The sequence below is a fragment of the Chlamydotis macqueenii genome, chromosome 1, assembly GCF_036417535.1.
Source record: "Chlamydotis macqueenii isolate bChlMac1 chromosome 1, bChlMac1.mat, whole genome shotgun sequence".
NCBI lineage: Eukaryota > Metazoa > Chordata > Aves > Otidiformes > Otididae > Chlamydotis > Chlamydotis macqueenii.
The window spans coordinates 32,612,830-33,126,934 of record NC_141556.1 but is presented as its reverse complement, the minus strand read 5'-3'; the positions used below and the strand labels follow the sequence as shown (position 1 = coordinate 33,126,934).

General features: G+C 39.2%; 6 protein-coding genes across 11 annotated transcripts; 4 read left to right on the top strand and 2 right to left on the bottom strand.

Moving 5' to 3' along the window:
- Positions 1 to 34,041: 34,041 nt before the first annotated feature.
- Positions 34,042 to 251,183, bottom strand: TMEM117 (transmembrane protein 117). Of its 2 annotated transcripts, XM_086740017.1 has the most exons (8): positions 251,050 to 251,183; positions 248,827 to 249,131; positions 212,893 to 213,025; positions 149,655 to 149,754; positions 111,489 to 111,586; positions 77,887 to 78,046; positions 46,493 to 46,622; positions 34,042 to 36,703 (listed from the first exon to the last, which is right to left on the bottom strand). In XM_086740017.1, exons 2-8 carry the CDS (start codon positions 249,101 to 249,103, stop codon positions 36,063 to 36,065), a joined length of 1,539 nt encoding a protein of 512 aa, XP_086596143.1. In that variant the 5' UTR covers positions 249,104 to 249,131; positions 251,050 to 251,183; the 3' UTR covers positions 34,042 to 36,062. The 2 variants fall into 2 exon arrangements, with proteins under 2 accessions (XP_086596143.1, XP_086596141.1); XM_086740015.1 differs by lacking the exons at positions 212,893 to 213,025; positions 251,050 to 251,183 and having other exon boundaries at positions 248,827 to 248,850.
- LOC147601996 (P2Y purinoceptor 1-like) lies at positions 217,512 to 224,040 on the top strand. Its single transcript, XM_086755580.1, has 2 exons — positions 217,512 to 217,581; positions 223,022 to 224,040. The coding sequence occupies exons 1-2, from the start codon at positions 217,512 to 217,514 to the stop codon at positions 224,038 to 224,040; spliced, it is 1,089 nt and encodes a 362-aa protein (XP_086611706.1).
- Positions 251,184 to 266,572: 15,389 nt separating the features above from the next.
- Positions 266,573 to 287,485, top strand: TWF1 (twinfilin actin binding protein 1). Its single transcript, XM_086748332.1, has 9 exons — positions 266,573 to 266,602; positions 270,187 to 270,264; positions 272,727 to 272,905; positions 274,038 to 274,133; positions 276,640 to 276,744; positions 281,233 to 281,358; positions 281,557 to 281,707; positions 282,134 to 282,255; positions 284,259 to 287,485. The coding sequence occupies exons 1-9, from the start codon at positions 266,578 to 266,580 to the stop codon at positions 284,427 to 284,429; spliced, it is 1,053 nt and encodes a 350-aa protein (XP_086604458.1). The 5' UTR covers positions 266,573 to 266,577; the 3' UTR covers positions 284,430 to 287,485.
- A 2,324-nt stretch (positions 287,486 to 289,809) lies between these two features.
- On the bottom strand, positions 289,810 to 301,645 carry IRAK4 (interleukin 1 receptor associated kinase 4). Of its 4 annotated transcripts, none has more exons than XM_086748302.1 (12): positions 301,618 to 301,645; positions 300,847 to 301,016; positions 299,611 to 299,756; positions 299,103 to 299,300; positions 298,132 to 298,292; positions 297,375 to 297,439; positions 296,962 to 297,076; positions 295,817 to 295,926; positions 293,050 to 293,233; positions 292,111 to 292,173; positions 291,442 to 291,600; positions 289,810 to 291,321 (listed from the first exon to the last, which is right to left on the bottom strand). In XM_086748302.1, exons 2-12 carry the CDS (start codon positions 301,005 to 301,007, stop codon positions 291,289 to 291,291), a joined length of 1,395 nt encoding a protein of 464 aa, XP_086604428.1. In that variant the 5' UTR covers positions 301,008 to 301,016; positions 301,618 to 301,645; the 3' UTR covers positions 289,810 to 291,288. The 4 variants fall into 4 exon arrangements, with proteins under 4 accessions (XP_086604428.1, XP_086604418.1, XP_086604436.1 ...); XM_086748292.1 differs by lacking the exon at positions 301,618 to 301,645 and adding an exon at positions 301,488 to 301,550; XM_086748310.1 differs by lacking the exons at positions 291,442 to 291,600; positions 301,618 to 301,645 and adding an exon at positions 301,488 to 301,550.
- Positions 301,646 to 301,678: 33 nt separating this feature from the next.
- On the top strand, positions 301,679 to 313,460 carry PUS7L (pseudouridine synthase 7 like). Of its 2 annotated transcripts, XM_086748270.1 has the most exons (9): positions 301,679 to 301,799; positions 302,047 to 302,972; positions 303,661 to 303,820; positions 305,435 to 305,630; positions 306,673 to 306,771; positions 308,317 to 308,398; positions 309,866 to 310,143; positions 311,799 to 311,852; positions 312,624 to 313,460. In XM_086748270.1, exons 2-9 carry the CDS (start codon positions 302,090 to 302,092, stop codon positions 312,945 to 312,947), a joined length of 2,076 nt encoding a protein of 691 aa, XP_086604396.1. In that variant the 5' UTR covers positions 301,679 to 301,799; positions 302,047 to 302,089; the 3' UTR covers positions 312,948 to 313,460. The 2 variants fall into 2 exon arrangements, with proteins under 2 accessions (XP_086604396.1, XP_086604406.1); XM_086748280.1 differs by lacking the exon at positions 306,673 to 306,771.
- Positions 313,461 to 371,327: 57,867 nt separating this feature from the next.
- ADAMTS20 (ADAM metallopeptidase with thrombospondin type 1 motif 20) lies at positions 371,328 to 469,553 on the top strand. The gene is made up of 39 exons (XM_086740014.1): positions 371,328 to 371,418; positions 371,790 to 372,136; positions 385,080 to 385,242; positions 387,825 to 388,084; positions 398,428 to 398,511; positions 399,199 to 399,323; positions 400,242 to 400,282; positions 400,600 to 400,705; positions 401,802 to 401,948; positions 402,574 to 402,715; positions 404,073 to 404,177; positions 415,100 to 415,245; positions 416,612 to 416,793; positions 416,890 to 417,026; positions 418,184 to 418,301; positions 421,590 to 421,685; positions 422,944 to 423,110; positions 423,221 to 423,350; positions 424,444 to 424,570; positions 425,262 to 425,472; positions 426,016 to 426,180; positions 426,879 to 427,043; positions 428,752 to 428,874; positions 430,208 to 430,315; positions 431,506 to 431,670; positions 431,897 to 432,187; positions 432,532 to 432,693; positions 434,148 to 434,324; positions 457,282 to 457,449; positions 458,724 to 458,897; positions 461,534 to 461,704; positions 462,143 to 462,343; positions 462,523 to 462,652; positions 462,806 to 462,900; positions 462,984 to 463,078; positions 463,477 to 463,610; positions 464,379 to 464,470; positions 467,037 to 467,141; positions 467,800 to 469,553. Exons 1-39 carry the CDS (start codon positions 371,328 to 371,330, stop codon positions 467,887 to 467,889), a joined length of 5,736 nt encoding a protein of 1,911 aa, XP_086596140.1. The 3' UTR covers positions 467,890 to 469,553.
- The last annotated feature ends 44,552 nt before the right edge of the window (positions 469,554 to 514,105 follow it).

Here is a 514,105-nt window from a genome sequence, read left to right as displayed (position 1 = left end):
CTGAGTCATTACAGTGGATTGAACAGCAAATTCATGTCCTTAAAGATCAGACAGCAGGATGCTGTCACCCAGAGCAGGTACGGACTATTTGTGTGACTTGCATCTATTCAGATTTACAGGGGATCTTCTCCAGATTTCTCTTCTCTCCAGCTGCCACGCATTGGTTTGTCTTCCTGTAAGCTCCACAGCTGTTTTAGTTGTTCGTGTAAAGTATCTTAATGCACTGGGATCACTTCGATATGCAAACCCTATTTTCACTACTGTACTGTTGGGACAATAAACAAAAGAGGCTACGTGACCAAAGCTATATATTCTGGGAAAGAAATAAAGAGTAAAGCAGCACTTACAAATTACGTGCTGAAAAGGCTGAATTGTAAGGGATGCATCACAAACAGTGGAGACAAAACAGGAGAGGAAGAACTGCCCGGGATGAGTGCATCTTTTAAATACTGTTTAAATACTATTTTAGTAGTCCTGTTCTTTTCAAAGTGCATTCCTTCTCTTCAGCATCTCTCTTACCAGTTCAGCAGGTTGTCATGCAACCTGGACAGGAAAAACTTCCATTAATATTACCCTGGTGTATTATTATGTTACAAGGGAAGTCCATGTCTATGTTTTTTAGAAAACAGTATTATTTTCCAGCAAACAGATGTTACTTCACAATGTTTCATGTACGGCAGCAGATCAAATGAATGACATGCAACTGCATGTATCTGGTAGGTATTCCCTTGAGCCTTAGTGTCTGCTGAGTGCTGGATGGTTTTAGAGGAGGGAACATAAGAGATGGTAGGCCACTGAATGCACGTAATACAAACAAAACCAAGAAACTAAAAATCTGGGAAAAAAAAAAATGCAAAACCCCCAAACTGATAGTCTACATTGAACCATTAAAGCTATGAAGATTTTCAGATCAAATAAACCTTTTTCCTCACCTACTCTGTAAATAACGGGTACTCAAGGGATTTACTGTATTGTCCAGTTCCTGGTAAGCTGCAATCAAAGTTTTTAAAAAAGAGTGTTAGCTCCTGAACAAGAAGCTGCTTTCTGTACAGTGTTTTCTTGCTTGCTAGTAATTGTCAGGAGGTCATGTTTTCCTCTTAAGCACAGAGGCACGTCTCCAGTGGATTTCAATGGTAGCTGCATGCCTGTTTCTGAGAGAAGGTTTAGCAGAAGGTGTTAGCATTTAGGAATCGCACTTCAATTTTGTTCAATAATAGGTATTCTTCATGGGAATGCATGAAGACCTGACTTCTTTTTTGAAAAGAGCGAACATTTTTCAAGGGCAGAATCCTCGGGCCCTGGCAGAGGCTGTAGAAAGGTCTGATGGAGAGCAGTGGAGCTGGTAACTGGAAGGAAAATTATCTCCAATTTTTTTCTCAATCTTTTCTCAAAGGCAGAGTAATACCGGTGTTTAATCCCAGCTTTTAATCAGAACTAAAATAGTGTATAGATTGAAAACAAGCAACTCTTTCCTTTTGTTGCTTACCCTGACCTGAGTGTTGTAGGATCTTTCTGCTATTGTAGGTTCGTGAAGCACAGTGCAATACACTATGAAACAGGCTAAAAGCCAAGCATTGAGACATAATGGAATAGCTAAACCTTGGAGAGACAATCAAATCCTTGGAGAGACAGCCAGTGTATGTAAAGAGCAGAAGTCATCCTGCTGAACAAAGCTGGCAGTCTGCTGAATAAAAAATGAGAATGGGTTGAGCGAATATTATCTAATTTATCAATGTTCAAGGTTACTAATCAGCTGGGAGTTCTAAAGGTCAGGAAACTCCAGTGAGACATCTCAGTGACCCTCATTTTCATTCCCTTTCACCCTCTCTTCCCCATCTCCCTCCTGTTCAGTCAAGCCAGTAATTAGTAGCTCATGTTTTTAATTTTCCTTGAAAAGTAAATTTAAATATTATTAAAAATTGATGTCTAATTTCTAGACAAAATTATCTGTCAGATGATAATAGTCAATAAAAAAAATCATATTTCTGAACGATGCAGGTACGTTGTGCTCTCTTATTAGCCTTTCATTATTGATGCACTGTTTGCAATGTTTGCAGTACCAGAATTCAATAATATCCATAAAGGAATTGTCACCTCTCTGCAGAGTAATTGCCCTAAGTTAATAGATCTACAGATACAAAGGCAAAGATGTCTTCCATTACAATGCTGAATTCAATGCTATGGTGAAGCAAGTTGACAAAAAGCAGCAGGCTTGTAAACTGTTGCGAAGGGAGCTGACTGTGCAGCTGCAAATTGCTGGTACTCACGAATTACTATGGGCAAGAACAAGGGGCTGGCTGCCTCAGTCCTCCTTATGGCAAAGGATGTCTTTGCCTTCTGTAAGAACTCCACCTTTAATAGCACAACTGGTGAAATATGGTCACTAAGTCATAGCTGAAACACTGGCCATTGTTTTTTTTAGGATGCTTAAAAGTGTGTATTGGCTTCACCAAGGGCAGATTGTGCCTGACCAATTTGGTGGCCTTCTATGATGGGGTGACGGCATCGGTGGACAAGGGACAAGCAACTGACATCATCTACCTGGACTTGTGCAAAGCTTTTGACACTGTCCCGCATGACATCCTTCTCTCTAAACTAGAGAGACATGGATTTGATGGATGGACCACTCGGTGGATAAGGAGTTGGCTGGATGGCCGCACTCAGAGAGTGGTGGTCAACGGCTCAATGTCCATGTGGAGACCGGTCACCAGTGGCGTCCCTCAGGGGTCCGTGCTGGGCCTGGCCCTGTTCAACATCTTTGTCAGCGACATGGACAGTGGGATAGAGTGCACCCTCAGCAAGTTCGCCGATGACACCATGTTGTGTGGTGCTGTTGACACGCTGGAAGGGAAGGATGCCATCCAGAGGGACCTTGACAGGCTGGAGAGGTGGGCCCGTGCCAACCTCATGAAGTTCAACCAGGCCAAGTGCAAGGTCCTGCACCTGGGTCATGGCAATCCCAGGCACAAATACAGGCTGGACGGGGAATGGATTGAGAGCAGCCCTGAGGAGAAGGACTTGGGAGTGCTGGTGGATGAGAAGCTTAACATGAGCAGGCAATGCGCCCTTGCGGCCCAGAAGGCCAACCGCATCCTGGGCTGCATCAAGAGAAGCGTGGCAGGCAGGTCGAGGGAAGTGATTCTCCCCCTCGACTCTGCCCTGGTGAGACCCCACCTGGAGTACTGTGTCCAGTTCTGGAGTCCCCAACACAAGAAGGACATGGACCAGTTGGAGAAGGTCCAGAGGAGGGCCACAAAGATGATAAAAGGGCTGCAGCACCTCTCTTATGAGGACAGGCTGAGGGAGTTGGCGCTGTTCAGCCTGGAGAAGAGGAGGCTCTGGGGAGACCTGATAGCGGTCTTCCAGTACCTCAAGGGGGCCTACAAGAAAGATGGGGAGAGGCTGTTTAGTAGGGCCTGTTGCAATAGGACGAGAGGTAATGGTTTTAAAACAGAGGGGGGTAAATTTAGATTAGAAATTAGGAAAATTTTTTTTACGATGCGGGTTATAGAACACTGGAACAGGTTGCCCAGAAAGGTGGTGGATGCCCCATCTCTGGAAACGTTCAAGGCCAGGCTGGATGAGGCTCTGAGCAACCTGACCTAGTCAGGGATGTCCCTGCTCCTTGCAGGGGGGTTGGACTAGATGACCTTTGAAGGTCCCTTCCAACCCTAACCATTCTATGATTCTATGATTCTATTTATGCAGTGCTGAAAAACTGCTCTCCTTTGGTGCCAGCACAGGATCTTTTCATTAATGGCTGGATATTAGGAAACTCTTCTTTACTGAAAGAGTGGTCAGGCACTGGAACAGGCTGCTGAAGGAAGTGGTGGAGTCACCATCCCTGGAGGTGTTCAAAGAACATGTAGACGTGGCACTTCAGGACATGGTGTAATAGGCATGGTAGTGTTGGGTTGACAGTTGGACTTGATGACCTTGGAGGTATCTTCCAACCTAAAGATTCTATGATTCTGTGATTGGACTACAGCAGATTCACCCTGAGGCACCTCAGAGAAGCACAACCGCGTGAGCCACAGAGCCCAGATCTTGGATCTTGCTGTGCTACAGCAGCAATAGCTGCTAACTTCACATGCAGGACGTGTATGGGGTGGCATCTCCTCATCCATGGACATGGTGAATCTCACCTTGGATGGGTCACCTGTGTGCCTACTGTGGGGACATGCTCACCCTGAGCAGGATGCCTGGGACAGCCAGCATTTGAAGGTCTCCTCCAAAGTGGAGGAGATTCCCACTGCAGCACAGTGACAGTGCTCAGCCCCTGTGGACTCTCAACAGGTGTGGGACTCCCTTGATTTCCCAGATAAAAATACCAGCAGCTTTAAACTAGGGCTCAGCTAGTTATTTTTAATAGGGACACTTACAGGCAAATGCAGTTTAACTTGTCCCCAACCAGTTAATAATTTAAGTTAAAAATAATCAGATAGCTTTTGCCAACTGTATAAAGAAAAATCTGAGCAAGAAGACTAGAGCAGCTCTGGCACCTCCTGAGTGGGTGACCCATAAAGTGTCTTTAGCGCACCAGTAAAGCCTGCTGCAGCCGTTTCTTCTGCCCAAGTCACAGCTGTACTCACCAAGTCACAATCCTGGCCATCTCTTTTTTTTTTTGCTATTTTAATTTCTAATTAAAAATTTAAAACGTTTTGTTGCTTTAGGATAGTGGCCAAATCTCTGTCCTGGGAGAAAAGACAAAGCGTACCACTGGATTTTTGAGCAAGAAGTGTTTTAAAGAGGGCCTGAAAAGAAAAAGACAGTGTTGCAAACCCTGTTCCTCAGATCCCTGTGGCTGTCCATCAGCCGTGTGACCAGCCACTAGTGTGTCAGTGTATTTCACTTTTTTGGTTTTGTCAGTATGGTGCTAATGCAAAATGATAAAAATAAAAAATTGATTTTTAAAATCAATTGCTCGTCTAGGTCTGCACTAATCAGTATTTTCTTATTGCCAGAGTTTACACAGTCTGTAAAATGCCAAAGAGACATTATTTACTACAATAGGAGATCTGCAACCCTATATTCTACTAATCTGTTCATAGATTATTTTTATAACATGAAACTTTAACTACTACAAGCCATAATAATCTATTGATCACTTAATATTTTATCTATAAGAGAGCCAAACTCAGGTACTATGCTTCATCTTAAAATCTGTTTTTATCAGGAATCTCATTTTACCATTTTAGACTTCAAATGTAACTCCCAGGATGTCATTTATGTATCAGCAGTATTGCTTGGAACTGTAAAATAAAATTGTTCAAGGGCTTATTTTAGGACTGAGTCATATCTGAAAACCAAAATAACTAGAACTGCATCACCACAGCTAGAGCATCGGTCTAAAAAGAACTGCAGAAACGAAGTACTGACTCGGGTGCAATTTCGTGGCGAGGAGGAGGGCAATTTCATTCAGGGGGAATGGGGAACCAAACAGAAAAACAACCGGCAATCCCATCAATGCTATCTTAGTCCTCTCCCCATTGTTAGTGATTGCTGATCTGAACAAGAAGAGGGATGCAGCCTTTTGCATGGCCACCTTATTTCTTATAAGAAGCTCTTCAGCTGCTGCTCCTTTTGAATATTTCATTTGACTGAGTGGGCCACAACCCTTTCCAGTTTATTTTCTGAGCACCTTTGGTAAAAATGTAAAAAAAAATACTCAGGGCCATCACAATGCAAACAGTTTTTTTTTTTTCCCAGGGTTGGGACTGGCCCTCCTCAAAGCCAGACAATGCACCACCGCCCAGAGCATCCTACCCCCAGGGTAAGCTTCAGGCACCAGTCTGGTGGGTGGGGGGAGCAACGGGGGAGCGGCACCCTAGCTAAAGGTATCTTTGTGCAGTTCTGCTCTTTCATTGGTGGTGTGTAGTTGAGTCTGCCATAAGCTGTGACCCGGTTCAAGATGGCTCCTCTTGCAACTTTGCAAGGCATAAGAAACTCTTCTTTGGCTGCCAGAAATGGATTTTGCAAGTCAAGTGGTTTGTCTGTGCAGAAGGATGCAGGAGTAGGACTGAAACTGTCCCAGGAGCTCCCATATCACCCCAGCACGTGCAGCCCACAGCCCAGGAAAGCTAAGGTCTGCCTTCAAGTCAGGAATGAAAAGTTCTTATTGCCTGGCAAATATTTTTCCCTGGGAAGAGGCAAGAGACCAGGCTCTTTATTTGCTTTCCAAGGCAAAAACCCTGTCTTTGCCTCATTCACACTGTCCGTGGACAAAATGTGGGTGCTCACAGACACGCCGCCAAAGTGCAGTCTTCTCACTGCTTTGGTGTTTCGTGGTCATATATACAGCTCTGTAGAAGTTACCTCAGTCAACTGACAGCGAGCCCCCTCCCATGACCAGCTTTTCTTCTGCAGGATCTTCTTGGGGAGATGTCTGTGGATGCTACTTTGCGGCTGGTGCTTGCATGGCCTGAACTGGGCAGCCCATCTTCCCCTGCCCAGCTGGGTCGGGCTGGTGACAAATGGGTATCAAAGCCCAGCTAATGCAAACCGCATGAAAATTTGGCCTTGCAGACATTGCTGATGGCAAGGTGAAGGGGTAATATTGATACTGCTTAAATGATCTTTTTTTTTTTTAATTAGTCCGTTTTGCCTTTTGAGTTTCCATTGGGCAATAATTACATTTGTTTGTCCTTGATGCTCCTGTGAAGAACAGAGCAGGCAAGGAAGAAATAATTCACTTTCCTCACTCGGTAAACTTGAGAGGTGGCTCAGCAGCTGCTATCTTCAAAGGAAGGAGAGATGCAACCCACAGAGCCTGTGATCCCACCAAAACCAGCACAACTCAGCAGAAACACACATCCCACCTAGACCCTGTCCCTGCCTGCCCAGGGTAACTCGTGCCCTCCAGCCTCAGCAGCAAGAGCACTTGCTTTTAACGTCCCTCTCACAACAAATTAACTCCTTCACCACAAAGCTATTGGTTTAGCTTCCTCTGGCTGGAAAGAGGGCAAGGGCAACATACTGGGTTTTGCAAGTACATTACCCTGTGCTTGGTATTTTATTCAGAAAATGATGTGCTGCTCCTGCCTACGTCTCTGCTACGGGCACCAATATCAGTGCCTGGCAGATCACTTGCAGTGCTGGCCTATCTCAGCAAAGCTCTGACAGTTCCCGTAACACAGCATTTTATTTGGCCATGTCCTCATACTTTCTTGCATGGATTTTATCACTCCTTGGGCTAGAGATCACTTGTGCTGCTTTAGAGGTTTCAGCAAGTGTTAACCATCCCTTTACAAAAATTAAAATATATAGATTCCTGCTGTGCATTTTATATGTTCCTAAGAAGCTGTACAACTAATGTCACTGAATCTGGATAAATTTGGAGTCAAATTCTTACTTTAGTCCCAGTTTTCACAGTTCAGACTCATCTATATTTCCTAGTGCTTTGAGACTTGAACCAGACTGAGAAAGTGGTTGCTGAAATCCTAATTATCTTTGTTTTTCTTGTGAATGAGGATTAAAGCAAATCAAGGATCCAGGGTTTTTTTTTTTTTTAATGGAAGCAGCTTCCAAAATCTGCAGCTCAAAAGGCCAGTTTACACCCCTAAGCTCACAGGTCTACATTCTTGAATCCAAGATTTACACCAAGATTTAAAATGCTTCATCAATTCCCAGTGAAACTGTAGATACTCAGACATTTATAAAGACCATTTAAGTGATCTTTTTATTTCTTATATAGCAAGTTTTTGTCATTTGTGTAGCTTTCAAACGATTTTTGCATGCTTCACGTACTTGAATTGCTTCTTGTGGGTAATATCCATTTGCACATAAAGCTTCTCAGCTGTTGCATTTGGCTTTCTTGAGCTATTAGAAATTAGAGTCCATATATGAAATACATCCTTGTGTACTCCTGGCCAGCAGAGGCAAATCTAAGGAGAGGTGAATTTGAAGCCAAACTTGCATTTTATTTAGTATTTGAAACAGTTTCTGTGTTTTATTGTGTTCTTTAGCTGTGTTCCAGCAGTTTTGCATTAATCCAGTTTGTAAGTATAAACCTGGATTTTTGAACAATCAGTCAGTACAAGGTCAACTGCAGCCATTGCCTGCATGGTGTGAATCAAAACTTAAGACACATGGACATTTGTAATAGTATAGAGAAGGAGAGATTTTTCTGTAACCAAAATGCTTTTCATGTACAAAAATAAATATACAGAATGTTTTCAAGTGAATTAGGTAATAAATTTTTCCCACATTTAGTGAGCGCAAGATCAGAGGAAAGCTTAGCTGTGAATTTATAGTGTATTTACTGAGTGCTGTACACTAGAAAATCCTGAGATGGCACTGATTGAACAGTGCAGATATTGGTCAGCTGTTAAAAAACTCCTGGGCTGAAGAACTTCTGGTGCTGAGCTTTAGATGTGTTGCGTGGCTTAATAAAGGCACGTGACCACATGGTCAGATGATGATGGAGGAGCAGTTTAGGGATGCTGCCACCTCCTCTCCGCTGTGGTACAACTGACTCCTCTGCAGCTCCCCTTACAGCAGGGTAGGAGCAAGCACACGACAGCGACGGCTGAAGGTCTTCAAGAGGTGGTTGACTTGTATCACTGTCACTGCTTGTGACTGCCTAGCTATATGCTTAGTACCTGTTCAGGTTAAAGCCACTTTTGAAAGAGACTCCCTGTCATGGACACCTCGCAGCAGTAGAAGAGCCGGCAAAGAGGCTGCCAACAATTAGCTCCCTGTCTTGAGTGGAACTGACCTTAGGCCAAGGAGACAAACAGACATCCATGAGTGGACTCAATGACCTGGGAAGTCAGCAGAGATTTTTTTCCTCATCGGAGGACCCAGGCCCTGAAATATTTATGCACATGCTAAATGACAGAGTGCTATTAACCTCAGCTAAGCCCATGTGTTTTTGTTAGGGTTGGAGCACTTGCATATCATATCTGGCACGGTGCAGATGTGCTCTTCCATCACTTTCTCTGCAGGGATGAAGTTCAAAGAGACTATAAATACATATATAAACCTGAAAATTGTGTTGACTAGAAATAAAGTTATTCTGTTTTGTTTGTCTGAGGAAAAAAGAAAAGAAGTCAAATATGTTTTAAAGTTACTCTGGTTTCCAAGAAGGAGCTGGGGGTTGGTAACACCAGGAAGGTCCTGGCTGTGTCCCTGGAAGTGTCACAAAAGGGAAGGATCAATTCGATACACAGGAGGTTTTCAAAGGGCTCACAATTATGGGTAGTGATGCAAAAAATTACAGACACAAAGAACCAGAAAGACTTGCAGACATGTGACTGAAACATCAGGGCTGTGAAAAGAGGGGTCTGGTCTGTCCAATTGTGTGCCTTGGTGCCCCCAATTACACATGCAACCTGTTGGCATATCTTCAATGGCTTAGCAAGAGCCACTTTCGCGATGGTTCCCTGATAAATGTCTCCTTGCTCATTAACATAGCTGACATTTCCTAACTCTGCTCCAATTTGCAGCCTGAGTTAATCCGTATCCTATTTAGTTCATAGGCTAAAGTTCAAATGGAACAAATTTTTGATCCTATTTGTATGACTGCATATAATTTCCCTCCCTTCTTTATGGTCAGAATAATAGCTTCAAACGCAGACCAAAAAAACCCCAAACTCTGAATCATTGGAAAACTAATTTATATTTATTCTGAGATAAAACTGCTTTATAACTCTGAATATAATCTCTTTTTCTTAATCACTTTCACCTTTAGTTCTGCACAGTAGCAGTTCCTCAAATCTGTACTTCTTTTGTATTTTGCCTATGCTGTAGTTTTACATATGTACCCTATTAAAACAACATTTTTTCAATATATTTAGTGAAAATACATATAGAAGCTCACTGGATAATGTGTGTTGTTAGAACTGGCAATGTTTTTTTACATGGGAAGGTGATATAATATGTCAAACCAAAGTCTATTTTTAAAGAATGTAATTTATCATGGCCTACATCTGTAAGGTAGATATCAAAAAATGTTTAGCCTGAAGAAAAGAACAGAACTTGCGAATTTTTTTTGCTGAAATATTTGCTTCAACACTGTAAATTTTCAAATTAATGAAGCAGTAATGAGTCAGATGAATGCTTTATTTCAAGGGCTCCTTGGGACAACCTAGAATTACTTGCCTAAACGAAAGCTGTGCTCAGCTGAGCTGTGTCACAGTGGCATGGCTCAGTGCTTTTCAGGGATAGAGGAGCCTGGAGTGTAAGCCTCTTTTCTGCTTCCTTCTTCACTTGCTCAGGAAGCAAATGCCCAGCCATTACGCCCTGCACTCTTCTGGTTCCATCCCTACCTTTTCCCTATGCTTCCTTTTTAATCTGATTTAAAAAGCCATCTGTCCTAGCTGAGTGCCGTAGCCCTCAGCCTAGCCATGCTGTTTGTAACTTGATCGCTTTTGTGCCCAGGACACTTGCAATCCCAGATGTCCAGTTACTGCAAGGCATGGAGTGGATGTGAGGAATGACCCACCATTGGGTGTGAAGACTGGACTGAGACCAGCCCTGAGGAGAAGGACTTGGGAGTGCTGGTGGACGAGAAGCTCAACATGAGCCGGCAATGCGCCCCTGTGGCCCAGAAGGCCAACCGCATCCTGGGCTGCATCAAGAGGAGCGTGGCCAGCAGGTCGAGGGAGGTGATTCTACCCCTCCACTCTGCCCTGGTGAGACCCCACCTGGAGTACTGTGTCCAGTTCTGGAGCCCCCAACACAAGAAGAACATGGACCAGTTGGAGAAGGTCCAGAGGAGGGCCACAAAGATGATAAGAGGGCTGGAGCACCTTTCCTATGAGGACAGGCTGAGAGAGTTGGGGCTGTTCAGCCTGGAGAAGAGGAGGCTCTGGGGAGACCTTATAGACCTTCCAGTACCTCAAGGGGGCCTACAGGAAAGATGGGGAGAGGCTGTTCAGTAGGGCCTGTTGTGATAGGACGGGGGGTAATAGTTTTAAAATAGAGGGGGGTAGATTTAGATTAGATATTAGGAAAAAACTTTTTACGATGAGGGTGGTAGAACACTGGAACAGGTTGCCCAGAGAGGTGATTGATGCCCCATCCCCGGAAACATTCAAGGCCAGGCTGGATGAGGCTCTGAGCAACCTGATCTAGTGGGGGATGTCCCTGCTCCTTGCAGGGGGGTTGGACTAGATGACCTTTGAAGGTCCCTTCCAACCCTAACTATTCTATGATTCTATGATCAGTGTGATCCCAAAGCTCAGCAGTTTGGGCTTTCAAATGTCCTTTAGTGAGTGCCTCTTAGGAGACAGAAAGATGAATGCTACAGACCAGGGGTCCAGTGATAGCAGGTTGTCAGCACTCAACCCACATAGATCTAGAGCTAATCAAATAACAGAATGACAGCTGATCATAAACTTGCCCATTTCATTCATGGGCTGCTAAATCTCTTTGGAAACACTGTCTTACAGGAAAATAACAAGTATTTAATGAATGATTTTTAATTTAAAAAATTATCACATGGGATATAATCTCAGTGGCATTTTAAACTTACTAAGTAGCTTTTATTCACTGGACCGCACAATCTTTTGTTAACGTCCATGAAAATTCAAAACCATCATATTAGTCACTGAAGAGCTCCTATTTCATTCCACATCTACACTAGAAGCAAACACAGAATTACAAGGGAAGCATTAACAAAAAACTTACACTAAGAGCTGCAAGGACTGATGCAAAGTGCATTTCCTTGTATGCATCAGGAGCTAACAATATAAAAAATTCCATACAATTCATGCTTAATATACTGTGGTTCGGTTTTGCAAAAAGAATAACATCTTTTACACTAGATCTAAAATTGTCTCCATAAATAATAAACCATTCAAAAGTATTAGATCAGTGCAGACGAGCAGAAACTGTGGCGTCGCAGTGGCTTGTATTATGGCACAGTAGGGTCCCTCCTGTGTTTAGGTGATAATAGATAGGTAAGGAACCTGGTCCTCCTTCCCTGATCACAAGTGATTTACATTGACATGAAAGAAGTAAAGTCAGTGAACCCTGCAGAGGGCATGGACTCACACAGGTAGCACAAGTGACCGAGAAGGGAGCTGATTCTGCACCACATTTAAACCATTAAACTTATTCCCTTCACTTCTGTGTGAGGGACTTCTCACCTTTCTTTGAGGGCCATTAGTGGGACAGAAAAACAAACCAAAGGCTCGGCTTGGACATTTTTCCGCCTCTTTTCCCTTCTCTGCTCTTGCTTTCCGGTGTTCCTGGGGTTTATCTGCTGAGGTTCCTGGCACTGTATGCACAATGATTTCACTCATCAGGCTTGTATTGCTTTCGTATTCTCTGACCACTAAAACCAAACAAGACACTGAGGAATATCCAGCATGCCTGGAAAAGCCAATAGGGCTGTTAAAAGACGAATATATAGACTATGCATTGCATGAATGAGAGGCAATCTAGAAGAACAACTTAATGTTTTCATAAGCAAAAGTGGTTTGTTTTCCACGTAGTGGCATGCTTCTGAGCCTCTTCCTTGTCTCCCAATTATATGCTTGTCAAAGACAGAGCCAGAAGGTCACAACCACTTTGCTCTCCTCACTATATAAATCAGCCAACCAAAACTACAGCTTCTTAGTGTGTTTCAATTATTTATGACCCCAAACATAGTTGAACAAATGCACTTCTAGGCCTGAATCTGAGAGCCAACAGAGAAAAAAAGGGCATCACAAATCAATAGAAGCGGGCAACACTAGACTGGGGAATACAGGCTCCCTAAAGAGCGAGAAATCTTCCTGGCATGCCTTCATTGGATCAAAAGGCACAGAAGATGTAAGGCATTTGGATTTTTTTTACATTGTTTGAAGTGTTCATTTGAAATGGCGCTGCCCTGATATATTTTTTAATATGCTGTTTGGATGTACAGCCGAGACACATGCAAATACGTGCATACATGCCAAACAAATAGCCTGGGTTTAACTTGTGTCAGACTAGATGTGCTAGACAGCTCAGCACCTAGCTCCTGCTGAAGCCTTGGTGGGAGCCAAAACAAACATCCCATCAGTGATGCCTGACTTGATCTATGTGCTTGGAAAATGTTTTCACTCAGCTCTCAAAAGTAAGAGCTGGAGTCAGTCCTCCCTGTTAGAGGCTGGCTGAATCCAGCAGCCTGAGAGAGGGGAGCCTGCCACAGCTCCCTGCCCCTGGACCGTGCCTCCAGGTGCCCCACTCCCAGAGACATCCCCCCCTTGGCCCCCAGGCCACGTGCCCCACTCAACAGTTGGTCTGGCTTTGGGCTAGCCAGGGCCTTGCACTGACAGTGCACCCTCATCACGCTCCGTGCTGGCACCAGGGGCATGTGGGACTCCCACCCTTGGTCCACTGCTGGCACTCAGCCCCCTCAATAGACACAGGCACACAGCCCAGAAAGCCCTGCATCCTGGCAAATCATGGAGTTTCATCAGAAGTTGGGACTGACTGCACCCTGGTCAATGCCTTTTTGCACCAGGAGCAGCTCCTTTTTGCCCCTTCTCCCTTCTGTTTTCCCACACTTGTTCCTCTTCAAACCACTGTGATCCTCCCCTTTGCTTACCTCCCATAAACATCCCATCATAAGTGGGGCTGGGAAAGTCCTGGGATGAGCAAGGGCCCCTGTTTCTGATTGGGGCATTGGGATTCCCCCGGCCATCGTGCCCTCAGGGCTGTGGGGATGAGCCTTTCATGGGCCAGTGTCTCCTGTGAGGCCCCAGGAGGAGCTGGGCAGGGGGTTATCGGAGTTCCTCCCAGCTGTTCTACTGTTTCCCAGTTCTTTGCAGGGAGTGGGGATGTGCAGCTTTTGTCATGTAACCCAACACTCCCTACTGTCCCCTGTCCAAGAGTGCTCTGGTTCACTGTTGGCTCAGAGGGATTTCCAGTTGGCTCTCATGCGGTTATCGTGGCTATGTCCCATAGGGCATTCAGGAACAAAGAGCTCTCATTGGAAGTCAGTTGTAATAAACTCTGTATTGACAAGGAATAGCAGTGAAAATTAGCCAGAGCAGTCATTCTTACATGCATCTCATTGATATAATGAATATTTAAAGCAGAATGGAAATGCTTCTGTAGAATGAAGAGGGTGTCAGGTCCTGTGAAGCTTTCCAGGACGGAAAAGGTTGTAGCTAAACAAATAGTCTCCTGGGCAGCAAAACAGAGTGGAAGGGCTATTCCTCTATGCAGTGAGTGTTTTGGACAGGGTATTTCAGGTTAAAAACAGAACAGCTCTATCCCTCTTTCCCTGGGAAAGCCTTCACTCCTCCTTGGCCTTGGCAGGAGGTTCAGCCTCCAAAAAAGACAACCCAACTGTACAATCCAGCTAAGAAGAGGCACCTCATCCCCCATGCCCACCTGAGAACTGCTGTGGAGATGGGTGAATATTCCTGGGTTGGTACAGGCACGGGGAGTCCCCACCTGCCCTCATGGGACACAGGCCAAATCTGAACCTGTGGGGTCCAACACGAAAGGCCACAGGGTTTGAAGGGACAGTGGACTTTCTGATGACATTGCAGGGGAGGGAAGGTCTTTGCATGATGTGCCCAGGAGGGGCACATCAGGCCGGGTTAGGTAGCACAGGCCCCAGCATGGGGTACACAGCCCTGACCCTAAACCTCTGGGGCACAGAAGAGAGGGTTGCACACACTCCATAGGCTCAGCTTAGTGCTGGTCAAGGGTTGGACTTGGTCTTTTATGTTTCCCTCACATTGGATGCCAGTGTAGATGATCAGGCTTGTTTCTTGTGCTTTTGTTATGAGAGTTGTTTATGTTAATTGCCACACTTGGGTTTTGCTCGTTTTATCTCCTCTCATGATTACAGCATCAGGTTGACTCTGTTTCTCTTCACTTTCTAGGGAAATATTGAGGAACGTTCCCACTTCTGAACTGGCTAGCTTTGAAACAAACCCCAGACAGCCACTCATCAGGAAGAGCACCGCCTTCTCCTGTGTGCTCCGAACAAAGCCACTCACAGCCTGCAGCCCTTGAGATAAGCAAGATTTGTGGGCCTGGGACATGCAGCTCCTCCTGGGCTTGTGCCTTTGCGGTGGTCCCTCCACTGGTGTTTTGTCCATCTTACTGGTAACACTTTCTGAAATTGAAATAGGCCCATTTATCCACTTGCTTATTTAAATGCAGACAGATGTCGGAGAGGCTATTTAAAGCAGTGGCAGTCACCAGAACAGATGCTTAGGATGTGAGTGCTGGTCTATCATTAAAAGACCACCTAGGGGATGCTGCAGCCCTCTGGAACCTTTTGGCTTATTAAGAAAGTTTTGAACTACTGTGTCTCTCCAGCAGGGATGAAATAACTCAAACTTGCTACTGATGCCAAATAGTGTAGCCAGCAGCACATCTCTCTCGTTCCCACTAATGTTTCTGGATCTTCAGACTTCTCTATTTTGGCTCTTGTAGGTAGGTGACTTTGAGCTGAAAGAATTAAATACCTTATGTTGTTATATACTGAAATCTTAATTTCTTGCAAGTACCTTCAGCTACTCTTGACTTTACCTTGTAATTTCTTAATTACACTATATGCAATTTTCTACTCTGATTTTTCTCTTGTATACTATTTTTCCAGATAAGAGATCATTCTGGGTGCTTAGATCAATAATTTCAAGGACAGAGAATGGGTTTGGATGTGCATATTTCCTTTAAATGAGCAGAAACTGTGTTTGTAATTTAATGGGGTGATTCTGAAAAATCACAGGCTTACAGCTTATTTTTAACAAAGGAATTATTTCCTTCTAGCGGACGAATCATCTGTAACAGAAAAGCTGCAGCATGTAAGGCAGTTCCTAACTCCATCAATTTTCACCAGAAGCAAAACTAGCAGTGTGTGTTCCGTATTTCTTTGGTTAATAACGTGAATTAAGTTGCATTTGATAAATAGAAGGATGTGTGTTGCAAAAGTTTTCCAACATCTCACTTAGAGTGTAATAAACTATGTGTTGTTTGCTAGCTTTGTGGCTCCTCTAAGTTTCTGATCATATGGTATAAGAAAAATCAATATCTCATTTCTCACATCAGCCAGATGGATAGGCCAGGCAAGGGCTTCAGCCAAGGCTTTGTGCCATTCTGACAGGGAAAAAACATGTTTTCCCTATTTCAAGCTCTACTGTTTACAAGCAGCTATTGACAGCTTTGCAGTACTTTCTCCAGGTAAGATCTATCATGGTAGAGCTTTAAAGTCTTGCTGGCTCTGCTGTATTTCTTACCCCTCCCCAATTGTCAAGCACTGTTATAAATTCTCAAAGTGGTTCTTACTTTTGCATGTGCTCACTAAATGTTATGATTAGGCAAGGAATAAAGGAGATGTTCTGAATTTACGGTCACCCTGACTTATGCTGATCCTCACAAAAAAAGGTATCATGAGATTTTGGCTTACAAAAACCTGGCAACTGCACTTCCATGCCCTCTGATGAAATTAGTTTCCCTGTATGGCTCCGTGGAATGGCTCTTTATGTCTGTTGCAGAACAAGTTGGTGGAGAACCAACTGGCAGTAGAAATGGTGTGGTTTTCTGTTCTGTGGATGTCATGGAACACATTAAAATAGCAGGTAATTTTTAATAGCAGGATTAGGGACAATACCAATATTGGTATTAAAAAAACATACCTTCAAAGCTAGAAAAGAGATGAAAAAAATTATATTTTGCAATGCATTCACTAATAAAATAAAGACATTATTAGTGAAAGCATTGATTTTCTACTTTTACACACAATATATCATAACCACATCCAAAAAAGGGTATTAAAAGATAATTGGACCTTGTGATTGCCAAGTGAATCACTCATTGCAAGGGAATGCCAAACAAGAATTATCCATTTAGCTCTGGTTGGCCATCCCACACACGGTGCTTATTACACATTATTTTTTTCCATAGAAAGACACTGTTTGGCAAAAAGAAACTGCATTAGTTTGCCTGATTCACACTCTCTTGTAAAACCTCTGTATTAACAAGGGCTGAGTGTACAAAGAGTTCTCCATGACAGTTTCTTCATAGCTATGTCACTGCCTGTAAGATGGTAGTGAAGTTGCCTTCAGGAAAGCTAGTGCTAGCATTTAGTGTGTCTAAAGCACTATCAGGACAGCCTAATTCCCCTGTAATACAAGAAATTTGAAATTCAAATGCAAGTACTCCATTTTCCACATGTCACCATCAGGAGAGCTATAGAGGCAGCTCAACTCACAAAGGGAATTTGTGTGCAAATGTAGGCCTTTCATATACAGGTGGAAAGAGCAGAATACAAAGGAGATCTGTGCAACACGTTCATATTAAATCCTCTTAAAGTTCAGACCAATCCAAGTTCTGTGATGAACCCAAGAGCTCAGCCTAGGTCTTCCCTCTGCTTGGCCACATTGGGATCCTTCAGACCTTGAGGTCCCTGGGGAAGCCAGGCCTTGTGCAGACCCAGAGTGACAATGACCCTCCTGGGTTGAGTTTGATTACTCTCAGGCCTCGTAGACACAAAGCTACACAGATGTGTTTTATCACAGTGCAACACTGTAAGCCCTTTACTTCCTCTTGAGTTTTTGGGTTTAAAATTTTAAACTGAAACCAGGAGGCTCAAACCTAAGGCAGAGTTCATATGAGACTCAGAGAATGAAAGCAGGAGCAAATGATTATACATTCCTCCGTGATGCCTGGATTAAACTATGAAATACAGTGGGACTGCATAAACCTTCTTAAGTGAATGAGAGGAAGCTATGGAAACTAACTACATTAAATATAGTGAGGTATGGATCCACTTTCCTTTCATTTGTAACTGCGGAAGTGTAACTGATTCAGATGAAAGATTCTGTTTTGGCTGATATAAATTGAAAGCTCAAAATCAATGACATCACATATCAACACAGGCAAAGACAGAATGTAATGCTCCCTACTGTACCTTTCAAAGCTTACTTTTGTTAAAATTATACTGTACTGTTCTTCTGGGAACAGAACTTAAAGATCATTTTGTCAGATACGTCACAAAGTGCAAAGAAAGAACATTTGCACAACTCACTTTTAGCTGGTCTAACTTCAAGACAGAAATTGGAGTTCAGGAAGGAGTACAAATCGTGACATAAAAGCAATACTTCCTCCTTTTCTGGCCAACTGCATGGTTAGATTGCACCTAAAATTCTTAGGGGATGTACAGACCGAGATGAAATATTGGTTTGATGTAATGACAGCATGGAGATCACAGCTATAAGCTATATTTGCAAAGCATAAATCAGTGCCTGAGCACCAAACCATGGGAATCCAGCATTCAATTCATATATTATCACTAATTATAATTTTTTACTTGATGATATCACTCATGCAAGTAGCTAAAAGCTATTTTTTCCACCCATAAGCACACAACTTGTGCACAAGGCAATGAGTGCTGAAAACTGCCAAGCGTAAATAAGAAAAAAGATATTTTTGTCATTGGTAATTCTGTGCCCAGTTGAGAAACTGTTCCTTCTCACTACAACCCCGGGCATTGAACAGTTCCTTTCCCAAAGAGTTTATTTTTTAACAAGGCAAGGCAAGCAAAGGCTCAGAGAACAAGATGCAGCAGCCAAGAATCGAGACTGAGTGACAGTTTGCAGTTAGCATGTTAATTCACTGCTTTTTTTCCTTTGTGAAAAAAAAAAAAACAACAAAAAACAAACCTGAAAACACTGTAAGCAAGGATGGGGTATACAGGCTGTGAGAGAGAACCTTGACAGCTTTGGAACGAGTGACTAATTAGTATGGAGGAGGAAAGGCTTAAAGTTCAACGTGCTGCTGTGACTTGTTTCCTAAACTGTTGGCTGTCTTGATCAGTTAATTTTCATCATTTCGCAGCATGTGCCCTCATCCTCAACCTGCAGCTGAGAACATTGCCTCTGGAACAGGGTTCTGCAGAGCAGGTGCCAGAGCTTTCACTCTGGGCTCACAACTCATCAGTGGCTCACAGATGTCTGCTGGCATCAGCTGCAGACGTAATCCTTGCTGCAGTCTTTGCTGTAGCTGTTTTCACCCCTGTTCCTCTGGCTGGAGATGTCTTTCTAATCACCTGTGCTGCATCATTTTTCTTCCTTTTACACATCTATGTGGGCAGAGCATGGCACACCCATTTGGTCCAAGTGTCCAACAGCATCTGAGGTCTATCTCAGATCAGCCTTACAGTGCTTTGGGATGTTTTTTTTGAAGGAATAGATCTTTCTCCTTACTATTATAATTGGGTTGCAGCAGCTCCAGCTAGCTGGAATTGCTCTGATATGACGAAGAGGAGTTCAGGAGACAAAGTGGGCTGAGCTTCATCTCAGCCCCTTGCCTTTAACCACGTTCACCAAAGCCTCCTACAATAAAATCTTGCCAATCGTCCTGCATTGGTGGCAGACAGCCTGATGGCTTCAGCCAGAAGGACCTCACTGCCCAGAGAGGTGGTGTGGTGGCCACTTGCCTACCCTGCTGTTCTCAGATCTCACTGACACTTGCTGTAGTCTTCTGGCCACTGCTTCTGCTGGCAATATCAGCCACATCTACTACCCACTGCTAGTAGTTTGCTGTGGGGAAGTTTGCACAGCTCTCTCTTGGTGGCATACCCAGATAAAAATGGCTAACGTGGTAGTGATGTAAGTGTGCACACAATACACAAAATTGTATTCTGGAAAGGTGGTTGCCCAAAACTGGTAACATCATGTGGAAAGCAGGAATGGTGAGGTTTACTTGAGACAACCATCAGCTGAATTAAACAGTAGACAGGGGATTGCCAGGAGATTCACGAGAGTAGAAAGTCATTTTGGAAAGAAATCTCAATGAAGTGTGAGCAGTTGTGACCAGGGATGAGACCCAAGAGTGGGACAAGGGAAAGGACAACCAAAGCCAGGGCTGGTGGTCCCAGCATCAGCCTGCTGCTGCCAGATGGTGGGAGCAGCATGCATGCAGCCAGCACGCTGACGCTGACAGAGTGCGGGGTATAAGGGGTCTCGTGGGGTGTCTCCTCACCAGTGGATGGATTAGTGGGTAGGGTGCACACAGAGCGCCCACTTCTCCCTAAGGAGGCACACTTCACTTTCTCAATTCCTCTTTCTTAGGGTCTGTTTTGAATCCTGAAAATGTAGTCTACAGATCATAGGTGGTCACTGCCCTAGATTACTTTAGTACTGAAGTTAGACTGTGACAAAGTGTGGAAACTGTGCTTTTGAACTATGACCTGCAGTGGTCCGGCTTCTTTTCCTCCCAGACTTGAAGGCTCTACTTCATTCAAAGGTCATTTTCCCCTTACAAATGCATTAGAGTCTTAGCCTTGATGTACTGCAGCATGCTGATGCTTCCTGTAGGCTACCAGATGTTACAGCCCTGACAGAAAAGAAGGAGAAAGGCTGAGTGCTGGAAAAATAATTTTTGCCATTGTAAGAGCAAGTACCTGTAAAGCTCCTCAGTTCTGGATCTTCTCGGCTGAAGTTCAAATTGGTGTTGCTTAAAGACACACCTGAATCTGTATTCTGTCACCTACACATACTCCTGTTTTCAAAAGAGTCGAGCACTCACATCCATCAAGACTTGCCAGTGCAGTACAGTTTAACAACAGATTTTTACTACTGTAATTCAGTCTTTTTCCTCCTTTTCCAGCACTGATTACATCTCTGTAGAAGTGCTCTAACAAGTCCAAGAAAGCCATTTTAAAACACGAAAAAAGATACAGACCTGACCTCTCTTACCTCGAATACTCTGTGCCCCTCACTGTTGTTGGCATAGAAGGAATGTACGTTTGAACAGATTGCTGCCTGTGTCAGCTTTTGACACTCAGCTGCTAATATGCTCTTGATAGCACGTTACTATCTGGTATTTGATCTTACCACATGCTCTACTGGGGTCACATCTGATGTCTCTGTAAGAAGTGTATATACATGGATCCAGGGGCCTGCTGACATATTTCTTTCTAACCCTGGTAAGCCCTGCCACCACAAGAGAAACTCAGTATTGTCTTTCTCTGAGACAAAGGCTGCTGAAGGAACTGACTCCTGGCAGTCATCGAATATGACTGGTAATAGCTCTAAGGTAATTAGACCCAGAAAAGAAAAAGATGAGTTGCTGTGCTACCAGGGATAACCATTCTCATCACCAGCCCCCAGTCAGATCAAACCGGAGGCAGGAGCTCACAATACTAAGGGCAGTTTGAAACTCTTCAAGCACTGCTCTGCACCTTCAGTTACACCCCAGGAAAACTCTTGTGTCACCCCTCAAGACATTCCCACCAGCCGCCTCTTTGCACTGGTGGGAGTGCAAAGAGCACTGCAGCCGCAGCCATCATCTCCTTTGCTGGGAAATACAAGATGGAACATTTTTTAATTAGGTAACGCAACAAACTCTCTGGAATTGACTTAAATTCACCAGTTTCTACAGCTGCTGGGAAACTTACCACAGTGAAATTAATTCTGTTGCGTGGTTTCAAGAGAATAAGGTTTTTGGAGCCCACACAGAGGGCAGGTGCTCCTGGACAATAGGGCTCACATCCAGCAGCCATGGGGACCCAGGGAAAGCGAGTGCCCCTTCGCTTGCAGGGTGAATTCAGGGACATTGTTTGAGACCGTTATCCTTTTGAATCCGAGTGCCTGTGTGGAAAGTTAAGCACAGCTTAGCAAGCGGGCACAATTCAAAGTCGTCTCTTTTGAAGCGATGCAAAACAAGCCAGAGAAAGTGGGATTAAAGCTGTACGTAGAATGAAATAAATGTCTGCAAGCCTTTGTAGGCTTTTGCAGCACAGACCTTACTTCAGCCCTGCACGCACCAGGCTCTCGGGCTATACCTGCAGCAGGGACTGAGAAATTTGAACTCTTTCAGTAAATCCTCATGCTGTGCTGGGGCTGCAAAACAGACCACTCGCATCAGGCCCCAACTGCAGATCATTCCAGAAGGGGAATGCTGATTTCTTTCAAGGTTAAATTGCAGATCTGCTCAAAGTCCTTCCTTCTACCAAAACAAGAACATTGCCAAAGACAATGTTGTGTAAGATAAGGCCCTGGGAATATCAGGTTTCTACAAACTGTCAGAATAGAGAACAAGGCTTTCGTACATTGCAGTTATCTAAGAGGCTGATGAATTTTAGTTTCCTCCCTTTCAGATTGTTTTAGGCATTTTTTTTTTCAGAGTTACAACTCTGATTGAAAATGCTCTTATGCCATCTGGTAAATCTCCCATGCTGTGAGGAAACAATATCCACGCTCTTCTGCCACCAAGAATATCCAGTTCAGATTATTAAAACTTGAGGCATCACTGAACTCATCTGCAAAAGGATGCAGTCAGCACAACAAAATTCTAGCAGTCTCACATCCTCCAATATTGTTGTTCAAAGTGAAGTTTTGGCACAAGCTGCTAAGAGGAAGGAAAGCTGATGTCTGGATGACAAAATGCTACCAGATACATGTGTTTAAAAGACTCAGGTCTGGGATGGAGAAAAGAGTCAACAGCTGGTCTTATCTGGCCAGAAGAGGCCAAACTTATCCTTACATAGGTGGGACAGTCTTTCATTACAGGCAGTGGAACCTCACCCACACAAAATGATTTTGATGAAGAGGAAGTGGCATAGAAGCAAAGACAATCAAAGGAATGGATCATAATTTTCCAGTTTCACAGTTGCGCAGAGAAAGTGTCAAACTTCCTTTTTTTTTTTTTTTGTGAGTGAGGTCTTTTGCAAAGGAGAAACAGAAGTTTCCAATCACATGCACAGGTGTTGTAGACAGTGATAAAAGAGGAGTGAGAGTTATTACATCGCTTTACTCCCAAAAAGCCTATTAGTGCTTATCTGGAAAGTTAAAAGTCTGTGGCGCTCCATTTTGATAAGTGAAAACCTGTTCTGGTTTTGTTAGTGAGGGGGGAGCCTAAGGTGGCAGCTTCTGTAGGAAACTGCTAGAAGTCGCTCCCCTTTGTTCAGTGGACTCGGCCGGGCCTAGGGCGGACCCGCTGCTGGCCAAGGCCGAGCCAATTGGTAGCAGAATGTCCCGTGATAACGCCTCTGCGATAACGTATTTAAGTAGGGGAAAACAGGAAAAAGAGGAGGGAAGATGTGAAGCAGCTGAGCGGGGGGCAGAGAGGGGGAGGCGCGAGCCTCATGGGCCTTGCAGGCCTCACCCTCTGGCCTCCCGCCGGGCAGCCGACTGGGCCCAACTCGGCCCGGCCCGGCTGCAAGAAGTGGAGAGGAGATGAGAAGTGAATAAGATGTAAAAAGGATCCTGAGAGGCGTCTGCCAGCCTGTTGTGAGGAACGGCTGCAGACGCCAAGGTCAGTGAAGAAGGAGGGGGAGGAGTAATATGGCTTCTGGCCAAGATTCCTCTGCAACTCGTGGTGAAGACCATGGTGGAGCGGGTTGTCCCCCTGCAGCCCATGGAGGTCCACGGAGGGGCAGAGATCCACCTGCAGCCCGTGGAGGACCCCACGCCGGAGCAGGTGGAGGCCTGAAGGAGGCTGTGGCCCGTGGAGGGCCCGCTGGGACAGCTGTTCTAGAGGGACTGCACCCCGTGGAAGAGATAACCCACGCCGGAGCAGTTTCACGAAGGACTGTGGCCCGTGGGAGGGACCCCACGCTGGAGCAGAGGAGGAATGCGAGGAGTTCTTCCCCCGACGATGATACAGCGGCGTAAAACAACGCGTGATGAACTGACCGCGACCCCCATTCCCTTTTCCCCCCCCGTGCCGCTCGGGAGGGGAAGGTAGTAGAGATAATGTTAAGCTTGGGAAGAGGGAGGGGTGGGGGGAGGTTATCTTGTTCCCTGTCTCATTCTCCTGCTAATTTTAGAAATAAATGAATAGTTTTCCCCAAGTCGAGTCTGTTTTGCCCGTGACGGTAACTTTAAGGATTTCTCCCCGTCCTTATCTCAAACCTTGAGCCGTTTTTCTTATATCATCTCCTCCTATTCTCTCGGAGGGTGGGGGGAGCGAGAGACAGACTGCGTAGTCTGGTCCTGATCAGGGCTGACCTACGACAAAACCCTAAAGAGTTTGTGAGGAGCTGTAGGTCTGCTGACCTGGTGTTAAAATGAGGCAGATCAGCAGTTCTCAAGTCTGCCAACTGATAGGTGTTCATACATCCAGCAGCTGACCTGCAGAGGTGATGCATAGTCCACCCCATACCATGATGTTATGGCACTTTGGGTGCAATACCAGACGGTAAGGACACCTTGGATTCTGGGAGAACATAAAGGTTTCTGTAAGGTACAAGTATCCTAAATGTTTAAAAGGGTTCTTACAGCAGCATGTTGTCTGGCTTTCAGCTGATTGGCTGGATTCTGAGGTCCACGTCTTTAGCTTCTACTTCAGCTTTCCTCCAAGTATTCCCTCCACATTCACCAGCAAAATTGGCTGCATCTCCTACTTTGTCCAAAGGACTTGCTGCAGACACCAAATTGTCTTAGCTAAAGAGCTAAAGCCTCAGCTGTTGTGTTAAGAGTTTACCCACATGATGTTTGGTAATCACTCCATATCCAGCAACAAGAGCTCACCATGCTTTGCCTTTCCACTCACCTTCTCCATGCAGGCCACACTCGTGGTGGAAGCCAGGAAGAATGTAGTTCATTTTTGTTGCTTCAGCCATGGCTCTGTAATCCTTTGGACTTCCCTGGAGAAAAGCATATTTTGTCTTGGAAAAACCATCTCTTCATGGCAGATACTGCCAATAGGACATGCAAGTATGTTAGAAATGTTGGTTTTGCTGTACATTGCATTATCCTGTATAGTGACTTCAGGAGCAGGGGAGAACAATGCTCTTTGGAAAATCAAAGCAAAGTGACAAGCTTGGAGTCCCAGACAGATATGGCCTCCTTTGAGGCCATGAGAGTTACCGGTGTGCTGGTTCTGCCAAAACACATGCCTGTGACCAGCACTCTTATGGAAAATAAAACCTTGGCATTCAGGTACAAGCTAGTAGGCACCTCTGAAGTTCCTTGTACAATATCCACCATTGTGGGCACGGTGCCCACACTTGTAGCAACATTTCCCTGTGGAGCAGAACACCATGACTCTGCATGAAAATGAAGGTGACACCTCAAAGAGGGGTGAGCTTTCACAGAAATATTTCTCAGACTGACCCAGGAGCAAATCACCAGCAGATCCATGGAATAAATGATTTTTCTGAAAAATCCATGTGCACCAGCTGTATGCTTTCACAGGAGGAGCCTGCTTTGCAGAGATGCACCACTGATTCCCAAAGCAAGAGGAGTAAAGTGGCTAAAGCCCAAGGTCAGGAAGGTATGTAAGTGGAGCCTGTAGTTATACTGACTACTGATAACTGGTTAAGGAAGAGCAGGAGACTCAACAGTGACCTAAGTAGAGAGGGGACACTTTTCAGGCCCAGAGGACGGCCATGCTCCTGTCCATGAGAAAACAGCTCCATGTTTTCATGGAGCACATTTCGGCACATCCTCAGCGAGTTCAGTGGGGTGCTGGGGAGAGGCTGAGAGGCTGAGGCAGCAGGTAGTCATCCAGTCAAGCAGAGGGACTGGGGCAGACTGGAAAAGCAGTTGGTCCTGGGGTCATGATGTGCGTGTAGCCCACACTGTCTGTACTGTCTTACCCCATCACCAGGCTGGGGCAGAGGCATGGGGTGATGCCACCTCTCCTGGTGCCAGGTGCTTGCTGTTGGGAGAAATGCATTGTTCCTCCATGACCAGGGCTCCCGGCTCACAGAGAGCCCTGCCTGTCCCCTCTCACCTCTGGAGACTACTTAGAAATGAGATTACACTGACCAACTTTAATTTACAGCAGTATCAATCAGGTCTGTTAGTGGCAACTTCCCATGTACTTTCAGCAGCAAATTGCCAGACAGCCGCAGCCCAGGGTTTTGCAGGTCCACAGCTATCTCCAAAGCTGCCCAGGCACGTGGCTGGTCTGGTGTGGCACAGCACATCGAGGAGGCAGTGTTTCTCCCATCGCCGGCCTTTCACCATTTCCTGTGTGCGCACGGGTTGACCTTGATTGGCAAAACACCCCAGCCTGGCTGCACGCAGGCCGAGACATAGCACAGCACTTGTTGTGTTCTGCTGCTCACACACACTCTCATCGGGCTAATGTTTCCCCTCATCTTGTCCCTGAAAAGAGTGTTTTCCACACTGACACTGGCAGGGCCCTTTCACGTCTCAGGCGAGACTGTACATCAGGACATTACGTGCAGAATCCCATTACAAATAGATTGTTGTCTTACAGGTCTCTGTTTCATCGTTCAAGCAAAAATTAATGCACTCACAGTGTACATGACAGGAACATGTTAGAAGAATATTTTTCACTGCTTGTCTTTTGAACTTCCAGCATCGCTTCTCAGTGACACTTGATGCAGTTGAACATGTATATATACTTGATACAGAAACCAGTATAAATTCAGAAGCTGCCATTGCAAAAACACTGGCAGTCCTTGCATTTACTATGAAAAGGAATTTAACTACTTTTTTTTTTTTTCAGTATATTATTTGTGAAGAAACAATAAGATGTCAACATTTATGGGGATAAAGGAGCAGATTTGTAACTTCTTTGCATGTTTCTTGCTGTGGTAGGAAGCACTGCTGAAGTCTATTTTCCAGACTCTCAATGTCTGAACTCAGACTGAGATCAGCAAATTCAGGAAGGCGGCTGAGGAAGAAGTGAGGTATTTCCACTTCTCATTATGGTGACCCTGCAGGCATTTTCATGGCAGGAGACAGTGGGTGTCTGATGCTAGCAAAACTGCCTTCTGATTTCAAAAACTTCATCTCTCCAGATGGAACACATGCCGGGGTGAAAGATGCCTAATCCTATTCCTGGGATATTTGATGCCATGCCTCTGTGTGTGTGAATCTCATGAAGCAAATGAAACAGTTGACAGCAACACACTAGAAAGGCCAAAGTCCTAATAAAATAGACAAGTATAGCATGATACCTGACTTCTGGGAACTTAGGCCAGTGATTTCATATCTTAGAATTTCAATTTTCTCTTCTATCTTTGCATGTCTTTTGTGTTGCAAACTCTTCAAGCAGTTCCTTTCCAATCTTTATAATCTTACTTGTCTAAGGCACTTACATGCTACTGTGGTATAAATAGCAACAAAAGCAATACAATGAGTGGATTGTTTGAGTTTTCCCAGCAGACCACAGAAGATGGAGTAGAGAGATCCCTAGGAAAGGTCATGTCAACTGCCTGGTTCAGTTCTCCAAAGAGATGGTAGAGATTTTTGTGATGTAAAGTTGGAGCCATCAAAACACCAGGAGGGACATTTGGGCTTATGTGTGTTTATTCCTTCACATAGCTTTTGCAAGACATTAAAATACACTCAAATGAACTAGATGCCTTTGAAGTCTAGTCAGACCAGTATTTCACTGTGCCTTTGCAACACTTTTTAGAGCAACAGGGCTAACTGTTTAGGTGCATTGAACTAAAATAGCCGTATAGCTCATGAGGACCTGAGCTTGTACCTTTGGATGGCCCTGCATGCATTTCACACACCTGTTAGCACAGGCTGGTTGCTAACTAAGGGCCCATCACTGTGCTCTCTTATGTGATCTAGATGTTGACTGGGCTTGAAAGCTGAAAAAAAAATCCCACTCTTTTAGGTGCAACAACACACATTTCCATGGAGGTTTCATTAAATACTGAACACTAAGCTTACCTGTAGTTGATAGGTTCAACAAATAATTATACTGGACCTCGCAGGCAGACTTGCTGTGAAAATGGAGCAGGAGGTTATTGTCAACTTCTGCCACATCTGCTTTAGCTGCGTTTATACAAATAACAAACTCTTTAGACCTTGGAATCAATACTTTTTTCTTTTGTTCTTTTTGAATGAACGATGCCTGAAGTGTCTCCAGGACCCCACAGGAAAGAGTTCGATCTCTGCTCTCTTTGGGATTATTTCTGAGGAGTAGTTTTCCTGTGGAGCTGGTGGGATTTGTGCAGGTCAGAAATGATGGAAAAGGTGGAAAGAGAGTAAAGAGATGGCACACATGAAGGGAAAATGGCTATATTGTCTGCTCACAATTTAATTTTAACCTTGTCCAGATTTTGGAAAACCTTCCATTTTTGTATAGTTTCATGAAGCAAAAATAGAAATAGTTCTCTTTCCAGTAACCATGGAAACATAGAAACAATGATTACTGGAAATTATCTGTACTTGTTTGTGTTATCGCTGCATGACACAAAAGTTAAGCCACACATGCATCCTCAGCAGTGTTACCTGGCAAGGCTGCCACAGCTGACAGGGAGTGAACCACACAAAGATCCTCAAACATCTGGAGCAGCTGGAGCTGCTGCAGTTCTGGAATATATTAATTCTAGCTACTGCTGGCTCAAGCTATACCTGCTTTCAGCAAATGATTTTATGAACAATTAAATACTGAAACTGTGACCATGTCTATGTGTTTTGCAGTCCAAAAGCCTTAGTAGCCACCAGCACATCAACTCCCTTTATATCCCCTTAAATCTCTCAAAGGAAAGGTCAGGAAGGCATGCAGTGTCTCAGAAGCAGTCACCATTGACATTTATCTCTATTTAAAGGGAGAAAGAGTCCATCAATACTTTTTTAAAACCTGTTTTTGAATAAGATAGTCTCTTATTACCTACTTCCTCTGCCTTTGTCTTTCTATCCTTTAAAATTACACAGGCTCTTCGGATAAGCTGCTGCTTTAAGACATAAATGTGGATTAACTTGTATTGATTTGTTTGATCTTTGTACATTCATCCTCTCCTTTATTGCTTAAAGCTCCTGCTTTTCTGCAAAGTTGCCAGTCTCCCTTTCTCATTTCTTTAAATAATCTGTCAACTTCCTAGAAAAGAACTTGAACGGAGCCAGCTTTCTTCTGATTGCTTCTGCTGGACTTGCTGGGAGGGAAAGGCTCCTTAGCTGCACTAGTTAAGTCTTAATTAAAACAGAACAAAGCCCTGATCAGCCTAGTCTTCATCCACAGTACATGCAAGCATTGGTTTCTAATCTGTTTTTCCTTTTGGAGACCAGTTCTAACACTCTTGTGTGTACAGACATGCACAAGGCCAGTACTGAAAAGTCAATATGAATGGAAGCCTGAGAAGAAGGAAGTTGGGTTTTTTTTTTTTTTTTTTTTTCCCCAGTTAGTCTACATGATTTTTCAGTTAATAAAGATCACCGTATGGTTGTATAGATTAATGACTCAGGCAATGCATAAGTTCAGCTATTCAATTTGTTTCCTACTGACCTCTCCGAACAGGCTTTCCAAAAACGTAATAATGCATTATATTAATGGGTGCTACTGGTTCTTCTAGATGAAACAAAATAAAGTATGACTCTTTCATGAGTAATTTTAAACTTTCACTCAGGGTAATTGATTACATGAGTCAAGGATTGCAAATTGAAGAGATAATTGACTTCTTAAATATGCAAATACAGCACCAGGCAATAAACAGATACCAGTTACATAAGTATGAAATATAATTACAATTAACTTCAGCGTCACAAAGAAACTGTCTTGATTTTCTCCAATGCTTGCATGCATTTTCTGCTTTCAGTTATGCCTGTGTAGCAGCATCTAGCAAGAGCTGGTGTGGATTCACTCCCACAGGGCAGAGTGTGCCTGAGCAGAGCCATGCTCACATCTTGATAGCTTTGGCTTCACGCTGTGTCACTTGTCATGGTTTGCACATATTTTGATCATTCCCACTTATTACTACTGGGACTCTCTTTTGGAGATTTCTACCAGTGGCAACATTTATACAGCAATACTGAGAAGATCTTGGAACAAATTGCCCAGGGACGTTGTGCAGTCTCCATCCTTGGATATTTTCAAGACTTGCAAAGATAAAGCCCTGAGCAATCTGCTTTGAGCAGAGAGCTGACCTGGATTTCTACAAGAGTTTGGCTAGAAACCCCTTCCAATCTGAGTTATCCTATGAACCTATGAAAGTGAAGGGAAGGTAAGCAGAGAGGAGAGGAACAGCTTGAATGGAAACTGCAGAATGGTTCTGAGGATGTTGAGAATCAAGAAGATTTAAATAATGGAGAAAGAGAGGAAAGGATCCTATGGAAAAAAAGCAATGAAAAAAATAGTTTATAGCTGAGGAAATGTTTTGATCCATCTCAAACTGCCTCTTGAAAAGATGCCAAAAAGGAGGGAGCAAACAAGCAGTCATACTGACATTTTTCGAAACAAATACTGCATTTCAATTTTTACTAGTATGACTCCTTTCTGCTTGCCTTTCTCATTTCTCTGACAGTAGGTGGGAGTTACACCACAGCCAGTCACACCAACAGTACTTATTTGTCTGAAGTGTAGAAAGGAGCCTGCTCTTTCTTAAAATTCCCACCTTTGAAGCTACGCTAGGCAGGACACATCGGGGCTGTGTGCATAAGCAGGCTGAAAGCCCCCTTTCCCCAGGTACTGAAGAGCTAGAATGAGGGCAGACTTGAGGAAAATATCTATTATGTTCAGGTGGCTCATGTCTCCTTTGAATATAGCTGAGAGCAAGGTATATTAGTTGCAACAGGAGAGACAGGGCTCTGGTTGTTTTAAAGAAGTTACACAGTTATGTGTTTTCTTGAATAAATACATCGAACCATAAAAATAACTCTGTCTGTAAACATTCCTTGGTAATGCTCCATGGAGGGACATGGCTAGAAGGACCCAAAACCTTTCTGGATGTACCATACAGTATTGCAATGAACCAGGTTCGCACTAGATCTGCCTCTAGATTGTGACAGAGCCTTAGGAAAGGTACCTGTTGCTGCTTTGGCAGAACCTCCCTGGCTGGGCAGAGCCTGTGTACAGATGGTACTGCATCAATAACAGCAATTATGGGCCTTTGGTGGGTGATTTGTGGTTTAGGTCATTCACAATAAAAATTTATTGGAAGTAAAACCAGAAGAATGAAACAGACTTCAGGAGGCAAAAAAAAAAGAAAGAAGGAATTCAATATGCAGAGAAGTGCTCCAGATGTCACAAGCAGCATGAGGCTCAGGTCTATAACCTGCCTGCAGGAATCAGATAAGCTCCTCTTCTGCAGACCCCAATTGCCAGACATCAAAGGAAAAGCATGAGATTAGAAGTATCTCTGTGACTGTGCTGCTGCTGTAACACATATTTCTGAACAAATTTGATGCTTCTTCACTCCTCTTTGCAAAGCAGCTGGATTCAGGCTTTTCCTCTCTCCAATAAGGAGTTCGCTGTTGAGAGTACCAGCCCCGCGGGGTTTCTCCTTCATAAGATTCTTCCCTACTTCCCATTCAGAAAACTACCCCTTTCCCCCAAACAGTGAAAAGTCCCCTGTGCAGAGGAAGTGTTAGGAAGGAAATAAGAAGTTGTTAAAACCTATTCACCCAGAAGAGCTACTCACCCAGAAGTCATCTGGAAGCTAATTGTTTGTGAGCATTTGGGAACAGGGACTTGCTGCTTCTGTTTGAATATCTGAAGGGGATGGAAAGGATTTTTAATGATTTGCTGTCTCTCCATTTGTCCCCTCATGTTGCTATGAAACAGGACTTCCATTTATATTGATTTGTCTCTGAAATGGTCACATAAACCATTCTTCTTCACCTCAAGGCTGTGGAACACGCAGATCAGACTTCCTTTTTTTGTCCACCCTTGGTTGTCCTACTTGGAGCTTGTATATTAGGCATCTCAATGACATGACACATCCCATTCAGGAAGTCCAGGTTCCACACAGGACAGGGAAATGAGTAACGCTGTTGTAATTTGTGACTTAGAATGGATGGACAGTGGAACACCGTATGGTAGAAGAGCTGGTCTGTCTGGTGTTTGTAGTGGCATCTCTGTTGATAACTGCAACAGTTTGTTAATAAATACAGTTCAAATCTGTGCATGTCACTGTCCATAATCCCAAGCACAGGGTCACTCTAACATCTGATAAATGTGTGTTTTGTCTATATCCTGCACCAGGCAGCTACAAGTGAATCAACTTTATGTTCTTATTCACAGTTTGGTCTGTCTAATTTTTATGGTTCTTGCAATCTGCTCAAATTTTAAGCTGGTTACTTTTCAATGCAACCTAAAAAGCTGAAACACTCTGCTTGCAGGACTGTAGCTACTTCAACTTTACGGCTTGAGATAAAAAGTCCTCTCCCACTGAGCCCCTCCTAGGAGGCTGTTAAAATTAAGGGCAGTGTATTAAAAATCTGTTACATCTTTTACTAGTGAGTCATAACCTGTTCACTTGTGGGAAAATGAGCTTGCCGGTCTAGTAAGTATCTGAATTGCTGCCTTTCCAGTCTTTGAGAGGTGTCTGTTCTTTGTTTCCAGGTGCTTGTCATGATGGAGGCAATTCATGGCAGGAAAAGCAATAATTTAACACATACTGTAATACAGTGCAGCAGCACACAGTATGACGATACAAGCTGAAGAGGAGAGAAATCTTTTAAAACAGAATGAATTTACTTCCTGCATAAATTTGATAAAAATGTAATTTGGGGAAGCAGATAGTGCAATTAAATGTTCTTTTTTTGGTTTTGCATTTTCTAGGCAATAGAAGTGGAGGCAGAGGTGATGAAGCAACCTGGAGTAAGTAACTCATGGAGTGATGCTGAATAAAGAGGGCAGTAGTGAATTGTCTGCTTGAGAGACTCAGCAGATTCCCCCAACAGAATCAACTAATCCCTTGGTTCCTAACATACATACACATACACAACTTATACAACTGGATTTAGACATAGAGATACACTTTCATAAGCATGAATATTCTATTTAAGGTACTGTCTACAAACATTCTTACCTTTTGTTTGCTCCGTGTCATTTCTGTCTCAGCAAAGGTAATTGTTGAAGATGCTAAGGCAATTTATAGGCGCCTGTGGGCTCATCAATCTTATGTGCTTATCCTAGAGATGTCTCTTCTATGCATGCTATTTTAGGCAGTATCTATCATCCATCACTGTGCAGTGTATCTAAGGTAAAAAAAAGAACTATTGTACCAAATCTGATCTCTGACAAAGCAGACGCAGGCCAGCCCTGTAGTGATGGCAGCTGCTAGATGGTTTATTATAGAGAACAGAATGGAGACTTGTGCAGTGTGTGAAAAAAAAAATGACACTTCTTCATATTTCTTCCCTTCTATGGATTCTTCAACTTCTTCATAAAATGAAAAAAAAAGAATAAAAAAATTGTGTAATAGTTAGGCTTTAGGAAGAAGGTCAACCATCCATACTAAGGTCCCAGTGATGGTACTAGACTAGAAGGCATTTCAGAGTGGTTTGAGTTAGTGAAGCATTTCAGAATATTAATAATGAACAACAGTTGAAAACAATGAATGTACTTGGAGGAGGAACATTTCCATTTCTGATAACCAATTTTAGGCCTACTCCTTAGCCACCCAGTCTCCCATGGACCCTTCTACAGTCCATGGAGGAAGACAAGTGTCTTGAAGAGAAGACTGAGAATGACTCTGTATTAATACCTCTCAGCTCAGGAATGCAGTTTAAAGTGCACCTGTTTACTTTCTCCTAATTAAAATTGCATGGTCTCTGCACATGAACGAGATTTGTCCAAAACATACTGCAGCTACTATCGTGTACTCCTTTAATAAGCACCAGATAAGAGCCAAACCGAAGTAAAACCCTGAAATGCACAAACTGGGCGCTGGGTCCTCACCACCAACTGTTTCACTCCACAGACCCATTCCTGCTGAGTTGCACTACTTGGTAATGCAGAGAGAAATGACTAAGTCAGGTACTGAATCACAATCACTTTTAGGGTGTTCAGCTCCCAAGTCTCTGCTTGCTTCAGAAGGAGCTTAGGGTAAGCCTAGCCACTTAACTCAGGCTTCTCAAATTCAACACTGGAAGTGGAAAGTGGAAATACTCCTTTCTTCTGCCATCTGTGTCTGTGTTTATAAACGAGACTCCCACACAACCGAGGAGTCCTTTCTCCTTTCATTAAACCGATGAGTTGACCATGGTGAGTGGCCACACTGAATCTTTTAACTTCTTACGAATTCACGATAAAAGCAGTCTCTCTGCTTGACCATTAATTTAAATACTCATGCAAAATCTAGGATTATTTGACGCTTTTCTCTCTTTCATGCAGGCTTATAATGACCTTAAAAGCATTAACTCAGTGTGAGGTCGCAGAATTATTTTAGCTGCAGATCAGTTGCTTAATAACAGTTTTCTCAGAGTCATGTAATCATGCAGGCTGTAAGGCTCAAGTAATTTTTTTATTTTCTGCCTACATATTAATGGATTTAACCACCCCCATGCACAAAAAGGAGAAATGAGCTAATGGGAGGTTTTCAGTACTTGGGTTTACAGTGTCCAAAACATACAGAGAAGCATATATCTGCAAAATTAATCAGCTATTTCTGTAATGACTTAACAAATCAAATGCTGTTTCGAAGTCAAACATCAATATTGCCACCTCTTATATAGTACAAGCAGGATCTCACAGTGTTTTACCATTAGTAATTAATAGCTTATCTTCTACTATATCTTAAGCCAATTAAATAAGTTTATAGGCTGCACTAGGCAAAAGCTAATAGATTTATTTTTAGTCATAACTTTTAATGGATAAAAATTTAGTCTGATTATAAAGTGAAATTTCTTCTGATGAAATATTGAATGTTCCATAAGCAAAATATTTGATTTTGACATCACTGTGATACTGCCTGTCTTATTTAGCATCAGAAATATTTATGATTTTAAACAGGACAATGCATGGGTAAAATGTTTTTAAAAATTGCAAAACTAACAGAATATGTTCCTGCCTCATAATAAACAATTGTTGAATGATGTTTATTGAAATTGTCTCTCAAGTGACAGTTAATAAATGCGTAGTTCTATTATGCATGCTAAATTCAGCATTCTGAAAACTTAAAAGCAGATAGATCAAAACAACAGAGATAAAAAAAGTCACAGAGACAAAATACAGCAACACCAGCAAATGACAAGGAAATAATTCAGACTTAAAAATGACTTATTATATAGTAACTTGTAACAACAGTTTATAGAACTAAATTAGAGGCAAATCACAGTCTTTCTGATGTTTTAGATATGCAATTTCTCTAGTGCATATAGTTTGATCATACAGCAGAGGAATTCACATTACAAAGTCCCCTTCCAAAAAGCAAAAAACCTGGTTTCTCTATGTTTCTGCTTCCAGGTTACACTTATTCATGGATAATGAATGAAGGGGAAAAAAAGAGTACAATAAAATTCAATTATTAATCTGTTTTAATGAAAACCCCTAAACATTTCATTGCAGAAGGTAGACTGTCTATGTGTGATGTGTTTCATCTGTATGTTTCACATATGCCCAGACCATATCTGCACGGAACCGCACAAATACTGGATTTAATGGGCTTTGTGTTCTTTACTGTAATCACTCCATTGGCTCTTTGATGTTGCATAGGTTTGGTGTGATGATGGAAAGAGTTGCTTTGACCATGTATTTTCACCTCTGTTTCTAAAAGGTGAAGGGCAAAACTTTTAATCAAGGAGCAGTTTATCTTTAATTAGGAAAAATATAATTAGGCATTATCACCTAATTGCTATTACTGATGGAGAAAGTTGTATTTTCACAAGTAGTGACCCATGCTGTATTATCACTCTGCTGTTTACCGCATAATGAATCTGTATTTGTGTTTGGCAGCCAGCCAGCAAAAATTAAAAGGTAATCAACATGCTTCTCTGCAGTCTGGCCATCAAAGTCATTGGCTTCACAGATGAGTAAATAACAAAGTCAAGTTGTGATGTCCTAACAGAAACCCTTCTTTAGGAATAACTGTATTTATCTCCTCTGTCAAGACATCAAATGATACTTGAAATAACCGTATACAAAAAGCTTTGCAAAATAGATTAGAAGAACTGTGCTATACATCTGGTGTTGAGTTAAAAAACAGTTTAATGTCTCAAGGCACCACCACGGTAGAATTTTATACCTGCAAGTAATCATCTAATACACTATTATACAGTTAAGGTAATGTATTCATAAATAGCTTGTGCAATTTTGGGAAGCAATCTATAAAGGAATGTTAGATATACAGTAGGCACATACTATGATACAAATAAAACCCAAAATTCCTAGAAAAAGCATGCTGAGCACCTTTTGGTATAGATTGATTTTCTTATTCTAAACACTATGTAAATCTTAACTTACAAAAAGTAAAACTGAAATCTTATAGTAACTGCTTATTTAAACTGATTTTTTGTGGGTATTTGCCTCTATGTCACAGGATCACTCTTAGGGACAGAGGACTCTGGCACTGGCTGTAAAGGGCTATCTTGTTCATTCAGCTGTGCGTTCAAGTTTTCAGAAGTTAGGAGAGAAGAATTAAAAACTATTTCACTTAAGTCTGATTTTATGGATACGAGATGTGGTTCTTGAAAACTTAATGGTTCTTCTACTAACACCTGTGTATTTTCTCGTGTAATTCCTATATCTGACGGTGACTTTCGTTTCATTCTTGTGTATGATTTGTCTAGATTCTCCATGCCTTGGTCAGTTTTCTGAAATCGCCCAAAGAACCAGATGAAGAAACCAAACAAAGCAAAAGCCATCAAACTTGGAATAAAAGCCAGGCATTTGACATCAAGGCTAGAGCCTGTGAACCTGCTGTGCAAGAACATGTCTCCTTCGGCATAGGTCCGGTTGGTCAATGGGTTAGTGTTATTGGATCTCCACTCCCAAGATAACTTAGTTCTATTAAGGTCTTTCAAGCTTTCTGAGTCCTTCACCGTGTAAATCTTCTGTCCAGGACCAATATATTGACCATATTCATGAGGTTTGTAGAATATTTGGTTCTTCCACATATTCAGATCCAAGATTAAAACAAGGAAGATAATTCCATAGTTAAACCATTTGCCTGTTTGAAAAAAGAAAATTCTGTCACTTGATACATCCATTTTAGAAGCAGTACAAATGCAGTCATACGTAAAAGCTACTCAGGGAAAAAAAAAACTTTTTTTTTTTAATTAATCTGTAAAGGAAAGTTATAATAAAATTTCCACTATGCTGAATATGCCTTAGTATTTCACAATTATGTCTGAGCACATAATAAAATAATTTTGTAACAGAAGCACAGCTGTATATCAATTGAATTCACGTTGCAGTTTGTAGGTGACCTGCTCATTAGACCACTAGGTGATGTGGTATAGTATATATATTGAGTATATCTTCCCAACTCTTGTGGAAAGAATATTTCCGATATCATGTGGAACATACTAGCATCTGTCTCTTGGACAGCAAGTGAAAAAAAAACAATCTTGGGGGAAAAGATGTGCACTTCCGTCACAACAACCTCATGCAATGATACAGGATTGGGGATGACTGGCTGGAAAGCTGCCTGGCTGAAAAGGACCTGGAGGTGCTGACAGACAGCCAGCTGAACCGAGCCAGCAGTGTGCCGAGGTAGTCAAGAAGGCCAACAGCATCCTGCCTTGCATCAAGAACAGTGTGGCCAGCAGCAGTATGGAAGTGATCATACCCCTGTACTCAGCACTGGTGAGGCTGCACCTCGAATACTGTGTTCAGTTTTGGGCCCCTGAGTACAAGAAGGACATTGAGGTGCTGAAGCGTGTCCAGAGAAGGGCAATGAAGCTGGTGAAGGGTCTGGAGAACAAGTCTTATGAGGAGCAGCTGAGGGAACTGGGATTGTTTAGTCTGGAGAAGAAAAGGCTGAGGAAAGACCTTATTGTGCTCTACAACTACCTGAAAGGAGGTTGTAGGGAGGTGGACGTTGGTCTCTTCTCCCAAGTAACTAGTGATAGGACGAAAGGAAATGGCCTCAAGTTGCAGCAGGGGAGGTTTAGATTGGATGTTAGGAAAAATTTCTTTACTGAAAGAGTGGTCAGGAACTGGAACAGGCTGGGGATGAACGATATTGATCTATGCTGGAATTATATTTAAGTATGTTTCAAGTGAAAAAGAAAATGAACATATCAGTGTATCTATCAAATGACTTATGTCATTTGCTTTGTAAAGAATAAAGAGATTACAGTTCCTGAAAGTCTGTATGTTCAAATTGTACAACCACAATGTTCCAGGAGTGTAAGGAGGATAACTTCTTGTATTTCAGCAGTTGTGTTTCATAGTCCTCTTCAGTCTAGATTATACTTAGACTGAAAATGAACAAGAATGTTCATTCTCTTGTGTTATTATGACTATCTGGAAATCAAACTGCACTGAAAAGACCTTGCAGCCAATCCTGTTTACATAATTCCTGCATAACTCCTCTATCATTTTTTTTCCACATTTTCATCAATAATATAATTGACTTGTTAAAGAAAATTATGGTTTTAGAAGATTATCACCGTATTTTTAAATATTTAAGTTCCTTAAATCAACGCCAAGCCACTGAAAATGATGCTAAAATATGAAATACAATAACAAACAATAAAATCTAATTTCATGTTGTTTCTTGTGGATTTCTGCTCTGTATTTCCTGCATTTCTCTCAATCTCCAATAACCCTAGCTTCCCCATAACATATGAACTTTCAACAGACAGAGACAGAATATGTCCTGCATAGTGTGTGTTGATGGGCTGACTGGGACACATACACTCACTGATCAGTTGGGTGCTGTCAAACAGAATATAATAGCTGAATTCTCCCTGCTTTTTCCTCAGCTAGGCACTAACTTGGAAAATTATCCTTTACCTAACCACCATTTCTTAGGACACAATGCTAATATCACTATTTTTCAGATTCCCATCCTCTGAAAAATGTTTTTGAAACTGGCTGTGGGTTCAGAAGTTATTTGATGCTGACTAAGTGTTGGATAGAGAGTGGCACCAGCCCATGCAGATAACATGATCACATAATTCTCAATTCCTTAGGAAAACAGGCTAAATACAAATGGCAATGAAAGAAATACTAGATGCATTCTCTGTTTATCTATGGCCAGTTTGAAAGAAAACATTACTTACTGCATTCAAAACCTCCTTTCACTGTTATGGTTGTTCTCTTGGGCACTTTTTGAAACAGTAATTTGTCATGAAATACTACTCTGTGTTTCAACCAGAAAGCAAACCCTTGCTGCATTGCCTCCAAGTTAATTCCTTAAGCTGTATTCTTTTCCCAGGAAAATGTATCATAAGTCCATCCAAAAAAACCCTTCCACTTCTTTTGTTATTGGCTTCATCAAAATATTATCTGTGGTACTTCGTGTTTCTGCAGAGCCAAGACAGGTGACTTTCCAAAGAGACCTGCTAGATCCTAGGGATGGTAGGAAGGGGAAAAATTCATGTAAGACCAGTATTGCTCTTTCTCTTCAGCCAGACATCACAAGAGCGAAGACGTGTAGGGAGAAAATGGACAACTGAAAGATCAAAATACAAAACATAATGAAATGGGGACATTATTGAGATGGTCTTTATAAAGGCCAAAATACACTGTTTTGGTTTTCTTGATTGCAGGTTTCAGGTATGACTGACAAAGGAAACTTTGCAATTCTGAGCTATAACCTTACCACTTCTTTAGGCATGATGACACCCAGTGGATTTCCCAGCAGTCACCTGTATGACCATATTGTGCTAAATGTGACACGTGTAGAACAAGTCACCTAAGAAGTAAGACTTGAGATGGCAGTCTGCTGCTGGTGAAGAAGTTGACGAAGAATCTAGTAGAAACCACTAAAAATGCTGAATAGAGGTAGCCAGGTGCTTGGTCTCAGGCTTCATATAGTATCTGTCCTATACTGTGGTTTCATACTTGTGATCCATTCTAAAAAAGGCTCCACCTCTCTTATATTAAGAGTTTGAGTGCTCACTTGATCTAAGAGAGATATGCATTTCAATTATTCCCGTTTCATAAAAAGCATGAACCTGGAACTTCCTCACTCAGCTCCTACACGGAGTTAGGAAGGCAGGAGCACAGCCCCAGGCTCCACTGTTGGGATCCTCGGGTCAGTGTGCACTATAAAGGATGCTTAGACAAACAGCTTAGACGCAGACATACCAGTTAACTAAGACGAATTGCAACCTGTATGTCTAAGTGGCAGCTAGTTGCCTGAGACCTGCCTCTGTTCTACAGCGGATCTTCTCAGAACTCCTTATATTTCTCATTTCTAGAAAATTTTTCCATCCTCTGCATCAGTGTCATATTTGAGGAGCTCTATGATTTTTCCTTTTCTTTTGAAAACTGTTGTCACCACAATCAAACACTGTATGTGAGTAACAGTATCACTACAATCATATATGAACACAATTACATCTTCCTACTCCTACTCAGTATTCCCTGTAGCCAAGGGCTGTGTTAATCTCCTTAGACACAAAATGACTGGGACTTAGTGCTGTCTTGGTTATGTACAGAAAGCATTTGACTCCTAAAATACAGTGTCCTCTGCTGTCTATCCCTCTTCCAAGACATGAACTGTACTCAGCTGCATGAGCTGCTGTGAGAGCCAAATAAGCCCAGTTTACCCAGCAATCCTTCCAGATCAGTGATAAATGTGTTGAAGCAGACTGAACCAAGAGACCTGACAGTCTCCACTCACAAACATCTATTTATTTGATGATAATTCCTCATGACAAGTAATTTTTGAGACTTATTATACGACCAACCTTTAACATTGTACATGTGTATAGTCTCTGTATATGAAATGATTGTTGATTGCACCTTAATTTTAGTATAATGCTTTTTATAGCAAACTTGAAGTCATATATCAAGCTTATATAGGAAATAAGCTTGGTAAATCACAAGTCACTCCTGATCTCTCACCTTGGGCATAAACAAACTCAAGTTTCCTGTTTTGCAAAGAGTCAGAATAATATATTATGAAGCTATAGATACTAATTTTCTTAAAAATTATGTATTTATAGTTTCTTGTACAGTGCTTCAACTTTCATTCCAGATGAAAAGTGGTAAGGGAAAATGGCGCCCCACGCTATGAAGTAATTGAATTTGTCTCTTAACCAATTTCTATAGGATCAGTACCACTGTTGCTCCATGGTTGGTTCTACTCCACACAGTGAGATCTGTGTGGCCAAGAATACTGGAATACAACTGGCACCACTGAGCTCTTCTCGAAGCAGGTGGATTTTTCATAGACACAATTTGACATGGACGGATGTACTAAGATCAGCTCTCAGGACTGGATGGTAGTCAATCATTTCAACAAACTGCAAAGAATTATACCCAGACTCTTCAATGAAGTTACAATGAAGAAAATCACGTGGTAAAAAAGGCTATGTCATTCAGCCATGCACTAGGATAGTAGAATGCTGAAACAGGTTGCCCAGAGAGGTGGTGGATGCCCCATCCCTGGAAACATTCAAGGCCAGGTTGAACAGGGCTCTGAGCAACCTGATCTGGTTGGAGATGTCCCTGCTCCTTGCAGTGGGGTTGGACTAGATGACCCTTGAGAGTCCCTTCCAACCCAAACCATTCTATGATTCTATGACTTGCTTTCACAACATTGACGCCTTTATAGGCTACGCATGACATCTGGAGAGTCAGGAATCTGGTTTGCTGTACTGGGAGATGTGGTGCAATATTAACATTTGATGCAATAAGGATCCCCAAAAAGAAAACTTGGAGGTATGTAGTTAGCCAAGAGCATATACTGGCTGTCTCTGTCAGGCTGTGACGCAGATTGTGACACCCTTTTCTAGGTGTTGCAGCCTGTAACCACTATTTGGGGAAGAAAATTTGATCCCTGTTGTGAGAAAGCATGGCTGCTCAGGAAGATTGTATCCTCATGGCTAGGGCACTCACCAGATGGGAAACCTTGACACTAGAACTATCTCCACTTATGGCAGTTTAGACCTGCGTTTTAGGACCATGCTCTGAACACCAGCCTATACAGACTCTGCCTAGAAATACCCTCCCCTCCCTGCTGAAGCTGATCAACAAATGTGCATTGTGCATGAATGCCAAGGGCTTTCTTGTGGTGAAAGAGGTATGGATTTTTCTTTTTTCTTTTTCCTTTTTCCAGAGAATCACCTGTTTCTGCCAGTTGAACAAGATGTTTGAGCAGTGTGCATTTTTAAAAAGGCTGATAAGGCCTACGTGGTGTTCAGTCCACAATCCCACAGGCAGCTGATTTACTGGGCAACTGAGGCAGATCTCACAGGTCCAAGTACCCCAAACCAGCTGCTGATTCTGGAGCATTTTTATTTTTGTATGTCCAGTCTGTAAGAAAGCGGTCATCTCCTAAAAAACAGATCTCATGTCCAGCAGTCCTCAGCATCTCTCCTGAGGTCAAGAGGAAATGTGAAAATCCCACTTTATTAAGGCTAGACTCAAATGGCCTCACACTGTGCAACTGCAGCCATAGGCTACTGTAGGAAATGTTGCCTTTAGACTCTTATCTCAATTGCAATTTGTGTCTAAAAACATTCAGACACCTCTGTAAAACATCCAGGTATCTTCAAAACATTTCTTCTGTGACGTTAGTGTTATTAGCTAGATACATGCATACAGACCACTCACAGCTGAAATAACCTGCAAATACTCTGAGGTTTTTTCATATCTGTGTGCATGGACAGCTTTGTTTTTACCTCTAACCTTTCTATTTTTGCCCACGGGCTCCCTTAGGCTTCCCTGTGTAGGTGATGCTTGGTCTGAATCTAGACACACTTTTGGTTTAACTCCACTAACCAGCCATCCTATGCACTCTCCAGTCATGAAGGTGATGATTCCTCCTTTGAGTGAAAGGGTGGTCTGTATAGATCAGCACTCAGAAACACGTCTATAAACAGCCAGAAAAAGCTCCCATTTGATACCCAAACCTTAACATTTCCTACCCGAAACATCCACATACTTGACAGCAGATGCTCTTGGATCTCCATTGTTGTGATTAAAGGGTACCAGCCTGGCCCCCTAGTGCCTTTTAACCATGAACGAATCTGAAGTAACCAAATTAAAGTTTTACACATTTCCCTGGGTATTATAGGAACTAGGATAGACTATGTATTTTCATAAACAGCAGCGCAAGAAGAAAACACACACATTGCAACAAACCATCTGTCAAGGGAAATCCAGATGAGTTAAGCAGATGCAGGAATTCAAGTTATTTTTTATATTCATAGATAAAAGCAGCTATCAAAACTGCTTTAAAAATATTTAATACTGAGATGCTTGCTAGGAGTTCCTAGATGCAAAGAACTTTGAGCAAAATGTGGTACTCAGCTACCAGTAAAAATAAGATGCTTTTGATAGTAACTTTAAAATCACACTGAAGCATATCAGCCACAGGCTGCAGATGTTAATTCAAAATTATTGTCAGCTTACCACATTCAGAAATCACAAGTCAGGTCAAGAAAGCATGTTATTAGTTTAAAGTAGCAAGATGGGTTAAAAATAATACACTTAGTACTGTTTTATTTATCTGCGTTTTTAGACATGGAGTTATGCAGAAGTAACATTTAATTTTTTTTCTCTCCGCAATCGCGAGCTTTATTTTTAAAAATATGAAAGATGAAATTCTTACATAGTCACTGAATTCAGGAGCTAAGACTTTAAGACAAAATAGCCAAAAAAAAAAAAAAAGCAACTGTCTTCAGACTTGTGATAAAATCAGGAGAGCTGGCAACACAGATCATGTAACTGTGAAATCCTTCATCTGTACAGAACCTGCATGAAGCCATTAAGCACACATCGACAGAAAGGTGGTTTAAAGTCCTTTACTCCTCTGAATGTCCTTGTACTTAGAGTAGTTTCTTTGTGGGACCGTTGTTCATTGGAGTAACCCAGCACCAAATAGGGCTGCTCGAGGGAGTCCTAGGGCTGCTCTTATTTATATCAATCAACAGTGAACAAAACAGACTGTAAAAGAACTTACAAAGAACAAAATTTGCCAGGAAAAAGGTGGTAAATGTTATTTCAGTCATGCATTCTTTCTCCTTGCTATTTGGGAGAAAAGGGTGTCCAGTTTCTACAAATCAGGGCACAGGTCACAGATTTACAGCTTTATTTTATCCCTCCAGCAAGTACTAAAATAAAAATTATTCAGGCCTTAGTCTTCTTTACCTGCTTGTTACTAAAAAGAAGTCACATGGTTAAATGTAACATTCTTGATCCCATGTATTAAACAGGGCTGAAATACAGCAGGCATCTTGCCATTATCAGTGTCCCACCCCCATGCTGTCTGCTGCCACTGCATTCGTGTGCATCACTCTACTCTCAGTTTAGATTGGATACATTCATCTTTATATGCATATATTGAAACAGTTCTTTCTTTCTTTCCTTTGTTAGCTCCTTGATTTGAGTAGAAAATTACAAGTATCTACACAGCCACACAATAACTAGAGTTTGAAAATTATCCAAGATGATACCCTAACCTAAGACAAGAACTGATGGCAAGAACAGATGGTTCAAGCAAAACTTACCCAAAGGGAGGTTCCTGTGCCATGTGTTATGGCTGTTTATTAGATCTCCTAAAGGGTGGTGTAGCACCGAGATAAAACAGGCACTCAGTAGACAGACTACGTGACGTGCAGTCAAATGGATTGATTTGTCTACAGAATCTAATAAATGGATCTTGTTAATGCTGAGCAGGGAAAAATATTCCTCAGCCCCTATTCATTAGCTCATCCTCATTAAAAGAACTCCTTCTCGCCAGAAAATCAGAAAGACCTCCAGTCCTCTCTGCAGAAGACATTGGTTTCTCTTGGTTGGTCTGTTTTCAAACAGCAGCACCGCTAGCAGTTGTATTTCTGATCCCTAATATATTTTCTTTGCTGTTCCTTATTCTTTGTTCTTCTCTGATTATCAACAGTATCCCTGTCTCTTCTAAAATGCAAAACTGTTCTTTGCTCTTCAGTCCCTCTTCTACCACCCATTGTTTCTCATTTACATTAATTATGTCCTGAGTTTCTGTATCCGATGGTGCAGCCCACCCTACCATGCCTCAGTTGTTGTTCATACTCCTCTGTGCACCCATTCCACTACTTCTCCTTATACAAAGGAATAACTGCAGAGCATCTGGGAACCTTGTGGGACTGAGCCCTCCAAATTCATGCTCTAGACTTGAGAAGCAGAAGTCTTTTTCACTGTCCCTGAATACCATGCCTGTAATTCACATAAAATATTTGATGGTTGTACTCTTTTTTTTTTCCTCTCCTTTCCCTTTTTGCTCACTTGGGAGAGAAAAATTTCTTCACCATGTAAACATTCCGAGTTGATATAAGGAAGATTCTTTTTACAGTGAGGGTGGTGAAACACTGGCACAGGTTGCCCAGAGAGGTGGTAGATGCCCCAACTCCCCAGAAACACTCAAGGCCAGGTTGGACAGGGCTCTGAGCAACCTGATCTGATTGGAGATGTCCCTGCTCCTTGCAGGGGGGATAGACTAGATGACCTTTAAAGGTCCCTTCCAATCCAAACTATTCTATGATTCTATGATTCTCTCACCCAAACTATTCTATGATTCTATGATCTCTCACTGACTATGAGATCATTTACTTCATCCTGTTCCATAAACTAGTGGCTCAAATAGTCTCACTCAGACGTACCTCAGCCCTTCTTTCTTCTTGCTGGCTGTCTGTTCTCTCAATATTCCAGCAGGATACCTACATCCAATTTTAAAAAACTTTCCATCCCCCATCTGTATTTCTGCTGGCCCATTTGCCTTCCCTCATTCAATAGCCAGCAGGTAACTTTTGCATTCATTTTCTCTTCTTTTCGGGTTTTTAATCTGATCACTCAGCTTTCTACTTTCTCTGCTGAAAATGCCTTTTCGGAGGCCTCATTCAGCCTATCTTGACTGAGTCCTGGGTTCATCATTCTTTTCTCCTTGGCACATTTTCTTCCCTTGGCTTTTGCTGCCTGGTGAGCTTGTGACTCACCTGCTAGCTCTTGGCCTTATCTTTGTACCATGTCTGAATGCTCCTTTTGTCCCTGCTCTGCAGGAGTTTCATATGGCTGTGTCATTGGATGCTCTCATCTATCTTATTTCTGTGCAGTATCATGTGCTGTGATTGTTTATATTAGCAGTTAAAGACCTCTGTCAATTCACACCTGCATTCTTTTGCTATCCGTTATTACCCACCTCTTCCCAATATAGAGACAGGAGTTGTGCTCCTTCTGCATAGCTGGAAGGCAAAACCAAGATATTTATCCCTATTTAACCTTATTCTCTTTTTCTTTTGCTCCTGTTATTAAAATACAGTCTCACAGTATGCAAGGATCAGGTACTTTTTATCTCTATATACCATCCATTTGAATAACTGCAGGTCTATTTTATTTGAGGTTATTTAACTGTCTGCTTCTGGTTAGATGACTGATGGAAGTATGGTTACGAGTGGCCTTTGCCAGATGAGAATGACCGAAGTTATGAAAAGATATTAGCATAAATCATAGCAAAGGCATCTGAAAGCATAAGAGATTTGAAAATGAAATAAGCTGTTAATTCCCCTGGAGAGTAATTTTAGATAAAAGATGTCTGAAGCTACACTAGGTATTACTTAGTGTCAGAAGGAGTTGCTGAAATCCATGAAAAACAGCAGGTCTCTCTGATATGTGAGATACAGTTTCCTCATTTCCTTGAGATGTTTATGTATGGATGATATGGATATGGACAGATAGATAGGAAAAAATAATAATCTGGGACACACACACACACACAAACTATGTGGTTAAGAACATGTTAGCATACATTTATTACACAGGAGCAGTTCACTGCGTGACTGTCACAATTTGTAAGATGACATACCTGTTATATGTATGTGATATTCCTCTTTGAAGATCTTTTGGAAATAAGGTAGTTTGAACTGCATGTGTGCAGATGGCAAGCCTGGAAGATTCACTTCAACATCACCCATAAAATGTGGAAACTCCCAGTCCTGTTAAAAAAAAAAGTAAGAGCCTAAATATAAGCCTTCATGGTACATTTTTGCCTTTTGAAATGTCTTAAATTAATAAAAGGAAAAGGTGCTATTTTTAAGCCTCCCATTATTGGATTTTATTATTTTAAGTTTGACTGAACCACTTGAAATAGAATACCTTGTTTATATTAGGTACTACAATGTGGTTTTTACTTTAGCTCTGTGTAATGATGTGTTTAAAAGTCCACTTCAGAATGACAATACTGAACCCACTGTACCAGCTGATAGTACAAAATACGTATATGCATATGAATACCTACATAGTGACCTTGCAATGCTAGTTACCACCTTTGGTAAACAGTTTACAGGTAAGAAATTGGCAAATGAAGGCCTGATCCCTTCAAACCTTTCATGTATCTCTATTCTACTTGTTCAACTTACAGGGTGTTTTCAGTATTCGTCCTTAATACATCTAAATAAACACTCCCTGCAAGTGAAGGCTCTTCAGCGTAATCTGCCTGAATCAATCCAAGCTGTTTTCTCCACTGCTGTATTTCAGCTGACAAGGTAATGCTGGAATTGTGGAAGCTCTTACCTATCATTATGCCTATTTTGGTAGCATGCAGTAACCCAGCTGAGGAGGAGCTTCATTTAAAGGAAGTTTTTGCTTGGTTATCTGCACTCACCATCAATCACTTGAAAATGGGTATAATGACGTGGCTCATTACAGCCAAAAAGGAAAGTCTAGCAACAGCGCTAGAATCACTACGCTTACTGCCAGAGCAGTTACTCCATGTGCTGCAGGCTGTTGGTGATCTGCTCTTAAAAACATACTGGCCCTGCTCCCATGCATACCCCTGGATTTGTATCCCACAAGTTAGTGCAACAAGCACCTGAATTACTAAAAATAAGATAAAGGAATCTGAAATGTGAGGAGCTCTGTCAGTGGCTGGTGCTTCCTTCACGTGAAAACCATTCCAGCACAGCCATCTCCCCAAGAGAACCAATTCAAATTTTTCTTTCAGTTTTATAAGGCTGGAAAGTTTCCTACCAGGGTAATGAGGAAAACAAAGTATTCAAACCTAAGAATCATGTCTGAAAGGTAAATCACTATATATGACTTAACTTCCATGAATTGCTAAGCAGCTCTAACATTTTCTACAGTGGAAGGGAAATGGAAGAGTCATATCAGCAGGGAATAGCATGGCCTAGAGACTAACGGCAGCTGATTTGTGCTAATAAATACATTGCGATACAGAGTTAGGTGGTTTAACAGGAGTACAAGCAAGGAGAAAACCTGACCCTCTGTACCTGGTTCTCAGTGTTCACAGTGACACCAAAAGTACCAATTTACAGATGCAGAAGATAAGAGAAATAAGGATGCTCTCCTTTTCCCTTATCACTAATGCAACACATGCACTCCTGGGCATGAGGTGTGGTAATAACTGCCCAGCTGCACCAGCCCTTACACGGCATCTGCAGCCATCCCCTTACTGGCGGTAGATATTTTAAAAGTGCCCAAAGATAAACATTTTACGGGTGTACACTCTCAGTTCGCAGTATCTTATATACGTCTCTGGACTGGTGTCTCATGTTAAGTCATACACACTCTCACCCAGGAATAAACTGGAAGAAATACATTACATATTCCTGAAGATAAACAAATGGAGAGCTGTGGACTCTGCATTAGAAATAAGTAAATATTGGACTATAAATCCAGCCTCCCACTCTTACCTTGCCCCAATGCTCCTACTGTGCCTTTTGCTGATTTACAGATAAAATTCCACTGCACAAAATTTTGTATTGGACTGTGTCTTTGCATCTGAGTTTTTTAAAAAAGTTCAGTATTTTTTCTGATCTCTATGAATAGTACCTGATAATGAGTAACTAGAATACCAGCTCTGTCAGATGTGCAATTTACTGTATTCTTTGTCTCAGCAAACAACTTCTGAGGCTGGAAAATATTTCATAAGAAAAAAGCAAAACAGAGAGATCCAACTCCAACAGTGTGCTGCTGTTTACATTTTAACAGACAGGTGAGTGGAGAGCCCATTAGAAAAATACATATTTGACACTGCAAACTACAGCTACCTTTCACATTTTCTACATGTATACCCCCCACTGTATGAAGCATGCCTGAATTGTACCATGACCTCTACTACCCTGCAGCCCCATAAGATGGTATTGCCATTGCTAGAGAGATGGGCACGGGCTAGCACTGGACATCTCACAGCTATAAACAACTCACTGGTGCTCAGCTAAAGAAATGCAGATCTGGGGCTGGATGAATCTGCTTTTGTGGGTAATGAGGAGATCAAAGAAGTATCTAACAAACATGAAAAGCCCTGTGTATAGCAAACCTGGCTGTAATGTGGAGCTTCAGATCAGTGAGGAAACAGTAGGGTCTAAAAGTGTGTTAGCAAACACAAAAATGCTCCCGAGTAGATTCTAGAGTGAGGAAAAAGAAACCATCAGGATGAACATCATATCCTTCCCAGCAAAGGACTCCAGATGGCAATGACATCCCCACCGACACCCACCAGACTGAAACTGCCCATTTCAGGACCCACAGGAGCAAGGGGAGGGTGGACAAAACACCAGGAAAAGCAGTAGAAGCTGAAGGTGTGTGTATAAAAATTTTGGCATTATTATTATTATTACTGCAACTGATTCAGCACAGAAGTATTATTTTCTGTAATAATTAGATTTCAACTAATGATTCTTGGATTATGCTGTTAACATTTAAATTATACTAATAATAAATTCTTGGTTTTATCTATAAGTTGTTTCTTCTTCACCCTTAAATGACATTTTGAATGTAACACCTCTATCGGTCTGATTATAGAATCTGCTATTTAAGAACAGTCACACTAGAAAAACAGAAACAAAATAAAAAGCCAATGACAAAATAAAGCAAAACACAATAAAATGTACTTGAAAGTAATAGAAAAAAGGAAACTAAAATAATGAGTTAAAAGCTACTGACCTCCATGAAAGTCAATACAGCCAGAGCACTTAGGAAAATGAAGCTTCAATTTAGGTGATTAAATAGCCTTTGGGGCTTCATTTGGCTCACAGCTTTGGTACATGTGAGTGTGTACTGTCCAGGTAGTGACATTATCACCTGCGAACATATAGCTGTATTATTATTATTATTATTATTGTGCAGGTGAAGAGCAGATTGCTACTAACTTTTCAGGCTAATGCCAAAATATGGTTGTCAAATCCAAACCCAACAAAGTGGCCATTTTGCTATCTGTATTCTAAGAAACTATTAAAAATCTTTTGACTGTTACCATTTTTTTCCTTACTGACAAACACTAGACAACTTAATTTTAGCAATATCCAGAGGATCATTTTTCCAAGAAATTCAAGATGCCTAGTAGGAATAATCTACATCATTTATTAATAGGTACACTAATAGCGCAAATGTACAAGCTCGTAAATCTAACTGCTTCCTTCTCTGGAACACAGCTCAGGTCTGCATCATGCTTTCATACACGGTATTTTCTCTCCATGGTCTCTGATATCAGTCCATGCTCACCTCTGGGACATGAGTGACATGCTCTACAGTTCTCAGCTCATAATTGTGCAAAGTTCACTTGATCAGCTTTAGTCCTTATTGCTGAGGTGCCTGTTCTCTGCCATATCAGGGATCTCATTAGAAACTGGGCCCAAAATACCGTATTTAGAATGTATCTCTACTTACAGAGTTTGAAAAATAAAGCCATACAACCACAGTGTTAGCTCATATTTGTATCTCTTATACTGCCTGAACAGATTGTTCATGCTTTAAATCCATCAGCATCGAATTTCTAATATTGATCTACTTCAGTGGTTTCCAACCTGGAGCGTCTGCAGCATACTTCTACACAGTTTAGGAAGAAGAAACCAACCCAGAACTAGCAGGCTTAAATCAGCTGAGCAGAGGTCTCCAACCTCACTGGCAAGTTTTGTGGGATGTGCAAATCAAGTGAGGTTATTGCCTCATTTCACTCTAGTCATGAGGAGAGGGCAGCCAGAGGATTAATTTAAGATCACTGCGGGGTTCATCCTAGTGTTGCAGTGGGCAAAGGAAGCACCTCTGATTTCCTTCAGCTACCTCATTAAACCCAGAAACACAGACAAAACTGGATGCTGCAGAAGAGGAGACAGAAGTACTTTGATTTTTCTCCCCTTTGCTTCTAGTTCCCCACACCAACCGAATGCACACACGCTGCTGCAATGGCAGGTGTCGGTTTAGGATCCTACAGTGGAGTTGGTGGCACTGATTTATTATCTGTTTAAGTAAAGATATTTTCAGTAATGCTAAGGAGCATCAAAGCCACACTTTCCTATATGATCTGGCCCTTCTCTGCCATCACATGAGGAAAAGAGAAGGCATTGCCTGGGGAAGCCCTGTCCTGACCCCGAGCTAGGACACGCAGCTGCCCTGGGGCTCCTGGCTGGCTACTGGTGAGGCTGCTCAGGGGCATGCTGGCAACACCCAGTGCCCTGGCTGGCTGCAGGATTGCCCCTTGCTGTTTGGTGGCTTTTACTGCAGGCTCTGGGCTGTGCCTCCCAACCCCGGAGGACCAGGACCAGGTGCTGGCAGGATTCAGCACGGATCATAAGCTGGCTGGGAGTGCGACGCTAGCTCTCCACAGAACGCATCCCACGCTTCATGCACACATGACCCCATGTCCCTCAGCCACCAGTACCTTTCCACCCAAGGAAAGCTGCCACAGAGAAGGTGGAACTGGGATTAAAAGTTGGTAATGATTAATATTAAGCAAATGCACCCTGCTTTCATCTCTCCTCCTGTCTGAGTGTAGCTCATAGGGTGTTTGGTACACAGGAAATATGAATTAACACTAAAAACAATACAAACACTGTTCTGATATAATAATGAAATAGGACAATCACACACTGAATATTTCTGCTTTGAATAGTGATGATATACACTATATTTACTGCTAGGAACACATTTGTATTTTAAAGCCCTTAGAATAATAAATAAACAAAAATAGAGGGAAGGAACTGAGAAAATGCATATATGAATGCGTATATGTGTTCTTGTTCCAGAAACTGCCTATGGCAATTTTTATTTAATTCACTAAAATCCTTTTAACTTCTGAGGTAGAAAACTGTGCATTTTCAGGTATCTTTGCATGTCTTAAATAGCTTTGTTTCAACTCTCAGAACACAGCTGACAGGCAGACGGCTAGAGGAAATTTAATGAGAGGCAATGGCTGTATATTTTGCGAGTGTTTGAAGTACGAAATGAACAGCTGGAATTCAGAGTCAAAGGCCTGACTCCTCTGTGGTTATCTCTAACTTCAGTGCAGTGCTGCAACTTGCAGCAATCTCTGTGGCTGAGATCTCTGTGGCTGCGAGCTGCTAAAGTACAAACATCATTTTAATATTTCATTCAAAGATACATACGAAGGGAAGTCACCAGCCATGACTAGGAATCACTTCTATGCCTGTGAGATCAAATCTACCACTCAGTTTCTGGCCTCCTGTTCTTTGCCAATACCTGATTTAAATAGGAAGGAAGCTTAATAGTCACTGCAGTTTTTAGCCCTCACTAAACCAAAACCAGACATCTACTCTTAGCATTACCACCTGCATACTTGTATGGCTTCAGTGGGGCTACTTAGCTGCCACAGTGAAAACGGCATGTTATTCTTCAAAAGACCTCCTGCTTCACATTGGTGCTACCGGTGCTAATCTATTCATAGTTTTCAAGTCCAGAAAGTGTTGTTTATCTGCTGATCTCTTCTGGCTTCACCTGCTTGGATTGTTATTGGTGATAACAATCACAAAACCCCATCAGGAACTGGAGCACAAAGTCCCTAATTGCAGACACAGCTACACCTTTTATCTTTTAGTCTTGATTTAAATAATTCAAAATATGGAAAATCCACTCTAACACTAGAGTAATTGCTTCAGTTGAGCTCCAAGCTGCTGAGACAGAAGACTGAAGACAGCTTCCAGGACTAGACACAGGTATGGAAAGGCCATCCCTGCAATTTATGGCAATGTAAGGCATGGACATACCCACAACCTTGCTGTCATTCTGCATGATCTTTATGCTCCGTTCCTCCTCAGTCTTTGCTTAGTTTCTTCTAGCTCCTGGCCTTTCCCTAGAACCAACAGTGCAAGTCTTGCCCATTTTCTCCCTTATTTACGAAACATGACAGCAATAACTCCCTCCTTGAGAGCTAAAGCAGCAATACGGCCTCTCTTTTCAGTGTGCTTGGCCTTGAACGACCCCTTCCACTGAAAATTCATTACAGAATCCTTTAGTCTATTATCCATTTCTGCTTATTTAAAGGCAATAATTCCCAGGCCACTCAGGTCTCAAACAAGCCCTGGTCTCTGCCTTTTGAATTTACACATTAATGGATTCTGAGCCTAGACAAAACTGTGTATGCACACGTCCTCCAAACAGTGACCCTCGTTACTAAAATGTCTGAATCAGTATTTAGCTTTTCCACAGCAAGCTCAAAATAATCTCAAAATTTCAGACCACTTAAAATAAGAAGTGCTTGCATGTCATGTATCTATGCCTATGCACACTAGCAGATGCTTGATTTGTGATAGATGGTACTCCCTGTCTCTCCCTGTGACTATAGCTTAGGTATCATCTTCTATTCACTCCTCAGAACCTCGTAGTGCCTTGATACTGCAGATCTGTTCTGCATAACATATCACAGATATGACAATTCCTATCAAACCCCACAGCTAAAATTCTTATCGAGGCTCTCATCATCTGCTGTTCAGTTACATTGGCATCTTTCCCTCTGGCCTTCACAAGTGCAGTTGTTCTCCACCGATATGGAAATGCTGCTGCAAAGATCACTCTTAGTCTGCTTCTTTGACCGTGCCACTCTTTCCTTTGATCAATTAAAATATAGGCCACCTCCTTTCATATTCAAATCCCTTCAGATCTTTCACTACCCTAGGTACAGACTGCCTATATGACAGTTTCTCCTTCAATCAGCCTATAAATTCAGGCTATGAATCTTTTCTCTATTTAAAGAAACTTTTCCCTGTGCAGTTCCCTATCAGCTGCAGAGCTTTCTCCTTTATAACTCTGCTGTCTATGAGAAAACATGAGCACGTCATCCGTTCGGTATCCTGGATTACCTGACCAATGAAGTCACCATTGCTTACACTCACCTGTCTACTCCTGGCTTTTCTTTCACAATGGAAAGCTCTAGGACTGGAGTTGCATTCTGGTTGTCTTTGAGTGTCACCTAGGACAATACTGTCCCAGTCTTTAGTGACCATTGCTAGTTCCTTGATAGGACAAATATTGCCAGTAGTGTGAAGAATTAATGGCTATTCATTCTTTCTGTTACATTAGAAACAAATTGTGTTTGAAAACATGCCAGTGCACAAGGAAGGACTGACACTAGAAGCTGTTATATCTCGAGATGTGTAGTGACCAGGAAAATCAGGAATCACCATTTCCAGCTGAGGGCAAGGACTGTTCTTTCTTACAGCTACCCTTCAAGCTTTACCTGCTTGTGAGAGTCAAAGAGAAGCAAGGTGAAACAACTTTATCCATGCCAGAGGTGCAGCAGACATCACTAAGCACAAGCCTTTGGGCATATCCAGGATGTTCTGGCAGCAAGTCTACCAGTTTTTCCATCAGGCTAGTGTAAGGTCTCATATATCTCAGTGATACTGTGAAGTTCCGCCTTTTTGTAACTCACTCTCACCTGTTGATTATCTATTCACAACTGCTGAAAATGCTGATTAAAAAAAAAAAAACTGCTTCAAAGTAAACTTTCTTCTATTTTGTCTCTAAGTTCCTCCAATTTTTCTAAGACTTTCTCTTGATTTACTGTCTCACTCATGTGTGATCTTGGTTGAGCTAAATAGCTATCAGGTAATTCTTCTCTATTAGAAACACCAGTGTGAGCTTTTCCAGTTAATTTTTGAGTCTGATAAGCTGCTAAATAAAGTGGTAATGTTACAATATTGTGTACTTGTAAGAGACAAAGAAATTGGCTCCTGCATAGCAACTGTGTCTTGTTCCCTACATGAAACTTCCCTAAACCACCAGCAAGTCAGTCGTAATGGTTTCTGTAACTACCTCAGCGACACACTTTATGAAAGCCATTTCTGTGGTGAACAGGAGAAATGAACACTCACTAATAGTATGTAATACTTATATTTACAGATTTCCTGAGACTGCAGCTTGTTGTCAAGGAAATAACTTGTGACAGAGCAGTTAATCTTTCTGCCACCCTAGAAGACCAAATATCTGACTATGATATGGAGAGTAAAAATAAATTTTAAATAGATGGCTACGTAATCACCTTGAACAATATTAGTATATATGTACTAATGCATGAACCATTGCATTGTGGAATACATACTCACATCGCAGCCAAACAATCATATGAAATCTGGAGCATTTCAGGTTTTGCAAAGACTGCTAATGCCACTTGTACCTATTTGAGAACAGTAAGCTCTACTTAGAGTTCTGAACTAATTTTGCATTAACGCAACTATCTCCAGCTAATTTCAGATGCATTAAAAAGCACATTGTCCCTTTCTCTTTTCAAATACCCACAGACAGGAATTTCCTTGTTGCCTGATATCCAAATGGTGTTTTTCAGTGTTGCCTAAACCCAAGAAGATAGATTTGCAGTAAAATACCTGAGAAGATATTTTCCTCCCTGGGAGCTTTGCAACATAATAAAAATAGTGTTATAGAAATGAAAAGTATCTATCTGGAGCAAGGGGATTACTATATGTTGCTCACTGTAGATGGAAAGTATATCAGCTGCCTCAGTGTTAAAAATAGATAACTGAGGAGCTCTTCTGTTCTGGACAAAATTCCTTCAGATGTTACGTGCTCTGAAGAGTTCTGAGAAAATGTGGGGCCGGTTACAAACAAAACTATAAGCTTGCCCTTTGGTGTTAAGCATGATCTGAAGTGGCAGGTTTGGTCCAACGGTCTCAGTTTGAAATTTTCATCCGGCTTGTTCTGGTTTAGCTGTAACTGTAAATCACACGTGTGCCTTTGCAGGGTTCAATTTGCTGTGATTAAAGTAGTGAAACAGTAATATTAATTTTCTGTTGAAGAAAAAACCAGGATTATATGCTGCATTTGACTGATACTGAAAAAATGAATAGAGCTTAAGATGACAGAAAGTGAAAACACTGGACGCATATGAAACGCAGGGAGAAATGTGTCTCATAAATTTAAATGTGGGGTTTGCAAACAAGTCAGTGCAAATTCAGTTTCCTTTAAAAAAAATCAGTAATAACTCCTTTCCAAAATTATTTTCCTCCTTATAACTTGTGCTAATTACTATACCACTTTCAATATATAAGGAAAAAGGAAACTGTGTGCAAATGTTGAAAGAAGAAAGGCTGGCTTTGCAAAACATGGGGCTCTGCACTTAACTTTTTATTTCAGGGACAACAGTAATATGGAATATATTTGGTCTTCCCAGCTCCCTCTGATGTTTTTTTTTAGTTGAAGTTAAAATAATGTTCTGTGTCCTGAGTTTTAGCCTGCTAATAGGATTAGCAGCGGCAGCATACTGTACTTGCGAATGAGTTGCCTTCGCTTCCTGAAGGCAACATATCCCGCTCCTGAACTCCTCCTCCAGACTCCCCCTCTACCCCTAGTTTTATCTTCAAAAGCTGTGGTGTGGCCATTAGACACATCTGTTCCCAAGGTAACAGCAGCTTCTTTGGTATCAGTTGGGGCGGCAGTATGAAACGCATACATCACGTTTGCATAGCCATTATGTAAACACATCTGGGTAGCAAAAGAGGATATAAGGAAACACATAAAGCTTAGATGTGCACGTAAAAATAAAATCAGCTTTGCTTGCATATCAGTATCTCTGGAACGTGTTTTCCAACTTTCATCAACAATCTGGAATACAAGTGAAAATGGATATATGTTATATGGTCACTTAATTTGTCCATTCTTATTTGCATTGTACATGCTGCCAAATCAGTCTCTAATGTTTATTGTGTGGATTAGACTGACATTCACCAGGATGGGAACTAGCATACAGCTAGGTCCCTTGTAGCCACCTACACTTAGGGGCCCTGAGCTTCAAGCTGAATCATACTCGGGATTTTTCAGCTGAGTCCCACTCCAGAAGTCTGATGAACCACTCACAGCTCATCAGTACATGTCACAAAGCAGATATCCTTTCTCACACTGAAGTTCTTCAGAATATACAAGTCCTAACTGGCAACAATGGCTGGTCTAATGACTTCTGAATATCTTTTCTGTGTTTGTCATGATCTTCCTACTTTTCTCCATGAATCACAATAATTTTAACAATCATATGAGACAGTTTCCCTAGACTCCCTCACCAGGTCAGGAAGCTAAAAAACAGAACACTAAACGAGCTGCTTTGCTGAGGTGGATCCTCATCAAATGGGAGCATCTCCCTTCACCACCTGAAATTAAAACTCATTACAAACCACTACATATTCCAACATAATTTGAATGGAATGGCCCATCCTTCTGATAGAAATGGAAGAATTTCTGGAAAGTACAAATCCATGAAAACAAAAGGAAAGAACCTTCTTAACTGCGCTGGTGTGAAATACAGACTCAGTCTGGTACATGATATACAGATCACCAAATTCAATAACAATGGACCCAGGAAACTATGTTTGACCACAGAACTAAAACTGCCAGCTCAGAGTCCTCAACAGCTTGTGGTGCCCAGAGAGTTTTCTGCCTTACAGTATCCCCTCCGAGACTGAGATGTTGAACAGCAACTGGGTCTTTATCAGCCACCTAGATAAGTAAAAAAAAGGGCATGAACACAAAGACGGTATGCCTAAACTCCAGTTTAAGACAAGAGACTGAGAAAGATAAAATGAGAAGTTCTCACACTGGTAGCAGTCCCATCTGAGATGATTCTTGGTGAGTACAAAACTCAGCACTGGATCAAGGCTTCAATGTGCACTGTGTTTTTACAAGTGTACTAAATTCTAACTGTATTATTCTATTCTATTAAATAGCTACCCAACTTCTAAAAGAAGACATTCTTTAATTACAAAACAATTTACTGAATCAGACATCAAACATACTCATTTTCATCAACACACAGAAGCAAAATTATAGGAAAATCCAGCTGCTAAGAACAACTATAAGATCTTTGCCATAAGATACCCTTTTTTTCATTGTATTGTACACCATTTGATGAAAGGAACTCTGAGAAAACTAAGAAAACAATAATCTCCCTGTGTAAGTACAGGTCTACTAGTGGTATTATTTTCAGTAATAATAAGAGGCTACATACAACTAGTGTGCTGCTCGGATTATTATACTGTGTTTTCCATATAGACCACAGCATTACATTAGTCATTCACTGCATCTCAGTGACATGAAATATCCTCTTATTACAGAGAGTGTATGTCACTTAATAGTTACAGAAATTATTTACTTAAGCTCTCCCCTTCCTATCTGCCCTCCCCTCTCCAAAAATCCATTCATTTTCTTATCCCTTGGGGGAAATGCTGCCAGTACTCTCTGTATGTTATGCATACATAAATTACATGCCTTAAAAAATGAACAAAATCATAAATCCCAAAAATATAGCCTCCAATGTGAATAAAAATTAGGGAAAATAACTCTTCTCTACAGCCTCCTCTCTGACCTCAATGCAAAAGCTCACTTCCTGAGTGTGAGAGAGAAAAATGCAATTTCAGCTTTTTATACCACAGCAATATATCTGTCTTTGCCAAGCCCATACAGAAAACATGAACTTCATCCTAAAAGGTTTTCAGTGTTTAGAAACCTCCTGGGAGAACTTGTCAAAAACACAGTGAACCAAATTCTAATTGCACAAACTCACTATGGTCTTGACAAACACAACAGTTTGGTTTGAATTTCAAAACTGTTCCCATCAAAATCCTTGGGAGCGGAGAGGATGTTGTTAAAGTGTTTTTTTGAATCTCAAAGACAAAATCAGAGGCTGGTGGTGTGCCCTGAATGAATTAAAGTGTTCTCCTAGTGAAATTTGAATCTAAATATAGCAACTATGCTGATCAGAAGGAAAGGCTCAATTATAATTTTTTAAAAATTACAGATCAGACAGGGTGGACAACATAAAAAGATCTGGAAATTCAGTGTAGATAAGAAATCATATATACAGCATTTGGCAGAAGCTTATCCAAACTAACAGACCCTTCTGAAGGATGCCCTCCTGCAACCCTTCTCTTCAGTCCTTATTTTTGATTTGCAAGAAATCCCTTTTCCCCCTCATTGCCAATATTACTTTTGGAAGACAACTTGCTAATATCCTTCCACAGGGAATTTTCTTTGGGGTCAACTGTAAGTGCCCCACAAGCCTCTCTTTTTGGAGTTGAAGATGGTCTCATCCAGCATCTGTTGTTTCAGAAATTTGTCTCTCTTTCCCCTACTCACATAACCTTACATCTCTGTAATCTTTGCCACTAACAATAGTACCTATGTGCTTTTTCCCTTACTGTGTTTTCTTCCATAACTTCCTTCTTAACATCTACAAGTGGCAGACTTAATTCAGTAGTTCACATTTTTAATTTTAAGAATTTTCCTGACAAAAGTTTTGGGAAATTACCTGTTGCCTGCTCTTGGAGACGTTGTTATGAGGGCAGCAAGCAGATACAGTGTGCTGCCAGCAGATAAATGCGTGGCTTTCAAATGTCCAAGTACGGCTCCAAAACTTGTAATTACTGGCATCAGTGAATCAAGGGAGCTACATTACAGCAGCTGAGTGATTACTCTCTCAGTGATTAATAGACAAGGTGGGGTTTTAAAGCAAGGTTCTGCACGTGTATATGCCTGCAGAGGAGAGGTAGATCTGTGTGTTTCGGGGGGAGTTCCAGTTTACCTCGCTAAAGCCATATAATGCAGACAGTTACTGAAACTTTCTGGTCAGGAAAATACAGAATTCAAGCATTATTTTCAATTGTTTAAAGAAATGCTAAATCAGTTTTCTCATCAGAGGATGCTGTTTTAGAGCAATTCACCAAGTCAAGATAATGAATGAGCTGTTCTTTCACAGCATTCCTCAAGGAGGAATTATCCCAAATGATATGGTTACTTAATACGAACATTTATAAAGGGACAGTCATTATGTGAATTATGTATTTTACATAATTTATTTCAACTTCCAGTTTATAGCAGCACTTTTATCTTTTTTCATTCAGTGATAAAAAAGGCATCAATTATAGTTCTCCTAGCATGTCTACAGAACAAATGTCTGCTAGCGAAGTTGCTGTGCTCATTCAAACATATAATTATACATCGGAGGGTCCTGGGCAATCTCCATTTGCCAAAATAATCAATAGATAAAAAATGCACACATAAATGTAGCAGTTTGGATATGAGAAATGCACTACAAAATATATTTAGGGGTGTGTGGTCTGTAGCAGTGCTACCTACCATGTGATGACTACTGGCTGGGCACTTCTGGTGTTAAATATGTAAATCCACTTAGAGCCCAGAGAGCAATATTCTTGCTGCCATGTTTGTGAAAAAAAAACCAGAGACTATTGCTTTCATCTCTCCTCGGACTCAGTACAGTTTTACTGAGGTTTATCCAGTTTGCATGTACAAAGCATGGCTTCAAAGCGTGCAAGTATGAAAGAAATATGAGCAAACCAGATTATAACAAGTATTACTGCAATTTCAAAGAATCTATAATCAGAGGTGGAGAGGTATAACGCAGGAAAGCAATTCAGAACCACACCACAGGTTATTATTACAGCAATGTGTTATTTAGGAATTAAAGACTACTGGGCTACTGGTCTGCATCAGCATGCCTGACAGCAGAGGTTGGCCAAATGTTGTGGTCTAGCTTAAAAGCAATTTCACTGGCTTCTACAAGAAAAAAAAAATCAAAAGCTGAGTTATTAATAAAATGACATTTGCTAATGTACTTTGGCAAAGACCCTGCTAGATCTTGCAGATGCTGAAAGGATCCGAGAGCTCCATCTCTTAGTCTTTCTACTGCAAACCACAGATATTCACAACAGACAGACTCGTCTGATCTGGGCTACAAAAAAAACACTAACTAGAACAGAAATTTTTAAAATCATGGCTCAGGTGAGCATTGTAGAAGATTTGAAGCTCCTACAGTAACACAGCGTGACGGATGCCTGAGGACACAAAGATCATTGTAACATTTCTCAATCTTCTTGTAATCTTGATCAACACAAAGGTTGATGAAAGTATCAACTATTCCTTAACAATTACTTAGAATGACCAAACCTTTCATAAGAAACACAAAATAACAAGTGCATGAGAGGTAGGAATTAACCGCTCCTTCCTAAAATGTTCATTACTTTTCCCACTCTCTTTTTATCTGCATTTCCCAACTTCTTCACTGAGTTTGTTCAGCTGCCAAACCTCTTCCTTTAAATGCCTCATGTCACTCTTGTATATTTTGTAGCAACCATTTAAGAAGCAAGCAGTAACATTTCCTTCTTGATAAACATATACAATTCCAGTATGTCTCACACACCTCTCACACTCTCACACCTAATTCTAAAGATTTAATTGTTTTCTATGAATCCTTCCTAGATACATGGAAATTCTTGTGTTAATAAAAAAAAACCAAAGGCCTACGAAAAAATTTATTTGACAGAAACCAGTTATTCACAGAAAACAGTTATTCAAGGCTCTGCTACTTAATTGGCACTAACGACAACAATCTACTTCCCTGCAAACAACACCAAAAGGTTTCACTGATTTTTTACACAGAGGATGGTGGAACACTGGATCATGTTGCCCAGAGAGGTGGTGCATACCTTATCCCTGGAGACATTCAAGGCCAGGTTGGATGGGGCTCTGAGCAACCAGACCTAGTCAGGGATGTCCCTGCTCCTTGCAGGGGTGTTGGACTAGATGACCTTTAAAGGCCCCTTCCAACCTGAACCATTCTGTGATTCTATGATTCTATTTCCATGACATAAAGTCAACCACCAATCATATATCTGATGTCTGAATTTATATTTTTATGACTGTGATTCTGCAAAAGGATTTCCACCAGAATGTGTTACCTTTTAGAAGTAGATCACTAAGGAAAACTGAGTTCATATTATCATTCTGACTTTAATATTATATGAATAATTTCCCCATAAAATATATTAATAATTTTATTTAATTTTCTTATACAACCTGGAGGCCATCTAGCCTGTATGCCAGTATAGGTCTATGTCTATATACAGTCATGGTTATCCCATCCCCAAGGAAATCTTTGTGGTGGGTTGACCCTGGCTGGACAGTGGGCGCACACCAAAGCCGGTCTATCACTCCCCCTCCTCAACTGGACAGGGGAGAGAGAACATAATGAAGGGCTCATGGGTCGAGATGAGGATGGGGAGATCACTCACCAGTTACTGTCACAGGCAAAACAGAGTCAGCTTGGGGAAATTAGTTTAAATTATTACCAATCAAATCAGAGAAGGGTAATGAGAAATAAAAGCTAAATCTTAACACATCTTCCCCCACCCCTCCTTTCTTCCCAGGCTCAGCTTCACTCCCATTTTTCTGTACCTCCTCTCCAGCAGTGCCGGGGGACAAGGACTGGGAGTTGTGGTCCATTCATCATATGTTGTCTCTGCCACTCCTTCCTCCTCACACTCTTCCCCTGCTCCAGCCTGGGGTTCCTCCCACAGCAGACAGTCCTCCATGATCTCCTAAGTGAGTCCTTCCCACAGGCTGCAGTTCTTCACAAACTGCTCCAGCGTGGGTCCCTTCCACAGGGTGCAGTCCCTCAGGAACAGACTGCTTCAGCATGGGTCCCCCACAGGGTCACAAGCCCTGCCAGCAAACCTGCTCCATCCTGAGCTCCTGTCTCCACAGGAGCCTGCTCCAGCATGGGCTTCCCATGGGCCACAGCCTCCTTCGAGCATCTGCCTGCCCCAGCGTGGGGTCCTCCCTGCTGCAGGTGGGTCTCTGCTCCTCCGTGGGCCTCCATGGGCTGCGGGCGCACAGCCGGCCTCACCATGGGCTGCACCATGGGCTGCAGGGGAATCTCTGCTTCGGTGCCTGGAGTACCTCCTCCCCCTCCTTCTTCACTGATCTGGGTGCAGGGCTGTTCCTCTCACATATTCTCGCTCCTCTCTCCACTGCTTTTTCTGCAGCGGTTTCTTCTCCCCTTCTTAACTATGTTATTAAAAAGGTGCTACCCCCATGGCTGATGGGCTCAGCCTTGGCCATTGGCAGGTCCATCTTGGAGCCAGCTAGCGTTGTCTCTGTTGGACATGTGGGGAGCTTCTAGCAGCTTCTCACAGGAGCCACCCCTGTAAGCCCCCTCTGCTATTAAAATCTCACCACACAAACCAAATACAATCTTCTAAGACTCTCACTTCTTTTCTGCACTTCCAGTAGCAATCTATGTCTTATAAACTCAGACTACTGGTAATTGATAGAATAAATAATTGCATTTGATGGATAACGTTGTCCTGACAGGCAGTCCCTTCAGCAATACTCACTGAGGTGTTCTTTACAGAAGAACCATCATAACTGTGTATATTTGCATTGGGACACGCCATGGAAGTTAATTGACTAGCTCTGTATGGGGAATGAAAATTTCATTTTTCAGATATTTTCAGTGTTCAAAGTTGCTTGTACTTACAAGCGCTATGTAAAGGAAAAGCAAGAGTATTATCGCTATAAAAATTCATATGAAAACGAGGTTGAGAAATGATGACATGGAAGTGGCTGTCTAGCAGCTCTGCTGAAACTCTCAGCCTCACCAGTATGAACTAGGCATTTTGCCCGTAAATTAACACAGTTGTGTCAAGTTGGAGCTGCTGTCTGAGAGAAGGCTAAAAATGGAGCCAGGGTGCCGGAGCACAGTCCTGGAGAGCTGGGAAGAGCCTTCCCTCTGGCAGTCTGAAATTCAGCAGGTGAACGGAGCAGAGGCTGGTCTTTCTTCTGGACCCCTCCCAACCACCAAGCGAAAGAGCGAGAAAACTCTGCGTGGGAAACACTGGTGATTTTCACCCTTCCCAGTCCTTAGGTATAGTTTATAAGTGCAAAAGAAAGAAATGCAACAAAGTGCACTACAAGAAGAGAGCTTTTGGGAGTTTATTTTGCTATTGAAATGCCACTAGAGGAATTCATACAACCCATACCATGAGGTCACTCAGTCAGCACCGCGGTGGGTGCTGTATAGGACAGGCAAAAATCACAGCACTGCTGCTTACTGTTCAAGTGTGCCTGTGTATGAAATGCTGATTTCATGTGCTTATAACTTTTCCAAATTTAACTGCTTGGGTTGAACACAGCCCATGCCAGCTGTCTGCCTCAGGCTGTTTTTTTTTTCTGTTTGGTTCTGTTTCTGTTTTAGGGTTTTGACATTTTCAGCTAGCACCATTCAAACACTTCTGAGAGCAAAAGGAAAGAGAAAATAAGCTGCTTTGCTTTGTAGAAATGCCTTGTGCTTTGAAGTAGAGACATATAGTTTAGCAAGGGAGTAACTTGGTGTCAGAGATGTGCCTTTTGCTTCCCTGTGAATATCTGCCCCAAACTGGAAGAGTTTAAGGTGCCTTTGAAAAGTCAATAATTTTCATCCTTGCAAGAATTCAGCTAAAGGTTCAGAAACAAGTATCTTCACAAACTGTGCATTGCTCAGCATGCCAAAGTGTCTCAGCTCCTAAAGCCCATCAGACTGTGAAACTGCCACTTTCAGAAGAGAGACAGAGCATCCTCCATTCCCCTTTTGCCTCCCACCTCCATTGCTGCTTGTGGCAGGACTCGGAGCTGCTCTGAAAGAGGGACTGAGCCAGCCCTGGCACAGCAACTGAGGGATGGAGAGCCAACTTTCCTGTAATTTCTGATCCCGAATACTCCGTATGCACACAGAGCCAGCCACTTGGAGCTGAGTAAAGACAGAGGCAGGAGGGCTTCCAGCTCCAGGTCTGAGTCTAGCAGGGATACAGTGGCCCAAGCCCCGTCCTCCTCCCTCACCACCAGCCCCCTCTAAGAGGCTGAGCAGAGAAGTGGAGAGACGTGAATCAGGCAAGAGGGTGGAGTGTTAGAAAGGATGGTGGGGATGGGAGCAGGAGGTTGGGACTGGCCGGCTAAGGAAAAGGGAATGACCTGGCAAGAGATGGAAGGGAGAAAAGGAAAGATTTTTATTTGGACAGCAGGTTCTGAGTGGTTGATTAGGATTCACTGGATGTGGAGACTAGAAATGAGAGAATGAAAGACTGAAAACGGAAATTGGATAAAAGCAATGGGATATATCACAGAACCAGGGATAAGGAGGACCCAGGATGGAGGCAGAAAGGGAGACAGGGAGGGAGGGCTTGGAAGTGACAGGAAGGAAAAAGCCAAGTCTGGGGACATGGTCAGAAAGTGTCAGTGCCTCTTTGGCTCTGGAGTTTGGAGTGGTCACCATGATTCCAATTATCACCACCTTCTGCTGTTATCAAGCAGATGCGAAGCCCAGAGGCAAAGTATGTGTCTCCTCCTCCTTCTGAAGTGGCTCACAGGAAGAAAAAACAGAAGCTGCTATTAGCAGGTAGCTCACATAGCAAACATCGGCGCAGGGGAGCTAACAGTTCCAGTACCCTGATAAGACAGATCAGATTCATATGACAGACTTTTGATTTTGAGGTTTCTATCTTTTTTTGTAAAACCTAAAGGAATGATACACACAGAAAGTTCTGTATTAAAGGAACCGTCTGGAGGTTTCAATGGTGAAGAATCATGAACTAGGAGATGTCAGGCCAAGGTTGTCTATACTGTGTGTGTATGCACGGTACAATCCGTACTTAGTTACATGATCATACACTGTTTGTTCCAGAGGACATGACACTTTTTCATTAAAGAGGATCTAACTTGTGATTGGGAGGTGGGAATATATAGTAACAGAGACCCCTGCAGTTCTCTGGCACTCTGCATCTGTTGCACAGGCTGGAAGGTGTGTGGGAGGAAGGGTGTAAACGCAAGAGACAGTAGAAAATGTGAAAATACTCACCTCTTGTTACGGCAGTCACTGCTACCAGGAGGAACTGAATTTGGCCAATTCTGCCACAACACGTCTGAGAGATACTCCGTGAATTCGCAAAACTAAAATTCCCAAGTAGTTATAAATGGTTTGCCATTTTTTTTTTACTGTGTAATTGCCTCAATATCCTACCTAAGCCTAGATTTGTTCAAGTGACAAGTGCCCATGGCCAGTATTGAAATCAATGAAAAGTGGATCTGAATATATCATCACCGGGGAGAAGAGGAATGGCTGACAGAATATCTGTAGGGATAGCAAAAGTCCTGTACTGCATAGCATTACCTAGATAGGACTGCCTAGTACTCCTTTAAGATCAGCATAAAAAGTAATTAGTCTTTTTTATGGAGCCAAATATATGACATAGTTATAGCCGTCATTCAAAACAAGCAAAGAAACTGCTTTTACAACCATTTGAATTCTCCAAGGGAGGGCTATCCGTAGAATAATACATAAGATTACATCAAGTAAATATGTGGCCCTGTCTGCTCCTAATGAAATAATATGCTAGACTCTCCTCCCTCAATTAGGTGAGTACTCAGCTAAAAGATGGATAATAATATACATTTTCATAATAATATCCTCAGATATCTCAAATTAGGAACCCTTTGACTTTAATTTCTTTGTGCCTTAGTATAAAATGTGGGCAATAATGGACAATAATACTCCTATTGTGAAGGCTATTGTGAAGATAAATACATTAATGCTTGAAAAGCCCTTAGGAGGTACAGCAATGAGTGTCACAAAAAAAAAAAAAAACCCATGAGGAAATGAACGATTTCATCTTCATATCCAGGTTTCAATAGTGTGCAGTAAGTAAGGCCTGGGGCCACACACTGCACAGAAAGGGTAAAACAAAATATTGAATAGCTTCTTATTAAGTGAACACCATTCATCCAGTGCAGCAAGTGAGACAGAGGTCCCATGGAAAAAAATGGGATATGAATAGATAATTAAAGATTGTATCATAATCCATACACTCAACAGGGGTGAAAATTTTATACTGGTGACCTTAATTCTGGCAATTCCTAACTTCTGAGTGCATGACTCTGCAGACTCAGTAGTGTTGTGTCATTTTAAACATTATTTTTTAATATGTTTAATTGTATTTTTCTTGCTTAAATAATCATCTGCTTGTTTCTGATGTTAGGTTTGTTTGTGTGATGCTTTTTCTTTCTCTCATCCCCTCTATCTGGAACACTCTGTCCAGGTATGCAAATCTTTGCAACCTGACCTTGAGGAATAGTAGGAGTTTGTATAATTTAGATTAGTGCAGTAATTGTTTGGCCGAGATGCCAGAAACATCCCCAAGGGTATTTAACATTCATTCAGAAGACATAGATGTTGCTTTGCAACTTAAGGTCAGGACAAAAGTACCAACTTGCAGCCAAGAGAATATGCTGCCACGCTCACCTGGGAGGCGGCTGGTGCAGCACCAAGCAGGCTGCCTTCAGAAATGGTATGGGGCACAGCCTGGTCAGTCTGAGAGCCTTCTCCGACACACAGTCTGCAGAAACTGGGTCGAATCAGGCTCGTCAAAAACTACACTTGTGATCTTGAGAAGGGACAACAGTTCTTTTTGCTTCCTCTAACTCTGGCTGCCTGATAAAGCAGATCACTTAATCACTTCTTTTTTTTGCCACCTACTCCTAAATAGATCATGTGCTGTACATGGGACCACTGCTGCTGTTGAGGATTGTTTCTTTAGAACCATAGAATCATAGAATAGTTCGGGTTGGAAGGGACCTTTAAAGGTCATCTAGTCCAACCCCCCTGCAAGAAGCAGGGACATCTCCAACTAGATCAGGTTGCTCAGAGCCTCATCCATCCTGGCCTTGAATGTTTCCAGGGATGTTTTCTTTCTCCACTTTGGGCACACAGTTCTGAAGTGGAATGAAATTTCACTATAAACTTAATGCATGCTGCACATTGTATATAGTCAAGCCGAAAGACCATCTAAGAGAACCTAAAAGCAAAGAGCCATCTAAGGATTATAGGATTATATCCTTAAATCCATAGTGAGATCCATTAGGAAGAGATGTACACTGGTTTCTCATTTTCATCTACAGGCGATAAAATGGATTACCTAGCCACAAATTTCCATCATTTAATTCCTCATGTGGTACTTGATGTGGGAAACAACATAATAGCAGAGCTCACTGAGAATGGATGGAGAGTGAAATCGAAGGTGGTTTTGTAAGAAAGGAAGAGCTACAATGTCTGTCCTGAAAGATGAAATGAAGTCACAGCCCAGAATGACCAGTACCAGCCAGAACACCTATAGTGTAGTCTTCTGGATTACTGAGTCATGTAATCCAGAAGATTCTTCTCGAAGAATTGGCTGCTTCAAGCTGGAGGTGGCCAGGCATGGAGCTGCAGCCGCTGCTGTGGAGCCCAGGCCCTTCTCTCCCTTACAGGGCTCATGAGTGCTTCAAACCATCCCCAGCAACCTGCTGCTTTAGGACATGGACTGCCTTGCTCAGGGCCAGTCCTGAAAGTGGTTCTTTCATTCAGCTATCTACCAGGGAGAAATGGATTCAGTACCTGGCGTAACCAAGTTCAGAGGCCCTGACAGCACCACCTTGCATTGGTCCATAACGGATGGTCCCCACCATGCCTGTGGCTGCCCTCCATGCTAACAAAGTGGGCGATGAAGGCATACGGAGCCAGCTGTACTTATCACATACTACCTGAGGTTGTGTCATTCCAGCATCGGAGGTACCAAGACAAGTTCAGCATTACTGGCTACTGCAGGAATTGAACACATGTTGGGGGAGGGAGGTGAAAAATACAGCTCTTTCCCGGTTTGATTAACATCATTCGTTGTCTCTGTTCATACTCTTTCAACAATAGTGACAATGTGTTAATGCACCTACAGCACCTGTTGGCTCGTGCAGGGCTCTAAGGAATCTTAATGAAAAATTATATTGCAAATACTGTCTTGGTACTAGGAAGAGATATAGAAGAGGTTAATTATTTGGGGACCAGCCGAGACATAGTACAGTTCAAAGTCAGCTGCAGCGTACTGCTGAGACTATTTAGGGGACTCCGTAGGCATGTTGATTTAGTTGCTCCGCTGCTCTAGCGGGAAACACAGTTTCACACTGTGTCATGCCATGCTGGTTCCTGATCTATCTGTCAGATGTGGTAAGTGTTATGCTGGGGAATCTTCTCTCCCTAATGAGCGAAGATGAACAGGCAAACACAGTCAGATTCCAGAAAAGAGAAACTTTTCAGCCTCTGAAAGTAGTAGACTAGAAGCTTGGTTGACTTAAGGCCACACTTACACAACACCTATGACCCACAGGGACATGAGGCCAAACGCAATACAGATGAGTAATTAAATGTTAATTCAAAATCAGAAACCATTGCAACTATAATTTCAAATCACTAAAAGCACTAGGGAATACTTATCCTCCTGTATACATATCAGCATGAATAACTTATTGATGGGTTCAATAAAGTCTGATTCTCACAGATGCAAAAATATCTGATGTACTCAGTATCTCAAGACACTCAGCCATTAACTACTAATGTCCCTTTTGTTATACAAAGAAAAGCAGCAGCTTTACAGAATGTCAGAAGAACTCAAAGGCAACAAAAATTAAGTCTTTTTGTTAACATCTCATATAACAGGCTTGAAACTTTCCAAGGAAGTATGAACAATTACCATTCAATCAGTTTTGCAGAAATAATGCAGTTAGACCAACATCATCGGGCATATTCTTGTTTCTGTTCCCCTCTAAGGTTTGATTAAGAGCAACCAATCTGGTTTTGCTCCTTCTCCTTGCTTGAACTCAGTACTGTTGCTAGGTGGATCTGTATGCCTAGATACAACCTGTCACTAAGTCCTGTAAATTGAGTATGCTGTGTAGCTAAATGTAAGATACGAATAGGCATAAAACTTGTCTTAAGGCAACACTCTATCTGGTGATGGTAAACTGAGGTTTATCTTTCCTATTTTAACTCACATGGTTGCATTTACAAATTGCATGCAATTCTATCACTTAGCAAACAGATGAACCAACTCAGCCTCATCTCAGATTTTTCATTTTTTAGATAAAAAGCTGTGTAACAACATTCATTACAAAGCAGATTTCTACAATCAAATAATATATTCCAGAGCATTGCTGTGGAGAGTTGAAATTATCTGAATGTCACCATTGCTGTTATATCAACATCTATCACTGCAATACGATCATAAGCAATGCAACACTAATCACACACACATCCCACAACAACAAAGCCTATCACACACTGATTATAGCAGAATCTGTGAAAAGACTCTCCTTGCAACTAAAGATGAAAAGAGTCCTGTGAAAGACTTGCAAACAATTTCCAGCTTCGCTTGTTCCTGGAGTTCCATGTTTCTTGTGCATTTGGGCTGGATATGGTGGTTTCAGAGGGCAGCGTGTGAGAATGTTAGGTCTGCTTTTGGAGAACGGCTTCATTATGTCAGTCAAATTCCTGCACTGCAAAAGAAGGGCCTCAGTGTCACATGTACGGCACGTACCCATTGTCAGGGTAAAAGGGAATGACTGTGACAAATGGGAAGCTTTTTCAGCTAATTCATTTTGTGTGTAGTCATCTCAGAGCCAAGGGGCTCCAGGTGGGACTGGTGCCTGATTATGCTAGAAGCTGTACCAAGTCAGACAGCATCCTCCTCTGAGCACCTTAGGGACTAGGCAGACAACCAGGCAACTAGAGAAAGAAAAGAACTACAGTTGTTTCTTTTCAGCAAATGAGGAACTGAGTCACAGAGCTAAAAAAAAGGGCCCAGCCCTCAGCCAGTATAAACTGGCACAATAGGATTCAGGTCAGCACAAATACACCAACTTGCAGCAGCTGAAGCAAACCCTGGAGTTGAATCTATAATGCCTGAGACAAATACAATGCATCCAAGTAAGATTTAACCATCCAGAGTGTGAAGGACTAAATATACTTTAAAATACTGTACTTTGCATGTCTTGTTTGACAAAATCCACAGCATAAAATGATGGTGCTGGTTATCAAACTAGACAAGCACAGAATGAGAACACTGCGTTATAAACCAGACAGCTCATTAAAAAGGTAGGCTATATAATGTGCAATAAAGGAAAAGATACACCCACCTTTTCTCAGGGGAATATGATTTTGCTTATCATTTTCTTAGTCCCAAAGTAACGGAAAGAGTTGAAGAAATAAACTGTACTTTATAGTGGGTTCTGGCAAGGGGGTGAAGGACTGTTTCAGGTATTTTCAAAAGGAATTTATACATCCAGCTGGATCTTGAAAATATTCCAACAGAGACTTCTGGGTTTTAATTACACATAACAATGCTTTACTTTTCCCCCCTCATCACACTTCTACATACACTTCCATCAAATTCAAAAGGTGTTTCCCTTCAAAATAAAAGCACTGGATTTCAAATGCATTATTTCATTCTCTGATCTATAAGTATAGTACATTTCCATTCTCTTTGCCTTGTCCACACCCTCACTGTCCTGTCAGGAGAGGTCAGGGACAGCTTCACTCTGTGGGAGCCTAACTTCATTTCTAGATGCTTGTTCCTGAGATTTCCCTGGCTATTTCTGGGACCATACTAACTTGTCCTTCTTGCTACCATGACAGCCAGGAAATAACCCACTCACTTGATACCAGTCACAGATGCAAGATACAGGAAAGCTCACAGAAAGCAGATATTTGATGGAATGGATGAAAGCAGAGCTCAGGAGAGCTAATGTTCTGTGTCCAAAACAGAATGGAGTAAGACCTGATACCCCCAAAACAAGTGACTTTCAGGGAAAAAAAAAAAAAAAAAAAGGCACTTTAGGACTGTGAAATTCAATGCAGATATAAATACAAGAGTAGCAGCTGTGGAGGCAGGTTCAAGAAAAGGAATGTTTCCAGGACAGGCAAGAAAGACCTGTGTCTGACCCAGCAGGAAGAAGTGCCACAGTGCTAGTAATTGCGAAATGAGAAATATTATTAATACTTTGGTTAAACCCTGTTTAGCAACAGACTCAAGTCTGTCACTTGAATTTGTAGTAAGTATAAACAATGCGAAGCTGTAAATCAAAAGCTGTTCAAGTCTAGTCCTTCTGAGTCACTTTTATTTTTCAGGATTATTTTTTAATGTTTTACATCAGTGCCAATAAGGAACATTTCAATGATGCATAGAAGGATGAGGATGTAGAAAGGACAAAAGAAGAGGGGACTCTTTCCCATGTGAAAGACTTTGCAAGAAGGAAAATCTGTTACTTGCTGTAGCAAGGTTTCTCCTACCATTACCTCACTTGAACTTGTTCCCTTCTACTTCAGAGACCTGCGGGCCATGGGGAGGTACAGTACCTCAGACCCAGCCCTCACAGTAGGGTTCTTTGGCAAACACTGCACAGTTAGCTGAGTGCAAGCATGTGTTCAAAATACTTACTCATTTTTGTAATGCTGTTTGACAGGCATGTCTAAAATCTACTAGTGAAGAGCAATGTACTCTGAGCAGAATGAAACACTCCACATAACATCTGAAAAAGATGGTCCAGGGTATACGGTTCCCCCCTGTAAAACCTTGCCATATGGTAAGGATGGGGAAACCAGTAAAGGAGCTGGATCTGCTGTCAGTTTTATTAAAGGTCAATACCCATCTACCCTGCCTCCTCTGAAAAAAACCTGCCACTGGTCACCTGCCCTGACATCTAGGTTCCCATCTTGAAAGGGCAAGCAGTACATAAATAAAAAAACTATAGTAACCCCTCACATACAGAAACCTTTAATCTCAGAGATGCTGCAAATGTTGTTTGCTAACTTCACTAAAACTGATGTTTCTCATGGGTTTTGACTTGTATTTTTTAAATTGTGTTTTTAAATGTTAAAAAACCCAGCAAAGGTATAATGGAAAGCACCCTGACATTCAAGTTCTTGCTTCTTTAGAAGTTCTTGTGCTGAATGGGAGGTTTTTAGAAGGATATTTTAATTCCAAGTTTGGCAACTTCCTTGGGAACAAACTATATGTTGATACTTTTTCCTGTTACGTGTTAGGAAAAACCAAAATTTATATACCACTCCTGAATCAAATGTACAGCAGAGAGGATCTACTCTGATAGGAATGACAAATTATTTTGTATATCCTGCTTTGTCTATGAATACAAAATTGTGTTTTGCTAATCTGCTTCAAAGGAAAACTACCTGTGTATTCTGCTTAAAGTGTAAATCAGGATTCTCCTCTCGTTTGTATATGTGCAAATTAATTCTATCAAATTACTGAGTGTAAACTCAGTTAAAAGTCACAATCAAATTATGTTTGCAAAGTTAAATAGATTTTCTAAAAAAAAAAACCCTTCTAAAAATCAAGTCTTTACCCACTTTGTGTGGGCAAGACTGTCTTTCTACTCTATCTTTTACTTTATTCAAGCAAATTATATCTTCTTAAATGCTGTGAGTAGTGTTTTTTAATGTGCTCACACATCGTACCAGATTTTAATAAAAACAGCCTCTCCATCAGTGTAACAGTGAAAATAAATGGAACTGTCCCTTCTTTATATATTTGTTTACAAGTCCACAGTCTGTTCCATTTTGCTGATATGCTTCTGTGTTACTGTTTAACAATGACATATAGAAAACATAATTAACATTACAAAGTAGCTAAATTAACTACTTTTTTTTTTTTCAGGGAAATACGAAGAACTAGAATAAGAAACGTGGGAAAGCCTAAACACAGATTTTCTTCAATCTGTTAAGCTTCTAATTCTCTTATTAAAGTTCTACCATAGACAGAAGTCCAGACATTCTGAAAAAAAACAAAACAAGAAAAAGAAATGAGAGGCCACTCATGAAATATGTAGATTTTCAACTGCAGCAGCAAGGTGTGATCTAAAGTTGCAAGTTAAAGCAATTTACATACAAAAATATTATGAACAATACATTTGAAAATTAGTTGTTTTTTTTTTTTTTAAATCTGGCTGCTGATATCCTAATACCTACATAACCAGAGATGCAGCAGTAGACATAAGGAATGTTAACCTTCCAACTCACTTTGATCTTAATTTCTTTAAAGTTATCCAGAAGGACAAAATTCTATTCTCCTTATTTACTGGAGTATTCTCATTTGGTATTAATAGGATTATTTTGCTAATTTGGTTAAAGATTCACATACAAAAGCTTTCTCAAAGAATCTCAGACATAAGCAGTGCCTGGCTTCTGTTTATTCCACTCAGCCGCTACAGAATTTCTTCAGTTTACTGAAGAATAAATTCTGCTTTTGGAATCAAATACTGTCTTCAGGTAGCTTTTAAATCACTCAGACATTGTATCTGATTGTACTGTTAGATGAAAAGTTGCAGTAAGTCATAAGAGTTGCAAGAATTTACACCCTGGGACTTGTAAAATGCTGAGCAAGGTAGCTATAGTGTGTAAGCCCACAGTGATGCTCAAGTACTCCACGGTCTTTCAGAAATCCAGAGAAACATATAAATGCTCACGAAAGACACTACAGAGATGAAACAATTAATCTACCCTGGATACACAAGGTTTAATAATTCAGCCACCACAGGCTCCTGCCCATTAGCAAACTCACTAAGAACATGACATTAAAAAAAAAAAAAAGAGAAAAAGGAATACATAGCCTAATGCGTGACTTACTGCCCACTTGCTCAAATAGAGGTATTTGGAATGTGGGATTATAGTTTCATTTTTCATATTTACACCTTTAATTAACAGCTTTTCCATTACATCTTTGAGAAAGAGAACTAAATATGTGAACTTTTCATTAAAATAGTAAAAAGTTCTACTACATGACAATAGCATTACTACATATCCAGCTTTGATATGTGTGGTCTTGCACTCAGTATGAAACTAAGGCTAAAAATATAACGATGCCCATGTACAGCAGTGAACGCTATAGGTGCAAGAAATATACACGTGTTGGCATTGTGACATCTCAGTTATCAGCACAGCCATAACTAAACACATTGTGAAAATTACTAACTTCATACTGTGGAAAAAATAACAAACTTGTAGGGTTTTTGCCTTCTTTCTATAAGCAAGCACATGTCCTTTAAAATGAACAAACGCTCACCTGCATTGAACTGAATTTGATCTGTTGTTTTTAAGCCAGAAAATACGCAATCTCTATATTTTAAAAAAAACAATCAGCGTTTGTATTCGCATTGCATAAAATGTCCTTACAACTAGGACTGGAATATAGACCTCTGTGCTGCCTCTCAAACAGCCTAAAATGGATAGTGTCTCTGACACGCTGTCCTAGACCCAGTGAAACTTAAATTCCATTCAAACCATGGCCAGGTAGCAGTGGGAGAAGTGGACATCACCCTGCCTGCAAGAGTCAGACATGCTTAAAGAAGTCTCCTTGATAAAACACTAGCAGAGAAATGCTACTTTGGCCCTTTGACCAGTTGTGGAAATAGCTGAGCAGGATCCTCGCAGAGCTGGAGCTCTGGACTCAAGCCATGTCACCCTCAGAACCCTTCTTCTGGATCTAGCCTAAGGGATGGTTTCTCTCAGGTCATATTGTTGGGTCTGTTTATTCTTAGTAGAAAGAAACACGCACCTTGAGGGCCTGCTGCAGTTCATCCTACTGTAGATATTTAACAACACCCCAACTGTACCTCTGTCTCTCCATTGACTATAAAGACACAGTGATTAGAATCAGGTGGAGATGTATAGACAGCAGCCATCTAAAATCAGCACAGAGGGTCCCTCACTCCAATGAGGTGGATGTGAAGTGACGTGCCACAGAGAGGTTGGCAGAAGAGGTAGGAACACAGCCAGAGCCAGAAGCCAATCACACTATCCATGAGGTCCTGTTGTAGTCCTGCAACATTCTCCGTGACGTTTTCTCAGATTATCTCAATATTTTTACAGCCACAGCTTTCACATTTGCATTTCAGTCACCAGTCTCTGTGTTCTACTTTGTCTCTCATCTATGCTTGTCTCCCTGACCCATCCCATGAGTATTTGGTGAATCGCTCGGACTGGAGGAGCCTTTGCAACCTAGAAGGAGAATGGGGCTGGGAGACAGCCACAGTTTGTTGCAGGATGGAAATCAAAGGTAAAAGGTGCACAAACCCTTAAGCATCATTCATGTATAACTGTCTGGATAAGGTTCAGCTGTATGTGTTCTCCTCTTCACATGTCTTCCTGAGTTATGCCTAATTGAAAAAAAGTTAGCTCTTCAGGGCAGGGACTGCTCAGGCATTATTTCTTTCTTATGCTCTACACAGGGCTTAGATAAATACTAGATTATAATAATACTAAGGCAGCAAAGCTGTCATTTACAATGATGTGATTATTTTTCACAGCATTGAGAATGGATTTCCAAGCTCAATTGGTTTTCTCTTGTTGCTAAACACACTATTAATGCTAACATTTAGAGGGACAGAAAATACCTGTGCTCAAAAATTAGATGAGACTTCATCTGTGCTCTCAGTTAGCATCAACCTCAAACAAAAACCACTTAGTACTAAGTGGTTTTTTTTTTTCTTTTTTTTTTTCCTAATTTTTCAGTTTGTTGCTAAAGCTTGTTAACCTAGAAAAAAAGTCTATGAAACAGGCAACAAAATGAAACAGACAACACTCTTAGAAATAATTTCTAGAGACATGTAATTCTAAAGTGTACTTCAGTCAAAGAATCATGATCCTGATGGTCTTCGCTTGTGATTTAATACTTTGCTGTCTCAGCTTGACTTTATTGCAGTAGCAATGGAATGATGCTAGAGCTACATCGTAAATAAAACATGCCAACTTAGTTGCACAGTCCAAATAAATAACTTTAAATAAATAAATAACTCAATCACACAAACATCAGTCAAGAATACAATTAAAAAGAGTCTCTTGCTTTGTGTTGTAAAAACATGAAATAGTACTTGGGATAGGCCGTTTCAAATCAAATTTTCCCATATATTCAGCAACTCCAAGGTCAAAGTACTGGAACTTCATTTTTCAAAGTTGAAAGGATGATTTAATAATTATTTGGTATGAAGACAACTCTGTTTCTCTACTCTGCATACAATATCAACTTCAGTATAGCTCGATACATCGAGCTCGATACATGTATTTTCATTCACGCTTTCATTACAGCCCTGTGAAGTACAGTCATTTATTATACATCCCCTTGAATCTTTTTGAAACAGCAAACAAAATGTAAAATGCAAAGGGAGAGAAAAGAAAGCACCAGAACGCTTACTAGAAAAACAGCATTCCCTTTCTTATCCTCCTTGTTCTAATCATGAACCACAGCGAGCACTGAACAGTGGCGGACCTCGGAAAATAAAACTGAACTATAGGACTTCATGCAGCTTCAATGTCCTAGTACAGCAATGATAAATTCTGAGTGCCACCACAGTGTCACCTCTAGGATAATTACTCAAGCAATAGATATCTCATTAGAGAGAACTAAGTGTCTCTGAAATGATCTTTGCTAGCAGAGTTACTTAGTAATATATTGGAGAGAAAGGACCCATCAGTTCTTCTCAAATTCTTTGCTAAACTTGAGTTCAATGGTCTAAGACATCTAGGACTAATAGTAAAGGTCACTCAGGCCTTCAATGCTCCTTTTTCTTCCCTCAGCCCAAATGACCTAATTTTTCACAGAGCATTGGGTGAGTTATTCGCACAAGGCTCAAACTACAGACAAATGCAAAGGATAGAGCGCAGCATCATACGAAGGAGGTTTTTGGCCACATACTTGTGACCCAGATTCCCTTCTTAACAGCTAGATTCAAAGGAGCAGACATCAGGCAGACTACAGCGAATCATCTCCCCAGTTAACCTCACTGGCAGAAGACATTGCAGTACAAGGATCTGTCATCAAAGTAAAGACATGTTCATGTGAAAGCGGAAAGTGAAATCTTAATAGCAAATACTAGTTTTCATCTATTAAAATGCTGTAATGTGTGTACACCTAATATTGTAAATGCTTGAAATATGGGAGTATTTCTTTCTTGTTTGGCCAAGCTTCTCTCACCCTCCTAATAGAAGCCTTGAATTAACAAAATAACTAACTTCTGTTTCTTTTTCTGATTTCATTTTTGCAGAAAACACCTTCAAATTTGGAAAGTCACAGAGACCTCTTCAAATCTGAAGTCACCAGACCTGGTAGTCTAAGAACAGAAATGTTTTCACAGTACAAGGCCAGGGGCTTTTTGTAAAGTCACTGAGAATGGTGTTACAAAATGCCCCTACTAATAGCAATTGCAAACCAAACATTTATGTAGTCTTAGCTAAACACCATTTGCTGTAGTGGAAATAGAGTGACTAGGCAACCTCAGTAGCTTGAATGAAACATTCAGAGAGTGTACCTGCATGACAATAAGAAGGTCAAACACCAAGATGAAAGAAGCCAAGAAGGCTCTTGAGACCTCGTCACTTGGCAGAAATCCACGATTCAGCTTGTCCCAGCTGATCCAGTCAGTAGTGATGACAAGCACAACTACAGAGGTCAGGGTAAATAGAACCGTCCTGTAAGGGAAAAAAAAATAATTCAGAGAGAATACGATAGTAATGAAGATGTATCATTCTATTTTATCAGTTTTCTAATGGTCAGCTAGTGCTTTATCAGTACTTTTCTGCTGATGAAAAGAGATTGAAGAAAATGAGGTATACAAACAAATCATTTAATTCAAAATAGGAAAGCAGTCAGCTGTATCCTTAGTAAAAATAAATTTAGTAGCTAGTATAAGCATGTTGCAAAATTAGGCTGGAGTATGTCTCTCTTGTTCTTCATTCCATATTTTTCACTGAAGATGCAAACCAATTAAGTAAAATAAGAAAGAAGTAAACTATAGAATGTAATGTACCAAGGACTGTATGATCTAGACCAAATTCAAATAAACAATTTGAGAGAGCATTTGCTAAGGCATCAAAGACTTGAGAAATTTTGAAAAGTCTTTTCTCAGCTAGAGGAGCTATAGGACACTAATTGTGAAGTGTACTTTTTATACAGAGATATGTCTGTATGAAAGAAATATTTATTGCACTAAATTAATCTTTAGAAAATTCTGAGGGTTGTAGAAAGATTTTGCTTTCTGTCTCCTGAGATGTCCTTTGCACAAGTATTCAACACATCTTACGGCATTTCAGAAGTCGGCGAAGAGTGAATTACGAAAGTAATAAAGCTTCCACATGAATGCTATGAGAATTTCAGAAGATACATTTGGCTAATTCATACAATTTTGCAATATGGTATTTAAGAAAATATCTTTCTAAGCTGTCCCTCCAAAATAGCTTGGCATCTTTTCCAGCAGCACTTTACTGATATCCTTCAGAGCTGGCGGCAATGACTGATTGAATTCCTGGTTTGGTGGAAGCAGGCAAATTTAGCTGCTAATTTGAGGGGGAGCAAGGCTTCTCCCAGTAGCCATAGCTGTCAGTAAATCTGTGCTATAATAGGGGCATATCAACATCTGAATGCACACACACAGCTAAATAATTTTGGCAGGGTGGAGTTTTTTTTTCTGCAGCAATAAAGTCTCATTTTCTTCAGCTATCGAGGGCTGTAAAACAATGTGAGGAATATTTCCCATGACACTTCCAAATGGGACAAATGCTCAGAAGAGTAAAAGAAAAATCTGTACACCAGCAGTCACAGACTACCAGTCTGTAGGCATTTCTTTTTATACATCAGCCTTGGCTGCGTCTCTGTAAGAAGGGAAAACAAATATGCACATAAGCAGTAGTGTACACATTTGGACTCCTAAACATCATTCTTCTGTGGCACGATGGGCTGCGCTTCTTCACAATATAATGAGACACAAAATGACTCGATTGCTACTACCTTTCCCTTTGAACATTTATATTTATTCTTAACAAATAAATTCAGTTATATTCAACACCGTGGTTGGCACCATAACAGTATCCCTTGAGTACATTACCAGCATCTGGGCCAGAAAGGAATGAATGAGGCATATTAGACTTAATTAGCCCTAAGCAACATTTGAGCCTGCTTATCTCCAAAACATTTGCTTAACTACCATCTCACCTGTCAGTACCTGAACCCAATCGGCTTTTCCACAAGCTCCACTTTGGCACATACCCAGAATGGGTTTACTTCAGAGAGGTGATTCGTTACAGTGCTTCTCTCATGCATATAGTCCCTTGAGATCCACAAAGATGGTTTCTCTCACCTATTTCACCCTGATAGCCGAAATTCACATGGAGGTAAATGTTCCCACTTTAGCTGAATTCTTCAGAAAGAACAGAGTCCTTGGTGCTTGTCTGTCAGCCCGTGCAGACTGCCCTGGCCACTGGGCACACAGACTTTCCTCGTCCTCTTTCTGAGGAACCCACATCTCCTGGTGCATGGACAGTTGGGAATTGTAATTCAAGTCTGCGCAGTTTGCTATGGGAGCCATGTACCCAAAAGTTATGCTCAACACTATTCTGCTTCAGTCCTCTTGAATTATGCATTTGCATTTCGGAGCAAGAGTTCAAAGCATGGAAGGCCAAACTTTGGCATGTATGCAAGCAAAGGCAGATGTATTTTTCTGCATGCTTCATTGGTATGCATGCAAAGACCAATGTGTGCGCTCAAGCCCTGATTTCCTTGAGGAAATGCATATGCACTTAAAAAACTGCTTTGTTATTCATTTTGAAATGTCAAATAGGGAGGGAAGGGAGCAGAAAATGGGCTGCTAATACAGTAAGAAAATGTGAAACCAATAAAAGAGGTTATAAATAGACTTTTGAATTGGTTGCATTAAACAGCATAATTAGCACTCAGTTGTATTTTTGACCTATGATACTGGAACACTGCAAAATATTCAATATATGCTTTTGGAGTTATTATAAACTGAGTCTGTCTGGGTTAGAGTTCAGTGCACTTCTTGTGAAAGTACAGCATTGCTCCAGTGTCCCAGTGATTAAGAGAAGCTGAGGATTTCATTTAACTTGACACAACTTGTATCAGATGAACCGATGTGAACTACCTTGCAGTATTTAGGCCAGTGCAGTTTGTCCTTTATTCTGCTATGCACATTCCTGGGAAACAGCTATGCCATCAAACTCTTCACAGCATTGCTAGCAGGACCTCTCCATCTTCTGCTTATAGAAGGGCTATGAGGGGAAAGGCAAGAGAAGACTTACTCTTCTCTGTACCAGATATTAAAAAATGCAACTTCTTTCTGTACTTCACAAAGGAAATACACTTTTATATTTCACATCTAATTCTAGCTTGCTGTATTGAATGATTATGTGCCCTAAGCACCTATTCAGCTACAATAACACACATTTTACAACATAGCCTATACTCTTCAAGATACAAGGTTGCTATGAAGAATAAAAATTAAAAATGACTGCAAAAAAAACACTGTCTAGGCCAATTGCATACTGAGAAGTTAAAATTATTACATAGGTCCAGAAAAGTCAGTACTGTGATTATCGCTGCTAGTGATGATCTGAAACCCCTAGTTCTACACTGAACTGAGGGAAAGCTTGAAGAGAGGAACTTTCTATAGCCAGGAACCTCTCAAGAAGCAGGTAATTTCTTAGGCTGTATCTCTATAATCTTTGATAGCTAGGACTGAGTTTGGTCTTGAATTTGCCAAATCGAGTCACTCATGCAAACTGAATCCACACTGCTGGCCCTCATTTGCCACCAGAACATTAATTTTGTCCTCACACACTTAGCAAGGGCAAAATCAGATGTCTTTGTCTTCTGCATCTTTGCACAACAGCACTTTGCTGGACCATAAGCTTTGACTAAGCTGACCAACCACTTAGCATCTATCACCCAGTGTATTGTACACTGCAAAAGGTTATGCACAACATGGGCCAGAAGCTTGAGCAGGTCATTGGTCATGGCTGCAGACAATCCCTCATGGCAGACAGGTCATAACTTCAACCTTGCAATCTCTATCATGGAGAAATGCCATTTCTGGAGGCGAATGACCATGACACCTCATTTTCCTCTACACCAGTACAATCAATAGCAAGTATAGAACATCCACACGCAACGGGCTATCTCCAACAGACTATGGCAAGAACCCGGCATTACTTTACCTACAGTGTCTCCATACTGCCATCCTAGTGTCCAAGAAAGTAGCCATCATCCTCTGCAGTGTGGACAACCCAATTTTGATGAGTTCTTTGGAAAGCACTTAGAGGTGGGGAAACTCAGAGCTGGTGTGTTATGTCAGCAGACACACACTCCCATCACAGATGTCATCCATGCCTTTGCTCTGTTGATGTCTTGAACTTTGCAAAAGTCTGAGATGCTGGTCACATATGACTCTTCAGTGAGGGTCATAATTATGTGAATAGAGAAAGACTGTCACTGCAGCATAATACAGACCCTGGCGGATTAGCGGGTTTGATGATATGTTTAGAAAACAGGGCATATTTGATTTGAGACCAGTATACAGGTACTGACCTGCACTGTAGGCAGTGTTGTACATCCCTGCTCACTCTGAGGAATATCAGTCCATAAACTTTTTTGGATATGCTCATGAATTTAACAGCATGCTCATGGAGCTTCCCTTGGGCTGCTTTGCTAGGAGATCACAGACTTCATTTGTTCACCTAGGTAAAAGGTTCCTAAACCCTGTACACATTAAGCTCGCATGCTGTGTACTGCATAGCTTCTGCTAAAGAAGGAACTCTTGTAATCACTCAAAACAGTGGCCTTCATTGTGTTGTGAGAGTCCATACATACCTACATTACCCACACATGCCATGGTCATCAGGCATATTATTTCAGCTCTATTTCTGCCTGTCGGGCTGAAAATACCACACTCCTCTTAAACACCTCTTGCTCTTTCAAAAATCACAAAAAAAAATTATCCCCAAACTTTCTGTCTCTCTGTCCCTTGCATACAATGTTTGAGCTGGCACATGATGACCAGAGATCTGTCTGGACTTTCCTACTGATTCTTCAAATAAAAATCCTATTGTAAAGGAAAGTAGCTCTTAATCATTCTTTCCTTGCCAGTGCTCTCCCCTCACCCTCTGAGAAAAGCTCATGAGGCTTTTTTGAGAAATTTCTCTCCTGGTGTCCCAGTGCCCAGATGCCCTGCATGCCACACTCTAGCACAGCTGTGGCCAAAGGGTGAACAAAAACTGAGAAAATTTAAATGAGAAACACAGGCACATTAAAGAAACAAGACATACGTACAAAGTGTAATGGAAAAAATAATCTGGACTCAAACACCAAGGACACAAAGCCCATGCACTCATTCCATCACAGTAAGGAAAAGTAACAGAAGCAAAATAGGGCCAGTTGAGGTAAAAACATTATGTAGAACATAAAATGAGAACAGTGTGTATTTGAGTGAGCAGAGCTATGTCCCTCTTCAGCAAATACTCTAAAGTTGAAGTGCCAGGGCTACCTGCTTTCATCCACTCCAAAATATTGAGGATAGAGTGAGATTTCCTAAAAAGCTCTTCCATAAGACTAAGATAAATCTTAAATGTTCAGCAAAAGAAAACAAACCCCACAAAACCCAGTGGAGTGAGCAATCCATCCAGTGCTGTGAGAACCTGAATTGTTTAGGAGGATTCTTTGCCAGAATCTTTCCCCAGTAGATGTTTCCATATCTACACTCTGGGCTACTCCATGGGTGACATCACCCAATAGTGGCAAAAGTAAAGATGAATTTTGCCATTGCCTCAAAGCAAGACCAGCTTGTTTCCATTTCCAAGTGGCAGGGACAACATGAAATACTCAACTTCCTGGGATATCAGGATCAGGAGCTGCCACACTGTGTGCTGGACGTAACTGTTAATCCCCAAACTAGTTTTGTAAACTCAGTCTGGCACTGAAGGCCCTCAAAACTCCGCACACTCCCTTACAGTGTTGTTTTGCCAGTGCCCTCATCTTACTCCAGACATTGTCCTTGCCCTGGCTGACTAGTCTGGAACTCTTCTCCCTTTGTCTTGCCACCTGCACAATCCTGAGTTTATGAACTGCAAATTCTTTCAGAATGGGATAAGCCCAAATTTCTCTGTGGAGAAAAGAAAAAGCCACTTATTCCTGGTATCTGCAATGCAGTTGTTGTTTTCTGAGTGTGTAACTGCATTCAGATACATCAGTAATTCTCTAGATACATAACTAGCAAGAAATACATTCTTCCATCAGAAGCCAGCAATTTGGAAACGTCACAGTTGAGCCTGTGCAGCTTAGTGTGCAGACTGCCTGCCATATTGGAGTTCGCAGTCTGTCTGCCCAAAGAGAAATCCCACCACTGTCATCTAAAATGCCACTAGCACCATCCCATGCCGGTGCAGTCCTTGCCTTGAGAGAGCACTGTGTGCCAGAGCAGCAGACGGACTCTTCCAAAACACGAAGCTGGGCTCTGGAGGAAGAGCTGTGGGAGACTGAGCCAGAAAGGGAGAGGAAGGGAATACCCGTGCTTTGCAATCTATCACAACTGATGTCAAGTGTTGATGCAACACTTTATTTTGTGAGGGGGGAGGAGCACATCATATATTTTTGTTTTAATTCCAAAATAACAGCAGTGCCACCAACTCTGTTGGTAAAAAGGTTTTCCTGGCTGTATCTGTAAACTGCCCATGCAAGTGCCCATATTCTAATTGCTCAGTTAATACTATGGCCATGACAAAGGCAGTTCAAACTGGAAGGCTGGCTTGCCTGAGTTGCTTCATTAAATCAGTATGCCAAGAATGAAGTTACTGACATTCTCAGAAGTATTGGCTGAGAGAAAACACAATGCGCTGCAGTGATCTTAGGTCCTGGCTGCTTGTGGACACCCTCTTCTGCTGTTTTGCATGTCCTACCTCTCACATCAAGAATCCCTATGCAGAGCTGATGAGGGCCTGACTCATTCTCTTGCAGCCCCAATGCAGTACAATAAAGCCATTTATAGGACATCCTCTACAGACCTATGCAAGAAGTACGTTTGACTTCATCCAGCCACGTCTTCAGGAAATAGTTTGTGTTATTAGTCTGTACTGAGTTGAAAACTGAACAAAACAGAATTTGTTCCTGGAAAGATAAAGACAAGCTAAGAAATGTATAAAAGTTCACAAAACATTTAATGTTGGAAACAAGAACTGTTTCCAATCTGAGTCTCTTGATTCTTCACATCTAAATCAGCAGGGCAAAGTATACTGAAAACAAATTCTGGTCTATGATGGGACCTCAAACAGTAACAAAGTGAAAGTGAAGTTTTTTGCTGCCCAGATTTCAAATACAATTCTTTGCACAACCATACATAAGGGGAAGATAGTACTGCCTTCAATTTACCAGCAACTTTGAGCTGCTCATTGTTAGAGCTATTTATAATTTTTTTCTGTCTTGCATGACCCTCTGCCAAATCTTTTATGAAGCTGCAGCTTTGATGACCAGAGAGTAAGAGTTCTGCTGAGATCAACTGAAGAGATGAAAGACAAACTTAGGCTATTTTCCTTGTCTTCATTTTGTTTTTTCCAAGAGGGAAAAAGCAGTTTCTTGCCCTTTGACCACACCTTTTCCTGAAAAAAACCTACCTGCACTTAGTCAAAAGCAGCTCTTAATCTGTATGATATAGCATTGTGAGAACTTTTCATCACATTTTCACACACAATTGTCACTAAGCCAGGTTATTTAAAAACGGTTAAACATCGCTGATAAACATTCCAAGTATTGCTTAATACTATGGACATTTGGGACAGAAGGACACATTACAAAAGAAACAAGATCCTAAATTCTGTATTGCTACTATTGTTCATTAAGGAAATAAGCATTTATAATTAGTAAAATATAATATATATATGTGAATTTACTAAATAAAGAAAATTAACTAGCATATAGTCTAGGTATAGTTAAACTCTGAATAAAACCATCTAGCAGTTAATCAGCATTCAACAAAACCTTCAGCTTCAGATGGTGCTGTAGGAAACAGAAATGCAATTCTAATCAATGTTTTATAAATTACTATTTATGTTTTCAGTTGCAGTGGTTTATAACGTCAATTTTTCAGGAATGTGCCAAAGTAGTTAAAAACACCCTGGGAAAACAGATACAGAAAGGAAGGAACAAATTTTACTGGTCCTGATATTAAAAAAGCTTTCCAGTCCTCAGGAAAGAAAGATCATCCATCAAGTTAAATACTCTCCATAATTTTTAATCCCAGAATCAGCACTGGCCAAACATACTGTCCCACAGTGTACAATAACTATAAAGAACAATGCTACTGCAGATGTTCGTATGCAAATGCCAACACTTTTTATTTCCCTTGTTTTAATTAGGAATGGTTCTGTTATTAAATCTGTCAAAAATAGCAACGCTAAAAACATTTAAAATGAAGTATTTAGTCTGCCTGTTACTTGGTGTCAGCACCACTTCTGCCATTAAGCAAGCGTAAGGGACAGATGCTGTCCTGGTGAAAAGCATCTGAGTTCTCTGGAGCTGCACAGATTCAAGCCTCCAGCTGGCCACTGTTCTCCTGCCCTGGCTGGGACAGGAGAGAGAGCAGGGGCTCAAGATCTCTGCCTTTATCAGCAGCTACTACAGTGCAACGGCGTAGTGCAGGGCTGTAGAGTGACACAGTTGGTGTTGAGGACCTCATATTCACAGCATTTGTACCCATCCACACCCGCAGCTCGCTAGGTGAGATCCCAGAGAGCAGCCTCCACTTCAGTTGCACCCAGAAGAAATCCCACCTGTGCACTCCAAGATCAATCCATGCCATGAACCAAAGGGCAGGCGGAGAGATGACTGGGAGAGTCACTTCAGAAGTGTGCTACTGAAGTGAACTGCTAATACAGACACACCCTAGAAGTCATCCCCTGCAACAAATATCTAGGAATATTTGGAAAATTAATTACACTGGACCTCTTTTGTTAAAATATGGTGCTTGTTCCCCTGATGGGGGCAAATATGTCATAGAGACATGGAATAATACTACCACCAGATTTCAGAGAGCCACATCCCCCATGGCATGCTCCTCAGACATAAATAAGTGGGAGAAAGTATATTAACATAGATTACCATCAAAAAGACTTAATTACCTGAAGTTAAATACCAATTAGAAGAAAACAGTTCAAACTAAATTCAAACTTTTAATTGCATTATCTATTTTTTAAAATTGCCATCACAACAATGTATTTCCAGTTTCCATCCTACAGTAGGATGTAATGGGTAAGTAATTCAGTATTTGCCAGTAACTGCCAGTTCCAAAATATGTCTTCTGAAATGGCCAGTCCTAAAATACTTTCTGTTTCAAACAGGGAATAGCAAAGGGAACTCTGTGTTGAGACTGGCTCATATATGCTTATCAATAGCCGATACAGCATGTTTCAGTCTTGCATTCCCAGGTAAGTCTTCTACTCTACGCTCATTGTTGTTCTGCCTGGTGAGCTGAAGAAACTGGGCACCACAGAGCATAAAGGATGCTCTGAGTTTGGCAAAACTGGAAATCTTTATTCTGCATTTTTATACATTCATTTTACATGAAAACATTTTTTGTTTATTTCAGCACTAGTTTATTTCTTCCAGTTATATCAGTTTGTCAAAGAAAGGATATTACCTCTCCCACAAACCTTGCTTTACTTCTATCCTTTGACTGTGACAGCTGTAATTTTATTAGAGTGTATCAATACAATTCCAGAGCTACTTGGGGTTTTTGCACAAAGATTTGTATAAAGTCTGAAATTACATTTAGGTTAATGCACAAAGGTAACATTTTACTATGTTTCATGAATAAAGTGAATAAGATTAGGTAATGTAATCACGTGGTGAAATATTAGAATTCTAGAGAGCACCATTTTTTTATTACAGGTAGAAGCATCTTCGAGTTTCCTTTTGCCACACCATTAATTTACTAAAATGAAAGTGTTATCTATTTCAAACAGCAGCTCATTTAAATTAAACTCATCAGCCATAAGCTTTAAGTTTCAAATGCCATTTCCTATCTGTGACACAGAAAAGGAAAACAGTTTAAGAAGGTTTGTGCTCTTGCTTGTAAAAAAACTTTTTCAATCAACATCTATCATACACAAGGTAGTACAGGACTTACATGAGTTATATCCAAGGAACTTTACTCCATATTCAACTTCCAAAGTGAGAAGTTAATTGCCTAACTCCAGTAGAAAACATTTTGAAACCCCCCCCAAAAATTCTACATAAGGTAAAGGTCAGACTTCTTTCTATTTTACTTTCAGGTGGATACATCACTTAGTCTATCAATAGAATGGGAGGTGGAAGGCAGCTGGCTGAAGAAACAACAGAAACAAGATTTTCAAAAATATTTTCAGAGCATTGACTGTGCTTGAGGATAGACCTGCCTGACAGGTTTATATTCAGACAAGGGCAGTTCATCAACATACGGAATTTACCTGTGAAAGGGCTGATTCCCGTAACATGAGCGAAGTTGTGTCAGAACTGGGCATGATTCCTGCACCTCACTGCAACTGAGGAACCAGGAGTTAGGGTAGGATCTCAGCTGCATGAGATGAGGCAAACAGACCAGGGGCAAATACCTGTTCTGTGTGATTCAGACCAGGTATTTGAATATCAGTCTTAAAGAGACCAGATGAATGCCACAATAACCAGGCTTTGGGATGCTACACGGTACTGTTTCTTCAGCCTCTCTAGTTGCAGCTGCTCTGGTTTCTATGAACAAGTCAACACCAGTACAACTCTCCAGATACAGATTTCCCACACGCAGCTGAGTGTCTTAGTGGCTAGCTATTAAGTATGTTATTCTCAGTCCTTGGTAAGAGTACGACAAAGGCTTGCTGTTCACCATAGCTGGAAGACATGGGATCATATGCCAAAACATACATAATAGAGACCTTGGCTTTCCATGTTTCCAGCACCATCAGTAATGATCACAGATACTGGTTATGAGAAGAAAACATTTTTGGCCTCCTTTTATCAGTGATCATGAAGTACTCGGTAAAATCTTAAATTCATTGGAATACAGAATGGAAAAAAACCTATTGAAATGGAAAAAAACAGATGTCTTTACATTTAGAAGGCAAATCCCATTTCAAATGCATTTAGATGGTAATTGAAATGCTACTCTAAGAGCCTAAAATTAGGCTCTTCAGATCTATAGCAGAAGCTAAAGGTATATCCCAGCACCTCCTTAATTTCCCTGAGCTGAAACATGTTATTAAATTCTAGTTTTAGAAAAAAGCAAGAGCATAGGTGTGGACTTAACACTACATTTTCAACCCTATCTATGATCTGGGTTATCTGGATTTCTAGACAGTTGATTTAAGACAAACGGATTGATTTTCAGAAGACCCAATTAACAACATGTAAGTCAGGAAGGTGCTAAAAATCCATGAATTAATAAACCAATTATTTCATTAATAAATAACTTTATTCATTATTTCCCAATTACTGAATTTACTAGCATTGTTTGTATTCACCATTTATTTCATAATTAACGAAACTTTAGCCCTCACCAAAGTTTTACTACATAGACAACACTGTAAATATTTCCTTCAGGACATTATAGACTTATATTTCTTTTGCCCAGAGAGGTGGTAGATGCCCAGAGAGGTGGGAGACGCCCCATCCCTGGAAACATTCAAGGCCAGATGGGGCTCGGAGCAACCTGATCTGGTTGGAGATGTCCCTGCTCCTTGCAGGGGGGTTGGACTAGATGACCTTTAAAGGTCCCTTCTGACCCAAACTACTCTGTGATTCTATGATTCTATGCTTAGTGTGATTTGAGGCACTGTGGAGTACCTGAGTTGGCCTCCTGACCCTGCAATAGAAGGTCACCTCTGATTCCTGTGTCATATCTACCAGGCCTATGCACTTTTTCAGTACCCTAACACATTGCAAACTGTAGTTAATGCCTATCTTTACGGACCTTAATCCCACCTTTATTCAGTCAATGGAGTCTGGAAAATTGTTCGGGTGACTAAATGCAAGTTTATACTTAGGGCAAGCTGAATAACCATCATCCGCATTGATCAGAGCTCCGTCAGCTGTACTAGGAGCTGGCACGTCAATAGCCGTAATCAAGATGTAAATACCAGGCACATAAATCCAGAGCTGAATCTCAAAACTGAAGTGAGATGTCAATGTTTTAATTTATTTCAAGAAAATAGTGAAAAGCTTGCTTGAGTTGAAAAACAAACACATTTTATTTAGGAACTGTCAAAACTCATCTTTGAATAAAATAACGGAAAAGTTCTATTTAGAAACTGTCATGAAAAATGCCACTGAAAAGTTGGGGTTTATTTGCTTTTTAAAACACATTTTAGAAAATTGAAATTACTTTGCAAAGCATTTTGATGTTGGAGAGTCTTAAAATTATACTTGCAAGTTTTTGTAAAAAACAAGAACAAAACCCATAAAATTTCCTGCTGTCTTTGTGATCATGAATTGCAAAGCATTAAGGATAAAAACAAGGTCTGATTTTATCTATGTAGACTATATGGAACATGTTGTCCTTGCCCAGTTGCTGTCATGTTGCTTCTCTTAAACAAAGCATTTGACAAGAGTAGGTGGGAGGGCTGTATAGTATACACTTATATTCTCATGGTTTTTCAGACTTTCAGACAACATATTATATCCACAATGAAAATTTAAAAATACAGTTTGAATTTAGAATAAGCTAGCCATAATAGCTTAATAGCTTTCTATGTTCTGAATTAGATTAGCTGCATATTTTAGCTATAAAGTAGTTTGATGGAATAAGAAATTTCTCATTAATTTAAGTTTCAAACACCATGGTATCTATGGAATATAACTTCTTATTCATCAAGATGTTGTGCCATTTACAATTACATTTGTGCAAACCCTATCAAAGTAAAATATAATTACAATTGTTTTGAACTGCTCTTTAATGGTTTTTTTTTTCCAAAGCACTTTGAATAAATGCAGGCTCTTTCATCTAACAAGTTGATTATATTTTGATTAAATGTATTTCCAAAATAACTGCAACACCAAAAAAAAAAAATCCAAAAAGCTTTAATCTTGCCTCCTAAGCAATGCATTTTTATGTAAAAAATTTGCCAGAGAATATCAATCTTACCTTAGTAAGAAAAGGGCATTAGCAGACAGCAAGCTGAGCATGAACTGGGATGTGTGCTGGCAGCACAGAGGTCCCACCAGTGTCTGGCCTTGTATTAAGAGAAGCATGGCCAGCAGATCAAGGAAAATTATTATTTCCCTCTACTCTGCTCTTGTTGGACCATATCCAGATTGTCACAACCAGTGTTTGGGCCCTCAGTACATAAAAAGAACCAACAAACAAAATGGAGATCCCGGGGCTGGTTGGGGGCTGAAGCACTTGTCTTGTGAGGAGAGGCTGAGGGGTGTGGACAAGTTCAGCCTGGAGAAAGGGTGGCTTTGGAAGCATCTAACAGCTGCCCCCCATTCCTCTGGGGAGGTTAGCACAAAGATGGAGCCAGCCTCCTCACAGCAGTGAATGAGAGGAGGACAAGAGACAATGCATATGTTGAAGCAAGAGAGATTCAGACTGGGTATAAGGAAAAACTATTCCCAGTGAGGACCTCCAAGCAGTGGAAGAGGCTGCCCAGAGGCTGTGCAGTCTCCATCACTGCAGGTTTTTGAGACTCAACTGGATAAAGCTCTGAGCAACTTGATCTCAGCTCAGAGCTAACTCTGCTTTGAGTAGAAGACCAGAGTCCTTCTGAGATCCTGAACTCCGGCCTGAATTATCCTGTGATTCTGTGCTCCTATGATATTTTCCCTCCAATAAAAGAATCCTAGTAGCCAAGCATGTAAGTTATATGACATTAACATTTACGGAGGAAATACGACATTATAATCCAAGAAGCAGTCCTATTTGGCTACAGAAAAAAGTGAACAGCAATGGCACTAGCCTCAAACAAAAAAAAAAAAAGTATTACGATTTCTCCTGAAAAAAATCTATGCAATCAAAACAGAAGGGATTTGTTTGTGCATAGGATTTCTGAATTTCAGCTGACACTGTTGCTCCAGCTAAGACTTTACAAATGCAAGCAGTCAAAACTTCACTTGACATTTACAGTAATTGTAATGTATAATACTTTTTGCAGATGATTCAAGAAGAATTGATATCAACTCAAAAATCGTTCAGGAAATAAAAGTTAATATGCATGTTGTTCCAGAAGTTAAGCCAGTTCCAATACAAGGATGACACACGTCTTCTTAGAAGACAAAGAAAAGTCACATCCAAATTACTGTGATTTTGATCTCCTCGAAAGTTAGCCTTTCTATAAATAGAACAGGATTAGAAAGACAAAAGAGCAAAAAAGAAGCTAATGAAGAGACTCACCATAATACACGCTAAAGGCCAGTGCTACTCTTATAATTATATGCCCACTTTTGTGGGCATATGAATATTCTCCTCTTTTAATGATCAGTGAAGATAAGGAACTTCCAAGAAGGAAAAATGACAAGAGAATTTGAGAATTGTTGTGGCTGAATTCACTAAGATGCTCAGATACGTATTTGGTTAAACTTTGAGCCTGTCAACAAGTTATCCCTCTTTAACAGGAACTTTTCAATATTTCAGAAAAAGCCCTATGTTCTATCCTGAGACTAATCTGCACTCTTTTCCAGCTTGTTATGGTAAACAGAAATCAGAAAACAGATAAATCCTGGAAGAAAGAGTAATACTCAAGGATTTTTGTGCAGTAAACCCAGACTGAGGCTTCTCCCCTCACCTGCCCTGCATTGAGAAGTGCAGCGGCTCAGATTAACATTCATCCACATGGATTTGATCACCATGCTACTGGCTACTCTGAGGAGACTGAGCCTCTCACTAGTTTTGATCAGAAATTCCTTCCCACAGATCAGAAACATTTCTCAATGAAAGTTTAATCAAAAGTGATGCATTTCTGAATGTTTGAGTTTTCTCAAAAAAAATAGTAATAAAAAAAAAAGTTTTGTTGCAGGATTCCCAACAAGGTGCAAGCAAAGGTCCCTATTCTCCTTAAATAATTTGTCATCCTTTACTTTCCAGCCTCAGTCAGTCTCTTCAATATTGAATGTCCTAACAAGTAAGACTCAGATGTGAAGATGCTCAGAATTTGCCATGTAATTTTCATTTTAAAAACCCAACTTTCCTACCATGTGCTTTTAGCTGATGTGCTCACCTGGCAGTTAGCACTCTCGTGGTTTGCTATCACCTTCTATCTCTTCCCTGTTTGGTCTTAGATCTGATTCTTCCTCCTGAGCAGTCCACTTGACCTAACTTCAGTGCTGTATGAATTTCAATGTGGTCCATAACCTGTAATACGGCCTCCCTGTCCCTAAGATTTGTCAGTGTTTTGGTGATCTAAGATTCATGCAAATGGCTAAGGATGCCTTAGCAGGACCAAAGGCAGGGGCACAGCTCAGTGCTGGATGACATTGCAGAATTCAGGCAGAGGGGAAGTACAGCAAGTGGAAAAAGGCATCAGTTTTCATTTCTCCTGTGGTATAACCGGTGGCATTTGCTGCTTCTGCCGTGGCCTTCTCTTCTTGTGGATCTCCTTTAGGGTCATAACCATCTTGTAGAAAGTATTAAGGAGTAGATAATCAACATCTCACCTCTTATGCCTATCCAAGAAGGGAGTTCTTTCACCAGAGCCAGGCTACAAGTCAGAGACAGCCTTTTTCTCTTGGATGTCAGAACAAGGGGCCACATTTAGGTCAGGTTAGGCATCCACACAGTTTACCCTCCAGAGACCCACATACCACAACAACTTTTGCGTTGCCTCCATGATCATAGCAAGCTCAAAATAGTTTAGGCAGTGCTAACGAGACTCTGAGTTTAACAGATATTGTGCTGACCTAAATTTTGTTAAATATATATTCTGTGTTTAATATTCCATTAAATACTGTAGCTAATGTTGATTGAGTGCTCTCCAGTTTTACAGCTATACAATCCTTTTTTTTTCCCTGTGAAATACTTCAACATATGTGTCTGACAAGCATAAGAGAGCCTACAGGCTGCCTCCCCATCACTGACGTGATTGCTCATTCAGTCTCCAGCAAGCACCTACAGAGAGCAGCTAGAGGAATACTTTTGGAAGGGCTATATTCTGCAGTGCCCCACTTTCTCTCGAAACAGGGAAACTTTGTATTGTTGATGAGACTTTGAGACAAATCAGCATTTGGAACTGATGGATGCACTTGGATTCTTTGATCAACAACCACTGGAGAGACTAGAATCAGCAAAATTTTTAGACCTCTGCAGAGCAAATAACTACATCCATTTCACAAAGGCTGTAAAATGGAAGACAGCTTTTGGGACTGCATATAGTTGCTCATGCAGCTTTGTTTAGTATTTTTTATTGACTTCATTAGTATTGTCTTCAGTTTTCTCCTAGGTCATTCAGTCATTGTACAGAGAAGACATTAAATTAATTTGGCCAGTTCTTCACTGAGTTTTCTGGCTTTGTGTTTTTCCTAGGAGCCTTGAAAATAACTGTCATCTCTAGCTAGAAGGCCTTGAAAGATGAATTTGACTTACACTCATTCCTGGGCCTTTCCAACCATTACTGGCAATCTATCACAGAGATTTCTGGGTTGATAACCCCATCAATGTCTACTAAAAAAGGAAATATATTTCATCCGAGGCAGTGACTATCTTCACTAAGTTAAAGCAGGTCTTCACTTTGTGGTGAGCGTATTTTAATGCTGTGTTTAGGGAGGAATGGACTTTACACGTAAAACTCTCCACATACTAGACCAACTGGTTTTTGAGTTTGAAAAGTGTTCACAAACCCTGTAACAGATGACTGCATATATATGCATATGTCATTTGACGTTTGAAAGTGTCTTCAAATATGGATTATACAGGACTGGAGTAACCACCAGTTGTGCTATGAACAGCAATTGCAGAATGCCACAACATCTCCTCTGCAGCCAGCTGCCCTCAAAGCAAGACGTCCACGGCTGCATTCAGTGTGGCATCTTCCATAGCCCACAAGAGAATGCTGCATCATAGAATAAATCTAAACAATACTTCCACTGACGTATGCTGTTATCAGTTTCTCTGTCAATCAAATGATAGTTTACCTGAATTTGCATAAATCTAAATGCTGGGACAAAACATGTTTAATTCTATTTAGATTTCTGAAATTACATTTGCATCAAATTGGTATAAAAGACAGGACACGTGGCTCTGTAATGAATGACACTAGCACAGGCTCTGTTGCTTTACTCAAATGGGAAAAACTGAGCATATGAAGGTTTTTGGTTACAAGGCAGAATTCAAAGACAGTGTATAGATCACTTGTTTCTTAATGAAAAAAAAAAAAGTTTTCATCAGTCAGTTTGAAGTATCAAGACCATTTCCTAGCTGGACTTACCATGTGTACAAAGGTCCCCAAATCTCTTTTAGAAAGATGATAACAGAACAGCTCACAAAGTCAAGAAGTTTGGAATGAATTATTACCTTATCACGGGTGAAAGCTGTTTAAAATCTCAGCTCCTGGTTAACATACTATGCTGGCGATGTGTGCCTGCTGTGTTGACAGATTGTCCCACCCTGGACCTTGCCATCAATTTCATTCAATATAGCTCTGCCCTAGGAGCTCTTTAAAAATGAAATGTTTGAAAACATTTCCAAGAGCTTTCTACTTATGTTACCGCACTTTGTATTACAGAGCAATGATTGGTTAAGCCTCTTCTTTTTGTAACCCAAGACCTGGATAATGATTGTTTAATATTAGTTCATTTATTACTGAAAAATTTAATAAAATGTAGCAAATTGAAATACTTCTTTAATTTTTGGGTGTTTTATAATATAGTCACACCTGCTGCCAAAGCAGAGTCTTATTAATGCTCATTCAGTTTGCTTAAGTTGCAAAAAGAATGATAAAACTGAGGCCTAATACGCAGTGGATGTCCTAATGAGCACAGCTGTGTCATAAAGCCAAAAGGTTCCTGAAACAATCCAAAGCCCAGACCTTAGATGGCATCATCCATACCATTTCCACACAGTCAGACAGTGCAAATGGGATAGTAGTGTCTTCTTTCTCTTTCTGCTCTTTCAGGGAAAGACATAAAAGTTGAATCCTGACTCTTTGAGTTCAAGGAGCTCTGGTTTTCTCCTTGTGCTGGGAACTACCTCAACCACAGCAAGTCACCTCACTGCAGATATCCAAATAGCATGAATGATCTTAAAAACTAAAATGACAAAACTGAGGAGATAAATTTAATAATGACATTACAAAGTAGTGGTTCATGTCTCCTAAAACTGTTTAACTTGTCTCTATTTCCAAACTGATCAGAAAAATACAAAAACGAACATCCTTTATTAATCTGATCTTACTATTGTGAGGCATAACCTGCTGTCATAAGGCACATTACAATTTAGAATGCCATGCTACACAGGGTAAGCATGCAACTTTTTTTTTTTTCTGACACTCAGAAAGCCAGATTATTTGCCCACCTGTCATAAGAAATAATCCACTCAGGTTTCTGATACAAAAATCATAAGGATATGAATCTTAAGAATACCATTACCACTCAAAATCAGAAAAATAAGCCTTTAATAAAAACAACAAGCCAACAGCAAAACTCAATGAACGGATAGAAAAAGGAGCCTGATGAAGTGGAAACAAAAAAGCCAACAAAAAACCACTGACAGAAACATACACCCAGCACCAGAATTTTGCTTATTGAATAATGGGAAGACATTAATCTGCACTGTGAAGAAAGAAATGTAACAGTTCCAAGAAGGAAATATTATCAAAGGTGAGGAAAGGAAGTGTTTAAGACTTAACTAATCAAACAGCTTATCTGTCATTGTATGCTTTAGAAATCTATTTGCATGGATGCCAAGGAGCTTATTAAATACTACAGGGAAAAACATCCCCTACAACTAACTGAAAAAAAAGCTGCCAATATCTAAAATAGTATTAGAGTTTAATTGAAGACTACTGGGCTTTTACCATTGATTTAAAAAAGATGAAGGTCGCGTGTTATTTCAATATACTTACGCGGATGTTCTTTTTCATTAGAAAAAGAAGTCAATCATCTTGATTGTTAAAGTGGGGATCAAAAGCCATCAACCACAACTGTTCACAAGCACCGAGCTTTCCTGAATTTTGCAAGATCACCAAGATTGCTTACCCCATGCCTGAACTGAAGGCCCTAAATTAATTCTGCTTCTCTAGAAAATGATATGATTTGAGGCCACTCCCATGACATATTGCTGCCATCTCCAGTAATAGGGGTCATATCAACACTATATATTTTCAGACACATTGTTGATATTATTAGCAGTTATAGACTTAACTACAGATATAAACAGGGACTTTACTCCAAACCGGAAGAAAATCTATTGAGACCTTTGAGGCCTCACAACTCCATTGCATTTAATAAAATAATTACAGTGTCACTAGCAAGTAAGTTTTGTTTCAATAACAGCCTTGCAACTAGTTAAAGAAACAAAAGCACGTTTCTGGCTTTAGCTCAGTGTTTACACAAATGCCTTTGCTTCACCATGACACTACCACCAGTACTGTAGGCCATTACTAGAACATGAGCTCTCACTCCGCTAATGTTATTGCTTAAAGAACATATTAAGATGTGGTGTTCTCATATGGAGAACACCATCTCATCTTCCACAAGTAATTTCATTACCAGTTACCCTTTTAAAAGGCTGTCTTTGCTCAGCTGCTTTGCCAATAGCTCTAAGCTTGGTTATACGACAACCATCTCACTTATGCGCAGCGTATGAGTTGATAACAGATGAACCAACCAATACGCTGGTGCTCTCTGATCAGTGACAAATCATAGAACTGAAACCCATCAAAAGAAACAAAATCTCTTTACAGACCCCTAAATAGTACGGGGGTTTTTTTATTACCGAAAATAGTAGAGAGAGCAAGGAATTACTGACCCTGAAAATAGCATGTGTTCTTTTATACATTTTGCAAAGAATGATAATTATAAGGAAATACTGCCACTAACTTTGTAAAGAGCTTCAGCATTCATGATGACATAAAAAAGCAGTCTTTAGCTGTAGTACAAGCATCTCCTTCATAAAGGACCAAAGCAGTGATATGAAGATATGGAATGCAGGCTATACCATGCAATACTCTAAATTGAAGATCTAATAATGCCAGGACATTCAGGCTAAGTTGTTTTGCTAAATACTCAAACAGTATCTGAATTAATTCTGAAGACTACTTCTCATACTGTGAATGATGTCAAATCTATTAATGAATAAAAACTGTTAACCTGAATCCTAACACTGCACTTTTCTGCTACACAGTCTACTCCTTGCTCCTGAGGTGGTGATTAAAGATAGTGACTGTCACTGTATCTGTCAGTCAGTGAACACACAGATGATGCAGGAGGCAGTGTGCAGAAGTGGTTTTGGACCATCAAGGAGCAGTACACAGAAAGGCTGTGAATAAATTAAGCCAAAAATATAAGCCTCAGGCTGATGTGTTTGAACTTCACTGCAAACATTCTTCATACATATTTAATTGCTCCATTGAGACTGTGACTGTTCTGGAGATGTTCCAGGCATTATTTCCATTCCATTAGTACGCTTGCAGTATGTGTACTCCTTAACCCAAAATGATTGATTCCATAAATGTCTTCCCACTTACTGACCTGAACACTAATTGAGGTTGTGTATAGATTAAAAGAGAGTCTATGCTTCTTGAAACCAGTCACTGAAATATCTTGTGGCACAAGAAGAAAGGCTACTTCTAACTGAAGACACCAAAATACTGCTTCACAGAAACATTTCAGGTAGGATGAGCTGGAAATTATACAATGGGTTGAAAAACTCTGCTAAACAACACTTTAAATAGAAGTTTAATTTTAAGTACAAAGCCTCAACTTTCTGAAACATAACATAATCTTTCTTTGAAATATTATTATTACATACCAGATGCTTTTGTCTGTGCTTGCATCTTGTAAATTAATCTGCTTTGGGAAAAAGTATAAATTTTTTACATTCCATAAAAATAAAACTAAAGAAGTTCAGATAATTTTATAAATTCAACTGCACACAAGGGGAAAAGCTGAATGTTTTTAAGGCTTTATTCAAATCAAGACAATGTTGTAAAGTATAAATTATTCTACTATGAACCAAAACTTTCCCTGTTCAAGTTATTAAAGATAAGTATGATTAAATTGCGGCAGATGAAATCTTAAGTAAGCCACCCTGAGGAAACAATCCTGAAGGTCTCTGTAAATACTGGGTTAACCTGAAAACTATGGACAATTGTAAACCCTTAATACTTAAGACATTAAAACTAAAAATCAGTTGTATCACAATTTGAATGAGAAATGGCTACATTCATAATACACTTCCTTAGAGTTATGTTCATGCAGCTTGGTCAAGATTGTATCAGACATTGGAAGAATTCCTGGGAAACACTTGTATTCATATTATACTGTATTTACAGAGTTTAAAAGCATGAGTATGTTAGACTTTATGTGAAAGAAATCTGGGCCTGCCTTTGAGAGAAGTTTCATCCTGAGAACCAAGACAACTGACAATTGACATTGCCATGGCATGTGCAGTATTCCTCCAGATTCTCCATATGAAATACAGTCAATTTAAACATTATTGTTTCCCACCTAAATTCCAGCTCATTCAACTCAATATATCATTTAAACGTCAAACAAGATATTTCCAGCTTGTTTACTGCCATTGAAAACATGCCTCACTCTATTTCATTGCCCAAGACCTATGCCTCCTGCAACTATGCCAACTGGCCTTGAATATTTTCATAAATGAGGTCAGGTCAAAGCATGCAAATAACTGGAAGCTGAGCATGTGTCAAGGGCCATTATTTTACTGACATGCTAGTTTTGAGCAATTGAGCACATCTGTGTGCCATGTTTTTTTTAAAAATTAGAATTCCAGACAGTAACCTCCCTAGGGCAGAGTTCACTGGCACTTGGCCTGTACAATGCCCGCACAAGAGAGGGTCCAAATAAGAGTATTTTTAATAGCTGTTGGTTTTGAAACAATGGCCATGAGTGGTTGTTTAGAGGAAATTAATTTACTAAAAGTTTTAAAGGTATTATTTTTTTCAGTTTATAGTAGAGATACCTTAGGGCACAAGTTCCGAAAGTTATGTATAAATTCACATGAAAATTAAAAACAATCAATCTAAATAAAAAGTAACTAGATAAAAAGTAACTAAACAATTAATAACTAAATAAAAAGTAACTAACCAACTAGAACAAGAAAGAAATAAAAAATAAAATAAAAATATCCTGTGCATTTTACACACCATGCAATTCCCCAATGTATGAAAAAGCAGAAAGGCCCAGGAGCTTGCACTGGAGCTAACACAACTGCACAATCTCAAAGAGAATATTTGTTCAGAACTGGGAGAAAGCTATATGTAGTATCTTTAAAATAAGAAATACCTTCTTCTTTCTATTTTTAACATATCTTTGAATAAACTAAAACTGCCATAACAAGTCATGAAACTGAAATGAAAACCTCCTCCATATTAATGTAATATTTTGATAATTTCTTGGCCTTTGTCTTCTACCTTCCCAATTGTAAGATATTCTTTACCTAATGAAATAAAATTCAAATTACTCTGTGGCAGAACTAGTGAATTCTGGTAGAGTGTGTAAAAAAGAAATGAGGAAGCAGCAAACTAGAGTATGAGGAACAAAGCTTTCAAAAATATGTGCATTCCTGGAGGTTGAATAGATTTTTTTCCAACTGTTGTCATTGGTTTTGCCTTACACCTTCAGCCTTCACAGAAAAGAAGGGCTGATGCCATTGATATCCAGAAACATTTACTCTTTGTCTGCATGACGAGCAGCACTGTGCTCATCAATGTACCAACACAACCAGTAACTCAAAGCAAACAACAGTAAACTGAAGTCAAGGTGTTTTCTTCAAGGAAAAGATCATTCATTTCAGTAGGTAAAGAATGAGAACAGCAGGAAAATGTTTAGTACTGCATTCATAATATCTTTGTTTACTCACTGTTTACTGAAGCTCTTGACTTTGATTAGTCAGCATGACAAATTCATTATGTTCATCAGGATAAATTCCTGCTAGACAAAGTATCTCTAATATGCATGGTCTGAAATTTAACTGATTTCTGTTACTGTAAGGACTTAACTGCTAACATGATTTTTTTTGTGTTGTTAAAAAAAAAAAGCTGAAGTATCAAAATATACATTATGAAACCAAGAGCCCTGCAGGGCCCCTTTTGTTAACAACCTTTTGTTGTGATTTTATTGACAATTTAATCTGCTCTTTGTTTTAAGTGCTACTTCTTCTACTGTCACGATTACAGACAGACAGCATACAATTATTTGAAATAAAAATATAGCCACAATATTCTCATTATGTTATCCAGCCTAAAAAAAGGATATTTTAAAGTTGAAAGTCTTGATTAAGATAGCTGTCAGCAAAATCTTTTAATTTTATAACCCTACTGATTTTTTTAAATTAGAAAAGCAAGTAAGAAACAAAAGAAATGCTCCTTACATCTAGATCAAGGTTTTATAAAAGGCCTAATTAATCGTATGTACATTCATACTTACAGTTGTGCTAAGCACATCCTGAAACATTGGTTTTAATTAAGTTTTTATTTTTATTGAGATGGCTCTATTCTGATAGATAGTGGCTATGGAGTATAAGAATCTGAAGGGGACACAATAGGAAAGGAGATGAAGTCTGGGGACATTTAAATAATAATTTCCTGCTCCTCCTTTAAGCCCAACCTTTGCAAAAGACAGAGTCTCATAATTTTTATATTAGCCCTAAATAACTGAATTTGGATGTAACAAGTTTTCTTTTTTTCCTTCTTTTAAAGCATCACCAATTAAAAAGTAACTCAGTTACTTTTTAATCAGTACAACCACATTCTAGTCCTGTGCAACACTTTGGATCTCAAGCTGTGATTTCACTGGAACCATTGTTAGTCTATTGATGTTTGTTTGCCTGTTTGCACCTGCAGAACAGGATAATAAGGTAGATAGAATTTTACTAAATTCCATTTGCAAAATTCTGTTGATGACCAAGACACAGCAGAAGTAATGTCATCAAGGATTATCAGGAAATCAAGAGTAATAAAACTTTTTAAATCAGATGCTTAATAGAGGACAACTGCCACATCCTCCTGAAACCAGTGGAAGACTTATAACTCATCCAAAGTGTCCCCAGGGAGAGTGTTCTCAGTCCTCCCTGTTAAACAATCCTGTTAGCATCTGTGGAACAGTTCCACTGTGTTAGCACTTCCAGTTACACAGGAAACCCACAGGCCCTAAAACCAGATAGTTTCCACACTGGTTTTCACTGGGCACAGAACAGTTTCAGAATGGCTTCTTCATGTGGATCTGAAAGCCAAAGAACACTTGATGTGATCAGCATTTCTTGCAGTCTTTGCCCTAATGAAGAAAGTTTGTAGTTTTGTGTATTCCTATGGGCTTTCCAGTCCAGAATGTGTAAATACTCAGTATTTACAGGAAATACGGGAATATGAGAAAGATGATGAGTCAGGAGTTCAGCTAAGTACATTAGCAAACTCTAAGGCACAAATTTAAACATGCCATTACAGAGAAATACAATTTAAAAAAAAGTACTCCAGCATTCCAGGAAAGGAAATAATTTAATTGCTTTAATCATCACATTTATTTTACAAAACTGAATTGACTTTTGGAATCCAGCCATGAGAAAGTCTATGAACTCTGGCTGTGAGCACAAGTAGCTGAAGCACTCATTTTCTGATCTCCACTGAACTCTGTGGCCTTTCAGAGTGCACATCTTGCACAAAACCACTGGCTGAGGCTGCATCTTCTCCACACAGCACGTCTTTGTGTCATGGATTCTTTAAACTTCCCCAAAGAGACTTGAGTTAAAGTTGAACTGACCACATTTTGGGATATGATTTTGCCAGGCCACCGCACTCTGAAGCAAGAATGCAAGACAGTTAATTTCTGCCTTGATAATCTGAATGCATCCTTCTGCTGTGTGAATATTAGCTCACAGCGTGTATGCTGATCTAATTGCAATACTTGGAACTTGTGTCTTGGGGTGGCTGTCACAATTATCCAATTATATATTGTTATAATTTAACTTCGGGCATTTTTTTTTTTCTGCCTACATATCACAGAATGCATATTATCTGACAGCAATATTCATCTGACTTTTAGAGTAGACCTAGAACGATGCCTAGGCTGGCTGTAAATGCTAACGATAGAAAAAGACAGGTTTTTTAATAACAAATGGATTTATACTGAGGAAGAGGAATGAAGGGAAAGCACTTAAGCAGAAAGAGGGCACTGACAGAACAAGCAGTCACATCAGCGATTGTGCTCTTCTAGAAAATCTTCCGCAGGGCCTGAGTGGAGGCAGAGGTGTCTCCTACTCAGCAAGAACTCTGTGGAAAGAGGAGAGAAGGTGCTAAAAGAGGACTTGCTGCAACATCCCTTCTACACTGGCCCCATGCCTGAACTGAGGATTGCATCTGCCTGTTTCAAATAAAATAACTTTCGAAATCTGCTAAGGAAAATCTTTGTCTAAGAATTAGAGCTTTTCAGTTTTTGGCTTAGAAAGTGATTTTGTGAAGGTATTTTCATTCGGAAAGACCGTTATTACTGAAACATTGCAGACACTGCACTTTATGAAATTTTATTAAAGCTACACATTGGATAAAATATTTTTAGTAACTATTCATGACATACCTTTTGCTCACTAACAGGGATAGAATAAAATGTACTTTTTAAAAGAGGAGAAGGTAGGTTGCCATATCCATCCAATTATGAGGGCTATGCTTAGAGATCTAGCAATTAGGTAGGAATAAAAACATCCTCTTTTTCTAACAGGCTATCAGCTATTGAATTGCAAGTAGATACCAAATATAACTCCAAAAGCTTAAACAGGCCAAGGAATTGAAAAGGCATGCTATAAAATACATATGTGCTACACCAATTCACAGAATTTAAACCCAAAACAAAGGTGAAACGTCCATTGGCCCAACCCTGAACTCCACTGTAGCTAATGGATGATCCTTTTCTCTCTTCAGTATAACTATCTTTCAGCCAGATTGCTCTATGATTTTTTTTTTTTAACCCCTGGGACATGAAATGTTTCCACATAAGAACTTAGCAGGGGAATGGTGTTTGTGCAAGGCTGTTAGGAGCCCCCTCCCTCACCTCTATTGCTGTCTTGTGTGTGTGGATGTGGATATACACATGTACGCCCTACTTCCTATGAGTGGAAAGCCACTGCACTACACTCACTCTCCATCTCTGCCAACCCTTCTCTTATTCATGCAAATACAAACAAGAAACAATATATGTTTTGTTTGATCAGTAGGAGTCTCCATCAGAAAAAAAAAAACAAATAGGATGAGACCACTTCATGCAACTTTAACGAGACAAATAACAAACCTAAACTTCATGCTAAAGTGATCTCACAATTATAGCTTTTTTTTTCAATTGAGATCTCAAAGCTCCCTAAGCTTGATTTTGTCTCCCTTGAACATCTTTCTTTCTACAAAGAAAAGTGACATGAGGAATAATTTGTCTCACCATTCTTCCTTTCACAAACAGAGTGGGAGAAATGCATGATACAGCCTTTCCAAATATAGAGTGGCAAGATCCAAATTTCTTCCTTGATAGGTGAGACAAATGGGAGACTTTCACATGCACTCCCACACATGTGGATATGTTCTTTCTGCTTATGTATAAGCAATGCCACGCAAAGCATATACCTCTCAGGCAGTGCATTATTAGTCCATCAATAACATGCCCCATGTGGCCGCATGGGTGACCTGTGGACTGATTGCATTTCCTAAGATGCTCCTATCTCCTTGGCTTTTCCTAGAAAAGCCAGGGGAAAGTTGAAACAGGGCACAATGTTAGGACAGTGAATACTATCCTGGAAGACAGCCATCCCACAGCTGGCTTAGAGTCCCAGGTCTGCCTTGCCCTTTCCCTCTTGCTTCTATGCACACTTGTAGCATTTTGGGCTATCGCTGGAAGGAGGAAGGGAAAAAGAAAAAGGAGAGTCGTGTTCTGCCAGGGATTGGAGCGATTGCTTGTGCTAGGTATCAGTGGAGGCAGGAGCATCTTAGAGGAGGACTAAGTAATGCTTCCTGCTGAAAACAAATTCTCACTAAGGAGAGAAGATTGATGGGAGAACCCTGAATTACTGACACTGTCATCTTCATGCGCCGAGGAGCAGGGGAAAGGCAAAAATGGATCTGACTCATGGGGTTGTCAAGTTTGAACCATTACGGTGAGTCTTGATCACTGTTACCTTTCCACACTAGACACTGTAAAAGCACATTGCTATCAAAATGGAAAAGTATTCCTTAGGACATGAACCAGGTAGTTTGTAGAGGGTCAAACTTGGGTTTGAACAAAAAAAAATATTGTATGAATATTTTAGATAATATGGTATTGGATGGTTAAATGAACATTAAAAATAGGTAGAAAACTTAAACAACTACCATTTGTATGAAAGAAAGTCCAGTGGTCTGGATTACGATGATTTATTTCCTACATTTTTTCATGTTAAGCAATTGTAATCTTACAGCATATTTTACCAATAATACCCAGCACAGAAACTAAATAAATGCTATGAAAAACATTTTAGTCATCTCTTGACAAATGGTAATCATACTTCTTGACTGCCAGACTAAATGTAACAATTACTATTCAAGGACAGTTTTATCCTCTCAGAATATATTTAACAATGTCTGCCCAGATTAGTAGTCAAATTACTCAATATAAATCCTCTATAGAGGACTTAAGTGAATATCTTATATTGAGACAAAAAGGAAATAGTAAGGAACTTACTTATTGTCTTAAAATATCCAAATTGAAGTTATTAACTTCGGTTATAGCATAAGAATAAAAGATTTACTGGGAGCAGTACTGTTGCCAAATATTTTTATGTTATTTTATACCATTTATACTATTTATACTCTTTACCAGGAAATCTGCCTTACATCCTAGATGATTCCAGGTTCCAGTTCAGTCAGTCAGTATCTTATCACAAGATAAATTACTTAAATATGAAAGAATGAACAGATGAACTTTAAAACCTCCAAAATAGGGAGCGAATAATGTATGTGCATCTATATGCATGTATATTACAGATACAATTATTTTGTTGTTTCATGCAGTTGTATTTGTAGGACTGCATCACGGAAACCCTTACTCAAACTTAATGAAAGGTTTGTTTTGTTTGAGTTAGTATATAATTTAGGCTGACAAAGCTATAATGTCTAATTAGTTTTTTTTTTCAGTACAGGCTATAATGAAAAGAATGGATGTTTTAAGAAGCTGTCTTTTGAAACAAATGTATCAGCTACATTCATATATATGAAAAGAATGTAATTGTCCAGTAGGCATTTATCATCTTGACTGTGAAAGTATAGAATACAGAAATCTAACTTATCGAAACAAACACTCAAATAGGTGCATAATAGAAAGCCACTTAAAGAAATTACGTTTTACTTCTATGTGGGAAATGTGACTATCTCATAATGAAGCTTCCTCTATTTGCAAGGTAAAAAATATTTTACAACTAAGAATCCTACACAAACTCATGTTTAACACAATCCTCTATAAATGTAACATATGCACATGAATTAGTACCCTGCAGCAATTCTGAATAATTAATTTAAAAAAAAAAAGCTTTTACATCTATATTACTAACTTGCTGAATCAAAGTACCGTTATTAATAACACACGTTTCTGAGCATGTGCAGTTTTGGTTTTTATTAATGAAGGCTAGAGAGAGCTTATGGTAACACATACTAAAATAACATTATTTAGTTTGCAAAGTCAAACACAGCGAACATAGGGAATTACAAATTTACCATTCTCTGTATTACTTTATTTCTTCTCCATGTTGGTATGTCCTTTGTATTATCTGAGACAAGAGTCCTATGTCAAAGACATATTATTGCACCAATGAAGACTGATCATTGTGTACACGTACAATGAATGTCTAGCCAGGGACAGCATGGAAATGGATTCCAGTCTGCTACTTGCATATTCAAACGTTCAGCTTGTATATATTATTCTGTCACCCCGCCTGCAATCAATATTCAGCTGCACAATCCACTGTTATCTCTACACTTCCCCGTTTTGATAATCTACCTTTGAATATCAATTTGCTCTTCCCTGGTTACACAGACCTCAGCAGCTCTTTTCCTCTCTTCCAATAATCTCATTTCTTTTTGTTGGTGTTCCTTTTTTTCCTATAGCTAAAAGTTCACACAAAGAATTCTTTATGCCTTGCTCATTATAACCCCCCTTATCTTCTGTCAGGAAAGTTTTAAGGACAATTAATATTCAAACAGTTTGTCAAGAGAGAGTATTCCAGTATTGCCTCTTAACCAAACTACACACACAGCCCAGAGATGTCCTGGTGATGTCATTCTAACTACTACACTTGATTCTTCATGGGATGTGGTGGGCCACTGCGGAAGACACTGTAATGAGGAGATAGTGATTTCAGGCACAAACTAGGCAGGGGTTAACCACAGGCCTTGGTGCCAGAGACCTGTGTGTTAACATGGGTGGCGACTATACGACCTGTGTAAGAGCGTAAGGCTCTCAGCAAATCTCGGGGTACCATCTAGAAAGCTGAATATTGCACAGGTTTGTTCACTTGGAAAAATATTATAAAAGCTATAAAAACAGAGATCCCATAACCACTTACTGAATTAGTGTTAATTAATTTTTCATGAACTCTCTTAACATTATTGTCTTCCACTTGTACTTCATTTTTAATGTTTTTATTTGTCTTCTGTCTGAAGAAGTGGTTTCCTTATTAAAAAATCCTTATAAAAAGAGACCTTGAGTATAGGTTGGACTTATTCAGTGTTCCAGGAGAATAAAAAATTATTTGCAAAATAACCAGACTTCTCACACTGTACTTCTGCCTCTGCTTCCTCTTATATCCAACATTAAAAATAACTACTGTTCTATACTGTCTTATTTATTTAACTTATCTCTAGCTACTGCTATCGGCTTGTCGTCAATCTTGTGCAAGATCTTTATTTTGCTTCATTTAACTACCTCTTTTTCTTGTCGCTTCTTTCAAATGCCAATCCTCTCATGTCATATATAATTTGTCTCTCCTAAAACAGCTGAATTATCAACATAGCCAAAAATATCAATCAGTCTATTTCCATTTACACTTTTTAACTCCGCAACAGTGACAGTAACCACAGAGCACTGGAGATAGCTGTCTCTCTACCGCAGCCTCATCCGACTGCCAGATGGTGTGGATATTTAAGTCCTCGTGAGTATCTTTCTTTCATAACCCACAAACATGGCTGCACCATCCCAGTAATTCCACCAGGGTTCCAAATACTTCATTGCTTTCCAAAAGCCATCTTGATGACACGCTTTCTTATATCTGTAAGAAAGCGTGTTTGTATTTGCACTGTATCCCTATGCAATATAACACAGACTGTGACAGCGTTATACAACGAGGTCTCTGCACGGTGGAAGCAGTCATTTAGCAGAGTTGGAAATGACCAGAATGGAGGCCTTTCTATCAAAAAAAAACCCCAACCCATCACCATAAAAAGTAGAAAGCTCTTCAATCAACTCCTTAGTGATGGGCTGGACAAAAGCAAATAGTAAATGGATATTTTTGAGCTAGCTGAGCTGTTTGTGAAAAAATTATTTTGTGAAGACATTCAAATGGCAGCCAAAATCCTCAGGAGCAATCAACAACCAGTTGCTGACAATGTTTCCATGGAATGATTTAAAACAGGGGATGATAAGCTAAATCAAAACCTTTGCTAATTAGCTGCTTTGGAGAGCTGAAAACATTTCCAAATGAGAAACACAAAGCCACATGGTCAACTGTTATGAACAAGTGGTTGGTACCTTCATCCCCATGACAATCCATCTGTCTTTGGTACGTTTACAGATGTTTTGTAATTTTACAAAGTAAACTTGAAAATAAAAAATACATTAACAAAAAAATAAGTCCAGTGTGTATCTAAAATTTTTGTTTCAGCAACCACTTTAAAGTGTGCACCACACACCCAGAATTTGGAATAAATAAAATACAGTGCACTGTATTGCACTATCTCTGCTAAACAGGTGTGCCACTAGGAAATGTCCCGAATAAATGGATTTTGGCACACCAGTATCTGTGTAGGACATACTATTGAGGATGCCTCATTTAGGACATTTCAGAAATAAGACTGCTTAAGCAACACTAAATGAAATATAAATGCTTCACATTATCATGCATAACACTGTCAATACTTTAAATCTCTCCTTTATTTTTCACACTTATTAGGGGAAAAAAATAGTCTACTTTTACTGACATAAAGCATGCACTGTCTAAATAATGTCTCTACAGAATGTAGACTGTTGCCCAGGGCTATTTTATTTCACTGCTTAAAGCTAAAAATAAAAGCATTTATGTCACCCTTTAGGTTTTGAAATCCTCATTAAGCATCTCTCTTCAGTATGAGAATCAAACATGAAAAGAACCATAGTTTTTTATTTTATCTCTATTGTAAACTTTGACAGGATTTGTTAATGTGAATATTATTTGAAAGAAAATATGCATTTATAACACTTCAGACTATAAGAAGTCAAAACATCTCTCACAACGATATTTAAGTACTTTCAATAGTGTTTTGTTGTTCTCCCCATCTGGCACGTGAATTTAAAATCTCCTTATTGTGTCACCTTGCTTTTAACCCTTTTTTCCATTCTTCCAGCCTTTTTGTGTAATTAAGTTTTTTTTTCTTGACTCTTAAGTAATCCTCTTTCCAGTCTTTCAGACAAGGCTATTCTTCAGACAAGGGTAAAAAAAAAAATATCAATGGTGTTCTAGACTGAGGTTTTCACTGACTTAACTGTAATCATGACACTGTAATCATTGCTAGCCCACTTGGTACCTATCTGAGCATTTTTTAATTCATCTGATTTACCTTTTTGCCCACTGTCGTAGTTCAGCCCCAACGGGGACCAGACTACGCAGTCTCTCTCTCACTCACTCCCCCCACTCTCTGAGAGAATAGGAGGAGATTTAACAAACAAAAGAAAACCAGAAAAAAAAACCAAACACATGGGTTGAGATTGAACAAAAAGTAAATTAAAGAGTAATGACACAAGAAAACAAGACAGTGATGGAACACAAATACAGTACAATAGCTCACAACAGATCTCCACATCCAGTCTCTTCCAAGTAGCAGGGAGCCTCCCTTCAGCACCCTCCTCTCTTATATACTGAGCATGATGTCAGATGGGATGGAATAGCCCTTTGGCTAATTTGGGTAAATTAACCCCAGCTGTTAGCTAATTAGTTAACTATCCCAGCCATAGGGGCTACCAACTTCAGTTCTCCACCCAGCTCAGGTAAATATTAACTCTATCCTGGCCAGAACCAGGACACCCACTCTGACACATTGAGATAGAATCTTCCTCTGCATGTCCCATAATGATGTCAAGGAGCTGTTTGTGCCCTACTGTCTCCATAACTCAAACTTTTCAATCATGTTATTTTTTTCACCTAGCTTTCAGAAATCCCTCTTCCATGCTAGCATTTGTCAAATATTGACCTCATGTTTAAATTCTGTCATGTCACTAATATATGAGGTGCACAAATAATGAATACTACTTCTAACATTAAATGACAGGACTCCCCAGTCTTATCAATGTAGCAGAAAAAAATATTATTTTATTTATACCTTTCATTGCACATTTCTGAGATGATTCCTAAATGTTCAGCACACTCCACGGGGCTTACTAGTTTTCTTAATTGCCTTCAGTAAAGAACTTTGTCAAAAGTTTTTGAAAGTCCAAATAAATTAGATCAAGCATTTTCTCCTCATACATTATTTTGATGACATGTTCAAAGAGTTCTAACAGATCAGAGAAGGTTTTCTTTCAGCAAAGCTATCCCGGCTTCTTTTAGCAGAATTTAATCTAGCCTTTTGCTCATAATTCTATTATTGATGATGTATTCAATCCATTTAGCTAATACTGAACTCAGACTTACCAGCCACTAGGATAATTCCAGTTTGTTAGAAAAAAGCATCAAAAGCTAAATAATAGCCAAATTTAAGATTTAGTTTTTCAATAGGCAATTAATGCCAATAAAATTTGCTAATCTCAGCCCTTTCAGTTCCGTTTAAACCTTGCTTGTAGTCAATCAGCAATCTGATCCTGCTTTCTTTATAGTCTTTAGATTTGCCTTATTATTTCCTTTAATTGTCTGAATTTAATACAATATCTCATTTTTGCTACTTTAAAAGTATAGATATTTCATTGCATTTTCTGTAGCAGAATCCATGTAAATAAATCTTTCAACTTCTCTGTAACAATTCCTTCTAAATCTACTCTTTAAAACACAGCAAGTCTGCTGAGTTTTCCAGGACCTTTTCTGCTTCTCTTGTAGTTGAAAAAAAATCTTTGCAATTTCTTTCATCTTCAGCTATAAGGTCTTCAGATTGTTTCTTAGACTATACATTTTCTGTCTTCCATTCTTCCTGCCACAATTCGTGTTCTGTTTCAACAGTTACACTTGGCTTGAATTTATCTGGAAGAAGCTACATTTGGGGTCAATTAAACGCTTACCCCTCACAATTTTTCGCATTGATTTTTAAATATTTTTCCTAATAATCTGAGACTGACTCACCATTTGAAATTCTATTCATGTGTTAATTCAAAGAATTACTATAATTCATGTCAAGGTCACAAAAGGACATTCACGTGTCTACTTACTTTAATTACACGCACTGACAATGGGACATCCAAATACTATCACACAGAGCAAAAATTTTGCAGCTCAATTATAAACCGTGTCAAAAATGTAATAAAAGAAACTGTACAAATAAATTTGAAAATTAGATCTTTTTACAGCAACTGTCTTCATTAAGAATTGCTCACTCATGTACAGCTTTTATAATGCTTAATTTTTTGTTAAATCAAGTTTCATTTTTTTTTCAATCATATATTCCGTTTATATCTCTTCCTGCCACAGACAACTAGAAGATATATTTTTGGATGTTCCATAAAAGCTTCATTTACAATAATTCCATTTTACTATTTTCCTACCAGAACAAAATGATCCTAATATTTCCTTTCTTCCAGAAAGCTCTGGCGGACTTTCCCCAGTCTGGGTAGGGTTTGTCCTGAAGCATCATATCTGTGACCTACAGGGAAAGAAGAAATAATATACAGGTAAGCTGGTGTCACAGAAGAAAGTACTAACAAGGACTGTAAGAACACTTTATTTTATGTATGACACACTTGCTTCAGTTCTGATAATTTTAAAAATTGCACAGTAGAAAAATAATATCTCTAGTGTTATTTACAATCAAGATAAAGTACATTGGCCTACATATTCTGCCTCTGGAAGTGCAGGTAGCTCTTTGAGAAACAAGGAAACTTGTGGAGATCCAAAAATAAGAAGAGAAGAGGAACTAGTCTAAAAGTTACAGCAGCCTACAATACATAAACTATCTTCCCGGATGGCTACAAGGCTTTCCAGTCCAGCCAAGGAAGGAAGACCCACTTCCCTGAGAGCAGCATCAGCAGAATTTCCACTCCTGAAATCAGATCTGCAGGCAGGGAGTGCAAACCTGTCTGTGAATTAAGCACTATATGCCATTTATAATCTCCTCTCGCTTCCCGGTATCAGTAAGAAAAGCACACTTGGGACTACAGACACGAAAATCCCTTAAAAATTACACAAAATTTAAAAAGTATGAAATATTTATTCTCATTTTCATAATTCCATCTGTTTCTCTGTCTAGAGACTCATATGCATGCACTACTTCTGGGTGGAACACAAAAGTATTAAAACACACTTTCAGCTAAATAAGGGAGGTGAACATCCCTCAGGTGCTTGCACCTTCGGGAAGCTCTGTTTTTATGTCCATTTACTTCAAGTTAACTGTACTATAAAGCACTGAAAGTTACATTACAGTAAACTCATCGATTTTGTTGTGTAAAAGATCCAGAAGAGTGGAAGACCCATATGAAAAGATTAAGGAATAACTGAAGAGATAAAGGAAATATGGGTGATCACCTGCTTCAAAAATACAGATAAGTAAAAAAAAAAATCTATTTGTCATTGGTATTAGTACACAGTGGAAAATCACTGTTTTGATTTGTCTGAAAATAACCCTTAATGAGATTTCAGAAGGAAATAACTTCAAATTCAAGTAAAGATTTTTGTTTTTATTTTTCCACTACATTTATTTTGATATACAGAGTTTTTAAAATCCAGTTTACCATCCAGAGTGTGAGCTACCACTTTTAATCTACAACATTAACAGTGTTTATCAAAAAGAACACCTGGCCCATGATTAAATTTAAATTACATATAAACTACATTCAACTTCTAAATTTTGGTTCCAAGTCCATTTACGGTTAAAAGCACTTAGCATATTAGCCTGAAGTGCTGAGTTCAGAGGATAATGAATATGTTAAATAAATAGAAAAACCCATTCTAGAATTTTATGATTCCATTAAGCCTAGCCTGAAGAAACAACAGTTTATATCCCAAAATCCCATTTTTCTAATTGTTTTATGTAGAAATCTTTTATCAGATCAGCATGTTACCACACTTTTTTAAAAGATCCCAATTATCTAAATAAATATTTCGATAACTATTTAATGCTGATCAAGACCTTTCTATAGATTTAATCTACTACTTTAGTAACATCTTTTTATCTTAGGAAAAGTCTACACCATAATTAATATTTGCAAGGAAGAACAGATATTTTGAGAGGTTTTATTAAATTTAAAAAAAAATTTCTTGAGATGCTTCCTGGGAAATACTTATTATATTTGGTAGAAGGGTGCAATCTGCCACTCTATGACCAATTATTAGAGTAGCATGTTTCATAAGAATGACATTCAAGAAGGAGACGTTTTCTACAAGAAAATGGCAAGACAAGGCAGGAAATGTTCTTTCTGATATCATACAGTTGGTCTTTCATCTCCCAGCTTTGGCATTTATTTAAAGTCATATCACCAGATCAATGTCAGGTCGGTTGCAGCTAAATTGGCTGAAGCACAGACAGTCATTAAAGGGATGCATTCCATAAAGAGAAATCCAATTACCTTTTGCATTAGAGAAATCAAATTCATTTTCTGGTTTGGTCAAGGACAGTCTCTGTGGAGAACAGCTCACAGGAGAAAAGCACTCAACACTGTCATTGTGCAAATAAGTTTTAGATAGGAACATCAAGAACTCATTGCTGCTGTTAGAACGATGTTTTCAGAAAGAGAGAAAATATAAATTTTAATTTAATTTGTACAACTTAGTATAAAGAGATGCCTGTGTATTTTTTTTTTCTCTCTCTTTGTATTTCACAATGCGGTTGCTGGCCAGCAACCATTTCTCTCTGTTTTACTGGACAATATTTGAAAATGTTGCTGATGCTTTGGAAGAAAAAATAATTGATCACTTCAGTAATTCACTGTATGCACGTATCTTACAAAATCAAGATAAAATAGGCAAAGCCACTTACAATGTAACTAAGTAACATTTTTTTTCTTAAACTAAGAGATGCAATATACTTTAATCAATTAATTACACTGCTTCAATTCAGAAAGGAATGGCCCCTACATACATAATGACTGCATACTCTTTCATTTTATTTAGTGTCTCATGAGAGAAATGCTTACACTGTATTAAAGTGCAGGCACAAAACTGCATAATACATATTGCCTCACTTTTTAAGTTACACATGTGCCACAGCAAAATATTTTCATTATAAATTAGTATACCTTGTATATATTATGGAATCTTAAATTTCACTTTACTGTATAAAGATATGACTTTACTACCTATTCATATTATTCACCTCATATTAACTACAAATATAACTTACAATGCTTTTAAAAAGGAATATTACTATCATTAAATTAAAAGCAAAATGTTATGATTCCCATTTTTTGTTCCAGAACATTAAATTGTTCCCTTTGATATGACATACTACAATAATTTGAAAAATTATGTCATACCACAAAGAAGAAAACTCAGAATTCAAAGTCATATACAGAGCAAGTAACTTACAGACAACAAGTGCAGAAACCAAATCATAAAAACTTCAAAAACACCCCAAGAAAACAATAAGACACCTAGGATACCTGAAATATACTAAGGGGAGCAGTAAGACACCTTAAGGATCATTTACTCCTTCCATGTAGTTGCTCTTTGAGCGTATTGCACAGGATGCTCAGCACATGTTTCAGATCTCTCCTCCCTAGACAGTCACGTCAAACGATGCCACGTTGTAAGTCACAGCATCTTTCCCAGCACAGACAGTGTCTGTAGCAGGAGTTTCAAGTATGGCTGACCATCTTTTTTACTAATAAGCTAGCTGCAAGTGAACCTTTCTTTGAAAAAGAAAAGAAGAAAATGACCTAATACTTTGGTTATGCCTTCAAAGTATCTTCCGAATTCTTCACTATCAGGAACTACGGCTGTCATCCTCAGAGCGCAAACAGATCATTCCTAAAAAACTAATGTGGCATGAGCTGCTGGCCAAGCTGTTTTCATCTGCCAAATTGCATTTTAGAAACCTAGAAGTATTAAAGTACATCAAATAGTTTCATAGTAGCACTTCTCCACATAAGTAACTGCAGAAACAGTATCTTGAAAGAGAAATGGAGTCTGGACAAGCTCTCTAGGATGCAACGTATTCCATGCTGTAACATTCACTAAGTAGAGACACTCAGTGGAGGGTTTTCATTGCTTTATTCACACTTGGATAAATCATCAAAACAGAGTGAGAGCAGCCCTCCAGAATTTAACAGAATGTAGAAGAAGCCAAGATCCACAAAAAAAGCGCCTTGAAATACAAACCAAATACTGAACTCTGAAATCTTCTTTATTATTTTGATAGACTAATGAGCAGTGAAAGGTCTAATGGACAGTAGGACTCCAATATCTTATATTAGTAAAGAAGTTGCTCATACACAACTGCTCAGCCAGGAGGACAAGACATCATGGCACTATTGCAGGAAAATGGAATAGCCTGAATACCTCTGCATTTGGAAAAATACATATATCTATCACTGCCAAGTACATGACTCAAGTATTATACGTGTTATTTTTTTTCTATTTTCATCATTTTACAATTTCAAAATATCTTATTTTAAATCATAAACCTCTTAATAAGTAGCTCTAAATTAATTTGAAACCTTTAAATAGTTCATAAGTAGCACTTTTCCACTCTCCCCAAACTCTTTACACAAGAAACATCATTTTTGGTCTTCTAACTGTGGAATTTAATTTATAAGAATGAATATAATAAATTCTAAAACTTTTCAGAAATTGTAAGGATGCCATAGTGTCGGGGCAGGTCCAAGGGCAGTTTCCCTGGGCAGGTGCATGCACATTGCTTGGTTTTGTGCAGTGTAACGTTCCTCATCAAAATAACGCATTGATATCTTTTACAAAGACTCAATACTGCTTACGTGTTTCTGAAAAGTATGCTTTTTTTTTTTTTCTAGAGTGGGGCTAAGTCAGGTTAAAGTAATTATGTTTCCTGAATCCAGAGTGTGAAGTCAATGAGAGCTAACCTATACCGCTGAGTGCATACACTCCCTTTGCTTTGCTGTTATGTGCTTTTAGGTAAGAGCTATATAAAGGTGTCCCACTAACTACACATCAATTCTTTATCATATCTCAGTCTTCAAGTACTATACTACATCATGGCAAGATAGGGAAAATTTAGTATTCAGTCATTAAAAGCTTCTATCCATCATTTTTGTCTTCATCTTCCTTGAGATATTTAAAACTGCAGAGTTGTTCACTTGATGTACAAAAGTGACCTGTGTGGAAAATGCTTTTATGCTTCTTTCATCTGAATGTTAGGGAGAAAATTGTCTTCTGTGCATCATACCTCAACACTTCCATGGCTTACACAATGATAATACGAAATGCCTCCTTTAATTATGAAAATTTTTGGCAGTTAAGCAGAAGTGTCAAAAACTTCATCACACATCCTTCAGAAATAAATGTTCATTTATTTTAATCCACTCTTATTGCATTGTGTAAATATTTGAAAACAAATGTAACAAATATTTGTACCTAGGCTTACTGATTTATAAGGGGGATGATATTTTTCAAGCTAAAGTAAGTACGCTACTAGATTTTTAAGTAGTTTTGCTTGCTTTCTACATTTTCAAACATTCCTAAAGTAGTTTTATTCCTACTCTGAAAGCAATCAAGCTGATGTTAGGTTATTTCTCCTTCCATTTAATTATTTTTTTTTTATATTTGCATTTTGAAAGCAACAGTAATCACAGAGACAAAATATGACCCCTTCAATCTACTCTTTGTTTTCTCATTTTAATCAGAGCCAACACATTCCTCATCTTACCAACACATACTGTTTTAACAATAGGTCAATCCTGAAAAACAACATTAATTTGCTATCACAATACACTGATCAATATGAATTATAAATAACATTATTGTTCACTTTTATTGCTTCATCTCCTAGTATAATTTTGCACATTTGCACATTTCCCACCAATACAATGTTTCCAGAGAGTTGCTCTTATGAGCTATTATTCTCCTGATCCACAGCATTTCCACGCATGCACTGTCTTAGATCTGAATTTCCACCAAAACCAGTTAAAGAACCTCTTTTGTACAAACAGTGATGGGGTTTATATTAATTATTGCCATCTTTATTAATTCATCTCTGTACTGCTGACACCGTGCTGCTTTTCCAGCAGATTCAGAGCTGTGATGTACTGACAGCTCAGAGTGGTTTCAATCCATTTCACTTCTTTATGATGATTGACATGGAGAAGCTGTAGCTTCAGAATAAGTAAATGGGAACAGGAAACTTCCTTTACATGGCTTTTTCTGTTCTGCACTCCTAACAAACACAGCTACTCCATGACTATATTTTCACTCTAAGTAGAGCATGAGAACAATTCTGTGTAAACCAAGTTTCTCATAGTTTCTAGAAATACCAACTTGGAAAATGAAAGCTGTTAACAGAAAACAAACTGCAAAGATTCATTAAGCACTTCTGAAAAACCTTCCCATGGCTCTTTACAGTATTTCCTTAATAACGCTACAGGGGATTATACAACTAAAGACATTTTCTGCTCAGCTCTTGGTCTTTTGCAAGATTTATGGTAATATTATTAATTAATTTTAATTACCCTTTTATACTGAACCTACAACCGCATTGAGAATATAATCCATCAACAACTTCGAAATCCTTCTATGTGCCCATATTTCCTGGGCAATCCTGTGCCTGAGGTGCAAGTATGGTCACAGTTTTGTCCAATCCTCTTTTAAAAAAAATTACTTAGGTCTTACTTCCAGAATAAAGACTTTACATGGAAGATACTCAGTGAAAGCTGGTTAGTACCAGTTTCACTTCAACAGAGGAAAATCTCCAGGTTCTGTTGCAAAGTTACTTGCTACTCTGAATAAAAAATATTTCACTTTTTCAAAGTCTGCCAACTATTTTTTGTGTCAGATTGTGTTCTTTAAGAACATTCAGACAGTCAATTTTTTAACATCTCAGATTACAATTAAAATGTAAAAATATCCATCAAAAATGTACAAGGAGAATGCCGTATCTTTTCAGAAAGCAGAGAAATGATTACTCTTGACCTTTATTGGGACTGTACAAGGTATTTGCAGTGCTGACAGAGAAACACAAAACGAAGGATGTCCCTATTCCCTGAATATGGAACTTTTGGGATTAATTATTCATAAAATTGAGATCATCACTTAAGTTGTCTCTATTAAAGAATCATAATATTAGAGACCTTTAGGTTTCAAGCATAGTGATATTGCTATTCCCTTAAAATGGTGTGATTGGCTCAGCTCAGATATACCAAATAAAGGAAGATAATATCATTAAGTTTCCTTTTATTTGCATTCAGGTTTTAAAGTTTGTGTTTTCGAAGACCTCCCACCAAACATGCCTTGAAATGAAGTGGAAGGTAAGATACTTTTATAGTCACAGAAAACTTCAAACTTTGACTTTCAGATAAAATTCCTGCCACTGCAGAGCCAAGACAAAATATTACAATTTTTAGAATATTGATTTTTTTTTTTTTGTATAATAAACACTAAAGGGGGAAGTTGGTTACTAAACATTAATGGATATGACTGAAAATGTTTCATACTGATGCTTGTTTGGGAAGAATATTGAAGACACAGGGGATAACGGTTTGTGAAGAATTCTTAAGTACTAGTCGGGTTGCTAGAGGGTATTTTGGAAAAAGAGGTACAGCAAGATGAGCGCTGAGAGCAACTGCTGAAACTCTAGGGACAGGATTTTACTCTTCCTTCTGGACTTGTTCATCTAAAAGATGTTCCACAGACAATTTGACAGTAAGTTTGGCAGGCTGGGAAGTCAAGGATGGCTCAAAATGATTGGTACTAACATTGCTTTCCTGCATCCCCTTGGCAAGAGAAAATAGCAGTCTTTAACCAAAACGCTTAGTTACCTGAGCACGGGCAGAACTTTGTGGTTTTGTTGCTTTAGTTTAATGAGGAGTGAAAAAATGTCAGGACAAACAGAGCATTCAAAGAGAATGGAAGGAAATTTGTTCTACTATCAAGCACACTTGAGAACACAATCCTTAATATACAGTTATTATACAGCCTTCTATATTATAAAGTCTGTGCCCATGCTATACGTTCATTTGAAATGGAGTCTCTCTTATATAAACAAAGAATCAGGTTTTCTTTCCTGGCTTCACATGCATCACTATCCATCTGCAAACATTCATCTCATGGGGAAGCAGGATTGATATCACTCAGAAGAAAGCAAATAACATTAGATCATGGTTGCACAGTTATTTGCCATTTGTTTGACAAGTTTATCTACCGTCTACACAAAAAGCCATATGAAATCACCTAATGGTCACTCATTAAAATGTACTTTTACCTTATACATATTCATAAGACACACTGTAAAGAAAACCAATATATTCTTTAAAAAAGAACAAAGGAGAAGTACCTCAAGGAGACCAACTTTACATGAAAGGGAAAATTGCTTTTCTTAAAAGTTCAGATGTTGCAAATTAAAAAAAGCTGCTTTATCAACATGGTGTAAAGCAGATTTTTTTTTTTATCAGATTCTCTTTCGACCAACAATTTTTGGTCAATTATTGCTTCTTATTACTCATTCTCATTTTTTGTCAATTATTACTTCTCATTACTTTCTCAAGGCTGAGCCATGCTGTGTGCACAGCTGATAGGGTACAATCTTTGCTCTACAGCTGGTCTTGTTTGTCATCTTGGCTTACTTGATTACGCATTTTAATCAGTGTTTTGCATAAGATTGTGCACCTTCTGTTGAAAATTGTCTGGCTGGTACTTAGTTGAAAACCAGTTGACTTCTCAACATCTTACTTAGGCTTTGGCTGTTTCTCATTCCATAACTTTTGAAGGCTTTATAATCAGTATCTTAAATTCTTCCTTTCTTTACAAAGCAATAATGAATGTTCTCCAATCATTATATTCTGTACTAATAATGTTGGTAAGCAGCTTCCAATGCAGTTAGTAAGCTGTTTTACATTTAACATACTGCCATGGAGAATATATAACAAGACTGCCTTATTTTGACTTAAGCTTTGACCTTTTCGCCTCTAAAAAAATAAAATACTAATTTTAGTGTTGTATTTATCCATTCTCTTCTGACTATTTTGTTAAGTCAACCCTTTTCTTCAGTCAGATCAGGTGTTTGGTGGGGTTTTTTTTGGACAAACTAATTCTACTTTTTCCCTCAGAGTTCTCAGGAAATTGAATGTAGGTTACATTTACACGCCTCAATTAACTATAATGTACAATTTAAAATCACCTTTATTTCATTCATCCTATCTATGTTTATATATGTTTCCCTTATGATATTACCATAACCCAAAAGCTTTATCGCTTGGGCTTTTCTGAGTAGACCAGTTGGTTGAGCTCCAGCTCTTTGCCTTGCTCTCTTAGCACAAGGAGGGAAACACCATATTTTGGGAAAATGTAAGTCACCCCTTCAGACTCCAGATCACATTGTCTTAATACCTTCTAGAAATTTTTACTGACAAATGAGAAACAAAAAGCTCTCCAATGACTAAGCATAAACAGAAGGACTAAATAAAAATATTATATCTTTGCCTTATAACTGTAAAGAGAAGGCAAAAATTCAGTTAGATTATTAGTGTTCTCAGACAATAACTGCATATTCTCAAGGGGTACAAGACAAAATTCACTTTATCTGGGAAAAGAAAAAGATACTATATTTACTGGATACCCACTATTGCAACAGGTAAAGTAAATACATATTTACAGTTAATACACTTTATATTTAAGCTATATCGCTTCTATATCAAATATATACTTTCTGCTTTACTAAAGCCTCATCGTCCCTGCCTGACTACAATAGGTAATCTTTGAATCAGTCCCTAGACTCCAGTTTCAACACCTCTGAGTTCTCATTGCTAATCATAAATCCTTGCTCAGAAGAAGGTATTTTAAAATTACCAAGCCCAGGACTAAGCAGCCTAATTGTATGAGAGCACTGTGATATTGAACCTGACAATTCCATTTCACCTCCAGTTTGAAAGACGGTGCGTGGAAAACCTAAGCTAGTGCTGATGCACTTGCATTTTAACCTAGGTGCATATGAGCCTAGGAGGTATAGTGCTGGCTTCACTACTATCTAGCAGAGCTAATGTGGTGAAACTTCAAGCATAAATTACAAATATAAGTGGTGATGCTCGGTGTACATATAATGCATAAAGCTGGAATATAGATTCCCTGATTTATCTTGCACATAAATAGGAATCTCAAGAAAATGTCCATGTCAGTTGGCTGAAAAATTGGAACAGAACTTTTTCAGTTCATTTATATAAACATAAATCTATATGCTTGAAAACCAGTAATATCTGTAAACATTTTTATTAAAATTGCAACTCCCCTCTGTATACTGGCAAGAACATTTTGCAACAGATGAAGAATGAAATATGATTACAGCTCTAGATTAGCTAAAATTGGTATGACCCTAGGTCTAGTATGAAGCATTTCTCACATAAAGATACAGTACATACAGGTATTTTCTGTTTGAAATAGGACCTCCTGAATCCTATGCACAGAAACCCAAAGTTTAATAAAGACCCTTATCAACTTTGAAAAATTTGATTATTTTTGATGGGAAAATGAAATAAGAAAAGTCAGTCAGAGATGACTGAAAAAAGTTCTAAAAAGAGAGTGACCCTGATGTCACTACTAGAGTAGCTCCTAGGACATCTCAGATAGACCATTCATTCCTGAAGTGTTCAAAAGAGACTCCAAACAGCTCTTCATATAATATGGGAGACCAACTCATAGGACAAGAACCAAGCCAAGACAGACTAAAGACACAACTTCTGGGAGCAGAAAGTTCAGGTCTAAGACCCTAGTGTTATCATGTGCTTAAAAGACAGGCAGAAAATAGATAATACCTAAAGTTCTTAATTATGAAACTACTCCTAATTAGAGGAGTCTCTAGATCTTTCACTTTCATGAGTAATTAAGATATCTTAAAAATACAGAGAATCCAGAGCTGTCATGTGAATGTCTTTGATGTCTGCTAGAGAAACAATGGAATAGTTGCTTAGTAATTGCTAAGCTTTACCATCTCGTTTGATAAATATGTGAAGAGACTTTATATGAGTCTTTGAGCACGTTTGGTCCACAATGCAGCAATGCTGGAATGCAGCAAATAAATCTCTAAACTGACATCAATAAAAGCTAGTGTGTCTTCTCAGTGCACCACAACGCCATCTGCATGTATTTGACTTCAGTTCACAGGCAGCAGACCTGAAATGCCTTGGTCTCCTGAGAGGCAGACATATTAACTTTGATGTAGTACTAAAAACCACAGCTTTTTTTTCTTATGACTCAGGCATGACATCTAGCCATTGCATATGCTTGTGCTTCTTAAGCTGGGGTTTGCACATATGGATTTGGATTTAGGCTGGACCCTTGCTATTTTTTTCTAATTGAGAAATGAAATGAAACTGACTCATGACATGAATTTTAGTAATTTTTTTCAGTACAGTTAACAGGCTAACAAGTTAAAATATGCTGTAATCCTATATTTGGCAGACAGCAATTAAATCAAGTTTAGTATGAGAAGAACCTTGAGTTTTCTCTTTGCTCTGATTGATGATCTATCAAATGTTGATTTCCTGGGGCTTCTTCTGTACTAGGAGTACAAATGGGAACATGATTAGCACTGTGCAATGTAGGTTCTCTGTGCCAGATACCTCCAACATTCTATCTTCACCAAGCCTAGACCCATCCCAGCAACCATGAAAGTTTTGGGTTCCAACAATGTAGGACATAAATTTGAACATCTCTTGAATCCTGTGTTGTAAAGCTATCTTGTCTCTGGCTTTCCACACAAATGTGTCTACTCTCAATCATTTCCACTAGAAAAATGAGGCTGTGAAAGCTCTGGGACAATACTGCAAACAATTTGCACACAGAAGTTGCAGGCAAGTTAGTGATCAGGCAATGGAAGGACTGACTGCAGAACCACATTCTTCAATCTCAGTTCTTTAACCACAGTACAACACTCATGGTCCGTCTTGGAAAGTAGCATTTCTGACTTTTTTAGTAAAATTAGTTCTTCAGTTACACAAAGTGATCTAAAAGTGTTCTTTGAGAGTCAATGAGAAAGCACAAAGTATGCCAAGCTTTCTGGTAATCTGCACTGCCTCTACATTGTCACAACTCCACTGTAATTATTAGTAGCAAAATAATTTCAAAATGCTAGGAAACAAAAATGGGCAGTGAGAATGTGCTTCCAGAAAGGAGAATGAAGCAACGCTGAAGATGCTATGTTGCTACAGAAGTGTTACAAAAGCAAAGAATGAACTATTTCAGATGGAAGAATTAATGTCAGGTTTAAGTGCATACCCAAGCGAAACAAGTAAGGCATATTTGCAGATATGGTTTTAGCTATAGCATCACAAAAATTCTCATTTGAGCACTGAAAAGGATATTTCTGAGAAGTGCTTCTTACGAAGGGCATTTATATGCCAAAATTCTCATATGACATCCTAAATATATGGTATGTGCATATCCATAGTATTTTACAGCAGAGTGCACAATCAGCACAGACAGTATATGTATGGTTGCTCTTACTAAATTATTTTACAATACTCATTCCACTGTGGGAAGATACTGAAATGCAGTTAAAATACATTTTGTCTCTGCTCATTCTTGGTTTTGTAACTGTCACATAACTATTTGATTGGTTTGAGTGAGGTTTTTTTAATCTAAATCTTTGAATGAGAAATCTTGAACTGCTATGAATGAATCACCAAATTACCTTTTTCTCAGCCTCTGTCTTCTTTCACATTCTAGATTCTTTATATTTTTTCCGATCCAAGAAGTTTCTGGCTTTTAATTTTTTTTTCAGTGTTTTCACTAGCACACATTGTACAAACATGTTCCACCTCAAAGACAATCCATTAATAATAATTATTTTAGCAGTTTTTTAGAAGTTTTATAGATAAGACGCCTGCAAAAACTTTTTTTTCTTCCTTGTTAGTAGTGTGATAGCAACAAAATTCCAGCTCAAAAATAAGTCCTGTGGTTTCTGACTACACTCCTTTCTCTTTAATTGCACTATAAATTAGAAATTCACCAATAAATATTATGGCACAATGATTAGGAATAGATTAAGTTGCCAACTGAAACACAACTAGCAAAGAGTTCTATGGCTTATATTGTTTTGTGACCTTTCCTACTTATGAATAAAATCAGGGAGCTTAAAATCTGCAGTCAGCTTTCTCAAATCAAAATAATGAAGCTTTTGGCAGCATTTTAAGCCCACTGACTTTGCACTGAAGTGCATGGAGAGTGTTCATGAGCCATTCTGCTAACTCATGTGTGTGGTCATAATCTCCAACTGAAGGATGGTAGAACAAGACTGAAGAGGCCGCTTAAGAAAGTTCTGCATGGTCATGGCCATGTTAACCTACACAGTTTTGTTTGACCCCGACATCGTCACGGCAATAAGTACATGTTGCTTTGTAGCTCCCTGTAGGATACAAAAAAATAACCAGGCAAATGGTACCAAGCACACAAAAATGTTACGGAAGGCAAATGAACAAAACTCATTTACCTTTAGCTATTTGCGTTCAAATGAACTTACTAGACAGCTGTGCCTGTTTGCTATACTGGACATTTCAGCATGTTTTTGTCATAGTAAATACTAAATTATGGGCACATTTCAGATATGCTTTATTTTTTCTGAAGCTGTCTTTGCAGACATATGACATTTGTCTTCCATGTGAAAAACAGTCTAATGTGACTTGCATTTTAAAAAAGTTTCTAACATAAGAGTACTTCTTGGCCCAGATCCCTAGTCTGAGACTTGGGACAGTAGCGGGGGGGACTTGAGGAGACAGTAAAAGCTTCGAACCACATTTGGACCTTTCTGCTCCTAAAGCCCTTCAAGTTTTCATTCAGTGCTTAGTGTTCAAACTGTTAAACACCAACATTGTTTGCCCATGTCCTCAAGGCAACAGCATCATATCAACTTTCCATCAACCAGCCAGGCAAAGGATGTGACCTGTTACACCTGTAGCTCCAGCTATAAATATGCAGATCTCATTGTAGATACCTCACTCCTCTAGAAGCAGTGAGGTTCACACACCTGGATTTATGAGGCTTCATTATGGCTTGCCAAAGACCTAGTTCTTCTTTTCTTCTATTTGTTGAGATATTGATGACAAGATGCTGCAAATACAGTACATAATGGAAGTATGGCTTGGGACTATCCAGATATCTACTGTAGGGTGGTGTGAGACACTTCTCACAAAAATCCAAGAGGTTGCCCATGCATAAAAGGTATAATATATTGCTGTGGAATCGCCCCTTGCAAAGTTAACCTTGTGATGTTTGATGTGGAAGAAAAACCTCAGCTGTTCTACACATGGCAATAGAAATGGGTCTGCCAAACTAAAACAAAGACAGAGGCGTTTATAATTCACAAGGGATCCCAAAATACCTTCTGCTCACTTCTGAAGGTTAAAAGCAGTTCTGACTCAGGACTTCCATCTTGCCAAAATCAGTGGAAAGTTGATTAATAACAGATCTGACACTCTCGACGTCTATCACTTGTTCCTCTTGAACAAGATGTAATGCATATAGCACAATTAGCGCCAGCGTGGATAGTATGGTCAACTTAGGAACAAGTGCGCTATAAAGTTGCTGGAAAGTACACAGAATGCAGAACTCTTAAAAAGATAAAAATTCTTCATTCACTGAAAAAAAATTAAGAAAATTATTCCATTCTACTTACGGCACACAGTTTGAGAAATTAGATAAACAGTTTTAGAAACTATACCAACTGCAAAATAGTTTCTAAATATTAATTAAAGGTTCTATTTGGAAATACTTAACACATGATTTCCTTACCATCTGTATTTGTAAAGCTTCAACAGAAGAAAAATGTAACAACATCTGGTTAAAAATATTTGAAGGTACTAATGCTACACTGCTTGAATATAAATTCAATAAAAGTATTCACCCTCTCTTAAAAACACATTCTTTTATAGCTGAAAAGAATACCAATATATTCTTTGTGTAGTTTTGTCATGTGCCCACAAAAAGCGTCAAACTATATTTTTAGCTATGGAGTTTACTTAATCCCACAAGACTTTATCTTGTCTTTATGTTGACAAATGAACAAGGCTGAAATATACAGGATCTGAGCTTCTGTCAAGATATACCATGTTTCAAAAGTCATTCTTCTTGCATAGCTGTTTCCTTTAAGCTGTTGACTTAAACACAGTTTTATTATTATCCTGGGCTTATTACTGATCTCCTCAGTAGTTGCAGCCCTCACCCTCTGGCCTCCTGCCGGGCAGCTGTCCGGGCCCTACTCAGCACAGCCCAGCTGAAAGAAGTGAGGAGAGGAGATGTGAAGAGAACCTGAGAGGTGTCTGCCTGAGCTGGTTGTGAAGAATTTCTTGTGAGAGGAACGGCTGCAGATGCCAAGGTCAGTGAAGAAGGAGGGGGAGCAGTAATGCTGCTCCTGGCAGAGATTCCCCCGCAGCCTGTGGTGCAGCCCATGGTGATGCTGGCTGTCCCCCTGCAGCCCATGGAGATCCACAGAGGTGCAGAGATCCACCTGCAGCCCATGGAGGACCCCACGCTGGAGCAGGCAGATGCCCAAAGGAGGCTGTGGCCTGTGGAGGGCCTGCCCCGGGGCGGCCAGTTCCTGAGAGACTGCACCCTGTGGAAAAATTATCTGTGCTGGAGCAGTTCATGAGGGACTGTAGCCCGTGGGAGGACCCCACGATGGCGCAGGGGAGGAATGTGAGGAGTTCTTCCCCCAAGGAGGAAGGAGCAGCTTAAAGTGACGTGTGATGAGCTGACCATAACCCTCACTCCCTCTTCCCCCCTGTGCTGTTCAGGGTGGGAAGGAGGTAGAGATAATTGAAATGAAGCCCAGGAAGAGTGGGAAGTTATCCTGTTCTCTTCCTCATTATCATCCTTTGGTTTTATTCATAATAATAAATAAATAGTTTTCCCCAAGTCCAGTCTGTTTTGCCCATAACGGTAACTGCAAGGATCTCTCCCTGTCCTTATCTCAAACCTTGACCTTTTTGCTATATTATCTCTCCATCATTCCCTCAGAGGCCAGGGGAAGTGAGTGAGAGTCTGCGTAGCTTGGTCCGGAGCGAGGCTAAATGACGACAGTAACACAGGCAGTAATTCTTACTAGTATTTAAAATAATGTTTTGGTTCACATCTCAGACTTCATTTTTTCTTTAATATGTCTATATTGAATGACGAAAAAAGACTCTGCCAGCTGTCTGTTTCTTCTGTACTAATAAACAGTACATCTCAATAATTTACAAATTAATATTAATAATTTATTAAATATTAACTTTTTATTTTAGGTTTTATAATAGCTTGTTTTCCCAAACTCTTACATTCTTGGACTAAATTAAGCCTAGGAGGAGCCCTAGAAGCTTCCCTGTCAGACTAACAATTATTCCAGACATTTTTAATACAATCAAAATGCTGTGCATTTGTCTATTTTAAGACCAACATAAACAACCTCTGCTAGATCTTATCTAGAAATACTTTTTTCTAAGAAGGTTAACTGCATAGATCTGTAAATTCAGCAAAATCATATGTATAGCAATTATGTTCATCTTATCAACACAAGCCAAATCATGGACTCCTTCCTAAGTTTCCATTTATGTTAAAATAAAAACCTAACATTGAACTTAGAGAACTGCAAATTAAAAATGTCCAGTATTGTTCTGTACCAGCAGAGAACTAACAGAAGTTGTTTCCACTGTTGGAAGACTTGCTCTGGATGACTCCATTGCACAATCAGGACAACAGGCTTTCCTTCATCTTACAGAAATAACTGATCACGGATTCCGTTTCCTGGTCCAATGGCCTGTGTGGAACCTGAGCAATCTCCTTTGCTTTGCATCACTTCTGGTAGTAGGTTGACCATTCCAGTCCTCAGTAGGCTAGGGAACTATTCATAGAATCATAGAATCACATGGTTGGATGGGACCTATAAGATCATCTAGTCTTCCCACTACCATTGCTGCCACAGCTACTAAACCATATCTTGTAGCTTCTCATCAAGCCGCCTCTTGAACACTGCCAGGGACGGCGACTCCACCACCTCCCTGGGCAGGCCATTCCAGTGCCTGACCACTCTTTGAGAGAAAAAGTTTTTCCTCATGTCCAATCTAAACCTCCTCTGGTACAACTTGTGGCCATTTCCTCGGGTCCTGCTTGTTGCCTGGGAGAAGAGGCCAAACCCCTGCTCATCACAACGTGCCTTCAGGAAGCCATAGAGTGCAACGAGATCTCCCCTGAGCCTCCTCTTCTCCAGACTAAACAATCCCAACTCTCTCAGCCGCTCCTCATAAGACTTGTGCTCCAGACCCCTCACCAGTATTATAGGACTCTGACTTGAATCAGAGCTACCTTGATACTGGTGAAGGGACAAGTAGTGAATATGACTCCTTGTACTAGCTCTGGAAGAAGGGATGGAAGGAGGGAGGGAGGAAGGTAGGCACCTACTACTGTAACAGACATGCATCTACTCTCAAACAGTCAGGGTTTTCCTTAGTCACCACAAGGCAAATTACTAAACCAGAATTGCTTCGTTATAACTAAAAAGATTATATTTCTGAGAGGGATGATGACATTGCTCAACATCAGCTGGCAACGTGCACTTGTATCCCAGAAAGCCAACCGTATCCTGGGCTGCATCAAAAGAAGCGTGGCCAGCAGTTCGAGAGAGGTGATTCTGCCCCTCTACTCTGCTCTTGTGAAACCCCACCTGGAGTACTGTGTCCGGCTCTGCTGCCCCCAACATAAGAAGGACATGGACCTGTTGGAACGAGTCCAGAGGAGGGCCACAAAGATGATCAGAGGGCTGGAGCACCTTTCCTACGAGGACAGGCTGAGATAGTTGGGGTTGTTCAGCCTGGAGAAGAGAAGGCACCAGGAAGACCTTATAATGACCTTCCAGTACCTAAAGGGGGCATATAGGAAAGCTGGAGGGAAACTTTTGACAAGGGCGTGCAGAGATAGGACAAAGGGTAATGACTTTAAACTGAAAGAGGGTAGATTTAGATTAGATACAAGCAAGAAATTCTTTACTGTGAGAGTGGTGAGGCAATGGAACAGGTTTCTCAGAGAAGTTGCAGATGGCCCATCCTTGGAAGTGTTCAAGGCGAGGTTGGATGGGGCTTTGAGTGACCTGGCTAGTGGAAGGTGTCCCTGCTACTTGCAGGGGAGCTGGAACTAGATGGTCTTTAAGGTCCCTTCCAACCCAAACCATGCTATGATTCTATGATTGTTTCCACTTGTTAGAAAGGATGAAAGAACTATTTATCAAAGACAAAAGATTTTATTTTTCAAGTTTGGTCTGGCTAGTGTAAAATATCAGCATGTGCAAACTGTGCATTCCTTAATTCTACTGTCACATGGAGATATCTTAATAAACTGCAACATCTGTACAGTACAAAGGGGATTTAAGCTCTCAAATAATTTAATAACAACCATTATAAGCACAAGGAATATATGATGTGAAAAAGAATAACATTTCTCTTCATTACATGCATTTAAATTGCTTAGCTTCTGACAGATTAACCTCAGAAACCAAGCAGAATACAATGTTTGAGATTAACATCAAAAGAAAAGAAAAATGTACAAACTATCTCTTTCTTGTTTGAGTTCAGCACAGTCATGCAGCACCTAGCATTCCTGGCAGACAGTGTGAGGAGATATGCATGCTAAGTGTCCTCTTGGGCATGCTCAACATTCCCTTATTTTAGAAAGAAAATGATACATTTTGGTATGTCTTGAATGTTGTCTTACTTACCAACAATGCATGCAAGACCGTGGATTTCTCTCACGTAACTTCAGAAGTTTACCTACTGGTTTTGACTCTTTTATAATGAAGAGGAAAGGTGGACACCTTCAGAGGACATCCAGCTCTTGGAAAGACCAAACTGCCCTCTGAACAGAGACTAGCAGTAGTCTCTATCCACTGCCTAGAGAGTGGCACAAAGGTAGTGATATTTTGCACATAGGTGCTGCACTGAAGTGCCTACATTACCAAGGTGGCTTGCTGAACACAGCAGCAGAAGACAGATTCCTTACTTCCAATTTCCAAGCCCTTTTGAGCAGCATTCTTCACAAAAAGTCCTCTCTCTCTTGGTTTTTAACATGTATGATGAATGAAGGCTTGCTAGGCTGCCTATAAAAGTCAGTAAGGTGCATAAATACTTAAAAATAAGTGATTTGTTTATTGCCACCAACATAAGCCAGTGCAGCAACATCCACAAAATACTACATTAGCAGTAGTAATATTAGCAGTGACAGTAGTGGGTTTTCTGCTTTTTTTTTAGTGCCCGTGTGTGGCAAGACAAAATTTTGAATAATCCTTCAAACTCTTGTTAGCTGCTCTGTGTAAAAATATTTCTAGAGCATGACACAAAAACTCTTTGTATCAAGTAGCTAGCCTAGCTGTCAGACACGCTTGTGAGCCGTAAGTCTCCTCTATTTTACATTTAGGAAAGGGATATACACATTTTTTTTTCTTAAAGCACCTATTAGTTCTATGGAAACACTTTTTCATTGTTATTTTCAAGCAAATCAAAAGCTAAAGAAAATACTGGAGAAGCAAGGAAAGCAATCAAGCTACGGACAGGCTGTTGTTTCTTAGCTACGCAGACATAAATATAAACAGTTAAATTTGAACTGTAGTTCTTAACAGAGCATTCTTAACCATCTAGTCAAGAACTGCCACCCTATGAGCAAAGTGGCAAACACATTAACCTCAATCTCTACGCACAGAGACTGTGTATCTTGTGGGTATAGGATGCACAGGGTGCAAGAATTACTCCAACGTCCTGTCAAACCACTACTTCTTCCTCATCACTCACAATGAAGACAACAAAGAAATGAAGAAAATTTGTCATCTTACTAAACACCAACATTTTGTTGGATGAAGTACTGAAAAACATACTTCTCTCCAGCATCTATCAGACACAGACTTGGCAGGAAGGATCCACACATGTATGACCTCCAGGCTTGATTACTGCATCTCATTGTATCCAAGAACGAAAAACACATATTGTGAAAAAAACTCCTGCTGCTACAAAAAGCTGCCAGTCTGCTTAGCAACACAAGCCACTATGAACACATCATCCTGGCATGCTGGTCTCTGCACAAACTCCCCCATGATTTCAGAGTCCAGGTGAAGGTCATTGCCACAGTCCTCAAAACTCTCTATGGGACTGGCCTTAGGTACTTGAGAGACTGCCATCCCCTCTGCAGCAATGACCTTCTCTGACAGCTATGTTCCCTCGGAACAACAAAACTGTCAGCCAAGGGAAGAAGCTCAGCAACACAGAAGACCTAACTTTACAGAAGCTAAATCTTGGTGAGAGCACTACCACTCAGAAGAGAGGGAAATGACTAAACCTCACCAGCTGCAATTTTCAAACCTTTAGCTTATCTTTCCCAATACGTTTCTTTCCCACCCAACAAAACCTTGCAAAATGGGTGAATGGATTGGATATCACCCATCAGCGAATAATCATTGCCAGATGTAAATACAAAATAGACATAAATAGTAAAATGAGTAATATACTTTCCTTATTGTGTTGCTCCTAGAGTAGGAAAAAAGTCTAGAAGATTGCCTATTTACTCTATCACAAATGTATTTTATATTGAGATCAAGGAAAACCGTTAAAAACTGAGTTTCAAGTCATTCTTCCCAATTTTCTATTTGCTGAATTAGAATAATTGGTAAATTACAATTTAAGTTCTTTCCCTAGAAAGACAATGGTCCTTCCACCAGCAAAGACACCTCTCTCTCCTTCTCCCATAAAGTGCTTTTCTTTTACATTGGGGAACTGCTCAACAGTGATAGGAAATTCAAAGCTGTCTGCTTAAAAGTGCTGTATTTTAACACTATAGTGCTTGAGATGGACAGAAAAATTTCCTCTTGAGTATTTTTGAAAAAGGACAGGAAGACTCAGTTTCAGAAGAATTACACCCTGTTTAGCAAGAGTTGTTAGCATCTGAAAGAAAAAGGGCGCAGGTTGTCAGAAACATTTCTTGGGGTCACACAGAAAGGGCTGAACTTCTAACACTCTTCTCACACTACCATGACGTCACGCTTCAGGCCTGGGTCTTTACCCTTCCGTGAGATATGGGTGCTACTGAAGAAAAGCACTGCCCAGGCGTTAAAACCCTGTCAGCTGGTGGAAGCAACTGGACTATCTATAAACTTTAGAATAACAATTTGGCCTGGCATGAATACAAATATATATAATTCACTTAAGGGATTACACTTCTGACATCATAAACTACAAGAACATTGCCTGAATGCTTTATGGACAGCAGCAGAGCCTCAAGAGCAAAATCAACACCGCTCTCTGAAGTCATTCAGTATTTTATATAGAATAGACTGTGAACTCTTCAACATTTGAAGTTCAAAAACTTTCAAAAACCACAATGAATAATTCAATTTTTCTCTCAAGTGGCCTCAGTGAAATGATGCTGGGGGCTGGATTCAACGTTCATAAGTGAACTGAAACTGAAGCAGCAGTAAGTAGTGCTACAGCCTAGAGGACTGGGAGTTCTCTTAAAACTTTTAAGGGGCTCCTCCTTATTCCCTGGTGTGTGGGCTTGATCTGTACACTGCTTTTTACACCAATACAATTGTATCAGTTAGGGAATGATGATTCTCATGTAGTCAAATCAATTTTGATAAGGGTGCAGTTGTACAGGTATAAACGTGTGTGTTGATTCAGCCTTCTCTTTTCCTTGAAAGATATATTGGCTCTAACGTCATCAGCACTTTTAACTTGTGGCTACAATAAAAGGGTTTTTCTGCCCTTGTTGGTACTATTGCTGACAGTTAGGACAATTCACACATGTTCACATAGCCACATGGATGTCACACTGAGTGCTTCTACAAGGGAGCTATGTAGCTTTCCTGCCTGGTAATGTCGTTTGTGAATTGTACACAAGCTAATGCAGTGAAGTGAGTATGTTTTTCCTGTGTTACTACTATGTTTTAGAATTTGTTTTTATTTAAATAAAAGTGATTCAATCTTCTCCTTTTCCAAATATGAACTGATCATTTTCAGCAATTACATGCTTTATCCTGAAATGTGCTATATTTTTATCAGATAATTTTATTTCATGAATCATAATATCTAATGCCAATCTGAGTTCTCTCTGACAAGCCTGCCCTATGTTAGAGTGTTCCAATCAATGTATTTCAGTCAGCATCTGTGCATCACTATTAATAGCAGGTGCAAAGATGTAGCTTAATTGCAGAGAAAGGACCACATTCACCAACTCCCACCTTGTGGAACTCTGTAAAAGACAATAGTTACAGCTGGGGTTAGTTCAGCCTACTGTGTCTTCTGTAATTTCCTTTAACAGTGTTGTGAAATTATAGCCATTAGAACTGGGTAGCACATTACTGTGGTCATGCCCCTGCTGTATTCCTATCAATCTCCCAATTTCGGTCACTTTTATACAGTCTTGTGGACCACTTTGATTAAAACCTCAATAAAAGGTACTCAACCATTTACATTTTATTGACACATTTGACAGAGAGGTCTCTCTGGGTTGAAGAGAAGCACATAGTTATCAGAGAATATGCATCAGTACTGCACAGCAAGCACGGTCCTTGGTGCCAGGGAGAGCTGTAAGCTTGTACACTGTCCCCTGCGAGCATCAAAACAAACTACATCATTGCAACAGAGACAACAACACGCATGGCGGTGCAGGACCGATTCCATTGCCCACAATACAAGAAGAAAGCCAAGCAATTGTGCTAATGGTAAAAAATTCAACCAGCACTGTTTACAATTATTATTACAGCATACTCTTAGCATTGCACAGCTCACAAAAAAAAACCCCAAACCAGCCAGTGAAAGACACAGTCAGTGCCTTTTTTACAGCATAGATGTGTCAGAGAAAATGAAACACAGAAGAAAGAAGTATAACAGATGAAGAAATCATAAATTAAGTGGGCAAATTTTTAATTCCATGTGAAAGAACTGGAGTTCAATGTGTACTAAGAAGCTGTTCAGTCTAAAAATATTGGGCAAGAGCCTTGGAATGAACAAATGACAAAGGCAGAAAGAAATCTTAAGAGTTTAAGATACTGCTGTGTGGTGCACAGAAAGGAGGACAGTGTGAAGGGAGATAGGCAGAACTTGAAATAAAAGATATTTGGGAACCACTAGGAATATGCCAGAATACTGACACATAGAAATCAGAGTAGAAAAAGACAATCTTTTTTGCAGCTACAATTTGAAATGAATGACAGAGGATGAGTTTAAAAAAAAAGCAACCTAAGAGGAAAAAGCTAATTTCTGATGTAATAGATTATGACAGTATCATTCAATGGCTAGATTTCAGAGCTTTTAATACAAAATCCACATATTACAGCTAAGTTCAGTACCTTCCTTGCTATCCCTTCTTGTCAGTAGCCTCCTTGTTATCCCTTCTTGTCAAATAACTGGAATTTGTAATACTTGCTAGTAATTCGGGTTTCATTGTAGCCATACAAGGCTTCATTCCACTGAGTACCAAACAAGCCTTCAATAACCCAATAGAGCAGCAGCACTCAACCTTCAACAACAGAGTGACATGCAGCTGTCACCGTACCAGATCTTCAGCTCCCAAATCTCTATGCCTTTCCAAAGCTGAAAGAGGATGTACAATTGACCCAACAAGAAGCCAAAGGTATGCTCCCACAGAGGAAAAATCAATCAGTGTTGGCATCTGTTCTGAACTCATTCCCAAATATCTGTCTTGGAGCATCATGTGGCTGATTCAGGCTTTTCATGCTACCTTAACTCATTTAATAGCCCTTTGTCTACTAAACAGCATAAAATAACCTTGGAAATAAATTAAATAAATTTAGATAGTAGGTTAGCAAAATATGAATAAGCATTATAGATGGAACAGGCCCAGTCTGGCTTTGGTCACGCCAATAAGACGATGCCTGGAAATCCTGCAGGATAGGAGAGTCTGGGCAAATCAACGAGCCAAAGCTTTCCACGGCCACGGGGCAGCTTAGGAATAAATAAGATGCATTTGTTCACCTTATATACATTAGGACACTTTGGTAGTAATAATATTCAGTTGCCTCTCAAAGATTAAGGTTGTTTTGTATTAGTAATGAAAGAACACTAAAAAAGGCTGTGTCTCAGGCACAGTGCTGACTCTGTGCACACATACACACACGCACACATATTTTAATCTATAAATGCCCAGTGACATTCTTTGAAATGAATCTTGAAATTCAGATAAGTTAAATAACATTTCTTCTTAACCGTTTTGCTAACTTCAAGGTAAAATTTAAAGTTCTGGAGGATACACAGTCGTGCTTGTTCTCATTACCATGCATACAATCCTTAATTTCACACTCCTGTTGTATGTGAATTCTTTCTGTTTTATTTGAGTTATGGTTTAAGTTATTCACTGCTGCACAAGCCTCAGACTTTATGTGAAGCTCTTTCAGTGTTTCACCAGGAAAGCCTTGCAACTCTGGAAATATTCCTTTACCTTCCTTAGTTCCCAAGGGACGTTTGACAGTAAACATTGCCATGCTTTAACTCTGCTACTTTGTGGGACAACTTCTGGCATTTCCGTATCCCTTGTATCCAGACACATAACTTTAATACCTTGAATGTAAACACCTAAATCTGAGTCACTCTACAATTCCTTTATTACCAGTGGAGACAAACAAGTCGTTTTACAATATGATTCATTTGCATCACTTCCGATGTCAGCTATAGTCCAACAACTTAGCAGGCCTTTTTCTCTCCATTATTAATAGAGCTCAGAAAATCAGGTCAAAATTTGTAGGTGTCTGAATGTAAATCATACCACTTCTATGACCAAACTACCATTTGGTTGTACAAATCCTACCTTCATTCTCTGGGTCAAGTATTAACCCAAGGAAAACACAAATATCCCCACTTCCCACTTCTCCCATGGTGAAGACCACGTGGCAAATGGGTAACTTGTGATTTTATTGTTAGGCAGTGCAAAGCCATACAGGTGTAAAACCTGTTCCTCATCTACTGTGGATATTCTAGAGTCCTATGAGAGAGAAAAAGAAGTGTGCATAAAATATGTCTGCAGTCTGAAAAAGTACGAGCCTACCTAATACAACACTTAAATGGCATAACTTGATCTGTACCTTGCACTAGTGCTGGACCTTTGCCACTGGTACACTGATGTAATCATATCTACATGATTTGTCCTTATTCTGGTAATCCTTCTGACAGCTCTCTGTTCACTATGAGGTAGATTACACTGTCTAATAACTCTACTTAGGTTGTTTCTTTACTATAAAATTGGGGTGTTGGGTGGTAAAACTAATTTTTGTGGCATCATATGATGAGACAAAAATTTAAGCATAGATCCACCTAATTTAAAGTTAAGAGAACAGGAGTACACACCCTGATTCTCCACAATCAGACATTAGTATAAACCCCATCACTTTGGTAGAGCATGAAAGGAATGCAAAGCAGAAGAGAAGACAGGTCAGAAGTCTCCAGAAATTGGCACAGAACAAACCTGCACAGAAAACAAACCCCATGTATTCTGAGCTGAAGCCCAGAGAAACGGAAGAACAGTACAGGGCATTTACCACTTGGAAGCATCTCTTCACCAAAGAAAGGAGAAAACTTATAACGTGCTTTAATCACCAAATAGAATAGAGCAGCTCCTTACCTTTATGTATCTCCACTGCACATACATGCCATTTCAATTTTCCATAAAAGAAATTATTCAGTATCTTTGCAGAGACAGATACCTTTCAGATACGTTGGAACACTGCCATCAGTGGAGATCAAGAAAACAATTTCTCTTAAGGATTTGAGGAAAACAGCAATGGGACAAATACAAAGCTGAGAACAGGCTCACATCTCAGCTTCATCATCAATTCCCTACATGACCCAGACAAGCATCAAAGCATTTTCAACTACAAGACACAAGGACTGAGAATCTGCTACCCAAAATAAATCTTTTTGTCATTATTTACACTTATATAAAGGTCAGTATAGCTTTATTGGAAGCTGTGGGTAATGCCTGATTAATTTGGCCTCAAAAAGCTTAATCTCTTCCTTTTTCCTCTGCTTCAGTTCTCTATTGTAAAACAGGGGGATATTAGCATACCTATCTCCACGAATTGCTATAAAGATCAATCCCTAACGTCTGCAAAATGCAAACCCTTTTTTATTACTGCCAGTGTAGGAGGCAGTGATTTCTTTTGTGATTTGGAGAAGCGTAGTACTGTAAGAAATTACAAAAATAGCTTTTTAATGGAGGCTTTAAAGGTACTTACAAAAGTTTAAGTGAAACTCGACAATCTTTCTATCCATTTTAAAAAGTACTTCAAATTCCCATTTCAAGTAATGTAAAATAACAATAAAAAGAGACCAAGACAAGATTAGCCTCATCTTACTGAGTGCCTTTTGTTAAATGAAGTTTTATAATGAATTTTAATTCAAATACATTGAAAATTTTATTTTAATATCTCAGTTTTTAAGAAGCAATCGTGTATTATAACTCTGCTGTAGTCAGCAGATTTGCACCAAAATTAGACTTGGGTATTGGCAACAAAGAGCTTTTGGAAGCTGACCTATCTGATTTTTTTTTTCTGTAGAAACTGTGTTTCAACATGTTGAATTTTCAGTGTTTCTTGAGCAAAATCACAAGTATGGATATCGAAAAACTGACCTCCTGGCTATAGTATCATAAGTCTAAGTTTGACAGTTCCTAAGATTTCTCCATTTTAGGCTTAGTTTTACTGTCATCTTCTGTACATAAAGCATGGAGTTAGTGATTTCACCTACGACTCAGGAATCCTCACTCAATCTGATGCAGAGTGCTACTATTTCTTAGCAAGATGAATTAGAGAAGACTTCTCAAATTGTATTAAAACAAACTCATATATTATGCAGTACCACACAGGAAAATTATTTCTGTGCTGTATTTACACAAGCTCTTGCTTAATTGCTCTTCTGATAAACTGTACTGATCTTCAGAATGTGTGGGTTAACTTGGCCTACGGCAAGATGGGATACCATTTTTAAGGTACTGTAGCTGTTGTGAGAATAACCTTATTTTATTCTAAAAAGAATAACTTTTATTTTTAGGCATAATTCAATACAAAATGAATGGTATTCTGGTACCCTGGGCATATAAACCTTTCCTTTCTGACCACAGTCTAAATATACTTTCTCTACAGAACAGCATCAAGGATGAAATCCAGACAATAGGAATTAATCATTGATTTCAGTTATGATGATTACACTCTAGGGAATGTGAAATGACAAACATAATAAGAGGAGACTTAGGTCTATACAGAAGGGAAATAGACACCAGATGCATCTGCAGCTTCTTCCAACCTCATAATAAAGTTCCTCAGCTGAACACTCATCCCTCAAAATAATGCAGTTTAAGACTCGTAATAGTCTCTTCTTTCTTTCTTTCTTTGCCAGTTTCAGCCATGCTCTCCCTCTTAGAGAAGTACTGATTTTATACATCACTTTGTTAGGCAAGAGTGCTGTGATATGCTTTTTCATAATAAAACATCCCTCTTTCCTCTTTTCCCTTTACACAGTTCCTAATAGTTCATCCTACAGACCCTGAAGGAATTCAGACTTAAAGAAATGCTTTGCTGTGTACCACTGCCATCTACTGCTAATCTCTCCCTATGGATACAGGAGGCCTTATTTCACCATGTATTTAATCCACAAAAGATCTTCAGCTAAATTTGCATGGTCAGTTCAATATTTCTTTTATAATACTTACCAAATAACCTCTTCCCATTCCATTATAGAGCTTCCCATTGCACATCTTGGCAGATTTATTGAGGTAATTGCTTCAGTTTCAGTTCCAGCAAGAGAATTCTTTTCTTCTTCCAGTCAGTGAAAAAGGTTTGTGCTTGCAATCTCATACAGAAACAGACTGTTCCAGAGAGGAAGTGTCCATCTTAGATACTCCAACAGTTTATACATTTGCCATCTGTACTCAAAGATCTTCAGTAAGAACATGTTATTTCTAGAGTCCCACTTCTGCAGCACTTCTGACACCCACTCATTCGCACCATTCCTCAGGAGTACATTATGTCAGAATGCAGAATCATTGCATAGTTACCTTAATTTATATGGTACTGTGACTTGAGTTTCTAAATACTTGTAACCAGGATATATCAAGATCTGTTGCATAAATACCGTTAGGAAGTAAATACAGTTCTACATTAAAAAAAAAAGAGCAAATGAGAGTATGATAAAGAGGAAAAGAAAATACAGGACCCCAAGTCTCACGATTTATAACTGTGTGGCTAATTGAAGCTACAAAACAAATCAATCAGACAAGATTTGAGTTGCAGGAAAAAGTATCTTATCCCTTACACCTTGTCTTTTGAAAAAGATGGAGCTATATCTTTCACCTACAACATCTGGAGAACAGAATAGCTCCCATTAATACTTGACATGAACCTTCATGCATTTTTAAAGCATCTCAGAACACTGGAGATTTCAGAACAGATATTAGCTGAAATCAAAACAAACTTTATTGTCAGAATAAAATGCACAGATAGGTCTGAGGTGAAAAGGAAACAAGTGTTAGGCCTCAGTTTCTTGTTCATCAGAAGACAGTCACCTTCACTTCTAAGCACACCACTATACCATTGTCTAGGTGGATAGCTCTCGTCTTGCTATCTGCATTCCTCATCTGTCTGGAATAGTCCAGTTCCTCACATCCTACACACAGGTATATGTGTAACGTGGAAAAAGCAATCATAGAACCATCACTGGCTAGTGAAATCAGTGAGGCATGCTGTGCCTACACCGGCTCCCTGGGCAAGGTGTCATGGATTTTTTGACCAATTTTGCAGAATTCTCATCTGCATGATGGATCTATTTTTTGCATTTGTTTTTAAGAGGTTTTGAAGTTTATAAGGGAAGACTATGACAATTAAGTAAATAAATAGGATTTATGTGTTTTAATAGTGAAATCAGCTACAATGTATTAACAAACACAGAATCTTATCATGCACTAGAAGTTATCCCAGAAGTCCTCACAAGAGACAGAATAGAATACAATAGAACAGAATATTTTAAACCAGATATCACTGGTTTTAATTTCATAATATCAGAATATCACACAACGAATGTCATAAAAAAAAAAAGAAAAGATATTTTGCTTCACTTTTCTATTCAGATAGAGTTCCAAATTCTCAGGAAAATCAGGACTGAAGTCTGGAAATGGAGTGGAGAACCTGACTGAGAACAGAGCTGAGAACCTGGGCTGCTTTTCTGATAATGAACAGAATCTCTCTAGTCACCATGAAACAGCTCTGTTCTTCTAATAAGACCATTCATCATCAACTGCACTGCCTGGTCCAGAAGCAGAAGATCAAACATCACTTTTTGAGACAGAGATCCAGACAGTATAGAAATGTGTCACAAAAGTCACAAAAACATGTGTATGAGTTTACACTCCTTAAAAAAAAAAGAAATAGTGGGGGAAATTTCCCACCTATTTAAAAGAACTCTTAGAACTATTTTTGCATGTCATAGAAAGCTGTCAGCAGTTGCTTTGGAGAAACTCTATTATAAATTTAAAACCCAGCTTTGGGGCTTCCAATTCTTACTCTTGAGCTCTGAGGTAGAGCTGACTGTGGCCTTCTTCAGAAGAAAATCCAGAGGCTTTTACTGCTAGATGTACCAAGCGCATGTTTTTAAGCCCAGAAAATGGTTATCAACAAAGATACCTGCTGTGACAACGAGCTGAAGGAACTCACCAGCTGGGAAACAGACAAGGATGAAGTAACACCTCTGGCAATGCCTGGTCAGAATTCGAATGACAAGGTAACAGGGGAATACAAAAAAAAGATCAAGCTTGAAAAGGCAGATAATTATAATCTAGAGCATATGAACAGATGGCACACCATCAATCAATGAATAAATAATAGTGCAATCTGACTTGATGGTATGATTGGATGAACTCAGATGACACCAGGCACATTCCACCTTATATAACTAAGTACCAGCCATGAAGCAGAGCAAGATGTGAGCACATTCGTGCCCCACAAAACTGAAAATACAAAATTAGCAGGTCTGGTATGACTGGGTATATGAACAGCCATTGTGTCAATGAATTTTTGTGTGGTTTATCACCTGGAGACAGAATGACTAGCTACAGAATGACTCTGCAACTCGACTGGCCCTTAAGATGAGGAAAGAAAAACAAAACCAGAAACACAGAAGAAGGAAAAGGGCAACTGGCATTGTGTCTGCTTCTCTGAATGGAAAGAAAAATGTTGCCACCAATAATGGCACACTCCTGTGCAGTCCTGGCAAGTAAGTTTAGTAACATATGTAATCTGCTTTGCTCCTTCCACTTCATGCTTCACAGTTTAATTTCATTTCCACTACTGAAGTGCAGCAGAGTTGTTAGCTACACACTATTTCAGATGCCACTGCAGATTCAATTACAGTTTTATTTCATCATTTGATATGTCAGTGGAATAGAAACAATCAAGAAGATTGACACTGATCACAATCTGGATTGTCATGCCCAATCCTTGACAGAGGCATAAGTTAGAAAAGGTGTCAGTCATTAAAGACTCCTGACTTTCCAAACTACCTTGGAATGTGCATCAAAATGGTGGATTCTTCCCTGCTTTCAAATAAAACAATATAGTATGCTTTGCTGAATAGAATGTCCTGGACAGAAGAATTACTTTTTAAGACTCACATAAATTTAAGAGTGAACATTTGTGGCTATACTTTTTGTTTAAAAATTACATACAAAATCACAGAAATTTTACTATTTCTAATTAGGATGTTACATTTTCTTTGACCATATTTTTTTTTTATACTGATGTCCTTCCCTGTCTAAAGAAGATTTCATTTTTCAGTCACATTAGTATTTAATTTTCTACCTATTTGCACTCCAATAGTTCAGTGTGCCTGCTATTTTCAGCAACATGATAGTATTTGCAGCATCAAGGTTGTTCACTTTGTTTGAACATGCCCTAACAACACATACCCATTATGAGATGAAATAAAAACAAAGAGGTAAATCAATCTACTTTCTGCAAAATGGCAATGAATCCTTCATTCTTCTAGGATGTCAGCATAGTCATGTCTCAGAGCTGATGAGGGCAAGAATTATTTTCTTTTTTAATGGGCACAAGGGAAGCACTTCAAAATCATTCAATAGCTTGTTCTTCTATGCTACAAAAAGTTGTCATTTTTCAGGATCACAATGGCAACAGCCAAAACTAAATATCTCCAAATACTGTTAAAAATTCTTGTCAATAGCTTACAAGCCATCAAAAATGTTTTAATGGCAATAAGTAAACATCTATTCTTTTATACAAAAATGAAAAAAGAAGAAAGCAGACAGAGCATAATCTACAGGTACGAGGTATCTACCAGAAGAAAACATCAAGTGATGGGTTTATTAAAATGTAATGCATACTACCTTACTTTACTCTACACTGTACAGTATATTTACTATTTTGCTTCAGATTTACCGAGAAAGACCACACCAGCATTTACAAGGTCAAAACGAAGAGCTAAGCAAGTATACATTTGCTGCAGTTGAATATTTCTGTCTCAAGCCACAGCAGTTAGATTGTGTTTCCTGCCTGTGTCTGCTGGGAAGGAAAAAAATATGTTTCTCAGCAACATGACCAAGAGAGCTCCAGATTCAAAGAATGACTTTAGCAGACACAGGTTCCTATGTCCAAAATTATGATTAAAAAATTCCACTTAACTAAAAAAATTATAAAAACTTGTTAAGACTCTCCCTGCTCAGCCTAAGAGATCCATAAACTATGTCAGTTTTCGGGAAAGAGAGGCTAAATATCAATGGTTGATGTTCTCTGAAACACATAATCCATGCATATATTCAGAATATAGGTGTAATATAGGAATTAACAGCCATGATCAGTCTCTGTTACCCCTTCTGCTATCTGCACGAACATGAAAAGCAAAATATTCCCACCTTAATTTTTGTCTACCTGTGAAATGGTGCCAAGGCCATAAGGCAAAAGGATGTTGAGGGAAAAGGACAGAGAAAAAATAATGAAAATGAGGTAAAATGAACATACAAAATTTAACTGCTAGGAAATACGCTCACTGTCTTTCACTGATAAGCCACATGAAGATGGCTCCACACTGTTCGACACATTCATAGTTCCTGAGCTGGGACTTCTGCCTTTCATGCAAACAACACTTTCAGGGCCACCCAACATTGTCTGAACACCTCTTTAACGGCAGCAGGATACGCTGAGGCTGTGAAAGGAGTGCTAAGTGTCTGGCTCTGTAAGTATCAGGAATGGGGATATTTCAGAATAGGATTACTGAATGAGGTCAACAAAGCACAGGGATAAAGGAGATGTGGTTGAAATAACCTAACTTGAATTTTCTAAAAGGCTTTTGAAAAATCCCTCATCAAAGGCTTCTATGGAAACCCAACAGTCAGAGCTTTAGGGAAGGTCTTTATGTTGATAAATAACTGGTTAAAAGGCAGGGAACAGAAGATAAGTAGGTTAGCCAGACAGCTCTTGCAATGGAGGGAGGTCATTAGTGGAGGTCCACGGGGATTTGTGCAGGGGATAGAGTCATTCATCATATTCCTAAGCAACCTGGTAAAATGGGTGAACAGCGAGGTGAAAAGGCTTTATAATGATATCAAGTTATGCACAGTAGTAAGGACGATGGTTTGCTGACTGTGAAGAATTGAGAAAGGTTCCTATGGAAGTAAGTCCCCAGGCAATAAAACAGCAGATGAAATTCTTTTTAGTTGAATGCGAAGTGATGCACAGGGGGTGAAACAATTCTAGGATCATTTATGAAACAATTGGCCCTCAGCTGACCACTATAGTTCAGGAGTAAGATCTTGAGTTTATGATAATATAGTACCATGAAAACATGCTCTTAGTGCTCCATATTGTCCACACTTCCCTACTATGAATGTTAGGACCTACTAGGAAAGGAATAGAAAACCAGGGAACATCATTATATCACTGTAAAACTGTTCATTACACCTTGAATACTGTGGGCAGTTGTGATCTCCGTGTGAAAATGGACATAGCAAAACTGCAGAAATTGCAAAGAATGGCGATAAAGATAGTCAAATACACTGAACAGTTTGTGTATGAGAAACAACTTACTAGGCTAGAGATCATCAGCCTGAAGAAGGGATAAATTAGAGAAACTATGATATACGTCCACAAAATCATAAACATTAGGGGAAAAATGTACAGGGATGAAATGTTTGTTGTCTCTTCAGTAAAGAACTAAAGGTATCAAATTAGCGTAGTCAGAAACAAGTTAAAACAAACAAAAGGAGGTGATTTCTTATACAGTGACCTCTGGAACTTGTTGCCAAATAATTCTCTGGATGCTAAAAACAGTACTTGGGCTAAAGGTGAGATTGGGCAAGAGTTATCATACATACAAAGCTGCATGCAATTGGAGAGAGTCATAGAGGACACTGCCATATATGATTGGCTTGTTCCTACTCTCCTGACAGGCTTCTGCTCACAGTCACAGTTTGAGGCAGGATACGGAGTTGGATGGATTTTTGGTCTGAGTGCAATTGTTACAGTCTTGCAGATGTAGCCTGAGTTCCAACATGGTGCACGGAACAGAAAGAAGTTCTGGTTAGGAGTCTACTTACTGTGTGCTTGCATGGCAGTAACTGTTCACTTGAACTTGTCAGCTATTGATGTTAATAGCATTGAGGACCATGTGGACAGGCTTCAGCCCTCTAGGGTGTTATTCATGAACCAGCCACAGGCCTCTCTACTAGTTACACTAGTGACCAGCCATATAAGTCTTGTAAAATGGGAAAATACAGAAGCCTCCTTCACCAGAGTATGAAGATAAAAAAAACCTAATGGAGAAATGTGAATGAAAAGAACTGCTTTTCACAACTAGCAAAGCCAGAACAAGTAATGGTGTGAGATTTGCCCTCTGGAATTAGAATACTGAGAACTTGGTCCATTTGGCCAGATAGGTACATTTCCTGAAGCTTTTTCAGCTAGCACTGAAAATCTCAGAGAACAGAAAATCCTTCTTGCAGAAGAACAGATAAGCTTTACCAAGGGGAGCAGCATTCCACGACAAATTATATGTCATGATGTGTAGGCATGATCACCTAACAATGTGACTCTTTTGACTGAAAAGCTTCACAGAAGTCCAGGCAACTTGTGAATATGGGTGTCATCACACAGTTTCACTAATGAGGAAAGATAAATGTGGTTTCATCACTCAGTAATAACTTTTTGAAATCTCAATACTATATCCTGACAAAAAGTATCACGTAGAAGATGTCTACCTCCATATCCATCCGTTCAAGTGGGTAACATGTGCCTATGTCAGTCCTGGATAATGGGTCACTGGTACAAGTGATGACCCATCGCTCTTCCATCCAGACTATGCTGGAAGTACTACTTCCTAACTTCCTGCTAATTCGTCTGCTAAGATGATGAAAGACAGTCTTCATGGTCACAAGCGAGAGAAGAGTCAAGCTGAAATCAAGTGAAAGTGTTAGAAAGATCAACCAGGAATTGTGACAATGATTCAGCTTACGCTCTAAGACATTGTGCCAAGTACTGTGCTAAAGCACAGTGCTGAGAGAAGTCTTGGCTTCTCCCTCTTAAAAAGAACATGCTGGTACAGATTTGGTAAAGACTAGTTTTATGAATAATAAACTAAACCATCCCTTGAGTTTATCATTGTTTATGACGATGTGAGCCAATAGAGTGTCTGCTGATTAGCGATCTCTCAAACATTCTCAGTTCCCTCTAGCAATTAATGAGGGAAAAGAGAATCTCAATTAAATTACCTTTCAGAAGGAAGATAAATGGGAATAGGATCCCTTGTCAAGAGAATCAGCACCCTTTACATCCATAGAGACTAGCACCAGCCTCTAGCAGATGTTGACTGCTCCAGCTTCTAATAACCCTAGCAAGCAAGGTCTAAGGAAGATGTAACAAACTTCTACTGTTTAGACTCTTTCACATGTATGTAGGGCTTGCAGGCAGAGATATGTCTTTAATGTAAACGACAATGGCAGTTGGTAAGCAAATCTCTCAATGTGGTACAAGTATCATTCATAGTGCACGGCCAATAGGTAATCTTTGGAGAGCCCAAAGAGCTATCACCCAAAGTGGAGAACAGCAGTTTTGATAGTCTAAAAGCTAACAGTGCCTGGAAAGAAGGAGGAAAGCAAGCTGTTCCACCTCACCAGTAGGCTGTAAAGAACAGAGGAGGCCCTGGTAGTACTCTGCCCTTTGTGTCAATGTTCAGTGCCATCCACTTCTGTAGGTCTGCTCTGAGCAAGACTTCCCACACACGCTCAGGTCTGCATCCCTCACAAAAACACAGCTGCAGCAAGTTGCTCATTTTTATAGAGAGGATCAGGAGGCCACCTGACTCTAATCATCAGAGATTCTGCCCTGGAATCAGCTCCTTCCTCAGCATGCTCATACTCTCCCAGACAGTGGCCATAATTGCTAGTTTATTGGCTTGTCTGGGTGGAATCCAACGTTTTTTTTTTTCAAAGCTACCCTACTGTGCCAAATCCTATGGTGTCTGCCTCAAAAGCACTCTCTGTGAGAACAGAACACACATTTTACGAGAGCAGGAGAGCATGTCAAAGCAGGTGCAGAATATACTTCCTTGGCTTCAAAGAGGAAAAAGTCCAGAGAGAAAGTTAGTGTACTGAACCCATTGTCCTCTTCACGGACTTATTTAGAACATCTAACACTGTTTTCAGCAAAGATGATTATTAGTGGCAGAAGTTCCTGTCCAGAGGTACAAATGAAAAGCTCCTGTGCATCCATAGCATGGCCTCATTCTCATTACACACAATGGAAATAATATTTCTGATTTTATTAGTAATTGAGTCAGACTCTGTCACCAAACTAGTCAGTCAGTTAGGAAGTGCTGTAGGGGAAGGCTCACTTGTGCCTTTTAAATTGAAAACAAATAGCAATCCAAAACGTATTTTCCCATTTCAATCACTTTCTGGATTTAATAAGCCTCTCCTCACCGTACTAGGGCAATATTATTGTTTATTGGTTACTAATTTTTAAAATGGAATCCCATCTGTTCTGCTTTATTCCTGCTTATTTCCAAAGTTCCCAATTAAATAGGGAAGATCTTAATTCCAGTATGGTTCAAATACGCTGAAGTTAAGGCTACATCTGCTTTTTCATCTTCTCCTTTGGATTCTATGGATGGGCGGCTTCTTTACAGAAACTTCTTAAACATTAGAAAATACAAGCACTGCTGCAAATGGGAAGATGTGAAAAGGTTTCTTTACAGGTTTGTTTTCCCTTTCCTGTTTCCAAACAGGATCAGAGAACTTCATAAAATATAATAATCCTACAGAAGACTCATGTCACTTTGATATCAATTCCATGCCGGGCTTGACATGCATAAAGTCAAGCAAATTCAAATATTATAAACAACATGATAATATCTGTTCATGTAGCATAAGACATAGTTAGGCTGCGTGCGAGATTTGCACCAATGTACATGCACATTCATCAACGTACATGTTCAATCTCCTCTGTTATTAATACCTCTCTATCTGACATTGCAGCCTTTTTGATGTGTCTAGGCTTAGCTCCCCTTAAACACTATAATTTCCATTATATATGGAAATTATAGTGGATATCATGTATCCACTGATGGAAACCCTTTGCCTAGAGATTGGCATTGAAGAAGCAATCTCACTATTCTCTTTTGCTCTGAAGATCACCTCACCTCTTACTCCTATTTCCAAACTGCCTCTGCAGTCTCTCCCAGTCTCCTTCCCATTCTTCAGTGATAATGACATTCACCACTGGAATCTGCTGTGGCAAAATCCAATTATGCCTCCATTGCTGAAAAGACCCGAGAGGGCTTTGACTGCACAGAAAAGCATCAGCATTCTGATGCCTCTTCAAGCCAGCCATTTCCATGCTCTATATAGTGCTGTACGTAACAGGTTTTTTCAAGGAAATGATAAAAGAAGGACCGAAAAAATTGAATGTTACCTAATGCAGTACAACTTGTATGTAATCTATTAGTGTAGCTCCAAGTCACATATGTGTGATGAACATGATCCCTCTCAGTTCAGCTTAGTTTATGCACCATCTTTCCTTCCATAGTGGAATAAAGCTGTGGAAGTCCATTTAAAAAAAAGGGTCAAGCTAAAGGTATTCAGAAGTAGCCATGAATTTTATTACTGATTCACAAGAAATCCTCATTAATTGTCAACATCAGTCAATGCACCAATTCTGCAATGTCTTTCCTGCAATGTATGTACAGATTATTTGCTCCATACTTGCTTTCATGGCCACCATTTCACAGAGCACAATTTGTCTCAGACAAATCACTGACACATACAGAACAATACACTGAAAAAAATCCTTGATGCTTTTTTTTTATTCTGTCTGCGCTACTATATGTTCCAAATATGTGGAGGATAGGAAACAAATTGACAGAAACTCGGACTACCCTTCTAAGATTGTTCCTTCAGTTTTATAGACTATAGTCTTATCATCTTAAAGTAATTCCTGCTTGAAACTATTCCTATAGCATTTTCACCTAACACATACCACAATCCTAAAATGTATCCACCTTGGCTTGTTTCTTTGCTTACATCAGAGATTATTGCAGTCACCAGCTACATACAGTACTGAAATCTTTTCCATCCATGTTTATGTGATATGTGATAAACATTCACCATCAGACAATTTTCCCTCTGTTAATGAATTCCTCTAAAATTATGTTGATTCTTTCTAGTAAACAAACAGAAGTATCAATGAATCATTAGAAAAAAAATATTAGATTAATTAAAACCTGTTCTGTAAGCTTAAAAGTCAGGGACTTCTTTCCCCAACTTAAATGAATGTCACAGTCATAACTGTTAAAATGCTTATCTACACTAATCATAAAAACCTACTCTTACTAAAAAAAAAGAAATCAACTTTTTATCACCTTGTGTTTAAGAAATGCTTTTCTTGAACAATAAAAACATGTGCACGTGCTTCAGTTTGTTCCCAGTTAGCTGTCATTTTCTGGTTCTCTCTCACTAAGTTGATCTTTGGGTTGCTCATATTTCTGGAGAGAACCTTTTTGACAACCAGAATCCAAATTTATTATTCTAAATCTTAAATTAGAGACAAATTTAATCTGATAGTTTCACAACAAACAGGCTACCTTCAAATTCTGGGAGGTAACTGGCTTGCTTTCTTTCTCTCATCTCCATTGCTCTTTGTCACATCTTTCAGTTAATTTTTCTTCTTTTTTAATCCTTTTTGATAGACTTGTTTATCTCTAGCCATTACTCACTGTTTCACCAGAAAGCGAGTCATGATGTTATTTCATAGCAAAGAAGGGCCACCATGCTGTCCTCACAGAAGTCAATGGCAAAATTCCCACTCACAGAAGAAGAAAGGAAACATTGTTCTGATACATTTTAACTTAAACTCTTCTGGACTCCCAGCTAATTAAATACCCTGCCATTGTGCTGCTTTGCCTTTGTTAGCTTTCTACTTGTTGAAATACCTGAATACTTCAAGAAATTGAGTTTTCTCTCTTCTCCTCTCCTCTTTCTCTTGAAACCAAAAACCAGATTCCTTTTATTTTAATATATAATATTACATTTCTTACCATCCACGCTGTGACAAAATCTCCCATCCAAGTCCCAACTGCAGCTACCTTCATAAAATTTTCATTCCTGATGCCCATGAAGTCTGTTATAATGTATGCACTGTGGAAACAAAAACACAGACTGTAAGCTATACACGTTTGCTTAATGAAGTTATAAAGAACTTGCTTTAGTCATAAAGTTTATGATTAGTTTTGAAAGACCTCCCACTTCTTTCATAATCACTTTTTCTGCTAGATCTGAGTCTTGACATAGAACTGAACCAAGATGGGTCAATTGCAATTAGAAATGGAAATGTGAAACTGATTTTACAGCCCATGTCTCTTTTGAAGGTGCTAAAAAATTATAGGCAAACGCTTTAGGATTATGTAAGGCTTCTGGAAATACAAACTATCTTACACTTTTTACCTCTTCCTTTATCAAATGGAATTGATGAACATTCTTAGAATTGGTGACTTCTTTGCAAAATTTTTATGAAGAAATATGAAAATCTTTAAGTTCTCTTTAAAAAGATAATTGAGCCACTTGACTTTTCACTCTACCAGTTTTAAAACCACATTTTTTTTTAACACAGCAGTGTAAGCAAGCTTTGCAGAATCGTAGTGAGATGTCGCTGTTTCTTGGTTTATACAATGTATTTTCTTATATATATTGTACTTAAATCCAAAAGAAGCATTTCCATTCTGCTTAAATAATGCAACAGATAGGATTTATAACCTCATGCAATAATTTCACCTCTACTTTCAAAATCATCAAGATGCTATAAGGTCAATTAAAAAGGTAAAGTTACTTCTGCTGGATTAAAACCTTTGTGAAAAAATCATAGCTTTTAACATACTCATATCCTTTGCTAAAAGACTTTTATAGTGTTTAATAAGGGACGACTCTCCTCAACAGTGACCACATTGAATAATGATAGCAATTATATTTTAACTTCCCAAGCAATATCTTTGTTTTCTCGATACCTGTAGACATTGCTTATATAACGTTATGCTTATTTAAGGGTGCACACAAGCGACCTAGTTGCACCTAGTGACCTAGTTATCCATTATTCAAATCTTCCCACTATTAGATACCAAATGTTGTGATGTCTAGGAGCTAACGGACCATATCCCTGCAACTGGACCAGTACAAGTTGATCCCACTTTCTGGGGCAGTCCTATTAAAATCTAAATATTTGATCAGGATAGAGGATCTTGCTTGCAGAAATCCATGCACAGCACCGTATCACTTCTTAGATACAAGTTAATATGTTCCTGAGTAGAAATATTAATGTCATTGAGTAGTTTCATGACACATGTAAAATGACATACCCTCATGGCTCTTTTCATTATACACATGTCATCACCTTTCAGCTAATTTGTCACTAACAAAAATACCATCAGTATTTTTTCATCTGTTGCACAGCATAAAAATGCTGGCTCAGATTTTCTGGTGGAATTAAAAAAAATAAACCCCACATTTTTTTCCAAGCTATTTTTAATTATGCTCCATGTAGTTAATAAGATCATCAATACTGTGAATTTACCATGTTGTAAATAAGGATCTAAGAACACAAGAACAGCTACACTGGGTCAGCCTCAAGTCTCCTTGTTCCAACACCCTGTTTCCAAGAGAGGGCAACAGGAGATACCTAGGGAAGACTGTGAGAACAGGCAAGCACACCCCTTCCAGATATATTCTCCCAGCCTCTTCATAACTGGGGAACACTTGGAATTCCTTTTTTTTTTTTCCCTGCATCTTGGGTATTCCTGCATCTTGGGTATGTCTTTCTTGCAGCATCTGTGAAGGCAAAAAATTATCAAGTCTGCATTCCTTAAGAAGATGTCTTATTAACAAGGAAGCACAACAGTAAATGTCAGGTGTAAGGACTGGCCACCAAAAGCAAACCATAGAATTATCCTTTTAATCAATGTGAAACACATACAAAACCCCCACACCTCTCACTTTTTTTTTAATTCCTATTTGTCATATGCATTATACATTCTCATATGCATTATACATGGTTACAGGTGTACAGAAACTGAACAAGCACTTGCACAACACTCCTGAAAAACGAGCCTCTTGGGTAACTCCTACAGCCCCGCCACATAGAGTGGGCCCACCACAGCCACGCATGGCAGGCTGATGTACAAACGACGGGTTATCCAAAAAGGCTGAGAAGTCACTGATCACTGAATGTAGGTATTAACAAGCACAGGAGATATCAAACCAGACATCAGCTATTTTTTAATGGAAATTGAAGATCTCAAGGTAGTCACTTGTTCTTATGAATGTTAAAAGTACCTGAAGGCTTCTAATAAGGTCAGATGAGCTGGATGCAATACTTAAATACACAGAAAGGCCTTGCAAGCATCAAGTCAACCTAATAGTCCTTTTGTAATTTGAAACACGAAAGCATCCAAGAAACCTAGTATAAATTGTGCATCGTAGTCTATAAGTAATTAATGCCTAAATGAAATATGCAAATTGTCAGAACTTCAGTTAGAGTTAAAATAGTATATTACTGTAAAGAAACTCTTAAGGACATAATCTGTGCATATTTTAAGTGCATTTACTGATTAAAATAACAGCTACAACTTTTTATGGAACAGGGAAAATATTTTTAGCACTGTCATTATCTTATTAGAAATAGTAATGAAATACACTGCTATTTTATTAACTATTTTATTAACTACTAGCACTACATTCTGTGTCTGTTATGTTCTCTGCAGTGTCACTTTCATTTCAAAACACAAAAAGAAACTAACTTCTTCCAAATACGGATTTTTTTTTTCTGCTAAAAATGAAAAAAAAAAATCTCCATTTTGAATTTTCAGGTTTTAGTTTAAGTATAAATGAAAGTAGCTGACATTTTAAAAAAATGTCAGCTTATTTTGTTACCAGGATATATATTTTAACAGCACCAAAAGTAAAATGAATTCTGTTATGGAAAAATCCCCATTTTTTTCTAGCTTTAGCTAGTAATTTCAGAGCAGTTTTCATTAACTGCTTACTCTGCTTCATGGCTAGGACCCATGTCTGCACCTTGCAAGGGGCGCTAATGTTTGTTGGATTCCAGTCAACTGTCACAGGCAGCCCAGATTTTCTATAGCTTGCCAAAAGGCTTCTGTTTGCTTTGCCACACCTGTATTCTGTAGCAAGGTACATCCATATTGGATGAACAGCACAATCTAAGAAAATACTGAGTGGAAAAATACAGCAGTTAAAGCTCATAACAGTAAAAAGCTCTTCAGGAACAGGTAGGATAAGTGTAAATAATTAAGGGCTGAGGAGCCGATACTTATGAACGTTACAGATAAAGGACAAGTTTGTGATTGGGATTTGGGACAAACTCATTATTAACCTTTGACAGTAAAACTGGAAGCTGCAAGGCCAGGAAAATTGCTCTTTATGGGCTAAAGCATCTGGAACATAGACCACAATTTTGACAGAATAAGACAAAACAGAGGAATCAAAAGACAAAAGAGACTTAAGACACATAGTTCTAAAACAGAGTCCAAAAAACTCTGTATTAAGTTGCTGTGTACATCCATGTTGTTGCAAAAAGGAAGTTAATAACAGTGAGTCAGTAAAAAGATGTAGGAGCCCAATGTATTTGATCACTTTTCCAAAGATAGCAGCAAAGCATGCACAGAACAAAGAAGGAAACAACAGCACTAGTCCAGAAAAATTGTTCAAAGGATGATACCAGAGCATTTTTTTTCAAAGCAGGATGACACTGACAAAATGTCAAACAGCCTGAAAGCAAATGAAACATTTAAATTTTAATTTGGATGAAGATGCACTAGCCACTGTGGTGCTATCAACATTGTCCTAGGCACTGGAATTGAAAGTCATGGCTGAAACTCAGCGCTGAGATGGTGTTTTCTTGACCATCGCAGGAATCTGGAAATGGGATATAGCTTGAATTTACACACTTAAATGTAAGTATAAGACCATGATCCAAACTCTTAATGGAGCCTAATCAGAATAGTAAATGCAGATCAGAGCATGTTTTGTCCTTACACTACTGCAGACATGCTGGGTGAAGGATTTGTTTGCCTTATGTTACCGCAGGATGGTTAGCACGTCAAAACAGTATGTTCGCGTATCGAAAGGCATTGCTAAACCTATGTGACTAAATAATTCCAGGTGCTTTTATATATCTTGGTCTCCAGATTATAATCCAAAGAGATCTGTGCCTCTTGTGAGGCCTGTGACACATCTAACAACCCCGATGCACCTGAACTGAACCCTAGGTCTCCATGGACTGCAATGAGAGCATAGACAATGTAGAGGGGTTTTAGTTGCCTTTTAATGCCATTTTAGTGACCTTGACGCATCTTAACTACACTTCAGCTGGCTCTTCGTACACTGTTAGAGTATCTAAGGCACTGGGCTCCACACAGCACACGGAGCCTACAAGAACTGCACCCATAGAGAGTGGTAACTTAAGGCTCTTCAAAAAGGAGGGGAGGCCTAGATATCTTTTATGTTGAGTGATAAAAAGTCTGCACATGTTCTGCAGTCAGCTATGTGCTTTTCTGAAGCAGCTTTATTACCTGGTATTCCCTCTAAAGAGCTGATTATGTATATGGAACTCATCTTCCCTGGTGCACCTGAGAAAGTGAAATGTCTTGACAATGGCCAACAAGTGACAGCACAGGAGTTCCCGCAGGCAGCAAAGAAGTATGTGTTAGACGTGGCACCACAAGCTTCCATTACTCTTAATTTAGCGGAGGCAAAAAGTGTCAGAATAACTGAAAACACACATAAAAGATTGCAGATACAGTTCATGATACATATTTGTCACTCTAAAAAGACAGAATGGCAAATGAGACACTTGGTAGCACTTTGCTCAGCTGAAAAGCTATCCCTCTACTGCTAGGAATGGAAGTCAGAGCCACAAGGAACTGGAAGATGCACAGAGACAAGAAGAACTGCTGTCCTGATGCCTGATCAGCGTATCATCATGAGAATGGCATAATTCATAGCTACCTACAAACAGCACAGGGATCCCACCAGCTTGCCATAGAATCCCTAACCATCCCCAGTGCACACTTTAGAGGTACAGATGAAACTTTTTCCATGACACCAGAACAGAGAGAATTAACAGGCACTGAACCAGAGATTTTGTTTGACAAGATGTCAGAGAGGTAACAGCCACACGAGGCTCAGAAGGCTAATCTCCAAGAGACAACAAAATAAGGATGCAAAAAGGCTTGGCCATAGTGAGACAGATCCATAGCACAGTGCAGAACACCTGAGACTGATGGACTGATGCTGTAACTGAGCGCTGCTGGTTGGTAACTTATTTATGCACTTTTTTTTTTTTTAAATCAGGCAATAAAACTGTGATTCTGAAAACCTCCACAACCTCTACAAACTTCTGAAAATCAGTCTACAGGCCTCAGGGCTGCCTAACTTACTCTGGGGACCTGGCTTTTAAAGCTCCCAAGCCATTTAAAATTCTGCTACTAGGCATGTACAGGAGCTGCTCACTCTCCACGGGAATCAGCCATTTGGCTTCTAGCTCACATCCTATATTGATTGATATCCATAAAGTGGTTATTCCTCCACTTGGTTTGCCTGCGGAGCTCCATCTGTGAAGTGTTTTGCAAGCGTGCCTCTAAGACAGGGCCCATTGAAAAATGCAGCAATTGCATTTCTGTCTGTTAACGCAGAAGAGATGTACACATGTAACTTAAGCGGTAGGGAACACATGAAATTCTATCCCTACTCCAAGAGACACCGGTTCGATGCCTTTCAAAGTTGAGAGACTTGCATCTCAGTGTCACTCTCCATAAGAAAAGAAAAGGTGATGACCAACTGCTATTAGGACAGTAAATTTTTTTTGTATATGGCACTCTCCAAGAGGATGAGAAATGTGTTTCAGCCTCCTTTAGATGAGATGTAACTGAAGCTGTATACAAGTATCGTCTTTTACATTGAAGACAGACATTACCTTTCCTCTGCTTTTAGATAAGTGGAATGGATGCCACTGGTCAGTACAGGAGTCTGGATTAGATCACAAGCACAGTCCTAATTAAGGTGATTCAAGCACATTGGGGCATGATTTAAAATATATTCCTGTTCTTAATATATCTTCTTTATGGCAAGTTGTAGGAGCTTCTTGTTCCCTGTCTAGGTTTTTGTGGATCCTATGCCAGCCCTCAAGCAGTTGATGCCCAATAGAGTCTGGACTTCTCTTTAGGGACCAGGTGGTATTCATATAGATTAAATTTTGCCTAATGACACTAGTCTTCCTCGGCTGTCTCCATAATCAATGGATTTGACAGCAATTTAGAGCAGAATGTTAATGTAGATGTTTTTCATGTATAGCATTGCTAAGGGCCAACAGCTAATTTCTAAAGGATTTGCAAAATGTAACTCATAACGGCAGGGCTACTGCCAGAGGATGTGAGAGTCTGCACCTCTATTGGGAAAATCTTAAGGATTTGCAAATTCAAAAGTGCTAAGGACCTTCACTATGGGAGGAATGCAGCCACCCTGGGCTAAACTTTGGTGAATGCTAGCAGATACTCCCAGTGAGTTTAAATGACAGGATTTGCTACACCTACATTTTTTTTTATGTCAGACCTTAAACAACATAAATAAAATCAGAGACAACCAGTGGCTGAGTTGGGAATTGAACTCAGATTTCTCCCCCCTCAGATGAGCAACTTTCTCCATCATTATATAAGTGTTTTAATGAAAATGCTGTACTACCCCTACAGACTTCACCACAAGGCACCTTCTATGGGCAGGATAGTCTGGGAAAAAGCATTAAAAGTGCCTGACAAAATAATTCAACAAATTGTTTTTTCAAATTTATTATATCCATGAGAATATCCAAATTTTCCAGGGTTTTTTTTTTGCTATGCTTGTGCAATGTGTATCATCACATGTATATTCTGTTTAGTCAGACAAAAGAAAAGCAAAGGCTGCAGAGTGCATCTAGCATCTTTCTCCAGCAAATAAAGGTTACACTACTCAGCCAAGGACAGGTTGCCTGAAACACTTCTAATACTGTTGTGCTAATAGATGAATGCTCACCTAAATATCCATAGGGTAATCTTACCAGCCCCCATCACACACTCACACAGGCACAAGTACTGCAGCTGTTTCTATAGAGCTCTTTATGCTTCCACTTAAACCCTCTAAGCACCACATAAGTTGTTTTTACTGAAGCAATGAAATAAAGGGTTGCCTCTTACATGCCTGTTTGATACTACTGGGGAGGATTAAGATACTTACTTACTGCTAAGTGAATTCTTTATTGGAAATTGTTTTAGCGGACAACCAAATATATTAAGAGAATAATGACGAGTGAAGAGAACCATGTCACTTTTTAGCATCTCCTTTAATAGGCTAGTAAAATTCTACAATTGATCCACAAGACTGCAGTACGGGCCGGCACATTACACGTCTTATTCAATTCACTCCATTTGCCCATATACTATGATATCAAAATAGTTTTACAGTAAAAAAGGTCCAAAATCCTAGCACAGGTGCCCAGGGACACAAATAGGACAAGTGGCCCTGGGCATATCCATTTTGAGGGACTAAAGAGGATCTTGACTCATCATACTGTAACACACTCTGCAGACACACACGTTTGCAGTCTCAGCCCTTGTCGTACGCATCCTGAGAAGGATGACAAGTGCTGATTTTCAACAAGCTGCTAAACAGCAAGCTAAATTATACACATGTACACTGAAGAAAGATGTATGCTTGAGTTTCTAAAATTTAGAAAAATGTAAACTGTTTTTTGGGTTTTTTTTTTTTACATTTAACATTTTGTTAAATGTTCTAAGCTTGCTTATCTTAAAATATAGGTAATTTGTTTAGTGAGTGACATTTACAAATAGCTACTAAAATTTGAAAATAACATTTAAAAAGTTAGATTAATATTAACAGAAACTAAAGAGTATAACAGGAAATGCATTTGGGAATGTAAAGTAAGGTTAGTAATTTAGCAAGAGAAAGACGCAGTAGAATATTTTATTTTAAATAAATACTTGCTTTGTTTTTAAATTTGGCAAGACACTGGTAAGAATGGCTTTGAATGATGCTACACCTGTATGTGACATGGCTTATGCACATTCATTCCTGGTATTGACATTTCAGTATAGCTCAGAGGGATAAGGACAGATGTGAACTGCCAATACTCTCAGAATTGGCAGTTGCAAGAGAATTGATTCACTTCCAAAAAAAAAAAAAAAAAGAGAGAGAGAGAACTGTTCATATTATTTTCAGAATATAACAAAATTAAATAATGTAGTTGGAACTTTACCACTTTGACCAAGTGCTTTGAAAACATTCAGAACTTCTGTGAAATCCAGCAAAATCTTTACTTTCTATCTGTTTCGGTTTTAGGGATGGTAGAGAAACTTAAATGCATTATTATAATGCTGAATAAACTAGTAACTGCAGTATTACTGCTATTCAGAAAGGGGAAATGAGAACAATTTGCAGTTGGTACAAAACACTGAATGAACTCTGTTTGTAAGTAGCAGCCCAATTTGGAAAGCACAGAATCTCTGCTGACAGATTCTCAGCAATCATAACTGAAAAGAATTTGAGTTGACTCTGAAAAAAATTGTAAGCCCACAACATAAAATAAAAGTGTGAAAATTTCTTACGAGTTTACTTTTTTAAAGAATTTATGATAAACAAAATAGATTTTTTTTCCTTATTTATTATTTCCCCTTCTTAAATACATTATTGCAGAGGCATTATCACGGGACATTCTGCTACCAATTGGCTCAGCCTTGGCCAGCAGCAGGTCCGCCCTAGGCCCGGCCGAGTCCACTGAACAAAGGGGAGCAACTTCTAGCAGTTTCCTACAGAAGCTACCACCTTAGCCCCTCCCCCTGCCCCTCACTAAACAAAACCAGAACAGCTGGATATTAGGAAACACTTCTTTACTGAAAAGAGTGGTCAGGCACTAGAACAGGCTGCTCAAGGAAGTGGTAGAGTCACCATCCCTGGAGGTGTTCACAGAACGTGTAGACATGGCACTTCAGGACATTGTTTAGTGGACACGGTGGTGTTAGGTTGATGATCTTAGAGGTCTTTTCCAACCTTAAAGATTCTATGATTCTATAACAGGGTAGGTCCTGCAATCACTTGAAGGAACATATTGTTTTTAATAGATTGGGGAAAAAAAAATAAAATCTGAAAAGACGAACATATTTACAAAATGCAAAAAAACTTCTCAGTTCTTAAACTGAAAACAATCTCCTGGTTTGATTTAAAAGTTAAGTTACTTATACTTAGAGGTATTTAGCTTGATATTTTTTTTAACCTGTTTCTATGATCATTCTAGCTTTCTTTCCAAATCTGCATAACACAAGCATTTTAATTATTTTAATTTCTTTTGCTAGTTTGGGACAGGAAATCCTTCTAATCTGCAAAAATTCTTGGGAGACTGAAAAAGTGTTTAATGTCCAAATCATTTTGGATTAGCATTTATTGTGCAAGTATTTTTCTTTCAGAAAAATGTATTTCTACCTCAAACTACAACACAGAATAAGGTCAAATATTCCTTTAGAGGATTCAAAGTTTGACTACAGATATGAAAACGTTCATCTTTCAACAGTAAGGTAATTTAAGGCTTAATTACATCTGAATGGTATCAAAATTTATTTACCAATTTTCCATTTTCTATTTAAGTATTATTGTTTCACAAGAAACTTCTCACGTTTTCTTATGAACCAAATCCACAGTATGTAAGCAAAGTTATGAGAGAACGACTGCATAGGTCCTTTAATGACTATTTTTAATTATCCAAACCAGTTTGAGACTTTGCATCACGACTGTTCAAATCACAAAAAAAAACCACTACAGAAGTGTCAAGGTTGTAGAATAAGTGATACAACTAAACTGATATTTTAAAATAAATGTTTTGAATATCTCTATAAAGACAAGTAGTATTTGAAATGAATGAGTGAGGAACAATACCAGTCTGAGACTGAATGGAGGGATGGTGGGGCAGAGTCGTGCTACTTTGCATTGCAGAAGTATAAATTTACTAAAAAAGGAAGAGGGGCTAAGTAATACCTGCCTTGGAGCTTGTGGGATGTTTGCTGAATGAGTAGAATGAAGATTGGACTTCATGGAAATTTCAGGATAAGATGAAGATTTCTTAAGTCTTAGATTATTGAAACATCCATCAAATAAGCAATTAGTAACAATTAAATAAAGCAGATAAAATCACAGAAAAAAATTAGATTGGAAAGAAACTCAAGGGATGAACCCATCCAATTCCTTATGCTAAACAGGGCTAACTGGCAGTAGATCCAATCACGTAAGGCCTTATTTATGCTTCAAGATGGTTTATTTTAAGTTGCATTTGTTTAAACTTATTTATTTAAACCTAAATCCTTTATCAGAAGCAAAGCTATCATTACTTAAATGTCTCAACAAGATTTAAAAGAGCACTAGGAAATGAATGCACCTTAAAATTGACTGCTCTGAATTTCTAGTTCAAGTGGTCTCTTTCAATTATGCCAAGACCTCAACCATTTAACACAGTACTAAAGCAGTCAAGGATTTGGCACAGAATACTTCTATGCAAACTGCCAAGATTTTCCTCTTCCTAACCTGTTATTAGAGTTCAATAAAATAAAGTATATGCTGCTATACATCACCCTGAACAGTTCGAAGAAGGAAGACAGCACTTCATTTTTAACTCCATATCATTACATAGTTTAGTATTTGTTAAATATCCTCCACAAAATAAGACAAATACAACTATATAGTAATATAAAGTTTATATGAAAATATATAATACAAAAGTTTACCATACACACAGGCGTATATTTCTCATGCAGAATATAAGTTAATTTTTTTTGACACTGAGAGACAGAACAAGTCAACATGCTAAGAGTAAAGTTATATTTTAATATAAACTCTGTTTCCTATAATTCTTTGTGATGTATATAGGCAAAGTCTAAAAAGACATAGAGCAAAGGCCCTTGGAGAATCTCTGCTCAGTTGCTTCATCATGAACAGTAAAGGCTGTCATGCATACTCCATGGATGCCACCAGTGGGTGCTGGGATCCCTCAACATGCCAAGTTATTGAACGCTGAATTTGACAAGGGCCATGGGGAGACCATCAAGCAGCCAAAACCAGAGAAAATCATATTCAATAAGGGAAACAGAATACTAAAAAATACTTAAAAGAAGGAAGAAGGGCAGGAGAACTGGGAAACTGGACTGACAAAGTTGGTGAAAGGGAAATTATAGGATGAGTATACACAGAAATGCAGAAATATATTTCACGTACAAAATATTTGAAAAGGAAGAAAGGTTAGAGTCCAGAATGGAACAGATGTGGTCACAATCCTCATATGTTTTTAGGAAAAATGTTTAGATTCAGCTGTATTTTGCTACTCCTTTTGTAAAGATTCAATAGTCTAGAACCCCAGAATTGTAGAGCAAGTCTCACTGCAACAGGAAAACCACAGACCTGCTTCCTCCCTTGAAAAGCACTCAATTAAATCTTAATTTCAAACAATGGAACAGGTCCAAGCTTTCTCTAATGTTATTTTAGTGCTTATAGCTGCTTACAGATGCTTTACCGTATTAGGGTGTCTGCAGATAAAAGGATACTGAAACTGCAGTTTGTTCAAGGAATTGAGAGCATATACCAGCCTAGAACATCAGTATGCAACAGCACAAATAACTGCACAGGGGTCTTATGAAAGCCGAAAATGGTATTAGCATGCCAGCCTTACCAGGCTTTTCAAAAAACCATGTCAGCAGAAGAAATAATTCAGCCTGAAAAACCAAGAGTTTATTCAGATGGAGAACGGATACTACAGTTTGATACAGCCCCAAATGAGCCCTAAATAAGAACCTTCTGAAGCACTTCTTCTGCAAATGGTTTGTTCTAAAATATTATCCAAGTTCTACAGTCTGCATACACATAGCCAGTACTCTGTCGATAAATCAAAATAAATTAGGAAACTCATATGAGAAAGAGTTATTCTTTAAAGCTACTTACAGGTGCAAAAGAACAGGAAATATCTTTGTTATGTATATTTGGTTCATATCTGTTGAAGATGACTAGTGTATATCAGTCTTGCTGCAGTCTATAAAACCAGGCTGAGATACACAAACTGAGTTGTTAAGAAATGTTCTACCATGCTCACAGGTAACTTTGAGAAGAAATGGAAGGAAAATGTGGCATGAGAACTCAAGAGCTGATCTGAGGATTTGGTTGGCTTCTCTCATAATGTAATAACAGCAGCAGATTGCAGAACAGATGGGAAAAACCTAGACTTCAAGTGATGTACAAGTTTACAAATCGAGGGGATTGCTTCTTTACTATACTACCTGAAAACAGTATATAAAGAACAACTGGGTCTAGGGCCAGTCATCTGACAAGAGCTGGCATATAAACAGAGAGAATTTCACATGGAAAACACAGGGAAGAAGACAGCCTGTTCTCCCACTCCTTGGCTGACAAAGCAAACACCTTTATCGTGACTTCTTGACCATCCAATGGCTGATATAATCTGAAAGAGATCAACACTGGATCTGCTATAAATTTGCTTTATATTGTACTGACTGCTATATTTTCTGATCCTTACACTACTCAGCATTTTAAATAAAATTATCATTGAAATAAAGGGGGAAAATTGTCAGAACTTGTTTGAGGATTTATTGCAGACTGTCCATTTTACAATACAGTCTTTTAATGACTTGAAAATGAGTTCTCAGAGGACAGACACATCAGAACCACACACTGCAAGTGTTTGCTCAGGCACTATCACTTGTAGTACAACTTCAAGACACACAAATGGAGAAAAGACACAAATTGTGGTGTGAACTTCATCCTTAAAAAAGGATATTCTCCTAATTTTTCCCAAGTAAAGGACTAGCACATTGTCAAACAATGGAGAGAGAGAGAGATGCATATGCATTTTTGATTCCCAGAAGGGAAGGGAGTTAATTTTCTTTACAGTAGGTCACATGGTGCTATGTTTTGGATTTGTGACCAAAACAGTGTTGATAACACACTAACGCTGCCTACTGAGGTTAATCTGCAAGAATAATCTTCAAATCAGATGAACCATTTTTTGAGATTTCAGTTCAGTTAAATGTAAAAGTAGTTGGTTAACTTCAAACTCATCTTTGTTGGACTCTTAAACTATGAGATATGACAAAATATGGATGTTTATGTTTTAAGACTGATTAAGATTATTAGAATGAAGGCCTAATGTCCATAAAATGTCCTTGCAAGTCTACACATACCCCAGACTGCAATTAAAACTAGTGAGATACTACAGATAAAATACGCAGTTTGGGAGAATACCACTCTAACTGAAAAAAACTTACCTTTTCTTTGGACATAAGGTTGAAAAAGACATTTCCAAATATTGTAAAAGATTACGTGATAACATATTGTCAGTAAGAAGCCTTTACAAGAATGAGTAAACTGCAATTAAGATTTCATTAAAACAGTAAGTTAAATCTAAAGTTGAACAGATGGTTAGCAGGACAGATACAACCAGAATTAAATAAACTATGGAGTAAATATTCTATCTTTGTCTGACACTCATTGTGGAAAGCATTTCAAAGCGCTGCTGTTCAATGATAATCTTATCCAGAAATAGTTTCATACTGTCTGAAAGTTATCAACCACACGTTACTAGCTGAAGCAAATAGTGTCATTAATAAGAATACCTTGAGATCCTTACATTGGATGCACGTAAAGCTTCAGGAACAATGCCAATGTATTTTATGGTAAGTATTTCCTTAGTTTACTTCTTGATTATGTGGGAGATTTTATAATTAAACTGATATTCTACATAGATGAATGGAAGAAATAAAAGGTTGCTGGATGGCTCTGCAAAGCAATTATAAACCCTTCTCTCTGCTCAAGAACAATCAGTGCAAAAAGTCTCCCTTCATTCTGAAACCAATAGAAGATGTGAGAATGGTAGAAGTGCCTGCTCTGAAGCAGACAAGACAGAATGTAATTCTTCAGTTAAAAACATATCTTTTAAGCCTTCTACAACCATATTTTGTTTCTTAAAGAAGATAAAGGTAATTAACAGCTCACTTTCAAGCAGTAATGGTCACACTACTATGAAGGCAGGAGGCAACAAAATACTATGAGACCTAATCAATAGAAACTACTGGCTAGAGGTAAAGTATGATTAAATTATCATATTCCAGGACTTTTAAATCCTATTTGTAATTAATATTTAAATACATCTTTCTTTAAATTTTTATTATTTTTGAAAATAAATATTTCACTAGCTATATGTCACATATAATGCCCACTTTGGTTTTTTTCAAATGTGAACAAAAAAACATATTCCTATCTAAAGATAGGTCACAGCATTAAATCAGACATAATACTGCATATCTCCTTTTGATAGATGTATTGGGTCTGGCTGGGATGGACTTAACTTTCTTTATAGCAGCCCACATAGTGCTGTGCTTTGCATTTGATGATGCCGTGGATAACAAACCAATGTTTTGGCTGTTGCTGAGCAGTGCTCACACAGCACCAGGGCTGTCTCTCCAACCCAATGCTTAAAGGGCTAGTAGGCCGAGATGGGCAAGAGTTTGGCAGGGGACACAGCTGGGACACCTGATTGGAACTGACCCAAGGAATATTCCATGCTATATGTTATCATTCTCAGCAATAAAAGTGGGAGGGGAAAAGAGGAGGGAGTGACATTCATGGTTATCGTGTTTGTCTTCCGAAGCAACCGTGTATGCGTACTGAGGCACTACTTCCCAGGAACTTACTGGACATCTAACTGCTGGTGGGAAGTAGTGAATAAATTTCCTCATTTTTGCTTCCCTTCTACACATGCTTTTACCTCAGCCCACGAGCTTGTCCACCTTACTTTCTTCCCCTGTTCTGCTAAGGAGGGGGAGTGAGAGAGTGACTGAGTTGGGGTCTGGCAGTCAGTCGAGGTCAACCCTCCTCCATAATGTATGATGTTCATGCTGACTTTCTAGTAGCAAAAAGGGTTCACAACTGATAAAGTAGTACTCTGATTTCATTTTAGTATAGCTTTAAATATTACTAAAAGAACATTTCAAATATGAATTGCATTATGATGAAAAACTGGTAGGGTTTTCAGAGATGCCCAGCACCTACATTCACCCTATTTATCTCTCAATAACATACTGTTAAAATAAATAAGATTAGAGATTTTTTTTTTTAAAAAAAAGTGATCTTAATTTGCTAATATCACTTATTTACAAAACCAATAGGAACAGTTCTGTAAAATTCCATTTTCACATTTTGTTCAACTGATTTTAGTCTGCATAGAATTACTGCATTCCTATTTACAGATCAACCTTATAGCATCCATGTTCAGCCACTGTCTGGGACGTTTACAACCTTTAGGTCTTCAGTTCAAAATTTATCAAGAAGAAACCTTCACAATATCATATATATAGATTTATGATAAATGTATCAACTTAATGAAAAATCTCAACATTAACAGGACAATGCAGACGATCTGTAAAAAACCTAAAAAAGAAGTATCTCCACGTTTGTGAGTTTATGTCCTGTACTCTTTAAAGAACCCTTTTTTGTCTTCGTTTGAAGGCTGTTCAGTCAGTAGTCTGTCACATTTGTGAACTGAAATTTCATTTCTTGTTCCATAGCAAATGAAAACAAAATCTTCTGCTAGCCAAGAGAAAAAAGAATGGACTGTGACTCTGTCCCTTTTGATTTACTGGTGTACAGGCACGCTGTGCATTACACTGAATTATCTCTTTAGTTTCCCCAAAAGTCGTGTCTCAGAGCCAGCAGGAAATCTGCCCCTTGTAGGACTCCAGTTCCACATTTTCACTAGAGGGTGGCCATTTCCCGCACTTAAAGCTGATGGCTTTTACTCTTTTCTGGACTGACTAGAATTCAACTGTTCTACAGGTGATTCTTTATTCCAAATAAAAACCAGGCAAGTAACAGTGTAGAATAATCAATTTTACATATTTTCGTGTTTTTGTACTTCTCACAAAAACATAGCACAGCCTAGAGAGTGTTGCTGAAGTTTCAGATCTCCACAACTGCTGCAGAGTCAGAGGTGAGGAGCAGCACAAAGGGTAGCTACTCCTACGCTGAAGATGACACTTGGGAAACTGCTTAGAGTTTTATAAAGATAACAGCATAAATATCCCTGCCCTCTTCTGCAGATTGTATGACCCATTTCAGGAAGACTGACAGCAGCAAGCACTCCTAAAGGAATGTTTACTCTGTCCTCTCCTGATTTAATTACTTTAAATACATTTCAACTAATCAGATTTGGAAAGACAAAGACAAAGACAAACAGTCTGCCCAACTTTTTGCCAGAAATGTACCATTTTGCTTTGTTTTAAGTTTTTTTTTTTCCAATAAGCATTCTGGACTGATTAAAAAGTGCATTCAATTTTTGAAAATTTCAGAAAAACTACGTTCATCTTGGCAGTAATCATGTTGTTACATAAAGAAAACAGTGCAAAGTAAAAACAAATGTGTTAACTGGTTTTGGACTAAAAAGTCTACAAAGATTTCTTGTTAAACGAGGATTTAATAATAGAATGATGAAGAAACAGCTACACATTTGGATAGTTAAGAAAGTATCTTCACCATGCTGGCTTTGGTCTTTAACTGGACTGCCAAAATAGAGAATAATTAGCATTTTTAAAAATATTTATTTTTTCTTTCTCCTTAAAGGACAAAAAAAAGGCTTTGGCATTGATTCATCACATTGTCAGGAAGCACTTCTAAGGCTATGAGAATTCTTCCTTACAAGCAGACCACTCAGGAGTGAAAGAAACCACGCCACAGATGACGAACATACGGGTCTCCTCCACAGGACAGCTGGGTTCTTAATGTGCTGTGGATATTATACATCTCCATTACTTCTCCAACATACTGTTTCACCTTGTGTTCTCTCTAATCTGTTGCAGACTTGACAATGTCTGGCACAGCCCCATATCCATACTGTAACTGGTATGGCTGGCTATAACAGCAAGTACGGTGCTGCCTTGCCATGTAAAAGTACCAGCGGGAAGACAGCACTAGCCATACAGCTTTTTCCAGACAGAGGAATAAGTTAGGGTTTGGAAAATAAGTACATGAACTCTGCCGGTATCATGTATGCAGTCTGGAAGAGAAATAGCCTCACCAAGAGAAGTTTTCTGAGGGTTTTATATCCCTTTTCTTATAGCCTTTTGTTCACCGCAGTCCTAACAGTAGGCTTATCGTTACATACATCTCTCTGTATGTCTTTCAGGTAAGACTTAGTTATCAGCATTTCTATTTCTCACAAAATGTTATATGATTACCGTGAGACAAAACTGAAACCTCAAATGAAAATCTATTGATAGAAAACACAGTCATGAGCCTTTTTGCTCACAAAATAGATGTTCATTTAACTTATGCTATGTAACGCTGCACTGCTTTATTTTTCTGTATTATCTTTTGATTACTGACATTATCAGGTATATAGAAACCAGTTTTAAAGCCTTTTCATCTGCTTAACATAAGGAGCAAATCTTTTTCCATTGAAATGAGTGATTTAATTATTACTATTTACAGGGATGACATTAAACTAGGTAAATGAGTAGCAAGATGTTACCTAGTCACAACACAGATGATTGTTCTTTGAGTCAATGTCAAAGTAAAGAAACCTCAAACGATTTGGCCAGACAGGTAAGATACAAAAGAGATATGCTTTGAATGCACTCTCTTATCAGGCATTAGTTTTCATGTAAAAAGATCATGTTCCCCTTACGAAAATTTTGTGGCAGAAGTGTCTCCTCATTAAACAAAAGCAAGCAGTTTACTTAAAAACCAAGAAGACAGAAAAGATTGCTTTTAGAATGGGACTAAGAAGTTGATCCTGTTTCTCTAAAAGCTGATTGGATGGTAGAGAAACTCAGTTTTGACTCATTCAAGAGAGAAAGTAATTAGGAGAGTACCATTTTCTTGATGCCACCAGCAGTGTCAGTTTGGAACAAATACTAGCTTTCAGTATTCTCAGATGACCTCTGGGGCAGAGAAGGACTAGAAAGTGGAACGGCTTTTATGTTACTAGAAGCATTTGTTCTCACAGATGGAACACAGTCTGGGGATAAATTCCCCAAAAGATGAGAAAGGGAAGTAATATACAATGGCACATGTTTGACAGGCCAAATCTGGAATGCTGACGATTTGCATTCTTACCGTGGTAAGATCAAAACTCATTCATCTGTTAAGAATTCTTGAATACTTTTTCTGAGACATTTTCAAATAATTATAAGTACTATGGTCAGCTTGAATAAGATATATACAAAGTATAAGGTAAAAGTAAGGTCCATTCAACATACTTTATTCTGAAGTTCTGGCCAGGGCTGCAACAAAGCAAAAGACTCTGACCTGATACAGAAGACATCAGCAATAAGAAAAAAATGGTAATGAAAAAGTTTGTCATCAATCTCTCTTCTCTTGGGCAATGGAGGCACTACAGTGAGCTTTCTTACTGGAAAAAGATCTTTGCCACAACAAAGGGGCCTTTATTATTAATAGGTAGTTGTTCCAAGAACTGATGTCCGTGGCTGCAGAAAGAAATTTATGCCTAAGGCCGGCTGAGTAAGCAAGTGATTACTGATTACTGGAATGAGAGCCATGAAACACTAGTGTGGCGAGTGCCAAACAGAGAAGTGATATTGAAAGAGAGGAATTCTTGTATACTTGTAATTTCAGACTTTGTGTGGCCTCTAGTCTCACTCATCAGTCTTTTCTTAATGGAGTGAAACTACTCATAGTTCATAAGGAGAAAAAGGAATGGTCATTCACCTGGAGTTTTGCAGTATCATTTTCAGGCTCTGACTACTACTTTCTTACAGATGCTGTTTATATAGTTTTGCCCTTACTTGCATGCTGCCCACTTGAGGTGAATTCCTTTCATATTTCAACTTTTAAATTACCTGTTTACAATGTTTTGGCTAGAATATTTTGTTTTCAATTAAAAAAACAAGGCATATGATGGTGAACAGAGTAGTTACTTGTGAATTCACAGACTTAAGGGCTGTAAAATGTAGAACACAACATCCCCTCTGATCTGCATAATCCAGGTCATAAAATTCTATATAGTAATTCTTAGCAGAAATTTACTTTCTAGATGAGGCTAAGTGCATTAGAAAGTCTTGATTTCGGTACTCTAATACATACAATGTACACATCACCAAATTTTTCGGTTACTTATCTCATTTTGAAATATCTGCACTTTATTCCTACTCTGAATTTGTTCAGACTCTGCTTTCAGCTACTGTATCTCTCACATCTTTGCTAAACTAAACATCCTATTACCAGAAATCTTATCTTCCATCTCAGTAATTAAAGGCTTCATTCAAGTTCCTCGTGACCTACTCTTGTGTAAACCAAATACTCTAAAACCACAAAGCATGCTTTTTGTGCTTTGAGTTATTCTTAAGGTTTTGTTGTTTTGTTTTGTTTTGGGTTTTTTTTTTCCCTTATGAATTTTCATATTGAATCTGTATGATGTTGTATTCATATCTCCTTATTTCAGGGAAGAAATTCCTTTTTGTATATCCAAGTTCCAATACTAACTCATCTGGTCAATGTTTTAAAAAAATCATGTCAAATTCATTGTAGTGTATATTGTAACATTATATTTGCCATTCATAAAATAAAAGCTAGCATTGCTCTGTTAGGTGTAGTGCAGCAGCAGCAAAGTGTTTTGCTGGTACAAGTACTCATTTATAAACGTGCTGATTCTGTTGAAACCATCCACAGTGTTATTCAGGTACTGTGCACATACCTGTGCCAGCACTTGCACTTCTATAACACACATAAGCGCTGAATATAAACAGGGGTTTGTGTCTCTGAGATATAAGGAGTCATTGTTCTTCTTAGTGAGCAAAATATAAGTTCTCCTCCTTAAATTTTTACTTTTGGACAATTCTTTTGATTAATTAATTTATTTCATCAGAGGTAGGAGAAAGGGGAGTTCATGTGGGTTTTGTTACTAAAATTGTCTGCTCCTTTTCTCTAAAATGAAGGGAAAAGCTGCTACCCATCCCTTTTATAAAGCTGTGAAGAAAGTGAAGCACTTCCCTCTTTCCATTTTGTCTATTTTCCTCCTTCAAAGTCAACAAAGAAAAATAGATTATTATAGCTGACCTGAACCCCACCAAAATTGTTTCTGAGGTGTGGAAAGCTTTATGGTAATTGCTGCAATTTAGATGAAAGCATTAAGAAACCACCTGACTTTTCTGAAACAATTAGTTCTACAGTCCTTGCAAACTTAGTGCCTGAACAAATCAAATCTCACAAAGGAAAGTGAGTAGGAAGGACAGATCAAAGTGGCAGAATGATCTGGGACACAACTCTTTTCCTATCACATTTACAAGTTCACTACACATATATGCCTAATAAATGTTATTAAAGAATTTTTCCCCTTTTTGTATTGATTTTTAGAGGCATCTTTAAGAGCAATATAATGTGGATATTTCTCTCCCTTCTGCAACCAGAAACCTCAAATATCACCACCCAGCCCAATTATGTTTCATGGTTAAAAAAAATCTCTCAATTACAGTCATGAAACCACCAAACAGGAAGCTGAGAATTTGAAAAAATTGAAGTTTTGGGTAGCAAGTGGAAAGAATTTCTTAATGGCCAGTGCTGGGAGAACAGATCAAGACTAGAAAATGTTAGCATAATGGATTGCTAATTTCCCACACCAAATTCTTCTTTCAGTCAAGAAGAGGAATATGGGCTCTGCAGACAGGGGCAACAGTTTCACCACAGTGGGCCACCAATCTGTCACAGTTCTAGCCCCTATCTCAGAACTTTTTAAAAACTAAGATCTTGAAGATAAAATTGTGAAGTAGCAAAGTGAAGCTGCCTCTGAGAATGTAGGCGGTGTAAATCGACTTGCTTTGGTTTAAAACAGGTGCTTCTTACTAAAGCAGATGAGGATTCAACTTTTGATTGGAGAAGAGATTCCTAGAACCAAGTTCCTCTGATTGGAGGAGAAATTCACGGTGCTAACGAACTAAAATAATGGAAAAGAATATTTAAAGCAGCAGAAAATAGATTCACCAGAGTCCACACAGCAAATGCAAATACTAATAGATATCGTTAACACTGGATTTCAGAGCCTTAACTATTTACTTAATTTGTTTACAGGTTCTAGAAACAAACATGCTTACGATCTGCTGTTCACTATCTTCTCTCCTGAGGTCCAACTCTTTCTGTTTAGTTAACATTCTCAGAGTCTTGATTATTCCCATGGTAATCTAATCTAGAGAGACTCCACACCAAGGATGGGTTTGTAAAGGTAAACCAAAAATGGGGCAAGCATACATTTAAATACTGGAATAGCGTTCACACTTAAGTTCAAACAAGTGTGTGTGAGATTTTCCGAGTCTGATTTTATTTCATTTCTTTCTGGAAACAAGACCAAGTCACTCATGTTCAATAGTACTGGTCACACCCTTCTTCCTGATGTATGATAGTGTATGACATTCTTTAATGATGTCAACTACAGTGCATTTTCATTCCTTCTATAATTCTAAATATTAAATTGCATTAATAAATAAAAATTAATATAGGTAGATACAGAAATTATGCAATTCTGCACGGAGGCATTCAAGTTCATTCCTGGCTGATATAATCCAAATCGGCTTTTGTTATAACATCATTGGACAGAACAGCTATTATGAATCAAAATTAATGTCTCATAAAATCTCAAATCAAAACACATGTTCCTTTAAGCCAACCTTGTACAGAACTCACACTGTTCATGTGCCAGTAGGACTACAACCCTAGTCACATACAGCCAAGTTTATCAGAATAGAGTTTCGTAAATTCTGCTCTGCCCCTAATCAGTACTACTGTTAAAATGAAAGATCAAGTAACATAATAACTGCATGAGTTACTATTTAACATCATAGAATCATAGAATTATAGAATCGTTTAAGTTGGAAAAGACATTTAAGATCAAGCCAGGATGCTGTTGGCCTTCTTGGCCACCTGGGCACACTGCTGGTTCACATTCAGCTGGCTGTCTACCAGCACCCCTAGGTCCCTTTCCACTGGGCAGCTTTCCAGCCACTCTTCCTCAAGCCTGTAGGGTTGCATGGGGTTGGTTGTGACCCAAGTGCAGGACCCGGTACTTGGTCTTCTTGAACTGCATACAATTCACCTCGGCCCATCAATCCAGCCTGTCCAGATCCTTCTGCAGAGCCTTCCTACCCTCAAGCAGATCAACACTCCTGCACAACTTGGTGATGTCTGCAAACTTACTGAGGTGCACTCAATCCTTTCATCCAGATCATTGACAAAGATATTAGACCAAGCTGGTTGCAATACTGAGCCCTGGGGAACACCACTTGTGACCAGCCGCCGACCAATTTAACTCCATTCACCACAGCTCTTCGGGCTTGGCCATCCAGGCAATTTACCCAGTGAAGAGTAAGCCCATCCAGGCCATGAGCAGCCAGTTTTTCCAGGGAAGCTTTGTCAAAGGCTTTACTAAAGTCTAGGTAGACAACATCCACAGCCTTTCCCTCATCCACTAAGTGGGTCACCTTGTCACAGAAGGAGATCCAGGTAGTCAAGTGGGACCTGCCTTTCACAAACCCATGTTGACCAGGCCTCATTGTCTAGTTACCCGTACAGGTCGTGTGATGGCACTCAAGACAATCTGCTCCATAACCTTTCCCAGCACCGAGGTCAGGCTGACAGGCCTGCAGTTCCCCAGATCCTCCTTCCAGTCCTTCTTGTAGATAGGTGTCACATTTGCTAACTTCCAGTCAACTGAGACCTCCCTGGTTAGCCAGAACTGCTGATAAATGATTGAAAGTGGTTTGGTGAGCACTTCCACCAGCTCCCTCAGTACACTTGGGTGGATCTCATCCAGCCCCATAGACTTGTGTGTGTCTAAGTGGTGTAGCAGCTCTCTGACCATTTCCCCTTGGATTACGGAAACTTCATTCTGCACCTCATCCCCATCTTCCAGCTCAGGGGGCTAGGTACCCAGAAAACAACTGGTCTTACTGTTAAAGACTAAGGTAAAGTAGTCATTAAGAACCTCAGTCTTTTCCTCATCCCTTGTCACTACGTTTCCCCCTGCACCCAATAAAGGATGGAGATTCTCCTTAGTCCTCCTTTTGTTGCTAATGTATTTATAGAAAGACTTTTTAATTGTCTTTTACAGCAGTAAAAAAGTTCTAGTTGGGCTTTGGCCCTTCTAATTTTCTCCCTGCATAACATCACAACATCCCTGTAGTCCTCCTGAGTTATCTGCCCCTTCTTCCAGAGGTCATAAACTCCCCGTTTTTTCCTGAGTTCCAGCCAAAGCTCTCTGTTCAGCCAAGCCAGCCTGCTCCTGTGCCTTTAAGATTTCCTTCTTGAAGAATGTCCAGCCTTCCTGGATTCCTTTGCCCTGGAGTCCAGAGGACTGCCTCCCAAGGGACTCTGTCAACCAGGCTCCTAAACAGGCCAAAGTCTGCCCTCCAGAAGTCAAAGGCATCAGTTCTGATGACCCCCTTCTTACTTCTCCAAGAATTGAAAACTCTTGTGGTTGCTATGTCCAAGACGGCCACCAACAACATCATCAACAACACTAAAAATAGTTTGCGCAATGAGTTCTTAAACAGTTGCATTACATTGCTATAAAATAAGCCTAAAATACCAGTATGTTATTAATTAATTTATTCTGACAGGATTTCATTATGGAATTGCAAGGCATTATGTACTAATCTGCTAGGCTTCCCTAAAATAACCTGCTTGATGAGATTAGGGATTTATGTGTATAGTCAGTCCAAGGGCCCATATCTTGGATCCATTCCAGCCTCAAAATAGGTCCCACTGGGAATAATTTACTTTCAAACTGGTAATAGTCAATAACTCCAGAAGTTCAAATCAATGTAATCAAACAAATAAGTTCAAAGTTTAAGATGCTTTTTTAGAACTATCAGGTTACAGGATTCAATAATATTTAAGATCCAATTCCCTCCATAACAAAATGTAAGTTTAATAATAATAAAGTATTGCTGTCTCCTACAATCACAAATTGCTTAGAAGAATATGCAAAGTTTGCAGACAGGGAGTTCAAAATCACAGCTATGTTTTAGAATATTTTGAAATTCTCAACTAACCATCTTTTACCTGTGTTCTAACAAAAAGGGCTAAGGCTGAACATCGGCTTCTAAATTCAGAAGTGCAATTCTAAAAGGTTTCACCTAGTCAAGCAGATACTAAATAGCCTATTTCTGAACCTCCACAAGGAGTAAAATTAAAAAAAGCAAAATTTAGAATATTAGTGCAAGTTTATCACAAATTTGCAGTAATTACTTTTAAAATTAATTTATGAGATAGACTAGTAAGTAAATACAAGAGGTCAGTGTGAAACAGTATCTATTCCTGGTTGATTCACTGCTAAAAACAGATGTCAAATACATTATTCAATAAATAGTTAAGTATAGCTGTAGTTCTATTTTGAATTGCTGGTTTCAAAATAAAATATCACTTTATTCATTGATATACAAATATATTTTGCACTTATTGATTGAACTACAGCTACATATGAGTCAAACACAAAAGCAAAAATAACATCAAGTATTTAACTAATTCTGAAACTCTGCACAAGTTTATGGAGAGCTGTAAATAGGTGTGAGCTCACAGGTATCAATGGGACTGCACTGATTTACATCCACTGATGAGCTGGCCCTGCCTTTCACATTCATCTCATTTCATTAAGATACATTAATGATGGTGATTATCTAGAAAGGAAATAAAATAAGAATCTCAAGATGAGATAGATGATGGTCATTAACAGTGCATATTACATTGTTGTCAGATTGCACAGAGATTGATTTCACCAAATAGTAGCATTAACATATAATAGAAGGCTCAAATCATAGTACTTAAGAAAACTAGTGCAAAATGAAGAATGAAACATCTACAAACGTGTGCCTATTACATGTTTGAATTTGCTCCCCTGAAACAGCATCATCAGCAAAATACTTAAGGGCACATCTAATTTACAGTAAATCCTCACAGTTCAGAATTAAACACATATATTTCTGAGCTTTTTTTGACTCAGACCTAAAAACAGCAAACATGTTATTGCATTTTTATTTCCCCTTTTTTATAGCATTTTACAGTAATTGGCACTGTGTACAAATTTCTGCCTGGTATTAATACATAAGTGTTGGGGAAATTATCTAATTCCTTTACTCGAATTCCCATTCCTGAATCTTTATCTACACCTTTTATTTACTTGTTTAGTTCTGTCAACTCAGCCTTTTGATTTTCTATTATTTCCCCTTATGCCAGCGTTCATCTTGTCTGCTCAGATTGTGGATTACAGTACTAGTGTGTGAACTAGGAGATGCTGACACTGCAAATCTGCCTGGCTGAAGAGGAAATAATTCTGTTAAGAATGAATATCCCAGACATACACCAAGGAAACCACCTGGAGCTGACAAGAGATAAATAAGATTACGCTACTAGAATCACTTGCCTTGCTTCAGAGAACGCCAAAATCAGAAGGGTTGACATTCCCACTTACATTTCAAGGTTACAAACATAAATAGAAATAATTTACTTTAACTCCTAGTAGACAGACACTTGCTCTCACAAAGGCACTGAACACAGTTTAGCAATTTAACAGATGGCACTTCAAATGAATCTTAAAGCTACAGAAAAAAAAAGAAAGAGGTGGGGTCCGTACAATTAGCACAAATGTGCAGTTCTAATGGGATCAGATGTAGAATTTGATGTGTTTATCTCAGCATAGTTCAGGCTGTTGCTTACATTTCTATCAATTCCAAACTAATACTGATGCCAAAAGAATTTATGTATCTTTGGGATGATACATTTTTTTCCTTCCAATAAATGACCACCCTGGGTTTCTCCATCCAAAAACCTAAATCATTTCAGATGTAACTGGGCTTTTGGGAACACTTCAGAGAACCATAGAATCATGGAATGCTTTGGGTTGGAAGGGACCTTTAAAGGTCATCTAGTCCAACTTCTCTGCCATGGGCAGGGACATCTATCATTAGATGAGGTTGCACAAAGTTCCATCCAACCTGTCCTTGAACTCTTCCAGGGATGGGGCATCCACAAATTTTCTGGGCAACCGGTTTCAGTGTCTCACCACTATCACCATAAAAATTTTCTTCCTTATATCCAATCTCTTTTAGTTTCAAACTTTGTCTCTTGTCTTGACGCTACAGGCCCTGGTAAAAAGTGTTTCTTTGTCTTTCTTATGAGTCTCATTCATATATTGAAAGGTTGCAATAAGGTCTCCCCAGAGCCTTCTCTTCTCCAAGCTGAACAACCCCAACTATCTCAGCCTGTCCTCATAGCGGAGGTGCTCCACCCCTCTGATCATTTTTGTGACCCTCCTCTGGACCTGCTCCAACATGTCCATGTCTTTCTTGTGCTGCAGGCCTCAGAGCTGGACGCAGTACTCCAGGTGGGGCTTCACAAGAGTTGAGCAGAGGTGTAGAATCACCTCCCTCGACCTGCTGACCACACTTCTTTTGATGCAGCCCAGGATATGACTGGCTTTCTGGGCTGCAAGTGCACATTGCTGGCTCATGTTCAATTTTTTTTTCCAATGCAAAAAAAGTAACCCAGTGATATTTCCCGCATTTTTATTTATATAAATGTCTAGCTTCAGAGCCACTTACAGTAAAACACTTAATAAAAAAAAATATAGACATTCTCATATAAGCAATTGTATTAATGAACTGTTGCAATGCTTGCAGCAGGTTAAGAATATTAAGCCTTTGCTCCTGCTGAGTACAGCAGATCTGTTCTATTGTTATCTCCCTAGGACTTGTCATAGTGTCTCATGGTAAGGATGTTTTTACATTCTGTACTTACTGGTTAGTAGGTGAAAAGTATCTGCTTGAAATCGCTGATGGATTATATATGTCATCCATATGGCAGATCTGACACCACTTTAAAAGTCTGATTTTATAAATGGTCTATAGCTTAAACGTGACTAATCCTCCTGCTGAAGTGTTTAAGGGGCTGAACTTGACCCCAATTTCCTGGTTGTGTCTACCATTAACAAGCCAGTGTATGCTCTGGTATATCTTCCTATAGCTGCTTTGACACTTTTGCCTGCAAAAGGCTTTTTCTCACTATTTCAGAGGGTACAGACCCCAAATATTCTTTTGGACAACCTGAATGATGAATGTGAAGTACACCAATGTTTACAATTGTTAAACTTGAAAAACTTAAAAGAATTCAGCATCAATCATAACATCATACTGTATTTGCAATTATATATACTTAATTAATCTGAAATACCTGCTGTAAGGAGTTAAAGATATTTAATTCCTGTATATTTTATTCCCTATAATTATCCATTTCCCTATAATCATATAGCAAGCTGAATGCATTCTCCTACTAATATATAAAGCATGCATTTTGCAAAAAAAGTCATTAGAGTTGCTATGTCCCATTATTGTACTATTCCTAGTTCATATCATATAGGCCAAATATGTAAAACATTCTATACTTTATTCCAAGGTTCCCAATTATATCATTTTTTGTGTTTCATTTAAAGGAAGAACAAGCAAGTGGCTGAAAAAATCCTGAATTAGTTAGAAAAGGTTAATTTTATATGCATGTTTAAGCTACAATTGCTTAATAAATTCATTTTTCAGTACTTGTTTTTTCTATGACAGTGGGGCAAAAAATTGATAAAGGAAAAGTTTCTGAGAAAAGATATATTCTGAAAACTTTCCATGCCAAAATGTAGTTTCGCAGACACATCTCCTATGCTGTGCTGTGGACTATCCCTCTATCGGGGGAGAGCACATCACAAGGGATACAGTGTGGCTGTTGAGCATCGGCAACAGGGAAGTACAAAGACAGGAGTTATCCAAATCATACTTCCTATAATCCCATAAACCACCATGGTGATTTAGATTCATGCAAAGAGTAATGGAAAATTATTTTCAAAGCCAACATTTTGCACCGCCTTTCCTTAAAAGTGGAAAAAAAAAGAGTAAAGCAAACACTGTCCTGTTGAAATTTTCAATTTGGCAGAAAACACATTTTCTGTAGAAAATTACTGTTTAAAAGTTTTATCCAGCTGTAATACAAATTTATGAGGGCTGGTTGTTTTTTTTCTTTTGTTTCCCCTGCTAGGTCTGCCTGTAGTGCTAGTCTTTGGTCAAGCAGCACGCTTGAAGAGCCAGAGCATTTTCCACCTAAATCTAGCTACAGTCATCTTGAAGCAGATGTCAAGAAAAATCTGCTGCAGGGAAATCAGAAACATATGCAGGACAAATTTGGGGAAAGATTTTGAGAACGGCAATGTGGGAAGATTTTTAATGAAATACTCCAGGAGTGCTGAAAACCAGTAGTTCAAGAGAAAACCAATGAAAACAGTAACTTTCACCAAGGAAAACAGTAACTTTTGTAAATACAGACACGTCACTTAAGTTTTCTGCCACATTTTCTCCAGTAGATTTAGCAGCTGATAGAAGATTTAATTACACAATGAATGCAAACCTTCTTGTAGATTAAAAAATTATGTAAGTGCTAAAGAGAATTACTGTTATTATAATGAAGTTATTTTATTTAGTAAGGGGATAGAATCACTTTAAGACACTATAAGGTCTCATTATTTAAGTCTTGGTGAGAAGCCATAAGCAGAGCTAATCTTGTTTTTTTTTTTCTGCTGCAATAGTGAAGTCAAAATGGAAGAAATTAAAGGCAGAAAATGAGGTATGTTATGCATGGATTTCCATATGTATCTAGAACGATGTATGAGGAAGTTCTATGACCTGAACTCCCACTTGGAAATATTTATACCTTGACATTTCCATTTTGCCTCTCTTTGCTTTTGGCCTTGCTCACTTATCATTGTCCTAGTTCCCAGGGTCTGAAGTGGCTTCTCAAGAAGCTTTCTAGCTTTACTCCAGTTTTGCAACTGCTGATGCCAAAACTCTATGTACATAAACCATGAGTCTCAACAATGTTCGCAACTAGAAAGAAACATAGATTCTCCTCTCCTGTTCTCTTTCCTGAATTTAGAAACTCACAGACAGACAATATTTCCTATCTCAACTTCACCGTTCCCTTTCTTTTCTCTTTCTCAGTGGTCCGCAGGCAGGAAGATATCCTTGGAATGGCAGCATTTTCAGACTGTCCATTTCAGAGCCTTCGTTACTGGGCAGTAGATAGAAGAAAGCTCTTCAAGTCACATTGCAAAACTTCTGAAGAGAGGACATACCATGTAAAATTAATGCTTTGTTATGAAACTCAATCATCTGATGCGCTTGCACAGAGCAACCACTGACTTCAGCAGCACCCATCACCAACCTAATAAAAGATAATAGCATATTTTTATTCCATCACACTCTGAATGATTTCAGTTTATTTCAGTTTCAAAATTGTAACAGCAGCACAGTGTTACCCCTGAATTTTGCTGCCTTGTACTGTAGTTCAAGTCAGTTATTCATCAGGGTTTCTTATTGTCTTTAACTGGTTTCACCTGCAGACAGCAAGATCAAATTCTTTAAAATGAATCTCTTGCTATGATATAGCAGGGGAGGAAAAGGTTTCAATGTAGATAACTCCACTATGCAAATCACAAAAAAAAATAGGTCAAATTTTGGTCCCACAGCCTTAATAATATCCTTGCTATTGTCAAACATAAATTGACAGGAGGTTTTTAAGTGTTTTCAAAAGAAGCAACAATCCTAAGTATATGTTGCTTTTGTATATTAAGAGTTAGAAATGCCATTACAACAGATGAAAAGCAGACAAAATATTATTTGAAGCACTGTTTTCAATAAAAAAATTCCTTCCTGAGCCAAAACAGCACTGTTGTCCAGCAGCTAGAATAATTCCATTTTAGTCACAATGAAACAAAGGCTGAATATAGGAGATAGCATGCAAAAAAAAAAACCAAAACATTCTCTCTACTCCACTTCACTACTTTCTGGGTGTAATAACAGCAGTAAGCAGAAAGTTAGCTTTCTTCTACAAGGTGTTTGGCACCAGCTACGCTGCTGCATTAATACATAAGGAGCAACGAGAAATTCTAAGGGAGCTACCTGCATGCAGAAGTAATGAACGTAAGGGAAATGGAGGTTGTGACAATTTAGGGAATTCACCTATCTAAAGTGTACGGATTTCCCTTTATGTTGGTTTTAAAAAAAAAAAATTCTTTTGTATGTCTCAGAAAGTAAATTCTATTTGGTTTACATTCTCTCCTGTCATTCTTCCTCCACCATAAACTGAAATTTCACCTGGTGATAACCCTGCATGAACAATAATGTCATTAGTTCAAGATGGCCTTTGTCCTTCCCCTGCTTTTTTTTTTTTTTTTTAAACAAATTAGTCCCCTTTTCTGTTTGTTGGCTACCACTGAAGATAACACCATTTCTGAAGCTTAAATTGGGCATTTCAGAGAAAAGCAAGTAAACAGCAGCAGAAGACATACACAGAACTCAATTACAAGAGAAGAAACAATATGAACAAAGAATATTATTTATTCTGACCCCTAACACAAAAACTAGGAAATAGCTAATAAAATTATCAGGATCTTAAAGGAAGCAAGTGTTTTCCACAGAGTGCACAATGTAAGTCCGGTGTTCTTCTTTCTGGGTAGCAAAAAATTTAGGTAATTTGAAAAGTGACAGTATAAATTCATTGAAGAAAGTCTATTAAGGGCTACTGATATATTGATACATTCTCTAGGTCAGAAAACACCTAAGCACTGCACTGGTGGAAATTGTGAGGATATGCTGGGAGAAGCACCACTGTATCCTTCTCCTGTTCTCCTTTCCCAGATGTCTGACCACTGTCAGAAATAGGATGTTACTAAAAGTTAGACGAACAGTCTAACACATTACAGCCTTTCTTATATTCTTATGAGATGACAGATATCTGCAGGTCATAAAATGAAACAAAAAAAAATAACTTCTATGATACGTGTAAACAGTTGTAAGAAATTTGTTTGCATGTTACTTTCAGAAGATCCTCTACATAGGTTTAAGCTGAGGTGGAAAAAAACTATCACCACATAAGCTTTTTGTTGATGCTAGGACCCAGTGAAAACAAGCATACAGCGACAGTGTTTTATTTATGCACATGTTGGCAGCAACACTGACAAATAATTTATTCATCTTAATGTTCCTCCTGGTACAACACAACTTCATCCAAGGACACTTTGGAAAACTTCATAGAGCAACTAACCACTGTTTGTCTGAAGTGCAGACATCTCCAGAACTTTTTAAACGCTCTGTAGTACCACTGTGCATATTTTAACCATAGCAAATTTCACCATGAACCCTCCCTTCTGCAGGAATTTTCTCCGGAAAAGAACAGCAGCACAAGATAGTCCCTCTGAAGTTGTTAACAGCCTCTGGTACATAATACCAACAGGCAATCATAACTTGGTGCATCTATTGAGGGAAAAGATACTTTGATAAAAAAAAAGCACACTGTAAGTATACGGGAATTAAAATTCAGTTATCTCCTCTACAGTACTGCATCCAGAGAATCATGATTTTGGGACACCTCATTTTAGTGATGACCAGAACTTAAGAGACATCACACAAAAGGAAATTATTACAGCCAGCCCAATGGCCTGCAAGCAATTGCTTCCCTATTTATCCAGACACAGAACAAAACTGAAGCTTTCATTGCACCTAATCAGGTGCTGTTCCACATCTCTCTACAAAGCATCTGTTTGTCCAAAACACAAACCATTTTCAGGGCTGCTCTACAGAATAGTGCTGGATTGGATCCTGGACATAAGCTGCCTCCCAGTGGTGAGGAATATAGAAAGCAATATGAAAAATGTGAAACTGAAAGAGAAGGCTGCGTGCCATTGAAGTCTCAGCTTCCTACTCAACTCCCACCTCCTACGCTCCTGCAGTGGCACTGGTGCTCACACCAGGACCAGACTAGAGCTAAACTGAAGTAACTCCCTCACACACCCCAAATTACATATAGTGAGGATGCTCGGCCCTCAGCACTAGCTTTTTGCTTTTCAGAAGCACTCCTGTTTTGCCACACAACTTGCTAACATAGATGTAGGCTGCAGAAGTTCCTCTTAGCTAGCTGAAAGCAAGATGAGTCTATGTATGTATTTCTTGTCCTTTTGAGAGGGTTAGCAGCTAGTCCTAGCTTAGCAAAGAACCTATTCTTGTCACTTAGACTGTATCTAACTGTGAAAGAGATTACCACTCCATGTCTTTTCCTTTTCCAAGCAAGGGCAAATTTTGACCCAACAAAATAAACTGAGCAAAGCTATTTTAAACTAGATGTAGGCTTTCAACAGAAAAAAAAAAGGTTTCAGTATCCAAGCTCACAAAACACATACCATATCAGAAGGTAAATTTTCATAGTGGATGTCACAATAAGAGCCAGCTCTTCAGGAGTGGGAGGGCTTACCCGTGCTATGTTAAGCCTATGATTTAGAAGCACAGCAGGACAGTGAACCAGCCTCAGAAGTGGTCTTCTGGGAGATGCAAACAGATTTGGGAAAGCATAAAAAGAGACTTCATCAAATAAGTACTCCCATAAGGAGCAAGAGTAACCAGAGTACTTCTTGACTGTGTCAATTAAAGTGGTCCCCTGAAGTTAACACGGGCCAGAGTGCACCAATTAATTAGGTTGTTCATGTGGAAGACATATAGATGGTAACTGATGTGAGATTCTTTTTGCTACAACATTTACAGTAAGGAGAAGAGATGATAAGTGGTGGCCCAGAGGTGGCCCCAGAAGAGAAGTCAGACCATAGGAAGAAATTCTATCATGTCCATATTTACGAAAGTAGCTACATTTAATGCATGTGAAGTGACTCATATGAAGTCCTTTAATACTTAAGTACATAAAGAACATCTTACTTCCCCTCCTGTCTTGAAGTGGTGAGCAGTACATTGCAAACTGATCTATGTGAAGCATTTGTGCCTTGTCTGTTCCTAAGAGACGCAGCGGTGGAGGGCTCTGCTTCCCAGACTCTGCTTCTTCCCCTCTTTGAATCTTTTTTTTTTTTTTCATTTTCCACACTGGAAAACTCACCTCTAACCACAAATGAAAAAAAAAATGTTTCCTGAAGTAACCAAATTATCAAGTAATACTCAATGGCTATCCCTGCTCCTTCCCTGAATCCTCTCTCAAGCACCCGCCTCCCTAAAAGGCAGGGCAATGGTCAAACCAAACCAAACCATGCTCATCAGTCTGAAGCAGATTTCTAAATACAAAATGGCAACTGATGCACAAATGATGTCAGACTCCAAGGAGGAGTTTACAAAGCAAAAACAGATTTTAAAAAACAGCTATAGACACACTTTTTTTTGTAGCAAATGGATTATTAACACTGTTGAAGAAAATCTGTGGCCTGGAGACTTGAACTATGCTCGTCTGTCTCTCATAGATGTTTTTACTGTCCTGCTATCTATGCTCATTATTCCTGCAGTACTTTCATTTCTATCTAATGAATTAATTGCTTCCAATTAATTGACAGCAGCTTCATACTGTATTACCAAAGGATTACAAATTAAATTTTAATTATAATTCATTGTGCAGGAGAAATCAAGTATAAACATAATCACACTCCATTATAAAGTAAGTACACTAGACATTTTCCAGAACAGATGTACACTGTCCAAATTATAGTCAATTCTGATATATTGTAAACAAGCTAAGACTCATTTATTAAACTGAAAGTATCACACCTCCCACACATAAATGCATGAGACAAATGTTTAAAGCTTCAAAATTTCACAGATGGCAGCAAGAAGAAAACACTCTAAAGAGACAAGTATTTCATGCCTGCAGTCTTCAGCAGTCACTGGTATTCCACTGAAAGGAAAACAAAATTCCCAATATAGCTTTTCCTGTACCATGGTAGCAGTAAAATCACTTAATTGTCACTATGAGTTCGACCTGACATCATGCAGAACTTGGTCCCTAACAACAGGTTGCCAGGTGCCTAACTCCAAATCGTTAAAATACATGTCTGAAAACAGGTTTAATGGTTGTTCAGGGCAGAAATATTCTTTGCAGTAAGGGCATCTGAGTTTGAAAAAAACAGATGGGGAGAAGAGAGATTAGAAAGGTGGAGCATACCACTCAAAGAGGGCATCTTCACCAGTGCAGTGCCGAGGAGAGGACAGCTCTGTTTTCCTCCTAGTGTTCTGTGAAACTTCACCCGCTTTGGGAGAGCAAGTGGCCTATTTTTGGAGGTAGTGGGAGGAAGAAGGATGAAGCAGGGACAGCTATCTCCAGAGTAAATTTTTTTTTTTTTTTCTCAAAAGGTTGGCTTCAAAACATCTGATTGTCAACCTAGCCAGTGAATTCAAAAGTTACTACACAAGTTAAGCCAGATTCTTAGCTGGTAAAAATTTACTTAGCTCTATTGATTTCAGTAATGTGAGAGGTGAGATTTTGAGGAGCTGAGAAAGACAACACCTTTCATAACCAACCTGCAAGGATACTGCCTATGGGATTTGATTCTATTTTTAAAAGTTACTTAATGCATAAATAGCTGGGTAAACTTTTTAACAAAAGAAATACGATCCATATTTTGAAATTACTGACAAAGACTTTTCACTCATAATTATTTCACTCCACGATTATCACTAACAACCTGAAAAGTACCATTTCACCATATGACAGACTTCATGTAGGTGAGTGTCCTCAAAAATTCTGATTTAAGAGTCCCACCAACTAGAGGCCATCTTTCAAACACATACAGGATGCATGGCAGCAACAGAATACAACCCTTACAAACCATCATGTTGTCTCAATGCAAAACCAAATGAAATCTGAGATCTAAAATAAGAGACAGTGAATTCTTCTGCATTGTAAGATGCATTCCTGTACTTATTTGTCCTGGGGTCCTACAAGATCAGTTGTAATTGATCTGAAAACACTACAAGTTTACTGTTAATAAAATTGCAGATGACACAGGGCTATACTGCACATTGTAGGCACAATTATGTCATCTGGATCATTTATTACATTGTGTTCATTCAAATAACATTTTACTATTCAATAAAATAGTGCCAATCTGTAAAACAAGAGGGATATCATCTGAGAAAGCACACTACGAGCATCATTACAGCTAACAAAACACAAGGTCCCAGTGCAGTACTACAGCTAATGAGTAACAACATCCCTGGGAATATAAGCAGAGGAATACCTATCAACCCTGCAGTGACAGTATTAACTCTTAGGTACGGAGGTATTTTTGGACAGCACGTGTATTTTCAGAGTGCTGTTTCAGGTTCTGACGCTCTGAAGGAAAACACCAGAAAAAAAGGAAAAATACTTGTACAGGAATCACTAGACAATCAGAGGACTGTAAATCCTGCCTTACAATGACAGGCTTAAGAAATCTGTGTCTATCTGATCAAAGCAAAGATTAAGAGAGGACTTGATTACACCATACAAGTACCTACATGGGAGATTATTGATAGTAGAGAGCTCTTTAATTCAGCCAAAAAGTGAGTAACATTAAATGGTGGAAAGATTAAGTTATACAATACAAAGTAGAAATACGGTAGAAATGTCTGACTGTTAAAATAATTAACCTTGGAAATTCCCTGGCCTTAAATGTGTGTGAATTATACACGATCTAAGCCAGCAGAATTTATGACGGTAAGGAGAGATGCCTCCCATACACCTCAGTTCTGAAACCTGTTGGTTTTTAAGAAAAATATCATACAAAAAGCTTCCTGACTTTCTAATATAAGTGAATAAAAATCAACAACACATTCATTTCATCTGCACTGCTGTAATATTTATCTAATCCTCTGTGTTTATCTTATACGAGTGTAGCTGTCCTGCATCCTACTCCTGCACAGGAAATCCTTGAGACTCAGCAACGTGTTTCTGAATACACAGGTAAACATTACTAGCGATACTGAAATATTGCCTTTCAAGACCATCAAGTTTTTTACACATTCTACAGAAGAAGGAGAACTATTTATATTCTCTTTATGAACTAATATAATATAATATAATATAAAATATTAGTTAAGTAAAAGGTTGGACCACTAACTGGAGTTCCTAATACTGTGACTGATCTTCTGGGAAGATTCACACTGACATGCATACAGGCATATCAAAAAGAAATACATGCACACATCACAATCAAATGATTGCTGGCAATTTTTCAGGCTGTACCGCTGCTATGACTTTAAATGTATTCATTCTAAGTTCTCACATGGGACCTGCAGTCTATGGCAAGATGCTGCTTTATGCATACTGCAGACACTTCACTGTCATTTAACAGTCTGCTGACAAAAACAAAATTATACTAGTGATATGCAACAAAAATGTGTTATCTAAACGATTTGTAAAAAGGAAACCATAATATGTGTACACTTGTGGTGATAAACAGTATGTAAATTGCAAATATGAGGACAGATACTGAACTAATTTAAGGGTTTGAATATTTAATATGTTGCATGACACACGCGCATGTGTATGTGTGGGTGTCAGAGAGACTGAGAGAAACTGGTTTATCCTGTCAAGCTTTCAAATGTTTCTTTCTTTGGATATTTATAACAAGATGTCACTCTTTAGGGTCAGGTTACTGATGGCTTAGTTAGCTAATATTTTAGGACTGTAGGGAAAATATTTAACAGAATATATTCAGTCCAGTGTCTGATAGGCGCTGTATGAAGTGAATGAATGAACTGGAGACTGCATGATTGAAATAGGCAGTTTCTCTCTAGTGCAGATTTGTTAACAAACAGAAGGACTTGGACAGAACTAGAACACACAGTGTACCCCAAGGAATTTACACTGTTATCTCTGCTGCACCACAAAAGTCTTTCAAAGCACCTTTCCATTTTCATTTTCTTATGTCCACATTTCATATGTTTCTTTCATCCACAGTCTCTAAATTTTAGAGGAAAGGACAAAAGACTAGTAAACAGTCTGAGAGAAGTCAACTCATAAGCTTACTGGTAGAATTTAAGCATGTTTATGCAGCATTCACCAATCTCTCATCTACTTCACACAAAACACTTCAGTAAATCATAACCTCACTCTTCTGCAAAATTGTTAGATTTTGTATTATCATCCCTTCTATTTGTTCAGCAGCCTCGTGAGAATGAGAAAATATTCATTCTCCGGTGGATATTTAGTTAATTTGAGATAAAGGCCCTGTATTTGCTGCAACTCTTAAATAATGTATACTGAATCAAATGCTACTATTACAAACACAATAGTACACAAACAGAATTCCGAATAGAATTAGACACAAGACCAGAATCTCAGATGGGTAAATAAACTCAGGCTAGCATTTCCAAACAATCTTCCCATTTGTAAGTCTACATACCTGAGTCATCAAAGCAGAAACCTCACTTTTTGCACTTTTTTAAACTTTTCACTTTTTTCCCCACTTCCTTGCTAAGACCTTTCAGCATCAAAGCATCTCCAGATTTTAAAGGTCATCACTCACGACTTTATCAGCAGTTCATGTATTTGGAAGATTATTTCTACCTGTCACAAGATTACTTAAAGGAAGCCTCAAAAAGCATGAATTTTCTGTTCAGAGGTATGGTAGAATTGGCATGTTGTGGATGTGATCTGTAATGCTCTTCAGTTTGTGTTTTATATGGCTTTATACAAACACAGCACTTTTTGAAATATCTCTTTTATTATGATCTAACACTTAAGAAACATATGCAACCAGAACAACAGGAAGATAATAATGGCTGTACGTGGCTAGATGAAACATCTTCCTATCCCAATATTTCACCTCTGACAGATGACCATGGAAAGAATTAAAATAGGGAAATGCTATATGTGATACCTCCCAGTCACAGACTGCCCCAGCTCTCAGCAATCTGAGGCTCAAGGGCTTTCTGAGCCGAAGGTGATATCATTGCATGTAAAACTCCCATATACTTTTGTTCCATGAGTTTATGAATCAATTTTGCACCTACACAGATATCTGCAATATTCTGTGACAATGAGTTCCACAGCATGTGTTGTGTAAAAAAAAAAAAGCATGTCTTTTTGTTTTCATTCTACCACTTGATATTATTTGATAATTCCTAAATTTTATAGCATAAGAAACAGTGAAAAATTGTTCTCAGTTCATTTTCTCTGTCCCACCTGTGATTTTATAGACTTTTTCATAGACTGTAGTCTGCTTAGCTTCTTATATGGAAGGTGTCCCTTGGATCATGCTTGTTGCCTTTCTTTATCTATTCTTGAGTTCTTCATATAATTTTCTGAAGGGGGAACAGAATTATGTATATTATGCAAAATGGAAGAGCATTACAGGTATGAACAGTGGCACAATGATTTATGTTCCTTGTTATAAAGCCAGTTTGTTGTTCTCTGCTCTTTTTCTAATAATTCCTTCAATTCTCTCCTTTGCCCTCTGCTCACCTTTACACTGACATTTTTATACAACTACATATATTAACTCCAAGCCCTGTTCCTTGAGAAGCAATAACTTCTCATCTGCCATACTGTCATCTACTAACTTGGTGTTGTGAAATCCTTCCATAGCTCTTTGCAGTGAGCTTTCATTTTTGCTACACTGAATAATGCAATACTATCAAGAACTTTACCATTCCACTCCTTACCCTCCTTTCCAGTAAACTTCTGCAAACAGTAAGCAGTACAGACACAGGCACAGATCCCTTTAACCTATTACTAACAATCTCCCTTTGTTCTTTAAACTGAACATTTACTCCTACCCTTTGCCTCTTGGCTTTTAACAAGCTGTCCATCTCTGAACGCATCTTCACTCTAATCCTGACCAAGATTCTCGAAAGTCTTAGATGAAAGACATCTTGAAAGACTTGGAAATTCAATGAAGTTATACTAGCTGGATTTATTACTCTACATATTCAGTGATGCCTTAAGGACTCTAACAGATTTTTTTTTTTAAGGCATGACCTCCCCCTGCAGAAGGTTTCTTTTGGAATCACCTTTAATACAGCTTATTTATTTGCAAATCATTGACCCTACCAGCTTGTCCAGTAGGGACATCAGACTTCTGCATCTATGGTTTCCCACTTTCTCCCAAGTACCTTATAAAGGAGTAACTGCAAAAGTGCACAAAAATTTTTGTTTCTATTGAAATTTTAAGTTAGTTTGACTTTCATATTATGCACCACAAAACTTTTTCAACTATAACAACACATTCCCTTTCCAAAACATGCTTGGTAAAACGGACAAAAATCCAGGAACTACATGGCCCAACTCTCCAGAACCCTTTCAGAAGTTTTGGAAAGCATTACTCTGTGTTTTAGTATCATTTACTGCTCTTTCAAAGTATACTCCATTTGTGAATCTGCCAGTCTATCTAGCAGGATGTTAGAGATGAAATTTTATATACTACTTGTGAAGGTGTGTCTTTTGTACTGTTTCCACTACCTCATTTAGAAACAAACTACATACCTTTTTAAAGTTAATACCTATTTCCCAGTACGTCACTAACACCTTTTGTTAGTGACATCCAAAAATGCCTAAAAGCCACAGTCCTAGCTGCCCTGTTGCATGGTGGCAATGCTGTTCCACAGGATTTCAGACCAGAAGGTTAAGACTACCACAGATTATGGTAGGAGGAATTGGAGTAGTGACAGTAAATACTGGATGTTAAAACTAATGAACTGTTAATCATGAATAGATTTTTGGATAATCATGAAGCTGTCAGAATACTGAATTTTCAATGAGTTTAGTAATAGCCACTTTTATTTATTAATGCAGCAAACAGGAAAAAGTACCATCTACTATAAATCAAGGGAAAAAAAAAAACAAAACAACAGCTGCAATTGAACAACAAATACTCTCAGCAGGGAACAAGATAATTTCCCATAACTGTAAACAGCTTCAAAAGCCCTTAGGTAAACACTGTGATGGTGAAAAGCCTGAGAAATGAAGAAACAAAGATTATATGTGAAAGAAACCATCATAACAGGAATACTTTTAATCCAAAAGTGACTACCACCTCTACAGTTCCTTACTAGCATGTGCAGTGCCAGAATATGGGTTGCAAACATCCTCCCTGAGCTTTCTGTTACTGTCTGCACTTTGAGTCAGCCCCTCCTACACAAACCTTAAAGCTATCTCCTGACCGTGCCACACAGTGTCCTTGCAAGACAGGTAGCTGCTGAGCACTGAAAGCATTTGACTTGCAATGCACTAATTTCAGTATTTGCTCCATCATACATTACAGGGAGTCATGAGGAGTCAACTGCTATGCTCTGTCTCCACGGCACTCATCTATGCAGCCTGCCAGGTTCATTATTCTCCCTACTCCCATCTCCCACCTCTTTCCTGAAGCTCCAGGAGTAGCTCATGACATATCACGTACTCTAGCAGTGCACAGAAAACACCCATTCTCCTTCAAAACAGGTACCTCTGTTACAGAGGCTGGAAGAAGTTTAAACTGGAAGTCTCTCTGGCCATAGAAAAAACAGAAGAAAGAAATGAAGTTGCAGGTGTATCTTGGCATTCACTAATGCAAACTCAGTGGCTGGATGACCACTGATGGAAGTAATCAAAATACTAAGGGTTCCGGGTGCCTCAAACACCTTTTCTTTCAGCACCTCTGGTGGCTCCAATACTTCTGTGTGACTAGGGGGAATGCTAAGTGTCATATTTTGCACCTGTCTCCTCATATATGTGGTGTCAAGATATCTCATTGTTTCACTCAGGTTGTCTGCACAGACTGTGGAAAGTTGTTCTGGAGCAATGTAATTGGTTATCAATCTGGCAACTTCCTTAGATGCTGCCAACATAACCTTCAGTATAAACTCTAAGAGGCAGGTTGTCCTGTGTACTTTCAAGAGCAGCACTGTACTCAAAAATGTCTAAAGAAATAAACAGCAACAGGTACTGGACATCATAGGGTCAATTGCCTCTATGGGGGAGCAGTTTATAAAAGTAACAGTGAAATGTGACCATTAGTACTGACTGGTCTTTTTATTGAAAAATTCTGTGTAAAGCAGTATTTATCAGGGCTTTTTTTCAGCGCTTTTCCAAATAACCACAGGTAGTGAAAAAAAAATCAAAGTGTATGTTAGAATGGTCTAATACACTGCTCCTACCAGGAGCAATATTAGCTAGTTGAGGGGTGGATGTGAATGACAGACTTCTCTAGAGGAGGGATGCAGGCCAAAAGATTTAGGGAAATGTGCAGCTAATTTGCATCAATAACAGAAGCACTATGCAGAAGAACAGAAATCATCTTACCTTTATACACAGCATGGGTAAGACTGTTACCAAAATGCTGCATACAGTTCTGGAGTCCACATTTTTAATGCATGTTTTAAAAATGTATAAAAAAAGAAGACTGGAGAAAAGACATACAGTGAGTTCTAAAACTTGCATGTTCAACTGATTAAAACAAGACTGAGAGGTGACCTTGTCACAGAATACACGTATCTTCATGCACAAAAAAAAAAGAAAGCACCGGGGACAGAAAGACTCTTTAACCCATTATGGAAAGGTATAAAACCATCAGGGGTCAGAGCTGAAGACTTTCACACCAGAAAAGCAGCACAACAGTTCTCAGAACATTTTACCAGTGGAAGCAGCAGATTCACTGTCCATTGATAAATTTAGTTCTTCAGAACAAGAAAATTTTAGAGCTGCAGATTCTCCTCCATGAGATGGCAGAATGTGTATATCCTAGTGCGTGTTACCAACATGAGGTAGTGCATCTGAGCCCTGTCAAACCCATCAATGTTCAAAACTAGGTGATGTTTAATGGCCCCCAACATACAGGCAGGCAGACTGGATAAAGGGTAAATATCATCTTCACAGAGAAAGCTCGGAGGACTGAGAAGTAAGCTTGGCCCTAAGAGCAGGTTAAGGGAGGGGTTTCACCTGAATCCCAGGCTGCAAGATAGTGAGAACTCTCTGTACCCACTTGTACCCACATAAACACCAGGTACACGAGAAGCAGGGAGCTGGATATACACCATCCTCTTTTAACATTTCATTAGTAAAAATATAGCCTGACACTTAATCAATCCCTTTCTGTCTTTGTTTATCTGGGAAAGACTTTTATCAGCGTAAATCAGACTTGGATCCATCCTGCCTTTCTAACCTTATATTTGACCGTGATGCACAAACAAGGAAAGAAGATGTTTCTCTATGTTTGGTTTTATAATACCTAGATGTACGATACATTCTCAGCTATGACAGATAATTATTATGGGGACCAAAACTGCTCGCTGGGTTTGAAGGATTATCAATCAATCAAGATAAAAGCAGTTTTCAGGTTTCATTACATGTACATGAAATCACAGTTTAAGTAGTCATTGGTCCTGGTTTACATTAATTTACCTAAATAACAAAGGAAAACCTATGGTCTGTGGACTTCTGGGATGACACAAAATCACATATGAAGTAGGTGTTTTGCAGAATGAACTGCTAGGAGGACTCCTACTTAAAACACATACTGCATTGAATCCCTGAGTTACTCCAGCTTTGATCTTCATACCACAAGACAGAAGGGACACAAACAAGTCTCCTGTTGCACAGAGGAAGGGAAAAGAGAGAAAAGCAGTCCATTTTATATTTGGTTTCCTCAAACATACCTCAGAATTGACAGAGCATGAATGCAGAGAGTTTACTTTCACATTGAGACTGAGTCTCAATGAGAGGAACCAATTATCCTGAGTAGGTTCCCTGTAAGCTAAGGATTCTAGCAGGTCCATTTGATTCTTTTCATACCTGCTCCAATAAACTTTCATTTCTTTTTGGTGGTTTATTACAGCAGTTTTCTCCTTGAAAGTAAAGAACAACCAAACTGATAAAAATCCGTTGCCTTTAATTAGAAGTACTGAAGGTTAAGCTGGTAACAAATCTTACAAATCATTAATTTAATAGACTTAGTGCAACCATTTGTTTAAGTCAGCACAGTAGGTTCCAATTAACATTTTAAAAAGTATACTTTGTGCAATATTCACAGAAGTAGAACAGCTATTGGTAGCCTGACAAAAATTCAATATCTGTATTTACTATCTGCCAGCCTGCTGCACATTCAGATGTTCTACAGGATAAACTCAGTGCTGCTGCAAAGGTGCAGGCACATATTTTGCAACGACATTGGAAAATAAAAAGGCTAAAAATCAGGAACAATAGGCTCAATCATAAACAGCCTGAAAAAGAAAAATGCCACTCCCTAAGGACAGAAATCATTTTATCTTTGCCTTGAGCATGCACTCAATCCATCAATAAACTCAAGACTGATAACCGGCTCAGCTGTTACCTACATTGTCACCTTCCTGAATAAGAGACAAAAGAGAGGAGTTGAGTGATGGTGCAGCTGCAACACACAGCATGAAACCAATCCCAGCTGAACTGCACAATTGTGAACAGTTATCAGCACACACCAAATTAGGTGGGATTAGGAAATTATTCCATCAAATAGATGGTGTAATTAAATAACAGTAGTTAATTGGTATGTGATTTATGTAGATAAAAGCAGTCAGCCTTGTCTATTGTAAACTTTGCGTTAAAGAATCATACACATAACCAGGTTGCATCCTGATGAAATATTAAGCCAAGAACTCAGGAATTATGAAAAATAATGTAATATTTAATTTGATTATCACCATTTTTACACAGGAAACAAAAGCTGGTGCACTGAATTGCTTATTTTAAATCGCACCATAGCCCTAAGTCTCTCAATATACTTTTCTGCATACATTTAAAGGCAGATTTTTGTAAAGCCTGTATTTTTTCTCCATTAGCTATGCATGTACCACATATCTAGCAAAGATTGCCTTGTGGTTTAGAGTGAGTTATCTGGCACCTGACTTATTAATTCATAGTAGTTTACTTATGGACAGACCCAGTGCACTGTGCTTCCATGAGTACCAATTCACAATAGGTTGTTCTACTGGTTTAAATGAGGTCACAGGAGGGCTAAGGCATTCCTTGAGGAAATCCATACAACAAAATCTGACCCTAAATCCAACCTTGTGCATTCAGAAGCTGCGATTCTCAGTAAATCAATGTCTGAAATCTTTCTTCAATAAAATTCCCATAAGATTCATTTCACAGACAAAATATTGCTTGTTATGTGTGAAGGAACTGATCAGGTTACAGAAATTATTTTTTGTTTTACTAAGTTTCCCAAACATACAAAGTAAAGACCAAACAAACTCAAAAACTAATATTTTATGCACTGAACTGAATCCTTGACCAGAGAAGCAATGTTCGACATGTATAGGAATATCTCATCTGTCATCTATTTACATACATAAAGATGCCAGTACAACATATGGATAACAACTTCACTTAACAATTATTTATTAATGAGACAAATGTGAGTAACAGATAGTAGATTTCAATGTCTGAAAGTGTGCAGATGGCACTGTAAATATGTACATGGTTGATAGTCAATATATTCTTTTGTGGGAATTCAATAACCCTGTTCTGCATATTTTTGGCTCTTCATTCAAAAGCTCATCAAAGACGGAAACAACAAATCTTTCAGATGCTTTTTAATAGTAATTTTGACACATTCTAGAAACAATAAAAGACATGAAGGGTAACTTTAAAAATATTGTTAATTCTGAATTATAACTTCTGTCTGGAAAACAAATCAGGTCTAGTGAAAAGGCAGATTACAAATGTTTAGTCACAGTGCCCTCTAGCTGCCTTAATTCTGATTTTATAATTTCAATATAGTTTTTCATACAGAGAAGTAAAAAATCTCTGGATGAACTACGAGCTTTATACCAGTACAAAATGAGTCCACACTTCTGCTAGAGAGATTACGGACATGTCTGATCCATCTACCTGGTTTTCCTTATCATGATGAATCCACCCCCAAAACAACATTTCTCTAAAATTCAACCAACAAAATACATTTTTTTATTGAATTTCCCTGAAAAGTAGAACAGGAAAACAGTTTGAAGAATGTAAAAACGGATTCAACATTTTTATTAGGATCAAAACAACCTCAACAGAAAGAATGGGTTTCTACCTTTCACTACTTTTTTCACTACTTTTCACTTTTGTGTGCAATCTACATGGAGTGCTTTGAATCAGAAAGCACCAGTAAACAACAGCAGGTCTGGGCTAACCTGAAAAGGCAGGCTGTTAGATAACATGGGAAGTCCAGGCTCTCTTCTTAGATTACACCAATCAAATGCAAACAGTTACAAGCAGTTTATAATGTATTTTCCTAATCCAGCTGGCTTAGGGAAGTGCTGGCTCACTTTTGAAAGTCTCTTTCAGGAACACTGTCTGATGCACACTGGCTTTTCATGATTTTGCAGGCTTAAGATCTCTTAAATCATAGCCTCCAAAAACCTACTAAAATCTGAGGTACTTGGTGTGTTACTTAAATATTCCTTCACAACCACATTCTCTGTAACAAGATGCACTTACCTTCTTTCTGAACCTTTAATGACAAGATGACCTACACACAAGGAATTTTTTAACCACAGCCACTTTCGTTTCTAAAAAAAAAAAAAAACTTCAGAAAATTGCAGATCTTTACAAAATTAAGATCTGTTCAAATTATTCCGCAACGAACTATCTTCAGCAGCATGCCCTTACTGCTCTTGTAAGCCTGAAGTCTGATCAGTCCTTTGGACAACACCAAGTCCCTTCCCTGACTTTCTTTTCCCAGTCCAGTCTTCCTCTAACATGTGATAGAGGATAGCCTCTCTTCACAGTATGCACTGTTCCTTCAAATTCACTCAGTCTCTTCATAAAAAAAAACCAAACTCAAATCTTTGCCTCCAAACAGGGCTCTGCTTAAAATCCTCTATCTCTTGGCATGAGTCAATAGATAACAGACATTCACAGCTGAGACTACATTGTTCTTCACCAGCTCCACATATGTCCAACTAAATGTCAAGTTTCCATTAACAAAAAAGATGCTCACTTTATAATGGTACAAAGGGTAATGAAAATAAAGGTTAAAATTAAGAACCGAATAGAGAAATCAAAACGTTAGCAAGGTATAATTTGTGATTTCATGCAAATATAAATTAGTATTAAACATAAATAATATAATAATATAAAATATAATAGATAGCATAAATTAGATTAATGTGGAACTATATTGATGTTAATCCAGCAAAGGAAGGTGCCAGGCAGTGACCTTCGATCTAGAGTGGAAGCCAGTTACTATTAAAGTTAACAGTAAAATCCTGAATAACCCTGACAACTACAGTTTTGCCTGTAAGTGTCACAAAGCAACAAAAAGTATCGTGAACATGGGCCAGCTCTCAAAGTCTGAGCATGACTCTCATAGTTTCTTTATCTCAAGAAATTTTCTTTGGCGAGTGGCACACGTGGTATAAGCATCCTGCTGACCACCACTCTATAAAGACAGGCAAGACCACTGCCAGCATCAGTTATTTCCTCAAACTCCTTTTGATAAAAAGTGGTGGGATGTCCTGCTCACTGTGGAGTTCTACTGAGGCACCATTTGTTTCTTCCTGGTACTATGGTATTCTGAAAGTGTTTGCAGCTCCTATATAGAGTCAGAAAGATGACATACTGGCAAAAGCATCCAAGCCCCTAAATTAAAAAAAGAAATAAATACTCCTTTAGATGTATTATTTGATTCTATAATTTGCGTATTTTTGAATTTTACTTCCAGGGCTTTTCCTTGATTGTTAGGGTCATCTTAAGAGACAAATCTTCATCCCTTCATTTCAGTGGAAGCACTGCTGATTTATCATGGTATTAGAGACACTCAAGCAATTCTCAGATCAGTTTGTAACCTTGAGAATACAACCCAGCTAAAAGACAGCAATCATAAAAAAAAAAAAATGCCATAGAGTCTGCTTTAAAATCAGTCTGGTGATTTCAAGCCTCCCACTGGGACTTAGTGATCTCCAACCAGATCCTTTGACATTCCCAGGGCACCCTGAAGAGACAGGAAGCCTCCCCATTCCTCAACCACTGTTTTTCTTTGAAACAGTAAAAATGTACTGAGAGGAAAGGTGGAGTTGGAAAACCTAGGTTAAGAACTGCAGAGGTCCTAGCAGCATTTTAAATTTTCCATCCCAGCCTATTGTAATTTTTAATGTATAAATCCTGAGCATAAGTTTGTGGTAAACAAAAAAAAAAAAAAAATACTTATTTACAGCCATTTTCACTTTGTTCTTATCTTAAAATGAAATGCAGCTGGAACCAGTAATACCAGATGGGCACATACAATCAGATGCAACATTCATCGCTACAGAATTCAAGCAATCTCTCTGACACTGCGTGCACTCTGCTTATTTACTGCCTGTGAATCACCTCATTTATGCAGCTGCACAATAAGGCAAAGTAGAACAGGGCAAATCTGGATCTCAATACCCACTGTGTGGAAATATCCTGTGGTATGGCCTGACTCCTGGACACAGGATACTTTCAGCAATAGATTAAAACCAAGGTTTTCCTCCTCAACCCTGCCAATATGGGAAATTAGTACTTACTCTCCATTTCCTTGAGGAGGTAACAACGCTTTTCTGAAAAAAAAAAACCAAAAAACCAAACCAAAAACCCAAACTGAAATATCTAAAAAGATGGTTGTTTCTGAGTCACAAGAACTGATTATGGGTGGATTGGTTGTAGCAGTGTTATGCTCTAGCTTTTTGAATTTTGGTTTCAACTTCCTGGCAGGAATTTTTTTCTGCATGCAATTTTTTCCATTCTAACTTACGTTCGCCTTTTTGTATGCATATATGAAAACCATTTCAGTGTGGAATGCTTCTAGTGGGTAAGTTTTGTGAGAAAGTCACTTTTAGTTATCAACAATATAACTCTGAAAAAGACTAAAAGACATCTTTGTGGCCTCACATGTTGCTACATACGACCAGAGGCTACGAGGAATATTTCCAGCCTTGGAAACTTCCAGGCTTTTGTGACACATGTTTCTGAAATCAGAATGCAAGGTTCCTTTTTTTCTGTCCCTAAGCCAGTCTTGCAAGCCTCAGTACCAAGCCCAAGAAGCACAGCACATGCAGGTCACTAACCACTGGTGTCACAGAACCAAAGCTGCAGATTTCTGCCACTGCTGCCACATTGCACGGGAGTGGACACGCTGTACGGGGAGGCGTCGGGGACCTCGCATGGTACCGGTCTTCACTCCTCCAAGACAAGAACAAAAGCCCTTGGCAAATTCCCCCACTGTGCTTTATACAGACCAGGATGTTGTCATCCTCTTACTTCAGATGGCTAAGTGCTACAGAAATATTCCCTTTCTTAGCCTTACAAGCATTTTAAGGCTTCTTTTGATTCTATTATAATTTATTCATCACTGGAGAACTAATTGTAAGTATCAAACGCTGCTTATCTAGTATCAATTTATGTTCTCTGTTACCATTATGTGTCAGATAGACTGGAGGTATTACAATGGGTCACCTGAAAGAAGCAGAACCTATTGTGTATCTTTACTTTTCAGAGCATGTGTCACTGAAAATCATTTTATCACAATTCTTTTTACAGGTTGCTTCAATTTAGATAGGTTCTAACCGTGTCATTTTCAATGTTTCGTTACAACTTTTACAACCAGCGGTGCTCTCCCTCACAGTCATGCTGATTCCTTCACAGTAAAAATGTCTCTAAAAACAAATTCCCAGCCCACACTTTGCTAAGCGAGCATTGGTAAGAGGTAAAATATTTCTAATCTATCTGCACAGCACTCAAGAATTTTCTGTAAGAAATCTTTAAATGGAAAAATTTTACACTGGAAAATGTTTGTGTCCTAACTTACATTAATCTTTTTGCATGCATATATAAATACCACTTGAGCGTGCAATTTTGGAATTTTGTGCTGTTATTTTCAAGCTGATTCATTCCTAAGTTGATTAATTGCATTAAAAGTTTTACTTTAAAAAAAAAAAGAAGATAACAAAGTCTTTAAATTATAGACTCTCAGTAATGCCTTTAGGCAAAAGTATATATATTTAGAATTAAAAAAAAAAGAGCATTCTCATTTTTTCAATAATAGCCATATATCACTAAAATTTCTCTATCTCTACATATATATAGGTACTGATTCACAAACACACACAACCAAGGCACTTTAAAATATACTGTCCATTCCTCCTTTCACAGAATACCCCCAACAGAATGGACAAGGCAAACATCTCAGTGGATGTAATTGCATTTTATCTGAATAATACTGAAAATTTCATGTTAATTATAATGCTCTAACACTAAATTTAAGTGAACAATGGTAACATGGAGAAAGCTATGGGTACATTCATTATAAAAAGTCATTTTCATTAATTTAGCAATTTTTTTCTGTTATCTGGTGCAGCCAAAAGTGATTATTTGTACATTATTCAAAATGATTGTTGAATTCTTGAAGAATTTTGGACTGTTAACTTTTTACAGCAAGCACTCAATGTTTTATTCAAAATAATAACTGTATCAATTTGCTGTAACTGGTGTTTTGGCTACTTATTTGAGCATGAAGTACTGAAACTACATAATACACAATTTTGGCATAAATACAAAAAAAAATTAAAAATGGTAGTAAGTCCTGTCTCAAAGCTTTGCATACTGTTGCTGCAGAGAAAATAAAAACACTCCCTTCAAAACCTGTAGATAAGTGTAGCAGAAAAAAGGCTTAAAATGTATTTCTGTGAAGAAGGCTGAAGAAATTCAAAGACTTTTTGTTGTTTACCAGTAAAAGAAAGCAGAGTGTTGCAGCTATTACTAAGCAAAAATCCTGGATCATCCAGTGGGTATTCTGACTAAAGAACTCAAAATTTGGCACAAAGACTCACAGAGAGAAGAAACAGCAAATGTATCTGAGTAATCAACCAAAGAAAGAAATGAAACAAAGCAAGAAAGCCTTCAGTCTCCTCACTGTTTTTTTGTAGACTAAATTTCCTTTATCAAATATTGAACATTTCTCCTCTCTCCCCAAATTTACTGTCTTCTTCCCTGTTGGGCGACTACAGATTATGGTTCCTCCATATGATGAATATTGCTCACATAAGACTAAGGATTCAAGTCCAAGTCCATAGTAAAAATACTACTAGTTTCATTTTAGATTAACTCAGGTAAATATTGATTAAAATAACAAAAGTAACAGGAATGGGATGTGCCATTGCTCTACCATTTTAATTTGCACCCTTTACCATCTGTTAAAATGAATAGTTCCTCTCTCTCCATGACATCCAAGGAGATCAAAACGTTTGTATCAAATAAGTAGATTTTCAACCATTTTTCTTTTAAAGGAATATACCTGTTTTATCTAAAAATTAAAAAACACCACACTTTCAATTTCACGGCCAAAATGCTAAAACTCTTTAGTTTGGGTGAAAATCATAATTTTTAAAAGAAAAATACAAAATATCTAGTTTATGAAGAAGTAGTCAATTATTGTTAAATTGAATGAAACTTTTAAAAGTTCACATGTATAAGCAGATCTCTTAATCCGCTGATTTGTAGAGATATGAACATATTAACGAACAGGGGTCACCTGTGAGCCAGATACACTGTTTTGAAAAGCTGCAGTTATCCTGCAGGTTAATCATTAAAGCACAATTTTATTTACCCCGCATTTATAGATTCCTTTTAAACAGGCCTAGAACATATGCAATTGCTCAAAAATGCAAACTTTTTTTTTTTAAATGGGCAACTTATTTTTGTTACAGTAGTGGTTTTAGGGTGATGGTTATAACATTGGATAAAGCAACAGGGAGACACATATTACCACTGGCTAAACTCAGACATTTCTATAAAAATGTCTGTGCAGTGATTTTTCGATATGATAACAAAATATGTTATACAAATGCATGTACTTTTGGTGGGGGCTGCAATCATAAATGCTTAAATAAACCCAAGTAATATTTTCTCTGACAGTAAACTTGGTCTTTCATTTTCCTCCATTTTTTCTTGTACTACTAAATGATGAAGAAAATTGAAAATTTAGATTACCCTCTCTGGTAAGAACAGTTTAGCCACCAGCATTAGGGCCATAATCTGGCAAGGACTACCTCAGGTGCCCAGTTTTATTCACACAAGCAGTCACATTCAAATGCGAGACACTAAATGTACCCAGGGCCATCAGAAGGGCACTATAAGAGACCAGGTGTTACCCTGTGGGAGCTGAAAGCACAACAAATTTGTCTCAGTCACGTCAGCTGCTGCTACTGCTGCTGCCAGAAGAAAGCAAGCGCCTACAAAATTTCTTCCTGCACTTTCCAATTCTTTCTCTGCTCTGCCATGGCTTTCACGCTCGGCAGTCTCAATCACAACTGCACCCTCCACTCCAGCAGCCTCACAAGAGGCTGCCTACCCATCTGCTGCTACCACCTACCTCGTTACTGGCATAGATGCTAGGGACAGGTGGGCTCTCTGCTCCCCAGTTCTGTTAGGATGATAAAAAAAGAGAATACAGCAGCAATACCTAGAGCAAGCAAATGTCTTGCTAGAGTGGCAGCTGTGCTACATGTTTTTCCATTCCAGGTACTTGATATCTTCAGGGTTTTCAGCCAAAATTAAGAAGGATGAAAAGTACCAGGAAGCACCATCCTTCTTTAAAAAAAACCCTGTTTTTTATGGAAGTGCTTATTATTAAATTCCTATTCATTAAAACTTTGTGTTTACCTGAATGTCCTTCTACGAGCTTAAAGCAAATGGGAGAAAGCAAGACAGTAACGGACCAGCTCCTCAACTAGGCAGTAGTTCCCCTCAGACTGCCCTGTAAGAAGATACGCCACAATTCTACTGTCATCTGTGGCAAAGTAAAAACCTCTTTATAGTCCAGACTACAGTTTTACAGATTTCTGAGTTCATGGTGAGAAAAGATGACCTGAGGATCTGATTTCCTATACAAGAAGTCACTATACTCTCCCCAGATCATCCTGACAGGTCTATATCCTAACAGGCCTCAGGAGGTGTCTTTGGACCTCCAGCCTCCCACATCACGATTAGCCATAGACATATGACCTCGCATCATGAGCTGCAAATGCAGGGTAACCCACAAACTTTATCCTAAGTTATTTTTCACTTTGGAACTCAATAATCTGGGTTAGAGAAAAGCATTTTTCAGTCTTCAAGAGTCTCAACTCATGTGTGTCATGGGTAAAGAAAACAAGACATGCAGGCAGTAGCAATGCTATGGTTCCTGAACTGGCAAGAAGGCTGACAGAGCAGAGTATTTTCACAAAATCCTAATGGACAATGCCACAGTGACAAAGTCATAGTGTGATTAAGGGAAAACATTCTCAGTGTCCACATGTCAGTTCAATCCAGAGTGCTATGAAATAAAAAAAATAATGTTTTAGCCATTACCTGTGCCTTCAAAAAGGAAAAAAAGATATCAGTGAGTGCCTACAGGATGGGCAGAGGAAGAATCTGCCTTGTTACTGTATTTGTGATGTGAACAGAAACACTTCACAACTTTACTATACCATCAAAAAATGAACAAGTTCCTTCATGAACTCTTTAATATACCTTTTCATATTAATACAAACATATTGACGTTTTTAATATTTTGAATTGTATAATTTTTTCACTTTAAACAAGTATATTATTTCAAAAAAGAATAAAAAGCAAATACAAAATATGTAACAACGCCATAAATTAACTTTTGCATAAGGTTTAACTATGTTGTGCCATGATCAATTTATCTAGTCAGCCCTAGCACTGGAAAGGATACTTACTTGAAGGGAGGAAAGGGGAATCAGTCTATATAGCCCTTAGACATTCCCAAAGTCACATCACTGTCACCATGGCAACACCACAGGACAGCTATGTCACAGCCTCAGGGCTACTTGCTCCTCTGTACAACCCAGGGCTTGAGCGTGGCCCCTCTGGTGCTGGACATGCCTTTGTCTCTCACATCTTTTTCCCATCACAGCCTCCAGCATCCTTTGCACCTGCTGTTCTTAGCTAACAGGTCTGGCTGTGTTCAGCACTTACAGTTCTTCCCTCTGGCATCTCTGATCAGTGACAAACTTCTTAAAACCAGAGTCATTAATTTTAGCAACAGGAAAAAAAGCTCTTAGAGAAATGAGGTTTTACAACAGTGCTACAATATAGTTCTTACCTAAACACTTACAAGTACCTGAGACTAATTCAAGCAGCACACATGACAAGTACCTAACTCCCAAGCTGGGTCCTCTGCCTATGTCTTACAAAGAACTCCTTCCAGAACTGATTTGTGTCACTTGAATCCCTGTGGTTTGGCCTTTGCTCCTAAGCTACCTAAAAGAGTTTACAGGAAAATGGTTTGGCTTGGATTTTTTTTTTTTCCTCACAGTTTGGTTTTCTCCACAAATTCCTATTAATTTCAGCCATTCTATCAAAGTGATTAACACTGCTGTCAAACTGATCAACCTGTATTGTGGTTACTTCATTATAACAGAGCTCCAACTGTGCCCCAGTTTTTTTGGCAGCCTTTGATCCTGCTGACCACAAGGTACTCCTGGGGTGTCTTTATAGGTAAGGGAGCTCTTTGGTATCCTGTCTACACCCATCCACCCTGGGATCTATGATGATTCTATGTCAGTTGTTCTGTGATACGCAAGACCTACTTCGTCCTCTGTCTGCACAGAGAGTGTGGTTTGGAGAATGAATTCTTTAGACTTTAAAGGGTTTAGGATTTCAGAATCATCATTTTTTAATTAGATCCAACTAAGTATTTTCTTTGCTTTGCCATTACCTGGCTTAGGAGAAGGAAAGCTTGCTGAAGTCTGCTTTACAGAAGATAGAAGCAATGTGGCAGATTTAGCACATGGAACCAAGAGGTACTTTTTCACCAGGTGGTATGACTGAGAGTACATTTAGCTATAAAGATTGAAACACCTTAAACTAGCTTGGCAATTTTAAAGTAAACTTTAATTTTCAAGTACTAATGCTGGCTCAAGAGACTTTTCAACCACAGTGACTTGGAAAACATGGTTTCTTCTGCTGATGTAATCTCAATAGGCACCTGTGCCTTAGGATCCCAGCTGGGATGACAACATCCAATAAAAAGCCTCACTTGAAGACCACTTAAAGACTGCAGCCTTCTGCATTCTTGGAGCAATATTTTACATTCATTATTCTTCTAACTGTATTAAACTTTCTACCTCTCTATATATTTACGTAGCGTAAGCCTGTCACGGTCTTTGCTGTTTAGAACCTGTGTGTATTCCAAGGGAGTCCTTGTTTTCCACATACTGTTTGGGAAGGACTCATGACATCCCCAAAGGATTAGTCTCTGAAAATGGCATAGAGGACTTACGGATTTGGAACCTTTCCTTCCAGCAGTTCACGAAAGCTTGAACTTTCTGAAGCTTACAGTATAACACAATTATCTTTGCCAACTGAGTACCAACAAGTATCAAGCCCCTTTAGAAAAAAAAAAAAAAGCTGAGAGCTTGAAACAAAACAAACAAAAAAACCAATAACAATTTAGGATTTGCTTTATGGCACAACTGCGGTATAAATACATAACTAAAACAAATATATACAAAGGATACATCAACATAAAGCTCATGAAACATATGGCTGAGTAGACACAGCTATGAAGGTAGTCTGGATGGCTAACACAGATCCACTGGGAACCTCGCAGTTACGCAGAACAGTAACAGTGCTTAGGAAAACACATTCCTGTTTGTTCCTAAAACTTGCTGTAAAAATTATGCTAATGATGACTAATCCTTGACTCATTAAAAAGCAATCAAACTAAAACACACAATCCTGAATAAGATGTGGTATCAAGCCTTCAGTAAAACACATTTCCAGGGACACAATAATCTGTATGTAGCTGCAACTGGGGAAAAAAGAAAAGGAACAGTACCTAATTTGGATAAAGGTAAAGTATTTAATAGAAAGCTATTACAGTGGCTTTTAAAAATGTATATAGCTGTTTCCTTGTTTCAGCTTGTTAAACAAAATGTAAACTCTCTTTATATGCATCTGTCAACTGTAGATTGCAATTGGGTTCCAATACATTAGATCACTTAAACAGAGACCTCTTCAAAATGAGCCTTAATTAAAATTAATTAAAGGAATATTTTTTTATTCCTAAGGAATTTCTGCTATTAATGTAAACTGTGCTGTAATTTCACACTTCTGTGAAATAAATGAGCTACAGGAGAAGACTAAGTACACCAAAAAGATGCACTCTCTCCTAGTGCTTTGTAAGTGTAACTGAGGCCCTTTGACAGTACAGGTAATAAATTCACACCAAACCCTCTCCTGACACATTCAGCACCCAAAGAAGACAATCCCAACAACTTGTATTATTGCTATAGTAATGTGACAATTAGCATCAAAAGAGAAAACGGTTTGTGTCTACAATTTTAATGACACTTAACAATGTTGAATAATCATGCACTTGAATATCCTTTGGTCAATTGAAAATCACTCCATCTAAGACAAGATAGCTGACATTTCTGAGACAAACATTCACAACTCTGATTTTTGGATGTCATGTGAAAAACACATCACTGTGTTGTAATTTTAAATATCAAAGCATTATTTCCTGATGCAGGCTCCCAAAGGAGAGAATGGATTTCCTTTAGGCAAGATATTCTCCACTTAAAAGCAATACAATTGGAAAGACTTCAATACGTGTAGGTACTAACTTGGATTATCTTAGTATGTTAGCCATACAAAGGTCACATATAAACGACAAAAATATGGCACAGTCCCCAGACAGTTCAGGATTCTGAATTCCTTTAAAGAAAGACACGATAAATTCAGGGCTGCAAATTTGCTTGTGGAACAGAAGAATCCAGAGAAAAAGTTTGACAGAAAGGATCCCTGTATACTTCCACTAAATTTAGGTTTTCTACCGCCAAAATGCGCCCTTTGCTGCCACCATGTGGGCCTTACCCCAACGCACTAGGAATGAACAGTAATACTTTATCCATTCCTCTGAAATTCTTTTCTTTCTCCTTTGATTTTTAAAAAAAAAGTTTCCTCCTTTCATTTATGTTTTAAATATAGCCTCAAATAAATAAGCTCTGTTCCTTATCTGTTAGGTGTTGCACAGCTCAAAATTGCTGCTGAAGTTCAAGAATTGCTGCTGAAGTTCAAGAATCTAAATTACTTTAGTTAACAAATAAACACACAAATCCTTCACTTTTTAAAAAAGTATTCAATGGTACTTTGATAAAGACATACAGCACCTGCACTTCACCTTACCTGTTCAGATACCACAAAGTTAACCGTTATTCCAGGAGTTCATTGGGTCAGGAGCTAGATGGGACTTCAAGCAGTGGCCAGAGTTACTTGATAACTGTCAGGACAGTACTTATATTAGAGTATGTAAGGTTTGAATTGCATGTATAGAGGTAATGTTTATGATTAAAATAGATAGTGCTGTAATATAAGATGGCTCCAGGCTGCTGGGCGGGTGACATGGGCATTACAAATTAAACACATACCCTTGATCCGAAAAGTGTTGAGAAGTTGTCACAACTCCAGGCCCTGGACATTTTTTAAAACTGTGAAACCTTGCATCCACGCCTGCACAGCATATTTGTGCTAAGCACATTTACATGAACCTTTAATATGCAGATAAAAGCCTTTTTTTCCTGTGAAACCATGCTGGAACTGCACACCAGCATGCCTTGTAGCATGCAGTATGCCACTGGTAATGGGGACATACCGTGCTGAAACATGGAGGGGGTCACAATGATGCCCATCAGTCCTCCAGCAGTGACTGTGGGCATGTGCAGGAAGAGAGCACTGGACACCTTTACAGGTTTGGCTACTACCACACAAGAGATAATAAAAGGTTGAGGAGGGAACTACTCTCTTGCCACTGCTTTTGGCTTTTTGACTGAGAGAAATCTGCATGTGATTTGAAAGCCAAGATCTTTCTAGAGTCATCATTTTCAAAATCTTAACAGTTCTCACCAGCACATTACAATCCTTAATTTTTAATGAAATCCAGATCTACTTTTTCCAACTCAAGCTCCAAAACAGCAATCAGAAATGGCCAAATATAGAAGACAAAAGCACAGGACAAGTATCTCACAGTCCACTGGACTGCCTTGAGGCAAGCTTTCCAGGAATCCTCTGCAAGAGGGCAGAATATATGAGTGTGCTCACTGACACTATACAAAAGCTGCTAGACAGTTGACTTATCTACTCAAATTTGAATATCATTGCCACACTGTATTTTGAAAAAAAATGAAGGCAATGAGTTCAAAGACAAGAGGAAAAAATCAGATCTCTGGCAAGGCAGCACAGAGTATCCATTACAAGCAAGTAAGGGAGCTCTTCAGATAAGAGAGCACCAAGAAGCTTAGCACCTAACTGGATTTGCATGCTGTGAACCTGGAATCACTGGGAAAGTCCTAAAAATTCAATAGCCCAATACTGCTCCATTTTCCCCCAGGCAGCAGACAGAGGATGACTCTGGTGAGGTTTGTCAGGTTTTTTTTCTAAACCACACAATATTGTAACACATTATAATAAAATTCTGTTATTCTGACATTGTCCTTGTTACCATTCATTATGTGAACTCCTGTATTTGAAATGTTTTAAGAAAATCTTCCAGCTAGGCAACAATGCTGACCTTAGCTTTCTAGAATTTCTCTCTGCAAAACACTTTGCTTGTTTAATCCTTTGAGGGCTTTGCTTTGGCACGCTGGGCTCTGAGCTTCTTTCGCACATGCTAGGTTTGGGTTTGCTACAAATGTTCAACAGCACTCCTGCTTATTAAATTTTACTGCTTCTAAAAGAAACCTTGGCCTTGGCCAACACTATTGGCCTTGTCCAATAACTGACTGTGTGTTATTAATTGTGTCCAGCACAAGGTATTATAAGCACTTAAAGGACACAAATCACTTTTCCGAAGACCTTTAAGGTACTTGAAGAATGATCTCTGCTCAGGACTGTATGAAAAAGACTACACTGTTCAGGATTGCCTGGGGGGACCCCAGGCACAGCCAATGGCACATAATGGTCCAGATGGGTTGTCCAGTAACCTCCTTGGACAGACACATGGACAGACAGCCCTCTGGCCATGCTGCAGAGGCCTGGACCCCAGGGTGCATTCGTAGCCCTAGCTGTGTGACTGGGTGCAGCCACTATTCATCATCACATCTCCTGATCACACCCCTCAGCCTCACGTAGTGACCACCGGCAATACCCTGGTTCAGCTTCCAAGCAAACTGTTTTCCCGTCCTCAGAGCACTGGTCAAAGAAAATGAAGTGACAGGAGTTGATATACACTTCTGCAGAAGCAAAACCAGAAAAGCAGAAGCAGAGTACCACAAGCGAGCAGCCACTACCTTCTTACACTCTATAACCATAGAAAAAATCTTCTATTCACTGTATGCAGGCCTGTGTTGTAGGAAACAGCGCTGAGCATTAATTAAGACCTCCAAACAAGCTCTCACAGCTGTTGTAAGATGGATAAAGGAAGGAGGGATTCTTTTTCAGCCATGTGAGGGCAAAGAATAATGCAGAGCATGAAAGTGACAGTGACAGATTTGACACAGAGAAACACTTTAGATGGTGTTCTGGTTTTGTTTAGTGGGGGGGGGGGGGCTAAGGTGGCAGCTTCTGTAGGAAACTGCTAGAAGTCGCTCCCCTTTGTTCAGTGGACTCAGCCAGGCCTAGTGTGGACCCGCTGCTGGCCAAGGCCGAGCCAGTTGGTAGCAGAATGTCCCGTGATAACGCCTCTGCGATAACGTATTTAAGAAGGGGAAAACAGGAAAAAGAAGGGAGAAGATGTGAAGCAGCTGAGCAGGGGAAGAGAGAGGGAGGCGCGAGCCTTGTGGGCCTTGCAGGCCTCACCCTCTGGCCTCCCGCCGGGCAGCCAACTGGGCCCCGCTTGGCCCGGCCTGGCTGCAAGAAGTGGAGAGGAGATGAGATGTGAATAAGATGTAAAAAGGATCCTGAGAGGCATCTGCCAGCCTGTTGTGAGGAACGGCTGCAGACGCCAAGGTCAGTGAAGAAGGAGGGGGAGGAGTAATGCGGCTCCTGGCCAAGATTCCCCTGCAGCCTGTGGTGAAGACCATGGTGGAGCAGGTTGTCCCCCTGCAGCCCATGGAGGTCCACGGAGGGGCAGAGATTCACCTGCAGCCCGTGGAGGACCCCACGCCGGAGCAGGTGGAGGCCTGAAGGAGGCTGTGGCCCATGGAGGGCCCGCTGGGGCAGCAGTTCTGGAGGGACTGCACCCCGTGGAAGAGATGACCCACGCCAGAGCAGTTCCACGAAGGACTGTGGCCCATGGGAGGGACCCCACGCTGGAGCAGAGGAGGAATGTGAGGAGTTCTTCCCCCGATGATGATGCAGCGGCGTAAAACAACGCATGATGAACTCACCACAACCCCCATTCCCTCTTCCCCCTGTGCCGCTCGGGAGGGGAAGGTAGTAGAGATAATGTTAAACCCGGGAAGAGGGAGGGGTGGGGGGGAGGTTATCTTGTTCCCTGTCTCATTCTCCTGCTAGTTTTAGAAATAAATGAATAGTTTTCCCCAAGTCAAGTCTGTTTTGCCCTTAACGGTAACTTTAAGGATTTTCTCCCTGTCCTTATCTCAAACCTCGAGCCATTTTTCTTCTATCATCTCCTCCTATTCTCTTGGAGGGTAGGGGGAGTGAGAAAGAGACTGCGTAGTCTGGTCCCAATCAGGGCTAACTACAATAGATGGCAGCTAGCCTCTTCCTGAGGCTGCCTGGGCTCACTGTGCACATGTTGTGTGCATGTGTGATGGACCATTGTGCATAAGCATGATGGAACTCAACATGACAGACATTGTACTTCTGCTTGTGTGCACAAAATCACCTGAAGATGCAGCATGAACAGCAGATCCCTGGATCAACATACATCACATCATGTCGTATCAGAGTCCCTCTCACAATGTACCGTAACACTGGCTAACACAGACACACACCCATTGAGAAGATGTAATCAGCAGTGCCCTTCTTGCTACATCAAAAACTTAAAATTCTGGATTACAGAGGAAATCCAATGGCCTCATTCCCATTGCACAGTTCAGCCCCTGGCATCACACAAGATATTTTTTTCTGATCCTCTACAATTAGTTTTACTGTTCTTCAAGTATTAAAACTATTCCAAAATAAATCCTCTCTCCTCGTTTGAGCATAAAGCAGTACTTAGGGCTAGTCTGACTTTTGCAGGAACAGCTTTTTTTTACCTTTTTCTTACAGGCCTGCTCTCCAGATGGCTGCTGCTCTGTTCCGATGAACTCGTCCTGCTACACTCCCCAGGTTCCTAAAGCTAAATCTGAATAAAAGCTGAACCTTTCCTCCCTCTGGATCATTTTCACATTCAGACTCCCTATTCCACACCTTTCTTGTAGCAAAGGACCAGCTAGACCGAACACCTCGTTCCTGAAGCCTGTGCCTCAACCCTGCTGGGCCTTCAGACTGCTTACACAAACTTGGCCTGCACCCAGCTCAGCTTCTGCTTACTGTTTTCAGGGATAAGAAGCAGTAAGAAATAATAGCTGCAGACCATTCCCTGACAGCTTCTCAGACATGTTTCATCACCAGATGTTCAGCTCTGACTACAAGAGCAATGATCTAATGGCCAGTGCCATAAACTGTGAAGTCCCTAAAAGGAAAGGTTACTGAAAAAAGAAGAGAGACTTAAAATTTAAAAAGATACATTCCAATCTGTTACAAAGTTTTCAGTTCAAATAGTCACACTTTCATGCAGCAACCAGCTCTACAACATGTACTCAAATACCAGCAACTTGTTCAGCTTTTGCTCTTTCCAGCAAACTACAGTCCCTACCAGTACCTTTTTTAAGGGATACATTCACACCTTGTAGGTTTGCCACACTAAGACACATGTGAAGTGTCTTTAAAAATACTTTTTAAAAAACCTCAAATCTTGGCAACTGTAAAATATACCTTCTTAGAGATGGTAACATGACAGAGCTTTAAAGCACTCCTGGCACAGGTCCCTTGAGCCCTCGACAGGATATTGCTTCTGCTGCGATCATCCATGCTGGCATGCACATACAAGACGTACGATTCTCCTACTCATGCGCCATCAATTTTTACTGATGAGACTAAACATCTGACATAAAGAAACTTGTCAGAATCTCCTGCCAGCACACATGTCAAGCTGAATCAGAGATAGGACCACGAGAAAACACATACAAAAAAGAAGAATGTTTTTCATTCAGTCTTGTAGACAGTAATTGTAAGGCTTTCATAGCCCTTGTATTGGGAAGATGTGTATTCTCGATGCTTGTGTTTCATAGGAGCCCATAGACACAAAGGTCAGTTTGTCTCTGAAAGACTGTAACCTCCACGCAGGCAGACTCTGACCTTTATCCTGGAAGCCAGTCCCTCCAGTGTCAGTCACTCCAGTAAGGCACTGTGGCAACAGGCATAGACAGGGAGGTTTTTTTGCACAGCAGTACAAAAGGTGAAGCAAATAGCTTTCATAAGGATTACATTTACTCAGGAAAAAATAGTTACTCCTTGAAACATTTTATTACAGCAACATGAAGCAGTTAGCTCTGATGATGTTTGGTTTTTGTGTAGAAAACCTCTTTTCAAAAGTACTACACAGTGTTCTACCTCGACTTTGAGAAGACCAATCCAAGGGCTCTGTTTGGCTGGTATTTTACATTGAGTAGTTTGAGATTGAAAATGTTTTTTTCTGTACCTGCTTGCTGCCTTTTTGCTAGGATGGACACCCAAACCAGCTGTAACAAGCCTTCAGCCCACTTCAAAAATGCAGTATGATTCCTTGAGCACAGCATGGTCAGCTTCCCAGAACAATCGCAACAAATCTAGGGCTGGGGCATGAGATCCAGGAAAGGAAAGACTTCATGCCGCAGAAAGTGAGAGGGCAGCTTGACTGACACCAGCCATTTTAGTACTAGGCTGTGCCTGTTTCCATGAATGTGGACGCTGATTGCCATACAATCTCCTCAGTGCAGCTAATGGAAGCTTGTAACAGATACGGGGAGCGCAAATGTTGACAAGAACAAATGAACTCTGATTTCCAGACATGAGTCAAGCTTTCAAAATCATTAATGCTTTGTCTAATAGCTTGTTATAGTTTACAGAGCATTAGAAATACCAAATATAAACCTTAACATAATATCAATAATAGTATGACTATGTAAATAGAGAAGGTAGATATCTACAATGCTCTCACCCTCCTCATTGCAGGGATGATTCTTCTGCCTTTTATTGGTCACCTATTCAGATTTACCACATCATTACCATGATTGTTTCCTAAAACACTTGGTGATTCTGCCGCTCTACCTGCCTTGCTTGAATCAATACATTTAGTCTTCATGTCACAATCTCATTATTAGCCCAGCTGGTCTGCGCTTATGTTCATTAAGTGACACCCAGTCTGCCTCCTACTCACCTTTTGGTTTTGTTAACAGGACTTTATACACTGTGTATTTTTGCTGACACACTTAAGACCTGTAACACACCATACCAGGGCCCATCAAATAACTCTTCATCAGAGTCTGTTGGTATGACTCTGATATTTTGGTAAGAACATGTCATTCAATTATTCACACAGTTCTTCAACTCATAGATACATTGGGTTTCTCATTCCTTGCTAGAAACTCTTCAGATGCTATCTTGCCTTTCACAAACACAAGTTTGTGTTTTTGTCCAATGGACTCATTTTGTATGTATTAGAAGACTAATAATGTAGATTTTCTCGGGAAAATCAACACATAAAAGTGGTGTTAATTTTGAGATAATAGGAGAAAGCAAGTCTTCTTAAGCCAGAAAATTAACATAAAAAGCTCAATTTAAAATAAACCCAGACATAATAAAAAGATAGCTGTTCATGCCTCAGCCAACCATAACATTGCCCTGTCAGACTACCTTATGGAGAAAAGAAAAAAAAATATTTTAAAGAATATTTTTAACAAACTGGATCAGGAAATGTTATTGTGTATAACCCAAATAGCACTATACTAGACATTTAATGTTTGTGGTTTAAGTGTGAGCTTTCTTAAGTTTCGATGTTTTAATTTCTTTTAACTCAAAATTTCCTGAGTACACACAATAGTAATACTTATACTTTTAAAACTACTCAGCCCTAACTTCAAATCAAATTTGTTGAGCTATAATTTTAAATAACAATAAAAAAGATATAATGTTCATTAGTACCCTGATATAATAGTTGCTATCATTAGTCTAGGACTCCATTTTTATTATTTAATCCTCTTAGCTAATTTATCAATTAAATTACTATTCTACCTAAATTCAGAAAGCAGAGGAATAAAAAAAGACAGTGAATACTAGTAAACTTACGTTTTTGTAAGCTCTTGGTCACTGTAAAGTAGCATAATACAAAAAGTTTCCAGTAGAGTATATTCTAGAGCAAAAGAGATAAAAAGAAACTCTGTAACCTACCTCATATTCCCTGCCATAATGAGGAACAGATTATAGATGTGAGAAAAAATGAAGAGGAAGAGGATGGTACTGAAGAACATGGTCATCCAAGACCCGTGGTCCTCTCGAAACATCTTCAGACGGAGCAACTGACCTATGGTATGAATATTATGGGAAAGTGTATTTTAGTCAGTCAGTAAATACATGTTTACATGATAATTAAAACAGAGTACTAAACTGTATTTCTTCTTATATACAATTATTCCACTGTGTGGAAGGAGGGCAGATGTAGCATCATGCAGCCAAACTACTCTTCTGCAGTTCAGAATTAACAGATATTATTCCGAAAAAGTTACAAGTTTGCTTCCCACAAACTGATGAAAAACTGGTTTGGGCTCTTGGAGTCAGAATCACTGAAGTGGAGGCCTGAAAGAGTCCACGTCACGTCTGTGGTACCTGATCAAAATGTGGCTGTGGTTTTACACACATTGTACGTGATTCTGCATGCTGATTAAGCAGCTTTTGATGTTTCCCTCTTTCAGCCATTAATTTCTCTACCCACTCTGCTCTCATGCTGGCACAGCAAGCTGAGCGGCCATGCACAAGTGAACAAGAGCAGGGAACTGATCCATCTAGAAAAACCCAACATTTCACCTTTTTTTTGGTTTTTCTTCCATGTGACTTAGTTCCATCAAGCTGCTGACCTTGAAGTTCAATGAACAGCAGTGCTGCATATCTGTGCAAGAATGGGAAGAAGTGATGGACTGGAACGGTAACTGCCTAAACCTTTCCATTTTCTAGAAACTGTTACATCCTAACACTCCAAAACAAATGCCACAGCAGGGAAAAATCTCATGGAATTAGTCTAGATCTCAAGGCAAGAGGCACTTTTTAGTGGTGTTTGAGCAATGTTTTGAGAAATAAGTCTATTTATAAATTTTGAAGTGTCATAAGTGCCTCAGGTTGTGTGATATCCATGATTTGCTGCCAGTTATTTCTTAATCAGTAACAAAAGAGCATTAAATCTTGATGGATGTCTGTCTCTTTCTGCTGACTATAGGCAGCAACGGGTCAAATATCATAGGACAGGATAATGTGATCTCATCATATGTGTCTAGCTTGTGAAAAACACAACATGGAATAGAAGTGGGGATTTGGGACATATGGGTTCATGAGAAAAAGAGATTATTTGCCCTTCTGAGCAGGTGACTGCAAGACCAGTTGAGAATGAAAGAACTTGCCTAGATTAGAGGGAAACTCCATGTATCAGAGGAAAAGCCATCCCTTCAGTCAAAGATAACTCTTGCTTAAGCCCAAAAGTAAACAAAAATACATGGTTAGTAATAAGCAAATTATCAGTCTTTCTCTAGGTAAAACTGAGATAACAATACTGTGCAATCTCATTGCTCCTCTGTTTTGTGAGGTAGTACAAGGTTGCCACATGTTCTTGTCTGCCAGTCATTTAATTTCAACATAGGAAACTCTGAAAAAAGTCTGATTCCAATACTGCTCAGCTGGGACAACCTCACCCAATGTGCGATATGCACTGGGCAAGTGCCAGGAGCCTTAGAATAGGTTTCAGACTCTACCAGAGAGTTCCTGTGATATTGCAGACAAATCATTTACACTCTACACTGAAGTCCTTGATCCACAACTATGTAGACTTTCGCTACATTATACCACATTAGGGCCACAAACTGATTAAGCCTGTAAGTGGTAACATTAAGAAAATAACCACGAAAGAGAATAGAGCTTACAATCATACTTATGATTAATAACTATTCATTTCCTAGTCAGATATGTACACCAAGTGTTGTCACTGCATCACAGAATACTAAATATTCCCTAGAGTATTTGAGCTATGGTTGTTTCTCATGGTAATGTTCTTGCCATTTCACAAATGTAATATTACAAGTCTGTCAGAGCAAGATTGATTTTATTGTCCTATTCTCAAAAGCCTTGCTGCAACACAACATTCTCTCCATCCTGCTTTTTGTAGATTATACTTGGCTTTAATGGTTCTTGCTTTTTCAAAGGCCATTTACTTGCAGTGATTAATGATCTAAATAGGACTGGGTGAATGATGGTGCAAAGGTGTAGAAATACTTTTTCAGTGCTTGATTCCCAGTAAGAGTAACATTTAACATCTCAGATGGGATTTCAAAAGGGCTTTGGATCAACAGATAATATTTAACATGTTTAAGAGCAATACTTTTACTATTAAGGTAACATCAGAAAGACTGATCAACTACCAAGCAGTTTATTAAACTAAAATTTGTCAAATGCTGAGTTATAGTGCCTTGTTGTAATATCACAAAATAAGCTCCTACAGTCTTAATATTTTTTCACCATTCTGACATAAATAAAAATCTCAGTTCCTTACACACATTTTTTCTGTATCCTATTTTCAAACATTATGCACTGAACATGAAGTCCTAAGGAAAAATGCAACAATAACTTACTAATAACAGTATTTTTAAGAGATGCTGAGAACAATTACAGACCATTACAATTCATTTCAAATGCTAAAAAAAGGTTACTGTCATACATCATTTTCCTTTCCATGTCTACGAAAGCTTTTCTCATGTGAAGTATTTGAAGTAGAAGTACATCCCCTGATATACATTACGTGCTTCCTTAATTTTATTAGGAAATGAAATTATGAATCTGTGTAGAATCTTGCACTGTGCATTTTTCTCAGACCTAAGCACTTTAATAATGTGATGTCTTATACTTTATTCTGCAAAGAGTGGCTTTTTCAAAGAATAGTGGTATGTCTTGTCACTTGAAAATAAACTCTGCTTACCCTCACCATTGGTGATAGGTGAAACTTTTGTCATGGTTTCTTCAGGAATATATTTTTTCCTGGACTACTTTTCCTTCTCTGTCTTCTTCTCTTACCTTTTTCATTTGTCGTTCTCCATTATGGTAAACACAGGAGCTTCTCACCTCTGTTTCCTGTAGCTCTTTACCCTTTTCAGCTGCCCATACAATTTCATTCTATGCAATTTCCAGATCTTCTTTATTGCTACTTTCATCTCTCTTTTCCTCTTCTGAATCTCTCTGTCTTGTTCATCCCTCTCCTTTCCTGAAAGAAATGTATCTACTGGGTTTTACCATTGTAATAGCCTCTATACTTGCTTCTGCAAGAACATCCTATCACCTTTTTGTCTTTCATCTCTAAATCCTTTAGACACACTATTTATTCACTGTCTGGAGTCTTTTTCTCCTGGACATCTACAAGTCTGATACTGGTCCTTGAGGTGTTCTCATCAGAATTTCCAATGATCACTTTCTTAAAGCTCAGCCATACTGGTTCTTCCTCACCTGGGTGAGTATCACGCCCTTCAATCCAGTTGTCCATACTTTTCTTGACATCCTGACCTCCTTTTCTGTTCACAACTCTGTCCCCTGGCAGCTCTCCTTTTACCTCTACTGATTTTAGTAGACAGTTTGTGTAGCTCACCATCTCTCATACTTGCATGCCCCTATAGCTAACAGAGTATCATTGTTTCATCATGTGTACCATAGATGGTCTATCTTTTTTTTTCCAGAGAGAATTTTTCTTTTTCTGAAACCAGGTGGATTTTTTAACATGTTCTTTGATTGTTTGGAATATTGAAAATCTCACCAGCGCAAGAGATGAGAATGTGCTTTTGCAAGGTGGAGAGGGCCACAGCAGAAGCCAAGAGAAGTAAGGGAAGACAACTGATAATTCAGGCAGCATCTAATCAGGAGATAGTGCAGTCAGCTGCTAGAAGATGTCAAAATAGGGAAAACAGAAGGAAGACAAGGAGCTGGACAGGTAGTATCACAAGGTGATATAGCAGACTGAGAGGTGGAATGGTCTGGGAGGAGACATCTCTGGGAGCTACTGTTGAACTGCAAAGTCCATTGTCAGCATGGATTAGGGCTGGACATACGGGGAAGCTATAAAGTGGGGTAAATTAGTAAAAAATGTGAGATGTTCATTCAGGGAATGAAACAGGAAGATCCCAGGACTGCTGTGTGCTGCTGAAGACTGAAGATGCAGATTTGGGGCAGGAAGACTGGAGGACCTGGAGCAGATTTGGGCTACAGGCTGAAGTGTTAGCTAGGATTTGAGCTCTGGAGCAAGCAGAGTTGGAGGATGGGAGTTCTCTGACAGGGCTCAGATTTTGGAACAAGGTGGGAACCGTGAGGCAAGAGAAGTGATAGAGAGGTATGTGGGGTGAAGCAAGCTCTGCGATGGGGCAAGGGCAACATAGGTCCACAGACCAGTTCAGTAGTAGAGCAGCAAGAATAAGGATTCTGGCAGTGAAGAAGGGGGAAGAAAGGGAAAGTGCAAACACAAATATACATGCCCCAAGCCCCTGTATTCTTCTTCTCTTTCACTGCTGGAAACAATGACAGCCCTAGGCCTAGCTAGACTGGGGATGTGCAGTAAGTCTATCCTTTCCTAGAAAGCAAGCAGAGGCTGCTCTGGCAATAGCAATTTATCCTGACTTACTAAGAGGAGGGGCTTAATGACAAAAAATATCTGCCCTGCAGTTTGATACCTGCACTCTGAAGAGCTGCCATTGCATATGGAATATTATCAACACCTTGGATTAAAAACAGTTCTCGCAAAATAGAGTTGTGATTTTAGAAGGTTCAGAATAATGGAGAGGAAAAGCACAGACGGGCATCTAGACGTCTGCAAAATAGATAATTTCACCCTTTCTAAAACAGGTAAGAGAAAGATTTATTATGTATTCATTGCACCTATATTTTCCAAAGCAATATAATTTTCCCTATATAGCTATTACACACTAATATATACACACATATATATTTCATATTTTTAAAGTACTTTTTCACAAATATTGTCTTCAGTAGGCAGATTCTTACACCTTAACTATGCTTCTACTGTAGCTTATGTTTGCCATATAGAATTTCATTAACTCTCAAGTACAAGAGCAACATTTTTAATGAAAGAAATAGTAGCTTAATCGCAATACCGATTGAGTCATTAAGAATAAAGGAATTGGATATTAGCACAATCTACTTACCTAACTGCATACAAATACCGCTGTATATTAGTGTTCCCATCGTGCTAGTATGTATAATATGCTAAATACAGTTGAACTAAAATATATTAAATGCTCCACTTAATACTCACATTGCATTATATATCCTTTCATATCAATTCAGTTGAATGTAAAAAGGGAATGCATTACATTATTACCTAACAGTTAAGATGTTAAAGTAAAAATTGCAAACAACGCTTGATATTTTTATAACAAAATCTAAGACTCCCTGTATAGTGCTTTATTAATTTGATAAAATGAGCTAAAAGGGTACGCTTTGAGAGCACATGTAACAGAAATATATTGCTGGTGAAGTCAGAAATTTGGAAAACCTATCTGGTAACTGGAATAGATTTGTACTAGATAAACAGGATATAGCAGGGTATGCTGACTACATCTACTCACATGCAGTGAACTGGGTCTCAGTTGTAGAAGAGTCTTCAAATTCTTCCAATAGAAGATCAGGGGTTCTTGTTACAGCACCATACTGGGGGTCAAACCCCTTGTGTACTTCTCTTCCTTGTTATGTTACTTTAGCAAAGGTTCTTTTTATCTCGGCACCTAATCCTGTCTCAACCCTGTAAGTCACTGTATTGGGTTCGTGTGGCAAGGTTTTGGTAGTGGGGGGGCTACAGAGGTGGCTCCTGTGAGAAGCTGCTGAAAGCTTCTCCCATGTCCAACAGAGCCAACACCAGCCAGCTCCAAGATGGACCTGCCGCTGGCCAAGGCTGAGCCCACCAGCCATGGGAGTAGCACCTCTGGGATAATGTATTTAAGAAGAGAAGAAAAAAACCTGCAGAACACCAGCAGCAGTGGAGACTATGTGTGAGAAACAACCACGCAGACACTCAGGTCAGTGAAGGAGGGGGACGAGGTGCTCCAGGCACTAGAGCAGAGATTCCCCTGCAGCCCGTGGTGCAGCCCATGGTGAGGCCGGTTGTCCCCCTGCAGCCCATGGAGGCCCATGGAGGAGCAGAGATCCACCTGCAGCCCGTGGAGGACCCCACACCAGGGCAAGAGGATGGCCAAAGGAGGCTATGACCCTGTGGGAAGCCCATGCTGGAGCAGGTTCCTGGCAGGACCTGTGGGCCCATGGAGAGAGGGGCCCAGGCTGGAGCAGGTTTGCTGGCAGGGCTTGTGACCCCATGGGGGACCCACGCTGGTGTAGTCTGTTCCTGAGGGACTGCATCCTATGGAAGGGACTCACGCTGGAGCAGGGGAAGAGTGTGAGGAGGAAGGAGCAGCAGAGACAACGTGTGATGAACTGACTGCAACCCCCATTCCCCATCCCCCTGCACCTTTCAGGGGGAGGAGGTAGAGAATTTGGGAGCGAAGTTGAGCCCAGGAAGAAGGGAGGGTTTGGGGGGAAGGTGTTTTTAAGATTTGAGTTTATTTTTCATTACCCTCCTCTGATTTGATTGGTAATAAATTAAACTAATTTCCCAAAGTTGAGTCTGATTTGCCCTTGGCAGTAACTGGTGAGTGATCTCCCTGTCCTTATCTTGACCCACGAGCCTTTCATTATATTTTTTCTATCACTTCTGAGGAGGGCAGTTTGCATCAATTGCAAACCATGCCGTTTCAAGACTCTAGTCTTGATCACAGCCTCTAAGCTCTACTATAATACAAAGAAGTAATAGAATCATAGAATCATAGAATGGTTAGGGTTGGAAGGGACCTTTAAAGGTCATCTAGTCCAACCCCCCTGCAAGAAGCAGGGACATCCCCGACCAGATCAGGTTGCTCAGAGCCTCATCCAACCTGGCCTTGAACGTTTCCAGGGATGGGGCATCAATCACCTCTCTGGGCAACCTGTTCTAGTGCTCTGCAACCCTCAGTGTAAAACATTTCTTCTTAATATCTAATCTAAATCTACCTCCCTCTATTTTGAAACCATTACACCTAGTCCTGTCACAACAGGCCCTGCTGAACAGTCTCTTCCCGTCTTTCCTGTAGGCCCCCTTTAGGTACTGGAAGACCACTGTGAGGTCTCCCCGAAGCCTCCTCTTCTCCAGGCTGAACAGCCCCAACACTCTCAGCCTGTCCTCATAGGAAAGGCCCTCTGATCATCTTTCTGGCCCTTCTCTGGATCTTCTCCAACTGGTCCATCTCCTTCTTATGCTGGGGGCTCCAGAACTAGATGCAGTATAGGAGACAGTAAGAACATTTTAGAAAACCCAAATATGAATCCCAAGGGAAATGTCTATACAAACACATATTTTCTAATGACCCTCTGAGCTCTAAATGCACCATACCCAGCTATGCAGTTCCAGCCCTTCCAACATCATAACTAACTTCATATACCTCAACCCAGAGTGCAGTCCAGTGAACTGAAGGTGAGGAATCATAGAATCATAGAATAGTTATGGTGGGAAGGGATCTTTAGAAGTCATCTAGTTCAACTCCCCTGCAAGGAGCAGGGATACCTTCAACTCAATCAGGTTGCTCAGAGCCCTGTCCAATCTGGCCTTGAATGCTTCCAGGGATGGGGCATCCACTACCTCTCTGGGCAACCTGTTCCAGTGTTCTACCACCCTCATTGTAAAAAATTTCTTCCTTATATCTAGTATAAATCTACCATCTTCCAGTTTAAAACCATTACCCCTTATCTTGTCACAACAGGCCCTACTGAAGAGTTTCTCCTATCTTTCCTATAAGCCCCTTTTAGGTCAGCTGGAAGGCTGCTATAAGGTCTCCCCAAAGCCTTCTTTTCCCCAGGCTGAACAGCCCCAACTCTCTCAGCCTGTCCTCATACGAGAGGTGCTCCAGCCCTCTGATCATCTTTGTGGCCCTCCTCTGGACCTTCTCCAACAGGTCTGCATCCTTCTTATGGAGCAGAGTAGAGGTGCAGAATTACCTCCCTCGACCTACTGGCCACACTTTTGATGCAGCCCAGGATGTGGCTGGCCTTCTGGGTCACAAGGGCGCATTGCCGGCTCATGTTGAGCTTCTTGTCCACCAGCACTCCCAAGTCCTTCTCCTCAGGGCTGCTCTCAATCCATTCTCCACTCAGCCTGCATTTGTGCTTGGGGTTGCCTCGACCCATGTGCAAGACCTTGCACTTGGCCTGGTTGAACTTCATGAGGTTGGCATGGGCCCACCTCTCATCAGATCCTCTTCATCCCATGAAGAAAATAGGAGATTTATTCTTTCAGGTCTGTAATTGCCCTAATGGAGTTACAAGGCTTCATCTAGTCAACTTACAGCATAGTGGAGCAGGTGGCACACCTATCTGCCTCCCTCCATTTAGACCTACCTATAGTCCTTTTCCAGGAGCTTGATGAGATCAGGAACCTGGCCTTAGAATTCCCTCATGCGGCTATGGCCATGCTGTTTGTAGCCACTTCAGGGCTTAATTATACAGCCAACACAATCTGGAATCAGATGCTTAGTGCTTTCATTCATAACTATTTAAAAGGAAGGCAGAGAGGTAGGAAATACAATTTAATTAAAATCACCCATGACCTCTAGCCAAGAGGATTTTAGGAAATGATAACTCCTATACATATTCAATTGCCTTTTAATTGAACACATTATAAGAAAATGTTACTTAACCGTACTGTACCTGTTGTGGTGGCTAAATGTTAAAGAATTTACAGAGATATCACATAAACTTCAGCTGAAGAAAAAAATTACATGAAGTTTGGTACTCACAAAGGCCATGGAGAAGAGCAGGGAAAGAGAAAGAGTACAGTTACCCCAGGTTAAAGTACAGTGCTTCCATCCTAAAGAAAACACATTTAGAGAGCAAACATTCCCCACCTGTAAAATACACTGGGAGTAGAACAGATGGCTTTCTATCCATATTGCTTTTCTGGAAAGTCATTTGACTACTTCTGTTCTAAAGAAAAAAAAACTTCCCTTTTTAATTTCATTCAGTACAGTTTGAACTAGGTTTTTGGTATATATTTGCAAATATATATGTTTTGGTACATATATTTGCAAAGCAGGGCTTCATTGTAGCTCCTTTTTGCTATATTTTGACCTGTATCAGTGAGCATACCTTTGGAAAAGTCTTATTGTATTAAGGTAGACATGAAAGCAAAACTTTGTGTTCCAAAAAAACACTACTGTCAACATTACGGTTAAAGCTGTTTGAAAATTTTCAAGGAATCAATAACATTTTGATAAAGTCCATTCTTCCATTCAGAGTGTGTGTTGTACTGAGTAAAATTTTATCCTGTCCTCCTATCAAGCACTGGAGTGGATTCTGGTCTATAAATGGCCATTTGGACAACCCTGCTTGGACAGACCTTACAGTTTGGCATCAGCTGCATCATTTGGAGAGAGGTTCTAGAAACAAGACAAAATGCAATTGGTGACAGCTCATTCTGCCAAAATATTCCAGCCTTTATTCTGTTTTTATTAGGACTACAAAATCTTTTGGACTAAACATAGGACTTTACAAGCATAAAAACCTTGCTTCGAAAAATACACCGCAGACCTATATTCCAGATATTCCATAACGGGTATTGATGTAAACTGGGCCCGGAACATTAATTTATAGAGGAATACTAAAAAAAAAAAAGCAGTTTGTTCAGCACTTTAGATGAAAAGGCTGCTGTGGCCTTCAGCATAAGCAGGATTTCATCCCGATTTGCTTTGACGTTGTCTTCTGGATCTCAGTCACGGCCCACATTGCACATTACGCATACCTCTAGGCCCAGTATGGATACTCAAGGCAGTCAAAGCCAGGATGGAACGAGCGTGGGCAATTACTGTCCTCTCCTCTGCTTCTTCCAAAGTTAGACACAGACACATTATTGGCCAAGGGGACGCTGCTGTTACTGAGGGTGCATGCTTTTTTTCCTCTCATCTGTCATACACTACACTAAATATTACAAAGGAAAGAATATAAAGGTTTGGATAAATGTTCATGAAGATCTGCCTGTGCCAGTGTTGCTGCAGAGTAAGATTTACATGTTCTCTACTTGGCATTTACACTCTTCTCAGATAGAGGAGAGCTTGTGCATCATACCATATTCTGAATTCCTTTGCCAGTTCAAACATACTGGATTTAATGTAAAAGTTTTGCATTTTAAATTCAATACATTTAATTCATTTTTTATTTTAAAAGCTGTTGGTCTTTCTTTTCCCTTCAGGCATACTCCATGGAAAGATGATGAATGGTACATGCATGATTTTCATTTGCAACAGAAATCCTAAGCTGGAGTGGTACTGTTATTTGCTGATACTTGTTTGCCTTTTGTCTTTATTAGTGGGATTTCTAGGCAATATACTTGCACTACGACATTATGTGTACTACATGAAGACATGGAAAACCAGCACTGTATTTCTATTTAATTTGGCACTGTGTGACTTTACTTGGACTCTCATGGCACCGTTTTCAGTATATTACAGTCTCCAGAAGTTAACTGTCAATTTCAGTCAAGCATTTTATCAGACCATAAGACTATTTTTTAGTATTAATATCTATGGAAGTGTCTATTTCCTGACACTCATCAGTTTTGATAGATATGTAGGTGCTGTCCATCCCATCACTTCATTAACATGGTGGGACAAAGGAAAGGCCATGTTTTGTACCATCGCAGTATGGATCTTCATAGTGATTGCATCAATGCCGGAGATCTACCACTTAGTTGCAGCTGGAAGAAAACACAAGAGGATAGATTCCCTGGATACCACTGAAGGACTTTTACAATTTGGAGTGCCAGTCATGCTCTCCAAGATTCTACTGAGATTCCTAATTCCAGTCACAGTCGTCTTTACATGCTATCTGTTGACTCTCAAAGCATTACTACAACTCAATAAACGTCAGCAAAGAAGGAACAGACTCGTCAGACCTCTGTTACTCATTTCAGCTGCTATGATTGTATTTGCTGTTTCTTTCATACCTTATCATGTTATGACAATAGTCATACTAATGTACAGAATTAATTGTCAACCACCCTGTGGGAACATAAACACTGTAAGTGCCATTTATAAAGTCACCGAGATCATCTGCAGCATCAATAGTTGCCTTGACCCTATCATTTTTACGATAGCAAATAAGACATTCTATCAAAGCATTAAAACTATAAAATGTCATCCCAAATGCCAGTGCTGCTGTTGTCTGACAGGAAGGGTAAGGGACATCACTCTGTCCTCAAGAATGACTTAAACACCAGTCTACAAAGACATGCATCTCTCCCTGCCCATTTGGCTTTGTGTCATCAGACCCATTTAAAATTTGGTCTCCTGTACTGTATAGCAAGCTCTTCAGTAAGCAAAAATGGACAGTAGTGCAGAGTACAATTAATCTGTACATCTACTAGAAAAGAAACACTAGCAACTCCTAGCTTTACAGAATTGGCATTTTAAATATTCTTGTCAAAAAAATACCTTAATTTATTGTGAAATAGCACTTCTTATCTGTATGTACACACAACATGGAATCAACAATGAAGAAAAGTTCTAAGTAGCTACTTTAATTCTTGGCCAGAAAAATACAGTAAGATTAAGAGAACACAGTGTTGAGAAGCTTCTTACAGTTTGTTAATTATTTTTTCATCTCTTTGTAAGTGCTGCTGTGATTGGACTGTGCAATTAATAACAGTCATGATGCTTACAGCTGAACTTCTCAAGCATTTGCAGAGAGGCTTTCTACAAGTACTTCATTTTCATGCTGCTTGCACTAGAGTTTCACTGGCACTACCAGTGGAACCTTGTTAACCGGTAAGTGCAGCACATTTCCAAAAACAAACAAAGAAAAAATAAATTGTAAGATAAGATAAAGTCCCTGAGGAGAGTCAGAGCCACAGTGAATGTGCTCATGAAGCACATAAGCATGGATGGAAGAGCTTTGTTAACTCTTCCCCCAGGGAGCAGGGGTTCCAAACTGATAGGCAGGGCACACTGGTGGTGTCCCCCAAACCCTGGGCAATTACAGCTGTTTCTCGTAAGTGTTTTGCTTCAGGGGAGTGTGTGGTTCTGCCATGAACTCTGAACTCATCAACAGGGAGATGTGTGCACAGAAAAAGTTCTGAAATGCAGAGGTGGCTGAGCTGCAAAACGAGTAAGAGATGCTGCTACACAGGAGTGCTTCTTCTCCTTTTCATTTAGGCTCTCGGCATCACAGTTTCAGGACAGTCCCAGGTAATTAGTTTACAGTGCATTTTAATCATTAAAACAGCACAATATATAATCATCAGAACATCCACCTTCAACAGTCATTAAATACGTGTTCTTTCAACAGATTGCATGGGCAAAATAATCATGTTCCATAATCAACCACCTGCTGACCTGCTTTCTTGCCAAGTCACACACACTACCTTGTTAATTATAAAAGCTCATGTATCAGCGAGCATGTTAACTTTATTTTCAGAAGTTACTAGTGACAAAGTACTTTTTAATATACTTTGTACAGTGTCTTAATTCTTTAACTTCCATAGTTTTAATATAATTCTGTTGTCACATGTCTCTATGTGAAAATAATTCTGTTCTGCATGGGCATTTAGGTATTAAATCTCTCTTGTTGTATGTTTCAATTTTATTGAGTAAATATATATATATATATATGATTTCTAGAACAATTTTTTTTAATTGTCTATAACTGTGACATGAAATGAAGAACCAGGTCCTGATAACGTGAAACATCTTACGTCTGTTTGGATGTACTAGCAAACTCAGGATCTTGTAGCAAAATTGCATGCCTATATTCTGTGCAGGGGAGTTATGTACTCACTTCATAGTAAGTGCTGCTTTTTTGCTTTGATAATTTCTTAATCTTTCAATTTCTCTTACTTAAAAAGAAAAATATTCACCTTTTTTTTTTGGAAACATGAGAGGGTTATTAACAATGGGTTGGCTTCCTTAAGAAAGTAAGCTTTTAAACCCATGAATGGGCACCCATGGGCAATTACCTACTATAATATAGACTTACATCTCAGACCGATACAGAAACAATGTCAATGCCATTTAGTGACAAAGGTGCTCTCAGCATGAAAAAAAAAAAAGGCAACAGGAGAGATTAGTGTGAAGCTCCGGGCTAAATGAGTTTACTGCTCCCTCCGGATTGCACCCAGGACTGTAAACGGTAAACCCAAAATCAAACACTTGCCACTTTTATCTTTCAGTCTATCTGTAAGGGTACAGATACACTCTTTCTTTCTCCTTTCTCCACCTCAGTATTGCTTTTCAGGAAGTTAATTTGTCTGTGTTCGGGCTCAGTATAATTCAATGTGAAATCAAAACATGGTTTTCTAGACACAAAATGAAACATGAAAACTCAGTGCAGTCCTGGGCTAGAAGAGATGACTTCATACCTCTGGGAAGCAAAGAGTCTCAGGTTTTACCTGCCAAGACTTCTAATATGTGAGCTTTTTCAGGAGAGACAACAACTACTTAGAACAGCAGCTTCTCTATATTTTCTAGAGATCTTTTAATAGCAAAACAGTTGTTTTTCTGTTCAGATAGATCATTTCATTCTCACTGCATAATATCTACCATATAGATGCTGATGTTACTATTACATACTAAGCAAGTATCATTAGAAAGATTTTTTGTTGTTAATGAGAAAAGAAGCATTCAACTCAGAAGAAATTGTGACAAACATTATCAAAGTATCTTCTTGATTTTGGGAAAAAAAAAATGGAATTGTTTTGTCTTGAAGTGTTGCCTTTATAACACCTATGAATGCAGCCTGTACTCATAAGCACCCAAAGTTGGTAAGAATAAAGTTTAAAATTTCAGTTAAAGATTGGATTGAAAGACTCCAGTGAGCTTCAGACAAATAAAATAATTGAAAAGCTTCACAGGTAACCCTTTCAACAACTCATATGCAATGCCTTTTGCAAGCAGTAATAATGCAGATTGCAGATTCTCAAGCAAAGTCTAGGGCTTCTCTGCCTGTGTTTCAGTGTGTAAAAAGACAATAAGGAAATGCTTTAAAGTCAATGTCAGAGTCTGACTCAATAAAAAGCTAGGAAGAAATTTCATGCTGGTCAGGTAATCAGAGCATAAAATACTATTAACTGAACAAGAATGACCTTTATATTCTCACTGTGACTGAACTATGCAGTATACTCACATGGAAGCAAAATGAGATGCTTTTTACTTTCTATCAGAATCACCCTACCAAAGAGCTGAAATGGTTCAGGACACACATCATGGAGAATGCCAGCAGCTGCCATCATGGGCCTGGGAGACCATCAAGGTGCACTCACTGCAGTGTACCAGCGACCAGGGAAGGACCGGGTAAACAAACAGGCAAAGACCTGCTCTGCCAGAGGAGAATCCAGATCTCAGCCAACTCAGAAGATAAAAATTGCCATGAAATAGTATATGTCGAATCAATATTGATTGCTGCTGCGTATCCTTTAATCCTCCCTGACCCCCAAGAAGATGCGCAAGAGATACAGGCAGCATGGATGGTAGCCCTGCTCTAAACTCTTTGCTGGGGACAAGCAGGAGCAAGCTGGAGACTCCTCTAGTTCACTTACACAGGGCTGAGTAAGGTGGGTGTCCTAGCTCCTCAGTTTACTGTTCTGGGCTAACCTGCAAAACAAGGAACAAACTGTTGGGACTCTAAAATCACTCTAGTAAAACCAGTTCTTCTGCATTGCTTCTTTTTGTGGCCCGCTGAAAGAAAAATATGGAATAAACTGTGTTACAAAACTAAATCCTAGTCTCCATGTCTGTTTCTGTATCTGGATTCAGTCCTACACGGCCCAAACAATCCTATAAAGCTTGTTATTTTTCTATCGATAAAGCCATCGGTACTCGCACACATAAGAGAAAAAGGAGAAGGAAAAGCAAAGAAACCACCTTATGCTTCTGAAAATATTATTCCAAATCAATCCGAAATAATGAAGAATAGAAGGGAAAAAAGAAGACAGGGTATTCTTACAGAAAGCATCTGTGTCACAGCACCTCTATTGTCTGTTCTCTCGGGCAACATGCCTTGTGCTGGGCTGAGTCTAAAGGTGCTGGGTAATCTTTAAAAATCATCTTCAGGACACAACGTTAATGAAAAATTATTCCCTCTTTTAACCTCAAATATTCATGCTCCTCATGATACTCAGTTGTGAATACACAACAACAGGAGCTGATAAGGCTCCTAGATATTTGTTTGTCTGTTCATAAGTGATTCTATAATCAATTAAACACACTTTTTTAAAGTGTTTTTGTTCAGCTAGGCTGAACTAATGCTAATGTTGTCCTGACTGAAATCAAAGGTTTTCTACAGAGTAAGAGTTAAAAGGCACAAGACATCTGTCCATATTTACTTGGTCTTTTTTTTTTTTAATATATGCTCCTAAAATGTTTTATTATAATATTCCCCACACAAACAAATAAAATTAAATAAGTTTATTCCATTTTGCTACAATGAGTGAACAATAAAATAAACAGCTAAGAGTCAAAGTCAACATCATCTACTATGACAAGTATCTTGCAATACCGGTTTCTCACAGATCTTTGTTTGGATTAATCTGACAACATCGTATCCAATTAAATGCTCAACTGTTATAATGAGTTTGAACACATTATTGACTCTTGTAATAACGTATTAGCCTATAAAAATGACTGCAAGCTACGGGTAGCTTTCATGTACCGTATCTAGATTCTGAGATATTACAGTGGTGGACATTTTGTAATATACTAGATGAATACAAAATAGACTATGGCCTGAAAGATTGGACTGTTCATGCATGTGCTCAGCTGTGGTCAGAGAAAAAAACTCTTTCATTTACTACTGTAAATTCAGCATTGTTTTGTAAGCAAAAATTGTTAAAACCAAAACCTTTAAGCTTCAACTTAGAAGAGGTAAATTTTGCTACAAATGTCCCAGGGCTAAGGAAAAGCATCTTCATGCACCCACTGTTCTCCATTTGTCTTTGTAATACTTTTATCTCACAGACAAACTACTTGAAATGTTCACACTTATTAAGACATGGGTTTACCTTTTTAAAATAAAAATGTTCACATGTTCCTTAAAGTTTGATTTTCTCTTCAATATACATAAATGAATGTATTCTGATATCAAACTTTTTATTTTCCACGCCTCAGAAACACCTCACTTGGCAAAAAAAGCTATGACAAGCAGTACCACAAGGCAGTTAAAATACTTCATCTTTGTACACTGCTTTCAGCAGTGGAACCCAAAGCTCTCCAGGCAGAAAAAAAAAATATATATGCCTAGACAGACTGATCCTACAGCTGGAGGAACCACAGTAGAGGCAGGTAATGTGGCTCAGTCCATCACATGCCTTGCAGGGAAATGTAGCTTCTGCGCTCCTGCCTTAGAGAAACATCCGAGTCTCAGGGCTGCCAAGTCTCTCTGCGCTGTGCCTGGAGCCCGCAATCAGAGGTGATGGGACGTGCTGACCCCTGTGCAGGGATCTACCACCTCTACAGCCCCCCCGCAATATCTCTTTTCAGGCCTTCTCCCAACCAGCTCGGTCCCTTCCTCTTCACATGACACTGCACGGAGGGGCTTCCTGCAACTGGGAAAGGTGAACCTTAATCAAAGAGAACTGCAGTTCTCAGCTTTTGCAGTCTAAGGTAGAATGTAGCCTAATATCACAAAACGGAATGGTCAAGGTCTCAGCTACTGACCTAGCTAGAAAAGTGATGTCCTGACAAAGTGCATCATGTGCTAGGGCAATGGGAACCTAGGATCTCTGGTTTCCCACCAGTCCAGCCAATACCAGTCAGAAGACTGACGTTAGTAGCCAGATATCTTTCCATCAGGCTTCTTGTACAGCCTGTCTTACCTGATTCGGTTAATCTCAAGGGACCGGTCTAAACTAAAAACTTCTGGAGAGAAATGCAGGTGAAATGTATGGCACTGCCTTCCTCTAAAATGCCATATAGTCTTTAAGGATTGCTTGCTAGTTCTCAAAGAAAAAATAATCAAAATACAAACGTTCATAAGAATGCACATTCACCTTTTAATACAAAAACAAGAACAAGAAGATGGACTTCTGCTGCTGCAAGGGAAGGGCTGACATTTTCTGAATGGATTAACCAAAGGCAACCAAGAGCAGGGTGGTAACGTTAGGTCAGTGCCATCTGCTGTGCCGAACGTTGTACTGGACTCATAAAGGCATCAGATCACCCTCTCTGCTTTACATTAATGTCATTACTATTACCTAAATGCAATACCTCCAGCTGCTGTTGTGGACAAGCTGTGGAGTGCAGATAATGTGGGAAGACTTAAAGTTAAGCCAGAATTACAGTGTGTTGTTAATTCTGAATTTTTTCTGCAACTGTCAATTTACATTATACAGATTTAACATATAAATTTAATTACAGACTTTACTCTTACTGATGTTATAACTTCAGATTTAGACAACTGTGCTGATGCAGTTAAAAGGAGACATGTAAAAATAGATATTGATTTCCAATAATGTTTTAGAACATTTTTTATAGGGAAGCAACTGAAAACCCTGCGTTAGCAACAGAAAATGCTAATGCATTTCTTCTTGAGGTGTAGATTTTTTAATTCTATGTGACTGTATCCCAGGTTACAAAATGAATGTGAAAAATTTGTGTCTTTAGATGTTCTTATCACAAAAGAAAAGTTGGTTAGAGAGTACATAAGTATTAATTATATTTTTGCACTCTTTATCCTTTAAGAATTTTTAGTATTTTTAAGAAACCTGCTTTTTTTTAACTTTTAATTTTAACATAATTGCATGATCCTCATCCTTTTTTTTTTTTTTATTTTAGAGCTACTACGTTTCATCACCTTATATGTAATGCCTACAGAAAATACATTTTCCTTCTTTGAATTCTTTGGCATCCAAATTTCACAGTAGGTAAAAGAAACATAGCGGTACTTATATCCCATATAACACTGATGCTGAACTCTGAAGGGCAGTGCTGTAACCTCTGCTTTTCAATACCAGTTTAGCAATACACAGCAATGACTTGTCAAAATAATTATTGCCTTTTTTTTTCTGACTGTTTGTTCTTTTCTCCTGGAACTGCACCGAAACTGATTCACAAGCTTATTGTTAACAGTAAATAGAGTTGCCACACAGCCTTTTAAAATAAACATTTTTGAAGCATTTTTGATTCAGAAAACAAAGTAGATTTTGTCATCAGCAGCAGCAACTGCAAGTTTACAAACAGTCATTCCTGTAAGTGATCCAAAATGCAGTACTGTGGCACAGTAAATTGCAAACATGATGATAATATAAACATATAAAAATACAACCATAGTTCAACATGTTCATATGTAAATAGTTTAATATGTTTAAATACGAGCAAATATGCATAATAAACCTTTAGCCTGATTTGAATGAGCAATGCCCCTTTCCATCAAACACATCAAGTGGAGGTTGACAGAAAACAGCCACCCACAACTAACCCTTGTGCTGAACCGGAACTCAGAAGAGATTTAGATTTGTCCAAGAGCTTTGTCAGAGATTTTCTACAGGACTAAGGGAAGCAATGCTGTCCCTGGGACTCAGTACAAAGTGTGCATGCTAAGCCATCAAAGGCTGGCAGAGAGCAAGAGAGAAAAGAGATTTACATTTCCTCAAGGCAAAAAGGTAGTCACTTGGTCAGTCAAATATAGGAGATAGTACGCGTTCCAGCAAAAATAATTTGTGTCTCAAAGGAAGTGAAACAATGCTCATTTTAATTAAAAAAAAAAATAAACTAGACACTCTCCTGGTCAAGAACAGAGTACACTATTTTTTGTTTAGACCCCAGCAGCCAATGAGCGCTCCCATGCAGGAGGTTCCCTCTCTCTAGTTCTGATTGGAGGTGTAAAGTATGCAGAAAAAAAGAAACCCTGACCAGAGACAGCTTTCTGATTTAATCTCAGTATGTAGAGATTAAGGATGGGTTTTGTTTTATTTCTTGTCTTCAACAAATATTTGCAACTATGCTGCCTGTTTTGGACACTGTGACTAAATCTCACAGTGCACCAACAGGAAGCCCAGGGGTTACCGAGCGTGTTTGCATTTCCAGTGCATGAGACAAGTGGAGAACTGATGTTGTGGGACCAAAAAGAAGTACATTTCAGTGACAATCAAGACAGCTCTCTAGTCAATGAAATACAATGGTATGCACTTAGACCTAAGCATTTTAATCTCAGTGAAAACTATTGTTTCATAATCCATATAATTCTCAACTAGCATCTGTATATGCATCCAGGCAGACACTTGTCTGAGCACCAAAAAGGGATACAGTGAGTTAATCAAGTCCTGTATCAGTCGTATGTGCTGCCAGCTGCATAGATCCTACACAGGAAAGCTGGTATTATTCTACCAGGCTCAAAATAGCCCTAGGGTTAGGCAGTCATACTTTCAACGAGTGACTGTGTGGCACTTGCAATATTTTGCAGAATCTTGTGCCCACTGTTACAGAAGCAGTTGACAAAACCCCAACTCCATTAACTTTGCCTCAGGTTCCCAGTTGTCTTACCACCCCTTTGCCCTCCTACCATGTGATGGAGGATGCAAAAATACTAGCTATTTCAACAAACCTATTTCATAATGGCACAACCAAAACAAGTGAGATGGAATGAGCTTTCACTGGTTAAAACATTCACAAGACCTACTTCAGCTTTGGGATGAAGATTCCAGATGCTGAAGAATTTCTTCAGGGAAAAAATGATCAAGTTCCCTACTTTGATAACACAGGATTATGCTTACAGAATTAAAAAGTGGAACTAGAGTGATGTCTTCTTTTAACCACCTGCAAATTAGATTTTTTTTATTTGACATTTTGTCACACAGATGCAAAATTCAGAGCAACCCCATGAAAATGTAAGTATGAATATCTGTTTCATACAGATAGCTTCCACTAATGCACAAATCTCCTGTAACGACATAATATTAAGCATTTCTTATTAATCCTAATTTGCCTTTCTAGAAATAGCACATCATTCATTTGCATTATGTACACCATGTAATGGTGTTCAAAAAGGATTATTTACTACACAGAAATTGAAAGAGTAGAAATCCACAATATCAGCTAAAAGACCACATCCACTGTATTTAGTAGTAACTTCGGAAAATTTTAATTTTAAATAATTTGATACTATGTTATTTGCAAAAGTAACCAAGGCATATACTATATTCATAAATATGTATTTACTAGAAATACACTGCATGGAGAAACTGTGTTAACAATCAGTGAAACTTTAGACAACGTAACAGTTCTGTAGCAAATTTCCTTTGGAGTTAAATCAGATATAAAATGAACTCAATTTTTGACTACTAAAAAAAGCCAAAAGGTGCGTACGTTCCACAGGAGAACACACTAAGATACTATTACATGGTAAGTGCATAAATAGCTAGTGGGTTGGCGAGGCGGGTCGTACTGTAACTGAAAAAAATGTTTTAAGTTTTCCAAATATATGCTTTCTCTAGTCAAGTTTGTTTTTTCTTTGTTTTTACACAAATTATCAATTCAATCACAAAAATAGTGTACAGAAATATTCATTACTATTCTTTGTCTCGCATATTTATTTCTCTTTATTGAGAGAAAATAACTGTTTAACTAGCTGCCATATTCATTCAATACCACTAGACGGTGCTCCTCTGTTGAAAGATAATTATTTCTGTCTGAATTGCTTCTCAAACCTAATTTTCTTCTGATAACTGTGGTTCTAGCCAGTTGTTTACACAGATTGTAATTGCAACAACCACCCATGTTACACGACAGCGGGACCTCATATGCCATAACCATTACCACAGCATGAGAATAACAGACCTGTTATCACTCATTTTCCTGATAAATCTGAATCCCAGCTGAGCAGGATTCCAGTTAGTTTTGCTGGAAGGTGAGGTGTGGAAACTGTGTGGAGCTGATGCATTGTAAAGAGTCACAGTTTCTGTAAGGTCAGGAATCATAGAATTGTTTAGGTTGGAAAAGATCTTTAAGATCACCAAGTCCAATCATAAATCTAAAACACTGCCAAGTCCACCAAACCCGTTCCTGGAGTAACTTAGGGCAGAATGCATCCATGGAGAGACATTAGCATGCATGTCTGAAAGCAGAAGAGACATTAAAAAAAAAAACCCTATAACATAAAAAACACCTATAAGACAACCATACAAACATAAGCATATAATCTACACCAATTCCACACCAAAAATACCAGGACATCAAAGTGCATCTGGAAATCCACGGATCAATATTTCATACACAACCTTAGATGAGCCACAACCAAGTTAAGTTTGATACTCAGAAAGGCGTTCTGATAACTTCTGGGTACACACAGACCGCCTCTGTAAGCTCTTCGCATATACATTAAAAATCTTAACTGAGAGCTGAAATAATTGCAGTTTTTCTAATAAAATCTTCCGTCTGTGCAATGTCTGAAGTGTTTTAAGTTTTCTGTCATCTAGGATTGGTTAAGATTTTGGTGAGAAAGGGGAAAGAAAAGGGGAAATGAGAATGCACTGACCGGCTAAGGTGAGATTCTGATTCTTTCACCTGTAAACTTTGGATAAAGTCTAAAAGTGACCACTAAGGAATGCAATGTCTGGGCATACTTTGAAAATCTGGGTTTCATCAGCTCTTTTAGCTCAGACAACAGTCACTAGAAAGGACATTTTCACGGAGAGAGGGTAAAGGAAGAAAGTGACCATGCAGTTCAAACAGTTTAAACCACTAAAAATTAAGGTCAGCCCCCAAGAAGCTTCCTGCTGGTGAGGAGACATGCATGTGGCATTTCCCAAATTTCAGTATCACACGGGAAGCAAGCACAGTACAATCCTCCACCGGAGCACTTTGTAGAGGCTGTTACAAGAGGCAAGCTAACAAAGCTTAGAGGCTACTCGAATAGAGTTTGATTCACCAGACAGATCTGAATGATCAAAACTGAAATAATCAAAGGAGAAAGTTGCTGGTGAACTGTTCGGGACAAAAGTCTTTTCTACCCACCTCTATATGTTAATATGGCAAAAAGCTGTTCCCTGGGAAGTCTGATGCTACTACAGAAAAGCGTTCCACCTCTAAAGGTGCATCTGTCCAACTTTTAGATGGATGATAATTTATATAGTTCAGGATCTAAGAGAAAGAGAATACCAAAGACATGTCAACGATGCAGATTCCAGGTCTAGAGTGCTTTATGTGCAGCATGACAGTGTACAGCATCTTAATCTTCAAATAGCCAAAAAAGAGCTCTCCGTCTTGAGTCACCAGCATCTTAACAAGGAACAGACACAGAAAACACTACACAGCACTTGTTTCCTGAAGGTTATGGAGCACTTTCTCAGTTTTGCTGTTGAACATTTCCAGCTCTTTCAGAGGAAGATCCTTTCCCTCTCAGAGTAAAGAATTCAAACCTCTTCAATACAGTAAAAAATGTCTTCACTCATTTTGAAGCTGTGTTTACTTCAGGAATATCTTGTTAGACAACATTGAGTACATCTTATATGTATTTAAAAATAACTATAAATTTTGTCTTGAGGCATTTACAATGGTCACAAAATATCCACTGAGACTCCTTGAGAGGTCTAATTATAAAGGAGTTCAATTTCAAAAAACATGAATTATTCAGTCACAAAATGAATAGTGCCTCTCATAGTGCCAAAGACACCTAAGTGTCACTGATGTACTTACGAACACACATGCCTTCTCTCCCTTCTCTAAGAAAGCAGTCTTTGAAGGACTTCACCTTTCCATAATACATTACACCAAGGAAATGGCTAGAACAGGCTTAACTTGCTTTTCTCAGTAAGACAAAATAGCATGTCGTAATTAAGCCCTTCTCGGGATCAAGCTACGCAGTTTTTCACTCAATCTCCCCACCCTCTGAGGGAATGAGGGAAAGATAATATAACAAAAAGGTCAAGGTTTGAGATAAGACAGGGAGAGATCATTCAAGTTACTGTTACAGGCAAAACAGACTCAACTTGGGGAAAACTATTTAAATTCATTATTAATAAAGCCAAAGGAGGATAATGACAGAGAGCAGTAACAACTTCCCTCTACCTCTCCCTCTTTCCAGGCTTAACTTCATTTCAATTATCTCCACCTCCTTCCCACCTCAAGTGGCACAGCAAGGGAATAGGGAATGAGGGTTATGGTCAGTTCATCACTTGTTGCTTTCCACCGCTTCTTCCTCCTCAGGGGATGAACTCCTCACATTCCTCCCCTGCTCCAGCATGAGGTTGCTCCCATGGGCTACAGTCCTTCATGATCTGCTCCGGTGGGGGTCATTTTTCCATGGGGTGCAGTCCCTCAGGAATGGCTGCCCCAGCAGGCCACCACAGGGCCACAGCCTCCTTCAGGCATCCACCTGCCCCAGCGTGGGGTCCTCCACGGGCTGCAGGTGGATCTCTGCTCCTCCATGGGCCTCCATGAGCTGCCAGCCTCACCATGGGCTGCACCACGGGCTGCAGGGGAATCTCTGCTTTGGTGCCTGGAGCACCTCCTGGCCTTCCTCTTCACTGACCTTGGTGTCTGGAGCCATTCCTCTCACAAGAAATTCTTCAGAATTGGCTCAGGCAGACGCCTCTCAGATTCTCTTTACATCTCCTCTCTTCTCTTCTCTCAGCCAGGCTGGGCCAAGTGGGGCCCAGATGGCCACCTGGTGGGAGGCCAGAGGGTGAGGGCCTCAAGGCCCACAGGGCTCACACCTCCCCCTCTCTGCCCCCACTGCAGCTTCTTCACTCTTTTTTTTTTTTTTTTAATTTCCCCCTTCTTAAATATGTTATCACAGAGGAGTTATCACTGTCACCAATTGGCTCAGCCCTGGCCAGTGACGGGTCTGCCCTACACCTGTCTGAGTCCACCAGGCACAGGGGAAACTTGTACCAGCTTCTTGCAGAAGTTGTCACCATAGCCCTCCTCACTACACAAAACCAGGCCATACTGTAAGGTAACTTTATGGCATGTCTCTTGAGGGGTAAGATTTGTAACTATAAAAATGAAGAATCATAGAATCATAGAATCATAGAATGGTTAGGGTTGGAAGGGACCTTCAAAGGTCATCTAGTCCAACCCCCCTGCAAGGAGCAGGGACATCCCTGACTAGGTCAGGTTGCTCAGAGCCTCATCCAGCCTGGCCTTGAACGTTTCCAGAGATGGGGCCTCCACCACCTTTCTGGGCAACCTGTTCCAGTGTTCTATAACTCGCATCGTAAAAAATTTTTTCCTGATTTCTAATCTAAATCTACACCCCTCTATGTTAAAACCATTACCTCTCGTCCTATCGCAACAGGCCCTACTAAACAGCCTTTCCCCATCTTTCTTGTAGGCCCCCTTGAGGTACTGGAAGACCGCTATAAGGTCTCCCCAGAGCCTCCTCTTCTCCAGGCTGAACAGCCCCAACTCTCTCAGCCTGTCCTCATAAGAGAGGTGCTCCAGCCCTCTTATCATCTTCGTGGCCCTCCTCTGGACCTTCTCCAACTGGTCCATGTCCTTCTTGTGTTGGGGACTCCAGAACTGGACACAGTACTCCAGGTGGGGTCTCACCAGGGCAGAGTCGAGGGGGAGAATCACCTCCCTCGACCTGCTGGCCACGCTTCTCTTGATGCAGCCCAGGATGCGGTTGGCCTTCTGAGCCGCAAGGGCGCATTGCCTGCTCATGTTAAGCTTCTCATCCACCAGCACTCCCAAGTCCTTCTCCTCAGGGCTGCTCTCAATCCATTCCCCGCCCAGCCTGTATTTGTGCCTGGGATTGCCATGACCCAGGTGCAGGACCTTGCACTTGGCCTGGTTGAACTTCATGAGGTTGGCACGGGCCCACGGGCTCCAGCCTGTCAAGGTCCCTCTGGATGGCATCCCTCCCTTCCAGCGTGTTGACGGCACCGCACAACTTGGTGTCATCGGCTAACTTGCTGAGGGTGCACTCTATCCCACTGTCCATGTCGCCGACAAAGATGTTGAACAGGGCCGGGCCCAGCACGGACCCCTGAGGGACGCCACTCGTGACCGGTCTCCACATGGACATTGAGCCGTTGACCACCACTCTCTGAGTGCGGCCATCCAGCCAACTCCTTATCCACCGAGTGGTCCGTCCATCAAACCCATATCTCTCTAGTTTAGAGAGAAGGATGTCATGCGGGACAGTGTCAAAAGCTTTGCACAAGTCCAGGTAGATGATGTCAGTTGCTTGTCCCTTGTCCACCGATGCCGTCACCCCGTCATAGAAGGCCACCAAATTGGTCAGGCACGATCTGCCCTTGGTGAAGCCATGTTGGCTGTCACCAACCACCTCCTTGCTCTCCATGTGCCTTAGCATGGTTTCCAGGAGAATCTGCTCCATGACCTTGCCAGGCACAGAGGTGAGGCTGACCGGCCTGTAGTTACCTGGGTCCTCCTTATTCCCCTTTTTAAAAATTGGGGTTATGTTCCCTCTCTTCCAGTCATCGGGGACCTCACCAGACCGCCACAACTTCTCAAATACGATAGCCAGTGGCTTGGCAACTTCATCCGCCAGTTCCCTCAGGACCCGCGGATGGATCTCATCAGGACCCATGGACTTGTGCACCTTCAGGTTCCTTAGATGATCCTGAACCTGCTCTTCCAGTACAATGGGCAGTTCTTCATTCTCGCAGTCCCTGCTTGCACCTTCTACAGCTTGGGCGGTGGGACAGGAACTCTTGTCGGTGAAGACCGAGGCAAAAAAGTCATTGAGAACTTCAGCCTTCTCCATGTCCTGGGTAACCAGGACACCAGTTCCCTTCTGGAGGGGGCCTACATTTACCCTGGACTTTCTTTTGTCCCCTATGTACCTATAAAAGCTCTTCTTGTTGTATTTTATATCCCTGGCCAGATTCAGTTCTGTCAGGGCTTTGGCCTTCCTCACCTTATCCCTGGCCACTCGCGCAGCCTCTTTGTAGTCCTCCCAGCCTACCTGTCCCCACTTCCACCCTATAGAGGGTGGAAGAAGAGGGATCGAATATATATTTACATTGAATATACCTCAATGTAAGTAATGTGCAAATTTCTACTCTCAGATCTGGTCTTCTAATGTAACTGTATGAGGTGTCAACCTGATTTCCAGGGCACTACCCACAGAAAAAGGTGCGTGAAGAACCTGTCCTCTGCAGCAAACGGGGTAAAGGTTCCAGGGGAGAAGTCTTGTCTGGAGTAGCTCATCTACGGGGAGTAACTTGTACAGTATCAGTGGAAACAGAAGAACTAAAAAATTATGAATTACCACCAGAGGACACAATACCAAATGAGAGTTTTGCAGCAAATGTGTAACAATACCGTAACATTGGAGACAAAAACGATTTTGGCTCTCTAGAGTTCACAGGTGTTGGCAGAGTGCTGAGGGTAAGACTTTTTCAGGTACGTTGTGGGCCAAACCCGTGCAGGTAGCAGTGCTGCAGTGTAGCCCCTTTGACTCTGAAGAGACGACTGTTGCCTGCTTTGTTCTGGTACCTCCCACCAGCAGAGCAATCAGAAATACAGTCTCAAAAGAAGTTTGGTTTTTTATCTGCAGCCTAAGAGATGGAAATCTGTAGATATCCCCAAGAGAATAGTACTCCTGTTTTACTCTTTGAATTTAAATAGGCCATACAGAAATGTCCTCTAATTTATACAAAAATTGCTCCACCTTTGGCCACCACAGAGAGGACGTGCACGGGATATAAGCACGGCCCCAAACCACTTCAAAGTAGTATAAGCTGGTATGTATCAAGAAGAACACCAAGCGAAGGGGAAGACATGGAGAAAACTATTTGCAAGGACTTTACATTTTCATTTGCTATATGAAAGGGATACAAAATTGAATGCTGTGCTAAGCCCTGAATTCTCCAGGTCAGCAACTCCACAGAAGCTCCACATAAAATACTCGTTTTCAGTTTCTCCTTCACTTTCTAGACCTCCAACACATTACACTGTCAAGAGTCAATTAAGATCCATATCTTTTATCACTTACATCTATGACCACAGATTAGTAAGAGAGTTAGGATACCTGTAGCTTTTTGTTAATTAAACCTGTGATCTCTCAATTTCTAAGCCTTGTTCCCTTTTTCTCAAGTAAACAAAAATTGAATATTATTGCTGCTGTAACTCTCTAGGAACATTTTCCTCACTCCTGCCTCATCTCTTTAGGCTCTCCCTGCCATAATTCTCATTTTCATTATTTATGTAGCATGTTTGACTTTGGCTGAATCTTGTACAGATTTAGTTCCTTCTTTGCTTTAGTATTCAATGAAAGTGTGTTTCTCAGTAGACATACATTGCATCAGCATCCCCGAGATAGAAAACATTATTTAGCATGTGCGTAAGTGAGCCTACCACTAAGCAGCTGTCCACTTTGAAAGATCATACCCCAGTGCTGCAGATGAAATATTAATTCAAGGCATTTTAAAGGACAGGAAGATGTCAGCAGAAGAATCTGCCTGTTTTCAACAGTTTGTTTTTAAACATTTTCTTTTTTCTGGACTTCAGGCAAATGGCCAAAACCAACCAACTTCCAACTACCTTAACAGAAGTAGGAGGATGAAGGAGTTGGCAAATTTGGGGGTTTATGAGTACACGTGCAAATTTGAGAAGGACTTCTTAGTAACAGGTAGGCATGAACAAAGACTACTGCTAACTACTACCTTTATTATTTGCCTTCAGAACAACTGTCAAAGGCATCTAAAAATAGACATATTTTTGTTTGAATTCTGAAAAAACATGTTAGGGGCTGGGAAACTATTCTGGGAGTTATTAGTACAGTCTTTCCTATTCCTATACCTTTATCTCACCATCTACAGAGGGCTACCATCAGATAGTGAGTATGACTGGTTTAACCCATAAAGTTTGTAATATTGTAACATCTTATAAATCATAATAAGTAGCTGATAATCACATCTAAATCAGGTACTTTGCTATAACTTATTCAATGGTCAAATTGAATACACCAAATATAATTTTTTTATCATTCCAGGCAATTAATTGATAGATGCATATATCAATGCAGATAAGGCAATGTGTAAAACATGAAAATGTGGTTGTAGCTTGTAATTTTTATCTAATTTCTTAATAAATTATTTTTCTGCCTCTTTATTTGGACATATAATCTAAGAAATCTTAATTCCTGTTTTGCTGAGCTTAAGGGAGGACTCCACTTTAAACATGTTAAACAGTTTTGGATATTTATATCAAACAGGAAAACACTCAGCATTTTTCTAATTACCATTGTCATCATTAAAATACCATCATAACCATCATTAAATTACCATCAGCATATTTACTTGACAATTTTGAAAGACAAGTCTTGCTCCCAAACACCTATGTAGTCATCTGCTCCTAGGCCGCGCAGCAGAGATCGGGCTGCTGCATAACTACGCAAAGTGAAAGTCCGTTCTAATGAGGCCTTCACAATGGCACCAAGAAACCGTAACATGCTGATTCTTGGGCAATAACAAGGGAGGGCTATTTGTGGATTAAATGTTAAAGCATTCCTAAAAGATAGGTATGTGACACATGGTGGAATTGACTTGGCTTAGGACTAAAATGCAGCTGTCTCTGGAGTGAAACATGGTAGATGAGTAAGAACATCTCACCTTACTTAGACAACAGAAGAATTTATAATGCTTTATCTGAATCAAGCTTTGAGAAAAGTTGGATGAAAAGTCCTTTGTAAAAGTTTCACATGATCATTGCTTCTTACAATGAGTTACTCAACACTTACTGTTCATGTCTTAGTTCACCTTGTCCTGAGGCTCTGCTGCTACCTCTACCCAGACACCCAGTGTGCCCCTGGGAGACTCCTGTCCCACCTGGAGGCACCAGGGAGAGCGCAAATCCTCAAAGCAGAGAAGCCTCTGCTGCTCCTGCCATCTCCTGGCAGGGGCTACCCAATGGGGGAATGGGGTACTGCCCCTTCTGATGAAAAGAGAGAAAGAAAAAAGCAGAAAAAAACTGTTTTCCGGCATCTGAAATGAGGTTATGTGTCTGTCTCAGGAATCACATTTAGAAATATCGTGTGACTGCCCTACCTGTCTCATAGAGAACAATTACTGATCCCTCTTCCTTAAAAGTTGCTCTTGTTAGTCAGTACATTTATAATTATTTTTTTTTACTTTTGCCGTATGCAAAATATCTATAAGAAATGTATAAACCACACTTACTACTTGCTAAATAGTTCTTAAATCCTGAGACTGTATTCAAAGTTTTTTAAAGTCCAGAATGTTGGGTTGGGTTTTTTTATTTTGGAATTTTTTTTAAAAAAGATAAATCTATAAGGCAGACGCACAGGCTGACTGGCAGTCACAGCAGAATCATGCAAACAAAAATGTTGTCTGGTATGTGAAAGACCTTCAACCCACTCTGACAGGCTACGAGGACCTTTGAAAGGACACAGCATGATCAAGGAGATCACTCTCCTTCATCAGGCACATGATGAGGTGATGTTCCACTCTAACACTCTCTCCATCTCCTCGCTATATGGAATAAGGATAGAAGAAATTTGCCCCTGCACTAGGATGCACCTGCACTATGCCCATCAGGCTGCTTCTGCTAGGAATAACCTCACTTCTATTTCTGGAAATTGGGGAACAGAGACATATTATTCCTGTAAGTGGCAGGCGTCATTCCAAACTCATTCTTAGTCTCAAATGGAAAGAAAAATATGAAACTCACATCAAAAAGATCAAAACACAGAGTTGACACATCAATATTAAGTAGCAATGAACTTATTTTTAGTTTTCAGTCACTGGATGCTAAATATTCTCCAGAGCCTTCCCATTACAGACAATCTGACACATGTAGCTCTTCTCACAGTCTCATGCTGCTGCTTGGGGAATGGGATATGCACCTCCAGTAGAATCAAAGCTTTCACTGAAGAGAGAATAATCTTTTTGTAGCTACTGCCTGTACTTCTCCAATTAAACTCCATAATTTACTACCCAGAGGTAAGATGGTGTGAGACTGATTCCACAACTATGCTGAAACCAGATGACGGCAGTCTTCTCACTGAGCCTAAAGAGAGGAAGCTGTAAGATGTTACAGCTCTTCTAAAAATACAAGAGTAAAAGAAGAAATTAGGAGGTCACTTGCATGCTTTTCATTTATATTTGAAAGGTCACTTGTGGTCTCCCTCATGAATGATGTAACGTTTATTTTAAACTGACATCTTAATTACTGGCAACATGCCAGAGTTGGAATCTGATGAGTCTGCACTCATTCAGTGGCTGGCTGTAAGCTTCTCCCTTTTTATGGTTTTTGTTGTTGTTGTTGAGGATTCTGGCTCTCAGAAATGCTTGCTCACAGTCATTTGTGCATTATTATTAGCAAACTTAGATTGGCCCCTTGGCACACATTTTGTAGGACCAAAATAATCTTATTGTATTGCTTCAGCATTTTGCTGGAAACAAAAGAGGTGAATTGACTGTGAAGCAATCACAGCAGACCTTGAATGCCTTCAACAGCATTAACTTGATCATTGTTACTGAAATTCATACTGAACAGGCTCTTGAAGACAGCATTTGTTTTTTTACCAGCTATCACATTAGTTGCTTTCTATTAGGCTGAAGTCATCAATGGAAAAGAAAAAGCAGGAACAAAGTTGTTGGGTATTAAGTGACAGATCTTATTGTAATGTAAGATACAGAGCTGACAACAGAAAAGAATATGCTCTATCAATCAGGTTGGAATTTTATGCAAGTATTGCCATACACCCATCACTTGTTCCTACAGATGGTGGCACAACTGTTCATATAACTACTATCAAACAAGAACAAGAAACAATCTGGCTGAAAAACAACCATGCGAAAAAATCTTATCACAGCTCTTTTTTTTTTTTTTTTCCCCAAAACAGATCGCGTTTGGTTCATGAGCTACTGCACAAGCATCACTATGAAAGTGATATGCCACAGCAATACTACCAGCAATACCACAGCCCAGATTTTATATTAACATGACTCCTAATATATCAGGATACTAATTAATAAAATATGTACTATTGCACTAATTTATCCTATGTCTGTTAGCCACCTAACAGATTTACTTGTCTTATGCAGGGCACTATCACCCTGACTAAATCCCATTCTGCCTAATTTCCTCTTGCAATCCGCATACATTCATTGTTTCTGCTGATACACACTTCAACTTTCAGCATAAAAGCAGACACTTGAAGAGTCTGTTTATAATAGGTTTGCAATATCTTTTAGAGCCTTCCAGATAAGATGTTTGGAAAAAAAAAAAAAAAGGAATGCTTTCAGACAACAGGTCCTCAGTGGGTGTTTTGTTTGAAACTGTCTATCATTAAACTGCTCCCAGCATGGCATTACTGTCCATTAAAAAATCTGCAACATTAGTGTGTACCCACAGCTCATTCCTATCATGACTGCTTTATTTATCCGCTCCAGTGTCTCTGAAGCTCAGATTACCATTTAATTCTAAACAAACCACACACTGTGAACATTTGTAAGACAACAACTCATTAAATTAAACATTTATTCAACTGCTCTGATTTGCTTGCAGTATTATGATTCTCCTATTTTACGAAATATGGGTTTAGTTCTATATATCCTGTTTTCCATAATTTGTTACAATATATTAAGTATTTAGTTGCCATCCATATGATTTAGAAAGGAACTTACTTACAAATATAAATCCAGGCACGCTCATTGGCAATTGAATAAAATCCAGTCTCTCTCATCACAGGCTTTTAATCAGATTTTAATACATCTTTATAATCACTTAGAATCAGAAAAATGGGCAGGTAGACACACGCGTATTTTGTAGTAGGTACGTTTTTAAAAACTGGTGTATCTAATATGCAGCATAAGCTAAGGATTTTTGCACATGGAAAACAGTCAAAACAAAGATGCTGGACTGAGAAAATTAAGAAATTATTTTTTCAAGTACTGCCCATTTATCCACACTGCTAAAAGTCTATTAAAATGAAAGACGATTTTAAATTTACATGATAGATCATATTTATATATACTGATGCAAAATGCACAGCCTGAACTTTGGGCCAAAACACCCCTCACTGAACTCAGAATTTGGGCCCGAGGTTGGAGTACAGAACTGCAACTGTGCAACCGCTGAGAAGGTGCTGAATAAAACATACACTTTCTACACACTAAATATTGTGTTATTTTCCAGACAGTGCCCCAGAGCCATATGAAAAATGTGCAAGAGCTTATTCAGGAATTTCTTTTAAGTCAGGATTTAAGATTTGAATGTATTTTCTGAATGCATTGTGTCATCAAACGGGGTCAGATTGTAAACTCTTTCTGCTTTTAATGAAGCAGAAAATAAATCAAGACATCTCTAAGTAACTGCAAAGAAGATACCGCTTTTCCCTGCCTCAAGTAACTCTCTCATGTAGAACAAAAAATAACAGAGATATACATATCTTTATTTTTTATTTCTCCAAACTTCCAATATTCATCTATGATCTTTCATTTTCCCCTGCAAAATAAAAAGCATGGCATAACACAATAGCTAACCAAATAGAAGATATGCTTCGTGATGAATCAAAAGAATACAATGGGTAACAGCCAAAAGGCAATTTTAAAATTCCATTTGTTCTGACCATATGCCATAAAACTATAAAGAATGTACTAGGCTGTTTTCCTTGGAAATATTTGTCACAGGAGATGTTTATCAAGTGAAGTAAGTTATCTTTTGACTGAAAAGCAAGAAATGAAATTGTTTTGTAATCCTGTTTTAAGTCACGAGCAGTGTCTTGGAGAAGTCCCTGAAGAGGTTACTGTTCAAAGGTTGTAAGGAATATTATAATCAGAAAACATCCCACCACGTCCTCCAGTCAAGATCTCTACTTTCAATAGTACAGCTTACCTTCTCCCTTATCTCTCTGTAAACTCAAGAGGGGTGAAGTGCAGATGATGTTTCCACCATTTCTTCCACTTCTAGAAGCATAACACACTTTAACTTAATTCTATTATTTTTATAGTTTGTGACAGTCATGGCTATCAGTGTCTGTCACAGAGTCTGTATTACAATGTAGTTCTAGCTACACTATTTTTCTAGCTCATATGCAAACTCAGCAGCAAGAAATACAGAAGACAAGGGACAAAAGAGCAGGAAGGGCATAGGGAAAGAAAATCCTCTCCACTCCTCTTCATTTAAAGCGAGATGTGCAGACTAATCCTTCTCAATTTCAATTTGCAGCATACACTGTGAGCCAAGATCTGAAAGGGGAAGATTGACTGGTGCTATTTGGTTTCCTGACTGCAGGAAGTTATTCACAGGCCACAAGAAACAATCAATCACAATTTCCTCTACAAACATAATTTAGAAGAGATATATAAATAAATGAATAGGGATTAAAAATAGAATGGTTCCAAACAATTACACATGAAAAAAAAAAAAGATTAAATAGAAAAAAGGGACAGAATCAGCAGCTACTTAAAACGATAAAGTAGGGAAATTAAAAACAGCCAAGGAGTGAATTCATAAAGTGCTTGATGCCAGAAGATCCAGGGAGCATACTCAATGAGGATCTCAATAAAATGAGGGATTTCTAGGCAGTGAAGACATTAAAACAGTGGCAAATAACGGGCAGGAAAGATTTCAGCATGAACTGTACAATCTTCTGGAGACCCAGAGATACACTCAAGCTGTACATGCTCATCATCATCTCATCAATACAATTGCTAGTTTACAACCAGCATGGCCACATCGATCAGCAATACAGCCAGATCTTCAGTCAGACAGACTGCTATCTGCTTGCAGAGTACCACAAGCAGCAGCATATTTCCAGCGACACGCTGTGTGGGTACAGTCCCACAGCACTGGAGCCAGCGTAAGGTATGGCTGCTGTGGCCCCCGGCTATCTTGGCTGCACACTCTTTGGCTGTTGTATCAGCATTGGTACCCAAGCAATCGTATCAGTTCAAGGAGCTGCTGTAGACAACAGCAGGAGCAACTGGTTTTCCATGGGATCAGCTGCCTGAGCTGGCTCGCTGCTCCATTACTTTAACAGCAGCCCTGGCTTGAAGGAGGCATCAAAACGATGTGGCTGAGGTTAGGAGGCTGGGACTGCAGCAGATCTACATTGGCTTAAACTGCCATGAAACTCAATGTGCAGAAACTAGCCTCAAATCAGATTGCACCTACACCTATATTAGTCACCCAGACCATAACCGTAAACATCCATAAGCCAGCACTGCCATCAGGGGTAGGAGTCTCTTGCCTGTTTGTTTCATCCCAACGCTGATTTCATCTTTGTGCTGCCACAAACATTGGTATGATCAGAGATATGATCCTCACAGAAATAAAAGATGGGTACTGCTAATGTGGGTAAGTTCCCTATCCTGTTTCACTGAGCAACTGCACAAAAGCATGAAGCAGCAGACACTGAAGGCCAGGCAGACCTTCTCCTTTTAGCAGTAATGCTGATTCAAGCCACTTTAAAATTTATGTTAAGCTATGTCCTATGATACACACTTACAAATCCAGGAGGAATTATCACAAAGTAGAGAATGACTCAGTAGTCAGATTAAAACATATTCCCAAAAAGAAAAATTCATGTCTTGATGAAGCCGCATCCTATAACAACTTGTTCCACTGTTGTCTATCCTTTCAGTTTGAAAAAAAAACAAACTGCTGGCTATTTGCCACTTCCAAGCAATGGACCTTGTAATACATTTGCTGGACTGAAGGTTCTGTCCTTCAAGTCGAATTTGAGCAAGTCACTCTCTAATCTTTCCTTTGTCATCTCAGTCCTCTGACTACAGGGCTTATTTCCCAATTTTATCATCAGTCTCATCACTTTTCCCTAATCTTCTCCAATTTAACAAAATCATTCCTCAGTTGTGGAAGCCATAATGGAAAACATTATTGTGACAGTGCTTGTTCCAGAGCCAAGGAATTAAGGCAACAATGTCCTCTTTATGGGGACCTTTTATGTTTATCATTACATTAAGGTAAAAAGTCTACCAAATAGCCATGAAGATGCTCAACTATTCTTCAGAATAAGTGCTTCGAGAGAAGTCTGTATTAAGTGAAGTCTCTTAATGTGGCTTTGCTTGTTCATTCCTTGGCATAACAGCTTTACATTTGATTTATTGAAACAATAGTGCCTCTCTTTCTATCTTAATAGAATGAGACAGACTAAGGAAATGGCCTATCGCTCATGTGCTTCAAAGTGTTCCAGTAACCATCCATCCCGCAGTCCTACCAGTATAAGAATATAGGACTAGTCCGTCTAGACCAGCAGTGCCTCTTACTCCCCTAGAATCAGATGTTTGAAAGAACAGTGCAGCTGGCAGGAGTGAAGCAATCTTTTCCATTATTTCTACTTATCTCCAAAACTTAGAGACAGCCTTGAGCCCTCAGACACAACACTTTCCACATTTATTACATGACTCACTTAAGACGATGACAGATGTTTTTGTATCTCTCTATATTTACACCTAAGTTCTCAGTCTCAGAATTTAATCCAGAGTCATTCCATTCCTTTCAGCTGGTTCCCCAGTAGTTCCTAGCAGTAAGTTCCCCACTTTAACCACATCTTGTGTATGGAAGCATTTACGGTTTTTTCTGTTTCCTACTTTTCCATTTCACTGACTTGCTCTTGTACTAAGAGACAGAAAGGTCCTGCTTCTCTAGAACTCCTGTTTTCACGTGGGAGCTCTTCAGCACAGCTCTGCTAGTACTAACAACAGCCTCTGCTTCCACTTTTGACAAGTCACGTAGCATCACTGCCCCAAAGAACAACGCCTTTTCTGCAGATTACCCAGAAAATTATATAATAAGATTTAAAAATTGGTTGGAAGATGCAAAGGAGTGTTTTTACTATACTGAAAATCACTGACCTCTCAAGTATTTCAAACATGTCAGCTCTCACTATTTTTAGCCTTTTTGGACTGAAATAATTGGGAATTATGCTCACATAAGTAGACATGGCATTAATTTCCATGATGATGTAAGCTTTGATGTATTGAGATCTACACAGCTCCAAACATCTGAAGCGATTAATAGTGAAGCTTACAAAATTGCAATGAGTAGAAAGCTAAATGGAGAAGTCAGAAAGCCGTTATTAGGAAATCAGTAGGTGCACCGTGTAACTTACCAAACAGGCGCTGATGGAAGAGAAATTTCCCAGCTATTAGTCCTGTGAGAATGGCAAGCAGCCACAGAAGCACCTTCAAAAATCTCCAGCCTCCTCCTTCAGGGTATTTATTTGTTACAAAGGAGAAACAATTACCAACAACAATCACATTGGCTTCTGTCTGACTGTGAGATACAGGGTCCTCAGCAAATATTAAGAAATTAAAGAAGATCACTAAGTAAGCCACAACTAAGCGAGACCACGGGTGCTGGAAGTAGTAGCGGAAGTCTTTATCCATCCTCAGATACTTCAGAACTGTTCTTTGCCTGTATGTAAAGACACAAATGCACAATGTTACATATATACCCAGAATCCTTGAAGCTTATGAGATATCTGCACATTTCAAAAATCAAATCACTGTAACCTTGTCAACAGTCATTTTTAATGCTTCAAACTTGAACAGCAATTGAAGTGGCAATCAAAAGATACTGTTAGATCCAGGTAGAAAAAAAATAATTTCTGCCCATTACAACGTAAAACTAACAAGCACATATATATTATAGCACAGGATTTTCAGTCTTAAACATTTCTATATTATCTTTTTAAAAGTACAGCTTCATAGCGGGCATGAAAATACAGCATGTAAGAACATGACCAGCTACATGAAACTCAGAGTGCCTTTCCAGCCACATTCCAAAATATTACAACACAGATTTAACAAATGTTCATGCTAAGCCTAAATTGAATCTTTCTTCTTATAGGAGAAGGATGGAACAAGCCTGTAAGTCCAGTGAGGTCTTCTACTGCCTCATCTCCTGGAAGCTTACAAGCATATACCCCAGCAACATCAGAAACTCGCGTTTGTACGAAGGAACAACATGATGGAAAAGTTGCTAGAATCAATCCTCGAAGGTCAGGCAAGTCTGTGGAAATCTTTTATTGACTTCAGGGAGCACACCTATAATTAAGGATATTTTCGAAATTGGAAAATAAGAGTGCCCTGAACACAGACTGCTTTGTACGAATACAAAAATCGTATTTTGAAACTTGCCTACTTATGAAGTACTGCTATGGAAAAATGCAACTGAGCATGATTAATGTTTCAGTTGTTTGCCATTTGAATTCTTTTTTCTTTTATTCACAACAAATTAGTTGTCTCATCCTGTTGAACCACTTTGTATGCACAGAGATACAAGGCCTTTGTGTTATGGAACACCGCTATTATTCAAGGGACACAGAGTGTGGGAAGAGAAAAAAAAAAAGAGTATCTAATAATATTGCTTGTTTATTACAGCATGATCCTTGAAGGATACAGTGTACTTAATTGAATACTACAGATTTTTGCAAATGCCATATGCCCTGCAGGAAAAAAAAAACCACCTCAAACCCAATCACTTACTCATCCCTCCTTGGACTTCTGACTAAGTATCACTTTGCAAACTTACAAATGGCTTGAATTACAATGTTTCTCTTTAGGTAGTCCGTTCAAAATTATTGAACTCTATAATCCAATTTATTTTTGTAAATTACAAGGAATCTTGTACCCATTAAATCAAAACGATAAACGAACTCTCATCAGACTCAGACAATGCATTCAGTAAATAATAAAAATTAATAATGTCCCATTATGCACAAATTACATATGGAAAGGAAAAAAAACCCACCACATTAGAGAGTTTAAAAGTTGCCACAAGAAAGTGCCAGCCCTTTGAAAACTTCACGAATCAAGTGATTTAAAGCAAGGGTTGTTGGTCCAGCAGCCTATTTAGAAAATGCCACTCTGGGGAGATTAAACCGCCTCTAGAGCCACAAGGATGCCCAAAGCTATTTTACCTTCTCCTTTACTCCTGGTAACGGGAAGAAAAGTTTTGGTATTTCCTTATGTGTATGAACCATCTTAAAGCCGGAATGAGGCCGGAGGTAAACAACTCTATGCCCTGATATTTTTGGCAGCAGTGGGATACCCGAGAGCTATCGGACACCCAAGTGAAGATGCAGCTTCCAAGGGAGCGGTTTACAGCGTGAAAAGCCGATCTTTGCAATCGCACCAGCGATAAATCGTTCATTTAAAAAAGCCAGCTCCCCGCTACCTCAACGCCAAAAACGAGGGTGCCGAGAAAGCCGCGCACTGCACGCCCACCGCAACCTGTTCAATCCAACCCCCGCCCCCCGGGTCCCCGCCACCGCCCCGCCGGGGCACACAGGGCCCCGGGCCCCCGCCGCCCGCCCGCCCGCCGCACTCACCGCCACGGGGGATCCGGCGCCGGGGGCGCGGTGCTGCAGCGGCGCGGCTCCGCGCCTGCCTCCCGCGGTGCGGCTCTCGGCAGCGGCCGGCCCCGCTCCGCTCCGCTCCGCTGCCGCGGCCGGCAGGGCCCCCCCGCCACCCCGCGCCGCCCCCGGCCCTCCGGGCGCTGACAGCGGCGCTGGCGCTGCCGCGGCGTCCCGCCCCCCGCCCGCCGCGGGAGGGAGCGGCTGCGGCGGCGGCAGCGGCGGCGGCGGCGGCGGCGGAGCCCCTCCCCTCCGCTCCGCCGCCGGGCGCGGGCGAGGGAGCGCGGCCGCGGTGGCACCGGTAGTACCGCAGCCGCGGTGGCAGCGGCGCTGCGGCAGCGTCCCGGCGGCCCTGCCCGGAGCCTGCCGGCAAGGACCCGAAGCTTGCTCCTTATTCCCTCTGGAAAATGGTGGCCTGGGAGCCACGGGAGCTTATCCGGTCAGGGGAGGTGAACGAAACCAGAGCGACACTCTGTTCCCACCGGTCAGAGCTCGCTACGAAGTAAATGAGCTGGAGAAAAACGCAAATGTGGGAAGTACGGGGTCAAATCTGGAGATGTATTACCCCAAAAGCAAAAGCACGGGGCTGGCATTAAGAGGCGGATCACTCGGGAAGATTGAGGAAAACCCTCATGTTTGGGAGGGGAGGGAGGTCGACACCCATTTTGCTCCCGTGGGAGGCCACGGCCGCTCTCCGGGGTGCACACACGGACGGTGTTGTCACTGCGTCAGGCGAAATGCCTCCGTGTAGCCTGACAGAGTTGTTGACATCTCGCTTCAGCCAAACTGTCAACCAGAGCCTTTTTCTGTGGGATGTGGTCCCTAGTGCCAGCGCGCCGGTACTGCTGACATCCCAGGAAAACGTTTCTAGGATGCTCTTAGCGTTGCATTATGCCTGGGTCTTAATGCAGTACGTACTAGTTCCGCTCATCTCTGAGGACAGATAAAACCAAACTGAAGTTGCTAAATGCAGCCTCGATGTATTGTTGTGAAAAGTCATGTAACTCATTGGGAGCAGGAAACTGAAATATGGCATCAAACTTAAAACATGGCTATACGTTTGGCTGCTTCAGGCCAAGGTATGGAGGAATGCAGCTGAGGTCTCCTGAGGAATGTGGGTCTTTAGATGAGTCTCGTTGTGAAAGACCAGCACAACCAGAACGAGCACCAGATGAAGACTTGTGAATCCCTTCTGTACTTATGGCAATATCATTTTATATATTTTTGTAAATAAACATAATTATTGAAGGTTTCTGACATAATTAGCACATTATCTTCCTGAGTGGAATAACCTATGAGACCCTCAATTTTAGGTAGAAAGATGCAACACTCAATATTTAACACTACCTCCCCCAAGCTGTCTTTACAGTAAACAGAAACTGAAAATATTCAGAGACAAAAAAATCCTCATGTGCAACAAGAGAGTACAGACGTACAGCGTACAGCACTGCCTGCTCATGCAACAGTTCTGTGTGCACTGCCACACTTGCAGAAATTGCTCTTCTTCTGTTCAACAAATGAGAAAAGGAGGCAGCACCCACCACAAAAGAGATGACACCCTTCATGCACATACACACCAAAAAAAAATTCTCCTCAGCCGAGATGGAAACTCATGCTACAACTACAGAGAGTTTGTGAACATTTTTTCAGATATTAAATCAGTGAGTAAGTTTTTGAAGCCAGTAGGTCAAATGAAAATCATGTACTTTTCTATTAAAGCAATCAAAAGCAAAGGTGCACCATCTACCTCCCCCATATTTCATACTGCAATTGCTTTCTCAGAGAAAGCTAACATTTTTCCAAAAAGTATATTACTTCAGTTATATATGAAAAAAAAAAGCTGGACCATTCCTATTCCTTTTTTTTTTAATCAAGCAATTAAAATTTACTTGATGAAATACATACCTGAATAGCAACAAGTAACAAATAATCTAAGTAGACAAGACAAATCAGGCCCACTCACTGAAAAGCAGGAACTGCCAACAACAGAATAACATAAACAAACTCTTATCTATGAAATTGTCAGCAAGTGAACAGGCCAGCAGCAAAACCCGTAAATTGAACCTAAAAAGCAGGTTGAATCAGGATGATGAGTCATCTTGAAATGCTAGTTTCGATACTTGTGAATGAAACTTTTACCAGCACTCCTACAACAAAATAGCTCTTGTGTAAAGGCTATCACTTTACACTCAGTTTCCAGAGGAGAGCTGTGGGTATTGAACCAACTGTGTATATATATCTTACTGCAGTATCAATTTCTGTAGAGTCATTTTACGCTCAAATATGAGGAATCAGCCTTCTGCACACTGGAAAGTTCTCTTACAAGACTCTGCTGCCTCAGACAACTCTGTCTGGTACAGGAACACGCACTGAGCTACAGTATGTTCCAAAATAATGACTTTGTACCAAGAGACAGATTTCTGTGCTTTTTTATGCCACAGCAAAAGTGCTAGTTTTGTCAGTGAAAAGGCTGCAGGTCCAAACTAAAAAGACTCATGGAATCACTCTATTAAAAAAAAAAAAAGAAAAAGAAAATGCAATTAATTATAAAAATCCGTGTATCCAGGACTGAAAGGTAACTCTGGAGATGGAGAAAAATGCTACAGCTTCATCTGAGAAAGCTCTCTCATATCCTATGTTATCTATACGGGCTATGTGCATGGCTACTTGATCCATAAAACCGTGGGTCACTTAACACTCATGAAATTTCACAGTACCACATCACAGCTGAGGTTGGAAGGGACCTCTGGAGATCCTCTAGCCCCGTCCTCTGCTCAGAGCAGGTTTGGATCCAGTTGGGTTTTGAGTATCTCCAAGGCCAGAGACTCCACAACCTCTCTGGGCAGCCTGTTCCAATGTTTGACCACCCTCACAGTAAACAGGTCTTTTCACAAGTTAGGGGGAACTTACTGTATTTCAGGTTTTGCCCCTTGCCTCTCATCTGTTCACTGGATAGCACTAAGAAGAGTTTGGCTTCATCTTTACTCCTCCTATCAGGCTTTTAGATGCATGGATAAGATCCTCTCCCTTGAGCCTCCTCTTCTCAAGGTTAAACAGTCCCAGCTCTCTCAGCCTGCCCTCCCACTCCTTTCATCTGTGACTGCACAAATGCCTCTTCCCTGGCTTGCTGCTTGGAAAAAAAGTATTTCATTCCCTCAAACCTCAAAACTCGGGGATTGTGCTCCTATGTATTTCTCTTCCATCCCACTGTTGTGTGTTGACCCTGCCCAGGTGGTAAGCACCCACACAGCTGCGAGCTCACTCTCCCTGCCTCCTTCCCCAGCAGGACAGGGGAAAGAATAAGACATAAAGAGAGAACACTCATGGACCGAGATAAAGGTGGCTTAGTAAGTGAAGGGAAAAAAGTGAGAATTAATAAAACATAACAAGTGAGGATTAAAAAAAAAAAAAAAAAAAAAAAGGTAATGCTAAGGCAGTCACTCACCAAGGCCCACAAGCAGATCGATGCCCAGTCTGTTTCCCACAGCCAGCTTTGAAGCCAGCTGCCTCCCCACCCTTTTCCTCTCCCCATTTTTATTGCTGAGCATGACGTTATACGGTATGGAACAGCTCTTTGGTCAGCTGGGGTCAGCTGTCCTGGCTGTGTCCCCTCCCAACTTCTTGCCCACTCGCAGCCTACTTGCTGGGGTGGGAGTGTAGGCAGAGTGGGAAAGAGAGGCAACCTTGACCCTGTGCAAGAACTGCTCAGCAATAGCCAAAACATCAACATGTTTTCAGCACTGTTTTAGCCACAAACGCAAAACAGAGCACAATATCAGTGCTATGAAGAAAGTTAACTTAATCCTGGACCAGATCCAGTACACCTGCAAAAAAACATCCTTGGAACAAAAAATTCCCCCTCCTGAAATTTCACAGTCACGGTTATGGCAACCCGTCTCACTTAAGATCTATTCATTATCTGCATCCCCAGCTCCTTTCTTACTATCCAGAAGAAGAGAAAGCACATTAAAACATGAAACAAATGGAGAAAAAACCAAAAGCTGACAACCGCTAGTGTATAACTAAAGAGTTAAATAATTTAAGAACTTGGAAGAAAGAAAAGGCAAAAATATATATCCCATGGAAAGTAACAATGTTGTTAATCAGAGATAAAGACATTGCAAAAACTACTACTGCCTTACTACTAGATGTGAAAAATAGAATTGTCTAAAAGAATGTGGAGCAGCAGAAATGTTTCTATTGCATACTTGGAAAACATAAACAGTGTTTTCACATTATGTAACACTGAAATTCTTCCCGTTAAATCAATAATATGAAAGCATAGTAAACAGCAGCAACTTCAATTAAACATTTATTTTTAAATAAATGGCAGGTTGAAGAGTTATTACTAAAATAAACGACAGATGTGGTAGACAGCAATGTTAATCATTAAATTTGTTTCCTAACAACTTCCGAAATGCTGAGGAAATATAATAGAACTAGAAGAAAGTTAATGTTGCAACAATATTTAAAAGGGTAAATAGGATAACCTACTTATCACAGGCTTCCCAGGCTGACAGCAAGCATGGGCAAAAAAATGGGAAAGGCAGGTTCAGGAGTCAATTCCTGAAATAAGTGAAAGGAAGAAGAACCGGCACAACCAAATGGAAGACAGTGGTGCAGGCTTAGCAGCCACGCAATCCCTGCCCTGCACACACTGTCGGTCAGAGGAGTCACCAGATTTAGTGGCAATTTTGGTTTCACTTGTGCCTCTGTTTCTGCAAGAGCAACCAGCAATAACACGAGCTGACAGAACACACTCTTAGAAAAACCGTTCCGATGCCACTTTAGGATATAATGCATTTGTTTGGTCAAGTCAGTATGTATATATATATATATATACATATACCTGAACTCCTCAAGGTATTTATATCATCAGATACCTACTGACATTTCAATGAAAGAATGGGAATGACACAAAATCAACATACACAGTACACAGATAAACTAAGAAGCTTCCAAGTCATGATAAAGGGCCTTGTTTCTTGTTCTATTTAATATTTTTCATCAATGAAACATGAAAAGGATTGTAAAGAGATGAGGGAAACTAAAAATAATGGCAAAAGGACACATTTCTGATACTAAACCTCTGGACTCTCTGACTTGTTAGGCATGACCCAAAACATTTCAAACCAAATGTAAATGTGAATAGGAACAAATCATATCTGCTGTTTCTTTAAGGCAGAAAAAAATGAAAAAAAAAGCAGCTCAGATATGGATTTCAACAAATATAAATGATGCTCTAGCTAAAAATGTCAGTGGAATCTTGGGATCTGTGTGACTGATACATACTTGCCAAGCAAGTTTTAGTTTACCGAGATGAAGTTAAGGGATGTTTTGTTGATAGGTTAAATCACAATAATAAAATTCTGAGCAGAATTTAATACATATATCTAATTTTGCAATAACCAATGGAACTTGGGACAAAATGCAGTAGGAGAATCAGAACTTTAAGTGAACTTTTGCATACTGTGAAACAGAACTTCAGCTCTGGAGGCAAATGATAACGGACTTACCAAGGTTAAATCAGAAGCTGGACCGGAGTTTTGAAGATGATAGCCAAAAGATAAACAAAACTTAAACTTGAATGAAGTACTTACTTCTGTTCATCCAGAACAAATTTACTCCAGTAAGCATGGTTCTACTTCAAGTAATCTATACTGATTTCAAACAGTCAGACAGCGTACGCCTAGCCTAGATAAAATCACTAAAGAAGAACTGTCTAGTGAGGTGAATTTACACCACTAATTAAATATCTTTTAAGTGCATCTGCTGGCCATATGGGTGCTTTCAACTAACAGAACAACTACATATGACTTCTGTACTAGGAAAAGAAAGGAATCATCAGCTTGCAGCTGCTTTGATAACTGTGTATAGAGAATTAGAGAAACACAAATTAAGAAAAAGTGGAATCCGAGTTCATCCTTCCATGGATACTGCTTAACCACACTGTCCAAGTTCATTGCAATGGTAAAAGAAGACTTCAGAAAGATAGAATTAAAGGTGGAAGACAAAAGGTCAGAAAAATAGTCAGTGGTAACAGAAAGTCTTTGGGAAAAGAAAACATGCTCTAATGTTGCTGAACTCTAGTAAGAAAAATATAATATCACGTTTTGTTTAGTATGAGCTTTCTTTTTATATATATATATATATAAGCAGGCTTCAGATTACTGTCTGACAGGAAAATGATTTAAACTTTGTTGGTTTATTGAATACTAAAGAAAAATATGATTAAAAATAATGAGAGGCAATTTCTTAACCTCATGAAAAAACATAGGACTAAAAAAAAGCCTTGTGTTTTCAACAACTGTGTCTCATGATGTTCTTCCAAAGCGCCATGAACAACTGTGCTTTGTATAACTACAGTATAACACCACATTGCCTCCGTAAAAAAATAGTCCGCAGGGTTTACTGTGTTGTCATATAAATTCCCTCTGTCTTGATCCTATTTCTATTAGAACAAAAATAGGTGTAGCATGACATAAAAATTTTGCATCTTGACAAAAGTACTGCTTTTAAACTTAAGGACAGTGTGATAACTCAAAAAAAAATCAAATTATTTTATTTTTAAATGTCTGCATACCTGAAACTGGAGTGTGTTATCTAATACAATACAAGGAGTCTGAGTGCCAATCATGCACTGTCAGATACAACTGACTGGATCAGGGGAACAGAAACACAGCCGGGGACAGGGAGTACTATGAGGCACCGGCTGCTGCATCGGGTGTCTTGACAGAGGCGATGGCAAACTGGACACTGCACTAACAAAACTGAGGAGCAAACCTGTTCCTGCTGAAGCAGACACATACAGGTGTCTTGCACAAAGCGTGGCTTGTCCAAGCAGTGGATCAAACCTCAGGAATCCAACTGAGCCACGCTTGCTAACAACTTCAATGCGACTGTGCAAATGGTAGCTCTTGGTGAATCAGAACTATAATCTCACTGAAAATAATCAAATGTACCAATATTAAACATGAGAGAGCTAATCATAGTCTGAAGATAATTAGTAAGAGAATCACATATACATGGCTCTGCCTAGAGAGTGGGGTTTTTCTGCCAGATTTTTAGTTCTGGACAAGTGATGAGAAGATCAGGCTTTGTGACCTTTCTTTAAAGCTTCTTCTCATCGTATATTGGGATATGCAGTATCTCTTCTGCAAATAGACATTTTTTCAATGGCCAAAGAACAGCCTGTGACAAATGCCTATTATTTTTAGCTCACACTAATGCACTGTGAAAAAGCATAGTTACACAAAAAAAAAATTACAATGATAAATGCAATAATTTATTTAGCAGCTGGAAATCCATGGAAAATGGACAGGCACTTTGAATAAGTGCCCAAGAGAATAAGTAAGAATGTATGGTGCGATTAAAATGTCCTTTGTTTATTGAATTTCCTTTCATTTATAAGAAGAGCAGTCAGTGCACAGTAGAATCTTTTGGAACTAAAATGAAGTACTGGAGACCTTCAGCTTATGCTGAGACATAGCATATACCTAGGTTTGCGTGTGCCTGAGAGGGTCTTGTTCTGCTGGAAACTAAGTGCAAGGAGATGAGCACTAACGGAGAAGTCTTAAATGCTAGAAGGGAACATTGCAACTACTTCAGGTTTTGCTGAGAGTCTTCCTCCTACTCTTCTTCCACATTTCTGTCTGTTTAAACAGTAAGCACTGCAGACTAAGGGTCTATGTTAGAGTTTTATTCTGTCACATCTCAGAATGCTTTCTGCAAACAACTAGTAATAAAATCCCTAAATTGGCCTCCTAGAGCCCTTTTGGGATAAAACTTCCCACGTTTTCTTGCTACTATTTTTCAGTAGTAAATTATGGGTAGAAACTTTTCGGCGACTCAGGAGAAAAGCTTGTCTGACTGAATTCCTCTCCTGCAAGTGGAACACTATGAGTAGGAGGAAACCTTTGTCCCAGGTCTTCCCATTCCTTCACTTCAGCTTCAACATCTTTCAGAAGGTCTTAGCTGTCCTCATGATACCTACATCAAAAAGTGGAATTATCTAACAACAGTTTGAATCTTTTCTTAATTTCTTTGGAAATTTGGATAAGAGGAATAATAGGAATGAGAAGCATACAACGAGCCATTACAGGGAACCTGATATTTGGTGGATAAGGAATTGGTTGGGTAGGGTCAATGGCTCAGTGTCTGGATGGAGATCAATGAGAAGTGGTGTCCCTCAGGGGTCCATATTGGGACCAGTACTGTTTAATATCTTCATGAATGACACAGATGGGTTGTTTGCAGACAACACCAAGCTAAGTAGTGTGGTTGACACGCCTGAGGGATGGGATGGCATCCAGAGAGACCTGGACAAGCTCAAGAAGTGGGCCAATGTGAACCTTATGAGGTTCAACAAGGCCAAGTGCAAGGTCCTGCATGTGGGCTGGGCAACCTCTGGTATAAATACAGGTTGGGAGATGAAGGGATTGAAAGCAGCCCTGCTAAGACAGACTTGGGGGTACTGGTGGATGAAAAGCTGGACATGAGCTGTTAATGCGTGCTTGCAGCCCAGAAAGCCAACCATATCCTGGGCTACATAAAAAGAAGCATGGCCAGCAGGTTGAGGAAGGTCATTCTACCCCTCTGCTCCCATGAGACCCCACCTGGAGTACTGCGTCCAGGTCTGGAGCCTTCAGAACAGGAAAGACATGGACCTGTTGGTCCAGAGGAGGGGCACAAAAATGATCAGAGGGATGGAACACTTTTCCTATGATGAAAGCATGAGAGAACTGGGGTTGTTCAGCCTGGAGATAAGAAGGCTCCTTGTGGCCTTTCAGTACTTTAAGGGGGCTTATAAGAATGATGAAGATAGACTTTTAGTAGGGTCTGTAGTGATAGGGCAAGGGATAATGGTTTTAAACTAAAAGAAGGGACATTCAGACTAGATAAAAGGAAGGCATTTCTTACAATGAGGGTGGTGGAACACTGGAACAGGTTGCCCAGAGAGGTAGTGGATGCCTTATCCCTGGCCAGGCTAGACATGGCTCTGAGAAACCTGGTCTGGTTAGAGATGTCCCTGCTCCTTGCAAAGGGGTTGGACTCAATGACTTTTAAAGGTCCCTTCCAGTCCAAACTATTTTATGATTCTATTATGTCTAATATGTTCACATAGGTGCCATGGGGAAACAGGAACCTGGAATCTTAGGAAGGATAGGTAAAATGTCAAAGAAAACGTAAGACAAAATTGAACTTTTCAAATACTGATGCTCCTAAGCTACAAGGTAAATAGTCTTAGCAAGGCCCAGAGGCTCTGCAACACTGTAATTAAGAGAAGTTACTTAGGACTTTGTGTCTCCAACACAGAAGCAAACAGTGCTTTGGCCAGACTCGCGTTTGCTTCATCTGGCATTAGTTTGTACTAACTGTACCTCATCAAGAGAGGAACCGCCATCTCTGCAGTAATGGAAAACAAGATAAATAATTGCACGTAATCAGCATAGAGCTGGTGTTTCAGCTGATAGTATTTCACAATGACTCAATGCACTCATCTAAATTAAGTATTAAAAGAACGTGGAAATAGGTGTGAAAGGAATGTTGCCCAGAATCTCTCCTCTGAGTTCACCAGGAAAATTACTGGATCCATGCCAGTAATGCACCAGTGTATCATCCTAGATCATCTGCCATTAAAAGCCATTCACATAATCCCTACTAGTGGAGTCCTGCCTGTGCCAAAGTCAGTGAGAAAATTCTTGATGATTTTCGTAGAGTCATGGTATCCTCCACATAATGTTAGGAGAACCTGAAGTATAATCTCTAATTTTTGTAATATGCATTTTCACCTAATCATTGCATCTGCCTTGTTATTACTTTTAAATGTTTGTAATAACAGGAATATTTGAGTGAGGAAATCTTTGAGAAAATGAGTACTTTCCAGAGTACTCAGAACTACCTATCAGCTCATTAGATCACACAAACTTCGAATGCTGCTCCATGCTCAGTCATGTCTACCGGCCAGACAAGCCACCCACCTGCAGGAGGTAATTGCCAGTCTTGGCAGAGAAGGTCTACGCTACATCTAGACAGTATTGTCTTTGGTGGCTCTCTGCCAGGACTCACTAGCTTTCTAAAAGGGTCCTTCTATAGTCATCATGTGCTGAGCTGTCAGTATGATTATCCAAATAGGACTGAAACGGTCCCAAGCACATTTTCTTGCTCATCAAGAAACAGCTAGCAAATCCAATGGAGTGGAAAGCAGAGTAGCCCTAATTGACATGAAAACATGAAAGGACAAGCTGCTGAAAAACATTGAATGTACCCAGTCTTTTCAAAAGTAAATGGATCTTGGAACCATTTTTCTAGACTGAGATTCAGAGGAAGGTTTTACATGAGCATAAACAGCAGCTCATGTTTGCCTTGGAGTCTTTTCCAGTACAAGAGGTTAATTTTTAATATAAGTGGTATTTAAGTGGCGCTTCTTCTTAGCAGCAAGAAGACTTCATTCCTGTTGAATTAAGATAATAATATGGCTTCCGTTACTGCTTTGTTATCATCTTTGATCTGGGCTACAGCAATGCAATACACCTTGCTATAAATAATGAGTACATCTCTTTAGCCACTCACCCTATTGGAGCAGATCATGTCTTGCGTCTGTTTTCTGTGCAGTCTCCCCCTAGAATCCAGTCAAATTTAAAATCTTGGTATTTATGGTCAGACATATGATGGTCTGGGAAGAAGGCATATATGCACTAGCTTAGTCGTGATAGCTTAAAATGGAAATAGTGACTTACAAATCTATTCCAAAGGCCTAAGGGAGCTGTCCAGGTCTTTATTAAGTTTGTCTTGCTTTCTTTGACCCAAGAATCACTTTGAACATCATGTAAGATGATTCCTAAAAAGCTCTTGTGAGCTCTACACAAGGAAACTTCTTGGAACTCATCGTTAATAACTGACAAAGCAAATACAGGTTTTAAATAATGAAAACAATGTTTCCTGCTGGAGAGGAAAGGCAAAATCAAGAATGGTGGAGACACCAGTCGTACTGTTTAATGCACTTCAGAAATGCATTCAAATAACACACCACGGAGGCAGAACAGAAAATCTGAAGAGTGGCTGAAAGGGTGACTGCATCACAAATCACTTTGCACAATGATTTTGCAGTGGTATTTACATGTTAGTTAATCACTACTATTAGGGTAAGCACATCAAAGAACAAACAACATGCAAGAAACTTTTTAAAAGTCACTGAGAGCATGAAACAGTTTCACCATCATATTGCCAGTTATCCTGTGCATCGACAGATTTACCTGATCAGAATAAGGGCTAGAAATGGACCAAGGTATCAACAAACCATATTCAGAATCAGCTCCTTAATAATGTCTGGAAGCACTTAACAGAACAGAAAGATGTACAAAATATGAGAATTCCCATCTATCATGCTTTGTTCCATTCATTTCACAGGACATTTGCTTCTTATTATCAAAGCATACCAAAACATGACAAGAATCAGTTGTCTACAACTTTTAGAACAGCAAAACCTATTGCTGCAAATCTGATTTTGCCTCTGCCAGTAGCTAGGAAAACCCCAGTACCTCAAACGTGGCTGTCTACTATATTGTAATTCAGTTTAAAATAGTTGTCTATCTAGCACGTTCCTGGCCACTCACAGACAAAGCCTACTTTGTCAGCTGTTTAGGCAGCCAGAAAGAAAAGCCCCTCAGAATATGAATATTAAGAGACCGCAGTTAGATGGTTAATTTGCTCATTTACGAGAAATTAACAGAAATACCTCAGAGCATAAAGAATTTAAGAGACATATACACGCTGCTATAAAGAGTTACTGATAAAGTGAGAGCTATCCACACTGTAATAAAAACCACTTGCCACAATGGCAGGAGAGCAATGAGTTCTTACAGCAATACTTCTGAACAGCAGACTCTCCATAAGCTCCAGCCATTACAAAGAAATGCCATTTTATTTGACCTGAACATAGTGTGTGGGTTGATGAGAGCAACGTATACTGAGACTTACAAACAGGTAACAGTGGCATGCTCAGAAATCAAAGTCCATTTTGCTAGGAACGCCTTTCACACATATCCTCAAAGTTATAAGTGAATCTGACTCTTGGAATGGTGTGATTTCTAATATCTTTGTTTAGCTACCTATGGGTGTATGAGAACAGAGATTACTGGAAGCAGAGTTGAAGAAATGAAGTTTTCACATATTTCTGAAGGAAGTAGTTGATATTCGTTCTTACTCTATATGGAGCAAAGTTAATCTTGCTGACGAACTAACTCTAATACTATAATTATCTTATGAAAATATGATTATTTTTGAAGAACATGCTGATGGGGGAAAAGAACAATCTACACTGAAGCTTTCAAGAGTGTCAGGGTAGAGGTCTACAGGCAATGGAACTCCACAGCAAGAAAATGAAGTTGTAATATTGCCAAGTAAAAAATGTTTTCACTCTTCAGCTGTTAGAAATGTGTTTAGAGCTTGAAGTGTCACCTGAAGACAGGTATGGACTGCAGTAATAAAAATTGTATATAAAAAAATATGTGCATTTCCATTATCAAGTGGGCAATTACAGTCAAATCTGGAACAGGCCTTCCTGGCAACATCACAACACGAGAAAATGTTTGCACACCATTATAGAACTATGAACACAATTAACAGAGGATTCCACAGGGATTATAACCTCAGCATTTAATAAACCAGCACAAGTGAATAGAGCATTGTTAATTCAATGAAGAAATAAATGTAGAGGGAATGACAATAAAGACACTGAAAATGAAAGCAAGACCCAGAAGTCACTGAGAAAATGCTGTACCAAAGTCTATTACAAATATTTCCTTTATTTAAATGTCATTTATGATTCAGTTAAATTAATCTTATTAAAATTCAGGACGCTGTGGTATGCTGTCTCTACCAAAACAATCACAGCCTTAATTAGACACGAAATGTTATGTATGCTGGAAAAAACTAATTCAAGTACAGGGAAGAAAATATAACTAATAAAACATTAAGAAGTTACTTAATGCATATGCTAACAAATAAACCTCCCTATTCTTATCCTGACACTCTTACAATTTGGATGAAAGTTTAATAACAAAAACATTTTAGTAAGACTCTGAGGCTCACTAAAATTCAGAAGTCTAGGTATCTTCAATAGACATAAAATCCTTACTTGCTTATGCTTGTTTCTGGGCAACATCTCCTCTTTGTCAAACACCAAACACTGTTAATATAGGAAAATATCTACGAAACTGAGATTTAAAAAAAATACTTCAGACTTTCAGTCTGTCTTTTTGCCAAAAAGGTGCTATGACCTGCCAATGTGTACCAGCCTTGTTTCATATGAAGCAGGGGTTAAGATACCACTTCTGTACTTTCGACAGATTGGTGGGAATTGATGTGGTATGACCTCAGATAGTCAAGGTGATCTCAATATGGTGACAGGTATTATAATCTCATGCCGCTCTGCTATTCCCAGTCTAAGCATGGATTTCCATTGAAAGCACAGTTCCACAGTCTTAGCTACGCACCCTCGTTACCACATTGTGCCAAGAGTAGTACTCCTGGGGACACACAACCAACTGGCTCGTGGAAATTATCTGTTTTTTTCAGGACGTCTGTCTATCAAGGCAAACTCCATTTTTCCTTATGTATTTTCAGTGTTTGTAAAGGATGGATTTGCCTAACAGCAACACAGGAGAGGAACCAAGAATATAGGACCTGTGGCAGGCTTAGGCTCAAATGATTTAAAGTAATTGTGATAGCACCACATCTTTGGTTGCCACTCTGGCTGGATCTCTAGTACTCCTTGCCTCTTGGAAAAGCTCTTCTTCAAGAGCTGCTTTATCTTCTATAATATCTGTGCTCCTGGAGACTGATAATAGAGGAATTAGGGCTGACTTCTGAGTACCTGGGAAGAACCTTGTGTCTCTCATTTCTTGGTTTCACATGAAGTCTTTTCCCTGTCTCTTTCAGCCTCCTTGCTAGAAGATAAACTGCAGCTTCTCTGTTTCCCCAGCTGCTTCAGTCCTCACAGTTAGTCCCAGGTCACAAGCTGGTGTGATGTCTCCATAGTGACTTTGTATTTCCTGGACTGGCATTACACAGCACAGCTCACGTACCACAGTTACAGTGCTATTTCACATTTCCCAAATAGGACACTAAATCCCTCACCCGATGTCTTTAAACTGGGGATCTGACAAAGCGCAGGCACCCGCATGTATCAACACAGCTGACTTCAGGAACTCCTGAGCTGCAGCGTCCCAGGAAGCTGGGAAGGGGAGCCAGGGAAGGATAACCGCATACTTGCCTTATTCTTCTGTTCTTGCCTGTACCACTGGGATAGATATTTGGTATGCCCTGTTACAGCATTTCTTAGGTTCTCAGGTTGTGCAGTGACCCATAAAACACTTAGTAACTCCCAGGAATCCAAAGGAATGGTTAGCATCAGGACATTACATGAAGTGCCCACAGCCCTGTTACATCCACAGTTGTCTGCCTGTTTAACTTGTGGAGTCTAATCCAGACCACAGCACTGATTAAAAACACAGAAGACATTTTTTAAACAAGAGGTAGTTGCCATCTTTTTGTTGTTAGAGGATGGTGCTTCTCAACCTGCGGACAGAGGTACCTGAGAAAGACAACCAGCAAAAGCAAACCTACCTTCAGAGCATGCTTACATTCACAAAGCAGGACTCTCCTTTATTGGGAACTTTAAAATAAAAAGTTTAGGAAAAATTTACCAACACAAGTTGAAAAGGTGTGAGAGCCTTTGGCCATGTGGATAGGCCACTCACTGAGAAGCAGGAATGCCCAGAACGGGATCCGTGCCCCGCCAATGCAGATGAGCATCTCAACCGCCAGATCCATGCTGGAAGAAAAGAAATCTTCACCATTTCTGTTGACGCAGTGCCACCACGCAACAAATGATGCAAAATTAACAGAGAAAGACTGCCTTGTCAGAGACAAGGGCTGCTTGAGCTGAAAGAGCCATGGTTCTGAGCTCTGTCCCTCTGATTTCTGGGCTCTTTGGTCACCGCTGAGGACAAAATTTGCAGTAGGCACAAGCAGCCTTGTCTCCCACCTTGCGGCTCCTTCCCTGCTGCCCCAAGCAAGCGGGGGAAGATCTCCACGGCTGGCTCCTGGAGATCAACTCAATTCACCTCAGCCGTTTTTCTGTACTTCGGCCACCAACCAGCCCTGGGGAGCGGGGCGAAATCGTCCCTTTCTGCCAGGTCGCACCACACGCTGTGGGACGGCAGGTGAAGGCGGCGACGGCTGTAGGGCTGCACCCCGTCCGCCTTTCAAAGCACCTGGGGACACGGAGCGGACCCGAGGAGCGCGGCGGGGGCTCCGCTGTAGGGGGCAGCAGCGCTGCGGCCGCGCAGCCCCAGCCCCGGGGCCGGCCCGGGCCGGTGGGGCCCGGAAGGCGCCGCGCTCCCTCTCGGCCGCTGAGTGGCGGCGGCGCGTCACGTGTGCGCGGCCGGGCCGGGGCGGGCAGGGACACTGCAGGCTGCACTGCCCCGGGCGCGGCGCGACATGTCCCACCAGACCGGCATCCAAGGTACCTGGCGCAGCTCTCCCCCGACCAGCCCACCTGCCCCTCATGACAGCCGAGCCCCTCTCCCCTTCCCTCCTCTCCCCTTGCCAGCCGGGTGGGAGGCAGGCGGAGCGCCTTTCCCCGCGGGTCGGGTCGGGTCGGGTCGGGTCGGGGTGCGGGGGGAGGCGGCCGTTGTGGCCGTTTAACGGGCCGTTCCTGGCGCGATTTTCTCTCCTGCCGGGCTCTTTGTTCGCTGCTGGAGGAGCCCGTCCTTTCCGCCGCGGGGTGGCGGGGGAGGCTAGCTGAGCCGGTGGGGGGGGAAACTGCTGCTGCCTTCGGCCCCGGCCGGCCCCCCCACCCCCGCTTTCGCTCAGGTAACTTCCCCGAGCGCCGGTTGTCCTGCGGCGGGGCGAGCGCTCAGGCGGGAGCGGGCGCTGTGGGGGCTCCCCGGGCACGTCCCGCCGCTCCCTCTCCCGGCTTTTGGAGAGGCTGTAGCCTGTTCGGGGTCGCCACGGCGGGTCTGGGGTTTGCGGTTGGACAGTGCGGGGAAGGGCGAGGGTCGCTGCCGGGCCCGTTGTGGCGGGAGCTCTGGGGAGCGGCAGGGGCAGAGGAAGACCTGGAGGCAACCGGAGCCCACGAAAAACCCCACCACGGGAGGCCACAAAGGGGAAAACTGTGGGGGAACCTCCCCCCCACCTCCCCAGCCCCGCCAATATTTCCAGACCTTGGAGGGTATGAGGAGCAATTAGGAGTCGGTATATTGTTTCTCAGCATTACCAGGTCCCCCCCGAATCACAGAATAGCTAAGCAGGGATTATGCTGCAGGATTATGGGGGGGTCGGGTTTTGCTGTCTCGATTTCTGCAATCTGCTTGTTGGGTGTACTAGCACTGTGTACTTTGCCTGCTCTCCCATATTTATTGTTGAAGGTGACTTTTGTCCTAGCTCTTAATTGCTCTTCTATTCCCTTTTTTTTGTTGTTCATTGGCTGCATTTGGTCTGCACCCTTTTGCCTCTCTTGTTTTCCTTCCTCTGGATGCCAGTCTTTTTTGCTTAAGTTCTTCAACCCTTCTCAGGGTAGAGGTGCATCTGGGATAACAGTATTCTCCAGACTGGGGAAAAAAAAAAAAAAAAAGCTATAGAGGCTTTTCATTCCCTTGTTCTCTTTCCTGGCAATGCTGGAGGGAGGAGCAGAAGAATATCCTGTTGCTTACCACAAGCAAGAAGAGTAGCTAAGCCTCTTCTGCTCTCCTTCATGTCTTTGAGAATCTTTTGTCCTCTGAGAAGAGCTGTAGAGAACTCAGCAGCTTTCCTGCACAGATCCTGCCTCAGCAGCCCCTAATCAGGGGCCCTGTTTGCAGCAAAGCATCCACTTCTGCAATTTGGAAGAGGAATAGCACTTTTTGTGCCATTGCTGGCTTTAGCTACAAACAAGCTACTGTCAGTCATAAACAATTGCAAGATTTGGCAGCATGGGCTGCTCTTTTCTGGAAACAGAAATGAAGTCATGGGGACAGTGATATGTACCAGGCAATTGCTAAAAGGACTGGACTTTCAAACAGACCAGCGCAGACAAATAGTGTAGGAAGTCACAGAATACATTGAGCTGTGGAAAAATACATTAGAATATGTTCACAGTCTTCTAAAAAAAATTGAAATAATATTCCCTGTAAAATATTTGTACAATAAACCCGAATTTTAGTTTTGTAGATCTCTGCTATGCAGAAAGTTTAAGTAGGAAATAATATCATCTCTTGTTAATTTAAAAACCTCTATGAGAAAAAAAACATAGATCACTTGATAGTGAGATAGTTTCTCAAACTTCTTGTCTCAAAATGTTACTTCAGGAGCTGTCACAGTTCTGCTATTGGTGCAGGGACTGTTGTATTCTGGTCTTGTTTTGATGTCTAGGGATGAAATGAGAGAATAAAGAACAGAAAGATAATAGACAAGAAGAGGACCAAAAAAAAGTCCTAGGGGAACCGAAAGGTCTAGAAAGTGGCGTAGTGTTTGTGTGCTGAATGGAATGGTGATGACTGGGAGAGCTGATTAGAAAAGCTGGCAGCAAATTGCAGTGAGGGCCTGCACTAGTTAGTGGGGAGATGCTAACTGGGATGAAGCTGAGGTTGGACTGGTAACCTGATGTGGTTCAATTTGTTTAACATCCCCTTCCCCTCCCATGCCATTTTGGAATTTCAGAATGGGCCTGGACATCACTTAGATGGGCATGAATTTAAAATCATGTGAGTATGGGCAGTAATGTTGTTGGATACCATCTGACCATCTGTTCAGTTGGCCTCAACCTGACTATATGCAATCCTTTTTATTTGTTTCCTGGTTTGATGTTTGTTCTGCTGGTGCTATGCTGTATGCTGTGAGATTACTTAAAGGACCAGGCTGCAATAAATGTTCTTCAATAAATGCTGTACAAGCCCCAGCCTATAGTATAATTAAACTGATTCGTGCTTGGATTATTTAGCAGAGCAGCTGAGATAAGAATGATTTTCACATGACTCAAGTACAGTTCTTCAGTGTGCTTAGAGAAGAAAGGCTGAGAGAGTTGGGGCTGTTCAGCCTGGAGAAGAAAAAGCTCTAGGGAAACCTTATTGCAGCCTTTAGGTACCTAAATGGGGCTACAAGAAAGATGCAGACAGACTTTTTAGCAGGGCCTGTTGCGATAGGACAAGGGATAATGGTTTTAAACTAAAAGAGGGTAGATTTAGATTAGACATGAGGAGGAAATTTTTTACAATGAGGGTGGTTAAACACTAGAACAGGCTGCCTAGAGAGGTGGTAGATGCCCCAACCCTAGAAACATCCCTGGACAGGGCTCTGAGCAACCTGATCTGGTTGGAGATGTCCCTGCTCCTTGCAGGGGGGTTGGACTAGATGACCTTTAAAGATCCCTTCCAACCCAAACTATTCTGTGATTCTAAGTGAGTCTGTCATGTTTGTGGTGTAGTGTCAATGTGAATTATGGACACTGTAAAATATTTCTAGTTACTTCTTTGTAAAGTCATGATAAAGCTATCCTGTTGCGATAAGTTGGGGTTTGAACAATGTCATCAGGATACATACAAGGAGATAAGGCGTTATGAAGGATGAGCAGTGATTGGCAGCCTTCTCTGGTACTCTTCAGTGAGGTGTCCTCAGGAAAGATCGGCACTTTTGCCAGGCAAGCTCTAACATTTTCCTGGCAGGCGTAAAGTTCCTGTCTGAAAGTTTGTGCTAAGCTTGCAGACTTCACGAAGCTATTGTAATCTGAGATGCGTCATATTTTTATTGTGTTGCTGTGTTAACTCTGAAACCTGTGAAACCTGAGAGCGATGATGTGATGTCACCTTAATTTTCACAATGCCGAAAATCATACAGTGTGCTGGAAAGCAGAGCTGTTTTGTAATGTTGCCTTTCATCTTTTTGTGGCATGCTAGTGGCTGGAACAGTATGCAGTACAGAGGGAACATCATTCCCATGTTTGTTTTCCCTTCAACTTTTGTAGTGAAGTGCCAGTTTTACTTTTTTCCAGTGTTGTTTTTACCTTTGTGATTATTCTTTGTCCTAGGGAAGTGATATGTGTTAATTTGGTTGCTTTTATTTTCTCTTTTTCAGCTAGTGGAAGTGTTAAAGACACCTTTGTTGGAGCCAGGAATGGACAATACAGGCTTTTAAAAATAGTCATTGACAATGGTTAGTCAAATTTTAACCTTTTTCTCTGATTCTTTTAGGTATTTTCCTAGTTGTTTTAGTGGCCTACCTGTACATTTGTTTAAAAAACAAAACTCTGCATAACTTAATGTTACTGAGGTCTTTCACATATTGAAGTTTTGGTGATGGTAAGCTTTCCAATATGATGTTACTGTATGTTTGCATGTGAATTTTTCTTCCAAATGTCATTTCATATTTTACCAAGAACTGCTGTATGTTTCATGTGTATAATATGAATGAGCTTACTCTTGTCTTCTTACTAAAGAAAGAGTAGAAGGAAAAAAATTCCACACCTGTGTAGTGTTTTGGCACTTTGGTTACTTTCATTAGACAGAGAGCTTCTTCCACGACAGCTAGTCACTTTAAATTAAGTATAAATGTTATATACCTTTTATAGTGGGATCAACTACACGTAGAAAGTCCTATTAAAGCAGATGTTTAAGTAGTAATCTAGCTACATGGAAAATATCTTTTAAAATCTGTAACTTTGTAGAAATTTTCAAAGCTAAAACTGTTCCTTAAATCTCGTGTATATGTATAAATATAAAAATGCGTAATTTCTTGCAGAACTTGAATTTGGTCTTTGAAGTTTGTGGCAAGTGTTCAAGGCTGCAAATATTTCAAGATAGAGCTCATACTTCTTTTTTTTTTTTTTTTTTTTTTTTTTTTTAAATAGCAATGGTGGTTGATTACATCAGACACTTCATGGTTTAGTCCATCTTTTCAAGGATGTCAGATTCCCACCTTGAGTTTTTTGATCTTTCTAGAGTTCATTCATTTCCAGTATACTGAAATAGATGTTAGCTGGAGAAAGGTACATGTACATACATATACATACTTTTATTGTTAAGTAAATAACCTACCGTTACCTTCTTTGTGTTTGCTTTTCTTATAAAGTGTTCTGACAGTTTACTATTGCTTTCCTTAAGGAATTGGCAATAGCAGTATTATAGGCAGGTCGCTGTGAAGTCTCATTAGCACAATTGAATTTGTAATTTTTAATTTTTTTCCCCATTGGGCAAGGGAAAACAATATGCTTTTGTGAAGACACTCTTTTTTTTTTTTTTTCTCTGTGTGTGTATATATATATATGCATTTTATCTGTATGCAGAAGCAGAATTCAGTCTTTGGTACTGTTTTCCACAGTTCAAAAAGAAACCACTAAAACTTCCAGAATACTGGAAGAGGGATAGGTGTCTCATCTGTCTGCAGGAGCTTTCAGCAACTGTCCTTAGTCAACAGATAATAGGCAAATTGGGTTCTACTAATCTGAGTTAATAAGAGAAGAGTTTTGCTGCCAGGCAATAGAGTTCCTCTGATTATATTTTTCTATCTTAAATCCAAGTGACTATAAAGCCACCTGGAGTTCAGAATCGGCAAGTACATTCCAAATACTCATCTAGGTGTACAACTTCAACTACTTTGCATCTAATTCAGAGAAGAGCCGAACACCCTCTCCCTGAGCTGTTCGTGTGCTGTGATTTACTGTGGTAGAGTTCAGTACTTTCAGTACTCTGAAAGTTTTGCTGTAGAGCCATTTGTATACTGTTTTACTTTTGTCTGAAGTTTTAGAAGTTAAATCCTAAACTTTCAAAAGGTATTTTGTATACTAGCTACTATGATGGTCCTCAAACTGCTGTAAGATCCCATTTAAACAAGGTATTTCTGTTTTGATTGTGGGGGCTAGTGTTTTTTTGGGAAGCTGATAAATGTTTTGAAAGATACTATACTAATACTTTCCTTTGGAAGCCAAGATGTGATTTATAAATAAGAGAAAAATCTTGTTGCTACAGCTGTTCCCACAATTAAATCTCATCTGAAGTATTCTATACAGACTTAAGCCAATTATACATAATAAACAACTTCAGTCATTTAAAGAGACCGTAGTTATGAAGCTGTATTAGAAAGAGGTTTATCTACTTACGTAGTCAAGTTAAAGTGATTAGTGCAAGCATATTCATTCCAAACTCTTTTCACTGTATAACTGAGTTATTGACTCCTTACAATGAGTACAAACACTAATATGTTACAGCAAAAGCATCGGTAATTCTAAAATTTAAAAGCTTACTCTTATCTTGTTTCTATTTCAGTACTCCCAATTTAAAAATAAGCTCACTGGCAGAAGATGGTTTTTATTTCCCTTCCACGTACGTTATGCTAAAAACACTAACATCAGTCTTATCCCTTCAGATCAAAGAACTTGATGACAAGCAGCACATTACTTCTCATCTATTTGTATTTGGGTTAAAGTAAGTTAGGGTTTGAACATACACAGCTTTTGTAGGAATTCACCCGCTTTCAAACTGACTGTTCTTGACTTCCATTCTTGTGGATGTAATTATGAAAGATGAAGTGTCTGATTAACTGTTTCTTGTAATTGCTAACTTTGAAAAACAGTATTAACTGTATCGTTGCTAACCTGTAGTTTTGGTTATTGGTTATAGAGCAGCTTGTCCTGGGATCCTCTAGGCGGCCAGTTGGATCATGGGAAAAGGATTATGATTCCTTTGTCCTTCCCCTTCTTGAAGATAAGCAACCATGTTATATATTATACAGATTAGATTCTCAGAATGCTCAAGGATATGAATGGATCTTCATTGCATGGTCACCTGATCACTCTCCTGTAAGTAACAGTCATCAGAGACTTCATGTTGTTAATGATTTTTCAAGTGCCATTTGAACTGAAACCTAGATGTGAAGGGAAAGGATTTGAGGAATGAAGCCTACCCCAGCCTTCCCCTTGCTTTCCCCCAAGAAAACTGGGAAAGCCTCTTTCTTGAAGCTGATTTTGGAGCAATATCAGTGGGTCTAGATGGAGTGCAGCTGATCCAATTTATTTGTAGGCTGACTGGAGAAGACAAGACAATATTTTTGCTCTGTTTCTTTGTCTGCCTTTCTGTCAGTGTTTCATGAGAATTAATGGAAGGATATAGGACAGAAATCTCAATGGGTGTTTATCATAGAGAGAAGGATTATAGCTCAAGCTGTTTATTCTGTTGGGTTTGCTGCCTGCCCAGCTGGCACTTGTGGATCTGTGACCTTCCACAGAGTATACTGTTTCTTAGACAGTAGTTAGAGAACATGGGAGGGAACTGAGATTAGAGTGAAGGATTTCTAGGAGAAGCTAAGATATTGTGTACAGGTTCTGGGAATGTGAGATAAGTGAAGGCAGAAAGTAAAGCTATTCCAATATTCCTACTACTTTTGCCAGCAGTTAGGAAATAGTAAGACAGCAAGAGTTGGAGTGCATGGAATAGATAAGGTGGAAAAAGAGAGGTATTGTGTTGAGGATGGCATGACAGTGAAATAAGGTGGAAAGATGGGACTGTTGAGAGAGGAATAAGTGACTGTTAGGGAGCAAATATAATTAGGTCCTCTAACGCCATAAAATTTCATTTTTCCACTCTGTAGCTGAACAAAAACTATCTGGAGTCACTGTCAAATAAATAATAATGAGTTATTTGCAGTCTGCTCTTTCCCCGTCTGTTTTATGCATTAGAACACAGAGCAGTGACAAAATAGCTAAAAAAATGGTCAGTTTTCCCATTTAAAATTAGTAAAGATTATGCTGACTTTTCCTATCTTTATTAGGAATTACAACTTCATAATGCAATTTCAACACTTAAAATATTTGTTCAAGAAAGAGGTTTGTTAATGAACTTATGACACCAATGTACTAGATTCTCTGTGTACACAAAAGGAAAAAAAAGAAAAAAGAACCTAAACCAAACCAACACTGTTTTATTATATGCTAGGTTCGTCAGAAAATGCTGTATGCAGCAACTCGAGCAACGCTTAAGAAGGAATTTGGAGGTGGTCATATTAAGGATGAAGTATTTGGAACGGTACAGGTATGTTTTTCTTCTTAAAGTCAGCACATTGACTTTAAGTACTAAATATAGTAGCTGATGTTATGGGTATGAATTTGTAGTGTTTCTGCTCCTTTTTGATCAAGGAAAAAAAAGTTAAAAGCTATGTGTATTATTCCAATGTGACCATGTAATTACTCTTGTTTAAACAAGAATATATATAACAACTTCAAGCTGAGAAGTCTTTGCTTCAAATGGTTATGAAAGCTAAATAATCTGGGAATAATAGGAGCATCTCTTAACCTCACTGCATGCATGTGAATTCTCTAAAAGCTATAATACTGTAACTTTCAGGCCAACTGTACACACAAGCCATTTTGGATCTATGGTTCTGAATCAGAAGTGGGCTAGAACAGCTACCTGAAAGCCATTAACATCTGAAAACAAATGTTTTTGTCTTAAACCAGGGATATTAAGCTGTCAGTTCTTTAGAATTTGACCGTAAATTGTAACTTAAATCCATGGCTACCATCTTAACTTATGGAAACAGAATTTTAGTAGTTACTGATTTGTTCACTGAAAATACTAAGAGTTGACTGTCTGCTTGTGGTAAGATAATTGGAATGTGCATGTATGAAATTGAACAAGCTTCTAAGGGATGTTGAAAAGCCTGCAAGTGCTGTGCATATAAGGAAATATGAAGCTATTGTGTTCCTTGGTTTCTTTGGAAAATATGTCTTACATGGTTGTGATGTCAGCCTGTTTCTTGTGCAGACATCAGACAGTCTTGACTTTTTAATCCATTCCCAGTTGTAAAGAAATATAAGTTAGAGTTCTCAAAGATACAGAATTCCTATAGTTTTCATGAAAATCCATGGTTACTTGGGGATCCAAATTATCATTCCCCTTTTTCTCCTTCAGCAAAGACAGAGAGAATGCAATATTTATCTTCTGTTTGACCTGTTAATTAGTTAGTCATACACACAAATCTGAACCAAAGCAACGCCACTGTTGACGGAGGGAGCTGGTGTTGAAGGAAGGTAAAGAGTTGGAGATTTGAGGAAGAACAGAGGGTATTGTAGTGGGGAAAAAACTGTGGAAGAGACATGGGCTGTTATGGTGGACAGACAAGTCCATAAGGGCATGAGGCTAATAATTTTGCTGCTCACTGAGTAAATAATTTGTTATATTCAGCATTAGCCTATGATGGAGGCTTCATCATCCTAACAAACCTCTCTGGAGAGGCTGTATTCTAAAGCAGTAGATAACTGAGTTGGTAAGAGGATATACTGGTAGAGGTCCTGGCTTTTTTGTTGTTTTTTTTTTTCTTGCCCATTCAGTCAACTAATCTCTTGCTGCTACTTGCACCAAACCATCAGCAGTCTATGTAATATGGAGAATTTGCCTCTAGCCCTACAATTCAGAGCCCAAGTCTGAGCTCAGTTGTAAGGAACAAGCGTTGCATCTGTCTATTACTGTTCTTTCAGAATGCGTTTGAGGCACTTAGAGGATGAAGTCAATGTAACTTATTTTTTTCAAATTCATTATGTTACAGCTTAATATATCTCTAAATGGTTGGTTTTAGTGTCATTATAAGCTGCTTAATTATAGCTGGCCTCTAATGTTCATCTGTGTGAAAATCACAGCTTCTTCCAAGTATTCAAGTTGCAAACCTCACTCAGAATCTTGACCATCAGCATCCAGCGGGTTACTCTGTCTTTATTTTGTTAGACACAAGGATGGTTTAGTTGCAACCAGCTCTGTTATCCTTGTGGAACCTGGTTATGGTCCCACCTGCTACTTCACACGTCTTAACTTTGATACCTCAGGGCCACAAGACACAATGGAATATTTCAGAAAGGGAAAAGCGAAGAAGGAGCTTTCTCTTTCTCCTCAGAAATTGAGTATAAAATCATATTCCTATGATTGCATGAAGTCATGCCCTTTGCTGAGGCACCACCTTAATTATAAAAACACAACGGTGTTTGCCTCTGGTATCAACCTTTTTGAAGAGGGCCAGAACTGACACTGAGTATTAACAAATTTCCCAAAGTGATTGACAGAATTCACCACTTCTGTGAAGTTGCATCCTAAACTATTTGCGCTATCATGTGTGTACTCCCTGTCCCATTTTTTAGGTAGAAAACTACCAATTAGCTACTAGTTTGAGCATGCAGATTTTATAATAAAATAGGTTTGTTTGTTTATTTATTAGAATTGTGGCAGTTCTGTGAGGTTTTGTCCAAGAAGCCTGAATAGCTTCATGCACACAGTCTTCATTAATGCTAATTTTTGAATTAGCAAGGTAATTGGGGACTGATTTTGGAAATGCTGCCCATGGTACAATTGGGTACAAGAGCTGCCCAGTGGACCCTGCTGTACAGGAAGATGAGCTGAATTGGCAATTGCATTTAGACTTGTAATTCATTAAAATAAAATGACCATAACTATATGGAAAGTAACTGCTTTTTTTTTTAATGCTGCGTAGAACATCTTTGAAGAAAACTTCTCGTATAAAAAATGATCAGTATTGATATTGTGCTTTCAGGATGATGTTTCACTGAATGGATATAAAAAATATTTGATATCACAGTCCTCCCCTGCGCCTCTGACTGCAGCAGAAGAGGAACTTCGACAAATTAAGATTAATGAGGTACCTACAATGTTTTCGAGCATGGGTGGGAAACTGGGTGCAGAGTTCCAAATGTATTGTAGGGAAGAAATCTTGCTAGAATAAAAAAACACAGAAAAGAAAATGGAAAGCTTCAGAAGGTTTGAGTGGATGAGGATATAAATTTATGTCTCAATGAGTTGAGATTACAGGATGATGATGGCTGGAGTTGAAGTGGCATAGTCTTGCTGAGTTTGCAAGGCCTAGTGTCTTGAGTCAGATGCCTCGCAAATGCAGAGCTTATTTCTTAAAACTTTGGCCCTTAACATGCTTTTACTATTACTGAGATGTGGTTCATTGTGAAGGGTGACCGAGCACTGGCATAGGTTGCCCCGAGAGGTTGTAGAGTCTCTGTCTCTCGGATTTTCAAAAGTTATCAGGACAGAGACCTGGGCAACTGGCTCTGGGTGGCTCTGACTGAGCAGAGTGGTTGGACAAGATGACCACCAAAGGCGCCTTCCGGCCTCAGCCATTCGGTGACAGCCTACGTACATTTCCCATGGCGGCAGAAATTGTAGAGAAAACGCAAAATACCAGCGAATGTTTGCCAAGAGTATTTCAGCAGCCTTATCCCTAGAGGAAACACAGCTTCCAGCACCAGTGCACTTGTCTTTAAGACTGAGAGGAAGTGAATGGAATTCCAGTAAAAATAAAATAGAAATCCAAACCAAGTAGCTAGTCCTTTTAAGAAGCTAATTTGCTTTTGCTACAGAAGCTTTACAGAAAAACTTAAAACGAATATCTTTCACCAAGTAATTTTATGATTGCCAGCTAGCTGGTGACTGACAAGTTTCAAAGAATTATTTTCTCACAGTTTTTGATCACTGTTTGTGTTCAGACATGTATTAAAACAGGTCGTGTGCTGATCTTATTAGTTCTTTAAGCTTGTATTTTACAACTGTGGTCCATGTGTTTGAAATATGGTTTATTTCTGCAGCTGGAAGCCAGCAAACCATTGTGTTAAATGCAGCTCTTTGTCTTCTCTAGTGTTTTTACTCTAGCATGCTTTTGCTGCAGCTTTGTTTTTAATAGATTTTTTTTTTCTTAGTGGTGTCTCTTGATATTTTCCATGTCTAATTTTGATTAATCCAATATAGAAAGGCACTCATCATTGTCAAACACGGCATTTTACTTGAGTGGCTTTAAAAAAGAACCCCACTAATGAATGTAAAACTTCTGTGGTATCAATGATCACTTCTGGTATTAGAATTATCTCTTATGCATTACATACACTGTGTCTAACAGCTGATTTGTGCGGACTAAAATGTTATGTGTTATTATGAAACTTCAGTGGCAATAGCTGTGCTTTTCAGACATACATAAACTGTAGATTTCTGCCACTTTGCCTTGTTTGAAGCATCTTGCAATACATTAACTTACGCCATTTCTCTCTTCATTGTTTCCACCATTATGAAGCCTGTAATTAGACTAACTTTCTGATTTAAAAAAATAGCAATAAGAAAAAAGTTTTCCATATTCTTTCATAATTACCCTGAGAGATATTTTACTGAGTCAGATCAAAGGATCACCTAGTCTGCTGTCAAGTCCCTAAGTGAACAACAGCAGGAATCTAGGAAGAGTGTAAAAGTAGGGCAAGATGGCCATAATTCACTTGAATACTCTTCTGTTGCCTCAGCGTTTGCAGGTAGGGAACTTCCTGAGCGAGAGATGATGTCTTACTCTATAATTGTTCTTAATGTGTTTTTTCATCCATAATCTAGTCTTGTCATTTTTCAAAGTCCACGTAAAGTTTTTGTTGGCCACAGATCCCATGGCAGTGTATTCCACAGCTTGACAAAGTACTATGCAAAGAATCACTGCCTGTTATATACTGGTTTATTCTGGTATCCCTACAGATAGTGCAGGGAAGGCAGAGAAAAGTCATAATGTCATTCCTCAGTTTTCCCCTCCCCTTTGATAAAGCCAACCATATCGCAGAAAACCAACCGTATCCTGGGCTGCACAGGAAGAATAGTGGTCAGCAGGTCAAGCGATCTGCTTCTCTACTCCACTCTTGTGAGACGCCACCTGGAATATTGCATTTAGCTCTGTAGTCCTCAGCACAGGAAAGACGTGGACATGTTCAAGCGGGTCCAGAGGAGGGTCACCAAGATGATTCAGAGGGATCAAACGCCTCTGCTATGAGGAAAGCATGAGAAAGTTGGAGTTGTTCAGTCTGGAGTAGAGAAGGCTTAAAGAGAGCTTATAAGAAAGATGGGGACAGACTTCTTAGTAAGGCCTGCTGTGATAGGATCAGGGAGGATGGTTTTAAACTAAAAGAGAGTACATTCAGACTAGATATAAGGAAGGCATTTTTTTACAAAATTTAGCATGGTGAAACACTGGCACAGGTTGTCCAGAGAGGTAGTAGATACCCCATCCTTGGAAACATTCAAGACCAGGCTGGATGGGGCTCTGGGCAACCTGATCTGGTTGGAGATGTCCCTGCTTCTTGCAGGGGAGTGGGACTAGATGACCTTTAAAGGTCCCTTCCAACACAAACTATTTCATGATTCTGTATCCATAGACCTCTGTTGTATTCCTTACCAGTTATCTCATCTAGGCTGAAAAGTCCTAATCTGGGTAGTTCTTCCTTCTAAAGAAGGCACTCCATACTTCTGCTCCTTTTGCTTTTCTCTGCAGTTTTTCCAGTTCTGCTATAGGATTTATGAGATGGAGGGATGGGCAAGGCAGAACTGCACAGGCTTTTCAAGATACAGGCATGTTACTGACATCTACAATGAGTAATGATGTGTTCTCTACTCTTTTTGTACCAATTTGTAACGTTTCATTTGTGGGTGAGGAGTGTTGTGTTTTGGGGTTTTTTTTGTTTTGTTTTGTCTGGGTTTGTTTTTTTTTTTCCAAGACTGGCCACTGGGTGTGTATTTTCAGAGATATTCAGTGTGACCTGCAAGGTGTTGCTCCTGGATACAGATAGAAGAGAGGTTTTTTTTTCCTCCTGCATACATTACTTTACGTATATTCACAGGAAACTTCGTCTACCATTTTATCCACTACTCAGCAGCCATTGCTAACAAATCTTCTGGTGTGAATGTAGATATTTTTAAATTACTTAGGTTGGTGAGGTTTTTTTTTTTTTTTTGCTTTAATGGACTGAAATATATTGCAGTATGGACAAGTAGATTTTGTTCATTTTCTTCAGTCAAGCGTCATCTCTTCTGCTGCCTGTCTCCACATTTCACAGCTCATTTTTGTATTTGTTTGGTTTTTTTTCTACTTGTATTTTAATATGGTTTATATAATATGGTATTTTATTATGGTTTATAATATTTGTGATGCCTCATTTATATTTATTCATCAAGTTTTTATGCAGATATATTTTGTAAATATTTTTATATAACCTTCTTCGTAAATATATCAATTTTTATACAAAAGTAAGCTCTTCTGCATACTTTCTCCTCCTCTTTGTTTGTTGCTGACAAGCTATTCCTTAAAATGTGGAGTATAATTTAGTGTTGCCTCAAGTATCTTTGTTTTTTATATTTTTATCATTTTTTTCACATTTAATTAGCATCTTTTTAATTAAAAAGCTGAACATCTTCTAGTTAATAGATCTAAGACCCACACTTCGCATTTTGTAACTTCTCTGACTTCTGCTGCTTCACCAATGTTAAATGTATTTGTGAAATTGTAAAAAGAAGTCAATATATTCAAAAGCTAATACTTTGAACAGTAAGTTCAAACTTGAGAAAACTGGAGGCCAGACCTCATTTTGAAAGAAACTGCATGAATATTAAGATAAACATAAATTCTAGAAAAAATGCTTTGAAATAAGTAAATCATGGATAATTGTCTAGCTTGCAGTTACCCTGGATTTTTTTGCTTTGGGTTAGATTTTCTGGAAGTAAAAAAATAAGACTTTGTTTTGTTTGCTTTCTTTTTGGTATAGATTTTTAGAGGGAGGGTATTGAAGCAGCAGGGAGAGAAGTTACTTGGCTTTTCCTTCAAGAAGATCAGTTTGTCTCATAAGATATAATTTCTCTCTTCTTCTGAAAATTTTGACTCCCTAGAAATTTGTATATTTTGATCTAATACTTTTCAAGACACAACAAAGTTTGTAAGCAATATTGTCAGTTCAAAAGTATAACACAGCATATGCAAATCAAGCTCTTTCTTCCTGTCTGGCTGTATCTTTATAGCAGAATTTAACTTAGAGCTTCTTCATTGACATGTGAGCCAGTTTTTCCTCTTGACGATTCTGTTGGCTCTGCAAAGATAGCTATTTCAGGGATATGAAACTGTTTTCAAGATAGCAAACAAACGTGACCTGTAAATTAAAAAATGCAAATCTGTTGTATATGGGGATGATGTTTTAGGGCGGTTTTGTTCTCGGAATAGCTACTGCTAACTCTGTGTGCGACCATATGCAATGCATTGTCAGTTATTGTGTGAAACCAAATGAATTATTGCAAAGCTTTCTGTTTACATCTCAATTGACTTGTGTTCCAGGTGCAGACGGATGTTGGTGTAGATACCAAGCATCAAACACTGCAAGGAGTAGCTTTCCCCATTGCTAGAGAAGCTATTCAGGCTTTGGAGAAATTGAAAAATAAGAAACTCAATTATGTGCAACTGGCAAGTATAAAATACTTTAACTATTTCTTAATAGTGAGTATAAAATAGATTACCCACACATTAAACAATGTGTGTTGATGACATACACTGATAAAATACCATTCTGTATTAGATTAATTTAACTTTGTTTCCCATCCTGTCATGTTCTCTGGTTTGCTTTCTGTGAGTTAATTATATTCATGTTTGCTTTGTTAACAGCAAATTGATATGAAAAATGAAACTATTATTTTGGCCAACACACTTCATACTGAAATTAAGGACTTGCCAAAAAGAATTCCAAAGGATGCTGCGCGTTACCACTTTTTCCTGTATAAGCATGCCCATGAAGGGGACTATTTGGAATCCATAGGTATGAGAAAACTTCCCAGTATGACATTTCATTGTCTTGATTCAAATACTTCAGTAATTTTGAGGCAGAGAGAAAGATGTGTGTCATAAAAGTAGTTTATGAGCATAAACTTCAGTCATTTGGTTGTGAAACTGACTTCTGAAGAGTCCTCATGTTTAAAAAGTCACGAGCTATTCCTTTTGATTATGAATGCTCATTAATCAGTCATCACGTGAAAACACAAAGATATTGGCCATTCTCTCATCCCCTGTTAGAAATGAGACACTTGCTGAAGAAGAAAGGCCCAGAATGGTGTTAGATTTCCCTCTTTCAGACTGCATAGTTTATTTGCAATGACTCTCTGCTGTAAATTATTTTATGAGACAGATTTTGATGGAGTGTAGTTATGATCTGATTTGTGTTTTTTTTTTTTTTTTTTTTCTGCAGTTTTCATCTACTCTATGCCGGGGTATACCTGTAGTATACGGGAACGAATGCTCTACTCTAGTTGCAAAAGTCCACTATTAGAAATTGTAGAAAGACAGTTGTGGATGCAGATAATTAGAAAGGTAAGTACACTGGGAATACTGGTATTTTCTCCATCCCTCTATCCTCTTCTTAATATCTAACTCTACCTGTCTCTGCCACTGGTTTCTGTAAACAAGAGTGTTATGTAACTGTTAAAGTTTGTCCTGAACAAGAAATAATTGTTGATAGAGCTTCAGATAGAAAGTTAAGTCATGGAGACTTTTCTCTGGTTCATAGTTTCTACACTTCCACAGCTTTAATAAACATATCCTTGTGCATCAAGGGAATATTTGAAAGGACTTTGAAGGACTATTTAGAGGTAACGTAGTTTCTTACTAAAAGGCCTGTCATAGTTTGGACCACAACACATTGCTGTTGTTGGACACTAAATTCCTTTAAAGCCAAGGTTGTTTAAGGATTTTCAAAATAATTTCAAGCTGCAGTTCTGGAACTTAAACTGCTGTCTTAGGAGTCCCTGATGGGGCAAACAAGGATTTGAAAGTAAGCTAATCTTTTAATGTTGTATAGATTTTGCTGCTATGCATAGAGCGTAATTTGCTTCTTGCTTCCAGAGCAGAGACCATAGGAATGGTTCATTTGTGGAGTATGTGACCAATGCTTACATTCTTAACGCTTGTGCTCTAAATTTAGAAGAACTTTGAGGCTTGTTTTCTATGGGGAGTATGTCTACCTAAAAAATAGCAGAGTTAATAATAACCATTTTTACTGTGGTGATGTGACTTAAGTAGATTATCGCTACATGTTTTCATTTGTAATTATTTCTCAGAAAATTCCCTTCTACAATGAAATAAATGCACAGTGTGACTCTTGAAATTCCTGTAGACGTATTTCTGAAGCATGTACTTGTAACAGCAGTACCATGGCTGGCAAGTCCATCAAGTGCTATGGCTGGCAGGCCATGAAGTGCTGAATGCTTTGCAGATCAGGGCCAAAGCATTTCTCTGAATTCTAAATTCCTGCAATTCAAAACAGTGGGGTTTGGCTTGAGAAACAGTATTTTCTTTCCATTCAGGTTTATATGCTTACATTTTAAAACCCAGAACAACCCCTCGTGTTTGTGTTCATAAAATTTATTTTACCTTTCTGTGGCTTGAATACTTGATGAGTTGCAGTAGCCAGCTAATCATAAGCTGTTTGTACTCCTCCCATTCTATCTCAAGAGACAACAATATATGTGCACATTGCTTTTACAATTTGTGTTTAAAACAGGTTCTAGTGAAAACATTCTTAAAATGTGGATATTATGTTGGGACAGTGAAAAGTTTTTATTTGAGAGGGGAGAATAAAGAAAGGAAATTGTAGTTCTAAAAGATCGCATGCTGCTTTCTTTTATTAAGGAAGTTACTTTACAGAGGAGTAAATAAACACTTGTTTCCTCATGGCATGTGTACTCCTAGTTAGTGTTAGAATCATAGAATCACAGAATAGGTTGGGTTGGAAGGGACCTTTAAAGGTCATCTAGTCCAGCCCCCCTGCAAGGAGCAGGGACATCTCCAACCAGATCAGGTTGCTCAGAGCCCCATCCAACCTGGCCTTGAATGTTTCCAGGGGTGGGGCATCTACCACCTCTCTGGGCAGCCTGTGCCAGTGTTCCACCACCCTCAATTTTGTAAAAAATATCTTCCTTATATCTAGTCTGAATGTACCCTCTTTTAGTTTAAAACCATTACCCCTCATCTTATTGCTACAGGCCCTGATAAAGTCTGTCCACACGTACACTATGCTAAAGCTTGGGACAGAGAATGTTTCTTGGCATATCTACTTAGTACTTGTGCTTATATTTCAGGAAAAATGATTAAGCAAAATTGTGCTTATTACTGGTAAGAGTATAGTGGATTCTCAGAAAAACTATCCAATATTGTTGAGGCCATTAAGCACAAGTTGGAGAACATTTCATGCTACACTCTGAACATTATTGCACATATGGCTTTAATATAGCATTTAGAGCTTCAGCAAAACTTCTAAATGTTTTTATATGTGTCTTTAAGATGAATATGATAAATATTGTGGGTTTTTTCCCCAGATTGAAATAGATAATGGTGATGAGTTAACTGCTGACTTTCTTTATGAAGAGGTTCATCCAAAACAACATGCTCACAAGCAAAGTTTTGCTAAACCAAAAGGTCCTGCGGGGAAGAGAGGAATACGAAGACTGATTAGAGGTCCAGCAGAGACTGAAACACCTAGCGATTAGAAACTGTTGTTTGCATTTGTTATAAAGTATTAGAGTAAGAAATGAAATTCTGGCTTTTGGTAATGAACTGAAATCATTCCATTCATAGATGCTAGCGAAAAAAAAAAGTTCTTTTTACTCTTCTGACCTCAACACTTTTTATATTGTTACATGATTACATTTCTGTTGACTATGTTTTATGACATGTGGAAGAGCTAATTATTTTAAAGCTAGGAGAGGGAAACTAAGCTAATACTCTTTTATTTTCAGTTAGAATCTGTTGTCTAATAGCTGTACAGGTGATCATGAACTTTGCAGGCACGAGACTATAAAGCCCATGTATCCTGTGGGTAAGTTGCAGCTGTATGCCTGGATAACAAACCTGTGCTCTTATGAGTAGCCTGTTGAAACCCCTGAGACTTACCATGTCAGAAGAGCTGAAGGACTCCATAGCATTGTCCCAGATAAATCTTTATTTTTCCTTGTAGCTCTTATGGACAGTAGTACAAAAGAAGGCTTTCTTCTGGTTTTGATATGATGCATTGTTGAGTTTTGTTGTTGTTGTTTTGTTTAATAGAAAAGATAAACTAAAATCAGTTATTCATCAATTACTGTAAGTGTTCAGGAATAGTTACATATTTTCCCATGCAAATGCATGTTCATTTCAAATTTATAACTAATTTCATGGAATTGTCTTTTAAAGAAATCTGACATAAAACCACAGTAGATTTTCCAGCTCCTATACCACTCATAAGCATTACATATTAAGTACTGAATGACCAAGGAAAAGGTGATTAAAAGTGTATGAGTCAGTATACTCAGTAGATTATGGAGCTGCTTTCAAAGCAATATGTTTAAAGTTTCTAATAAATAATTGATTATGTGTGCACATGGATCTAAACCTGTGTAAATTCAGTAAAAATTGGAATAGACTTGCTTCATAATGGTGAGTTATTCTTGAGATGCTAGTGTGTTTGCAGTACCAACTGCAATTTTAACTTTAAAAGTATTCTGAAAATGACTTTTCCTAAATGCTTGAACTTTAATAGTAACTTAAATCTGTAACAAAATCCAGCTTGGTCTTGAATAACTGCTGACAGCACCTGGTTAGGATTTTGTCTTCCCCCTCATCCCCCTCTGCCCCTCACTTCCCTTCTCCAAAATACTAAAATCAGCCAGAATATTCTAAACTTCATCAAACCGAGTAAGGTGTTTAGGTAGAGGAAAAATAGATTATTAAAACAAAGTGGATTAAAGAAGAATTAGATGTGGAAATAAAGTATTGGATGACCTTAAATATTTAAAATTGTGTAATGAGGCAAATACTAGTGGATAGATTATATTCCCCAGTGGGGACTTGCTTTTTAGTGTCTTGTATGTGAACTTCATGTTTTTTGAATTTTGGTGAGTTTTTTTTTAAAGCTACATAGGAGTTGCAAGTCTTGGTTTAGTGCATATTATCATAGGTGCTGGGTGTACACACTATATAGCTGAATTGTGTTTACCTGGTGGAAGATAAATTTTAATCTAGTTTTGAGGGAAAATAATGCTTTGACACTACTAGTTCCTGATGAAATTTGTTTCATCTTGTATATTATTTTGTTTGGAGATGCTAGCTTGTTCTTGACATCTGAGATTGCACTATATAATGTGAAGATCGCAATAGTTCTTGGGTTTACTGTGGTTTTTTTATAAGCAGTAGAAATTTGACACCTCAGCTTTTTTCATTTAATCTTCTACACTACGTCAATCCAATTCAGTAGCTTTTGATCCTCAGTTAATCTCCTGCTTGCCCTTAGCTGCTATGTTCTTTTTCTTCCTCTTGGCCTGCTCCTTCTACGGCAAGGGACCTGGTCTTTGGAGTGATTCTTCTAAGGACTACCTGTCAGGCAAGCCTCATTGTTTTCTGGACATGGTTAATATGTGTGTGGCTCCTTGTGCACTGTAATTAATTCTATTTTTAGTTGAACTCGGAATCTTTTCAGCCCACGTAATTCACTTTGGGTTTTGTTTTAGGTGGGTTTTTTTTTTTTTTTGTCTTTAGGGTTTTTTGTTAAGGAAAACCTTTGAGTGTAGTAGTTAAAAATTACTGCTAGAGGGTTTTTTGTCTGAATTTAGTATTCCTGCCTGTATGTCAGCCATACCAAGAGTGCACATACATTTTTACACTTATTTGAGCCAGTAAATAAGTTCAGGCTTTTAATGCCAAATGTTTTAAATAATGAAGTTTGACCTGATATGGTTATGTGCATGTTGTGTTCTGGTTTTGGTTTTGTTTTTTTCTTCCTAATCCTGTGGTAGGTAGATGAGGGTAGGAGATAGAAAGCTTAATCTGGAGGATGGTGACAGCTCGTTTTAAGGGATTATGTGAGGGAGTTTATAATGAGCTGCTTTAGAGTTTGCCCCAAACCAGACATTGTAACTTATCTTGCTTGAAAATATTCTACATGGGTGTACAAACCCCTGACCAGCCAGCAGAGTCATGCCTCGAGCGTATTTCCCCTTCACCTTTCCCTAAAAGAGAATTGTATGAAGTCTTGCACTGCCAGCTGCCTCTCCAGGCCTCTTGTAGCCATTCTCCTGACAAAGCAATAAGCATCATCTAATCTTTTGGTGAGATCTGTCATGTTTACATCTGTATAGTTGCCTCACATAACACTACTACTGTTAATGAATGTTCAGAGCCAGCACAAAATGAGGGCATTAAAGAAAGTTACTCCTTTACTGTCTCTGATCGTTTAGTGATTGAAAGTGTCCGTTCAAAATTGTTGTTGGCCTTCATAAAGCCCAGAAGCAATGCAGCTGCTTGCAGTTAACTCACAAGCTATTAAATAGTTATTAGTTAACATGACAGGTTTTGATGTTTTAAAACATCAATTTTAAAACACTCCCGTCAGAGGTTTGTAAAACTAATCAAGGTAATAATTGCTCTATTACTTGGATAAACACAACGATAAAGGAAACTTTTGATTTATGGTGTCTGTGTATTCAATGAAGACCACCTTCAGATGCTAAAATTAACTATGTTTACCTTATCTATTTTGTAATTTACTTTATAAATAAAGATTGATGCTTTAGTTTTGTGTTGTCTGAATCTTTCATAATCTCTTTAACAAAGATCTATATTCTAACTTCATGACAGGCAGTTCCTGCAGGACTAGAAGGCAGTCTAGAAAAAAAGTGATTGCAGGGTAAGAAGGGAGGTGGGCAGAAACAGAATTCCTGGCTTTTGCTGTTGGAGAAAAATCACTATGTTAAAAACAGCTACTTTCCTGTTGCATTATGGAAGCAGCAGAGAGGCCTCCGTAGCAAGTGTGTTCATATCTTGAGGGTTTTTTTATGCTTTCAGTAATAAGCCCCTTCAAAAAGTTCTATCCTTTTAAAATGCTGAAGTAGTTGATTAGTAATGTAACAGTTCTACTTCTTGTTACTTGCTCAGCATGAGGTAATGTAACTAAATTACTTAAATGATGCTGTTTCATTAATGCTTTTCTGTCTAAACTGAAAGTAGTTTGCCTGAATTCTTCTATTGCCCTCAAAATTCAAGCTGAAAAGAACATTCAGTGGTTTGGCTTTTCTTTTAACTGTCCTGCCAATGTATCCCCATGGGGAAATCTGTGATACGGCAATTTTGCAGTTGGAAGAAGGAAATTTGAAGATGTTTTGAACTAGATCCAGGAGAGTAATTCTAATGCAAAATGCTATGCAGGAAGAATAGCTATTCCTACAAGAGGACCAGGAGCAAGGTAAGAGGGAATCGGCTAAACCTCTGTGTGACGGTGAACATCAGAAGCAGTTTTATTTGCCTCTTGGTCACTGGGTGTTAAATAAAACTCTTGTCTGGACAGCTCAAATATAAAGATGAGGCAATTCTTCCCATTTCAATAATATGAAGTACTATGGCTGCTAAAAGGTGTGTTGACTCAAAAGGCAACCGGATGAACTCATCAAAGAAAATTTGATAGAGGCTTAATAACTAATGAAGACCTCACAGCCTTTTCAAAGTTAACAAGCTGCAAACTGTACAAAGCCATCACATTCCAAATGCAGTATCTCTACATAGGTGTCCTGTTCTTGCTCTCTCTCCTCAGCAGCCACTAATGACTCATGTCCCAGCCCCGGGGCTGTGCAGATACCTCTGGTATGACTCACAACAGCCATTCTGTTACCTCCTGCTGTAGCCAAAGTGGGGAGAACTGTTGCCCTTCATAAGAAGTTTCCTTAACAGCAATTTTCTTTGGCTCACTAGCATCTGCATTTATCTTGCTGCTTCTTTCTAGAGTCTCAGTTGGAATTGTAATAAATGACTTGCTATTTTTTGTTCATACTTCCTTCTGGGAGTGATGAAATCGCTCCATAGCATGTGAAAGCTTGGCTCTGTCACTGAGGACAGTGATCCTCAGATGCCCTCCATGGTGCATTCCCCACCGAGGCAGGATGCAGGCCAGCCATGTTAGCCCTTATCTCTGTCCCAAGAACATCTCCCTTGCTGAGCTCTCTTCACCCACCAGAAACTGTACCAGTTTTTTCCTCTCACCTCCACGTCTATGGAACTAGATCATCCCTTTCCACACAGATAACCTGAATGACTCAAGTTGCTGATTTGTCTCCTGGAAAGAAGTATGGATCCTAGGATAGTTTAATGTTTTTGCAGGAAATAAATGAAAAAGAAGCCAGCTACTCTTATTCTCTGTCAGTGTCTATAAATGCTGACTTTACTGTATGAAAACCTCAACAAAAAAAATTGAGGGGGTATGGGGAAAATCAAGCGTCTCCTTGCGTCCTCTTTATTTAAAAAAAAAACCAAACCAAAAAACATAACTTAGCTAGCTTCACTTAATTACCTAACATCTCATATTTTAATTACTCACTAGAAGATTTAAAAGCTCAACACTTTTTTCTTACTATGAAATTGCAGCTAACATCTTTCATTTTTAGTGACTGAAGAAAAACCACTGCCAAAACTTACGTGCTGACAGCAGCACTGCAAATAGTCATGGTCTACTATGACAGAAGAACAGGAACTCACATGCTCATAGCTAAGATTCTCCTAATACTTAGAACATCACGGCCAGTGCATAAACAAAATTGTTCTGCTGCACTGGAGGTGCACAGTGCTGACTGGGGAATTACTGCAGCAAACACACTTCAGGACAACGCTATGGATGTATGCTAGCTCTAGGGAATAGTAAAAAGCAGACGTGATCCAATAAGAAACCATCACGTAACAGCTGGAGAGGTTTAAAACTGAAGAATGGCTTCAGCAGATTTTATTCTGATGTAGCCTTATAGCAGCTTTTTTCTCCATGAGCCCAGGTTCAGAGCTGTACAGCTTTGTTCCATGCAGTGAGGTTAGCATAATGTTGTTAATAAGAAACACAAGCAATGTAAAATGACTATGGTTTCCAAAGCTCAAAGGTTTAATAGAAGAAATAATCATCTGCAATGATAATACAGAGTTTTTGTTCAACGGCTTTTTACAATTTATGCTCAATAAAACTAGAAGCTGTTTAGGTGGATACCTTTTTCTAAATTAAACTATCGGTTTTAAAAGGCAATACAGAATGAGTTAATAGCCACAGATCTAATTATATAAATACAAGTGTTAGAAATCACATGCTTTCTACAGAGAGAGATATATATCTCTCTCTCTCTATATATATATCTGTGAATGCAGGCAGATCATTTGTCAATCCTTTTTCTCTGATAATCATAGAGTTTCAAATTTAGACAGACTATTTTCCTACCCCTAAGCTGTCAAGAAAAAGTTCATGATATGCAAAAAAGGTTTATATAAAAATAACTTCTTTCATTTACAGTGGTAGTATTTTCCTACCTACTTAGTCCAAAGTATCTGGAATATTACTAGTCACTTTCATTCCATTTTTATTTTGATCTGTCAATATATCTATTACTTTCTATGTTGCTTTTTAAAAAGTGAATTTTAATATTTATTAATATACATGCAAATATATATTTTTCCAAAGACCTTCATTATTTGAGTAAGGAAAATGCAGAATTAGTCTTAGAATTATTATTCAGGCCCCTTTAACAAAATATGCCATCTGTATTTATAATCCATATGGAATCTTATCCTAAAATGTAAAATATCCAAAGTAGCTAAGAGACTTCCCGTGAAGAAAAATCAAATGGTTTGTCATCACATAGAGTTCACTGGAAGAAAGCCATATGTATTTTTGCATTTGCACTGCAAGATAATTATTTTGCTTGCGAATCCTTGAAAACAAAAAAATACTTAGAAAATGTCTTGCAGCATTTATTTCAATAAAACTAATCCAGAGAAGACTTCTTAAAAAATAGTCGCATTCACAAACACTACGAGTCCATTCACACTAATATCTCAAGTTAAAATGCTAAATGAAGTTTGTTTTAAACAGGTACTACTATTGCATTTTCCTCACAAGACAACGTAAGTGCCATTTGTATCTATTAAATGTTGTTTTTCAATAGAAAAAGGTCTAGAACACCTGATCAACAAAGCAATTTGCAGAAAAAAAAATTCTACCCTGTTACTGTCCTATGCCTTTGCAGAGGACATACTTGATACTTGGAAATCAAAATAATCAAATAGATTCTAATATGGAAATGCATTTAAAAAGCTGTGGAGAAGATGTACCAGAAATGCAATTTGTTAATACAAAAACCATTTTCTCATGTTGAGAGCCCAGTGTCTAATATGTGAAAAGGCTGCTCAGTTAACAAAAATAGCACGATGACAGGCCAACAGCACAGCTTATGTGCAGACCAGAAAGTTCTGGAAAGTAGAAAAGCTGATAATGTCACAGTGAATACTAATAAAATATTTGCTACTGGTGTCTACTCCATTTCAAAAACATTTGTGTACTGGAAGAAACATATGTCAAGTTTTTATCTCTTGTAGATGCTGTTGGACCTGAAAGAGAACAGATAGAAATACAAATAACTCATCCTGTAGCCACGCATGCGCACAAACACACACACATGCATGTGCGCTCTCTCTCAAAATAAGCCTTAAATCTGAAAGACTACATACCATCTTAATGTCTGGCCTTCTGTTTTTTCTCTCCCTCAGACACTGATCAGCAATTGAATACATTTTATGAACTGAAGGTGCATCCCAGTCACTCATCTTTTCATCAACATAATCCTCAATTGTTGCCTCCTCATCCTCAATTTCATCTTTGATACTTAACTACAAGAGAGTTTGAAGCAATGAGCAGATAACATTGTAACACTGTACTCCACACTAACACTTTGAAAACTTGCTTTTGAGTGTTCGTTCCTTTCTCAACCACCTTTCTAGACAAAGAACAATGACAACAGTTCAGCAGCATAATTATTAATCAATACCTGCAGAAACAGCCTACGATACTATAAATGGACTATACATTTTCATTATAAATTACTTCTAATTGAGTTAACACAAAATTGTAACACAATTTTCATTGATCTGCATCATACAGCTTTAACATTCTCCCAGTTCAAGGCGCAGTTTCTTAGTATTGTCTCTTTTTTTTCAGAGAAGCAGCATGATCAACATGAAGTATTTATGTTTACTTAATAACCCACAAATATGCAAACTTAAATGTGAATAATTTCTTTTTTTTTGGTCAACTTTAGAAAGCCTCTTTCTGTAAACTATTGCTTTCTGTCACCACTTTTCAGTGGCTGCTGAGGGGAGGAGAAAGCAAAAGGAACATACCAGTAACTGCGGCTCCCGGTTTTCATCTACTGGAGGAAGACCTGTTATTATTTCTAGTAAGACCTAGGAGAAAAAAAAAATCAGAAAAAAAAATGAAGCATAGAATAATCCTTAGTATAGACACCATTTGCAAAAAGGAGCATGACCCCCAATCTTTCAAACAAATGCTCACAGGATCTGTATTTGTCCAAAGATAGCTCTCTATATAACTGATTGTTGTTGCTCTTGTTCCTACCTTTATTTTCATTAACTGTCATTAGCAGTGTGGTTTATGAATTTCAACACAAGTTCTTCTCACCCTACACTGTGTTGCTTCAAAGCAAGATGGAAGGATTCTCAAGGTATTCAGAGACAGTACCTGGCCTACCTCCCCATGAAAATAAATGCCATGAAGGAAGTGGTCAATAGCAATTAGGGTTTGGATCTATTAAGAATGGATTCACTATTCTTCCAAATATTAAGCTCATGTCTTTTTTTGTACTCAGCTTTAAGGCAAATCCCACATGGAGAGCATACTTTTCTGGTGCTTAAAAATAGTAAGACACACTTGATTTTGAAACATTTTTTTTAGGTTTTTTTTTCCAGCCTGAGTTACATTTTTATGCAATACTAGGCAAAAAGAAACAATGATGTTCCACATATTACTTCAAACTACATTTAGCTAGAACTTGGAATGTTATTTTACACCAGCCTTTCACAAGCAAATTTATGTTTTAACATAATTATTGTAATTATTAGCAAATTCAATGTTATAATCAACATATTTAAATTATTTTAAACCAATCAAAGTTTAGAAACACTATCTTAAGAGCGTATCCATTAGGAAAAGGAGAAATGAGAGATCAGAGTGGATTATCTAACTTCAGATATTCTTGATTTTGTATGCTTTTATCATTTACCAAAAAAAAAGGCATATACTGCTTCCCACATTCTACTTACTACTCCAAAACTGAAGATATCAGATTTAGGTGTTATCTCTCCTCGCAGAGCTTCAGGTGCCATATAGGCTGCTGTTCCAACAATTCTTTCAGTCATGATTGTTTGTGTGAATGTTACAGATGCTCTTGCAAGTCCAAAGTCAGAAATTTTAGGCATATATGTATCAGTTAATAAGATATTTGCACTGGGAGAGAGGGGAGAAGAAAAACAAAAAAGAAAAGGGACTTTTCCAAAGCAGTACGGTAATTAGTTTTTATAACAAACTAGTAATTCTTTAGTAACCAAACACAAACTGCTATTTTGACTGTTTCTTGGAATCCAAGATATTTATTAATCACTCATATGACAAAAAATATAAGAGTTAATTTTGTTTGCAATTGCTTGATTTCAAAATTAATTGCTCTAAATAAATCAAGAGCTGGCTGCCAGGATCCATCTATGTTTTTTGTTGTGCATGCATTAAGGAAAGAAAAAAAAAGGAGTGGGGTGCAAAAAAACACAAGGTAAAAAACAAACACCCTCTCCACCCCCAAATGCTACAAATATAAAAATTTCTTGTAAGAGAACAATTATGTTACACTCATGTTTTGGATCTCAGTATTCTTTCTTTAAGAAGGAAAATAAAGAATACTTATCTCTGATCAACTGGTACTGGATTACACTACAACTCTTAACTGTCTAAATCTCTACTCAGAACTAACAAAAGCAGGTTTTTATACCTATTATCTAGAACTATGTCAACCATTACAAACTCACATGCCAAATTAATACTAATACTCTTATTCTTCTCTTGGAAGAGAAACAGAAAACGTATTAATGCTGGAATAATATATATGTTGTGTTTCCACTTGATCTCCAGCTTTTACTTCCCTTAAAAAACCCTCGAAGAACAAGGCTTATCTAGAAGGCCTTAATGCTTTCATAAAATACTTGCTGGGATGAATTCCAGCATAAATCTACTGTTTTTTAAACTTGTAGCACTTGGAAGCATTTTCAAATCACTTGATTTAACTTTTCTGTAATCCTCCTAATTTTCTGACTCCCTTAACAGAACCATAAAAAAAACCACATAGCCAGATAGAACATTCAACACTTCCTAGAAACTTCTATTTCCTTTCTTTTCCTTTTCTTTCTTTTCCTTTCTATTTCCTTGTTGTTCACCAAACCTTCTCAACCATATTAACACAGCTGTAGGTTACAACAGATCACTTGATATTAGAACTGCTGTAAATAGTGTTAAATATTTATTTATTTCCCACTGCAAAAGGCCAAACACTTGTCAAGGCACTATCCACCAACTGGTTTTGTATTTTAAGCTCAACTTCTAAAAGGAAGAAAAGGATCACAACTTCATAAATCTGAGCTTCTTAACAACCTGACTCAAGCCCAAAGAGTGCTCACTTTTTTGATACATCGCAAAAAGCACAACAGAGGGAAGTTTTACTGCAACTGTCAAGCTTCCAGAGATAAAAGAACCATTTCCTGGACACAACCAAGCCGAAAAACTATGGACAACCCTGAGAACACTCATTCAGTGATGTCCTCTGTAGCCTATAGGGAAGCTGTTCTAGTGCCTGTCTGGTTATGAATTGTCTCCACTCGTCATAGCAAAATGAAGACTGAAGTAAACATTCTTAGACTTCTCTTCATTTAAGTTTTACCTGGAAGTGACAGCACTATTTATTGAACTATTCACACTGCAAGTGCAAGAGGTTGCAAAATGGAATCCAAACAGAAGAAAAAACATAATAAAACCCAACCCTGTAATATGATCGACTCACAGCACTTAGAAGGGTAGAGTAGCATAAGGTAAAAAATGCATCCCTTCCAGTCATTACACTTGTCCAGAGGCTTAAGCAGGGAAGAAAGAAGAAACATAAATTATCAAAGCAGCAAGCACATTTTATGAGGCAGCTGAAGCAAAAACTTGTTTCTCACAAGCTGGAAGGTCACAAAACCAAAGTGGCCTACATTTAGCAGCATTGCCAGAAGCCAGAAAGCTATTGAAACATTCATCCGTGACACCCAATCAGTCAGTTGCTCCTTCTTAACCCACAGAAGGAATAAGGCATCTGGGGCTTTTCTTCAAAGATTTGGACTGCTTTGGTATTTAAAAAAGACAACACTATAAACTTTAGCATGGAAGGGGGAAAAAAAAAGCAGAACACCACCACCCCCCACCCCCAAACTCTACAACAAAAACCCCACCTTTTCTGAGCTCTGATATCCCTAGAAAACACTCCGGTATAACAAACAAGTGAATATACGCTATCCTTGAAGAACCCTGAACTTCATAAACCTGACTGAAATAATTTTACTGTCTTCAAAATAAATAGCAGTAAATCAAAGGAGACACTCTGAAGAAATGTTTAAGAGAAAAAAAAAAAGGTGGGTTTTCATCTGGAAAAATTCCCCATTTAAAAGTCATTATGGTCTCTAAGAGTAGCTTTTTCATTAGCAGCAGTTGTGAAAGAACTGAACTTCTGAGTGTCCTCACAGCACTCAAATAACTATTTGGTAGTAACAGAATACAATAGCCTCATCATTATCTTTAGAAGTCTGTACTGGTCATGTCCTTGGGGCACAGAGAAGATTATGGTGATGGATGTCACTTGCAGAAAAGACTGTGTCCTTCACTGAAGCAATGCTTTTTTTCAGTTTGCTCTCCCTAAAATGACTTTAATAGAGGGAAGAAAAGAAAGAAAAAAAAAGAAAAAAAAAAACAGAAAAAGAGAAAATGCAGCCAGCTACAGTCAACAGCTTTTACCTTTTAATATCCCTGTGAATATGATTATTTTCATGCAAAAAGTTGATGCCATTTGCTGTACCTTGAACAATTTTACACCTTGTATTCCAAGAAATTGGGGGAGTGCCATTCTTGAATAAGTAAAGAGAAAGGCAAGGAGAAAGGTGAAAATCTCATACATATATATGTTCACACAAAACAAAACATACAAAAACCCCACAATCCAAAACCAATTTCTTGCTATGTTTTGTAGTTTTCAAGTAAATAATTAAAAAGACTAATAGCACACATTTCTTAATTTACTTCGGCAGAAACACATGCATTTATCACATTCAGTTCTTTTCCCTGCATTTTGCCTTAGATTAATTCACCCGTTACAAAAAATGAAAAAAAAAATAGAAAAAGGGCAAAACAATATTTTTTAAGTCTGGGGGCATAGGGGGTTGAAGTAGCACCAGTTTAAAATGTTCTCCACATCACAACCTCAGAAGCTGCATTTGCTTAGTATAAAGCAGACTTTTTAACTCCTTCAACAAACTAACACGGACACTCATCTGCCAGGTTAAGTCTGGCTTACTATTGGTATCACTCTAACAAGCAACTGTTTGCCCTTCATACTCAGAGTTGCCCCACCAAAATCAAAGCAACTTATTCTTTATTAAAAGCCAAGGCTAGAAGACACGTCATTTGATTAAATTGCGTTTACACAAAACACTAATTTAAAAAAATATATTTAGGCACTTCAGAAAGAGATATGCAGATTACGAACATTGTGTTATAGCCACTATCACAAGGGCAATGAACAAAGGGCAATTTCACAATGCAGAATCTGAAGAACTAGCAGAGAACATGCCAATGTCAGAACCAAGAATACTGCAGCACCCTCTGCTTGGCTCCACGCAGGCATACCAAGCCCAAGCTCCAGTGCCACTTCAGGTATTGATACATGACATTGTATTGTCAACCTGCTTTGACTTTAACATGTCTAGAACATTTGTATAAAATGTTATTGGAAAAATACATGTTCCCATATTTGTCTCCCGGAACAGAGAACTAAGTAGTAAAACATTGTTTGGCCGTTACAGTCCAAAGTTTCAAAGATATTTCATAGATATCTATACTTCAGCAAAGTAAGACAACTGGCAGCTAGAAAAGATCTTACTTACCAGACAAGCAAGTCTGTCAAGCAATGAACCGTTGGGCATGTATTCATACACCAGACATGGCTGAGCACCGTCACTTGAGAAACCAAGCAATTCTACTAGATTCTCATGCTGACACCTACAGCAAAAAAAATTCTACGTACATATGCCTTGAAAGACTCCCAGCATTTGAGGAAAATACAGAGGGAGCTTGACCCCAGTCACTTTTTCCAGCCCTACTGCACATAGCCAGATTTCTGCAGTGGTGCTTTAAAAATACAAAATATAGTCATGTATATGAGACGTTCTCACTTAACATGAAAATCATTAAGTCATGCTAGAAAGACAAAAATAAGGGATCGCACTAGCCAACACGTTATCTACCAACTTAGATTTGCATAAAAGGCTAAAATGACATCGCATAACCCTGTACTCACTTTGCCATCATTTTTATTTCTTGATCAAATTGCTGTTTCAAGTCTTGAATACTAACATCAACCATCTACAAAAGGAAGTATTTGACATTAATATGGCTGGCCACATTAAAATGCACAGTTGTTCATTAAAAAAATTACAACTGTAAGCCTTTCTTTAGATTAGTTATATGTAATAACAACTTAACTGTTTACAATATTTTTTTTACTCAACTCAAAAATAAAGTATCAGAATACGATTTTTAATTCCTCAGAACACAATATTATTAGACAAATGGATCCAGTTTCAGCACAGTCACCCAACCTACCCATTTTATTTCACTGCAGTTACCCACTAATAGGACTCACACATTACAAAATGAGTTATTCACACAAACCATTGGTTATGAAGACAGAATTTTAGTCTGTGAATCATTCGTAGCTTGTGAATCATTCATCTGATTCTGAAAGTAAAATCTTCCTAGCATCCCTTCCCTCCTGCCACTCCTTGCATGCAGGGGAGGGAGAGGAACCAGGGGAGCACTCTCACACATCTTGCCTGAGCCACTCAAAGGAGAGCTACAGAAAGGGCAAGGCTTCATCTCTGGTGACCGTGCTGACTCACACCACTCATGGGACTAGAGGATAAGGTTCTCAACCCAACTAACGTTTAATACAATGACACCTTTTGAAGTGTACTGTTCAACACTTCCCAATGATAAACAAGTCTATACTATAAAGTACACAGTCATTAAAAAGAAAAATGCCCAAGACAACTCACAGCGATGAGCTTCTTGACAGCCACATTTCTGCCATTGATGTAGCCTTTGAACACAACACCAAAGCCACCTTCTCCCAGTTTATTACCTCCATCTGATTCTGGTCGTGCATCAAAATTATTTGTAACACTTTCCAAGTCATGAAACGAAAAGTTATGGAAATCTGAAAGACATATTTGCCATTTAGCACAACTATGTTTTCACTCAAGACTAAGAGCATTTAACACATTCTCTGTTCAGTTCTATTAAACCAAAAACTTGCTGCCATACAAATCCTGACATAGTGGAGCCTTACTTCCAGCACTGCGATGAAAATACAAAAAAAAAACCAACCAAAAAAAAACCCCACAGATAAACAATATAATTAGCTACACATAATTTTCTTCACAACTAGCACTGCAGCAGCCTCCTGATCGTATTTTTTTGTTAATACTCATAATACAGGTATAACAGAAGTTAGATGTACAAGCAGATCACAGACTGCGCCACGCTGTGTTAGATCTGAAAATCACATCATGTTTCTGGCAGCAACCCAAAAGTGGAACTTCACGAAGGAATAGACCAACCACATGCTTTCCTATAATGCTTTCTTTAATCATCTTTTTCTAACACTCTTCGTAATTTCTGATATATAAAATCCAGCTTTAAAACACAAGGTGCTAAACAGTCTACAAAATCTGTATCTAAAAAGGGCAACAGGATTATGTGTAGCACAAAATAAATTGCAATTTAAGTAAAAGTCAGTTGCAGCTGCGCTAGTGGCAAGGCACAACTCATATTTAGACGTCTTGTTACCCAGACCCAATTCACAGTCACACAGAACAAGAGCAAAAGCAAGATGCCGTTTCCTACAGATGCATGCTGATGGGGATACAGCCATTACTCTAACACATTCCTATGATTTATTTCACATGGGGTCAAAGACAGACCAGAAAAAAAGATTGTACTTAATTCTACCAATCTAAGTGCCTACCTGTGTTACTAGAGAGTGAACTGCTATTTTCTTGACTTAAGTAGGAAGGAGCTGAATGTTGCTTCTCAGTACTCTGAGCTAAAACAGGCTTTACAGATGCCACTTCTTTTTCCTGTATAGGCAGTTGTTTCTCATGTATAGGCAAGGTTTCCTGTGAAGAAAGAGGTATTGTAACTTCTTGTGCCATCGTTACAGCTTCTGCAAATGGAATTTAGAAAAAGTGTTAACTGTATTAGGCACCAGAAAAAAACGAATAACATTAATGCCAGTATTCAGTAAGATTAGGAGACATGTAAGCATCATGAGAAGGTTATATTCTGGCACCATGTGTAAAGTAGGACTCTTACTTAAAATTGAAACACACTGAACAGTTTCTATAAAACTGTTATTACAAATAATGGATAACACGTCCACTTTTAGCTGTTTTGACCTAATCCTTTCTGATTTTCAAATTACTGTGAAGTTCTTTAGCATCACACAGTACAAAATACAAAAGAGTAACAGTTACCTGGAAGTAAAAGGCTGGCGGGTGCTAGAAATTGATTCCTAATCAGCAGATCCACAAGATCACCGACAGTGCAGTTTGTTGTTCCCCAGTCATAAAGCAATTCACAGGTGGGGCTCTTTCCCATTTGTACAAATGCCTCAAATCTCCTTAAAAGATAAATTAAAATCAACATTAAAAAAAACCCTGACCTTGAGAACTATGAAGAAGGGAGATAGAGTAAATGTAAACAAAAAGACACTTAAAATACATATATAAAAAAAGATCAGAATGTACTGAACTGTACAAAGATTTGCAAATCTTCTGAAAATGCAGCTAAAAAAATCTAAAGACATCTAAACTCAGGGGGAAAACACAGGAAAAAACTCAGGGAAAAATATGCATAGATGGCTTCAACATTTTTCCCAGAAACCATTACACATTGGCACATGGGACCAACAGATGAGAGAATGCCAGTGAGAGACAAGAAGGCAAGTGAGAGCCGGATCAAATGGGGAGGGAAAAAAAAAAGTTCTTCCATCCATTTGGCATTCACACCTCATTGTGAGTATTTCAAGACGGACATTAACCAAAAATTAAGATCTATTATTCTGACTGATTTATTATTATCCTAGAAAGACAAACAAAGAGTTAATGCTAACATCACTAGATAAGACCATAAATCAAATATGATACGTGAGGTATTTAAAATCTCATAACCTTTGAAATAGCTTAATGATTCAACAAGCCCTTCAAGCAACATGGAGTTAATAAAATGCTGCTGACATTACTTCTCAATTAAACTTGCCAGTTTTAGGCCTTGGGCACCCCATATTTGTCAAACATTTTCTTGGGAACAGTGAACTAGGAGTTACAGTCTAGTTGCCTCTTGTGCTGTTCTTGTGCAAAGAGGCACAACGAAGTCAATGTTTCCCAGTCTCTGGGGTACAGACAGTTACACAGTCAATGCTGTATCACTAAAAATACATATGCCTGTGGCTCTAATTAGTTCTATTTCCCTTAGTCAATTTTCTTTGGCTATAGCTTGTCTGAAAACTGAACTACAGAACAATTGGGAGCAATTACCTTGAGTTCCCTAAGGAAATGGTACTGTAAGATGTTAAGTACCCACAGGCACACAAATTGCAACAAGTTACAGTAATTGCTGGACAATTGTTGGACAAGAGTATGCAACTGACAACGGTATTTATGTCAGACAGTTAATAAACAAGGTAATGTTATGTGACTTCTATATAGGACCTGATATGCATTTGGTTGTATCTGCTTTCACCGGACGGGTTGGTTATATCTACTGCTAATTTCTTCCACCCTTCTTGCGGATCGATGAAATCTGCCAGCTGCCGCATGAGCCCGTAGCTGATGCAGCGGACGTACGTCGACGTCGTTACCGGCTTGCTCATCTTCAGCTCCTGAGGAACACAAACGGTGCCGTTACCAAAGAGGTTCTTAGACTGGATAAAAGCACGAATTTTTTTTTACACTGGCACAGGTTGCCCAGAGAGGTGGTGGATGCCCCATCCCTGGAAACCTTCAAGGCCACGGGCTCTGAGCAACCGGATCTGGTTGGAGATGTCCCTGCTCCTTGCAGGGGGGTTGGATTAGATGGCCTTTAAAGGTCCCTTCCAACCCAACCCAAACCGTTCTGTGATTGTACGATTCGCGAAGCCGGTAACGCGGCAGACCCGACACCGCAGCCACCCCCCGCCCCCTCCCCACAGCTCCGCCAGCCGGCTCCCGGCCGCCCAGAGAGGCCCGGCCCCGCCCCCCCCCCGCCCGGGGCCGCCCTCGCGACGCAGCTCCCGCTCTCGCCGGCAGGCGAACGCCCCCTCCCCCGCCCAAAACGGGCGGCGGAGCGCCCCCCCCCCCCCCCCCCCCCCCACCTCCCTGGCGACCCCCGTCGCTTCCTGGCGGCGGCGCTCACGACCCGACCCGCCCCGGCCCGCCTGTTTCACGTCAGGCGTTTCCCACTGCATCACTTCCCCTTTAAGAGGGCGGGACTCAGCCTCTTACGACCGGCACGGAGACGGCGGCTCGCCAAGGAGAAAGCGGAAGCGCTCTCCTCCCACGCGGCCTCGCCATAGGCTGCCTGGGACTTGCCCCGCCCTCTCCGGCGCACCCCACGGCTGGCCGGAAGCTGGGGGGTGGCGAGGGAGGTCCCGTTGCTCTTTTTCCCCGCGCGCCTGGAGAAGTTGGTACGGTCCATGGGCCCCTTCCCCCGAGAAAGGGCGGGGGGGCGGGTGGCGCCCCCTGGCGGGGCCGAGGCCTCGCGTGGGCGGCCGCCGCGCGTGGCTGTGCCGTTGCACCGGCCGGTAACGGCCGTTGGGGGCGCGGGACCGGTCTCGCGGGCCCCTCCCCGCCTGCCTTTCGGCGGGTATTTTTTCTGTAGTAGTTGGTTTTTTTTTTCTTCTCCCGTCCCTGTTTGGTTTTCTCCTCTTGCAGGTGTCGTGGTTTGTGGCTGGGAGCAGGGGAAGGCGGGGGAGCCATGCTTCATTCCCTCAGTTACGTGACTGATCACCCTGGCTTCTGTGGCACCATCAAAAACTCACCGTGTGACTTCGTCGTGACAGAAATCGAGGTGTCTGAACCCTTACTTAGGGATACCCGGGTTGAATCGCTTCAGAAAACAGGCGAAGCGCCACTAGAACAAAATGGCCCCAAAAAGCCAAGAACAGAGCCCTGCGGCCCAGATGCTGAGGGCAGATGTTGTGGTGGCGCGGCCAGTCCTTTGGAGCGTGACCCAGGCCACGCGGGAGGTGACTCTTCTGCATCCCCTGACAAAAACCAGCCTGGGCGTGAACCTGAACTGAAATGTGGCCTTGAGGAAGGTGGTATATTGGATGCCTTGCTAGGCAAACCTGTCAGTGAACAGCTTCATAAATTTGCTCGTGATCTGAAGGATGAATGGGACTTGGGAAATAACGCCAATGCTTGCGCTAGGGAGTTCTCGCTGGGACCTGTACTGGACAAGAAAAATCGAGCTGATTTACACAGTACCATTAGGCAGGAATTCCCCTTTCTAGTCACTGTGACAAAAGACAATGAAATTACTGTAAAAGGGAATGCTGATTACAGAGAACTTTGTCAGCTAGTGACTGAAAAGGAAACAAGTGATTTCTTTAAATTTTTAGATGCAAAGCTAGAAAATTCTACATTTTCCTTTGAGCCCGATGGAGACAAAGAGCACAGAAAAATAGTTCACCACTTTATCAATAGAAGATTTGGAAAACTTTTAGAAACAAAGTCTTTTACTGTGACAGATGTCAGTGATCAGCCAAATACGTCAATAATGGTACGGTTTCGAGAAAAAAGGTGGCCCAGAAAAAGGTCTGCTGGTGGTTTCCAGGAAAAACAGGATCTTTATACAGGTAAATATTGCATTTTTAGTGAAAGTGTCAGGTATTATGGTTTTCTTTAGTAAGCCTGAGACTCATTTTTTTATATGATATATAGGCCTGGTTGACCCAGTCATTATTTATGCTGAAATAAATCATTATTAATGCAGTGTGGTTAGATCACTGGGGAATAAGATGGGTGAATCAAATGCTGCAGTGATTTTACATAAACTGTTCAGTGCTAATGGTTACAGTGCTTTTGGTTGTAGCACTAACTCTGTGTTATTCCTTGTGGGCTCGCTTTCCCTTGAAAGTAACTGGGCGATTTTAGAAGATGCACCTAGATGTTGGACAAGTTAGTAAGGTCAAATTTGATTTAAGATCTCATTCCTTAAAGCAGTTGGTTTCTGATATGGATAATGTTTCTAGCAATAAGTCGATACATGTTCGCTGAATTGTGTTGCATTTTATCAGGTGCTGGTTTTGAACAAAGCAGGTGTTTTTCGTTGTTCCAAAGAGCTTTGTGTACCATGTCTTTATTTTTCTCTTTCAGTACTGAAAAAAATCCCATTTCCTTTAGTTTTGTGGAATGGAAAGGCTGTTTCTTTGCTGTTTTCGTGCTGTTGTAGTTTGAAGGGAAGAATCTGCCCATCTGTCGTGGCAGAACACCTGTATGATCTAGAAGTGCAAGTTCCTAATAATTCTGAGATGATTGTTTCAGCTTTCACCCTTCAGAAAGAAAATCTGGAAACACTAGAAGCAATCAGCTTCTTGGCTGCTGAACTTGGTGTTCTTCCTTCAGACTTCAGTTACACTGGCATCAAAGATAAGAAGGCTATTACTTACCAACCTATGGTTGTGAAGAAGGTGACTCCTGAGAGGTACTTGTAATCTTGGTGCATTCAATTTCACACATATTTTTATATATTTATAAGTATCCATGTGATACAATCTTCTGGAAAGTTCTTATTGATGTGTCTTCCCTTCTCCATTATTAGAGCACAATGGAAATGGCTTTACTGTTGTGTGGCTTTAGGGAATATAGAGCTTAGCTCTGAAGTCCCCCACTGTCGGAATTTAAAGAAAAGTCTTGCCTTTCTCTTTATTTTTCATAACATGCATATACGATATCATCTGGGATGCTATCCTTCCAATTCATGCTCATGTGATCCACTTCACAATTTCTGAAGTACCATCCACTAGCTGGAACCGAGAAGAAGCCTATATACTATGTGATGGGACAGGTTTCCACATACTATTGAAGTATTATCTTGTGGTCCATAGACAGCAAGTTAAAAGCTCTATACAGCTACAAAAATAAAGCAAGTAATTACAGATATGCTTTGGACAGATGCTGTCTTTGGTGTTAAGTATCAACTTTTATTGTATTGTCCAATTTAGAAACGTGAGACTAAATAAAGATATCACCAAACCTGAGGGCAGAAGATACATTCTGAATAACGCATCAATGATACAAGATGTGCCTTTCCATTCCTCATTTTTGTTACTCTCTGTAGCCAGTTCAGTAGATAAAAAATACAGATGAAGTTCTACCACAGTAACAGTAAAAATTTGCTAGAGTCAAAACCATAACTTACTTCTTCCTCAGCTTTAACTTTCTGTTGGATTTTGGTCTTAGCAACAAAGTACACTTTACAAATGAAAGAAAGTAGAATTTATGTTTTTAGGATTTATTACTAACATAAACATATATCAATAGTAAAATTCCACTGCAAACTGCACTGTAAGGCCACTTGTTCAAGAGATAATTAGCAAAACTTTGCATTAATATTGAAATTATTAAGAAAATAGTTAAATCCTTCCAAGCCACTAGCGTAACAGGGAAAAGAAATAATTTTTATAAATAAATAATTTATAAAGTTAGTAAAATATTGCTTCGAATGTAAGCTCTTATGTGGAAAGTTTCCTTTGATTTGAATGACTGTTACTTACATATAAGAACAAAGAGATTGAGTGGATACTTTAAAGGGCAAATACTTGAACTGTCAGCTGTGTTTCCAATTACAAGCATACCCAGAGAATCAGTGTGCTGAGTTTGTTTTTGTTAAGGCTGACCAAGAAAGAGCAATTGTGTTTTGAAGCCTGCTAGAGCACATTACTTTTTCTTTTTCTTTTTTTTTTTTTTTAATGAAAAGCAGATTTTTAGGACTGAAGAGTAATTTTTTTTTCAATTAAAAATGCAAAATTCAGTGCAGTTGCCTTGAGAAAGTTCAATGAATTGCTTCGTTCCAATATCTGTCGAGCTATGGAATATAAGTGCAAATGAAGCAAACATTTTAAAAGTATTTCTGGACTATAACTAAATGTTAAGACTTCTATCGCTGCATTTGATTTGGTTTTCTCAAAATAATCTGTTTTAAATCTTTTATTTTTAAGTGTTTTTCATTCTAGTGCAAAGGTGAAGAAGACGCTTATTAGAAGTTGGATAGCTTTAGTAGAGGATGGTTCATAATTTCTCCCAATTATTTGTGCAGGTTGAAAGAAATTGGAAGCAAAATGGAAAAAAAGGGCATGAGAATACACAACATACATTCAGCATGCCAGCACCTTAGGCTTGGTCAGCTGAAGGGCAATCACTTTGATATAGTTGTGAGAGATCTCACACTCCACAGTCATGACTCTTCTGCAGATTTGAAAGAGAGAATATCTGAAGCAATGGAAAATGTTGAGGTAAAAAAGCCTTGCGGTTGATGATAATGAACAGTTTTAATTCTGTGCTGTAAAAAAAAAAGAAGTACTTTTAAAGGAAATGTTTGTAATAGCACAATAATGGCACTATTTCCCAGTTTTGATGCTTTTTGCTATTTTATGTCTTTCCTGCACTACTTAAGGAATCACAGGAGTAAGCTGCCTTCCAAGAAGGGAGCATAAATGAATTCATTCTGTGTTACAGACTGCAGACCTCAGAGTGGTGCAGCAAGACAGATGGAAAATTTGTAGCAAATGAGTATGGTTATGTGAGCTATTGCTGCACAGACCTAAGGCCAACCAAAGTGATGCATTTCACTGTGGCAGTTGACAGGGTGAAAGAATATAGTTACATGTGTCAATTGGTTGTCTATTTTTGGTCATGTGAGGAATGTGCATGATCTGCTCAGGTGAAAAACTGCTTTCATGCGTATTTTCTCTGCATAGCAGAGAAAGAAGATCCTTTGAAATTCAGTGGATTTTGATTGCTGTTATCCTTAGTCCCTGAAGAAAACTCCATCATCAGGCATTCTCAGGATATTCAAAGCAAGGTTATATAATTTGAACTGAATATCCATTTCCAAAACAAATACCACACGGTTTTTGCTTGTCTACTCCATGCATGTTTACTATTTTCTAGAAAAGGATGTTCTTATTGGGTCACATGGCTGTGATTTTACTGCCCACATGTGACCTAGAACCCATCAGGAGACTTAAAACCCCAATTAACAGAAGTGCTCACTCTTGATCATTACTATTGTAATAATAATACAAATGATCTTATGTGAAAAGAAGATTAGTGTTTTTAAGAAAAAATGTCCAACAGTGAGATATTTTTAAATTAGGTGCCAAAATATTATAATGAATCGTGACAATTTTGTTACTTATTATTTCTAATTAAAAAAAAAAACAGTTTGTATGCATTTTGGATACAAATGTAGATGTATGTGTGTTGTATGTGTAGTCTTACTAATTGTACCTGGTACTTTCGTGCTTTTAACATATTTATTCTTTATCATTCTAGACAAAAGGTTTTGTAAATTACTATGGGCCTCAGCGATTTGGACAAGGACAAAATGTTCAGACAGATCAAATAGGATTGGCTTTACTGAATGAAAAAATGGTATTTTGATTTTGTAATTTAAGTAGTTACTGTCAAGTTAATTTCACATTACAGTTGTAATGTCTAGCGCTGGAGTTGACCTTCCCAGTGAGCAATTTCATTTGTGAGATAAACCCATATGTGCACTGGAGGTAATTGCCAGATCAGTTTTGACAACAACATAAGCATGAAGATCTTCATACTGAAACAATTTTTTTTTTTAAACAGCAGGTGCAGCTTTAAATAGTTCAGGAAGTGATTTTTGTGTCTATGATTGGTATGTGATTGTGATTGTCATCATGCCACTTAGCTGGAAAGTGGCTGCATTCCATACCAGGTTTGAACACTAAAATGAAGCAGTCTTTATACAATGTTTGTTCATGGTCCTGATTGCCTCCTAACTTGTAGCCTCTTTATCCTGATGGAGATCTATATACTTATTAAAAACGTCACAAGATATCACATAGGACCATATGAAAGGATTTGCTTTTTTAATACCAAAGTAAATTATCTGCTATGTAGAAGAAATTGCTGCTTTCCATTATTCCTTGGCTACCTTCCCAAACTCTTATTCTGAGTGATTGATAGTTCTGATTGATTCTTAGCTCTCCATGTAAGCTAAGGAGAGCTTAATTCTGAAGTAATAATTCATAAGATAAGAGTCATATACTTTTCAATGTATGTGGTATAGTACTTGGCAGAGAATCAGGCACTACAAAATGAAATGAATACTTGATTATCCTTTTCTTCTAATCTTGTTTTGATTCTGAGAAAAGTCAGGAAAACTTACCCTCCAAATACAAAAAGAATCAAGATTTGAGGGCAGCCCGTAAAAGTTACTGTTGATGTATCTGACATTTTGAATTCTGATATACTAACAGTTGGTACCAGGTGCCAGTTCCTGAAGAGTAATGATTCAAATCTTAACTTGGGTACTTTTTAATTTAAAACATGTAGAAACTGCTATTTATATCAAAACTGTGCCAGTATATGCTTCAACAGTCCAGTACAGAGGAGGACAAGACCAGATGTCACAGGTCTAGCCAATTGTGTGGCTCCACTGGTGTTGCAAGTAGCAGAGGTTAGTGTAGTGTTTTCCCTGTCACAGCGTCATCTAACCTAATACAGATCAGTATTAAAACAAAGATTGTTGTCCCTCTGTGTGAGACTGTGGAAAGTGTTCAGTCTACATTTTGTATGAAACATGCAAAAAGAAAAGAAGAGACCTTCCTGTTCAGGACAGAGTGATGGCTTTATGGAGTGGAGGAGTTCTAACTGGATGTTCAGGAAGACTGACAGATTACTCATAGAGCTTTGAAAGCTTGCTGTGTCTTCTGTGTGACTAAAAGCTTTCTTTAATCTGAGAAGGGACACAACCGCATTGGTTTGCTCTCCATGGCATCTTCTGTAAAAGGGAAAATTTGACTTTGACCTTAAAGAACTGATATCATTTTGAGAGGTTGCAGAATATGTTAACACAGAATTGGATGCATGATTGTCTGTTTAGTTGACAAATAGTTATATGTAAATGCAAAAGATATAAATTATTAATACTGTTCTTCGAAGGTGAAAGCTGTGAAGTTGTTCTTTACACCTGAAGATACTGACGACCCTGTAAACAACGCAAAAAGATACTTTCTGCAAACTGGTATGTCCAGTTAAATTGTCTATGCATTCAGGGTTGGTATTGTGAGGCAATAAGATGTTGCTGCACAGGAAGACACTTTTTATTTTGCTGCTGCTTTATATCACTCAGTAGTTTATTCTGCAGAACACAGTAGAGTTGCACAGTTAAAAATTAAGTGAGGATGAGGCCCTAAATGTGCAAAACAGTGGAAAACTAATGTACTTCAGGTGCAATGCAGTATAGAAACAAATGCTGTACAGCATAATGCTGGAAAAGACTAAGATAATTTTATCAAAGCAGTTTTAGCCTCCTTCCATCTGTCTGCTTTTGAAATATAAACTTCTCCTCTCTAATAAAGGAAATATACAGGAATAAGACACCCAGCTCATACTCAGCACTTACCATGTGTGGGCGTCTAATTTTCTGAGATTTCTGTAACAATCTTTGTTCTTGTTTTTTGCACCTTTGAGCTTTGCTTTTACATCTCTCTAATTATGTATCTCTTCCATGCTTTCCTGTGTTCTACCTTCTTTCTCTCTTCGACTAATATAAACAAAATACGTCAAAGGCAGAAGTGTGCTGAGTAAAATGCTCTGTTTGTTGTATTTATTGTTTTTATCATTCATCTTGGCTTTCTCTCTAAAACAAAAAATTTGGAGTTGTTCTCGACTTCAAATATATTTGTTCTTTTCAAATATTCCACATCTGTTAGCCTGCTTATCACTGTAGATTGACAGAACAACCATGGTATATGGGTTCAAAGGACATGGATATGTTTCACAAAAAAACATGTGATGAATCATTCTGTGCTGTACATTGCTGTATGATGCGTGGAAAGACATTGATGTGGACTCAGAAAACAGCTGCTTGCCTTTTCCTGAAAGCAAAAGGTAAAAGGCTATGCAAAAGGCTTTGTCAGATAATCACTTGTAATGAGAAAATAAGTAAACCATAACATTTTAAATATACAACATTTATATAATTTAGTGCAAATCTCATTAAATATATTTTCATCTTGGTTGAGGCTCAGACTTCCCAGTGGCCAAGGCAAATTGTACCTTTAAAATAAAGATATGGTTTTTACCCTTTATAAAATACGTGTTCTCAAATGATGTAAAGTAGAGGTTTCACGTTCTTTTATAGCTTGGTTTTTAGTTTCAATTACCTGATCTATAAAAACTTTTGGAGTGTTGAAGTATGTTTCTAAGAAAAAAAGATAATGCAAACTAGGATGACAGCTAGTTTAGTTTATACTGAATGAAGTGGAATAGAATTCATGGGACTGTGTTGACAGGCATCTAAGATGAAATTTGTCTAACATGACACATTAAGGGAAAGGGAATAATAACCTAAAAGTCAGCATAAAGAGGTTAGACTGACACCATTTTTCCCTATCTGATTATTTCATCTTCTTAAGTGTATTTTCTCCTGACAACTAATATTTGAAAAATCAAAGATTACTTATATGGTTATTTTTGTTTATATCAGAAGATGCAAAGGGTGCACTTGTGATGCTGCCAGAATTTAAAGTGAGAGAGAAGATGTTGCTACGAGCTTTACATCGCTATGGTGTAAATCATGAAGGCTGTACCAAAGGATGGCTCAATATTCCTCACTCCATGCGTATATTCTATGTCCATGCTTATTGCAGTAAAATTTGGAATGAAGCAGCATCATATAGACTGAAGATCTATGGTTCAAAAGTTGTTGAGGGTGATCTTGTCTTCTCAGAAGAAAATGATGAAAACGTTTCCCTCAGCGACAAGGTGAGTCTTCACAAAAGGCTTCATGCACTTGAATACATACTCTAATGCTTTTATTTTGGTTCATTCATTAAAATATTTAATATTAGTGACAAAGGTAGAAAAAGTGATGTAGCTTTTTGTAGTGATGTAGCTAGATGTATATGAGTAGCTTTTATCTGTTCAAGTGAGAAGAAGGAACAGAATGTCAGAATTGATATCTGGAAGAATTTATCCTGCATGGTATATAATGCTCTCCTTAGGATCTGACTCAGGAAAACTTTCAGAGTGGACTCTGGGTGTACTGGTATTACCAGTCAGTGCAGATCTGATTCTTGCTCTCCAGGCCAGACCTTCCCATTATATATGTATTAATGACTATAAGCCCATGGTGAAAGGTGGCCTCAGACTGAACTGGTAATCTCGTTGCAGCTACACAGTCAAAGCATGTGTAGCACAATTTAACTTACTCAGGCAATTAAAACAGACTGATAATGGGTCTGAAGTGTTAGCATTGTTAAAAAATGCAGCAGCCTTGGGAAAGTAGCAAAGGGCAAGGGAGTGCTTCTGCTTGCCCACAGCACAGCCTGCATGCTGTGCCTGGAGCCGTGGGTGAGGCAATGAGCAGAAGCCAGCAGTGGAGTGTGTGCTGGTCCCAGGTCATGGCATGGTGAAGTCTATTATGAAGCCACCTCTTTCAGGGTTAGCATACTTTTTTCTTATTGTGGAAGCAATTGGATCTCTTCTCCCAAGTAGCAAGTGATAGGACAAGGAAATGGCCTCAAGTTGTGCTAGGGGAGGTTTAGATTGGATATTAGGAAAAATTACTTCACTGAAACATTTATCAAGCACTGGAACAGGTTGCCCAGGGAAGTAGTTGAGTCACCGTTCCTGGAGGTGTTTAAAAAACATGTAGATATGGCACGTAGGGACATGGTTTAGTGGTGAACTTGGCAGTGTTAGGCTTATGGCCGGATTCAATGATCTTAAGGGTCTTTACCAACCTAAATGATTCTATGATTCTATCTTTCTCCTGATCATCAGATAAAGCACAGAATTTTGCAGTGTTTTACTGGATAATAAACAGGTGTATGCATAGGCAGAATGTATCTAATTACTTTTGAGTGACCATCTTACAAACTTGAAAGCGAGAGCACTTGGAAGGTTACTGAATAACCTCCAGTCTCTATAGAATGGCTTCTGTTTCCGTTCTGATTTTTCTTCAACAATATTTTTGAAAGTGAATGTTAATAAAGCAAGTAGATCAAATAAAATGAAAAGCAGAGGTATCAAATCCAGTAGTGAGTTACTGAGTTTAATATAAATATATTCTTATTTAATATAAAAAAAATTTCTTAGTATTTTTGCTTTTGCCGATGTAGCATAAGATTGCATTGGCACAGTTAACTTCAAACTCAAAGAATATGAGTTTATAGTGATAGTTTGCTAATTAGTAGATTAGTAAATATGTAATGCAACGCCATTTAACAGTAAACAGATTACTTTATACAAAGCATCTCTACTATTTTGCATACCTGAAATAGATTATTATTTTTTTAGTAGTCAAATAACCTTAGAATCTTTTACAAGTTTGGGAGTAGAGTGCATAATATCTAATCTAAAGTGTATGTTTTGTTTTTTAAAAAGGTTTTTTCTTAACTTCTTAAATGTCTTGTCAGGTTCATGTAGTCACTGCTCCAGAAGAGTCAGCTAACAAATATTCTATAAACCAAGTAAGTCTGTATGGAAAATTCTAAGTTGTTGATCTCTTTATTTGATTAAAATGTTTTGTTTTAAAAATAATGTGATTAAGTTAACTGGTGCGATCTTCTTCCTTGCCAGAATGCACATTAAAGAAAACACATGTGAACTAGTCTCCACTCATAACAAAGAGGAGGAAAGAATATTTACTTTGTAATGGAAATAAGTACAGTGTCATTTGCAGTATGGCAATATTTATCTTGAAGCTGAATGTAAATACTTTGAAAATTTTTTCAGTCTACTAGGAAAAACGTTCAAGAGCAATTGATGCTCTAATATTTGAAGATTCAGAGTGTGTAGTTCTGAAGTCTTACATAGGCAACTTACTGTCTTTATTGCTGCATCTCTCCCAACAAGCAAGGAAATTCATGTTAGTATATTTCTAGTTTCTTTAGGAATCGTGATACATTGATTCTTTTTTCTGCTTTAATTACATCCAACCTACCTGCCTTGCACAGCTTTATTTCGCAGGAAAAGGTACTGTTTTACTATTACAGGCCCTAAACCACAAGATTTAGACATGTTTAGACACATTCAAGGCCAGGTTGGATGGGGCTCTGAGCAACCTGATCCAGTTGATGTCCCTGCTCCTTGCAGGGGGGTTGGACTAGATGACCTTTGAAGGTCCCTTCCAACCCAAACCATTCTATGATTTAAAATTGTAATCACATTTATTTAAAGGGGAATTAGTGGGCTTTATTTCAAATATGTTCCTTGTTTTGTTTTTTTTTTAATCTTTGAAGGTGGTTCTTCCAATGGTGGGACACAGTATCAAGTATCCCAGTAATAAAGTTGGGCAATGGTACCATGAAAGGCTTTCTAAGGATGAGCTACAGGTGTGCAAGTTCAGAGTGTCTCCATTACAACTGAATATACCTGGATGCTACAGACTCATTTTGAAAAATGTTCAGAATCTGTCATATTTTTTAGAAGGCAGTGAAAAAGGAACTGCAATTGAAGACAACCATCTGAATGAATCAAAGATTTCTCTTCATATATCATTTGACCTTGATTCTTCATGTTACGCAACAGTCTGTCTGAGAGAAATAATGAAATGTGACTTTTAAGATTCCAGTTAATGAAAGATTGCAGGAATATTATACAGCGGTGATATTGTATGTATCATGCCAAGAAAATAAGGGAGAATAACAAGTTCAAGCCAGAAACAGGAAAATTCAAGATTGAGATTCATGTTGATGAGGTAAAAACCCCACCAAAACCCTTTGGAATGTTTGAAAAATTCCAAACCCTAAATACAAACCCTTGGATGCACTGGAATAAAGCTATGTGTTCTTCCAGGCAGGTTTAACAGAACTTAAAGTAGCCATGGGCTGCAAGCGTGGATTTCATATTTGTATAGACATCTGACTTGCAAAGTTAAATCCTGGAAAAATGTTTGCAGCAAGTAAATGTATCTTTTGTTTCATAATAATTTTATTTTAAAACAGGTTTCTACTAAATGCTGTTCAAGCAATAATGTTTAAAGTTTGCAGCCTACAGGTTTCAAACTGAAAAGCTGCTATTCTGAGGTTCCCTAAATATGTTGTGTTTTCATTGTGTTCAGGCACGAATTTTAAAATGTAAAAGTCTTGGCTCAACATTGACAATCCATCTGATACTTTATCAGACATTTGATGAATCCCCCAATTAATGCTAAGGATTCCAGGATTAAGTAGTGCATAGTTGTTGGTTACTGCCTCTTCAAGTAAGCTGATCAAGATGAGGTGAGTAATTAACAAAACTGCAAAACATTTATAATTAAGCCAAAACCCTGTTTTATTGTTTACAGGATGCAGACTTTATTCCTGTTACTGTAAAGCTTTATGGTGGCAAAAAAAAATGTTAATGGAACCATCCCTGGAAAAAAAGCTTTTATATTTTATTCTTAATTAAAAAAAAAATAACAGTAATAAAATGAGTGAATTTGTGGAAAAGAGGAGAGCAGAAAATGTCATTTACCTTGACTTTAGTAAGACTTTTGACACTGTCCCATAATATTCTTGAAACCAAGTTAGGATGTTATGCTCTGGATGGGTGGACAACCAGATAGGTAAAAAAGTGATTGGATGGTCGGGCTTGGAAAGTAGTGGTTAATGGGCCATACTCAATCTAGAGTGACAACCACTGGGGTCTCTCCTGGGCCCCATCCTGTTTAATGTCTTTGTCAGTGACCTGGAGGAGGGAATGGAGTTCACCCTTATTGAATTTGCAGATGATGACAAATTAAGGGAACAAATAGATACTTTGGAGGATCAGGCTGCCATTCAGGGCAACCTAGATGTGCTGGAGCAACAGGCCAACAGGAACCTTATGACATTCAGCAAGACAAACACAAAGTGCTACTCCTGCGAAGGAAGCACCTCTGCAGCAGCCCAGGCTGGGGAGGGACAGGCTGGGGAGCAGCTCTGCAGGAATGGCCCCGGGGGCCCGGTGGGCAGCTGAACGTGGGCCAGCTGTGTGCCTTGGCCGCAAGGATGACCAGCAGCCTCCTGGGATGTGTTAGCAGAGGCATAGCCAGTAGATCAAGGGAAGGGATTATGTCTCATTTCCCAGGACTTGTTAGACTACATTTAACTTCTATGTCTAGTTTTGATCCCCAGCACAAGAAAGACATCAAAAAACTGGAGAAAGTTCAGCTCCAGGCTATTTGGGGACTGGAGCACATGTCATTTGAGGAAAGGCTGAAGGAACTAGGCTGCTTCAACCTGGAGAAGAGATGGCTTGGCAAGGAACAAACAGCAGCTTCCCAGTACCTATTGAGAGGTTAGCAAAAAAATGACGCCAGATTCTTCATAGTGGTGCACAGCAGGAGAACAAGAGACAATAAGCATAAATTGAAATGAGAGATTGGTTAAAACAAAATACTTTTCCGCTACGAGGACAGTCGAACAGGCTGCCCAGAGGCTGTGCAGTCTCCATCTGAGGAGGTTTCCAAGGCCCAACGGGATAAAGCTCTGAGCAACCTGGTCTGAGCTCAGAGGCAACCTTGTTTTGTGGAGGCAATTGGACTAGAGACCAAGGACCTCTTCCAACTTGGATTACCCCGTTATCCTAAGCAGAGTATTGCAAGTGTTGATTCAATCTGTAGATGGCAGTATGACTTAAAACTAAAATGGAAAACTCATTTTTACTGAGAGAGATTTAATAATTTAATTTGAATTCCTTTTATGGCATCAGTCAGTTGTTGCTAACAGCTGAGTAAGATAAAGCTCCCAAGGTTGATAAATAGACCTAGAATTATAGGAGTAGGAAAAATAGAAATATAGAAATATAATTCATGTTATTTCAATGCCTATATAAAACTGTATCAATGAAGGATCCAGCTAATTCACTGCCTTAAATAAGAGGATTACACTGGAAGTCTGTAGAAGTAATTCAAAATTTGACCCTTAGCTTTTGTATGGGAAAAGAGACTGTCACGCAAACAATAGCTACAAACCACTGTAGGCGACCTACAATGCTTGCTCCATTACAGTGCTTACTGTACACCTCAAGTTCATGCTGTACAGCCAAACTGATTGAAAAAATCAATTTCCCTGCCATGACCCATCTGAGACAGCCTTGTTCCTGTCGTTGCTTTTTAGTATCACCTCTTCTGTCTTCTACTTGCCCTTAAAAATACCCCTCTTCTGGAAAATTATTTTTAACTCAAGTTGTTTTGGTACAGCACAGCTCAAAAAGAGTTGTCCCGTCAGCACTGACAAGATAAAGTGCTCCAGTGCGGACAGGAAGGTGCATGCAGTTACAATGACCAGAAGAAATAAATTAGTGCTGAAGTTCCATTTAAGGAGACTATTGTGGTTGTCTTCAGTGTGGCTCAAAACAGCCTTGAAAACCATTTCATCACATACAAGATTTGAATACATAAAGTATTAAAAGTTGAGCCTTGATTTGGAAAAATGCGAAAGGTCAGATTAAAAGGGTTTTGACTGAAAGACATGCTATTTTAAAATAAAAGATCAGAAGATGGTATTAAAAGAGTTCCCCTATAATCATTTTAGGCTCATTTGTCAGTACTTCTATTGCACACTAGAAGGACTAATCTTCTTAAGCAACCCATTCTTTCAGCAACTTTAAGGTGAAAGAGCTAATTATGTGTGGCCATGGGTTAAATTCCTGTAGCAGAAATGTTCTATGAGGGAAAAATCAGGTTAGCTGTTAGAGTGTTTAGATGGTAAACATCCTTCTTATTTCAGTGGGCATTTATCTGTAATTCATTCTCTTAATCTTGGCAGCTATTTTGCAGGATTATGTACACGAACAGTTGAATTCAGAAGGGTTTTGTATGAGTGCAATACTAAGCTCCCTGAGTATCATCTATATAAGGAAAACATCTGTGCCCCTGCATTTGGAAAGAGGATAATCATTGTGCACTGATCTGAGTTTAAGGAAAAGATTGATATGTTAGTCATCTCTCGTCTTACTGAGGTCGTCTGTTGCTACCATCCTTTTCAGATAAGCCTTAAAGCACTTTGCTAATACTAATGAAAACAGGTCTCTGATTCTGTTTCTAACAAAAGGGGTTTTAAGTTTAATGGCTAGTTGATTTTTTTTTCAGCACAGATGATAGATAATTGGGCATTCGAATGGGAAAAATGCAGATGTTCTTAATCTGTGAAATCCTGTTACTTGTAATTCATTACAAATTTGACAACTCGTATTATCCTCAATGAGAATGTACAGATTTTCAGATCTTTCAAAATGAGATGGCTTAAAATTACATTCCTATCGTAAAGGCAGTTCAGAAGCCAGGTAGATGTCTGATTATTGGCCCAGCTCACCCATTAAAACTCCATTAAATCCTCTCTTAGTGCCAGTGCCTGTCAGCTGGTGATTTGACTTCTTACACCCAGCTGATGAACACAAACTTCTTTTCCTTTCTCTTGCTGAACTTGTGCCCATAATAAAAGCTTAAGGGAACAAGCTGAGAAACTATTAACACTTTCTTTCTTTCTTTCAGTTTCTTTCTTTCACTGGTTCGGATTGAGATTCCTTTTAAAATAAATTAAACCAGAAAGCGAGCTCCAGCTACGTGCTAAGCACACTCTGTGTCCAAATGGAGGAACAAGGATCCAAAGAAAGGTTGGTCATTTGGACAGCCTCAGACCCTATACATGGGTGTGTTCTGTTGCGGAGCCTAGACAAGGCTTAGCTCAAAGTAAAACCACTGAACGAGGCATAGTGAAGACTTCCTTCCTGTCCATCCTCTTGGTACCCAGCCATTTGTATGCTTCCCGTATGTATCCGCTAAATCAGTTGCTTAGCACAACTGAGAAGCTATGTAGTCTCTTCTCCTATGGAAACTATTCCATACTTATGATAACATAATTGCTGCCCTTCTGTGAGCTTTTCTTGATTTTCAACATACCCTTTTGGAGATGAGGGATCTAGAACTGCGCACAGTTCCATATTTGTAGCATGGATTTCTCCACTGACATAGTGATGTTTGTTTTGTCCTGTACATGATTTCTTTTCCGACACACCTTTCTTCCTCAAGCATTGAAGCAATGTATTCTTGGAAATAATTATCATAACCCCAAGATTCCACCCCAGAGTAGTGATTTCACCCTAGAGTCAGGTGAAAGCTCATTATTTTATGTGTGATGTTGGGATTTGTCTGTGAGTCACTTTGCATATATCTACACTCAAAATTTTATCTACCATTGTATTCCCCTGTCATTAGCATCATAAGGATTTTCTGCAGTTTTTCACACTCTACCCTTGTCTTTGTTACCCTGCGTAACGCAGTATCATCATCAGTCTCAGTCACCTCTGTGCTCCACCCCTTAACGCACACACTGAACTGCATTCCAGGGCCCTCCAGCATATGCAGTGACTGCTTAAAGGTGCTTGGTGATGAACTTTGTCAAGTGCCTTCTGGGAGCTCAGATGCACCATCTCCACTGCGGCAGGCATTTCCATGCAGCTCTTAACCTCTCCACAGAGCTCCAAGGAGGCTGTAAGGCAATGCTTTACGAAGCCATGTCAGCTCTTCCGCAGTATATCATAATTCTTCAGGTGTCTGCTACTTCTGTGCTGTGATAGGTTTGCCCATTACAGTTCTCTGGTTTATAGGCTTGCACCTCCTCTCATTTTTTTTTCATCTTCTTTATACAGTGTATAATTTGCAGTTATATAATTAAATAGCTTAGATATCTACTATATCATAGAATAACTGCAGAAAATGCATACTATTGTTACCAGTAATCTGAAGTTGAGTTCAAAGTATGAGAAATACACTGAAGAAGGCATGTCAGCTAAGAGTATTTTTTAGCCTCATTAAAATGCTCATGGGTTTTGAAAGATCTTGGTTTGGATCTGTACTCTGCTGAGTTCAAAGTGGAAATCTGAATCCATATTTCATCATAGCCTGTTAACCACTGTTACAGCCTGTAAGAGTGACTGTTAGTGAAGGTAGTGTCGAAGTATGACATTTTCAACTGAAAGTAAAAGAAAGACTTTCTTGAAATTTGAATATGGGAGACAAAATGTCAAGTTCTAATTCAGATGGAGAAGACTTTGAATCTATGTGCTGTAGTCACTAGATTATTCTGCAACAAGAGACTGATACAGCTGCATGCCCATGTTCAGTGTTTCAGATCCTAGTAGTGAGATATGGGAGTGTCCCTAATGAGAATCTTGCTTCTGAGCATCAGAGGTTTGGGATGGGAAAATGAGGAAATATTTAGTTCAGTTCCTATGTGCCCACCAGCAGAAATGAGCTAGTGAAGGAATTCAGACTCCTCAAGAATTTGCACTTGCTAAGTAGGACATTTGGGAATGCCGTTAATACCTAACCACTGGTAAGAACCCAAGCCTTAGAGGCAACATCTCATAGAAAATCAAATTAAGTACCTAAATCAACATGTCCCTTTTCAAAGTTTGGCCTATAAGTTTGGGCTTAACTATATCAGTTAAAGATGTGGTTTTTTAATCCTAAATTTATAGCTAAAGGTCTGATACAACATGCCAAAACCCTGGACCAACACACAAACCCCCTTCCTTCCTTCCTTCCTCAGCACAGGTTAAAATGACTGGGGAAAGTGATACCTGCCTCCACCCTAACCTGCCATTGGGTGCATCAGATGCTGCGTAAAGCCAAGCATTTCTGGTCAAGTCATCTAGTGTCTTCCCTGGGATACGTAGCCCAGCTGACATCCATCCCACAAAGGCAGCTGAAAAGGTATTATTTTTTCCCGTGGGAAAGGCGTTTCAGGAAGGAGGCATGGAGCCCTCCTGCTAGGAATAAGAACGTGCTTTGGATTCAGTGCTGAATCTGTCCACAGCCCTGACTGGCCCTGACCCTCCTCCAGCCAGGACTCCCCCCGCCCTGCCCAGGACTATTTCCAGGGAAGCGCCGGATGGCTGGGGCTGCACCAGTGCACCCGACTGCCCTGCTCCTGACTGGGGCGGTGGAATGAACTCTGGCTGTGTCATAGCTGCCTGACAGAAAAAAAATTGTCTCCCTCGTAAAACTCTGGTTGCAGCGTGCATCATCTATATGATACACGCTGCAACCAGACTGTATAATTAATCCCAAGACTTCCTTTGTAAAGCCACTTTCTTTTACACCTTGCAAATAATGCTTGTTAGCTAAATGGTTGACAAATTATTAAACTATGTTACTCAAAAAAAAATCCTGGAAGACTACAGGGCAGAGTTCAGAATCTCACACTGGCTGTAAGCCCTAATTCTTGGCTAGACACCTGATACAGATAGCGCTTATCTCCTACCAGCGTGTCCAAGGCAAAGAGTAGTTTTCTGTTTCACAACAATTTCACATAAACACACACTCAGGCATTTTAGTAATGCCTCAAGCAGACCACCAGTTACTTATTCTCCTAGAGTAGCGTATGACATATGTTATAATTTTGCTGTAAATTAACTCTCATCTATTTGTTTTTCCCAAAGGGGAAAAAACAATATACTCCATTAAATTAAAAAGCTCTCTTAAAGATTCAGAGTCCTCCACCTCTCTTTTACTCAGACACCCTCTCACAGCCAAGCTGGGGCAGTACATCTCAGGGTGTGTTAAAGAGCATAAGATCACTTTCTAGATTAAAAAGAAACTTTTGGGCTGGACGCTTTCAACTACTGGTCTAAGAGAAGTCTGAAGAAGAGCTGATTTTGGAGGCTGGGATGACTACTTTATCAAAAGAGGCTATTGTGATAAGATTGATACTCTGTGAGCGGCGTTGGGAAAGGCAGGAATGGAGAGAGAGAAATGGTCTGAGGAGGAAGCAGTGCTTGTAAAAGAATGATATCAGGAAGTGAATAACATGAGAGGAGAGAGTAAGACAGTAAGAGATAAACAATTAGATCTGCTTGTGTAAATTGACATGGCCCCAGTTAACTCAATATTTCTCTGTACACATACATCTGTCCAGAACGTGGCTTGTACTGACCCACTATTGCCTTTGCTTGAAGGAAGGAAACCAGTTTCTGAAATAGCGGTTCTGTTAAAAGCCAGGGTAGAGTGGCGTAATGAAATCAACAGTACTTAGAAAAGTATACTTATGGGCTTGATCTGATGCTGCCTTGCAATTTATGCAGGCGTTTATCCCTATTCCAAACCAGATGAGACAAGAGAGAATTTTGTAGCAGTGGTACAGAAGGGTTAGTGACTATGCAAGTCTGGAAGTGCGCTTTGTGGGCAAAGGAGCGACTAGCTGCAGTCAGGACCTTGTCAGCTTGACTGACAGGAGCCCGTTGAGATACTGCAGGGAATAGCTAGTACAATAGGGTGTGGGCTGCCAAGGAACACGCTGATTAAAGGGCAGTTTAAAATAAAAGACAATCTAATGGAGGAAAAGCATGATTTTGGTGTACTTCACTGCAAGTGCAGCCCCACTGCGATTATAGTACTCCCAACTTCAAATGGACTCTAAGGTTTTATTTTATGCCACTTGTTTTCAAAAGAAGCCAAAGGTTGTATGCTGTTGTTAATTTATAGCTGCTTTTTAGTACTTTTTAATCAGTAAGCGGGAGGAAAACATTATATCACAACCTTCCCCTTCTGTCCTCCCCATAGCATGCATTTTTGTGGTATTTTATTATTTTAGTTAACCCTGACTTCTTAATTTCACCTTCCATTTAAAGCCTTTCCTCTCTCTTACATGCTGAGAAGCATCTTTGTCATTGGAGTAGCAAATAACTCATGCCTTACTAAGCTAAAAATGTGACCTTTTAATGTTCACCATTCCAGTCAGAGAACCTGCCATGCTCCTTCAACGTTCATCCTTGCCTAACCCTGCCCTAGGACTGCCATTCAGCTTTGCGTCGGTGCGCTGGTATCCCTTTCCCATGTCACTGGTACAGAAAGGGCTATGTAAAGTAAAACTGCAGGGCAGAGGTTCAATTTCACAGTAGGGGCATAAGTTCAGAAAGTCACTGCCTCGTTTTCTTACTGAGCTCAGCCCCTCAACTCTTGAGAGCTCTCCAGTACAGGCTCAAGGGTATCAGACAGAGCAAAGGGAGACCCAGCAGTGCCCAGAGCCTGTCCTACTTGAATTTACAAAACAAAGATGTAACAAACGTAAGAAAAATAAGCTTGCAGAAGGCTGGTATATTGGCTTTGGCAAAGCAGCTGGCCTACAGCTGATACTTTTTCTCAGAGGACCTTTTTGATGCTGATGCTGTTCAGGAACTGTGAAGTGATTTGTCATCTTCAAAGAACAGGTTTGTCTTTAGTGCTTTTAAAGCTTAGTTGAGCAAACAGATGAAGTGCTGTTCCTGACATGCAGTAAGAAGTGGCACTCTGTTCAGAATATAAAATATTATAATGAATTGAAAAATGAGAATCAGGTGAATGTGAAAACTTCTCATCCTTGAAAAGTCTCTCCTGCCCCATATATTAAAGCAATGCAGATGTGGAAGGTAAATCCCTTACTGTGTGGGACAATTATATTTTATGCTGTGGCCTCTTAAGCTAACATCAGGAAAGAATTGGAAAGAGATTATATCAAAGATCTTTCTGTTGTCACATGCAGTCTTTACTTTTTAACATAATTTTCTTCCAATGTTATAATGCTGAGAAAGCATGCATGAAAAGAACCGATTAGCATTTCTACTGTTAGAACTTCAGCTGTCTTCTGAAACACTGGTATTTACTATCCCCTTTTATGTTCTCCATTGTAATATATGAGCAATTTTCTCTGTCTTCTGACATTCGTGTTTTCAGACAGATAAATTGACAGGTGAAAATTCATAATTCAGTTTATTATCAGCATAATTGTCCATCCGAGGTAAAAACATCACAAGAAATTTGATTCTGGAATTTAAACTGCTTTTAGGCATTAAACAGGAGATTTCCAGACTTTCATATTTTTAACGAGCAAGTAAAGAATAAAACAGCAAATTGTGCTGAGGTTCTTGATGAAAGACCATCATGTGCCTGAGCAGGAATGCTGAGGTAAAATCAGAGCCAGACAGACAAATTCACCAAAAAGTATGTGTGTGGGAAAGGCATTTGATTTTACATGCTACCGAGTCTAACCACAAGGGTCACAAGAGAGACCCACATAGGCATGAAGTGCACTGAAACAAGGTGTTCAGTCAAAAGAATTGCTGCTTTCCAGAGATATACATATGGAGGAGAAACGGTGAAAATAGTGAAGTGTCACGTTCCTCATGTTCTGTGTTAAAAAACACATTAACACATGCTTGCTATAAAATAATTTGATATACATTCCTTATTTCTAGAACATCAGATTGATAAAATTCATATGAATCAGATTCCAGTAGAGACCCCACATACAGACATACACGCACATGGACGCTTTAGAGAATCTCTCTGCCCTGTTTCTGGTTCCCCAGAACATCTGAGGCAGAAGGGTTTTCCCAGGGCTCTTTGCTGGCTCTTCATGGCAAGATGTCTGCGTTGGACCCCCACATTCATGTGGAGCTGCTTATCTCTACATACAGATTCTTCTGCTGAAGTATAACAATTTGCATAGCAATGCCTAACAGGAATCAGAATGTGGGCATGATTTACTGTAGCTTTTCCCTTTTTATGGCTTAATTGCCTATTTTAAAACAGAGTTATACAGAGTTAAAAACAAATCTGTATTAATGGACTCTGAAATTAATATGCTGCTTTGTGGGGTTCATAATTAGCACATCACAGAACTTGATTCTATAAATGTTTCTTTTGTATCAGCATGCACAATAAATAATATAGAGTTTACTAGAATTTACAAGATTATTGTGGTACATTTTAGTATTGAGATTGGCAGGAAGTGTGCAAAAGACCATTTTGTGGGGCCTCAGACACTATAGAATTTAAAGGACAAAGGGTAAGTTCCCAGGGCAAAAACCTGTGAGGAATAGAGAGAAATTCAAGACAAAATAGTAAATGTTTTCATTTAAAAGCTGAGGTATTCCTCATATTTCAGAACTGCCTCTGCAAATCAGGTCTGCCTGGAAGCCTTACATGAAGCTGGCTGCAGAGACTTCCAAAAGGAAGGTTTGGATGTTTTAGATGTTTTAGCGTGGAAGCAAACTCTTTTTTACCCAGTTCATGTGGATCAGGAATATTCTGTGCCAAGCATGCTTACAGCCCCATCCAACTAGCAGATACCCTGAGGCTGGATTTTTCTAAGCAGTTTTAATGTTCTCAGCCAAGCTACAACAGAGTCCATGGTCAATAGTGTGGGCAGACCAGGCGTGGCTTTCCCAGCCTTGGACCTGCTCTTAACCTTGCTGTGTATGTAGGGAGGTTATGTGACATAATTTGCAATTCCACATTAAAGATTTTTTGGGGGTTGCCCATGCTTTTATTAAAAGCCTAGGAAATTACTGCCTAGAAAGGGCATTAAAAGAATATTACGGTAGCAAGAAGAAAAATATTGAAACTGAGATTCCCTGTGCAATCTCAGTTCAGTCTTCTTCTGTGTCTCTGTTATTATACAGCCCTTTATTAATTATTTTTCCCACAGGAAAATGTGAAGGATGGATAGAGTTCTGAGGAAGACCGAGAATTGTGTAGTGAAAGAGGCTTTGTCTTGTGATCTCTACTTATGATGGAGGGGTCTATAGAGAAAGGAAAAATGGTCTTTTGTTTCAGGCAGTTGAATAAAGAATTGTAAAATGTGGAATTGCAATCCCACAGCTGAGTGTTGTGGGACTAGATTCTGTCCTTGCCTCCAGCACAGAATTCCTGTGTAATATTTGTCAAGGCGTTTACCCACAGACGTTTTACAAATGTGTCCTCACTTCTAAGGGAAGCTTTTTTGAGACCACAGGATCTGATCTGCAAAGTGCTGACCCACGAACTCAGATTGAAAGCTTTCCTTTTTGTGAAACTTTAACTATAAGGATCAGATTTGGCACCTAAGGTTGATGGAGAATGTTTCCTTTAATGAAATGATTGTTTCATTTTCTGAAGTTTTAGTGAAAAATTATTTATTGTTTGTGAGGCATGGATAGTACTGGAACATAATGAAATGCCCATGAGGGAATCAATAAATCTTTCCAGAGCGGGCTTTGAACTCTTGCACAGAGCCTAGAGCTGTGCACCAAACACTGAATGTCAAAGGACACTTCCCATAGCTGCCTGTCTGGTGTCCATGGCTGTTTTGTCCCTCGGGTGAGATTGCAGACCCACGGAAACACAGAATATAACAATACTATTAATGTTATTTCCCAACACATTGTCACAATGGCATTTAGTGGCATTTTCTAACTCTGCATGCTTGACCTTAACATTGCTAATGCAGCTTCTTCTGTACAAGACTGTTACATGCTGGCATTGATAGTCACACAGCTTTAACAAACAAATAAAACAAATCCTGAGGTGACTGGATAGTACATCTCTTGCATATATGCTCTCTTTTCAGAAGTGGCCCCAAAGGAGTAATTTATTTTGATTGAACAAGCATTTGTTATTCAGAGATAGTCTGAGAACCTGATCTAATCACCACTGACATCAGCCTAAGTATCACCTTTACTCACAAAAGGTGATGGAGCTGACTGCTGTGATGTGGCCCTTGGTTCACAGTTTAATTTGGCTGAATGGATATAGTCATTATCTCAGACAAAGAAACATGCAGCCGTAAGATGGTGACTTTCGTTTGCTGCCAATTTGGGCATAAATTCAAACAAATACTCTGAAATTTCAGTATTTTTCCCCTTGGTCTCTAATTTTATAGCCACCTGCAGTATCTGTTTAGATGAGTTTTAATTGAATGAGATAATTGAATGAAAGTGACTGACAGGAGCAACTGGAGCTAAATGCAGAGTTCTGATGGAGAAAATATTCTGCCTTTGCTCTTTTGATCCAAATTGTGGCTTTGTCAAGCAGAAGGTGATTCAAGAAAATAAGAACACCTGATTTAACTGAATAATGAGATAAAATGAAACAGCAGGTGAGGAAACCCCCATCATTATGAAAACAATGCCATCCCTTGTATTTACGCTACAGCTGTCTAAATCTCCAACTGAAGGTATTAACTGAGATCAAAGATATTCATACAAATGGAAAGGGAAGGCCAAAACCCAAAGTAATAAACCAGGCATCTATACACACTGACAGCACAATGATTTTCATTTAAATCAGCAATAGCTGGTATCTTATTTCTGGGGGCTATAGCACCTTTCATTCAGAAGGATTTTCTGAAATATCCAGAAAGGAATCATTTCAAGTGCTTGAACCACTGGAAGGCTGACACCAGGTTATAACCCAGCCTGCGGCAGGGTTTCAGGTTGCCCTGATGTAGCCTTCTTTGAAACCCAGCCTGTCCTCCTGTGAGAAAAAGAAGGGATAAACTGCAGTGAAGGCTTTTGACTGGGACTTAGCAGATGCAGGTTCCCAAGCATTACTGCTGTGACCTTTAGCAGCTCTCCTAAATACCTCTCAGTGCCCAGCTTTTAATCTTTCAGTGATGGTGTTTCCTTCTCGTGTTTTGGAGGTAATACAAAGCCTGTTCTCTCCGTGCTGAGGAAAAGATGGGATATAGAATCAACATGAAGCCCCAATCCATTTAGCATTAAGAAGAGTTCAAACCACATACTCTCTGGTTTGCATAAGGTGGTCATTTTGAAGAGGAAAGTCAAAATAACAGTAGTCACAAGTAAAAAGGAAGAAAAAGGAAAGGAAAGACAGACAAAATATTGAATACCAACCTGACAGTCAATGATTATTTTAGTCAGTTCTCTGGTTCATATGCAGTTAGATTTGCAGACAACGCTCTGCAAGTTTTTGAAGGAGAAGAAAATGATTGCCAACTGAGCAAGCCCCTGATTCAAAAGTGGATGATACAGTAAGCTGAGTATCTTAAAATACGTGGCTCAGAAGATAAGGAACAGACTCGACTAGTGCTTGACAAATTAGTTTGTTAATGCAAAGTGGTTTTATATGATGGATAGTCTTGCATTAATTTGATATTAAATTGATAATATTTTCCATTTTTTAATTATTAAAAGTAATACAGACAACAGTGAGCAGTGCTGGACTGCATAACATGACTATTCTTACATTTGAATGTCTTCTGATAAAAGAAACTTCTATGTGATTAAACTGGAGGAAATCTAAAAAATTAAGGCCTGGCTTCATATCCAACATGCCCAATGTGATGTTCACCTAGGAATATCTAATGCTAAGACATGTGGCTCTCAGCATGGAGCCCCTGCACCAGAGCCCTCCGAGCACCTCATGCATTGCCTGAGGAGAACCAAGCAACTGAAAATGAGGTCCATGGAATGCCGAAACTAGAGATGTTTCAGAGGTACATGTCCTCTGGTATTTTGCTATCTGATTTTGGACTGTAAAGTGACACCTGCTGGACTGGAATTTATTGCCTATACTCGATGTAACTTCTTCTGTCAGGTGCCTACACGATTTCTTCAAAACTCGTAGATCGACCATTCCTTTCTTTAAAAACGCAATTGCAAAAGACAAACAAATGACCTGGTGTATTTTTCATCCCTGACCTGAGAGCATTCAATCCCAGATCTTCCATCTCCCAATCATGTTGGGGTGGATTTGTCCTCTATATCTCTTTGTCAAGCACTGCCACTCTGCTAATAAAGGATTTGTAACTTATTGTAGTAATAGATGGCAGCAAGAGTGAGTGCACTTCTGTAGTTTAATGACAAGATATTCCTCTGGAAGAGAGCATACCTGCTAAAAAGATTGCTTATGGATTTTACTCAGGGATTATTTAATTATAAATAAAATTTATTATCATATGGTTAGTGTGGGAAAAAAAGCAAGGGGATGGGAACTATCAGAATAAGGACAGGTCACTGGTTTGATGACTTGGTTAGCCGCAAGGATGGGAACGGACTATTTTATCATCAGAGTGGATTAAAAAGAGACAAAATAATGCAAAAGAAAACTTAGGAAGTAAACTTAGGAATAAAAAACAAATCATCTTCTGGTCAGAAAGATGTTAGAAGTCAGTTTTCTTTGGCATTTACTTAATGTGAACCCATTATTCTGTGGAGAGAGTAGGCGTAGGTTAAAGGCTACTAAGCTCTATTCCCATGTAAACGTAAAGCGAGATAATAGGACCAGCGTATTACTTTTTTTTTACTAGCGCAAAAACCTCCTTATTTTTATGACAATGGCAGTGGTGCTGCATTATTGGAGAAATTATTGCTTTTAAGTAAAGCAGTGGGTTTCCAGTGCCTGGCAGTCAGCTAATACCAGGCCGCCAGGGCACCTTGCCAAAGCATCAGCACACTTTGAGCTTCGGCTAAGCCCAAATCAAAGACATGCTTCAACAGCAGCTCTTTTCACACTGTCTTCCTGCCAGTGTTGCAGTAGGTAGCTGATAAAAGGTCTTGCTTTGTAGCTGAAGTCAGCCTTTGGCTTTGGTTTCAGCCCACTGGATCCATTATCAGGGCAATTCATTAGAGAAACTGATAAGAAGTCCTTGCATCCTAGCATCAGTCAAGGAAATGAGTATGAGCCTGGCAGTCTGAGAACCTGGGCACAACAAAGATGAGTATGTCTTCTCATGTCTGAATTTGAATTCTAGGATCTGGCTCTGAAAGGCTACTACTTGCAGCTGAGCTTGTGCAATTTACAGTAAAAAGGTTCCTAGAGAAGATACTGAAACCAGAAGTTGTAGAAAAAACGTACTGTAGCAGAGGACTGATATTGCTGAAATGATAAAGAGATATAGGGATATTACACTGCGGCTGAGGACACGGAATGAGATTTCTAGATTGCAAGATAGAGCAACTATCTACTTCCAGCAGCCACCCACAGAGCTACGACGTACATGTGGAAAGTGACCTGCTTGTGGGGCCATTTCAGTTTTGGATTTAATGATGGATGCAAAAGAACAGCCTGTAAAAACTGCTGAAAGATTTGCACACAGAAACTACTCCAGCAGAAATAGAATGGAAAATAGAATAAAAATAGAATTCTTTTAGAGAGAACCATGGAAATCTCAGAAAGATTAGAACTAGCAGCTGGTGGAGATGATGAGCAAATATTGCAGGCAGCTGTGAAGAAAAGGGATTTCTAAATCAGAAACTGGGAAAATGCATTCAAATTCTGCAGAGAGCTGGAAAGAGTTTCAATCAGTTTACCCTCACGATGTCAAAGATTAATATATTTCTTTGTATCTTCAAGACCTCACAAAAACTACCCATTTTGGTAGCTCAGATGCTATATGGACTCCACCATTACAACTCCATCTCGTTTGATCCTTGTCATTAATTCCCAGTTCAGCCTCTTGCACTGCCTCTTGCTGTATTGTGATGGTGGAGCATATCAAAGCATTGCCCCCTTTCACTTAATCTATCACATTGGTTTAGATAGAGCCCAACCTAATCTGCAAGGTGGGGGTGATCTGGCACTCCATTTTGCTAGGCCACAATATCCTGGGTTTGAACGTTTCAAAGACTGATGTCTGCACTGGGACAGAAAGTTCTGCTTGGCCTTTATCTCTAAATGAGAGGATTGTTCTTACGTTAGGTCTTGATTTTGATCTCGTACAGGTAATCTTGAAGTCATTGTGGACTTATACCATATTTTCCTCTCCAAAATCTTCCCTTTGTTTGAATTTCCTCTGTCACAAACTTCAGAAAGTTGATTAAATATAATGATACTTCTGTATCTGTTTACTTACAGTAACCTTATGCTATTTTTGTCTCATTATTTCTTTTTATTGTCCTTGAATCTTTAGTCTGTAAATGTAAATAGATTAAGAATACTGAAAGGAGCAGTTTTATGCCTTCAGAAAGTAGCTTTTTATCTACTATGAAAGCATACAATTGCCTTCCCCACCACAATGTATGAAAGAAGGTAATGAATTTTCAGAATATTTATATCTTCCCATGCCACAAAATCTTCAGATTATACATGTAATGTCTTTTGAGAGACTATGGGGTTGTCCCTAATCAGCATGTCTAATTTGCAAAATCTTTTTTCTGTCACTTACAAGATAAGGGCAAACTCCTGGGAACATGATCAGCCTTGGATGCCAAAGTGTGCCTTTAACTCCTGCTGCAGGTATTTGCCTGCATCATACCTGTGATCGCTTTTCTCTTCTAAGCCTCTCACATAGGAATGTGCTCTGTCTGGCTTCCAGTTCTTCAAGCTACACCTGTGCTGCCACCTGGTTTAGGTTGAGAAATACCCAACTGGTAGCAAAAGCACCAGAGCCACAGCCTACGTATCCATGCTACTGCAGGCACTGAAAACTGGTGGCAGCTCCTCTTTCAGAAAAAGGAAAAAAGTCTTTTTTTTTCTCAGGCTGAATGACTTTGAGTGAATTCACTGAAGTTAGTTTTATTTTACATAGAATGGTCTTTCAATAGAACAGATTTTTTTTTTTTTCTGCAGCTCGCTCTCTAAGATTTCAAGGACTTTAATGCTCCTTAAAATTTTAACTGATTTTTAAGTTTTACTAAAGCAGTACTGAAAGGAGATTGTTTCAGAAGAGAAATCAAAATTTCAGAAACTGGTCATAGGGATTTCTTGATAAAAACATCTCATAATTGTAGCAGGAGCATTATGAAAAAGAGGTTAATTTCTTAAATGACCAGCATAGTCAAGATACCAAAGTCAGTGGAAGAATGTTTTCAGTCATTGTGATAACAGAACTAGTATGTTTATGTTTCCCCTAGTGTGACTGATTATGTTAGTGACTGAAAAAAACAGTTAATATTCACAAGAAAATATAATAAATGATCTTATGGGATTTTCAGATGATACATTTTAAGCTGTAATATAGTTCTTACCAAACCACTTTTTATCACATTGTGATTTTGGAGTATTAAGCCTTAGAAAATCTATTACTTCTATTGAATAAGTTCTTAGAGTGCCTTTTTAGCAGACTATAGCATTAATCCACTGTCACTAAAAGTTCTATCCAATTTAGGAATGATGTTATTTAGAAATGTTGCATTTATCTTAAGCTCTATTGAGCAAGACACTTAAAGATCTGCCATGAGCAAGATAATTTTAAGAAAATCAATCTTCTTTTCAATATGTGGAATTAGGCCCTTAAAGATAATCACTCACCTCTGGTCTTACTCAAGATGTAAGGGCAATAATTCAGTATATGTTTGAGACCAGGAAGAGGGACCAAGGCTCCACACTTATCATCGAGGACATTCATAGGACAATGAAGAAGATCTGGATTCTGTTCTTGTCACCAAGAACAGTTTACAGCTTTCATCCACAAAAACATTAGACCACAGACTAATCTAGCCCGATAGTCTGCCTCCAATAGTAGCAGATGCCCAAGAAGGTTAGAAACAAGATAAGGACGTAGTAATAATTCCCCAGAATATTTTCCTGGCCCCCAACAATTTGTGCCTCAGGCATATCTCTTGCCAAAGATACTTCTCCTTAAATTGTCTCAATTGAGATATTCACTTTTCCTGGAGCAGTTGGAGACTTTTATCAGCAACAACATCTTGTGGCACCAAGTTCTACAGCGTCACACAGCTATGAGCGGTGTGAAGAATGACCTCCTTGTTTGCTGTGAGCCTCCCTCCTCATTTGAGGCCCCATAGTTCTGAAAAAGCAGTAAACAGTAATTCCCTGTTCACCTTATCCAGGACACTCAGGGTTTTGTAGTCCACTTCCATATCAATCCTTGGTCATGTCCAGTCTGAAAGTTTTTGTCTGCTTAGTTGTTTCCCATAGGAAAGTTGTTCAACATCTTTGAAGATCCTTGTTATTCTTCTCTGACCCTTTTTCATTTCAGTCTAGTCTGAGCAGAGCTAATTGTCTTTGATTGCTGACTTTCATCAGGAAAACGAAAATTAGCTGTTATTATTTGCTGCACATCTAAATATCTAAGAAGAAAGGAGTTCTACTCCCTTTTCCTGCCCCTCCACAAAGGCATTCCACTGCTGTTGTTATAAAAAAAATAATTAGTTGCTTTCTAACCAGTATAAAGACATTTCCAGTTGGTATTTACCACTGATTCTCAGTCATCTGTTCCAGAGGAAGTAAGCTATTGCCAGTAATAAAACATCATAATTTGCTTTTACTGTGTTTTCAAGTTATATATTTTACTGTTTTGCAATTAAATTTTGTAATAAGCATTAAAACAAAAACTTAATACAGTAGAACAATTTTTTTAAATAGCAAATTATAAAATACCTAATATTTTTTTTCCTGTAGTTCAGCAGAAATTAAATTAAATTTTTCAGTGGCCTTATTGAAAGGCTATAATCCATAATTTTAAGGATTCTGCACCAGGATACCATACAAAAGGAAGGCCATGAACACCCTCCTTATGGCTTTAAAAAAAAATTCTTAAGAAAAGATTAACTCCCCTCTCCTACCTTAGGAAAACATGGAATATCTCCATCAGAAACACCAGGGTGGTGGCTCTGGAACGTTCACGGCACAGCTGGGGCTACAGGCCAGGCAGGCAGGCGGCGGTGGGACTGGGGCACTGCGTTGGGCGTTTTGATGTTCCTCCACGCTGCCAAGTGTGAGAGGGCCAAGGGCCTGACTCACTGCCCCAGATTCCACTCCGGGGACCAGATTCTGAAAGCTAGTGATGGTGAAGTTAGCAACTGAGAAATTTTGACCTATTTCAGTGCCCAAGTTCCTTTTTGGATCTAGCTGTCTCAGCCTGGATGGCACAGGGTAACAGTTACCCCATTCATCCACAGAAGCTTTGACGTATCTCATGCAGCCTGCTTAGCAAATGATGGGGAGGGGGCAAGTGACTGGCCTGAAAGCCTTTTGAACTATTTCCATGTTCAACTCTCTGTTTTGTAAATGTTCCAGATATGAAGCATGGCAAAAAAAAAAGCCCCCCAAAACCCAAAGAACTGCATTAGCTTAGAGAAAACTAAAATTTAACAATTTATTATTTCAACAAACGATAAATGTTGGAAATCAAAGAACAGATTCGGTTTTGAATAATGTTAATGCTCTCTCCCTCTGATATTGCCTCTATGATGTATCGCGTCTCTGAGGAAAAGGTGGTATTGCAACCACTGGTAGTGATTATTAGATAAAGGTTGCGATTGTGTGCTTACTTTCCCTCCCTCCCTGAAAAGGGTCTGATTGTTAAAACATTCTGTGAAGAAGCTGTTTCAGGCTTTTCTGTTATGCTAGGCTTCATCCTTGGCGATTAGCAGCCTCCTTGCTTTGAAGATTTAGTGCAAGCAAACTATACTTCTGTGACCTTTCATTTATGTTCTGAACTCTCTGAAAAGTCTTGCTTGGCACAAAAGAAGCAACACACATGCCAGCCTGACAAAAGGAAAGCGGCTTTCTGAAATGGAAAGATATAAATCAGGAAGCAATTCCTCATCCTTGCCTATTTAGATATTCAGTTTTCCTTTCTCTAGCCCAAAGAATATAATTTATTTTTATAAATTGCCATTCAGAGATTGCCCTCACAGTCAAGGTTTTGGCTTGACACAACAGAAATCTGTTTCCAGTTTGTGGTTCTGATTTAGACTTGCTGTAACAGCCCATCAAGTGACCAGGGACAAGAGTAATCAGCCCGAACGGGCATCAAAAGATAGACTTTTAAATCCTAATGAGTCACTGACAGTCTGCTGATCTGAACTGGGTTCTCTTTATAGGTACGGATTCATTTTCTCCTAACATAGACAGTTAGAATAGGCCAGATGAACCGCTTTGTGATGGTGCTTATTTATCTCTGTTAGCTATGGAGGGACTCCAAGGTCACACGGTTCTGCTTAGCATTGGCAATGGACTTTTGAAAACAAGATGTCTGGTGAAAAGATTCCTACTTAAAATCTCTCTATTTTCCATCTGCAAAATATAATTATGACAGTACTTTTCTATTTTTTGTTCGCCTCTTTTGTTCAAGTAGGAGATTTCTGGAGAAAAATCAATGTTTTATTATGTGAATTTCTGGTGCCCACCCTGGATGGAGGGTGGAGGGGAGTCAGGGGTTCAGGCAGGGCTCTTGCTTCTCAAAAAATACAAGGAATAAGCCATAGCCACAAACTTTAACAGAAATAACATTCTGAAATATGATGCATCGCAAAGATACTTGCAGGATTGTTAAAGGGTCCCAGGAAGGATTGCAATGTTCCAGAAAACACCCCTGATGTCTCAGGAGTACTCTATATTCTGAACCTTTGGAAACCTTAACATTTCATGAGTAAAATTTTCATCCATTTGATTTACTGAGGTCAGGAACTTGAGCTAACACTACTGATGTACTGGAGAGCGGTTGCTGAAATTAGATTCTTAATTTCCAGTACCCAGTTGCTGAAAAGCTGGGAACAAATTACCTGGCTGGAACAAGCTTGCCTCTTGCCACAGGTAATCCATGTCTAGCTTTCTGAGAATGCACTACCACCTCTGATGGATAAGAAAAGTTATTCTGTAATTATCTTCCTTTTAGCAGAGCTTTGTTCATGGCAAGATATTATGAATAATTCCTTTGCATTTCTAAGATCTTGCTCAAAAGCAGCCATAAGATGGCACATTCATTGAATGCCTTCCTGGCAGTTTTGTACAGTTGTTAGTTAATGACTCTTCCCATTAAACTGCATAAATCTTGCTTCCAATCTCCAGCACTGGATTGAATTTAATTTTTCACAAGCTGTTTTCAAAACAGTTTTATTTTCTTTCCTCTCTGCTGTTTCTAAATAGTTCACAACTGCTTGGGTGATATGCTTGTTGCTACCTGGATTTTCCCTTACAGAGAACCAGTGAAATACTACCGTTTTCTTTGACATTATTCCTAAAAGGATAAATCAAATCAATTAATTCCAGCTGACTTTCTCTTGTCTAACTGCAATAACTGCCATAAGAGTAACTCAAAGTACTTCTAAACAATGAAAAGAGGGAAGTTACTGAAGTTCACACACATCTGCTGTTTCTCTCTATTATAGAACTGGGTTTAACTGGTCCAGACCAATCCCAGTAGGACTAGTGCCTGAGAACATGCTGAGTGGCTGGTTAGTCTGGTTTGATAGATAATATGCCTTCCTCTCAACTAGCAGATGTTGTCCTTTCTCTCCTCAAACTTCATTCTCTCAAAATAAAATGCTGTGGAATAATTCTGGTGTGATAATTCTGGTCCAGCTTGCTCCTGAAGTTGCAACTGATGCAGAAACAGTAATTTTGACAAAAGAAGAGTTCTGAGGAAAAGCATTTCGCCTGGTCAGGTGAAAAAATAAGATTTTTTAAAAAGCAAAAAAACAAACCCAAGAGATTGAACTAGGAGAAAGAGAGGAGGGGGAAAAGATTAACACCAATGTTCAAGAATGGAGTGATATAGAAAGGAAATGAACTAAGAGAATGAGCTAAAGGGAGAGGAGGATGTGAAAATTACTGTGCAAATATCTGGAAGACTTCTCAGAGGGAAGACATGGAAAATAAAAATACAAATGAATAAAGGAGATTAAGCCACGTGTTCTGAGGTAACTAGAGATCATAGTTCCATGCAACATGATGAAAGCTTTTATTTATAACGACACACTGTGCCGTCACTTAAATAAGTCTGAGCTGATTCCATTGACATCATTGGCTTTCCATGTCACAGTTTTCAAATTTAAAAAAGTCAGAAAAGTCAGATGACTCCCCTGGAATTCATGGGATATGCAGCCATGTAAACTGAGAGCAGAATTTAGTGAAGTAAGTTAAGTCAGAGCCAGCAGTAATAATTTTCTGTGTTATTTTGGGATTAGTCTCATAAACCCATGAGATTTGTTCAGAGTAAGTATTCAAATCTTTTTTTCTGGCATTACTCTCATCATCCTAAGAGGTATATTTTCTTGAAAAAAGTCATAAAAATATAAAAAAGCTCCCCAAGTTTGACCATTTGTATTAATATTATTAATAAAGCAATATAATATGCGCTTAGTAAATACATGTTTGTAAATCAGTTCTCACTTAACTTGTTATATACACTCAGATTTTAAGATACAAACTATTTTTTGCTTCACCTTTTTAAAAAGTACTACTCATAAAAGATTTTCATGTGTGCTTTTCCCATGTTCTTCTTTCGGGATCAATAGTGCCCTGAGGGTTACTATGCTTAATTTGTCTTTCTTGCTGGAGGTTACCGCAGGTCCTAGAGACCATCTCTCTGAAGTGGGAACAAAGGCAATACTTGAGCATATCCTTTCTAATTGAAACAAAACAGTGGGAAAGAAAATTCCAGACTCTGGGACTGGGGTGAGAGGTTGGAGTGTAGGAAGAGTGTAAACTTCTCTTTATACTTTTTGATACACAGAACAGAGATAAATAAAGAGCAGCTATTGTCCAACAGATGTACTCTAAGCTAAGCCTTTATCAATCCAATCATCATTGCATTAATGAAGTGGGATAAAGAGTTTGCCCTGCAAAAAGTGACATAAGTCCTACCCTTTTCCCAGCTCCCTAATAATTTCCTTCCTTGATTTTCTTTTATTGCACCGTCCCTATTATTAGATGCCAAAAGTTCAGAGGATTTGGCAGACTGCTGCTATCATGTGGCAACCCCCTTTGGCGCGCGGTAGATATGTTGTGGGTTTACATTGTGTCTCTCCTTTCCACATGCTTGAGTCAGAGGACTCTTTTTATCCCATACAATGCTGAAACCTTGCCACAAAACTGCAGCTGGAGCTGTAAAGAACACCATAGGCCTGAAGGCCAGGCCTCAGAGCAACTTTATTGGACAACAAGGCAAAATTTTATAAAGAAAGGAAGGAAAAAAGACAACATGCACAGCAGGCTTTTTTCTTCCATTTAGCAAAAGTGGAGTTTCCAAGTGGAGCTGCAGATTTCTCCTACTAGCGGGTTGTAATACTTTGCCAACAGCAAGCACCTTTAATACCTCCAATGTGACTATTAAAAGTTTTATTCAGAATATGTCAGATTCTATTATTGTAAGAAAAGATTAAATCAGCTGTTCTTCAGACCCTGCACAGAGGGATGATTTGAGTATTTGCAGCAAAGTGACAAATCACTTCCATTAACTCTAAAATCTTGAAATGAGGGATATTCCATATTACACTATATCTATTTTTTTAAAAGAAAGTAATAAAGGAAAGTGTTATGAAAAATGTTAAAAAATTTCTTATATTTAGTAATAGAAGTACTTAAAGAGTTCAGGGCAGCAAGAGTGTTTAAATCATTTTCTGAAAGACAAGGAATGTATTTGTACTTTAAATGACATTGGTAAACAAATCCAGCTGTGGGCATGGATAGATTCTCATTTATTCTATTATCATCTGGAGAACAAGATATTTTGTGTCAGAAGTAATTTGATATATGACTGGAATCCTCTATTTTCTTCTCAATAGCAATTAGGAATTTAATCTTTCTCAAGATTAAAAAGAAATCTGTTTGTGGCCTTCTTATACTGGAAGAGGATTTTTGGAAAAGTGATTTTAACTAAATTAAAGAGTTACTAGTCCTTACTGCATGCATCTCTTCACTCTCATTCTCATTGTACCTGAGTAAATTCAGTTTCCTTTATGCAGATAATCTATTGATGAGTAGGTTGTAACCCAGTCCAGCAACAACATTCAGCCTTTCTCCTCAGTTTCACTCTTTCTGGAGGAAGCAGCTGCATAAAGAGAGACTACAAACTTCAATACAGGCTGAAGGTGTACAAAGTCAGATTTTAAGAAGAAAGCCTAAATTAAAATATAATGCTATAATAAAAATTCTAATACAATGTTAAAAATTGCTTCTGAGCTTTTGCAGTGATTGAATCATCTTTACTCAGCAAAATATTGTTATGTGCATTGGACTCTTTCAAATATTCCTGCAATGGAAATCAGTATGACAGATCTATTTTTGAGATATTTTTGTCATAGAACTCAAATGTACTGCTACAAATGTTCCATAAATAAGAGACCTGGGTAAGGAAGTACTGAACACGTTTAATTCTTCCTGATTTTTTCTGAATCCTGTTGACGCTGGGTATACACAAAACTTCCTGCTGTACAAACTTTTACAAAGTATTCACTTTTAACTTCTGTCACAGCTAAAATATCATTAAATTCCAGCACTAAATGTTTCTCTCTTTTTTATTTAAATAGAAATTTGTTTGAGAGCCTATGCCAGGACTGTGTTGGGAGCCTTCAACACTCTCTGGAGTTGAAGGAAGTTTCACTTTGGAAAACTGGTCAGAACAGTTGAACACAAGCTCTGGATGGACAGCCTGAGAAGATGATGGAGTGGACTTTAACCTTTGTAGAGTATTGTCCTTTACAACGTCATGACTGTGAACAGAATCTGGCCTGCAGACTAAGGAAAACATGGTCTTTTATGTTTGGTGCTGCTATTCCACAGGAAGAAGCCAAGAGAAAATGTAGCTGCTGGGATTAAAAAGATTTAAGAAAGGGCTAGAAGAGTCTGTGAGGTAGAGAGATGTCACAATAAAGTCAAAATGTGCTCCCTCCTATAATACGAGGTGACTGGGTAATGGATGGGGGTCTAAAGTCTGACTGAAGATGTGCCTGAAGAAGCTGGACCTGAAACACTGACTTTCACAGCAGAAGAGGATCCTAGCTAAGAAGGAAAACCCCATAGACTTTACTTTGTTCTCCTTAGGTACCAAAACAGATATTCAAAGGATGATGTGACCCTCCTCCTCACACCTAGTGGTGCCTTGTTTTTGTGGTTGAAATACAATTATGGAAGTGAATTTTTTCCTCTCTCTCCCTAGAGAGATCTGGAGAGTAGCTTCCAAGCTGAAGAGATAAATGCAGACTGCTATTCACAAAAGAGCTGAAGAACATCAGGGTACCACCTGCAGATTACTGAACCAGCAGAATGCCATTAAAAAAAAAAAAACAACAAAACACTGAAGGAGATGTGGAGGCACTTTCCAAAGGGAAATGTCCTTCTCTTATTTTTCTCCTGCTTTAGGAAAAGAAGGAACCTAAAACTGCAGGCTTCTGCATTCCTTCCCTTCAAGTCACTCCAAGGCTCCCAGTTTTGTGGTTAACCTAGACACCCTGTAGGGTAGCAAGGACCAGGCTGGTGGGGTAGCCAAAACCAGTATGATGTATTTAACAATTAAGGATCATGCTGGAAAACAATAGGTGAATTAGTTAAAATGTGATGGAGTCTTAAGGAGACCAGTAAGAACTATGAGTGCATGACCTGAACAGCTCCTTGCCCTGGCCTGAGGTACTGGCAGAATGGCACAATTTATATTTTCGGCTGCTGAAAGGGACCAGTTGAGATATTCTTCTCATTATGCTGAAGAAAGCAACCTGCCACATAAACCTGCTGAAATTACAGCAGTCAAAGTGAACTTCACTGTCCTGATGCACCATGCCTGGGTTTACAGCCCTTCTCAGCTCCACCGGGTAGTGGGGCTGGGAGAGGATTTAATTCCCGAATAACAGCCAAAAGCCAGTGCCTAACTCTGGGCTTTAAAGCAGGTTTCTCAGACCCTCTAGGACAGATGGACCACAAACTTTGAGCCCTGGTAAGCAAGGCTGGGAGAGAGGTGTGAGCGCAGCATGGCCCCTCACGCGGCAGATGCACAGCTCGGAGAGAGGGGGAAAAGGGAGACGCAGGGCCCATGGGTCACACTGGGAGTGTGAAACCCGGACATCATGGCTACAGATCTGGTTCTGCAGCCCTGTCTTAGGTGGAGCGAGAAAAATAAGCATCGGAAAGGAATAAACACCCTTTCAATCGACATGCCATAGCAGGAGAGGAGGAACATGTTGTGTATGCTCATGCAGGGTTGTTAACCTTAGCGAAGGAATACTGACCACTACCCAGCTGTGGAGCTTTAGCCTCCTGGGAGAACACAGGCCTGCCAGGGTGGTTTGATTTCTGGGTTATGCAAACCCTGGGGACCCCAGGAGCAGGCTGTGTTATAGAGGAAAACGGAGATGTTCCTCCTGTCTCCTGGGAACGACGCAGCCACTCTTAATGATGTGGTTGCCATCCTGTGGGGAGAACCTACAGGCCCTGTAAGTCGTATGTAAGCCATTGCTGGAGGCAGGTTTGCTTTTGGAAAGAAAGAGATACAATAGTTGGTGTACCTGGGGAGGAATAGGCAAACAAAACCACTAACTGACAAAATATAAACTGACTTGAAAGTACCAACAATCAAGAACCAGGTCTTATATATCCTAGATCATAATGTGTATATTTCAGAGTTTTAAAATCTAAAATCTATATCAGTGGCCTTCTAAGAAAAATGCCTTTTTTTTCTTTGTCATAGAGTAGCTTTTACTAAAATACAAAAATTCTTTAAAATGTTCTGCAAGTTGACTGTTCAACCAGTTACTGCTCACTGGGTGAAAAGGTCAAGCAAAACATGAAGTTAGTGGTATAAATAGGACTATTCCTGATAGGAGAAAGTTGCAGGATCAGGTCTTGAACTGTTGCTGTAAGAAGTGAAATCAGACGTTGTTACAAATGCTGAATTTCAGAGTGATCCTTCAGAGCAGCTAAGGTGCAAAGACACAGGTTAAAGATGTAGATTCAACCCTTGATCCACCAGGTATTACAGTAAAATACTAAATACTGAGGCTAAATAACAACAGGAATTTTCTTTCTTTTAAATGACATTAGATGGAGTTAAGAACAGATTCTAGGGCATTGAATTCACAAATATAGAAACTACTAAGGGGAAGGTTTAAGAAGCAGCCGTGCACAGAGCACCAGTAACTGCCTGCAGTACAGGTGAAAGGCAGTTGAAGGGTCTCAGCATCACAGATGCAGAGGCAATTTTTATGTTAGAGTTTGAACTCAGTTAACTGCATCTTCAGAAGATGAAGGTTGGAGACCCCTTAGAAGTGAAAGGTATCAGTGTAGGAATTTATATGTTTGCATATTGCTCCATGTACGTAATAGATGTTTTTCCAGACCGAAAATACAAATTTTAAAAAGGGAAATGAAACCAGTGATGTTTTCAAAAATTAATTAAATGAAACTTGAAAATCTTTAGCTTTCAAGAGCAAAAGAAAAAAGTTCCAAGTCAGAAAAACAAAGTAAAAAATGCCAAGATCCGTTTTCTTTCTAAATCAGCAAAGCCCAAATATTGTTCCTCAAGAGTCTGTATTCTTTGCTTCTCAGAAGTTGCTTCCTGAGCATATTTTGCACTGCAGTGCGTCTGTATAAACAACTTTGTCCTTAGAAGAGAAGCCATGAGTCTACTAGTGGAATGAGTCATTTTACTGGATTTATTACATGAAATGTAGCCCTTCAGAGTACAAAGAGTCAAGTTTTATATTCTGGCTTTATAATAAATGTTAAGAAACATAATACAGGTCACTGTAGAGATAATAATGAAAATAATAATTTGGTGACTTTTGGATTTTCACTAAGTCATATTTCTTTGTTATTTAAATTCACTGGCAGGATAAGACACACACACACAAAAAAAACCACTTAGTTTTCAGGAAAAAAATTATTCTATCAATGCACAACAGTAGAGATCCATGGAGTGAGGATTTCTAGATATTACAGTAAATCCACTGGGATTTAGATAAATAAACATTGGAGCTGAAAGACTCATGCAAAGCCTGTGTTGTAAAAATTTTCAATAAAATTAAAGAATTTGTCTTAGGAAAATTTTAGTTCACCTTAATAAAAAATTAAGCATAGAGAACTGCATTATGAAAGTCAGGGAAAAGACCACAAAATGATAGAATTGCTTGCTTCATGAAGTGTGCTGTAACAGATAAAAAGGCAATGTCAGTGCCTACCTGAACGTCTATCAAAACCCTTCAAAGACTCCAGGATAAAGACCCAGCCTAAACAATTTCCGGAAATTGAAATTTCCATGTATAATGATCTTACTTGCCATCAGTTCTACAGACGCTCAGCCAAAAAAAAAAAAAAAAAAAAAGTAGATTCTGATGTTTATATTGCATGGTATCTCTTTGACTTCACTTCATTTCTTATTTTTTACTTTCAGAGCAAGTCAGCTCAGCTATGCTCAGACAGTAATGTGAAACACATTGATGGCAAAACCTGCATGAATTTAACAAGCGTCGGAGATATCTAAGCAGCTTGGAGCCCTGAATTAAAACCAAGTTCAGTGCATCGTATATAATTTCCTTGATTTATTTGAACTCTGTTATTGCTATTGCTAGTACTGTTCCTTTGAAAGATTAACTGCTTGCTTGCTAGTGCAGAAAATGTAAATTGAATATTGGTGAGAGGTGTGACACTAACAACTCACTTCCTAATTATTTCCCTATGTGATGTTGTTTCAGTATTTGAAATATTCCCTATTTTTATGTCTTTGAAAAGGGCATGTCTTAGCAACACTGCAGGTATTGAGCTAACATAGTGTTTTGCTGGCAGTAACCACCAAAAGTTTCCAAGGATGCTCACTGGTAATTGCAACATTGTTTATTCTGGCATCTCATTCACCAAGCTACTGGTTTTAAAATGCTATCTGCTAAATTACAGCAACGTGGAGGCAAAAGCTCCACTAGTCACCCATTTATGGAAACATTAACAGAGACTTAATTAACATTAACAGAGAATTAATTAACATAACAGAGAATTAATTAACATTAACAGAGAATCCCTGTCACAGGATGATGACTTTCTTGCCTGTGAAGCAGCTGGGGTCCTCGGGATTTGTCACAAAGTTTGCGTGACAATGATGTTTGTATTTCATTAACAATTGAATTTTTCACATTTTCTGGTCTGGATATGTTGGATTCCCTAGGTGTGGTGAACAGAGATGATACAATAGAATGGATTTATTCCCCGCAGGTCCTTCCTGCAGAAGATAAATCAAACTTGAATCGCTGTGGATTCAGAGGCTCTTCAGATTTAGGGATGGCATTCAGTCCCTCCAAGGGTCCAGGTGTATCTCGTCTCTGATAGTGGGCACATAGCAGTGACTTACACAGGTCTGTCATGTCTGCTTGTCCTTGGAGATGATTTAAGTTGGGTAAATGAAGACACCATATTGGCAGGACTGAGAGCTCTCCAGCTGGAGGAGAGAAGTTTCTGTGAAGTACTGGAAGGAAGTGAAATTAATTGGAAGCAAGGACTTTCTGAACTTGAATGATAGAAGGGTCTAGAGTCTCGTGTGCAGGAATATAGGAGTTTGGGAACAAGCTGTGGGAGATAGAAGCAACAGCTGAGGATTAAATGAAAGAGATGGAGGACAGACAGAAGGGCTGGAGAAAGAACTTTTCAGAGGAAAGCCAGAAGGAAGATTCTAAGGATAGTAGGAAAAGACTAGGAGACTTGGCATTGTTCTTCAGTCAGACCTTCTACAGTAGAAGATGGTGCCAATAAAACCCCTCCTGAAGGTCACCAGGAGGTAGGCCTGGCAGATATCCAGCCAAACCGAATCTCCCTCAGATGGCTTACCTGTAAGGTGGCTGATAGGTCACAGGCGTGTTCCACAGTGAAGCTTTCAGTATGGGTCTTTCTGGTTCATTATTTGCCTGGTCCCTTTGAAATCACCATGACATTTCTGCCTTTGGGTTTGAAGACACAAGGTGAGAACAACAGTTGCTTCAGGTTTGTTTCCTTTTCTTCCTTGGGCACAGAGCTATGCAAAAGGAGATGGGTTTTTTCTTTGTGATCTTGTCAGATCTGCTTCCCTGGGTCTGTCTGACCCTTCCACACACAGCCGGACGCGATCACCCTTCTAAGAGGGGACAACTCATGGAGTATGGAGAAAAAATGCACATAGAGTACAACGTATGTAAAAACACATAATTAATCAGTGTAACCTCCCTGACAAAACAGGTTCATCTCTGTACCAGTAGATATTTTAGGTCAAATGCCGGTTTTGGTTTTGCTGAAATGAAAAAATCCTTGGTGAATTCATAGAGCCAGAATTTTTCATCCTCATGTTCTCTTATGGGAACATTATATACGGAGAATTAATTTACTACCAGAGAGTAAATCTTAGTGTGATACAAATTAAAATTAATAAATACAAGGGATAAGAATTCTTCTTCTTTTTTTTTTTCTTTAAGTTATTTAGCTGATCTGGAAATTTAATTAAACAGCTCATTTTGATTTAAGAAAAGAATCCATTCTAAATAACAGCTCATCTAATTTTTTAATAATAAATGAGGTAATTTACTGTCAGAAGATACTAAAAATGCACTGCAAACACTGTCAAATAGAATGACCTAAACGTCCAGAAGTCTGGAAACTGTTGTTAGCATAAAAAGCTGTGTTCATTAAAGTATTTTTTTATACTTGCCTGGAGTACTAGTATATATAATTCTCATTCATGGAACAATAAAGAATTTAGTTAACAACTTTTGTTAAATTGAAACAATGTGCATATAAAAAATTGCTTACTCAGTCAAAAAACCCACAAACATCCACTTCCAGAAACACGCATTTCAGTAATACTTGAAGTTTAAACCTTGGAAACTGTTCCAGGCATCTTTATCTGCAATGTTATTCTTCACTAATAGCTCAGCTCTGGTTTACTTTAGCAGATCTGCTCAGGGTGAAGAACTGATGGCCACTGATTTTCATTACATACAGTATGTGTATGTGAAGCAAAGGAGAACTGAACGTGAACAGCATCAGTAGAATCAGATCGATATTTGAAAACAGACTACGGTGAAAAGTATGGAAACTTTTGTTACTGCATGTAGTATATTTTGCCATTGTACTGTAGGCAGCTGTATATCCTTTTTTTTTTTCACTTTGACAAATTTGTTAAAAATACAAGTAATGAATATGGAAAAATCCTTCCTTGTCTATCTTCCATTAAAATAACAAGCCCTTGAAAAAGAATAATTAAAAGAAACCGGAGAGTGTAAAAAAGTTAAAAGGGAAGTTTTGTCAGGGTAGATCAAACTTTGTTGCATCTTGCTTTATGTAAAAGATCTGTAACCTGTTCAGTGAGAGCTGCTGTCTTTCAAGTCACAGTCCTCTGTTATCCTAGCCCTCACACAGGCTTTGTTTCATAACCAAACTCTCAGGACATTGTTTGGCAAAAATTAACATTATATAATCTCTTGCTATTAATAGCACTTGCTAGCTTGCTATCTCATTGATTCTAGCCTGTAATGATACTTACATCTATTTCTTCACCATATCTGAGTGAATATGAAATCATTGAAAAGAGAGAACATCTCAAGAAGAGCTGCATATCCAGCTTCTTGAAAGAGACAACCAAGTGCTTCTGCCAAACCATTGCCTCCCATGCTCTTAAATCCATTTCAGAAGAGGTTTTTTTTCCCACAAAAACGCAGTGATAACATTGACAGTGGACAAGAAACAGAAATTCTGGTGATATCCTCTTGGCTCGCCTATTCTGTGTCTTCTGAAGACAATAAACTCTTGCAGGAGGAGCACAAACTGTTTCAGGTCTTCTCTGGATATATTGTTACTGCTTAATAATTTCAGACAAGGATGGAAGAGAATTTTAATCTGTCAGAGGGATGAAAGATCAAGCTGGCAAAACTGAAGGATGTAAAAGTTGTGAAGTTCAGCAACCCCCATGAAAATAAACAGCTCTCAGGAAGTGCTAAGTGCTGTTTCCAGAAATTAGTACTGTTAGACTACACCAACATAACAGGAATCTAAGTTCTTTTAGGTCAGCAATAAACAGAGACCAGACTCTAGAATAAATCAAAATAATACTAGCAGAACAGAAACTTATGTCAACAGAAGCAGAGCTGCATGCATTTGTTTAAAACTGCAGAGATCTGTAAGGCCTGGGGATAAGAAAGACAATTTCTTGGAAATGGCAACAATAAAGAGAGCTACAGCCAAGAGTGGGTAGATTTTGTAACCTATCAGAAACAGGACTTTGCTCTGTCCCCTGATTTTCTTTGCAAACTGCATTGCAGTATAATGGATCAGAGTTTCTGCTGCACTGTCGCTTCACTCACCCAGAAATATGAGGGTCACTTCTGTGACAGTAAAAGTCCCAACTACTGCAGAGCCAAGAGCTGCTCTAAAGCCCGACAACTTCCAAAAGCTTTTCAGAAGCAGAGGTGGCTGCAGCAAAACTTGCCCTCCTCCTCTGTGGAACAATGTGGGTCCACCTACGTGACTGAGCTCTGCTTGAAATTCAGTAACGTAAATACAGTTTGGAAAGGGCATTGGTCTTTCTGGGCATCCAGGCTGCTCAAAAAGATGCATCTATACTACACTAAAACACTCATCGGTGAATGAGTGATCCCAGAGGAAAAAGGGAAGGAAACAATGCTCCCTTCTGCACACATATGTCTCTCCCATCAAAAAAGACGAACCCATTTTTGTCCACTTCTGCAGAGCTTAAGTTTCCGCACTTTTTTTGCTACGCCTTCAAATATTTATTACCTTTTAAGCACTTTCAGCTGAAGAGTAAAAAAAATGTTTTCACTCTTCTGCTGTAACTTAATTAGCTTATAAATGTCACCTTGACAACTCTGAGGAATGAAATAGGTTCATCTCCAGAACAGGTACATGGCAGTGAAAAATGCTGCATTTTTTTCCACATTGCCATACCAATAAATCTCAACTGTTGCTCAAACAGAATACTTCTAGGAGTAAAAGGACAGTTTAATCTCCATGTCCATTCAATTTTTGGCCTCTGTAAAAAGACTGCCAAAAAAAGTTGCCAATTAGTGCTAATTGTGGAGAAGGTTTTTGTGATGTGCACCCTTGTCCACTGAAAATTGGATTACAACCATCAAACTCATTTCCTATGCTGCTGGTATATTTTATTCAGGTCACCAGCACTTCTGCTGTTAGCCTTTTTTAAAATAGTGTCTGATCATACACGAAGAGAACAGAGGTTGAAGACTCATTGTTATAGTTCACTCTCTTTCCTCTCAATGTGTTAGATTTATTTGGGGGGGTTATGTTAGCTGAATTTTCTCAACCACAATACATAAAAACAAAACAAGACTTCAAGAGTCTTTCGGTTTTCATGTGGTTATGTAATAATACATTAATATAAAGGATTTCCTTTTTTAGACATCAAACCCCTGACAGATGTTTTTGGATCTAGTTGCATTTAGTTAGCCTCCATTATTATGGCACACTTTGATCTGGAGCATTCCTTGTCCGTGATCAAATGTAAAATGAATTCAGATTCATTCCCTTTCATCTCATGCGAGCAAGACGTGTGAACCATTTACTTAGCCCTGTGAATCTGTATGATGAGTATTGTCTTTTACACTGGTTCCTAGTGGGATTTTTTTTCTTTTTCTGGTAGATGAACCAGCTCCTTTATATGATCTTACAAAAGACACCGGCAGAATGTCACTTCACATTTGTCAAGAGCAAGCCCCACAATCTCTTTAACAAGTGACGTTTTACAATGTCTTGCAGGAGATTTTTGCAAACTGATGTTAATTAGCCCAGGGGAAAAAAAAAAAAAAAAAGATAGCAATTAAGGCATCAAAACTGTCTTCAGAAAATCTGAAAGGTTTTACTCAACCCTGGAGAGGTAGATATTATGAAGGCAAACATTGCAAAAGACTCCTTAACTCATCTCCTTATAACTAAGCATTGTAGTAATCAGACAAGAAAGATTACCTTTGTTTAGGAGTCTTTGCTGCCACTATTAAGGCTCAACAGAATCTGCTGAAAGACATTTTCATTAATATTAGTTTATTTATTTTCACAGGTTCACACCATATCATTATCATAGCTATATGCTTTTCCTACACCTATATGTTGTTACTGCAAGGAATGTGGAAAAGGCAAATAGGTAGAACAAAAATACTCTTCCTCTCACACTTTTATGATCAGTAGCTTAAAATAAAGCGTTACTATATGTATTGAACATCATATGTCAACCATTTAAGTTCTGAACTCCCATAATCTTTTCTTTAACCTATGAGAACTAATTTTCGTACAAGATTTGAAGAACAGGTTCTTGCACGCTTATTTTGTACATACAATTTTCTTTACTCATTTATTTGAAAATTATCTTCAGGCAAGATTTGTCTCAAGAACCAAAACTGCAACATCTGTGTAGTTGCCGGCTTCCCTGGGGTCTTTGGTTATCTCCTTTCTGGATTTGTCTGACTTACAAGGTTTTCAGCCTCCTCCAGCATAGGGTGTCAGACTGGTTCCCAGTTCCTCAGTGCTGCCTTGAAATGGGTGTTCTCTGCCAAACCTGTTGAGCATCAATGGCATGAGTGAAGACCTCCACACGTGCTCCTCCCTGGGCAACCTCATGCCCCCAGTTCATGCTCGCAGAGTGGAGGACTCTTCATTTGAGCTGTAACTCTTAGAGGTTTAGATGACCCTAAGCTGTTCAATTTGTACTTTGCACTTCTAGGAATGAGATATGGCAAATATCAGTATCAAAATGGAGCCTAATTTCAGCTTAAAGATACATTGTTTTGTCCAGTTATTAACCCATAACTTAGAATTGTCAAATAAAAATGCTGACCTTCTTGCTAACAGCAGCAGTTATTTACTTGAACATATGTGCAATGTTTTATCTTTACCTCCCAAACTGTGTTTATTATATCATTGTTTGTTTTTATTGTCAGTTTAGTGCATTGAAATCACTTCTTCAGAGAAAGCTGCTTTAATGCCATATTATATTGTAGATTAGGAAGGATAACCTGATCTAGTTGGAGATGTCCCTGCTCCTTGCAGGGGGGGTTGAACTAGATGACTTTTAAAGGTCCCTTCCATTAACTGACCCAGTAAAAAAAGCCTGTGAAAGGCTAACTTCATCTTTTCAGCCTTGCTTATGTCCGTGTGGAGGCTGCTTCTGGAAGGACTGAGAAATTTCTGGTCAGTGTTTTGGAGTGAAAAGATTTAAAGATCAAGTGTTGCAGCTGGCTGGACTCGACTGCACAAGCAGAGGCGGGGACTGGGAAATGGGGTGCACTTTGTGGGTGCAGAAGCCGTTTCTGTAAATAGATTACTAAATAGCAAATGGTGAGTTCAGTTTCACAAGCAGAAACATAAAAATATTATAAGTTATCTGTTACTATCCTTTTGATTGCTTGGAAAGATGGATGCTTGGAAAATATGAATGAATTAAACTTCCAATGTAGGTGAGAAAATACAATAAAACAGACAATTAAGTTGTTTTTTTTTTTTTTAAATTTGCTGTTTTTCAAAATACATGGTTAAAAATACAATGTGAAAGAGCAGAAATATCACTTTTTTATATCTGCCATGGTCCAAGAAAGCACCCATAGTGCCTCGTTGTTGCTCAGCTGACGTGGAAATTTATCAAGCAGTGGCAGCCATGTCCCTTGCGAACGCATGGGCTTCCAGTATACATCCAAGGCAAAACTGTCTTTTCACTCTCTTACTACTTCGTAAAACTTTCTTCTCTTTTGGCAGAAATTCAACTGAGTGGATTTTCCTCCCCAAGCTAAACTTTTGGAGGGGACACTGAACAGCACACATTATATTGCGAGGTAGTACGCGGACATTACTGATGGCAATACTTAAAGGAACAAAATGATCCAGATGCTATGACCTGAAGCTCTTACTGGCACTTGATTGAAATACTTTTCATAATCCTTTTTTTGCTTCAGTCATGTGAACTGGTATAAACTCATGCTGTTAAAGTCTTAATATCACACAAGCTTTTTATCTTATTTCAAATTCATTATTGCCACTTTAGCCATTTACTTTTGAAATGCAAATTCTATAGATGCAACATTTTTCATCACTTCTCTTTGTTTTACTGATCAGCTGAAAGTCCTTGGCTGATTTGATTCTTCAAACTTTTTCTGTCCCTAGGGTGGTGTTTGCAAACAATTATTATTAATATTGGTTCTATACTGCCTCTGGATGGCAGTAAAGAGACTGATGTTAGAGGGATTTTTTTCACATGGGGTATTTGTATGCCACATTGTGTTGTACACTACGTCAGGCACTTTGAATTCCCAAATGTTACAGTTCTGGGATAACAGGAAGGCAGGGAATCTTAGTCTCAAACTGAAGCATTCCAATCTTCAAGAAACATTTGTGACTTCAATTTTCTCTCTAATAAATCACAATCTTTCTGGCCTGCAAAAAAATTCTGCAGGTTATGGCCAAATAATTTAATGCCATTTGAAAACATTTAAATGTCATGCATGCTTTCTACAGCAGTACACATACAGAATAAATTGAAACAATCTGAAAATTAGCCCCAGAAAAGTTGCATATGCCTGCCACATCTTATTGCTTAGGTAACCGATGGGATATTTCACCAGTCAAAGTAATGGTCCAAAAGATACAATTATTGAAATTAAAAACGAATTCTGCATTTTGAATAGCATTACATCCTGGAGAAATGAATACACAAAGGCTACTTTGCAGCTGTGGAAAAGATTGCAAATAGTTTTGTTCTGCCAACAACTGCCAGGCAGAAAGGGCATGCCATGTTACGGTTTGCTGTTCTGTACGGCCATAGTTATATTTTCTGTACATAACAGTGAAGCGTTATGCCCTTGTAGACAAATTTCATTCAAAATAGTAGGGCCCACAGAGGGCCCATAGTTTCATCACATAAAGGGTGATAACAAGAACTGTGGGTCAGACGGACAAGGGGCCTTTTGGAGCTTATGAGCATATCGGAATAACTTTGCTATTTTCTTCCAGTTGCAGGATGTTAGGATTTCCCCTTCCTTGCATTTAGGGGAAAGAAAGAAGTTCAGTGATTGTTGGACATTACCAGCACAACCAAGAAGACCCTCAGAGACTGGCAGGGCTGTTGTGTTGAGCCTACAAACAGTGATGTGTGCAGCATCTTTGGAGATGCCCTCAGGAGGCAGTGCCAAAAAGCTTTCCCAAGGGGTCTCTCAGGGATCCCCCTGAGCTTGTCATGCGCTTGAAGCAATTGCTATAGTGAGCAAACATCTTATATATCTATGTTATAAATCTCTAACAGCAAACTTCTGTTCCCAAAGGAAAGATGTGTCAGTTCCTGCCAGTGAGTAATCATCCAATGGCATCAGTCATCCACGCATCCACTGCACTGTGCCTTGTCACAATCCCAAAGGCAGTTTTGGATCTTGCTCAGTGTCAGTGTTGAAGTAATTTTGACCCAGGGCCATCTGTAACCTTCCTGGAGAGTTTGAATTCATCCAAAGAGCACATCTCAGAGAAAGCTCACATTTGGTACAAATATTATCCAGAACTAGACCTATCTTCTACTGCTAGGCGACCCTTCATTTCTTCTGTCTGTTGATTTTGTGAGAGCTTGCCTTTTATAATGAACTCAAATCTGCAGTGACCAAACTAGGGAGAAATACATGTAAAATAAAGAAGTTCTCTGACAGTAATTTTGCAACTCTGTTTATGTTCCTGTATAATCCTCAGCAGACATTATTCAGAATCTTGGTAAGGAAGTCCTATGGAAGCAGCATATTGTCCCCATCTTCTGTGTCTGGACCAGTTTCACCTAAAATGTTTTCCTCTGTGGATGGTGGCACTAGTATAACTGCCTATTAGTGTGCCATGTCCATCAACAAATTTGGAGGACTTAATTTTGAGTTACAGTGGAATTAAATATTCTTCTTTTGACTCCGGTACTCATATATAAAACTGTTTTTCCAGTTGGGATATTTTTAATGGGATATAGTAAGTGTATTCTTTACAGTCACCTGTGAAGATTTGTTCATTAGTTGGCAGTGCCTGCATGTAGGAAAAACTTAGGAAATGGTTTTGTCTGTCTACTCAAAGATGCGCAAATATATCAATAAGAGCTTCTGAGACAATTTCCGGAACTACTTTTTTACATAAAAGTTGAGAGAGGGAGGTTGTTAGGCTGCAAGAGGTACTCTTTTAATCCATGATGTTTTGCATAGCTGCTGTATATAATGCCATCCAGTGAAATAAACACGTGCAAATGTTATCAGTTACTTAACTCTCTGAGTTTATTTGCTGTAACTGGTTACTGCTGCAAACGTTACCAGAACAAGATGTCTTTTAAGTGCTGTTTGAATGGGATAATTAACTTACATTCAATATACTTTGGCTATTCCATTTTATTTTTCTGCTGCCACAATGTGAGCAGCAAGATGTCTTTTGTATTGATGCTTCACAATAAGAAGAGGAAAAGTGAACACACCCCTGTGTCTTCTTGTTAGTCACTTAAAATAATGGTACAAGAAAGATGTGACAAGATATCTCATGTTTATATGGACACATTTGGGTTTTGGGGTTTTTTTTTTGTCATTGCTGTTATAAAAGGGTGGAATTTCTAACACAGTTCCACTTGTTTGTCTATTTTCCCAATATTTTAGGCTCCTGCATGTCAGCCCTCAGCATTTCTGAGTCTCTTAAGGTCTTCCCTTTCCTCATGGAAGCAGTTGTTCTAATAACAGAATTCAGACAATGAGCTTCCAGGACTGGAAACTCGAATTTGTTCTGAGAGTCACTAAACAAAGCACGGTATCTGAGGATCTAATAACTCAGAATACTTCTTTTGCATATGCCTATTTCGAGGCAAACAGAAGTGCACTGTTCAGGAAAGGAAAAAAACCAGCACATTGTGATTCCTACTTGTGCTTAATAAGCATGAGAATTAGACTAGTCTTGGGTATTTTTCAACAGAAACACTTCAGGATTAAAAGAGCTGTCTTGCTACAGTTTTTACCTTCCACATTTGAAAGGGAAGTGGAAGACATAACTAACTTTGTACCCGTCATACTGGAGCGCAGCATTACAACCATTAAAATCACAGCTTTGGATCTCGCTGAAGCACATTCTTCCTCATAGCACATGCCTCACATAGCCTCTGGCATTCAAAGAGGGGTGTGAAAGTGGTCTCATATAGCTCTCTAAAGAATGTAGAATCCCATACTTCACTTTCTCTTCACTTTAACACCACTTCTGAGACCCATGCATACTGTGGTGATGATTTAGCTAAACACGTTTGTGGGAGAAGTAGGTTCATCTTATGTTCAGACAAAGTCTCCAACTATGTTAATATCATTTTCTTGTGGGCTACGTAGCATGTGAATGGTAAGACTTTAAACAGAGAGTTTAAATTAAGTTTGAATTTCTGGACAAAGATCAAATACAAAAGCACATTGCATTTAAAGTGTAAGACTTCAGACTGACAGTTTAAAATGTGAAGTCCTCTTATCTGGACATGTTTCATGGCTCTGCAATGGATTTCTTGAGTGAAGCTAGCAAGTCATTTAAATCATGATATGTTACAGTGTTTTGATCTCTGAAATGAGGATAATGACAACTCTTCATCAGGATGATTAATATTTCATTGAAGCATTTTGAACTCTCTGGATCGAACGCGCTATATAAATACGCAGTATTATTACTGTTGTAACCGGGAAATTTATTTGGTCTCAGGGGATGCTACGGTTATAGTTTAGATACCACTTTTTATCTTAAGTCTTTGCAATGTCTTTTCTTGATTATATTGGGCCACAAACTTACATATCTACCTTAACCCAGACTTTTGAAAGAAAGCCATTCAGCTGTTGTCAGAATATTTAAAAGAATTATTTCTTTCAGCTGTCAGAGAAATTCAGCAGGAGTATTTGGCATTTGGTTTCTAGTATGCATGTGCAGTAATCGCCACCATGAACTGCTGCTTTGTTAAAAATAGTTTAAGATCCAAATTCAGTTATCTATTTCATAAAGGAGAAGTATATTCTCCTTAGCTAAGGGGATGGAAAATATAACATACACACACATATACATTTGGATAACTAAAAATACATGGGCACCTGATATGGGAATATATTAAAAACTTAAGGGTAACAGTGAAATAAATACAGTACCAATAAGACATCCTAAATCTTTTATACAGTGGATTCCAAACTACAGCTGTTGTGAGAGCCAGCAGTCCTAAATCTTGATCCTCTGTCTGCTTTGGTCCATAGGGTGTGCTTCCCTTAGGATTTTCCTTAGAGGGTGAGTATCTCTCGGTCTATGGATGTATTTGCACTCTGCTATTCTTGCTCCAACTTTCTAGAAGCAGGAAGGAAGCATGATTAGAGTAGGGCTTTGATTCAGCATCCTTAAATAATGCTTTTGCAGGCACCAACAACTTTGCCCAACGAACAACAGTTCTGAGTCTCTTCCAGGTCGCATTCGGGACCAAGCATTCCCTCACTCAGCCTCAGCCTTGTGGGGCTCAAAGAAGAACATCTAATTATTTTGGCTCTCATCCCTTTGTCTTTTCTCCAGAGCAGCTTAGCTGTACCAGAGGGTCTTGTTTCCACAACCTGTTGTTTATAACTGTAGTAAGGATAACATAAGGAATAGTAGTAAGGATATAATAAGGAATTTGAGCAAGCAAGTTGAAAAATATTCTTCATCCTTGTTGCTTGATCTCAGATACTCGATTTCTTTTTAGTAATCAAAAACATCCAGAGTAACCTTTGTGTAAATGAAATCAGAATGTAACTATAGATCATAATTTTTGTGTTAAAAAGTTACTACAGAGAAATTCAGTATGATTACTGCCCAAGTATTGCTGAACGTGGCTGCTGTAAACAGACAAAACTTACATACTGACAGGGGAAATTTGGGCTGCAAATTCTAAAACTGAATTTGGCCAGAAGTCTAATTCCCAGTTGTATAGACAAGGATAAATGTACCACTGTAGCTTGCTTGTTTCAAGGGATGGATATTTTCAAATAAGGGTATTTTTACCACTTTTTTTTTTTTTTTTTTTTACTTGTATTCACAAATTGTTTCCACATCACAAGCTATAAAGCTGTAGGTACTGGAAGGTCACTATAAGGTCTCCCCAAAGCCTTCTCTTCTCCAGGCTGAACAACCCCAACTCTCTCAGCCTGTCCTCATAGGAGAGGTGCTCCAGCCCTCTGATCATCTTCGTGGCCCTCCTCTGGACCCTCTCCAACTGGTCCATGTCCTTCTTATGTTGGGGGCTTTAGAGATGGACACAGTATTCCAGGTTTCTACCATCTCTCTCTTATGATTCAAAAGCCTTACAAGACAACAGCAGGTTTTTTTTATAGCCATTCATTAACCTCAGGACCCAGTGTAGATCTCCGACAGGCTCAGCTGAAGATGCCAACAAAGGTGCCTAAGGCTGCATGCTGCCAGGGATGACAAAAGCAACCACATACACCCTGCCTATGTTAGGGAGCCTGAAACCGGGCATCGGAGCATAGGAGACAGCAGCTATGAGGTGGCAAACGAGCAGGCCCCGATGGCAGCATGGTTCCCTGTTTGCAGTGTGGTTTGCAGTGTGGTTCACTGCCACTGGCAGTGCCTGATGCAGGAACCCCGGCTCTGGGGAGCAATTCCTCTGGCTCTCCTCTGAAATTCTTCCTCCTTTCCCTTCCCTCCTTTGCCCTTTCCCGAGACACAAGTGAACTTTCTCCTGACTTTTCAGGCAGTAAAATTCAATTTTGCTTTGCAATGTTAAGAAGCTTTGAGCTGTCTTTGACTTTGTTCCAGGAGAACCAGGAAAATACATAAATAAAGCAAGCAGATCAGAACAAAGCACATTCTGCTACTTCAATATTTAGTCACACTTTAAAAAGTAGAATACATGTAATAAATGTTGTTGTGAATTTATCTTAGCATGCCTGAACACTACGAGATGTTTGTAAAAACTAGCTTTTGTATATTTGGTGGTCATAAGTAAAAAAAAAATAGATTGTGTAATTTCATCTTTCCCACAGCACTGCAAGCAATTTTGTGTCTTACATAAGCTTTTATTGTCAATCAAAATGACAACAAATAGCTCTTTTTAAATAAGAGATGTACTTTAATAATCAACTTTTAGCAGCTTTTGGGAGTACATTTTAAGCAAGTGTGAAGTTATGTTCTGGCATTTCTTCAGGACACTTTGTTTCTTCTTGAAAACGTTTTATTTTACAGAATTATAAAAAGAAGTGACAGGTTATTGTGTACGTAATCATGGCCAATTTCTAACTTCAAAAACTCCTCTGTGATCTTAAAAGCTTTTAATTTGTTCATAGGCACAGGTTTGTACAAGCCCTATGCGACATCTGTACACTGTTCTAACAAATAGCTATAGTGGTAGCTCTCCCTCCCCAAAAGTTTAATTAGATTTGAAAAGTGGCTGAAGCTCTTATAGGAAATTGACACATATGAGCACCATCACAAATGTTCACACTTTGAACTTGGTACTGCAAGACTCTATAGCTTTCACAGAAAAAATGTTGCATCCCCGAATTCCACTGAGACTGGTGGGTTTCAAAGCATGCAGCATCATGGAAGACATGGTTAGTGCTTTGTCAAACTGGGAATAGCTGGGAACTCAGAATTCTGTGGTAAATCTCTCATGTGCTTTGGTACACATGGAATTTTGGGTCATAGCGCTCAAAAATTAGCTGATACTCCAATGACATTAGAGATCAAGAAAACAGAAAAACATAATTGTGTAGGTCCTTCTTCCTAAAGACCCATTCTCCATTACCCCAACATGCACTGTATCACAGACACTCCTCTTCAGAAGGTATTTTTAATTCAAAAGACCCAAACTCTGTTACTAAGAACATCATCACAACATCACAGTTGAAATATAATGTAATGTTTATATATTGTCATGTGTACCAGGTAATTTACATTTCATTCAACACAAATAGCTAAATAAGACTCAAATTAATCATATTAATCAGTAATATTTTTAACTTTGTAGTTAGTTTAATGACATCTCTTTCAAATAAGTTTAAAATATATTAAAATAGAGTATTTTTAAAATACTAATTTTTGGAAATTGGTATCCATTTCCGTTCCTTCAAAAAATCTCCAAGTAATAAAATTTATCCTCTGTATTTAATATTTAAGCCAGTAGAATGTCTTTAGATAGTTCTTGATGTACATTTTTTTAGGAATTACATTTACTTCCTAATAACCAGTGTAACATATTTGTAAGAGCCTGAAACACTTTTATTTTTAACATTTATAGTAGAAGTAAATGTATGGCAGGTAGCGAGGATAGAGTTGTTTTTAAGATAATGATCAAAATTTACTGCTTTATTGAAACTGTACTTATCTATGCTAACTGGTACCTTTGATACTATTTGCAGTCAAGCAAAAAGATAATTATTACTCTGAAAAACATGTGAATGCTTTTAGGATTATTTCACACTTCATTCAATCCCATTGTCCTTAATCTTAGTTGCAGAATTGCTGCTGATGTCTCCAGGAGCAGCACCAAGCCCATTAAAGTCTCTTCTTGTGCGACTGGATCCGTCCCACTACCCAGGGTGAGGGCTGAGGCTTACAGTGACACTTATTTATAACTCCTGCTTACTCTGGGAAGCACAAGCAGACAGTGACATGGGATATATCTGTCCGGTTAGATGATCGGGAACCCTTAGAGAAGACAAGAAGCAAGGACTGCCTCGGCTGTCAAGAGAGGGATGTGGGTCTCCTTGCAGTCCTCCCCCACTGCCCGCTTTCATAGGAGTCGCTTGCAGTTTCACATTGAATCATTCTTGCCTTTGGATTGTTTAGTGTATGGCAGTTTTTGCCAAAAAGTTTAATTCCTAACATTCATTGTTCATCTCCTCTTATTAAAGTGCTTTTTGGCATATCCTAACAGGAGCAGACTTGACCTGCGGGTCAGATTTTGGTACAGCCAAGCCACTACCAATGCTATAGCAATGAAGATAATCTCCCTCCCTGCACTAAAGAACGCTAGATCAAAGCAGAGAGTAATAAAGCAGCTGCTTAATGTCAGGATTCAGAAATAATGAACTATTTCCTCTGTATTTCTGTTTTATATGATGCAGCTCTCTTTATGGATAGAGACTTTACAATTAAAAAAAAATAGCAGTGATATATGACAATATATTCACATAATGTGAAGGTCATCTAGTCAATATTTCTCCTCCAGAATGCTGACAAGAGTCTGTTGTCATTGCTGTATGAGTCTTGCAGAGTATCCGAGGGAAACGTAAGGCCTTTTTTTCGATTGTGCTGTGAGTCGTACCCACCACCTAAACCAGACTTGATTAAATAAACAACATATCTATCCCTTTCCAGCTGGATCCCAAAGCTGTTGCTCACTGTCTCTCCTTTTAGTTGGCCCTACAGCTTAATATCTGTAGTGCCTTTCCCTCCGCCGGGAGTAATGTGCCATACTACATTCGTTCTGGTTGCTGTTCTCTTTGGAGATGCCAGCCTGTAGGTCCCTCAACATGAGTGCTTGCCCTCTCCCTTTCTGGACATACAGGAGAACACGTGAGAGAACAGAGAGTCCTTGGGTTTGGTGTGCCTGTTGGAATCAACTGCTCCCGGTGCAATCAGTTGCATGTCACTCCTCTATCTTGACCTCCAAGGGCCTCAACTTGTGCCAGGGGAGGTTTAAACCAGATATTAAGAAAAATTTCTTCTCTGAAAGGGTTACCAAGCACTGGAACAGGCTGCCCAGGGAAGTGGTTAAGTCACCATGCCTGGAGGCATTTAAAAGACGCATGGATGTGGTGCTGAGGGACATGGTTTAGTGGTGGACTTGGCAGTACTAGGTTTACGGCTGGACTTGATGATCTTAAAGGTCTTTTCCAACCTAAATGATTCTCTGATTGTATCACAGAGAGCTTTCAAAATACCAGCAGGAGTTTTTCAGGGTGAAAATACCTCTGAGTATTTTCTTATGTAAGTGCTTGTAGCTCTTTCACTTTGCACAAAGGATTTCATCAGAAGCAGCTTACCTTTCTGCGTATTTGCCAGTAGAAAATCAAAGAAGTTCCAAATAAGAAGAAAGTGCTTGCATTGGTTTCAAGTCCCTGGGAATGTGGAAATAAATGTTTGCTGCATTTAGCCTGCTTTGCTTTCTAATAAGGGCAAGGAAAGTATCCTGTGGTCCTGCCTGGCCTCCTGCCTTCTGGTCTCTGGCATGGATTGCCAATGGCTCTGTGCCTGTTTTTCACCTCCACTCTGATGCCAACCCACCTCACTGGGCTTCCGTCAGGTCACTGAGGTAACCACTGTGAGAAGGTGGTCTTCCCTCTGATCTCCTGGCAGGCTGTTATCTTGGCAAGAACCCGCATTAAATATGTGACATCTGGTCTACTTCTACTTTTAGACATCTTGTAAGAGGACACCATTTTCTAATTCTCTAACTTTAGAACCTTTCTGTTTCATTTAAATTTGGAGTTTTCTGCTGCTGCCTCCCTCTTTATGACATTGACTTAAATGACAAGTATATAAACTGAATTCCAGAGTACTTAAAACAATAATACTACCTAGCAGACAATCTAGTTTAAAAAGAAATGTAACATAATTTATTTTTCTCGTAAAAGTTTTGTGGTTTATTTTATATTTTGATGCATTACACAAATCTGGAACTATTATGATGCACAAATGTATATACCACCTGTGGTGAATGTAACTTGCAAGTTTTCAGAAACTGGAAGTTTTTATAACAGAAAATGGAAAACTAGAGGGAATAAGCTGAGCAAAGCTGAAGTAACATGATCCATAATACTATGCTGACAGGACTGTCTTCTATACCTGTGATGAACAGTTCTTATTGTTAATTACTAGACTATAAGGGGTCTCTCTAATATATACACATTTCGTACATCAAGCAAGGAACGTATCTGTCACCCTGTAGGCTTTTTCTTGTGGTTACAGAGATCAAGTTCTAGCTATTTTATCACTTATTCAAAGGAATGACACGAGTAAAGCAGATTTCTGATTGACTAACAGTCTGTCATAGTCAGTCTTTGCAGCTAATAGCTCTCATGTCTATGACACTGTAGTAAAGTTACAGATAATTACATTTAAGTGTCCCTCTGCAAGGTGTTAGGTGTCTGCGTGTAGATGACAATGACGAGACACCAGACGAAGGTGTCTGAGCTCACTGGGCACGTATGGTGCAATCCTCAGGGGCTTTCTCTAAATGTGGAAGGAGATAATTATTTTCCAAAGAGGAATAAGATACAGTAATAACAGTAGCATTACGCAAGAAACATGGGTTAGTTTCTACTTCCAGATAGGTAATGTGTTTGCCATATTTCTGAGTGAGTCTTTTACTACACCTGAAGTCTTATACAGTGTCTTACTGAGTGCAGGCAAGAGCATATTGCTAGGGCATTCACCAGTGCAAGCCACGTGTGTCCAAGTAGACTGCTAAAATTTGTAGGAAAAGTTCCCATGTATTATCAAAAATTATTTTTTAGGAACTAAAGTACATAATTCTTCCCAGAATGCTTTTGAGAAAATTGGATGCAAAATGTTTCAAAATCAGAAAGACTCAATCTAATGGCCACAGTTTATGAGTATATAAAACCATCTAATCCTAAACATAGTGTACAGCCTTGAGAACAATGTGTGTGGGTATATTTGTTAAAAAAGATAAATTTATCAGTAAAATCCTTTAGAAACAGAAGTTTAAAGGAACATCATTATTGAAAACAAAGTTATATTTTTTAGAAAATGCATTATACATAAATAGTGCTTACAGGTATGTCTACTACATTTAAAAAATCTCTGTAGGAATATGTACTGAATATAGAATCATAGAATAGTTAGAGTTGGAAGGGACCTTTAAAGGTGATCTAGTCCAACCCCTCTGCAAGGAGCAGGGACATCTCCAACCAGATCAGGTTGCTCAGAGCCCCGTCCAACCTGGCCTTGGATGGGGCAACCACCACCTCTCTGGGCAACCTATGCCAGTGTTCCACCACCCTCATTTTAAAAAATTTCTTCCTTATGTCTAGTCTGAATCTGCCTCCCTCTATTTTAAAACCTTACCCATTGTCCTATCACAACAGGCCCTGCTAAAGAGTTTCTCCTCGTCTTTCTTATCAGCCCCCTTTAGGTACTGGAAGGCCGCTGTAAGGTCTCTCCAGAGCCTTCTCTTCTCCAGGTTGGACAGCCCCAGCTCTCTTAGTCTGCCCTCATAGGAGAGGTGCTTCTTTGGTGAGGAGGTGAGAGGTGATCATATTTGTCACCCTCCTCTGGACTCGCTCCAACAGGTCCACGTCTTTCTTATGTTGGGGGCTCCAGAGTCTTAGCTAAGACAATATCTGTCATAGCAGATGAACTGCAAGAAAGGAGAAAAAAATTATAAACTCTATAAATGAAAATATTGTTTAGAAAAGGGGAACAATGGAGCACATGACATTACTTCATCAAAGAAATATGATTGCATATTTTAAAGCCGCATTTTCATATTGCTGGAGTGGAGAGCAATGCATGTAGGAAGAGCACAGTAACCAGCATGGTTGTTCGTAGCAATCTGAGAGCAGAGAAGTTTGCAGGCACAGACAGTGTGCACAGGCAGATCTACTAAGTCTAATGACAGTATCACAGGGTAATGGACATTTGACAGTACCTTTACTCTCATTTTATAGAGTAAATTATAGATTGAGTATTAAAAAACCCCTAAGGCAAGTAAGCAAACAGCACTGATATGTACAGTGACTTAACCTTATGAATGAAGATGACTCCTTCACTTATGTATTTTTGAGTCACAATAACTAGTTAAAATATTTGTTAAACGACTCACTAAAATGGAACGGTGTTTTTCTCTATGTAGTGTTAATCTTTTTGATGAGGCTGATTTGCTTTTTATGAAAGCCTGACTGATGCCACCACCTACTAACTTGGGCTCGTTGTACCAGATCAGGAACTATTTCCTTCTACCACCTACTGTGCAGAATAGAGCTGGAACTCAGCCCATGTTTTTACATACTGGTGACAAGACTGCAACTGTTTCTGCAGCCTGTATTTTAATCTAGGTGTTTCCTCAGGAATATTCTGCTAATTTTAGCTAGTTTAAAATGCTGCAATTACAAATTAAAAAATTCAGAATCTGATGACATGGGTTTTAAGAATTGTACTTTCCTTACTCATAATTTATTTTGGTTCCCTACCAAATCCAACTACTGAATTTACTTTAAATCTTTTACTTTTTTTTTTTGCTTAATTTGTACTTATATTATATAGGGTTAATTGGCAATAAGATGCCAAGCCATGGAGGATGGCATAGTATCTGTAACAATCAAATCTCATTATGTATAAACTGGGATGTGGACTGTCCATGCCTTCTAGAAACAGAAACAGGCAGCCATTCAGAAATTATCAGAGCTGCTTTTTGCCTGAACAGTTTCACAGGAATGCAAATATGACTGAGCCGCGTGTAATTTCTCCCTGTGAGCACTGATTTGATGTGGCCAGTCTTAAAGACTGGCTGATTTCCAGATAACTCACTATATACACTTTTCTGTAGTTTCATGCTTCACAGCCACAGTTTTCAGGAGGAAGTGTGCATGTGAGCAAAATGCATTTCCCCATAAGAGGACTGCCTGTCACTGAAGTCCCTTTCAGGCCTCCAGGTTATTCTGTGGGTAGGGAATGGTCTTATAATTTTATTAAGTATTGAATAAAAGTGCTCATTATTGTCTCAAAGTGTAATGAAAGAGCTTGTCGTTATGCATATGTGGGAAAGTAATGCTAAAATTACAGTGGACTTAAGGGTTTCTTGTTCCTTAGTTACAAATGCAATATTGAGTACAGAACCTTAATATTTCTCTTGTCTTAGAAAGGAAAATGTTTAAAAGAAGAGGGCACTAGTCTTAGGAAGAGAAAGAGGAAATGGAAGTGTCTTGTTGGCTCAAATTCGAAGTACTTTTATTCCAAGTACTATTATTCAAATATTGTCCGTTTTGTCACCCTCCAAGGTGTTAAATCGAATACCCTCATGATTTTGCTTCAGGGCTTTGCAAACTGGGTCTACAACACAACACCCTTTGCTTGACAGGAAAATCTTAGGATTATCAATAATAGTTATTCAGCTTTTGCTAGTAATGTTAAAGTTTGTGTCCTAGGTTACAGAAAGCACAAACACTCTGAATACTGGTTTTAGCCAAATGCCTTGGATTTGTACCTCTCACTTGCTGGAAGTGACTATATAAATCCTATATTAAGTGGGACAGTGGCACCTCAGGAAATATTGTCAGCTTTTATTAAATCAGTTTTTGAAGCACTGAGGGAAGTGTCCTTGTACTTCTGTACCAAACTCCCACAACTTAGAAATGTAAAAGGGAAAACTGGAAAAGTTTACACTTTGATGACATGTCTTTCGAACTGCCAAAAGTAAAGCAGAGGAGATTACTGCAGCGATAAGGAAAGTTCTGCCCAGTAAGCCTGGTTTACAGACCTCAACAGGAATGATGCAGGATCCTTGAGTTTATTTTCTGTTGCTGTGTTAATGAGATATGAAACCATGCAACAGAAAGCTGATCTATACTATAACAGATTTTCCGCTAGGGAAATGGAAAGTATGTAATATACAGTGGCATATCATTAAGAAAATGGGTTACAAGCATGCCCGGCTTACTCTACTGAACAGCTAATGGAAAAAAAGATCAAATTTCCTTTGGAAGAAATAGGTTTAAACATGGGGTTTCTCCTGGGTGAATTCTGTAACTGCTGGTTGGGATAAACCAGCTCTCCTCTTTCATTAGTTTTGTAAATCTAAAATTAAATTCAGACAAAATCATCTAGTGAATTTGGATTTATTTATCAAAACAAAAATTTTGCTGTAGACTCCTTGAAGATGTAGTCAATCAGTTAGGGCACTGCTACTTTCTGCATATCAGTATGTACAATCTAGCTATTAGAAGATAATATTTGAGATTTAACAAAGACAGAGGTATAACATTTCCAAGCCTTACAGAATAAGGGATTACAAAGCAGGTTGAAAAGATAACTGAAATTAATTAATTTTGATAAGTTACTTAGAACTATACAAACTGGATCCAAAAAAGTGGCAAAATAATATATGATTTATCAAAGAAAAAGAACACTAAAGAAAAAGAAGCTCAAAGCTCTTCCACCTGTAACTTTGAATGTTGAGCTTATACAGGCCTGGTACAATAAACATAGTTCTTTACAAACAGCCTTGTCTTGCTTTGCCCTGGAAACCCTCATCCATCCTTTGTCTTGATGGTCAATTTGATATTTCTCTTGTGAGTCTCCCAGCTGGGAAACATAGGGTGTGAAGGAAAATTTTAAAAAATCTAGTATTTGAAAAAACAGAATTCAGAGGGTAGTTTCTGGTACGCTAATTCAGCGACTGTCAGCTGGCAGAGAGCTGACAGCTCTTTTCCTAGAAGTTTCTTGTGAGACATGAAGCATACACTCTCTCCAGGAGTGGCCTGTTAATGCTATGCAGTATTTCACTCTCCTTTTGTCTTCAGCAACTGCATAGTCAGAGTTATGAATTCTAATATATGAATGGTATTCTAATAATGAGTGAGGATAACTTGCCCAGCGACATACTACAAAGATCCATGAATTTGTGAAGTTCCCGCATTTGTATAATATGACTATAATGTCAGAACAATGACATTAGTGCAAGACAAGCTCACATCTCCTCTGAAGCACAACACTGTGATATGAAGATCTCTCACAATGCTAGTGTTGTGCTCTAAGTAGTCTTTTTTATCACTCTATGCAGCCACATGGAGCAAACTGAATGAGGTTTGGATGCTTCTGGATCCCTCTAGTTTGTGCAGCTGACTTGTATGGACATGCACTTTAATATAAATTTCCAGTCTTAAGGTGTTTCCTTCCTGCTAAAGTTAGCATTTCTAAACAGCAAGGATACCACTGGGTAAACACAGATTTGAATTAGCACAATCAGCAGCCATTTCACTTGCTATTAACTATTTGATGTTCACATTTTATGACTGTTGTTTGTGTCTTGCAATGTTAAATTTACATTCTCTTGTGGAGTAATTTTAGGGTACTACGCAGAGTGGGACTCTAGAAAAGGCTGGTAGCTAGGAGAGTGCTATGTGAGCCAAATTATCCCTGGCATAACTAACAGGGTTGATATGAGAGATGAATTGGGCCCTATGTCTCTTTACTGTAGGGAAAACTTTCTCTCAAGCCAAACTAACAGCTGCAGTGTGCTTGTGACTTAAAAAAAAAAAGCTTGCTGTTTTGGCAGAGTGAGTGCAGATGCCTTTGTCTGCACAGTACAGCAATTCTTATTTTTCTGAATGATTTGTATGGGGTCACTTGTACATCTCAGGTTTGAGGGTTTTTTTTCTTATGCGCTCTTCTCTAAGAGTACGCTGTGACCTACACTTGCCTCCCCTCGAAAGCTGAAATTTCCCCCGGCTGATACAACAGGTGCACTGTGCTGATGGAGCACAAAGACGGGGGGCGAATTTCAGAGCAGGATTCCTGCCACAGGATTAGCAGAAAGCACACAGCAGTCTGCCAGCTTCTGGCCTGGGACGCTGAGCCCCAGTATGTCCATGGCGCTTGCACAACGCTGAGTGTAATACCTTGTAGCTGGCACACGCCTTTTCGCTTTCCTTCCCAGGGGACTTGTGACGATATCAAAGTGTCTGGCTTCATTTACAATACAAAGAAATAATTTGAATCAATCGTAAGCTTCTTAAATTAGGAGCTATGACTGCCTGGCATATATTTAATTTTTTGCAAATAATTTTTTTTTGCCAGTAAGTTAGTATTTCATAGGCAACACTGCAAAACTATTCATATTGAAAATACTGCAGGATCTTAAAAAAACCTAAGGGAAACAGGTTCCAGTTAGATGGTATGGTATACAGTACCTTTCAGTCTCTATGCAAGCTTCTATTTCACAGGATAAAACTTGGCAAAAGACTTCATGTTAAATAATATAAAAGTAATGAACTTTCAGTTACCTTTGAGTGAGGGAAAAGTAAATGTGCAGACATCAACCTTAGAGTAAGTCACCATCGATCAAAAACTATTATAGTGTAAATGTATACAAACTGTAGGACAAAAATCCACTTTTTTTTTTTCAGAAGAGCTTTTGAATCAGTCTAAGAATGAAAAAGATTATTATATCAAACTGAGGAATCCATTTATCATATGGTTCAAAAAGCCTATAGATTTCTGCTGTATTCTATAAAATGTCATTGATTTCACTGCCCTTAACTTCTGTTCATGGATTCACCTAAGGGTCACCCTGAATTGCTCCCTGGTGCCCTGGTCTCCTCAGTATCCTCACCCCACACACAAGAAAGTGCTCCTGGGGCTCCCTCTGGAGTGACCAGGCTGGTCGAAGGGACAGTCCATTCCAGCTCCATCCAGCAAGGGTGGAGGAGACCACGCTAGGGTTAGCTTCCTGGCTCACCCAAGAACATCTCCACCAGCACCTCTGCTGTCCTCACAGCTTCAACCATCTTTATACGCTACTCCAATTCTCATGGATCTTCCCATCCTACTCTCAAGACTAGAGAAGACCTCAGAGCTGTGCTACCCAGGGTGGGTCTTTCTTTTTACTCTGTACTTGACCAGTGATAATTTTATTTTAAATGTCCTTTATTTGGATCCTATGCTCATTTAGCCTCTATTTTACTCGTGTTGATGACAATACATTAATATTCCATTGCAACATATGTCGGTCCTTGTGTACTGTGAGGATCTCATGGCTAGATCTCCCCATCCCCAACCAGTTCCTGGAGCCACAGATGGGCTGGTGAGTGGGCAGGTCCTGTGGAAGGGAAGCTGAGGACCGGGCAGGATGGTGTGGGGTAAGGCTGAGGAGAAAAGAGCAGGGTGGAGGATGAGGCAAACAGCATCAGACCTACATCGGCTTCAAGTTATTTGGAGTAAGCCCAGAGACCTTGCTGAAAGGCAATCTCTGATAGTGTTTTGACGGATGATGCTGCTGGCCCTGAGTCTCATGAGAAAAGCCAAAGTTGCTGGCAGTGGCAGTGGCTAGGCATGCAGGAACAGACCAGCTGCTACTGCACATGGAAGACGGATTCATCTGCATGCAGCAATCCAGCCAGATGCCTCCCTCCAACCGCCCCAGCTTCGGCAGCTGACTGCAGATGGAGGCATGGTGAGGCTCAGATGGAAAGGGCCATGGGACAGGCACCAAGCCAGGCTGGCTGCAAGGGTCAGCATCCAGGCAAGGCCAACCTGCTCCAGACAACAGCAGACTTGGTCAACAGGGACTCAAGTCACTCTTGACCTGGTGCCAGGGGTCAGGTGGCTCCATGGTGTGTAAATATATATGGCACAAATATAACCTCTGGGACTTCTCAGGATAAACATCAGTAAAGGTGATGAGTAAGAGAAGTGACTGCAAACTGGGCAAATTTGTGCAATGGGATTAGTGTCCCGACAAGAACAGGAAATAAAGAGCCTGGAGGATTGATTTAAATGTTATTCCACAAGACAGAAAAAGGCCAAGATATAATATTAAGGAATTAAAATATGTACTTCATATAGTCTCCTTTTCCAAATAAAATTTGTTCATAAGTCTTACTTTTTATAACAATTTCACTTACTTAAATGTTGCCTTTGTCTTTTCTGAACAACTGACTTTTATACTGCTACTATTTTCCACCTTGTGATTTTCAGTCAAAACCACTTACAAAAGACCACTTTAAAAAAACAGGGGCAAAACCAAGCTAAAGGATTTAATAGCTAATCTCTGGTAGATTGTACTGGACCTAAGGAAGAAATTCATTAACTACTCGATGTGCATTTTCACAAATCCTACTCTTTTATCTGGTAAGCCTTATCTACTGCAGCATGTTAAGTGTACAATACAAATATTTGAATAATCATGACATAATTGCAGTTCAGTTTGTCCATGCAGTCCTAGTGAAACCTCGAGGAAGGCAAGTGGTTTCAGTGAGCACAGAATATCCTTGTTATTTCATTCACTTGCAAAGTAATTGGCACAACGTACTTCATTCCAAACATATCCGCTGAAAGAGATAAGTGAAAAGAATAAAGAGTGTAAATAGATTGATTTGTTTCACTAATGTAGGAAGCATTTTAAAGGCAACTGTTGAATAGAAAGCTTTAATGTCAATGCAGATTTAATGAAGTCAGAATACATTATAGCACTGAGGACTTCATTTGCAGATGTAAACCAGCATAGTTCCACTGCCTTAGCTGGAGTTTTACCAGACTATAACTTCTAGCCTTGAAAAGTCTTACCATGTGTTCTCAGTCACTTCTCCTTTCTTCCTCTTCTGTTTCTTTACAGCCTAAAACTATTTTCTCCTGATTTTTTTTTCCCTCTACACTTTTGTTCTAATGATTCTTTTCCTCCTCTCCACTTCAGTCTCTTTAGCTTTCTCCAGGAACCTTTTTTCCTTTTTGTTCGTATAATAATAGAATAATCTGGGCTGGATGGAACCTCTGGAGGTCGTCTAGGACAATCTCCTGCTCAAAAGCAGGGCTAATTTCAATGTTAGTTCAGGTTGCTCAGGGCTTCCTTGTCCAGTTGGGTTTTAAGAATCTACAAGGATGGAGACTGTACCTCTCTGTGTCCTTGTTGCAGTGCTCAATTAATTTTAATTTTTATTTTTAATATTTCATGTATTTTTGCAGTTCTGCTCCTTTAAACAGCTTCTATAATTTGCCAACTTCATTTCATCCTCGTGCCTGTCTCCACCATCTTAAAGTTGTAGCAAACATATTATTTCCATGCTTTCTGAATTTTCTGATGTACTTCTATTTCTTCATAATAGAAACACACCCCTTCCTTTGATACACAGGGTTATATTTACTCCTCACAAGATTCAAACTGATGCCATATGGGTAGAGGTCAGGTTGACTGACCGCAGCTTATTGCCCAAAGCTATTCAGGTAACATGAATACTGCTAGAGCTGCCTAAAAACCCCCTCTTATTCTCCTTTGGTTCTGCACAGCTAACTCATCTTTTACATTTGAAAATCAGACTTGTGCCTAATACCTGTAGAGCTTCAGAGGTTTCTGAAAGCATAGTGGCTGCTAAGCATAAAAAGGCGTTCGATTTGAATGCCTGACATTGCCTGAATCACCAGATTCACATTTGGAAGTTTACTTTTTGATCAGGATGAAAATTTGAAAAAACAATTGAAAAAATTGGCTCAGTTGGCACTGGGTTTTGAGCAATAGTCGGAGAGCACTGCCAGGAGCTACTGGAACGACACTGGCAGTCTAAATAAATGTTGTCAATTTTAAATTGCTCCAAACAGTCAATCTTTAGACAGACAGGGACCTTCAATGTTTAATACAGAAGAGCCGGTGTTCCATTCTAATGGAGAATACAGGAAAAGTCAAGCACATTAAAAAGAGGTTTAAGAAAAATAAAGTTAGTCTTTTTTAAATATTCACATTTTGAAGTAAATGTTGTCTTTTCTAAAATACTGGAAATACATACATAAATGCATACATAACTTGTTAAAAAAATTGAGGCATCTGCTCATATTTGCTTGGAAATGGGCTACAACAAAGCTTCATGCCTGAAATGAAAACATTGAACTTTGAGTTCCCTGATGCTTGATGCTTCTGCTCATTTTAAGAAAAAAAAATGATTTTGCAAATCATAAATAACTGAAACATCACATCTTGATCAGTGGGCATTTGGTTATACTTAATGAAATAATGCCCATTTACTGCATCATTGATGACTGTTCAAGTTGACTAAGGAAGGACATAACTTGCTGCGCTCTGACTACTACTTCAGTTAATAAGATGCAGAAATGTGTCAAATTCTCATTTGCTGGAGATGTGCAAAAGCATGTGCAACAATTGCTCCTCTGAATTTAATTCTTTCACATTATTTACGCATTTTACAACAGTCAGTAAAATCGAAGCATTCATCCTTAAAATTTGCTCTACTACTATGTGCACACCCTGTGTGTTAGCTTTCTGCAACGGATTAGCTTGGGATATGAAATAAGACTTGTACCTTCATGCTTCTGTGGCAGTGAGGATGGAGGTCTCTCCACCCACCTCCTATTCTTTCTCACCACCCAATGCTCAGAACTGGAGTTTTGTTTACATCTCATGATTAGTCTTCGCCAGTGTAGAAGTTTAAAAGAAATAGTTTGGAAGTCTTGCTTCGTTGTTGGATTACTTTGATATTCGTGGTATTTGGAGACATATGCTTTCTGTTTGTTCTCACTTCGCAGAAGTCTTCAGATTTCAAGTATTTGTCTCTTGTTATATGACAGTGCTTATCAGTGACCCACATAGAGAAAACAGTTCAATCTGCATCTGAGAGTTGCTGTCTTCAGATTATTCAAGAAGACAACTCAGTACTCCCAACAAGACTCAATGTTCTCAAGATTATGCTGGATAACAATATTCTTTGGAACAATCCAGACATCCCTTCTACTATCCTGGACTCTGATAGGGAAAATATGACTTTAGCACTGAAGGTTCTTCCAGTATTACTCACCTTCATTCAAAGCCTGATCAGCTCATTCCCTCATTTCAGGAGAAAAAAAAAACATGTCCTCCAACTCCATTTCTACCTTACAAGATTCCTGAAATAACAGAAGAGTCAGGCCACAAAACAGCCCCAAGACATGAAGAGCACTTCAGGCTCAAAGGCCATCCTTAAGGCCATTTTGCCTTTGACAGAGCGGTCATTTACTCCTTTTGTAGCCCAGTAAGAGCAGAGGAAGAGGTTGGATGAGCTCAGTTCCCCATGTGCCCTGACACCTCCAGCCAAAAACTGAGCGGGTTATGACTTCTGAAGTTGTTCGCGCTATCTCGGCCACCAGCGCACTGATGAACAAACACGCTGAACACAGTACTTGCCAAGATGATAAACATCTCTGTTTAAACCTTTTACCTGACTGACTTTTTATTGAAGCAGACAAGAAAAGATTGAGACAAAGCACTCTATAAAGAGAAGACAAAAGGAATATTTGAAAAAAAAGTTGTATGTACCTTGCACGTTTTCTGGAGAGCACTGGTGGCTGAATAGACCTCACTGGCTATTGACTAGACTCCATCCAGCTTTGAAACCAGGCTCACCATAGGCGTCTACATTGCAGATGGATGATGCTGAAAACGATTCCCCCATCTTTAACAGTGATTAGTCATCAACTAAATGGGTTCTCCAGCTTGGAGAATTTTTAGTTCAAGGCTAGATTCCCAACCCCCTCCCCGCCCAAAAATGCAGGTTTAATCACAGCTATAAGAACTAGACATCTACTAGACTACTACTAGACAGTAGTAGTCAGAACTAAAAATTACATTTAATTAAAACAATTTCCAGAACTACCTACTTTTCCTGAAAAGGAACTATTGTACTCGTACAGTGATTGCCAGAGCATGTACGGCCTCCAAACTACCTGTCTTCAATAAGGTGGATGATCCACAGGCTCCGTGTAAAGGATGTGGGGCCCCCTCAGTGCCGTCCAAGCCATTTTGTGAAGACATTGCCCCAAAAGAACAACATAAGCAGAGGATCTGGTGTTAAAACAGGTCCAGTCTGTTGACACTATGGTGTCAGACTCTGCCTTGAGATCGCCTTCCTTCAAAGCTGCGTGTGGAAACACCATCACCCTGGAGCTGAATCATAGAATCACAGAATGGTTTGGGTTGGAAGGGACCTTTAAAAACCATCTAGTTCAACCCCTCTGCAAGAAGCAGGGACATCTCCAAACAGATCATCTCCAACAGGTTGCTCAGAGCCCCGTCCAACCTGGCCTTGAATGTTTCCAGGGATGGGGCATCCACCACCTCTCTGGGCAACCTGTTCGGCGAGGTGCGTGTGAGCGACACCGAACCTGAGGGGACCCACCCCTAACTTCACAGCGCTGCCTATGCCCCTTCTCAGGGTGAGCTCGACACGGCCAGGCTTCTCACAAGTCCTTTTCTAGTCTCAAATGTCACCTCTCTCGGACTCTGACGCCAGCTGCCCCGGGCGACGGGACGGGGCGCCGAGCCCCCCCCCAGCCTCCTTGACCGCCCCTTACCGCCCCGGGGGTGCTGAGGGACCGGCCCGGGCGGGCAGCGCGTGAGGGGGAGGCGCCGCGCGGCGGCCGCGCGCGGGGGCCGCCCTCCGCCATTGGGCAGCGCCTGGCCCGGGGGGCGGGCCGGGCCCCGGGGACCCGCTTTGAAGTGCGGGTGCGGGGATGGCCCCCGCCTGAAGGCAGCCGGGCACATCCTCGCCTCCCCGCCGGCGGCCCGGGCAGGGGCAAGGGAGGGCGGAGGAGGAAGAAGAAGGGACGGGAAGGGCCGCCCTCGCCCACCCCGGCGGCGGAGAGCGAGCTGGGGGAAGGGGAGGAGAGGGATCGCGATCGCGGGGCAGCTTTCCCGCGGGAGCGGGCGTGTGAGGGGAGCGCAGAGGCAGCGGGACAGCGAGGAGGGGCGCGGGGAAAGCATGGAGGAGCCGCGCGGTGCGGCGTCGGCCCGGCCGGCCGGCGGCCGCTGAGGCAGCGGCCTGGGGGCGCTGCGGGCACGCCCGCCGCGGAGCGAGCCATGCGGGTGGCGAGGTGGCTGGCGGGTCTGCTGTGCCCCCTCTGCCTGCTCGTCACCGCGTCGGGGGGAGTCCGCTTCCACCCGCGACAAGGTAAACAAGCGGCAACAAAGGCGGCGGCTGCCCCGGCGGTGCCGTCCCCGCGGGGCAGCCGCCGCTCCCCCGGCCCGCGGGCGGGGAGGAAGGGAGGGTTTCCTCACGGGGCGGGGAGGGGGGCAGCGGGGCGGCCGTTTGGGGTTCCGTCCGTTGGGGCGGCCAAGGGCTGGGGCGCGGGGCGCCCTGCGGCGGCGGCGGGGCGGGAGCGGGGTCTCGCTGGGCGCGCAGGGGGCAGCCCCCCCGCCCCGCTCCTGTCACTGGGCCCCCGGCTGAGCGCGGCCAGTGCCGTGCGGGGGGCCGTGCGGGTGCGAGTGGAGGCTGCTCCCTTGCTTGCGGCGTCAGGCTGAGTCTCACGCTTTCTGTTGCAGAGAGCTTAGTGAAGCAGCTCTCTTCCTACGAAATCGTCACACCTGTCCGAGTGAATGAGTTCGGAGAAGTTTTCCCTCACACGCGTCACTTCAGCAGGAGGAAAAGGAGCTTGGAGGCACCGCTGGAGCCCACTGCTTTCCGGACACATTACCAGCTCAGTGCGTACGGGCAGGTCTTCCAGCTCAACCTGAGTGCTGATGCAGGCTTCGTTGCTGCTCAGTACGTGGTGGTGCATGCAGGGGCCCCGCAGGAGCAATCCTCCCCTGATTTGCGCCACTGTTTCTACCGTGGGCATGTCAATGCGCAGGAGACGCACATGGCTGTCTTCAGCATCTGTGGTGGCTTGGTAAGCATGTTGGTTACTGCCTCCTGCCTCCATTCATACTCTTCTTCTCCCTGAAAGAAATGTAGTGGGAAGGCTTTGCAGCAGAGCTGAGCTGGAAATTCTCAGGCATCGTTCCAAGTAATTGGTCATGAAATGTCTTGGCATCGGCAGTTTGCAGTCATGATGATACTTTTTTGGTGGGCTATACAAATGCTGCTTTCAAAGAATCTGTTGCTGGCCTGTAGTAGAATTGGTTGATGTAACTCCTGACACCAAGAGCATTACAACGGAGGAAAAAACATGCCTCAGAAGCACAGTAAGCTGTTGTTTTCATAGAATGATGCTGTTAGTTGGCATCAGTTATGTGTTCGTAGCTTTGTAGATACTGAATGGTTATGAGTGAGGAATAATGGCACTTGAGATTATGAGAGAAGAACTAGTGTTGATATCTTTCTTCCTCTGCTTTCAGCAGTGCTGTAGAGGTGTGTCATGTTCTAATAGGTGTGCAGCAGTGCTCTCTAATCACATTTCTGTTAAGTGAATGGGAAGCTTCCTGCTAACTTCAGTGGGAGTGTGTCCATAAAACCCTTCTTAAGAACTGAATTGAGCAAACAAATAAAAACTCCATTGATGTGCATTCTTTACTTATCCCTTGATAGCATTCCTTATGTCTTCCAAAGTGATAATGAAGAAATAGTATCACACAACTGTCTGTCGAAACAGTTGTACTGTGTTGCTAAATTTTGTAGTTTTGTGTCCAGAAACAAGAAGCCTGATACTTAGTGCTTTACTACATCACTGTTTATTGAAACACTGAGGACAAGTGTGTGTGACATGCACATTGTAAAAATATGATGTGAATATTACTGTGAATTTGAGTTGAGGTTGTTCCATGTTTTTTTGCTGTCACTCAGGAAAGTAAAGGTGCAAGAAACTTATTTTGGGAACTGAAAAAAATCCAATTTCTTATTCTAGTCTCTTTCTAGTAGCCTATAGAAAATAGAATGGAGTTGGCTGGATGCATGCAGAAGAGTGTAATGCATATTAAAGAAGGTGATACACATGATGGAAAAGAGGATCAGAAATAATTGGTACTTGAGAGAGACACCTCTGATGCCTCATGCTTATTCTAGGATATTTGGATATATGCCACCTTGTCTTTGGGTTGAGGTCTGGGCTAATCCTTGGAAATTACTGGAGAAGCAAGCATCTGAGAACAGTAATTCTGTATTCATCAGTTTTGCCTATATATCTTGCCTTACAAAAGGCTGGCATTGGTTCTTGTCTGCATTATCCAAAACCCAATTCAGACCTGTACCAAATGCCTGGATATGTTGCACTAACTCACAGAGGAAGTAGGAAAGGGGAGGAATTACAAATATGTTTGATTTTTTTTTTTTTTTTCCCCTCATGTTCTAGTAAATGGTCATATACCGTGGAGTTAAGAATAGTGTCATGCTCTCTACGGAATAAATATGAGAATTTTTAAAATCTTCTATTTTCATAACTTTTGTTGTTTTATTTCTGTCCCTGTAAACCATCCCTTTTCATTACTTGAAGGGACAATGTGCACTGAAAACAATTTTTCTGAAAAATGTGTGCCTACTGCACTTAGAAGTTGTCTCAGCTACCTATTATTTAGTAGTTCTCAAACTTCAGCACAAGACCCTCTTCTCTGTAATAGTTAGAATGTCTCACTTCTCTTGTCTCTCTACTTTACTGGTACATTACAGTCTGCATTATGTATGCTTCTACTCAGAAATCCCTGAGTGCATTTAAACTGAGCCTTTGCCTCTTCTAGATTAGTCTTGTGAACTTTCACTGGATGTCATGTCCTTAGTCATTGTCTGGCTTGACAGAATGCCTAGTGTGAGCCACCAGCAAAGGCCTTGCTGTCCTGGTGCTCTTCGGACATTCTCTCACAGCTCATTTCACCTTCTGCCCAGGCAGACACAGCCTTTTGGAGGGTATGTAGCATACTCAGTGTTGTGGCTGCTTTCCCCTCACTAATGAAGCTGGTGAGGTTTTCAGAAGAGGAAGCAGAGCCCTACATGGGTGCTGGTGTGCTTTCTGTGGGACATACCTGTAGTTCCCCAGGGAGGGACTGAGTGGAGAAGAAGAGGTGGTCATAGCCAGCGGGTTGCCTATATCTGCACAGAGTATCTTCCAGCCTGACTTGGAGCCTTCAGCCTAATGTTCTTCCTCATCCTCATGGACTCAAAATAAATGTTGCACTCTTTGTGTGACTACCAGAGGAGACAACTTTTTTTTTGGAGTCGAAAGAATGGATGTGAAAGGAGAGAGATAGAGGCCAGACGGAATTTTCCAGTAAGACCTTGTCATCCCTGAGTGCATTCCCCAGTCCCAGGTGAGCCTACCCTCAAAAATTAACAGAAGGATATTTTTTGTCAAGGTTTTTAAAATTTCACAGCTTTGTGCATTCAACAAACATACCTGCAAAAATAAGCTACTCAGTTATTGCTCTTTTATTGAACAGTAGTATGCTTCATGAATACATGCAAAGATTTAAGTGAGACTGCTGCTGAGGTAGGATACTATTTATTGTGAGTGAGACAGTAGAAACCACACAAGTGACTTGGTAGCCCTATATTGTATTTATTTCTAGTAAAATCCCTTCTCTTTGTAGCATCTGTTTTTCCCAGTGCTGAACTTGAGCCTGGTGTATGGAAATTAGAATAGAAGAAATTGCTTTGAACTATTAGGTGTAATTTTATCTTTTAGCTTTGCATATGCAAGGCAATTGCTGTAGATGAATGCTGTAAAAGCTAGGGAGGAAGAACATGTGGGCTTAGATAAAAAGGTACAGGAAATTTAACAATGTAATTTAAAAAATTGCTCTGAGGATATGCCTGAGTGATCTGAAGTTGGACCAGGTACTTATGTTCACTTTATTCTGTAGGCATCTATTCCCAACCTCTGCACTGTCTTCATTCACAGCTTCACTCCTGCTTCCCAAGTTCCTTTTTTGTATTTTGCATTCTCGAGTGTGTTCTCCCTCTCAAGCTCTACTTTCCCTTTTCACCCTCAGCTATGCCTTTTTTTTGAGTGTGCCAAGAACATCTACAACCTAGAGTACCCGTGGAGCACTGCTTAATGGCTCCTGACACCCTGTATGCAGCTTTGTTGTGTTACATTTCAGAGCATGCCCTAGGTTCAGGGTTGCAAATGGCAATGGGAGGTTAGAAGGTCAGCAGGGAGTCCAATTAGGGAAGTTTGGGATGCTGTCAAAGGCAGAAGGTCATTTGGAGTGATGGCCTGGGTGCCTAGTTGAACATCTGATCACATGCAGGCGTATTTCTTGCATCTTTAGAGTAATTTTTGACATTTCACTTTTTTTTTTTTATAAGTTCGATATCTTTTTTACTGTTACTGCGTTAGTCAATTATAGCCCCCTGCAAACATGGGAAACAAGATCTGCTGAGGATGTCCCTGGATGCATGTAGACTAAAGAGACCTCTCAAATGTTATCCAGACAGCAAAATCAAAAAGGTAAAAAAAAAAAAAAAATCACTTAACTTTAGAGAACATATGGCTTACAAGTTTATTGACAAATACAAAAAAATACCAGTGAATAAAGTATCTTGAAGTGAGGGAACTATCTCCATTTATAACTAGAATGAGCCTTCAATTCCTAGCAGGCTCCTGTCTGAAGAAAGGAGCTTTATTTTTATTTTTTAAATCCTCAATGAATCCTATAAAAACAGTTTGTTTAGCCCTCTGAGAAGCCTGATATTCTTTCTTGGAGGTCAGGAATATGTTGACTGATGCTGAAGACAGTTAAAATCAGTTTCTGTGAGCTGGGAGAATGCCTAAGTGCCAAAGGTGTTTTATGTGACTGTGAGAGAGAGAAAGGTAACAAAGGAGGAAACGTACATCTTCTTGGGTGCATGTTCTCCGGTGTATAGAGCAACTTCATATGCTCACTGACTGGCAAAAGTTAGGAGTAGGAAAGTACAAGAGTCTTTTCTTGCATGGATTTGCTAGCTATCAGCTTTCTGCAATGCAGGAAGGCAGAACTACTTTGTTTTGATGTAGCTTCTGGAGTGTAACAAGGTCTGTTTGACAAATTCATCCCTTCAAAGAAGCCCCTTGGTAACACTCCTTTACAGCACATCAAGCTTACTTTTGTCTGGAGAATGGCAGGAATATGAACCTAAGTGTGGATCTTCAGAATTTCCTCAGTAGAAGAGGTTGTGTTTATTTTTTTATTAATATGGGTCAGCGGATCACCCTTCTGAGAGACTTTGAAAACAATTCTGTCTGCCGCTATGGATGAGTGCAGTGGTTCCTTTTAAGGAAAAGTAGGAAGTCCTGGAATTTATCTTAATGAAAAGAAACTTTTAATTGTTTGGGTAAAAAACCTAAACAACTTGCTAGGAGCTAGTGCTAGCATAGCCAGCATCTAGTTTCTTGTGGAGGTCTAGGCAGGTAACAGACTTGAGATATTTGCTCCTCAGTTTCGTGCTCCTTAGTACTAATAACTTCAGTGAGTTAAACTACACTGATTTTTTCCAAAAAAAGCTTTAACACTTGTAACTGGAACATATGCTTACCTTGACATAACTTAATGCATGAACTTACGAGCTGTCACTTCAAAAAAAAAAAGTTACCTTCTACATCTGAAAGGCAGATTAGTTTTCAGCATTCAGGTCACATTTGTAAACCTATGAGCATCCATCATGCACATACTAGTTTTTATAGGTTTTTATCTTAATGTAGATATTCCATCATAAACTAGGAAAAAATCATTAAAATGTCAACTCAAGACAATCAAGTCTTGTATGGACAGACTAATGCTGCTGACTGGCTGCCATGATAACTTGCACTTAATAGTTCTGGTTTCACTTGTCATATATGTATACAAGGTGAGATTCCAGCCCTGAACCTCTGCAATACAACAATCAAAAGTTTTAGTGCTTCCATTATCACCCTGTGCATTTGTTCTGTCTCTCACCAGCTTTCTTTTCTGATTATTTATTTATTTTGCTATTGACTTGCTTTCATTTACCATTTTTCTGTCATTTAATTTGGTTTGTTTTCCTATTAACCTTTCCTTAATATGTATTCTCACAAGCAGGACCAATTTTTAAATTTTTCCACTTCTGTGACACTTGATCTAGCATTTTTCAACAAGAGTCTATTTTAATGACTACAGTTGCCTGAAGTTTTCCCAGTCTTGCTCTGCTGGTCACAGAATGAATAGCACATTTCTTTTACTATTGCTATTTCATCTATTTTTAGCTTTATTTTCCCACATCTAGACACTAGATGTGTTTTTCACATACATCTGAGAGTGGACCATAACATTCGGATTTACTTGGATATGACCCTGTATCCCAGAGTCTGTTTCTGCCTACCTGCCTTGGCAAAATCATTATTTCATCACACAATTTGTTATAAAATAGTAAGACGGCTTAGCCCCCTCCTGCAGCTATTACAAAAAACGTGAAGCATCTCCAGTACATTTTCCCCAAGGTCTTTACATCTATAGTTTTCCTGAAAATATTTCCACAGATGCTATGCTTTTGCACATGGACCAGCACAGATCAGCAAATACAGATGGTAATGGCAATTGTAAACTGAGAAAATACATGGGGTTGTGAATGGATGCAGCTGAAGGTCTGTCACAGAAAATGTCTATCGGAAGCAGTAGGATCTGAGTATGTGTCGACCTTTTCACCGGCAATTCTGCATGAATTGTCCTTTAAACAGACTGGGACATGCCTCTGAATTTTTTATGTCAAGGGTGCTCAGGCATTGCTGGCCTGTCTTTTGCCCAGATCATGTGTCGGGCAGCCTTCTTCCCTAGTGGCTGCTTGAACACGTTCTGTTTTCCAGATACATTTTTCTGATGGCTGCGGCCTGTTAACTGCTGCCTTTATAGGATCCACAATCTCTTTTTCATCGTTGTGGGTTTGACACAGGTGAATTTGCTGAAAAGCTGTGGGCAGCCATAGGAGGTTGGATTTACTTTAGATATATATATGTATGTATATATATATATATGTAGACATAAAGAGCATGTTAATTAAACTTCCACAAAGCACACAGAAGGTCATGTGCATAAATGAGTGATAGGAGTGTCAGGGGAGGGGAGAGGACATGGATTGTCCTGACTATGACAACTAAATTGTGGTTTGTTGTTGTTGGTTCTTTTTTTTTTTTTTTTTTTTGAGAATTCTTTTTCTATTCTCACAAATTGAAAAAAGGCCAGAAATGGCCCTTTTCTGTCACTGGGTGAGCTAAATTACTGAATGATGTGCAAAATGCCTTTTTTTCTTTTTTGTTTTAAGTTAATCCTCCCAGCCCCAGGTGGCAGTCAACAGTTAGCTGTCATGGATCTCAGGGAACTTTGTACTCTTGGGGAATAGCTAAGCTTCCCATGTGAGATAACATATCTGCAGTAGTCTTAGTTGTCATTCTGTCTCAGACGTACCCTCATGTAGAAAACAACAAGATTACGGTAGCAAAGTCAGACACTGTGAGAACAGGTCATACCTTCTGGGTATACACATGTTGGCAACAGTACTCAAGGTAACTTGCTATGTGGTTGACTAAAACAGGTGAAAATCTAGCCATACCTTTTGGGTACTTGCACCATCAGGCAGTTATCACACAGATGAGGTTGAATGGAACTATTCATTTCCTAGTGGTTCTGCATGTACTTAATAAACATCAAAGCTAGGAAGTTCTCTTTAAACAGAGATAAATTGCAAATGTAAACTTGCTTGACACTTACTGAGACAGACCAGATTATATGATGGAGTTTCCTCCAAGATAAAGCATATGCATCCCCTAGGTCTGTGTTCTATGCGAATACTTAGCTTGATGATAGTTTATTTATGTGTTTAATAAACTAAAAACCAAAAATCAAAGCCAACAACCCCCTCCCTCCCAAAAAAATCCTGACCAAATAAAAAAAAACCCTTTATGTATATATACATTGTTTCACCAGTTTCAACAGATATTGCAGAATAGCTGCTTTTCCATAATGCAGTCTCCATGTATGTATCTGTGAAAAAAGCTGTTATGCGTAATTTTTAATTGCCTTGTCTAGCTTGTTCACTGAATTGTATATAAAGGTAAAAATAAATCAATCGGTGCTCTCTCTCCCTTCCACTCCAGTGAATCTTGTTAATTGCCATGAACCTTGCTCTTTCCAGCTGTCTTTGAGATTGTTATTGTAACATTCCCTCAAGTTCTCTGCTGTTTAACTGGTCTGTTGTTACAAGTTGTGTGTAGAAACTTGTGGAATACCATTTTTTACCAGGCTTCAGCCAGACCTTCTTGTCTAGAATAGCCTTACAAAGTGATGTTCAGGGTACCTTAGTGCCACATTTTACACTTCCTGCAAGAATATTCTTTCCCTTGTGCATTATGCAAAAGGGAAATAACATTATTTGTGTGTGTTCTTGAGTGAAAGTAACTTGTCAGTAAGGACAATAGATCCAGTGCTGCAGTTATCAGTATGATTAGATCAGGTGTTACCTAAACATACCAATAGGTAAGATCCTTTTAGGAGTTTACGTGGAATTTAAATTCTAATCTGGAATTATGTAATTTTATTTAACCAGTGATTAGGTGCCTTTCCAGGCTGGGACACTTCTGATAGGTGGATGCCTTATCAGTTCTGTTCAAGGTGTGATTAAGTGTGCTAAAGGTGTGATTACTGTCTGCTCATGAAATCTTAACATCACAGAATTTGTAAGGAGATGTTAAATCATAGTTCAACTTAGGATGAAAGATTTTTTCCTTATAATAAGCTTTTAGCATTTTATTTGACCTTTTTCTAAGAACTTCAAATATAATGTTGCTTTCAGCCACTTCTAAAAAGGCTTATTCATTGCTAGATATTTCTTCCCTGCTCCTTAGCTGGTGTATTGTTATTACTATTTTCTTATTTCTGTTATATTAGTTCTAGTTTTAATTAATACATTAGCTTATGACCACTACCTCTTGTGGTGTTTCTAGCTGAATTATCTTCTAGTAGAAATATTTTTTCCAAATATTGGCAGTGTACCATGATCAGATATCCTCTAATACTTTTTTCTTCAGTGAACTAATTAAGCTATGCTTCTTAAGTCTTTCATTAGAAAACATTGTAACAGTGGAGCAGGAAGAAAAAGGTAAAGGGCTTCTCACATGATTCAGAAGAGCTTTGAATTAACACAAGCCGGAGGGAGGGGAGGGGGGAAGAGAATAATATAAAAGGAAGGGATTTTGTAATTTACTTTGACCATTAAAGTACTCTTGTTATAAACTACTTGCAGGTTTTTGAGTTTGAGTTAAGAAGCCATACCGTGAGGGCATGAAAAATACTTGATCACAGGACTGGAGCTTACCTGGGAGGGAGTCTGCCAGTTTAGAGTCATGTTTTCCAGAGCTTCAGTTGTTCTTTTAGCATTTTTTTGAAATCTTTCCAATTTTGCTGTTGGACATATTAATTCCACGTTTCTGAAACCTACTATATATCCCTTATGTTTTCCATGTGTTCTACAAAGCTGCCATTGCACACAAGGATGTAATTTGTATATGGACATAGTACATACTTTAACCATAACTTCTGCAATATTTATTTCTATTACTCTTGGAATAGAGCAAATACATTGATTAAGACTATACGGTTTTAAGCCACTTTAAACCACTAAGACATACCATATATAGTGAGTAGCTGTGCTGATCCCACTGAACCTTGGTTTAATATAAAGTGTCTAACTCATCCAGAGTATTTTAAATCCAAGAAGTAAATTCTCGTTCTCATGTGGGTTTTCTCATAAATTTCCTCAAATCTATGTGTAGTCCTGGATAGCACACCCTCTTTGGACCACTTATTTATGATGTGCAAGAGACTGTTTTCAATTTTGTACTCCACTTCTGCTGAAGAGATCTTTTTAAATGTACTTTTATCTCTTTATCTGAAAACAGAAATAGAATGTTTCAGGCAGATTTCTTGTTATATGATTTGAGAGGCATCTGTAGATGATAAGTAAATCCAGTTCATTTCTGATTTCATTTCCTGCAAATGCTTGGGCTCCTGTTTCAGCAACCTGTCTCTGTACATCTAAGTGACTTTGCTTTATGGAATTTTACCGAAGTATTTTTCATTTGGAGCTCACAGCCCTTTCCCTTGTGTGCCTAACTTGCAATAATAGCTCCATTTGTATCAGCAGAGTCTGTCACCAAATTAAGTATCAGTTTTGTGAGGGAAGGACTATAAAACAGACAGTGTAGCTGGTAACTGAATTTTTGTAGACCTTTGTGTTGGGAAAATGAGGAGATAACCATGTGTAGCTAATCAAAATCCATCGTTAGTCTTCATGGAGAACTTAAAATATTGGAATTGCTGTCTTGAAGCTCAATGCCTACTTGGGTTTTAAATGACAAATATCATATACCTTTCTTAAGATAGAGCACTGTTTACACCTCTTATTCTTTGGTCTTTCTCACATACAATATAATGAGTTCTTCTCAACTTGGGTAGGGGATGTGCAAAAAATTTATTGTAGATTGCAGGTGTGAGGTGTTTCTAACTGGTCAGTGCTAGCAATTATTGTTTACCTATACATTGTTGAGGAGGAGAGAATTTGTTGAGAAAAGAATGAAAGTTTGTTGCATTATAGATTTTTTTTATTAGCTATTTTTTCCATATCTAAACAGACAGTTGATCCTGGGATGCTGTGCAAGAATCAGTGAGCTAGAGAGTGCGTAAGTGAGTGGAAGCCTGGTTCCACTTTTCTAAAATAGTTGGCCCAAGTATCTGGAAAGGTAGAATCTCCAGTCATAAGGAACTATTGTGCCTTACTTATGAATCTTTTGATTTAAAAGAAAAAGCGAAGACCAATTCTGAGGTCATGAATGTAATATAGGATTCTTCCCTTCCAGCTGTCTGTCCTAACTTTTTGGGCTGTAGTTTTTTGGTGTGTTTTTTATATTCTTGGGTATAATAAAGGAGGTTTCATTCTTTTGCTTTTTAGGCAATTTTTCTAATAATTTACCTTGAAGATGAGCACAATTACTGCTGCTTCTGAGTATGTTTTAAAACAGGGAGAATTACCTGCTTTTTTTTTTTTCTTCCCTAAATTACTTCACTGTGTCTTTTTTCAGTGCAGGTTTCTGTATTTCAATTAAGATACATGTATCAGTTCTGATTGAGATATTTAGACTACAGAGTAATGAAAGTTGAGCCACAGATGTTACTAGGCATTTTGTATTGTGTATTAATTGATAGGCTCAGCTTGACGTGCAGGCTTTGGAGCACCATTCTGAGTTGCTCAATGGGCTGGTTTTACAGTAAGCTCTTGCTGATATGAAGTTGTTTTTTTTGCCAAGTGTTGCAGAAACCAGGAAAAATGGTCCTCTGTTCCAGGTGACTCTTACTATTTCAGTTGAAAAATATCTTTCTTTGGTAGGAGGCGTAGGTTTTTAACTGCACAGAGGAGTTGGTACACAGTGTACGTAATTTCTGTTGGTAATGCTTAAACAAAGAAGTGTGGGAGTGCACATCTAGAGGAGAGGCAGGGCAGGAGTACCTCTTTTGGAGTATCAGCAATCCTAGATTGACTTAGATCAGTCGTGGTGCCTCATGTTAACTCTTCCCAATCCATTGGATAGGATAATACATGTATAAATATAGTTTTGTATTCCTAGGCAGGATTTTTCCTCTGGTAGCAGTTGGTTGAGTATGGGGTCAGGATTCTGAGTGAAATTTTCAAAGTGATCAGACTCACTTAAAAACATACGTCTTAGAGATTTTTTTGGGGTTTTTTTTTGAGTGTGAAATGGTACTAAAATACAGCCTTGTTCTTGCAGTTCATAAATTCCAGTGGAAGTCTGATATTCTCTAAGATTAGTTTAGGTTAAAATGTAGCATAAACTCTTTCCTTATTAGTTCTGTGCTATTATTCTCATAATTGGTATGTTTGTTGTAGCTGAAACCATTTCTTTTTAAAATCTGAAAGCCTGTTAGTTGGAAAAGCCGTTGAAGAAACCAATACGGCATATCTGCCATAGCTATTAGAAGGAGTAGGAGTGAAGTGAAATGTATGTGTGGAATAAAGCAGTAGCAATAAAGTTTTTGCTTAAATCTAAAATAACATTTTAAATGTCTCTTATCTAGAAATAGGATTTATGATATGTCAGGAGAAAAGGGTTAATTTGTTAGTGTTCACAAATAGTATGGGGCCAAATTTATCATGTTTTGGTACTTTAATAATTTATATAATAAACATCAATATGAATCTTAGCATCAGTTCTTGCTGCTTTGGCCCTGAGTGACAGGTTCTTCTTGTCTGTTCCTGTCATTTTGCCCAGAAGGTTGCACCTACTTAGGACTAACTGACAAGCTGTGACATATCTGTTTTCATGAGGCCCTTTCCAGGGAGGCCCATAGTGTTCTCAGTATGCTTGATCTGCTGTCCTCTACAAATCACAGGCCCTGGAAACACTGGATGTAAGACAGCTGAACTGAACATAAAGGATCCAGCATGAAGACTACTTGCAAAGAATTTAAATGAAACTGAGGGGGAAAAAGTGTTTCTGCAAGTGAAGATGTAAACTGTCTTGAAAGGAACATATTATTTGGTTGAGTCTCTTTTTCATTCTGCAACAAAGGTGGTGCAGAGGATCTATCCACAGTGGATTTACAGCATCTGTAATTTTCGATGATATGCATGTTGTGTATGAGACAAGATTATAGATAGTCTGACGTGTGCCTGAAGCCTAACAGACTTAAACATAGAAAACTGCTAACTACTAGAAGGATCCCAAATTCAAGGGGATATTATAACTCCAGTACAATACCCTGGACACCAAGGTAGTCTGCAGGAGATTTTTAAAGACTATTTGTAGGTTGCTTAAAAAAACCCTTTTCTCACTTCTTATGTAGCTTGCTCTGCCACTCTCTCTATAACCGTGAGTTTCAAGGTTGACATGAGCACTTAATCTCTTAAACCATATTATATATATTTTCTTTCAATATGCCTCACTAATATGGCAAAACAACTAACAGTTGTTGCAGTGCACCTGCTCACTCTAGGTGCTTAATTGACTGAAGTGAGGAAGTTGCCAAAAAGTCTGAAAATTATTTGGTGAAATTCTTAACATATTTTTTTTCCCTTCTCACAGTCTTCTGAAACAAGGTACTTAAGCCATAGGAAACTATGAATTCAGTTAGAAGTGCAGTGAGAGAGAAGAGATTCTGGTTTAGGATTTAATAATTCAATGGATTATGGGGTGGAGGGGTGGGGAAAAGGAGCTCTTTTTTTTTTTTTTTTTTTTTTTTTCTTTTTGTATAGGTGCCAGTGCTTTCGTTAGTAACCAAGTTCCTTTGGTTCCCATTACATAGTTACTCATGTGTGTCTGCTGTATAGTGGGGGAAAAAATTGAGGAGAAAAACACATCAATCAAACAGTCAACTTTGAATTCCTGGAACTTGTTTCAAAGTCTTTAAAAAGAATAGCAGGTTAACACTGTTTCTAATCTATGGGCTAAATGCAGTTTTAGAAGAAAAATATTATATGAATTATATAAAGGACAGAAGGTGACAAATCAGTCTAGGATTTGGACAACACTCAAATCCTGAATTTCTTGATGGCCTCTACTCTCCTTTGCACAGCTGATCCTGCTTGGTTATACCTAGATTCTCTTTACCTTTGTGATGTCCTTTGTTTCATTAAGTCTGTCCAGTGATTATCTGTGATACATTGTTTTTAAGCAAGGTAGCCTGTTAATGAGCTATTCTGGTGGGACAAGTCTCTGAAAGCAAACTTCTCTTTGCCTTACCTTCAAGCTTCCATCTCCAGCTTCCACTGAAGTTTCCTGTCTCATATGCAAATTTACTTCCATTAATTTAAAAGTATTATCTAAATAGTTTATTATTTTAATGACTTTTTTTTTAATCAGTATTTTTCGTGGAAAATACATTGATTACTTCTCTTACTTTCAGATGGGCACCTTTCAGGCACATGATGGTGAATATTTTTTAGAACCTCTGATGAAAGCAGATGGAGGTGAACATGAAGATGAGCATAACAAACCACATCTTATATACAAGCATGAAGAACTTAAAAAAAAGTATCAGAAATCCCATAAACCTTGTGAAGTTTCAGGTATAGTCATACTTCAGATTTGAATGTCACTTTTTCAAATGTCAGATTTATTTTTTTTAAAAAGCAAGATTTCATTTTCATAAATAATATTTGTCTCCAGATTTTTCCATTAGAACGTACATATTTCTTTCACGTAGGCTTGGTAGCCATTTCTCTTTTTTTCTGCCCATGGCTAATTCAAATGTAGGACAAAATGGGCATGTTAAAAAAAAAAAAAGAAATATCCATGATAATGTCTCTGTGATAATGTATTCTAGTGAAAAGTATTTCTTTTCTTTACCTCTATTTTAGGAAGCTGATGCTATCTATTCATTGATTGTCATTGCAGAACAAGGAGTTAGTAATTTGTTTGAAAACCAAGCAAGTGTTGCTATTCCTCTTTTTTATGATTAATAGTATGAACTGAACCAAAGTAGAAGTCTTTCAGTTTGTGTGGGGTTTTCTATGTTGCATATGAGAATTCTATTAATATAATCAACCTAGTGTGAGAAAAAGGCTTGAAGCATTAAGAATGTGGTCATTTCCCCCTTTTCATTTATTGGACCAACTACAAAAGACTGTGAGCCAGGGATTATTGTCATGTGAGGGGGGAGTGAAGTTGGAGAAATATTCATGGAGAAAAACCTTGTATTGTCATCTTTCTGTCCTTCTAAATAAGAGATTTATCTCCTTTAATGCTAGTCGTGCCTGGTTGTTCACATCCTCCCTTCAAGGAGGAACAGAGTGTATCTGGCAATACTTACGATTATGACTTTCTTTAGTCAGTGAACCTTGAGAGAGGATATGGAGAGGCATAGCATTTAGTACACCTTTTTAGTTTGAAATTGGTAATTACTTCTAAAATTGTCTAACTGATCTTTTCCTCACTTTGTACTGGTTTATTCTAAACAAACTTCCTGATGAAAAATCAGTTGGAAACCTTAGGGCAAGCCTTAAGTCAGGATAGGACATTTGCTGCATTTTCTCTATCCATAAATCCTGTTTCCTTAATACAGGGAAGCTCATCTCAGTTTGCCGTAACATGTTTTTGATAAATATGATAGCTATTACTCATCCACTTGATCCACTTGTTGATTTCTGGTGTTTATAAACAAATTAATTTGATTTGTTCTGGTACTGAATTTCTCTTGGCTGGTCCATAAATGTAGGTTTTCTTTAAACTCCCACTTTAAATATAGATGCTGTTTTCCATTTTGCCAGTACTCTGAAGTCTCAAGCACCTTCTGTGACCTATCGAAGGTGATGTACATATGGGATTGCTTCAGCCAGTTCTCTTCAGTGCACCAAACTCAGTCAGTCTGAACACATCTAATATATGTAGGTACTCACGAACAAGTTCCTTTTCAAAGCCGGTCCCCAAATTCTTCCCTCGTTATTGTTAGTGCTAATAGTTTTTGCAATTATTACAGCTATATCTTGTGACAAACTTGTAGACAATTACTCAGCAAACGTTAAAGTGCTTGCTGTTGTCCCTCTACTGTTGTTTTCTGGCCATATTGTGCCTTAACTTTAAAGAGGACAGAATGATCTTTCAAAAGTAGCTTAAAATTTATGGATGAGGGCTCTTCCCTTGAAATATGGAATGCGTAGATGTAAATCTTCTCAAGTTGAGGGTGACAGAGTTGGCATCTCTGAATTTTTGAGTCAGTGCTGTAGTTGGTAAGTCTTTACAATAAAAGGGTTAGGAGACATATCCTTTGGCAGCTACTTTTTGAGAGGAAATATAGCTTCCACAAAGACAGTGGAGGCTTGTTCTAAGAGGGCTGAAGTGTCTAGTTAGGTGCTTAAGTTCTGGGAAGTAGTGAGAATGCAGATGTGCTTCTCAGTTAAGTATTTTTATGTAGGCTATTGCTAAGATGACGCCCTGATCAATGCTTGGATTTTATATATCAAGCATCAGAAGCTGCTGGTGGCTGGACCATACAGCGTAATTGGAATTAGTACAGTATTTAGTTTGGAGGTATCTGAGTAAGTTATATAACTCCTTTAGAACCTGATCCTACATATGGAATATTAACAAAGCTGTCAAGGAAGTCACTGAAGGCTTTTGATGCGTACTTGCTTATGAAGTAAGCTCCATATTTATATAAATATGTTAGATGAATGAAAAAGTCAATAGAGACTTGAATTCAGGACTCAGGCCTAGTCTTGGCTTGTTTTGATTGGTCCTTTGGCTTGTTTTGATTGGTTCTGTTGGTGTCAAAGGTTTGTGTGTAAAAAATGTGTTTTGTTTATTTAACTTGCTTCCTTTGCACTGCTTAAGATGTAGTGCTTATCTCCTTCTAGCCTGCCTCTTTGGATTATACTGCATTCTAGAAACTGTATACTGCTATCTCCTAACTAACTTTTAACAATGAATTCATATATAATAGAACTATTATAATGTACAAGATGTCTAATTTGATGTTCCTATTACAGCCTTCCATGTTTAATATATTTTTTTAATTCTTGCACTGATTCTCTTGGAAATAAGATCATAAATATAAATTCACTTTGTCTATTTTGGGCAGCCTTTTGCCTGTTTCTTCTTTTAAATTTAGAAACTGCATTCAACAGTAAATGTTTTTTTTTTTACTTTACAGAAAAAGAGTTGAAGAGCAGCACTTTACAACACCCAGCCTCCAGTAGTTTAAATGAAGAGAGCGCTGTTTTACAGAAGTCTCTCAGTTTAGAGTATGCTTTAAATAACCTATCTATAGAGGATGGTGGCAATCTGCATTCCAGGAAAAAACGTTTTCTTTCCTATCCAAGATATGTAGAAGTGATGGTTACAGCTGACGCCAAAATGGTTCGTCACCATGGGCAGAATTTACAGCACTACGTACTAACACTGATGTCAATAGTAAGTAAACTTAAATTCATAAGTATCAGCAATTTCACTTATTTCTGTTCCGTTATTTTTCTCTTCTGCAACTTTCCTGTCTTCTAGTTTTACTGAATTCTATATTAAGAGGTTCCATAAACATCAGAAAAAAAAACAGTAGAGCCAAAACTTCAGATTATGGATCCTTTCAGTTTAAAGCAGTAACCTATTTCCTGATTTGCTATTATGTTAGAAGAATTCTGAAACTTCAATGAGTTAAACATATAGATTAATTACAGCAGATGGAGGTTAAAATGCATTGTGAAAAAATACTTGGTTAGAGTAATCTTAGTTTTTCAAGTAATTTCAAATTAATATGGGTCAGACTTTGGCATCATTTAGTCAAGCTCCTTCTGTGGTGAATTCTTTCTTGACCCAAAAGTCACTTCTTTTATTGATCCAAGATCTAGTACAGTAAGCTCTGTAAAATCAGAAGGCTTACCATGACATCTGTTGAACCATTTTTTTAGGAAAAGGTGTGCTAAAACATCCTGCATAGTAATTATTTCTAGATTTTTGTCCTTCCATCTACTCAAGAAACTTAATTTGTATGAAACTGCATCTAATTTCGGGCTTGTAAACTAAGACATCTACATAATAGGTATCTATGGAGATATCTGCTTTAAATAGGAGTGCTATTCACTTGACCAGTTATAGACATCTACTTTTGGATGAACAGAATAATTCTCTAATTTCCACTCAGATCAATTAATTTGCTTCATAGAAGTGTCCAGTGCTATTTAAGGTGCAATAGGACATCTGACTTGGCCTCAGCTGCTGCTTCACAAGGGTGCAAGTCTCCTGTAGATCATGTGTCATATCTGCTGGTTTTATATAGGTGTCTGATAACGTATAGCATCTGAAGTGGCAGTGGATAATGTGTAGTTAGGCAACTGAACTGAATTCTTCTCACTCTAGTGTCTAGATCTCCAGCTGATGGCAGTTGAGGTGCTGTCAGCTATTACGCAGATGTAGGCATCTAAATTTAGAAGACAGAATTTTCTCTAATTGATTTATAAGAAGAATAATTAAATTTTAAGGGAGATTAGCATACTTTAATTTGATAGTCTTCTGAATTTTTCTACTGGCAGTAGTGTGAAGATCTGAAAGTTCATGTATTAAAATAAAGTATTGAAAACTGCATTTTTTCTTTAACTTAGAGTACAGACTCAATTTAGAATTATTTTAGAAACAACTGATCCCAAAGATGGATTTTTTTAATAAAGTTACTTCTTTAGTACAGAGCTGTACAAAGAACCAAAATTAAATGGTTAAAATATTGTTTTAAAATTGAAGCTGTTTTGTAAAAAACTTTACAAAAAGATGAAATGGAACATATATTGTAGATTTTCGTTAGGTGCTGTTGTGATTATAGCTAATGTAATTCCTGATCTTTTTTTAGAACATTGTTCCTGCAGCTGTAGATGTTGTAGATTCAGCCACTGTTCTTTACAGTGCAATGTTTCTTGTGTCTTCTTACTTACATAATTGGACTTCTACTAGGTAGACAGGATATAAATTGTATAATTGCTGCTAAAGAGAGTCTATATGAACTGCTTTTAAGACCTAGCATTTAACATATACATGTATGAGTGAAAGAATACTAGTTCTTTGTTAAAAAGCTTGTGATTTAATTCTTGTGCTTACCTATCTATACTATAAAAGTAGGGCTTAGGGCAGTTATTGCTGGCTTTGAGGTAATGGCATACAATAAAACGCTATCTTTAATGTGAATTTAATATCTTTGAGTCCACAGTAGATAGTAAGATGTATAGTTGACATCTTCTGGCAGCTTTTATTCTACATGTATGCTGCTATGTCTGAATGTAGTCTTCAAATAAAAGTTTGTTAAGATATTATTTCTGGAAATGTTTGGCTTTTTCTAAATGTACTTTTTTCAGTATAAAATCAGATCTTAATTCTCAAAAAAATTTTCTTCACAGTCCAGTTAATTTTCTCCCCAACCCACCATGAATATATATCCCAGCTCATATCCCTTCTCCTTGAAGCATTTTAGCGATGTCGTAGAATCCCAGAATAATTTAAGTTGTAAGGGCACCATTGGAACTCACCTGATCCAACCCTCTACTCACATATGTATTGCTTTGTCAAACAAATCAAATAATGCATATGAAGATACAGTCTTCAGTCTCTCCTTTTCCCTTCCTTTTCCTTCCCTGTAATAGTTATTTTTCAGTAAGCTGGTAATCAATGTGAAGAACAGGAAAACAAATAACATAGCAAAGAATGGTAGTCATCTGTATTAAAATTCATCAGTATGCAGGTGGGTTGTTTCTTGACCCACAGCCTATTAGAGTTTGAAATAGAACCATTATTAGTCTTATTTCATTACCCATAAAGGGAAGAAATGAAACTATTAAATTTTATCCTTTCTGCCATAATACAGATAGTTCTGATTTTTTGATTATTAAATATAACTGGTACTTGTGCCTGGTCAAGCAATTTCTCCTGTTATGGGAAATTGTCAGGCTGCTGGCATTTTAAATGAATCAAGCATTTCACTCTACTCTTTTAAGGATATCAAGCTTTGGCTTGGATTTAAGAAACGTAAAAAGTTTAAGCATATAAATCCCATTACATTTTAATGAAACTTAGATATCTTGCTTCCATAAGAACCTTTGGGATCCTGGCCTATTTTTCTTTTTTTTCTTTTTTTTTTTTTTTTTTTTTTATCAACAAAGCCTCTGAAGTAAACTTGCTTCTATAAGAAACAGTTTTATGAGTGGAAAATAAGAACTGAAATATACTGCTAAATATTTTTAGGGTTTTAAGTGTCTTGTCACTCATCCAATTCAACCTGAAAAGTCTTAACTCTCAGTGTGCAAGTAATCCCACTGAACTGTAACTGGAATGCATTTTCTCATTTCTTTAAAATTGCATAAATCTTGGCAATTTATGTAAATGCTCACAGCATTTACACTATGTCTTGGAAATACTTACTAGTTCTGATGGAAATATCTATTTAAAAGTACAAGGAATACCTTTACCGTAGGACTTTATCAAAACTTTTGTATTGAAATAGAGTGGCATTATTTAATGTGAAGTAATAAATAAAAGAATAAAGAAATCTGTGCTTAACTCGCAGTGCTCTTTCTTGTTCCTCCAAGTGTCGCATAGGCAGAGCAGGCAGTCACTGGAGGACTCTATCTTAGGTATGTTGTTGTGACAGTTTGAAGTCCCTAACACAAAGGCTTGATCTTAGCAACTGAAATAATTCATTAAGACGCTGGAGTTTGCTGTAATAGCACAGAAACCTCATCAAATCTAGTTCCATGATACATTTTGAGGTACTGTCCTCATTTTTTTGAATCTGGTACCTGATTATTGATGTCTTCTTGAGAAATTTACTACTTATATAGTTAGTTTGGTGGTAAAGAACTTATTGATCTGTTCTTAGTCTGCTTGCAGCAAGAACTTTGTAATCTTGCCTTTCTGGAAAGAAAACTTGACATGTAAAACCACCTGTGGTAGGCCTGTGTTGGCCAGCTCAGATGGTGAACTTGGCTGGCTGCCTAGTCGCGTGAGTGCTAGAGCTGGAGCATGGGAGAGGGGCAGCCATGCATTCAAGGAGAGGATTGAGACAGCATCAATTTGGATCACTTAACTTGTAGTGAGACTGTGAAATTGTACAATGGCATTATATAATGGTAAAATAGTACCATTATAAAAATTATAAAATGGTATTAAAAGCTAGTATTTTAATTTTCATCAAGACAGATTCCTAACTCGGACTGCACGTAAATGACTTTGACTCTCCGTTGTGTTTTTTCTTTATATAGTCTTTCAGATCTGTGCAAATCAAGCTGCCATGGAAGTACCTTGAAATAGTTACTGTCATTTTACCAATATTTTGTGGCTACTGTAATTTACTGAGATGTAAAATGTAAGGCAGTGAGTAACATCTTAACAGCAAAAAAGTTTTCTAGTTGTAATCTTGTTTATACTTTTTTCTTCTGCTGTTCTGACAGCTAATCATAAGCATTGATCGTGAAATACTTCTGATGTGGAAAAATCCCACGCACCAGTGTGCTACCTCCGTAATTAAGAAGCAGCCAAATGATTTTGTCCTAGTATATAGGAGATGAATTTAAGGAATGTTTTTATACTTTCTTTGCAGTTCATACAGCTGTTAACAGTTCATCTTTCCGTAACACTGGGAAAACACAGATGGATACTAGCAATTAAGAATACTTGACATTACTGATGCTGCCATATAGTCGTAATTCATAAATAGGCAGTAGACTTACTTTGTAGGTTAATAATTTCATTTGTATGACTGGCATCTGAAAGGCAATAAATATTTTTAAAGTCAAAATTTAGCAATGAGTATATTGCTTCTTGCATCTAAGACTACTAGGCTTGTGTTTTACCCTTTTTTCACTCAGGTCAGTGTATTATTACTAGTGTTGCAGGAACGTGCAGTGCTTTTTCTCTCAGTGAAATCTGGCGAGCCAGCACAAAAGCATTTGTTTCTTGTTTGGGCTCTATACCTTATCATATTTTTTCTTCTGTATATATAAAACCACATGATCTTGTGCACTTTGACATGGTTAAAATGAAAATGGATGTTTGATTATACACCAATGATATATAGATGGAAACAATTATTTTTAAAGTATCATTCATACAAAGTTCTCTGAGCTAGACTTGCTGCTTATTTTGATGTATGAATGTCTATATGTGTATAAAAAAACCCTACTATTTTAAAAATTGTGACTGTCTTTGTATTCCAGCTCCAGAGTGCCTGTATATTAAACGTTGTAATGCCTCATACCTCACTACATCTTCAAATCCACCAGGTAATACAGAGGTATTAGAGCCAGCAGTGTGCCCAGGTGGCCAAGAAGGCCAATGAGCATTCTGGCTTCTATCAGGACTAGTGTGGCCAGCAGGAGTAGGGAGGGCTACACCTTGAATACTGTGTTCAGTTTTGGCTCCCTCGTTACAAGAAAGACATTGAGGTGCTAGAGTGTGTCCAAAGAAGGGCAACAAAGCTGGTGAAAGGCCTAGAGTGCAAACCTTATGAGGAGCAGCTCAGAGAACTGGGGTTGTTTAGTCTGGAGAAGATAAGGCTGAGGGGAGACTTATCACTCTCTACAGCTACCTGAAAGGGGGTTGTAGCGAGGTGGGTGTTGGTCTCTTTTCCCAAGTTACAAGTGATAGGATAAGAGGAAATGGCCAGAGGATGTTGAGATTGGTTGTTAGGAACAATTTCTTCACTGAAAGGGTTATCAAGCATTGGAACAGGCTGCTCAGGGAAGCAGTTGAGTCACCATCCCTGGAGATATTTAAAAGATATGTCGATGTGGTGCTTAGGGATATGGTTTAGTGGTGGACTTGGCAGATTTATGGTTTTACTCAATGATCTTAAAGGTCTTTTTCAACCTAAATGATTCTATTAAATTTTGCAGTATGTAGGCAGGCAGGCACATACTTGCCCATCTTTATACTTCACTGCTGTTAGTGCTATTTATTACTGTTATTACCTAGATGGTGGTGGTGGTTGTTAATTAGATATTTCATGATTAGACTAGTATTTGTCTCTATGACTTTCTCCTCAGTAGTACAGGGTTCAATGTCTGTCCCTACGGTGAAGCCTTGGTACTGTTTAATTATGACAAAGGCTTTGCTCTAAGCTACCTGGGACTCATCTCTTTTATAAGAAGGAGACATTTTGCCAAGCAGTACTCATATCTTTCTCTGAGTAGCTTCTAATGGCTAGAGAGGACAGACTATGGTTGTGCCTTTTGAAATTATCTTTTCAGGTAGTTTCTTTCAGATACTGAAAGGATGCTTTGGCATCTGAGCTGTACATGGCATTTAATGGGATCTTGTTATACACTTTGTACATATTTTCGTCAAGTGGCTGTGATGATGATTAAGTCACCATTTACTGAGTTATTGCAATATTAAAGGGATGTCTTTGCAACCATCTCAGTCCCAAGTTAGAGATAAGACAGAGCACAGACATTCCTGGCAGGATGACTCAGCCTTTAAAAGGGAAGTATTCTTCCTTTTTGCATCCACTTAAGCACAATAGGGAGTCATCTAGAACCTCTGCTTGGTTAACTCAAGGGATTGCAGATTGAAGAGGATTTGGATGAAGGGACAGGAGATGACCTAAAACTCATAGGGGGAAAAAATGGTAAGTGTGTAGGTATACTTATGCAAGTTTGCATGAGAAGTCTCTGCTGGCATTAGGTTCCACTGGTGAAAGCACAGCTTTGTACAGAATTACAGATTAAATAGGAACAACGCCAGCTCTTTCTCATTCCCTCAGTGAAGCAATAAATGCTGTGATGACTTCTTTATCTCATGATTTCAGACAATTCTGGGGTCTTACAAAGTACATGACAGAATCAGAATATGACAGTAGAAGAGGTGAAGGAGAAATCTCCCAGATCCTGGATATCTTACATCCTTTCAGCACTACAGTGATAAATAAAGAGATTGTTGGAGCCTGCAAAAGTCATGTGAGCTAAGAACCGATACCATGTTTCTTTCAAGGGATATGAGTGTTTTTATTTTTCTGGTACCATGGTGGTGTCTAACAGACAATAGGAAAGAAAAGAGGTCTTACAATACAACATTTACAAAAAAAAGAGCTGAAGAAGTCTGATTCATTTTGGATATATCATTTACTTGTCTTCCAGCCTCTAGATGTACTTGCTTGTTTTCTAGCCCCTTCTTGAAATAGGACATTTTGCTACAATTCACAGTCCCAGTTTAATGGATGATTACAACAGGAATATCAAGAGAAACTAAACTTTATTGTGACCAAGTTGCTTCCAGTCACCTGGCAGCCACAGCTGTGGTGATGACAAGATCTGACTTAATCTTTGAGAATTTCATGAAAAAGCTGTCATCCTTTAACTGAATGGTTACTAGCCTCATTTTTTTTTTTTCCTTTTTCTTTGTGGCTGTGTGGTCTGAACTGTTCTGTGGTGTGGATGCTGGTTTTAAGAGCCTGAAAAATCTCTTGAAACTAATTTCCCTTTGTCCTGACTATTACCTCCTATTTCTGTGAAGCCTGGATTTAGATCACTGTAAAGCAAGTAGATCTGGAAATTGTAAAGAAATGAGATGTATTTTATCAAATTCCTATCCAATTTCATCATCCTTTTTCATGAATACTTCCAATAAAAGAGCCTTGAAATAGGTAACCTTAAAATACAGGAGCAAGGAGTACTTATACCTTTATTTTTTTCACTAAAAAAAGAATCTCATATTCCAGATCTTTGATACTTCCCTGCATTAATCCATCATTTCAAGTCTCTGTTGATGATTTTCACCTGTACAGTTCCCTAGGTAAATCTTTAAGTTTGGTTTGTGGTTTTCAACTCAGGATTTTTCTCTTCACACATGTATTCAGCCAGCCTGCAGAATGTACCTTACTTCACTACTAAGGGCATTTCATTATCAGCACAGAGTCTTGCTCATTGATCTTTCGAAAGCAGTGGTAATAACTAAATGTTTGGAGGTCATGAAAGTGCCCATGAGACAAAGGATCCATACTTTGACTCAAACATAGGGTTAATGAGAGCAGTGTTACTTTTATGTTTAGCATGAGCTTACCTGTCCCGTATGAGAGAAAGTATGCTTCAGATTCCGGCAAGAACTGCTGGCCTCTGGCATCTAAGTGACATTATTTCAGGCCTCAGCTGTTCTACAGACAGAGATAGCCAGTAGATAACTCAGATGGTGAATGGGTATGGTGTTGAAGGTCCTGTAACAGATTCTCTTCAGGTATGCAATGAGAGATTTTTCTCTCTTCTTAGTTAATTATTCTTATGCATCTCCTCTGAGGTAGGAGTAACTTGTATTGGGTTTTGAAGAAATATGTTTGCTCAAATATTTCAAATGGACAGGTTGTCCAGAGAAGCTGTGGATGTGCCCCATCCTTGGAAGAGTTGAAGGTCAGATTGGATGGGGCTTTGAGCAACCTGATCTAGTGAAAGATGTCCCTGCTTATGGCCAGGGGAGTTGGACTAGATAATCTTTAAGGGTCCCTTCCAACCCAAATCATTCTAGGATTCTGTTTACTGTATTTCTATAGTAAGGCCTATTTCAACATTATAATTTAGACACGAAACACTCTGGCTTTGTTACCTCTTCCATAAAAACTTCCCTTTTAACGTTATATGCATGTAATCTTGTATAGGTTTATGCTATAAAGAATTACCTATTTTAAGTGGCTCTTACATCAGCTTAAGTGGCAGGAGAGTCATTCCTCGGGACAAGCGTCTTCACATTATAAGCCAAAGGTACTTGCAGATCTGATTTCAGATTCCTCTCTGATGTGATTTCAGAATGCCATATGAACTCGTCTTCTGTTTCTTCTTTGCTAAAGAGAAATAAAACTTGAAATAGCTGGGCTGGAATTAATCTCCCCTAGCCTCATACATCTGAAAATTAGACATCTTATCTCCCTCCATAGTAAAGGGATGAAGAAATGAAGTAACTTATCTTACTGCCTTGTATGAAAATAAATATGTCTAAATGTGTGTCCTCAGATAGGCATATCTACACAACAGTTCATCCTTTCTCGTTCTCCATTGACTGTTGAAGGAATTTAGACAGCTCACTTACTGTTAGTTACATGAGCTGAGATGAAGGTGATAATTGTGTTATGTTATTCTAAGACGACAATTCATTCAAGAACGTACTTTGCCTGTGATATTTAATGGGGAAGATAAATATCCAGGAAAAAAAAACCCCACCTTTCTTGGTTTTTCAAAGTGGATCTCAAACTATAAGAACACACTATGAGCTTGACAGTTTGATGGTTTGTGGTAGTTTAAAAGTAGTTTTGATAGTAGCAAAATGGTAGTTTATTCCATCCAAATTCACATAACCTCTTGTACCTAAGAAGTGCTTGAGCCTTTACAGGCACCTTTTCTTTGATAAAGATATTCTGAGTGTGTCTATGCCTAATTGAAAGCTTCAGTGAGTGCTTGAGAGATACTACTTATTCTCACCTTAGATTAATTGGACACTTGCTGGTTAGGAACCAAGAATGGAGTTCATATGGAAGGAAGCAGACAATAGCTGTGCTGCTCTGAAATGTGTTCTCCACATGAATTCCAAAACTCAAGCTCCTTCTCTGTCCTTATAGAATCCTCTGTTTCCAGCTCGTGTATCAACAAAAGAATGAAGGACAACACTGCACATTGTGCTCTCTCCAGTTTAGAGAAAGGGAGGATATGAGTCAAGAGCCAGTGCTCTGTCACTTCCAACTTTTAGCAGAATTACTTGGGCTCAAGTGCATAGGATTCTTACACAGCAAGGTTGTGGTTTCACAAGCAATTTGAGCCAGTTCAAATGTAGGCTACTTTTTAAAGGACTCTATTCTTCTGCACCTTTCCCTCTGTCAGCACCTGTGTTGGAGGAGCTGCACCAGGAGTGAGATCATGTTGATCAATATAACATGACACCAAAAAAATTAAAATATTATTTTTCTGCTGGATCAGTTCCTTGATCCTGTTATTTTGTAGCCTGGCAGCCTGAGCACAAGCCAAAAGGGAGGAAAGCCAGTACTTCTGTGTTTAAGGGCAACTCTTATTTAGATAAGGCTGTCATTCAGTAACTTCTTTAAGCCAAATTGTAGAATTCATAAGGATGGGATCTCTGAAGCTGTTATTAAGAATGAATAAACTTTTAAAATGCTTTTATGAAGAATAACTTTCCAAGTGGTTCACTTTGATCTATGGAATTGACTCATGATTTTTACTGTCTGTCTGCAAGATTATATATAAAAATGCCTGTTGGATATGTAAATATAAATTTTATGAATGAAGAAAGAAACCTTTATATGTGTCGTGTATTTTCAATACAGGTTTACAGCTCAGTCTAGCTTCCATTAAAAGCAAGGGCAAAAACTTACTGGTTCAAAGTTGCTTTCTAAAACCCTCTAATATTTTATATATTGATTCTGTGAATCATCTGCATAAACTAGCTTATGTCTATGACAGTCACAGTAATGTTACTTTTGTTCTTTCTTTGATATTTTATCAATAAACTACATTTTACAGTGTATAACTATACTTTTTTGCACTAGCATTTCAACATGGTGTCTTAAGTGTTTGGAAATGAATATAAAATTATAGCTATTTAGATATTAAAAGCTGGGCAACTCTTTTGGGTTTGTCACAATATCCTTGGGTAGAAAGGTACAGACGGATGCATGAGATGTCTGTTGTGTAGCAACTTGTTTTTCTTTGATAGCTTGTTTGCATGACAAAAATAGATATAGTTTATCAAATTAGTTTAATGTTCTAATATTCTGACTCTTTTCTCTTTAGGTTGCTGCAATCTATAAAGATTCAAGTATTGGAAATCTTATAAATATAGTTATTGTAAAATTAATTGTAATTCACAATGAACAGGTAAGAAAAGTATTAAAAAGACTTATTTCTAATAGAAGAAACAAAATACATGAATATGCATTGTAATTCCAAAGTTTAAAATTTTTTAATTTTAAATACAAAATATTTTAACTATAAAATTTTATTTTAAAATAACAGACTAAATGTCAAATGTGAGGTTAACTGCAGAGCCTTTATTTAATGCCTGTATTTCCCCATCTCTCTATTAGGTCACCTTCTGTTGACCTAAATGGATATAAATCAGATATTGTATGAAAGCTTATGACAAACTACATAAGTTCTGGTTATACCAGAACATGACAAGGAATTGACAGCTTTTATAGAGGATTTTCAGCTCTAACAACTGTAATATTTTAAGATTGTAAGAAGTACACACTTTTCAAATACATGTTTTTGTATTTATTTGTCATAAACGTCTTGTCACTCTGTTTTTTAATATTTAACACATGGTGCATGCTGACACACATTGATTAAAATAATGAGTTCTCATGACTGATGGCTTGTGGCTAAATTAAGATCTGATCCTACAAACAAATCTGTGTGAGTGAACTCTGATGTGGAGTCCTCCTGACTTTCTTTCCATGTACAGTCATTGTTTTGCAGATAAGGAGCACAAATAACAAAGTAATAAGTGCAAGTGCATGAATATTAAAACCCTTATTTGTTTTTTGTCCATTTCTTGCTTAGGAAGGACCAGCTATTACTTTTAATGCAGCTACAACTCTTCGTAATTTTTGCTTATGGCAGCAAGCACAGAACACTTTGGATGATGCTCACCCTTCTCATCATGATACTGCTGTTCTTATCACTAGGTACAGTATCTGAAATAGCCATAATTTTTCAGCTGGATTAGACAAATGCTTCAGGTTTTTTTACACTGTTTTTTAACCATTCCACTGATACTGTTCGTAGGTAATTGAAGTGAATAAAGACTATCTTGCATTTCCCAAACCACCGATTATCAATAAATGAACAATTAGTCTGACAATGCTATGTTGGTAGCTGACCATCTGATGAACCTTTCATTAAAGACGAAGTTACTTAGACCTGAAATCATTACAAGGAAATGAAGCCTTTAACCATTGTATATATACCATACACGTGACAGGGACAGAGTGGTGTACACAATGGAATCAGCTGAAGGATACAGTCATGCTACTGATAGTCCAGGCATAATTAGAATTGCCAAAAGCTGACAAATGGAAAATATTTAAATATTAGTATGTATTTTTCCTGTACACAGATCACCTCAGTGAACGTTCTGATATTCATTCACCAAAATATATTCCCTCTTTTGCTGTTCTTTTTCATTTTTTTTCCCCAGTGTTCAGGTTGAACACACTCCAGCATTTCAGACTATTAGATATTTGTCCTGAATTTTATGTTGTTATTTGGGCAGATGGTCCACTATATAAGGTAGTTTCAAGTAAACTGCAATCTGCATGCTTTTCGGCAGCATTTCATGCTTGATCTACCTTCTGCATTGTAGAAAAATAATGTAGTATTAGAATTTTTATTCTTTGCAAGCTAGATAGAAAGCAATACTGTGAGCTTAGACTGGTGGATTTAAATTACTTCTCTCAGTAGAATGCAAATTGTTTGAATGGACTGTAAGATTAAAAATGGAGAATTAGATTTGCAGTTGCTGTAATTAATATAGCATCAGTGAAGTACTTTTAAAATGTTCTATTATTTGCTGTAATAATTTTAAATAAATCTTTTCCTTCAAGGGAAGATATCTGCAGAGCTAGAGAGAAGTGTGATACTCTTGGTGAGTTATTCTTTTTTAATCAGTATGTTTTTATAACAGAAAATATGAGAATGTCACTGTAGGGAGAAAAATCAATCACCAATAAATCAGAAAATAATGCAAAATTTAAGTCGGCTAGACAAAAAAATCAGCTTCTCAATGCGGTTCTGCCCTGGCACGTACTTTGGTGCCAGGTCATTGTTTGTTTTTTTTGTAAATTTGCTGCATGGTTGAGCCATGACTTTCAACTTGGGTTCTATCTTATTAATTTATAGAGTCGCTCCTTCTACATGAAAATTCATTATGTTAAGCTTTTATTTAAGGATTCAATTTTGCAGGTTTAGCAGAGCTAGGTACAATGTGTGACCCACTACGCAGCTGTTCTATAAGTGAAGAAAATGGATTGAGCGCTGCTTTTACTATAGCGCATGAGCTTGGACATGTGTAAGTACTATTTCCTAGCAGGTAAATTTTTTAATTTCCTTTTGAATATGACCAATTTCCAGTGATGGGCTCTGTGTTTCTAAGAGGACACAGTCTGCTATGTCCTCTTAGAAGAGTCATTATTTTTGCCCCTTGCAGTGAGCCAGCTCTGTCTACCGCCTAGAGGTAGAGAAACTGTGACTTTTATAACCTGGTTGGTATCCTGAATTATGGGACATACTGGCCATACAGCTGTTTTCTGTCCTTTTATCATATGAACTGGTTGGGGCACTGGGACGGATATCTTAGATGTGCAACATAGTCCTGTTAACTCCAGCTGCATTCTAGCCCTGATAGGAATTTACCTTTAAGAAAAGACAACTGTTAATATAACACAGAAATATTCTTCCTTGTGTTTGATCCTTTCAGAATACAATAGAGTAACACAAAGAGAAATACTTTACACAGAAAAATAAGAGGAGATGACAGCATTTTATTTTATGAAGCATACCTCATCAGTGATGGCAGAAAGGTGCTATACTCTAGCTCCATGAGGCATGCCACAGTGTAGGTAACAACAACATTACAGAGCTCAGTAGTTAGCGTGTTGATTTTCATGTGCCTGGAAGTTCATTTAGATACATGCCATTTGTCATGGTACTTAAACTGAGATATAAAATAAGATGATGTGTTAATTGCATAAATATGACGTTGATCTGCTCTGTAGTTTGTTTTCGTTACTGAATAGTAAGAGTTACAATGTGAATATTGGGGTAATATGGTATGGACAGTCTAGTGATGGCAGTTGAGGAGATGGGTTGTTTATTTAAGTGACATACTCCCAAAACACTGGAATTTTTCTGCTGAGCTAAAGAACTATGTAATTGTAAAACTCTTTCTGTGCCCAGCATTATATAATTAGGAGCATTTTGGATAAGGAGAGAGTATTGTAAAGCATTTTTAAGATACCTATTGCCATAATGTCAGATAGTCATATTATGTGAGTCCCACTAAATTTTAAGGCATTTTCAAACTCAAGCATTTGCTGCTACAACAAAGAAAGCTTCAATTAATTATTGCTGAATTTATTTTGGAGTTTGTCTGTTTTGCTTTTTAGATTTAATGTGCCTCATGATGACAGTTTTAAATGTAAAGAAGCTGGAATTAAACATCAGTACCATGTGATGGCTCCGACCTTAAATTACCATACAAGTCCATGGACCTGGTCAAAATGCAGTCAAAAATATATCACTGAATTTCTTGAGTAAGTATCAGTATAATGCTATGGTTTTGGTTTTTTTTTTTTCCCCTCCAATTTAATGTCTTTCTGAGAAGTATTTTAAAGGTGTTGTTTAAATACCATTTTTGTGTTGTTCTTAGGTTTCACCACTGACTTGTAGGGCCTCAGTCCTCCAGAAAAATACATGTATTTAACTCTTTGGATGTTTCATGACTTTGTTAAAGTTGTACTCAACATATAAAGCTAAGAATATAGTGGCATTGAATATGGTTATTGAAAATATCTTTAGTGGGATTTTTAGTAGGTCAGAATAGGCACACTTTATTTTTGGAAGTTTTTTATTTAAAAAATAAGTTAGGTATATTCTAGGCAGTACCATCTTTTTTTTCCTCTAAGAATGTGAAAATGAGAAATGACAACCAGAAAGAAAAAAATCTTCAGCTTTGTTTGGTGGATCTAATGCAAAATCCAATAAAGGAAAATCAGGTGACCTAGTTTATTTAATTAATTTTAATTAAAGTAATTATATAGGCAGGTAGGCATGCAAACCCATAACTTCACTGAGCTGTGCATATGTAAGTGTTGTATGAGTAGACTCCCAGTGAATTAAGAGCTGTTTATTCAGATTTTGTTCCTGTTCTTACAACAGTACTGGTTATGGTGAATGCCTCCTAGACAAACCTAGTGGAAGAATATATGATCTTTCCTCTCAGCTGCCTGGGTCAATGTATGATGTCAACAAGCAGTGTGAACTTATGTTTGGTCTTGGGTCACAAGTATGCCCGTATCTGGTGAGTGAACAACACACAAAGTCATGCTCAATATATACTAAAAAAATTACTGAAACATAGGTTTAGAAATGTAATCTCAGGACTTCTGGTGTTGTAAGAATTTTTATCCTGAAATCTGTCAAAGTTCAGGTGCTATTCTGTTGAAGGGTGAAGAGTTCAGTGCAGAGCATTGCAGGTCCATGTGCTAGAAATATATAGAATTAAAAAGTAGGATGCATTCATTTTGATGTGCACATCTGTGAATGTGATTATAATTCCTTTAAAAGATCTGAAGCTGCATAAGTTAAGGTTTCCTGCAACTACTGCAAGGGAATTATTTCAACACTTTCTACAAATGTTTTTGCATTGTACCTCCTATCTTAAATTAATAGATCTTTATCTGCTTCTTTGAGTGGTTTTTAAAAAAATTATAACTTGAAAGTTAATATATTAATTCAAATATTTGTCCTAAATGTTTGGGCCAAAGTTTAGATTCCCTCTATTTTGTTAAAGAGTCAAAAAATATTTTCATGCCTGTTAGAGTGTACGCTTTGTATACTTAACCAGAACATTCTTTAAATCAAAATTGGAATCTGGAAAGAAAACTTGAGTAGATTAATACTGAAATGTAGGTTGTATTTTGAAAACTTAATATGGCCAGTGCAATATAAAATAAACACAAATATAGCATTATGACTTCATTACTGTCAAGATGTCATGTAGAGTTAGATTTTGGACCAGCTTGTCCAATACCTCTACTCTTATTGCATGGCTTGTTGGAGCTGTTTAAAGGAGAGAATTTAAGATCAGATTCAGACTGAAGTAAGTGTAGCTTTTGGTGAGATAAAATGTTGTTTAGGAGGAGTCAGGCTTTATGGGAATATTGTAGAAAAGTAAAGGGGTATTCAAAGACCTGAAGATGGTTTTACTGAAGACTGCTTTGTGAATTTTGTAATCCATAAAGGTGATTTGTCCATTAAGAGCCATTTAACAATTTGAAAAGGAGACTTTCTCCTTAATTTTCTTCTTAATTTTCTAGTCAGTGAATTTTTAAGAAGAATTACAGTTAGATTTTTTTTTTCCTGGAGATTGTATGCAAACTGTACTGCATAGTATCAACCAAAACCTCTTACATACTTTTTAATTAAATTTTCTACTGTATTAGAAAATTAGATTATTTATTACTTCTAATGGGATCAGTTTCCTGCTTGGTCTTAAGCAAAATGCATCTTGGTTTTGTGGGGTTTTATCTGTGAAAAATGGTAGTACTAATAACAAACACTAAGCCCACATAGTATGAGAAAACAATACAAATATCCCAACTAATGCCTAAAATAGTTTTACAGGTAAAAAAAAAGTAATCTTGTTTTCTGTTTAGAAGCAATGCAAACGCTTATGGTGCACAAGCACAGAAGGTGTTCACAAGGGTTGTCGTACTCAGCACATGCCTTTGGCTGATGGAACAGTTTGTGGTGTGGGAATGGTAAGCCTTCGTTTGTTTCTTGGTACTTGCATATGACAAAATTGTTGATGTAGATAAGAAAGGTTAGTGCTTGCTGTGTGGCAGTACTGCACCTGTAGCATACTGATTGTGTGAACAGTATCTGCCTTACTTTATCTGCAGTTTCTCCTAGTCCTGTAATGTTGTGACGTAAATAACATAGGTTGTCTGTTCAGAATAATTATAAAAGTTTACAGATGCCACATTGATTTAAAAATAGGTGGAAGACCTCAGGGGAAAGTTACCATCTTCCCTTCTGTTATAAAAGTTCAGAATGTTCATAACAAGTAGGGTTTTTTCCTCATTAGTAGTGCTCCAGAGTTGGATTTCCTGGAAACAAGACATCCCAAAATTGTGTTTCCCCCAGTTTGTCTTGTTGAGGCTGTTTCACTGAACCAGAATGAATTCAGTATGAGTGACTTAGATACAGCAGTACACTTTTTTGAAAAGAGAAGGTCTTTGGATTGGAATCCTGATTTCAGTAGATATTTGTGCATCGTATCGGTTTCAGGCAAAACATGAAAGCATGTATCAGTACTTCTTCTCCTCCAGGAAGTGCCTTAACCACATATAACTGGCATTCATAATACTGTCTTGCCCATTGTAACATAATTCAGGGTACTTGTATCTGTTTAATGCTGAAAACCAGGAGCTCTCTTCTCACGCTCTAATGCGTAGCACTACCTGGCTGTACGAGGTATGGCTTGAATACCGTGACACATAAAAAACTAAAAATGGAAGCTGGATTTCCTATACCCTGCTTACTGGTTTATTTGGTAAAGAGTGTTTGGGTGGTGAGAGTGCAGCTCACTACTTCCTCATCTGGCAGGTTGTTTTTAAATACAGATCTTGATCTCTGTCCTTGGACGATATAACCTTTCTTGGACTGTCCATAAGGGTCATGAATGTCTAGTTAGATATAGTCAAGGCACTGACAGAACCTTGATAGAAACAGAAGTAGTGGTGGAGGCTAGTTGAATCCAGAGTTATTGTGAAGATATGAGGTTTTTAGATTGGGATTTGTATGTAGTTTAGGAAGTGAACAGAAATTAGGTGGTTGAGTTTCTTGCTGATCTAGTCTTGGACTTCTCCATGTCTCTGTTCACCACCAGGAAACAGAAGTATTTTCTTACCTGTCGGGATTATGAGAATAAATATTTCTGAGATTTTTTTACATGCTCAGATATGACAGTGATTATCTTAAGTATGACTGGTTTATTACACTGAGCTGCTTTTAATAGGTAGTGTGATTTGGCAGCCTCAGGGGAACTTTTTTTATCTTTTGCTAGTGTTATGGGTTCAAAAGTGATTAAAAAATACCTGGTCTAATTTCTTTGTATAATAGGCTGCTACATTTCACTCTGTTATTACTAAATTTCCCCCAATAACTTTTAGTCTTTACAGGTTTTTTTTTTCTTTTTCTGGATTTGGTAAGACAGTAGTAGTGAGAAATTTGAAAATACTGTCTTAATGGATAACAATTTAGTGAATAAACTGTCTCAAATGGTTTCTTTCTCTCTTGCAAGATTAGGAAAAGTTATTTGAAGGTTGCAGTGGAAGCTTTACTTGATTAAATCCTGTGTGTGCAGCTGGTGTTATAATGTTTCACCCATTTTTCAGTCAGTCACTGATCAGAAAGGAATTTCATCTTTTATATAAACTTCATATGTAATCTTTCTTCAATTGACTTGACTCTAATTTGCCAACATCAGAGGATTTCTTTTATATAAGAATACAAAAACCTATTTTATGCAATTACTGCAGTGAAACCAGTTTTCTCTAGAAAGTAAAGAGCTAATTACAGTCATTACCTCTGAAAGATGTAAGGAAGAACAGCAATTAATCTGACAAATTGTCATCTGTTTCTGTCTAAGGGCTAGCTCCTTTCAAGCTCAGTCAGCAAGTTTCTGTTGATGTTAATGGGAATAAGACATGGTGACTAGTAATTGTAATTAATATTTGCTGGCAAGCTACATAAATTTGGCATTTAATTTTTAAATTGGGCATATTTGGTATTTGCAGCATTATTGCTGTGATGAATACAGAAAAATATCTATTTAAGACATTTGTAATTTTAGTATCAGCTTTTTAAGCTTAGATTTGACATGTGAGTTTATTTTCACAGTGACCTTCAGGCTTCAGGCTGTGTGTCTCACTAATGGATCTTGCTCTGTGGACTACTCTAACAATGCTTGTATCTTTCCTTCCCCCAAAAGAAAAGAAGGTATAAATCTAATAAAATCAGATACTCTGAAGTGAGTGAGCTAACATCTTTTCCTGAGTGCCTGCACTTCCTGATGGAATATCTTCTTGCCATATGCACACATTTTGAAAGAGAATTGTGTTTTGTATGTTTCATGGTGCACACACCTGTAGAGCTCAATGACTTCTTAATATATTTAATATTAGTAGTAGGTATGGATAGCATTTTCTTAAAATTTTAAAGGGAAAATGCAGCCTAACATTTCAGTCTCTTATAGAGAATAAAGAAAATATTTTCTTGTGAATTTGAACATTTCCTGTATTAATTCTATAGAGTTAATATTATTAGTTATCTAGAATTAATATTGCTAATAATTACTACTTATTAATAAATAGAAAACTTAAACTTTTACTGTATAGTCAAATTTCTCTGAGCTGATCAAACTGTACTTTGTTCATCCTAGAGTCACCTGATTCATAAAAATGAATTCCATTTGCTTGCTGAAAATTTCTCTTCACTTTCTCTTTTTATGTATTCTGAGTGCTCAGGTCTGACAGTAGCCTATAAGTAGCACTTTCTGCTGTGTCTGAGAATAGTATCTCACTCCACTGATATTCACGTTGTGTCTCTTCACTTCAGGTGCTTTTTGTTTGCATATTTTGGTTCACAAAGATCCATAGGAAGTCTAAGCTTCTGCTAGCTCTTCTAACCTGACACAGACCTTTGCTGAAGCAGAGGATGCAGCCATTAAATTCTTTGACCTAATTGGTACTTCAGAGACCAAATGATAGTAAATATATCTAGACATGCCATATGTAAACATTTACTCATTTTGCAGTGGTTACATACCATGGGACTACATTAGTCATTGCTTGAAAGTTTCTGGTGTTCTTTTGTGAGAGAGATTGTTAAATACAAAGGTATACATTCCTGAATAGTCTTCCATAATACAGTTATATGACATAACCACAATATGTAGGTTTTATTAAAATGGCACAATGACATAAAAAATATTAAATGGCTAGTGCTTTTTTTTGTGTGTCTTGTAATCAAAGCTGGTTTGGTGTCCTTCTCTTAACCATCATCATTCTTGTTGCTCTCACGTTCCAGATAGGAGCTAATTTGATGGATGTTTAGAAAATGTGAATGACTTTGACCAGAGCTTTTAGTCCCACTTCCTTTTAGGTTTTCATGTTGTATTCTAGTCAGAAATTTCTTTGTACTGTGAAATTCCTGCAGACCAGAAGGCTCTTGGTATTTTCTGTTTGTGTTATGTTTTCAGTTGCTTTCTTTTCTTTTACTATCTGTTTCTTTTATTTTTGAGGAGACTGCTCTATTCAAGGGTTTCTATAGTGAGGAATTTACTTACGTTTATACTCTGGTGTAGTACAGAAAATTTCTCCTCACATTGACCATAGGAAGTTTTGGCTTTTTTTTTCCCTTTGTTTCTGAAATTCCAAAGAAGTGCATTTGGAGGGTGATTCAGGTTTTGGCATGTTGAATATCTTAGTTCAGATTTAAAAGCAAAACAAAACACAAAATAATGTTAGTAGTTAGAATACCTAGATTCACTAGATTTGTTTGTGTCGTAGTTCAGGCCTGATCAGGACCAGACTACACAGTTTCTCTCTCAATCCCCCCACCCTCCGAGAGAATAGGGGGAGATAATGTAAGAAAAACGGCTCGAGGTTTGAGATAAGGACAGGGAGAAAATCCTTAAAGTTATGGTCACAAGCAAAACAGACTCGACTTGGGGAAAACTATTCATTTATTACTACAAACAGCAGGATAATGAGACAGAGAACAAGATAACCTCCTTCCACCCATCCCTCTTCCCAAGCTTAACATTATCTCTACTACCTTCCTTGCCCCGAGCGGCACAGGGGGGAAGAGGGAATGGGGGTTGTGGTCAGTTCATCACGCGTTGTTTTACGCCACTGTTTCATGGTTGGGGAAAGAACTCCTCACATTCCTCCCCTGCTCTGTTGTGGGGTCCCACCCATACACCACAGTCCTTCCTGAAACTGCTCTGGCGTGGGTCATCTCTTCCACAGAGTTCAGTCTCTCCAGAACGGCTGTCCCAGCGGGCCCTCCATGGGCCACAGCCTCCTTCAGGCATCCACCTCCACTGATGTGGGGTCCTTCACGGGCTCCAAGTGGATCTCTGCCCCTCCGTGGACCTCCATGGGCTGCAGGGGGACACCCTGCTCCACCATGGTCGTCACCACGGGCGGCAGGGGAATCTTGGCCAGGAGCCGCATGACTCCTCCCCCTTTTTCTGAACTGATCTTGGCATCTGCAGCCGTTCCTCTCACAAGAAAAGTTCTTCACAACAGGCTGGCAGATGCCTCTCAGAATCTCTTCACATCATCCATCTCATCTCCTCTCCACTTCTTGCAGCCGGGCCGGACCGAGTCGGGCCCAGTTGGCTGCCTGGCAAGAGGCCAGAGGGTGAGGCCTGCAAGGCCCATGAGGCCTGCGCCTCCCCCTCTGCACCTCTGTCCCCGCTCAGCTTCTTCACATCTTCTCCTCTCTTCTTTTTTTTTCCCTTCTTAAATACGTTATCGCAGAGGCATTATCACGGAACATTCTGCTACCAATTGGCTCCGCCTTGGCCAGCAGCAGGTCCGCCCTAGGCCTGGCTGAGTCCACTGAACAAAAGGGAGCAACTTCTAGCAGTTTCCTACAGAAGCTACCACCTTAGGCCCCCCCTCACTAAACAAAACCACAACAGTTTGTAATTCTAAATCTACAGGGTTCCAGTTTTCACAGTGTGGTTGATTCACAGAAAATACTTAATCTCATTTTTTAGAGAACATAGTTAAAAGGAGTAATAAGATAGTAGTATTATGGAAGAGTATCTATACTATTATGTGTAACCAAATTGGTTACAAGTCAACTGATACACAAACTCTCCTTATGCATATCCATCTCCAGTTTACACCTGGCTTCTGTGTAATGAATTGATGCAGTTTTTAGCAGTGTAGTTGACGTGATATTCCAGTAATGGTAACTCATCTGTTGGAGTTGGTGATGCACATTGGAACCAAAAAAACACCTCCAAAGAAGAATAGTTGGTGAAACCATCTATCTTCTAGGAGTGACATTCTCAGAACATTTTTTTTTTTGTTTTTGTGAAAATAGCAGCAAAAATAACCAATAAAGTGTCTTTTTTAATGATTATTTTTTGAGACACTCAAGAGTTGCACTCTGATCCTTCCTGGATTCCTGAGCAGTACACAAATATGTCCATATTCCATTGATTCCTTGGACATTTGAAGGGACACATAGAATGTAGCTATGTGATTCTGACCCAGGCTTTTCCATGTCCTGGAGCTGGAACAAACATCAGAGAAGCCTAGAAAATGCTGTTTAACAGCAAGAAGGAATCCACATGATACAAATAACAACTTGACTGGAAAGCAAGTACCTTTATGTGTTTGAGAGAAAAATTTATCATCTCTGTTATCTGTCGATATATATTATATATTGAGCCAGTGTCTCTAAAAATATCTAGAATAGCTATTGAGTGAATTAAGATTTCCTCCTAGTTCCTTTATAGCCACATGAAGAGAGGGATACAGGGACAATTGAGACCAACAAAGAATTGCTTTGATCAGTAAAAGTACTGGTCTCTGATTCTGAAGTATGTTTGCTGTTCTTTAGTTGTAGGTTACTACCCATGTATTGATTTCTTTTAAAAATCGTTGCATTGCTTGACTACCTCATGAATGTAATACATGAAGATAGTTAATCCGAAAGAATAATTAATTATGTATATATATATATATGTAAAGTAAGTATGAAAAATTCAGATGGACTTTAACAGAGTTGGGTTATAGGGGCGTATGTTAACCATCTGTGAAGCAGCAGGAGATCTTTTGAACTGTAAAAACAGAGTAAAGTATATTTAAGGGCTTAAACCAAAAATTTGTGCTGTAAACTGGGATTTTTGTGAAATACTTTTCTGATGAGATGTGATTTCAGAAAAATTAAAACTTTTCAGTGGGAATATTTCAAGGGAAAAATAAAGTATGCATGTTTTTTGCAAGAAAAAAATTGAAAATTTTGAAAAAAATACTAAAATATCATGGGTTTTGTAGATAATGTAATCTGAGTAATAAATGTAGGTTTGTCTGAGAATCTGTGCTACAGAGACAGAGACCTGAGATGCCATAGTTACAACTTCGGTTAGACATTTCTCCAAGCTCCATTTCTTCTGTCTCATATACTTACTTTACTAACCACTCTATCTTTGCTGTTGTTGTATGCTCTAGGTCTCACTTCTTGGCTTGATTCTTTGAGCAACGTGCTTTCTCGACTCTGCATATTATAGGAAGAAGATGGGGAGCAGGCATAGATCTAAGGTGCAGCAAAAAGTTTCCTTACATCCACTTGCAGCAGACAAGGCAGAGAGGTCTGTAGCAGTACATTCATTCAAAGGAATAATAGGAACACCTCATAGACATAAATACAGCCAGAAACAGCTCTGAGATTTGTGGACTTTGGCATTCATTTGAGTGGATGGTCTTATCTTCACTCCCTGCTCATGCGGTTATGTGCTGAATCTATGTGACTTCTATGTTTCATATTCCTTTCCCAACTCTATGTGATTGGAATCTACTTTGAGACAGTTTATGCTCAGATGTCAACTACAGGCCAGATGCTTTATAATGAACTGGTCTTGTGCTGCAGCACTACATTTACTGTTTATCTGTCTTGTGGCACCAGCTGTGCCCATTTTCCTTTCCTGCGTTAAATCCATTACAACTTTCTCTTCCTGTGCTATTCACTGGCTCATAGTAATTCTCAAGACCCTGTCTGGATATCACGAGTGAAGAAATTGTATTTTATAAGGCAAAAAGAAATCCGAACAATAAAATTGGGTATTTGGAAGACAAAATACAGACCATCATGTCCACTTATGCAATGCTTTGTCCTTTTCATTTTCTCCCCATACCTGTCTTCAGTGTTCAGTCATCTTCTTTCCTTTTAGAAGCAACAGCAGATGCCACTAGCATCCATGGAAATATGCTGGTGTCTGGAAACAGATGAATAGTTTTTCCTGTGCCTCCCTTTCTCCTACATGGGGCTCCAGCGTGTGTAACTATGTCCTCATACAGTGAGCATCAGTGTTTCAGTCTTTGCCCCGAGATCTTCAAAAACCATGTGTATCTCAGAGTAGTCTGGAAAATACAGGCAGTAAGAATGAACTTGGAGTCCTTTTGCTGCTGTGAGTCATACCAGGCTATATGTGAAATACTTGATTTCAGAAAAGCTCTAGTCCTGTTCTGCATGCATCTATCACTCTCCTTGATTCAGTTGAAATCAGGCATAGCCTGGCAATTAATGCTTTAATAATTTATTTTAAAAATTGCTTTCCTGGAAATTTAGCAAGTTCGATAAGCAATGAGATAGGTTGGAAGTACCTGAAATCAGTTTATCAAATCATAGTTTAATCCACAGGCAAGAGTCAAACTGCTTATTATAAGTAGGTGATTAATAAATACAAATCTGGGTACCTGTAGGTTCATTGATCCCAAATTTGAACGATTAACCCTCCCTCTCATCTCTGAAGATATAATAATTACATGTGGATTTGGGTCAGAATTTCTGCCTTTTTGATAGAAAACCAACTGTTGGCCTCGGCTAAAGCAGAGTTGCCACTTGCTGCAATCAATGTGTTTGGAATTAAGAGTGATAACCACTTTATATGATGCATACATTACATTTACCATATCAAATGCAGGGAAAAAATTGTTAGCAATTAAGCTTATAAAAGTTCTGTATATCATAGTATCCTCAGTGAAGCAGTGACTTAAGAAAGCACAGAGGAACATCTGGAATGTCTCTGGTGCTGTTGTTTTCCACTGTGACTTCATCATGTTGCTTCTGTAGGAATGCAGCAGAATAATAGCTGAGACAAGTTTGTTGAATAAGCTATTGAAATCCCAGATGTGAACATATGCTTTGCATTCTTATGGATCAAAATAATGCTGTTGTGGGTATAAAATTTCATTTTGCAGTTCTGGCTTTTCCTGAAATCTCCCTTCAAGTAAATGTGTTCATGGATGACAGAAGAACCTAAACTCTAGGTGACTGTCCCATATTTGGATGCAGTATACATTTTGTGAAGGGGGATTTAGAATCTTCAGCCTATAGTAGTAAAGAGTTATTTCCTAAGATGCTAATAGCAGTTCTTGAAAAGGCAAATTCGTAAAGTTTCCTCATGTTTACCTTATGGCTGTACTATGTAGAAGTCTACCTTTTATTGCTAGGTGCGAGATGCTAGGTACTAGAAGATTTGGGTACAAAGGTACCCTAAGGGCATCTTGAAAAAAGTAATAAAAAACAAACACTAAGCACTGCAGTGAGAAATGGTATGCAGATGTGCAGTGAAATAATGGTGTCTTTGGTGTTAAGTTTAAGCATTAGCCTTAGCATCAAGCAAGTGATGATCTGGCCAATTTGCTGGACCATTTAAATGGTTGTATGACAAGATCTAGCTTTTGTTCTGTGTTTGGTTTGGGTTTGAAAATCACTTTGAATAGTTATATTCTTAGAGGAAGGCATTCGGGGCTTAAAAGATACGGCCCCTGTGCAAGAGCTGGTGTGACCAAGAATTATACAGGCAGGCAATTTTATTGCCAGGTTCGATTAGGAACTCAGGCGGAACTCAGAAAGGAGAATCTGATACTGTGCAAATTCCTCTTTTGAGAGGAAAATGATTGTTAGCATATGAGCATAAGTATCAATATATTAAAAGCACATACTAATTAGGAGAAAAAATGCTTCTAGAAATTATTTTATGCAGTGATAAAACCACTGAAAAACACTTGAGTTTTGTGTCATTTAGGTATATTCAGAAAGATTGCACACATCATTTCTATGTGTGCAGCAAAATTTATGTTAATTGATAGTTCCTACATACCATCTGAATAGCTATTGAGAAATTCTATGTAACATCTATATTAGTTTTAAGAAGAGGTGGAATCCTTGAATTATTTTATCTTTTGTTTATCTTATATGCTGAGACTTTAGTTACCAAAACCTTTCTAGACTGTAAGGTAATTCAAAGCTAGTTTGTGTCACAGAGAGCAGAGAGGCAAAGCCTGAGATTCATAAATAACAAGCAGATGAGTTGATATAATCTGTTCTGATTGTTCTAGTGACATGTAGGTACAGCAGGGAAGAATGGAATAAGCCATTCCCTGTCGATACAAGTAGGAGAATCACTCCTGACAACAAACCTAATGATCAGTCTAATCCTGAGTCTGCAAACAGTCATCCAAAATAAAGAATTCTCTCCATTGTGTATGAGCACTGACCTCATGTAGTCCATCCTGCCCAGTGTCTTGTCTCCAGGTGTGGGCAGTCTTTGATACTTCAGAGGGTGTTTGGAGTCAAGGACAAAGTTCAGGACACATTATCCACATAGAAATCAGCAGGAGACTTAGTGCTGACATTGTAGTACCTTGTAAGTATTCTATTTTAGTATGTAAACTATTGTGCTGTGTTGTTATCAAATATACCACTTGGGATTTTCTAAAGCATACAAGTGAATTAGAATTCCAGCTGCCATAGGTCATCAATAGGATTAGTGCTGGTAATTCCTGCAGGTTCTTTGGAAAAAGTCACACATGCACCAATCATAAGATTCTCATTTAGACTTTTTAGTCATGTACTGAAGTGGATAAATATTTGCAGAGTCAGGAACTTAGTAAATACTTAGAAGCAAAAGACTGATCACTTGATTCTTCTGAAAAATATAGCTAGTAATTACAACTTTCTATAAATAATAACAGTTTAGAGATGTGGGGTGGTGAACTCTCACAGCTGACATGACCACAATTAGTCTTGCAATCTTTATGTTCTTAATAACGCAAATCCCATCAGATTAAATGAAACTTGCACCTTTATGTAAACTTTTAGTTGGAAATAGGTAGTTCTTCAGCAGGAATAAAATCTGAAGTAACACAGTAGACATTGCAATGTAATATCTTGCTTTAAGAATTATTATTTCTTTATCTATTAATTCAATTTTAATGGTAATAGTAAATTTGTTAAATTAGTAGTAAATATAGAATTATTGTAAAATAGAAATTAATTAAAATGTGAAATATTTTACACCTGTTGTTGTCAACGTGAAATCCTGAGTTTAAGCATTATTCTATGGCGTCATCTTGCTTTAGTATAAACTAGGTCTTAAATACTTCGCTGCTTTTCCCGAACAATCTCACGAGATATTTAGCTTTCAGGGTGCTCAAAACACCCTGAATATCTTGGTGGCTTGTTAACATAACTTTTTACTTTTTGTATCTGCATGAATTTCCAAATTAAAATGGAAGAATCTCATACATAAAAGATGACTGTAAATCTACTTTTGAAGTTTGTGTATGAAAATATATCAGGAATTCAAGATCAGGATTTTGAGATTCTTATATAGGCATTTGAGTAAAGTGACAAGACATAAAAATGTATTCAGCATCTAGTAGCTTTCCTAGAGAGCAAAGAACTCTAGACAGAATTTTTGAAAATATGACTACTGGGTAAAATATCTTAAAGGAATTTGAGTATTTTAGAAAATGTCCAGACCCAGATTAAGATCAGTGAGCTCTTAAATTTTGTTCTTTCTGTGCCTAAAATATACAGTAACCTTTTGCTTGACTTATTAATTTTATTTTGTTTGTCAACTGCACAGCACTGCCGCCATGGAATTTGTGTGAGCAGAGAAATGGAGATGCGTCCTGTAGATGGAGAATGGGGACCGTGGGGACCTTATACCTCATGTTCAAGAACTTGTGGAGGAGGAATCAAGAGCACCACCAGGCTGTGTGATAGACCAGAGTACGTTTTTAATTGTGTTTTACATTAGTGCCTAATGAAGATACTACAACATAATGGATTGGTTGAAAACAAAATGAAGGTATTGTGGGTTGTGCAAATTAGTTCAAAGCACCACTAAAAAAATGCTTACTTCAGCCATGTTTGAAAAGAGAGATAGATCTACACACTGTAATACACAGAGAACTTCTAGATTACTCTTATCTCTCAGCTACATCATTCATACTTATAGATATTTCTAAAGACTTATTTTGGCAGTCTTTTTTTCTAGCTTTACTCTAAGTGCTCAGGGTTTTCTTTAAACAGTGAGATGCTGTCTCACTGGAGTAAAAGCTGCAACAGGAAATAGATGTATTCCCTAGTAATCTTCTTAGTGAAACACTCGATTTGCTTTGATTTTTCACAACATCACCACCAGTAACATTCATAAGGAACACTGGTTACAACAGTCTCATTTACAACTTAACCATTATAATGATCAACTTACATTGATGGAATAATTCAATGTGGGTTTTGATCTCTATAATAAAAGTCAATGAGAACTTTACCCTTAACATCTCCAGAAGCAGAACCATAGCTGCAACCTGGGTAGTTTCAGGGTTTTTCTAGGAAGTCATGTCATCTTATCAGTGGGATAAATGAACCTCAATCAGATGACCCATATTTTCTCTGAGTAAGAGGCAGTAGGCTAGATTCCCATTAGATATGCCTTTGTCAGTCTGTAGTAACTGATAGTATCAATATACCATTGTTTTATTATTTTTTTCCTTCTCAGGAACCTACTAATACTGAATTATTGTGTAGCATGGTTTATAACAGGAAATGTATTTTAGACTTTACAGTAAATAGGGTGTTTTCCACAATTTTCACTTTTTAGTTCTTTTGATCCCTAAAATGGAAACCAATGTTAGGACTACAGAAAAGAGTGTGTCAGCTCCTAAATATTTCTTCTTTCTTTGTCACTCTGTAAAATAGTAATTTCAGATTACTGAGGGAGGTGCTGCCTCTGTAAAAACAGGGCTATAATCTCAGCTAAATTGATAAAAGCATTAACGTTAATAATGCTTTTTCCCAGACAAAATAATTACAACTGTAAGAGAGATAAAAAGTAATAGATGTTAATAAACATCAGTAGCTTGATAACCACCTATCTCAGCAGTAGTATTTTACGTGGACTTTTTATTTTCTTCACTTGGGCATAAATGTATGCAGAGTGCAATAGAAGATAAGAGTGTGTGTGGTAAAGTCAGTAACAGACAGCAGAATGTTGTGTGAGGTTTCCCCTTTAGATCAGTGGCTCAAGCCACTTCTCATGTAAAACAGTAATTTTAGAAACTGAGTGTGTTTTACATTTACCTATTTTTCTTAGACCAAGAAATGGAGGAAAGTACTGCGTTGGCCGCAGAATGAAATTTCGGTCATGTAATACTGATTCATGTCCAAAAGGCAAAAAAGATTTCCGGGAGCAACAGTGCTCTGAATTTGATGGCAAACACTTCAATATCAATGGTCTTACGTCTGCTGTTCGCTGGCTTCCAAAATACAGTGGTAGTAAGTAATTATAATTTTTCTCAATTAATGAAATGAAAGTGTTACTTTAATTAACATTTTAAAACAGACAAGAAACCTGTTGGATTTTCTTTCCAGTTTCTATGAAAGATCGCTGTAAACTTTTTTGCCGAGTTTCTGGAACAACTTCCTACTATCAGCTGAAGGACAGAGTTGCTGATGGTACTCCCTGTGGAGCAGAAACCAATGACCTTTGTGTTCAAGGCTTATGCAGGGTATTTAAATCTAAACTTATTAATTATTAAAATCAATTTTAACAGATGGTAAAGTAGATATTAAATATTCATCCAAATAACCATTACTGAAAATGTGTAAAGCAAGATGTTTTGAATTTACTTAAGTCAATTTTAATCCAAACCAAATTAAAGATTTAGAACAGGAGGCAATTAAGTGAAGAACATACAGTTGGATCTGAAGACCCACAGTCTTTCCTCATTAAGCCTCATATGTGAGAGAGTTAATATTGTCCAAGTGAGCAGAGAGAAACTGATCCAAAATTGGCATAAGGGGAGGAAAGAAGCATGCTGTGTGTTTATTACCGACATTTTTCTGCTATCAAAGAAGTAAAAAAGTAGAAAGTATGAGGGTAGATAGAATATGCCTGTATTATTTCATTGCAAAAATCAAGAGAAACTGACCCTTGAAAGGGATAATTTCAGTATTCTTTGCTTAATAGCAATTATGGAAGTGCCACAAGATTTTGTTTGGAGAAGCAATATGCTATGTTATAACAACTCAAGACTTTTTTGTCAAGCCCAGCTTGTTTTGCTAATTGCAATGAAACCGAGTAAATTCAGAATAAGGAGAAAATGTTGCCTTTTTTGTAGTGTTGAATCAAAAGGAAAGAAGAAGTGCCAGAGAATTGTCCTGTTTATCATAATTTTTTAGAAAAGGAAATTTAAGTAAAGATACATAAACAAAAATTTTGCTTCTATTAGTTTAACCAGCATAGTCTACGTGTATTCCTTTGCTTCTTTTGCAGTAATGACGGACTTTAAAAGAATTGATGACCATGTACACATACATACTGCTTTTAGGATTCCAAGACTTTCTAAAGTAAATGTAACTTCAAATTTATACACTATCTTGATTTTTTAATATAAAATCTTTCCATACTGTTATGTATTCTTACACAGTTTTTGACATATTAAGCGTATTTGAATTGTATGTTCTTAGTAGAACAGCACTATTGTTTTTTGCCCTTACATCACAGCACCCAAAAAACATAAAAGGCTTTTCATGAATTGCCAAGGAAGACCAGATATATACAGTGAATAAGAATATTTTTGGGGAGTGGGAAGCTTACATTGTTTGTTTTCATTGTTTTCATTGGGCTGAATGACACAGGGTGATTGTATTTTTTTTTTTGTAGCAAGCAGGCTGTGATCACGTCTTGAATTCCAAGGCAAGGAGAGATAAATGTGGAATCTGTGGTGGTGATAATTCTTCATGTAAGACTCTTGCAGGTACTTTCAACAGTGCTCGTTATGGTAAGTTTGTTTGATTTTTTTAAAAACCTTAATGCACATTTCACTATGACTTAGAAATTATGTTTTACATTTGAGGAAGTGGGATTTCAGTCTATGTTCATTAAGGCCTCTGTCAACAAAAAATATCTCTGATTTTTCAGGCACATGTGCCCTCTCAAGGATGCAGAAGCAAATGCTGCGACACACTAACCCTTTCAAGGGAGGGAAAAAAAAATCAATCTACTCTAAGGTCAAAACAAAAGACACAAATAAGATATGATGAGTGTAAAAGTACTTTAAAAGTAAGAATGCTTCCTGCTTTGCACTTTGCATTCTCTCATCTGAAACTATGCAGCTGAGTGACTTATTCCAATGTCTCCTTTTGGTTGTGTAAAGAGATGGCAAGAAGTCTGTGGTGTGAGCAGCTGATGAGATTCATTTTTTCCTATAGTTAAAAAGATAGCTTGTGAAATGTGAACCTTCTCTTTGCAGAGAACGTGGGCAGCAAAATTTAGTTTTTTCCTCTGTATTGGCATGTAGAGAGTGAGAAACTTCTGAATAACCCTGGTAATTCCTATTTCTTTTATGTCTCAAATAGAGCTAATAATAGTTCTTCTGTATGTAGTCCTTTCTGGGAAGTATGGAGAGACTATTGTATGTGTGTAGCAGTGCAGTTAAGTAGTTAGAGCACAGAACATAAGGATAGACGTCTCCAGGTTAATATCAGATTCCTAAAGGCTCCTTCATGCCGCTTCACTGGGTGACAGAGACCACAGGCGAAGTGAAAATGATACCTGGAGAGCTGCCAGATAGGATCTTCATAGAACAAAGAACTTTCTGGTTGAAGAGGAAAATACGCCCAGTATCCTGTTGGAGTTGTTTTTTTTTTCCTAGCAGAGTGCTTGCGCCAAGCAAAATGACCAAAAAAACTTAAAGGTGTGATACAGCTAGACTTCCCATTCAAATACACTTAACTTTTCTTGTGTCTCTCCTGAGAAGTTGGAAGAAGGCACAATCAGCTATTAGAGACTGAATTTCTGAACATGTGGTCAAAATACTGAAGGAAATAAATGTATTTTGATAATTCTGTATAAAGGACTGTCAGTGGTTTTGTTTTCCACCACTATGAAAGGTCTTTTTGCTTATAGATAGCACATGAATTCTGCCACAAATACCTTTGATAAAACTGACCGTTACATGAAAACGCCATTTATACTAATACAGTTCAGACTGTCACTCTCTGCTGTTCATCAGACTTATTCGCTTCTAATTGAAGCTGGAGGGGAAAAAAAGCCCCCACATTTTAGGATGAGGAAAATCTTTATTATTTTAGTTTTATATTAGTTGAATGTTTTAATTATGTTTGAATTTTTGGAATTATAGCATATAAAAATGACACTGAATTATACTACTGGACAGTACGCTGTATATTTGGATTATCACTCAAGTGTGCTCAAGTAGGAGTGCAGCAGCAATGCAAACAAGAGCTGATCACTAAAACTTCAGTATCCGTGGGAGGCCTATGACATACCTAGGCTCATGACTGAAAACATTGTCTGAGGAAATGTTCTTTTCAGAAAAAGTTATTCTGAAGTTATTCACAAGATAAGTATGCCAAAGTCTGTGCACTTGGTCTTTTTCTTTTAACTTCACCTGGTACCTTTCCATACTGACATGAGTCATTTTACTAAGGCAGAATTTGGAATTAGACAACAGCAGCCAGTGGTACGTGTTTGTATTCGTACAGTTATAATGTTGTCATTAAGTGTTTAAACAGTAAGGAAACAATCATCAGAAATTCATTACAATGAAATACTAAGTTACTTGGCTCCCAGTTTAGGAAATGGTAATCTAATTATGTACACATAATTATTATGTTGGCTATTACTATTGCATCAAATGAGAGTATAGGAGGATATCCTGGAAAATGGTAATTCTCAGTGCCTTAGTATGTGATCTATTCTTTGTATCCTTGACAACATGCTATGAGTTTCCTCTCCTATTTTGTCTTCTGTCATTCTATTATCACAAGGTTCTCAGTGTGTGAGATGAGGGGCTTTTTTGAGTGTATTTTGGTTTTCTTCCCAATATGTTGGAAGATTGACCAAACGCTGTGTATTTATCCAGAGCATGCAGCATGTCAATTTGCAATTGCAGTGCTGCCCCCAGCTGGTAAATGTGATGGATCTGTGCTAAGATTAAATGTTCACTTAAATACATGACATAGTTTTAATAGATTAAAAGCACTGGGAAATTAATGAATGATGACATTGAAAAGAATATTGCCATTTAAATTTTTACACACAGAGGTCAGTCAGCTAACTAAAGTTAAATCACGTCAAGACTGTTAAACACAGCAAAATAAGTGGAAAAGTTAGCAAAGATTACAGTAATGCTTCAGATTGCACGTTTGTGTTTATTATTTGTTTGCAATGTTTGCCATACTCAGGTTTTCTTAGACATAAGAATCCTTTTGAATTTGTGATTAACATTTGTGAGAAACAGCTTTTTTTTTTTTTCTTTAACCTATGCTTATGTGCAGAGCAACAGTTCTAAAAAGTAGATCTTGATGCACCTTATTTTGTTGCCTAATAACAAGGCTACTGTAATAGTAGTTGGAGATATTACAGGAGATGATAACTCATTTGTGAGGCATTTGTATTTTGAAGGGAGCACAGTAAGGTAACATTTTAAAGTAGCAGAATATGGATGAAGCATGGCTAGTTTATCTGATGTATATGCCTTTGTGTATGGCCTGCAAAACTGCAATATTTGAGTATTTAGGCCTCATTCTTTAGCGTACTGTCATGAAATACTCTTGTGAGATAGAGAAAAGCTAACCTAATTGTATACAGGGAGTGGAGATACTTCATGTTAAGTGATTTATTCAGACTTGTATAAAAGTTTTGTGGTTAAGTTGTGAGAAGCCACAATGTTTCCTGAGTCCTGCTTGATATACTTGACTGCTTTCTGGAGTAGCACTGCTCTATAGAGATTTTCCTGAGTAGGTTGGAGTCACATTATTGGTAAAGAATTTAATTTGTATTTCTGAATATAGGAATGAATTTTAATGAGTTACAAAAATAAAGGTTCAGTTTAACTGATTAAAGAACAAAACAATAAACAACAACAAATACATTTAATATGTATGAAGATACTCACATTTCCTTCCTAAAACATGAGGACATTCAGCAGTAGTCGTCACTGGTGCACTGTAGTGTTTTGTGAATAAAACTAGCTAAAAGTATGTTATTTACTAGTATTTGACTATTTTTGTATATAATTAATTTGTGAATAATTAAATTGCAGGTTACAATGTTGTAGTAAACATTCCCAAAGGAGCAACAAACATTGATATTCGACAGCACAGCTACTCAGGGAAACCAGAAGATGACAACTACCTTGGTAAAAGCCTCCTGTGTATAACATTGATGGATAGTTTTTGTGGTCTTGCCAGAGGTCTGCTCCAGATGTATATTATCAGAAGTCTGATAAAGTCTTTAGGGCAAACATCTGATTACATTGTGTCATCATTTACCTGATTCTCTCTGTAGATATAGTTTTCAGAAAAATAAGTGAGTTGTTGTTAGGTTTCTAATTCTTAAGCATGTGTGCTCATTTGTCAGAGAATAGGGATTATAGCACATTGCATCATTTTGCCAATTTTTTACTTTGCTGTGGCAATGTTAATTAAAACTCCAGAAGTGAACTCAGGAATAATGCAGATATTTGTGGTTTTAGATCTTGGAAGCATACACTTTGTTTATAAATGAAGCAGTCTGATCTTCAGCAAATTCATCAGTTGTCTCACGTTTCTCTTTTTTTATCATGTCTGAGTGTAAAGATCCCATGTCAATAGATTTGCAAGCGTGTGACAGGAACAAAGAATTCATAAGCACATTGTACCAAAAAGTCTTGGTTGTTCTATTTCACAGTACTTATATTATAGCTGAAGTGCCTGAGAGAATATTGGTGCATATTTTCCTTCTGTCTCGTCTTCCATTACCATCCTACTCAAACTTAAGAGTTTTCAGAATGTTTTCCTTGCCACCTGTTGCCCTGTTGTTGCACATGCATCTCACAGGACACAGAAACAACCCTCACCCCTGACACTAGCTACCATTTAAAATGTAGTAATGCCTGAATAGCATGCCTTTACCAAACATTTTACTTTATTTTTAAATTTAATTTTTAACTTGTTGTCCATCTTTATTATTGTAAATTGGTCATTATATTAAATTATTATTATGAATGCTTAATAATTTTACTTTCTTTTTACTTTAAAATTTACTTTTAAAAGCCACTTCACTAAAAGTAGCTGTAGTAAATACAAGAATGTAGATTGTAGAACAGGCCAGAAATACAGATAATTATTGTTTCCTTCTACAGTAGCAGAACTGTAGAACAAAATTAAAAGTAATGACTGCAGTCAACCCTTCAGCAGAACAAATATTATTAAAGTATGACAGCTGCTCAGGTGAAAGTTACTTATTGCTAGGATTGAATTAATGCATTAGAAAGTGTTTGATAAAACTTTAAAGTACTACACATGGACTAAAATAAAGCTACGTGTTGATGAGAAGATATATTATTAAGAGTTTTTATTGATAGAACCTTTTAATTAAATAGATGCTTTATTTCCAATGTTTTATTTTACTTATAGCTTTATCTGATATTCATGGAAATTTTATCTTGAATGGAAATTTTGTTGTAAGCATGTCAAAAAGAGAAATCAATATACAAGGAGCCATTTTTGAGTACAGTGGTTCAAACAGTACGATAGAACGAATTAACAGCACTGATAGAATCGAAGAAGAGCTAACCTTACAGGTGCATGTTTACTTTTTTCATAAGTTTGAAAATTCGCTACATGATCATTATGTTCATAATGTTTATGTTCAAATTAACTGAAAAACAGCTATTGTTTTATCTCAATTAAGGTTTTGTGTGTAGGGAATTTATACAACCCTGATGTGCGTTATTCATTCAATATCCCAATAGAAGACAGAAGTGATCTGTTCACATGGGATCCTTACGGACCATGGCAAGACTGCAGCAGGATGTGCCAAGGTACTGTGAATTTTTCTGTCACCAGAACCAAAGACCTGGTGGCATTTAGGAATAAACTAATCTTATAGTACTCAGATTTTTCACCTGTACTTGTAAGGAAGAAACTCACCACTCAGTAAACACTAGATGCACAGAGCCTTTAAGGGCAGAATGGCTTCTGATTTTGTTTTGTTATTTCCAGTATTTATGCAATGCAATTCTTCATTCAAAGCTACATTTCTCTTCCTTTCTTTTGTAGCCGTAGAAGTGGTTTATAAAAAAAAACTTTGAATCGAGTCTAGTGCATTATTGTGTATCTACTAATATGTATTAGGCTTCCATTATCCTATTTCCAGATGGTCACTGATTTGTCTAGTATCTTTCATATATGTATATTTGTCTTCTTTGGTTATCTGCTACATGGGGTGAACCTACTTAAAGATACATTTTACAGTTTTTTAACTGTTCTTCTATAGGCTATTCCAGTGTAAAAATAGAACTGCAGTATGTATGAAGTGTATATATAAAGTGCACATACACAGATTTTTAATAGATACTCCTGTTAGTAGGTGCCAGAAATGCCTGTAGATATGTGATGATGAGTTTCTTCTGGTTCTGAGTGAGGCTGTAGACATGCTGATGTGCTAAAGAAGCAGAGCATCTATCAGCCATGGCACTTCTCCCAGCACTCCAGATCTTTTAGGTACCCTATGATCAAATTTTGTGCTTCCTTAAAGTCAAGGATCACAACCTCAAAGTTAACATGGTGGCTTGAAAATGTGGTAATTAGCAAAGGACAGACATGATGCATTTGGAATACTTAGCCTGATGAGTAAATGGACTGTTGCACTTTTGCAGTTTCCGGAAGCCGATATCCTCCTGAGACCACTGCAGTACAGCTGAGAGATGGCAGGGGTGACTGGGACAAGGTTGTTCTCCACTTGGAATTTAGTCAGCTGCACAAAGCAGCGCATTTGTGCAGAATCTGCTGTATACAATGATTAGTATTAATGGAGTATCTCAGTTAAATTCCTGAATGATTAATTGAATCCATTAGTGTAAACAGGCACTCTTGTTTTAGCCCTTTATTTGGTTTTTTTGGTTCCTTTTCAAGGTATTCGAAGAAGAAGAATGACATGCATACGTAAAAGTGATCATGTGGTAGTGTCTGATCAAAGATGTGAACTTACACCCACTGTACCAGATGTCTTTGAAGACTGTAACACAGAGTGTGAATTAAGGTAAAAAGAGGTTCCTAACTGATGGAGCTATTGTGGTCTTATGTATTTTTGTTGATACACATTGAAACAAAGTAATTCAGATTGCTTTATTCTCTGTCCCTCCACCCCTCTGTCCTTCCCTCATCCCTCCCATCTCTCCTTCCTTTCCTTAAATCTATTGGTATAATGTGCATTGTATTTACACCTCTGAATCTAAATAGAACTTTTGAAAAAGTAGTGTACTTTTCTAATTTTTATTGGTAAAGTACAAAGTATTTTGTTAGAATTGTGAATCTGTTCTATATATCCTGGCACAAAAACTTGTATTGCTGGGCACATTTTTCACCAGAACTGTACCCCCAACTGGAACTAATTTGAAACAGGCTTGTGTTTTTGCACTGCAAGAAAGCCCATGCTAGAGTGTTCAGAGGCTGAACAGTTAGAATTATAGCTTACATTTTTCAAAGTCACTTAGGAGATTAAGACAAAAGATCCTTTAAATTTAAAAAGATGTTTTTAAGCCTATAAGTAAAATTCTTTTATATTGCTTTGAAAATTGCAGTCATGAGATAGATTTTACTGTTTCCTCTGTTCCTTAAAATGCGTATCTGTATTTACGTGACGGCTCCTGTTACATTCTCAGAGTGCTTTATTCACTGTGGTCTTATTTTTCAGAAAATAGTTAGCTTTCTATAACAGTTTATCCTTGTAGGTGGCACAATGGTGGCAGAAGTGACTGCACATCGAAGTGTGGCCCAGGGTATCGGTCTATAGAGATCCACTGCATGAAGTACTCTCTTTCAAAAGGACTCAGTGCTCCAGTGGATGATAAGTACTGTGCTGATCAGCAGAAACCACCGACCAGAGAGCCCTGCCATGGTGACTGTATGTTAACAAGTTGGCACTACACAGAATGGTCAGAGGTACAAATTCAAAACCTTGTAATTGTACCATTATAGTTCTGGTTAGCATTCATATCAAATTTTTATTTCTATATCCATTTTTTTTTTTTAGTTTAAGTAACTAAAAGAAAATAAAGTTTGACAAATGCAGAGTTGTAGGAAGAGCTAATACCAATCTTTATATTTCAGCAACTTCCTTGTATTTTTGTAAAAAACTGTAGCTAAATTGTTTGCAGCTTGGTTTTGGAAGTCAGAAGAGAAGATCTGGTGGTTAAAGGTGTATATTTTGTTTACAGACTTAGTAATTTAGTTCTGAGAGTATTTTGGAGAAAAGGAGTAAGTACAAGTTCAGCTTTAATCTTCATTAAAGAGTTTTATCTTGGAATTACTAAACAAAGTGCCCAATTTATCTCACATGAATGTATTAGCAGTCTATGGATTTAATGTAGGATACATTTGTCTAACACAGTCATTAATGTCTTTCACCTTTAAGACTGAGAATGTATTTTGATGTAGTTTTATCATTTTTGTTTCCTGTTTCAATATATTGTCTATACACTGCAGTGTTCCAGAAGCTGTGAAAGAGGTGTCAGAACCAGAGAGGCTTTTTGTATGAACAACTTGGGTCGTCATCTTCCTGACAGAGAATGCCAGGAATTTCCAAGAGTTGTAACACAGAGATGCAATGAATTCTTATGTCCAAGCTGGTCTGTTGGTGAATGGAGCGAGGTAATGAATCATTTAAAACTTAAGACACCTTTGATCTGGTCATCAATATTAAAATAAGCTGCTTTAAGTGTTTGGTTTTATTGTCTCTGGCACATGATAATAAAAATTCTGAAGTCCTAGTATTTGGCTGATATACATCCCAGATGTACAAATGACATGAGAACTTCTGAAAAACACACCTAGAATTTATTTTTCTCTGAAATTTTGTTATGTTAAAATGAAATAGTGAAGCTACTTCAAGTAAATCTATCTACAGTAATATGCATACCTTCCTTTTTTATGAAGCAGTGAGAACAATCCAGCCAACTGAAAAATAGAATTATATCCCTTTTATTATAGATTATATTGGTATAAAACAATCATGGGTAGTTTAAACATTTTTCCTGTGAAAGCTGTGATATGTGCACTCATATTTTAAACAAGTATTCTTTATTCTAGTGGAACTAAATAATCTGTGCATTGTTCTCCTATTTTTGTAGCTTTAGAAACGTAACAGTGATTTCTTTGTTTTAGCATTTGAGTTGATGTTTACAGAAAGTTGGAAAGATCATAAAAAAACTCATTTTGTTGGACTACTTACATTCATGGAATAGTTTTGTTATTTATGTGATCTTTAAAATCCAACAGATTTCTAAAAGAAAGTGAAGCCATTAATGCAGATTCATGTCTTTACAAACTGATGACTAATAATTTTACAGTGTCCTGTGACATGTGGCAAAGGAATGAAGCATCGTCAAGTATGGTGCCAACTTAATGATGAACAACTGAGAGATGATTTCTGTAATCCAAATGATAGACCAGAATCAATAACACCGTGTGAACTTCATGAATGTGCATCTTGGCAAGTAGGGCCTTGGGGATCAGTGAGTACATAAGGATTCCTGGCTTTTTGTTTTCTAGTTCAGACTGTGAGTGATCACAAAACAATGCCTTTTAAACATTTTAGTTGGATCTTAAGCAGTTACTTTAGTTGAATTGATTCACATGTTTGTTTCTTGCTGTTGGCTATCTAACCTGTAACTAAGGAACACTCTAAGTTCCTAAGTTAAATGAGGAATAGTTAAGTTAAATGTCTGAAATAGTCATTGACCCTGAGCCTTAATATCAAAGATGCTTTTACATCTCCAGAATAATGAAAATGTAGATAGCAAACCATTCAGCTGAGACAGGTAAAAGACTAAATGTTTATAGGTATGTGGGCATATTTAAGTGGTACCTTTAGTTAAGATCATAGAAGTGAATATGATAATAATAGCAGGCAAAATTTTGTTATTATATTTTGTTTTGACCTTTAGTGATAAAAGAGATCTGCCATCTCTTTATGTGAAAGTGCTGTTGAAAAATATGTTCCTGTGAGTAATGATACTCATCTAATGTATACCAGAGTGGCTTCAAAATTCTGGAAAAAAGTGAATTAATTTGCAAAGGAAACTTTTGTCACCAAATAGATGAGAGTTAATTAAAAAATAATAAGGTACCCAATTTCATGGAGCTTTCATAAGATCAGGTTATTCACACCAACAGAAGTGTTGGATTATTCAGTGTCTCTTGGATGTTAGTCAGAAGTCTTAACTAAACAGTAGCTGATTTTAAAATTTTTTTTTTTTACATATAACCTGTTAGTAAAATAGAGAATACATATACCTTTGGAAATTAAGTATAGTTTTAACTTAAACATTTCTTTTGTATAGAGCTTTTCTCATGTAATATGAGAAAATAAAATAAAGACCACACTGTTGTCTAACATAGTATTGAATTCCTTTTGAGTAATCTTTTTGACACAAGGTGCTGCCTTTCCATTCCTACAGGCTAAATGCAAAAATGAAATAAAAATTAATTCAGTGCCATGATATAATTTTTCAGAACCAAAAAAAAAATCACTGTGTATGGCCTTGCTGGAATAGCTTGTACAAGCAATTTAACAATCCATGTCACTGGAGCAGAGCTTTCCATTGCAATTTTTCCACTCTACCATCTCATAATAGCTATTAATGACCTGGGTTTTTATCAGTACTTGTGCTTGAACCACAACATTTATAGGATGGGATTTATGTAAAAATATTTTCAGCTAACATTTTAGGTGGCTTCTTTGAGTGTGCTCTTGCAAAACTCTATAGTGAAGGGGAAGACATTTAGCAGCTGCAAGTAGGGATTCATTTGGATGCTGTCCCTTACTCCCTCCCCTCCCCACTTCCTCTCCACTAGTTTTTATTGCTGAGCATGACACTATATAGCATGGATTGTCCCTTTGATCAGTTCAGGTCAGCTATCTTGGCTATGTTTCCTTTACAATCTCCTGCCCATTTCCAGCCCACTCACTGCAGAGGGTGTAAGTTGGGAAAAAGAGAGAGCCTTTATCCTGCACAAGCACTGTTCAGCAATAGCCAAAGTACTGGTGTGTTACGGACACTGTTTAAACACCATATGGTCTGCCATGAAGAAAGTTAACACTATCCCAGTAGCCATTCCTGTTCATTTTAGAAAGAGTTTTAAAATAGAAAATGTAATTAAAAATTAAATTTGATTATATATAGTGCTACTTCAAGTGTGTGTAATTATTAACTTTAACAGTGTGCTGTAACGTGTGGACGTGGATACCAGATGCGTGCAGTCAAATGTGTTACAGGGACTTACAGAGTTATTTTGGATGATGACAGGGAATGTAATGCTGCTACTCGTCCTAGAGATAACCAAGTAAGTTAAAAAATACCTTTCAGTTGATTGTACTTTTTAGTTAAAGGTATCTAAATACAAGTGTTGTCTACTGACACTTTGAGGGAACTTGCAGGAAACAAGTTCTAAAATGAGAATAAAATAGTGAAACTGTCTGCTTTTTTTTTGGACTTCAAATTTCACCAAGAGAATTAAGTAAAAGAGGAGTAATTTGGAGATTTGAAAATCAGGTACATGATGGAAGGGATCCAAGGGCTTTTGGTTATTTCTGGGAGCAGGGAGCTCCAACATGTAGAATATTTTAAGGAGAGTGCTTGCCATGATGCTTAGTAATAACACCTAACTGGCATGGTATTCTCTGAAGTTCTGCTTGTATCTTGTTCTTAAAAGAATGGCATAGTTACTTGAAGAGAGCTTCAGCTGTTGGAATAATACTAGTTCAAAAATGTGTAGACATGAGTTATGATTCAATATGGTAATAATATGATTCTTGACCTTTTCTTCTTGACCCAGTTTGCTTCCTTCATCACTTCCTTTGATTTAGATCTATAATTTTTCATAAGAAATGTTTTTAATACATTCGGCAGGTTTACCTTTAACTAAAAGCAATTTGTGTCTTAGGTGCTATGTATTAATATGTTGTTCTGGCCACCAGATTGATACATCTCATTTATATGCAGCTAAGCTGGTAACCACATACCTTCTTGAGGACATACTCTCCCTCTTGTTGCAAGGAGAAGAGGGGGAAAAAAAGGATTCTGTAGTCCAGAGTAAACCAGTCACAAGTTGCCAGCCCTCTGATGGTTTCTGGGATAAGATTTCAAAATATAAAGCCAAGTAATTGGTATAAATTTATTTCCACTTTCATGTGGAAAACACTGGGTTTTGAGTATGCTTTGTATTTTGAATTGTGGTACCTGTTCGGCTGTTGACTGAAACTGGGCAATTTTGTGTTCTCAGTAGCTGAAGGTATAAAGGAGAGGACAGCACAGGCACTGTCTTTGCTTGGTTCTTCTGTACTGCATGTGGCTATGAAAGAGGACACAGTAGTATCTATGCCTCTTGTCTCCGGCAAGTTGCCCAACACATTTCTTTATCAAAGTGCAGATATTACTGGTTATTTATAATACAGTTTTAACATCAAATAAATTTTCTTTGCCTCTCAATTTGAAACAAAACAAAACAATTCCATGAAAAGCCTCTGAATAACCTCAGGGAAAAGTTAGAATATGGTATTTGCTTGTTAATTAATGTTGGCTTATTGTAATGGTAGGATCTCTGGGAGTTGTTTGCTTTACATTTGGCTCTTCCAAAGCTTGTATTTTGAAAGCTTTATTTTTTCTCACCCCTACAGGAATGTGAATTGCCCTCTTGTCCAGAAAATACAAAATTATGGACTACATCACTTCCTGTAGTTCACGTGGGGAAGGTGACCCAATGGAGATATGGATCATGGACCCCAGTATGTAATGTAATAGTGGTCACATCTTGCAGAGCAGTCTTCCATTCCTTCACCCATTTTTCCATAAAGCTCTCATGAATATATTTTTCAGATTGAAATCTACCTGGGATAAATTGTAAAGAAATTCTAATAGTTTTTTTAAGAACCCGTTTCTTAAGGAGGAGATAGATACTCCCAGGAAATTCTGTGTGCTTCAAATGTAGACAGGGAAAATAAAGAGGGGGAAAAAACACATGATTCTGGGAGCTAGGGTTCCGAGCAAAATAGCTTTCATATGATTGAGAGTGTGCACAGAAGTGTTTTTCTAAAATAGTTGATCAGTTTCTGAGTATGGAGAACATCTTTCATTCTAAAATACTATTTAAATATTTCATGTGAATAGCAATATTAAACAGTCTGAGTCTTTATTTTACATAAGTTGTAAAATAAACATTATAAAAAATGGTTTTGACATAAACTTTGTTTAATGGAAGTGATTTTGATAGTGTTGAAAATTAGTTTAACTTGACAGCGATGTGAAAATTTAAAATTATCTATAAAAATGTGGGTATGTCTGTGAATCCTTTGAGGTTCGTAACACAGCATATAACGCAATTACATCTTTACACAACTGTTTTAACTAAATAGCAGTGAAGAGTGCGTAGACTGAGGCTGCTCAGAAACTTTTCACTAAATCCACCTTGAACTTCTCAGCTATAAAGGCATCAGAAGGCGTTCAATGTAAATAAATATATGCTAATATAAACTAGAATGGCAAATGTTTTGTGAATATCAGTTTTTATTTTATCAGTTGATGTAAGTATTGCATCACTGTGTAATAACTAAAATGTTCTGGAAGTTAGTCACTAATGTTTCTATTGTTAATAAATAAAATAATTGCCTTTGCAACTGTATAAGGAGTCCATGTTACAGTTGAAACGCCAGCTGTTCAGATACACTGAATTGCTTCACAAGAATTAAGGCCATGCAATTCATTTCCAAGCCAACAGGAATTCCAAGCCAACAGGCCTAAACTATCCAGCAATATTTCACTTTCCTTCCTGAATACATGGCTCTGTGAGATGGAAATCTGGTTCTCAGTGTTTAATTCTAAAGTCAAGCTGATACTGAGCTATGTCAGTAGTTTAGATGCTTGCATGTTCATCTTTTGGTGTCCTAAAGTGCAATGAGCTTGGTTTGTTTTCTGACAGTGCTCTGCATCCTGTGGGAAGGGTGATCGTGCTCGCTACGTGAGTTGTAGAGATGCTCATGGAGGATTAGCAGATGAATCTTTCTGCGCTCATTTACCACGACCAGCTGAAATTTCAAGCTGCTTTAGCCCATGTGGAGAGTGGCAAGTTGGAAACTGGTCCCCTGTAAGTCTTAATTGTATTTTATTTTTTTTTCAAAATGTGTCTATTTAAATTATTGTCCAAAATCTCTGGTTGGAAATTGGGACTTAATATTCTGTGCAAGTGTGATTGAAAAACAAATCCCTTGAAAAACAAAGTATATGTTTCCTATTGTTAAAAGTAAATATAAATATCTTTGGTTATTAATTATCAATGTTCTCTCACAAATGTTGGGTTAATTTTTGGTCAGTGCACAGTTACGTGTGATAGTGGAGTAGTAACGAGACAAGTTATCTGTGTCAACTATCATCAACAAATCAACGAGAATTACTGTGATCCTGAAGGCCGACCTTCCAAAGAACAAGAATGTAACATGCCACCATGTCCACCAGTTTATCATCATATTCCGAAAATACACAGCCATCCAAGCCATTTTCCAGAAATAGGTTACCTTCCAATACACCATCCACAAGACAATATAAACCAGTGGAACCGCCCCTCTGTGGGAGGATATCAATGGAGAACTGGACCCTGGGGAGCAGTAAGGCTTTTTTTTTTCTTACATATATTAATTTGTTCTCTTACATGTGTGAGAGAAAATAGAAATGTGTCTCACATTTCTATAAATGATACTGCAGTACAGGTTTGGTCAAAAGAGAAGCACATTTATTTTTAAAAATATTATTATTAACAATATATTAAATTTAAAATTTATTTTTTCTGTGATTTAAACTTTAAAATAATTCTACATAGTAGCAATTTTTATTTGCAAATTTCAGTTTTGAAAGTTAACTTTAAAAAATAATAAATTTAAGTCGTTTTAACCAGCATACTTTACGTTTCTCTGAATATGCAATGGTGATACACATTTTTACGTTTTGATAGTGCTCTAGTACTTGTGCAGGTGGATTTCACCGTCGAGTTGTAGTATGTCAAGATGAGGAAGGAAGAAGTGCTAGTTACTGTGATGAGGCAATAAAACCTCCAGAGTCAAGACACTGTGATTCTGGACCCTGCCCACGATGGAACTATGGGAACTGGGGAGAAGTAAGATCATTTTACTTTCAAAGGGAAACATTATTTACCACATAAGCTTAGAATAGTAACATAATTGTTTGATTTTCAATGGAACTGAACACCAAGTTTTTACTTATTTAAAAAGAATATGTTTCAACCTGTTTATCTAAACTGTGTTCTCTGATCAAATCCAGAACTGTAGTGTAAATATCAATACGGTAAATCTACATCCAGAAGAAGTATTGTGTGAGGCTAAGGATGTACAACATATAATTGAGTGTTGCAGTAGCATCTTGAATCTTGAAACATACAAAATTATTCTGTTACAAAAAGATGAACTGTATGCAGAAAAACCTCAGTGTAATAGCTAGTCTAAGGTAAAAATGAGCACAAGAAGCTATAAAGAAACTTTATTACATCAAATTTCATAGGTGCTAACTAGAATAACTGCAAGTAGTAGTATCTTCTGGGTTGTAGTTACAAATTAGAAGTATGAAGACAGGATTATGCATCTAAAAGGTGTGCCTAAGTTGAATGTTTTGATGAAACATTTTACATTATTGGTTGAAGAACAATTTCTCCATGCCATGTAATGTCATATCTTGACCACGCATTCCTGCTGAAACACTACAGGAAGAGTTAAAGCTGGTTAGTTTGGCATTCATTCTAATCTAACCTCTTGTTATTCCTGCCTTCTTTTCTTAGTCATGATAAATCAATATCTAGAGTTGGAAAAAGAAGAAAAATTGTTTGATTGACTTTTAATTTTTTTTCCCTCATTTTGGACAGATGTAGCCATTTAGTTCTCAAGGCCAGTCTGAGTGTCATGTTTTTTCTATCCATAGCTGCAGACTTGGGATCCAGTTAATGCATATGCTGTAGTTTCTGTCTAATTTAGAATCTGAAATACAGTAAAAAGCTGTAAACTATTGGAACATGCTCACTTTTGATCAGATTGTTTTTAATAGCTCCTTAAGAAATGAGAATTAGTATTTTTGTCTGGTATAGCAGAATTACAGAAAAACTAAAGCCCAGAAAACACATCTATAAGTATTTTACACTTAGTCTGTGTAAGTTAGTCTATAAATAAAGTGTCTGAGTTTTCTCTTTTTGATCAGGGAAAACTAGTTTTAGGACCAATGTCCATCTTTTTCTCCTATCAAAAAGAGATATATATGCACATTTATTCTCACAAATAGTTACTTCTCCTTGATCGAGTAGATTATTTGTAACTGAGATTTTTTTGTAGAAAATCACTTGATAAACTATAAAAATGTAGTTTGGTAAATGTATTGGTGAGAGAATTGTTTTTTCATTGTATGAAATTAGATTGTATGTCCTTATTCTTGAATTGCATGTCCAGGGGGGATGAAAATAGATACAGTAAATAATAACAAGTACTGATTATTGGTACCTCTTTTTGGTTTAATGGTATGTGATGACTGTTTCAACAAAAATATTGCATATAAAATTCTGTATTTCAGTGTACTCAAACTTGTGGAGATGGAATAAAGACAAGACTGGTGATTTGTCAGCTTCCTACTGGCCAAATGTTGGGTGATCAAAACTGTGAAATTCTAGACAAGCCACCTAATATGGCACAATGTAATGTGCATTCTTGCCCTGGTGATGTTTCATGGCATCGGGGACCGTGGAAATCGGTACGATAGCATTCACTAATATTTTTTGCCTTCTTTCTGTCACTCTATTTCCTCTTGCCTTTTAAAAATTATATTATTATTTTATTTGATACCATTGAAATAATAATGCATGTGGAATATAGTCTGTGTATAGTTTTATTAAGCAATTGTTCCTGCAGTTATTGAACTAAATGGGAAACAGCCATTTACTTCAGTGGGAACAGTATCATGCTCTGTAAAACATCATAGGGAGTATTTTGAAAATTACCAGAAATCATCATAGCTGATAGCAATACCTAATAGGTTGTTCTAATTTGAACGGTTATGATTTGATATGTGTTTAAATTTAAAAGTATATACTGTAATTTATATTGTAGTATTATCTACATATTTATATTTATAAAAAAATCTTTTTAGTACATAACTTTTTTCTAATAGTATATTTAAGTATAAAATAACTCACGTTTATTACACTCTGTCATCAAACATTTTTCTCCATATTACATGTACATTTGTGTATAGAAGTTTATATTTGTGGTTTAAAAACAGTGACTAATTAAAGCTGTCTATGTATAATTTTGTATGTAACTATAATATGTTATTGTCTACATGTCACTGTCTATTAATGTGTTAAAATGCCTACAGTAATCACCATTAATCTTTAAATTGCCACTAGCAGATTATTAACATACTGAAGTAATCATAGCAAGCTCTACTTTACAGAGTACGTTATATTTCCCAAGCTGTGAATTTGACAACAGTATTTATTATTGTGCTCAATTCTAAGGAGAATAATGGCAATCAAAGGAGGCTGGATGCAGTTCTGGTTCCATCAAAATCAGTTAAAAACCTGTCACTAACATACCTGGGAGATGGGCTAAGATAACAGTTCTATATTTTACTTTTTAAAAAAATAAAATTATGTAATGTGTTTCTTTGAATTGACATGGAAACGTTTTAAAAATATTGTCGAATTTAAACTTTAAATAATTTATTAGTGTTTATATAATCTATTCTAATTTATTGCAAATAGACTTTAAAATGAAAGTTTGAATTAATAATTTACCACAGTTATATCTTTCTTCCACTGTGCAAAACAGAGTTTTGAGTTTGTGTTTAGCAGACACCAGAGTATCTTATTGAGCCATTAGCCAAATAATTAGTGGTGACTTGCTAATGCTTAATTAATGTATGTGCTTCAGGTACTTAGAAGACAAGCAGAGCACTCCGCACACAGTTGTCTTTGAACTCAATGTCTGTTGTCCTTATTCACAGCCTGTTTGTTCCCTGAGTGATGCAGTTTGTCCTGCAGTAGTAGGTTACCTGTAAGCTATTGCAATGTATTGTAAATGTTACAGCTTAATCTTGCAAAGATTTTCATGTTGGTTTGTATCTCAGTAAACATAAAAAGCCATTTTAATCCTTCAACAACTAAGCTTAGAATGGATCCTACTTATCAGAGAGAGTTTGTGGCGTCTGCTTTATATATGATTGCAAGCTCTGTGGATATTCAGTAATAGTTTTAATTTCAAAACACTGTCACATGCTGTTGTGCAGAAACAAACATAGATTCAGGAAATAAAAGCAGACTTACATATTAAATATACTGTCACTTTTTAGTAATTTAGCTAGTTTGAATGCTGCCAACACACAAACTTCAGTTAATTTTTAGTGCTGTTTAAACAGAGCAAAATTTATTCATTGAGGATGACTATTATGAAAGAGCAGTAAAAGCTTTAGTCACAGAAACACTGCTGCAGCCTAGCACAAATGGCTTTGCTTAGCCTTCACCTATGGGTGGTTGACTAGTGATGTGATAATTTGGCAATAGATCACGGCTCTGCCTATCTTATGCCTTTCTGGCATACAATATGCTCTAATATAGGGGACTGTTAATGACTACACTCTCTGGAGGCTGGAGTCATCAAGTATGTCATGTCTACACTTATTCCCTTCTCTATAAAGACAGCAAGAACCAGATAAAACATTTTTTATAAAAGTATTGTGTAATATTTATCTGTCTGGAGAGCAATGCACGACACTTCTGTATCTACTAGTGAGATTCCAATGTCAAAACTTAAGTAGAAACTCAAATGTGAGACTTCCCATACGTAGAGTAATTTGCCATAATAGATTCTGCCACGTTTTACTTCTGACATGCTTGGCACAAAAGTAATACATGGAGAGAGTGAGGAGAAGGAAGGGAATTCTGAGCAATTGCTTTACCTAGAACAACTCCTTGAAATATTGGCTCTGTCTTTGGCCCAGCCAGTTCAGAAATGGGTATCAAAATTGCTTTAAAAAACCCTTTAAGTACATTTCTTTCAGTTTTTGATTAATTTTACACAGTGCAATTAAAATAAAACTTGTCTTGTAAATGCACAGTAGGGCAGTTGCAAGGAAGGCTCTGTTTATTATTTGAAGCCAGAATTCTGGTTGATGCTTTCGGCAGTTTAGCAGCTATGGGCTGTTTCAATTTATAGTGTCTCTCTATGGCTACTGGCGCTGACCATTGCAAAGCTTAGAGGCTACGTACTCCCCTGTTGATGATTTCTGCAGTTGTCCAAAGGGATATGAGGCAAGTAAATCTCAAATTTTCAAGGCTCATTCCATTCCAGGACACTTTCTCAGAAATACTATGCATATTCAGAAACTTTGCTTCTTTGAATCTTGGAAACTTTAATTCAGTCCAGAATTTGCATACTGTGATATCCAAGCCAGAAAGACGCTCGTGAAGTTTTACAGGGAGGATGGCTGGGAAACACATTCTTTTGCCTGTAACTTGAATTAGTTTGATCTGGAGGTCATTGGCAGACTCTGAAAGTGATCTTTTTAGAATGTAGAGTACGTTTTCCACCCAAAACCCAAAGGAAATTGAGTGTGTTTACACCCAGTCCATTCCATTCCATCTTGAGGGACTCTGCCTTGTTTTCAAATAATATTTGTGTCAATTCTTAATGTAACAAGGTTGATAAATATTATACAAACATTTCTAAATTCCAGTGTTACAAAATTTGAAACATTTGATTTCAAGATTTCATTGCCCAATTAGCATGCATCTAAGTACACTACCTCCTTTTTGGTATATAAAAATTAAAATATAGATATATATATTTTGATATATACATATTTATAATGTATTTTTAAGTTAAATTATACTTGAGGTAAATGTAGCTGCTTATTTTAAAGGAATTGCATCACCAGTAAATTTGACCCATATATCTTGGGTATTTTTCTTTTAGACTATTCTAGTTTCACTGGTGAAGAGATTGGGGCAATGATCCAAAACTTCATGAAAGATTTAATAAATTACAGGCTAAAAAGTATGGAAACCATATGTTACATTATATAATGTCAAGAAAAATTCCATAGCATTCTGACAGCTGCCTAAGAGTACTTTTGTTCTAATACAGATTTTTATTGTATCTTTTCTTTTCACAGTGCATTACTGGGTTTTTGTGTTTAGGCCATGCAGTAAGACTTCTGGTTTATTGTCTCAATTTTCATCAAAGTGGTTGAACTTTTCTGACCGTAATGACAATAAGTTGTTTTTTACTTAAAGCATGAAAAGAGAGAGTATTACAAATTCACAAAGATGCCACAAGGTTTTAAAACTGAACCATAATGACTAGATGTAGCAATTTCGTGCTACAACAATTTTTGTTGTAGAATAATCTATCTTAATTGAGTTCCAGAACACTGCTTTTTTACTTCCAATTCTAAGCTTTTTTTTTCCTTTGAACAGCATTTCCCATATCCACATGCTTTAGTATTCTTAGCCAAACAATTGTCTTTTAACTGACAAAAATTTGTATGGGAATATAATCAAATCAACTGTTAATTGAATCAGTGGTTATGTTTAGATACAACCAGATACATATACAATCTTGCAAAGCTTTCATGTATAGCACCAATGTAAAGTAGCTATAGTAGAGAAAAAAAAATATTATTTTTAGCAGTACTTGGCTGGGAAATAATTTGACATACAGTAGCAAGTTAGGATATTTCCAGTGCTAAAGCCTTGGCCTGGGAAAAACCTGTAATGTGAACACACGTTTTGTTTTACTCTTCCTTTTGCTGTTCAACAGGTGATAATTCTTTTACTCATCTAGTATGCTTTCCTTAACGGAGGTTATTTAATGATGCCTTCAGGGATTGTATTTGACTGCTAACTGAAGCTTTCTTTTTTATCTCAGTTTCTTTTAAGCTTTTGATATTTATCTCCTCGCTAAACGGTCACATCACCCTTTCTAGTCTCTTTTTCTATGCCTCCTAGGTTGTTGCTGCACAGTAGAAAACAAGTCCAAGTTTCTCAAAATTTCTAATACATATATGGTTTCTCTGTGCTGTGTACCTTTCATTTTATATATTTTCTTAAGGAATTACACTGGAGGAATAAAATAGGCTATTCATTTATGGGAAGACAATACCTTCCAGCTTCACATAGTGAGGAAAGTTTGTTCGCATTTTTGGATGACAAGGATTTTTATATATTTCAGTTTAAGTTTATTTTTGGTCCCCCATATTTTTTTTCTAAAGCCCCTGCAGAGCCAGGTATGCAAACAGCAAGGTTCCTGCTTAGGCAGTTGATGGTAGCCGTTGATGTTACCTTGGAAGCTTTTTATATTTCATTAGGACTTTCATTCTTGTGTAAGTGTGGGTAGCAACCTAAATTTTATGAGACATTTTAACCAGGTGTGTCACAACTTGAAATATATGTTTGCTTCTCATCCTTTCTCATTCCTTTAGAAAGAATACATAACTGCAATACTGAACCCAGACAGTAACCAAGTGTCACCTGAAGTTTGTTGCAGTAATCTATTATCAGTAAATCTTCATGGCACATTTGAAACCAGGTAGCTTACAGTGCGCGCATCTTATCTGAGCAGATGTAGCACAGGAAGCTGTTGTAACTTGAAGGTAACAAGTATTGCCACAAAAGAGAAAAGTTACGCCTTTGCTCTGTTCCATCCTCAGTTTTACCTCAAACAATCAGTCTTTTTCAGGTGTTCTCATTTCTTCATTTGAACAGTTTCACATAGAGTCATTGTACAGCTTTGTTACTAAGCACTACCGGTTACGGTTCAGAGCATAGCAAAGTCAAGGCTGGTCCATCTCGAGGTTTTTATTTTCTATTAGATTTTCTTGAAAACATCTACATTTTTAATTTTATTTGAATACTAATGAAAGAGGACTGATACTCTCTAGTGTGAGTTAATTGTAGTACAGTCATTAGGACTTTGTTTTCTTACATTTGTTTTCTTAGCATGTTGGGCTTCATGCTCTTTTACTTCACATTTATATTGTGAGCTGAGATATGATACGCCCAGTGCTTGTCAAAGTTCAGACTTACAAAGAGTTTGTCCTAAAATTTTACCGTATGCCAGTTGTGAAGTCAGATAATAACTGTAGAATTCTTTTCTTAATTACTTGAAAGTTTTTAAAGGTAGTTTCTGTAACTAGATTAAAAGACCTTAGATTAAAAGTGGACAGACATAACTTTCCCAAGAACAGTGCTGGTGCAGAGTGCTTTTACACTGTTCTAACACTATTAAAAGAACAAAACACTGTCAGCAAACTAGTCATGTCAATTGTACTTTGTTTTCAGTCAAGAAATTGAGTATCACATAAGTGTTTCATTAACTGTTCAAATTATATTAAAAAGTAAGTCCCACAAAGCTACAGTTTAAGAATGTTAGTTTTTCTGAGTTCTTTGGGAACAGTCTAAATCTAATTGTGCTGAGGTGTCTTTACGGTCAGTGATACAGGCAAGATCGGACCCTTACAGAAGATAATTCTGTTTCGTTTGTTTGAAACATTGATAAAGAAAGATTTTTATTTTTTTTTTCTTTTCCTCACTCTTAGGGTTTTCATGTAATTTCATAAGTATTACTTGTGATTTCAGAGAAAATAGACATAAAGAGAGTGGATCAGCTCATCTTCTAAGTTATGTTTAAGTGTCAGAAATATCTTACTGCTATCACTTACTGCCTTTCAGACACATAATGTAATATTCTTTAAAGTGGCTGTTTTTCTGGTTCTTCAGTTTTCTTTTTAGTTGCTCCAGAATAATTTCAGTGTAATTCTGTCTTTGCACTAGTGGAAGAAATCTATTATTACTTTTAATGAATATAAATGTATTTTTTTAAGAATTGATATCCCAGTCCCCTTCCAGTGTTGTTACTGCCAGGCATCCCATTGGCTTCTGCAGGAGCAGAAAGCAGCCCAAACTTACATAAGTGAAATATTTATTTGTTTCCATTTTAATGCAAAAAATCTTGCTATGTATAAGTGCCTTCATTCACTTTTTCTAATGTGTAAAAAGTATTTATATCTTTAAAGATAATCTTTTATATTAAAAGGGAATTCAGAATCAGAGAACTTGGTTTTCAAAACCAGCTTCAGTCTTTTACCTCTACTTCTGCTGCTGCCTAATGCTGAACTTCAGAATACCTCATTACCAAGACAGCACATTTATTTAATATCCCACTGGATGAAATCTTAATGTTAGCATATGCTATTCATTTTTTAAAACTTTGGAAATGGGAGGTGCCTTTTCAGAGATAACCGGTAACATATGTCACTACCCAAACAATGTCATAAAACAGACTTTGGATAGTGGATTTCATTTAGAGTAATTCTGATAAAAATGAAAGAAAATACTTGTTTTCAAAATTCAAAAACAAATATCTGTGTACTGTTCATCAAGTTTAGAGGAAATTTCTCCATTTTGGTGCTATGTTGCCTGTATAGCTTGAAATAATAAATAAGTTATAATGTATGTGTGATAATTTAATTTAATGACTGTGACTTGTCTCTGTGAAATACAGTTGCATTTTAACCCTTCTTTTTATGCATGTTGTGTGGCTTTATGTTTATATTTAATGTGTCCTTTATTAAGGAATGCTAATATTTAAAGTCCTTAAAAAAATAAAAGTAAAGGGGAGGGAACTAACCACTTTTGCTGAAAGTGAGACTTTTTTTTTTTTTAACCATTGAGTAATTTTTGTGTGGCAATGAATTTCATATGATATTGTAGTGACATTGTTTTCATTGGGGAAGCTCTTATACTTGAACAGAAAAAAAATATATAAACGTTGTCACTGATAAAAGCAGCAACTGATGCCATTGAACAACTGGACTGGAATAGTTACCACAGAAAACTGAGGATCAGTGCTCAGCTCTTAACCTCAAAGACCTATTGTAATTTTTTACATTGCTAAAACACTTTTACATGAGGAGGTTTGCAGAACTTTCAAACTCTTCATTTAGAAAGAGGACAAGTAAGAACAGAATATAGTAAAATTTAAAAAAAATAATGGAAGGCAAAAAAAACAAGTAGTCCTTAATACCACTCCTAAATACACGCAGCCATTTAATGAGAATGAAAGGAATGTGAAGCTGTTGATGTGTTTGTTAATTTTTTGCAGAGTTAGAACTTTAGAAAAGCTGCAGGTGGTCGGATCCATCTGCAAATCATTCTGAGCTGCCTGTATATATGTGGCAGTTTGGAAAACCCCAGTCACAACTCACAAATATTGTTTCAAAGTGTTTTTGAGACCCAAATGTCGAAGTTATTAAACACATATTCAAGTATTAGTATTTCCTAACATTTATGAAGGTTAATACACAAATATTTTGGTTACTTGGCATGGGTTAGGAAATGAACAAAATGTTTCATAGTTCTCTGTTATGGGAGTTCCTACTCCTTTCTTTAAAAACTGATGAGAGACTAGCGACTCCAGTAAGACAGACCGCTGCATGCTAGGACATATACTGATCAATGGCTGTCGATGGCCCTTTCACTTCAGTGAGAGCAGGGCTGGGCAGTTAGATTTCCTGCTGAATCAGTCCTTCAGAAGCTTGCATGCATGCTCGCACTTATGCACGACTCTAGTGTTGGAAAGATTGATCTGTAAGGAAATTGAAAATACACAGAAGAGTGGCTTAGGTCGAAAACAAAATGGAATTCAGCATGTGAAGGTAGGTAAAATGTTGTATTTCTTATTATCTAAAATATAAACATATTTTTGTGCCATTTAATATTTAAAATAATTTGTGGGGGTTTTTTTTGTAATTCTTTAGCTGGTATTTCATTAAGTGTCATAGAAAGTTATATTTTTATATGCTTCTAAAAAGTTAGAAAAATTTCTGACAATATTGTATTGTTCCAGTATGTATTGCTTTGTAGTTCCAGTTTTCTTTAAACTCCAAATACAAAACTTTATTTTTCAATCAAATGAAAAAAATGAAGTGATATTTTTATAGAGCAGGCACACAGGGCTCATTTATTTGTTGTTCCTTTAATTTCTGAGCTACTCTTTAGCTGCTCCTAACATGAATAAAAATTATTGTTGTAGTTTAGCTCCACTCAGGACCAAGCTACACAGTCTCTCACTCAGTCTCCCCACCTTCCAAGAGCATGGGGAGAGATAATACAACAAAAAGGCTCGAGATTTGAGATAAGGACAGGGACAGATCATTCAAGTTACCGTTGTGGGTAAAAGACTTGACTTGGGAAAAACTATTTATTATTAATAAAACCAAAGCAGCATAATGAGGAAGAGAAAAAAAAACAACTTCCCCCCACCCCTCTCTCTTCCCAGGCTTAACTTCATTTCAATTATTTCCACCTCCTTCCCCACCCCCCTACCCCCCAGCTCTGAGCAGTACAGGGAGAAGTAGGGAATGGGTGTTATGGTCAGTTCATCACATGTCACTTTACTCCACTCCTTCCTCCTTGGGGGAAGAACTCCTCACGCTCCTCCCCTGCCCCGGTGTGGGATCCTCCCCGGGCTGCAGGTGGATCTCTGCTCCTCCGTGGGCCTCCATGGGCTGCAGGGGCACAGCCGGCCTCACCATGGGCTGCACCACCGGCTGCAGAGGAATCTCTGCTCCAGCACCTGGAGCACCTCCTCCCTCTCCTTCTTCACTGACCTGGGTGTCTGCAGCCGTTCCTCTCACAAGAAATTCTTCACGATCAGCCCAGGCAGACGCCTCTCAGGTTCTCTTCACATCTCCTCTCCACTTCTTGCAGCCGGGCTGGGCTGAGTGGGGCCCAGACAGCTGCCCAGCTGGAGGCCGGAGGGTGAGGGCCACAAGGCCCACAAGGCTCAAGCCTCCTCCTCCCTGCCTGCGCTTCTGCTTTTTCACTTTTCTTTATTTTTCCCCTTCCAAAATATGTTTTCACAAAGATGTTGTCACTTAACATTCCATCACCAATTGGCTCAGCCCTGGCCAGCAGCATTTCCACCCTAGACCTGGCCAAGTCCACTGGACAAAGGGGAAACTTCTAGCAGAACTTCTTGCAGAAGCTGCCATTGTAGCACCCCCTCCCCACCCCCAGCCCCCAAACAAAAAACATAACCAACACAATTATAAATCGGAGACTGTAGTTGCTGGGATCCAGTGTTTATTCTGCTCATGTTTAGGTTTTTTTTCAAACTCGGCTAAAACTAATTGGTCTACTACTGTAAGACTGTATTATCTCTAGTTACTTTTCTAACTGGTTAATTTAAAGGAGTCTGTCTCTGAAGAGATTAAAAAAAATCCATAAAATGAAGTTTTAAATTGTAAAAAGTATATAAACAAATGCTTTTTTTTTTCTCTGCAACCCCTTTGATTGTGCAAATGTAGCTTCCACACCAAAGATCCTCCATCATATTAAAAATATGGTCCAACTTTTATTGTGAAGACCTATGAATAAAATGTCACTCTCAAAGCCTGAACATTACTTTTCAGTGAGAATGCAGATTATGTCATTCCCATGCATTTGTTCCGTTTTCACAAGCTTCAGAAAAGGCAGGAGAGTATCCTCCCTGTGATGCAGTCTATTAAATTGTGTCTGGTTGTTGGAAGCACAAATGGATTCATTTTTTGTTGCTGTTTGTTTTTTTGCGGAGGTTTGTCAACACAGCTACTGGGTGGACACAGATACATCTGTTGTTCTCCATTTGGAAAATGTGTCCATAAATTTATCCATTCAATTGAAACAGAACCCCCCACTGCATTTCTTTTGCTTACACTGGATTTCTCTAAGGTCTCTGTTCTGGTTTTGTTAGTGAGGGGGGCCTAAGGTGGTAGCTTCTGTAGGAAACTGCTAGAAGTCGCTTCCCTTTGTTCAGTGGACTCAGCCGGGCCTAGGGCAGACCCGCTGCTGGCCAAGGCCAAGCCAATTGGTAGCAGAATGTTCCGTGATAACGCCTCTGCAATAAGGTATTTAAGTAGGGGAAAACAGGAAAAAAAAAAAAAAAAAAAGGAGAAGATGTGAAGCAGCTGAGCGGGGGGCAGAGAGGGGAGGTGCGAGCCTTGTGGGCCTTGCAGGCCTCACCCTCTGGCCTCTCGCCAGGCAGCCGACTGGGCCCAACTCGGCCCGGCCTGGCTGCAAGAAGTGGAGAGAGATGAGAAGTGAATAAGATGTAAAAAGGATCCTGAGAGGCTTCTGCCAGCCTGTTGTGAGGAATGGCTGCAGACGCCAAGGTCAGTGAAGAAGGAGGGGGAGGAGTAACGCGGCTCCTGGCCAAGATTCCCCTGCAGCCTGTGGTGACGACCATGGTGGAGCGGGTTGTCCCTCTGCAGCCCATGGAGGTCCACGGAGGGGCAGAGATTCACCTGCAGCCCATAGAGGACCCCACGCCGGAGCAGGTGGAGGCCTGAAGGTGGCTGTGGCCCATGGAGGGCCCGCTGGGGCAGCTGTTCTGGAGGGACTGCACCCCGTGAAAGAGATAGCCCACACCAGAGCAGTTTCACGACAGACTGTGGCCCGTGGGAGGAACCCCACACTGGAGCAGAGGAGGAATGCAAGGAGTTCTTCCCCCAACGATGATATAGTGGCATAAAACAACGCGTGATGAACTGACCGCAACCCCCATTCCCTTTTTTCCCCCTGTGCCGCTCAGGAGGAGAAGGTAGTAGAGATAATGTTAAGCCCGGGAAGACGGAGGGGTGGGGGGAGGCTATCTTGTTCTCTGTCTCATTCTCCTGCTAGTTTTAGAAATAAATGAGTGTTTTTCCCCAAGTCGAGTCTGTTTTGCCTGTAACGGTAACTTTAAGGATTTCTCCCCGTCCTTATCTCAAACCTTGGGCCGTTTTTCTTATATCATCTCCTCCTATTCTCTCGGAGGGTGGGGGGAGTGAGAGAGAGACTGCGTAGTCTGGTCCCAGTTGGGACTGAACTACGACAGTCTCCTGTCTCCATTTCTGCCACCCTTCTTTCTGATGCTTGCACTTTACTCACTGTTTGTCTATAGTGCTGCTGCCTTCATGTAATTGCTTAAAAGTGTTACTAGTGCTACATGACCGTGGAATAAAAAAAGATGAGACTTCCGGAAGTCTGGCCAAGTCAGCAATTTGACATTTGCAATGGTGTAATGGTAAAAGTGCCTGTACCAAATAGCAAACACCAACTAGGAGGTGTTGAAGGCAGTAGAGCAGGGTTGCTGTTCAGTCTTGTAAACCCAACACAAATTTATGCTTGTAGATTAAGATTTTCAGAAAGACCTAGTGAGAGTCTAGCTCTGTTCCTGTTTGCCACTGATTTCAGAAAGAGAGGTAAGGCAGAATTGTCTGTTGGGTTTGGTTGTTTGTTTTTAATTTACCACTATTCCTGTGTTTTTAATTGTGATTTGTCTCAGCCATGTATCTGTTGTATATATCATTCAACTGAAAGATAATAAAAATTAGGTACACATACCAGATACGTTGCTGCAGGAGTGCTGGCTGGCAATGTAGCTTATCTCTTCCCTCCCTCCCAGCAATTAATAAGTTGATCATTGTTTTCATATATACTGTCATTAATTACAGTGATAATACTGCTTGAATGAGGGCTGATGGTGAAGTTCTTAGCAGAGGTATGTGCAGACCCTTCAGTGACACTTAAGACACATGAGGTAGCAGAGCCTGCCAAATGGCTGCTGAAAGGAGGCAGAATTACCTATTGTACCTATTGTTTTTCTGATTCTCAGGTGGTAACCAGATGCAATGGATTCAAACCAAGAGCAAGTAAGGTGGAAAGAATAACTATACAATTCAACTTGTACAGTAATTGAGAGGTGAAGTGGAACCTATAAAGGAAGTGTTAAGTGAGATACCAAATGTATCAAATGTCGTTACTGTTGGAGGAGAACATATTAATCATCAACTCATGAAATTGTGATTATTATTTTTAAATTTTAAAAATATCAAGCAGACGTTAACAGAAACACAAAATATCTGCAATTAGCACAAGGCTTGCTTTTGCATCTCGCTGATGCTGTCACATAGGAGTGTTGGCATGCCTGCTGCTGGTAGATAGTCCTCTCTTTTAGGTTACTGTTGTGTCTAATAGTGAGCTCTTCTTCCAGGGAAGCTGAAACATGAAAGTAATGTGTGGGGGACAGGTCATGACAACTGAGTCTGATTTTGGCCTTTAACTCAACTACTCATGTTCAAGTGCAATAAAGTATGATATTCATTTTCTGTGAGGAATTTACCTCTTTTTCTGGCCTCTCTTATATTTTTGCCACTATTCTGTTCATCTTGTTTTATGTTCCCCCTCTTCCACTGTGCCACACAACCTTCCATCAACACCCACAGCAATATCTCCATAATCTGTGTGAAATGGCTTTGCCACAAGATGGAATACAATGCAATTGTTCTCTGATACCTTGGATAATACTCTTAAGGAAAATGGGAAGATGGTAGTCTCCTCCCTGTATACCACGTTGACTTATTCTTGTCCAAAATTGGAGTAAAATTTTCCTTGTTATGAAACTTAGAATTGAATATTGCTTGAGTCCAGATTTTCCTTTCTGAATTATGTAATTAGAATTTTTTAGGCTTTATGGTGAACTTTTCTGAAAGGTTTTTTTTTTTTATTTTTCAGTTCCCAGTCCCCCTAAAGCTTGAGATTTTTGCCTGGCACCAGGAATTTTCACTCTTTGTAGCAGCAGAGTACTGAAGTCACCTCCAAACAAGTCAGACAGCACTTTTATTTTGAGGAAAAAAAGGATAGAACTTTGTCTAGAAACAAAATTTTGTCTTTTGTAAATTGTAAATTAATTTATTTCTTAAAATGAAGAGTAATAAGACTTTTAATTTTTGGGGAAAAAACAGAAAATGCAGAAAGGGTAGTTGTATAATATGCAAAGTATAATCAATCATTTACAGAAAAAAAGTTTCTGAAAGTTTCTTTTTCTTTAATGAGTACACTTGAAGTAGCACCTGTGAAATACAGTTCTTTGGGCACTGAATTATTATCTGAGCATGCCCTTGGATATAACTGAATATCCACCAGGATCTAAAGATACAGGTAGTGTAAAAGCCAAATCCTACAAGTGCTAAAATAATATTGCAGCTGTTTTGGTAGTTCTGTTATTCTTGTGTTATTGTAACGGCTAAAATGTTGTCTGAAGATCTAATTGTGCTATGTGCTGTGTAAGTAAAACAAAGAGAAGACTGCTGACTGTAAGCTGGAAAAGCTTACAGTCTCATTATGAGATGTTTAGAGATAGGTTGGGAATACACAGCACAGTGAAGCCTGGCTGAATATCATGGTAGGTGGGGAGCTGAGCATGGTAACAACCTATGTTTCAAATGCTCTGTAGCTGGCATCAAAAAGGGTGCCAGGCTTTAGGCAGCGATGAGCAGAATGGTGGTGTTCATCATGAAGGGGAAAGACTTGACAGGGCTTTCAAAGGAGGACTTGGTCATCTGTTTTAGTTGTGCTAAGCTTGAGGTAATGGATAGTGCTTTGAGATGTCAGATAGACCAAATTAAAAGACTTATTCACAAATCTAACTAGAATGGAGAAATGAAATTCTGTGGATGACCATTAAGTGGAATTTCAAGAGTTCTTGTTTTGATTTTTCTAACAGCTGCAAAGAGGATGGTTGTTCATTTGCCATCCAGGCAAATTGCTGTTTTGCTGAGAGGTCTCCCTCATTAAGGCTACTGCCAGCTGGACAGGACAAAAAAAAAATCAGACCATGTGGTGGCAACTTTAAATATTGTCTAAAATTCCTCTGTAGCATCATCAGTAGAGTTTGACTTCTGAAGTCATGACATTATTTTACCCTCAAGATCTGCCCTGATGATTCTGACTTTGATATAATGGAAGGGTTTGTTTTGGGTCATGTTTGTTTTAATCAGGCTTGCTTTATTTTTAAGAGGAATACATTAACACTTTCCTAGTAGATGCCATATATCTCCTCTCATATTGGTTTCACCTTCCTATTATCCACATCAGCCCTAAAATCTGTATTTTATTCTCTTTATTCCTTTTTCATTCCTACTTTTTCTATGTATGTATATGTACAGTTTCTCCTTTCTGTCCACCTATTAGATAGTTATGCTTCAGCGTGCTTGGAAAAGAATTATTCAGGGTTTTCTGTTATCCTTCAGGTGAAAGTTGGAACAAAATATCATATTTAAAAGGCAGCCTTTGTCAGATTCATTTTATGGAGCATACAGTACTCAGTCCTGTCAAAAAGAGCATGGCTATGGACAGTGGACAGGTTAGATGACCTCAAAAGTGTTGCTGCTGTCTCTCACTGTTCTCAGCTGCTGCTGGCTTAGAGAGGTGTGATTCGAGCATGCATTACTGGGTTGTCTATACCTGGTTTGGTTTTCAGATGTGCTACAGTACCTCATGGTACGCTTTGCAAATGGTTTTGACAAGTCCAGCAGTGGGAATATGGAGATTTAGCCTGTATCACTGACCTCAGAGGACCATCCGTCAGTGTTACAGGAGCCAAAGCTGGGCTCTGGACTGAACTTTGCAAAGTGTTTTCAGGATGATGCTTCTGTTGCATCGTACTGAAACATGGGGAGTGCTAGTTTCCTACCTTCCACATTTTGATATACAAGAGTCAAACAGATTCAAGGGGTGCTGTATTTCCTCGTGCATAGGCAACAGACAGGGAGGAATTTTTGCATTAAGTGTGGAGGCTATTTGGAACTTTCTACAAGTAGACATCACTCAGCAATAATTCAGCAGCTTGAGAAGGGGACGTGCTGGAACTTACGGGCTCAGCTGGCTGTCCATTTGGTCACTAGAAAAACAGTCTTGCTTGATTTAAAAAAAAAAAAAAAACCACAAAAACAAACCGCTACACCACCAAACAGTTACTGAGCTTAGAGATCCAGTCAAATTGTGTAGTAGGAATGTCATCTAGGCAGTGTTTGGATCAGAGGGTGGCATTGCAGCCCTAGTGGGAATATGGTCCACACTTATAAGAGGGAAGTGTGTTTGTTATTCATTTACGTCAAAGGTCCCATGATGTTTGCAGTATGATTGCAACTGTTACTGCAGAAAGTAGTTCTCACTCTAGATCTTATCTTCAGAATGTCATCTAGAAGTCTGCAAAGTGGGAAGGCAACAAAGAACTTGAACAAAGAAGAATAATACTGGGTATATGCTTGTTTGGTGTGTGCTTGTTGTCATGGCATATTCTAACTCCAGTGCTTCAGTTGGTACACAGCATACAGTCTGGGATACCTCCTCGTAAAAATCATGCAGACAGCTGGAGGGTTCACAGGACAGCAACAGGAATGGTAAGAGACTTGGACAACATGATGAATGGGAAAAGACTGAGATAGCTGTGTTTTTCAAGACCAAGTCTATAGAAGAACAGACTGAATGAGGTATTCTTCCAACACATAATCAGTGGTGAGTGTTTCTGAGTCTCCTAAGGGTAGAATGAAAAGTAGCCATCTTATTTAACAGTAAGAGAGACTGTAATTAAATCCTAAGATACTTTTTCTAACTATAAGGATGGTTATATGGTGGAAAAATGTACGCAAGGGAGGCTATAACATCTCTGTCATTGAAGATAAGACTGACAAACTGCTGTCAGGAATGGTCCAGGCGTAGCTGATCCAAACTGAGCAGCATGATGGATTGGATAAATTCTTTGAGTCCTTCTTAGCCTAGCCTTCCTCCCTTCCATTGCTATAGCTGCAAAAGCACATTTAGAAATGTAGCAAAGCAGACTTACAGACTGCAGCTGCAAGGAGGACTTAATCAAATCAGGGCATTTTCTGAACACCAGAGGAGTGTGATAGAACACTGAATTTTTGAAATGAAGATATACTTAATGAAGTGACTTAAGAATATCTTCAGTGTGACTTCCATAGTTAACACAGATGTAACTTAGATGTAACAGTAAGTCATAAGCATACCTCTTGGAGTTCAATCCACTGTTTCTCAGGAGTGATGGAATGTTTGGTCTTCTGTAACCATGGTCCTTTCTGAGTGCTTGAGCTAATGGCACAAATGTTTGTACTTGTTTTAGTGAAGAATTACTGACAATCAAATAATTCAGTAGGACCTATTTACAGTGTCTGTGTTGCTTCTTGACAGTAGTCTGTGTACTTAAAGGAAGGAACAATGGTTTGAATACTTTTAGCTGGAAAATGCCTGTTTCACGCTCAAGTGTTGCAAGGCAGTTGCAGCTAACAGGGAGGAGGCAGGAGCTAGTTCTAATATGGCACATGAAAAGTTTAAGTAACTCTCAACTAAGTAATGCTCAAATAAATGTTTTAGTAGTGTCTTGTGCAGTCAAGGTCCCAGTCTACTCCTAGCATCATTTTAAAAGAGCCCAAACAAAAGCAAAGCAAAATAAGGAATTCATTCACTACACTCCATCAACAGGCAGGTATTTATCCATCTCCAGGAAAGCAGGACTCCATCACAGGTAACGGTTACTTGGGAAGACAAACACCATAACTCCAAATGTCCTTCTTCCTCCTTTTTCCTCCAGCTTTTATGGCTGAACACAATGTCACAGGGTGTGGAATATCCCTTTGGTCAGCTGGGGTCAGCTGTCTGGGCTGTGTCCCATCCAAACCTCTTGTGCACTCCCAGCTTACTCACTGGCGGGGCAGCATGAGAAGCAGAAAAGGCCATGACACTGTATAAGCACTGTTCAAAAATAACAAAAATATCCACGTGTTACCGACACTGGTTTAGTCAGAAACCCAAAACCTTGCACTATTCTAGCTACTACAAAGAAAATTAACTCTATCCCAACTAAAACCAGTACAGTTACAATATTGCTTTTAGCCACGATAATTTATATTTGAACTCCCCATATCTCTAATATGAATACTAAGAAAAACTGTTGTCTGCTTTTCATTTACTGGTCTCTTTTTCAGTATGCAAAAGCCCACTGAGTTACCAGCTAAGCTACACAAAACACTCCCTTGAAAGAAAAGGTTAAGAAAAGTTAGAACAAAATCCACCAAATAATCCAAGGTCTTCAACTTTTCAATGAAATAATAACAAAACCAAAAGAATCAAAAAGCTTTTACTGAAACTGTGCATGTCAGCTGCAGAAACAGCCTGAATTTGGTAGGAACCGGTGATGGCATGCCTGTCTGAGCGTCCATCTGTGCCACAGAAAGCACCAAGATTTCTGTCAGGCTGATCCTCTCAGAACTTTTATTACTATGAAAAAAACCCAAACAGATGAATCCTAGTTACCAGCATTATGGAATGACTTTGAACAATAGTAATCAAGTCCAGCTTTTTACTGTAGTTTTATGTTTATAAAAGAACCTGACATATGGGAAATATTACTTTAGCCAGTGTTGAGACAAGTGCTAGAATGTCTGTGTAAAATGGTTACAGGATGGTTTTTTCAACTTGTGTTTTTTTAAAGAAATGTTCATATTTCTTTTGAGATTTAAAGTTCTTAGGGATTTTTTTTTCTACACATGCAATCTGAGGAAAATATATGGAAAATATACTCTCCATAAGCCTCCAATTGTATGGAGCCTTGTACAAGTGACACCATGTTACAGATGTGTTGAGCCATCAGGACTATGTGTTCTTGACCGTGTTTCAGCTTGAGTGAAAGAAGGTCAAGCAGCAAGAGTTAGGTGCGGTTATACTTTCTGCAGTCAGGAAAGTTAAGCTTTGGGGAGATCACTACCAGAGCATCTCACAGAACAGAGTGGGCACCAAGCAGCAAGAGGACCATATTCTGCAGATAGGATGTAATAATGCGTTAGGAGATCCAAGGAGGAGCACAGGCTTATGAAGGGCAAAATTCAGCCTTGTAGGAAGCGTGCTGTAGGCTAAATGCACTAAAAGGACATGAGTGGATTCTAAAGCACAGAACGAGGTCCCTGTCCTGTACATGTGAGAATTTAATGCTTCCTTTCAGCTTTGGATCATCAGTAAAAAGCTAGTCAGGCAGGTGTCTTAGGTCAGAGTGTGGCAACTATCTAAGGAAAACATTGATGTTAGGGATGGAGCTCAAAGTAAGACACATCACTGTAAGCTGTGTTTAAGTGTCTTTAGCCACTTGAGAGTCCCAGTCTGGGATGTTTTATGAACAAACATGCCTCACCTACTTGTCAGGAGTCACTAGTGAGAAGCTGTATTGGACAAGAGTGTTCTTCATTTCTCTTGCTGAAGGCGGGTCACTATCCAATAAAGAACACAGCTGAGCCTGCCTGTATCTGATGCCAAGGTATTCTGGGAGGAAACAGTCCCTTTAAAGATATATTTTTATATATTTTCTAAGGAGCAAAGCCAGGATATGTCCAGTTTCAGGAGAACACTGTACCTACAGAGTAATATACCCTCTTGAACTTTCCATTGATGATCCTGGATCATCTACATCCAAGATGAGTGCATTAGCTTTTTCATGTGTTAAAGAAAAAGGAGCATTTCTCTTTCTTCAGTTGCACTATAAATGTCATCTAGCACTGTGGTTTGTAATGTGCCTCATTCACTTTCTGTGCGCTCAGTGTACTGAGCAATTGCTTTATTTTTTTTAACTTGTTAGTGGAAATAGAGGAGAACCCATCTTCAGGATGCTGATTGTCCTTACAGGCACGTAAAGCACTGAGCTGGTCAGTCTGTTAAAGGATTGTGCATGTTTGTAGAATTAGACTGTTCAGCACCAAAGGAACTTCTTAAGGTCTTTGACTTAAAGGCTCAGGGCAGCCTAGGTGCTTCGGTAACAGGTACATGTGCAAGGCTTTAAGAATAACAAACCGGTAATTAGTTGCCTAAAAGTTATCAAAAAGTCCCACTGACATTGTGAAGGGTCTAATCCTTAAAAATATTGAGGTTTCTCTTCCTCAAATTGATGTTGGTGGGAGAGAGTTACTGCAGCAGATGTAAGAGTTTGGCCCTGTGGACCATGCTGAAGCGGGCAGAAGCTGCTCCACGCAATTCCAGGAGATGCTGTAACCCAAGCACCTGCTTCTAGCAAAGCTGCTTGGAGGAACTTCTTAGTCTGGCAATTTTCTTCTTTTTAAATTTGGGCAACTGTATTTTAGCAGTTTTACAGCTGCTTAGTGTCTGGGGTTTCTTTAGCTTTTAAAAGTATCAGGATCTTTCATTCATTCAGTGAAACAACAAACACACTTTAACCTAATGAGTAAAACTTCAGTGTTCTTTCATGTCTTAAGTAAAAAAAAAAAAAAAAAAAAAAACAAAACCCCAAACAACAACAACAGAAAACAAACAAACAAACAACAACAACAAAAACCCAAAAAACCTGCCTTCAACAACTTCAAATGCTCATAAATTGAAACCTGTAATATCAGGACACTAGTAAGTTACCTCTTGCACAATGATGTTTGTTTTTCAGTGCATGATTATTCAACAGGAGGTTTTGATACATGGATGCAAATACAGGATAAGATCTGTAACCTGAGGAATATGTGAAAGAAGAAGACACCAAATCTATAGACAAAAATGTATATAGATTCTCTATTTTTGGAAAGCTTCCACTTTGGAAGGATTTAATGCATTTAAGATTTTTCAACATAATCCCAACCTGTGAATGTGCCTTTTGAAGTTGTCAAAGATAATGTTAAATTAACATGGAGTGAAAAACTGCCTGGAAAATGTTATTTTAATGTGGATATTTTCTTGGTACGAGTTTCCAACATTCTGTAACTTATTATCTCTTACAGCAAGAAAAAAAATTCAGATTATCTATCCAAAGTTATGTTACTAGAAAGGTGAATTGTATTGGTCATTAAATGAATTTTTACAAATACAAAATTATTTTTTAAAAGAATTGAAAATAATTTCTACCTGCAGATTTTAAGTATCTTTCTTTTGTTTCTGTACTTTACATTAAGATAACAGTAAGTTTCAGCTAGTTGGAGTCATCAAAGATAAACAGTATTTGAGTGAAAGGAAGTTTAAATACAGACATTGCTCTGTAACTGCTAAAAATATCTTACTGTTATGAAGGGCTAATTTAACACGCAAATCTTCAACTTCTTTCTTTAGAAGAAAGATAGTACAAATAATTAATATTAAATTAGGCCATTTAAAAATAAGAGCTATAACTCAGTTGAGTTTAGACCAATGAAGAAAAAAGTTACCCAAAAAGCCCAGACCCAGTTCTAACACGTGTAGAAGTAAACATGTAATGGTGTATCAAGTGGGTAGAGATAGCATTGGAAGATCTTTAGAAGACTGAGATGCAGGGTAAGAGATTTCTTTGCGTATTCTATTGCTGTTAGCAGCCATTAGCCCTGTACAATAAATCTCATAAAATACATCTGTACAGGCTGAATAAATAAATTTGTGTGTATATAGACTGAAAAGTGTTGTCTTGATATGCAATGAGAAATTACAGTGAGATTATTCTATGCTGTAGTAACCTCACCTCCTGAAGTGGAAATTTAGGACAAATTCTTTCATTGCAGTTCTCAGTCTGGAATGCCATCTTCACAAGGATTAGAAGGATCTTGTGTTGTAATGGCCCTCTGGAGCTTAATTTATGCTTCACAGGTAAAGGCCATTGAAGAAGGAGGGGCATGAGGTGTTTTCCTAATACACTGTAGGAGGAGGTTAAGAAACTCTGTGCTGCGCTTCACTTACATATGACTGAAGAATAAAAAGGAAGAATCTTCAGAGTTTAGGGATCCTTTATGTCTATATTTTGTGACTGAAGTTTCTGAGGGGGAGGGAAAAAAAAAAGCTTTAAGGCTGGATAAAATCAATTATTAAGATCATATCAGTATTCTAGTTTTTATGCATACGTATTATCTTGCCTGCTTTGATAATTAAACCCTCGGAATTCAGAGCCAAGTTTTCCGAAGGCCGTTTGTAATTATATGGTTTGCAGAGTTTTAGGTTTTCTAACATACATTATTCATAGATGAAAGCAAAGAAAGAATTAAGTTTCAGGTAATTTCTGTTCTAGGAAGTATTTTCCTATCTTAAAGTAGTTTCTAAATTAATGAAACATAAATGAAGAGTATTTTAAAATTATAAATTGAAATATTTTGCTGATAGCAAAATAATTTAATTTAGAAACAAACATTGTTATGTTGGAATAGTACAGCAGACATATAAAAGGCAAGCTGTGACCAAATCAGTACTCTTATCTTTTTGCAAATAATAGCTGCTTAAGAGAAACGTGATGTTCACTCTCGTGTGATAAATTAAATTTATTACTTTATTCTGCAAAGATTTAAACATATTTGCAGTTTCAATTAAACCTTTAGGATTACATATATAAATGTTTAAGGACACATAGGAATCCCTGTACTATTTGAGGACAAGTGAGTCAGCTGAGATTCTGTTTAGCAAAGTATAGTTATTGTCATTGTGAAAAATGTTTCTTTCCTAGCAGGTTTTTTTATTATAGTTGCTTGTTCTAAATTTTAAAAACTTTTCTCCAGCTATTGTTCTCAGGAAAATATTTGTCAGGTTTTGTACTGAAAGCAGTTTGATTTGAATTTCATTTCCTGAAAACAGAAAAAAAATGTTTGTAGAAGTCCTTGATTGTCATCTATATAGTGACATAGATGACAAAGTAAGATAAAAGGAAAAGAAATATCTTAGGTGCTTTGTAAGAACATTTATATTTAAATCCTTCTTTTCACATCTACTTAGAAATTAAATTTTGATTTGAGTATTAATTCCCTACTTGATTGTGTAGGAAATGTTTGTTTGGGTGTAAAATAAAGTACAGAGGAAATCCTAGAACAAATGAAGCATGTTGTTTTCCCAGACAGAAAATGAATTAATTGCATTGATCAAAACTTTTTGATATGATGACAAAAAATAGGAAGATTAATGACAAGATTAAAATAATAATAATACTCAAGTGCTTATATTCAGAATGTTCATGATCCAAGATATGTCAGGTGAGTAGCCACCTAATTTGGAAGTGCTTCAGATGTTCCTTGTTTGACTGAAAGTTCCCTAGGATCTGCAGGTGAATAAATAGGGTGGCCATGATTTGAAGAATTAAATCCAAACCTCTGTCATGTCTTGTGGTGGTCCAGTAAAAAATCTAGAAAGAAATCTAGAAGAGACTGATCTGTTGGACACGCTCCGATCAGGGTGGGTTTCACAAAATACATCTGTGACCCCATTGGGTTTACATTGGAGGGAGGTCCTAGAACCGGTTGTGTATATCATAGCAACTTTCTGGAGGAAATGGAAAACTAGGGTGGCAGGACAAGGCCATGCCTCCATGGACTGCACCATAACCTATAGTGTCTACTTTATACCTTTTCTCTTGTTTCTGTGTCATATACAGCATTCAAAGCTGTAGGGAGGTGCCAGAGCAAACATCACTTTGTAGCCTAACAGCTGGAAACATACATACGCAGGATTTTGCATTTTTTCTTTCTTTTTAATGCTTATGATAAGCATAATGCTTACATGAAAATATCAATATACGTACTGGAAACAGAAGGCTGTTACAGTGAGTTCTTGTGAGACCATAATACCAAGCTGTCTTCTGCATGGATACAGATGGCTGAGCTCAGGTATTTGTCAATGACAACATCAATGAATGAACAAAATGTGAGGGATGTTTGGCATCTGATCAGTAACGCTCAGTATGAGAGAGCTTACACAGAAATACGTACGGTAGATGTTATGTCATAATACAGAAACTTATTCCTATAGTCATGGAGCCCATTTTGGGCAAGGCCACAGCTTCTTTTGGTTTTCCTATTGCTTTGAGACTTTTAGTAAAGTAATGAAATACACTTCTCTTTTCAGTGTTCTGTTTCCTGTGGAAAAGGTTTGAAGTTTCGTGATGTACATTGTTTTAATAGCTTCCAAGCTAAAATAGAGGAAGGAAACTGCAGACATTTGAAAAAACCACGAACATACAAAATATGTAGAGCTGGAAGATGTCCTGCTTGGAAGGCCAACAGATGGAAAGAGGTATGTAAAATCTGCTGTAATTATGTTCTCTATGAGAGTACAAGAGAAGATGATATTCATGATACACTGCTTCAATGGAAATAATTGTGGGGTTTTTTATATGCATATAGCAATGAAAGCTACAAATTAGCAAGTAGTTCATAATATTTTATTTTTCTTTTAAGAGTAATTAAAAGTTATTATCTCTGAAAACTGAAAGTATTTTGTAATCTGAACCTTGTACTGGATAGGTACTTAAGACTTTCCTCAACTTACCTTGTAAATTCAAGATAAGAGTAAATTTTTAAAGTTTACTTCTTACCTTCAGTGATTAATTCCGTAGTACCACTGTAGTTACTCTCATAGTCTGAATATTGAATTGAAGCCAGGTTTGTAGGGAAAGGACAGGTAAAAGGGCTTGTGGGCACAAATACTGGCCTTTTCCCTGGTTTAGTCTTGTAAAAGATCGCTCACATTGTTGTGAAATTGTGTATAACTCAGCACATGGCAGTATTGCACATTTCACTCACTCTGTCAAGATACAGTATTGATAAAAATGTGTTACCACTCTCCACAATTTGGCCACGCTTGACAGAGCAATATTTACTTTATGATTAGGCTTGGCTCTTCAGGTAGGCTTTGGGACAAGGTTGTGCTTCTGACTGGGGTAAAAGACAGACTGGGGCTGTCTATCTCAGCATGCCTTGGTATTGTAGTGAAATGTCTTTGGCCAGGAAGGAGCAAAAGAGGAATGTGGCAGGAAGGATTTAAGCTCCTAGGATTCAAAATCCTTAGTAGTACCTGCAAAAGAAAGAGAAGTATCCTCAAAGTACTGCACCATGTGCAAAATTTTTCTAACCTGAAATATTGATTTTTTTTTCCTTTCATTTTAATATTTGCATTTAAAAAAAAAAACAGACAAGACTGCCACTGTCTAATAAAGGAATGATGTAAACTCAGAATTTGAAGTGTTTGATCTTGCAAAACCAGAAACTTTTGCTTTACGTATGCCTGTAGTGATTGTTGCTACGTGAATTAAGATAAGCAGAAAGATCAGACTCGGTACCTTGGATGCATTTATTTTCTGTATTTCTTACAAATTTTGTTTTTAATTATCGATTTACGTTTTCATCATAAATTTCTTCAGATACAATGAATGACTAGTTATAGTATGGGCTGTGAAGTGTATTTTAAATAATATCCTAAGAGCGTGTAACAATGACAACTATATTGTACCACCTTCTGGGGACTGTCTCATTTCACACTGATGTGACTAATTTTGATCAATTTTTTAGTGTTCTGTATCCTGTGGAGTGGGGATTCAGCAAAGGGAAGTCTACTGTCAGCTGAAGGGCCTGGGTCAAGTGAGTGAAGAAATGTGTAATCACGGCACCCGGCCCACTAGCAAGAGGCATTGTTTGCTGCCTGCCTGCATGCAGTACCAATGGTTGGCCGATGAATGGGAAGCTGTAAGTAGAAAACTTTCAACTGGTGTGAAGTGACATGAGTGATGTCATGAGTTTTCTTTTTTTTTTTCACATTTGGATACATTTCTAGTAGCTGTTAGGTTGCAGAATAACAAGTGACCATCCTGGATATTCTGAATGTGAAGCTTGCAAAACTAAAGAGAGTGACAAAAAAAAAAGTCAAAGTTATAAAATATCGTTTAAAAAAATAACTTTTTAAGAATAGAAATACAGATGAAATGTCAGCTGGAAGAAAAAATCTCAGAGGCCAAACCTTTGGACAGCAGATTTTTTTTTTTCAAGATCTGTATGGAAGACTTACCAGGAAAGATAAGAAGCAAAATAAAACTTTGCATTCTCCTACCAAATATGCATTTTCATATTTAAGAATATCTGAAGGTACCTTAAACCGAGAACTGTCATTTTTAAAGTTGTGATTTCTACATGCTAAAAATTTAATAACTTTTGTATCCATGTATGCAAACATACAGACATATATAAAGAGGAGAGAGAAAAGCAGAAATTATTTATAATACCTGAAATGATGTACAGAAAAGTCTGTCTTTTACTGTAACATTAAATAAAAAACCCAGTTTGTGCAATTGTGGCATCCTAATAATCCGCACCATTAAATTTCCTAGGGCAAACCCCTTGAAACTTTGAATATGAAGACTCAGAAGTCTCAGGGACACAATGCTGTAGAAGTGACTACTGTTAATATATAAATCATTCGTTAGTGCTCTGCAAAAACGGGATTATATTCATGCAGTTTGGACATATATATTCCTCTGTTAAACTATATTGAGGAAAAAGTTGCAATATATGTTTCTTCTTCTTCATCTGAAGCTGTTAAAATCAGGAATTAGTGGAAGTGGCTCAGAATGTCCTTTTAGCACAAATATACATTTTTAAGAGAATAAGGGTGAATTTTCCTTTCCCGTCAAGTATTTGTATATTCCAGGTGGGTATTCTGAGCTCCCCACTAAAATGCATTGTGTTTCACTACATCAGCTATTTCTTTACTTTTTCCACATAAATATTGCTGTTTGCTTGAAATTCCTGTGCTCAATTCCCTTCTCTCACCAGATTCATGTATAGCTCTGTACATCTAGTATTAATGTACAAGTTCAAGTGTTTACCCATCTGTATTCCACTCCTGGAGCAGTACACCTTCCATCGAACTCGCAATATTTTGCCCAGCTGTCTCTGCTCTGAGCGCTTGTGTGTCATTTCTTTGCCTCACCAGCCACAGCATACCAGGAAAATTTCCAGATCTAGCCTTTCGCCAGCTTGCAGCTGGGAGGCTGGCTCATAGCAGCAGCTGGCGTTCTCCTACCTAACATTCATTTTCATACTAAAGAGAAGAATATCTACAAGACTAATACGTAAAGCATAATGAAAAGGAGTCTTCTGCCTGTCCCCTTTACCTGATGTCTGGGTTATTCCTTATGTGCTTAATATTCTGAGCTACTCCGTGCCATTAAAAGATCAGGTGTTTCTCTAAGTTATACCAGTCAACTGTATCCACATTTCATCCTTGATACAAGTCCACACAGCATTTTCATTCTCTGAATGACTAGATTTCTTAAAGGCTTAATGCATGTATGGCTTTCAGTGCTGGGCCCAGTCTCTTGTGGCTCTCCTGAACGGGTAGGTAAGCCTCTCACTGATTTGCTTTCATTGCTCTCTCTGATTTCCTGTCATCCTGTTTGTCACCTCACCTTCTCAAGAGAGAAGGCAATCACTCAGCAAGACTGGGGGATTATAAGCACTTAATAACCTAATCATGAGTCAATGCTTAAATTTCTCCTTCAGGTCTCAGGACCTGATATTGAGTCCAAATTACTATGAAGTTAGGTTCAGGTCCAACTATAGTAGGCAGTGTTATTCATTATTTCTTCTGCTGAGAGCGGACTTTGTGTATTTGAGCCTTCCTTCTTTATTACAGCAAGTTCAAACAGATTAGTTGAGACATCCATCGCTGGGGACATGCTGTTGACATGTGTTACTTAGCCTGTACCTCCACTTTTCTGGATTCTAGTGGCAGCAAGGCTCTCATCCTCTCCTGGCAGAACTACGATGACTCCATCTCACCAACTTGCCATAGGGAGAGATCTGAGGACACTCAGGGCAAAGACACAGGCTCAACAGATACTGCTGCCCAAAGCTACCACTGGCTTCATTAATAGGAGGTTTTGTTTTCTTTTCTTTTATCAGTGCAATATCAGCTACACGCTTCCAGGGGTTCTTTTTGTTTTGTTTTCAAGACAAACTTATTCCTTTCATATTTCACTGAAATATATATATTTTTTTTTACTCTTCCCTTTTCATGCAGAAGAGATTTTATACTCAACCTATCCTCTAGGTCTGATGTTTTCATTTTCTCCTCTGTCTCACCCAACACTTACTGTGTGATGTCATTACATGCTATTGGTTTTTTTGGCTGAATAGAGGTACCTGAACTTAGAAAACAAAGTAAAGCGTTTTGATTCAGTGAGTAATTCAGTCCAACACTGATAACAGATGTCATAAGTTATTGCTGTCTGGGTTTTACTGGTGTGTGACAACTGACAAATAACTTTGTTTTCTAAATGAGTAGTTTAAGTCCAAAAACTGTGACTGTTTTTTCTCACACTCAGTGCTCAGCATCATATAGAAGAAAGGAAATATACCGGAAGGTTAAGTGTGTGGATGAAAACCAGCTCCAAGTGGATGAAAGCTTCTGTGATCCTGCCACAAAACCTCCATCAACCAAAAACTGCAGGATAGCTCCCTCTAAATACATTGTGCTTACAGGAGAACTGTCACAGGTAAACTAATTATATTGCTCATGTATTTTTTATATGACTTTAGATGAAAGAGTGTTACAGTGCCATAATACACATATTATGTTTGCAGAACAAAAAATGTGTATTTTCATCTAAACATGGGTGCCTACATCTTCTCTACATCTTGAACCTTCCAATCAGCCATGATTTATTGTAGTGACTGTGTTATCAGTCTTCTAGTAGCCCCTGGACCTATGAACACCAGCTAGAGGACTGCTGCCTCTACCGCAGGATTCCCTTGCTGGTTCCCAGGGAACTCACTTGCAAGCTGATCTCACAGAAGTAAACAAAAATATTTTCCTTAATTTCAGTGAGGTGATGGATCGGTGCCTTGTTTCCCTTGATTTATCTGTAATTGGAATGCTGAAGAAAGGTTCAGTTTCATAGAAATAATGCCTGTGCTTGGGGGGTTTATTTCAGTGCTCAGCCAGCTGTGCATTTGGTTACCAGCAGAGGATCACATACTGTATTGGAATCCATTCTGTTCAAAATCAGCAGGCCCATGGCCTTCGAACTGTCACGTACAGAGAGTGCCCGGTAGAGCCATCCCCATACATTTATAAATGTAATATCAAAGGATGTTCACAAGCAGCTACCTGGAGAGTGGGAAAGTGGACCAAGGTGAGTACACATTTGCAAGCTCATTTTTGATAGCTGCCTCAAACACAAATGAATGCCAAGACTAATTTGCTGACATAATTATGTTAATTATTTACTACCTTCTAAACTAATTTGCTGACATAATTATGTTAATTATTTACCACCTTCTAAACTAATTCTTGATGGCTATCCATGTCTAGTGCTCAGTGTCTTGTGGAGTTGGGGTAAAGGAGAGAACTGTAGAATGTATGACAGAAAATGGCTTATCCAGTGACTTGTGCCTGCCACGTTTAAAACCAGATGCCAGAAAGATCTGCCATGAGGAAGAATGTAAGTAGCAGCTGCAATTTTCATCTGAACTTAATATTTTCCCAGGTTATTTATATAAAGGCTATAAATTGATTTGGAGCACAATGATGCAAAAATAAGTCCTAAAACAAAGCTCTGTTCATTAAATATTAATATGATTTATTCATTTTGAAGGTGAAATTTTTACCACCTGCAAAGGCATCCAGATTAAAAAAGGGATTAGAAAGGATGGTGAATACCTACTTAACATTAAGGGAAGGATGATAAAGGTACTCTTAATATTTATGAGTTTTTATGAAATAATACTTTTCTAATAAAGATTTTGCTAAAAGGTTGTATTTTTGTCTTGCAGATTTATTGCTCAGGCATGGACTTAGAGAATCCAAAAGAATATTTGACATTGGTAAAAGGTGAAGCAGACAACTTTTCTGAAGTATATGGATTCAGGTACTAAGACGATTTTGTAACTTTATGCATTTATTCCTTCCAAAATAAAAGAATAAAGTAATACTTACTTCCATAGAAATAGATGAGTAGAATTTTTTTTCTTGGTTTTCTGTTTTGAATATCTAGGTATATGAACACAGAAATGAAGAAATGTGGATACTTCCAGGCTGAAATTGTGTTATTTGTATTAAATGATTATAAAAATTTTCTATCTTGGCTTCTAGAAATGGTGTAGAAATAGATGTTTCAGCTGAGCCAAGATTAGCAACTGAGCTTCTTGTTCAGTAACTGTTGTTTAATATTTTTTATGCAGCATACTGCAATGCAATTATTTTTCACTACAGTACTTTGTTATAGAAAAATTACAAAAGGAAAATGAAATCTTTGCTATTCTCTAGGTTGCAGAATCCTTATGAATGTCCTTTCAATGGAAGCAGAAGGCAGGACTGTGCCTGTCGAAATGATTACCTTGCAGCTGGCTTCACGGTTTTTAGCAAAATAAGATTTGATGTAACCTCCATGCAAATTAAAAGTAAGCATTTTGCCAGTTTCACCCAATGTGAGCATTCTATTGAAATTGCACTGGTTGTAATTATAAAATAGTAATTTGACTTAATTATAGATCCAATTATGCCATTTTTGAACAAAGAAAATTCTTATTTCCTTTAGGAATTCAATGAGAATTTAAAAGAAAAATAATGGAGAAACCACCACTACTTCCCTTGTTAATTTGCTGCAAGTGGTCAAGTGGCATGAATCTTGTAGATTCGTATTTTACACGGGAACTAGCTTCAGTTTCTAAGGTTTTGTTCCCATTATTCCATCTCCTTTTAGTCCCTGGTGTATTTTTACAGAGAAAGTCTTCCTATGCTGTAGTTAGTCCAGTCTCAGACCTTGACAGACATAGTAAATGGATGGGGAATCTTGCAGCACTGTCAAGCCTCTGCCTGGAGGTGGCAAGGTGGCCCACAGCCAGCTCACTTGGAGCTGCATCCAAGTGCCCATTCGTCTTCCTCCTAACCCCCTCCTGTCTCAGAAAGGAAACTGGGCTTGGAGGATGGTTTGATGTTGCATTGACTGAAATGGACTATTTAAAACAGTTTGTAAAAAAACCAACCAACCAACCAAACAAAAACACCCCCCACAATAGACAACAACCAAAAAACCCCCATCCAAAACAAACCAAAAAACTCACATCCAAAACAAACCAAAAACCTCCTGAGTTAGTGCCTTTTCATAGTGTTTTCACCTGACCTTCTAATGCAGCAGTTTCAATGTTGAGTAATTTTCTGTTTTCTAGCCACAGATTTTCTTTTTGCTCAGACTATACTGGGGAGAGCAGTTCCCTTTGCTACAGCTGGAGATTGCTACAGTGCTGCCAGATGTCCACAGGTATTTATGATTTCTTATCCCCTTAAAATGTGCATGTAAGAGGGAAAGAAAGTAAAATCTATGTGACTGGTTTAGAACTGTAAGATTCTAAAACAATCTCCTATTCTGTCTAGTCTATTGAATTAATAAGTAGTTTTATTCTTACTCCTTTCTCTCCTGTTCCACTATTGCTTTTTTTTTTCCTGTTTCTCCCTCAAATTGTTTACTCCAGACTTTCCCTCTAGGCTCTATGTATGTATAATCAACCTTCTACATGTTTCATGTATTGCTCTCCCTCCCATGGATGTAATGTATCCTTGTTTCCCCTAATCCATTCTCAATCTTTGTTCTCCACTAGTGATTTTCCTTGTTGATAATCCTGCAGAATTTTTCTCTTTTCTCTGCTTCTTCCTGAGTCTTAATATCTTTGAAGACTACCAAAGGAAATCAATCCATTTAGCAGTATAATTTAACATTTATACGTCCATTGGTGTGTCCACATTAGTGTCTTAGTTTGGATTGGATGGTGCTTTTTAGTGAATTTCTGAATTGTCCTAGTTTAGTGCTTGTGCTTCACATTACAGAGCAGTCTCAGAAGACATGAACAGGATGCCTTCTGGATAAAACTAAATCAAACACTGAGCTCCAGAAGGATCTTAATGCTCTCCAGCTGGTAATGAGGATTCAGTTTATGGGACTAGATGAGAGTTAGTCCAAAGTAAAACCCCACTCTGAGTGCTGCATAGAGACATTGAACTCTCTGGCCCAACATTTTCACTCTACAGATCTGCTCATCCTGCAGTGTCCTTCTTGCCAATGCCGACATAACCCTAGTCTGAACTAGTCAACCTGGGCTGCCTTTGGAGTCCACTGGAAGAAATAGGATTCCCTAGAAAACAGTTCAGCTAATCTTATCCTGTTAGACACCAGATGAGGTCAGTCATCCTCTAGAAGTGCATATTTCTTTTCAGTTATTGTAAAGAGACTTGCATGGAGGTGAATCCCTGTTATCCATCTATCCTAGGTGCCTAAACCTAAGACAGGCTCTGTGGATGGACACATTCAAGGGCAGCTAGAGACAATTTATGTACGCTGCGTGACATGACAGACAGCTGTTAGCTGTCATTACAATTGTATGTAGCACTTCTCATTTATCTTTGCGAAATTAAATCACTGTGAATGAAGTTACTTTGGGCCTGTTAATTTTGGAAAGCGTTCCACACCATTTGTATGAATTTCCTCCAGATGCTTTATTCATTTAATGGACATCTTCCCCTTTTAGGGCACTTGAAGAGCAAACTCCACCATCCATATTGAGTTTATGTTAGCTCATCCTGAGTATATGAGTGCTATAAACATAGCAACTTTACATAGAAGTGCTCTCAAAACAAATCTGCCATTCTGAACAATATAAGGCTGAATTTTTACAAAGGAATTTCAGTGAATCACAAGAATAAAGACTGAATGCTGTCTTTTTATACATGGATACACGCATACATATACCCACATAAATATTTATATATATATAAAATCTGACTATGATGATATTAAGCAACAAAATACAGAAGCTACCATATGTAATAGAAATGTTATATTTGCTAAAGATTTGATCTCAGGATTTAGGCAACTTTAACTAGGAATGAATACAGAAATTCAGGCCTTCAGTGAATTGTATGGAGGCGTCCAGGAGTTTTCAAATTGTAGTGCTGCCTAAAATGATCATTAGGCTCTTTGTGGAGGTAGTACTTCTTTCCAACATATTACACTTCTGTGTGAATGCAATTTAATAATTTTATGTACCCCAGTTTGTTTATCAAGGCAGTGCAGTTTGTTGCTTTTAATATATTTCTTATTATTATATAAACTGTCTCTGTTTTAAAGCTAGTGTTCAGATTATGCATTTGCCTAGGCAAATATGTTAGAATCAATAAACTGTTTTGAGTGGTTTATATTGCAAAACATTCAATTTAGCCATAAATTTATTTATTTTAATCTCCACTTATGTTCATGTTCAATTATGTCATTTAGTATACTGAAAAAGAAATGGAAGATAAGATAATGATGCTTGAACAGTGTGCTTGCAAAAATTTGAGAATTAGATATCTAAGAAGTGATCAGTCTGTAATTTCCAGAGAGTAGCAGATCCTGACCATATTATTTCAAAAAAGTTCGGGCACTTAAAAAAAAAAAAAAAAAAAGGTCTTTCAAGAACTCCAGCCTCGTTCTTGCATGTTGCAAGTCTGTACTTTTTGTGAATTAAAATTTAATATGTAGTAAGGAGGCTAAAATTATTTGAATTGTCTGATGTTAGTTCCATATTCAGACTCTGCAGACAGATGCTACAGATCAGCTGATGCACAGGTGCTACGTACTGCAGAATAACTTGTTTGTATGTCTATCTCCTGAGTGTCCAAAAAAAGGTTATAATGCAGTGTAACTAACTCACGTTAAGTACACACCTTTGAGTACTGAATGTCTAGATATACCCTAAGTGATATGCCAAAGTAAAGTGTTCCAGTGTTTTGAACTCTGTTTAACAGCTCTATATTTTACCTTTTACTTTTTTTTCCCTTTTTTATTTTGTTAGGGACAGTTCAGCATTAATTTGGCTGGTACAGGTCTGAGATTATCCAGTACAGTCAGGTGGATTGCTCAGGGCAACTATGCAACTGCTGACATACACGAATCCCATGTAAGTCACTGTTCTTTTCCTTTAACTGCTCTTATGGCTTGGAATATTGTGCTTCCAGAGGAGCAAGTGATGACTGTCTAGAGAAAGCTAGTTGTGAATCAAAAATACTGTTCAAGGTCTCTGACCCATCTAAGTGTTCTTCCAGATGTAATGTGAAAACTGTCTTTAATCACACCACCCAGAATCTGATCCCCATCAACACTGCCTGTCTACCCTGCTCTCACTGATTTTAAGAGCCTATTTTTATGTTAATCAGGTTTATTAAAAGTTTTGCAGATACCTAATAATACTTTAAAAAAAAATCACAAAAAAACCCCCTATTTTCTTAAAGATACCCTGCCATAAAGGATCCTTACAGATTGCTTGCCTCAAATTTGATTCGTGTGGGAACCCAAAAGACCAGTTGAACAAGAACTGTAAGCATGCATGGTTTAAGACAACACTGGATAGTAACCCAGGAAAGAAGGCATACAGTGATACTGATAAACGATCTCTGTGCCCATTCTGCTAATTTGATGCTGTCTCTTGATTTAGTATCCATAGGTACAATTTGTCAAAAAGTCTGTTGTGCAAAAACCTCAAGGAGCCTTTTGTACAACTGTGAGTTCAATTGCTTGAAATGAATCAAGAATGATCGACTGTTCTCTTTCTTTCCCAGGATGGTACTAAAATATATGGAAGATGTGGAGGATTTTGTGGAAAATGTATTCCAAACACAATGACTGGTCTCCAACTTCAAATACAGTGAGAACTCTGATGTGGTGAAAGCATCAAAGCAGGGACATCTGCCATTTAGGTGCAAATTGTAGGTGCTGTGTATATATATATTTTAATTCTTTCATCTCTGTAATGCTCATTACTGTAATGCTGGCTACTAAGAATTCTTGTTTTCTTTAGTGTTTATTCAGGGATGTATTATCTGTTTGTGGGCTAGCAAGTGCATAAATCACAATCATAAACCTTCAGGTTCTAATGGAGAGGCATTAATTCAATGTACAGTATATATTATCGAGTAAATTGCACTGAGGTTACTATCATGGGTAACACTCTAATTTGTACCAGAATTTTAATACTCTACTTGTAACTAATCAGTGCAATTCTTTATGCAGTATTCAGTAAAAATTATACTCTACTGGTTTTCTTGATCAACTGTACTAAAATATAGAAAGAAAAGAGTTATTGATATATAGAGAAGACAGCTAATTATTTCAAATACTTCCAATTTTATGAGACCTTTTAGGAATTATCTGTTGACAACTTACAGCAGAAAAATGGATAACCAACATACTTGAGATAGATAGCTTCTATAGATCGGTGTGTTTCTCTGTCAGTAAAAGCATTTTTCCCCATCCCTTTCAATCTTTGGGGTGCTCAAACACTAGCAGTAATCCTGAGAAGTGTTGTTTAACCTCTGTAGTCTCTATAGCACATGTTAAACACCTAGGCTTTACTGTGGTTACAGGAAAAGGAAATAAGGAAATTAATTGTTTGGAAATCTGATTTTAAATCCCCACCTCTCAGAATTTTTACAGTATTTTACAGAATACTGTAAAAACAGTGTATTCTGTTTACTGTAGCACCTTGTATGTGATTGTATGAATATGTATTTACTGAACCACTTTCCATATACACCTTGCTCCTTTATACTGGCCACTGGCATATTAGTAAAGGCTGTAGTTTGTGTCCCTCTCATATTCCAATTCCACATAATTTTCAATAACCTTAGCGATAATCCTGGGCAGAGGAAGCATCAAGCCCCACAGTGTTTGTCCATCTTTGACTCAGTTAATTTTTAAATGGTTGTAAATACGGTTCTAATATCTGCTAATTAAAATTATTTCTTCCAGATATAAGTATATGAAAGAATTACAAGGTTTAAAAAATTATCTAGCTTTTCGATTTGTTGTTTTGTATAACTTCACAGTCCAGAACTGTAGAAATATATACATATAAAGATAATGCATTTCAGGGCCAACTCTCAGGTATTCAGAATAAAATTTTCTACTTGCATAATACTACACATTATGTACCACATAATTATACATGCTTTTTTCTGACAATATGCATTCTGTAAACCAAATATTTGTTTTGCATGCCAGTCCAATTGGTAGGTTAAACGGCAGCTATATAGTATTTTTCCCCACAAAGAGTTAGCCATGAATTATCAATATGTATTAATTTAAAAAAATACTGTACCACGGAAGTGTAAGCAGCTACTTTTTAGATAACACATGTAGGTAATTATTTTGTGATCTCTGCATCAGAAATGTACTTTTGCACTATGTGCCTTATATTTGTTGTAAAGATTAATAAGAATATAAAACATTATTTTCCTAGAAATGTTTACATTTATAATTAAAATATTGTAATTTATAAAATATTTATATAATAAATATGCTTGCGTGAATGGTATCAGAGTACTTTCACTTTTTTTTTGGTGGTATTAAACAGTACAAAATGTTGCAAAAACATTTCCACTTGTTTTATGCACAGAATAACTACATTCTTTGTGCCTCTTCACAGTAATACACCTTGACTTGTACTGGAATAACTGCCACACAAGCAGGTTATAGTCACAGGAATATTTTCCATGGAAGCAAATCCTACTTCAGAGGTACAAACTCCATGTCTGTGTGCTCTTTCCAGTCGTCCCCCCATGCCCACATATATCTTTCTTGGGGGGTTTCCTTGTAAATTGTTTACTGAAATAATGTAGAAATCTGCAATAATCTTCCTCCCCCTTGTGCTAAACTCAGATCATCGATTCATTTAGAACATGGTCCCTAAGCGCTGTTTTGGCAGGAGGGGAAATGCAGTCTGTCTTCATCCCTGGAAGAACCGTTTTCTTTTTAGCCCTGAAACTCCAGTTAAGGGCTAGGAAGCGCTCAGCTCTGCTGCCACGGAATCACTCTGAAAACCCACTAGCAAACAAAGTGACTTTCAACTCAATATTCAACACAGCCTGTTTTTATTGGGTAATGTGATTTTTTTCTGTAATTACAGCAAACCCTGTGGCTCAGCATCAACTTCTGCATAGAACAGCACTGTATTGTACTGTAGTTTTTTGCATTTTTTTCTTTTATCCTTGCTTTGGAGTTTCAGCCCTGATATAGGGAGAAAGTACTTGTGTGTTCTGGCATTTTGTGAATTCCTTGTGTTAGGGTTTTGATTTGGTTGAGAAAACCGGCTTAATCAATCACCTCTTTTTAACTTACTAACTTTTCATCCTGAGGGCAACTTAAGGAAAATATGAGCCTGGTGATCAGCTCTGATGAATTTGGAGATGTGATGATGCTGACATGTTAGAAGGTCCACACAATAAAATGAGAATCACGGGCTGTACTTGCAGTATGATGTTTCAATCTCTTTTAATGGATACTGCTGTGGATTTCCATCATATTGGGCAGCCGAGATGCTTGCCAGAGTAGTGGTGTGCTCCGTGAGAGCCCTGTGAGCTCCACCTCATGGGTCTGTGCGTGCTGAGCTGCCCACGGCTGGTCACAGTCACACAGTTCTCCAGCTTTGATTGATGCTTAGGAAATGAAGTGCTCAGCTGTCTCATCACTATTCCATAGAAGAAAAATAATAATTAAAGAATGGTAATAGTCAAAGATGATTGTAAAAATACTTTCTGTTAGATGTCATCTAGGACATTTTCCATCCCATCAATGATAGCATCAAATATTAGATGACACAACTGTACTTACTTGCTTTTATGTATGCTCACACACATATAGTGCTCATCTAAATATTGAATGCTGAAGATGGACTAGATGTAAAAACCTTATAGCTCACGTTTATCTGAAAAATGTCACTTGACATGCTATGAAATTGTGTACTGCCACCTAGCAGTACCTGTGACATCTCTTGATGAGGGCATCATCTAGATGTTTTTTACCTGTATTTCCCCTGAGGTGATATTGGTAAAGTAGCAGAGGAGCTGGAAACCCTGGCTGTGGGTCCACTAACAGGTCTCCTTCCTAGCTGAATTCATCCTGGCACGGTCTGTTGTGCCACTCTCCCTGTAGAGAGGAGCAGAACATGCCCAGGCGTTTGATCTGGGATACACGGAAGTGTGTTGTATGATCAGCCAATCCCACATTCATGGGAAGGCTTGTGACTGTGATGTCATACGTGTATGTGTCTCTGCAGGTTTCTGATGGGTGGTCATGTATTTTTATTACCTAACTGAAAGGCTATAATATCTGAGATAGACTTGAAAAGATGAGGGAGGTTTTTGAGGTTTTTGAGGTTTTTCTTACACTCCTGTAACCTGGAATATGTTTAGCATAACTGTTCAGTTTTATTCACTATTTGAAATAAAAATTACATATAACTAGCAGGGGGCTTATGTCTTGGCAGTTTTATTGCAGTAAAATATGAAATCCTTGAGATATTCAGAATTTGAATAAAATATTGCTATCTTGCAAGTGCTTTCTGTATCTTGCAGGCTTTAAATAAGATTAGCAAGGACTATGAGGGGTTGGGGGTTTTTGTTTCCATAAAGAAACAAATAATGACATTCATCGTCAGTTCATCATTTTCCATGAGTTTTTTATGTTATTCTAGAATCTTTTTGTTTCCATAAAGAAACAAATAGATTCCTGAAAATTCTGCAGACTGAATTAGAAGTGGAACAGAAATATGCTGTAATATTTTAATGTTAACTTTAGAGAACAGGAAAACTATGCACAATAATAGTATTATTAAGTATGAAGTATTATTAATTATGAAGTAAGATAATAGAATATTTAAATAGGAAATGAATATTAAAATGAGCATTATATATAAACATTGCAGTTGTGCTGTCATAGTAATCCATATTGGCCTTATGTATAAATTAAAACAATTTCCAGCTGCAGTCCAAAGAAGCCCACTGGAACCTTTTCCAAAAATTAACTTTCATGATACAATAGAGTTCCATATTTCTACTTCTGTTGATGTGGCCACAAAACGCCAAAGGCTACGCTTTAATGCCTTTGTACTTGCTCATGTATTGAACAGTTATATGCTATCTCACTCACTTAACATGGGTAAAAGTAGGACTGGAGGTCAGCTTGGCAGAACCGATACGAGATAATGTCCTCCGGGCTAGAGAGCAGCAACCCTGAGGAAGCACTAGTGTCCTCCGGAGCAGCTCATGGTCTCTCTTGTAAGCCATGCTTTGCTCTCCTGTAGTACTTGGGCATCTTTTCCTGGGCATTTATGATTTTTCAGGATGATCTCATTGTATATATGTATTAAAAAAAAAAAGTGAGGAGGATATCATTACCCTCTCCCTCTCTGGTGTGGTTTGGAAGTAGGCTGAATAGATAACAGAAAGAGTGAGGTATTGCTTTTAAAGCGCGTTCCTGCTTCACAATACTGGCTTTCCTTCAGACAGAGCGGTAACTGTGATGATAGCAGGGGAAAATTACCTGCATTTTATTCAAACAGAAGAACAAGCTCTCTGCCTAGGAATTGAATCTGACATTTAATCTCCTTATCCACAGAAGGTGGTTTTCTTTTGCACAATTAAGTTTATTTTGCAATACCATAGCTTGAGAGGCTTTTCTGGGCTTTGTTTATCCTGGCTTTAGAATAGCAATCTGTGCTCTGTTTCTGATAAATTTCTCCTTGTGCTCAGTTATGACAGCTATTCCTTTGAATCGACTGTATAAAAATACTGTAGCAGCAGAGCAGAGCAAAGATCTAACCATATTTATGTCTATATTCTGCCTTTAAACATGAACAGCTGTGCATACATTCATCTGTCTCATGTCTGACTCTCTGCTACCATCCAGAACCTTTTCCTTTCTAATAAACAAATGTTTCCTCCTTTAATCTGCGTGTGTGTTTTATCTCTGTTCCTGCAACTAAATATTCTTGTCCACATATGTTTTTCAAATCTTATTTGTGTAATTAAACAAAGCGTGCAACAGGGAGAATCCGCGCTGTAAATGGTAGAGAACTAGTCTCTCTCCGAGCAGCTGAAATAAAACAAGCTATTTCTGTCTTGCACACTGTTACTCTTTTGTTTTGGAAAGCAAACCTCTGCATGTATGAATACTGAAAGGCTCTTTTTGAAATCACTGTATGGTCTTGTTTTACAGTCTGATTTACAGAAGCAAGAAACATTCAAGGAGAGCTCATGAATTTTCTCTATGCGAAAGTCTAGAGTGATTCATAGCAGCAGCATATATTTATGCCTGGTGGGATGAAACCCTTTTTTGCACTTCAGTTGTCTCTGGCAGTCATTTGTTGATCATGGTAATGACATTCATGGTCAGTTCATCATTTTCCATTAGTTTTTCGATGTTATTCTGGAAGCTGGAATAATGAAAAATGTGGTTGCACAGAACACGAATTGAAATTTCTGCTTGTAAAATCAGGGAGCAGAAGCTTTCTTTTTAGTGCTTTGTATTTAAAATGTCTTGCAAAAAAAAAGGCTTGTTGTAAAAACATTTATTTAACACCTCTGTAAAGAAAATAGCAGGCCTGCTACTATTTGTGTTCCTGGAAGGTCTGCAACTCAGACAGGGCTAAGCAAGCTGCCAGCAGTAGCCCCTTTCATCACAGTTTACAAGGTATTTAACTAAGAATTCTTTTGCCCTTCAATTATTGTTTTCTGTCTTGTGTTTATTACTTCTCTTGCCAGGAAAGTAACACTGTCCCCAGTTCCTTAACTAAATTTCTGCTTGTAACTTCTAAGAGAGAAGGGGAAAAGAGGAGTAAATTCACAGTTGTTACCTCAAACAGAAAAACAAAGTGTGCGCTAACATAACAGCAGTACTAGAAAGTGCACAGTAAAAAAAGAGATTATTTCGCTTCTAGAATCCTCTTCTTCATGCCAGGATTAGAGATTCATTGCTGCTCTTTCTTACGTGGCTGGCTGTATTTTTGGTATTATGCTGCCAAACGTTTACTTAGAGGGATTATCTTGAGACGGATCTACGGAGAGCGCAGACAGGCAGGCATAAACGAGGGAGATTTTCTTTGGCTGGGAAGCACACCCTCATGCAATGTGTTCGCCTGGCCAGCTGTCGACAGCATTGCTTCGTATGAAATTCAACATTCAGAATATTTTCAAAGCAGCGAAGGAAGTGAACTCTGGAGCACTGTTTCCAGCAGTAACTTACACCCCTGTCTAAGCAGAGGGACAGGGAGGGTTTTATCTCTAAAATGGAAACAAGCTTCTGGCTACTTGAAAAGCTTACCCAGCCCATAAGCAAACAAAACCCTCACCGTTGTTATCAGTGCTGTGCTGTTACTGCCATAATAAATTATATATAAGCTGTAAGACTCATAAAATTTTAATAAAAAATATATCTACAGGGAATTCCATGCTGTGCGGTGTCTTTTCCTGTGTGCTTTGTTCCATGCACCACAAACATTGTTTCATATCTTTTGGGTGAGTCGAGTCTCAGATTTCCAACGAAAACGACCTTCTTTTGGAGAAATTAGTTCCTCTTCTTTTTTTTCTTTCTGCTTTACTCTCTGAAAACAGTGAATAGTGTATTTTAATGTTTGTGGTGGGTTGACCCTGGCTCGATGCCAGGTGCCCACCAAAGCCACTCTGTCACTCCTCTCCTCAGCTGGACAGGGCAGAGAAAATATAACAAAAGGCTCATGGGTCGAGACAAGGATGGGGAGATCACTCAGCAGTTACTGTCACAGGCAAAACAGTCTCGACTTGGGGAAATTAGTTTAACTTATTACCAATCAAATCAGAGTAGGGTAATGAGAAATAAAAGCTAAATCTTAAAACACCTTCCCCCACCCCTCCCTTCTTTCCAGGCTCAACTTCACTCTCAATTTTCTCCATGTCCTCCCCTCCTCCAGTCTGGGCTCCTCTCTCCACGGGCCCACACGTCCTGCCAGGAGCCTGCTCCAGCACGGGCCCTCCACGGGCCACAGCCTCCTTCGGGCATCTGCCTGCCTTGACGTGGGGTCCTCCATGGGCAACAGGTGGATCTCTGCTCCTCCCTGGGCCTCCATGGGCTGCAGGGGGACAGACAGCCTCACTGTGGGCTCCACCACGGGCTGCAGAGGAATCTCTGGACTTGGCCAGTGGCAGGTCCATCTTGGAGACAGCTGGCGTTGTCTCTGTCAGGCATGGGAGAAGCTTCCAGCAGCTTCTCATGGGCTCCTTGTAGCCCTCCTGCTAGCAAAACCTTGCCACACAAACCCAGTACAATGTTACTGCCCTAGAAACACACATTCGAACAACCCTGTATTCAAGTACTTCTACCGGCTCCACACATGCATGCGCCTCATCAAGTCAGTGGCATTTTCCATGTCAGAAGGCAGAAGTTGGCACAAGCAGAAGAAGCAACTTGGGAAAGATTTTTGGGTTGTTTTTTGCTTGGTTTTTTTTTTTAATGTAGTAGAGTACAAAAAATTCTGTGTGAGTTGGTGTGACTACTGTTCAGTACAATAAAAGACTTCTGGCTCTGATCTCACAAGTCACCATGCTGAGGTGTATTTCTAGCCCTTCCCAAAAATACACATGTAATTCTGTGCTGGTGCATGGATCTAGTGTGAGGATGCAGGTCCCTATGTTTGAGACCTCAGGTTTTGGGGTTTTTTGGACATTTGCTCTTGGCAATGTGTCTTCCTCTAGTGTTTTGTCTAGGACGAATCCCTTGATTATTTTTCAAAATATACTGTTGCTAGTAGGAAAACAGGAGAAATTGTGTAACACAGTACCTCTTGTGTTTTTTTTAATCACGAGTTGCTATTTAAAATTTCTGTCTAATTAGAAATGTTGCCAGCTAAATTCCCCATTGCTACACAAGAATTACTCACTCTGGAAGTAGAAATTTCACGCACCTCCCAGGGCGCATTTTGCTTTAAAGGTCTATCTAGTTGCGTACTGTGCTGCTAATTCACACTACCTTTAGCATATGAACCAAAGCTAAATGATGTGATCAGTGCCATGCCAACTGTGAGGTAAGAATATCAGAATATTAGATATAAGGACATTAAAATGATCTCTTGGCATGCAGGAGGCAGGCTCTCAACCCTACATAGCTGCAACTAGCAGATGAGAGTCTCAAACCTAGGTCTTCTTCCTAAAAAAGAGCGTGCTTCTAATTCCTGTGTTACAGATCATGACAGAGAATCTCCCTTGCCTGTGTAAAACCCTCCTTGTTCAGCTGGGAAGTGATTTAGTTTTCCACACTCACATGGTTGACCCAGTCCTTGCTCCAGTGATGCTGCCTGGATCCTTTGTCACCAGGAAAGAACTCGCCCATGAGCCGTGAAGGAGGGAGCTTCTTCCATCCAGCATGGATGTGGACTTCAGTGGTCAGTGTAGAGCTCATGCCTTAGCATCTTCTGCAGGCAATGTGGGTACCCGGTTCCCCAGAAGTGCCTTCTGCCAATCTCATAACTGAGCCCCATTTCTTTCCACAGGTGCCATCAAGGAGCCTGGGTGTCCTGTGCGCAGCAGTGGCTCACACGACAGGGCACCTCTGAGACTCAGCACTGGGGTGTCTGCTGTCCCACTCAGGACAGATTTCCTTCTGTCCTGCTGAAGTTCAAGGTCCACCTGTCTTTCAGCCTATTGGAAATAGTAAGACAAATGAAGTACGAAAGATGTCTTCTCAAATCTCCAATTATCTAGTTTAGGGTTCTTGGCTGTTCTTAGCATTTATTACCCATAACAAATTTCACAAGTTCATTACCATAATAACAAGAGGCTCCAACTGACATCAGTGGTCTATTTTATAATGTCCTATACAACCAGAGGCCTCAGGGAAGGAAAACTGTAATACACTGAACAACGACAGACATAAGGTAACAGCATATGCTGTTAAAACTGGGAAATAATCTGCTTGAAGATGTCCCATCCAGCTCCCAACAAACCTGCATTAGAGACAAAGCTACTTCTTAACAAGAAAATGTGACTGTCAATCCAGACAAGAAATATTAAACACATCTAGCCAAGCATCAAATGAAATCTTGCCTTCATGGCTACATCTACCCTACTAAGCAGTGGCGCAGCACAGTTCACCCCCATACGTCTGTAGGTATAAATCCCCGCTCCGAGGAAGGGGTCTTTGCTTGCTACAGGAAGCCTCTGGCACATGCTGCTCCAAAACATGTCTATACGCTGTCTGGAGAGCGGTACAGGCCAAAACAGCACCAAGAAACACAGCGACAATTTAATGCCACAGACAGTGAGGCAGAGGTTGTCCCATGCCCCAGCCGTGTTTAATTTACTGGCCCTGGAGCATCCCTGAGTCTGAGAGTGAAAAGACCTTCCTCATCCCTCTCACACAGAGCTTACACTCTTCACCTCGAGCATCATTCCTATCGACATTCACTGCAAAAACCTTTAACACTCCCATGTGGGGAAGATGCAGGGATGAAACACTTGCTAATGTGTTCCCATGCATGGGCTGTCGTGCTGGTTCACTATCACCCTGCTCTCTCCTCATTAACAGCAATGCTAAATTGGATCACCAATTTTCCCTCAATGCATTTTGAAGGAGGGGGGTGCTCACTTCAGGAAAACATCTTGAATTTTTAAGAAGTTGCAAAAGAGTCTGTAATTCTGGCAGATTGCGAGAGAGAGGAAATCTGTGGTTTTGAATAACATAAAGTGACGCCAGCTCCTCTACTTTTATTCCAGGGGAGATTTTATTAAGAGCTGGGAAATAGAATCTGACTCCAGATTTCTCCATTGCAAGACCGCTCAGAGATGACATCCTCAGCTAACGCAGCAGCAGCAGGAGGGCTGTGAGGTGTCCATGGGCAGAGTTGGCCCAGAGACATTGCCGTAACGAGCCCGTGCAGGCTTGTCACCTCTCTTAGAAACCCACAACATGCTGTGTTTGTTCACTACAGATGTGTTTTGCTGTGCTGGGTGCTGTACAGTGACCCTAGAAAGAGCGTGCTCTGTATTTTGGTGGACATGGGCAGGGGCAGTGCGACAGCTCTGCGAACGGGTGTCTGGAGCAACGCGCTTACCCAGACAGCCCCTTGCCGCTTTGCAGCTTTCCGACCAACTTGCGCTGGCTCAGGGTAGGAACCCGGGACAGAAGTTCACAAGTCAGGATTGGGGAACATCTGGTTCACATTTACCCAGGAAAGTTTGCATCAGACACCAACTGCCTGGGCTGATGGAGAGAGGGAGTGAGTTTCTCAAGCATCTTCAGGCTAGGCACAGTTTCTGAACTTGAAGCAATAAATTAGGGCTTAAGGAAACCATTTGAAATCAGATGGCTGAAACACAGACATTTTCTGAGAGGACATAGCTACTTATGTTAGCAGTCTGATTTCTCTTCCCTCTTTGTTGTGCCAACTTTTAGAAGAATCTGCATACAGCCTTTGGGAGAAATATTTGGCCTGCAAACAGGAAAGTTTGCTCAGCAGCACAGTAAAACTGCAGGAGCTCTGAAATGCTCATTTTACAGTATTGTGTGCACTGACACCAGTGTAATATTTAGAGCAATCACATCCTAACCATTTTCTCAGCACATATTGAACCCACAGGCTGAAATCAGAAGCACGCCAGATGTTACCCTAATGTCCCACAAGATGGTGACAAAATAATTCTAATTACACAACACTTTGATTTGCAGTACATACAGACTTAGTGACTCCAAATATTTTCTTACACTCAGCTGCGCTAAACTCTGCTTGTATAACATACTTTGGGCATATTTGAATGGCTTACTCATCTGGCAGAGGTTCCTTCTTTTAAGTACTTTGTTGATTGTGTTTTAAATTAACTTCAGGACTACATAGCGAGTTTCAGTCCTCCCACATTAGGAGTCACGAGTTCCCTAGATGCTGGAGAAGAAAAAGCACTTTTATTGCTTCTGATCAGTCTTTTTGCCAGACTGCTTCCCCTCCCTCCCTCTGTGCTTTTTTTCTGTGAGGTCTTACAGTCCATAAACTCTTTCCTTTCTGAATTAAGCATGAAAAATATGTCTTGGCACATTAGGCATAAGAAAGGTGGCCACTGTAGAGCAGGTACATGCTCTCAAGAGGTAAGGTCAGGAACAAACACTATAGGGAAGAACTGAGGCTCTGGAAGCAGAGGAGGGCTGGAAACCATCTCCCCTACTCTTAGCCTCCAAATAGCTTACTAGAATTCCCTTTTTTTTAAAAAAAAAAAAAAATTTAAACTATGATCACTTTGGGATCATTGCTTCTTTGGGCAACCAAGTTGAGAAACCTGAAAGGGGCCTGAACTGCAGAATGTGCTGCTTAGAAACTGTGCCCTCAAACTGGCCACTGGAGATGGAGCAGGCATCCCACACTTACTGCTTGTCTTTGAAGAGTAAATGTGCTGTCCAATATTAGAAACAGTTGCTTTCCTGGGTCCTATTGTTTTAGAAACAATAAAGGAGACAAAGCCTTTTTTTTTTTAAGCCTGTCAAGGGACAATAGAAATACCCTGTAAATATTAGCTCTTCATTTTGGTGAAGGCAGGAGCCGATTTTCATAGACTGAATGGCTCTGGCCCTTCAGGTGCCCGAAAAAGATTGTAAAGACGAGACGTTCCTGGCTGTAGCTGTGGCTTTGTATCAATAGATGGCAAGATCAGACCGGTCCTTTGGCTAAGACTTACAGACACATTTTGGTGACTTGAAAGCCATAGGACCAGATTTTCAGAGATGTTTAGACATCTAATTACCAGTGATTTAAATATGAATTTGGTGTCTAAATATGTTCCATTTCTGGCCAGAAGTAAAAAATTACTTATGTATTCAGGAGCCAGTGTTAAAGGGCAAAGCTTGTGTGATAAAGCAAGGCTACGCAGAGATGCTCAGCCTGTTCTGAACAAACTTGTTTGGCTATCAGACACAGGAGCACAGCAGCCTGCCCAGGAAAACCAGCCCTGCCGAGGCACGTACTTAGATCATCCTCAAAATCTCACCTCTGCCTTCAGTGCTGCAAAGATATTTGCTGTGAATTTCTTGCCTGTGGATTTTGACCACAATCAACACAGGCTGATTGTGATGCACTTATCATTTTTAATACTACATATGAGGTTCAGTTGGATTTACTGTAGCAATGTTTAGCTCTTACCCTGGGAGACAGGATGCAGCCATTTGGAAAAGCACACTTTGATGGCAGTGTAAGCGACAGCAAGTGAGGTGGTTTGAACTCAGGGACAGCCCTGTCCTCAGCAGCAGTGGCTTAGTAGGACTTGACAGAAGTTACCATTTTCCCATTTTAATTCTAATTTTAAGGGTTATTCTCCCTCTCTCCCTCTCCCTCCCTCTCTGTGCCTCTTTCTTTAAATCTCATGTATTCTCCATCCCAGATCTGCTCCGTGGCAAATTGCCATGCAGGTGCATCTTCATGTCGTACACTGTCCCACACCTCCACTATTGTCTGATGCTGCGTTTGACACCCGGCAGTGGAGGAACCCCTGCCCTCCCCTAACCGCACAGCCACGCTGAATGAGTTCCTGCTGTCTACACCCACTTTTAGCAGGTTTTTACGTATCAGCAAAGCGAATGATCAGAATCACAACCACTCTTGTCTGGAAGTGGGCTGTTCACACTTGTATAATTTTCAAATAAGAAGATGGATGCCTAAACTCATGTTCAACATATAAATAAACATGACCTAATTTTAAGCATCTGCCATTCCCATGGCCTTTGCAGACGTTATTTAAATGTCTTTGGCACCCAACTGGGAAAGTTTTGTCTTATGTTTCCAGAGGCCCATAAGAAAACTCATTTGTGTGCCATTATTTTAAAGGCATAAATACAGTGATCTGAAAGCAGGCTTCTGGGCTTACCACCAATCCTCGGCAAAACATCAGAGTTACTGATAAAGAGTTTTCTTTGCAGGAGCATGCTATCAGCAATGCCAATTGATATGGTTTTATGGAAAACAGCTCTTGTCAGACTCACTTGGTATCTTTTTTATAGGTATTTTGAGTGTTTTAACAAAATAAGATTGATTGATAAAGGTTTTAAGACGGATAAAATTTATTTAGGCTTCTGCAGGGCTTTTAACACAATCATCATGTTTTTTTCATTAGCAGAAGCAACAGAAATGTAGCTGTAGAAGAGAAAGCATCCTCAGATGACTGTTTTTCTAGTCAGGCCCCACAGGGACGAGTTCTTGGCCCTATACAGCAATGAGGGGGAAAAATCATTAAGCTATGAATGAAAATACCACAGAAAATGCAGAGCTCCACCTCTCTATTGTTTGTTGGCTTTCCAACTAGAAGACCAACTAGATCAGGTTGCTCAGGATCTCCTCATATAGCTGAGTTTTGAACATCTCCAGCAATGGAGATTCCAGTCTCTGGGCACACTCTTCCAGTGTTTGACTACCCTCACAGGGGGGAAAAAAAAAACCACTTTATTATGTAGCTGGAATTTTCTTTGTTGCAATTTGTGTCTGCTGCCTTATGCACTTCCAAAAAGAGTATGATTTCTTCTTCTCTATACTCCCATTACATTTTTGTAGATAGCAGTAAGGTCCCCAAAAAGCCATCTCTTCTCTGGATTGAACAAGCCCAGCTCTCTCAGCCTCTCATTATATGCCTTGTGCTGCAGCCCCTGACCAGCTTGGTGGCCCTCTGCTGCACTTGCTCCACTTTGTCAATGCCTTTCTTGTACTGGAGAGGACCAAAACTGGACAAAATACGACAAAGTTGATTTCATGAGTGCTGAATATAAGGGAATTTGGTATTTGCAAAACCACTGAGCGCACCTCATCCTGTTGTCCAGATTTTTAATAAAGATGTTGAACTATATTGGCTTCAGTGTTGATCCTTTAGGATGTCACTATTAACCAGACATTGGATGGACTTTGCCCCACTGCTTCTCATCCTTAGTCTTGCTGGTCATCATTCATCTAGCCAATCTCCATCTATCCTGTAGTCCAAGTCTCTTGCCTATGTCTCACCAGTTTGGCTATAAGGATGCTGTAGAAAGCCTTGCCAAAGTCAAAGTAAACAATATGTCCTGCTCTCCCCTTGTCTGACTGCCAGCCCTCTCATCATAGAGAGCTATCAGGTTGGTCACCGCCTCTGGTAAACCCACTCTAGCTATTTCCAAGCACTTTCCCATCTTTTATGTCCTTGGAAATGAGAATTTGGTCCATAAACTTCCTGGGACTGAGGCAAAAATTGTATCTTTAGCCTCAGAATAAAATTCAAGTCTGAATATTTCTCTGCATTGGAAACAACTCTTCATACTCCTGTTCAACCTCTTCATAAAAGATTTGGATTATGTGATTGAAAGCACTCTCATCAAATTTGCTGATGACACTAAATTTGGTGGTGAGGTGGACATGTCAGAAGGGAGAACCATGTTACACACAGGCCTGGACAGTCTGAAAGAGTGGGCTGGCAAGAACAGTATGGAGTTTAACAAAGACAAGTACAAGGTCCTGCATCTGGGACAAGATAACCAAAGAGTCCTGTACAGACTAGGAACTGTGTGGCTGGGGAGCAGCCTTGCTGAAAAAGACCAGGAGGTCCTGGTGAACAACAAGCAGTGTTGGATCCTGGGCTGCATCCACAGGGCCATTACTAGCAGAGATAGAGACATGATCACCCCACCCTTACTTAGAGCTTATCAGGCTGCATCTGGAGTACTGTGTCCAGTTCTGCTTCCCGCAATTCAAGAAAGATGCATACAAACTGGGCAGGGCCCAAAGGAGGACCGCAAAGACGATCAAAGGGCTGTAGAACCTGCCCTTTGAGGAAAGGCTGAAGGAGTTAGGTCTCTTCTCCTTTGAGAAGAGAATACTGTGATGAGGTCCCCCCTGAGCCATTTGAGAATAGATGGTTCAGGGGGGACCTCATCACAGTATTCCAGTACTTAAAAGGCAGCTACAAAGAGGATGGAGGCTCTCTCTTCACAAGGAGCCACAGAGGAGACAAGGGACAGACACTACAAGTTGCATCAGGAGAGATTTCACCTTGATGTAAGGAAGAAATTTTTTTACAGTGAGAACAATCATTCACTGGAACAACCTCCCCAGGGATGTGGTAGAATTCCCATCACTGGAGGTTTTCAAGATGTGGTTTGACAGGGTGCTAAATAATCTCATGTAGTCTCCCGTTCCCACAAAACATTAGACCAGATGATCTTTCAAGGTCTTTTCCAACCTGAGCTGTCCTGTGATTCTGTGATTTTAATTTACAGGCACTAAGAGAGTGTGTGATTCATAATTACTCAGTTAATGAGTTTTTAAGACAATAAAAGAGTAAAATTGGACCAGAATCAGGAAAAGACATGAATATCCTGAGTTCCATGTCACTGCTTTATTCAAAAATGTGGCCAAATATTTTTTTTACCACTACTCCTTTTCCTTGTGGATAGTGTGATACATAGTCTGTTCACTTCCAGCAGATGTTTTTCTGATGTCAGTTTCTGTCCTTTCAGGTCTGCTTGAGCTGGAAATTGCTAAATAGAGCAAAAGTGGAGGACAACTGCAGGCTGAAGGAGTGTATGAGCCGCTTTTGCAAGCCAACGCCTAACTGCAGCCCCCGGGCCCTGGGCAGCAATGGCAAGGGGAGCAGGCATGGATTGAGGAGCGGCACATCTCTCCAGACCCCATGGCCTCTGGGGGAGATGGGGCAGTGGGGAAAGGGCTTCAATCCTTCCACTGCTCTTCACAGCCCAGTGAAGAGACCAGCCTCCTCCTCATCAGCCGGCAGGCTGGGTGTGAAATGTAGCCCCCTCTGCTCTGTGGCACCCTGTGCTGGGATGGGGACCTCTGGAAGAGGAAGGGGAGGTCAGGGGCAGAAAGAGGGGAAGTTGCGACCTCTCTAACTGTCTCAGTGGGATCTGGCCGAGCTCCACTACCGGAGTCCTTCGGCATGGCACAGGGCCCGGCGCAGTGCAGCAGTGCCATTCCCAACATGTCTTCAAAACTGAGTTGTGTCATCACATCTGCCCCCTCCCTCACCTCTTTTCGAAAGAAAAAGGGCTTCTTTCTGAAATTTCTGGAGCAAGATGTTCTCTGAAAGCTTCCTTTTGCTGATCCCACCCTGAAAACACAAAATGTTGGAGCATTTGGGAACATGCATGAAGAAGAAAAGCTTAGCACTGGATGAAAGCCACTTTTGGCAAGAGATAAAAGACAGTCTCTCTGTCTCTCTGCGCGCACACACACACACACAGAAAAACAGGAAGAAAAGCTCTCAGGGGCACAATCAATTGCAGTTCATATCTCTTCTGGGCTCTCAGAGATAGTCACTGGCACAGGCCCTCCTGGAGTGCAAACCCAAAAGGGATTTATCAAAACAAATCCTCAGCTGGTGTATACCTTGTGTACCCCCATAGCCCACAGCAATTTGTAGAACAGGAGGAAGAAGACTAATATATGATGATACTCTCAGCACAACGAATATTTTTCTCTTAATTTAATTTCCTTTGGCCTTCTGGAGTGAACTGACAGAAACAAAGGCTCTGCTGTTTCATGCTGTTCATGAAAAGTTCAAGATTTTGGGGAATGTGACTCAGTCCCAACCAGGACAGACACAATCTTTACACGTAGCTGTATGTATAAATGCAGATACGAATAGGAAATTCTAAAAATATTTAACTTGGAAAACTGAATACCTGATATGAAATGCAGATTGTGTATGGTCTTGTCCATTCTGCTGCTGCTGAAGGTGGCTGTAAATCTAGCATCCCATGAGTCCTGCCCTATGAGGAGGCGGCAGCGTGTGCTCCTGGCTGCTGTTAGCCCTTGGTGGTATCAACAGGGGTGTGTGAGGGGTCCTAGGTTGGGGATGTGACCTGGCAGGGGTTTGCTTAGGCCAGACCTGCCACTGATAAGGACATCTGAACAAGTCCAGCCACAAACACACCTCAAAGAAAGGTACACAGCAAATGTGTCCTCAGCCCATGGTTTTGAAATTGTTTCCTCCTGCATTATGGCTTACTCCTTCTGCTAAGCGCTGGCATGAGCTTTGAGTGAGCAGAAATCACAGTCTGCTCACAAATGTGTCAGAAGAGGGAGACTAGGAGTAGCCAGTGATTCATCATGAGTTAACTGATGTGAGACAAAACCCGAGGTTTGTAAGGTACAGGGGAACTGCCATGTCAAAGCGACATAAAAAGTAGTTGAAATCCTCTGGATAAGTGTTACCATCAATTACTCGACTTCAGCTTTTGGGCTAAAGTCTGAGGGCAGGGGCAGTATTTCAGTCACTTCTCTAAACTTTTGCACCAGAGAAATCACAAAGACTGTGCAAGTTTTACAAGCTTGTTAGACCATTATACTGTCATCCCCAAATCGCCATACAGCTGCTTGTGAAGTTGCTTGTAAAGGACACTCTTCGGGTGTCTTTGGGGCCCCTATGGCTGCAGAGCTGGTGCAGTCTGCTGATGTTAAATTCAGCTGGGGCTGTAAATGTCTGAGCAGACCTGGAGAGTGCTAACGTGCCACTCATGGCTGTTTGCCCACTATACCCAAATGTCCGAGGCTTTCCCGGCACTTCGGGCTGTAGCCAGCAGGCAGTGCAGGGCTGTGTGATATTGCTCCCCATCTCCAGGCAGTTCTCTCCCCCTCCCCACCCACCTCCTTCTCAAGCCTGGTGCAAATGTACTGTGTATTTATTTTGTTGTGACACTCAGTTTATCTCATAGCCTTCTTAAATTTTAATTTCTGGCCTTGTTGCAGATTTTTGTGATCCAAGTGCGGAGGTGCTTGAGCGCAGCGAGGGGGAAGCGGCAGAAATTGAGAGCCTAGCTCGGAGGGCAGCAGGGTCCCATCTCAACCAAGGGGGCCTGGGGAGCTGCTTTGGGTTTTAGGAGACTAGGAGGCCCCAACCCAGGTGGTAGAATTGCAGTAATAAGCAAAAAATTCAGTTTAAATCTGCAAAGAAGACAAGTTACAAGTGTAAATTAGAAGCCTAAATCCTACTCGACAGCTCTCAAGATCTGGGCAATGATTTGAGCCACATGTCTGATTATAGTAATGGCATATTTTAACGTTGCTTGCAACTAAGTTTAATCTTCACCGTTCTCAGTGCCTCTGTGTCTACAAAGGGCAACCTCTGCATTACAAGCCTGTGCAGCCGGCACAAGCAGAGGAGCTCGAGGACAGCGTTGGTCTGGGGAATGGGAGCAGGGTCAGACCTTCTGTTTCTGAGCAGAGGCTGAAGGGTTTTGTGGTATAGGGGAGGAGAGAGCCACTAGAGCAATTAACAGCCTGGTTTCTGGTGAGCAGACCTTTCTAAGGGCTGGGGAGATGCACCTGAGCAGCCATTTTGAAAGCAGCCCCAGCTGTGCAATGCTCAGTGGGTCCTGTCACCCGCAGCACCCCTGCTCCTCAGGGCAGGACTGATTTACCCAGATCAGGATGCAGGGGCTCTGTCAGTGGCTTTGGATACACCTCTGTCCCAAGGAGGAGCTTGCAAAACTTAATTCATTCAAATTTTCACTAATTGTTACTGACAGTTAATATTCACATGCTTCAAACCCTGCTGGGTATGGCACCTTTGTGTGACACTGTTCATGTGATCACCACAGAGCGTGGCAGGAGCTGCTGAATTCGGAGAGATTATTGAAAAAAAAATCAGCTGAGGAATATAAAGAAGAAGAATTGGGCAGAGGGGAGCTCAGTTTTGCTTTTTTTTTTTTTTTTCCGTTTTTCTAAATATTGTGGGGCATGTTGTGGAAAAAAATTATCCATCTCTCTAACGGATATTAGTAAAGTGGAGACTGTGTTAAAAATAAACTGCCAGGTTGTCCTCTGCAGAAAGTTAATAAAAAGAAGGAAGTGAAAGACTGCTCATTATTTTTAATGACTTTGCTTTCCAGCAGAGTGCCTGTATCTCCTTGCCTTTACATTCTGCCTTATTTCAGTTCATTATGGCACAGTCAACTGCTCTGGAGAATGATGGCTTTGTTCTAAAGCACTGAATTTATCAAGAGGCCCATAGCCCAGCCTGGCCGGGCTGTTAATCACAGCCCCACTGCCAGGAGGAGGATACTGAGAAGAGCCTGATGCATGGCAAGTCCGGCCCGGATGGCTGGGAGCTCTTTGACAGGGAGAGCCGCGCTGGGTACTAGCACTGCTGAACGCCATGCGCAAAGCCGTCATCCGAGTCAATTAAGCTATTCTTGGTGATTACCTGAACGTTTTCTGCCTGCACATCTCTACATTTGTCTCTCTTACTGGCTCCACCTGACACGAACCTCTCATTCCCTGTCAGCAGATATTTGCTTTATGAACTTTAAAATATAGGACACCTTTTGCAGTTCAGAAGATGAAGACTCATGACTGTGCAATTCAGAACTCAGTAGCAAACAAAGCAGCCAGAACACTCAGGTAAATCTGTAAGCTCCTTGCAGGGAACAGACAGCAGGTAGAAAAGCTAAAAGCAGAAGCTGTATTTCCAGATTTGAGAACTGACACATTACTCAGCAGCCTTGCTTGCAAAAATCCATGCTCCGTTTCTCTTAATCTAAAACCCTTCTGCTATGCTCTGTGCCATAGAGAAGCCACTGTGTGGCTTGGGGCAGAAGCAGGGGACTTAGGGAGACCTCGCACAGCTGCGCTCACAGCTGGAATGCCTCCCTGGCTCTTTCCATGCCTTTCCTGTAGCTGCCGCTCCTGGGGGTATGGAGCATTGTGGGAAACTGCATTCAGGTAATTCATCACCCCAAGTGCCTTCCAGCACAAATGATGCTCTGTTGGGACAACAGCCCTCAAGACCAGCCTGGCCAATGGGAGGAGGATGGGGTTTTCTTCTGGTTAGGGCAAGGGTTGGATGGGATGGCAAGGAGCTGGTGCTGATCCATTCAATCCTAGACACAGCAGGCTGGCTGATATTTTGGATTTGCTTACCTTTTAGCACAGAACAAGGCCAAAACTCTTTTATATTGGAAATAACTTTTTTTTTTTTTGCCTATCCTAATCCAGAAAATGAAAACCGTGATAATAAGTGTGGTCCCCTTGTCTGAACACTGACATACTGGCATTCAGGAAAAAAGGACTGCACCATGATTCTTCCCAATTGTGGGCTGAAATGAGAGCTTCAGACAAGGAGGAAAATGAGCCCATTTCCATGTGTGGAAACTCAGCATGGAGTCAGACACAGAATTTTTTGGGCTAGAGGAGGTTGTTTGTTTGCTTTCCAGCCCTACTAGACACCAAACTTGTCTGTAACCTGACAAGATGCTACAAAGCACTCTTCTGGCAGGAAGTTAACAAGAGAAACATTTGATAGATGCCTACTGGCAAGATAATTAGAAGAGAAGGGATTCACTAGATTGCAGGGAAAACAAAGGAAGGAAATAAAAATGTTCAAGCAGATCATTTAAGGTCCTCATCCTGGGAGAGGGGGAGTAACTGTTTCATTTCCCAGAGGCTAATTCTGCTCTTATTGACTTGTTATTGGAGTCTGAAGGAAAACAATCCATGTGGCCATGAGGAAGGCATAGGGGGTACATGGAGTATCACAATGGGTTGTAGTGTGTGAAGTGACATGGGGTAACATTGGTCATGTGCGGATCTTGGTGATGTAAGAGCTCTAACTGGGCACAGTGGTTGGCGTTACACTATGGATGGGGAGCTTTGAGAACAGGCTCATGATTCATTTTGACTCAGTGGTTTCAAAAGCATTGATTTTCCATGAGAAAAAGCTCAACCTCTTTCTAAATGCAGACTAGAGGACTAGGGATCACAAGTCACAACATGGTAGCTACAGCTTACTCATGAACTACAAAAAGCAAACTACATGTTCAGAAACCAAACTCAGGACAGCGAGATCCTGGTTTTGTGAGAGGTGATGCTATGCACGTGGTGCGACAGAGCTTTAAGGACAAAGTAAGTCTGGAAGCTGAGAAAAGGCTGAGGAGATTTGCATTTTTCAGCATTGGGAAAATCTGTTGTGCTTTCCATTAACACTGGAAAATTATTTTGAGCTCCTACTTTGCATAATTAAAATACATAGCTAGAAAGGGATTCAAATTTGGGCTAAATTACACTAAGGAAACTACATTCAGTTTTGATCATTTTGCTTGACGAGGACTTTTTGGTATTAGAAATGCACTGAAGATATACTGTTACTAAAATAAGAACTGTTGTGGAATGCCTGAGGGATACAATTCATTATCTAGATAAACTTTCAAATAAGCAGACATAAATGCATGGTAAATTACAATAAAATTCTTGTGGAATGACATGTTTTTTCCATAACAGGCCAGATGATCTCATCTCATGAATGTTATTACTATGACTACCACAGTTCTCCAGGGAAGCTGAGAAGGCAGAGTGAGCTTCAGGTACGGTTAGATAGTATGAGTGTATGGTAAATTAAAGAAACCAAACACAGAAGAAGAAAATCCAGCAAACAGTACAACTGTGTAGAAAAATACCTTCCGCCTCTTTAGATAAACTTTAATCTAAGACGTGTTTTCCTGCCTGAAATTGGTGGAAATGCCTTTTCTCCTGAAGCACGTGAAGGGAATGAGCAAGAGTTGAAACAGGTGACTATGAGAAGATCCTCTTGGATATTTGATTAATAGCTGTGGTTTGGCAAGCAAGGTGTAAAAATCTGGTACCTTCTGTTGGACCAGGTTTTCTGAGGTTTTGGGCCAGGCTTTTTCTGGTAGGGTTTTTGTTTGTTTCCTAGGGCAAACTGGTAAAAAAAACCAATAGCTTAAAATTACCAGAAGTATTTTACGTTGCTGGAGTATGTGAATGTGCAGGCAATGGGCATTGCAAAGTAAAAGAAAAGTTCATTGGAAAGCAAAGAGCTAATGCACACCACTCAAGTTTGCATAGTTACCTGGGATACAGCTATCAGAAGACAAAATTTAGGAATGCTCCTCTCTGAATATAGCATGTTGCAGATGGAAAATGAGATGTGTCACCCAGCTGAGTGCTGGGACTCGTTTGACTCCACTGGTTCAAGGTGGGAACACTTCTGCCAACACTTGGGGCTCTGCTTCGTGACTGGGAGAAATGTTTGATCTGGAGTTTGCCAGGGAGGGCATACAATTCTAACAGCTGCTGCAGAACTATGTTTTCTTGTCCTACAGACCAAGAAATACATCTGCACATTTCACTGAAGTGATCTGAAGTTAGAAAATTTCAGAAATTCTAAAAATCCTTTAAAACTTTGGCCTTACTGTAGACTTTTTCATGTGGAAGAACCAGCTGTTGTACCACATAGTAAAGTAAAAAACAAAAATAAACACAGGTGGTAGAGGCAGGGAAAAAAGCTCTCAGAGAAATTGCTGCATTTCTCACTTATTAGGACATTTCCTCGATTTTTAAGTGTAATTTATTCTGTTTCAGCCACATGGTTTCTGCACATTTCCTTTGAAACATCTGTAATTCTTTCTGGCAGAGATCCGACGCAATACAGTGGAGTCTCATCTGGGAACAGTATCCTAGGAAAGCAAAATATCCTGAAGCTGTAAAGAAAATAAAAATAATAAGTTAACATTGAAGGGCTTGAATGAAAAACTGGACTAGATCAGAGATAAGTCAATCTCCTCACCTGGTGACTTGGGGAACAGGGAGGAGGAGGATGGTGTCAGTCAGCCCTGTGTGCTGGCAGGCCTGGGAGAGACGTCCTTCTTCAGCCTCTGGGACTCATCAGGCCCCATTTCTGGTGGACTTGTGTTTTGTGACTGGCTGACTTTTTAACTCAATTATAACAGGAGTGAGACATGAAGTCTCTCCTCAGTGGAATCCACCCAGGAGAGAGAAACTGTGACTGAGGAGTCAATTATTTGGAGATTAATAAGGCAAAGCCCTGAGACATGCTTTCTACAGAGCAAGGATCACCAATTGCTGTGGGACCGTTTGTTTCCCCGAGAGAGGATTCCAGTATGAACAAAAGCACACAAGCTCCTCAGTCATTGACCAGCTCTGGGGGTTCAGCAAGGGCTGAACACTGAACAAACACCATGAGTACGTCTACCGCATCCCACACAGCGTGGGGTGGGATCTCAAACTCCAGCAAGCTGACAGGTCCACGCGGCACAGTGCTGTGCTCTGCAGAGACACTCATCGAGGTCCCGAAGCAGCACGGTCACAGCAGCATAGCATCCTGCCTGGCCTAATTAAATGAATGGAGCTAATTAGGCCAGGCACAGTGCCATATTGATTAGACAGTGGAGACACAGTCCTGACATCTCGACGTGCTAGCAGGATAACATAGCACTTGGCTCGCCTATTACCCAGATAAATCACAGCCTTTATTCTCTCTAACTGTCAGCCTGGCGCTGCTCGCAAAGCACTGCCTTCATGTGGACTTTAACACTGCACTGTGTTTTGTTTTTCTTTAATATTACCCAGAACTCAACAGTCATCTCCCTGTTTTACGGGCACAGTTCCTGAAATAAGATTAACTTTGTCTCCAGGGGTCACTTTCCAGCCAGCAAACCAAAAACTGTTCAGGAGAACAAAAACAAGGCAGAGAGAGAGAAAAAAATCAGGCTGTGTTGCAGACCTTCAATTTAAGATATGAAAACCTTTCAGGGCTTTTTATGGGGAAATACATAAATCCACAGATTAGGATTTTCATATTCAACCCCCCGTGTTTGTCTAATTGTGAGCAGATGATGGTTTCCTGGCTGGGGGATGTCCCTGAAAGTACAGATTATAGCATGGATCCACTTCTTGATGGATCTTACCCTGTAGCCTTCCCTGCCCAGACCCACCCCATGGCCCTGCATCCTGACAGCAGCCCTGCTAGCTCTGCAGGCGCCCTGGAGAAGACAGGTTAGCTGAAGCAACCATGGGTGGATCCGTCCTCCTGGTTGTTCTTTTGTGTGGCCTCCGTTTGCCATGTCTATCCTCATCTCCTAGGATGTTTCAAAAGGATAGATATATTTTCTTTTCCTAAATTATTCTAGAGCGGTTGTGAGAATTTTAATATTTATGGGTCTGACTAGCTGGGAAATCAGACTTCTTCCTATCACGGCAGAACCATTTTGAAGATCCTGTTTCAAGGAAAAGTGAATCCCAAGGCTCAAGCAGGGCTGAGAAAAAAGAGAATATTTTATTATCTGTGATCTCTCTGATCACAGCTATACCAAAAGCATTTCTCTGTCTGCAAAAAAAAAAAAACAAAGAAGAATGTGGAGTAGGCAGAAAACCTAATGCTGATTCGATAATATGTGTGCCTGTTCTTCTGAACCCCCTCCCCATCAAAAAAGAAACACCACAGCCTTTCAGTCTGCAAACATGCGCACACATCCACATTTATCAGGCTGTGAATGGCTCTGTTTCATTCCATTTCAGTCTGCAAAGAAATGCAAACAGATTGATTAAGCAAAATTGCTTTATTCTGCTCTCCCTCCATGGAAAAGGTGATGGAGCTGTTTTACTTGAGACCAGACAAGAGGGGGCACTCATGCATTTCCTACATCAGGGCTTTTGATTTATGCTAAGTTAGTTGGTAGGACATGTATCTGAGAGAGTCCTTGTGGAATGCAAGAAAAATACCAAATTAACATAACACCATAAAGAAGCAGAAAATTGGTCAGAAAGGGAAAGAAGAAAAACGGAGGTACGTGGATAATGTCAGAGGACAATCCTCATGCCCTGCCCTGGGAGGCCTGACTCCTAGAATCTGCCTGGGTGGGAGGAGGAGATGCTGCAGAGGCAGAGGTGGAAGTGAAGCTCCTGTGGAGGTGAAAGAAAGGCTGGGTCTGAAGCATAGTCCAAATTAGCAGTGAGCTAAAGGTGGCCTAAGGCCCCTTGCAAGCTTTTAAATTTTCAGGGTAATGAAAAAGGGCAGGATAGGAGCTGAGAAAGGCTGTAAAAGACACAGCTTCAAGGGCAGTCCTCATCTTACTAATGAAACAGTTTGGGCTGCCTACACAGGGTCACTCAGGAAAGTTAAATAAATCAATCAGCTAAAGGTGTGAAGTCAATTTATATAAGTTATAGCATATTAAAGCTCCGTGTGAATAGCTTCATTCAGGGTAAGTAGCCTCAGATTACTATAGCTTAATTTTCTAGATTAGCAGAAACAAAATATGTTTTGATAGCAAAGCAAAACAAGACGGAGGGAGAATAAATATCCAGTTAGTAAATTAGTCCAGGATCTATGCTCTGTCTTTGTTTTTAACAGCAGACAATCCAAAGCTACTCAGATAGAAAAATAAAGTTTATCATGCATTGTAAATATCATCTAACAACCTGAGCTGCAAAAGGCTGTAAGGAGCAGAAAGTGTGTTACGGCAACCGCGTACAAACCTCACCATGTTTGCTGTGCCACTGCGAGTCCCTTTTGCTGCCCCAGCTTCTCTGTGGGCACCCCGACTGGAAATGAACCGTATTCCTGTTGCAAACAGCAGAGTCAATTAACTGTGAATTAACTTTCAACTAACACAGTTTAACTAAATTACTAAATAGTGACATTATCAGAAACATCACTAATTCTTTTATTAAAAACTACATTAATTTGCTCAGTTAAGCAAAACGTCAGTCCATCAAAAACTCTGCCTTGCTCAGTAAGCTTCCCTTCTCGTCCCTTAGCTCGCCGTCGGGCTCTCCTCAACTTTTCCTTTTTATACCAGTAAAATGAGCCATGCTTGTGTCTTTTTTATCTTTTGTAGGCTTCCCTCATTGTCTCATCATCATCCCAGGCTCTTCAAGAGGTTTACTCTGCTGTACAAATGAAGAAATTCTGATGCTACAACCAAATAAGTGAAACAAAGGTAAGGTAATTGGCTGAGGTCAGTATGTGCTTGTGGACATCAGTTTGTGAGGTGTACCTTTTTCACAAAGAAGCCTGAATTGTAAGCAACCTCTGAAAATCATTAGTCCCCCACTACAACTTTGTAGAACTGCTTATTAAAACCAAGACTGGGATTTTCTAAGGAAGTGAGTTTCACTTCAGATCTTGCATCAGATCACTAGGATGGTGCATCACCAGGATGAAACTACATTAGACAAGGAAATATTGTACAGCATAGATGTGATAGCATTATAGGTCTGATTTTGTTTAAAAATTAATGGCCATATGTAAATGAATTTTTAGTCCTACTGCAGACTTTTTGCATCCTAGCTGCAAATGCGTTAACATCCTCAAGGGTCACATTTTCCCTTTGGAAAGGGGAAGATATCAGGCTTGCATTAGCAAATTTATGACCTATATTAACAAGATGGGTTTGGAAATGTAACTCTAAGTTGAGTATTACTCACTTTCCACGACTCGTAGCAGAAATGCCACAGGAATGTGAAAGTGGGAGGAGCAATCAAATGAGAAAATTAAAGCATTGCAGTAACACTGAGATGTTTAGGGCATTCACATTTTAAAAAAGAGGTAAACTCCTGTCTGGGGAGAAAAGGCAGCCTGAAATTAGGTTACTGAAAGTTACAGACCCCAAATGTGGCCTGAAAGGTTACAGAACCTCAAGCTCCGTGATCCTATCCCTCAGTTTAGATGCAATGTGTATTCTCTGTGTAACACATTTTCTGTCTAAGACTGATTGGATACCCTGTATAAGATGTTACTAACTGCATGGATCAGTTAAGGAAACCATAAACAGTATATAAAACAAGGATCTTGTAGTGGTGTCTGCATAGCCTTTTCAGCAATCTAAGGTTAAATCTGTTCTCTCCTCAATTTGCCCTTTTTCCCCAATGAGCTGGCAGAAGTGTTATGCAATATACAGCATTTATGCAGTAGAAAACAACTGGGCTGAGGCCTATAGGCTCCATCACACCACATAATTAATAATTAGGCTATTTCTCCAACCTTTTTTTCTAACAGTTTTTTACTACCTTCATATTCATTGTTATAAACTCCCATTACACCAAAAGCAGAGTAAACAATAGCAGATATATTGTTTACTTGATTATAAGGAAACAACATTTGAAATGTACTGGTGAATGAATTCTTCAGGCATTTTAACAGTGAACTTGCCCCTGGATTCAGAGAAAATTTGCCCAATCCAGAGGACAGCTAGCTTTCAAAAAAACTTCTTAAGGTCTGGGGAGAATACTTCAAGAAGCTTTACGGGATGGCTAACTCTGAAGCATTGGTCTCATCTGTAAAAGATGCTGAGAACAAGGCCATGCTGTAGTAAGCAATCAGAAGCCTCTTTCTGGAGTAGAGAAATTACATTTGCTGAAACATATCTAAGGGTGAGGTTAAGACAGAATCAAACCAGAAGTCTTAAGTCTATCAGACTGAAATAAGTTTCCTTATCCCTATAATTGCCTGCAGGAAATCAACGAAATACCTAAGTATTTTATTTTTTTAAAATTTTTTTTAGGACAGTCAGTTGCCATTTAAAGCAAAAGGCTTTAGAAATGCTCACAGCCTACAAAGAAGACTCATCTAGGATTTATGTCCCTGCTTCCAGGCAACCAGCTTTCAAAGATCCTCTCTTCCTACACTTGCAAAGATTTTCCTTTTACATTTTAATTCAGCCACAGCCCTCCTGGTCTTTAAAGCAGCATCCTCTGCTCTTCTAACTTCATAACACTGGAGCTATGTTCTCGGTGTCATAAACCCTCTGGTTTGTCCAGAGTCTATCAGTACATATTTGAAAAGCTACCAAAAGTGCAGATGCAGCATAGCATTCACCAGCCTCCCTTGGGAGCTGGTGACCCAACACAGCCATGCTCTCATTCCCTCGTGGCTCTCTGTCTCTGGCAGTCTCTCTCTCCCTGTGTCTTGTCCTTCTTCCTGCCACTCAATCCTTTTGCTTCAAGAGTAAGAGAAGGAGGTTTGCAGAACATCATGAATGTGTCCAGGCTCAAGCCCCGGGAGGTGGTAGCCCTGCGACTGGACTTGGTTTCAATCGCAGCAACAAGCAGAATCACAGCAACTTCCAAGAAGAGCGAGATCAAAACTCTTCAGCAGGGAAGTCACACAAAAAGGTGACTGAAATCTTTTACAGGATAGCTAAATGACTAGTTGAGAAATGAGACACTCTTTTCCCTAGGAGCTGTTTCATACTAAATCCTTGAAAACCTCAATTGAGGTTTTGAAACCAATTGAGGAAGAACCATGGAGAGTCCTGCAAGGTACTCTGAGTGACCTGCTTTCAGGCAGAGCTTAGCATTACTCACCCCCTTCCAGCACTGGGCTACGTAACAGTTTCCTCAAAGCTTAAATTTACTCCCACGCATTTTTGTACTATCCTACAAATTAGACCCATTTTAAGAAATTAAAAGATTATGAAGAAGAAACAATTAAGCCCCTGAGAATAAGACAAATGCCTTCAACAGAGAGAAATTTATGCATATATTTGCCCATAAACAGCAGAAGGAAATCCTTAATACTGCACATAATATTTTAAAAGCTATTGGGAAAGCAGATCAAGAAGGGTAAGGGCTAAATATTCAATCTCCTTAAGCAGCAGCTGAAGCAGGCTCTAAATTAATCAAGATTCTTAGAAACTCTAATAAGAAGGGACTGATGAAAAACAGCTGCACCCAATCCCTATAAAAACCTTCAAAAAGAAGGGAATTAAGTGATAACGTTGGTGGAAGGGCATGTCATCACAGGATGGTCTCCTGCTGCTACAAAAAGCCAGAGCAAAAGCAAGTGCTTTTCCGAGGGGAGATAATGATGATGAACCTCTGTCCTGTTTTCAGTTCCTGGACTTGGTTTCCACTCTATGGTGTGGTGATACACTTCTCATTTGGGAAGGCTTTAAGTTGTACTGAGCACTGAGAGTAAGAGCATCCAGTTCTAATGTTTATTAAAAGTGATATTCAAAACATCTCCTCTGCCCCCACCATAGAGATTTGTGTGAGAAGAAGGTTGTGTATCCAAAGTATGGCTTTGTAAAGGAGGGGAATAGAAGGGAAAAATAAAAAATATATGCTCACCATTAAGTGCTGAAGATCTTCAGTACTCTAGGTTCAATAAAGTTAACTTACAGCTCAGTATTGGTGAAGGAGAAAGTATCCCACAGAGAGGCAGGATATAAGTTAATGTCTCTCAGGAAACCAGTTGTCTGCAAAGAGTTGTTTGTGGAATAGCAAGAGATGATGCTAACAGCTTTCAGTAGTATTTTAGCAAAAAAAAAAAAAATAGTTGGGCAAGATTAATGGTGCAACAAGGTGATGTTGTACAAAACCAGTAGTTTATGGAAAGAAGGAAAAATGACTTTTTGCATGACTCTCCCAAAAATGTACATTGATTTTTTGACAGAAAAGCAGTTGGCTTTCAGCAACTCCCCTTGCTCTGTGTGACACAACTTCTGGGAGTCCCCCAGGACAGATGGACGCACAGCCAGCAGTCCCCACAAGCACCGTTCCTAGCCTCTGTGGCTAGGTTTGCAGCAGCTTTTCCCCAAAACTTCGTATGATTTGGGCAATTCTGACAGCCTGCAACTGCGAAATCTGCCTTACTGAAGGGAAGGTTGTAGCACTCACTCTACAGATAAAAGCACCCAGATACTGAGGTCTGTCTTTTGCCTCCAAAAGTACTTTTGTTGACTGTATGCAAATGTTTGCATGGGGAACTTTTAATCCCATTTTTTTTTCCCCTGGAACAAATTGCTCATTTTTTGTTGTCTTCAGTTTCTGTGGGTTTAAGCTTGTCTTAATGCTCATAGTTATGTTGGAGACTCTGTGAATGAAGATTTCAGGACTCCTGAATTGACTCCTGTCGATTTCGGACTCGACAGGGTGAGAGAGTTGGGGCTGTTCAGCCTGGAGAAGAGAAGGCTCCAGGGAGACCTTATAGTGACCTTCCCGTACCTATAGGAAAGACAGGGTGAAACTCTTCAGCAGGACCTGTTGCAATAGGATGAGGGGTAATGGTTTTAAAATAGAGGGAGGTAGATTCAGATTAGATATTAGGAAAAAATTGTTTACAGTGAGGGTGGTGGAACACTGGAACAGGTTGCCCAGAGAGGTGGTGGCTGCCCCATCCCTGGAAACGTTCAAGGCCAGGTTGGAGAGGGCTCTGAGCAACCTGATTTAGTTGAGGATGTCCCTGCTCCTTGCAGGGTGGTTGGACTAGATGACCTTTAAAGATCCCTTCCAAACCAAACCGTTCCATGATTCTATGATTCTATGAGCTAGGATTCCTACAGAAAGCTGAGTTATTTCTCTCTGAGCTAATTGTATGACAAAGTTTGATCTCACGATCAGTTATCCACACAACAAAAGCAGGCTAAAGCAGTGAGATTTTTGCTTGAGCTGACAGCCTTGAGGAGCCAAACAGAGATACAAGCACTACAGAGGCCATCAAGCAGATACTTACCCTCACTGGGAGCTACTAGAACTGCCTCAGCACAAGGTCTTGGCTTCCTCTGCTCCCTGCCTTGTGCAATCCCCATGCCTGTCATTTCCCAGCATAGCTAAATGTCAAACCCTGAAAAAAATATTGGATAGTGCATGCATATTTAGTAATGACAAGCCATTCTGAGGACCCTGCAACAGTCACAAACATATTTGTTTTAGTCGGGGTGGGGTAGGGTTTGTAGTGTGATAGAACGATGAAAACAGCCCCAATTAACATCTCCTCTCGCATCCTGCTCTGACAGTCCCTTTCTCAAAGCTCCAATATTACCCACTTAGAAAATGGATTTATGCCAATGTTTAAAGCACTTCTTTCAGCACACCAGATGGTACTAAAAATTCAAAATATTTCCTACAACAGCTGTATCTTTGACAACAAAATTAATAAACCAAAATACCACTGTTGTGTGTAGGCCATAGTGACCACAGTCTTCAGGTTTGTGTCTAATGTAACAGGGCATTTTACAGCTAAAAAATAGATCTGATCAACTCAGTATTGCGTCAATCATGTGACTCTGTCTGGATTTTCAAAACCAGATGCAAAATGTAGTGCCTTTATAGTTTAACAGCTGGTCTGATAAGAATGTAAAATACACCTTTCCCTAGAGCTATAATAAATGTGTTAGCACTTTCTTACAACCAGCCCTTTCCTACAACTCATCATTTTCTTGCCCCAAGCTCCGTCTTTATGTATTTGATGACATAAATCTTTTAAGCGGGTTTTGACCAGAAGCTAACTTCCCTTACTCTCTGATATCTGGACAATAATGTGTGGTTTTTACTTTGGTGTTTAAAGAGGAGGAGGGAGGAGGGGGAATACTTTCAATTCAAACAAAACAAAAAATGCAAATGATTGTGCCTGTAATTTCCATCTCCTCGAACACAAATGCGTACAGTAGGGTTTTTTAACAATCACTTAGTTAGAGCATTAGCTAGATCATTAGGTATAAGGCATGCAGCTCTGAAGTTTTAGTATTTTAAACAGTGTGGTAGCTTTGGCATGCCCTGAACAGTGAGCAATAAGGGCAGGAAACACAAAAACAAAACTCAAGCCAAATAATTTGCCCATCAAAAGGGTGTAATATCCAAGCAATGTGATGAACACAATTCTGTTATCTGTATTTGTTTCTACATGTACATGTACATTCTTGATGCTAGCATGTGAACATCTGCTAAAAAATTTAATTACTTAACAGTGCTGTGAAGCAAGAAATGACTCTTAGCTGTTGTTGTAGAGTGGAAGGATGGTCTGGTGGTTATTGATGCTGAACTCAGCCTAGGGAGGGACAATTTCATGTCTCTCCCCTGTCACAGACTTGTGAGACACTGAGTCACCTCAACAGGGAGCTTTACATCCTGGCATTGTCTAAGGCCAGAGGCACATGTGAGATCTATCATGGAAACAGACACAAAAGCCCCAGCACTTCAGCTCTGGCCAACCATTTCCCAGTCAGGTAGGTGAATATTGCATTCCCCATGTCTGTGCGTCTGTCTGCTGTCTCCTGCCAGGCACCCATCTCTGCTTTCCTACTGGCACCTTCCCTGCCCAAATCACGTCTCTCATCTTCCTGCAGTGCAATTCCCACTTTCGTCTGAGGGATTCCCTTTCCTCCCAGACTCTGTTCCTCATTCAACACAAGCATGTGCTCACACAAGGCATCTGGCATTGAAATGGTGCGGTTGGCCTGGAGCTGTCACGCTGGACGTGGAGGTGATGAGCGAATGGCTGTTATTTGCGGATGTAGTGCTAGAGCTATTTTTAACCATCTTCCTTCTGCACAGCTGCAGTGCTGTCATATTAGTTCGGCATACTTGGAAATTAACATTCATGAAGCAAAGAATGAAAGGTTAGGATTTTTAAAGTATTGATAGAGTTTATTAATATTTTTTAAAATGAGATAAAATTATTTTGGAATGCGCTCTGTTTAAAAATTTGCAGTCCCTGCTCTCAGCTGCTTTCAAGACACAACACAGATTGGAAGTGTAATGAAGGACTATAAATTAGACAGAGGTGGATAAACGAGACAGCTCACGTTACTAAGGGCTCCCTGCAGGTACCTCCCTAACTAATCCCTAAGCCTACACACTGCCCTGTGCCCCTGCAGAAAAAACCACCACAACAGGAAGGTGGGCAATGGCTGTGCTCAATTACTTCTTTCAGTGAAACCATGTGAAGGTAGAATTGATGCTAGTTTTGATTTTGCTTTATTGGTTACAAGTGTTCCCATTTAAAATTTTTAACTAAGTAATTAATTCTTACATTAAGCATGGCTAGTTCTAAATTATCCCCTTAAAAAAAAAAATCCCCCCTGAAGTGTTGTCCTTCAAAATAAATATACTGTCCAAACTGATGATCAGAGGTGTCAGGCAAATCTGTGTGACGTTAGCAGACAGGAACAGATTATTTTACTCTAGATAAATCTGTAGATTATTTTATCTAGAAATCTAAATTATTCACCTAGACATCTAAATTTATCTAGAGGGCTCTCAATATCCCACCAGGGTGGCCGCCTTCTGCCTTTCCTCAAATTCAGTGCATCCCCACAGCCAGCTCAATTTCAAGATGAAAAATAAGAGTGACTTCCATGCCCTGGTGATCACCTGAGCAGGATCAGGAGGGGAACAGGCTTCTCTTTTATACAGAAAACTGACCTGATCTTGGAGGTTTAGAGTCATCCTTGTTTTCCTTCCCTTTTCTCCCCCTCCAGAGCCACACAGCCCGTTGACTGGCAGCTAGGCAAGAGTTAGCCCACTGTGAAGGCAGGGATCCCTTTTAATTCAGGTAATGTAATTTTCAAGCTAAATTTGGGAAAAATTCTCTAAAGAACCTGTTGCATGTCCTTTATTTTTTGAGAGGAGGAAATAAACACTCTGTAAGCAGGACTTTCTGAGCACTGTTTTGTTATTTTGCATTTAGCCAAGATTTACTTAAAGTTGTTTATTTCTATTTCCATTTGCAAGAGCCCAGCTCACTCTCCCCCAAATCCCTGTTAATGACACATGTCTGTAGATCACTGGAAGCTAAAGGGATGGTCACACTGTTGGTTAAGCCTCAGCTTAGCTGCTGATTTGGAGCCAAATAAACTCCTTAGCCTCTGAACCCTGAATCTGGCACCCACTTTCATGGTGCTTACTAGGCAAGCAGGAGCTGAGCATCCGCAGAGGGCCAGCCTGTCCAGGCGAGCTTCTCGTGTGCAGTGTGGGAACTTCAGCCAGTAATAGCTATGGGGCAGAGATTTCCTCTGAAACCACTTTTCAGTTGTATCTCTCTCATTCCAGTGCAGAGCCAAAGAGGTTAAAATGGAAAGTGCCAGTGCTTTAAGCTAATCCATTTGGTTTCGCACAAGAATTAAGACCGATGAAAGAGTTTAGAAGAAACATTTTAAAGCTATGTTTTGTCATCCTTCTTGGTAAGACTCCATTCCCAGCTGTGTACTCACTTGGACAAAACCAGAGGACATCAACTGATGCACTGGGCCAAGGCTCTGGATGCACTATTTGATCACATTCTTGGAAGCCAAAGCCCTCATTAAAATGACTTCCTCCTTCAGCGCTAGCTCTGCTAGCCGAAACGAAATGCTGTGCATTTGAGTGATTCCTAGAAGACCATCTGTGCTTCCTGAAGTCTGTCCCTGTAAGTCCCTTTCCCAGCCACAGCACATACATAATCACTATGGCTAACTGATTATTCTGGGAGCGTGTGTGATTCCCAACCTGTCACATTTTCGTAGTTTAAGATGTTGACACACAGCTCCAAGCTGAACACTTTCAGCTGTAGAATAAAGCACATAAAGGAAAACAGGGTGAGTTTAGTACACCTGTTCTCCATCCATCCACTGAGAACACAATCTTTAAAGACAAATTCACCGTAGACTCCCAGAGGTAAAAGGCAATGAATGAAGTCACTCCGCAATATTTTATTTGCTGCTAAGATACTGCAAGGTTGAAGGAAAGCTGACACCAGGAAAGGTTACACAGGCGTCCCAGGAAAGAGCTCAGGAAGCAATGAACACCGTCCGTACACTTTTAGTGCATTACTAGCTAAGCACCACATATTTAATAGCTTGCCCTTCATCAAGAAGACTTATGATGCTTGATAACAGAACGGTTTTGCAAAGAGGCTGTGCTGCAGGAACGCTATCCTTGTGGTGGCGTGCAGTGACATTGCTGGAATAAATGATCTCGTTCCCTTACTGCAGTAAGCAGTCACAATCTTTCTGAGCAATCTGTTTACTGGAAGCGAGCTGGGCTGCAGACCAGTGCACACCATGTCTGATGAGCGGCGTGGAGACTCCAAACCCCGTCTCGTTCTTCTGTGAGGTGATGGAGGCTGCAGCTTCACCCAGTTATTTACTTTCCTGATTTGTCCTGAGGAGCTCATGGTCTCCATCATTCTCCTGTCCTTGGTCTCTTAAGGTCCAGCCTTAACCTAGGACTTTCTTTTACACTCTTCAGGTGCTTTTGCATTCCTCTAAGTCTAAAATCCATTTTGTCAAAATCGGAAAGCAACTATGTGTACTTTAGATGTCTTTACACAACCACAGGAGCCACGCAGATATGAACTGCAGACAGCACTGTGGCCATCCGTATCTTTACGGCTTGCTGCTGGCTGTTTGTTGCTAGTTTTTGTCTTAGTCCTGGATATATCCTTGCTTTTGCTGTTCACTCTGGCATACTTTGTACCAATTATCTGGTGTAGACAGTCTCCAAAGCCAGGATTCATTCTCAGCAGTGGCACAGCACAAAATTTCTTTCTCTGTGTAACCAGAACTATGTCAGAAAAGTTATTTGTAGCAAACAGCATGTGAGCTGGGACAGATGTGAGGTATGTGCATGGCCAGTTAAGAACTACTCAGGGGTGAAATGTCTTTTCAAAAGTATTGAAGTGAGGTAGTTGCAATGCTGTGGTCGTTTGTACATGGTGAAAGCCAAGAATATTTTCCTGGCAACTGGCTGAAAAAAGCAACAGCATCACTGGCCACGTACCAGTGTCCTCCTCAGACAGGAAATCTGCGGAGGAAACGCGCTTTTGAGACACAGCACTTCTTAGTCAGAGCAGCAGTTTAGCTCGGACGCCTCGGTGCCTCGCTTTCCCCCGTAGCAGGTTAAGTCGTCACAACAGAGGTTCACACTCTACAGCACATTTGTTCCATATTCTTCTCTTTATTTCTTGTGCTAATGCACTACAGTCCACTCTTGTTTTAATCGTGTTTATCCTGAGATCTCCTTTTTCATGGCAGTTCCTGAAAAAATCCCTGAGCCTTGTGCCTTAAGAGTCTCAGTGCTATTGTTCAAGTCACCTTTAGTTCCCACAGTGAGCTTGAGGTGTCCTTGGCCTCACTAAGGTAATTGCACAAGTGATGAATACTTGCAGGTCAGTCTGTGTGAGGATTTGGGAGGTAGAGTTTATTCTTATCTCTGTCCCTTTGCTTAGTGGGTCACCTTGGAGGAGTCCCTTCCCTGTTTTTTGCTTTAGTCTCCTCATATGTAGGAAGAGACATTTAATATTTCTTGATGAAAAGCAATTAGCTAAGCCGTAATACAATTCACCTTCCTAGTTATCTGTCAGTCTCCTTTCTGCCGAGAGAGTGCTCAATCTGTGTGCTCTCATGCTTGCAAATGCACTAAGGCAGTATTTATTTTCTTTTTTCTTAGCCTCTCTCTTATACTTCTTGGGCACAATCTTTGTGTCTCTTGCTCCTTATAAAAATGGGCTGTAATACTCTCTCTATCCAAAGTCCCACCATAGCACCCTTGGTAGGCAAACATGCTCTTTGCCAAAAAATTTAGCATTAGAGTTTTAGTTTATAGTTTAGCTTCTAATAGATGATTGATACTTGAAACAATTTGAAGTAAATGATGGCACCCAGGCTCTGCAAAGTACTCTGGCATGATTATACTTGACTGTAGACTGCACAGGAGAAATAGATGTCAACAGAGCAAGACCTGTGATTCTGCAGCTTTCTGGAGCATCCTTTGTAAGACCCTCTGAACATCTGCCAGGACAACGCACATGATGCCTCCACACGCTGGAGCATCAGTTGCGCTGGTGGTAAGTGAATATTCAGAGTAACTGTGCAGGGTCTGTTTAAGAAGTCCAGTGTGGCTGGGATGCCCCAACATCATGTTTTATGTGCTGCAGAGTCAATCTTCCATGTGCGATGGCCATGTGCCTGGGACTTCTGGAAATACGGAAACTCCATTAGCATTATTTCTCTTTTTCCTTCTCTTTGCATGACCAGACATCTTTAATAGGCCAAAAAGCTCTTTCTTTCTCCTGAAAAAGCTTCTGAGTAGAGAAGAAAAGTGAGCATGTCTGGGAAAATCCATAGATGTTTTGGTTGCAGACCAACAGTAAGTCCGGTAACCCTCAGCTCCCTTTACATACCCTTTCTCCCCAACCTTCACATGACTGTTTTCCCTGAAGCACATAGACACTCTCCTCCTGCCCTCTCCCTGGAGTCTCCTCCCCGCCAGATAGTTTTCTGTTTCTTTGCTGGTGATGCAGAGGAGAAAAGCCTTCTCCGTGAAGGCATGCGCCTTTGTTCCTCCTTTTTGCCCAAAGCTGCCTCACTTTTCAAACTGCTGCTCTGTCACCTCTGACCCCTTGTACTCCAGCTTAGGGATTTTCCACTCCTCACCTTCCTACTGATAAAGTTAATCAAATTAATTTTCCTACTCCGTCACCTCCCTTATCACAGTCACTGTTTGGCCAGAGCCCAATGGATATGGTTTATGAGCTCTGCTGTTTGTTCTGCGGCTTTTTCTGGCCAGGGTGAGAGATGTGTTTCAGGGTCTGTGTCAGCTCCTGGCTGATTCATAATGCCTTGAGACAAATAGCAAATAAATTTTGAACTGTTTAGTGAAATTTCTGGAATTCATAAATTCAAATAATTTCATCATCAGGAAAAGATTCAGGATCTTTTTGTTTTGCTTTGAAACTTCCTGTCTTTATCTAGTGCTTAGCTGCCCATGTCCAAGCGATGACTGTAACTTGGTTCAGCTTCTGTATCAATGCTGGTAAAAGGTAGAAAAAATAGTTTGTTCTGCCTTGTCCTTGCTTGTGTTGCATTGTAGAGGTTTTGAAGGATGGCAATGCATGTGAGAATCGGCTGGAAATGGCGGATACCTAGTCTGATCTGCCCCTCAGGGCCACCTCGGCAGCTACTAGAAGAGCCCATGGCCCTGCAGTGCCGGATGCCTGAGGTGAGCTGAGGCAACTGGCGCAGACCAGGCACTTAACCCCAGACAGGCTCAGATTAGGGGTGGTGAGTCCTACTCGGCGAGTCAGAAAGATTTATGGTCACTGTTCCTATTGCTGTTACTGCTCCAGCACCACTTGTATTACTAACACCAAGGACAGCATATAGGAGTGCCAACAGCAGCATTTTGAGCAATTTGTCAGCTAATCAGGGGGTGCCACGAGTGGATAGGTGGATCCTGATATGCAGGGGTCGCTACTCATCCCTGTCATTTGATTTCATGACACTGAGGTTTTCTGACCCTTCCCAGTGAGGCCCTACTCCCCACAACTTGGCTGTCAGTGTTAGAGACCTCTGAGGAGGTCCTCACAGCTCGGCACCAGCAAAATCCCCTAGTACTCAAGGTCTGCATAGGGTATGAAGCACTCCCAAAGGGATTCCCCTTTGCACATCACTCCTGGTGCAAGGTGGCATCTCAGCATTTCACAGGTTATCCTGCTGGGGCAAAAAACTAAAACAAGCTTTGTTTCTGCTATACTGGAAACACTTGTCAAAATTCTGTTAGATTTGGAAAACAGGTGCAAAGAATCAAAGGGCAGATCCTGCTCTGACCTCATATACCCCACCTGCATGCCTGCCCCTGGCCATTCATCTGTGCATCCCTTACACCAGCTCTGGACCTTGCTGGAGCCTTTCATGAGTTGATTTAACTCACTGAAACAGCAGAAAGCTGATCCCAGGAGGAAGAAAGGGAGGTAAGTAGTTGTCTGAGGTTTCAGTGAGGTCATTTGGCTTGGCAGGACATGTGGTGGGTACTATGGCTGGGGAAGGGAGTGTGGAAGAGCCTGGTGGTGGACATAGGACAGAGGGCAGCGAAGCCTGCCTTCCCCCTGTGCAGCAAGCTGCGTGCCAGCCCAGAGGGATGTGTGTCCACGCTCCCAGACAGCCCTGTCCCTCCACCATCAAGCTCCCGTACGCGGGGCAAAGCCTTGTGAACCTATCCTCTCCCTGGGGATTCGATTGAGTGTAAATGCCAGACTGGGGATTTCCTGTAGCCCAAAGACTTGATAATTAGTTTAATTATGATATCAATTTATGATGTTCTTGCTAGTGAAAAGCTGCTGGATACAATGTTAGCTTTTGATATGCAAAAATGCTTTTGAAACTCTACCTCACCCTGGGTGGCCCAGAAAGTGTCATCATTTCACTGTCAATAGATAATTCATTCATAATACACGTGTTATGCTTGACAAATACCAGTGGAAAGTGTTGAATAATCTCTGAGGGTATGGATTCATATGGGGTTTTCTCTGGCGACAGTGGTATGTTTTTGAGACTCTTCCCAACCCAAAACCATCAGATCACTTTGCTGACCTCCTTGTGGACCCACAAACATCTTGTCCAGCCTAGCGAGGGGACATGGAGACAGGGATAGGGACAGAGAGGGAATACTCTCCTCACACTAGCACTAGTATTGGGAAAAGCATAACATAAAACTAAAGCTTGAGTTTAAATACATAAGTCTGAGTGACTAAACTTTCTGTGACATAGAACCACAGAAATGCTTAATAAACAGGCATTATGGTGGTAGAAAGAGACAACTTATCTGCAGTTTTACATTGGTGCTAAGCACGCTCGCAAGATGAACTGGAAGATTCTTAATTCTGATTTATGGAAGGTACCAGCATAGCGAAAACGGGAAGGCTGCCTGCACCGAGGCACAATGTGGTGTTGTCAGCATCCTTCTATGTTTGAAAGGCCCCAGTATTTCCATAAATAGTATTTTACTAGTATGATAATGAGGATGACAGTGTTTCAGAGGGATTTCCACTGATCTCATATAATTTTAGATAATGTTCAAACTTCACCATTTGTTTCAGTATTTTCAGCTATTCTCATTTAATTTAACCTGATTTTCTGCAGAGCCAAAAAAAATTCCCACTCTCCTTTCTTTTGGACTGATTTGCTCATGGGACACATTTGTTTCTGTTTCAATTATGACCCCTTTAAAATGCAGACATTTTCTAGGTTTTAAAAACATGCTTTGGCCAGCACAGCGTTCTTAAATTAACGTTCTGCAGCTATGCACTTTGGTGTTATTACACCAACAATCTAGACTGCTGAGCCTGATTTCATCTCCTCTAATTTACTTGGGAAAAGTGCTATTAGTGCCTCCCCAAATCACTTTTTTTTTTTTGCTGGGCAGTCAGTTCACCTCCTTGCTCGAAGGGCAGTTATACCCTCGTCTTTAGCAAATGCATTTCTATTTCAGACTGGTTTACTGAGCAGCTTGCAAAATGTCCGGTGTCAGCAGCATTGGTCTGCTTCCACGGTTAACCTTGCCCTCCTGGACCAGCATCAGAACCCTGTGACTCACAAGAGTGTGTGGTTGTGGGTGCAGGGCCTGTACCCCCATTAGATGGTCAGTACCACACACTGATGTCCACATGAAGAAGAGGGAGGCACAGCTCAGGAGTGCTGCTGAACAAGGTTGGGAGAAGAGGGAGGAAACTGATGCCTTGAGAGGACAGCTGCCCACTATCTGTCCCACTGTAGCATCTATGCCTTCTTACCTGCCCATGCTTTACAAACATGACCCAGGCAGGGAGCACAGCCATGAGGAACCACCTTCAAATCTTCCCTCAAACATGCCTCTGGCCACATCAAAAATGCTCTGTCGCCCCTGTGCGACAGTGCAGTGCCAAGTGCTTCCAGCCCCATGTCAGCTTCAGTGGCAGCCAGGAGTGGTGTCTGGTCATGGAGGAAAGCAGTAGTTCGTACTTCTGGTTGCTACTTTGGGAGATTTTGTCTCCACGTGACATGTCCCAGTGTGCAATTGAGAAGCCTGTATCTTCTTGCAATCTCACAGAGTAGTCACAGTGTGCAGTGAGGTGCTGATAGGGCACTTTGAAGGGATAGAAAAGCTTCTCTCAGGTCCGTGGTGGACCTCTTGTGTTTCTACCAAGCCCTGCTTAGCGAGTGCCTCCTGACTCCATCTGTATCTCAGCTTTATCTGATCTAAAAACCTTCTGCAGCCTCCAACCTTTGCTTCCCATCTCTCTGCTCATAGCATTTGCAAATGCGCAGACCAGGATGAAGGTGTGGCAGCTGATATTTTTCTGGTGGTGGATATGTCTCACTGTCAGAGTGAAGAGTTGTTTCCAAACTGTCCATCACAGCTAATAGCTTTATGAACCTCCTCGGAATTAAGAGCTTTCCAGGTGGCAGGTGAAGTCTTATACCATGCAGGGAAGGAGAGGAGAAGGCCAGATGTCCAAGCTGGTGGGAGAAAGGAAAGAAAGAAAGGTTTGTTCTGCACTCATGCAAAATAGGCATTTAAGACAGCTGGAGACACTTTTACATCTCAGTCTGGATGGTGGCCAGTTTAGACAAGAAGCTGGTGCCAGTGAAGAGATGAATGAAATCTGGTAGTTTTCTTAATCCTCCCTGTATGGCTACTTCTGGGGAGATGCAGGCAGGCCTTCCTGCATGGTATGAGAAAGAAACTGGTCTGAATCAAAGTCTCCCTTTTTACTCAGTAATCTTCAGCTGTGAACCCCCAATGTGAAAGGTGCAACAAAGCAGAACCCAAAGAAGACCTAAGAAAAGGAAAAGTAGCACTTCAAAAGCAATCCAGAGGGGGAGTTACTTCAAAAGGGAACCCTGAAGTAAGAAGCACTTCAAAGGGGAAAACTTCCCTAAGGACCTCATTGCAAATTATCTTAAAGTAGGTCCTAGCATCAAACAGATGTAATTAGTTTTATTCCTATTGCTACTGTCATGAAATCTTGTTCATTCAAAAACAGCCTGAACATTTCATATGGTGGAGGAGCACTCGCTGAAAGATACACAAGACAGTGAAGTCGGCATCCTACAACAGTGGGCAACAGGCTGCAAGAAGAACCTGCTCACCAAAGCTTGCCAAAGCTCCAAAAGGTATCTCAAAGCAGGTCTGTCCAGTATTATACAATTTGGGTTCATTTACTTCCCGTCTTTTCACAGTTGACTTGAACACTGTAAATGAAGTTTGTTGCTGCAGCAAAAGCCTGTATAATTTTCTGTCCTTGCCTGTATTTTCAGGCAATTTGTGAAGTCTGATTTGAGCAGTCTAAAACTGCATGTACCTTTTCCTTCATCTGCTTAATTGTCACTAGGAATAAGCCAATCCAGACGCCATGAGCTGCATGTACTGCCAATTAATTTTACTATGAGCATAGTCAGTGTAATTAAAATAACCACAACATGGTCTGATCCTCCCATTTTTCCTCTTTATATCTTTCTTGTAATTTTCTTCTTTCTCATCACTTTGCTCCCTTCATCTTCCATATATCCCTTTCTGTGTGCTTGTTCTCACGACAGGGGAACCTACTCCTTCCAGATCTCGTGGTTGCCACTGCACCCTCCCTTGGCCAGCATCCATGTTGGCTGCCTGGCCTCATCACTAACACTAATGTTAATTTTAAAATGTCTGTTTTCTTTTAGAAGTTCAAACTCTGTACTCTCTGAAGAAACTAGCAGGGTGAGGAGGGTTGTGTTCGCAATGTAGGTCAAGCATGAACAACAATTTCCAAGAACTGAGGTGCATCAGGATTGTTAAGTTTCAACGTGCCCACAGACTGACTTCAGGAAACCTCCCTCGATTCTCAGCACTCTGCTTCCTCAATACCCTCCCAAACCCCTAGAGATGAGTTAATTTCTCATTCTCTTGAGAACCAATTAGCACCTTTGGATTAATTAAAATGAGTGTCTTTTGAAACCGCACCCATGTCTATTCAATAACTACCAAGGTACACTATTCCATTATGTTTTAATGGATACATGAAAAAAGAGTTAATACATATTATAATGGTGTTAGATAAAGCACATATCACTTGACGGCTCTCACACAGACACCTAGAAAGCTGACTCATCTTTTTCTTCTCTTTCCCGTCAGACTGTGTCGCTTACTCACTGTGCATCTTTTCCAATAGTTCAACTTCAGAAAACTTGTTTGAACATCCCTGGGTAGCATTTACATTGTTAGCCTAACTCAGGCAAAGGTGGTGCCTTATTCCCTGCCTTGTGTTTCTTGTCCTCCAAGGTCAGGCAAGGTTGTTTATGTGCTGGAAAAGGAGAAAGGGATGAAATGAGGGAGTATTGTTTTCAGATTCTTTACCAAAAAGCAATATTTAATGCCCCAGCTTGAAGTTTTAATGACATTTTTCTCCTGCCAGCAGACATACTCTCACATGGTATTTTCAGTGTCTAATTTCCATACTTCATGTTGAACAAGCTTATTTCAGCAAATCATCACCTGGATTAGTAGTGAGATTAATCTTGCCTTGGAAGACAATGGAAACATCAAAGCAATTTTTATCTGTAAAAAAAAAAAAAGATATCCTTCCCTAGACCTCTCAAGTGCACCAGTTTTTTTTTTTATTTCAGCAGCCTGTGCTGCTAAATGTATGGAGAAACAGCTACTCTGAGTGCAGGGATCACTCAAGCCGGTGCAATAGGTACGCTACGGGACATGTCAAACCTACTGCCCTCTGACTGGCCAGTGTTGGCAAGTCAGCTTCCTTCAAATAAAAAAAGTTTCTTGGCCTTATCAGAGAATGTTAAAGTGTGTTCTGCACACTATGAACATCTTTATTTAAGATTTTAAATATTAACACTGTTGTGGTTGAGACTTGTTTTGAAATTTGTCTCCTAGCAACATAAGAGTTATTTACAGTAAACCACATCTGAATTGAGGTGAAAAAAACTTCATCTGACTTCAGAAAGTAAAATACAACTTGTGTTTACAAGGCAGCCCATTACAGACACATGCCTTGGTGATAGCAGCTTATAGAACATCCATATGCGCTGTTGGCGTTTGTAAGGTGATGAAACAGAATGCAGTTTCTGATATCTGAGCTGCTTTTACTGTGGTATTTTTTAAAATAAGAACACCCAGTAAAACTAAACTTGGAATTTATGACAGTTGATTTATGTGAAAAACAGGAGCCAAACTATACTCTTTATTAGAACAAAGTTCAAGCTCTGAAATAATTAAAAAATAATCGTGTATTCTAGTAGATATTTTGACCACTGTAGAGCAGCCTGACCAAGTAGTGGAGCCTACGGCTGCTATTCTGGGCTGGAAAGAAAGTTAAAATAAAGTTCTTCTGGTTTTAAACTAGAAAGGATAGAAGCTTGTAGAGAATAGGTGCTCTAACTCTCTTAATTTCTTTATCACATCCCAAAGAGAGAGAGAAAAAAAGCAGTAGAAGAAGACAGAGAAAAAAAATGGCTTAGGAAGAGAAGACTTGTCTGTGACCACAAATATTACAGTAGTGTGCACATTTTCTACTCCTTTGCATAGGGGTTATGCCTTGCTGCTGACTGTGCTATTCTGTAGGGCTGGATCAATGGTACTGTGGATGGTTAGAGAAAGGGAAGAATTCATGCTGCAGACATCACCTTAAGCTACTTGCGAAAATTAGATCTCAGCATCACTAGTTAAAAAAATAAGTTAAGCTAAAAATCTTTGTTACTGGAAAACTAGACATTCTTATCAGAAAAATTAGCAAAATTATGTTTTGGGCTAGCTCCTCAAAAAGACTTCAGCATTTCAATTTGAAGTATGGCAGCACCTTACTGTAAAATATGCTGTTTGCAGAGGAATCTACAGATTCAATTAGACCCATAGGCTCCTTACAATGTACTGGAGGATTTAGCACCAAAGACAGAATAGAGGAGCACTTGCAAACTGAGCAGGGAGGAGTTGTCTTTCTTAGTCACTCCAGTGGGAAGTGCTGTGGAGGACAGAGTGGCTCAGGAGGGTCACGTCCCAGAGGACAGACTGCAGGGAAATGCATCCTTGCACTGGACTGTAGATTTCAAACGTGCAGCCTCTCCTAGGGGTTAGACCTCTTGCCCAGCCCTTCTTATAAAGGACAGCCAGAAAAGATCTTCTCTCTCACCATCTCCTTTTCCAAAATTTTAGGTTTCCATCCTTTCCATATTAGAACTCAAGTTCAAATCTCCCTTTTCCTTCAGTCTTCCCCTCTGCCTTTCTTTGCCACCTCCTAACTGCTGGGCTGTAGCTGTGCAGCTTGTAGTCCCTCTTTCATTTTGCATGGATTAATTATACATTCATTATAACTATCTGGGGTCAGAACCCACAGGAATCTGTAGCTCTTGTCAGAGATGTGAGAGACCTGGATATTAATGATTGTTCCAATTAGTACATATGCCTTTATTACAAAGTAATAAATCTTTGTGTCTCCTGTGTTTCAGGTGAATGCTCTAGCGCTTCAAATCCAGGGTATCGTGTAGCAGGGAAAGGGAGCAGTTCTCTGTCCTGGGAGACAAATTTGGAGGTGCTCCATTGCCCAGTACAGGGGGCATGTGCATGATGTAGCTCAAACAGGCATCAGGCTGAGGTGGCCACTCACCTGGCTCTTCAATGCTGTCACACCTCCAGGCAATGTCTTTGTGCACAGCGGCAGGAAATCCAGAGTTTCTGGGCTTTGCTGGTAAAACTCAGTCACTTACTGAAGTGGTAAGTGGTACCAAAGAGCTTAGCAGCCGAAAGGGCACTTGGGGAAATCCCATTTTTAGATTTAAAAGTGCCTAAATAACCAGGAGCAGGGTATTACTGGCTGGATGGTTTCTCACCATCAGGCAGTCTCTCCTTCCATGGTATTTCCCCCAGCACAGTCAGTTTCCTAGAATGGAGAGACAATATTGCTCTCCAAGATGTAACAGCCTTTCTTTCCAAAATATTTGAGAATGTTTGCTAATCCTTAGAAATGAAAGCAGCAAATGTTTCCGATTTCCCACACAAGTCAAAGACTGCCATCTTTATTTCTGTGCCTCTCCTCAGCATTCAGCTGTCATTGTAGTTAATTATCTTGTCAGAGGCATCTGCAGTTTGGGTACTATTTCTTAAATATTTTCAGCTGTTTGCATCCCATGGTAGCACATTTTGGTGAGTGGTGGTAAACAGAGATAGGATGGGGCAGCAGAAGGACACAAAGATGGTCAGGTTTGGCAATGAACTCAAATAACACCACGATGTAACAAGTTTAATTTTGACAAATCGAAGACTATGATGCCCACAAGAGCACAAGAATGGCTCTACACTTTAGAAATGGTAGAGGACAGCTTTACTTACCTTTGATGTACAAATGCCAAAATGTCCAGAATGTTAAAGTTATTTTAAGTTTACTCTTCATATACAGTCCCTTGTACTTGCATGATCATATACCATTGCAACGATGTCTATTGAACATCAATCATTCACTCCGAGAGTTTTGTCAATCCCAGCTTTTTTACAGGTGTTGAGGAGGGAATGCACAAGGTTTGCATCTGCTACCCAGGGCTAAGGCACAGGGACACCCTTTCTCCAGCTACCAGCTACCCTTCTCATGATGGAGCCACCTAAAAAGGGGTTGGAAAGAGATGGCCTTAGCTATGGACAGGGCATCAGGAACGCCAGCCCGGTGAGACCAACATATGCTATATCTTTTCCAGGACTGACAGGGAAAACCTATCAGGAATAGCATCTCTGTGATTTAGTGATGTTCTAGGGTTAAGAGGGCTCCGAGACATACAATGCCTCCTGGGCATCCC

Excerpts from the sequence above, each read along its gene's own strand:
- LOC147601996 (XM_086755580.1), top strand. The coding sequence starts at position 217,512 with ATGGAGAGGAAAAGCACAGACGGGCATCTAGACGTCTGCAAAATAGAT. Across the intron at positions 217,582-223,021 it reads TTTCACCCTTTCTAAAACAG|GCATACTCCATGGAAAGATG; the intron begins GTAAGAGAAAGA and ends TTTTCCCTTCAG.
- TMEM117 (XM_086740017.1), bottom strand. The coding sequence starts at position 249,103 with ATGGATAAAGACTTCCGCTACTACTTCCAGCACCCGTGGTCTCGCTTA. Across the intron at positions 149,755-212,892 it reads ATTATGGCAGGGAATATGAG|TGCATACATTATAACAGACT; the intron begins GTAGGTTACAGA and ends TTGTTTCCACAG. Across the intron at positions 78,047-111,488 it reads ATTAGGATCATTTTGTTCTG|GACGGTTCTATTTACCCTGA; the intron begins GTAGGAAAATAG and ends TTTCCCTTACAG.
- PUS7L (XM_086748270.1), top strand. The coding sequence starts at position 302,090 with ATGCTTCATTCCCTCAGTTACGTGACTGATCACCCTGGCTTCTGTGGC. Across the intron at positions 308,399-309,865 it reads AAGATACTTTCTGCAAACTG|AAGATGCAAAGGGTGCACTT; the intron begins GTATGTCCAGTT and ends TGTTTATATCAG. Across the intron at positions 310,144-311,798 it reads ACGTTTCCCTCAGCGACAAG|GTTCATGTAGTCACTGCTCC; the intron begins GTGAGTCTTCAC and ends ATGTCTTGTCAG.
- ADAMTS20 (XM_086740014.1), top strand. The coding sequence starts at position 371,328 with ATGCGGGTGGCGAGGTGGCTGGCGGGTCTGCTGTGCCCCCTCTGCCTG. Across the intron at positions 462,901-462,983 it reads TTAAGGGAAGGATGATAAAG|ATTTATTGCTCAGGCATGGA; the intron begins GTACTCTTAATA and ends TTTGTCTTGCAG. Across the intron at positions 463,611-464,378 it reads AACCTCCATGCAAATTAAAA|CCACAGATTTTCTTTTTGCT; the intron begins GTAAGCATTTTG and ends TCTGTTTTCTAG.
- IRAK4 (XM_086748302.1), bottom strand. The coding sequence starts at position 301,007 with ATGAGCAAGCCGGTAACGACGTCGACGTACGTCCGCTGCATCAGCTAC. Across the intron at positions 299,757-300,846 it reads TACAACCAAATGCATATCAG|GAGATTTGAGGCATTTGTAC; the intron begins GTCCTATATAGA and ends TTATCTTTTAAG. Across the intron at positions 299,301-299,610 it reads CGCCAGCCTTTTACTTCCAG|AAGCTGTAACGATGGCACAA; the intron begins GTAACTGTTACT and ends TTCCATTTGCAG.
- TWF1 (XM_086748332.1), top strand. The coding sequence starts at position 266,578 with ATGTCCCACCAGACCGGCATCCAAG. Across the intron at positions 266,603-270,186 it reads CCACCAGACCGGCATCCAAG|CTAGTGGAAGTGTTAAAGAC; the intron begins GTACCTGGCGCA and ends TCTCTTTTTCAG. Across the intron at positions 282,256-284,258 it reads GGATGCAGATAATTAGAAAG|ATTGAAATAGATAATGGTGA; the intron begins GTAAGTACACTG and ends TTTTTTCCCCAG.